Source organism: Ammospiza nelsoni, chromosome 2 (assembly GCF_027579445.1).
Source record: "Ammospiza nelsoni isolate bAmmNel1 chromosome 2, bAmmNel1.pri, whole genome shotgun sequence".
In the NCBI taxonomy this organism is placed as follows: domain Eukaryota; kingdom Metazoa; phylum Chordata; class Aves; order Passeriformes; family Passerellidae; genus Ammospiza; species Ammospiza nelsoni.
The window spans coordinates 9,643,939-10,220,654 of record NC_080634.1 but is presented as its reverse complement, the minus strand read 5'-3'; the positions used below and the strand labels follow the sequence as shown (position 1 = coordinate 10,220,654).

The 576,716-nt window shown below is 38.3% G+C and overlaps 1 protein-coding gene and 2 long non-coding RNA genes across 3 annotated transcripts; 2 read left to right on the top strand and 1 right to left on the bottom strand.

Moving 5' to 3' along the window:
* Positions 1-96,222: 96,222 nt before the first annotated feature.
* LOC132085983 (uncharacterized) lies at positions 96,223-117,483 on the bottom strand. The gene is made up of 3 exons (XR_009420324.1): positions 117,391-117,483; positions 98,867-98,934; positions 96,223-96,378 (listed from the first exon to the last, which is right to left on the bottom strand). It is a non-coding gene; the product is annotated as an uncharacterized LOC132085983 (long non-coding RNA).
* Positions 117,484-118,106: 623 nt separating this feature from the next.
* Positions 118,107-551,461, top strand: ROBO2 (roundabout guidance receptor 2). Its single transcript, XM_059493583.1, has 29 exons — positions 118,107-118,660; positions 163,085-163,411; positions 406,336-406,493; positions 408,517-408,637; positions 418,342-418,480; positions 432,734-432,861; positions 436,077-436,088; positions 449,519-449,643; positions 453,865-454,036; positions 459,975-460,180; positions 464,295-464,376; positions 465,053-465,218; positions 467,246-467,412; positions 471,254-471,375; positions 478,947-479,178; positions 484,918-485,042; positions 487,791-487,962; positions 493,473-493,655; positions 502,543-502,585; positions 504,122-504,249; positions 508,347-508,628; positions 509,007-509,132; positions 513,446-513,602; positions 518,515-518,775; positions 522,079-522,293; positions 536,133-536,303; positions 542,643-542,906; positions 548,614-548,814; positions 549,805-551,461. Coding segments are annotated over exons 1-29 (4,542 nt in total). The 5' UTR covers positions 118,107-118,605; the 3' UTR covers positions 549,807-551,461.
* Positions 551,462-572,246: 20,785 nt separating this feature from the next.
* On the top strand, positions 572,247-574,140 carry LOC132070169 (uncharacterized). The gene is made up of 2 exons (XR_009417896.1): positions 572,247-572,395; positions 573,009-574,140. It is a non-coding gene; the product is annotated as an uncharacterized LOC132070169 (long non-coding RNA).
* The last annotated feature ends 2,576 nt before the right edge of the window (positions 574,141-576,716 follow it).

Sequence of the window (576,716 nt, the reverse complement as noted above, 5' to 3'; positions counted from 1 at the left end):
ACTTTAAAATTCCATCCTAGGTATGCTTGGATTCAGGCAGGGAGAGTTTATATTGGTCATCTCCTGGAACCATTTTAGACACAGGCTTTGTTTAATTTAAGTTCAGCAGGAATATGTCCCTCTTTAGTTATTTATTTTTTTACTTTAGGCAGATCCTTCCAGTGTCCTTGATTCTTGGTTGAGTTGGGCAGGTTCTCTGCCCTACTCTTCACAGCTGCTGAACTATTTCTCTTAGATGATAGTTTCTTGAAATATTACATAGACTTGATGGATTGCAAGACACAGAAATGGATGAATGAGAAACACAAACCTATGGGGTTTTGTGTGAGATGATTTTCCATTTTTCTTCTTTTTTTGATATTAAAATAATTTTAAACTAAAAGGCTATCACCTCTGATGAGTAAGATTCTTTGCTCCAAGAATCTGTTTGGTAACAATATAGCTTATTTCCACCAAGATTTCTTAGCAAGTCCTAAACTCAGAGAGTGCCTCAGCTCTTTCTCTTTGCTCGGACAACAGACCTTCTCTTGTCTCTCCTTCATTCTCATGGATTAGAAAAATATTGTGATACCAGATAGGGAATGACAGCATCATGCTATAGAACATGTCATCTCCCGATTAGGTGTGGGTGTTTTTAATCAGGAATGCTTCAAGTATTTTAGTTGAATAGCATGATTTATTGCAATAGTGTCCTCTATGAAGATTTTTTTGGTAAACATTTAGGTAAAAATTAATAAATGTGGACCTCAGCTAGAAGATGTGTATCAGTATCTAAACCAAAAATTTGAGCAAAGACAACTAAGGTCTGAGCCTATTCTGGTTTTAATGCATCTGAGCAATCATGGCCCTGTGCACTTGAGAAATTCAGCGAGAGCAGTAGAATGGCACTCCACCTCTTTCATTAATATCTACAATTGGTGCAGCCATGTCATTCTCTCTGAAAGGTGATCCATTCTTCAGTGTTTTTCTACTGATGTTGTATTTGATATAATTCAAAAAACCTTTTCTACTTTGAGTGATCATTTTTCCTCTGGCCAAAGAAATAATTTTTTTTTTTTTATTGGTAAAACTGAGCAACGGGGAAATCCAGCAGCATTTTTCCTCTCTTACAAGCAAAGGGCATTATAGCTGTACTCCAGTGCAATCTTGCACTACCAATTTACTTCCTCTCCCACTTTGCCTGCAAATGTCAGTCATTTTGTTATAGAAGCTGAAAATCTAGCATGCAAAACCCAGCAGCAGTAAGAGTCCACCAGGACTCGAGGCTCAAGCAGAGCTTGAAACTGGACATAAGAATGGATATGAGTAAATTTGTGTGTGGAACTTTGTTTTCAGATAAGACACAAACAAGCACAAGAGCCTTATTTCCTGAACTGTGTAAATGTATCTTAAGCATGTGCACGGGGGAAGGAGGGAAAACAGCTAGCACTGAAAACTGAACACTTTCCTTTTTCACTCTTCCTACTTCTTTCTATTCCAAATCCCAGTGCCTTAATGTGTTACAGTGGGAAACAGTGGGATTTCCTCCTCCAAAATCATCATAAATGTTGAGCTGGTTATTCTTTGTCCACTCAGAACAGCTTTTACACCACTCAGTTGATGCCACTCTCACTTAGACTTTTCTCCAGCTGTGAATTTGTGTGGTTATTTGAGGGGTCTTTCTCAAAGAAAACAAACACACAAAGAAAAACTCCACACAGGAATTCACATTCTCCCTGTTTCTTCGTGTAGTAGTCCATGCTCAATAATACGTACAAAGAGCAGTAGCTCGCCTTAAAATTATGTCTTGAAATCTTTTTCAAGTTTTTATGACTCTTCCAATATTTAAAAGCTAGTTTGTAATCCATTGTTTATGAAATAACATGTTTCTTACTGGTATATAATATGGGCATTTTAACAGTATGTAGAATTATTTTTATAATGAAAAAGGCCAAAAATATTAACTTTTTTTTTCTTATTTCTGAAAGAATATTTGCCCAGAAGAATGTTAACCCTGCTGTTAGAAATATGGCTTTTACTCACAGTTTATTTTTTCAGTTTTCTCTGGCCAGAGTTATTTATGGAAGTAATGTGGGGGAGGTTTTTATGTCCCTCATTAGGTTTCTTACCAATCTGTGGTCATTTTCACTTGTCCAATATGCATTCCCACCATTTTCTTTGTACCTGTCTCATCTGTGTTGCAGGAGTTTTACTTTGAAAACTAAAATGATTTTTTTGTACAGTAACCGAGTTTCTTTGTCTAAAAATGTCAAAGAGACAGGCTGTATATTATCATATTGTCAATCCCCTTGCTCCTCCTTTCTCCAGCTATGCAGCTTAAATTCTCAGGCTTTGTTCATTTAGTCACAAGGGAACCTTTTCTTTCCCTTTCTCCCCTTATAATTATTATTTTCCTCTGTGTTCTGGCTCCAGCCTCATTGCAACAGCACACAGCAGTGGTGGCAGCTGTGACAGGTGCTGCTTTGAAGCCTGGGAGGAAAATGCATCTAATGAAAGGGCTTGAACACCCTCTCCAAAGGTGCTTGTGGATCGATCCCAACCATTTCATACCTTTCCCATCCCCGTGCTGCCCAGTGTGCATCCTGAGCTTAGTTTGACTTAGCTGCACAACTTCCCTCCCTCAAGAGATTCTGGCTCGTGCAGAGGTCAAAGCATCCTTTGTGAGAGCAATGCTTCAGAGACCTGCTGTATGTGGGGTTTGATTTTCTTTTTTGACAGACTTCAAATGCAGCATCTCTGGAAGTGCCTTAATATCAGACCTTCCCCGGATAATGGGAAAGGCAACCAGAAGTTTGTTGGGCAAGCTGAATTATAATTTGTGCTTTGTGTTGTTGTTGTGTTTGTTGCTATTTTTCCTTCCACAATGATGACTTATGGAATTTCAGTTTCTTTTGTTGATGGTGTAGAAAACCCATCAAAGGCTTGAATCTGCCATGGTCAGTGACTTGTCTATAAGTAAGATTTCTCATTTATTTCTATATAGTTCTCATCATTGCATAATCAAAGTACATAAAAGGAAGAAAAGCACCCTGGTCCCACAACATTTCAGTGCATTTGTTCATTGGTTTTAGTTTGGAGTTTTTTGCTGGTTCAGGCTGACAGCAGCACAAGCTGCAGCAAGCCTTGGACCTGTTTGCAGCCAGGTTCTGATCTTTTCTGAGCCTTCACAGGTTCAGAGATCTCCTCCCAGCTCAGCTCAGTTATTTGTGCAACCCATCTCTCCTTGGGGCCTGGAATTGCCAAACTGGTAAATGAGACATTGAGGTAGTAGTAAGTGTTTTGGGTAAGGTAGCAGGGAAAATGGGCAAGATTAGCCAAAAAAAAAAGTACACTTCCTAAATTATTTTGTATTTTGCTACATCCTGTCTACCATGCCTGAAGTGTGAGCTTTATATGTGCTGGTGGGTTTCTTTTTATCCTAAGTTGATATTTTTAAGCATAAGAAAAATAAAATAGAATATACTTTTCATTCTCTTGCTCTTTGTCTTGTATAATGTGACATAAAAATCATCAGACATCTTTTGTTTAATACTTTATTATCTTTACTATTACTTATTGCAAGAATGCTATGCCTTTGCCCTCCTCAGATTATTTTCTGTATGCTCTTGCATTCTAGAGGTTTCTGAAATGTTTTTTGCTCAGTATCCCTAGTGCATCCCTGAGATTATTGCAATTATCCTAATTTTCTTCATGTGTAGTGTGTGTATGTGTTTGTGTGTATAAATATTAACTGAAAATATTTTCATGCTCACCTCTGGGGAATTAAGTGTTACCCTGAAAAAAGGGTTATTTTAAGATGCTTTGGCTTTCATTCCTGGTTTCCTAAAAAAAAAAAAAATTAAAAAATTAATAATTATTCAGCAGCATCCAGAGTGCCAGCATGAGCTCCATTGGGAGAGTTTTATCCAGAAATGCACTTTTGTTACATACTTGTTGATTTTATCCAGATTAGTAATTCACATAATTAGTTCCATAGATAAATACTTTAATTTTTTCTTAACTAACTTAAAATTTATCACAGTTGTGGGTAGTTAGGCAAACTTGCTCCCTTTATACTCTTGTATTTATTGAGAAGGTACCCCCAAGTGGTAAATAAGGAATGGGATGCAAAAAAGGAGCAAAATTAAAAAGTGCAGGTTACGATGCACAAAGCACATAAAGGAATTTCCTGGGGAGAAATGAGGGAATTTGAAAAACTTACCTGAGACTGCTGTGCCAGAATATTTGACACAACCCAAGGAATGAGTTCTTACTGAAATAGATGAAGTTTCATCTTGTGAAACTGGGAGGATCCTGTGTCAGGTGAAGCAGTGACAAAACTGTGCCTCAGCTTCTCAGCTGGGTAAATGCAGTAAATCATTTCCTAGCAGAGTCAAACAGGCACTGGACCTGTGAACAAAAGAACAGGGGTTTATTTTCCCTGAGCTACATTGCTTTGCTCAGTGACGTCTTATTCAAGCTGTAAAACCAGGTGAAAATTACTTCTGGGATGAACTTGGCAAATTCTTCCAATATGATGAGGATTTTTTTCTGCTCTTCCAAGAATTTAGGAGAAAACTATAACTTGTCAAGTTTTGATCTACCACTAAGGCACCCAGAAAGATTATTGCCCTGATCCTCAAAAGCTAATGCAAACAGCAAAGTAGTTTAGGATATAGTTACTGTTCAGTTAAAATATAATTTTAAAAGCCCGTAATTATGTAAATATGGAGTCTGAAAATAAAGTTGGTTTCATGTATTTCAGTTAATTTGTATCAAAACCTTTTATAGTGTTGCAGTGATTGAAGTTGAATTCAGAAGTTCAGAAATGGATAAAAAAGTAATAAATCCTATTCTTTCTAATGTAGGAAGCCACTAATAAATATGTATAATAAAAATGCTGAATTCATTTTTGTTGAACCAGTTTTCTGAGCAAAGTGGAACTTGTAACTAGCATTTGGATTGTTTCTGCATAAATAGAAAAAAAAAAGTTTTGTCCTTCTTTTGAGATGGAATTTGTTTCAGGCAGAGGGATATAGGCTGATTTCCTCATCCTACCTCCCTATGCCTGAAACAGAAATCCATCTCAATCATCCTATTCCCCTGAATACACAGATCTTTTGTATGTTCTATTCATTCTGTATTACTTGGCTTTAGCCTGGGAAGCCAGGCCACACCTGCTGGGGAGAAAATATGCTGGCTTGAAAAGCTTTAAAGACCTCTAAAATCCATACATCAGGCCTTTAAATTATTTTTATGTTCTTCTGTGGTGACGTGCATGTTTGAGGCCAGCAGAATAAGCATTAAAGTGTATTTCATGCGGTAGTGGATATCATGGTGGGGATATTCAAAGTGTGTGTCATGATAGTGTAGCCTTGGATAATGAACATTGGAAACACAAGGATATATTTTACAAACTTCTGAATTCTGAAAACCCACAGAAAGGGGCTTTCACATCCCTCTGCTTTTTTTCACAACTGATTATCTGTCTGTATGAAATGGTTGTGAAATGGGGTAAGGTCAGTAGTAGAGAGGGAGTCCTGGCACCACAGGATGAATGGTTTCTCAGTGGTTACAGGATGAATATGTTGTTAATCTAGTGTTCATTTAATCTGACTCTTGTAACTTTTCTGTTCCTGCACATTAACTACTCACTGCTTTGTGAACCTTAGGAATCAGCTTGCATGTATTGTTTAGAGAGAGACTATTATGCCTCTTTAAAGCCATTTTTCTCCCTGCTGATATGAAATCTATGCAGATGGTAAAAAGTAGAATTTTCAGAAAGTTTTCACTCAAAAAAACACTTGGAAAAAATTAGCAAAATATTTTATATATCTGCTTCATTGAAGAAAAATATTACTTAGGCCAGAAAAACCACTGGAGTGGTTTACACTGGTAACACCAGTTGGGTCCATGCACTCACTTTAAATAATACTGACAGATGAAGGTGCCTTCTAAAGCTGCTCCCAAATACTGTCCAGTATGACCAAGTAAGATAGTGCTATCAGAACAATCAATTCTATTTCCAGCCTAAAATACTCTATTCCATTTTCTTTGTAATATACAAAATGTAATTCAGGTAGATTTCATCCTAGATATAAAAATGGAAACATCATTTAGATTACAACAATTCATTGCACTATGTTTTCCATTTAATAATTTTAAGTGTCTTTTGCTCCTGTGTCATCAAACTTTGGCCACTTAATAAGTGTATTCTGTAGACTCTTTCCAAAGGGTTATTTTCATGACTAAAAAGGAGAAAAAGAAAGTGGTGGATTATAATGACCAGATAGAAAGTGCTGGCATAGTTTAAATCTGAGTGGCTTCTTTCAAGTGTGTAATGCTTTAAAATATTTCTTGGATTTTTATCTATTAGTCCAAGTATCTCAGTGCTTCAAAACTGCCTCAAAAAAATCCATATTTTCCTGAACTTTTTCCTTGTCAGGAGGTTTTCAGGGTCTCTGAATGACTTTTGTCCAACAGTCTGTAATTGAACCTGCTACAAAGACAATTCTGCTGTTCCTATACATGGTACAGGCATTGTGATTTGAGATGCTCTAACACTGCTTTATTTTTACTTTTTTTATGAATACTATAAAAAAAGTTATTTTCATGATTTCATTTTAGAATCTCTGCCTTACTTTGTTATAAGATATAAAAATACAGACACGCAGTGTGTACTTTCCATATGTAGGACGCGCTTCCTCTCTCCTGTTGTTCCTATTTAGAAAATCACACCTATCCCTTCATCTGTGTTACCTTGATCTCTGGGGCACTCTGCTTTGTTTTGTTTGGATTTCATGGGAACTATCATTAAATTCTTCAGTCAACTAATCAAATTGATTACTCACATGAAATGAAAATTATTGCATTTGACAATAAGGTAGAGTAGATGGTTCTCCTGTCGTAGCGCACAACTAAATGCATAATAAAAAAATGTAAATAAAATTTAAGTTAGGATGTGAAAGTTCTATTCATGGCAGAGAGACAATTTGTGCACATGGTATCTAATTCCATATCTATATCTAATTCTTGAGTCACAATCAAATGAACTTGAGAAAGGCTGAGCAACAGCATTATCTTTCTAAAATAGAAAATAACTTTTTTGCTTCATCCAGACTCAGACTTAGCTTTCAATCCCTAAGAGTACCTTTTCTGTTTCCAGGCAAAGCTTCTCCTTTCCTCCAAATGTTATCTATTTTTACAATGCCTTAAGCTCAGAAACAGACACTGCCATTTTAACACTAAAATAGAATTTTAAAATGTAACTACTGTATGAGGTATGACTGACAAGTCTGGGCCCTGCATAGTTTTAAATTCAGTTCTTTACCTTTTAGGAATGACATCATATATAGTTCTTAAATTATATTAGCAATTTTTTTTTTAAACTTACATGATGGCAATGATACCACTATAATATGAATTTTCACTGTATCTGACTGCTTGTCTTTTAACATTAAAGTCACAGCAGTGAAGTAACTCCAGCTATTGAAAAGCAAAAAATAATGCTTAATGATTCTGATCATACCATGATATGAGGAAGTTGAGACAAAATTTGGAAGTGTTAATAGGCATCTTTGCCATTCAAAAATGCACACATTTAGAAACAGAAGATAAAAATGAATTGTGGCAAATGCCTATTTCTATTAATCATATTTTTTTAATACAAATTTAGTGCTTTTTACTAGGTGTGAAAAGCTTAACAATGCCACAGTACAAAATTCATATTCCAGGCTAATTAACATACTCCTTGTGCCTTTATCTTTGCACAAACAAAAAAGGATATTGCTAATGCTGGTTCATGGAGAGATTACAGAGGAGAAAAAATTAAAAAAAAAAAAAAAGAGATACTGAGCATTCTTTGCCCAGTGGTGTCCCGCGCAGCTCAAAGGTGCACAACTCCAGCATCTGATAGAAAGGACTGAGGATGGGTAAGATCAAAACAGCCACATCATCAAAGTGCAGGCAAAGCAGGAGCAGCTAATTGCTGCACTGCAATTAGTGACAGCAGCAGTGGCTCCCCCAGCCTCATCTCACTCGGGGGATGCATCCAGCACTCAGCCAAGGCAGAGCTGGGGGCAGGAAGATGTGCAAGAAGCTTGCAGGAGCCTGTGGCTCTGAAGGGATTATTCATGCTTCCTAAACAAAGTTTGTTAGCTTGGCGCATCCACCGTGGGGTGTAAGTTGTAAATGCAAATCTGCATCTACAGCTGCTGGTTTGGTTTTGAAAGCTCTATACTGGTATTTACATATGATAGTTGCATTTATTCAGTCATTTACTGCCACAACCTTTACCTTGTGCAATGCTAAATGTTGTTCTTTGCCACTCAATAAATTGCATATTTGTAGAGATTATTGTGGGTATTTTATTAATACAATTTTGATTTACTCTAGTGGGAGCCTTTGGAAAAGGCCAGTATTTCCAAGGCTGATTTTTCACTTTACTCACTACCAGGAGCAGGAATTGACAGCAACATATGCTACCAGAACCTCGGGAAGCATTTATCCAGAAATATTCCTTGCCCTGCACCCAAAGAGACCATCCCAGGAGGCCTCCTCAACCATCCTTCCCCACAGCAGCTTTTTATTGATCCTCCAGCACTTGTACCCTGTGCAGGCAGTGGGGTTGGCAGAGCTGGTGGTCGTGGGGTGATCTGATTGAGGCCTTGCAGTACCTAAACACGAGAGCTGGAGATAGATTTTTTTTACAAGACCATGCAGTGATAATCAAGGGTGAATGGCTCTAAATGGAAGCAGGAGAGTTTCAGATTGGATATTAAAGAAGAAATTCTTTATTTTGAGAGTGGTGAGGCACTGGAACAGGATGCTCAGAGAGGCTGTGGATGCCCATCCATGCAAATGTTCAAGGCCAGGCTGGATGGGGCTCTGAGCAACCTGGTCTAGTGAAAAGTGATCCTGTCTCTGCCAAAGGGGTGGAACAAATGATCTCTAAGGTCCCTTCCACCCCAAACCTATTACTTTCAGTACGGGTCTCATTGGGTCCAAGCGGCCCTGGTACAGCTTCATGATGTGCTGAGCCCCATCTACGGATCCCCTCAAGAGGCTCTGTAGGTAGAGAAATAGATTTCTCCTATAGAGGCTTTCATGTTCATCTGATATGCAGGATATGCCTCTGAAAGGAACTATTCATTAGAAAATGGCAGCCTTAGGTTTTCAAGTGGACTCTGGGCAGGCAAATGTTTCCCCTGGTCAGTCAAAAATACAGATAGTGATTAAAAAAAACCCAGCAGAGTTTCGAGCTCCTGCCTTCATAGCCTAAATATGTCCAGTCAATTCTTTGAACAAAAGTAAGCAGTCTTTGACTCTCTCTCCTACATACCAATTTTGTATCCCCTCTGACTCTCTTGTGTTTGTGCACTCAGCAACAGCAGCATTAAGGATCCAGCTTGTAGGAGAGAGAAAGTCTCACAAGTTTTGCTCATGTAAATCATGTCAGTAGCTCGAGGATTAACGCTGTGCATGCTGAAGACAGAATTAGCCTTAACAAAGGAGATGTGCATGTGTAGGGGCTTGAAAGCCTTTTCCTAATCAATACCTGCAGCCCATGGTCAGGGAGAAACACTTGCATGCTGTGGTGTCACAGAGACTACCTTAAGCACATGTCATAAGTTTAAAGAACTGATGCAGGCAGAACACTGTTTGACAAACCAAAATGACTTTTTTTGAGACATAGGAAGCTGAGAATTTGGTGTGTTAAGGTAACAAAGCAGAAGTTCAAATCCATCACCCTTATAGCAACACGATCCCTTTGGCAGAAAGCTCAGTTACACTGCAACTATTTATGTACATAATAATGTTATTCTTGGACTGCACACATCAGTTCTGCTTCTGTACATGGATTATCTCTTGAATCCTTCAATTTAATCCTCTGGCAGTAGCTGAGAGAGCCATGGTGCATCAAGGCTGCAATTGTTCTGAGCAGCTTGTTGGTGTGACCCTTGACTTTTCCAAATATGTCACCAGTGTCACTGGCCACCTCCCTCTCACAGACTCTGTAACTCCTAGAACCAACCAGTCCAATCAACCCCGCAGCTCCTCACTGCAGCTCTCCAGAATGTTACTCTTTATTAGTGTAATGATCATTCTCTAATCTTTTATCACTACAAGAACTTATTTTATTTTATTACTTCACAGTTGGAAGCAAGATATGCACATAATGCAAGACACATAATGATTTTACATCAAAGAAAAGGTTTTATTTTGAGTGTATGATATTGCAGCTTCGTCTATTTTGTGAACAGTAGTAAATGGAATATCTTTGACTCAAAAGTGGGATGGTATCCTCATCAAAAGAACTTTTTAATATGTATTTTAGTATCTTACTTAAGGCTGAGGGGAACAGAGATGAGTTCAAAGTGTACTGTTGTGACTAATACTCCAAACAGTTATAAGTAGTGCTCTGCTCTCATAGATATGGGATTTCTGCAGCAATTTCCATTTCCAGAATAGAAACCATGAGACAAGGAGATGCTATCAAAGGCAAGAGCAGACCCTGGGCCTTTTGAGTGCCAACAATGCACTTTATTTACAATAGTATGCTGCTTCAATAGAAATATATTCATTATGATCATCTCTGCAAGTATTCACACCTACTTGGTTGCTCATTACACATTGCACTTGACCAAATATGCATTTTAACTTTTTCTCTCATGTTGCTCCAAAAAAATACTGAAATGTTGTGTGGTATTTCTGACTTAAGGAAACAATGGGGTCCTTTGTTTAACAGATAAATATTTGGACTGACAACAGTCTCAAGAGATTTTATACTGATTTTGTGTAAGGGCTGAATTTGGCTATGTGATTAAAATTCTTTTACCGCTGACATGAAAGTTACTGGCAATGGCATATCTTAAAAGAAAAGGGGAAAATATTACATTTTAAAACCTAAAAATAAATATTTGCTTTATTTCTTCTTCAGCACATGATTAAATATTCACCCAAATCAAACTAGCACGAACTATATGTCTATAAAAAAAAATATAAAATTTTAATGTCAGGCTTATTCATCTGTGTTGTGGAGAAGTCACAAAAGGACAGTTTTCTCTTGTCTGTAGATACTTTGGGAATTTCTAGGCACATATAGCATTATTCTCAGATGTTTTCACTACACTTGGGAAGAGAATAATGCCTCTCCACCCCTTTTATATTTATTGTAAACTGATTAACTGTTGTAGAAATAAGAGTGACACTGAACATGTCCATTTAGAACAATTTCCCTGGAGCTTTTTTCTCCATGTTTTATATTCCCCAACTTTACCTACATCTGCGAATACTTACCTTGATGACCAACATATCTCTGCATGTGCTCTTGCCTTCACTGTAATCTTTCTTCTTTTCTGTAATTAAGTAGGTCATCATTCAACACACATAAGTCTTCCTTTTTCCTGCCCTGATTCTTTTCAAGCTGTTTTGAATTTGCAAGCAAATTTCTGCCTTTCTAAATAAATTCCATATAAAATATAGATTTCTTGTGGAGAAAAAAAAATCCTTTTTTTTTTCTTTTCCTTTTTTGTTTTTTTATTATATATAGTAAGGAAAATCCTTTAAGGACAGGATGCGAAGGTACTCTTTTTGTGAATAAATGAAATTTCGGAGGAGAGTGGAAAGGAAAGTAAGTTTGCTTTTATTTTCAGAAAATAGGAAGACAAATTTTCTTCCATGTTTCTCATGGAAACAAAGAAAATCAGAATTAACCTGTATAACTGGATAGAATGGATGTGGTCAGTCTGTTCTCATCATTCAATTACTGTTCTTTTCTAGTTTTCTTTAACCATAATGTATTCTGTGAGCAAGTGGTTCTTTAATACACTTATTTTACTGAGCAAAGGTACAAACTTATTTATTTTGTATCTACTGCTGTGGCAGATCACTTCATAAGGCAAAAATCTTAAAATAGCCTTGATATAAATTTGACTGTTTATGTATGGATACATTTTATTACTGATAAAATACATTGTGAACTTTCTGAAAGCTACACAACCACAGAAACTTGTAAGAGTGTGCTTTGACTTTTAAAAGTAAACTTGAAGAAAGTGTGGGTAGTGTTAGAGTTTTTAAAGCCTCTTGCTACAAGGGCATGCCTAGATACATACTGACACGTTATGCAAATTTGTCATTGTGATTTACATTCCTTAATGACCTCAAGATGCTCCAGATTTACTTTTAGATGCATACAGACAATAAAGGAAGAACAGTACAAGGATGAAATTAGGCCAAAAGTCAAGATATATCAAAGAAACATGAGTGACAAATATGAAACAGTCAGGCAGCATCAGTCTTCCTTGATGTCCAGCTATGTTGAACCAATATAAATATTTGATGTGATAGAAAAAAACAAATGCCCAGCAGCAGCAATATTTTCCTTAAAGAGGTAAAGTCCAGCTGTTGTTTCTTCCTGTCTCCCAAACATAACGTGCAGTGGCTTGGTGTGGTCTGGATGAAAGAAAGCACAGAAATGTCTAGAACAGGCAGGAAAGAATGGAGATGTTTCAGCCCATTGAAATTAGAGCTTTCTTATGTCATTTTTATACTGCAATAAGAAAAGGTTGCTGTTCCATATTTAAGCAATATGCTTGCTCTATCTGTAATGCAGTAATCCTTGCTTAAATGATCTTATAATAGGAGACAACTTCTAAATATCAGAGATGTAAAACAGTTTTCTGGCCATCAATTTTTTACCAGTATTAGGTTTTTAAATGATTATGAATGAAGACTGGAGGATAAAGTCTCTATGTGAAGTAGTTAAAATGCTGGAGAACAGTGTGCATAACTAGGTTACTTATCAAAATACAAATAATCAGCTATGAGTATAATATTCTTTGAGACGAGCTGTTTTTAAAATAAGTCCTTTGAAGCAGAAGATGGTTTCCTATTAAATTATATATTATATTTGTTAAATCAGGCAGTTTAGGCAGAAATTATGGCTTTAGTTTTACCTGGGCCATTCTCGGGTCCTGTTGAGGTGTTGGGTCATAACCTGGAGAAGGAAGAGTGAAAGAAAGAACCCTCAGTTCAAGAAGCTTTCATGTTCGCCTGAGCAGAAAATTTCAGTGTTCACATAACATTGCACAAACCCAAGTTCAAATGAGTTCAGGACTATAATAATTGATCTTTGTTTTCTCTGTAATTGTTCATCCATAGCAGTAGAACAGCATGAGGAAGCTGCTACCTGCAGCTCCTCTGTTTTGTGGCTAGAAGAAATCCATTCTCATGACTAACCAGAAAGTACCTTTGGGCATCTCTAAATTCATTTGGGATTCCTCACTGAACCTCACTTTAAATGCAAAGCTTTTCTGATATTCTGTGAGCCTGGGACTGTCCTTACACAAATGAGCTGATTGAGTTTTAGGATGTGAAGTGGAAGCTGACACAGTAGCTATGTTTTTATTTCTATTCCATAAACATGAGCATTACCTGAAATGTAGCAACAAAAAGGCACTGCAAAAATAAAATTACATTGTTTGATTCCTACTGCTGTCCTTAAAATAGGATCTCTGTCACTCTCTGAACAACCTCAAGCTTGACCTCATATTGTACAGCTTATCCCCCTTTGTCAGGTCAAGAAGAATATTTTTAATTTCTCCTTTGATCTCTCTATCCCTATGGTTATGCATGATGGAGGAACTGATAACTCATGAGATAGAATCATTATTGTCAATAGAAGGACATGGGCAAGTTTCTCTAGATTTTTTTGTGATGTAATTGGTAGGGATATGTGTTTTAGTTTTACTTTTGAGCCCATGGTTGTCATTTTTCAGTTTGGAAAATGGCATGAAGCAAAAGAGTGCTGAAATATTTTTCCCAAAGATATAAATGTACAAGAAGGAAATAAGTTCAGGCTGAAAAGCTTCATAAGTGACAATTGTGTTACACTACATAAAAATAGATTAATTACATTGCTACTGAGTAACAGGGGTTTATGGGGGCCACAGAACCTTATTCAGGATCAGCTCAGTTGGGTTCTGTGAGCCTTGGTTCAGCAGCACGATGAACTCAAACCCAACTCTTCTGTGCTTCTGTTGCTAAGCATTCTGTTCTGTTTTGCTTACTGTTTTTCCTCAGCCTTAATTCAATGAAAATAGCCTTGCTCATTTTCAACAGCACATTGAACAGCTTTTGTCAATATTAATTCTCCTTTATAAAAGCCAATTCCCAGTTTGATTTCTTTGCTGAAATAGTAGCTTTCACCTGAACCCATTGCCTTCTCCTTTTTTAGCAATCACTTCTCCAGTGCAAAGTATCGAAACCTGGGTGATTTCCTTTCATCCATATTCTCTCCTTTTCCTGTGGAAGGTGGTTGTATGCTCATGGAAAAAGAGCATCATGCCCACCCATTCTGCCTCAGCTGCACAAAGCAGAAATTGGGTTAAGGAATATTTGGGCTAAGACTTCAGGGTGGTCCTTCACAGTTTATGGGCTCTGCAGTCCAATCTCTGCCTTTATGTACCTTGTGTGTATGTGTATGTAAGACCAAGCAATCAGGAAGATGTAAAAAAAGAAGGGACTTGGTGTAAAAAAAGATACAGATATATAGATCATAGCTCAGTGAACAATGAAAACAATTTCTTTGGGAACTGCTGTTGAAAAAGGAATATTAACTTTGAAATTCCTGAGAGCTGTTGTGTCACAACAAAGGAGTTCTAAGTAATAGAAATAAATATGGGTTTGTTTGTTTGTCTGTAATGCTGCTTATCTCTAGACAACTAATTTTACTTGGGAGAGGTGATGGTATATCATATCTTGAATCAGCAGTGTCTCAAGTACATTTTTAAATTCATATATCCACCTATAGCATGGCACATCTGAAAATCATCCAGGCTGTGAATGGTATGGCAAATAGAGCTTTAATGAGATGTGTCAGAGCTGCTATCACATAGCCTGGTTAGAGAATGAGCACATTCAGCACACATACAATTACACACCATATTGTTCTGCAGTAACACATTATCCATGTTTCTGCATGAGAGTGTTTTGGCTGGGAAAAAAAAAAAGGTCTGGAATGGTATCCTGTTCCTTTCTTAAATCTGTCATGTGGATGTTTGCTGTATTTTGGGAAAAGGCAGAAGAGGTAAAAGAAAAAAAAGGTCTGTTAATGAGATCTTTTTGAAACTCATTTAGCTCTATTAAGCAAAAAGGCCTGAACATGTACAAAGTTCTACCCTATGACTTACACAGAACAAATTTCATGTTAAAAGCTCTTGGCTATTTTGATAAACTCTGGTCTCTTAATAAACCTAATAAAGTGAGAAATTATTCTACAGATCATTTTTTATTTAATTTTTTTTAATAGAGAGAATCAGGGATATGCTGGGATATGTGAGAACCGAGTTTAATTTCTGGCTTTTTGACAGTCTTGAATAATAATGGGAAAGATAATTAGAACAAGAACCTAAAGTCAATGAAAATATTGCCAGTGATTATAATGGGACCAGAATTCAGTCTGTTTCCCTTTCACAAAATGAAGATATAACAGTGCTCACAGGTCTCACATGGGAGTCACAAGAATGAAAACATTACAGTAAAAATAATGTGGGTCAAGTTATTACTAAGATATGTATTATGTACCTGGTTATGACTGAGATTCAACAATCAGATCAAGTTACCAAAATCTTTTCTTCTATGAATAAAACAAGGGAAATCTCTGGGGTTTCCCTCAGAGTATAATTTTTAAATTGTAGAAAACCAGTGCTCATTCAGGGTAAAATCATAATAACAAAGGCAGCACAGTGACTACTGCAAAACCACAGTGTGAATGCAGAACAGGCCCTTGCATTTAAAACTTGGTCATGAAAGCCAATGGAAACTTTTGTCCTTCAGTTTCCAGAGCTGGTATTTCTTTGTCATTCTCAAGCCATCTAAAAGTTCTATCTCTATTTTACACACATACAAAGAAGAAAATTTCTTTAAGAAACCAAGAAAACTAAAAAAAACACCACCTTCTACAATGTTTTCTTGATTATTTGATTAAAACTCCAAAGACAAAACATAAGATCATGACCTGAATTAAGCAGTATCCCTCTGTCCTTCTTCAAATTACCATGAAAGAAGAAAGAAAACATTATCATGTTAATTTGGAGGAACAAAATATGAACATGGAAGCATTTACCACAACTGCTTTTTGTTGTGAGGGAAAAAAAATGACAACATCTGGGACTAAATGTTTTCAATTACAGTGGATTGGAGTTACAGTCAAATAGAATTCAATAAAATGGAAAACAGGTTTCATGACAGCAGAAATGAGTGAAAGGGAGAAATCTCAACTGAAAAGCATAGAATATGGCAAAGCAATCATTCCTAAACAATTTTTTTTTTTTAAAAAGTAATGTTCATGCAGTCTGTGAAGAAGTTTTAGAGCTGGCATACTATTAAGAGAGTCTAGAATGCATTAAGAATGCATTTTACACACCCGGAATAAGTTTTCTTCTTAGGTTACCATGGTGTTCCTTTACCTCTTTAGTATAAAGTAATAACCACTTTAATTCCTAATTAGAGAGGGAGCAAGTGGGTTTTTTTCTGTTTCTCCTTTTTAAAAGCCTATCTTCACACTGCCTGCAGGAAACAAGTGTGGAGAATATGGATAAGATAGAATTCTACCACAGTGTATTTGTTAATATGCCTAAAGAAATAAAAACAAAAAAACCCCAATTTTCCTCTTCCAATTCATCTCTCAAGGGGTTTTGTGACTTCTTTGGTTTCATTTTGGTTTTCCTTTTAAAAGCAAGCTCAGTGAATATCTCATAATATTGCAGTAAGATTTAATTAAGTATTTACATAAAATTAAGGAATGGCAAATGAAATAAGAATGGTCATCCAGGCTTTAAGTCCTTTGCCAATATTTGACCAAGTTCAGGTGGCCAAGCTCTTCTGTATTTTCTAATATTGTAGCTGAAAAAATGTAATTACAGACACTGTTTCTGCCTTCATCAGAATGCAAAATGTCATTTTAGAAGGATGTCTGTACTTTCTGTATTTAAGTCTTGTAAAGTGCTGTATGTCCCAGGAATGTTTAGGCCAGGGTCCCTCTGGGGAAGCCACCTGGGACTAAGGGTCCCTCCTCACAGGCAGGATCCTTGGAAGCTCAGCAGGGAAAAGATACAGAATCATGAGTTGGTCTTACTCATAACATCTTGCTGACACCTGGTTGAATTACTGAGTAGCTTATTTAAACCAGAAGGAAATGCCTTTTTTTTTTCCTTTTTTAAACTTCTGTGACTTAAAATATGTGAACTATTACTGGAGGATGTTGTTGATGCTAAGTGCATGGGCTCAAAAAGGGATTGGGGGGGAAAAACTCCCAAAAATGACAAACTTGTGGAAGGTTCCCCTTAGAATACAGGTCAGATTTCTGATTGTCAAAAAATGCAAAGAGTGCTTTAGGATTGCATCCCATGTTGTTTCCACAGTTTGGAAGCTGGGCAGCACATTTTTGTCCCTTTTTAGTGCCTCTGAGTACATCTTTCTAGCAAATGTCATATTTTCCTTCCAGGACGTTAAATAGATCATTTAGGGTAAGAGGACCTTCTCTGTTAGCCAGGCAGGTTAACTTGTCTGTCCTCACTCTGTGACAGCTTTGGGTGGTTTTTTGCTTACCAGAGAACAGAAGAGCAGCAAGCTACTAAAATATGTTAATAATATGAGTTTGTGAAAGGCAATGCAATCTTTCCTTTCACACACAGATACAGATAAATCTTTGAAGCAAAGAAAAAACTTCTCCAAAAATTTAGTTTCAGGAAAGAGTGAACCTTCATTTTTTGGTTCTTGCATTCACTACTGGTCCCTGTTTCTATGGCAGTCTCAGATATAATTTTTGTTAAGATACTCACCCAAACTTCCTTCTTGATTAAACTAATCTATTTCTAATTATTGCATTTCTTTCTATTTCAGAGATGAATAAGCCTGGCCACTGCAGCAGGGCTTGGTTCTTCCCCATTTAGTAGGCTGTTTCTTTGTTACTTCATTAAGAACTGTTTTATGATCCCTTATCTCTTCTACTTTCTTTTGATTTTATCTTTATGAAGCTGTGTCAGGTAGTATCACACAAATTCACTTAGATTAGCCTGGCATTTATGGGTATTGACACAAACACTTTTTTAACCACCTCTACCAGCTCATTAAAATAATCTGAATTTTGACATATTTCACTTGTGTTTGCAACAAAATAAAAATGAAATGAGGCCTGTGGAGTCAAATTCACAAAATTTTAGAGAAGAATGCAAAGAATGCACAGCAAAATCTCCTATGAAACAAATGATAAAACAAACCCATACTTTTTTACATACCTTCTAACAAGCTTCAGATCATGATGTTCTCAAGCATAAATCATTCAAAAAGTGCTTTAACTCACAGAAAATGTTAACTCCATCAATAAAATACTGAATTCATTTATTTGCCTCTAACCTCTGTGTTATGCTTTGTTTTTTTTAATTGAACTAATCAGTTATCCTCAGTGTTCATCACTTTCCCATCACTAAAGTGGGGCTAATGCTTTCCTCTTAAAAATCTCAAGACTTAATTTATTAAAAGCAATTTCAGATCCTCAGGCTGAAAGCACTCTAGCAGTGCTATGCATTTTTATTGTTACAATATTTGTAATCAAGCCTTTTATCCTGGGCGACAAAATGCTCTTCTCTTAATGGAGATTTCCTCTTTTGTTAAGACAGTTTAGGAAAATAGCAGCCAAAATCCTTAAAGAATTTCCATTACATGTGTTTCTGCCACAAGGTGGTGATGGGACAGCTGAGCCCATCATTCCACGCTTGGTGAACGTTGTGTGATGACAGTGAGTTAAATGCTAAGACCTTGACAATCTGCATATATAAAACAAATGTTTTCATAATATGAAAATTAAGACCATTCTTTTCTCTCAAGATTGCATAATTCCAAGATCATCATCCATCTGTGTATATCCTTTATTTTTTCTTTTCACTTACTTTAATAGCTTTATTTTGCAACTTAATGTTTTTCCACCAGCAGGTGAAAGCATTCATAAATCTGTCACAAACAGTTGCCAATGAATATTCATATCTGAACTGTCTGACTGCAGTGCTGTGACATTTTTATTTGATTCTAGAGGGAGAGCAAACTTAGATGTGTTTCTTATTTCCTAATGTATCCTGATTGATACTCTGCATTGTACTGCTGAGTAAGTTAATGTAATTAGTAACCTTAAACTGCTAATTTGGAATACAGGCATACATGAAATTGTTTAAGAATAAAATGCCTGACTAGTAAATAATAAAAACTGTTGCTCACATACTTTTATCTAGGTTTGGCAAATAACTGGGATCTTTTAAAGCCAAGAGCTCCTCCTGTTCAGTCACAATACTTGCCCAATTATTGGATTGTTTGCCTGTAACATGGAAGAAGAGAGGCAGTCAAATATTTCTATTCAGTGTGTCTCAATTATCATGCTAGAGGGTTTTTTTATTCTCTCCTGGCTTTGTTATTCAGCCATCAGAAAAAAAAAAATGAGGGTTTTTAGTAGCTCCTTATAAACCAATGTTTGGCTGCTGTATTTAAGTAGCTCTTTTGTCCTTAAAATCTGTTGTGCCCCTGATCTAATATGTTGCTTTTGCTTTTTAAAGCCAGTGTTCTTTCTGTAAGTTCAGTCACATATGACAAGAAAAGAGGGTAATTTTTCTTTTTTTTTTTTTTCATTTCCTTGCCCCAACACCAGTCTCTAACCTGTGCTTACTTACAAGGAAGCAAGAATGTTCATAATTTTTTTCACTCTTTCCTCTTTGGATAGTTTACACATTAGTGCCACTTCCACTTTTTTCTTGATCAGACTTTATGGTAGGAGTCAAGGGAGAATTTTAGAGACCATAAAAATCAATATTTGAACACCTACCTTCGAGTAGGTGTCTTTGGAAATCTAAGCATCCATACTTTCTCTTAATTAGGCAAAAAAACAAACTTACTGTAAAGGTAGGCAAGAAAAATATTCTAGTGCTGTTTCCCTTCAAGCAGTCCTGTGAAATCACCATAAAAATATGCACTGCCATTAATCTGTGGAGAGATAAGATCAAAATTAATTCTTCCACGCACTTGAATGAAAGACACAGTTTGTAGGCAATTAATTGTATTTGAGTGTGGTTTGAGTCCCTCACAGACGAAACATTGTGTAGCCCAGGCCGTGGGATTTACATCACTGACAAAGGGTACAAATTAGCCTTTAATAGTAACCATACCTAGAAATGGCTGGCAGCCTACTGAGATCTTCAGTGGTGAGTTATTATTGCAAAACCATGGAAGTATTTTGACTCTGGAGCTGATGCAATCCAAGTCCTGGTTCTGTTTTTCAAGGAAGTCTTCCAGCTGTGCTGCAGGATGTGTTAGCTCTAGTTAAAGGGGTGTGACATGCACCTTGAATGGCAAATATCCTAGGCCAAATCTCAGAATTTATCAGTCACAGGTAATTTAGAGGTTGGGAATCATTTATTGAGCTCATCTCAACACGAGTAACAACACTTAGCTCTAAATAAGCTTGAAATTAAAAAAGAAAAATTAAGATTTCTTTCTGTCTCACTGGCAGGTCCTCATCATCTTGAAGAACCTGGCAGCTGGTGAATGAAACTCATGTTATTCATTAGCTGTTTGGAAGGCTAAGTCAGTTTTAAAAACAGAATTATAGCTACTGGGTCAGTTAGGCATCGCTGAAAATTAGATCTAAAATTACATCTGTAAAATCAAAACTACTTTCATGAAACAAGAAAATGGGATTTGAAAGCTTCTAGTGAAAGAGGCAAATCAATCCAGGTGATGTTGCATTAATGCTCGGTAGCAGTTTTGTGTAACTTCACTGGGAATGCACATGTGCCTACATTAGATTTCAGGTTTCAGTGATGAAGAATAACAATGTGTTTTCTAGAAACAGCTATATGAATGAATGCAAAACATGCAGTTCTGCTCATGCCTATGGGGATGGGGAATATGTAACTTACCCAGAACTGGAAGCACAGGGTTAGAGGAAACAGATTGACACCAGCATCTGATTTGATGAATCTCTTTTGCTCAGTCAGGTATCCAGTGCTGCCACTTATACAGCAATACCAAGAATCATAAGGAACTCAAGTTATTTGGGGAATGTTTATCTGAATGACATATATTTTGAAGTTTGAAGGTAGATTTACTAATAAATGTAATTTGACACCAACTGAGCACTATTTGCTGGTGACAAAGTTATTTTCTGCAGGACTTTCCTGAGGAATTGTGGTGAAAGGTGGTATTTTAGGAAGGTTATGATCTTTGTGTTGTTCCATGCAGCTTTTCAAGGCAATTGGAGATGTGTGTTATCTTAGTAAAATAAGACTGTTAGCGAGTGTGTTGGAGAGGTTTTTTTGTTTGTTTTGTGTTTTGTTGGGGCTTTTTAATTGTTTTGTTTTACTTTTTGTTAAATTGGTTTTTTTTACCACCAGCAGGGTGGAATTTTATTTTTAAATAATCATGAACAAAAGAAGTTTCACCCAGAGAAAAGTCTGGGGCAGGGTGTCTTTAGCAATCAAATCTGTTTTTCCAATTAGCCTGTAAAAATATCAAACCTGGATCTTCCTGTCCTTTTATTCTCTAGTAGACTCAGTTAAAATCGGAGGCTTGTAGAATATCTCCCTAGTTATTGGCATTTTCTATAGAATTAAAGCATATTTTGTTGACTCTTGCATTAACACTCTGAAAGAGTAACAGTATTGTTTATTTAATAAGTATTTAAATTTTCAGGAGCAATGGACCAAATTAATGCTTTGCATATCACACTGTAAAAGCTGATTTCTTAGAACTATCCAGATTATTATACATAGAGAATTAAAAGTCTATAGGAGACCAGGGAAAAATGCTGTCATTTCCAATTCAAACTTGTAAGGACTGCCAAATTCCAGTGAATTCCAAATGCAGCTCTGTCCTATATTAAATTCATATATGAAAATCTGGGATGCCACTCTTGATTGGATAATTACTAGTCTTATGTTAACTCCATTTTTTCTGTAACAAAACAAGCCAAGCATGGCAAACAAAGTATGATGAGGGAATATTTTTATAAATAAGTTTCTAGGGTTTTTCTCCTGTGCAGCTATCTGGAACTTTGCCATTTTGTTCAAGAAAATGTTTGTGAATCCTAAACACTCATTGAATGGTTATTTGTGTAGAGCAGCAAATCTCTAGGAAAGCAGAGACAAGACAAAAATGAAATTAGAGGAGTGAGATCAAAGTCATGGCAATACCTAATTCATAAGTATAGATGCAGGGAAAACTGGACTTGTTTATTGACAAATACAAGATGCAGATTGAACACAGAATTCTATTGTGATGAACCATTTAAAGACACCTATTCCTTTGATTTAAAAAAAAAAAAAGGCAAAACAAAAAAAACCAACCAACCAATCAAAACAAAGAAAAAACCAAAAACAACCAAAAAGAGCATCCAAACATTTTGACTCCAACCCTCTCTAATTAGCCATTGTGTTATGCACAATGCAAGGCTAGGTGGAATTCCAGAGCGATTCTTGGCCAAATCTTGAACCTTACCAGTGCTAGTAAGCAATGTATTTTTTTTTCAGTAGCATTTGAATCAACAGTACAAATGTACTATAATTTCAGTTTGGTAGCCTTTTCCTCTTCCATGTGTTCTGCAAAGTGCAGGGTAAGTTTTGAGCAGATCCGTTCTGTTAGGCTCCACCAAGCAAATTGCACTGTAATAGCATCTATTTGATCTTTCAGGACCTAAAAACTGCCTAGAGGCTACATGTTTCACTTCATTTCATTGGATCAAAGAGAGGGAAGTCTAGGGTTTTGAAAGCACATCCAGACTCCAAGTGGTGAAAAGTGTTCTTTTGATTTCAGCCATCCAGAACAAGCAGTGCAGATTTAGTGTGAGCCCCATTAGTCACCACACTGTTCCATTTAGTAGTAATGATTTTCTTTCCAAAGTAGTAGGGTTATAAATTTGGCACAGACAGCTCACTATTACACTCTGTAGATGTTTAACAAGGTTCATGTAAATATAGGTTGGATTTTAATTACATCCTGGGTTTATGCACAAATTTTTTCCCAATTAAGAAACAGCCTTCAGTGCGTGGAAGATGGGTTCATGATGTGCTCTCTGCCTGGTGCTGTTAACTGGAGATGATTGAGAGTCTCAGTATAGCAGAAGTCCAACTTAAGTATTATCATGTAAGGTTCTTTGCCCTACCAATGGGAGCAGTAGCATTCACTCTCTTTCCTCTGGTGTCTATCCATCTTTAGAAATCAACCTTGGGAAAGCTCTAACTGTGGCAATTTAGGAACTGTGGTGTTTGAATCTGAGTCTAAAACAAAAAAAGCCTTTTTAACCCAATATCATTTTTGCAAGGAGAAGCTTTAAGATGCTTGAGTGAAGAACATTAGAAAATGGCCTTCCTTCTGTTTAGCTCCAACCTTCTAAAAATTCACCTATTAATGCTAAGAAATGTTTAGCGTTAATAGGTGAATTTTCAGTGAATCTATGGTGATTTTTATATTAAAACTATATTTCAAACTGTAACTCTCTGCTGAAAAGTTCAGCCAACAATATTGTCCTTTAAAAACACAAACAAATCATCAGAAATTAAACTCGTTTAAACAGCTCTGCTTTGTCAGAAAGATGTCCTGAATGATCTAATATAGTTTGAGCACAATTGCATCTACTGTTCTTTGAGTACATTCTCTTGACCTTTTACGGTTTATGGTTTCTTAAACTGCATAAGATCCAAAACTGACCAGTAGCTTTTAGGAAAATTTAAAATCCAATAGGTTTTTGTCATCGAGGTCAAGGAAATATTAATATTATGTCATAACCACCAATAGTTTTTCATTTAAATCAGTTTAAAATAGCTGCTGAATTTTTAATTTTTTATTCTTTGAGCATTTGCAAAAGTTCATCTCTCAGAGAGTTACTTTGAGCTGTATGCTATATTTCCTGTCTGGGTTTAACCTAATTCTATTCAACAGGTATGTGGGATAGACATGCAGCATAGCCCTTACAACCATTTACTTTGGAAAATGAGTGGTGTATAAGAAAAGTAACATAATTTTGCATATGTAATTAGACTGAATTAAATAGCTGCCAGGAGAGGATAATTTCCAGGCACTGAGTAGTAGCACCTGCACATCTGAACTACTCTTCATCCCATGAATTTCTTGAGAGTCTGATCTAGTTCAGTCATTTAGCAAATGAGTTAATCACTCAGCCATTCCTAGTGGTTTTACAAGAGAGGATGACTCAACTGACCTCAGCTATGTAGTGAGAGCAACATCTCGTTAACAACTTATTTCTTTGTGAACTGTGTTCCCTTGGCTTCCTTTTAATCCATCACTCCAACATTCTGAATTCTCTAGGAATTAAAAACTGCTGCTGAACAATCATAAGGAAAAAAAATCAATAAAATAATTTGCCAGAATTAAAAAAAAAATAAAAATCTGTGCTTCACTATCTCCCACCTCATCTTGGTTGACTGGCTCTGAATTGCAGCTCTGGTACCATGTAATGTGAAGACACAAGGTGGCCTCTAATCCAGGCATGGAATTGAGATAAAATCTGCCCTTGTGTTTTCCTAGTTTCATGTATCTCTACTCCTTTTGAGCCAGTACATATCCATTTACATACTTGAAAACTGTGCTATCTATTTGCTGGACATTTATACAAGATAAAATGCCCCCACAAGGTATGCAAGCACATGTGAAAGTGCTCAGCTCAATGTTCATGTTTAAATAGTTTACAGATATCCTCAAATGAGCTTCAGGCTTTTTCCTTAGATGCTCATAAGTGACTTTCTTGGAGGTGTTGCAATTCTTGGGGGCAATGAGTTGAGTTTCAGTATTAGTTCTTTGCAGACTGCCTGGCTTAACCTAAAATGCTACTGGAAGTTTTGCATAGCATGATAGACTAAGTAATTTGCTTCTTCCCCCTACCCTACACAAAATATGAATGCTGAGATAAAAATGTTGGGGGTTTTAGTTTTTTTTTTTATTTTATGGTATCCAGGACACCTTTCTTGATCTCTCTTTACCAATATCAGCTGGATATGTGTTACAGCAGACTCTTTACTAGAGTAACCATATACCAGAAAGATCTAAAGGTTAAAAGGAAAAAAAGAAATAAAAAGATAATATTGGATTTCAAAAATGTGAAAGGTAATATCTCTCTCTTTATCAAACTTCAGTTTCATGTTAAATGAAAGCAGATGTACTCTCACAGTCCAATCTAAAGGTCAGTAAGGTCAGCAGGGCCTTGTGTGGTTTCTATGAGATTTTTTTCATAGTTTGTCCATTAGACCATCCCTACTGGGCTATATCCAGGGACCTAGAAAGCATTTTGGACCAGAGGACTGTGACAAATATATTTTATACCACTAAGAATAAACAAGCTGTGAAATCACTAAACTCAGCATCTGTGCAGCAATTTAAGCAAGTTCTCCCAGCATCATGGTGTCTGCTTATCCTCCCAGACTCAAATCCCAGCATCTCATTCAAATGTTCAGACTTGCACTAATAATAAATTACTAACATACAAAAACCTTACATTGTAATTAGAGTTAGGGTCTGTGACAGGAGGGGTGTTCCACAAGCTGATGAAATGCAATATTTTATCGAACTATCCACCTTCTTATAATCATTATGCATTTGATTACCACAAAGTATTAGCCTTCCAGTTTAATCTGTTTTCTGTATCTAATTGGCCAAGCCAATGACAAGTCTTTATGGTATTTTCTTTGTCTCCTTTATTTTGATCTCCTGGAAAAGCGTTGTGTTCTGGAGAAGCAGCATGTGTCTATACAGGCTTCTTTATATATTCAACTTTAGGCTTATTTTAAATTTTAACCCATCTTCTCCTTCTCTTTTCAAGCTGCCACACCTTTTGTTGCATAGAAGGCTCCATTAAGTTAATTTAAGGGATTATAATTTTGGAATATTAGGTCAATGCAAATGAGAAAGGCAAACTAATATTAGAAAACAGCAATAGAGGGATGCAGGTCCAGAGGACTGGAAATGCCTGGAGGTGGGATTGGAATAGAAATAGCGTGGTCAGAGTTTCAGCCAACAGCAAACATTTCCAGCACTGAAATCCTGAACGAGGAGGAGACTCTGTGCAGTCTGAGCCATGACAGAGATTTTCTCAAGGCACTGCAATGTACAGTTCATAGAACAAATCTTGATAAAAGATTCATGTGTTGACTAAGATCAATTTGATCTTGGTTTTACCTCACAGAATACATTTAGTTTTGATTTTATTGAAAACATTTCAATCTATGAGGATTATATTGTTGTTATAATTAGCTTGATCATACATGGTGTTCAATAAATGTTTGGTGCTTAACCTGATTTACTTAATTGCATTTAGTCAGGAATTGCTTTTGTTATCCCAGTGGTCATAATCTCTCCCAGTGAAAATGTTTGTGAGTAGTGACATGTCTGACAGTCATTTTCCATCCCAACATGTGAAAGTAGGACTCAAATACATGTTTCTCACACAACTGATTAACCAAAAGGTCTGAGAAATAACTGTGTATTTTGACAGGAATGTTAAATACTCCTCTAAAACACAGAACAATTCCCAGGGCTGACACAGATAAAATAAGGTTATGTTTACATGCGTTAATTTTTTTTTTATTCCCAAAGATATTTTCACTTAATCTGAAAAATAATCTTCACAAAACCAAAATAGAAGTTGATTTTATAGATTTTCTGTATATAAAGAATAGAATTTGACAATATCTTGGAATATGACAAGAGAAAGAAAAAAGTTTTAAACATTTAAGAAATTTGTATAACAAAAGAAAAGCCAGGTATAATGATTGTAGGATCCTGGCTTGGTCATATTTATTACAGAAAAATTGATAAAAAGAAGTTTTTTCATTAAGCTGGACATTAAATTTATCTTCTTGCTGAGGCATGATGGGTACATAAAAGGTGAATTTCCACATTAAAATTTGAACTTTTGTTGAATTTCAGATACATGCGTTGACTTTCAAAATAATCACCTTGACATGAAAAAAATCTGTTTCAAAAGTATCTTAATTTTTAATCTAAGAGTTAAGTGAATAGTGTCACAAGAGGATAAGAGTGATGAAAACCCAGCCTTATATTAGTTTTGAAAGTTAATTGTTGAATAGCTGAATTTCAGTCTTTCATTTGACATACCAAGATTGCAGTACTAGTTTTGTGTTTTTATTGTAGGCGTGCATCCCACAAAGCAAAAGAATATTTCTATTTTTTTCCTTCAGGTTGCAGGTTCAGATTAACAGGTTACTTAAAAAATTAGCACCTAGCTGGTTTAATGAGTGTATAAATGATCAACTTTTCTACTCTGAGAACTCTTTGCAAATAGTGCATGGGAGTAAACTCATGTCATAAACCCACACGTGCCTTTCATGGCCTCAATTTGATATTGCCTCCAACATTTCACATCCTGTAGCTGGCTACAGAGGTGGGTTGGGTACCAGGAAAAGGTTTTCCACCCAGAGGGTGGCTGGGCACAGGATCAGGCTCCCCAGGGCAGTGGGCACAGCACCAAACCTGACAGAGCTCAGGAAATGGCTGGGCAATGCCCTCAAGCACATGTGGGATATTCCTGGGGTGCTCTGAACAGCACCAGGAGATGGATTTGATGATCCTTGTGGGTCCTTCCCAGCTCAGGACATTCTGTCATTCTGCAATCCAGAAGTGTGATATTAGACAAAATTTCCTTGTGGCCCACACTGAGTACTAGAAACACCATTCAATATCCATTGCTGATGGGTCACTTAATAAATCTTAAAACTTATGCTGACATTAAGTTTGTGTTTCCCAGGATGATGAAAAACACTTTATAAATATTTTAATTTTCTTAAAGGCTTGCTCCAAGCTACAGAATGTTTAGGTTTGAAGCAAAAGGGTATTGTATTTTTACTTTTTCAAATAGTCCTGTAGTTTTCAGAGTTGGAAGAGAGAATGTGTAATAAAGTTTACTTTAGATTTTGGATGCATTCTCTAGAGACCTATGATGCTGGCTTATTGAGAAATATATAGGTTATCCAGGAAGATATTTGTACTTTAAAGTTATTTTGCTTGCCAACATCAGTTTTTAGGGCTCTATAAATTTTAATTTTTAAAACTCTTTCTCCTGATCCTGTTATTAGGAGTAAATAGGTCATTCTTTCAAGTTTAAGATTTCTGGGTTATAATTTCTTTGCAGATTTTGAGAATTTGGCAAAAATATTGATAGAAAGTCATTGAAATTTTGTTGTTAAGTGGTTAATTATATTAAGATCAGACTCCAAATTTGTTATTTTGTTTGTTTATTGAAGGTGGAGTTGATGTAGAATAGCAAAACAAAGTCATGTTAAAACAGTAAGGCAGGTGGCTATATATAATTTGTAGAGAATAAGAGGGATTTGGTTTATCTGCATATGTGTGTAGTATGGTACTAAAAAATCCTTAGTAAAGTGGAATGTGAACTATTGTCAGGCAGAGATACCTGTTGTCTGATACCTGCTGTTTAACTGAATTTTGGCTGGTTGTGTGTGGCTCTCAAAATACAGATTCTTCCTGTTTGTGAACTGTCTAGAAGCTCACTCAGTGTGCTTATATTCTGATTTACTGATTGCATGGGGAGGGGGCTTGTGAGAGGTGGATTCCTTCTGGATTTTAGCTGATGTTCACAGGGCAGAGGCTCTGCACTTTTTCCATTCTTTTCATTGAGAACTTTATGGTTCAGACAGAGCTGAAGGTTCTGAGGAGACTGATCTCAGAGACGGATGTGTAAATCAAATAATATTGGTGGCCATGACAGAGAGAATTCTTGAAAAAGCATTTGTCTTGAAACCTCTCAAGTCACACAAGTTACCCCAGAATTTACATAACTCCTAAACTACGCAGTGTGTGAAACAACATTGTTTATTGCAGTGTATGAAACAATACCATTATTGTTACAATGGTAACAAGAAAAACAATAAATCAGAGATGTCTTGAGGACCATGAGCAGTTTCCAATCAAATCACTTGGATGAGCAACACCTTAGAGATTTCCTTTGAGAAAGCAATAAGATTTGTCTTACATTTTTAATGTTCCTGTGTTGCATTTGTGCCAAAATTAAAGGAAAACCCTAACCTTGCAGTAAGGACTAATACCTCATTGAAATCTTCCTCCATGTATTTTGTCCTGGACAAATCACTTAGTTTCCACTTGCCATTTGTAACTCAACTTCTCATGTAGTTAGAATTGTAAGAAAATTGTAAATTAAGAACTTGGGTGCTAAAGGTTTTAGGCAATTAAACATATAGAAACATTTGATAGAAAACTTCACCGTTCCAGCACTGCACTGAGTGATTTGTGTCATGGAGCTCCTTTGTGTTTTTAAACAAAGCCAAATGGCAGAGCTCAGCTGAGTGGAAAAATCTCTGCTATGGTCTGTGCTCATCCATCATCCCTAAGAGGGGTAGGAGAACAAACTGCACCCCCAAAAATGTTGCCACATCTTTACCAATCCTTCACCCCCATAGGCAGGGTGGGGGCATGTGAAAGCACTTACACAGGCCACTGCCCTCAGTCAGCTTGCCCCAACCTCATGGCTATAATACAATTCAGATTTTTGAGTTCAGAAGATCACTATTCCTACCTTCTGGGTCATATTATTCATACATTCACATTCATTTTATTAGGTAGCTATATATATATATATATATATATATATATGTATATATATAGTGGTTTGCATTCTCAGTAATGTCTATATTACAGAGAGAATTACATTTACCTTTATAAACTCTAAAATTTATAGACTAGAGAACCAGCTAATTGTCCTTCACTTTGCTTTTAACTATTGCTTCTCACTCTGTTAAGCATTGTAAATAAGAATTATATTGTTTGCCAACAAACACAATGAAGAAATTAGTGGAGAAAAGTCATTTTGCCAAGAGAACTCTTAGGGAAGAATACAAATGGGCCTAACTGCCATTTCTGTTGCACATCTTCCATGTCTCTGGGTGAATTCATATGTCTTTTCTCTCTTTCTTTATAACTTATTTTTACATGGAAAATGCTTACCCTAGGGGACATTTATACATAAATTATCCTGTTTGAGTTCTGGCTTTCTGTAAACACAAAAATTACAAGTAGAATTAGAAATTCTACTCCTGAATACACAACACAGATGCACCACACAAGAATGTTGCTTAATAAATTGACATTAAAGGCAATTATCTCTGGTATTTCTCTGAAAATTTTGGAGCACAATGTAATAATAGCTTATCTTCTCCTTTAAATTCAGTGTGGCCCACTTAATCTGACAATGTCTAGAACAAAAATGAGCAAGTTATATGAAATAAATTACTTGCCCTTCTTCTCAGAAAGACCTTCCTTCCTTGTTTCCTTCCTTGTTTCCTTCCTTGTTTCCTTCCTTGTTTCCTTCCTTGTTTCCTTCCTTGTTTCCTTCCTTGTTTCCTTCCTTGTTTCTTTCCTTGTTTCCTTCTGTCCTTGTTTCCTTGTTTCCTTCCTTCCTTTTTGTTACCTTACCGTGTTTCTCTCATTATTTCAGACCCTCCTCAGTCCCAAAAATGTAAGAACTCTACAGAGTCCTTTTCTGACCAGAATACTGAGCAAGCACTAGATAACTTAGATGCCTGTTTTCAGGCCAAAATCAGCCAAGGAAAATGTAGCAAGATTGAAGCAAGTTATTTATTCATTAGAAATCAAGGAAAAGCAACAGGAATAGTTCTTAAACTGAATCATTTAAGGGCAAATTTTGTACGTTTCCTGGGGACCCTTATGTCTATAAATAATTCATGCCCTTGCATGGTTTTGATTCCTTTCTCTGAAAATGCTTTTTTTTTATGACCGGGTCACATGGTCAGAGTTATCCTGTAATGTCCTTTAATGTATTTTTTCACTTTATCATTTTTCCATTTTGCTGAGGAATACATTAGCCTTTGCTACTTACCCTGGAAACATCTACTTTAGCAGCAGGCTTTGAAGAGAAAATGAGTAGTGAAATATTAGTAGCATCATGCATACTTGGGTGAGAAATTTTACCTGAAAGATTGAAAATGTCCAGGAAAAAAATATTATCTCTTCTGGTTTACAAGTAATTTCTTAAAATGCCAACTATTTCAACTTCATATGTTAAAAACAAAGTTCAGTAAGTAATACATCCCAAATCATTCATAGATCTGTGGGTTCAGACATGTAAAACTATCCCTCAGCTCCAAAGTCTAAATTTTGACTTATTTCCTATGCTATGTAAAAGGCATAAAAATGCCTTTGAAATTAATGTGAACTTTCTACAGGGAAACTTCAAAGTTGGGACTAAAACTGAATTTCAAAATATGTATCCAAATTGAACGCTTTTAGAGGCTAATAAACTTTTGAAAGGAGATCAAAATCTTTATTCCAGCCATTTTTCTGGGACAAGACTTCTACTGATATTGAAGGATGCCCCAGTGATGACTCCGTCTCTAGTCCCTGTAGGAAGGTAGACTATTCAGAGGAATTAAAAAGTATTCCCTTTTATGTATGCATGCAAATTCATTTATTTATTTATTTAAACAGTGCTGCCTTTCCAACCTCAGGAGAGTTTTCCTACATTAATTGCCTCTGTGCTTAGATGCCTCCAATTATTAACCTGCAGGTGTCTCTAATCACTGCATATTCCCATTGGAGTCAGGTTGAGGGCTATTAGCTGTGGTGGTTAAATACAACACACATTATCTGGGTTTTGTTTACTCTTTTATCCCTGAATTTGGCCTCAAAGATGTCAGAAAACAGTGGAAATCAGCAACCACTTCTTTCCATTCCTGCAGTGCCTTGGATCCCATTTTCCTCCTTCCCTTCTTTCTCAGGGAAACATTTGAAGACAGTGTGTAGGCTAAAGTGAGAAGAGTTTTCCAAGCACTATTCCATATTATTGAACTTGGAACACAGTCTCACCCTTCAACACTTCTGCTTTCCAAAGCCATAAAAATCCCACTTGGGAAACCTACATAGTTTTGCTAAAACTGCGGAGCTGGGATATTTGGAAATGTGAGGAGCAGTGGACTCTGTCTTCATTTGTATGGGGTTATCATGGCTTATTCAGCAGTAAAATTGTATCTAATTATGTTGGTACTAGACTGAATCTCCTTTAATTGATTAATTATAATTCACGTGCAGATTAACAGCTTTTAAAGGTCAAAACCTTTCAAATTGCACTGAGTACTTGTTTATCTCTCCCTGTGCTGTGTAAACCTGGTATGCTATTGCAGCCTGAAAGCGACACCATAATTACAGATTCGGAGGCCGAGAAAAATTGATTAGCAACCAAGGCTGGGTAGGAACAAAAGAACTGGGTCTGGTTATTCCTCTGCTCTCCCTCCTGAAAAGCACAAGCCTTCAGTGTATTTTAGACCATGAGATTTTAACAGCCTAAGGTGTTTCAGAAGTGAATGAGCACTGTTTAAATAAAAGGCGTTGTTGCCTATGAAGCTGGCACACTGCATACAAATATATATTATTCCTTTAAATTCTGAGTAGCATGAGCTACTGTTATTATCACTTTTTAAAGAAGAAGCAAACTGATGCAAAAGTAGCTAAACTTTTAAGCTAGCACTCCATTATACTTTGTTTTTCCTCTCTCTCAGGTGCTAACACAGAACAAAATTTTTGTGCATGACACCCCAAGGGCCTCAAAGTGCTTGAAAAAAACATGTTATTTTCACCTACTGGTGATATCCCCGATATTTTCTATACTCTACAAGCAGCATATTATTGTTACCACATTTTTTAAAGTGTGAGAGATAAAAGTGAAAAATATAAAAGTTTTCATTTGTGGTGGAAGCAAAAATATATTTTTCACAATAGGAAATTTGCCCTTGTTTCTAAGAGAAAAGGAGTACTTATTCTTTCTAATTTTGAGGTTTGGAATACTTATTCTTTCTATTTTTGATATTTTATATTGGAAGACAGCAGCTCATTGTCACTAGCTGTTTGATACATCTCATGATAAAATTGGCATTTTGGATTTTTGTGGGATTGTTTGTCTGACTCTTGATATTATGTTGAAATAGAGAAAATTTAAAGCTGAATAACATTATTTTCTTTAAGCACAGTGAAAAGCCTATTTGGAGCACTATTTCTTTTTTGCTAACTTGCCAACAGAAGCTGAGTAATACTCATTCCTAAAATATGCTGTTTTGAATAGAAGCAGAAATTAAGTGTAAGTCATTGGATTTTGGGTGTGAAATTAAGAGCACAGTGCAATTTCTGAGAGAAAAGAGAAAATGAAGTCCAAACTGACAGTGCAGTTGGCTAGAGAAATCTGACCTGGAGGGAAGAGCTGTCTCAAGTGTATATATATCTATATACAGATATAGATAACTGTATCTTCACTCTGGTAGTCAAGTAAAACACTTCAGGACAGGAATGGAAACATATCAAGAGTGATCCCTGCTGAGTCAGGTTTATTCCAGATGGGTGTCCTTACCATAACTTAGATTCTGCTGCTAAAAACCACCTTTTGATGATATTTTAATTTTTCTGAACTTGGTGTAATTTTCAAAGTTTAAAAAAAAATTTCATCTGGAGCGATGTTAGTGGGAAGGAGGAATGGAAAGTATAAATACATCTGGTAAGAACAAGGAGTAGGAGAGGCTGGGAAAAACACAATAACAGTGAAGTCTATTTTAAGGTGAAGTGAAGTTAATACTCAGAGCAGGATATATTGTGAATACTCTTTATCTCTCAGAAATTGAGTGAAGATGAAGTATTAAAAACAGAGGATGTGTTGAATATCAAAGTGAATTTTGGTGTGGTGTGAATTGTGGCCAGTTTCAGAGTCAGAAGGATGCTACTTGTGCTACTTGGAAGAAATCCATAAACATACAGGAGAAAAATATTTCTAAAAATTAACTACACATATTTGCATCCACTGTATAGAGAGAGCAAGAGACAAGTTTGAACCACTCATATCTCACAAGTTTGTACTCCATTTATTTCTTAATGTTATTAGAATAGTCAGCATAGCGTTGTCAGCCCTTTCTTTGGAGGGAGAAGAGACAGCCAAATCACCAAAGTATCAAAAACCAACCAACCAAAATAAAAAAAACCCAAAACAAAACAAAAACAACTCACAACAACAACAAAACCCCAAACAATCAAAAAACCCCTAAGGCTGGGGTGCTTTCCCTGCAAGTTCATGGCTGCTCCCCAGCGCAATTCCCATCCTGCCTGCAAACACCACAAACTGAGGCATAGTACAAAGTTTGTGCTGAGGGACAGGAGACACCATTACTTCTGATAGTCATACTGATTATACAGTAACTAAATCTAATTTTCATTCATCCAGCTGTTCTAACAATGAAATCAACTTAAAAGTCACAATAGTCAGCAGCTTGGCGGAACAACAGTAAACATCTAAGCAAGATTGGCAAGGAGCTTTGAGATATTAAGAAAATGTGCATTTAAACAACATTAATCCTCACTTTCCTTATAAGCTCTTCCCCTTCTAGGCTCCTTGGAATTTAATTTGGCTCTGGCTTAAAGGAGTTATGAATGGAAGTAATTTAAAGATGGATTGATGTTAATTTAAAGATGCCATCATTTTCTGACAGAGCCGGGTACTGAAGTGTAAGAAAATGCATAAAGAAGATAGTGTGTAATCAGGAAATGCCAGTCAGACAACAATTTGATAAATTGATGGGAGAGACATGATGCTTCTAATGGCCTTTAGTCTCTACCAAATACAACATATTTGATGAGCTAATTTCTGCTATGGCACACAAAGCAAGTTTCCTAAATTATGCTACACAATTGTGTATGTTTATACCATAAATGGAGACACTTTTTTTTTTTTTAAATAAGAGTAATATCAATATTACCTCCACTAAGCAGTAATGTAAATTGTTTAATATATAAACATTAGTGTGAAATGGAAAATTAATTAAAAGAACAAGTCACTATAATTATGATAAATAAAGCTTATCTTTATTGCTAGCATGCTTCTCAAGCAATCTGTCTAAATGAGAGGAAATTATATGCCATCAACTTCGCCAAGAGCTAAAGTCTCATTTTAAGGATCAGGTATGCTACACTGAAATTAGAAAAATATCTGCTTAATCGGTATCACATCCCAAGGAGGACTAGAGAGAGGCAGGCCCTGTTTTGCCACCTGTTCTGCACATACAGAACAAAATTCTTGTCCCATTTAACTGACTTTTGCCCCCAGGTTTCACTCATTGTGGCAAATTTAGTCAGATTTTGATGCCAGAGAAGCTGGTCATTTAATTATAAAGTACATATAACTATTAAATATGCAATGGTTTTGAAATTGCACTGCTGAAATTTGTTCACTGCAGTGTTGTTTTCTTACACTAGCCTTCCTCGTCTCCAGTATATTTATTTTCCTATTCACCAGATGCTAGTCCCTGCTTTGAAAGGGAAAAAAAGTCAACAGAAAGTCCTTTCAACTTTGCTGAGCTATTAGAAAATATATCATCAATCTGTCTCTTTTCTGGCTGGTCTTGTATTTGTCTTCTTGGTAATTTGTTAAAATATATCATTGCCTCTCAATATATTGAGCAATCATTATTGAACAAGGGAATATTGTGTTGAAATACACTTGTTGTATGTTGTTTAGTACTTCAGCATTGCTTTAACTTAAATAGCACCTTCTTCAGCTTCTGAAAGTCATCTTCTGAATTCAAACATAGAGAAAAAATAGAGAGGGGGAATTGTTGGGATTCATAAAATTAGAGGGTTTGGGGAAGAAGACGTTTGGGGATATGTGGGATAAGAAGAGAGGAAGTATTAATAAGCAAAGCAATCTCTGGCCTCTTTTCAGTACAGTCCAAGTCTGGTGCAGTGATGGACAACTCCTCTTCCTCCTCCTCCTCCTCATTAGCCTGGACTGGGTCAGTCTGGATGTTCTTGGTCAGGATCTCAGGCTGTGATGGTGCCCTGGCACCATGGCACACAACTGCTGCCAGAGAAACTAGCAATAAATGCAAATGAGGTTCAGGTTGTTACTTCTTACGTTGTCTCTGTTGCATAATCATGTGAAAAAAATTATGTGTGAAGTTAACTAGAACTTGTGCTTGCAGTTATCCTTGCATGGCAGAGCAGCTGCATCAGCCAGGATGCAGCTGAATTTTCAAAATGACATCAAGCTTCCTATAGTTTATAAAGCACCATCTGGATGTGCCCCTAGAAAAATGGCTTTATCTCATGTTGCTGGAAAAAAACTTGGCTTCAAGTTTTAATCAGGGCCATAAATAGAGGAGGATGTAGGTTTATTATTTACTTGTCTCGTCTGAATGTTCACACATAGACCTGTGGCATGCTGAAAATCTTGCCATTCCTGGTTTTTGAAACCAGTCAAGCTTATTTTTTTCTAATTTTCTAATATTTTTTCTAATATTCAACTATTTACACTACTCAAAAAAAAAAGTCACTTTAATTTCAAGACATATTCCCAGCTAGCTTTAATGAGAAGAATGTGAATTTCCTCCTAAAATCACTTGCAGACCATACACTATAATATTAATCATAAGCATTTTACTTCTTGCCTCATTTCACTGTACAAATGAGATACTGAGCATACATAAAATTCTTGTATTAGGGCCTGCAAAACTTTATTGGACAGAAGTTGCATTACTGACAGTAAAACAGTCTCTTTCTTAATCTTCATTGCAGCAGTATGGAAGTTGGTCAAGCAAGACTTGCTAATTATCTGTCTAAAACCCACTGTGCCTAAATTGATAATGTGCCACAGTGTTAAAGATTTTTTTTATCTGGGAGAATTTTTAGCACGTACTGTTTATACAAGACATACCAACATTCTCTTATTAAAAAAAAAAAAAAAAGAAAAAACCCTCCTACAAATTAACTCTAATTACTAAGCAAAGACTTATACAGGATGGTCTCTGTATTTAACCTACGAATTCTCTTCCCTTTGAAGTTTTTTGTGATTTTAGTTTATTTTTAAGTACTGGAGGACTGTTTAAAAAAAAAAAAGAAGAGCAGATTGTTTTTCTTTTTCCTGCAAAAATTAATAAGCCTCTGTAAGATTTGGGTCATTTGCTTTTGAATTCACTTCATAGGTAAGATATGCTTGGCTTAATTGGTTCTTGCAATGAATTCCCAGTAAAGCCTTCAGGAAAAAATTTTGTTTACCACCAGATTCTATGCATGAGGGTTGTGATTTTGTTACGTAAATTAAACAAGAACCAAAGGCCAAATTCCCACCTGAACTAATAAAGAATCAGCTTCTCACCAGATCTTTTCCACTGGGGAGACAATCCTTTAAAGGGGAGGTGAAATCTGAGGTCCTCATAAAATTTGTGGTCATTTAAAAATCTTGCATGTGCCAAGTTAAAGGTGTTAGCCCCAGTGCCTTGGTGAAATTCCAAATTAAATATTTATGTTCTGTGTGCCTGAGATCTCTGCCTAATTTCATTTAAATATTATTTCTTTCCCTAGTGGCACCATTCCAGTGTAGTTGCTGAATTTCACTAGTGCTTTCTGCTTCATGATGGCAGTCTCACCTTTTGTGAATATACAGAATGTGCAAGTCTATTTAAAGGGATTAAATTATTTCTATCTCCTTTGACAAGTTCTTTGCATCCAATCAAACTGTTACGTAAAGGAACAGAGAGGATCAAAAAGAGAGATGAAGTCTGTTATAATCTCTGATCCCTGTGGTTGTTCAGCCTGGAGCAGAGGTTTTGGGGACACCTCATTAGAGCTTTCCACTATCTTAAGGGAGATTACAAAATTAGGAAGGGGGACATTTTGTATGGGCAAAACGTGACAGGATAAGGGACAATGGTTTTTAACTGATAGGGAGTGAGTTTAGATTAGATGTTAGGAAGAAATTCTTTCCTGTGAGGGTGGTGAGGCCCTGGCACAGGTTGCCCAGAGAAGCTGTGCCTGCCCCATCCCTGGGAGTGTTCAAAGCCAGGCTGGATGGGGCCCTGAGCCATCTGGAGTAGGGAAAGGTGTCCCTGACCACGGCAGGGTTGGATGAGATGATCTTTAATGCCCCTTCCAGCCTAAACCACTCTAAGATTTTGTTTCATGGAGGCACAACTACCTATGTGAATTTCTGGAAGTACTACCACCAGCATGGACAGCGACAGCAGGACAGAACCACTTATTAAGATTTCTTGGGAGAAAAAAAATCTGTAATTTGGGCTACAGGAATTAACATCTTTATGGATTTTAGCCACATCCCACCAGAGAGACGCCAGTGGCAGATTTTTCCAGGTGCATGGCTGTACATGTCCATGTACAGGAGAGAAGGCAGCAGGCCATGTTTCCAGTGATTTGTGGGTTCTGTCATGTTCCCTCAGAGACCTGTGCTCTGTTTGAGCTCCAGTGGATGCACATTTCTGCCACTCATGTGTTTGTAGGCTTCTACATGTGTTTGTAGGATCAAAGGCTGGAGCCTGCAGCTGCACTGCAGGCCATGAGCATTTGGGACAGAGTGGGTTCACATCCTCATCCCAGCCCCAGCAGCTCTTCTGGGCAATGCATGGCATGACTTAGTTAGATACCTGCTTTTGGGTTTGCCACCTTTAAGATCAATGTAATAAATATAATAATACTTTTTTTTTCCCCCTTCTCATTTAAAACTTTGAGGTGGCTCTTATATGGAATTCTTGCAAGTCTTCCTATGACCAAGAATAGCGATTTTCAGTTGTGGCTGCACTTGGGACTTTCTGAGTAGTTACAATAACATTATATGTGTAAATTGTTGAAGGATCATTCCTCTAAGCTAACCAGGGGGGATTCTGAGCTACTTTATCTTTTCAAAGCACATGACTTAACAGCCTGGGTCATTCTCTCCTGGAATTATATGGAGAAATGCTTCCCTTGATCCCAAACTCTCCAGACGTGAACACAAATGAACTTCCTAAGTAGAGACATATAGGAGGATGATCAGAGCAAAGAAGAATGAAGGCAATTAATACATTTTTGCTCAAAACAATTCTCATCTTCCCCATTTTTTTCCAGAAGTCACATATTAACAGGCAGTAAAAAGCTCTTATAACTGGTTACCTCCTTAGATTTCTGTTGTGCTGAAGAAAATCTGCCAAAATACAGACAAGGAAATAAATGTATTAACTTCAGATTTATACCAGCTTAACAATGCGGAAAATTTTAATTCTGCTCTCACAATTCAGCCATCTTAGCAGAATTGTCTTATAAAATCTTCATTTTATAAAGATACTATAGGTGTTCTTATAGCAAGATAAGTCCTACTCATTAGGAGCAATGTTTCCCTTGAATACAGTAAGATAGTTCTGGCTCATTTTGGCTCAACCTAAAACAGAAAGAAAAATAATACTTGTTAAACTGAAAAAAACAGTTGCTAATTGTAAAATAAATGTCTGGAATATGGAGCTTTATTATTTTGAATTCTTTTTAGTAGTATAAATATATATGAGCCTGGAAAATAATCTCAATAAATTAATCATTTTGAATGTGAGGAGACTTCAAAAAGGGTTTAGATGAAAGTGTGCAGAAATACAATTCATTCCTGAAGACAATTTAATACAAATATTGCAATTTTATATTTCTCCGTATTTAATATGTAATTTTCTTCAAACTCTCCAGCTTAGAAGCAGTATCTCTTGAATACTAATAGGCTATTGTTTATACTGTCTTAGAAACAACAGTATGAGATTAGGCAACACAAAGACCTCAGCACTTTCTATTTCCTGCTCTGAATTTCTGAGCGTGCTGATGTGGCTCATCTGCAGCACAGAGCAATGTGATCTCAGTGGCCCAGAAACAGCCCAAGATCAGGGACTGAAGGAAAGGAGGGATGTGGGATCTAAAACTGAAAAGCACCTAAAATGAAAAAAAAAAAAAAGAGAAAGATCCCCTTTCAGAATAAATTATATTTTGCAGTGAATAAAAATTTTGTCTTGGAGTTGCAATAATTACTTTTTCTTCACTGCAATATTAGTAAGGTATATAGCTGAAATATGGTGCAGGCCCTACCACACTTTAAGTAGCAAAAGATTCTTTGGGAGAGTGTTACTGCATGTAATTTGTGGAGCAGTGCCAGGAAATGTGCTGTGGAAACTTTTAAACGGTGCCTTTTCCCTTCATGTGTTATTTCCGCTGCCTAGAAGAGCACAACTCATAGTAATTCTAAAAAGGGCAACAGGGATAATTGGGTTCCTGCTGCTACACGTGTTTATCAGGGAGCTACTGCCAGATGTAGGACATATGCTACAAATGGTCTCCTTATCCCCAAAGAAATAAAAAACCCACCCAAACCAAACCCCCTCAGCTTTCCCCATCTCTGTGCAGACATAGAGCACTGGGAGTAAAGCCAGGGAGGTTTTTTTAGCTTTGATACCCCTACCTCTTAAATTAATGCTTTTAGTCAGCTGATGGTTACAGATGAGGGATTGTTATAATTTTGAACAAATAATAAAAAGCCAAAGCTTTTCTTGATAAATTTCAAGGCTGTTTGCGGTTTTGGATGTGTACATAAAAGTTTATACAGCTCATGCTTTGTATGTGGCTAGTGAGGATTGGGTTATGGCTCAAATTTCAGTATTGGGTATTTTTTACATTGGGAGGTGTTGTTTGACTAGATGCTTTTGCTCAACATGTGAAAATCAAAGCTTACTTTTGACTTTGCTCAAAATGAAAACAGTTGCAAAGAGAGCCATGGACTCATGTTTAATTCAGATTGTTTTGGGTAAAGAAGTTCACCAGACTCAAAGGAGAAAGAAAAGGCTCCTTTATTTTTTTTTTTATCAATGGTATTCTGTGAAACTTTAAAATAAATTTAAGTTTTCAATCATTAAAATTTAGTAAAATGCTTTAATTTCTTTAAAACAAACATTTAGAAATTACTGTCTTCTAAGAAACTCATTGAGCTGGAGCATAGAATCTCTATCTACCAATCCAGGGACTCCACAAAAGTTATTTCATCTCACCATGAGCCTTTCTTCTTCATCTGCAGAAGAAAAAATCCTGTTGTGCTGTGAAATTAGTGAAGCAGCCCAACATTATTACAAGACTTTTGCAACAGATGCAAAACACGTGATGGCAAATAGAAAACTCTCAGATTCATGTATGTGGACCAGCACAAGAAACCCACCAGGTTTTCTCCCTATTAGCAGACTGTAGACAATACTCAACTCTCACCTGAAAAAAAAAAAACAAACAAAAAAACATGGATAATATGATTTTTTTAAGCACAGGTCTCTGAATAGCCTCAGGGGTGATGCTAAAATTTTGTAGAAAGAAAAATTATATTCCAGGCTAGAAATGCTTGCAGTCTGTGGACTGATATGTGGGGGAAAGCTGAGGCAAAAGTAGTCAGTGGTGATTGGCAAGTGAGGAATGAGAGTTTTGAAAAAAGATATGAACAACCAGAGAGAAATGTAAGTTGGAAGGTAATGCTGCAATAAAATAGAGCTGTTGGAGGTCAGGAAGAACATACTGGGAAATACACCCTATATAGCTCCAGGGCAATGGGATAATGCAACAAGAAATGTTGCTTCATTTTTTTTTTTTGTTTTATTATCATTTGCCTCTAGATGACATTCTGAATAGATAGTTTGTGATTCAAGTGCTCTGAAATATTATTTTTGTTAATGCAAGTGCTAGACAAAATAATGTTTTGAAAATGTCAAGCCATTTTAAAATGGCATGTACTGTATAGACACAATTATTATAGACACAATTTATCTCTCAAAATGCATGAAACTTGCAAATATAGACCTGATTCATAAATATGCATTGAGAGGGCAAAAAGGTGTTCTTTAAAGACCAAACGAAGCTTATTTTAAGAATCACAGAATTAAAGAAGGATTTGGGTTGGAAGGGATCTTTTAAAGGCTGTCTAGTGCAAGCCCCCTGCAATGAGCAGGGTCACCTTCAACTACATCAGGTTACTCAGACCTTGAATGTTACCCAGAATGGGGCATCCATCCCCTTTCTGGGCAACCCATTCCAGTGTCTCACAAGCCTCATCATGAAAAATGTCCTCCTTATAGCCAATCTAAAAGTGCCATTTTAATTTAAAACCATTATCTCTTGTCCTATTGCAGCAGGCCCTATCCCAAAAAGTTTGCACCCATCTTTCCTATAGATCCTCTTTAAATAAGGAAAGGCTTCAATAAGGTCACCCCAGAGCCTTCTCTGCTGCCCTCTGTTATCCAGTGGGGTATCTGTACAATGAGGGATTTATTTTCACTTTAAATTTCCTATTTTAGAATACTGTGTTTAAAGCAACACAAAGAACTTGTTGTCTAAGAATAACACGGCTCTGGGAAGAATGTCAATTTATCAATTGTAACTGAGACGAGAGGTTGAAAACCCAAAAAGCAGCGTTTTCCTGCAAAAGCCTGCTTTGTTGATAATTGCATATCCATTCTTTTCAATATTAGAAAGAGTCTAGGAAAGGCTATTTTTAAAGCTCTGACAGCATAGAATTAATTTGACTACCAAAGAAAAATAATTTTAGCATCAGGAATGTTCCCCTGCACTTTTCCTTTTGCCAGTATGAATGACTACATGGAAACCTTGTCAAGAGCTTGAACCGTGTCCAGAAACAAGTAGGAAGTGAGTGCTGTTCCTGGAACAATTATATCCTGCAAGTAGCACCACTCACCAAGGAGAAAAAGTGCACCTGGCACAAAATAATGTCTCCTTTTCTTTTGGGCAAATGAAGTGCCTCAATGAATATCCTGGATTTTTGTTGGTAATTCAGCACATGATTTCTGGCAGTTGATTAGAAATTGAGAAGATTGAGGAATGTTTGTGCTTCAGAAAACCAATCCTGGGGCCTTCTAGATTTTCAGAAACACAACATGAAGTCATACCACCACAGTGTTAAGATAAAATAGCAGAGCAATGTTACAGGCCTGCAATCGGTTCAGACAAAATTATTGGCCATAATTTGTTGTTATGGTGCATTGGTAGCAGGCTTTGTGTTGTGCTCAAGGTTCCTCATCTTCATCCTTTGTATTTTGTCTCTGTGTTGCCAGAATTGCTCACCTTGAGATTATCATGGGGTATCTGCTGGGCTGTTTCTCTGGTGTTCTTTTCTGGAAGATCTATTCATTCACAGACAAGCTCATAAGCTCTGTAAGACAAAAAATGCTGAGGCACAGTGAGAGACCTGAGTATAATCTTCATCTAAACTGAAAACTAAACTTAAACCTTGGATTTTTAGTCTGATATTTGGAGGATGTTGAGGCCAATGACGCCGTTCTCACTGCTCCCCCAGGAAGATTAGATGAGACTCCCTCAAAAGAAAAGTGAATGTATGCTATGGGTATGCTGAAGATAAGGCAAAATGTTCCACCTATAGGTAGAGGTTCCCTTTTGATCTACCCAAACTCTCTAGTGGTACATGAGTATATAAGTCATTAGCAGTGACAAAATTTGTCAAAGACAGAGCATGCCACCTTGGACAAGCACCCCAAAGTTTCAAGAGGCTTAGAAAAAGAACAGATTAGGTCCAAAAAACCCCAACCCCAAATATCAAGATTGATTTGTTTGTCCCCAAGTGATGAATGGTGTGGGTCACTATGCATTAGTTACAAACTTTCTCTGCTGGCTGGCATTAGAACTTGCAAATACTTTTTCTCATCAGCATATTTAATACAACATGGAAATTTTGCTATTTATTATCTGTACAGAACCAGTGGCCACCTCAACACAAAACACCAAATTACCCTTTTGGATAAAAAAGAAAAAAAGGCTATATTTCTTGTGAGTTTGGATAAAATGTTTTTAGCAAAGTGTAAGTAGAAAATTCTCTTTGAAGTGACTTGTATTTTGACAACATGACATACAATTTAATGCCAAGAAATACTGTGCAGATTTCTTCTTGGAACATGTCATAATTTCTATATCCATGTTTGGAGTCTTAAAATAAATGACTAGGAAGTACATTTACAATTCTACATCTGAGTTAATTCTAGAGGAATGCTTTGATTTTTGATCCTTTGTGCTCTATTGATGACAATTTTTTGATTGCCCAGAAAGGACCACACTACCTAAAATGCAGGAAAGTTGCTGGAATCCATTTTATTTGCCTTCTCTTGCTTGCTCTGAGCAGTAATTTCCAGATAAGCACTCTAATGAATTCTTATATGTTTTGTAGTGTGAACTGCCATCAATTAGGAACTAGGCTGAGACCATCAAACTCATTTTAATTAGAACCTCTGATCGGATTCATGCCAAGATTCCAAAGGTAAAAAACTACAGTTCAGACATTCACCATCTTTTCCAAGACAAAATTTGAATTCTAGTCAGCTGTCCTTCCTCAGTTTAGCATTTGCCTTCTTGGTGTATGAGCTTGTGCATGAGGTTAAATTTTATTTTCCTTGGCAGGAAGTTGAGATGTTCCTGCACAGACTGAGCTGAGAGCATCCCATTATTCCATCCCTGTCATACACCATTCCACTTATACTGGCAGGCAGAAAAGCAATTTTATCTCTCACACTTTCATTCTATATATTTAATTTCTAATGAGTTTCAGGCATGCTCCATTCCCAAGGCACATTACCTTCCATTATAACCACAACACACTACAATATTTAAAATAATAATAGAGAACAATAACAATAGCTAATGTGTAATCATCAGGCTCATTCTGCCTTGAATCTGTTCTTACATAGTCTGACAATTGTAGCCTGGTAAGAGGTAGATCTGGCCTCTGGATGTTTGAGCTTGGAAAGATAATGTTGTTGTTGTTATATTATTATTATTATTATTATTATTATTATTATTATTATTATTATTATTATTATTATTATTATTATTATTATTATTATTATTACTATTACTATTATTACTATTATTACTATTATTTTTACCTTTACAATCTGTGATTTCAAATTCATGCTTAGAATTCCGTAGGCCTCAACCAGCTATCTGAAATGGAAAATGGTTTCCCGTGTGGCCAGGAAAAGGCACAAATGAGCTTTTCCTGACACTGAAATATCTGTACATAATGTTCTCCAGAACAGCCTTTGTAGTGAATAGATTTGAGAGCAGTGAACCTTACAAACAGAATGATAGCTGAGGGATAGTTTTGGAGTTCATACACACAAAAAAATCTATAGGGTCCTATGTAAATAGCTGGAGGCTGGAGGAATTAGACAGAGAAAAATTATGTCTGCTCAGGGAATAGACAGCTCAGACCAAGTTGTTGACCCATTAAGTCACCTATGACAGTACTGAGACAGAAGCCAGGGGACTTCAGCTCAATCCGCAATTAGGTCATCCAATCACGACGTGGTTAGGAACATAACTAACCAGATGAGTTGCAGGATGTCTCAACTCCTGCCCTTTCTGTGTCCCACAACTAAATTTCAGTCAGCTACATCAGGAATAAAATAAAGATGAGACCACTGCTGCACCAACAGCTTGTGGTTGCACTAAAACATCACTCAGGTATAAATAAATGCTCATATTGATGTGATCTTTCAAGCCTTTGTTGAGACTTAAGCTTATTTACAACCCAAAGAGTTAAAGATTTATTGAAACAGTGTTAGGTACATTATTTCTTTATCCATGGCTTAACTTTTTGGTTTGATTTTTAGGCCAGAATCCAATTTTAGAAGTATTTTGGAGAAGTGCTTCCAAAGTTAGATGTCATGATCGGGGCAAGCCAAATCCCTTGAAACAAGAATTAATAGTCCTCAATGACATTTCAAGGAGAATTGGGGGGTTTGGTGATACTAAATACATTTCGGGATAAGTAACCATCACAGTTCAGAAACAATTTTAAAATCTTAAGTTACTTCTCTCTTGGGAAAAAGCTGGTATTTGGACAAGTAATTTTTGTACATTACATGCAAATTCTGATAACCTGGTAGTTCCAGGTTCTTTGAAAAGAAAATAATTTGGAAGGATCCAAATATTCACTGCTAAAATGATGAAGAGAGAGTTTTAAATTCATAATTCTTTTGTGAGGTTATGTTTAGAAGTAAGCTAAAAAATTAGTCTTCTTGTTTCCTGAAGTCTTTCCAGTTATTGCCATCTTAATCTCTATGGATGAGTTCCTTTTCTAGGGAAGGATTTCTTTTAACCTTTATGTATGACATTTAAGTTGAAGTATATTGTGATAGCTGCTAATGAAAATCCTTTTCCCTGCAGTTTTTGTGATTTAAAATAATGCTTGTTGTTTCATTTCCTTGTGGGTTTTTAATATTATGATCACAATTTTTGATCGTTGGGGGAAAGCAAATAACTCAAATGGGCACTGAGTCATTGCAGATCCAAAAGTTAATAACTTCCTCACTAAACTAACTCCATATTCTTCCTGAATCAAATGTCCTGTGCCCAGCCTCTTTTTTTTAATTAGATGTGCAATCATAGCAGGTTTTGATTAGAGTAAAACAGGTAAAGCTGTCATGAGACCAGCTTGTGTCTGGTCATATGGATATGGTAGGAGGTGGAAAAAAGACCTGGGGGACTGTGGTTCTCACTCAGGATTAGACATCCTTTACATGTGAAATTTGCAGGGGGAGAACCACTCGCTGGAAGCCTCATCATCCAATTCCTACCTATACTGATTCTTTTAGACAAAATTTTACTGGTTTTTCTAGACAAAATTTTAGAGCGGTCCCAAGCAAAAAAACTTTCAGGCAAAGCAATTCTTCTCTGGAAAGCATATCCTCTTCGTTTTTCAGCCTTTATTTAGCAAAAGCATTTTTCTCCACTCCAGCTTGTGAATCTTTAACTGAGTCTAGGAAATAATGTGATGTTCAGCAGACTCCAGTCAACTAAGATTACATTCTTTGTACCATGAGAGTAAGGGGGAAAAAACACATTTGTTGAGACCAAAGGGCTCACAGAGGCAGCCCTGGAGTAATTCAAACATAAACAGGAAAGAAACTTGATAGAAAAGCCTGGCACTGGTCCATGTCAAGGCTAATTACTGCCACTTTGTTCATGCAAAGTTCTGAATTAATAAGGTAGAAGAAAAAGGGAATAGAGAGTGTGTACTTCTCTTCAAGGGCACAGCTTCATCCTCACAATTCTTTGCTTGCTCTTGAATTAGGAAGAAGACATAAGAGCTGTTTCACAAAATATATGCTGGTTGAAACACACTGTCAAAAAAAAAAAAAGGCAATTCTGATTTTGTTGACATTAGAATCAAACTTGTTAGGTAGTATTTAACAGTTATTGTGGCCTTATATTTGATTAGTCAGAAACAGGGGCAGGTCTGTTTTATAGTAGGTCAATTTATCTGTCTAGCATTATGCCACTAAGCAGTCAATTTGTTTTCTCCTACATATATCAGTAATTTAAAGTGCATTTTCTTTGTTTAGCATTCAAACATGTTGAATGCTGTAATTATTTCAGTAAAATGGCAGCTGTAGGATTTAAATGGATAAGATAAAATATGTTTCATTTTTTAAATATAAACATGGATATAAAACAGTCTTCCTTTTCAGAAATTTTGGCACGGCCCTGAAAATCCTGATGCAAAGGATGGGTGCCTGGCCTTGGAAACAATCCTGCTGTGGGAAAAAGACTACCCACCTGGGTGATGAATTCTAGGAGGGAAGAGAGAGCTTTTTACCAATGGAAGGCTTTTCCAGAAATGCAAGTCCATCATTTCCATTTGATGCTTTAGAGGGCATAACCACTGAAGTGAAAAACAATGAAAGTGGTTGAGCAAATGGCCAAACTCTGAGATTTTCACAAAATGGAGAAAAAAATTCATGAACCAAACAGCTTTTTCATGAGTGTAGTCCAAAATAAGCTGTTTCTATTAAGGCTATTCCTGTAATACTGTAAAACAGAGATGTGTGTCTGTGTGCACACAAAGACATTATCTCTGAAAAGAAAAAAGCAGTCCTGAGAGTTGACAGACCATTGATAACCATTATCTGTTTATTTTTTCCTTGAACTTAAGGCCGAACAAGTAAGGGTTCATGTTTTCCACACATCCCTTTGATGTTTCATTGACTGCTTTTGTCAAAGTGAAATGTTTGAAAGCTGGGAACTAGAAAGATGCAATAACTTTGCATAATGTGTGTGATATCCCTTTCTGCTATTTGTAGGTAAAAAACATGCATTGTTTGCTGATGGCTTGAAATAGCCATAAGATGATTTTATGTGTGCAGCCTCACACACCCTGCATATCTGGTGGGAGCCAAGCATGCAGTATTCTCAGAGTTCAAAAATACATGTAGCTTGGAATTGTTGCTCAAGTGACATCATTCAAGCCACTTTAGCACATTTTATGTAGGCTATATGAATACCACATTTTAAATTTGCCCAGGCCTTCTTGCCATTTTTATGTCAAAAGCTGGAAAGTACTCGAAATTAGATCCTTTAGTTTCAGTCCTGCTTGCTCTTCTGCATGCATGGAAAATGTGGTTACTCTACAAACTGCACTTTTTAGTGTGTGCACAAGTTTGTGTTTCTCAAGGCCAAGAGTATTTGATACTTCCAGGCAGATTAAGAGCCATTCTAACAGCATAAATGCAGGACACAGTATGAAGGCAAAGACAAATCTACTGTTTCACTGAAGGCCATTAAAAACTGTGATTTTTGGCAAACCTATCCATTACTGTGTTAAACTATAACAGAGATATGTTCAGAGGGGAAACAGTATCCCCTTTGTTGAGCAAGAGAAAAAAAAAATCCTGATTCCAAGCTGCCCTTATAAATTCTCACTGAACCCTTTCAAGTAGCTTGCCAAGACATTAGGCAGTTTTAGGAGAACACTGGGGTGCAGATTAATTCTTAATAAATTGATTGATATCCCTACAAGTCAGCAAGCAAGCTGTGTGCTCAGATGCCATTTGGGTCCCGTGCATCTGACAGCTCCTTGTGTAAATGATGGTTTCATTCTTTAAAAGACCAGTGTGTCATCTGTATTAAAAGTCTTCAAGAGCTTACAGTTGTTTCACATTATAGCTTATTGTATTACAGTTCTGGTATATTCTTTCTATAAGTAATCTTCTGGGAGCCAGGGAAATAGGAGCCCTTCAGAGTGCAGCGACAATGACTTTTCCATGTTTCCGTTCTGTGCCGGGCTGCTGGGGGAGCGACTGGAAGAGACTCATGGAAACTTCCTGGGCACCCAGGTTTCTTAACATTTTATTCAATTTTCACTAGTTTTTGATTTTCACTTTGAAAAGAGAGCTGGGGGAAACTGGTGATTCCACACAAACAGTAAATATTCACCTCTCGGCCATCGTTAACTCCCAGAAACCTAAAACTCAGTTTCAGTCGGTCTGGTTGGGTCTGGGGGGTGGTGGTGTCTGACCAGTACTCCCAAAGTGACTGAAAATTATCAGACATATTTTTAAAACAAACAAACAAAGTTTAAAACAAAAAGCCCCCCAAAAAACAAACCCCAGAACAAACATTAAACAAACACAACCCCCCAAAACAAACAAACAAAAAACCCCCGGATGTAAAACAGCTTCTGGGATAAATTACTCTACAGGTAAAAATGTGTTGTCATACACATTTCTAGCAGAAAATTGTGAAGAAACTGTATGTATATTTCAATAGCATTAATTCAATCCCTTTGAAAGTTGTCCATGTATGTGTTACAGATGTTTGATAAGGAACTCTAAGAAAAGTGATATTTCATTTGTTTCAGCCATGCTTTTCTTAGGAATAAGGGTATTTTTTTTACAGTAACTACAAAAGGAGAAATCACTGAATTTTGACTGGGTTTGGGTTTTATAATCAGTGTTTGGGTTTTATAATCACTGTGATCTTTTTCCATTTTTCAAGCTATAATTTTTCACGCACATGAAACAGATAAATCGTCAAATGAAGGCCTAAACTGCATCTATGCATATGCACAATTAAAAATATAGTCACTTTAAAGGAAAATGTCCTGTAGGCACCATTAGGAGCCTATCACACTATCATACATTAAAAATGAGAACAATTATTACATTTTGCTGGGGGTTTGACCATGGCTGGGCACAAAGTGTCCACCAAAACTGTCCCTTCTCAGCTGGACAGGGGAGAGAAAATACAATGAAAGGCTTGTGGATGGAGGTAAGGACTGGGAGAGATCTGTCACAGGTAAAACAGACTTTACTTGGGGCAGAATTGGTTTAATATATCATCAATCAAATCACAGTAAGAGAACTAAATATTAAAACCTTTCGCCCACACCTCCCTTCTTTCCAAGCTCAACTTCACTCCCAGTTTTGTGCATGTAATATCTCTGCTGCTTCTTCCTCCTGTAGCTCTTGCTCCACCCACAAACACTTTGCCATAAAAACTCAATAAAAATTTAATTTTTAAACCATATCTTTATATAATAAAATTTCTATTATTTAACTTTCTCTGAGTTAAATATTTCCATGGCTATTTTCATCTTTTCAGTGTAAATGTGAAAATGTTTTTTTCCAACTTAAAGGTTGAAAATGAAGCTCCCGTAAAACATTTCTGGGGTATTTGGGATGAGAAATTGCCAAGTGCTCTACATTATTTAGGTGTATACAGTGGAGATGCACCCAGAATTACTTAATTTAAATTTCTCTGCTGATTTTGCTTCCAGGCCAAATCTCAAAGCTGATCCCTGTTTGTAATAAAGAAATAGCAGCAGTGCAGGGATGCCAGGGATGTGAGTGAATTCACACCTGAGTTTTATTTTGCAGATTACCTGTCACTACTATTATTCCAATGGCTGGAATAATGGCAAGGGCAAAGCCAAGGCACTACACCTGTGTGTGCAGCACCAAGCTTCTGAAACCTGAGACTGTATCTGGTGTCTTAATCTACTCTAGCATCTGAAACAATTCCCTTATGTCTCTGGAAAGAAGTGAGCTTCTGAAAGGCATGATGCTAGAGTGTTGAAAATAACTGACATGAGTGGGCAAGGAAGAACTGTTACTGAACAATAAGATTTTAAGCATTTCCTTTATTAAAAGAAGTGTTTGAAAATATCCTACAAGTCAGGTTTTGCAGAAAAAGCATTAATGCTCTTATATACTAACACTTCACTGGATATTTTGAATTATTTCTTATTAATCTATCCTGTTAGAACTACTAATTTTGCTTTCAAATATTCTTAAATTATACTTTTTACTTTACTTTTTACATATCTGGGAATGCCTCTTATTATTGCAAGTGTAGGCTTCTTCTGTATAGGGAACGCTTCTCATTATTGTAGGCTTCTTTTTTTTCTTTAGTTTTTAACCTTTCTGCAGATGAAAATAAAATTATTTTGTAACACCCAGAAAATCATACCTCAGCTATTCACATCCAGGCTTCATGTACACTGCAAAAACTCTGTGCTGACATCTAATTCAAAATTGTGAGCGCTGTGGCATCACACTGTTCTTTTCCAGCCTGTTAAAATGCACCCCTCCTATTGAAATATATCTTTCCTGCATAGGGAATCCAAATAGTTTATATATGAACATTTTTTTTCCATTTTCTTAATAGGAGCCTATAATAAGGATGGGATACCATAGGGGCTATTTTATTGGCTTGTTAGAATGCAGTACATTGATCCCAACTGCTAAATCATTTTTATGGCACATTAACAGTATCATGACATCAGGAAACATATCTCTCAGCTTGAGGGACCTCTTTCCAAACCAAATGCATCCCACATGAACACTGAAAACAAATCGTATCAGTCTATTCTACGGTGGAGTAATAGAGGCCATTTTCAGCCTTAAAAGTGCTTGCTCAAATGAGTCTTTGCTCAGACTTGGGATTATATTTAAAGGTTTGGAAATACCTGAGGTTTTATCTAAGCTTTGTGTTACTCCCTTAGCATAAAAATGTTTGTTTTGTTGAGATTTTTTGTTTGGGGTTTTTGTTGTGTGGGGTCTTTTTGGTTTGGTTTGGTTTTTGGGGGTTTTTTGGGTTTTTTTGGTGGAATGCATTGGGTTATCTAATTATATGTTGATGAAAAGGACTTTTGTTCTGGAGTAAATTTTTACTACTTCTTGGTGCCTGATATCACTGTGCAGAAAAGGAAGGTGGAGAAAGCAGTAGATGATTTGGCCTTCCTGTATTTCAGAATATGTGTGGCATTCTCTTATTCAGATCATTGATATAGGGAAATAAGTATTGTACTAACTGTGTTTTGACTGTATCCCAAATGTTTTGTAATAAATATTTCTCAAGCAGGAAAGTGAGCATCTGATTCTGATGTTAGATTTGCAGGATGCTTCATTTCATATTGGGAGAGGTTCTCTACTCATCATTTACACACAGTTTTGCCTCTCAAAGAATGAGCCTTGCTCTGTTTATCTCTCTTTTTCTTTTTTTTTTTATAATTTCTTTTACTGTTTGCTAATCATGACAGTTGCCCTCTATTTCAGGAATCAAAACAGTAACTACTGAAACAGCAAACATTTGCAGCATTCATTATTGCCTGCAGCCTTCCTTTGATATGCAGCCTCTGTCTCCAAATTAACAAATTAATATGAAAATGGCTGGGATGGGGAAGGCTGAAGAAAATAATCTGAACATACTTTTAATATATTCTCTTATGCTCTATTAAATCAGACCTGATATCACCTTTGTAAAAGCAAAATGAATCCTAAGAAATCTGAGCGAGGGAACCGAATCCAAATTTCTAAGAAAAACCTCAGACTTCTTCTCAGAAAGGACATGGTGCCTGAAAATAACCAAATTTATCTCCCATTTCAGCCAGAGCTTGTCATTAACAAATTATGGCCTCCTTTAATCTAAGAGAAATACTTGGGAGAGTTCTGTAGCTGTTAGTAACTACCAAATTTTATATTAACCAATTACATTAAGTAAAGCATGAGAACCTTCCACCATTTTTTAGGGTGAAAAGGGTCTCCTTCTTTCTTCAAATAACTTCATTCTTAGCACCATGTATGATAATTTCTCATCTGTTTCCTATTCTGCAGGGAGAACCTGGCTCCTGTACAAAAGAAAGTGGAATTATTGTGTTTCTTACTTGTTTTCCCAGGCTCCTGGTTCCCCATATCTCCTGATGTTAGATATGTAATGACCATACCATTGAACAAGAGACTCAAAGAATTAACTTTTAATGATGATGATTATTATTTAGTGATGATTATTACATGATAAAATAGGTGAAAATAGTCTGATCAGTAGGTAATCATTCACTAGGTTCTTTCTTTCTTTCTTTCTTTCTTTCTTTCTTTCTTTCTTTCTTTCTTTCTTTCTTTCTTTCTTTCTTTCTTTCTTTCTTTCTTTCTTTCTTTCTTTCTTTCTTTCTTTCTTTCTCCTTTTTTCTCTTTCTTTCTTTCTTTCTTTCTTTCTTTCTTTCTTTCTTTCTTTCTTTCTTTCTTTCTTTCTTTCTTTCTTTCTTTCTTTCTTTCTTTCTTTCTTTCTTTCTTTCTCCTTTTTTCTCTTTCTTTCTTTCTTTCTTTCTTTCTTTCTTTCTTTCTTTCTTTCTTTCTTTCTTTCTTTCTTTCTTTCTTTCTTTCTTTCTTTCTTTCTTTCTTTCTTTCTTTCTCTTTCTTTCTTTCTTTCTTTCTCCTTTCTTTCTCCTTTCTTTCTCCTTTCTTTCTCCTTTCTTTCTCCTTTCTTTCTCCTTTCTTTCTCCTTTCTTTCTTTCTTTCTTTCTTTCTTTCTTTCTTTCTTTCTTTCTTTCTTTCTTTCTTTCTTTCTTTCTTTCTTTCTTTCTTTCTTTCTTTCTTTCTTTCTTTCTTTCTTTCTTTCTTTCTTTCTTTCTTTCTTTCTTTCTTTCTTTCTTTCTTTCTTTCTTTCTTTCTTTCTTTCTTTCTTTCTTTCTTTCTTTCTTTCTTTCTTTCTTTCTTTCTTTCTTTCTTTCTTTCTTTCTTTCTTTCTTTCTTTCTTTCTTTCTCTTCTTTCTCTTCTTTCTCTTCTTTCTCTTCTTTCCCTTCCTTCCTTCCTCCCTCCCTCCCTCCCTCCCTCGCAAAAAAAAAAAAAACCCAAAACCACAACAAAAACCAAAGGCATTATGGAAGTAACATTAGAAAAAATGAACACTATATTTATGCCAATATATGAAGGCAAGTATTTATGAAATCTGTGTGACTCATTGCCTTATTATCCTACACAGAGGTATATGGCAAAGTGTATTTTTGCTGAGAAAAACACTAAACTTGTATATTTTGGCAACTGATTCTTGATACAATTTTTAATGGGTTTTCACGGTAACATCTGGTTTGGCTTTTTTTTAAATCTTAGTCACAGTCATAGAACATTATTAATGGGTTCTGTGAGTGTTTGTGGAGCATGGTTGTAAAACATTTAAAAAATAAAAGATACACTACCTGCCTGTAGGAGTAAGGGGTGTGCTTGTCTCATCCCATGGATAAGCTCCCCTTCCCATGTAAATGCATTCACATCTTGTATTTCTCCCCTTCCCATGTAAATGCATTCACATCTTATACTTCTCTCTCTTCCTTTTAACACCTTCTAGATGCACAATGGATTCTGTGCTGTCAACCTTTTTAATTTACCAAGGGCTGGGTTTTGCTCTTTGTACCTAACTGTGGGAATGAAGTGATTGGCACTTCATCACTCCTGGAGATGTTGTCCCCAAAGAGATGCTCCTCTTGTCCTGGCAGGAAATGGTTCACTTGATGTGCATCCTTCATTTCAGTGACTCTGAGCATGCACAGCACAGAAACATGGTGAGGAGAGCAGTTTTATTTCTCAGTTTCATGAGATAAGGGCTCCACAGGTAGATCTGGTTGCTCATCTCCATAATCAGTCAGGAAGAAGGAATGAATCTTGCAAGTGAACACAAATCTGATGCAGAGCAAAGGAAGCTTTGGCAACATCTCATGTAAAATTTCAAGGGCCAAGCAAAGACTGAAAATAAGGGGCTAATTTTAAATTCCTGTTGTGCTCTGGGGCTCCTCAGAGAACTGATTTCAGTTCTGTGTGTATGTTTCTCCGGTGTTGACTGCCCATCTGCTGGGAATGTAACTGAGTGTTTGAAAGCATTTGATTTCCTGTCAGCTATAAGATATTGATCAGGTCGTAATCAAATGTTGCTATCAGAGCCACCCCCTGTTACACATTAACACTGCAAGCCCCCTGCCCAGTGCCACTTGGCCTTCTCCAAGTCCCCAGTCTCCTCTGGAATGTTTTTGCCAAGTAAACCCTTGTGACCACAGACTGGATCCATGTCCTACAAGAAATCATAACCTCAGGGTTTCTTTGTGTCTTTATCAGACCTATGACCAGAGAAATACTTGGGCTGGATGTTCTAATAGATGCTCCCTGCATATTTAGCTGCATTGTAGAGCATAATTACCCTTCCAGAAAAAGAAGAATTTTAAGACCCCAGCACTGCACGAATTGCAATGAAAACTTTATGGGAAGCAATGAGTGAGAAAATTTATTATCACCTGATTTTCAAAGTTAGGTTTTCTTTTTCTTTTGGAGGGTGGGGTGTGTGAGGGCAGTAGGATTTTTTATTCTGTTAGGGTATTTTTTTTTTTGTTTGCTTGGGTTTTTTTTAAAACATATTTTTAGAATTCAGCACTGAGGCACAGCATAACTCTCATCGTGCAAGGCATTAAGTATGGAAAAAGTAATTGTTTGCTGGTTAGTTGTAGCTGTGACTTGTGTTCCTATTGGAATAATAACTTACAAACTCTTACAGAAAGTAGCTATTTGGCACATTCCTAAAAAGCATTTGCGTAAGTTTGGTGTGCTTGCCTCATACATAATGCATACTCCTTAATCACCTGCATAGCCAAAGGATGGCACTTTAAATTGATGACTGTGATATATTCATACGTAGAACAAATTAGTTTAAGGACAGATGAAGAATAGATGTGCACTCTAGCTAGCATGAACTGTTACAATTATAGAGATTATTACAACCACAGTCTAATACCTTCCAGACATCAGAAATCATTAAGTGCCAGAGTTACACAGATCTACGAGCTAGTTCTATCACAAAAATTTTGCTGCATTACAGCAGTTTCAATTGTGCTATTAGATTTGAGATTAGAATATTTCTACTAAAAATATTTATTTTCACAGGTTCCAAATTTAACTGTAGGAAAGCATGATAAAAATATCCCCAAGGGGAAAACAGAGGATTATAGGGTGGTAAATTTTGTCTTGAAGCATTTTGTTTCCAATACATAAGAGGAAGATGTTGTTTTAAAGTCAGTGAAAATCAAGGTGAAACTGTTGACCTGAGCAAAGCCTGGCCCTCAGACAACTGTGGAACTGAGAAGAGTTACCCTCAATTGCTTGAGGATAACTTAGAAAGTAATGAATTAGTCATATCTGTTAGAATAATCTATAAAATATTGCAAAACCTAAACTCACTGCAGGCTGCACTTAGGTTTAGAATTGAGCATGAACCAGAGCAGTACATCCTAATACCTGCAGGTCTGTGTGTCCTCTATGTTGAATAAGGATAACTTTCATGGCTTGAACTACTCCCAAAATTTACACTGAAACAGGAAATGGAAAGCAAAATATATTAGAGATTACATTTTTCCTGTTGCAAGCACTATGAAATAATGACATGCCTACTTGTCAGATTATTCTCTACTCTTACCATAGAGAACATTTGTAGTTTCATTGGTGCTTAAATTCTTTACTCACAAAGACCTTTTATCTCCAAGAGGTAAAAAAGGCATGTGCACATGATAGGTAGCCCAGAAAGTCATGGAAATAGTCAGGAAAACGGTTTGTACCAAAAAAAAGTCAATGAAAGTTAATGGTTAATTATATATATTGTTTTGTTTTGTTTTGTTGGTCATAAATCCAGTGGTTTTGTCTTTCTAAGTTACCATTTTTATATATGCAATTTCCTACATAACCCCAGACATTACATATATGTGTATGTGTGTATGTATATGTATATATCCTTCCCCCCGGTCATACTTACTCTCTTACTGACAAGTGGAAACATTTTTAAACTAAAATGTTTAGTTTAAAAAGAGATATAAGGAAGAGATATTAGGAAGAAATAAGAGATATTAGGAAGAAATTATTTACTGTGAGGGTGGTGAGGCACTGGAAAAAAATGCCCAGAGAAGCAATGGATTCCCCATTCATGGGATGGACCAACCTGGTCTAGTAAGGTACACATCATCTTTAAGGTCCTTCTCAACCCAGGCCATTCTATGATTCCCCTTAGGACAGGAATTCCATGGTGGCTCTGTGAAAATGTAGTGGAAATAACAGAATATTCATTTTTTTGTTTATTCCTGATTTTTGCTCGTTTCTGTGTCTTTACACTGGCTTGGATCTATCTGGGAAAGTGAACCCCAAGGAGAGAATGCCAACACTGCTCTTCACCAGGGCTGGATGCAAAATTCCACAATTTTTTCCTATTACCACATCTCTTTATTTTAGGTGACAGGCACAGAAATGCTCATGTAGTCAAACAAGGAACAGAAAGGAGGTCCAGAAAGTGAAACAATTCCCATCATCCTGCCCTAGTAAAATGTGAATCCCATAAAATAGGGAAAATCACCCTCCTCCACCCCTCACCAATCACTACCACATGTTCTTTTATTAAGACATGAGAACTGACATTCTTTTCAAGAGAAAGAGGTAGATTAATGTGATTTTTTTTTTCAGCAAGCCAGCCCTTGGTATGTTTATGCACATCACCAAAATGCTATGAAATTTCACTGTGGAAGTCTCTTGGTTAAAATGAGGTTTGTACCTGATTTTTTTTTGGGCCAGTTGCTGCATCTGCTCTAGATTAGGCAACATATGGAATGAACAAAGTGAAACTAGAAGCTAGGAGGAGAGCATTTTGAGGTTGGACTGACAAGAAACAGGTATTTTCTGGATATTTGAGTCTAAATTCTAAGTTTTCAAAAAGAAATTGACCTAGGTAGTTAACAGCTAACTGCTGTGTGACTGCAGTGGACATTAGGCCTTGAAATTTGTCTAAAAATCTGAAAACAACAAAAAATGTGCTCATGCTGAAACGGATGCAATTCAAACTCAGATGGTGATGGAAACAAAAAAACACCAGGAAGAAGAAATCATTATTTTTATACTCCTGTCATTGTTAGGCAAATCTTGCACACATTCTGCTTATAACAGGGGGCACACTATTACTTAAACCCCCTCAAAGAAAGCCACGTTATTCAGGAATAAGTAGATGGAAGAGCAGAAGCTCTGTAACTTAGATAAGCTGATGCATGAATCAATGTGAATTCAGAGGAAGGTAGGCTGGTTTGTTTTGTTTGCTTGGTTTGGTTTCTTTGGTTTCTTTGGTTTGGTTTGGGTTTGCTTTTTTTTGTAAAAAAGGATTGTCCCTGTAAAAACATTTAGAGTGAAACCATGAGTGATTGTTCAGATCCTTAAGACTTATTTTAAACTTTTTTTATATAACTCCACAGTCCACTTTTGAAATTGTAGGTCTTTTGTACAGCATGTGTCTTTGTTTACATGTAAATTGATTAAATAATCCTCAAAATATTAAAATTTTGGGTAGAAGAGCAAATGGAAATTTGCATAAAAAAGACCCATGTTAAGATTTCAACTATAACAATACACAGCATTTAATTTTCAAACTCCAGCTAAGGTCTGCACCCATCCCACACTTAAAATGTTTCTGGTTTTTCCTGGAGGAAGCTATCATTTACATCCACCATACATTTTCAAGTTTGTTGTAGTGCTGCATTCTGGTAATTTAAGGGAAAAAATCTGAAGGTGTGCACTGGTTAAATCCCCAAGAAAAATATCTCTTCCAGGTGCAAAGTAGATTCCACAGCAGTGGCCATGGCCAGTCACCTCAACTTCCTTGGTTCCTGGTGCACAAGAATTATTTTTGGGTAGGTGCTGTTCATCCATGCAGGCCCTTGAGGTGGATTCCCAGGTGTGAGGTGGTGGCCAGAAGAGGTCCCATCTATGAGGTCCTTTCAGTGCAGGGCTGTAGCAGAGGTCATGTCTTCCTGCCTCCTGTTACTGCACCTTGCAAGTACAAGAAAAGGTGATTTGGTTTTGGCACAGCAGAGGGTGACTGAAGTACATGTATCCCAAATACCTGTGGACTGGTGTGCAAAAAGGACAGAAAATAACAGTTTCTCCTATAGATGAGGTTGGGTTTAGTTCACTGACAGAACTACAGATTTGTTAGAAACTTTTCCATAATTTTGGTTTGGTTTTTTTTTAATCTGTCTATACAAAGACCAGAAGAGCAAAGTAATCATAAATTTTTCCACTTCTACTCTACATTAAAGAGCAACCAAACTATTCTCAACAGAGGCAGAAATTTAAATGTAACTTGTAAGCATGACTGTAGGCTCCTTTTTTTTTTTTTTTTTACATATTCTGTCAATAACTTATTAATGCAATTTTCTGCTATTTAGTCACCAGGACGTCAGCGAGGTCTGTACTGCAAAGCTTCACTTTGCTGCCACAGGGGCCAAATGCAGGGGATTCCACTGCACAGTGCTGTAACCTCTTTATCTCGAGCTGACCTTGCTCACCACTCGTCTCTGTAGGTGGCAGAAGCTTTATCAGCACCTCCAGCAAGCAGCACCACTCTCTGGTTGGAAAACATCTGTGTTTACACTCAGAAATGTCAATCATCTTGTCCTTTTAATTCTCACTATTGCTTACTGCCATGTCTGTCAGCAAGCAGCAAGCTTCCTGACTTTACCAAAAGCTCATCTATGCTGAAAAAAAGGAGCAAGGAACATTCTATAAAAGTGCAGCATGTGGGGTTAGGGCTTTTTTTAAAAACTATACTAGTGTGTAAAATGAATTTACCAATCTGTTGATATTACTTGGTTGTTTAAGTCCCTTGTCACTTCAGAAAAACTTAGGAAGGACACAGTAATAAACTATGCTATTCGTTTTGAGATATTTCTCCTCACCTTTGATTTGGGGTAGGGACACACTTATGCAGTAAAAATGTACACCTTTACAGAATAAAGTTTATCCATACCATTGCAGTGCCCAGCAGCACATCTGCATTCCCATTGCATGCCAAAATATCCAGTAAGCTGAGCCCACTGGCTTAATCCCTGGGCCATCCACAATTCCAGTGTTATGTGTAGTTTTCAGACTGTGTTTAAGTTGCACACAAATCATGGTCAAATAATTCACTCAAAACCAAACACTGCAGGATCTGGTTTCACTGGCAGGAAAAGGCATTATGGAAAACTTAAGGAAACCATAGAATCCTTGTGCACAGGGTGTGCTGCTCATTGCCATTAGCATGAAGCAGCCTTAGCAAGTGAAAAATCTGACTGTGCAGCTTCAGAAAACCACTTATTTTTCTCCTCCAGTCATTTGTAAGCTCTCAAAGAAAGCAGAAAGTCTGTACTCACATGCCTACCTAATCCAATATCTCTTATTCCTCTGGGTCAAGGTTACCCAGTTCTGTCAGATGGAATATAAATTTTCTGTGAAACATTGACATTTGAGGGCAAGAAGGTCAAATATAGGATTGCTCCTTTGTTGTGGTCAGTTTGTTCTGTGCAAAGTATGTAATGTGACATAAAGAACTCAGTGGAACTAACATTTAGCTCATTTCCAAGTCCTGGCTGCAAAGTGTACCCTCAATTTCCAGGCAGTAAGGATTTCTATGTCATATATCATGTGCCATACATCATAGACCTTGTACATTCTAAACTGTTCTCTGTCAGTGATCACAAAGTTTTGTTGCATTTGCTGGGTTCTACAGCAAATGCAACCCAGTGTTCCTAAACCAGGATATTCACTATTTTAATTTGTGTGGTGGCAAATTGTTTTCCTCCTACTTTTTTTACCAATTTTACAGGTCACTACTAGTTGACTAAAATGGGTGCAATTTGCCTCTGCCAGCTGATGTTTAATAATAGCTGTCAATCCTGCCTAGACCATGCATCAGTAATTTCTGAAAGTACATAACACACAACACATATGTGGCTTGACTACCTTACACTCTTCTGACAAGCCATTTATTTAACTGATAAAAATCAAAGAATGAGTGGATAGACCCTGGAAGGAAGCTAATTTGTGTGTTTATTGGGCATTCAATACTATGTTGGACTCTATTAATTGTAAAAGTTTTGCTCTGCACGTAGCTTGTTCGGAAGTTAAGGCTGGGAAATGGATTCACTTCACCCTTGGCACAAGTTCTTCAGTGTCAAAGATCTCAAGCAGTGTGCACTGGATGTCAAACCACATTCTCAGGTTTTGTGGTGCTGAAATGGCTCCCAAGGTATTAAAATCTTTTCCCCCAGCCCCTAGACCGAAGAAGAAGTCAGGATTCCTCATCTCTGGTTCTCAAGGTTGTTTATTTTCTCTTATCTATAACATTCTTTCTCTGACCTGCTGAGGTCTGTCCAGCAGGTCAGGTTGAGGCACACTGACTGCCCTTGGAGTGGTGTTAGCTTTTTATACTAAAACCTACGTGTACTTTATTTACAATAATTTTCCAATACCTATCACCTATGTTAGACAGTCCATCTCTACCCTAAACCAATCCAAAAGTGCCACCACCACAGCAGAAGATGGAGGACAAGAAGAAGAAGAACAGAACACACCCAGATTCCTCCATCTTGCCTCTTGAACCCCCATTCTAAAACCCCCAAAATTCTACTTTTTCATCCTGTGATAAATTCACTATCATTCTATTCAAACCCTTGTGGCTTGTAATTCTTCACACAAAGTTGGTAATTGTTTCCATGGGTTAAAATAGAAGGCACAGGTGTCTTGGACTCCATGCCAAGGTCTTGAGTCCTCCAGGGCAGCCCGAGGGATGTCCTGGGTTCTGACACACAGAAAAACTGAGATGTGGTGGGGCTTTCCTGACCGTGAAACCGAGGGCAGCTGCTTTATTTGCTTTATTTGGTTTAATCTCCTTGCAAACAAACTTTAAACGAGGAACTGCTGAGATTTATGGTTCCTTACAGGCCCCTAAGTGCTGTGTGTAGTGGAAAAGCTGGAGTGCAAACATGTCGTTCACTTCCCCAGGAGAAGGAGTATTTCAGAGAGGCAGGTCAGAGAGCCACGTCTGGATCTTTGCTGACTTAATATGTGACCTGGACAAGTTATATAAGCCCACTGTTTCTGCTTTCTCAAGTGTAAAATAGGTAAAATATTTCAGTGCACCTTAATTGGTTGACGGTTACCTATGTACTGGATAAAAGGAGATTACTGCATGTTTAAGCATCACATTTCCCTTTTAGATTTTGTTTTAACCACAGCATGACAAGATTTTCTCATTCTGTCTCTTACACTTAGCTCGTGTGCTTGGCAATTGTTTTTCTCCCATTTTTCTCCTCTGGTTTTCCTCACTCTGTGCTTTAGTTCTCCTTCTTTCCTATTTTATTCTGCTTCTCTTTCTTCCTGCTCTGTTTCACCATAATCATGACATGAATAATTTCCATGCAGGGGTCTCACTGAGTGTTTGATACACTGAGGCACGTTTTTGCTGCTTGCTGCATACACTCTCTGTGGAGCATCAGTCCCTGGGTACATGGTTCTGATTCTCAAGCACTTTTTCCTCCTGCATGCAAATGTTTAAGGGTCTGCTGGAGTGAAATATACTCTGAGAAGCTCAGTTTTATCTTGATTCTGGTCTGGAGTCTCCCAAGGAATGTCCCTTTATATATAAAAAAAAGAGCTATTGCTGAGTCATAGCTGGTGACTTGAAGGGGCCTGAGAAGCAAATCTGTGACCCAGCTATTGATTGCACTGTCACTTTGTCATGTATGGTAAATATGCAGAGGCACTGGAAGGAAAAGAGGAAGAAAGTGAGTTGCCAGACCGGAAAAGCAAGGAATAAGCTTGCAAGGCTGGGAGGCTGAATTTTCTTAGGTGAACCCTGTGCTGAGGGGCAAAATTTATATCAATAAAGTCATTCAATCTGCATACTTTTATTGTAACTATAGAAATTATTTTAATGTAGTAAAACTTTGTTGCATGACAGTGAAGGTATTTCCTCAGTGTGGACAATGTGAAATAATACACAGCCAGCCCATCTGGCTATAGCACCACAGTGGTACATGTGCTATTCCATGATATAGCAAATACCAAATATTTCAAGAGGGAACTGAAGGCAGTCTTGAAACAGGCCATTATTGTCTTTTTTAGCTGTCTAGTCTCTCTCTTTTTAGTCTTTGCTTTGTTAGCTGGTAAATCACTCATTTCTCCTCAAAGCTAGAACTCACTGCTCTCCTTGGACATCACAAAATGTGATAAGGGTAGGACATTAGCTTACATCAAGTCCTCACCACCACTGCCCTCTACAATCCCAAGAGTTTTAATGTACTTTCCTGGTTATGCATCGTTTTCTTGGCTATTTTTGTTGCTTGTTTTTGTTGTTTTTTTTTTAATTTGGGGGTCTAGAAAACTATCACTGTGGCATCTGTTAAGGGTGGCCTGATTAGGAATTTAAGGATGTCAAAAGGAATATAAAAAGTAATGTTCCACTTAATGAAATTGGAAAATGTCAGTAGTTTTCTTTTGCATTGCATTTACCACAGAGAACAATACCCAAAGGAAGCATCCATTGTATGCTGGCATATGCTAGCTCCCACAAATCATGTGTTCAGTGGAACTGTACTGGCAGTTTGTTGCTCACTTTAATTTCTTCAGATTTATCTGTTGAATTCTGAATTCTGTGAGTTTTAATCTCTGGCTAATTACCCATATTAGAGTAGTTTCACCCCTGCCCTCCCAGCAGACCCAGGTGCAGAAGGTAAGGGCTGGTTATTGGGTGCAGGTGTAAAGAAAGCACAAGGTACCTTCACTAACAGCTCTGAGGGGAGAGGCATCAGAGGGAGGGACCAAGAGGAGCAAGGCAAGTAGATTTGAAAATATATATATATATATATATATATAGATTGAACATATAGATTGAAGAGATTTGCCTTTGTTCTGTCAAGGGCTGCTTGAACATAAATACTTTGTGGTGTAGTTGTTCTGGTTTTAAAATGCTAGAATGTTTTGGTCTGATACAGCCAGACAAGAATATTCTTGGGTGGTTCTTCTTCATTATCATGAAAAAAAATCAAACTAATCTTCTTGGCTTATAGTTCCAGTGGATTCTTTACATTTCTCTAGCTTTTCCATAGAGAAAATGAAAAGCACATTTATAAGTGACCTTTAGTTTTTGCCATCTAGCAAAGTGTTCCTTGCACCAGCTCAGTAATACCATTATCTTGACCTTTGTCTCCCTCATACAGTTTCTCTTTGTGCCTGTCACTAGCCCTGGCTCAGCTAGTAAGAAGGAGGAAAAAAAGATACAAAGGGAAAAACTGCAGTCTTATTCAAATTGTTAGGCCATGTAAGCTTCTGTTTGTTCCAGCTATGCTTGATTTTGTTCTGTTTATTTTTTACCTTTTCAGCTGGATTTTTCTATTTCTTTCCCATATTTTTTTTATTCCTCACTCGAAGTCTATTTAGCCAAGTATATATGTGTGGAGAAACAAAGTTTAGGAGAACTTTAATGCGAGATTTTTCTGATCTGAGTCATATTTGTGGTTTGCCTTGATGTAAAACCTTCCCCAATACCATGCTGTTGCCCTTCCATGTGCAAACCAGTTGTATTTCTTTGAAGTTAAAATAAAAGTGCTTCACTGTTTTCTCTGACTTCAACATAATCAAGCAGCAAGCATCTATGTCTAAATCCTACGTTTAACTTTCAATCTGACCTTGGATTAATCCCTTTACCTCACCATGCCTCTGTTTCTTTTCCTGCCCCAGATCAGCATGCAGGCAGTGCAGAGAGGGCTGGGGAGCTCAGTCTTAATTCTTTAATACAGCTGGAAAAAATCCCTCAAGACATAAACTAACAGATTTCAAGCCATGCTTGTTGGCTACTTTCCAGTCTGAGTGAAGTGCAGAGCTACAGGACGACTAATATGGCTTGAAAATATCACTTGAAAGCCTTTATCTCAATAGTGTTTTGACTGATGCATAACTTGCAGAAAGACATTCAGTTTTCATCCGAAAACATCAAGAGATTTACAGTGTGCCAGGCCAATCTGTAATTTTGTCCTTTGTTCTGTGATTTATTTCCAAGCACATTGCACCCTGTTATAGCACATAAATTTAATAAGAAATGTAATCTACTCTGTTTCCTTCCTTTCCTGATGTGTAGGAAAGAACTATGGAGGATATACATTTAAGAACAAGTGGCAGGGCTTCACTCTCTCTCTGTTTCAGTGACAAGGACTCCTGGAGCAGGGCTGATGTGCACACAGATAGATGGTTTCCTGTTGTTTGTTTTTAGCCTAATCAAGCTGATTGGGATGAATGGTAATGGTGATGTCTTTAGCACATACCAGAAATTTTCTTTGCTTGTGAGCTGGAAAGCATTTGCAGTTTGCAGCAGCAATAGCAGTTGACTGAAGATGGGATATTTGATCATTACCCTCATAATGGGAGCTGCTGTTTTTCCACATATGCGTCTGCTTATGAGCTTAGAAATTAAGAGCATGTCTCATCCATTGATCTGAAAAAGCTCTTTGTAAAAAGGGTTCCTATCGAGCAGATGATGAAATGGATGAGCAGACAGAGGGAAACTAGCTCAAGGTGACGAGCAGAGGGCTGGCAGAGGACTTGGGTCCTTCTGTGGTGTGAGCCCCAGGGACTGCATGACTCCCCTGAGCTGATTTAGCCCTGCTAGACTCAGCAGAAATGCACAATTGTGGTGATCCTAAGCATAGATCCCATGGCCAGACTTCAATGAAGTCTATTTCTGTTCTGATCCTTGAGGTTTGATAGCTCAAAACCTATAGTTAATTCTATCTGCTAACACAGTCTACTTCTCTCTTCAGTACCAAAACACGAGATAAAAAACATTAATTAATTATAAAAAGCCTTCTGTGAGCAAGTCTTTCATAGGGATGCTTTTTATGGATGGGCTTTGTGGAAAAGGCAAAGCACTGTAATTTTGGGTGCTGTCTGTCCCCAAAGGTAACTGAGGATGCATTCCACGTGAAAATAAAAGTGCTAATTATACAGTACATCATATGGTATCCAAGATCCGTGCATAATTTTTTAATTTCCTACCACCTTTTTGTTATCTTCCCATTCATTGGCCTAATTGATACACTACCTATCCTCTTTTGTGCCAAATACATTTGTTTTCTTCCTTCTAGGTCACAGTTTTACAATTATCACCATAGCAACATTCCAGCTATAATAAGAAGATACATCTTCTGAATGGCTGGTGATACAACATTAACTGTTAGAACATAACATTTTTCATGTTGGAAACATCTGGAGTTCACAACCAGCAAAGATCTGTAAAAATGTCTGTAGCTCTTTAATAATCACCCAAGGCTGCACTTGCAAGCTTTATTAGGATGCATTACAAACACTCTTTAGTCTCCAGGCAGGGAATGTGATAAAAATAAGCTTTAGTCCAGCACCAAAAGAATAAGAAGGGAAAAAATAGTTCAGTTTAAGTCATGTGACTTTAAAAAAAAAAAGAGAATTTGAATTGGCCTTCATGTCAAGCCCTTTATTTCTGAGTTGGGCCAGACTCCTTTCCTCTGCTGTTCCCAGCCTATTACCTACAGCACTAATATTGCTATTTACTGGCTGATTATATCCTCTGGCAAGATTCGGACTGTGTCTACTTCCCTGCTGCAAACTAATCAGTTTTCAAAATTAGTTATTGATCTCAGGCTCATTGTGGAGGACAAATTTAGTGGCTGGTTCATTGAGTATCAGCAGTGCCACTCTTTGTGTGAGCTGCATAGAAGTGAAAACAAACAACATATTCAGGCCCACGTACATATATAATCATCTAATAAAAGGAGGTACAAGACAAGTACAAATGCACTGGCAAATGAAATAGCGCTTTTTTTGTGAGAAAGTTGATGTAAAGAAATTCAAGACTATTCCTCTCTTAAAGTACACATATATTTCTTACTATCTGCTGTGGAGAGTTTATCTGAGAGAACACACTTATCAGCACTATTACTGGAAAATATTACTGTTACTTAACCTGAAGTAATTTGGGGTGCTGAATTTGTTTAGGGTTTTTTAATTGTTGCAGTTGTTTGAAGCCAGTAAGAATTTCAAATAATAAGTACTTGAGCTTTGGATTTACATTTTAGTGGCTAATAATGTGCTACCATTACCCCTTGCAGAGTTCTGTTGAGCTACATACAATCTTTTCAGTGATTATATTGCCATCCCTTTGGTTTTAATGGGAGCTTATCAGATGCAAGAAAATTTAAGTGAAAAGTTTTCCTCTAAAACACTGAGACAAAGATATAATCAGCAACACAGCATTTTCCTGGGGATGGAAGGCCCATACCCAAGCTGTTTCTCTGCTTGAATGGAAGTACATCAACACTAGGTTTCATGGTTCTAAATTTCATCCCCAGGTGGACCTATAAAAATTTCGAAACCTAATTCTTCTTCTGAGAAAAGAGATTCCCATATAGGTTCAGCTGCAAGAATGCTTTTTCTGGTCCCTTTAGGAAAATTCCTGGTCCAGGCAAGCATATTGAAAATGTCCAAAATATTTTTAATAATAGTCTACTCCCATCCAACTGCAACAATTTCATTATTTATGATACAAATAAAAAAATGCTACAATTTTTTTTTCTCTTTCTTAAACATTATTCTTAGGCTTTGTACTGAAAAAAAAACCTCAATCTTTTACACATTTCACTGTTGAAACAATATAAAGAGAATCTGCCAAGTGTGTGTGTATAAACATGTATTTTCAAATTAATTTAATATGTTCAGTAAGTCTTTTATTTTGTTATGATCTCCTGAATTTTATTTCAAAGTTAGCATTTTAAAAGTGTCCAAAAGATGAGAATGTCAAAAACATTATTTGCATGGATTTTTCATTAAAAACTATAATTTTCCAAAATTCACTCAAAACTTGGCCCAAATTTCCCAAAAGGTTTATGGATCTGGACTCTATTCCTGATTTATGAAAAACCACACACCAGGTCCTTGGCTTTGCCTGAGTTTTGAGGCTTTCATGGTGTGGTTTATTTTTGATGTACAGAAAAGCTGGAACCTGGATAAACAGTTGGTGGTCTGTGACTGTGCTCCTTGTTTCAATGATACACATGCACACAAACAAGCTTCCAAAACAAAACTTTTTGATTCATATTGAGGCAAATTAGAAATTACTGAGAGTTTTATGACAAGGTTCATTTTAAGTTGAAAGTTTGACCCTGCATTCCTGTATGTTTAAAGTTTCCATAGAACTCAATAAGAGCTGGAGTAGACAAAGAGTACAAATTAGTGTATAATGGGAAGTACAAGTTAGTGTATAATGGAAATTGAATCTTAGAGGAGAATAATGAGACAATGGAGTCACCTGTGTATTTCACCACTATTTCACAGAAACTCTGTTACATTGTGATGAATTTGAAACATGGTGCTGGTTTTCCACAGTCCCTGAATGAAGCTGGGGTGTTAAAACATCCTTCTCACTTTTACCTCTCAGCTAATTAAGAATCTTAAGAATCATATCTTTCACTACAAAATCTGAGGTACAGCCTTCTGTGGTTAGCATGTACTTTAAACCAAACACTCCTTAGTCATCTACATCCCTGAACTGATGCACCTGAAATGATTAAGATTTAAAATCCAGTTGTACCTACAAATCAAAGAAATATTTTAAGAGATATGAATAAATTAAATGTGCATTCAATTTAATTTGAAGATGGGCACCCAGGTCTAAAAATCGTAACATTTACTTGTTTCAGTGAAGCAATCACTGAACAAAGAACTTGTATGCAATTGATCTATAAATACAAGTAAATCAATAAAATATTTTAGACCTCCATTTCTAGCCTATCTAGGTCATTTAAATGCTCTATTCTCGAGAGAATTAATGAAATTAAAAACTATATTACTTTTTTATTTGAGCATGCTCTGTCTGCCTGCAATTTCTCTACTTTCGAGTGAATGGTTCCACTAGAGTTAACACAACCATGTTTTGCCCTAGATTTTTATTCAACTAAAACTAAACTGAAAACCAATATGCTTAAAAATGTTTTGGTGCACTCAAAGATAGTACTAGGCAACTCAAAAATCCCCATACTAAAATGCAAATGTAAGGGTTTATACTCAAGATAAAATTTTAAATGAAACAAGCTCTCCTATGAAATTCAAGCTATATTTTAATGAGATTTAATTAAGAAAGAGGTGATAAAATTTAAATTGTGAACAATTCAGAAATCAAGGTGTAATATTTATACACTGAAAGCCAGTATTGAGGTAAAATTAATAAATTTTTTGAAACACTATTAATGAGAATTACCTGTGTCACTGAAATGTTGGCAGACCAAACAGTCCTATGCTAAAATGGAGTAAGCTTTAGATTTGCATCTCTAGTTCTTATACGGTTTGGAACTGGTTTACTTCCAAGACATTCTTTTAGCAACTTTGTTTGGCTGTATGCCAGATGAAAGTGTTTCAATATCTTTTAATTATTTTTCTTCATATGATAATTATGGTAATTTCATAGGGATTTGTGTTTTCATAATAGAATTCTTGTTTGCTATTTTTCTTATCTCACATGCCAACAGTTGATAAATAGTTAATATCTGTTAATGGAATGAGAGATACCTGGTTCAGGTATTTAAGATTTCTGGAGCTTGAGTACTGGTTTGAAAACTTTTAAAGTTTATTTTTATGCCATATGCAGTCTCCTGAGAGGCAGTGAGAATTGTGAGATTAACATGATCTTGAGAGAAGTGAGCAAAGTTAGTGCATCCACATCCTCCCTTTTTGTTGGATTGCTAAACAGGCCACCAGCTTTGATTACAGCTACAGCTCCAGTGTTGCTGAGTTGTAAGGGAAAAACAAAGTCAACAATAAACTGTTTAATATAATTTCCATCTATCTTTGGTGCCACAAATTAAGATTAATTTAATATTATAATTTATATGGAATTAATTGAAAACATGCCATCTCTGTTCCCACACTCAGGGCATGTTTATCATTCAACAGTAAGATAAGTTACAGATGTAAAATCTCAGGAGAAGAGCAAATCCCTGTGATTTTGAGTGCTTCAAATTGTTTGTGGGTTGGTTTTGGGTTTTTTTTTTTTTTTCATTTTAATCAGTAGCTGCTAATAAGGCTAACCATATTACTACAGATTTATTGCCTTATGTAAGTGAATTTATCATCTGTGAAATGCCATATGACAGAATTTGGGGTCCATTTGAAGATGCTTAGCAATGCAGAAGCTGTCCTCATGCAGGAGTGGTGATGGCATTCACTACCAATAGCAGGTTTGGTTTTTGAGTTGGATATGTGGATTTTCAGTGCAGAAGGAATTCATCCACTTTTAAACTTGATCCAAGCATGATTGCACCAAAGCTTTTATGGCTGATTAGGGTAGAAACACAGTTTCTCCTCAGTGTAGCATTATTTTCTTTACTGTAGATTTTCTTCCAGTAAAAAGTGAAGGACCTAATGTGTGCAACCCACCTTTATTCTATCCCAAGAACTACCAAAATAAGAAAAATCCAAATGGTGTTAAGCAGGTTGGTATCGTGCAGCACTTGATAGATTCCTACCACTTAAAATATTCAGGTTTGCTTATGCACTGCCATCGAAGTTCAGAGCAGAGTATTTGGTTCATTTAACAACTGCAGACACTCCATTAGCCTTTTTCCCCACCAGCCTCACATCTCATATGCCTGCCTGATCCATCTGTCACATTTTGTCAAACCTAAGCACTCTCAGGGAGCAGCCATGATTTCACAGCGCATCGCAAAGTGGGGCTCCAACCTGAATATCCACTGAAGCACAGACTGAAATTTTAATAATACAAGAGCAAATGGAAGCTCTGTAATCAGGAGGACTGTGAGCAAGGAGGGATGGTTGCATTAATGCAGATGTGTGGCGGGCAGTAAGACATGTAAATCTTCACTGAACGGATAATGGAGGGATGGAATTATCAGGTTAGATTACACAGTCAGGCTTCTGCCTCTGAAAGTACCAGTTAAAGATGCTGAGAAGAAAGCTGAATAAGCCAAGTACCCAGAATCCTTTCCTGATGTTCCTTGGCTCAAAACAAAAGAGCACACACCACCTCACAGATCTGGCTTTTCAGAGTAGAAATGGATGGTGGGGAGTTAATTGCAATCTAAATACAATACACCTCAACAATCTGGCCACTGACATTTGCATACTCAATTAATGTGCAGTGTGATTATGGGATGCTGAAAAAGATTTTTCATTCCAAACAAAAGGTGTTTTAGTATGTTATTGTAGAGACTTGTGTGTTTTATATATATATATATATGTACATAAATCCCTTTCTGTCTCTGCACGTGCAGTCATACTGACACACATACAGATATAAAGAGCATACATCTATAGCAGAAATCTGTTACACTGACTTCTTACTGTCATTCTGACAGAAATTGTGACTTACGTTGGGTGCAGAATATCTAATTTTGTAGCAACATCTGTATCATTGTGCAATTAACTTCTTCCCTGTCTACATGTACTATATATTTTCTTTCCTATTCTTACATGCAAATTGCACACTGAAAATAAGTCGTAAGTCTTGCCCTGTAAAATTGTAAAAAAAATTAATATTAAGGAACTAAAAATTTAGCGTGTGGGAGGACATTCTTTGCTGCTGGAGTTATTTAGATGCTCTTCATACCCAGCCAGTGCATTGTGATATAAGAACAGCTGTACTAGTTAAGTTATGCAGTCACTGTCCTCCTTGGGGAGTAGTCAGCAAAGTGCTTAGGAAAAGAGTTTTATAAAAGGCTAAACACTGAGCATTTTCTTACTACATTCCCTCATTTTCAGACAATCTGTGGCACTGAGATTTTCTGAGCCAGAGGCTGCATGCACATCTTTGTGCTTAATGGCCCTTAATGGATTTTTTTTCCCTAATCATTTGCCTAATTATTTTTTTAACTCATTTATCCTTTTGGCCTTCGCAACATCCTGTGGCCATGAGTTCCACAATTTAATTACGTGTTATGTGAATAAGCACTTCCTTTTGACCCTGGATGCATTAAGAATACTTTATCTATATTTTTTCTTTTCTTTCCTTCTTAAATTGCTTTTACTTTTATGCAGATGCCCATGCAGTAGGAGCTAACTGCTTGGAAACTTTGTTCTTTAGACTTTACCTCAGTGTTCTTTGAATCAGAAATGGCCCTTTTGATGTTGGCATAAGCAAGTATATGAACTATAAACTGCACATAAAATACTGGCTAGATCTTGAAGAGTGAAAGAAATGTGTTTCTAGTCCAGCTCTTTTTCTGGTTCTTTTCTATAGTTTTAGAGAGTGGGTGCTTGATAAACTTTTGTGGTCTCCTACTTTATGAATCCTGACCTCTAAGGACTGTGAACAATGAAGGACTTAAAAAAGAACCCAATCAACCATCAACAACAAAAACACACAAAAAACACCTGCAAAACCCCATAAACCAAACCCAAACAACACTCTAAGTTATAAATTGAATCTAGAAAAAGACTAAATTTGGTCTTAAAAGGATGTGAGGAAAAGAAGGTTAATCTTCATGTTTCCTAAGCTAAATTCCCTCTGGCCACTGAAGATCTGATTTTATGATGTATTTGCTCTTGCATTTGTCATTGATGATTTTGACCCAAATAAATGAGGCATCATTTAATATGAAGATTTTATCATTAAAAATCAAGAAATCAGTTTCTTTAGTGTAAGGAGTGGAAGGAAAAAGGACTTTTAGATGGGTATAACACCACTCCCAACTGAGTTATTTTTCACCAAGTAACTAAATGTGGATTTGTGGCCACACCTGAGGTTCTGCGCTCTAAAAATATCAGCATTACAACTTTTGATTTAGAGGTGGAAGAAATCAAGCAAAGAATAAATCTGATGAGCTCTCTGAAGCTGAGGCTATATTTCAGGATAACTGAATCCCTTTTGTAGAGAATGTGCTTTATTTTAATCTGGCTGCCAGTGTTTTTGTGGCAGTTTTATTTCGAATTTTTACTTCACAGTTCTCAGGCAAATGTTCTTCCGATGGCCTTGAGTGAGCCACTGCTGTCCAGAAGACGATAAATAATAACACATGATGTGCATAATATCCTTCCTAGAGAGATTATCACAAATTATTTTGCACCCTGTTGAGCATATCATGACTCCTGGTGTGATGCTTGGCAGTTCACTGCCCTCCAAATGCACTGCCTGGTCATTTCCTATATTCCACAGTTTCTGACTGTCGTGTAGATTATCTTTCCTCTTGTTTTGCCACCAGCAGGGATATAAAACTCTATTTGTAATACTGAACTTACCAAGTGATATTTCAGAACCTTAAGTGTAAATGTACAAACAGCCTTCATGGAGGCTGTTTAATGCATTTCCTGCAAATTCTTAAAATGGCTACAGCACAGCCTGGCAGCTCAGCTATGTGTACGTTCAATATTTTTCTATTATAGCAACTGGAGATGTAAGGTGTGCTTAAATAGGAAAGGTATTAAAGTTTGATTACTTGATAAAGACAGGAGGCTGTTTTTCAGCCAGTTAGGCCTGGTCATAAAGCATGTCTTATGTTTTAGCCGAAGTAAAACACAGTAAAACTGCAGGATTGTGCTTCAGATGCCTCTTGTGCTGAATGGAGACAATCACTGTGATTTGAACCCTGCTGATTCATCTCCAGTGTTTTAAAAGGACAGCTGAAACAGTCTGATGATTCTTCAGTTAGAAAATAAAGGATTTATCAATATGAAAATAAATGTTGTAGCTGATTTGATATCACTAACAGTCCAGCAACAATAAAGGCCCATTTCCTGGAATCAAAGGGTTCCTGGACTGATGCCACATCCATAAGTGAAGGAGTAGGTGGAGGTATCTGCTTGTTTGCTTTCTCTTGCATGACCAGGGTTTCACAACCCAGTCTTCCATTTCTTGGATATTTTCCTTTTCATTTTTAACATTTTTGAGCATTGGAATGCACAAGGATTTCAAAATTCAAACCAAGGCAGCCTCAAGATGCAGCTGACTTAATTTTTTTATGCCTCATAATGGCATTGAGAGGCAATGCCTCCTATTGTCACAGCCAAACTTCAAGGAACAGATGATTCCTGCTGGAGAAAACTGCATTATGAAAATCTGGAAGGCTCTCAGTGCTCTGAGTAGTTCTGACTTCTTAAATTGTGCTGTTTAGCCTAAGGCATGAGGATAGAGTTATTTTTCAAGGAAATAACTAGCAGCTTGCTATTGCAACCCAGAAGATGGTTCAAACATGAGAGTATTAAAAACAATAACATCTTTCCCATTCAGAATTCCCCCTACAATACACTTTTCAGGTTTCTGTGAGGAAAAAAAATAAAAGTTAAGCAATCTTGTTTTTCTTAGCTTTTAAAGTTTTAGCTTGTGACTGATTTTAAATGTCAGTCATATACAGAATAATTCTCATCTAAATATTTTATTCATCTAATAAATATTTTAGGTTTATCTTTAGTATTTCAAAGGTGTTGTAGAGTTTGGGGAGCTAATCTCTACTTTTTCCTTGCAACCATGCAGAATGATTTCTACAATCATATGTTGGGGGAGGCCAGGCTTTAACTCAAGGAGTCATTTATTACAGGGCTTGGTAAAAATGGAAATACTGCTCTGTGCTGTTCTGTATTTTCTGAACAAGTCGCAGTGGCTGTCACCATGATATGTTAGAAAAAGAAAAGCAATGCCTGTGGAGGATGTCAGAATGATAAGTCTTGGTCACAGAGGCCTTTCAGGTTCCACTGAGCTCTGCCAAACCTCAAATTCAATCAGTTTTAGGGAAGGCAAACTCTCAGTACCTGCTCTGCCTGCAGTGTGTGAGTTATAGCTTTCCCTTGGGGTAGAAAAACTCACATGTAAACACACACACCCACACCCACACCCATATACCCATATATATATATATATATATATATAAATGGATATTTGTATGTATATGGATGGGCAACTGCTACTTTGCAAGGTAAATGGAAACCAAGTCTTTATCTTACTGCCAGGAAAGAACATAATTTCTGATCTCATTGGGTTTTTTCTCCCAATTTTCGTTCTTGTCCCTTTTAATCTTGGTGTCATAGCTCAATCCTACTATCTCAAGTCTTTGTATTTTTGCTGCTGCTAATACTTTGATGTTTCTTGAACTATATAGAGCTGACATAGAACGTGTGGCTGATTACTGACCACAGAAATTATCAGCTAGGATTTCTACAGAGATCCTGTCCATGCCACCACTCAGGGTATCATGAAAATTTAAATAGATTTTGAGCATTTATTTAGATACAATAATAATAAAAGCAATTGCTCTCCCCTCCCCCCCAAAAAAACCTACTAAAGCCTACATTAGATGTTCTTCTGCCAGAGTCTGAATGCTTTATTGTTTGTATTTCTTAGAAGAACTGAAAAGCAGCAAGATTTACCTAATCAGTGCTTACTCTTAAGGGATTTTACTGATGCTGAATGTGTGCTGTTTGAAAATAAACACTTTAGTTTGGTCTGACAAACACTGCTTGATGGAGAGTAAAAGCATATCTAGAATTATTCTAGCAATGCCTACGTGTCAGAAAAAATGTGGCCAGAAGGACTAAGGATGTGATCGTTCCTCTGTGCTCAGCAACTTGAATCCTGCATTTGGTTTTGAAAGAAATTGTGGGGCTGGAACACAAGTCCAGAGAAGGCAATTGAGCTGGGGAAGGCTCTGGAGCTCAAGGCTGGTGAGGAGCAGCTGAGGGAGCTGGGGGGACTCAGCCTGGAGAAAAGGAGCCTCAGGGGAGAGCTTATCACTCTCTACAGCTCCCTGACAGGAGGGTGCAGCCAGGTGGGATCAGCCTCTTCTCCCAGGTAGCAAGTGACAGGACAAGAGGAAACGGCCTGAAGTTGTGTAAGGAGAGGTTTAGGTTGGAGATTCAGAAATAATTCTTCACAGGAAGTGTTATCAAGTACTGGAACAGGCTGCTGAGAGGAGTGGAGTGGTGGAGTCAACCCTCCCTGGAGGTGTTTAAAAGGTGATGTTGATGTGGATGTGCACTGAGGGACGTGGTTTAGTGGGGACTAGGCAGTGCTTTCCTCTCCCTTCTGAGATCCACTGGATTTCTGGCCCCTTTATTTAAACATCCCTCAGGTACCTGGGCATGATGTGCTTCTCTAGGCTCTCATCAGCTGCCTTCACAAACCAAACAACTCCTCCTTCAAGGGGGCAGAAGGGAAAGACAGTGAGTTCTGGATATACTTGCCTATAATTGGTGCTCTTCCCCCAGATTACACTTGAGTAAACCCAGAAACATAGGAGAATAAAGCTGAGAACATGCACTCAGCCATCAATCTGAAGGAAAAATAGAATCCAAGTCCAGACTCCATCCTGTTTCACTCTGGTACACAAGTAAATAAAAATCAGATCCATCCCAGAATTTTCAAACAATTCATAGTACAAACGCATAGATATTTTGTTTATTTTTGAAATAATCTCTTATTGCATTTATGCAAAACTTTGACCCCACTTCTCCCTTAGAACATCACTGTCATGGCATGCAAGGTCAGCTAGAATTTCAGGCACAGGAAGGGTCAAATAGCATAGCTAATTGCACTTTTATGAAAGACAACAGAACACAAGTTCACTAATTTAAGCCTGCAGTGCAATCACATTTAAATGCTGAATACCCATTTGAACCACAACACATTTCTTGCCTGTACACATTGAAAATCCAAGCATAAAATATCCCCAGAGAGATGATAAGCACTTTTTAGTTGGGTTTCCTCCACATTTTAAAATAAGCACAAGCAAAGTGTGTAAGTAATTTGAGGATTTCTTGGGTCTTAGCACTGTTTGAGTTTCTGAGTGGATTTTCTCATCTTTTTAGCTCTTCAGCTACAGGTCTTCTATGAAAACATTTTTTCATTTTTCTGTGGTGTTCTCAGTAAGTTTGGTCTTCATGTAACTCCTCTTCTGTAGATTTCCACTACTCTGGTGTTTTTTGCCAGCTGGGTCTCATAATGTGTAACCAGATCTGATGCTACAGAATTGTTTAAAATAAGAATTTTACATTAAAACTTTGTTTACCCTTTCCTTATGCTGAAGAAGACTACAGAAGGCTTCTTCTAGTCTTTATGTGTGTTAAAAGACGTTCAAGATGTTTTTAAAATTTCATCTTTTAAATGCTAGATTTGCCTCATTTATGACAATCCTTGGCAGCTAAGGATGTTTAGGTTTTCTATCTTTAGTTTTTATACCTCTATGAAAATACAGATTCTTAAAAAGACAGATTAGACCACATACACCCTTTGGAATGGTAGGTGACATATTTTTCAGGAGGTTATAGAAGTACAAGCTTGGCAGTCTTGGCAATGTTCTCTGTTAGCAGTAGGAGAATTAAACATATGAAGAAACCGATGTGATTTGCATTAATGGTAAATGAAGCTCTAAGAAATCACAGCACTCACTGCCCAGCCTGTGTTTCCTGATCTGCCATCAATCTTAAGAGCTGGAATAAATTCCTGTTAAAAGATATGGAGCTATTGATGCACTGCAGAGGACAGAAAGCTGGGTGATAACATTGGCTGGATGCAAACACGCTCAGGACAACTGCAGCCACCTCCTGTTCTCCCTGAAAATATGACAAGGGCAGGGCTGTGTGCAGTGGCTGAATGTCCAGTTGTCATTTTAGCTCACCTAAACCCACTTGATCAAACCAGGAGAGCTAAATTCAAGCTGGCAGTCACTCTTCCTTTGAGGAAGCAAGTCGATATTGGCTCTGTGTGCAGCAGATGCATGGCTAATGCAATAAATACGGTTCTTAAATCCTGTACAGAGGAAAGTGAAAGCTGCTCATATTTTTTAGCTCTTTTTATTTTGCATTTTGCAAAGAAGGGTTTATCCTGTATTTCACATTTGAAAGGCAGACAATTGCTGTAAGTGATTCAGAATATTTTTGGACGCTTGTTTATCAGCATAAAAGATTAAAGCTTTATGAATAAATATAGAAAATTCTTCACAGCTTTCTAACTTCAGAAATCCTCTTGTGGTAGCTTCTTGAACTAATATATTTATAATCTATACATTGGAGGCATTGAGCAGATTTATAATGTTTTATAAAGACTGGTAAGCATATTAATCAGCAAGCTTTTGTGATTTCATTCAAATTGAGTCCAGTAGGATTCCTCTGACTTTGTAATGTCAATCTTTTAAATTTTTTTTCTATAGTGTTTTAGGGGCTGTCTACTTAGTTAATTTCTCCAGAGCTTTATTATCACCTTTCTCCAAAGCTTACAAGCAGCAAAGAAAAGACAACAGACACTGAGGAAAAGCAAGAAGCAAGATGGGTGCTCAAAAATACCTCAGCAGTTCCAGTCAGGTCTTTTGTGGAAGAATGGAGTATCTTGTTCCACATAAACTGGATTACTCAGCACTTGTGTAAACTAACCTTATACCCTTTCCTTCAAGTGTATCCAAACATTGCTCATGCCTCAGTTTAATTAGGGTAAGGGTTTCTACGTAACGTGATGCGATATTAAGTACACACAAATATTTGGCTAGACAAACATCTGCATTTTCACTTCTGAAATTAATCACAGTCTGAAAAATGCTGGAAATGAATGACCCAATGTATAGGAACAAAGTTTCTACAGTGGTTTAAAGAACAGTGCCTGCTTTGTTATGTACAGACAGAATATTTGCTCAGAAAAATAAAGGGTTAGGCCAAAGGGTATCGAATCCTCTCACATCTTTTGGTAGAGTAGCACTTTCTCAGCAGACATTCCTTGTGGAAGTAGACAAGTTTGACAGGACTGGACAATAATTAATCTGTTGAGGTCATTAGGGAAAATCTGAGATATCAGTGGAAATTGCCCTTTATGTTCTGAAAGCATGGGGAGAAGGACCAGTGAGGGACAAGCCATAGGCACAGGAGATGCCAAACAGGCAGGAAACTTATGGCAAAAGAATTTTTCTTCTCCTCCTTTCTCTTTTCACGTGCAAAGATTCCTCTTGCAGTAGGTGGGATAGGACTGCACCTATTTCAGAAGCCAAGCAGCAGCACTAGAGGTTTCACAAGTTGCTTTTCACACTAATGTTCCCTTCCCAGGCTGAACAGGCATTTTACTGGAGAGGTAAAGTTTAGCCAAGCCCTGCAGATCCGATATACTCAGGTTCCTCTGCCCGTGCCCTTTTCCATGGCTTAGCTCACTATTGTATATTCTTTATTATCTAAGCAAGCCGATTTTCAAGAGCATTTTTTCTTCTCTTGGAGGGTATTTTTTGGGGATTTTCACTCTCAAAAGGCTGTCCCTGATTAGCTCAGTGGATGTGGAATAAGATTGTTTTGCTGTTTTCTCTAGAAGTTGTCACTGCAAACCCAGATGAAGCAAAAGCACTTGTCAGCTTGGCACATGTGTGTATTTTGCAACTAACAGGAACAGTTTAGCTTTTCTGTCCTCTTTTGAAAATCCAAGAGACCTTGATTCTGCACATAAAAGCTCTGGCAACAGGCCCACAGATCTCTCTTCTAAGTGGATGCCGAGAGTTTGAGTTAAAAAATTCAAACAGGAAAGATTGGGGGCAATATGGATAAAAATTCTGTCCTTTCTTTTCATCAACTTTAAAACTCTTTCCCTTTACAATATCATAATCTCTAAAATATATGCAATATTCTGCAAAGCTTGCCTTCACTTTAGCAGCTGCTCTGAGTAACAAAATAAAAACAAACGAGCTCTTTGGAAAAGCCTTCTCTCTTAGCAGAAAAGATCCATATTTTCCTGCTCTCCTTTAAAAGACCATGTGTGTAATATCTAATTTTATTTACCTGGGGCATTTACCATTGTGTTTTTTTGCTTTCTGCAGTTTAGTTGCTGAGGTAGGTGTCAAAGCAGCTGCCACGGCAGGGGGGTGGTGTGCCAGTCCTGGCAGTGCTTCCCTCTGTTTTGGGAAGAGCAGTGCCTCCAGTGCTTTCAGTGCTGCCCCAATAACCATCACTGCCAAAAACAGCCCTTTCATTCTTACCTTTCTTGCAATTGCAGTTTCCATGCTGAAGTTTTAATTAAGAGATTGAAAACAGCTTCAAATGTGCCCTGTGGGTCTTGTGAAGTATTAAAAGCAGGTGTTACCTGTTTAAAGACAAGAGGGAAAGGGAGTTGATATCTAGACGCCTTATAGATAAGATTTACAGGGTGAAAATTCAGCACATTTTCTTCAGAAATGTATTATTGGAATTATTGGGAAAAAAGTAGAGTTTTCTATGTAAAATTCTCTCATTTAGAAGTACACAACTTCACTCTTGCTTTTCACTTTTAAAATACCTTAATTATACAGGTGGGTTTGTTTCTTTGCTTTGTTTGGCTATACAGGCATGTTCATACTGAGAATTTTCTTCTTGTGATTAGTGTATCCCAGGTGGATGGCAAAGGGCTGTTCAACTACACTCAGGAAAAATACTGTGTGTAAAACAGTGTGGAAATGCACACTTTTTTTTCCTGTTTTATACAGAAGTGCAGTATTTAATGTTATTAATGGGGTATTTTGGTTTAATAGACAATGCTGCTATGTTTTAACACTTTAATATTGTTCAAAAGTAGATCCTGGGAAAAAAAAAATCATTTACTTAAATAGCTTACATGGCAGGCAAGTGTATGAGAGTCAATGGAAATCAATATCAAAATAGACATTTCTACTACCAGGCTTTTGAAAGAGATGTATAGACAAGGCTGTTAATTGGTTTTCAATGGAATAATTTTCAGTGGAGTTCATAATTATTCAGTTGTATGTATCCTCAGACCACTGTAATTTCCTTTAATTTCCAAACTCTCCACTTTCTATGGAGCATCTATAAAAGAATAACATGAATTTGCCACTTTCAGGAAGACTGTGTTCTATAGGCCTCCTTTCTCAAGTGTCAAATGACTTTGTGTTTCTTGTGTCACTTGAAATCCAAGAAATATGTCACAAACAAATTTAAGAAATAATTTATAATATTTCTATTCTCAAACTCTAAATATTTTAGTGCTCTTAATTCTGCAGGCTAGTTTTCAGTATTCTGCCTCTGAAGCTGTTGCCTGATTCTTTCTCAAACAATCCCATGGGAATAAGCCCTGATATGTGTGCGCCTCTCCTTGTGTCTGCTCCTCCCTGATCAAAGTTACTTATAATTAATTTTCTGAAGTTTGCTCAACATTTTGCTGTACCTACAACTCACTAGCTAGGACTGATAACTTTCTGCTTGGCCAGAGAATGAAATTCCCATAGAATATGGCACACTTGCATTGTGCTCCAGGGATTATGCCCACTCTGAACACAGTTTAAATTAAGAGGCATAAAACTGTAGAGGTGCCTAAAATGTATCTGCCAACTTCAGGCATGTCAGTTCAACCTCCACCACCCTGACAACCTAGTGCATGCTTTAAATAACCACAGTATGGGATAGTGAGTCCTGTGGCATGGGAGAGATTTTCACTGGAAACAATTCTGGGAGAGCTTTCAGGAAAACAAGCTGGAAACAGCCCTAGACAGAAGAAAAGATGAATAAAAACCAACTTAGAAGCCAGAAAAGATATCCTAATTTTGAAGAATGCTTCATATGTCAAATAATGTGGTGTAAAAACCCCATAAAATTGAGATGAAGAATTTTAGCATATGAAAAACCCAGCCCACCCCAATTTTGGGTGCATAGAAGTTTTTGGGTGCTATCATTAATTATATACAACCCACTTATAAGTAATATTTTATAACAATTCATGAAGATATTAAAGTAAATAATTATTTAAAATATGATGGCTATAATATTTACTTAGAACTATGTTTGTTCAGGTTTGGAATATTAAGAAAACAGGAATGTGGCATTCAATCCAACTCCCTTCTTAGTGAACAGACTTGTTTAGCCCAGTGTTCTGTCTCATCAGTAACTAATCAAGGTACTTCCAGAGAGACTTTAAAATTAAGTCATACTTAAGTCATACCAAATTAAGTCTTTTGCTAGCACACCCTCTCAATCCAGCAGCATCAGAACTTCCTGTTTTTATCATAATCTGGATGGTCATGTTTAAGAGCCATTAGTCTATCTTTTCTTGATTAATTCATCTAAGTGTGTTGTATTTATTTTGCGTTTTTAATATAGTATGGCCATCAGTTTGACATTGCTCTGCAAAAATAAAAAATTGGTTTCTTTCATTTGCTTTAAAACTATTATCTAATTTTTTAAGCTGGACTCGATTTTTGCATTGTGAAAAAATGCTTCTTGACTGATCAGTTTCACACCATTTAGGATTTCCTTTTCCTTAATTTCAAATTCCCTTCCAGTTGCCCCTTTATTCACTGGAGACTATCGAGTCTTTTCTCTTTGCAGAACTTGTTCTGCACCCCCTGCTCACATTGTCAGCCTTCTATGTTTTTATTACTTGGACCATATGATTTTTTCAGACAGCCTAGCCAGCAATGCATGCAGCAATTACAGTGTGGGCACACCAGAGATCCACAAGCAGTTTAATACGTCTCTGTTTATACCCAGACTCCTTTCCCAATAACTCCCAACAATCTGTTTGCCATCCTGACTGCTACGGGTAACAGCTAAATCAAATCCAGCATTGTGTACTTTTTTTTTATTAGCCTTCATATTTATTGATAATGAATTGTAATTGCTATTTTAACAAATGCACTCCCTAAATGCATTTGGTCTTTCTGCACCCTTCAAGTTGTTTTTTTACAAATTTTGACCATGAGGAATAATTTTGTATCATCTGCATGCTTCGGCATCTTTCTGCTGGTTATTTTCTCAGGCAGATGAATGGAATGGAATAAAGCTTGTGGAATGAAGTGAATGGGACAGATAGCCACAACAAAGTGAAGGTGATGGCTATTAGATAAGAACACTTTTTTCTGAAGCAGTCATCTTAAATCACTCTTTGCAAAGCTCACTAGCACATGGCATTTTCTTGCCTGTGTTTGAGCAGTGTAGTTCTGAGGATTTATCATGGCAGTAGGGGCTTTACGGAATTACATTTTAAAAGTCCTTCTTTTTCAGCTTGAAAAGGTGGCATGAAAGAAACTGTTACCTACAAAAAGAAAGAGTCAACCTTGTAGTGGATGATCCTAAAATAGCAGCGTATCTACAGACCACCCAGGACTGCTGTTTATGTTATGCCACTCCCAGGGATTATTTTGGTTTATGATCAATCCCTTGTTGTCCTATAAAGGTTTGTGATCATACCTAAATGTGGCCATACCTACGTGAGTCTATGCCAGATAACATATGGTGGTGTATGCTGGAGTACAATGAAGTAATATTTACAATGAAGTAATATTTAAACTTAGTATTTCTGATGCAAGGGAAAAAATAACAGCCCAATTGCTTGCTGATGTTCCCCTTTTAGGCTTCAACCTGTTGCCTCTTTATGACTTTTATTTGCTTCTTTAAATAATTTTAAATCCATGAGAAGCAGCAATCCTTGCTGCCTTAGACTGGCGTGCTTACATAGCTTTCAGGAGAATTTAATTTGTTTAATTCTAAGGGAATTTCTGTGAAAAGTTTGAAATGGTATCTCTAGCTATTGACAAACATAAATACCAATATTTCTGTGCTGTGCTGAGGTATAAGGAAAGAGAACATGGAATGGATGAATTTTTGTTTTCAGGTGGGATAGGTAATATTTCTACTATTTATCAATTCCCGTTAAAATAAGTTTTCATTGCTCATTGATGACCTTTCCTAAAGTGACCCTTACAGATCCATCCTTATAGATGCTTCTGTTTAATGATGACCTTTCCCAACACGAGCCTTACAGATCCATCCTTATACATAGATGGTTCTGTTGACTTTTGCAAATGGGGCTTCTCCATTCTGTAATTATTTTAGGAACTTGGTGTCTTTCCAGGAATTCCATTTCTCCCAGAAATGTGTGGTTGTGTTCCCTCAGGGCACACGGTGAGGAGCGACGGCCTCACTTCAGAGAGTTCTGCACGAGTGTAGGAATAGGAATAGGAATACTGGCTCACATCCAAGCTCCTTCTCTTCTGGCAATACCCTATGTAAAATGCTTTTAAGGAAGATTATAATAACCTAACAGATGGCTTGTGTAGGATAATCTGACACTGATCACTTATACTTAAAGGTTGTTTTAAACCCAGAAGGGTAATTTATTTCCACATTTTTATTACGAGTATTTATCATAGCAAAATATTTTCTGTAGAGATGTCTCTGAATCTTGTGTTCCTGATGGCAGCACTAATCAGTTCTTCGGTCAGATAATATGTCTTTATGAAAAAACATTTTTGTTTTGCTTTTTTTATTCTCAGGCTACCATGTGAGAAACTTTATGTGTCATCATTATTTCATACACGATTACTGTGACAGCTGTTATTCCTCTTTCCTCAGCAGTAAACAATCTCACACCTTTTCAATCTTGACATCTTCCAGATTCATGATCATTCTTATCATTTTTTCTCCAAGTTCATGATCTATCCCTAAATACCTGATTTCTAAAAAGTTTCCAGATGAACTTTAACTCCTGCTGGTAAATGTAAAATTGCTTTTCTGTCCTCCATATTCACATGTTCTATCTATCCCAGGCACACCTTTAAGCAATATTAAATGAATCTGAATTAGTGTGAAAAGAATAGCTGTTGGGAATTAGGAGGCCTAAATTTGATTATTTCTTCTTGATCAAATCATAAACTCTCCTACATTCCTACCTGCAAATAGGGATAATAGCAGTTCCTTGCTTACAAAATGGAATACAGGCACAAGAACTCACATGATATAAATACCTCAGGAAATGTTCTCAAATATATATAATGCTATAGAAGTGCAGGTTATCTGTATTGAGCCAGCCCAGTGGCTTGAATCTAATTGTTTCCTGAGAAAATGTAAAATATAATAGATTTTGACATGTAAAATTTCCAAGTATGTGACTATATTCTCTTCATTAGAGGCATATTAAAAAAAAAAAAACAAATCCTTTGAAGTTAAAGTAGGAGAAATAATAATTCTACCTGACAAGAATAGCTGGAGCATTAAGATTATTACTTAAAGATTAGCTAGACAATAAGATACAATACTGGCCTCTTTCTCACCTCATAGGAGCTTCTTCAAAAGGAAGTCACAGATAATGAAGTTATAAACAGGAGCTTTTGGTAAAAAGATAAAAAACCCTCAAAACCTTTATTCACTGGTAATCTCCACACTTTCTCCTAAGGGGATCCTCTGGGCCACACAGGGTGCTGGAGTAGGCACTGAGTATTATTAGTTTTATTATAGTATCTATGTGTTGTTTAGAAAAAGAGAGCCTTTCCTGGTCAGGATAGTGTTTTGAGGTTGGTGAGGTTTTTTTGTTTGTTTGTTTGTTTGTTTGTTTTTTGGGGGAGGGGTGTTGGTGGGGTTTTTTTGGTTTTGTTTTGTTTTGTTTTGTTTTTTTTTGTGGATCACCAGATTAGCTGTAATAGTTGATCCTTTCTTTAACTTGAGATTTTATAATCATCATCCTCTGTATTGGTCACTTAGTACTGTAGGTTTAGCCTACTCTGGTTCTTTGTGAGCAGAAATGTCACTACAGTTTTTCTAAGCAGTTATTGTCTTAAGCTCTAAAAAAGATTCATTTTCTCATACCTGTGCATGGGTGTTCACTTCATTTGGAAATCCAGATGTATTTCCAAACCTCAGCAACACTTCAGATTTGAGTTATCCAAATCTGTTAGTTTTGGCTTGGAAGGAGTTTGTGCATCACTGTTAAGCAGATGTAACGTGTTTTTTTCCAGAAATGTAAGCCAAGTTTTCACAATGCCAGTGTCTTTATTTTGCTGGTATTTTATTCTTGGCTCTTCCTGTTGTAGGAGCTGATTCTTAAGTTACACTTGGACAAAGTTGGTCATACTGCAGAAATAAAAGGCACTTTGGGCTGGATCTTGGCAAAAGGGTGGCTTAGTCTGTAGAAACAGGAAATGGAAGTTTAGGGAAGTCTCATGATGCCCATGAATTCTCCTGAGCTTTGGGATCAGGTGTTTTAGCCTTATTGTTTTGCCCTTTCTTTTCCCTATCAAGCCATCAGAAATGTTCCTCAACTAAATTTAATTAATGATTTTTATTTTTTTTAATATAATGGGCATGGTTATCAATAAAAATGAATTCTATGAGGTGGCCTTGAGCACTTCAACACCACAAAGCTTCTACCAGTCAAAGGAAAGACTAAAAGGCCAATGCTTGAAAGTTACAAGCAGCTGAAAAAAAATAGTCTTTACATTAGAAAATTACTTATCCAGGCTTAACTATAGCTTGCATTGTGTGACTCAGCTACAATTCTATTAGCAATAAGACACTGCAGGGAGTGTATTTCCAAGCAATTATTATACTTGGGTGATTAAAGTAATTCTAGATATGACCTTGTCCCGTATAACACCGCCAGAGGCAGGTTGTAATCTTGCAGAAGTGTATTGCTTGTCTCATCTCATTGCTTAATTATAAAATGTACACAGTAAATATTCTGGAGATAGGAAATGGAACCAATGCTATAAACCCCCCAGGTATTACATTATAAAATAAAATGTAAAGTACGACTCCTTTTTTTGCCAGTCATCTTCAATTTTATAACAAAATAAGCAAGTAATCAATTACAATCATAGATGAGCGTATTTTGAAGCCACACAAGAAGGCAAGATTATTATATTGCATGAAAATACACCTTTTCTCTTTTTTACTACTTCCTTCCTGTGTTACTGGAAGCTTTTCATGTCAATGCAAAGCAGTTCAATCCATAACAAATGGTCTTCCTCAAGCTTTTTTTTTTTCTCCACATAGCAAAGCTTCTGTCTGATTCAGAACAGGTACATGAAATTCACCTCTATTTCCTGTGAGTTTTTTTCAGAACTGAGATCCAAACTCATTCTCTCAAAATGAAAAAAAAAAGGTTTATGTAGACATAGGTATGATAGTTTTGCTGCTGGGCTTCTTTATTCTGATGATAAGATTAATATCAAAATTCACTGCTAGAGAAGAAAGGAAAGGAAAGGAAAGGAAAGGAAAGGAAAGGAAAGGAAAGGAAAGGAAAGGAAAGGAAAGGAAAGGAAAGGAAAGGAAAAGAAAGGGAAGGAAGGAAGTGGCGGAAGGAAGGAAGTGGCGGAAGGAAGGAAGTGGCGGAAGGAAGTGGCGGAAGGAAGGAAGTGGCGGAAGGAAGTGGCGGAAGTGGCGGAAGTGGCGGAAGGAAGTGGCGGAAGGAAGGAAGTGGCGGAAGGAAGTGGCGGAAGTGGCAGAAGTGGCGGAAGGAAGGAAGGAAGTGGCGGAAGGAAGGAAGGAAGTGGCGGAAGGAAGGAAGGAAGGAAGGAAGTGTCGGAAGGAAGGAAGTGTCGGAAGGAAGGAAGTGGCGGAAGGAAGGAAGTGGCGGAAGGAAGTGGCGGAAGGAAGTGGCGGAAGGAAGTGGCGGAAGGAAGTGGTGGAAGGAAGGAAGTGGCGGAAGGAAGGAAGTGGCGGAAGGAAGGAAGTGGCGGAAGGAAGGAAGTGGCGGAAGGAAGGAAGTGGCGGAAGGAAGGAAGTGGCGGAAGGAAGGAAGTGGCGGAAGGAAGGAAGGAAGGAAGGAAGGAAGGAAGGAAGGAAGGAAGGAAGGAAGGAAGGAAGTGGCGGAAGCAAGGAAGTGGCGGAAGGAAGTGGCGAAAGGAAGGAAGTGGCGGAAGGAAGTGGCGGAAGGAAGGAAGTGGCGGAAGGAAGGAAGGAAGTGGCGGAAGGAAGGAAGGAAGTGGCGGAAGGAAGTGGCGGAAGGAAGTGGCGGAAGGAAGTGGCGGAAGGAAGTGGCGGAAGGAAGTGGCGGAAGGAAGTGGCGGAAGGAAGGAAGGAAGGAAGGAAGGAAGGAAGGAAGGAAGGAAGGAAGGAAGGAAGGAAGGAAGGAAGGAAGGAAGGAAGGAAGGAAGGAAGGAAGGAAGGAAGGAAGGAAGAGAAAAGACAAGACACTGAATTCTGAAGGGAACTCACAGACTGGTAATCACTCTTGTAGGGTATCTGTAAGCAAGAAATTTCAATTATAACATAATAAAACCTGTAGTCATAAAAGTACTTCTTGGGCCTGATCAAAAGGTGACAGGATTAAATAGAGCCACAATGAGTCAGTTCAGATCAGTCATAAAATATTGTGAATTTATTTAGCAATATAAAAATATATTTTGCCACTATTTTTTCAATCTTGCACATCACATGATTTTGAGTCTTCTATTTGCTTAAAAATTGTGGAATAAAGCAAGAATTTGCCTACAGAAAACTTAAGACATTAATAATTGACATACAGAACATTTTCTAGGGATTAATAACCAGCTGGGAGAGCTGATGGCCTGAGGCAAAGCCAAGGGCCATTACCCCCTGGCTGGTTATTAAATCCCTAGGAAATTCCCAATGCTAAGGTCATGATTGCTATTACAATCCTTTTTTCTAAAGTTAAAAAAAAAAAAAGCCAAAAAAAAAAAAAAAAAAAAAAGCCTTGCTTCACTTTATTTTCACTTTATTTCATCCTTTTTCATAATTTATTTTAAAATACTGCATGTAATATAGATACACTGACACTAGTGTTTGGGCATTTCTAGGGACCTAAAACCCCCTCAGTATCAACAGAAAGCCTCCTGTTTTTTCCTGTGGATCAGGTCCTGTTTACAGGCACAATCAAAATGCTTTTTGGGTACCTAGTAAAACGTCAGGGTTAATTCATACTAAAAAAAAAAAAACATTTCCATTTTAAGTTAGTGATGAAGAAAAATGGCAAATCCCAGTATTGGCTGGGAAAACAGCAGATAAGTAAGAATCATTAAATTGTATCATTTATATTGTAAAATGATGGGCAGTGGTGCAGTCAGATGTCTATTCAGGCCATTACTGTATCTTCTGTACAAAATGTCAATTTTTATTGTAACTGGACGTGCTCTACAGTGCAGCCCACAGCAACCAAGTCTATGATAGTCAGAAAGAGAATGCAATCAGTGCCCTGTATGCAAATGCTGTTAGGAAAATCAGCTGCTTGGTAAAACAAGTCTGGCATCAGAGAAGGGAAGGAGAAACAGTCATATTTTATTGTCAATAGGAGTGATGAAACCATGTAGATCAGATTAGAACAGACCTAATTGGAGATATGGGTGGTTTGCAGTACAGTAGGGGGAGCAGGCGTTAATTTGTGTCATGCTACGCCATGTCACTGCCACTTGAAATTCCATTGGGCAATATTAATTCCAACAGAGGTCTAGGCTGCTAATAAATGAGGTAAATTGAGTCAATTACTAATTTCATGCTTTTCTGATTTTTGGTTTGGATAGATAATATCCACAATTTAATGCACTGTCCTCTAGAGATCTTTGCCGCTTATGAAGAACATGTGTTCATAGAATTATTTATACTATTCCTGTTGATAAACAGTGCTCCTGTACCCACAGCAACAGGACAAAGGGCACGAGGGGAGCCAGGTTTTGTCTGCTTTTTCCTCTTGATTGAACTATTTCATTAGTTGTGATATGACTTTCTTGCCTCCAGGCAGATCTTCACTTTTTCCTTGTGATTTGCTTCCTTATCAGTGTCACAACAAAGTCTTCATTCATGTGCCTGCATTGACATTTCCCTATCAATATCTTAGCACTGCTTTAAGCAGTCAGGAAGGATATTTTGTACCAGGTAAGGCAGAGGGGAGCAGCTTTTACACCCCTCTCTCACAGGAGAGACCCCAAAGCTGAGCTTGAATTCCACTGACAAGTGTAAATTTTCTCGATTGCTCTTATTTTTTCTGAGACAGAGCTTTTAATAACACACTGCCTCTCCCACTCTGGTCTTGCTCCACTCCTACCTGTGGCTGATAAGGCAGGAGCTGTGCAATCAGCAGCAGCAGCTCACCTCCTGCACTGCCCAGGGAGAGATCTCTGATCCACTGGCTCACTTTCAAGTCTTGGATGCTGTGCCAGAAAACCCACTTCTAACAGAACCTCGCTTACTCTAGCAGCATAATGTAAAACTCAGTACTTCTGTTTGGGAAAGACAAAGCAGAACAAATGTCATGGAAGGGTTTTGATCTCTCTGGCAGAATTATTTGTCTTCTCTGCCATATCTCCTTACTGAAATAGCATATTATTTATTGTTGCTAATTGAACTCACCACCTTAGTTCAAGACGTGTATCACCTACTGCCATTTCTTTCCCTTTCTCATAAACACGTGCCAATCACTCATAAAAGTTAAAATAAATGACAAGGACATAAAGAAACTCTACCCCTCAAAGAAAAAAAAAAAAAAAGAAAAATAAGGAAGAGAAACTCTAACATAAACTACTTAATTTGAAGACTCATTGGGGAGAAATAATGGTTCAGAAAACACTTATACCAAGATAATCTTCCTTCTTGCTTCTATGAAGCAACCTCAGCATTTCTCCTTCCCATTTATCATTCTATTTTTAAAATATATCTTTTAAAATATAATTTTACATGTTGGGCTTTGATTATTGTTACATCTTCCTCTGTGGGAAGTGGTACTCTTGTTTTAGTGTGTACAGAAGTTCATTGTTTTTTAAAACCTTTGAAGTTTTAAGCGGAGAATAAATTGTGAGAGACAGTAAGAATAAATTAAATAGAAAAAACCTTCTATAAACACACAAATATTGTGATCAGGCTGATAGAAAAGGAAGTGCAGAGAAGTGCAGAGGCAGCTAAATTACATAAAATGATCTGACGCCAAATGATCTGAAGCCACAGTCCCATCTTTCATGGTTCAGTACAGGTCATTGGGTGAATTTTTATTTTTCACACTAACCTTTGTCTGTATTTGTATAATGAGTATTCATGACTACATCTTGAGGAGATGTTTAAGTCCCTACATCTTGTGGATATAAATGCAGCTATCAAAGCTACAGATCAATTCCTTTCAGACAGAACCTAGATTTATTTAGTGCTGCCATTTCATGACTACAGATATTTTTGATGGAGCTTTTCATCTTTATTTTTTAGGTTAAAAAGTAATAAAGAATTTTCACCTCAAATACTGGCTTTTTTGTGAATATGCATAGGTTATTCAGATCCTATCAATATTTGGTATTTCCCTTCGTGAGTCTTTTTAGGAAAAGTCCTTTTCCTCAAATTTTTTCCACAGCATTCAAACCCACCACTTCTGAGATGTCTTAATGTCTAATAATTTCTTTAGAACAATAATTTGCTTTATGACTTGCTGAAGTGCACTGTATGCAAACATATTTTTACATCATCGCATAGGGCAAGGGAGAAAAGGGGAGAAAAAAAAAGCCTCTTGACTTTTGGGTGAAATATTAGTCTTCAAATCCAGATGAAAATGAATGTGGCAACTTATTAATATTAATACTAGCCTATTAGTATGTATAACATGAATATCTCAACAACTGCTCATTCTCTAAGTTGATAAACCAACAATGAGTGTATCATTCTGTGGAACACTGTAAGCCTTTAAGTGCAGGGGAGAGACACTGCAGCTGAATTATGAAACAGATTGGTTCTCTGCTAGATTTGTACTTTACATGTTTGTGAGGATATTAACCTCAGGATGGGAGCTGTGTGCCCCCTAATTACACACTCAGGTTATTTTGAAAAGCTTTTAATCGGACTTTCACATAACAGTGAACATGAAAAACATACAGATAAAAAGGGGCCATGCCTTTGAATTTACATGGGCAAATAGTACTTTCATGTCTTCAGCAGTAATTTTTTCTGTTGACATGGTAGATGTGAGGTTTATGCCATCTGGGTCAATAACCTCCTTGTTTCAAGAAAAATGGCTTCTTTTTCTGGAATGTTTAACAGACACTGGAGGAGATTAAACAGAAGCTCTTACATAATCTTTTCATTTGTATGTTAAGAAGAGATGGATAGGATGCATATAGAATGGTATTTGTGGAATTTTTACCAAAGCTATCATTGCAATCGAAATCTGAAAATAAATTACTTTTCCATTACCATCATTCACAATTTTTTTTTCTTAAGTTTAGCGGGATAAAGTCCTGGCTTAAGCCTTTTCAATGAACTAAAAGCATTAGGAGGAGATAAATACAATGAGTGCAAATCCATTTTACTGCTGAAATTATTGTCTTACTCTCTCAGTAGGAAATACTCTCCTGCCATTGCTGCAGGACTTGTCAGAGGAAATTCTGGCTCTACTGAAATTAAGAGAAAAGCTTCCTTTGATGTCAGTGGGGACAGGATTACAAGTTGGTGTTTGCCACCATGGATGCTAATTTTGACCCTCAGGAGAAATGTATTCACCAGTGTCCTCAAAGCAGAGCTTTGCAGTATTTATTACAGACTGTCTGCTCTCCAGCAGAGCACTACCTTTTATTTTTCTGCCAGTTCTGACTGCAAATAAATAAAATCTACTTGAGGAATCATGAAATCTGTCATCTTTCTGGCTTCTCCTGTACTTTTAGTAGAAGAATAATGTTAGCTGGTCAGTTTTTTATTAGGCTGTGAGCACTTACATAAAATAAGATTCACCATAAGATATCACAATGAATAGATTTCTAAGAAAGTAAATTTAGCACCTTCATAAGAAAAGAAACCCAAATAGGCATGACCAACAAATAGATGTCATTTTTATTTGAGAAATATTACATGAGACTATATTATTTGAGACTCATAACCAAAAATTTGCTGTTCTGAAGTGCAAATGTAGATTTTAATATCCAATAGCACATGTGAAAAGGAAATTGGATGTTTGACTCTTAGAAGACTAGTGCATGATCATATGTTGCAGTCTAAAAAAACTTGTAATGGTGCATGAACACCTGCTGCCATCAGGCTCCTAGTGGAGCTTTCACAAAGGAGTGCAACTGCAACATTTAGTGAATAGTAAATCTGCCTATTTAACTGCTTTAAATTGCAAGCTGCTCCCATAACAAAAACCTGAGTAGTGTATTCTGTCCATCTACTGTTTTTCTTGTCTTGGAAAGTGTGTCTTTGCCCTAGAGTAAACCTGGTCTGCTCAGCAAATGTATTAAGGACTGCATTTTTAAAATATCATAGAAGGGTTTGAGTTAGAAGGCACCTTCAAAGATGATCTAGCACAACCCCTCTGCCATGGGCAAGGGAATCTTTCACTAGATCAGGTTGCTCATGTTGGCTCATGCTTGCTATGGAGATGTTGATTAATGTCACACATAAAGCATGTGTACAGATGCCCTTCCCTGACTGGAATAAGAAGGAAACAAAGCTGGATAAAATAGTGAATAAGTAAAACGTTAGCAGTGATATTGGCTACTCCTCTTTTTTTAGTCTGTGCATTGGACATAAATAGTCTCATAAATTCATTTAAACAAAGCTCTTAGAGCTAAGAGGGAACTTTCCTCCCTCCAGTAATTAAAAGACAACCGCTGGCCCAGTAGATTTGGTGATATGAGTCATAACTTCAGCTCAGGCAGTTTTGTGGCCAGCCTGGATATGCAGATGGCCTTGGCATATGACTGTGAAAGTGATGTAAATCATTTCTCATTGAATCGTAGCATCCCAAGCTGTTGCCATTTAATTGTTCAGTTTATACAAAAGTAAATGCCAGTAGAATAATTTGAACTACTGGCATGATCTGTCTGTGAGGTGCTGCCTGTTTATCAGCTGTAGATTGTTTCAACAGTGAACTTCTGCCCCAGAAGGTCATGCACTATTTCACCACCTCATTTGACATGCTTCTGTCAGTTTTGGTGTCTTCACAGTTTTTTGGTTTGTGCAATTCTCTTTCATCTCTTTGATCCAAAATGAATAAAATATTTAAACTCCCTGTTTCATACTGAAATAGTGTTTATTTTACTTAATGTAGGCCTCTGCTATCCTAGGTCAAAATAATTTCCTAACATTCTACCCAATACATTAAAGCAGGTTTGAAAATTTATATGTCTGTAAGCTGGGAGTTATCCTATGAAGTATTAAGAAAAAATATTAGAATATCTTCTTGCCATAGCAAAGGTGAGGTAAATACGTTTGTGCAGATAAGTGAGTGTTCATAGTTTCTACTATAAACTAAAAAACTTACCTTTTCTAAAAACATGGTTTTCTGCATGGCTGTCTTCCTTTATTCTCATCTTCCATTTTTCCAGCTGTACTTTCCCTCTTAGAGTAGAATATTCTTTTTATTTCATATTTTATTCCATATTTTCCTGTGTGTTTGTACCATGTATGCTCTACATATTTTAGATTTAATCCAGCTGCACTATAAAATATGTCTTTGTATTCAGTGACACTTCACTGTAAGTCACACAAGTGGATCATAAGGAATATGCTGGCTAACATGCCTTTAGTGTGGAGCTAACATAAAAGTATATGATGCAATTAATTAGGAACATATTGGAAATATCTTTGTGACTGGTGGATTTAAATGGCAATGAAAAGATTAGCTCCTTGGTCAAGCATCTTAATGACAAATGTTGCAATGGGACTGTTAAACTCTCTGACAAGCATGCAGTAGTGCTAGAATAATGCTTTAGGTGCCTTTAAAAATGCAGTGGATGGACTGCAGGAAAGTGAGGCCTGGAAGAAACACATGGAAATTCAAGTAAAAATGAAGAGCTGTTTTAGGTTTTCCACTTGACTCCTACCACCAGTGGAATAGGCAACACTACTGCTAGTATAGCTCTGATAGCATAGTTCATAACTGGCTGAATTTTAGAAACAGAATTATGGTCATTATTCTGTTTATAGCAGTTATAAAAAAGCCTTAATAAACAGAATATTACAGCGGCACTTTGTCATCTCATATTTCCTCTCACAGTTCTGTCATCCCATTTGGTCTATTTGTGTATGACTTCATTTCCAGGCCTTCATATGCTTCCAGCTGTGCTCATCCTACTGGTACCTAAAAGAATCCTGGCTTTAGCTGGGGAGATGGGAATTTGGTGGAGTGAAATTTATGAATTTCAGATTTAAAATGCTTAATTTGAGAAATTCAGAGTTAGCAGACAAAAAACTTGTGGATAGATGAGGAACTGGATAAACGGCAAACAGCACTGAGAAGTACCAAGGAACTAAGTGTCAGGGGAAAAACTCAAAAAAGGGTAAAGAGCTGTTTAAGGTCTTTAAAGACAGGCAGAGCTCATGCATATTTTTGTATGGCTGGGAATGAAGGAGGAATATCCCTCAACATTAGAGCTCTGAAATTTTGGGGACTGTCTTACTGTCTTACAGTCCAGCTACATCTAAAATTGAGTTTGTAAAGTTTATGAAGAGGATTATGTGATGTGGTTGTGATATTAAATAGGTGATGCTGAATAGACTCATATTCTCATAACTTTCTACAATATCAATAAACATACCTTGGGGTTCTCATTCAACTATTTCTTCTTAAAACACAAGACTCAAGTATGAAAAAAAAAATGAAAGAAATAGAACCAAAATTTGGAACAGAACTCCTTTCTCCATAAGAAATCCAGATTGGAATGTTGGACAATGTCAGTAGTAACAGGGTTCTGGCTGCAAAGCAGTCAATTTATTGACTCATTAACAGTTCATAAAATTTAGCACATTCCTCTGTTTCTTGTCACTGGTAAACATATGCTCCGAATTTATAGTGGGATCTGCAGTACCATTCCATAAATATTAAAAATAGTTTTGTGATCACTACAATGAATGATCATTACAATGTGCTTCAAACCACAGTGGAATTCTGATCTTAAATAAAAGAATTGCAAATTGTGGCGGACAAGTTCACATGATTCACGACCTACTGAACTCACTGAAACAGTCCAGCAGCTCAATGAAAGCCTGCAAGAACACTTTTTCCTCCCAGAATCTAAAAGCAATTTCTGATCATAAACATAATTCTGGAGGTGTGGATGAAATATACTGTTTCTCAGCATAGTGAATCACAAATGGAACCAGTAAAAAGGCATTCCCAGGACACTGCTAAACAAATGTGATGATTATAGATCTTTTGAGTACAAAATAGAGTTCAGACATAAGAACCATTTTAACTTGTATTAAATAGGGTCTGTTATACCTGTTACTGCCAGATTCCTCTAATTTTACTCATGTTGGTCCCTAGTATTTATTTTGAGTAAGGGAACAAGACTTTGACACACAAGTTTTAAAAGTCTGCCATAAGTAAATATTGTCAAGGAAGTGAAAGAATGGGCTGAACTGAACTAATTACTGTGATATTTCTGTTCTTTTTTTTTTTAATGTAATGAAATACATGAAAACAGCTCAACAATTAACACAAGAAGCAAATAAATTCCACAGTGTGATCTTTTTATTTTCTCTCTTCATCAGAAACGTGGTATAGAAATTGTTGACCAGAGAATCTCCTTATTTCTCCTGCTCCTGTGAACTTGTCTTTTCCAATACTCTTTGGCTGGTAGTGTCTTCAACAAGTTTTAGAATAGCATCAAATGTAGCTGACAGTAGACTCCTCTATATGTGGGGTATGTCTCAGTTGAAAGCAGTCTATGTGTAAAGTATGTGGTATGTCTCAGTTGAAAGCATTTATTTTGGCTGTCCACTTTAAATTTGATTTGACTTGATGCAGTTAAAAGGGAAAAAAAAAGTAATTTTATTTGCAGACATGACATTTGTCATGTTATAACCTCATCCAGAAATGAGGTACCTTGCAGCCCTTTGCTCTGACCCCCACCACCAGTGGAATGGGGAGGAGAATCAGAAACAAAATTAAACCTGTGGGTTGAAGTAAGAACAGTTTAATAATTGAAATAATAATAATTTGTAAAAAAAAATTTGTAATGAGAAGGGAGACAACAAAGAGAGAGGGATAAAATCAAAGACAGATCATTGATGCATAATACAATTTCTTTAATTTTATGTTTAAAGTAGTGGAAAATTAATTAAAAATATTAAAAATTAATTAAAAATAAAAATTTCTCCCTGTATTTGTATAGGGAGAAATTCTAGCTCACTGATTGCATATGATACAAGATACTGCAATGTTTTTGCTGCTCAGTAAATAGCTTTCTGTGAATGAACATGCTTTTTTTCTACTTCTAAGAAGTCCACCTAAGATATACAAGCAACAGAACTGTCCCCAAATAGGTTACAAAAAAAAGAATTTAAATTTTCCAGTCCAGAGCAAAAGGGGAGTTGCATGTGTAAACATGCAACTTGCATTTTGTCCTTATGCATCTCCTTTCAGAGAGCTCTGCTACAGGCTTGGGATAACTGAGAGCATATGCAACCAATAAAAGAGGCAAGATCACAGTGGTTGAGATTTTTTCCATAGCAGACCTGCTGCTTTTGATTGGACTTTTCATGAGATACAGCAGGATACAAATATGAGATCGTACACATTTGCAATCAAGATATATTCTAAGCACCTGATGTATCTAATTAAAACTTCCTGTGTGAAGTGGAATACCACAGTTCAAATTTCCTTTCAGCTAAAGGGACACTTCCATAAACACAAGGACTGATGCCCAAATAACATTTTCTATTTTGATTTCCTGTAATGAACTAGATATTATGCATCCTTCATTAATCTCTACAGACAATTACTATGATTACTTTTTTTTTCCTGATCTGATGAGGTGTGTCATAGAAGAACATTCAATCTCAGTTCTAGATGGTGTGGAATAACATACACTTGTGGGTAATAGCTGAGTGTTTGGGACTGGCTTTTTAAAAAATGGAGTAGAAGCATACCACAACAACTTTTCCTCAGCTCCTGTGTGCAAAGATTTAAAAATGAATACTAATATGTACGTCTTTTTTTAAATCTTTACATTCAAGTTTTCTAGATTATTCCCTGAGCAAAATATTTGGCAATTTTCCACTGAATCATTCTTAGTTAGGAATGCATAAATCAAAGCCTGATGCAGAATTCTACTGTTTGACATGAGATGAAACAATGCTCTCATCTTTACTTTCTTGTCTTTATAAGCATCTTTGTGAGTGATCATGCCACTTATGTGTGATTCTCAGGTCACACATAGAAAAAAATATCCCAACCTCTCAGTAATTTCCTCCTTCTGCAAGTGATTTGCCACTTTAATTGTTTTTTTGGTTTTTTTTTTTTAATATAAGAATTGATCACATGGACCACTAAGGCATCATATATGTGAAGTATTATTAGGTAGTACATAACTGAAAATTATATAACAAGATAATTTGAATGAAAATTATCTAACACATAATTTGACATTTTTAATGTAAAAATATTTTTAATGTTTAATTTGTTTGTTTACATACAGTAGTACTGTAGTATGGTTTTGACAAAGACCTGAAATGATAAAAAGTTTTAGCATATCTAACAGCATCTTGATAGTGAAAGAAATCTCATTAAAATGTAATAATTGGGATTGAAGCCAACAAGTTCAGTAAGAGGCAGGGTGTTAAAAAGCACAGGTACAGAGTAAGTCTTGGCAAAGCTGTTGGTTCAGGCCAACAATAGGCAGATATACACACCAAGCATGTAATAGCGCCCAAGAAATTAAATTCAGGCTATTCAGATCCTTCAAATATACTGCCATCTATTAGCAGTAGCTCCTTTTCTGAAAGTGTATTACACAGGACAGATTATAATAGTGAACAATTGCTTGAATCTGTGCCTGAACAAATAATAACTCAGTGTATGGCAGTATTGTTCTGTTCATCCAAACATGCTGCCTGAAAAGCCACTGAGCATGTAGGTGACATCTCTTTTGTTTTCCTCCCACTTTACTTCCACATCCCAGCTCTCAGCTTCCAGCCTTGCATATGTAGTCTAATTACCCAAAACTTACAGCTCTTTTATTTCAAAAAGTTGTATGGAGTTTGGAGATAAAACAAAAACTATTTCTGAAACCAGAAATCAACATAATTGAAGCAATCTTATGTCTTTGCTTTGACTTTTCTTTTTTAATACTGTGAGAAAAATGGAAATACATCCTTTCTGTGTTTTGGATGTTTTTAACACCATCTTGATACCATGCATGGTGCAACCAAGTGCATCAAGTGACCTATACCTACTATTGCTATAGCAGGTATAGCAATAGTATTTGCTATTGCTATATATGTTATTGCTTTCTAAAGCAATATACCTATTATTGCTTTCTAAATAAGTAAATTAACTGCTTATTATGCATCAGATGTAAACATTTTGACTTGTCACACTGCACTTAGTGTAGGGGGATAGAATATAAGTAAATAAAGGTAGTATAGAAAGTATTCTTACCTCCTAAAGAGTGGCAGCTGGGTTCATTATTGAAGATTAGGAGCAGGCCTGATGTTAACAGGCCACACCTGTAGCCAATAAGAAGAGTGTTATAAAAGAGTGGAGTGGTGGGAACTGGAGTCAGTTGGTTGTTGTGAGAAAAGGGAAGAGTCAGTGCCTGGAGGAGCTGCCTATGAGAAACATAAAGGACGTATGAAATTCTAGAGATGTGGAACCTTTGCAATATGATGACAACAACTTAGTGCCTTTATAATATATAGCACTGTCATTCACAGCAGTAATACTAAAAACTCAGCTTTTATTGAAATTTGTCTATAAACGTGTAGCTGAAATAATAACAGAAAAAGTTGATAGTATTGTCTGTTAAAACTAGAATGTAACTGTGGTCTTTATTCTCTCAGCAGACATCTAGGACTAACTTCTTTGAAGTTCTCTGCTTTATTATTTGATGGATAGTTAGTCATATAGTATGCCAGTTGTGGGAATTCATTAAAGAAGCAGGACTGACCCTCTGATATTCTCCACAGAGGCAAGAGTCTGTTCTGCAGCCAGGAATTGCCAGTGCTCAGGGTCACACTCTCTGTACTCCCATTACAGTGAGCAAACCTGCAATAGGAGGCTTGTGGCACTTCTGAAAATATGCCAGTAAAGCAATCCAAACAAATTCCAGAACACAGAGCATTGCTATTTGCTGTTTGTATCCCACATTTTTCAGGCAGTCAACAAACCTCTTATCTCCCACAAGAGGTTACACACATTGCCAACAAAGAATTACCTGTTACCTCCACCCTAACAGGCACTACAACCTCAGCCTTTATGTAAGAGTATGAGCTCAGATTTCCTCACTTTCTTTTTTTATGTGTGTGTGATTTGTGCAGTGAAAAGGACTGCCTGTTCATTCAGCTTACAAGACTTTTGAAGAACTATGTTCTATCCATGAAAAACTGGAAAAATGCCTTGTAGGAGAGGGTCAGCTTCTTCAAAAGAAAGCAGGATGAGTAAATTTAACCTGGCCATACTTAATAAGCAACTTTGGGTTGGGGTGTTTTTTCTTAGAGTTTCTGCCTTCAAAATAAAGATTAGCTTGAAAATTGTGCTAATCATCCCCCTGGTATATTTCAAGTAGCTTCTCAAGTAAATACAGCATTTTAGAGATTAATTCCTTAAGGAATTTTAATGCAGAAGTACTTTCAGACACATAAAGTAACAAACTCTGTAAGAGTTTAGGAAAAATGAAGCACAATGGAATCTGAAAAGGACAGGAGCTGGCATGGCAAGGCAAGAGGTATTTTTTAGTTGAGGAGTAGTTTTCTTAGAACCTCAGCACAAGAATTTCAGGTTATTCTGGTAAACTCCAAGAACACTGGCAAAGCTGTTCCCTGTTTTCCCAGGATCTCAAGAACCCTACTTTGCAGCTCAGTACTGTCATATATCTGTACCCACATTCCTGCTAAATTGTGTTTCACTACTAAAGAAGTATCTGTTCAATATTTTTTTCCTCCTCTGAAAAATCACTGTTATCCACTGAACAGATCACAGAGCTAGGTGTAATTAATTCCCTCTTCTAAATGCCAAAACTCATCTATTCTTGAAGACATCTACAGGCAATAAGAGCTGTTTATTTCCCATGCACGTATACTTTGTTGAGAATTCATATTTATAATATAAAATGTAAGTAGACAGTTATCATGTGAATGTAGGCACCTGCCCTTTTTTTTTATTATTTTTTCTCCTATCATTGCCTTTTATACTGAATCCAGCAGAATGGATGATCCTAGAAATCCTCCAGTTTCTTTAATTAATTTCTATTCTCTTTCTCAAACTTGAAAAATTTGGAGAAATGCCAGTTATAAAATTAAACAACAATATATACAACTTTTTATATCCTTCTAAACCTGAGAGAGTATTAAAAAGGCAACAAAAAGGAAATTCATAAAATCCCTTAAATTTCTGACTGAGAGCAAATGCGGAGATTATGCATCTTCATTGCACTTACTGAATAACATGGAAGGTAGAGGGGAAAAAAGTTTTCTGAAAAATAAAGTTCTTCCCCAAAATATATAGTTAAAGAAAAGGCTTATCTGAGTTAAAGCAAAGGGGAAAAGACCCCAAACAAATCTTAAAAACCCAACTCTACAAACCAAAAAGCCCCAAAAGGGGAAAAAATGCTTAATCAGTTGTTTATGGCGCATAGACAGAAATACTGATTCCAGTGAAGAGAGAAAGCAGGATAAGGATGGGATAAACTGAAGCTGGTTTGAGGTGTTTGTGACAGATCTACAGGGCAGCTTTGGCTAGGAATCTAATCCATCTTCCCTTTGCCTTTGCTGCTAATTTTCTTGGCCATCTGCAAGCCTGTTTAATTCACTACAATCACAGAAAATTACCCAACTATAAAGAAACAAAAGTTGCTTGCTTTTTATTTTCTCCCTTAGATTTCAGTGATTTATATTTGTTCAGTTAAGGGGAGAGGAAGTAAGGCTGTGTAGCTAGAAGGAAAGGGAAAAATGATGAGGAATTAAGAGCTGGGAAAGGGAAAGAACATTGCTAGACTGTTCTGTGTAGGAACAAGATGTTAATCAGCTCATGTCCTGTGGAGGGTAGGCTCAGGGTGGATAAGGTCATGTGAACTTAAACTCAAGCTTAAGAGCTTGTTGTAGTTTAATGCCAGCCAGCAACTGAGCCCCACCCAGTTTCTCACTCATTCCATCACCTGCAGGATCCAGGAGAGAATTGGAAGAGTAAAAGTGAGAACTCCTGGGCTGAGATAAAGGCAGTTTAATGGGGAGAGCAAAAGCAAAGCAAAACAAGAAATCAATTCACTGCTTCCCATGGGCAGGTGTGTGTTCAGCAATGCTAAATTGGCAAAAAAATAACCCAGATTAAAAACCCATGCCTTAGCTAGGTAAGGAAAGCTAGGGACTGTGTGATCAGGATCATGTTCCTAGAAGACAAAAGCCTGGGAAAGAGGAGGAAGATCCTTCACTTGCAGCAGTGCTAAGGAAGCAGATCTGATCCCTCATACCATGTAACATCACCCTCAAAGTAACAAAGGAATTCTAAATAGAAACAAACAGACTCTTAGTTGAATAGCCCTGAGCTAAGACCATTGCATTGTGCATTAATATATATATATTCTCCAATCTGTTTTTTTTTTTTTTTTTAAACCAGTTATTCATATACCAGGAACTGCTAACAACGGTTGCTGTTCAGTTTGAAAATGCAAGCTAGGATACTTTTACAAAAACATTTTTAGACATATAACAGATAGACACAAGGATTTAAAGAACAGCTTAAATATGTATTGCTGCTACTCACAGCAGTTTGTAACTGAGCAAGTAAAGGACAATTTATGCCCATTTCCTAAAATGCAGGAATTTTTCCCCCCAGCATTTTGGTCTTTTAAATGAATTTATCATGAAGTACAGGATAAATGTCATTAACATTCACTTTCAACAAAGAAATGAGTTCATTGTTGTCTACATTCATTTAATTTATCACTCCAAGCAGAGACTGCACCATACTGATTCCTGGTAGACAAAGCGATTTCTCCACACTAAGAAAGTGTTGTGCCCTTAAGAAATGATGCGTGGCTATTATTACAGAAAAAAAAAAGTTTTGATGTTGGTCTTTAGAGCAGCAATCTTCATACAGGAAAAAAAAAAAAAAAAGCCTTCTAGGGTGACAGAATAACTACTTGCTGTGGAGAACTTCACCTTGTGTACAGTCTCCTAAGCCCATTTAGGGGAATGGTCAAAGGTGAGTGTCCATAGGCTCTGAGAGCTATCCTGAAATAGAATTATCCCACAAATGTAAAATAAAATAATTTAAGACCAGCATCCGGGATAATATAGGAATTTACTACAGTATGTGACAGTAACAATCCTTTAGAACAACATTTGTGAATTCTTATATGTTTTTTGAATAATATACCTTAATTTTTAGGTCACATGCAACACTTCTTTTGCAGGGTTCTCAGGAAGTACAGAGTACAGAACAAGCAGTAGAAAAAAAATGTATTAGGTGCACCTCTAATGAAATCAGTCAATAACACCATAGCTTTCTTAAAAATATCATTTTCACTGCTCTTTTCTTTGTATGCACTAGTTGACAGCCTGGGGCAGCTAAAGAGGGGAGAGGGGAGCTTTGGCACAATTCAAACTATGCAGGTAAAACATTATTTTTGTTTTCTATGGGTTTAGAATTTTAACTTCCCTTTTTTTAATGGGCTGGCTTTTAAAAAAAAAATTGGTCATGTGACTATACAAGAAAAATGAAAGAGGTTTTAAGTACATAGCAGAAAACAGCCAAGGTATGCCCTTTTTTTCCTTCCAGTTCAGCTGATCCTGAAGGCATTGATCAAATAACTTTTAAAAGAAATTAATCAGGAATCCAAAATCAGTTTGAAAGGTGTGACACTTATTTTATCAAAGCCGTGTGCTTTTTAGTTTAGCCATGGTTAATTCTACTTAAGTGAGGTGTTTAAATATGTATATGTATGCAGAGAGTGAGGGGATAACTTCACCAGTAATAGTGTGTAACTAATTTCTGAGTTAGGGACCTTTGTATGTTTGTCTCAAATTTATAAGATGCACCCCCTGAAAATTACAATATATTAGAGATTACATCTCTTCATTGTCTGTGAATGATATATTAACAGCACACTCTATTTTCATTCACTGTCTCCTTGGAACCTCTCAGAGGTTGCTACAGGATCATTAAATATTGAAGTTTTCCTTCTATCCATGAATCAAAGCCAGACTATGCAAATTTTGTTTTTCAGGTCCATCCTACAGTCAGATTATAATATATTTATGAAATGTAAGACCTATTTTTAGCTGGATTTTTCATGTTTACATATTATAGAGAACAAAGTGCACTGAAGTTAGAGGATGCTATTCAAAACTTGGAATCCCAAGCCACAATTTCCTAGCAACTTTTCCTTCTTGCTAAGCAGACTTGCCTCACATGTTTAGACTAGGCTAGGAGTTCTTAAGTAGATTTTAATTTTTATTTAATAGTATTACTTGGAATAATTTAAATTCAGTGAGAGTAATGGTGCAAAAAGAGAAGGGCTTTGTGTTCAAACCTTTATCATTGATTTAGGGGAGACACTGTGGTGTAGAACTTTCTCATGAGGGACAGGCTTCTCTCTGGTGCCCAGTGACAGGACCTGAGGGAACAGCTTGGAGCTCTGTCAGTGGAGGTTCAGGTTGGATATGAGGAAAAGATTCTCTATCCAGAGGGTGGCTGGGCTCCCCAGGGAAGTGGCCACAGCATCAAGTCTGACAGAATTCAAGAAGTGATTGGGCAATGCTGCAATGCTTTTGCACCTGGTGGCACCTGGTGAGACTCTTGAGGCTGTCCTGTGTGAGGCTAGGAGTTGCACATTGGTGTTCATTGTGGTCCTTTCCAACTCAGCATATTCTGTAGTTCTATGACTCCACGATGACTATGTTTTAATTCATATTACAGTCAATGTTTGGACTTCCCCACAGCTTTCTGTGAGATATAACACATGGCTTAACAATGATGTATCTTCCTTTCAATATGCAATGGGAGTAAAAGAGCTCTGGAGATCTATTTTAGGGTTGCTATCTGCAGTCTGGTAGAAGCTTCATGTTTTATAGTATTTTGTTAATACAGAATGAGTGCTTTGCTTTACACAAACTATCCTAGCCAAGAGTTATTGTGCTTGGTTATCTTGAGGTAGTTGCTTCTTGTTGAAAACAAGATGAATCATATCTGATGGTGCACTAGAGTTTGTATCTGTTAAAAGTAAATGCTTTACTTCTTTCAGGACCTAACAGGGCCAAGTGCAGGGTGCTACACCTGGGTTAGAGCAACCCCTGCTACCAATCCAGGCTGGGGATGAGCAGACCCAGAGCAGCCCTGGGAGAAAGCCCTGGGGGTGCTGTGGGTGAGAGGCTGGCCCTGGCCTGGCCATTGGGAGCCCAGAGCCCCCCGTGTGCTGGGCTCACCCAGAGCCCGTGGGCAGCAGGGCAGGGAGGGGATTCTGCCCCTCTGCCCCCTGTGCTGAGAGCCCACCTGCAGGGCTGCATCCAGCTCTGGGCTCCCAGCACAGCAAGGACAGGGACCTGCTGCAGCCAGCCCAGAGCAAAGGCTGAGAGCACTGGGATTGTTCAGCCTGGAACAGAGGAGGCTTCCGGGAGACCTCATTGCGGCCTTTACAGCACCTGAAGGGAGCTCTCAAGAGAGCTGGAGAGGGACTTTTAAAAAGAGCCTGGAGTGACAGAACAAGGGGGAATGGCTTCAATGTGAACAAAGAGAGCTTTAGATTGGATATTGGGCAGAAATTCTTCCCTGTGAGGGTGGTGAGGCACTGGCACAGGTTGCCCAGAGAAGCTGTGGATGCCCCATCCTCGCTCAAGGCCAGGTTGGATGGGGCAACCTGAGCAACCTGGGATAGTGGAAGGTGTCCCTGCCTCTGGCAGGGGGTTGGAATTAAATGGTCTTTAAAGTCCTTTTCAACCCAAGCCATGCTATGATTCTGTGCTTATCAAATTACATAGGCAATTTTTTTAGCTAGCAGTTTTCATCTTGACCAGACTAGGAAGAAAAATAAAACTGATCAATCAGATAGCTGTCCCTCTTCAAGAGTAAAATTGGAAACTTTACTTTTAGTGTGTAGATGTGTCCACTAAAATCTTACTTTGTTTTGATTATTCCTTTAAAATACATATATTTTCTGTAAACTAAAAAGGAAGGAGTTAAATGGAAGCTGAAAAGAGCTTACATGAAAACAAGAGATGACTCTATTGCAGTGGAATTAATCAAACAGAGATAAGACAGACGTATCTAATTTCAGATAGAAAGAATATCTTATCACAACGGTTTCAGTGACCTCACTTTTTAACTTTAGGAGGAAATGCCTCTAGTATGCAACCTTACACTGAGGAAAAGGAGCCAAAATAAGTAGAAAAATCAGTATTATTGAGATTGCCAATGGATTTTTTTAACAATGTTTTTTTTATTTTACAGCCTCTGTGTCTTATAAAAACAAATCCAAATCACCAATTAGACAAATTTTAGACTGTTTTTATTGGGGAAAAATGTTCAATGAGCCTAAATGAATCTGGTGTGGCTATGAGTTTCAGTTCAAAAACCTGATCATAGGAGAAATGGCAGCAACAGCTCCAAATCATACACAGGAGTACAAACACAAAATTGTGGATGCTTGCATGAATATAAATGGCACTACTACACTTTTAAGATGCAATAGTAAAGAAATAGTGAAGTTTTGACAAGAATAGAAAAATAGTAGGATATTTTATCTTGAAGTTCCTTAGTAGTCTCAGCAAACCCTATGGCCAAACGTCCCAAGCAGTAGAGTCATTCAGCTGAACTGTTTTCTCAGTGGATCTCAACAAAGAAAGGGAGGAAGAGACAGAAAATTCCAGCTCAGTTCTAGGAACCAAAACATGTTGTCATGGCACTCAGATTTAATGTGGCAGTGAGATTTAGCTGCTATTCATATTACAATTTTGGCTTCTGTATAATTAGGGAAAAAATGGTGAAGGTACTGATCTACAAATAGACTCTTTGAACAGATTTTATAATGATACTTCCTGAGAAGACAGGAGAAAAAACAGAACGGTTTTATCAGCTACTGTTGTAACTTAGGAGTAGAGATCTAATATTCTGATATAATATTTGCTAAAATCTGTATTACTTTCTTGCCTTATTGAAAATATGAAAGAACAATGTGTGGCCAATAGTTGAATTTCTCTACATGTATTTTACGGGTTCTTTTTTTTAGGGAGTAGTGGTAGGAGTAATTTCTTTCCTCAGATGTCTGCTAAATTACCTTTGTGTTCCTACTTTCCTCCTGGAATTGCCTTACTGCTCCTGCTCATGTCAGTTGTTATCCATTACATTTTTATTCCCTGTCTCCTGGCCTTTGTCTTTGCTTTCTTCACCAGTAATCACAAAATACAGCTTCTGACCCAGCCTAGCCATGCTGCTTGAGGAATCCTGTGTTAATTCCTATTTAATACCAGGTGTCTTACTACTCAAAAGATTTGTACTTGCACTTTTTATTTGATGTGAAAGAAGAGTACTTAGCAATCCAAACTCCCTTTAAAAAGTCTTTGATTAATTTTCTAGATCTACAGATCAAGGATGATCTTGATGAGGGAAGCTTCTATACATGGGCAGAATAAAGATGTTTAGATAGGTACTCGTTAAGAACCTTCAAAAGAAACTAACAGCTAGAAGCTGAACTCACACTGACTTGCAGCACTAATGAGGCTTCCACACAATTCCTTACAGCACTGTGAAGCACCTCTATATGATTTTGATAAGCTTGGCCTCAAAGAAACATTTTTTCTGCAAAATGGTTTTGCTCTTGACGTTGAATAAAATTTGTTAAGTATTTTTAATGCATTAAAATTATATAGACCAAATGGGACTTAGTATACAGTGGTATCAATCTGACCACCTACAGCTGCAGTAGAATATTCTTTAATATTGACAGGCAGAAATTACTAGAGATTATGAATGGCTTAAAGAAAAAGAGGGGTAACTACTATACCAAAGCTGTTGCTGTCACTACTCTTTTGCTTAAATACTTCAGAATGTAAAAGACCACCAAAATAAAGTTGAGATGCCGAACACACAGTAATGCCTCTCAAATAAAAGAAGTACAGTTACAGTTCCTAATGATAAAAGTTTCCCTTTAAACATTTGGAATTAAAAATAGAAAATTTCCTACTGTCAGTGCCTGAAGTGCATATGACAGCAATCCTACTGTTCAGCTTAATGAGCCTGTCAGTCTAGAATATTAAGCAGTTTGATTTAAGCATCTTAAATATGATGTAGATCTAAAACGTTAATGGTAAGCAAGACTTTTGAAAATGTAATAAGGGACACTTTTTCTATATAAAAGAACCATCTATCATCTACTATTTTCCTAGATTATGAAAGGTGGTTATTAATTATTACAGCTTTGATTTCTAGGGACTTAAAGAATTCAAATCCAAAATTTCCATGTATTTTAAGATGCTTCAAGACATCCATATAAGATAAGAGAGGTTCTTCACATTTATTTGCTGTCACTCAGCATTCATTTTTTTTCCCATTTTGACACTCTTTTAAGGAGTATTTTACTCAATTGTTTGGTCCACCACTGTGATTTCACTTGGCAGTATTTGAATTAAGTCATTGCCTACAAATCCAGGATTTAGCACCTTAGATGCTGTAGCCTTCTTGTGGCACTCTTGCATCTGTAATGTTATTTCTGGTGGAAGAGATATCTCGGTGTGACACCAGCTCCCTTCCTTTTGCTGTGTTGGTGTTATGAAAGGCTTATACCAGTTTTCTACATATTCCTTGTCCAAGACATGACTTAAGGAACTGGAAACTTTTCTGCAAACATGCTGATCACTGACGTGTTCTGGCCTCCACAAAATTTTAGAAATATAATCCTTTGTATTTTCACGTTAAGTAGTTTAAGGGTAGACACTGCAGATTATTGATGGCTAAGAATTAAGCTCCTCCTTGACTCAGAAGACATTTTACATTTCATTTGGGCAATGTGGATTTATGTTCATTTGTAAATTGATAGATTGAAACTTCTACCAGAGCACATGTGGAATCACTGACCAACTTCCAGGCCACGTGTTAAGGAAATCAAGCAGAATCACAGAATGGTTTGGGTTGGAAGGGACACCCTCCACCAGACCAAGATGCTCAGATCCCCGTCCACCCTAGTCTTGAACAGGGTAGGGGCACCTGCAACTTCTCTGGGAAACCTGTTCCAGTGCCTCACCACTCTCACAGTGAAGAATTTCCTTCCTAATATCCAACCCAAACCTGTCCTCTTTCTGCTTGAAGCCATTCCCCCTTGTCCTATCACTACAGCTTCTGATGAAAGGGAAAAATGGATTTATGGAGGGAAAAAAGAAAAGAAGTGGTACTCAGACTTCTAAGCCAGTACTCCTTGTGATGACAGTACCAGCTCTATCCTATGCCTGTGGAAGCACTAAAGAGCAGTGGTGGCCAACAGTAAAAGAACAGTGGACTTTAAGCCAATTTTCTTTGAAATAGAGGTCACTTGAAAGGTTCTCTACAGTTCCCAGAGGGAAAATTTCTCAGGTGATCTGCTGCATTATTTAAATTATTTGAGATCAGCTGTGCTACTTCTTCCAATGGATATTGGAAAAGACTTAGTGTTTTTTGTTATATAAGAATTCAAGTCCTGTAAGCACTTGTGGAAGTTTTTGAAGTAAATTCTGGGCAAATTTAGATGAGATTATCTCCTTCCTTCCATTCTGCAGGCTGGACTGTTGTTTGTTTTTTTTTTAATAGCAAAATAATAAATCCTGCACATTTCTACATTATTTGCTGCCACCTACATATCTATAAGCTTTATTATAAAATTCTGAATTTAATGTGTAGTGGTATTTACCCTTTTTTACTTAAAAATAATCTTGTGGCTTCCCTTATTGGCTCATATACTTTAAATCTGATATTTCAGTAGATACATCACTTACAGATTAAAGAGCATGTTGTTTTGTTGGGTTTTGTTTTGTTTTGTTTTTTTTTTTCCCTTGGGAAATGATAAAAAGTACATTTTTTACATAACTTTTTGCCAGTATCGTGGACAACACATTTCTTTTAGAAAATCTTTTGGCAGGTAATGGGGCAGTGGGATTTAATTACTATTTATATTGCAGAAGTCCACAGATACACAGTCCTGGTAACAGGATCTCATTGTGGTAGATGCTGTTGAAACCCAATTCTTTCCTCATTCTCGAGATAAGAACCTTCTGGGCCATGGCAGTGCAAAATGCCCTATTCTTCTCCAGGTTGTCCTAGAGTGCTGAGCTATTGCTGATTGTCTGGGTGAGATAAGCTTACAATGTGTTTCTCTTGTCTACAAGGAGCTGACTGTAAAATAATTCAAGTGGGAATCAAGTAATAACTTTTGGTCACCATCATCGTGGGCAAGGTTTGAACTGGTGCCTGAGATTGAAATGTGCTAAATTCCACCATCAGCCCAGTAATGCAAGCCAGACAATGAATATAAAAAAAAGAAAGAAACCCCTATTTTTTGTTGTGTGGGTAGTGTGCTTTACATGTGAGAGTGTTCCTAGCTGTGGCAGCAAGCAGCTCTGAGGTAATTGCTATTTTGTGTTTCAGTTCAGAGACAGACGTTCAAATGAATCATTGGCTTCTGCTTCTGTGCTCTGAGCTGGCCCCTTTGCATGTTCAGTTTTATTGGTTTTAAAGGGGCCGTGTACTGGCACAGCTGCTCCCAGTATAATGGGATATCAGCATAGAGAAAAACATTCCCACGTATTTTTTCTGGTAAAAGTTTGGTGATTTTATATACAATTTAAGCAATCAAATCCTATAATGGCTTAGCTGCAGTATATACAAAATATGATAGCTCCTCTAGTGAGTCCACAAGATACTTGATGTTTACATTTGTCTGCATTCAACATTTTGATTAAATGCATACTTTTTAAGGAGTTGTCTTGCTCCGAGGTTTCAAGTTTTTTCTTGTTTTATTTCTCTTCCACTTACTTTTGAAATTTATATGAGTCTTGACCACCATTCTAGTCTGCCATGCATGGGAAAGATATTAGCCCAAATCTGCTGTGGGAACTCTCTATGTTTCAGCTGTCTTTAATAGGATCACACCTCTAAAAAATAAGTCATATACTCATATAAAAATTTAGATAGAAAACTAAATTACATCAGCAGTGAAAAATCATACAACTGAAACATCAATTCCAATTTAAAAGCATTTCTTGAGACAATGTAAAATGTAATTCTATTGCTGAAGGGAGGCAAAGCTGTTGTGGGACAAAACTAATATAGAAGTCTGACAAATATTGTTAATAATCCACTGATATGTATAACTGATGAGAACAGTGTTGACAGCACCATATTGCAAAAAAAGAATCATAACCTGCTGGGAACATCACAAATCCACTGGTAGGCACAAGCACAACCCTCTAATGCTGTTAGGGGTGCCACCACAACGATGGGCCAGATTCTTGGGAGCTGACATCTTCGTAAATCAGAAGCTCTCTGGTACCACAACTGGTCCTTGCTTTGACTAATGTATGATTAGAGTTGAGGACTGTAATAAAGCAGAAATTATGCTAAGCCTAAGGTATCTGTCCCAATGGCATTTTGGAGGCCAGAGGTAACAAAGGGAACACGCTAAGTCTGTCTTCTACAGGACAATCACTATGAAATCCAGCTAAATTCAAAAGCCATTTAAGATTGAACAACAATACTGGATGTGTCTATTGGAATTTCCAAGTAAATTGACTTGTTAATGACACAATAAATCTTGTTTCCTACCTTATTAAATTAAACACTGCCTATTATAAGAATATTTGCCCATCTACAAATGGGTATCCACATAATGGACATTTACACATGGATCTACTTTTATGAATTTTGGCCCTGCTAACATATCATGTAATAAAATCACAGAATTTTTAAGGTTGGAAAAGACCTCTAAGATATCAAGCCCAACTGTTAACTTATGTACATATTATAGTTACATATTTCCATTTTAAAAGCTGTAATTAAAGTGTAAATATTGTTGGCTAATCTGGTTGGCTGTCAATAAGCACTTGTTATGGAAAGTGTGACATATGTCACTTAATAAGAGAGCATAACATGCTATTTCTAATATAATTATGTAGGAATATGGAGCTCAGTTAAAGGCTTATTTGTGTACAGTTGTGTACAGTTAGAAATGTGTTGAGGTATAACCAGATTTTCTGATCCTGATTTTCTGTTGAAGTATAACCTGATTTTTCTGATCCTTGAAAGTCAGGGTGCAGTAGCTACACTTGATTTCACATGAATCCATCTGACTGCACTATGAAAAAATAATTTTTTTCTAGTGAGAATTTTACTTTTGCATTTCTCCTGTAGACAGGGTAAGATTTTATCACCTTCCAGTTATAAATTTTAAATGCTCATTCTTTTTTGGAATGACACAATGACCACTTTATGCCCCGTGAAAAGCCAAACTGTCTCTGAAAATTAAGTTTACCTTGTCACTTAAGGAATGGTTTTGGGTTTTTCTGTAATTACGGCAGAGTGCATTTTTGTTGTTTTTTAATTAAAGTGAATGTCCACATAGAGGACACATTATTAAGACAATAAACTAAATTACTCTTGGAGTCTTATTTTAGTTGATAGAATGTGTTTTTGATGATCTTATTTAAACAGATCATAATGTTGCCTTCATCTTATTAAGTAATTGACTTTTACTTCATTAGATAAAGAAATGCCTAACTTACACAGAGTTCTGGGCATAGGAGAAGAATAGAAGTTCCTGATGCAGCAGACAGGCACACTGACAGCTCTTACAAACAGGAGATGTTCTAAGACTGACCAATATGAAAATATTAGTGTGTAAGAGAAAGTTCTTGATGTGAGGATGTAGTCAGGGGAAGGACTGGAAGGGATGCAGAGTGACCTGCTGCAAATAATGAATTCATGCTGCAGTCTAGTGTGGAGACAGCCATAAGCCTGATGTGCAACTTACTTGGCAGAAAGGCTATTAATTCTATATATTGCAGTTCCAAAGGAAAGTGTTTCCAATCAAAAGAGAGCAAGGAATGCACTTCTACTCCTGTAATGTTCACTCTTCAGTCTGCACAGGAATCTCTCAGCAAAGGCTCCTATTATTTCTACAGGCTTGAATTTGTGGAATATTAAGCAATTCTTCTATTTATAGCTTGTACGTGCAGTTTTATGTAATTTTGGTAATAGAAGTGAGTGCTACTGAACACTTGAGTACACAATTCTCTACGAAGAAACATTGATGTTTGGTGTAAAACAAAGTACACTTGCATGATTGGAGCTTTGTCAGAATTGCTAGCCACAAAATCATGGAACCATGGAAAAATGTGGGTTAGAAGAGACCCCTGGAGATCCTCTAGTCCATCTCAAAGCAGGTTCACCTTCAATGGCTAGGACATTGTCCAGCTGAACTCTGAGTATCCCCAGGGACAGTGATTCCACAGCCCCCTCAGGCACCTGTTTGCAAATCCTGTTTCCTGACACCTGACTAAAACTTCCCACATTGCAGCTGAGTATTTGTGCGTATTACTTGCTCTGAATCTCATTCTAAAATAATCAAGTTGCACTTATTTTAGGTGAGGCTGTTTTAATGATTATCAAGAAAGAATCTTTCTTTTACCAGTTTTTGCACAATTAATGAGATGTGTATGTAAACCCTAAATTGAGCATAAGATGTATATGAAAAACTTGCAACGATTTAATTTGCCAAATATTTATCTTACCAATGCTGTGGATCATTCTTATAATTGTGGTGAGCACTGTAGCTGTACTAGTAACTAAAAATAGCGCAGACATACTGACTGAGTCTAGCAAAGTAAGGATATTTCAAAATAGGGTTTTTGGTGTTGCTTGATTGGTACTTCCAGAGAAAAACTCTGAAGTCAGATGCCACAACTCAGGAATTTTTAATGTTGTAGCAGAAGTTGACACTCTGTGCTGCAAGAGACACCTGTGAGACAGAGAAAAAAAGCAAATGCCTCTGGCACATTTTAAAATTTTTTTTTTTTTTTTTTTAATCCACAAGGGTGGATTTTAGAAAAGCAGATTAGTCAGAGTTATCTGAGTTATTGTATGCAGGGACAACAGGAAAACTGTTTTTCAGGGGCTTTCTGTGATATCTAGCCACAGTACCTGCACTGTTTCAACATGTCTTCTTTTCCTGGACCCAGCTCCTGATTTACCTCTCATGGCCAATCTTCCTGTGGAAGACCTTATTGATTGTAGCAGGAATAATAATCATGCTTCAGCATTTATAAGATTAAAATCTATAAATTCCGTTCTCTCATCATGTATTCAATATTCAGATGGCATCAGAAGCCAGTGACCTGGAACAGAAAAGCAGAGAGGAAGACAAAAGTCTGTTCTCTGGGAAGGTACTTGCTCACTGTGTCATTTTTCTTCCTTTCTCTTTTTGTGTTTCTGATGGTGCCTAACATTACATGCTCTGAATTAGTATCTGGATCTGCCTTTTGCTCTATTCCAGAGTCCAGAAGGACCAGGCTCTTAACTTAGTTGCTTACATTTAAATTAGGCATCATGTGCATTTTTTTGATATTTAAGATCTCTATTCACTTTCAGTTATTGCCTGGGTGAATAGCTCTGGTATCCACAAGAAATTCTGTATGATGCACCTCAACTTAAATCTTTCTTCTTTGAGATGATAACAAGAGGATTCTATGGCAACCAGAAAATAGAGCATTGTAATTTTGGTTTAGAAGAAAAATTCTATGAATAGTTGAAAATAGAGGGCTATGCTTAGAACACTGGTTCCTTTAAGCACTGGATCCAATCTTTCATACACTAAATATATGTTTTAATGCAGATGTATAGGTCTAGGAATCAATTATATGAAATATCAGACTGAAACTTTGACTTGTAACACTGACAAATCTGATCTCACTGCTGCTTTACCAAATCAGTCCTGCCTGACTTGATGGCTGACCTGAGTATGAATTAGTGCAGTCTTACTGTGCCATTTCCCTGTTCTAAAGTCCCCTCTCAACAACACCCTTTGAACTGAAGCTTTATGTGCATTGCTCCTGACAAGTCTTTTCCTCATCCTGCCCGCACAAGTATTTAATCAGGTGGCATATTGCTCGTGGCCAAACAAATAGTTGGCACACTCAGCTGCTCTGTACAGACTTTGCTATTCAAGCAGAGAACATCTGTCCTGTTGGCCGTGCTCACTGGAGGTTGTTGAAAGACCAGAGAGACAAGCATATGTTTTTTTATTCCAGTATTGGACCACATCTCAGAGTGGGAGCACACACTGTTCCTAGCAAACCTTGCTCACAGGCCAGTGATTTTGACCTGTGACTTGTCCTGTGCTTGTAAACCATAACACATTTGTACCTCTGCTGCACTGATCCTGCACATCTTTGGATGACCTTTGATTTTATTTTGGGGAACTGCTAAATCTTCTCAAAAGAAAAAAAAAAAAAAAATGGGGGATACACACATGAGCAAAATCTGTGCATGAAAAAGCTTGGTTGAATTTGGCTGAAGCTTTTCAAAGTTTTGGAAAGTGTTTAATAGTTGAAAAGTGGTATTCTCTGGAAGTGAATGAATAAAATAGGAGCTATAATGGATAATACACTGATTTCACTGGGATTGTTTGTATAAGTCATTACATGGGTAATGTAATGGGTACCTCTGTACCTAAAGGTTTTGAAGACTGTATATATCTACAAAGTGTTCTGGCCTACATCAGCTATTATTAAATTTATTTGAGAAGCAGGAAAAGAACTGTACACTGTTAAGCTATTTACAATTTAAAACTTTGCTTTTAAGAAGTCAGCATTTTCACTAACACCATTGTATTTCAAATGTCCACTAAAAAGGGAAATATTCTTCAATATTGCACATATTTTATACAGACTGGCATCGGGTAGGTTATGGTCCTTTTGTTTTGCCAATTCACAGACACAATGACAAAGAGCAATTTTTCTGATCACTTTAGCCTAACTAGTCTTACCTAGAGCTTTCTTCATGAGGTAATCTTCAGGTATAGTAATATATGACCAGCATGGGAGGGAGTGAATTTTTCTCTCCTCTGCTTTGGTGAGACCCCACCTGCAGGGCTGCTCCCAGCACAGCAAGGACAGGGACCTGTTGGAACCAGTCCAAGGTGATCAGAGGGATGGAGCAGGCACATTAAAGGCTGAGAGAATTTGGATTGTTCTGCCTGAGAAGGCTCTGGGGTGACCTCATTGGGACCTCCCAGTACCTGAAGGGAGCCCACAGGAAAGATGGAAAGAGATTTTTGACAAGAGGATGGAGTGACAGGACAAGGGGGAAGAGCTCCAAACTGAGAGAGTAGATTTATATTAGACATTAAAAAAAAAAGCTTTATTGTGAGGGTGGTGATGCCCTGGCCCAGGTTGTCCAGAGGAGCTGTGGATGCCCCATCCCTGAATGTGTTCAAGGCCAGGTTGGATGAAGGAAGGTGTTCCTGCCCATGGCAGGGGGTTCAGAACTGACCTTTAAAGTCCCTTCCAGCCCAAACCATTCTGTGATTCTATGGTATTTATCTGCAGGGCATATTGTGAGTATAAGGGGACACCATTCCTGATTAGCACCAAGAGGCTTTGGAGTTATCTGGCTTTTTATGAAGTCTCTATAATAATTTCAGAAACTTAAAAACCCTGACACTACAACGTTTGGGTACGGTAAAATAGCTGTCACTGACTGCACGCAAGAATTAAGGAAGAATTAACTTGCGGATCATTTATGGGAGTGTGTGTGGGCAGCGCACATTATGCACAGATACGGTTCGGATCCTTTACGTGAAGAAATTATTAAATGAATAAATCTCTAGCATGTTCAAAATAAAGATGGGGTAAAAAATAAAAAAGAAGAAAGCAGGGCGAGATGACACCTTTGGGACCCCAGAGCCGCGGCGACAAAGGCAGCGCCGGGCGCGGGGGCGGCCGCTGCCCTCAGCCCGGCAGTAGGGGGCGCTCGGGCTTCACCGTGAGGCGCGGCCGCCGGCCCGGCCGGGCGGGACAGCGGGGCCGCCCCGGCCCTGTGTGTGTGTGACCCCGAAAGGGGCATCGGTGTCCCACCGCGACGTGTGTGCGACCCCTCAACGGAGTTCGTGTGTCCCCTTAACGGGGTTTGTATCACCACTGTGACCCCTGGCGTGTGTGCGACCCCGTAACAGGGTGTCCGTTCCTCCTTAACGGGCTGTCTGTGTCCCTTTAATGGGGTGTCTGTGACCATTCATTTGGTGGTTATGCGCCTCTAACGCGGTGTCTGAGCCCCCTCGGGGTGTCTGCGCATCTCCAGCGGGGCGTCCGTGTCCCCTCTGGGGTGTGTGTGACCCCTCAGGAGTGTCTGTCATCCCCGGGGTGTGTGAGACCCCTTTAGGGGCGTCTGTGCCCCCTCACATGGTGTGTGTCCCCATCACAGGGTGTGTGTCCTCATCACGCGGTATCAGTGCTCCTCCTCACTGGGTATCTTTGTCTCTCTCACGGGATATCTGTGCCCCCTCTCGGGGTCTGCCCCGCTCCGGCACCGGGAGCCGCTCACAACCCGCTTTCCTCCGCGTGGCTCCTTCCCCCGTGTCCCTCCCTCTCTGTGCTGTGGCGCTTCGGGGTTTGTTCCGAGCGTCTGTGGGAGAGGAGCTGTTCTCCCGGCTCCATCACTGCCGCCTCCGGGGACCTCCAAACTTTCCCTCTGGCGGGAGCTGCGCTGCATCCGAGGGCCCAAGGGAGGCTGGAGGCTCCTGGGTTTCGGCAGAGCCCGCCGGCTCTGTGGGACACGTGCGACCTTTTGTTTTGTGTTTTATTTTATTTGCCACATTCCCTTCCTTTTCCACAGAGCGGGCCAGCAGAGAAATCCCTGGGGAATATCCTTTCAAGGGGTCTCACTCCCGAGCGCCTGCGTGCGCGCGCGAGAGGGAAAATGAATAATTAGAGAACAGTTCCATGAAAATCACTTACCGAAAAATTAGCTGCCCATTAAAGAGGAAGCAGTGAGGAGCAATCATGTAAATCCTACCTACACCCAACTGCAGAGGGGAGGCAGCGATCCTGATTCCCAGCCCTACGGCTGCCTGCCTGCTGGCATCGCCGTCCCCATCTCCCTAGCCCGGGAGGAGAGAGAGAGAGAAAGAGAGAGAGAGGGACGCGTGGGTGTGGAGAGCAGTGGTTTAGTCCACACCCCGCAGCCTCCCTTCCCCAGGCAGCCTCGGGAGCCGCGCTCATTCTCCTCCCTCTCCCTGCCAGCCGGTGTGTCCGCGGCGGCGGGAGGCGGAGGCGGCGGGAGAGGAGGGGAGAGAGGAGCGGAGCGAGGAGAGAGAGGAGCGGCGGAGTCCGGGGCCGCCCGGGAGAGCCGCGGCGGCGGGAGAGCCCCCAAGTCCGCGCAGCCCCCGCCAGCGCTCGGCACCGCGCCGGGCTCCTGCCCTCCTACAGTTCCCGCTCCGCTGCCACTGAGGAGGGAGGTTCAGGGGACACGGCTTTAAATTTTTTTTTTCATTATCTTTTTTTCTTTTGAGGGGATGCTGAGAAAGCAAGCCGTTCCCCTCCCGTGTAGCACATTGCCTGGGCGTTCCTATTATGGAAGTTAAGTGAGAAACTCTGCAGCTTGAACTGATTTGGGGAGAGAAAGGGAGAGAGAAAGGGGGTAGGGGGAGGGCGAGAGCGAGAGGAAGGCAAAATAGCCGAACCAAACCAATGGTTTTCCTGCAAAGTGCCGGGAAGTTTGTGGAGCACTTTCTAGGAACCAGGTCCTTTCTCAGAGTCTCTCCTTGTCTTCCGAAGAAAGAGCTTGCTTTTGGATTGCCATGGATCCTAAGGAGAGTCTTAGACACACTTGAATAATTCCCCTGCTTGGGCTGGATTGGTGGGAATTTAGGAAGGAGCGTGTGTGCAAAGCAGAAGCCTTCGGAGCTCACTCGCTGCTTCTCTAATCTGTATGGATCTAAAAGTGTCACATTCAAGACCTTTGCATCTCCAGCTTTTGAATTGAAGATTTCCCTTTCCACTTTAAGTAGCTGCTAGGAAACTGAAAACTTTTGGACCTACCTCTTACTGGCTTTGGATACTTTTTTCTTTTTTTCTCCTTTTTTTCTTTTTTTTTTTTTTTTTTCCTTTTTTAAAAAAAATCTCTGTGGAATTGGTCTCGCAAGCGATCGGGATTGTTTTTAATATGTCAAAATGGGTCTGCTGACGCCACTCCTGCTCTTCGGATTTGCGTTTTTACAAGTCTATGGTAAGTTCGCTTATTTTAGATATGTCATTTCTGTGCAGGAATCCCCTTCATCTGAATTTGATTTGGGACAGCACATGGATGGCATTATAAGCTTTAACGTTACAGAGCCCTAAGTTTGTTTCTGGTATAAAAATGGAATTTGGGGAGGGAGGGATCGGAAGAGGGAGCATGCATGTTTCCAATAAGCAGCCCTTCCCGTCTCCTAACTTAATGGAAAAGCAGCTTATGAATGGAATAATGTCAGCTTGAGGTGGCGAGCAAAGAGTAAAAAAACTACCGTGATAAATCTTTTATTTGGGGGTGGGGAGCGGGAAGGAGAAAGGAGAAGCAGAGCGCTGTTGTATTACTGGCGTTACTTTGCCGCCTTCTATTGTTAAACTTTGCACGGGTAGCGCCAGCAGATGAAATAAATAGGTTAGCCCTGCCTGGGCTCCAGGTGAGGCGGACTGGCGGATTTCCAGAGTCCCTCAGCGCCTCGCTCGGCGCTGGCGAGCGGCGGGAAGGGAGGGAATGGAGGGAAGGGAATGAAGGGAGGGAAGGAGGCGGGCAGGGAGCGCGGGGCGGCGGCGGCCCCGAGCACCCCGCTCCGCCTCTCTCCGCCGAGCCGGGCAGGGCAGGGCAGGTGGGGCGGCAGCGTCCCCCGGCAGCTCCGCGCTCATGCCGAGCTCCCCGGAGGGAGGGTTTGCGTGAAGCTGTAGCGACGTCTGGGGAAAGGGTGGGATTCCTCATGAACGCCCTCCCCCTCCCCTTTGGGTGTGCTCTGCAACGTTTCTTGTGGTTTCGAGTTTAAGTGCTGGATGGGGAGCTGTAAATTACCATCTCGGGGAAGCACGGTTTGGCAGGGCGAGAACTTCAGTGCAAGGGCAAATTGCCTTTCAGAGGAGGGGTGGGCGCTGTGCTGCTGCTCAGGCCGTGGGTGCACCCGAGCAGCTCAAGCACACGATGGGGAGCGAGCATCCCGCTCTACAGAGGGTGTGCTGGCCCCAATGCTCCACAGCCCGGCTAGCACTGGGTGTCAGCAGCGTTAAACAGCCCTTTGCCTTTGGGGTGAATGCGGTGTCTGGGACCCTGGATGTCTCTGCTGTCTGTCAGAGCAAACTTTGTTCCAAGAGGCTGTTCACAGCATTCGCTACATCAGTCCCGAGGCAAGGGCTCCGGGTTTATTGTTTGCAGTCGCAGAACGCTTTGGGTGTTTCTCCACCACCCCCTAGCAAGAAAGGAGGCAGAACAGAAGAGGGACAGATTCAAGTGCAGTTTTACCTTGGGTGCATGATATGCTCTGCAGTTCAATCTTAGGCTTTGTCAGTCGATAAGAAAATTTCTGCATAATGTATGCACATGCTAAACTAAACAGGAGAAGTTTTAACTGTGAAAGGATTTAATGGAACATTTATGTCTGTCAGTGCAATCATAGTTCTGAAGGGATTTGGTTTTATGTTTTGTTCTGTTTTTCTTGCTGTAACAAAAGATCCTTAACTTTAAGGCCACTGATACTGGAGGTATCTTTGTGTACAAATTGCAAACATCAGATTATAGAAATGTAATTATTAGTAAGTGTTCAAAATTGTATGTAGCTAGAAGGAATACAATTAAAGTGCTCAGTGGAAGTGACAGAGTGAATCAGAGGAGCTTGGTGTTACAGAATGTAATTAAAGTACCAGTCTGTTTGGAGATATATGAAACAAATGCAATTAACCAGCTTGCTGGAACGACAGGAGCACGACATAATTTATTCGAGTTTTGTCATGGGGAACACGTGTAGAACGTTTGTTCTGGCTCAGCTTTGTGCGGGTGGGCCGGTGCAGGTGAAGCACGCAGCTAATTTTGAGCCGGACCATTAGGAAAAAAAGGCCAAGCAGCTCCCGGAATTGGATGTGATACTCCCCTTTTGTGGGAAGTTATTGCAGAGACTGTCAAGTTTGCCTGCATTAACAACTCTCTGAAATAAATAAATAAAGAGCTTTGTGGATAGCACTTCATGACCAAGTAGATATAAGCTGTTATTGTCGAAATGACTAACAAGTAGCTTTGAAGAAATACTGGCAGGCAGGCTTGGCACACAGTGCTTTTGTCTCTTTAGAAGCATAGTAATTACAATCACATCTTAGGCTGACATATACCACTAGTTGCTTTGAAAAGAACTCTATCAACATCAGCACCATTTGTGATGCTTTAGTTTAAGAATAAAAGACAAAACCCAACAGACTTCTTGTTTATAGGTCCTTTGTTTGTTTTCTGTGTTTGAAAGTTACCTATTAGTGCATTTCTGGGTTTGAGGGGGTTTTGTTGTTAGGCTTGACTGGATGTTTTTGTTTTTATTCTTGGCAAGAGGTCCAGACATTGACACTGTACCATTTGAGGCATGTTAATCATCCTTTTCTCTTTGAGTTTGCTTTTATTTAGTTGTTGAAAAGTGGTATAGATCAAAATGATAATATTTTTCTTCTAAAGTTATTTTTGCTGTCCATGGTTTTAGAACACCTGAAAATTACACAGCTCAATGAAAGTGGCAGAGAACATGTGCTACATACACATAGTTGGTTTTAGGGGTTTTATTATTGTGCTTTTGATTTTCCTGTAACCCTGCCCATGTTCTTGCACTCTGATGAGTGAATAACTTCCATTACCTTTTTCTTTAGCTATCAGTCTTGGTTATTGTTCTTGACACAAAGGAAACAAAGAAAAAATCAGACACAAAAAAATCTCAAATACCAAAACACACACGACAGACAGCAGAACACCTCACTAGACATAAAGTCTGCACCATAAAGTAAGCCACCTGCTACTGGAGTTAAGTGAGCTGATTACATGTGGATTTTTAATAGTGCTCAATTGATTGTTCTTCCATTGTTCTGTGTTTTGTTGTACTTTTTCCTATAATTAATAAAGTTTATAAGAACAAATATTAGAAGGTAACAACTGATGTGAACATAGGTATTGGTGAGCCAGACCCTTGCCTGGTAGGACTCATAAGTACTTTCAATGAAAACGACAACTTTTTATGTCAGAGCTGGCTTTTAATCCCTTGAAAATTGCAAGTGTGATGCTCTTGGATGGGAGAAGGTGTTAACGATATATGAGAGTAATTCTGAAAAAAACAGCCTTTTATCACCATATTAATATATTTCAAAAGCACTTCTTAATGGAATGTATGCATCTGAAGTGGTGTGGTGCAACATTCTGTATCTCTTTTCCTTTTTATTTTTTTAAAATTAATTTTATTTCTTCATGCCAATGATCTACACATCTGTGGCCTTGTGCAGTCCCTGTTGCCTGTTGGAGAACATGGCTTACATATAAAGCTGGAGTATGTTGTTCCAGGGAATATTTGAGCTGACAGGGTCCTGATCTCTCATGTGAGTTTTGCTGTTGATGGATAACCTTTGCTTCTGTGGAATGTGTGCATTTTAATGCCTTAAAATTCTGGAGACTTTGCAGTTTTGTTTCTGTTACCTTGGTCTTCCATAGGACCTAATTCTGCAGAGCATTTCAGTGCTTCCATCTCTTAGCCACAGTCTTGCTCAAGTTAATAAGAATTTAAACACGTTTCAAGTTAATCACAGGCTTTAAAACTTTGCTAAGTAAGGATGAATGTATGCCTATGATGACAAGTTTTGCTGAATTAGTCTTAAGATTTTGCTTTCTTTATTTCCTGTCTTGTAAGTCACCATTGGAACAATAAGTTTTCATGTGCAGAAGATAAGCAGTGAAGGAACCCTGTCCTTGTACTTGCAGAAATGGATGTGCTTGAAAAGCAAATGATAATCCAGGTTCTTTGGTTTGTGTCTTTGCTAATTTGGAGCTCTGCAAAAGGTCTGATACTCCACAAATCTTCCTGAAAAGTTGAAATTAGGGGGCTTAAGCCTTTATCTGAGTTGCACTGACTTCAATAATCCTTCCATTAGCAACTCTTTGTAATGATGGGATTGATATTGCTCAGGGAAATTGAGTTTTAGCAATGCAGGCTAAAGATATGCAACCTTAAAAGTAGACAAAAGAATTAAAGTACATTTTTAAGGATGCTTAAAAAGTATCAAGGAGATGTGCCAAAAGTGTGATGGGAGAAAAAGGAGGGGGGCTTTGGCTGGTCTGTCCAGTCAGCTCCATTTGCAGGAATCTCTTTTCCATAGCAATGCTATGTGGGCTCATAGCCCTGAATTCAAGACGTGCTCTGTCCACTGCTGAACCATTTAGTGGAAATTACCGAAGGGTATGCAATGGCTTTTTAGCCATTTGCTACCCTTGAATTGCTATTCAAATATTGATCTGGGCTAAATAGATTGCTAACAGGACCTGTGCATTCTGTTTCTGCCACCTAAGAGGACGCTGCTGTCAGGTTTTATCTGTTATCTCAGCTGGCATGGCTAAGCGTGCTCTTCCCGTGGCTGCCATCTGGCTCTCACTTCTCACACCAACCTTGGGGAGGGTTCTTAGTGATCATATTGATGCTGTCTCTTGCCAAGAGACTCCCTTACTGGTGTGCTTTTCTACTTTGCTGTAGAAATCTCTTTATTTCGCAAGAAGGTGGCAGAATACAGCAAGTACTTGCTTTTGCCAAATAAATAAATAAATAAATAAATATGTTGGCTTTTTGGTTTCTTACATGGAACTGAATTTTTAAAGTTCCCTTTTATTGTTGCCTGAGGATTCTGGTACTTATGTTTTGACAGTACACATGCCATGTATGTTCAAAACTATTTGTTTTGGTATGTAGACGGGTACAGGATCTTATCCTAAATCACTACTTCAGAGAGAATGCTGAGGGTACCTTTTATGCAGGATGGTCATGTGGACTGTTAGTTATGAGATCTTTGAATGCAAAATATTTGTATAGAAATAGAGGTTTGCAGATGTGTATTTTAGTGTCATGATCTTTACTCTCACAACTGACTTCTGTTATAAATTGTGCACAACAGTTGAACAATTATAAGCTCATTAATAAGACTGAGTTTAGTGTTGTCCTCACCTTAAACCTTTTCCTTAACAAAATAACTGCTAATCACCTGTGGTTAATAACTTTTGTTGTTATAGTGGATAATAAAATAAGGCCCATGAATTTAGGTGCTGATTCTGCACCACTGAAATCTGTTGAGTTCACAGAACTCTGAGAAAGCAGGCAATGTTATCTTAGCTTGCTGATAACAGGATGATTGCCACAGGATGAAGTTGGCTTCTTCTTACATGCAACACTACAACATCTACAAACATACTAGAGGGTACAAGTGTGTATTGGTGCCTCAGTTCTGCTCACTCCTTTCCACAGTGCTCTCTTTACTAGAGTAGAGTTGCCCTTTGTAGCAGAAAAGCTAATTCTTGTGCTATGTGGTGTAGGTGCACAGTTTGTGGTGATTGGGAGTGGGGCTGTGGCTGAGCCTCATCCCCAATGAGCTGCAGCTGTGAAAAACAGGTGAGCAGCATTGAAGGTAACGAGCCATGGAGTGCCCAGGGGCACTGGCCAACCACAAAGGGAACAGAGGGCACACAGGTGCAGTGCATCAGCAGGAGGGGATAAAAGGCTGGGCTAAAGAACGAGAGGGGCAGGTATTTGCAGCCTTCTGAAGTGATCAGGTGGTGCTCTGTCTTGAAGCCTTCTGATATGGTATGGTGTTACTCTGTATGGGTTGAAGCTTTCTATTCTGTGATGGTACTCAGTGTATTTTGGCTATCTCAGCTGCAGCATGTGCTGTGACAATGTCATGTATGTAAAGCTATGCATCCTTAATGCTTTTTCATGCCAAAAGTTCATGAAATAAAAAAATGGCTTTTTAATTTCATCTCTGCAGCTTTTCTTGACATTGCTGCCATGGAAGAGATCAAAGATGTTCTCTTAATTTTATTAAAATGATAGCTTTGATCAATTAATACATGAGCAGCAGTGGACAAACTAACCAGTAGTACCCATGTAAGAACTTGCTGATACTTATATTGAGCTGCTGTGCTCTGATGGCCAAGACTTGCTGAGATTCATCTCTGGGTTCTGGGCAAATATGAAGTGAGGTTATTCGTCTGAATGTTGTTCTGGCAGAAGTATCTTGTGCATGTGCTTTGAACTTTAAGCTCTTTACCACTCTCCCCCAGTCATTTTTGATGTAATTTTTTTCTGAGCAATTTTTTTTCCTGTAAACTAACTAAATAACTGTTATTATCTGTATATCCCTGAGTTAATACATCTGTTTGACTGGGTTGTGAGAGAGCTTTCTGCTTATGTACTAGATCGGTTGGCAAACATGATTCCTTGTTGCTTGTTTGCATTGTTGTTTCTACCAGGAACCGTCGTGTCTCTGGCTTGCTGATAACTGAAGGTCACCCTTATCTGGTGATTCCAGTGTGTGTTTTGTAACCCATCGAGATTGTGTGCATGCAGGTGCTATTGCAGGCTTCCAGTCCCGTTATTTGTCGTGGTTGTGGGGATGCTCCTTCAGTTCTGCCTCCCTGAATGATGACTGGAAGAGCACAAAATGTCTTTGGGTTCATTCCTTATCATTTTCAGTTGCTCAATGCACAAGCATTGTTTGGAGCATCCTTAGTGATATGTGGTATTTGCTTGCAGAATGACCCTTGTCAGTGAGTCTTCATTGTACCATTCAGTTCCAGCAGAATTCTTGAATCTGATGACAGTGAAGGACCTGCCATTGTGCTGCTTTATACTTTGTTATATCCTGCTTTTAGGTTTTTTCCTCGTTTTCCTCACATTAGCTCGGAGAACAGTTAATTTGGTCTGGTATATGGAAATGAACTGGTAGGATGAGTGGGGATGCCAGGAGCTGAGTATGGTCTGACTCATTAGAGACTACCTAGATGGTTGTGCCACCCTGTCTGTTGCAGCATATGGTCCTTTTGTTTGTATTTAGGCATTGCCTCTATAGCTTCAGTGCAGTGTGCCAAGGAGACTAGAGCATCTCTGTGATGTGCCTGTCACAAATGCAGATTGGACAAATAAGTAAGGAATTATGGCCAGCAGCAAGGTGTAAAACACAGAGAGCTGCGGTTCACTCATATTAATCACTTGCCATTGATTACAAGAGAAACTGAGTGGAAAAAATGTAACCTTTTGAAACCAAAATGTCAGGTAACTGACATCAGTCAACTTCTCATTTATTGTGAATGGAGGGACAGTTCATGCCAGGGTACCAGAGGTACTTTTTTTTACTGCTGTGAAAATGTCAAAGAGTTAAAAAGCAGTTGTGAAGAGTATTCAGTGCTGGAGGAGCTTTATAATCATGGGTTCTCAGGCTGTCATTCTGTGCAGTTTTCAAGGTCTTCATGTTCTGTAGCCTCGATGATTTCATCCTGGCAAATGGAATGGCCAATTTTAACAGTTCATTTTATCCTGAATTCTGCAACTAAAAGATGGACAATAGTTAATTTCAGCAGTAAGAAAAATTCAAATGGCATTGCAAAGCTGTTGGACCAAACTAGTTGGAAAAGTGTGTTTTCTTCACCTGGCTTGCCTTTCCCTGGAGAACTTGGTCTCTTTGGGACTGTCACTCCATAGTAGAAGCTTGCAGGTAAAAGGTCTTTGGGTGCATTCTCCTTCTCATTTTCCAGAGTATATTGTGTCACCTTTGAGACCTGGAGCTGCTTATTGTTCCTGTGTGTACAGGAGCACTGCCACACTCTGACAGTTTTCTGGAGAGAGAAATTGCACTGTCAGCTGGGAGAAAGAGTGGAATAGTAGCCTGGTTCCAGGTCCATGGCTTGATGGAGAGAGACACCCAAGGGAAGAGCAGGGTTTTAGATGGTGTAGGGAATGATCAGGGCAGCAAAGCGCCTCAGTCATGCTTACCAGGGGAGTGCTGGCCCTGAGCACTGCAGGGTTGTTTCATGCTCAGTATGTTTAGGCTTTTATCATTGCTGTGTTGTTTGTACATCACTTAGCCATGAAGTGAATAAGCTTTTCTGTTAAATTGTTTTAGTCCAGGTTTGGTTGGAGTGGCTTCAAGAAAATGCTTATTTGTAGTTTGATGCAGTGAACCAAGATCTGAGCTGGCTTTAACCTGATGCACTGCAGAAGTACTGTGATAAATTGGCTGGAGCTTTTTGTATGTGTGTTTTTATGATATGAAAGAAGAATTCAGTGGACTGACTAAAATGGTTGTTTATATCAAGAAAACAGCTATTAAACAAGGAGCTTCTAGTGGGGAAAAAAATTAACTATCAGAAGTATTGCAGGCTGCATTTTATCCTTGATCTCTGCATCTGTTCTGTCATCAAACTGGATTTTAAATTATAATGCTTTAAAATATAATGGTTTGGTTAGTCAGCGTGACTTTGCTATTCAGATGTATGTCTGAGTTCTCCGTTTGGTTGTTTTCTTCTGCTTGAACTTGTTTCATCATCTTAAACTGTACAGTGTGGTCTTTACCAAATGAGATCAGACAATGTGTTCTGTAACATGTAAATCTTATCTATGGGGTAAAAGCTCAGCATTTGAATAGGAGGATCCTATGATAAAATTGTCTCTTTTAGTGCTGTTGTGTTTAAATCCCTAAGAGTAGTTTTCTCTGTGTATAGAACTAGATTAAAATAACCCAAAACAACTGTATGGAGAGATCATTAGAAGTGAGTGTAGATGTAAGTATAGAAAATAACTTCAGAAACTGTACGGGATAGAATTTATATCCCGGAAAGCTAAACTCCAAACAGTAGTAGGAACTATTAAAGCACTGAATTAAAGGCAAATGAAATGTGACAAGTAAGCAAACAGATATTTAAGTAAATATGAATCAGTGTAAACCAGTTTCACCAGAACTGCTTATTATTGCTATTATTTACTGAGTCTTTTTTGACAACTGCTCAATTTAGAATCAAATGCAAAAGAACATATGTCTGTCTTTGTATGACCCCAAATATCTCTGTTCCCCCTTTCAGCAGACAACATGCCTTTTTGCCCCCTAAGTGATTTTTGGTTGCTAGGAGAAGTGCAATGGTCTGCCCTGCTCTTTATCCAGCAGTAAAACTGAGAAGTGCATTGAGGTAAAGAGAGGGGCAAAGCACAGTGTAGGCCATGAATCACGACTTGTCTCTAATATGTCCACTTTGTTCCCACTTTTTCTTTGAGAACTTTTGTTTTTACTAATGGTGTTTCTTTCCAGCTGATCTCTTGAAGCTATTCAGAAAGTTAAAAAAAAAGAAAGAAGAAAATTGTGCTGTTAAGAGTCCACTCAGAGGAACAAAAAAAGGAGGGGGGGAGACTTTGAGACTTATTCATGGAGGCACAGTGGTAGCAATGCACAACTCAGTGAATGGCTCCAGTCAGCTGCTGTTAAACCTGGGTGATTGATCCTTCTGGTTTTTGCTAGAGCTAGAAAAGCGTGCAAAAAGTCTTCTAGTGCTCCTGCCAGTTTTAGGGCAAGATATTGAAGTTGTTTGCAAACTATTTCAAACAGCAGAATCCTCAGTGTTCTTGAAGCATTCAAGTGGCAATGTTGCATTATGTGTGCTAAAATCAGAAAGGATTGTTAATAACTGTGGTACTCTTGTTCTAATTTGTGAAATCCTTTATTCAGTTTTTTAAATAATGCTTTTTTCAAATAATTGTGTGCTGTGGCACAAGAATCACTTGACCATCACCTCCTGCAGTGATCTAAAAGTGGCCTTATCTAAATGTCATTGGCTGCTTATAAACCTTGTCTATTAGAAATGGTTGTATGTGGTGATGTAACGGGTATAAATTATTTGGCAATATTGTCTATATTAATAGACTATCAAAATCATGAGAGCTATGGCAGATTTCACTTGAAATTGATTGCAGGATGAATGTATAGACAATATATTTTTTTCCTCAAGTGCTTAATGAAACAGCCTGGAGAACAGTCTTAAAGTAATAATTATATCTCTCAAGAAAGATTGCTCTAGAGGCTGGGTGTGAGTCCTGTGAATGAGGAAACTGAACTTGTGGCTGCAGAGATCTGGGGTTTGGGCTGTGGAAACAGCAGACTGCCTGTGGACAGAACAGGCCACTGTATCATCCCTTACCAGGACTAAATGCTGAGTGGTCAAGGGTCTCATTACCAATGTAAAATGTTGTGTTGACTCAATTTAGTGACATGCAGATAATGGAGAAATTCAATGATGATGTACTTGGAAAAATAGTGCAGCAACTTGTAACGATTTGTTATTCCCAAAGGATCTAAACTGGTTTCACCCATATTTTCAAGGCTGTTGGGTGACCTGGCAGAACTGGGTTGAGTCCCAGTGCAGTTTAATGGAATTTGTGTCTGTTTAGGTCAGGCCTGAATTTGCCCCCAGGGAGAAATGAAGATGGAAGCGTTGTAAGTTAAATTACAGGGAACTGGCTCTATCTTACAGGCTGCTGATGGGGGTGGGGGTGTGTGTGGTTCTTTTATGTGTGGTGGTTTCTTTTATTTTCCTTCCTGATCCATGCAGACTCTAGGAGTATTTTAAATACCATCCAAAGTACAGCTGAGTTTTCAGTTACTTCCATGAAAGCTGCAAGTGCTGAGACTGAGAATTTTCCCTCCATAAATCACAGCAGATGTTGCTTGAGTTGTTCTTCAGTGCTACCCCCAAAGCACTCTTGTCCTTCTTCCTGCTGAGACCTACAACGGCTTTGTTGCTGAATGTGGATATTGGTTAAAGAATCTGGATTAGCTGTTCATATGTCAATATAAAGGATGTGCCCAGTGCCACTTGGGAACTCCATGGCAGAAGGAATAGTAAGGTTTGGTCTCCTGAAACACAGCTGATGGTGGGAGAGGTGTGCAGTTGTTTGTAGTTGAGGAAGAAGGGCAGCTTGAACTGTTTCTGCTGCTGCTACATCTGTTTGTCTGATATCTAAAACAAGGCAACTTTTGAGGTTCAGGAGAATCAAAATGGAAGAATCACAGACCATTAAATATGCATCCTAGTGAAAATTTTCCTTGCTGTTACTTATTTAATAGTCCTGCTACACTGAATTAAGAAGGAGAAAAGAGGGAGAGGGAGATTCAGCACTGCTGGCTTGGGACAGGGGTTGTGGGGGGAACAGGCGCTGCTGAGGTGCACGGAGCAATGCTTATCCTTCCTTGTGCCTCTGGGAGCCTAAATATGCTAGGGAAGGAGTCAGGAAACAAGGGGTAGCTGTGGGCTTGTCTGAAATTAGACAAAACCTCTTGTAGATGGTGACATTTAGCTGAATGTCTCTGCTGTTTCCTTTCCTTATTAGTGCAACTCAACATGCTGAAGGAAGGACCATTTTCCAGAGATCTTGTGTGTTTCCCAGATCCCGATGCCTTTGTAGGATAAACTTTCAGATTGAGTAGCCTACATCTATTTAAATAAGGAGCAGTTTATAGCTATGATGTTGAAGTGGAAAAGCAAGCAAGGAAAGCAGGTTTGCCTGCACTTTTCCTTTCATAGGAGATAAATCTTTGACCATCTCTTACACTTTCTTTCTGCCCTCCTTCTAAGTCTATTTCCTAGCATTTTGATGTGATGAAGGATGTGTGACTTTCTTGTCAGGTTTCAAATGTGAAATCTCCTCACTCTGAGTGCTTTACATTTCTAATTGTAGAACACTTTCCTCTGCATAGGCCAGAAAATGAGAAATGTCTTCGCTCACTACACAGAAATCAGTGGAGTTGAAACTTCTAGGTTTATTCTAGGCCAGGGATAAAAATGTGCTCTTGTGTTTATGGATTTTCATTCTCTGTGCTCTTCATCTGCTTCCTCTTCTGTGTTTTATTCATGTCACTTGCTTCCTTATATTTCATAGTTGAAGAGTTCATTGTATCTTGTTTTCTTGTCAATTGCTTTAGTTTATTTTCCAGCTCCTTTCTGTTCTGTTCATTCTCCTCTGGCTGCTGTTTTCTAACCATGTTGGTTGAATTTGAAGAATTAAAGGACAGCAAAGGTTGGGGAAGGGGGAAGGCAGTGTTGGTGAGGGAGGTACTGTTATGAGAAACTTTGTCCTTTGGCAGGGTTACTTGATGAATTCTCTGCATAGGTAAAGTTCTGTGGAGGCATAATCTTCTGCCATACTTAACTAGTGCCTTGAGGAAGTTAAAATAAACTTACAAAATTTTCATGTGCAAGCCAAATTTTATGTGAAGTTGGAAAAATTCCTGAAAGTTAAATGATGTCTTAAGTCTTCCATTTAGTTTTAAACATAGGAATTTCTCCTCTGTCATGGAGAATTGTCTCTTTCAGTGTGGTGAGAACTACAGGTAACTATGTTTATATATGATTTGTTAAGCTTACTGTTCTTGCAAATGGTTAACTTTATTTATGAAATATTGAGACATGGAAGGATAATAAACTTGAAGTATAGGTGGCTGGGGTTTTTTAGTATTCTACAAAGGTGTTAAGGAAAAAAATAACATGAAAAGCTTAGAGATACTGGGTAGGCATAAACTTATTAGTAATAACACGAGTAAATTATTGTGCTGATACTCCTCTTGAAATAATTGGTATTACTTGAGGACTTAATTTCTGTTTATATAATCTCTGCATTATATATGTGTATAAGAGAAGACTGAGAGGAGATCTCATTGGAGTGCTCAGCATCCTCATGAGGGGCATACATTGATCTCTGTGACCAGTGACAGGACCCAGGGGAGTGGCCCAAAGCTGTGTCAGGGGAAGGTTTAGGGTGGATATCAGGGAAAGGTTCTTTCCCCAGAGGGTGGTTGGGCACTGGAACAGGTTTCCCAGGGCAGTGGTCACAGCTCCATCCTCACAGAGCTCAAGAAGCTTTTGGACAGCAGTGTCAGGCACATGGTGGGGTTCTTAAGGCTGTCCTGTGCCTAGTTTACTTTCTTATATATAAGCTTTTTTATAAATTGGTATTATATATAGCAAAGTAAACTGGGATGGACTTTGATCCTTGTGGGTCCCTTCTGACTGAGAATATTCTGTGATTCTATGATAATGCAGCAAGTGCTACATATGTGCTATACAAAACATCTTGTGAGAGAATTCTCTCAATTTACTAGGTAAGCTGGATGAAATATTTCTGGATGAAAGTTTGTTGTGGGTTTTCTGTTTTGTGGTGTTTTTTTTTTGTTTTTTCTTTTTTTAATTCACAGTTGATCGTAATCTTACTGAAGAACAAATTCTTCTTTTTGTAGTGCAATGTAGATGAAATCCTGACTCAGCAGAAGATGCTGGGAATTTTGTCATCAGCATCAGTGGGGCCACAGTTTTGGTTTTGTTGTGGTTGTCAATGTGGGAGGTTAATGCTGAGAAGGAGATTTTGTTTGTTGGTTTGGTTTTGGTTTGTTTTTTATGATTATACAAAGCTTGAGAGAGTGAATTAAAGCTAAATATGAAGTTGTGATCAGGGAAAAAAAGAGAAAATTGTGCTGTTCAAGAGTCCACTCAGAGGAATAAAAAAAGGAGGTTAACAGATACCAGAAGCTTCAATTGTGCTCTGTTAAAAAAACAGTGGGAAGCCAAGACAATGATGTACAACAGATGAAGCAGTAAGAGGTGCAGTCAGCAGCTTGAGAAAGAAGTCTGTAATACCATGAAAAAAAAACCTGCATTTATATAATAGAGGCTGGCTGTTGACTTATGGTAGCCACCTTTAGCTGCATCTGTCCTCAGGACTAAAACTTTTTACTACTAGAGCAGCCAAAAATCTATTTTTAAACCAATTTGCAAATTAGAAAAGCAGGGGCATTATCTGACAACCAATTCCCTTCGTGCCTCTTCGCATTTGTGTCCGGCTGTCTTACTAGACTTGTTGGTATTCCCAAAACAGGGATGAGGGTAGAATAAATTCGGTCACTCTTTGCATGAGGAGTTATAACCCTTGTGAGCAATTATATTATGAGTTATAATTGTCCTGGCAACAGGAGATACCAGACATTTAAAGGAAATAGAATCATTTAGGTTGGTAAAGAGCTCCAAGGTCAGCAAGTCCAACCTTTAACTGATCACCCCCTAGCCAACTGAACCATAGCACTCAGTGCCACCTCCAGTCATTTCTTGAACACTTTTAGGAACAGTCATTCCACCTCTTCCCTGAGCACCCATTCCAATGTTTATCAACCCTTTCAGTGAAGAAATTGCTCAGCCTGTACACTGAGTACCTGAGACAAAATAGATTCTTTAATTTTCTATGCTATGTCAGAAGACTTTTCAGATCACAATTTACTTTCCTCTGTATAAGCTTTTTTACAAATCAATATGAATTGGTTGCATATGCATGTGATATAAATAAAACCTAACTGGATGTTATAAGCCAAAGAAATAAATCAGGGAATTATTCTATTGCATGTTGTATTCTTGGTGCAGCTGTCTTGGAGAGCTATAAATAGATATTGCTTATTACTTTCACTTGCATTTATTTTTGCTTTAAATGGCAAATGCAGCTATTGTTAAAAGACCTTAAAATCACTTGGAGGGTATGTACTTATATCATTTTGAGAAAATTATGAATGTTCATGTTAAAATATTTGTTAAAATTGTCAGAATGTTGGAACAAGTAGATAAATTGTCATTAAAAATTACTATTTTTTTCTTGTCTTCAAGGAAGAAGTTTTATAGAGGGTTTTTATGTACTTTTCTGAATGCTTATACTGTGATTTTTTTAGTGAAAAAAGACATATCCAAGAGGGAGCAAAAAACAGAATGCAAATCATAGTAGCAGTTTCAAGAAGTGACAAAGTAAAACAAACATAATAGAAAAATAAATACTGTCTTAAAGACCTTCTTTTGCTCCTTTCCAAATATATCAAAGTCAGCAAAAATACTGCTGTAGTTTCAGTAACATCTTCTTTAAAAGTAGCTCTTTCTGGTTTTGTTTTACTTTTCCAGTAATAGAAGAGCTTTTGCTTTGTAAGGATTTTTGGAAGCTTTACTCACTGCCAGTAAATATAGCAAAAATAAGCTAGATCAGTGCACTGAAGTGTTGGAGTGTTCATGGAATATGTATCTAATGTAATGTAGATGTCACTGGCTCTTGTTCCCCTTTCTGCTCAAGGGGGAGAATTGATGCCTTTGCTTCAGAATCCTTCCCCTGATAAAATGAGGTGGACAGTGATGATAGACCTGGCTGGGTGGCACTGTGGCTGTCCCTTTGATAAACCAAATACTCAGAATTTTAGAGAAATATTGTTAAATATGGTGTTCCTGACACCTGGCACTTCTTGCCCACACGGGTGAGACGCTTTGGAGGCGAGTGAGATGACAATTCAGGAGATTGAGACTTAGTGAGATTCCTTTATTATATAATAGGAAATTTATTAAATGAAAATGTTGTTTTATATATATATGTTGTTATATAAAATTATTAATAAAATTAGTAAATGGAGAGCATTACACTTGCTGAATTTTTTGCTAGGGAGTTTTAACTTTTGCTTGTATAAGCAGAGATTCACAGTGTACCTTACAATCTATATTTATGTTTATTTTTAACCTTCCAAGTGGTGGGAGCAATTGAATTAGCTTTGCTGTAGAAACTGGAGAGCGCCTCCTAACTACACAGTGGGAAGGATTAATGAAACAAATCCCTCTGCAAAGTTAAGTTTCATCTCAGCCTAGGTAGCACTAGGTATATAATGCTTTTCCTTTCAAGGAAAGAAGTTATTTATTTCTTTATTTATCTCCAATGCCAATTTTACAGTATAAGATAGAATTTCATGTTTAGAGATCCAAGTGAAAACAGAGACCAAAAAAAAGAATCTCTTCAGACAGGAAATAGATTTCAAAATCCCTTCCAAAATACTGAGAGATTCTATGCCTGCAAATAACAGACCTTGTATTTTGTAATAACTTAAAGTGAGTGGAACGGAGTTTATGTATTATACATCTTAACTGCAGTTCTGAGAGCTGTTACATAACCAATGCAAATAATCTTTTGGACCATAGAGAAGCTAGTCACTTGAACAATACAAAATTAAAATTCCCTGAATATTTATCTGGCTTTATATTGAAAATGAGAGGGTGCAAGTCTTGACAGCTGTAGCAAAACTGGGCTCGTGTCTAGGCACACAGTTATAGCCTGTTCACTTGCTGGGTGTTCATGTAATGCTAAAACACAAAGTGCTAAAAGAAGGATTACTGTTGTATCTCAAACCTAGCACTTAAAACAACAAAAAGAGGAATTAAATCTTTGCTCTGCCTGCACTCTGTTCGTTGAGAGGCCTCTGAAAATAGAGATATAGGTAACTACTTGGTGCCTTAACTCTATTGGTGTTTTAACTTTATACTCCATGAATTGCTGGTCCCCAGTTATAAAGTATTGGTAATTCTATTTAAGTTGGTTTATAAGGCCCTATATTTTGATGTCATACCTTGGATTTCATAGGCCAGCACTCCTCTAGCCATACCTTGTCACATTCATTTGTGTGTCACATTTCATTTGTGCAAAGATTGATAGGCAATGAGCTGCGCCAGCTCTTGAGTGGTGTGAGGACCACATACATGAAGGAGGCAATTTTCCATTTTCCACTTCTGCAGTGGAGGGAGTTCACGGTGCCTGTGTGACACAGGATGTGCCAGACTGTCTCCTTCCGCAGTCTTTATTACTGGATCTTGGTCAAAACCTTGAGGGATATTGTGGGCTCCAAACTGACAGAACTGTGTGATGCTCCTGCACAGGGCTTGCCTGACTGCTGGATGACACTTTGGTAGGGCTGAAACAGCAGGGAATGCCAGGTTCATAAATTTGGGTGGATTTATGAACCTTTATATTACAGACAGCTCTTGTCTGTGGGACTGTTCTTTTGAGGAATTGATTCTTTCATTCACTAATCTACATTCCTTCATTTACTATTACATTCTATTGTGTTTGTTTCAAAATGTTTTGCAATTGCAGCAGCTCGTGGGTGGGAATCTGATGTCACCTATTAGTGTGATTTGTAAGCTAGAAGTGCTCTCCTAATTTGAGGAATTTCAATTATTGTCATGCCTCCTATTGATTAGGTTTTGTTATTTTAGGGCAATTAGCCATCTTTTCAAACCATGAAAGGACTTTTGAAACTCAGCCACTGAGAAAATGGCACTAGACTTTTTATTTTGTACAAGACATAAAAGGCATAGAGTTGTGAGGGTAAAGATATAATCTGAAATACATAAGTTTAAAAATGAAGGAGTGAGATTTATATGTGTTGTAAATAAGAGGTATGGGTGGATAGTTGAATCAAGTGGTGGCCTTTCACCTTTAAGGCAACAGCTTAAATTAATCCTTTGATCCTAAGTTAATTGAGATAAATGGTTTTAGCTTTGTCCCTGGTGTAAAGTAGTCCATATTACAAAATTGCTGTACATCTGTTTGTGCAAACTTGGCATAATCGGTGTTCTCTCAGGACTGAGTTGTCACTGAGAGTGGACTGTTTCTTATTGCTTAGGAAGGTGCTCCCTGTAGGTCAGGGTAAATGGCCTTGTTGGGTCTGTGAAGGAAATCTGCTCCTGCCTCTCTCAATAATCCCAAACTGACAGATTTGTCAGAAATGTTCTAAGTGCTATAGCTGTTCTTTTAAATAAAGTTAAAAAAACAAAACAAAACAAAACCTTTTTAGTATAAAGAAATTAAGTCAGTAGGAGACTGGATCTTATTTTCTTACATCTGGTAGGAATCCAGATGCTCGGAGTTGTTAAAATCGCCTAACTTAACATTTGCTCATGACAGATAGCCTTCAGTGATGGTCTTGAACTTCATGGAAGATAAATTAACGTAGTATATATTATTATCTATTTAGGACTAGGTTGAACTTCAGTGAAGGAAGGCATGTGGCTTTCCTTCCCCATCTTCCTTGGAGGTTCTGTAGGAATTGCAATTCATCCTCTTTTCTGTTATTTGTGAGGCCCTGGCACAGGTTGGCTGCCCCATCCCTGGGAGTGTTCAAGGCCAGGCTGGATGGGGCTCTGAGCAACCTGGACTAGTGGACAGTTTGCTGTCCATGACAATAGGTTTGGAACACGATGGTGTTTAAGGTTCCTTCAAATCCACACTGTTGTATGAATCTATTATGTGTAGATTTGGGATTCAGGGACATGGTAAAAATACGTGGTTGACTTCACGGTGTTAGGTTTGTTATTGGACTCAGTGATCTAAAAGGTATTTTTCAATTCAAATGATTCCATAATTCTTTCTCCAAGGGAAAATCAATTTGTGTCATAGTGCTCTTGGCTGAAGGGTTTTTGTTGTTTTTGCTGCTCTTACTCTGTTATCTTCAGGGCTGAACCTCTGGAGCTACAGGAGTCCTGTACCTCACGCTCATAGCAGTCAGATGATCTGGAGGAGTGAAGGATCAAATCCACAGCTTTACTCAGTGCCTCCTCTTTAACCTCAGGTGGGATGGGAAGTGTTGGGAGGCAGTGAAGGAAGCTGCATCCACATTTTGACCAATATTCTGTGTGGTGTTATCCAAGGCAGTGTTCCAGGTGTCAGTGTGCTGAGTGTTGGCATACTTGGAGGACGTGGTTTCCCAAAATATTTAGATTTAGATAAGAAAAGGATTGCAAAATATATTTATGTAGTACAGGAATTGGGGAAAAACTTTAAGAATGACAATGGGTATGCACTAAGTTCTGCTTGTTGTGTTGTGTTTCCAGGAAGAGAAGCAACTTCAGAATGGAATGTTGTCAAACTGCATGTATTTATTTACATCTCTGAGCTAGTGAGGGAACAATTTTCTAAAAGTAAGGGAAGATTACAGCATTTTTCTAGTGTGCATATGTTATGTTTGAAAGTAGAACACAAATCTTTTTTTTTTGTATATTAAAAAGAAAAAAGGATTTTGAAAAAATATTTGCAAAACATTTCTAGCTTGTCAGATGTCATTTTATATGAAGAATTTGAAAACTACAAGACACAGTACTATTTGGTTCATGTTTATAAAATATAGAGATGTACAACTGTAAAGGGATCAGAGAAACTGCCTCATATGTGTCCATAGCAGGATTATGTACAAGAAGTTAGGTGAGATGTGTTAAGTCAGTAAAGTTTGGGGTACATATTTGGTCAAATTTAACCCATGTTTAAAGTGAGCACCTTTTGTTTCAAGACCTGGTGTTTGGGGAGGAGAGAGGAGTGGGAAGAAAAAAGAAAACAAAATACTTTTCTCCAGTTACCTAAATCCCTTCTGAAACACAGAATGTACTGTCTTAAAATATTCATGCTGCTTAGTTTCTGTGATTTCTAAGGATATAGAAAGAAATTTCTAAATTTTCTGTGATTTCTAAGGAGATAGAAATTTGTGGTAAAATTCCTTGAATGAAGCAGGCATCTCATTTAGTCTTTTGCTGCATCATGTGTGGAACTGACTGGCAGGAATGGGAGAGGTGAGCTGTTCTAAGCCTTAAGTAGCTGAAAGGGATTAACTTTACACACAGGATTTCCTAATGAAGACATCACACTTAGACACACAGAAGGAAAAAAAAGTGAATTGTTGATCCAGAAATTATTCCGTCTTGTTGTCCTAAATGCTTTTTTTCCCTTTTATTCTACTTATAAATTTAGTTTGTTGTATAAAAGTAATTGGATCTTACTCTCCTGTGGCTTGTCCATGCTTTTGTAGTATTTTCACAGTAGCTGGCAGTCAGTAAAGTACAGTCTATGGACATGGTAGTCAAACTGTAGGCTGTGATGACAACTTTTGGGTTTTTTTGTTCTAATACTTCATTCCATATGCTTAGGACTAGATCCTGCTACTTAAGCCTCTATATAATTTATTTTCAAAGGCTGATGCAGGTTATTTTAATCTTCTCTGGGATTCGTTTGCAGGGAAAAAAAAATTAATTGAATTCCCCTGTTTTGCTTCTGTTCTGTAAACAACCCATTAGCTTGGTAGATGGGAGCCAGGTGAGCATGATCAAGGTTTAAAAAGGGAACAAGAAATCAAAGGCCAAGCAGGAGCAAGAAGATTCTCCACTGAAATGTAGGAAGATGTGGGGGCAGCTGCTTTCATGGTCAGTCTGTCTTTGAGTGCTGGGTTGTGTCAGTATTATTTGGGAAGGGCAGGAGCTGCACATGGGTGGGTAGCCCCTTTCATTAAATTATGGAGTTTTTCCTGGAGGATTTGTGATTCTGTCAGAACAGACTGAATTTGTAGGCTGAGATTTAGCAGGTTTCCAAAGTTAAGAAATGTGCCTGTTTGCCTCTGATTCCTTCCCTTGCATTTTTGCTGTATCAGCTGCAGGGTCTGTACTGGGACAGCTCTGGTAGAGCTCTATTTCACAAGCAACTTTTGCTGTAAAAGATTGAAGCAGATTTTAAGGTGTTTTAGACCAGATTTTGACTAATATAGCATGAGGTAACTTTTTGTGCTCTTAAAAATACACTGATTTTGTTACTTGTTTTAATATATTTATGCACATGGAAGTATTTAATTGTAATTATTAAATGAGCTGCTGTGATATATGTGTTCTATTTTACTTGTAGGAAAAGATAAAAGTATTGTTTGTAACAAGGAATTCTGTTTTCAGGAGATTCAGTATAAAAATGGGGAGTAATTTAAGAAGCAGTTCTTAAATAAGGAATGGTAAAACTATTGCTCTGGGAGACCAGAGCATGATCTATAAAGCTTTGTAAGCTATTAAGAGTGTGGTATTCAGAAAGAAGTTTATTCACGTTTTCCAGTGTGTTAAATTACTTTGGTCTTTCTGCTGTTATGCACTCTCCTGTATACATTGTATGTAAGTTATTTTATAGATTATTACTATAGATTTTGTGTTTTGTAGACTATTGTTATTATTTCAACTTAATTTATAGTAATGGTTGAGAATTTTTATTTTTAAATTTTTTTCAAAATCATTACTGTGTGGCTTGTGTTGCAACCTAAAAGACCCTTGTTTTTTGTCTCATTATAGATAAACAATGCATTTTGGAAAACAAACAAGTGGGACAAGCACTTTGAGTCTTCCCAGCTTCTAAGTGTTTGTGGCTTATTGACTTCCTGAGGTGCTGTTTTTGTGGTGAATGTAGCCAGTTGTTTGGGTTTGGGCATTTTTTTTAACCCAACACTTACTACTTCTTTGCTTTTTGAGGTTTTCCTGATTAGAAAGAACTGAAGTGTTCCAGCAAACCATTTCCTGTATTATGAGCTGATATCTGTCCCTACATCAGTTCTTTTGCCCAGTGTCATTAAAGAATGCTGACAGTTCAAAGAATCACTGGAGGCATGGTTTTTTTTCTTGCTGCAGTCAAATGAAGTGATATTAACCAAAATACATAAGCAGGGCACCTGATGAGCAGGGAACTAAAATGGTTTTCAAGTGCAGCCATTTCTGAAGTTTATTGCACCACCATAGTGATTTTTCTCTAAAAAGTCAGTGATACAATCATGTGAGGTTCTTGCATTTGATATTGATGTTAACCTTTAGCATAGCTGATAAACTGACTTTCTACTGGCAGGCATCATTAATAGGAGGCTCTGTGCTGTCCTGAATAGTTTTCCTCACAATTAGCAGCATTGATCTTCTAGGTGCAGCAGCAGCTGAACTTCCTTGAGGCAATCTGGGAGGAAAAGTGGTTCAAACTCACCCTGAGCTACATCAGTTGTTCCCACTTGACCATTACAGCAATTACATTTTTCTACTCCTGCTGTGTTGATTCTTAAAAGCAGTTTATTTCTCATGCTTAGATGTATTCACATGCTTTCAAGGTAAGAAGTGAAAAGCAAGGTCCATCAAGCTGTTCTGGGTAATATCATCTCTTCTTGGTAGATCATTCTGGATATAATCTGTAAATGACTTTTGGACACAGTGTCCTGATATCTCAAATATAGTGAAAGCTGTAGGGTTTTTGTTGGGGAGCAGGGCAGGGGGAAAAAGGATGAAATCATTTCTAGTTGAAAAGCTGCCTTTATGCAATTTTAAATTAATTATGATTAGTACTAATGGAGTGGGCTGTGGGAGAGGCTTTACATACCTCTTGTGCCTACTAATGAGGTCTCATCTCAGATGCACAAAATCTCTTAAGGAAGTGAGTAATTTTGATCACAGTTAGAAAAATCACTCTGAGCTTTTTGAGTGAGAATAACTGGACAAGCTTCAAAGCAAAAGCTTGATACTGATGTGGGGGAATAGCCTGGAGCTGCTGAGGAGCACAGATGGGCAGTGGGGATAGAGTGTGCTGTGTGAGTCCACCCTGTGTTAAATGCAGGTTGTGATATGACTCTTGATGTGAACCTTTCTTCATTGCCTTTATTATCTAGGGTAAGAATTGGTGATGATTCATTTTGTCAAAAATCCAATCTTGAGTTTTGGTGAAAAACAGCATCCTACCTGGAATGCATTTCAACTTGTATCCACCTTTCTGTTTGGTGTAACATTCTATCAAATTATTATCTTCCTTTTACTATTAAGAAGGGTTTCAGCAGTTGGACAGTGCTGGTGTTAAGCTTCTGTGGGGTGAGGTGTAGAATATCATGGAAGTTTTAAAAGAAGAGATGAAAGACTACAAAGTACACAGATGGGTTACACTACTGAGTGCCTTGAGACTGGTAGGACTCGCACTCTGCTGTGAGGAGGAGTGCTGGAGGAGACATGTTTGGGACAGCAGTTTTTTCAGTGCTGTGGTTCAGCCCCGTGGTTGCTGGGCTTTATTTGCCTTTGAGGGGACATCTCACATGGCAGCAGTTTCTATTTGTTGCTTTTTAATCAACTTGTTTAATATTAAGGATGCTTGAAATGTAATTAGATGGCTTTTTTTTGTTACTGTATTAGCGGGGTTCCCCATGGCAGGAAGGAATGATGAATCTCACTCCATATTCTTAGAAGGCTAATTTATTATTTCATTATACTATATTATATTAAAGAATACTAAACTATACTAAAGAATACAGAAAGCATACTTAGAGAAGGCTAAAAAGATAATAATGCAAATTTGTGACTCCACCAGAGTCCAGACGCAGCTTGGTTATGATTGGTCATTGGGTCAAAACAATTCACATGAAACCAATGAAACAATCTCCTGTTGGATAAACAATCTCCAAACACATTCCACATGTGAGCACAACACAGGAGAAGCAAATGAGATAAGAATTTGTTTTCTTTTTTCTCTGAGGCTTCTCAGATTCCCAGGAGAAAATCCTGGGCCAAGGGATTTTTCAGAAAATATGACTGCCACAATTTGTTTGTTTGAGAAATAGAATGTAGGCAGTAAAATAACAGTAATTTGACTGTTTTGGTAAAGGTGACTGGAACAGAAATGTGAAGTCCTGTAAGCAAACATGAATTACAGAGTCCCTGTGAGTCCTTCAATATGGAAGGTTCTGTTGGTTTTTCTAGTGCCTCCTACAATCTCAAGTGTGGTTGGAGGCAGTGCACTTGTGTTTGCAACACATAGCAAAGCCTTAAATTGTCTAAACTTTGTCCTTCTCTGGCACAGTGTGGAAAGCTTCTCAGATTGTTTTAACTTTTCATCAATATACAATGAAAAGTGCTACTGCTTTGCTACTTTTACTGCTACATTCCTGTTGCAATCAGTGATGAAACCGATAAATTTATTCAAGTGTAAGAAAAGAGCAATTATTTCCAGAGTAACTGTTTCAGTAAATAAAATAACTGTTGATACTGTCAGCATTTTGCTTATTCTGTGTGATAAAAATTGGGGCATTATCCCTCTAGTTTGAGGGGAATATAACATGCAGATCCTGATTGAATGCTAGGTTTATTTTTTGCTGTAAACCCTACTCTGAAACATCATCTACCTTGATTTATCAATTAGTTCACATCTGCCACATCAATATTCTTCTAGAGCTATCATGTTGTTTTTCTCTTGATGTTTTAGGAAAAAACCTCTTGTTTATCCGGAAATGAATTTTTGTGTTGCTCTTTATATGTGCATGTATCATGTAAAAAATTAGTGAATAGGTGAAGTTGTTAAATGGGCTTTTTGCATCTCCAAAGAAGTAAATTGGTTAAGATATTATAGTATTAAAAGCTAGTACTCTGGGAATTTACATGCGATGCATGTAAAATTAGCTTGAAACTATGAAACAGTTCTGTTTGATGACTAAAGAAAAATTAGAGAAATCATCTTGACAAACCAAAATTGCCCCTGAATGGCTCTAGAAACCTGGAGCTCCCAGACATTTCGGGAGGACAGAGGGTGAAACTCAAAGCTGCAACTTCTTGATCTGCTCTCTTTATCTTGCCCATGACTGTTCAGTGGTATAGTAGGGGACAGTGACATTGGTCACACACTCTTGTAAGCCATCTGTGCATGCAGGGCACGGGTCAGGAAGTCACCTTGGTAAGCTGGCAGTGCTGTTTGTTCCATGGGATTTCCATCAGTGGATCTCAAAAATGCTTCACAAAGGAGTTGTGGCCACATCTGCATTTTAAAAGTAGCAAAATTGAGGTTAGCGAAATATCTCCAGGTATCACAATGATGGTAGAATCTGGAGTTTAACTCCTATCTCGTGTGCTCAGGAGCCCACGTGGGTGCTGGAGCACTGTCTGTACCCTGACAAAACCAATGTGGCTTGGAAGAATTTATGAGCATGGAATCCTAGTGAATAAATGTGTTGTCATCCACGGGGAGAACAAAAGCGTGACAGAAATAGAGAAGGCTGTTTTGTAGCTCCCACTGTGTTTGGCTGTCCTAATAGATGATACCCTCTCTCAAAGTGACAGAATTTCGTGTTTCTTTGATCCACGGGATAGCAAATCTGTGTGTATGGTGCTGTGCCACAAACATGGACATTTGGTGCTATTCTGTTTCCACTCTCTTTCAGTGAGGAAGTGTCCATCTTATTCTTGAACGCCAGTAAGATTAATGAAAATTGTATCTAATGCCAGTTTAAGTCTGAAAATACTTGCAGGGGAGAACTTTAAAGGAAAATGATACATGAGATGGTCAAGGAAGTTACACTTCTTATAACAGCAGAAGAGTAAATACTCCATTCCTGTTGCTCTGTAAATGCATCTTGCTTTTTTTGTTAGGAAGAGAATCACATGTTGAATTTTGGGGCAAAATTTTACTTGTTTTATTACATTTTAATGTAGCCTTTGAAAATCAGAGTCATCAATTCTGCTTTGAAAGAGCAAATTCTGCAGATTGTGAAAATACTCCTTCTTTTAGGGCGCAGAAGCAGGAAAAAGCTAAGACTAATGGTAGATATGGGTGAATTTAGTCTGGATGGCAATGTTCTTGGCAAAGATAATATTAAATGGAAAATTTTACACTAAAACAAGCAAGAAAATTTTGATTTGGGCTCTGAGATCTGAAGAGAGGGTAGTTACACAGTTATCAATACAAAAGGACTTCAGGAAGTTTGTAATGGAGTTAGGGAAGAAAATGGGTTGCAATAAAGAAAAATCAGTAGTCAAATCATATGTCACAAGGGAGATCAGTGATGTGGCTTAGAAGAGCTTTTTTGGGAATGACAAGCTTTGCAAAAAATACCAGCTTTGCAAGAGAGCAGAGTGAAGCTGAAACTTCAAAGGAATGGAAAGTTTGTGCCAGCTTTCTGCAGATGGCCAGGGGAGAAATTGAGCTTTTTAGCATGTGCAGTTCTAGGTCACATAATTTAAAACTGTGTCAGCAAAGTAGAGACAACTCAAAGGTGATGACAAGAGTTTGGTGGGAACTTGGAAGAAGTTTTATGAGCAACTGAAAGAGAATATACCACAGGAGACAAAAAAAGAATCAGAAGGGCTGTAGCTGTTTTGAAAGGTTTCTACTAAATTTTACCCATTTCATCTTTTTTTTGGTCAAAATAATTTAGATGATGGGTAAAATTTTAGATGTGTCTGTATCTTACAAAAATAATGAAGTTATGTTGCAAGCATTTAACTAAACCTTGAAATTTAAAATGGGAGGTAACACAATAAGGAAATGCTTAGTTAAATGTTAACTGTAGAGCTATAGTGATTACAAATCCTTGAGAAGAATAACTGAATAGAATACCTGGCCCAAGTGGATATGATGCCCTGGCATTATGTGCATGATGTTATCCAGTGTGGAACCTTCTTTCTGGTACATCAATGGGAAATACCTGCTATTTAAGTAATTTTAAAGTTGACAGAATAAAACTAGAGATCAGTCTGCAGGCAATGGATCAAGGTGTTTACTAGTAAAAGAAAACATGCTGATTTCATCCTCAGTTGGTTACATGCACAAAAGTCCACTGTATTTTGAAACATTATTCTAGGGCCAATGTTTTAGTCATTTAATACTGAGAACAAAGTGGTGTTGTACTGTAATGATTGCTATACTTTGATTTGTTATGTGATTGTTATATTTTTCGAGAAGATGGAGATTGTGGAAAGGTCACAAAGAAACAGGAGGAGATTTGCAAAGCATCGTTTTGGCTTGGCCTGATTATTTTGAGAGACATTATTGTATTAATTGTACAATGTTTTGTGTTTTTACTTTGTGATGGTAATTATAAAGCCTACATGTTGTACTTGTTTCAGTTAATTGTTACTCTGTTTTTCTCTGTGTTAGATAATTGGAGGGGTGATTTTTTTAAATAATTGTGTAATATAAGAGATGGCTTGAAATAAGCACAGATGTGACACAGTTTGAGAAATGATAGTGCATGGTGACACTTTAAAGCTGTGAGGTGAAAATACTTAGGTGATGTCCTTTCAATTGAGACCGTTTTTTCCCAAAAGAATTGAAATATAATTAGAGTTTTCTTTACTACACATTAATTAAAAACTATTAAAATTTTTTTAAAATGTTCAGAACACACATTCAGGCATGGAGAGATGGAGGGGGCTGCACGATGAATCTGAGGTAAAAATAAAGAAGTCTTTCATTATTCATCTCTTAATGACAGTTAGGAGCAAGCTGCAATGTTTCGATAAATGAGAGATGAAAAATGCTGGTGTGAAGCTGTTGTCTTTCTCTCAAAGTGGAGCACAAGACTCAACCAAGCTCCTCAATGAAAATGCTAATTCCACATGATTAATCCTTTCTTCTTTTCTGTCAACATGAATTTTAAGTAACTTCCATTCCAGGGTCACTGGGAAGTTGTAACTCTTTTACTTCAGGTTCCCTACCCTGAAACATAAAGCCTGACCTTAGGGCCTAAAATGACCCTTTTTGTTTGTTTCTGCCTCTTTGAACTATTGCTCTTACTCCTCTCATTCTGGTGGAGGGAGGCAAGTGGTGGAACAAGCAGTCAGTGGCAATTGCTGGTACACCAGGAATAAGTTTTTTCCCAAGTGCCCAGGAGGTTGACTTGGGAATGGTTCCCTATTGCCAGCATCAGCCTGCTCTCACCTTCCTTTAAGTAAAGCATTAACCTTAAGCCGGTTTTCTCTGTATTTTTACAAGAGTGTCTATGAGTATTTCATCTGCCATGTCTGTGTAATTAAAGTGCCTACTTATTCTTGAAAACTTGTCTTCATAGGCCTGGTACTCCAAAGTGTTGCATTGCCCACTGTGATGCAGCCATACTTCTAAGTGGATGTTCTCCCTCCATTCCATTTCACCTTTATGTATATAACAATATAGGCTCAAAGGTAAAAGACCAAATATTTTAGTTGCCATGTACACAGAGGCATATCAGCCACTTTTAAATCAAAGTAAAATTTAATTTTTGGGGTGTTTGTATTATTTAACCTAAAGACTTGTAATTGAAAGACTTAATGATGTTTGGATGACAGATTTTTGCCTTTTTGTAGGAAACAAGGCTAATAGAACATTAAAAATAGATCAAATGGAGGCTTTCAAGGTAGGGCACATCCTCCTTACCTTGTGTAAGGGAAAGAAACAAGCCTTGGTTTCACAACTCAGTCTTTGATGCAGTTTTTCACGGTGTGCTCAGTAAATCCGTAGCATAAAGATATTATTAAATCAATACAGGGATAGCTATTATAAAAACTGATTTAAAAGATTGCTGTGCCCTGTGGATGCATTCCAGATAATAACTTGACCCTCTCTTTCCTTTATACTGTCCCTCAGTGACCTCTGCCACCTGCATACACTTTTGTTGCATTCCTCTCAGCTCCCAATCGTGCATTAGCACCAACTGCTTCTTTGGTGTGGAGGAGGCAGCAGATGTGGCACTGGTGCTTTGTAGGTTCTTTGACTCATTTTTATGGTTAGACACATAGTGACCCTTTTTTTTTTTTTTTTTTTTTTTTTGGTGAATATCTGCTATATCTTCAGGTTGAGCTGGCTTAGTGTGTAGTGGTGTCTGTTTTGAAGGGTGGAAAACTCACAATATGGCCATAGGTCACCAGTGTCTGAGGTTCTTCCTTTTTAGGGTAAGCCATGATGTATGTAAAAGTGTGATAACTTCCAGGCAGATGAAGTTACATGTGATTTATTTGAAATGAGCATAAACAGCTGAGTTCTGAAAGTAAGTGTCAGTTTGCATTGTTTAGGTAATATGAAAGAAAATAACTCTTTCTAAACTCTTTCTACTTCACTCCTTATAGAGTGCATTAGGTCTCTTGAGATAGGCTATGTAAAATTAGGTTCTTCTTAAGTGTATATCTGTGAGCAAACTGACTTGAGAATTACATTAGCATGCAAAAATTACTCTTCTAATATTTTTCTAAGCATTTTCACAGTGTTATGTATTCTCCCTTCTGCTAGGTTTCTGTTACTACTATATTGCTTGAAATATGTCTTTAAAGTAAATTATGTTGCTGTCCATGAGTTTGTAAAAACAGTGTGTATGGTAGCATGATATGGAGCGTTTTGTTTAGGAGCTGCTAAGGGGTTGCTGCTGGTCAGTAAGAGAAGCTTGCAGACCTCTGCTTAAGTTTCATTGTTAGTTCAGCATAAACTGAATTTATATACTTGTGAATTCATTTTAGTCTCTGCTTAGGCTATTTACATTCTGTCATAAGATAGCTTTGGAAACCTGTTGTGCTTCTTGTATTGTTTTCCCCACTTGTAATGTGGTATTACCTTGGAAGAGCAGAATGTCTTGCTTTATGCTGACAATTGCAAGGCTCAATGGAAGGGCCAGAGCTCTCCTGTTTGCTCCTTGTAACGTTCATAGGGAGGCTGTAATGTTTTAATTAAGGTTCACTGGAACTGCTTTGAGGCAAATTTTTTGTGATTACTCAGCAGAAAAGAATCGTAGAATGTTCTGGGTGGGAAGGGACACTAAAGGTCATCCAGTTCCAAGATCCCTGCTATGGACAGGGATGCTTTCCTTCAGACCAGGTTGCTCTCTTCATCCAGCCTGGATTTGAGCACTTCCATGGATGGGGCATCCATAGCTCCTCCAGGCAGCAAGGTCTATAAGAACAACAAGTACTCCATGGATAAGCTCAGAGGGAACTTTTGTGACTCTGGTATGTGTGGCCACCTGCTTTAGAGAGAATTTGCATTTGGCTTTGAATGTCCAAATGTTCCTGTGTTTCTTGTATCACAATACTTTTGCAAGAGGGAGGATTCTGCCTAATGTTATAAGCTATGAGTGGGTTTGGTTTATGAGCAAAACGGTATGTATGTCTGTAATATATTTATTTTTTTTTATGTGTGTAAGTTCCGTGAAGTTTTCTCACCTTGTAAGTCTTCAGTTGTATGGAGAGTTCTCTCTGCCATTCTTGTCTTTTTCCCAAATGTGATTTGCTTTATGGGTGAAATGCCATGACATTTATTTTAATTTCAAAACCTAAATATCATTATCCAGACATTACACTGTAGTTTTGCTCATCTGATGAGTAAAATTGTAATAATGCCATTATTGAAACTAGTGACTCAGAGTAGTGCTCTTGCATTCTTTTTCATAAATAAAAATTATGTTTTTTTTTTTTTTTTTTGCTTTACATATTCCTTGCACAGTTCCCACTTTCATTTCAAATCCAGGTTATAAAACTGGGAGAGATTCAATGTATTTAACAATCTTACTTTTCCTTATGATTGTCTCCCTCTGCCAGATTTCCACAGACTGGTTTTAGATTGACACTAGAAATGATCACAAATGGTGTGATTTTTCCTGACCATCATTTAGCACTGATTCTGTGCACATGGCTGAGGAGTGACAGATGAACCAGGAGAAGCAAGGGGCTACAAATCTTAATGTGATGAAATGGTATGTGTTGTAGATGAGACACAGGATTTGGGAAATGAGAATTACAGTGTATCACAGCCTGTTAGCTGGGAAAACAAAAGGTAGATTTTCTTGATTGTCCAAGCTATCATGTAGATGAATCATGGGTTGACATATGTAAATAAAGGGTTACAACAGATAGCAAGAAACTGATGTAAAGAAAGGCATCAATTGGTTTGCCACAGGGATCTTTTTATTTGGATTGTGTCTTGTTTAACATCTTCGTTAATAATCTGAACGAGTGGGTAAACTGCATGCTAATTAAATTCACAGATGATACTAAGTGGGGAGGTGTTGCAAACATAGGGTGGCCAGATTTTCCAAGTGAAAATCTGGACCACCTGTCATGGCAGGCAGAGAGAGGAAGGTTTTTAGCAGGGATGAGGGAGGGGGTGTGCACAGAAGGACTTGACAGCTTGTGGGAGGGGAAGAAAGACTGCCCACCCCACCCCCTCCTTAGCCAAGCACACCCTCTCTTTCCTTCTCCAGCATCCTCTGGCTTGCATCCATTGTGTTTATGCTGTTTGCTGTCCCTAGGTTATAAAAAATTTACTAGGTACCTATTAGCTGATAAGTGAAACCTCTTATTCAGGTGTAGATGGGAAGGATTGAGAGGAGGGGAGGAAGCAGTAGTGAGCTCCAGGCAAATCGTTCTGGTAAGCTCACTTTTCAGCTACTGAAAATTTGGATGACACAAGGGTTTTTTTAACCCTTGCATGTTAGTCTGATTTATATTGTTCTAAAACATGGGAAGCAACAAATTTTATATATAATATAATCTGTAATGGCAAAAGGGCATTACACCTCTCTCTGAATTTGAGGACTGTTAATGGCTGATCTTGTGCAAGTGGTTGTGGGCCAACATGAGTGTAGCTCATGATGCAAGGGATTGAATGCCAAGTGGAAGTTTTCTTTGCTCCTTTTGTTGCTGCTTGTGTGTGATAGAAGCTACTCTTGTTCCTCCTCCTCTGGCCCAGCTTGTTCTTTCTTATGCTTCCCTCACTATTTATTGTATGTTGTGTTTTCATAATTTCTCTTCACTGAACTTTGCTTGGGGAACACAAGTGCCTCATTTTATGTTCTCCTTTCTGCTCTCCCAGGATTCTGAATAACAGACTTGAAAAAGATTCCTAACTTTGGCAGTCCATGATCACATGAACACCTGAATGATGAAATCCACTTTTTGCTGAACACACCTTCAGCTTTTTGGAAATGTTGTAGCATTGATCAAGAGGAAAGATTAATGTTGTGTTCTTAGTGAGGTACCCAGTTTTAAAGCAGTGGCACTTCTTTCTGCATTTTGCTTAGGGCTCAGAATTTTACCTGTCCTTGGCTGAGAAGGTTATCTTCATCCTTTTACTCCTCCTACTTGTGATGTTTTGGAAAACCTGTGGCTCATGCTGCCCTGGGAAGTTTTTTTGCAGTCAGCAAGTTTGGCTTTGTTTGCATGTGTAGTTGTAGCATCATGAGAGTCAATTTACTTGAGAGAGGATTGGAAGTTTTGGCAAAACAATGCTTTCTAATTTTCTCAGCATCCTGCAATTTTCTTGGAGTTTTGTTTGGACAGCCCCTGTGTTCTCTGCAAATTCAGTGGCAGCAGTGCCAAAACTCATGCAGTCCAGTATCGTGTGTAGATGTTTGTTATGTATTTAGCTGTAATGCAGTTTGGGGTTTGTTACCTCAAACAATAGACGGTTCAAAGTGTAATGGCCATGTGACTAACGAGGAGCGTGTCATGCTGCCTTCTTGAAGCGTTTCCACTCTTGGCTTTTGTTTCCCAGGCATCTTTCCCTGGCAGTGTTATGCAAATTAACCAATTAATGACAGACAAAATGGCCTTCCTGCATCGCCATGCTCGTAATAAGAAGGGCAATGCTGTAAGTCACGTACCTATTCAGCGAGCTCTGTAGGCCACTGCCAGGGCATGATTAGCCTGACTGGGGAAGACAATTGCAGAGGCATCTGCTCGGTTAATTTTGAGAGAAAATTTACCAGATGGAGGCTGAAGATTTAAGTGATTAGAAGGTAGTAGATTGGAATACAAATTGGATTAAAAGAAATTAGATTGATATAAATCGAATTGAGTCACAACAGTTTGTGTTGTTTGTACCAAGGGGCAGTGGATTATGGGAGAAGCAGATGCTCCAATGAGATAGGAATTAATGTGGCTTTGACAGTCCATCTGGGAAGGCCTGAATATCGAGTACATCCCTAATCTCTCTCTCCATTTATCAATGCCATAATGTTAATTAGTACTTCATTCATTAAGTTACTTACAGAGGAAAAAATCTCACCCCTGTAGCCCCTCTCTGCCTGAGGATTTGTTACCGCGCCAAGTAATGGAAATCTCTCTTTAGCTGAGCTAGTTACAGTTGACTGTTACACTAGACCTGTGTCATTTTCCTAAAGCTTGCTGCTGCTTTTAGCCTAAATGAAATTTATTGGGCTTTGTTTTACAATAAACCCATCTTCATACATCCAGCAGCATAGTTTTTGAAGTCCTGCCTTGATCTCTACAGCTAGCTACCACTAACAAGCCTCCTTCTCACATATTTAAAAAGGTACAATATGTTTTATTTCACGTGGCTGCATGGCATTGTGGCTAATGACCAAACTTTGGCTACGACATTAACAGTGGGAGAAAACTAGGAAAGGTTTTGTGTGTGCACCTCTAAGATTTTGGGTGGAGAAATGTGTGTGGAAGAAGAGTGCTGTACTTGAAACTCCTGATGTGGGGCATGTCCTCAGGTAGCTGATGACACAAGTGTTGGATTTTAAGCACATTTCTCTTACTCCAGAAGAAAAATATTTGGGGTGTTTTAACTCTGAAAGGTGACCTAAAATAATAGCTTGAGTTGTTTCACCGAATAGGAATAAACACAAAAGGAAAAAAAAATGCATGTAGAATAGTTAATGAATATACCAGGACTGTGAAGGAATGGAGCTGGATTCCCTTTTAGCCACATTTGTCTGGAAATTAACATGAGGTAATGCAAGGACTTTTCACTCTCTCCTTCCCGAGGTGCACACAGAGGTGTGAGGCAGAAAGGCTGTGTTAGGATAGTCACACACAGAGTGCAGACACTGGCAAATGCTCCACTTGAGCACCTCTGTAGTGTCAACCTTAAACTTTTCCTTGCATTTTCCCATATATATTTGATTTGTTGTCCTTCATGGCAAGGAAGCGTTGATTCTACTTCACTTAGAAAGCTGACTGTAGCTGTAGTCCTTTAGTTATTAATCAGAGAAATGTTAGATACAAAAATATGCTCGTGCTCTGTTTTTGGAACCTAAAATGACAAAGGCATCTGCAAGGGTGTCTCACATTATGCTTATATGTTCTGGAGGAAATAGATTCACTGCCAGCTAGTTTTGCAGAAGAAAAGGTTTTTTTTATCATGTTATGAGCATTTTCTATCTTTTAAAAATAAGTCATTAAAAAACAAGATCCTGTCTCTTGAAAATTTGGATTTGTACCTCTAAGCAGAGAGTGTAGTAGGCATGGGCTGGCAAGAGGTTGGAATGGAGCAGAGCTGGGACAGCTGAATCAAGATGATCAAAGGGATATTCTGTGCCATATGTCATCATATGCTCAGGAATAAAAACTCATGGAAAGGAAGATAAAGGAGGGACATTGATGGTTTTGACATTTGTGTTCTCAAGCAACAGTCCTGCATGCTGAGGCCCTGCTTGCCAGGAAGTGCCTGGACATCTGTTTGCTGATGAGTAGTGAATGAGTTCCTCTTTTTTGCTTTGCTTGTATCCACAGTGTTTTCCTTCCCTTTTAGCTGCCATTATTTCTAACCACGTCTCCTGCTTTCCTTCTACGTTCTCCCCATCCCATGGGAGAGGGTGGTGAGTGAGCAGCTGGATTTGGCTGTCATTTGGGCCAACCTACCACTGTTAAAAAAAGGTGGAATTTTATTTATCAAATTTGTCTAGACAGCATTTGTTATATTTGCTAAATATAGTGATTTAGAAATCTGAGGTTGAAAAGGTGGAATCTATTTCCTGTATATTTTCTATTTACTTCCTCTACTCCTATTTTCAAGAATTTTCTTGCTTACAGTAAACACTTTGAGAACTGCCTGGGAATTTTTGTTTGTTTTGCCTACTGTGCTGCCAAACACTGTTATTTCTGTGCTTCTGCATAGTGCTGTGTGATGTAGGAACACACAGAGTAAATAAGTTACACGCTGGAAAAAAGCTCTCAGAAGGTCACAGCAGTCCCCTTGCCATTCCACAGCTCTGAGAGGTGGTTGTTTATCAGTAATACATGCTTCATTATTAAAATCAACTGATCTCTCTAAAAGGATAGACAACAGAGGTTTCTGAAACAGCGTCTGCAACTTTACTGTTTGAAAAATCTCCCTCATTTTAATTGAGAAAGGGTAAAATAGAGCTGCAGAAAAATTCTGTGAAATGCATATTCCCTGAAAGGCAAGACTTCCACTCCTAACAGCAAGGGCCAATAAAGCCTCTCACTGGACCTGTGCCTTCAGCCTAAAGTACTAGAAAACATTTCCCTAATTTTTGCCAGCTTTAGGTGTAAATATGCGGAACAGAAAAGGTGAGAGAAAAATCACTGAGGGCTGCTTAAAAAAAATAGATCCGTAAGTTGGCACAGATACTGGAGTGTTTGTTTGTTTTTTGTCACCAGGCCCAAGAACATTAAATCCCATTTTGGCTGCAGAAGTTGCAGAATTGTGTTTTGTTATCTAATGGGACAAATGACTGCATGGCTTCTGAAAAGGAGAATGAAAAGAGGAAAGATTCATCTTGTAAATGGAGTTGATGAACTGTTTTGGATTAAAAAAATGTAATTTTATTAGCTACAGGTATAATAGTAGCAAAGTAGAAAAATCATCTTAAAATACAAATGATGAGATGAGTAAGGAATTATGAAACATGGATGGAGAGCAAACAAAAAAGAAAGGGACAAGGAAAAAAGTATTTGTTTTGTTGTTTTTTGTTTTTTTTTTCTGGGGTGTGGGAAAGACACAGAGGAGAGGATGTTGGAGCAGAGGAGCTCCAAATATTCTCCTAAAAGAAGATGCTCTCTCTTTAATTTTATATATATATGTATATATATATATATATATTTATAAAAGTATATATAATTGTGCTATCCATACATCAGGAGAAGCTAGAGTTAGGACACGTAGATGTTTGTGCACAAATTTGAATTTTGTGTCAACTTTCCCTTATTAGCAGTGAGAATTCCTTATACAAAGAGAGTCAATAATATGACCTTCAGATATCGGTGTGATAACCATTGAAAAACTGGTGACATTTTGGTGATCAAACAAAACAAAATGCAATATTTGCAGTAAAGTATTTACTTTTTAAACATGAGAAAACCAACCAAACAGAAAACCCAAACACCAAACTTCTAAATGTATAAAAAGACAAATGTATGCTGTAAAGCACCAATATAAAAATTGTGATCTTTTGTACTTGGGATGTATGAGGTGTTTATAAACCTGACCTATATTGGCAGAAATTGCATGTGACTGAATTTTCTGTAGAAGTTGTTTGTTTTCAAGCACTGGGGAGCTGAATGAGTTTTTAAAATGCCAGCTAGCAAAAGGTGAAATGAAGGGGCAATTATAAACATATCCCTACCTCTTGGAGTGCCTGTACTTGTTCACCTGTTTCTTTTTTGTTGACATAGGTAGGAGAGATAGAGCTTGTGAGAAGTTCATGCTAATTCCAAAAGCCTTCCACCTCTGAGCATGTTTGCTTTTGAGCTTATTTATTCAATATGGGGTTAGAAAAAGTAGGATTAGAGTGTTTTTTCACAGAGCTTGATCTATATTTTCATCCATGGATATTTGGAAAAAAGTTTTCCAAACTAGTTGAAGCTTCCAAAGAGAGTCTTTGACAAATCATGAAGATGTAATTTCTAGATTTCTAAACCAAGATATTACAATGTGTTTTTGATATGTCATACTACTACAAATTTTACTGAGAGCTTTGCTGTGAAATTAATATTAATTGGCTGGCAGTTACTTGGAACTTTGTGAAAGGTTTCTTTAGGATGTTTGGGTCAAGTTCTAAGTCAAGTATTGATGTTGTGTACTTATAATTCCCTAGACATTCACAACTGGTGTGGTTCAGGGAATCTTTGTGACCAGTGTCAGCAGACAACATAGTGCCTGCAGGATAAAATTCAGAACGTTAAAGTAGCTGCTGTGCTTATAGTAGAAATCATGTTGTCCTCAAAATATTTTAAGACTGCTTTAGATGGGTGAATTTATTTACAAATGTAGTCTGATTTCACAGATTGTAGTGATTTTATTCTACTCTGAGAACTCTGACTCATGGTTTGTGGAGGGATCTGGACCTGGTTGTCATTTAAAAGCTTTTTTATCTCTGCTTTAGCTTAACACTGTTAGAATTGATGTGCATTTCTAATTGCTCCTTTTTAAACCTTTTAAATGTATCTTTTAATGTTGCCTTGGATGGTCATTATCATCTATCAGTAGAAAGCTTTAGACTTTGGAGAGCCTGTGGTTATCAACCCTTCTATGCAAAAGCAAAGTTTACTTTTCTAATGGGCCATTGGTTTCTCCAGTGGTATCTCCAGGCAAAGTTTCCCTTTGCCTGACTGATAAGGACCCATTGCCAGTGCTATGATAACATGCCCCTTGTGCCATGCTGTCTGTAAGCAATATCTGCTTTTTTACCTTCCATCCTTGACCCAAAAATAGCTGAAAGATGTTTTTAGAGTCAGGTGTACACTTGTGCTTTGCTTTGTTAAATTCCAGAGTGATTTGGAAAAGTTCCCAAGGGAAGAGCTGTTGTTCTTGAGCTCTTCTGGATGAAAAAGAGTTTTTGGTTTTTTTTTTTTTTTTTTTTTTGGTTTTTTTTGTCTTTGATGCTTTTGTTATATGCTGTGTATGTACCATAGAATAATTTGGATTAGAAGAGACTTCTGGAGGTCACCTGGCACTTGCAGGTGTGTGTGTGTACATTGTGTAAATATAGATGAGGTATGTATCTACACACAGCATATAAATGCAGAGACATATACACACACATAGAATAAACATTTTCCTTTTTGCTTTTCACAAGTGGAAGTGCTCCTCTACTTATCTTCTTCATTTCATGAAGTCATTTTTATAATCTTATTTGGAGTCAGTGAACATTAATGAAGTCCACACTCAAGTTGGAACAACTATTCTAATTTCAAAACCTAGAGCGTTTTTGAGAAAGAACCTTGAAGTGAAGCTGGTTTGGGTTTGCTGGGTTTTTTGTGTGTTTTTTTGTGTGTATGTGCATTGGTGGTGGTGTGTTATTAAGAATTGGTGTGTTATTAAGCAAATAATTGTCTCATCTTCTTTCAGGGAGCTTAGCTCTGGTAAATATCTGATTTCTTGACTTGAACTCTAAACCATTATGCTTTGCAATAAACAAATCAATGCAACTTTCTCATTGAAGCAGTTACTTGTATTTATAACATCACTTTTCACCTGGGGATAAAAAGATTAATCATTTGCCTGCAAATCTATATTCCAGTTTTCAGGGTTATTGTGCTCACTCCTACTCTCTTGACTGCATCCCTAACATGCGGCTCCATCCCAGGCAGTGTGCTGGAAATAAATTTTAAGGTGTGGTAAGGCTCTTCAAAAAAAATGAAATGTGACACTCAAATGCTTGTAGGTGATAAGAAACCAATTGAAGAAAAGTGAAATAGAGTAAAATACTATTAAGCCTTTATGTCAATTTTGGAATGCTTCCCCTGAAATAATTTTATATAAGGAAAAGGATGCTTATACTGTGGCACTGGATTATTATCCACATTGATTAAAAAAAAGGAATTTTGTTTACAGTGTTTCTTTAGTAGTAGAGTTGATTACACCTTGTTTAGCAAAGTCAGAGTTCCATACAAGACAAACTTAATGAAAGCAACCTTCCAGTAAGATTTTGTCAATGTTTTTAATGACAGTTATTGATCTCTCTTGTCAGCATTTCCTGCTCTCCCTCCTGGCAGACACACTCTATAGGAAAGGTGACTTATCTGCAGGCACATGTCCTGGGAAAGTTAGGATATGTTGTTTAATGGATTAATTTTGCTCAAGGAAAAGCTTTCAGAGGACCTTGTCATAGCTGACACAGCTTTGAACAAAAAACTTTACCTTGGAAACAGTTCTATCACTGGAGTCTTTTCCCATCTGCCAAATCTCAGAAGGGGGGAGAGACTGTAAAGTATAAATTTTCAAAATCCTGTCCTTGCCATGTCACTTTGACTAGAGGAATGCACGTTGAATAATCAGCCTGGTGCCAGTGCATCAGCCTGTATTCCAGTTGAGTTTTCTCATTATCTTGACTTTTTTTCCATGTTACATTTTGTTTGAACTAAGATGTGGCTGACTGGCTCTCTTCCTGAGATCTCTGCTTGCCTTCAGTCAATTCTGTGCCTAAAAGGGTGGTGAAAGCAACAGACTTATTCATTGCATCAAACAAATGTGTGCAATAAGTGCTTCTGATGAGTACTTCCCTTGTGAAACGAGGCATACGAAGAAGAGGGAAAATGAGCAGTGACTGTTCTTCAGTAGATTTAACTAAGGAGCTGTAGGATTGTCTTTGTAGCGTCTGCATAAGTCAAAACAAGAGCTGAGGCCTGGCCATGTGACAGATCTGATGTAGCCAGAGGAGGTTCTGCAGACACTTCTGTAGCTGTCCATCTGTTTAAAGCACATGATTCTTTTAATTTGATTTTAATACCTTGCTTTCAGTTTCATTTTTTCTTTATTGTTGCAGGGAAAATAAACCAAGATTCTAGCATTAAAGAAGGTTCTTTGGCATTAAATATAATTTTGGAGCTGTCCTCTGTGTAGAATCAAATGTACACAGGGCCTTTTCTTCCTGCATCTCTATCTTTCTCTTGTAGGAGATTTATTTTTTCCTATCACACTTTTGCTGTTTGCCTCCTTGATAAACAGTCCTTTTGCTCTGTCTCAGGGAGAACATGTGTTGTTGGCAAACTCTTGGAGGGAATGCATTCAAAATGCTATCAGAGGCATGAAATAACTAATAACTCATGTGAGGAGCAGCTGAGGGAGCTGGGGCTGTTTATCCTGGAGAAAAGGAGGCTCAGAGTGACTTTGTGAATCTCTGCAACTCGCTGAAAGGAAGGTGCAGCCAGGTGGGAGTCAAGTCTCTTCTTGCAGACACCCAGCAATAGGAGAAGAGGACACAGGCTTAAGCTGTGCCAGGGGAGATTCAGGCTGGACAGGAGACATTTCTTTACAGGAGCGTTGTTAAACATTGGAATGGGCTGCCCAGCGGCGTGGTGGAGTCATCATCCCTAGAGATGTTCAAGAAATGACTGGATGTGGCACCACGATCTAGTTGGTAAAAGGTTGGACTTGATTATCCTGGAGGTCTTTTCCAGCCTAAAGGATTTTGTGGCTGTGATATATTATGAGTTTGTCTTTCCAGTCCATTGTTGCAACAACTTCTGTGGCTCTTGTTGGCAATGCTTACTTTCTGAACTTAATATACAACACACATGTTCAGTGTGACCTGTTAGAACTCCTGAACTGGAAATATTTCCAATATGTGAGACAATGTAAAACATCGCATCCCATTTTAAGCATCCCTTTTACAGCAGTAGCATGAGAACAGTAGGGCAGATTGGAGAGTAGGTAAATATCCAAGTATATTAAAGATATGTGTTTGGAATGTTAAAGGAATCATATTGAGAGCCTTGAGGAAGGATATAAAAGGATTAGTAGTCTTGGAGGTCAGCTGAGGAAGAACTTTTCTGTATACAGAAAGTCAGGTAGGTAAAAGTTGGAAAAGAGTTAGAGATGCAAATTAATGTGATGTCAGATGGTGACAGGTGCTGATAATGTCAGAGGGGGGAAAGAGAATTTTGAGGAGGCTCTTGAAGGCATTTTGGAAATCTGTATTATGAAATACCAGATCAGAGTGTTAACATGTAAACTAATGCAGTATTGTTTTTTCTTTAAAATTGTTCAGTGGTTATAATGCAATTTCTAGCCTGTCTCTTAGCCACTGCTGGCCCAGTAGCCATGAATAAACATTCATGTTGATTTGAGAAATGAGTTAAATGTCTCTGAATTTAGTCTGTACCATTGTTTTTATGGTATGACAGATCATTAGCTTTGTAGATGCTTATTTAGAGAGTAGATTTAATAGATTAGATCAACATTTGGTCTTTATGTGAAGTAAATTAAAACTAGAAGAATATGAAGTGCAATAAATGAAAGTCTTTTCCTAGAAATTTGAAAGATAGTGGACTAAAAAGTGAATTGCCAAATGCCTTTTTCTGTGGTGATTCTTGTGTTAGACAGAGAGCACATAACCCAATTGAAGCCTTCCAGGCCCTCCCATCTGAAGGGAGCCTGCAAGAAAGATGGACAGAGACTTTGCAAGGGCATGGAGTGACAGGATAAGGGGGAATGGCTTCAAACTGACAGGGAGTGGGTTTGGATTAGATATTGGGAAGAAATTCTTAACTGGGAGGGTGGTGAGGCACTGGAACAGGTTATCCAGAGAAGTTGTGGATGCCCCAGCCCATGAAGGTTGGACAGAGCTCTGAGCAACCTGGTCAAGTCATAACAGGGGGTTTGGAATTGGATGATATTTAGGCACCCAGACCATTCTGTGATTGCTTTTAGGACAGGGATTGCATAGTGACTCTGAGGAAATGCAGTAAAAAGGAATACAGTATTGACTCCTTGCTTTTGTCTCCTTTCCTACTTGCACCTGCGGGCCTACAGCAAATCTATTTCATTTATTAATAAAAATTCTTGTATCAAAATAATTTTTTAGGGTTGTTTGACTGTAGGATCAGCCAGACTAAACTGAAAATAATAGGCTTTCTGCTAATAATGCTACCAGTGTAGCTGTAACCATATTGTACACTGGGTCCCTGAGGAGACTTGTGAGGAAGTCTGAGCATATGAAAGCAAATCTGTGAGGCTCGGTGGTAGTTATGGGGAAAACCTGCCTTAGTTGGCACCCTGGTGTTGAAGTGGTTGAAATGAATGAGTGATTGTTGTCTTTTACACTTCCCAAAGGAGTAGTCTTGGACGTGATTCTCAGGGAATTTCCTGTCCAACACATCTGAATTAAGTTAAAGTAGGGGAGTGGAAGAGCAGTGTGTTGACACCTGACGTACAATATACAGGTTACATTTTTTTTCCCTGCTTTTGTCAATTTTCCTCACTTTTCTTACTTTCTTTCCCTACCTCGATTAGATTATATAAATATATAAATTCATAATACAGGGAGGAGAGTGTAAGAAGTTTGGTGAATATATATAACACAGTACATGGGTTGCACAGGGACAGACAAATACCTTGAGCATTCTTTTGCTTTTTGGTGACAAAATGTGTCCCACAGCAGTTTATTTTTTTTTTTGGTTCCAATATGAGGCTGGGCTGCTTCTGTTCAGTGTCCTGACCTCAAAGGGCATTAGCAGTGATTGCTGCAGAAATGATTCACATAAAAGTAGATATGAATGCAAATGCTCTTTACTTATGAAGCGACAGTTTACGGCAAATCTATAATGTCACCAGTTATTATGAGAACTACAGCGTTTCCCATCAGTCAGCATTTATCAGGTCAGCAATTGTCAGCAGTTAGCAGGCTCTGGTATCTGAAAATGAAAGCTGTGTTTGTTGGAGTGACAAAACATTATATTGCAGGATCTTAGGCAGTGTAAGTTCAGAACTTGATGTTCAATTTAAAGTGAAGATGAATTTAATCACACATAAACAATTCTAATATTGTAGAAATGTTGGTTTTGCTCACCAGCATATAGAAGCTTATGTGAAATCATTGCAGCCTATTATAGTCAAACTTAAGGGCTCCTAAATTCTGGGGTTGTTCATATGCTATATGCAAGCCCTAGATGGAAATCCTGGGGGCAGGAATAAAAAAGGAAGCTGTATGGGTAGCCCAGGATATACCACAGTTGCCTGCTTAAAGTCATGCTTGCACCTTGCTCTGCAGTAAAAGCATCTTCTGCCCAGACAGCTCATGGGCTTATTAGAATTTCTGTTCTTTCTAAATGAGGTTGTATCATAAGAGAATTGGGAGGGGGACCATAGCGAAACAATCAAAACTAGAATCAAAGACCACTTGTGTCTGTCTCTTTCTGATATGTAGACAGTGTCTGGAGACTGGAGCCAAATTTCTGGTTTCCTTTGTTGTTTCTCAATCAGCACAACCTTTGGGAATGCATGTTGGTGCTCAGTTCACTTTGGAAGGAGGGAGTTCAGTGTGCTCTGTGAATGATCCTGTGTGTGTTTTGCTTCTCCCCTCCTCTAAGTGCAGGATGAGGGGAATTCCTTGTAGCCCTGGATAGCTGAAGGTGCACCCAGCCATCAGGAATGTGTGGTGTGATCCCCCCCTTGAAACACCTCCTGAGCTTTTCTCCTTGTACATTAGCGTCCTCCTGGCTGCTCACATCTATGCCCTCTCTTGTACACAAATTGCTTCATTAGGATGGAATGAGTAAACACCAGATTTGTGATAAACATCAGTACTGAAAAGGAAGAATCAGCCCTATTGGTACCTCAGGAGGCATTTTTAATTGGGTTGTATAATGTATAAGGTTAAACCTTTATGGGAGAAAGCTTTTGCACAGCTTTAAGCATGGCCTCTGAGTCTGTGTAGGATATACTTCTAGGAGTTCTGAACACTACCAACAAACCTTTGTGTATAAGAAAACTAATATTTTGGATTTGTTTCGCATTTGTTGCTACTGATTTTGTTACCCTGTGTTAAGCATTTATCAAAATTCAGTTGTATCTGTTCTCTGCCGTAAGTCTCTCTCATGTTGCAGAAACACCTCAGCTTTCCTTTTCTTCCTGATACTGTTAATAGAAATTTCTTAAAACAACTAGAGGGGTTTTGTTTGCTTTTTGAGAATAAACAATGAATTAAGTTGTTAGACATGTCTGGACATACAAATGTTTCTAATCAGAGTGTGAAGTTGGCCTTTTAGTCCCATGTGCTGTCTGATATGTATCTTTTACTTTAATGGTGATTTCAGTCTTTTTTTGATGTTGTGTATGGGGTCATGGACTAGGGTTGTTTTTTAGCTGGAGATGCTCCTATTAGATTGTTATTTTTTTATTCTGGTCAGTAGAAGTGAGAATAAAATACATAATTCTCCTCCAAATGTCCCGTAAGTCCATCTGTGCTTAGCTATAGATTATGGGTTTTTTTCATGTACAGGCATTGCAGATTATGGATTTCTTTGCTGTTCTGGTAATAGAATCTGGAAGCCACTGAAAGAGCCAATTTGTGCAACAGCAATGTAACACTTAACTGCAGTGGCAAGCCTTAGCTTAATGACCTGAGTGTTAGTAAAACAGAAGTCCAAAGGTGGATTCACTCTGTTGAATGGATCCTTATGCCTTTCCTCATAACTTTTGCAGTAAATGAGGCATTGAAAATATTTTAAAGTACGTAGAGCCTAGACTATAATTAAGACATTTGCTTTTCTACCACTCAGCAAAACTGCTGATCAGAAAATTGAGACAAATGTTTCACTAACCTGCAGAGGCTGGTTTACCTTGTATTTAAGAAGTGCAGACCAATTGTAGCAGTGTTGGCAGCTCCACTCAAAGGATCCATGCTAGAAAAATTATTTTTGAGGCACCAACTGCCGTGGCTGTTGCAGAAATGTTTTTCCAGTCTCATGTAGTCTAACTAGACATGCAAGAGTGGAAAGTGTGGAACTAATTCCACCATTAATGTTGTAGAAGGAAGTGTTCAAGGTAAGGTTGCATTGGGCTCTGAGCAGCCTGGTCCAGTGGAAGGTGTCCCTGCCCATGGTAGGGGGCTAGAATGAGATGAGCTTAAAAGCCCCTTTAACCCAGGCCTTTCTATGATTCTCTGCTTATATTGTATTTATGTGTGTGTATACGTGCAATCCTGAAACTGAAATTTTCTAAAGTGAGCTGACATTTGAGATTTCCCTTCTGGCTTTCTTTTTTCTCCTTCATACTGGGGCTGTTTGTGGAAAAGGGCTACGAAGCATATATGTTAAACTGCAAAGAACTGTTAACTAATAGGGGGTGGTGAGAGACTGTGGTTTTGGATGTCCTCCTATTGAATCTGGTGGATGAAAGGATGAGAAAGCAGTTGCTATGAGGGGAATCTGGAACCACACAGTGATCTAGAAATTAATGTAAATAGGAAGATTATCAGGGAAAAGAAAAGATAGTCATACATGTATGTGTAAGGGATCCACATCTAAGCACCGTCTGCATCTGGTATGGGTTTGATAACACTACAGAGGATTATCTCTGTTAGTCCATCTCAGATTTTTAGATAGAGGAGTAACTGATACAGTCTCTGATAGCAGACAAAGTAACCCCAGGTGTTGTAAAGGGTTTTGTTTTCTCTTTTTGTGAAGTTTTGTGACATTAAAAGAGTAACTTGCGAGAGCTCTTCATGACTCCTAAAGCACAACTAAATTGTTCTCCCTTCCCTCTGTTCTTTTCCTCAGGATCCCGTCTCCGCCAGGAGGACTTTCCACCGCGGATTGTTGAGCATCCCTCAGACGTGATTGTTTCCAAAGGAGAGCCAACCACCCTGAACTGCAAGGCAGAGGGAAGGCCCACGCCCACCATCGAGTGGTACAAGGACGGCGAGCGGGTGGAGACGGACAAGGATGACCCGCGCTCCCACCGCATGCTGCTGCCCAGCGGATCTTTGTTTTTCCTGCGCATCGTGCACGGGCGCAGGAGCAAACCCGACGAGGGCAGCTACGTTTGTGTAGCAAGGAACTACCTTGGAGAGGCTGTGAGCCGCAACGCGTCCCTGGAAGTGGCATGTGAGTAGTTTTTTTTTTCTAGTATTCTTTAAAACTTCATGGAGGCTTTTATGCTGTCACCCCAGCACTTGCACACACTTCTGAGAGATAACAAATGGGGGTAAGCGCAGCATTTTGTTGTTAGCTGTTGCTTTTAGTGAAGGCATTCTCACTTGTGTTTGCTCAGTAGCAGTGACCGCACAGAATAAGTGATTTATACTGAAATGAGGTTCTAGCCAGAGTATAATCATGGTTGGCACAAATGTGGATAAAAGATAATCTTCCTCTGAAGAATAACATGGACAAAGGATAATCTTCTTCTGAAGAATAATCTAATTTTTAAATGATGTCTAGAGTTGGTTATACTGGAACTAATGTGGAAAAAATACCTATCATTTAATCTAAGGTGCGCTGTCTGTTTCTCTTTATCTCATAATCTGTTATGAGATAAACAGAAGCAGAGAGCATCTTGGTGACTCGTGTCCTGTACTGCTGGAAACCTCAATATATGCTCCTCAATCATAAATTTGACCCTGGCCTCATTCATTATGTGAATGGCAAGTGAAATTGTTGGCCATTTCTCATATCATCCGCAGCAGTCTTGGTCTTTATCAATTCTCTTTGTCTTAACAGAGAAGTCAACAGGGCTCTTTCAGAGCCCACCTGGCATGAGTAGTCTGCTTCCAGTAGAGTTAGCAGATACATTCATTATATTCACAGCAAACAAGCTCATCAGACATAAAATATAATCAGTTGCACATGGGTTTTTTTTGCTGCTTAGTTATATGGGTTGACTCAACATGGATCTTTTTATTCAGAATGTGCATCTTTGCCTATAATTGTATTTTAATACATTTATGAGTCCTCTCTTCTTGCTGGGCTTGACTTTTTCACCTACAGCTCTTCATCTGAAAGTAGTTTCCCTAAAAATGTGTTTGAAGTAGGGCTCTAGAACAAATTTGTATTCTTAGTGGATAAAGAATATATTTAAGTCCAGTAGATGGTATGTTTAAAGGGAGGAAGCATAGAAGAGAAATTGTGTTCCTAATGCAGTCCTCAGACTTTCTTAGCTAATATGGTGTGATCTTGAGGATTCTGTTTTCTCAGAAATTGCAGAAAATGTCATTTTTGAAATATTTAAATGGCAGAATAAGGCAAGTAGAACAGACATTTTCACTGCATTTCACCTGTTGTAACCTAGATTCAAAACTGAGTCAAACAAAAAATGAAAACAGTTTTGGCACACAATCAAAGCAGAAGTAAGTGTGCCAGTGAACGCATCACAGAAAGCTTTTCAGTTTTGGTTGGTATTTGGGAGTAGAGGAGAAACCAGCTTAAGGAAGGCTGAAATCTGGGTGAGTATCACTAGATAAATTTACTGGATTACTTGTGTCTTTGTGCATGTGTTTTAACTGTTGAGAAATTTTAAGAGAGTGACCTAAACACTTGAAATATTTATTGTAATCCTGTTGAGATTCAGGCTTTCCTGTTGAAGGTCAAAGGATTGTTCCAGTTGTACCTTAAGTCATCAAATTGAAGTGAATGATTATTTTGAAATTTAAATGTGCTCTATATCATGTCAGTTTTCACTCACCCTTACTTTGACTGTTGCAAACTCTTGTTGCACCATCCTCCATCTTTGGAGTTTAAATGCTGTAGCTGGTGGCAGGTCAGGCATGAATCACATGGGAGATAGTAGAAAATTTCAAAAACAATAAAGCTGTTCTACTTTGTCAGCTGTTTTATGGCAGGAGCAACGCAAATGTGAAACTGAGATCTGAAACGATGGCGGATGTTTTGTGATAACATTATACTTTTACTGTTTCCATAGCTTTGAAATTTAACTTCCTGAACCCCCCAATTAAAGAGTGTAGTCTAAAGCAGGTTCTCCTATTTCACTTCAACAGTGCTTTATCCTTCCTTGAACAGTGCCATGGCTGCAATTACAGAATGGTGTTCACCAAAGAAGAAACATGTAAATAATTACATACATTGCTTGTTTACTTAATTTTAGCGATTCTGCTGTGATTTTTAAAAGCACATGGCAGTGTTTGGTGTGTATCAAAGGCATCCTTTGGAAGGTGATAGCAAAACTACAATTTTGCTGGGGTTTGAAATAACTTTTGGTTGTAAGTCAGGTTTTCAAGTGGCATTCAGGGAAGAGTTGGAGTCTCTTACTTGTGTTTCTGGTGTCAGCATTTCCGGGCTGAAGAAGATGGGCCGGTCTGTAGCAGCCTGCTTGCAGGCTCAGGAGATGAGTTCCTGGTGACAGGCTGCTATCAGCAGTGAGTCCCCATTCCCCTGTGCTCAGCTCCTGCCTGGATGCTGCAGCCCTGTCCATGGGAATGCACACGATCCAGCCTGGCTCGTGCTCTCTGTCGGGGTGTTGAAAACTCTCCTTTCCACACCCAGCCAAGCTCTTTTCATCACCAGAAACAGGGAGGCTGTCTTTTGCTGTCAACAGGGTTCTGGATTCTTATCTGGCTGTAGGAGGCCTCAAAGAGTGCCATGACAGCGAAACTGCTGATTTTCACAGGTTTGAAATGCTTGAGTGTGTTGTTTTACAGCAAAAAACTGTAATTGTTTTACTCAGCTTATTAAATTGGCAGTTACGAATAATGTGTTCTTGCTTCTTGCAACTTTTGAATGATTTATGAAGAAATATCTACTGGGTTTCTATGTAAGTTACATGTGTTTGTGTTTCTGCAATAATATGATAAACAGTGTTTATTATGGTTCATTTTCTTTTATTTCTTTTTCTTTTTACCTCCATGAGCACCTGCCGTAAAAGGAGTGGGATTGAAAGTCTTCTGATGTATCCATATTTACGTGTAAAGACAGAAGTTAAATTCAGCTGTGACACAGAGAGGTTCAAACCATCTTGAACACAGTCATTTTGCCCTTTGGGGTTTTTTTTTTGAGTGAGTTTTTTCAAATTGCTGGAATCTCTAAGCTCTTTTTGGTTGAGTAACTGTTTACACCTTTCCCAGACCTGAATTTAGGTACCAGCCCCTATAAAGCACACAAAGTATACTTCGACATCCATGCTTCTTCAGAGCACATGCATACAGGTCAGGGCAGGTATTTTTGTACTAATGTATATCCTCAGAAAAAATTGTCCATGCCAGTAAAACTGTGGTGAAATGTGATGTGGAAAGTTACTTTAAAAGCTATCATTAATATACTAAATATGCCTTTAGAATATTTTTGCTTTTAATTAGAATATCTTCATTCCTCAAGACATTTAAGAAGAAATAGTTGGTATTTAGAAGAAAGAGTTATTATTTGAAGGCACATTTTAGGATAGATATGACTTATTCTATTTAAGACACTAATTCATGGTGTGCTTTGTGAAGATTAATTTTTCTGTAGGAGCTTCCTCAGAAGGAAAAAATAATCCTGATACTACCAGTCAAAGAGGTCTTCCAAATTGTACATGGCAAATTCTCATGTAGTGTTTTTGTTTTACGGTTAAATCATTAAAACCAGATGTTCTAGCCCTAAAACCTCTATGAGGAGTTGTAGTCAAAAGAGCAAAATATCTTTCTTTAGATTTTGTCCTTAAGAATTTTTTAATTGAAATTGAACAAGGGTTGGCATTATTTAGATGTATGTTGATGTTCAGATTTTCTTGGGAGAATTTAGAAGTAGGCTTGAAATAGCTTGATCCTTCACCAAACTGTTTCACCTTCAAACACCAGAAATCTTAAAAGCGCATTTTTTTTTTTTTAACAATGCTGCGGCTGAGGCGATCGAAGCCGCGCGGTGGAGTTTTCCGGCGGGAATATCGGGAAGCACATTTGCAGCAGCCGTGAGGGTGGCTGGGGTTTCAGCTGGGAGCACCGGGGAGCCCCTGGTGAGCTGGGCAAGGAGCTCCGGGGTCCCTGCGCTGGCCGGGCCCGCTCTGACCCAGCCGCAGTCAGCGGCAGCCCCCGGGGAGAGCAGCTGGAGCTCCAGGTGTTAAATATGTGACAGCAGCTTGATCTATCGACCACTGTTACAGGGCGCTCTGGCCTAAATGAAAATTCATGAAAAATTGATGAAGTCCCCAGATTATTTTTTTTCCCTTTCCCTTTTGCAGCGCTGTGCCAGTGCGGCGAGGAGAGATTAAATGAGGTGTTGAACGCTTTAGTGGCGAGGAGGTTGTGGTTCAGAGGTCAGGGGGGAGGGGAAATAAGACCCATTTTCTAACTTACTTTCCTTTAAAAGCAAACATGAAGCTTTTCAGACTAGTTGGGATTTGCTGCCATTTTAATGTAATAATAATAAAGCTCAGGAATACTCACAAATAGGATTCTTTTCTGCATGGGTTGGGAGCATATGGGTTGGTGCGGAAAATAGTGGAAGCCTCTGAGTCATAATTCAATTGAAGAACCAGAAATAGATTGAATTTTGTAATGGCAGTATAAATTTGGGCTTCCATCTTTCTGAGTCTCTGCTTGAACTCAAGTCATTTGGAGAAAGAAGAGGTCTTGCATTATTTATATGCCATAGATTGCTTGGATAGCAGGCTTTGGAACACTCTCTAAACATAATGATCCTGTTTGTGTTAGAGTCAACACTGAATTATGTTTTTATCTGTAACAAGAGAGGTTATAGAAGTACACTGAGTTTAGTGTGAAGTCATAGGTGTTCTGCAAAGCAAGCCTAAGCCACATCTTAAACGTGGGAGACAGTAATTTTACAAATAAACGAGATATATTGAAGCATTCAGTGAATGAAGGCTGAGAGATATAAAATATATGCTATGCAATCACCTTTGCATCATAATGCTAATGGCTATTTGCTGGAGCATGTGCAAGAGGCTGCAATGTGTTCATAATAATGGACTTAATAATTTCCTATGAGATACTCAGAGTGAAAGAAGAGCACAGTGTATGTGACTGTAAAATGGGTGGATGGTTTTTTCCATCTAGTTTCTGTTTGATGTATGGTAGTAACACATTATTAATTTTGTTATTGATAATTTTGAAGTTTGATTTGCTCTGAGGTGTTACTTTCACATGTGGAGAACATGTCCTGTTACTTATATCTCTCTCCCTCATCCTTCTAAGCAGAGTATGAAAGGTTTTCTGTCTGAATTGGCACTCTTCTGCTCTCATCACAACAGAATAATCATTGTGGGAATTGGAATGCTGGAGACTGTGGTCTGGTCTATGAGCAATAGCAGGATGCTGAAAAGCATCATGCTTTGTCTCATCATGCTTTTTCTCTAGGAAGAAATTTAACAAATCATGGCCTTGCACTTGCTGTTATTCCACTTCAGTTAGTGTGTTCTATACTAATTTTCAGTATGCTTCAGGAAAAGTCAATTCCTCTTGTGGAAGAGAGCAAATAAAATTCTGTCTGATTACATAATCTGGGGAAAGGTAGGTTTTTGTAAGGTGATTACCTTAAACCTTCTCCGTACTTTTGAAGCTTGCAATAAGCAATTTCTGTGGGCTTTTCTCTGAATTAGGATGAAGCCAGTGGGAACACCATTATTTGAAAACATTACATAAAATTGCATTTCTGTACAGGGCAGTAGTTCTCAGTCACTTTTAGAAATTTAGGAGATTACTAAATATAAATGAGTGAAGACACATCAGATAAACCAAAGCCTGACTTGATATCTTATTGCAAAGTTTTTTTTGAGCAAAAAACAGAAATAGTTCTGCTTATTTACTTTATTAATCTAGGTTTCAATTGAGTGTTTTTATTTCTTCTGAATTCACCTGAGACAAGAAAGCTACATATTTAAGAGTGTGTGCTTTTTGTTTCAATAGCCAGAATGAGCTAGAATTTTTATGGGAGAGGTGCTCTTCATCAGGACAACCTAGATTCTGTTGTTAACAGAATTTAGTTAGCAACTAAGTTCTCACAAACTGTTTAAGTTTGTGCTGCAGCATTGATGCCTTCCATGTGGGCAGAAGCAGTACTTCCCACCATCATCCATTAGGATTTAGACAAGTCATCACATTGTTACATTTTCACTTCTTAGCTATTGAACTCCACCTGGGTTTGCAGATTTAAAAGCTAAAAGACGTAAGGACTCCTTACATTTTAATAAAATCCAAAGATATTTAAAATTCTATCACTCATAATATCAAGCTGTACAATGCCTGTAGGTTTCTCTAGGCCTTGTTTTTCTTCTCCTTTTTATCATTTTTTGATGCTATGGTCTTCTTATAATTCATTTTTAGGAGGTATTTGAAGTTGATCTGATTCTGCTTCTAATAATTTCTTGCCCATTCCTCACTTGATTTTTATCGGCTTCTTTCTTCCCCTTAACTTTGATTTTATTTTATTTTTTTTTTTGCACTATTTACGTCTCTCTGAATGGACTACCCGAGAAAATGTTGACAGCTAAGGAACAACTTCACAGAAGACTTCACAGAAACCTTGAAAGAAATCAGCTCCTGATTGATCTGTTAGTGGGTGCATCTTCATGTGCTGATTTTTTTTTTTTTTTGGTTGACATTTCTCTGATTTTTAGTTCATATGGGAAGTGAAGGAGAACAAGATAACATTGAATTTTTACAACTCTGTTCTATTTGTTCAGGAGCCAATACACACTCTTTGAATGTTAATTGAAATATTAGCTATTGGCATATGCTTCATCCATGATGTATTATTCTTTAGTGTCAGGTTTAAAAAAGTATTTATTTGAAGCAGTGCTCAGACTATGACTTGGCAAATTTTTTGTGATCTTAATTCTAACAAGGTTCAGTACTGTGGTAATTAACAGTAATTATCAGGATGAGATTGATGGATGTTTTACATATACACATCTTTGTCTCTATGTATATATATTGATATAGATTTTTTATTTTGATAATCACTCTATTTTTTTGAAGAAATCCTTAACCTCCTCTTTTTTTTTCACCCTCTCTTTGTTCAGACATGAGCTTCCCTTGCTCTTATGCTTAAAGGACTAAGATTTCATCATAGCTTTGGTGCTACTTCATAAGTTCCCACAGATTTTATGCTTCATATAAGTTTCTAATACATGGAATTTATGTGGGAAATGAAGTGGTGGTTTTGTTCCACTCTTCTTGCTTGAATATTTCAAGTGGCAGTGATGTGAATGTGTACTGATAGTTGGGAAATGGCTTCATTGTGGTAGAGAAGGGAGGCGTGCGCTGTCACTTTCTGCTGTCTCACAGATCTGTTCGCCACTGTACAAAGGGATGTGGAGCTGTAAAGAACTGGGAGTCCTGGATCGCTGAGCTCCTGTATTCTACCCAGCTGTACTTTGTAATTCTGTTCAGAAACATTTCAAGCTGCAGTCTGAAAAGCAGTTTGATTGCCTTCCCCTTCATCCTCGAGCTCGCTTCTTTCCGTTTCTGTTGAAAGCCTCACTTGGAACTTAGGTGTTCTAACAGTATGAAAAATAACTTTCATGTTTCCAGTGTAAATAGGAACATGTTTGACTTATGCTAGCTCTTGTGATTTTGGAGCACCTCTCTTATGAGGAAAGGCTGAGAAAATTAGGATTGTTCAGCCTGGGGAACAGAAGGCTCTGCGGATGTCTCAGAGCAGCCTTTTGTTGCTTAAAAGGGACTTATAAGCAACATGGGGAAAGATTTTTTAGGAGTGCCTGCTGCATTAGGACAAGGATGAATGGTTTTAAATGGGAGGGTCGATCAAGAGTAGGTAAAAGGAAGAAGTTTTTTGCTGTGGATGTGGTAAAACCCTGAACCAGGTCAGATTCAGATTCAGGGTAAGGTTGGATGGAGCTCTGAGCAGCCTGATAAAGTTGAAGATGTCCCTGCTCATTGCAGAGGGGCTGGACTAGATGACATTTGAAAGGTTAATTTCTTCTCAAACTCTTCTATGATCTTATTTTTCTGTAGTTGTTTTCTCTCCTTTGTATTTACAGACCACCGTGGTATCACTTCTCATCTCCATTATTTCTAAGTTAAACAAAGCTCCTGAGTTTATTTGTAAAATATTTGCTTGATCCTAGTAGTCTTCATCACCTGTTCTAGTCTGCATATGCTTTCTGAGACATGAGTGGGTAGATTGCATGTGCTATTTCAAGACTTGCATGCTGTGCATGATGAACTGATAGTTATTAACAAATAACTACCTTCATTGTTCCCTGATCGATCGGTCCTGTGATCATGTTTAACTTCTTATAAGCATTTGGTAACTCATAGTGATTCCATACTAATCAGACACAGATCTTTCTCTTCCTCTGTGATGTGTAACAGATGAGCTCTACTGTGCCATGAACTTCCCTGTGATGGGTTTGAAAGAACATGGCCTTGCACTTGCTGTTATTCCAGTTCAATTAGTGTCTCCTATACTAATTTTCAGTGTCATCCCATTCTTCCCATCTAATGATCCTCCTGTTGGGCCCTGCTGGGTTCAGTGACTGATCTTGTATGCCAAAATAGATCTTGGCCTTGGTGTTCAAAATTGGCAGTTCCTTAAACCACCTGCATCCTGCTGGAGGACTTGTCTTCTACTAATTGGACTCAAACCTGCCTGTTGCTCCCTTCATATGCAAAATCATTTGATGAAATAAATGAGAAGGAAACGAGTTTCTGTCAGCCTATGAAGAGATTACCAACCCAGCAAGGCTGGGAACATGTACACATTAATTGTGGGAAGGAAGTAGTTTCTTTCTATTCTATCTCAAAACAAACCATTCATGAGAACCAGAGGAAAAATACCCCCAGTTTAAAGGGGATAAATTGAGCAGCAATCTTGCAAAAGAAATTGTACTGGCTGAGCTTGGAATTATTTTTCAGGTCATAATGTATACAGAAATTCCCCATCTGCTGACTGTTACCATCTCATAAAGCTGACAGATAGTAGGGCGATCATTTTTATGTTTGAGCAGTGATGAATGCCAAATCTTTGGGTGTGTTTAGAATGTGAGAATTCCTGTGTTTTCTCCAGAGCAGCACTGTTGAGGTAGTCACATATCATGTCTTTTTTTTCCCATGGGAAGCAGTGGCATAATGACCCACTGGGTCTCACCAGTTGATCCATCTAGTGCAATGGTCTGTCTTGGATAGTAAAAAACCACTGATTTAGAGAACACACAAGGTGTTTAAGCTCATATGTTTGAAGTTTAAGCACTTTAAATGGCTCATTCACCTCATGGATTCTGGACAAGTATAGTTATTTTTCTTGGCTGGAATCCAGAAAAGGCACAGGTGGTGGAAAACCTGGAGTAGTTGATAGCATCTGGGTGGAACACTGTCACCTCAGCCACTGAGATGTGTGTTGTCTTTACTGTAAGATTGTCTTTATGAGACAGATGCTTGCATAGAGTGAAGCTTCCTTTGGTTTTGTGCACCTTGCTTTTCTCTTGAAGTTCAGAGTGTTTAGAATGTTTTAAAATTATGTCAATAACAAAGCCCACAGGAAAGCACAGTCTGGGTGTTGTTTGTGGTTGAAGCAAACTGGAAAGTTAAAGCTTTACAGTGTTTGTCAGAATGGTTTTTCTTTTAGCAAAGCATCAGTAAATGGCAAAAAAAAATTAAGTTGAATTCATTTTCAGAAAGTATTTACTTTTGTGTTCCGCTTATATTTTTTCTAACTCTGTCTTCTCATTTTTATATTTTATGCTTCAAACTTAGAATCAGCAACTAGAGTCACATTTTCCTCAAGTAGTCTAAATCTTGTTCATTCAGATTGTTGGAGGAGAAGTTAAGTAGCCTGCAGTCTGGAGACTCAGCTGGGGAAAGTGATTGAAAACACTGAAGATTTCTAGCTTAGAGCTCCAAGTCCCTCCTTTAGCATATATACAATTCTTATTGCACTGCAGAAGTAACTTAATTACCTGCTGCAGACCTGTAAATTCCTCTCCCACAGATGCCCGTGTGGAAGTCAGTGGTGGCAATACTGAACATCAGTCATGTTTTCTTTGAGACTCGGAGCCATCTCTTTGAAGCCATGTATCATGTTGATTGCTCAATCACAGACAGAAGCCAAATGTTTTGATTGGTAGTATGATATCTTAAAAATATGAGGGATATTCTTCATTTTATTTGCCTTCTTCTGCCTGCTGTAAAAAAAGACAGGTGACTTTCTTCATGCTTTTATTAAGATTGTGTTCCCATTGGAGCAGTATCTGATTCTGAATCTACCAGTTACTCCAAATTTTCGACTTTATTAATAGATATTTATATGTGTTATATAAACCTTGATTGTATCAGTCTTATGGAAAATTGTGGAAGTATGACTCCCTTCTTCTCACCCTTCTCCTTGGGAGCACTTAATAGACATAAACTTTGCAGAAAATGGACCGTAGGGAAAGAAGTTGCAGCAATCCTCACAAAAAACGTTTCCTTCTGTCTTTAAGAAATTGGTATCTTAGAGAAATGCTTCAAAAACCCAACCAACCATCTGAAAAAAAAACCACCTTTTGATCGCTAATAACTACTGTTCCACTGCCCTCCCTCAAAGAAAAGAAAGGCATTAAAAATGGATCTGCAAATTTTTGTGGAACTACTTCTTTCCCTGCCAGTGTCATTAGTCTAAGTGATGTCTACACTGCAGCCTATGGTTTTACATTTTTTGGAGAGACTGGGACTGAGCCCTGTTATTGTTTTTCTTATTTATCTGGATTTTCTTCTCAAATAGCTTGGTCAGATTATAAGGGCTTGTTTTCTCTTCCTAGAAGAAAAACATGTCTTTGACTATTCTTTATGTAATTCACCTGCTAATTTTCCTATTCATCAAAGTATTTTGACTAGCTATCATAAATACACTGGGTGCATATGCGCAGATCTGAGTTTATATGTCACTTTTCTCATTATACACCTGCATTCTGAACAAATGAGAACTTGGTTGGATCAGATTTATGCTTTTAATTGCAGTGCTGCACATGTGCTTTAAGATAGCTAGTAATACTCATTTCCACCTCTCTTGGAAATAATTTCACTTTTGCAGGGTGGTTTATTATGAGGTTGTTGTAGAAAGCACAAGTTCAGAGCTATAAGAAAAGAATGTTTTTGTATCAGTGTGTGATGAAGTTCCTGCCAGTGACAAACAGAACAGGTGAACAAACACAATATAGTGTGCAATATAGTTATGAACAGCATAATTATTTGCTAAAGTTATGGGAATAAAACTCTCAAATTATGCTGAATATTGTTTAGGACCTGAGCAGTATACAGCTATTTAACTACCGTATGTTTTATATATATATAAAAAAATATGTGTATATATACATGAAATATGTATATATATGAAACACGTATATTCTACACATAAAGCTTTTAAAAATTAGGATTTAGCATTGGTGCACATTAAAATTCCTGAGCAATGGACAGAGTAGGAGTTTGTCATCTGTGCTGTCTATGCTTCAAAGAAGCTTCTTTGTCAGGCACAGTGTGTCACAATGCAAGTGGGATGAAATGCATTGCCCTCCACTGTCGCTGTGTACTAGAGCTAGTCTGCAACACCAGGTGCTCTTCTTGCTCCTTTCCCTTAGTTACAGCAGAAATATTAAACTGGCAAATTTATTTTCTGATTTTTTTAGCAGTTCTTCCTTTTGCCTGTGTGCTGCTGCTTGATACCCACCAGATATTTTTAAAGAAATTTTTTCCTTTTTTTCTTTTTCTTATTACAACCAAATAGACTAAAACCAGCTCAAGGCGCCATGAGAGTAAGGATTTATCCTTGCTTCCATGTGTAGCATCAACTGCAGGGAATCTGTGTGTGTGCTTGTGCCAGCTGTTTTGCACATCCATCCCAAACTCCTCGGCTGAGGTGACCTCTGAAGTGCCTGCTGCAGTGAGTGATGGAGTTATTGAGATTCAGAGACAACCCTGACCCTGACCCCCTCGTGGCCTTGGTTTCACTCATCCATCTTCCAAGCCCCACAGGCTGTGATGTGCTGTGTGGAGACAGGATTAAACAAGTGTGAATAAACAAGTTCAAAGCCTTCTGTCATGGCTGCCAACACAGAACATCAGGAGAATGAGGCATTAATAACCCAGTGTGTGGGGCAGGCATGTTGTTTTGCCATAGGAACACCTGGGGAAAGCACCACTTTGCATGCAATCACGTTTTTGTGTGCCAAGAAAAGTTTGCTTAAGACTTCTGTGAAGGGTGTGAGATTTGTCCTGCCATTCTTCTTAGTCACGAATCTGGCAACAGTGAGACCAGAAAGGTGCTGAAAAACCTTCTGTGGAAGCAGCATCCTTTGCTTGTATTGTTATCTGGGCTGTGATTCATCAGAAGTGATTGGTAGGTTGGGGGTTTTTTGTGATTTTAATCTAATCTCTTTACAAGAAGAGGGTCTGGAACACGTTGCCAGAATTATTTTCTTAAGGATAATGTTAGGAAATCAGTTTTATATTTTGCTATAAACAAAAATTTTATTCTGTAGTACGGTTTAAGGTTGAATCTGTGTGTGTGGGTAAACTATGGCAGAGATGAGATATGCTTGTTGTGGCAGTGGTTTGGGTAGTGCCTGTCTTCCCTTTGTCAAGACACTCATTTCACCCTGTGGCACCTTCTGATCAGTTGACTAGTCAGTGATTAAATACATTTATTTAGTTCAATGGGTCAGAGATGTTGGGGTGGTTAGAAAATTACTGATGGATTATCAGTTTCATCACCTCTGACATGCAGCCTTAGCACAGTTCATCATCTGAGAATTCATACCACATTTGCCTGAGCAGTAACATGCTCGGCTACCTGTGTGATCATGGCTCTAGGAGCTGGCACTGTTGTGCTCAGGATTGATAGGACAGATGTCACAGGAATTAGAAGGGCATCATCTCTTTTGCTGATAAACACACTTACTAAAAAAACTACTCAAGAGTGTTCTCAGGCTGGTGGCAAACATAGTAAATTCCAAGGCTGTAATGCACTGATATTTGTCTTTTCTTGGAGTATTTCAAGAAATTACAGTGCTTTTCAGAAGGAAAGAAGCTTTGGCTTTAGCACAACTGGACACTTATAAGACAGAAAATATGCAATGATTTTTGAAGTCTGAAATTGGAAAATTCATGTCAAAGCAGGTATCTTTTTAGAGATCTATTAATTTAATCTCTGTTACGCAGTAAATCTCATTGTCTGACAGCCTATCTAAGATTAGGGGGATTTTTATGGAGTCTAGTCCTGGGGCAAGCCCTGTTGGAGGTGGCACACTACTGTACTTCCAGGTTACAAAACATAAATTTATTAATCAAGTCAGTTTTTGGTGCTCCTATGTTAACATTTTTATTTTCAAAAATCTGTGTGTACTTACAAGGAAAAAAAAATTTGTGTCAGAAAATGAGGTATGAAATCCAGTCCCTCCTTGCTTCCTTCCTTGCTTCCCTCCTTGCTTGATTTAAAGCAGGTGAAAATGTCCAAGTGATTTCAATCTTATGGTAAGAACTTTAAGAAATGAAGTGAAAACATTGTTCATTAATACTAGAAATAGCACCAGCTTCTTAGCCCAAATATCAAACACATATCATCTACTATATAAGAAATATGAAGGGAATAATGGACAGGATTTACTGAGAAAACAGGTGAAATAAACCCTGGAATCTAATGTTTAGGAAAATTCTGAAAATTAAAAGGGGAAAAAAAGCCCAAAGAAAAAATATCAAACATGCTTTGGTTTTTTGCTGGGGTTTTTGTTTTGGTTTTTCCCCTCCCTGTGACACTTGTAATATGATTCTTACATTGAGGTTGAAGCAAGTTTATTTAATACTCTTGGGTTCTTGACATCAAAGATGAGAATAATGCTGTTTGCAGTAGTGAAGTGAAATCTAACACAGCAAAGATGTTTCAAGTTTATTTGTTGTCATTATGTTTAAGGCACAAAGTGGTCCAGACAACAGAGCCAGAATGGGGGTTGACTGTGTGTAGATTTGAGCAAATATGACTTGTAATCTATAATCTATTGGACATGATGAAATGTGATGAGGGAGTTTGGAGGGAAACCTTGCTTTTATCAATTGAACTCTAATAAAGCTTCTATGTTGGCATTATACCAGCCTGTAACAAATATCTTGATGGAAGTAAATTGTTAATGTTGGCACTTGTAGTGGATGTAATGTTTAAGGTCCAGGGAGTTGTAATCCTTAATTCTTACAGTTCTTTATCTAGTGAGTTTTATGTCTGGAATGCTTAAGAGCCTGTTTCTTTTCCTTTTTTACTTTTTTAGGTTTTTCTAGTACTTAATTCCTATCATTCTTTTGAATCATAAACCGCTTTAAGATCCATTTAATGTAGCAGTTCCATAGAGACATCTTTTAATTCCACATAGTTTACAAGTATGACATTTGAAACCTTTAATGTCATGTTCAGCCAAGGGGAAAAGATGCTTTGAGAGGAGGTAAATTGATTGATTTTTTTTTTTTTCCAGAGGATTAAACTACAGTTTTATTACTAGTGCTGAAATTAAAATCAGGCCCAAGCTTTACATTCAGAGCTTGTATCAGTCAAACAATGAGTGGATCTTGTTTCAAGATCTAAGTTTTTTCATGAGTTTAAAACTGGATCTGATCAGTGTTCATCCACAGGCAGGGCTTTATGCACAAGTTGTTCTTTTAGCCCTGAGAGGCTTCACGTGCTGTGGCTGCTCATTTTCTTACTGCAAAAGCACCTTGGCTTTTACTGCCTGCTTGATTTTTCATTTGGTAAGTGTTTAGAATAAACTGAGAGGGGAAAAATGATAAGAAGGCATTAATCTAGAGGGATTATCCCAAGGTGTGGAAGAATGTATGCAGTACTTGAAATGACTTTTAGCCCAAGTTTGACATTTGACTTGCTTAAGAGTTGATAATATCCTTTTGTGATCTGACTTATAATCAGCCTCATTAATTCTTGTGACTGCTCTTGTTTCTTTTTATTGACACATAAGATGTGTTATTTCAGAAAATGAATTCCAGTTCTTTGTCAGAATCCCCTGTTATAAAAACCAAGTAAGGTTAAACTACATATATGCTCAGAATATGACAATAGTTCTGCTCTTTCACTGGGGGAAGCATGCAGGAATTATCAAGTTAGACCCTAGAATTTGCATCAATTGTTATGATGTCAAAGCTGCCATATTAATATTCTTAGTTTTCCATTTCAGTGGTTAAGGATAATACAGATCAATCTAATGAGGTTTTAGGTACACTAAGTACTTCTTGCTTTTATAGCAGTATGGTCTTGAGTTAAAAATAAGCTTTGTAAAACATGTAGTCATAACTGATAGAAACTTCTTACTTTAAATAAAAAGGGAATTTAAAAAGGAGGGAAATTAGGTATGTAAGTTTTGTCTGCTTTTCTTAAAACTGAATATGCTCATTGTATTGAGAAATAGTTTTTAAATCCTTATGAATTTGTAGAGTTTGTTTTGAGAAAGTTTTTAGGTAGCCTTAGGTGGGCTTAAGAGTGAATGCTGTTTTCAAGAAGAGAATGATCTGTAACAATTATTTCTTGGGGTCAGTGATGCTTATTACTCTAATATCTAGGTGTGTTAATGTATTTTCCTAACTAAATACTGAGAAAAAATACAGAAAGCTTCATAAAAGCAGATGCAGTGCTTACATTGTTAGATTCAGAGCTGACAAAACAAAGACAACTCAAATTTATGCCGCGAGTGTGAAAGCTTTACGGTCTAACTCATGTTTTTGTTCAGCATACTGTGTTTTATTAACACTGCAAGCCTTAAAGTAGATTCAAGAAATTCTTGTGATCTCTTATCCTGACAGCACAATGGTCTGGTGAAATAATGTCACAAACCATGTCTGACAGGTTTAAAGTTGGACACAGGTGGCCTGTATTTCCTTTTTCCTAGCTCTGCTCCCTGTTTCAGGCTCGGAGGCTGGGATGAACACTACTGCCGGTGTTCTATGTGGGCACTTTGGTGGTGGCCAGCCAGGAGCCACAGGGAATTGTGCGCTCAGAAATGGTGGGATTTTGAGTGTAATTAAATCTGAAGAGAAACCAGGAATGGAGACTCAAACCATATCTCCTTAAATGTAAACTATGGGCAGTTTAATGAAAAAAACGGCCTAATCTATCCTATCTATTTTTTAAGGAATTAAACCATTCTGTTTCCTTAAGAATCCCTGTGGAGATGCTTTCAAACAGAAGAGCCATTTTGCTATAAGAAATTGTCATTTTTAGACAATAGATGAACGTTTATTATTTTATTTTACATACATTTTCCTATTTTCTTTAGAGATTTAAATGTTCTAGTGTGGAAGATAATTACCTTGCTACTACATGTTTTTATTAGTGGGTAAAGATTTTTTTTTTTGAATTCTTTAAAATTTTTAAAGGCTCTTTCCCAAACTTCATAACAGAAAAAGAAAGATGTGTAATGATTAGCCAGAAGTTATTTTGGTTCCTTATGGCACATGGGTTTGGAAGTTAATGCAGTGTGCTTTCTACCAACTGATATTTCTTCCATAGAATCCAAGAAATGAGCTAGTTCAAGATTCCTGGGCTATCCTGTACAACTTTTCTTTTGGGTGAAAGGTCAGTTAAAGGTTAGAGATGTGTGGAAGCAGGAAGGAGGGTGATTTGTCCTTCTGATTTTCTATTTCTGGCTCTTTGTGGCTTTTGGTTGCCATGCATGTTTGAGAGGCACTCATGATTCCTGTCATGACAGATCCACGTTGCTCATAGAAATATCAAGTCTTGATTCATTTTCTGGGATACTTGAGAATGTCTTAGGCTGCAAGCCTCCATTGAAATTCTCTAAGTTAGCAGAACAAAAAGCAGGGCAGATTCACTTCCTATGTTACAGTCTTATGTAGATCTGGTATTTGGGTATGGCAGGGGTAGGTTTGTAATAAACCTGTTCCTGCCTGTAATAATTTACTTAGCAAGGTTTCTTTCTCTTTATGCAAAATTTTCTGTGTTTGCAAGGAAGAAATAAAATCAAAACTGATGACTCCATGCCTTTCTAGCAAGTGGGCTACCTAATTGCTTTTTTTCTGTAGCATCTAAGTATGATTTGAGGCCCCTTGTTAGACATGGTGTCTCTGTACAGGCATTTTTCGCCTGTTTTGCGCCTTTCACCTCCATCTCAGCAATGAATGACCTGTTATTTGTGTCTGTGCTCACAGTTTCACCTAAGCAGCCAGTAAAAGCTGATAAATTATCCTCAGATCTTGCCAGAGAATCCAATGTATGCTAACAACCCTGCAGAACTCTGCAGACTCCCATTTAATAATGAACAAACCACAAAGGAATGTATGGCTATTTCTGAGCCTTCGTCTTATGAAAGTTCCCTTTTCCACTGAAACTTCTGATCTTTTTTCAGTCCTCAGATGGGAAAGTACCTTTAGCTTCAAGCACTGAAGGTAAAAAAAAGTGCATTTTACCCTAATACAGTTTCATTCTTGAATTTTTAGTTAGATGTTTCTCAAATTTCAAATTTTGTCTATTATGTTGAAAATTTGTAGAAGCTAACCCCTTAAAACAAAAATGCAATTAAGCTGTTCCTTGATTTTTTTGTGTTGTATGTGTGGCTATGTATTCAACATGAATGCATTTGTGTTTGTCTAGCTGTGTTGCCAAAATGCTGGACTGTAGTCATCTATGAAAACTGCTTAGGTTATTTCTTCTTCTTAACCATACTCTATACTGTTTGGAATTGTTGTAGTTCAGCAAATACAGAGTACTTAAACCACAGTGAAAGAAATACTTAATTTTTTTTTTTAGAAAACAAATGCCTTTTGCTTTTTTTCCCCTACCTCAGGATACTCATGAATCAAACCACATTGGTTAGGATCACTGAATATTGCTTGATCCTCACATCCTTGGCATGGATTTCAACAGCTCTAAAGAAAACCAAAAAGAAAGATGTATAATCCTTTGAAAACTTACCCAATGGCAAATTACTTTTATGAAGCCTTATCAGGGCCACAAAACTGGCAGTGTGACCCCTGTGTGTCATGAATGAAGAACCTTGGTCACATTCAGCCACATGGTTCAACCTCAGCACAGCAAACAGAGTGTTCCTTTAAAAGAATTGGCTGCTGTCTCTGGAGAAGGGAAATCCTGGAGACCACCGTGGAGTTGGAGTAAGGCTTCCTATTGTGCATTCAGCTTCCAGCCATTGTACACATTTGACCCCCAAACGACAAAATAAATGAAAGCTGCTCTTCAAAGTAATGCAATCAGTTCAAAAATATTGTGCTAATAAAGTTATAAATTCTAATGGAAAGATTTATGGCAATCCATTTAGTTGTTACTAGGTTATTTGTGGCAGACAGATGCAGAGTAACCTGATTAGAGTCAGCATTGTGATGACTTGTAGCTGCAGAGGGGAAAAAAGCTTCAAACCATTGTCATGGCCCATTCTCTGAGATGCATTTGGAAGCTGATTTAAAAGAAAATATATGACCCTTAAATTTAGTTTTGCAGCTGCCTCAGATAAGTTGGCCCAAAGAAAGTGCCAAAATGACTGACAGGTCTTTCTTTACCTAAATTTTAATTTGTAACTCAATTTTGCAGATGAATTTAGAAGAAATTAAATTGAAACACTCTTTTCAATATATTTTTTCTTCCCATTCATTCTATATTTAATATCTTATGTTGGGAAAAATAGTCTTAATTCAGTTAATAATAGAAATGCTATTAAGCAGTTTATTCTTTTGGACTTGATGAGCAAGCTTTATGAAAATATGCTTTCTGTACGAACATACCCCTGAAAAATGTAAAAGCAGGACTTTTTTTCATGTGTAGCTATGTAGTTTTAGTTGAGGGAGAACTTAGATTTACTAGAGTCAAATAATAGTTTCATAGAAGCTGCAAAGAGGAGGAGCTGCTTGCTGGTCTTGCATTCCTAAATTTAGTATTTGAAAAAGGGACATGGTTTTCTTATTTCTTTAATATATATGTTCTTATAGTTGCACCCTTCAAATTATTCTACAAGTGAGAATCAGTTCAGTACAATTTGTTTGATCTATTTATTGTAAACAGGATTAATTGGTGACAAGGATACATTTTTGTGTTATCAGTAATAAAATGTATCAATTTTTTGAGTAATTCCATAATAATGTGCATTGCAAATCAATTTTTGCTCCTAACTTCAGTCACTTGAAGAATTTGGCACAATAAGGCAATAAGGTGATCCAAGTTCAGGCTTATTGGTGAGTGCTGGTCTTGGCCATTCTGATTAATTCAGAACTTTTTCTGTAATATGTCAATTTATGTTATATTTGAAGTTATAATCAAAATAGATTTAGTCGTTAACAGCTGTTCAAAGGGAAGTACATTGACAGAACTGGTTCTGTGTTGAGAGATAAATGATTCTCATGGCTCCAACCTTACAGGAAAAACTACACTTATTCCTTACAGAATGGTACAGTTGCTGGCATTCATTCAACAATAGGGGGGAGCTCTTATTTACTGTAACATCTAAAAACGGAGAGTGAACTGTAAATATGATCAGTGAATGGATTATTAAATTTTGTGTTTATGTAGAGTAGGAAGATCGTTGACAAATTGCAATAGTGTTAAATTTTCTGTTAGCATTAACTAGTAAGTGTATTAAAATAGTAGGGAATACTAAAGAGGAAGAATTACAAAAGTATTTGTATTAGTACATTTTTGTAAATTTGTATATGTATGTGTGTGGTACATATGTATCTGTTATAGTCCAGATAATTGTTATTGATATCTTAAAACTGTCTGCTGGCTTTTTCCCAAGGCAAGAGTAGTTTCTGTTGTCTGTCAGGTCACTGAGTTGTGATCACTTCACCTGAAGAGCCAAGTTTGGCTCTGCCTTCAGGATGGTTTCTTGTGAGTGCAGGGATGGGAAAGCAAAGGAAGCAATCAAGGCAGAAACTTTGCCCCTTTCTAAACATGAGCGTTTTATGAGCCAGGATCCTTTGAATACCTCTTACCAAATTCTTCCTAAGGAAGGTTTTTGGAGCAGGTGGAAGTACCTAGATACTTAGGACCAGTAACTTCCCTTTCACTTTGCTGTCAAAATCCATCCAAGACATCCATTTTTACAGGGTTGAACTACTAGCCTGAGCTCCTAAGCAGTAACATACCCTGAAGATTTCATCAGTGTTACTTGTGTTCAGTCCCCGGTGAACAAGCTATTCCCAGAAATTGTAAGTTTGTTCTCAGGGTGGTCATTTGGAGCTCAGGGGCCTGGAATGATTGAATAATTCCCAGAGTGATGGATTAGCATGCAGGCAGCAGTTGAGGTGGTCGAAGGTGCATGACAAAATATAATTCATCACGTGGATGTTAGTGCTGTTTCTGGGGTTCCTAGGGGACAAATTTGGGCATTTTTGGAACTGGCAGAACTTCTATTTTTAATCTCTGAATCCTTATTCAATAATATTTCTTTAATAGTAAGTAGCAAAATCATTGTGATTAAAGCCACCAGTACAACTTTGTGGAAGATATTAGTACTGGTTTTCTACTGTCTGGGAACACCAATGCTAGGCACAAGCTGTTGTGGTATGGGAGCAAAAGAAGTTCCAGAGCTTGTCATCTCTTTTTAGTTAACTTTTATTCTGCTAGAATAGGATCAATGCACAAAACTTAAAACTCCAAAAAGACTGTTTTAAGAAGTGCAGGAATGAAATTTTATATTTCCCAAAGCTTTTCCCCTTTGGAATTTGTCTGTTGAAAGAACTTCAGGATTAGCCAGGCAGACCATTTGCTGATGTGCATGGACTCTGTATCATTTGCTGCGCATGGAATTTTGCTGTAGGAATGCACTGTGGATGGCCTGGCCTACTGCTGGTAATAAAAGCTATGGTGCACCTTCCCTCCATCTGTAGCAGTAATCCTGGAGATTGCTGGCACAGAACTTGCATTAACTCCAGTGATTCTCACTTTGAAAAGTGGAAGGAAGGATCATTTCTATGCATCTGCCATGATTTAGGAGTAGTACTCCCCAATTCAGTGACCCAAAAGAGATTTTCCCAAACAAGACACTGCTCGCTCGCTTCCCTCTCCTTTTCCTGCTCTGGGGATGGAGTTGAGAATTGGAGACTCAAAGGTAAAAATGAAAGGGGTAAGATAAGAGGAATTTATTGGAAACAGCAATGAGATAAGAAAACAAACACTAACAGTAAAAAGTAGTCCCTAGGACTCCCTAGTCCCAGGTTTCTTATTAGGGTTTGTTAGCTCTTACTCTATACTTAAGAGCCAGCAGTAGGCTCCAAATAGCAGGATAACCATCTGCTATTTTAGAGGGAAAGAGAAACTCTTTTTTGCCAGTTGTCATCTTAAATATTTATTTTCCAGCTCTATTCTACCTTTACATTGTCTCAGTAGCATTTGTAAAGACTTGTGTTTGATTAACCAATTACACAATCTGGAAAAAAAAACTAAATGAAGAAGAAGTTGTTGTAAACTGGGTTTTGAGACAGTTTTAATTTACAGTAGCAGTATGTCACAATCAAAGCAATTCCTTATCAATGTGTCAAGTGGCTGAGGCAGTACTGGATTGAAGAGGGTTTTTCTGGGAAGTCTCAAGTGTTTGTCTCAGGTACCATTGCTGTGCTCTTTCAATCAAGAGTCAGGAATGCTGCGAGGGGCATATTTTGTTTGTTCACATCCCTGTGTGTCAACACTTCAGGAGCCTTTTCAGTCCCCTTTTTCCTGCTCTTCTCCCTGATCAGAGCATGACTTGCTTACTGAGATTCTCATAAGATAATAATTTAATAGCAGCTCTGAGCCAGAAGACAAAAGGAAAGAGAGTTCAAGAGCTCATTGCTAATTTCTCTCCCAGCATAATCCAATCAGTAGAGCTCTCCAGCTAGGACTTATAACCCTTAATAAGTCATTCTATTCGATTAAGAGGAATTGATTTTCTTCTCCTGTGTATCATAGTGATTATGATGAGTGTGGTATCTGCTGCTCCCTTCCCTGTCCTCCCTCCTAGTCTCCATTTGTTTGCAGGGTGGGCAGGTAAACGAGCCAGGGAGGTGGCACAGCATCATTAACTGGGGCTGGTGTCAGCTCTGTGACAGCTCTGGAATTGAGGTGTCCCACAGATCAGAGGAGATGCCACTTGTGAGGGTCTCACACAGCGATTCCATGCTTTTGACAACTCTGCTGACAGCCTCAAAAGCAGCAATTGATGGGACAATCATTTGCAATCGTGACTAGAAGAGCAACTTGGAATTGGTGATGGTAGCAAATTTACCATAATTTAGTTGTTAACTAACACTAAAGCAGATGGGAGAGGAGGGGAAAGGCAGTTTTTATATTTCAAAAGTAAAGCAATATTGAATTTTCTTCAATCAGAGGTTACTGGTGTAAACATATTTTGATGATGTTACCTATTTGTTTGGTTCCCACAATTTATTGTCAGTAGAAAACTTAATTGACTTGAATTAATTGAATTTTTGGGGAGGAAAAATAGGAGTAGAGAAGGGAATTAGCCAAGTTTCACTGCTGTTCAAGATAGTTTTGGGAATGGTGACATAGAGACACATAAATGTTTGGTCATATATGTTTAAGTTTTGGGAATGTTGATATAAGGACACGTAAACATTTGTTCATATATTTTTTAATTTATCATGAGTGCAGTCAAACAGCAAAACAAGACATTATAATTGTCTGGGATTTTTTCCCCACCATGGGAGTAGCACCCTTTACCTGGACAGCTTTCCTTCTGGATGCCTTCAAGCTGTAAACAACATGGCAGGTGCAGGTGAGCTTTGGGAAGAAATGAGCCAGTCACTTGAATCAACTCTTCTAAATTTATATTTCTCTCTCAAATGCTAGAAAAAGTTAAAATGTAGCACACTTTATTATTATTTTCCAGAACTACTGCCTACCCTGTATGTGGATGTCCACTTAAGAAACTGTATTTTCGAAGTATTTAATTACATTCTTGCTGAGCAAGGGAAATTGGATTGCCATTTTGGTGTTGAATTATATAATTTGAAGAAATTAAGTCAATGTATTCAAAATCATGTAGTTTGACTTTCTGCATAACCCAAGCCACTATTTCTTTAGCAGGATCAATAATGTGTGGCTGGAAAAAAACATGCATTTTTTTTAGGACCTGAATTTTTTATATGTTGTTTTGAATAAATATCAAAGATTTCAGGTGAGGCAAATCACATCTCCCTTAGTATGTTTTAATATTGAGATGACCCAAAGGTAAAACTTCATTTTTAGTGAATTTTAGTTGTTCTGTTCCTGTTGGTCTTTAGATCACATTTCTTTTTAAATTATACAAACTGAGTATTGTGCAGAGAAAAAAAGTTTTGCTGCCCACACCACATTCTGAGGTATTTCTGAGAAGTCATATGTCTTAAATATTGCAGCTGTTTCATGCAGTTGACATGACCTTTCCCTGCATAGCTGTGTGGGATGCCTGTAAAATGGGATCCACATTGCCAGGTGCTTTCAAGCACTGATTAGATGGCAGTCTGATGGGTTTGGAGTGCCTGAAATCCTCAGTCTTTGGATCCAGAGGCAGTTTTGAGGGAAGTAAGATAGAGAGATTAATTTTTTTCAGATTTCAGAATACTTTGACAAGTGTTCTTCATTTACACAGAAGGAATCCCCCAAAAGACCCAAACCCTCAATCCGTTAACTTGCAATTTGAATTTTCTTAGTCCCAACTTCTCATGATGAAATACTGAAATGCTGGAATGGGAATGTCACCACCTAATGTTTTCTAATGCCTTGGAAAAATGCAACTTGCATAAATATTTACCATCTTAGTTTTAGCATCTTGAATTTTTTTGAGTATCAAATTATAAATTGGGATTTTCAAACTTGACAAAAAGGACATAGGAATAATTTGAAAACTGTGGGGCTTTTAGTGTGCTTTAAAAGTGTGGAGTAATGGGCATAATGTCACAGGAATAGCCTAATCATTGGCAGTTGCTCACTGAGTAAACATCTTTGCTGCTATTTTCTTATATCCAGATATCATTTCAGCAGTTTTTATCTGCTTTGTTAAATCAGGAGGTTGTGTTCCCTGGGTTATTTCCCTTTTCTTCTATGATATAATATTCTGTTCTGTTATTGTGTTATTGTGGGGGTTTTTTTTTGTTTGTTTTGAAACGTGATCTCACCATAAATCTTGAACTGTGCCCAGTTTACAAAGCAATGTTTATTTGTATGGATTGCTTGCCACTTCATTATCCAGCAATGTGTGTTGTCTGAAAATTGGATTAGTAATGACCTTATATTTTCTTCTCAATTACTGGCAGGTATTGAATTGTTTTGAGGGTGTGAACCAATTCCATCATGACTCCTCTAGGAACTTGCTTTTTCATTGGTGATTCCCCAGTGATATCTCTTTTTCTGGATTTATCAATTACCAGTTTCAAATCCACTTAGTACGTGCCAAGTTTAATTTGTGGGATGCTAATTTCCTAATGCAAATATCATGTGGTCAGATGCTTCAGTGAGTGTATAACCTCTTTCCTGTGGATGTGTTGATGATAATACAGTGAGATGTGATATAGTCATCAGCATCCTTCTGAGCAGCAGGTTTAGAGCTTTTATTCTGGATTATTTGACACTTTGATTTCTCTTTTGTGAAAGCAGTCTTGTCTGTGTGGTGCAGCCTTGGTTTAAAAGGTGTTCCCTGTTGGTGTTGCTGTTTAGTGTGCATGCTGCTTATGCTGTGAGAGACACTGAAATGTACCAGTGCTGTTTACTTGATGAAACTGCCTTAAAGGATATAAAACCTGGCTGTTGTGGACTAGAAAGTGGAATAATCTGCTCTTATGCAATTTATAACAGATGGAAATTCTTCAGCAACTTCCTTTGTATGCCTTTATCTATCTGTTGTATATTTTTTGTTATTTTAGCAGCAATGGATGCTGACAAAAAGTGCTTGATAATTAAATTACTATTTTGACCATAAAATGACCTATTTGAGTAAAACTTTCTTATGCACACTTCTTTCTCTTTAGAGCTATAAAATGTTCTCATTCAGGTCCTCTGGACATTGTTTTGGCTTGTGCAATTTGGAGATGTTGGAATGCACTCGGGGCCCTGGGAAACCCAAGGTTAGAGTAACAGAGGGGGCTCTTGTTCTGTCCTTGGCTGAATGTCTCCCTAAGCAGCACTTAGGGGATACAGAATGTCCCTGGGCCAAACTGTTTTCCATCTAGGAAATCTGCATGACCTCACTTGTCACCTACTTTGTATAAATTATAACCTTTGTGCATTTAGTATATTTCCCTGCGTCTCATCCTCACTTGAAACTTTGAAGTTTCTGATATAAAGAGAATTGACATATGATTTACTTACTAGAATTTCTGTAATAATGTAGAGTTAACAGCACCTGATAACACAGAGATGATTGTATTACCAATACCCTGCTTAATGTATTTTTTTTTTCCATGAAAATGTTAATGGAAACATAAGATTAATCTCAGAGTTAAAGTTCCAACACGTTTTGATAAAATTGATTTTTAGTCACTCTCTCAATACTTAGTGCTGGTTTTTACATTGTAGAGTCTAAAAGGTTCACTGACAGTTTTTCCCCGGCTGGAATAAGTATCCAAAATTAACATTCCTCCCTCTCCTCTTGGCCTCTCCACTGGGAGGACAGTAGTGTAAGCATCACAGGAGAAATAGCTAGGAGGCACTGGCTTAGATTTGAGAGAGAATGCTTTAATCCCCAGAGCTCCAGGGTATGCTGAAGAGTAGTGAATACCTCCATTTTTGTACCCCTGCAAAGCTTCTTTTGTAGGAAGTTGTATTTGTGTCAGGAAACAATTTCCAACATATGAATGCTAAAAAATATAACCAGTATAGACTACAGAAGCAGTAAGTCTAGAATATCCTCAATTCTTAGAGGGGATTCTGTGGTTTGGTTTTGGTTTGTGGTTTTTGGTTTTTTTTTTATTTTTTTTTGTAATCTTGAATCTGATTTAAATCAAGGTTGAGCATTTCTTTACTATTTGATGTTTTTTAAGCAAAACACTGTGCTTGAGTTGCAAGCTCTTGTTGTAGTGATGCATCCTTCAGTCCAATGTAAAAAATGCTGCTATTGAAATTAGTCATGTGCCCAACAGGATTACACAGAGGAGCTGAAGGAATGTAGAAAAACATAATTGGGTGATGAAAATAAACAAAAATCTTTTTGGATTTCCTGGCTGCTTTCTATGAGCTCATCTGATGCTGTAAGTCAAGCACAGAAGTCTCAGTGGGCATTTGCTGAGTGCTGATGATACTTACTGCATCATTAGAATTTTGAATTGAAACATTTGAGGATATAATTAATTAGTTTATGTTAGTAAAGTGCTCTGTAAATACTAGCTATTATAAGGTAAACTGACAGATATTCTGGAAAAATGGTACAAGCATCCTTATTACTGTAAATCAATAGGTTTTATACCAGAGTTCTGCTTATTATTAGGGGCAATTTATAACTGATGAAGGGTTCAAAAGTGACCTGCAGCCTTGAGTCCTTAATTTATCACAGGAGCAGGACGTTGTTGACAGAAAAAAACAAATGCTGTGGTGCTTCCAGTACATCCTAACCTTGACCTGGAGGAAACGACTCCGGGCAGGATTGGGGAATTCTTGCTCCTTGCCCTGTAATTTGTGGCCTTTCTGTTACGATTGCCAATAAGGAGATCCATTACTCTGTCCTAAAAGTTGGATTTTATTAGTATTAACTATAATTTATTCTCCACTGAAGCCCAGAGAAATGGCTTCCCAATGTTATAAACAATGTCAAAGCACAGCAATAAGACCGTCTCTGTCCCAGAGAACTTACATTTGAGCTCTTAGGAAGCCTGGCACTCTTACAAATGACTGTCCATCAGATTTCCATGTGAGGCACTCACATTACTGTGGGTTGAATTATTTGAGTTGCTCTGTGTGGGTTGAATTGTTTGAGCACTTGGGAGCTTTGGTTAGTGGGGGTTTTATGATTTTTTTTTTCCTCTTTTAAATCAGGTTTTACATTTCAGTTTAAACTATTCTTGCATAGCAAGTCACCAATATAATGTAAATAGAAAAAAATCTGTAGCTGATTAGTCTCCATGTGCAATCACAGGGAATAGAATTCTTAAGCTTTCCTTTTGCTGTGGTGAGTTTAAAAATCTTTGCGGTTTTCTTAGTTATCACAAAGTTTGATAGGAGCAGCAGCCTTTCTCAAATCACTTTTTTCTCTCTGTATTTTTTTATAAATAGGAACTAAGTTCAATTACTTTCCAATCAAGGAAGATTCAGACAGCCTCTTATGTGAGTAAATAAACCTACAGCTGTTATATTTGTCAACATTTAAGTAACAAAATAAAAATAGGGCACATCTTCACTTCCTTGTGGCCAAACAGAAAAGAATTGGGAAGGGAGGAGTTCTTCAGATAACATAAATATTGCTGATAAGGCAATGTATGTTCTGAAATACTTCCCAGTTTAAGTTCCAGGAATGAACACAAATATCCAGGCTATTAAAGATGTACTTTTAGTGTATTTGTCACTCTCTAAGAGTGTAAATGCCCCAGTTAACACAAATCCTTACAGAGATCTTTGTTTGAATACTGTTAAATAAAATGCATACCTAATTCAGAGGCTAGCTGTGATAAAAACAAACAAACTTTATTCAATATTCCTCTCCCCCTACTTGGACCTCTCCCAGATATTGACCAGTGAAGTTGGCAGTGTGGTGGGGGAAAGAGCAAATGGTTATTACAGGAGTTCTTAAACCTACTGAGTTCCGTCATCCTCTTGCCCTCTTGAGAGAATTGCTTTGATCCTGTTTGTAAATCAGTTTAATCCCTGTAAACAAGTGTGAGGGACTGAAAATGTTTGGTGTTTCCAGGTGATTGTTTAACTTAGTGAGCTTTTAGTGACAAAGATGTGCTGCTTTCCTGCTTTTGAAATGGATAACACTGGAAATGCAGTTTATCAGAATAGAGAACTCAGTGAAATCTTGGAAGCACAGGCAATGTAACAATGTGGTTTGTGTTTAATGCTTTCACTCTTAATGTTCCTAGGCTGTATTCAATAAATAATTCCCTTTTCAACTGGCTCCTACACTAGAGTGTTTCTCAAGCTATTGGTGACACATGGAAAAAACTTATTTTCCAGAGGTCAAGAGTAGAAATGTATGGCTGTATGTATGGGCTGTATTTATGGATTGATGCACCTGAATCAGAGGACTGAAAGCAAATTCCTCTTTCAAGTTTTGAACTTGATTAATTTAATTGCTAAAAGACTGCATGTGTGATTCTTCATAAGCTCCAAAGACATTGAGATAGAAAAAAAGCAATAGATATTGGTGTATTAATGATAGCCATCCTCACAAATCATCTTGAAGACCAACGCACGTTCAGAGATATAAGGAAAAAAAAGCAGGGAGGTCTATGTTTGTAGAAACATTTGCAATATCAGGTTTTGTATAAAATTCAAGGTGTTCCTGAATTTCATGGTCTTTGATTTCCATCCTTTCTGTAATTATAAATAACCCTTTCCCTCATTCACCTGCTCTAGAGTGCAAAGAAATACAGTCAGACACTTGCCTGGAAATACAGAAGCATTTTTGACACTTTTTTCCATGGGAGTTATTCATTATGGTAATGGTAGTGTGTGATGTGCAGTTTCTGGATTTATGACCCGTTCTCGATAAGCGTGAATCCAGCCTGCATGTGCATCTTTGATAAGGTTCTAATTGGATAGCAGTGACCTTTCTGAATGTAATTCTAGGAGGAAGATTAAAAAGCAGTCCAGAAAGTGACAGGTTTGGGACAATAACATATGAATTCAGCTCTGCTGGCAGGCATGAGATGTAAGCCATGATAAATTAGAGGCAGGCCAAGCAGGCTTGTGAGTGATTGCTCATTTCTGCTGCATCCTTGGGTAAAATCCCGTGAGTAACACCAGTGCTGCCATAATTCTGCCATATTCAGTGTTTACTGATTTTGCATGCTATGGAATTACACAGCAGGGAAAGTTTTGGGGGACACCAAGGAGAGCCTGCTGATGCTGTCCCCTTGTGTGGTAGGGGAGTCTTAGATTTGTTATCCTCATAACTACTTTCTAATAGCTTGCTTCTGCTGGCTTCCTGCTCTAATTAAACTACTTTCACAAAAGTGATCTTTATCCAGTGTAGGATTAAACAGATTACAAATTGAAACGACAATAATTCAACCTGATTCTGCACAGATATTTATATATTTTCCTTTGAAAAGAAGATAACCATGAAGTTGGGTTGTGGAACTTTTTCTACGTATGTGCTTAGACACTTAAGTTAATGTAAGAAAGAATGCACTGGAAATAAAAACTGAAAAAAAAATCATAAAATCATATTGAAAGTTCATTTCAATAACAGTTTTATAGTTTGGTTATGTTGCCAATTGTCCAGAAGAGTCACCAGATGCTTCCTGTGTTGACACAAAAATATGGACTTTCAAGTCACTTTCTAATTTAGGTGAAATTCTTGCTATGCTATATGAAAAGCCATTACTTTTCAACCTCCAAAGTGGAGAATTCAAATAGTCATGAGTTTTAGCCTTTGAAGTAAAATGGTGATGGAGGCAGAAAGATGTTATGAATGTAAATGGAGTTCTGGGTAACTGAGTGTCATAGAGGTTACTGGAGTTGTAAACAGGGATTTGTACTTTTATTTAAGTTTGTAAATTTAGCCACATGGGAAATAAAAACTGATTTTGTATTTTGATGCGTAAGCTTATGACAAACATATTTAAATCAAATCCCCTGGTACTGGTGATATTTGTGAGAGAGGGATGTAATTATTTATTAATGCCTTGGTTTATTGGAGCATGCTGATAAAATGAGCTGTCGCTACCTCCTGATAGTTTGTTTTGTTTTACCCTAATCTGTCCTGAAACATTTAGAAAATAGGTCATAGTAAGTAAGTCAGAGTTTGCAGGGCATGGCTGTCATTTAAATCTTAATAGTCTGCCTCACGGAGATACCTAAAAGCAGATAGAAAATTAAATAATTTGCTGTAATAATTTGACAGCAGGAGTTTGGCAGATAAGTTTTTCAAGTGAAAAGCCATATTTTGGTAATTCTCATATGAGTGTTTTAGAAGAAGGTTGAAAAAGGGAGGAGTTCTTGCTGTTAGCAAAACTTGCCAGCACAAATGTCCATTAATCAGTCCAAATTTGACTTCAGAATTGTGCACTTCACAACCAACTCCATGTGAGAGACACAGGGCTGAAAACATTCCTGGAACCAGCAGCAGCCCCCCTGGGTGTGTGTTTTAATGGTGTCAGGTAATTCAGGGCTGGTCTCACAGGTGAGGTGAGAACTGTTCAACATGTGAACAAGAGTTAGACTTTCTGAAAGCAGAATTGTCAAAAATGATTTATTAATGTTAAATAAGGTTCAGCACTTACATTTAAGATCTTATCTACCCGATTTTCGTAAATTCTTTGGTGCTGCTAAATTCAGTGTCCCATTCTCGGGTACATAGAGGATTTGGCATCTAGAGGATCTGGGTGATTTTCTATTATGCCATATACCAATATATGGGGTGTTTTTGTCATGTGAGGTATAGGTGTTTATTTTGTTTTAAAGTTTTGAATATTTTAATTAAGTGATCCAGGTTTTCAGAGTTCTGACTGAACAGTTTGAAATAAAAGAGTGCAGTAGCCAAAGAATGTCTTAGTCTGCCCACATAATACAACTGCATCTTTGCTGTTATTCTTAAACTGATAATTTAGAATATAACTGGAATATGTGCTATGATGCCATGTAAATTTTGGTAACTATTTCATAGTCATTCAGAACAATGAGTTAAAAATGGCTGTTCATTTCTGAACAGTGGATAATTAAAAGGTTAGATGAAGAAAAAAAAAGCAGGTGTGCAAAAAAAAATAGTAGTGATTCTTGCTGTTGTAAATTGGCGTTATGGCATTTAAGCTGGTGGGCTTGGTGCAGTTTCTGTAGTTATTTTGTTCAGGCATTTCATTCAATTTTCCTTGTTACAATACCGAACCAGTTGTCTTGCATGGTTGCTTTGGTTTTTAAATCCTAATGAAGTTGTCATCTTACTATAAAAAGAATCTCTGAAAGTGGGCACGTGCTTTGAGATGGAGGTAATGTTGGCTTACAAAATCAAAATGCAAACAATACTTTTGAGACAGCAGAATCTTCAATGTTTGTTGAAGTTGTTTGTAATGTCTTAACATCACATCTAGTAGCATTGAAGAAAAAAAAACCCAAAAAGACTGTAAAAGGAGTCATGGCAATGTTGATGAGGTAGGATGATAGTTGGAATGTCCTTCTGGAGATGGAAAAGACTGCAATAACCGAAACGTAAAAATGGACTCTCTCATTTTATGAGAGAAACTCATAATACACACAGAGCTATTTATTTTATTACCAAATTTTCACTGTTAATTATCTCCTCCCAAGCAGATGAGGCTGGTGGGTGAATACATCTTGATTTGCGTTAGCAATTTTCCCGATAGGAGCCCAAGTCCGGCGCTGCAGACGCTCCTTGGTTTTGTCGCCCCAGCCCTTTCATGTTTTCCATGGAAAGGCGACGTTTGTCCCCCACAGGCAAACTCCCAAGCTGCTGTTGTGTGGAGAGCCAGGGAAATCAAAGAGCCACCTACTGACCCCACCTATTGTCTGGCCTTGTCGCCTTCTATCAGCAGCACGCCGCAATCAGCGCGCTACACGTGTACCTCGCGCCTGCCTGGGCTCTGGCAGGGCCCTGCCTTGCACCTGTTTGCTTATGCATGAGCTGGGCATGTTTGAATCCAAAGAGCTGACAGGGAGGCAAGGAAAAGGGGGAGGGAGAGGAGGGAATCACCACCAGGCGCTTTTCATTAGGCTGCTTGGAGGAGCCAGGGCGCAGCGATGCTGGGGAGGCAGAGGAGGCGTTGGCAGAGCCCACCGGTGTGTTATCAGATTGGGGGTTTTAGCAGATGTGGAGAGTTGATCATGGCATATGAAAGGCATCTGTTTTTGTTTTTTTTCTGTTTATTTTATTTCTTGGCTTTGATCTTTGATGCGGAAAGATGGCCTCCTTTGAGGGCGATGGGGGAATCTGTACTTTTCTTGAATGGAACCTTACTTTGCACTTTTACCAGCTTTTATTCTATTCAGCATAAGTAAGGATGACAGAAATCCACTCTGATATCAGCTAAGAAATCTAATCTATCCAGTCTGCTGGGTCTTGTAGGCATATGTTTGCAATTGTTACAGAGGGGGGTCCTCTGATTTTTCCGTGTTATGTGTAGGAGCCGCATTTAACCTTGTTCATCAAAGGCTTTTTAATTTTTTTGTTAGGCATTTCTCCTACTAAATCTCCAGTAAGAGTGTGTGGGAACAGAAGCATAAGAAAATAGATTCCATGTACTACTGTGTATTTCTTGTCTTTTCAGTGTTTTGAATAAGGTATAGGAAACACTTATTCCAGGTCAACCTGATAAATGTAGGTGCAGGGCCACATTCTTGATTTCTTGTTTGCACCTGCCCAGGGAATATTGATTATTGTCCTCTAGGCACAGACGTATCAAATACCTTCAGTCATTTCCAACTTTTTTGGTTCTTCCATGTGTTTCTTTCCTTCTTGCTGTTGGCTGTCCTTTGGAAATCTCACTTTTTCTCAAAGCACTGTATAAAGATAATGTCTAATTTGGGTATTCTTACTAATTATGTGGCTTTCTTGAGGTTCTTTGCAGAGAATAGGAACCTAATGCCCATTCTAGAGTTAAATTACAAAGTTCTGTGGGATAAGGCTCCCTGATAAGTAGATATTAGCTGTATTAACCAATATCTAGCCTTACACTATATGGATATGTCAAGCAAATTTGCTGTCATTCAGAAAATGCCTGAACAATTTTGATTCCCAAAATTGATGCGTTTTCTATTGATATTTAGGCTTTATTAATGCCAACAGGTTTTAAATTCCTAAAGCTTGGGTCTTTTATGTGTAGTCCTTCAGAAGGTGATTGAACATCTGAATGCCTTTGAGAACATGGACCCTGTGTGATTGTTGCATTTGAAAGTGGGGCTTGGGTTATCAAAGGATCCAAGGATACTCTTGCAGTATTGCAACTCTAACTCAACAGATGCTTTCATACACAGAATTACAGGAGAGTAAATTAAATGACAAATTGCCAAATGTTGTGAACTTAGAGCTACTATAAATCTTACTTGCCTTGCCAATGGAATTTTCTGCCAAATGCACACCTAACTACAAATGTTACACTGATCCCTCCTTTCTCCCTCTTCTTTTTTAGTGTTACCTTTATATCTTGATGAGAACCAACAAAAATTTAAGATGGTGGAAAGTTTTATGTTCCTCTGCAACAGGAATGTTGGCTTCTTTATGTGGAGAAGGGTCTTAAATGTGATTTTCAAAAGGAACTCCTGTTATTAAATTCATATTGTGCTTCAAGTATTCCTGTAAAATCTTTCCATAAGGTAAAATTTTCATGCTATGAAATGTAACTTTAGTGTTTTAGCATATTAAAGGGGATTTATTTTATATGTTTCATTACTGTATCAGAAGTAGTGTTTTTTTTTTCCCAGTGCAAATGAGCCTGTGCTTCTAATAAGCTTCTTCCAACATTTCACCTCTAGTCTGTTGTCCCATACAGCTGTTATCTGCCAAAAGGGGAAATAAAAACAAAGAACTAGACACATTCCTGAGGTGTAATTTGCCCATTCATCTATGGTAGATAAAGCATGGTCAGTCCTGTAGTAAGTAGAGCAGCATTTGCAGTTGAATACGTGTAATAAATTCTGGGAAGGCTCCACCTCTTGTGTTGCACAGGGAAGTCTTGGGGCTGTTGTGTCTCTGTGCCCCACACAGCCTGAGCACATGAACACTTTTTGCATTCAGAGTTTTAGTGCTTGGGCAGAGGGATGTACATCTGCAGGCCCTTGCATGACTAATTTCATGTCAGCAATGGGTTTTACTGCCATTTGAATAAGAATTTGTAGTAATAGCTGTAAAGTTTCCAGATGGTTAGACTGGTAAGTTTTAAGGCCACTAAGTCTTAAAATATTTATGTTTTTTTTTAACTGCCTAACTTTCTTGAGCACAAACATTTAGTTGTTGTTTTTTCCATCAGCATTTACTAGAAATATTCTCTGTTCCTCACATTAACCCATGTATTGTAAAGCAACTGCCTTTCAGTAGATTTTTTGTTCTTTGACAGCTGTTTTGATCTGTGTACCTAAGGATTGACTGTGTACCTAAGGATCAGCCATGACTCCAAGGCATGGGTATAGAACCCCTTTTGAATTCAAGGGCAGTAATGGGAATTTACCCATACTGTGACTCCTTCCCAGTGGAACCACTACACACAAAACCATTTCCTTGCCTTTGGGAGTTTATACCCTGTTTAAATCCTGGTGGGTTTAAAATTTCCAGAGGTAATTTTTGCCTTCTCTGCAGCTTTCTGCACATATCCCTCAGAGAGCCATGGATTTAGCTCTGGGACATCCCTGCCAGGCTGCAAAGACCTGGGACCTGTTGCTGGTAGTTAGACCATGAACACATCCATGAGTTTCTATTCTGAGCATAGTTAAGTTCAATGAGCTTCAGAGCTGGAGAAGAGTCTCCATATCCCTGTCTTATCTGTTCCTCTGCTTCAGGTGTAAAATTGCAAACAACATTTCAGCTTCACAAGATACTGCAGCTACAGATGGAAATTTCAAGTTTAGGAATAAAGTAATTCCCATTGGACTCTTCTATATGACTGATAAATGTTTTATTTTTTTTCTGTATGCTTTGGGGTTTTCCTTCAAGCTTTTAAAATTAGAGTAAGCTCATTTTCTCTCTTTGGCACTGGAAATTTGTGTGTCAATTTGGATTTTGGAAAGTTCTTTAAACCATCAAATCTATAAGATGCAAATGAGTGTTTGGGAGTCCTGTGAGTTTTACAGGTCTTATGAACATTTTTGTGTTGACATTAGTATTTATTACGAGTTAGCCATTGTACCATGGTGGATGACTTTTCCTGTGAGAGTTTTAGTCTTTATGGACACGTGCAGGACATGCAGCAATGCACTGGTGATTTGCAGCATGTTTGTCAGGAGTCCAGTACTAGCCATGGGGATATATTCCCACAGGTCCCTGTTGTTTTCTATATCTTCAATAGATTTAGGTCCTTTACTAACATTACTCAGTCTCCAGCATCCCTCTCATCCAATTCACAGCTTGAACCTCCTTACCTACTAATACATGTCCTTGCTGCCTGAAGAATGTACTTTGGAAGGAATACTTAAAGAGGAATAGATTACTGGATTGGTTACATCCAGATTTGTCACAGACATGATCTGTATAAAATATTTTCATGACAGAATATTTCATTTCTAGTTTATCTTTTCTGTGCTCTTGTTTTGGCTGTCAATTAGTGATCTCTTCTTTCAATTTTTTTTCCTTTAAATTTTGCATATTTTCTTTTTAGCTTAATCATTTCTAACTATGGTTACAGATAATTTGTGAAATAACAGGGAACCACACAAAAAGCAGAAAAGCTAGAGGAAAATGCTTTTCCAGGAAAATGTCAAAATTGGATAATTTCTTTTCTCTCTCTCATTTGTCTGCTTTTTTTTTCCTCCCCCCTTCACTGGATGTATAATTACCTCATTGTTTCAGTAATGTGAAACAAAAATTAGATGCAAGAGGAAAATCTAAATAGAAGGACTCTAAAATGCTTTTTCAAAATGAAGAATTTAACTAAACCACTCTAAAGTCCCCTGCTGGGCTCAGGCAAGCTGAAATTAATTCAAGAAGGCAGATAAAAATTTTAACCAGCCCGAGTGGAGATGACGGATGTGACAGCTCTCAGTTAAAATGTCTTTTAGTGGCAAATGCATGCATATTAGTCAAGTGATGTGACATAACCGTCCTGGGTGAAAGAAGATGAACCAATGACCATTTGCATTGAGAACAAAAGAAAATTTAGAAGATTGCAATGTAGAAGAGAAGGAAAAAAATAAGTGAACATTCTGTTTCTGTGTGTAAACCTGTACCTTTGAATATATATGCATGTGTGTATGAAAGAGGCAGCTTAAAAGATTGTGTGGGTGGCAGGAAGTAACTTTTAAGTTTAATATTTTTGAGTTTTCTTTTTACAGAAGAATTCAAAAGCAACTGTAGGCTTGTTTGAATGGGGTCTATGAAAATTAATGGCTTTTCTTTACTCTGTGCAATAATGGAAAAAAAAGGAAAAGGCTGAGTTGTGTGCTGTTAATGCATTCACTTAGATTTAGAAGTATTTCTCTTTTGGAAGAGGTTTTTGGCTCCTTCAGGCTCTTCTCAGACTGAGAAGATGTCCAGGAAGAATGGGAGCAGATTTTAATCAGGGATTAAGTGAGGATGCAGCCCATTGTGAAACACTACAACAGAAATAAGTAACATCTGGAATAGACCTTGAAGAAAAGAAATTACCTGCAAAGAAAACACACTGAGAAATATTGATCAGTTTTCCACATTATTGTTTTATTTCTTTTAGTTATGCTTTACAAGCATACGCTACCAAGTCACGGTAGCTCCCAGTTAGAGCTGCCTGGATAATTTCATTTCGGTATTATTCTTATTTTTCCCCACCATAATCAAATTGCATTATCATAATTTTGTTATTCAGCTGCACCTCTCACTGTGTACCTCAATAACATTCAAGGCCACATCTGGAACTTCCTGCCCTTAAAAGCTGTGGGGAGAGTGGGAGCAGGGGCATGGGAATATCCTTCTAGGAACACTTGGTTGCAAAATAAGTCATACGTCCAAACTCTGCTACAGAGGGAATTCTCTCTAAAGGTTAATGACTGAAATCTAAAATCTAATTGGGCATTTGGGATATGGCTACTTTTGGTATCTTTCTGTGTGAGATTGTGAATAAATTGATCCTTAACATCTTAATTTTAATACCCAGTAAAAAAAAAAAACAAAAAAATCCATTTGTTTTGTTTCCAGTGGTGACATTTTCACATATGCCCTTGTGCAGCATGCTCTGTGATTCCATTTCACTTGAAAGAAGCAGCATTCATTAAGGGAGTTTTAACTATTGAACAAAGTACTCTAAAACAGGGTCAGAGGGGTAGGGACTGTAAAATGCTGACCTGTTCAGAAATAAACTGCAATTCAGCAAGCCTATGGCAAGCTACTCATTAACATTTTAACAAGGGTAGCTAATGGCACAACAACCGGATTACAGCAATGTGTCTGTATACATTTGTTCTGTGGATTTTTTAAATCCCTGTTCATGGTTTTTTTTTGAAAATAATGTTTATCATGTTTAAAAAGGTGATCTTAGTTATTATAAAGATTTGCTGGAGAGACCAAGTCAAAAGAGGAATGTTTTCTGCATTTATTTTCATTAAAATCATGTAAACAAATATAGGGTTTTTTTTCTGTCTCTGATGCTTATTGCAGGCGTGTATGTTGAGAACATCAGAGTGTAAATCAATTCCTCTAAACCTGTCAATGTTCAGGTTTTCTCTGTGTCTTCATCAGGGTCTGTCTTGTCACACTTTGGTAGATCTGAGCTTGAAATAGCCATAATTCCAGTTTCCTAGCTATTCCCCTGACCTTGAGCAAGGCTTCTCTACCCTTTTTGTGCTTCAGTGACCAATCTGTAAGATAAAAGACTTTTAGCTTTTCCCAGCATCACATGGACACTAAATATTAACTGCTTTTTTGAGTTATAGTGTGCATGCAGTTAATGTACACCCTTATGGACAGTGTGCAGCCTCTCTGGGGGAAGAGACCAAGGTGATTTCCATAGGTTCATGCCTGTGACCCCAGAGTTTCCTGTTGTGTACCTGGAGATCACAGAATTGCTTAGGTTGGAAAAGACCACTAAGATCAGCAATGATTGATGCATCTGGAATCCAGTAAAAGTATCTGAACAATCTCACAGCTTCATGTTGCTGCCTCATTCGGTAAACTAAATAGTGAAGAAGGGGTATAAAATAAAATATGTGGAGTATATTGCACGAGAATAAACCTTGTATGAATAAAAGTGTCTCTGCTTAAGAGTTTGATTGTTTTAAGTGAAGTCACTCTTAATTGGTGTGCTTAGCATGTTGCCTACCAGGATATTGTCTGCCTCTCTCAGTAGGGAATAGATTAATATTTCAGGAGGAGGGATGTTGACCACAGAGGAAATTTCTGCTTGGCTGGCTTTCCAAATTATGTCCAGTTGAGGCATATCTAGATTATTTCTCTGTCCCCATAGTAAGGTTATTTCAAACACTAAAAATTATATTATATTATTATTATTTTGTGTATTTAAAATCCAAATGACACTTTCAAGTGACTTAGTCTCTATTGAGATTAAAATTGCAATTTTATGACCTTTGAGGCATGTGTACCTCACAAGACAACAGTGCTGCTTCAACTGTTACACCTGTTTGTACTTGGTGGATTCTATCTCAAAAATAAAGCATCAAATGCTGCCAGGGTATTTTCTGTAAATAAATCAATAAAATTGTATTAAAAAAAAAAAAAAAAAAAAAGAGAGAAAACACAACTTCTAGAAAGGAATCCAGCAGGATGCTTGCCATGACTATGGTGTCTTCAGAAAGGCTAAGAAGCTTACTGGAATGCAGAGAACAAGAACTTTACTGCAAGCCAGAGTTTGAAGTTTTTTGTCCAAATGTCTTTTCTGTCATGCTTTTTACTGTTATTTCTGGTTTCTCTCAGTGTCAGGTGTTTTTTATGGAACTTAACATTATTAATATTATATTGGAAGGTTTGAAGACATCATGTTTATACAAATGAACGGTCTGGTCTCACAGTAAGGGTCTGGTCTCTCAGTAATTAGGATCTTGGAAAGGGAGGCATGCTAATACAGAGATCTCTTTAGAGATCCGATTTAGGCTGTTCTGGAGGTCCATTTACTTTCACATATGGTTTCAAAGGCAAAATATGTATTAAGATAATGTGTGAAAAATAGTATAGTTAAACTCAGTGAAAGATCCTATGGAAGGGGAAGGTGATATTTACTTATCAAATGTTGAAGCAAGCTGTTTGTATGCACTCCAAAGATGTTCCCAGATGAAGATGTTTGTGTCTGCATGGTCAGATCCAGGTCACTTGTGCAAGACACAGGAGACAAGGGATAAAAGTTCCTCTTGACTGACAATACGAGGGCAGATATTTGGTCTTGACATAAACATTATTATGTTTATGTTAAGATCAAAGATCTGTCCTGTTATTGTATTCCTGTGTGCCTTGCAACTCTATTCCTGGCAATGAAATCCTTCAGCATCAATATATGCCATTTTTTCTAACTTTTGTACTGTTCTTATTCTGGTGTTAACACACAGGTTTTAATTTATATTTTATTCTTACGAGTCTTGTCTTTTTTTTCCCCCTTGATAAAAATCTGTACAATAACCTTTTAGGAAGGGTATATATGATTCTCTCCACAGTAACTCTAATTTTAGCTCATTGGAAACCATGGGAAACATTATCTTCTGTAATTTTGTGATACATACACAGCTAGAAATGTATGCAAGTTATGATTATGAGTATAAGACGTTCAGGTGAAATGATGAAGGGGCTGTAATTCAGTGTACTTTTATCAGAGTGTATCCTTTCAGTGATGAAGAATTTCTCAGGGTTTATAACAGTTACCTTGATCATGAATTTGCTTTTCCCTCTCACTTTTCACCTCTATGCTCATAGGGCTGGTTTACTTCTGACTGCTAAGTAACATTTTTTGCTTTTTCTTATACACACATCCTGCTTTGTAACCATCCTGTCAGGTCTTTCTGCAGCTTACCCATACACAGCTGTTACAACTTTTCCAACTCGTGAAGATGTACTTTGTTTATGAATATCATTATTTATCACTATTTGTTCTTATTTTTATGAATTTTGTCAGCAGTTAGTGCTTTATCAAGATGTAAATGCTGATGCTTTGATTCTGAGCTCCATGTTTAAAAGGCTTGGAGGAGCTGGACATGGAGCATGAGCTCTGTGGCTCAGAGTTCCTTGTGAGGTGTTAACCCTGGGATTCATTGAGTTTGCAGCCACTTTCTCTGAACCCATCTAGCACATGGAATAACTCTGCCATGTGTCTTTTTTATTCCACAATCTGTTCTCCCTCCCTTTGCTGTAATTTTGGCTCTGTGCAGTACTCAGAGGTTCCATGCTGCAGAATGCTTCAAGGGAGGATGTTTCCACTTCACGTGGAAAACTCTCCCAGACCTTTGAAGCATTCTCTAGAAGGATGACACACTAAGTGCCTTATTCCCACGTGTTTGTAGATGAGCTGCCTCAAGGCTATGGTTTAGCATTTATTATTACTGGATCTGTATTCAGAGTCTAAAGATGAGAGCTCTGTGCTGTTTGGGAGGAGGCAGATGGTATAAATTTAATGAGTTGTTACTGTTTAAGCACTAATGTGTAAATGTTATCTATGTCTTGCTTCATGATTCTGTGACTTCATACCAAATGTACTCCTGTTATGGAGCTACTACTGGAATTTGCCTCAAAAATCTCAACATATTGATTAAAATAATAGTATCAAGTGAGATTGGTTCCCACAGGGAGGATTTGAGGCTGTTAGGAGGGAGGTGCAAGTTAGAATCTTATAGACACTGGGGTGAGGCACACTTATGCAATTGTGCTAATTTTGAAAATCTTATTGATATATAAAATTTTACATCTTCTAAAATATATTAGTATGAAGAGATTTAAACCTTATTTTCCCCAAAGTATGTAAACCAGCATAAACAGACAAAGGTGCCTTACCTTGCCTCTTCCTTGTTCCCTGACAGTTATACTCAGTCATCCCTTCTTGTGTCAGAAGGAGTTGTAGCCAGAGAGTTCCTCCAGATGGGGGATCTAATCTAGGTTTAAAAAAATCCTCTGTAGTAAGTGTGCATGTGTGTTTAGCCAAATTTAAAAGTTTGTCCAGATCCCTTTTAAACTGGATTACTCCCCAGGCCACTTCAGAATAGGTCACACAAGTGCTTGCAGTGGTCCAGCACAAGGGACGATGTGGAGCTGAGAAAGTGGAGAATGCAGGATAGAGAATTCCACCAGGACTGGGGTGAATGAGACCTGCATTTGGCAGTAGATTTAACATGGGCCTTGATAAAACCCTGTTCTTAGGCAGGAATGTAGAAAAAGGCTCTCAGAGAAGAGTCTCTTAGCATAAAAATGTGCCCAGTGTGGCCTGAGGGACAGAGACACAAATGATGCTGTAATGCTAAATGTGACTTAGGTTATTAAAAGAAGATAAAGTAATAATAAGTATTTTATGGAAGAACTGCATTACAGTGAGAGGGGAAGAATGTCATTCTGAAATGCACTGCAAATTATTTCTATATCTAATCAAAGGTTTAGTGCTGGTTCATCACCATTTTCCACCTGCTGCTTATTCACAGCTTACCATTTGTTGAGTCCTATAAATGTCATGAATTCATCAACTTCCCTGTTAAGCCTTTCAAATGCCAGAGAAAGGCAGCAGGTATTACTGAGGGGCCCTTTCTTCTCTCCTTCCCAGTCATCTTTGCATCTTCAGTCATTTCTTTGAATTTTCTTCTGCTTCCCAATGCTTTTGCTGTTAATCATCCCTCGGTGGTCACTCTGATGAGTCTTCTGTGGAAGTGCTGGGCAGCCCTGTCTCTTACCCAGCCTGTTGGCAAACAGGGAATATTCTGGGAACTGCCAACACTGATGTCTCAGCCTCTCCATTGAGGATGAAAGCAAGTCTGGGTTAGCAGGAGTTTATAGATTTAATTGCTTAGATACCAAAATAAAATGTCCCAATCCCAGTGAAACCGTACAGATTAATTATACCTGAGTTTTTCTTCAGGCTGATGTTAGTGGTTGCAGGAATGTGCTCTGCCAGAAATTTGTTGGTGTTGATATGCAATAAATCTCTCTTTTAATATTAACCTTAAGTTTCTTTGTTTATGTTGTGGCAATACCTACAGGTCTACAATACCTACAAGAATCATAACCTCCTGTGTACTGCTCAAACAGTAATGAAAGCACTAATGAAAAATGTACTCTCTAGTGTTTACTGTTATACTTAATATTATATTCCTCACTTCTTTTGAAACTTAAAATAATTATTACCTTCAAAACATCCACACTTATTTGTTTTGCAGGTGGTATTTAGATAGTGGGATAAATACAGATAATGCTTAAGAAAACATTTAAAAGCTCATGCAGTATTTTGCATAAAATATTGTGTTCTACAGTATGTACTACAATATGATTTGTGGTATTATTTTAAATTGTTTATATTTATATAATTAAAAAAACCATGTTACAGAAAGGAGGGACTGTTTAGGTAGCACTGGAGAGAGCCTAATGTGGAGCTAAAGAAAGCAGTTGATTTTAAGGGAGATTTGGAATAAGAAAAAGTATGTGGGGGATAGATATATTGAGCTCTTTTTCTCTTAAGCTCTCAGGAGCAGCATTCTAAAGGATACATTGCAGGTAGTCATCTGAGAATGAAAGTTCTATTTCTGTGAAAAATCATTTAGAATCCACCTGTTTATATTTCACAGAAGTGGTGAGTGCAAGATGTATAAGTGATTGAAGATTGTGTGACTTGTAAGGGCAGAAGTGTGAATGAGGCTGTTTTACTTCTCCTGGGAAGAGGGTTGCATTTTACAACCCTAAGCCTAAAATTGCTTCATTTCCTGCCAGAAAAATCATTAGAATTAACACACATGCAATGCTCACTCTAGAGGCAAGATTTTTAAAGCAGTTTAGGAGAGGGAAATAGGGGCAACTTTGTTAAAAATTGGAGTACTAAGGACTTTGAGCTCTTAAAAGCATCTGGTTTTAAATGCTGAGGAGTGAGGATTTCCTGATAGGCTTCCTATGAAAGAGGAGGAATGAGAAAACAAAAAGGTGCTCTGGAATCCACTGTATAGGGACTGCCTTAGGCCTGGAAAAGGAGCAGGAGAAGGAACCAAAATGTATCTAAAGCTGCCATTTCGTACTTGGCCCATTTCTTACCACACTAGGTGGGTATGGAATATTCTTGTAGGCATTAAATCCCTCTCTTTTATTATAGCAAGAGGCTACAGAGACTCACTTCTTAAAGGAGCAAAGAAAAAATCCAAACACAGTTAGCAGTGACATTCATCCAAGTCCACTACATCATCTTATATTCTGATGGTTTTGTAGACTCATTTTAATCTGTTTTAGTGAGGACAGTAACTTTTTAGTATTCTCTTTAAAACACTTCATAAGCCAAAACCAACAAAATTATCTCAGAATTGAATATAGTTAGATAAAAATGTTCCTCTGAGTTCCCATAAAACTGTCTGTTGTATTATTTTCTTATTTATCAATTGTTGCTTAAATCCTTTAACAGAAATATGCTTTAAAAGTGACCCTTGCAATAAGGACAGATTAAATGGGATGACATTGCTAAAACCTGTCTGCACCAACAATGTTCCAGTTCATTGCCTGCAATGAAAGGGTGATTCTGGATATAATATCAGTGTTACCTTTCTTGGATAAGTGCTAATTAAGGAGTAAAAATATTTCCTATGTGAAAATTTAACTTTTTAAGAAGTTGTTTGTGGTTTAAATGTCATGGGAACTTTAATGTCAGGGCTTTAGAAGGGTTTCTGGACAAGTCAAGAGCATTGCTAAGAGAACAGATGTTGGAAACAGATGCCATATCCTTGTGTGTTTAGCAACACCTCTTTCAGAGCCTTGCTTCTCTGCAGCTCTGTATCATAAATCATGTGTTGACTCACTCTTAGTCCTTCTGCTGTTGTACTGAAAGCCAGGCTATGTTTGGATCCTGTAAAGTGCATTATTGTATCCAAGGGCTGAGCTGGTTAAAGTGGAGACACTGAATACCCACTGAGAATTTCTATCATTTCCATCCTTTCTTGGAAGGGGCAGAGAAGGTGGATTTCAAATTTTTGTTTCTGGGCTCAGTCTAATCTCAGTCTATTCAGTCACAATGGTTTTTTATGAAAAGTAGTTTTCTTGATGGGTTTTTAGTGCAGCTAAGTGGCTGATATTCCCAGGAAATCTGCAGGAGTTTCAATAGTGATGCTGATTTTTAGCTTTTTATTTCATTTTAATGAAAAAAATGTAAAGAAAGGCAGATTTGTTTATAAGCAAAACTCAGTTGGATCTTAATTCAACTATAGAATGATCTTAAACCCTTTTAAGGATTAACTTGTAGAATATTCGACTCAAGGCAACAAAGAAGTTGACTTTCTTAATGGTGATACTTTTCTGTCTTTCCCCTTTTTCCTGTTTGTTTATATGAATTCATACAGGTCTTAAATATATAGCAAAAGTTTGTTGATTTAACTTAAAGGAGTTTCAAAACTAACTTAATCTAAGTAGATGTTCCTGTCTAGACTTAAAAACTTTTTTTGGTTTATCTTCATGCCTCATAGACTGAAAACAACTACAGCAAGCCTTTTTTAACTGAATTGATAAATACATTCTTTCAGTTATTGAAGTAGTACAGAAAAGGAACCATATTAGTCCTGGGAGCAAAATAAAGTAAATTAGATATTAACAATTATGCTATTCCTGATTTTTCCAAGAGGAATAAACATTAAAACATAACAGCAGCTCTAAATGAGGGATTTTTTCACTGACACACACACATGCATGAGGAATAAACATTAAAACATGAAAGCAGTTCTAAACTAGGTTTTTTTTCCACTGACACACGCACATACATGATCCAGTGGAAGGTGTCCCTGCCCATGGCAAGGGATTTGGAGCTAGGTGATCTTTTTAAGGCCCTTGCAACTCAAGCTGTTCTATAATTGCATGAAACAACCATCCCTATTTGATATTATGGATCCACAGTGCTAAATACCCAGAAGCTCCATAGGGAAAAAAAAATTGTTCTCTGTACATCTACTCTTAGTTTGGAATTCACTTTTTCAGCCAGTACATTTGGAAGACTGCTTAGCCTGAAGGGATTCATCTGCAGTAGAAAATGACAAACATATGCATTAGAAATGGAGATCACACCACAGATGAAGCTGAACAAAGCTCTGTATGTTTTTAATTTTCTAAACAGTTCGAGTGTAGAACCTGATCCACCAATCTTTAGGTACTTTTCAAACAACGCACAGGCAAAACTGAAAGAAAATCCTCCTGTTCTAATTAGAAACCCAAAATCTAGACAGATTGGTTTCCAATCATCCAATGGTGGTTGGAAATGCTGCATGATGGAAAAGGGAAGCCAAAGCGTGCAGTGCAAGTCCATTCCTGTGAAACTGTCAGTGAAGTCCATCAGAAGCCTCTTAGAGTAATCAACAGATTGTGCATGTGTTACATCCCAAATGAAGGCAGGAAAGCCAATCAGCAGAGAGATAAAGACACTTCCCAGAGCTCTCATCTCCCTGTCCCCCTCTTTGCATGGAAATCCTGCTAGCAGCAGACATCACATGGCCCTAATGAGAGCAGGTGCGTTCCCTCATGGATCCCAGCCAGTTGTGGGTGGTAATGAAACCAATCTGCAAATGAGATTTTAAAGGGTGCAATATTTCATCACTGGCAATACTGTCAATGTGCAGAAGGCCCTTCCCTCTCTGCAGAGAGGAATGTGATTAGTTGCAGATTAAGAGGGATGACAGCAGAGGGTTCAAAGCACACCCTCCACAGTGTCAACAGGCCTTAATGATAACATAGTGCCACTTCCCTGAAGGAGTTTCATGTCTTATTCAATGGAAATGGCAAAAATGTGGTGTTTTAGAACCAATGATGTGTTTTTCTGTTGATGCTGTCATAGAACCCAGCTGCTGAAAGAGGGGCTGTTTGTCAGATCCCATTTTCCTCAGTGATTCATCAAACAGGGGCAGTTCATGCATGCAGTATCAGAATGGGAATAAATAACTTGCAGCAATGCATTGGACCATCTACTGCCTGCTTTGATGCTGTCTGATGTGTCAGAGATTTTGGGTAGGTTCATTTGGTATTTTGCAAGCTGCATGTCTACTTTTCAGGGGCAGGATTTAGAAAATAGGGATGTTATAGATAAGAAAAGCAGAACTATGCATTTACATTCTTCCTACTATGGAAGTTTTACTCTTCTTGGAAGTGCCATTAATGCAATCTTTTCTCTCTCTTAAATTCTGTAGTTTTGTCCAATTACACTCATTCTAAGAAGGAAGAAAAATTGGTTTAATAAAACTCAAAACTTATAAAAATCTAATTTGCTCCCATAGCACTTGCTATCACCTATCACCTGCAAATGCATGACCTGACATTATTTAGTGATAATAAAATAAATGTTTCTGTTTCAGAAGAGTATAGGCACTAACAACCACGAGTTCTTAATAAGTTATGGGCATTTCTGGCTGGCACAGTGTGACCTGGATGTAAATTAGGATATTGGATGTTTTTTCATTGCTAACATGGGAGAGCCACATGGTGTGTGGCTTTAAGTCTTAAAATATCTGAAGATTAGTTTTCATTATTGTGGGATTTTGACAGTTTAGAATTTGATGTGAAATTGTTAGAAAAGGGGAGAGGGGGAAGACATGCATAAGGAAAGCCAAGTAAAAAGCTTGACATATAAGAGGCTTCTCTTTTGGAAAGTAGATGTTGATCAGTGTTATGAGAGCTGGGCTGATTTTCTAAAGGGAAATACTATAAAAGTTTCACACAGTCTGACTTTGGGTGCCTGAATTAATACACTAATGCCCAGAGAATAGACAGAGTGGTTTGGGTTGGAAGGGACCTTGCACATCACCTACTCCCAACAAAAATTCTTACTTAATGTCTGCCTAAAGAAAGGAGAGCAAATATTGTAAAATATGCAAATTGTAGACCCCAGCTTGAGGTTTTGAGTAAGAGAAAGTTTCAGTCTGTACTCACTACTTAGGATGTAGTTTAATTTTCTATTAAAATCTGCTTTTATTCACTGAGTTCAAGGGATTCTGATAAATTCTTCCATGTGCAGTGTGTTCTCCTGGGTCTACTGGAAAGACAGGCAGAAATAAATCTCTCTTCTTTTGAATCACTCTTTTTCCATAGTAGCTAACCCTCACAGAAGTTGTTCTAAGGAACAGCCTTTATGTGGTCTTAAAGGATAAAAGGCTTCTAAAGTGTGGTTTAATAGTAATTGATTTGGCATAATGGTAATAGTATGCAGTTGACATTTTTATGATTGTTTTGTTGCTTCATATTCCAATGTTTCAGCCCACCTGACTGATCAGTTGGATGGCAGAATTCTCCCCAATGTCCAACCATTTTCTTCAGCCAAATCACAGGAGAAATGCAAAAAAAAAAAAAAAAAAAAAAAAAAAAAACCAAAAATCTGTTCAGGATAGTCAGGCTAGGCACAGTAGTTTAACTATTCCTGTGATAAAGATGAGAGTATCCAGCAGGATTCTTTCTCCCCCTAGAGATGTATAAATTAGCATAATATGAGTACAACCAATGTAAGACCATTATTAATTAGTTTTAAAAACAATTATACACAGGTATGTGTGTAATCATAATTTCCACATGTATTACATTTGTATGTACCAACACACATAGATCCCCACACAGAGTTTACATTACTCATAAAGTGTCACAGCAGGGTAAGTAATTTTTCATTGGTTAAGTAATTTTTCATTGGTGTATGGGAAGGCGTGATCGGGATTTTTTCCATTCTTCTCCACCTGAGAGCTCATTTACACATCAGTTAGAGGAACTAAGGAAACTGTGATATTCTTTTCAGTGTGGATTTAGTAACTGCTTTCATTAAAAACTTGCTGGTAGTTTTCTGTCATGTTCTGATCAAAATCCCCAGCAGTGTTCTGCTCTGGTGCATTCTCCTAACATGAGTAGTGGGCTAGAAAATGTCACTAGAGTTAAGATAATGATTTATCAGTTCATGAACAGAATTAATGGATGAGCCTGTGAGCATGAGAAACCAAAATCCACTATACTCTGATATTTTTGATCGCATTAGGCATCTTTAGCATTGCCTTCAGGAGAAAAATGGGCAAAGTAAAAGCATATCAGCAGTTTATCCAGTGGTGGGAGAAACAGATAATACTGAGGAATTTTGGGGCTGCTGGATGGGTGATAGCAGGATGCAGAGAAAGTGACTTTCTGCTTAGAGAGTGGCAGGTGTATATTGAAAGTGAAACATGGGATCCTCTGTCTTCCTAACTACAGCTCCAGCTTGTATGTGGTGTGTAGTCCATCAACATAAATCCCTGAGAATTTCTGTGTAAGACTCCTTCTCCCAGAGTAAATCTTCCAATATTCCCATTCGAGGGGCATCAAGGGCAGAAATTCTAAGAAATGAATGTATAGAGAGGAATAATCTTCAGAAATGTGAAATGAATGCTCTTGGCAGGTATTTATGATGTAGTTGCACAGCAGCAGCGTGTTGGAAACAGCTAAAAAGTGTGAGTTAGAATTCTCTTCTGGGCTGAAATCACCACAGCATATGCCTTTTTTAGAAGGTGATGAAATTTATGGATTTCTCAGTTCCACAAAGAATTATGGCCATGTCAAATACTATTAAAGCCTCTTATATGACTGAATGGTTAACAGTTACACCAGTAAAAAGAGTACTCTGGACTGGGAAGCCTGGCAATTGCAAGTCTAATTCAGCAGTGTAGATTGTGGTCTTCGAATGAGGCTGGATTTATACAGGTCTGTCTGGGGCATGAAGGTCCCAGAGGCTTTGAACTGTTTATTTAAGATTTGAAATAAAACTAGAACACATCACATGATGGTAATAATAATAATAATAATAATAGTAATAATAATAATAGCAGTAACAATAATAATAATGTATTTTGAATTGAATATTTGTATCCATATCACAGAGTCATTCTGCACGTGAAAATGCACACCCAGCATAATTTCATAATGCTTCATTTGCTAATGGAGCAATGTAAACCATCTGAAATACAGGCACACAATCGAGAAGCAGTGCTATTACAGCTCATTTATCAAACACGTTAGGCTTATGAATGCAGTTTTACATTGTGTATTAGTTGCATTAGTTACAGCATTGCATGGCTTGCCTCCCATGGTCTCAATTGGCTCAACACAGGTATCTGATGGTTTGAGGATGATGTAACAGTCAGTTTTTTCCTCTTCTCTCCAGAGTAAGCTTGGATCTTTTCCTGCACAAAAGATAATCTGGATTATTGTCCAGTCCTGGCCCTGAACTCTGTTTTAAAGGCTCAAGTGAGCCAGAAAAGTGCTCGTGCATTTTGCCTTGCAACTCAGGTAAATTGCTAGTGCATATTTTTGTATAATGGCAGTGAAAAGGACCATGCATTTCCTTTGGTGGGACCCACTTGTTGAGTACATTACATGCTACTACGAATGTTTCATTCATAGCATTTCCAACTTCACTGCTAATTACTGAAGGGGTTTATTATTGGAGGGTTTGGCCTTTTCATGGGGAGTTAGAAACAAGAGTGCAAAAAGTCTAAGCAAATTTCAAACGGAAGCAATTCAAAAGTAGTGTTGTTTCTGGTGTCTGGTAGTTTGTTTAACAGAAGAAAAAGAATACAATATCTTCACAATAATGGAATATTCATTTATTTCTGAAAAATTTCACGTGCACCTACCTTCATGAAGAAAAGAGGAGGCTCCACCACAGTGCAGCTTCCTCAAGAGGAGGAACAGGAGGGGCAGGCTCTGACCTCTTCTCTGCCGTGACCATTGAAAGGACCTCAGGGAACAGCCTGAAGCTGTGTCAGGGGAGGTTTACAATGAATACCAGGGAAAGGTTCTTCCCCAGAGGGTGGCTGGGCACTGGAACAGTGTCCCCAGGGCAGTGGTTACAGCTCCAGAGCCCGCCAGAGTTCAAGCAGTGTTTGGACAATGCTCCCAGGCACAGGGGAATTGATGGGACTGTCCTGTGCAGGGCCAGGAATTGGACTTTGATGGTCCTTTTGTGTCCTTTCACACTCAGGATATTCTGTGATTCCTATAATAGTTTGCTCATGCGGCTTTTGTTGCAGATTTTTTTAATGGATTCCAGATATACATGACAACAAAACTCATAATCAGCTCCTATAGTTCTTCTCTTGAGGTTTAAATATTTTCCAAATCCTTTTGAAAACAAATGCAAGTTAGTTATTATTAAGGATTTTCAATAATTTATTTTAGTGCAAAAGATCCTTCATATTATGGTATACCTGCAATTATTTACAGAATTGAATTAATTTAGACTTTGTGTAGTGAAGGTGATCCTTTTTAGCATACCTGTAATGGAAAGAAAGAGAATTTGGAAAGGTGGAGTGGAATTGTTACTTCTACATCATTCTACTTATAACTTTGATGCCAGGGTATGTCTGGTATTTTGTATCATTCCATTTGTAAAACAAAACACTTACCTGAGCAGCCCTCCTTAAGCAGTGTGCATAGCTGTATCTGGGTAGGAAAATACTGGTAATGTTATAGGTAGGTAACTGTTCAGATTTACAGTAAATATCCTTTTAATCCTTGTCCTCATGCCCTGTATTTCTGTTATATATGTTCCCTTCATCATAGCTGTTTTAAAGGCATCCAGAGGTTTTTCTCTGTCTACAAGGGAATGAGGAACCTGCACAAAGCCCTGTAAATGCAACTCCCCATTAAAAATCAAGCCCCCGTGAATATTATATGAGTGAGAATTAACCATTCCCACTAGTCAGAAAATAGAATAAAAACCAGCTGAGGTCTCAAGCAGAGCATTTTCATCACTTATTAAACCTCCAGCTTTAAGTAGAAAAAGTGTAACAGTGAAGTTATATTGCAGTGCAATGCCCTATGCTCTGTATTTTATAATGCCATTTATTTAAAAAAAAAATCTGTAATCAGTTAACAAAGGTCATTCATTCCTACTGAAATTCTGATTTTGAACAGTATGCAGTCCCATGTACATTAATTTCCACTGACATTTGTCTCTCCCCCTTTGCCTCCATGCATCTGTGTAAGGGAGCTAAAGTTTATTAGTCACAAGAGGAGATGATCTTAAATACCTCTTGCTTTGAATTTAAATGGGGCCAGTCTAGCTACTTTGAAATTAAAATTAAACTCAAAATTAGCACCCTTGATTATGAAAGAGAGTGTGAGAGAGCAGTCAAGTGTGATTTTTCTGAAAAAATTATCCTTCTGTGATACTGCTATAGACAGTATTTGGTAGTTACTGACACTAGGCTAGATTGTGACAGACCTTTTATATACATGGACATATGTGAAAAAATACCTACTTCATATCAGGCCTCATCATAGGCTGCCTGAAATTCACAGTGCTTAACTTCAGGAGAGTGCACTGGCAGATTCTCCACTGATATCTGGGAAACGGGTTTTGCATGTGGTCTTTGGATGTACAAGAAGAAGAGAGCTATGAATTTGAATGTAAGAGGATCCTCTTATTGCTTCAAAAATCCCAAAAGTGCCACATGACATAAAAGTGCAGGTTAGTTATAAATTTATGCTGCTAATTCCAATTCCTCCAAACATTTTTGATAGGTGAACATGACAGCAGCAGGCTCTTTGCCATGCAGTCAGTCTTCCCACATGGCCAGCACCGAGTTCATAGTGAGTGCTGTAGTGGAGTGTGCAGCAATCTGCCCGTGTGTCTGTGCTGATCAGAGGCAACTGCGAGCAGGAACACGCATCTGCTATCAGTAATTATGGTGCTGCAGCCTCAGCGGCAGTATTGAAAAGAGTTAGAGAATTATTGGGGTATTTTTGGGAGATAATGTTGCAGCTGCCATTAGTTCAGTACGATTGAATAATGCCGTGTTGTTAGGGCATGGTTGTGGGGAGGAAGATGTACACTTCCTGAGGTGAGAAGTGAATGCTGGAATTGTACAGCATTTTGTATTTTCTGCCTCTGAAGGAAAACCTAAAATGTAACTCCAAGTGCCTGGATGTCACTTATGTCATTATTTCGAAGTCCCTGAGAAACACTTTTCAGTGGTTTAATACCTGCTCTTCTTTTAATAATTCCTGAATTCATAAATGGTTGCGTGCACAGACTTTGCCCTGGCTTATTTCTTGAATAACTGAATTCAAGATGAAAAACATATAAGTTTGATTATTTTGCATCTTAACTGAAATATTTTAAAACATTCTCTAAAGACCGCTTAAAACTTTCTTGGAAGAAATGCGCTGTGCCTTGGTGCAGAACCCTATATTTTATCTGAACTGGTGAAGTTAGAAGGAAGTTTTGGTAAGACAAAATTCCCTTCCAAAGCTTTATTAACCCTCCTAAGTACAGTATCATAAAATTAGAGAAGTGTGTTTCACTTAAAACCTTTCTAAAAGGTTTTAATTAGCAGTTTAATGGTCAATGCAAAGGCGAATGGGACTGTGTTTGTCCATTAAATTAAAGGAAATTAAATTAAATAACGCGTTTTGGTTTTGTAGAGCATGTTCTTGTTGTGACAAGCATGAATATGTTTCTGAGAGGGTTGATTAGCCTTTTGGCCTCTCTGCTTAATATTTTTGTCATTCTTCTGTGGAAGTTCCCGTGTGCCTCCCATCAGGATTATTGGAATTTGGAACCTTATCTATAATTGTCTAACGATGGGGGTGACATGATGTCTCTTCGCTGCATTAACTTTATCGTTCCGTGTAAAACATTAACGCAGCAAAAATCTGATCTTGTAAATGAGGCCCATGTCTTCATCTTGATCAGAGAAATGAAATTTGTAATTCAAATTAGAAAAGTTAATGAACTTAATGCACAGGCTAGGAAAAGTGTTGTAATGTGCCAATTTGGTGTGCCTATGGATGCTTCCAGACATTCCCATTAAGGTATTGATTGTGTCCATTTAGCAAAGTGAAGGGGACACTGAACTCCCTAATGGTTTACACATTACACCAATAGTGTCTAGACCCCCCAAACAAAGAAAACCCATTGATAAGCCTTAAATTTCCTTAAAAATGGAATTTAACAATGTAATTATTAATGCCAGTAAGCTTCTTTTGAAGACCAAAAACTGTTGCAGGCAGAATATGCAGCCTTTTGTGTTTATTGATATCTATGAAGAATTTAATGTTCCCAAGTTGAAATAATGGTGCAGGGTCTTAGCACTACAAATAATACCTAAGGTCTCCCATCACATAATTGACTGATGTGGTTTTATAGTGACATTTTATATGGAGACATAATGTTGTGATCGTGGTTGCAGTTTGGACATTCAAATTCTACTCCTTGTACTTTCAGAAAAAAATATTTCTGCATTGATTACCAACAGCTGTGATTTTATCTCCCATCAGTTGTTGTTGGTAGTTCACGAAGGGTGTCAAGGCACATGATCAGATGATGTTACACAAAGCTTTATTAGAAGAGTTTGGAGTTGATGGCATCTGAAAACTTTTGTTGTCTTGGGAAAAAAAAAAAAACAAAAAACCAAAGCCTCCCCCAGGGAAAAGAAACCCAAACCAATAAACTGAGGACAAAATGAAGACCTTTTCCTAGTGGCTGCCTGTGAAAAGCAATAAAGTATATCCTTGGACAAGTGTCCTCTGCAATGCACTAGGAGTTTTCCCCAGGGACTTTTTGGTGAAGATCCCTTGGCCTTGACTTGCAGGCTAAAAGCCGAGAGACAAAGAGTGATCCAGGCATGTGTGAGTCACAGAACCCACTGTGGCAGTGGTCACAATGTGCCAGTGCAGGGCTGTGGGTTACTAGGAGAAGCCCTGCCTCAGTATCCTCGGGGTGTGTGCTGATGAAAAGTCACAAGGTTACAAGGGACAGTCAAATTGCAAAGTTAGAAATGGAGGGCCTTGGGAATGTGAAGGAAGTGGGCAGTGCTTTGTGCAGGAGATTTGATACTCTGCTAGCCCCAGGTGATTTCTAGATTGTTTGATTGTGTATGGAAGAGTTGTTCATGAGCGAAACCATAACAGCTGCTGCCTTAGCTCTTGTGCCAAGCAGTAAAGTGAAAGTAATAATCTGCAACTGCACTTGAAGATTCTTTAATTCTTTTGCGAGTTTTGAAGTGAGGTTCTACATCAGTATTTTCCTCCTCCTGTGTTAAGGACTTTTGTCCCAAAAGATTCATGTTCCATGAGTTGTGAATGACTGGTTTTCTCATCTTGAGAGATTGTACGTGCCAGCTTGGGATCATTTTACTGTTTTACCAGGCTAATTGTCTACTGTTTTAGGTTACTGGGTGATGTATAAATGTTTGTGGACTTGGTGTTTTAACAAACTGTTCTGATTGCCAGACAGCGTTTTTAGTGTGTATACACGTGGTAGTTCATTTTAACTAAGGTCTGCTTTTGCACGATATGCATCTGTTTCCTCTAAAGCAGAGTTATATATAAATGCAAGCCTACAAGGGTTAAGCAGTAACACAATGCAGTGATTTTGTATACTGTGGTTAAAGAAAAATAATGTAATTGAGAAAATAAACTTTGTGTGAACTGAAGTAAATAAGTGAAATTGATGGGCGCAAGATATTTTAAAATTGAAATCGAGGACGTTGCAAAGACCCCAAAAGCTGCTTCCTACATTTAAGTTTGAAAGAAATACCTGGAAAGTGTTTGAAAGGTACCCTGTGCTAAATGGAGACCTTGAGCAGCCTTGTGCTTGAAGGCAGAACAAGTCAGTGCACTATTGATTGAGTACAGGGGGATAAATGTGTGGCTTCTGCCCTTAATGGAAGCTGATTGTTCAGGGACGAACTGGCAAGGCTGGTCGATTCTTTAGCTGTTGTTTACTGGGGAGGACGATATCAATTTTCCAGGGGGATGATTGGTGGGATGTCAAGGCTGTCACCCTCTTCTTCTCATCACTGACAGACAGTTGAGTGACAATTACAGTGATGGGACATTGTCTGCATTGGCATATACACCAGAGGATAACTGGCAAACAGAAAAAGGCAGCAGCACTTTAAAAAAGATATAATCAGCAGTTGTCAGGACTAGTTACATATATGATGTCTGAATAACAAGGCCAGAGTGTCCTGCCTCAGACACTGACATAAACTGTGCTGTGTATTCTCAACCCACACAGAAGTTAGCTCTGGGAAAGTTACTGACTGTTGTTAGAAGTCACTGGCAATCTGCTTGGGAATTAAGCATCAAGGGAGTGTATTTCCATGTTGTTCTCCCCAAAATAAGTGAGCTTTTCTGCAGAACATGGAGAGGGGAGCAGTGTTCTGAAGGGTGTGCTGAGCTCTTTCAGCAGTCCTGTTTTGGAATTCCTTCTGACTACCCTGACAGTTCATCAGATGGCAACAATGTGGACTTTGTGTTAAATATTTATCCTGCCAGGCCAGAACACACAGACTAAGCTAAACTTTACATCTTGAAAGCCTGATTTTACACTACCTAGATCTGTAGTAGGTGTATATAAGTACTTCTTGTGAATTAATATCTTGTAATAGTTACAAATCATTGTGTAATAGACCTGATCATGTGAAACCATAGATGAAATTTAACATTTCAGTGGTGCATGCTGAGAATGGTGAATCCAGTTGTGTGTTACCTTAACAGCTGTCACTTCCTCTTGCTTCTGGAAGCTGAGGGTGAGTGGGACTATCAGGAAAGAAGAGACCCAAGAAATTACTTCAAAGTTAGATTTACAGCACAGAGCACATCTGGCTTATCTGCAACCATCTGTATTCTCCTCTCTACTGCTCTTCTTGCCACTCCTGCTCTAGATTGAGCAGACCTTTTCTAAGAGTGTTTTAGAGCTACTCTCTTCAAACCTCAATTATTGTTTCGACAGTGTACTTAAACTTCCTTCAGACTTTTCCCTGGAATACACATCCTGCTGAGGCTTTTCTCTGGTGTGCTTCCCAAGATCTGCTGCAGCAAGCTCAGGAGAAGGCAGAGCACCCAGCTCCTTGCATGCCACTAATTCTGAAACTAGGAGAGAAAAGGAGGCAGTGATTTAGGAATTATCCTGTTCTTTTTCACAGGCCTGTATCTCTGGCTCTGGATTAAGAATAAAATGAAGCAGTGGTCAGTAATTCAATGAAGTTGTGCCTCTCCAAAGATAAGTGAATACACTAAGAGAATGTGAATGATGCCTCTGTCACATATGATCCCCACATGTAATCAGTGGAAAAAATGGTGCAGGGAGGAATTGACAGATGGAATGCTTTTCATGCAAAGTGGCACAGTTACTCCAACCCCATTGCTGAAATGTTTGCACCTTCCACTCCTACTGAATTTCCAGTGCTGGTTAGTTTCTCTACCTTGTACAATATGTTTGCACAGATGTAGGTAGTGTATGGAATGAAGGGCACACATGCTAATTTTCCTCAGTTTAGTTCCCTTTTTCTCTTTCTTTGCTTTTTGACCTCTTTTCACATGGTAGCTAACTTGCTTTGATATATTATTTCCTTTGTATTCTCTATTCCATTTTTTCCTACACATTTTATATACATGTATGTTTTTTGTAGTTTTCTGTATAGTGTATTTGTTTGCTACCTGTGTTTTTCTTACCTACTACTTTAGCATTTTCTATTGACACTGCTGTTCGTGGAAGTTCAAGTTTCTTTTGTTTACTTGATTTTTTAATTTTTAGTGTTCCTCCCCACCAGGACAAGGTTGTACTGGGGAGCTTAGAAAAATCTCTACAAGCAGAGGTCATGATGTGTGGCCTGTTGGCTTCCAGGTACAAAAAATTCAAGGTGCACCTAGAATTGCCTGGTGCAGCACAGATACAATATGACATATGAAGTTGGCTGTCACCCAGCTGAATGGCATTAGAGAATTACATCATACACTTATCTTCCCTTTTTCTGTTTTGTTTTCTGAAATTATATTTTCCTTGAGAGCTTTTTTTTGGCTCTGCTGTGGCATTTTTCAGGTTAGTGCTATGAAAAACTATGATGTAGCAATATAGGGACTTATTTTGTATTTTTAACAAACATTTTTAACAAACATTTTTAAACAAATGGTTTCATTTTAAACAATGGTTTAAACATTGGTTGGCATAAAAAACCAATGCATACAATTAATACAGAAGTTTATTTTTGATGGGTCTCATGAAAACGCCAAATAAATATGATTATTAATTTCTTTTTTTTTTAAGCCACCAGCTAATTGATTTTGCAGTGTGCTCATTAAAAATAGATACTTTGCCTTTCAGAGGGCTGTCTGGGAAACCTAAGGCAGGGCACGACTCCTCTGGGACACCATCAACTGACCATTCCATCAGGCAGGGAGAGAGTGGCCATGGTGCTTGTCAGGGCTGAAGTATATTTACTTCATCTCCCAGCAGATAAACATTTGCAAGGCAAATAATAAATTAGCCATTAATCAGGAGAGTGGCTGTGTTTGATGAACCCTGAATAGAGTGGAGATGTCAGGTAACGAGACAGAGCAAACTGACATTGTAGACTGAGCCGTGTGGAAATGAGCGCCAGCAGCTCTGAAAGCTTTTGTGCTGCCTTTTCAAGAGGCTTCCAAGGTTAAAGTAAAGAGACAGAAGACATGAGGCTACCAGCAGTTTCTAGTTTTCAAAATGGTAGCATTATGCAGTCTTTCACCTCAATTAGATCTGCAGCATTATTGCAGCTAGATGTGATACAGGGAAAAAAAAAAAAAAAAACGAGGATTTTACAGACAAGGTACAGAATGCCCTATTATTACCAAATTATTCAAGGCATACATTTGTTCAGACTTAATGATCTCAATACATCTTCAGGTGAAAGTTCAGATTTCTGATTGACAGCGTTTCTTAAATATTAATTTCTGCTACATTAAGTAGAGGGCTTTTTACAGCATTTACAGTGTAAATAAGTGTTTTTCTCCAAACGGTGGGGGAATGCTACTCTGTTATTATCCAGGCAATTTTATTACAGATTGGGTGTGTGCTTTAATGGCCATACTTGTAAACAGAAAATAATGGCAGTTTCGTAACTGCCTTTTGTGGGTGCTTAATTTGAGCACCATTCTAGAATTACTGAATAGTCTAAGGAAGCTTTAGATGGTCAAACTACTGAAAACTGGGCAGTTGGTGTCTGAAAAAAATTAATCCTAATGAGTTTTGGTGTAAGCTTGTAAATAATTTGAAAAGTAAGTTATGTAGGGATTCTGTAAGATGTCCCAAACTGAAATAGGGCTTGTAATGCTCTTCTTGTTAACTGACAGGCAAAATTGCCATCCTTGCAAATTGTACATCACTTGTTTAGTGTCTCAGTACAATCTCTGTGTTAGACATGCTCTTGGCCTTTGGGTGTCACAAAACACTGCTTGAAAAACAGATCTGCACCTTTTTTTTCCTCAATGCAAGCGTATATGTAATCTACCTTAGAAAAAAATGCAAGTTTTTGAAGTAATCAGAGCATTCAAGACCTTTCATTTTCATCTTCACTCATTCAGCACAGCATAGCTTCTACAAATGAGTTTGCAGGCTCTCAAAGGAACACGTTTAGTTTCTAAGATCATCTGTGTCATTCTTCATCTCAGCGCTTCCCTTGGCTCTTGAAATCCTGTAAATGAGTAATTTTGAATTAACATTTGTTCAGTTTGTTAGCAGGACTTGAGGCAAACACCTTAAGAAAAAAATAAGTTATTGTGCATGACAAGCTGCTTTTTCACAAAAGTAATAGATTTCAGAGGAAAAGATTGCTGGTTACTTGTTTATTGCTTGTTCATTGGAGATGAATATTACCTGGTGTGACTTTGGTTTAAAAGTGCCCCTCCCTGCCATTATTCCAGTTTCAGAAAGGAGGAGTTTTTTTCTTGGCATGATATTCAGAGAGGAGTGGTTTTTTTCATGTGCATGATTTTCTTTTTTTAGTTTGAAAAGGAACAAGAGTTTTCTACAGGAATGTTGGAGTCTTTTTTATTTATTTTTTTCAAAGAACATTATAACTAGCCAGAGATCATCTCTGTCTCTAAAACATTCATATTGCAACCCATTTTATGTGTTAGGAAGCATCATTTTACTACTGCTGGAAATTGTGCTGCAGGTGAATGTCTCAGCAGGAGAAAACTTTGCTTCCTACAATTCTAATTCTCTTGAAAATTGCAAATAGAGGCTTCACGAGAAAGAAATCTCTGAGCACAAAAGGTTTCTAATCTAGGCATATATAGTAAGAGTAAATTTGAGGGGTTTAGAAACAAGGCAACAAAAATTCAATAAAAATATTTTCCATCTACATCATCTGCGAGAGCTGCTCAAAGGTGCCTTTTGTTTGTTCTGGGTTTGTTTTTAAGCTAACTGTTGTTTAATAATATAGTTGCCTGAAGTTTTCTTGCTGGTTTTTGTAGGTCACAGAAGATCTTTCAGTTTTTTAATCTGCCTCTATAAAGGAAAGAAAACCCACAGAGAGTGGAAGCAAGAGGAATAATTCTCAAATCTGAATGCTTTCCCCTATCTCTTGTGATCACAGCAAATCTCAACAGTCATTTATAATATAATAACACACTGTTCATTTTTAGTCAGCACTATGATTCCAAAATTAATGGTGACCCTTCAGGTTTCAATTTTCTAAATTTAACAGAGCCTCCAAATGTGAAACCAGCCTTCAATACCTGTTTGAAATACAGGCTACCTGTGAAGTACAAGTATGTACCTGTAAGAATGGTGGTATTGCTTTGGAGTGAAATGGTGCCTCCAGTGCTTTCAATAATGCTGTTCTGTCATCAAGTTGTTTTTCTTCACACTGTGTGGGAGCTAATATATTATTTGGGCAGAAACAGCCAAGGCTGCAGAATGTGTATGAGAATCTCCTCATCAGATCACTGTCATAAAATTGACCTTGAAAAGATAAGTTTGAAGATGAGTGGTCAGAAGTGACTCATGACAGAGGTATTTTGGGCTCCCTGGAATTTTGTCTTTGGGAAGGACTTGAGTTTGCTCTATCCATCCAGGGAGATCAGACATTACATATTCTAACACAATGTTATTGCACATTGATATCAAAAGATAATGCATTTACTTTTTTTTCATTTTTTAGCACCAGATTATTTCTCAAAAAACCTTCAAATAGAATAATTACAAGATGTGTTCATTATGATGCTCTTTTTAAAAAAAAATATATTGTGGCAGAAGGAGACATCAGTAGACTGAAAAAACCCCTTTGTTTTGCATGTGTAATTTTAAAAGTATTTAGAGATAAACTTTTCCTGGCTTTTTGTTGTTTTTGTTCAATTGTTAGTGGTTTAGACACTAAATGGAATGGCTGTTTCAGGCTTTTTTAATTGAATTTTTAAATCCTTCTTAAATTTACTGCAGCAGCCTTGTGCTTAGCTTTCCACAAACCCCTATACTCAACACAACAGAGCAGTGTATTCATATGTAGATAACATGCCAAGTATTCCTGCCTGACTTGGTTAGGTTTTGGAAAATGGCCTTTAGGTTTTCTATTGTTCCCTTGATTAGCCAAGTTAATAGGGATTCATGTCAGAGAGATCTGAATGCCCAGCCTTGTCATTTACAGAAAGATATTTTAATGCTTTGCAGATTAGAAATTCGTCACTAAATGGAAAAGCAAGATTTCTTAATATATATACCAGTATAATGAAAACAGTACATGCATTATGGAGCAAAATAGGATTAACCCTGGTGTATTTGCACTGAGCCTGATGGAGGGAATGTTCTGCTTAGCTCCCCAATAATGCATGTGTGTCTTGCTCTCAAGGTACTTTGGACTGGTGTTAGTGTCTCAGGATCACTAGCTTGTATATATCAGGTAACAAGGTAGTTTAAATGTCAGTTCCTTCATTTCAGACCTTTTATATTTCTCAGTCTTTGACTTTGTCACTCATCTATTCTGATTGCATAATGGTAAAACAGATAATAATTTTTACTCTGTAATCAGCAGAGGACAAAGGACTATATTACACTGCATTGTGCAGAAAGCATCTATTTGTTTTTTTTTTTTTTCCAGCAATTTTGTGGGTAAACAAGAGAGAGTTATGATAATGAACAATATCCTTTTTTAAATCTTGGTTATCCAAGTAACAGGGAAACTGTGCTGATGTGAAGTCATAGCCATTAAAGTAGAAAACCATAGTATAAATGTAGAAAGGTAAGTTTTACAGTTACTTTGCTATCAGAATCTCAAAATATTTCACACTTTATTAAGTGGTTTCCCACAGACATCTTGGTGTTAGGCTGACTGAGCACATCATAAACTCTGTTCAACCCAACTGTGGCTAGATCTCAGTTCTGGAATCTTGGGCTCTGTACCTGCCCTTGCCATCTATAATTTCCCTTTGCTCCTCTCTTGCCTCTTATCCTTTGCTTGTAAATAAGAGTCCTGGTGAGTTGAAAGTCTGCTAAATTTGTTATCTTCCTCCCTTCCTCCCTTCCTCCCTTCCTCCCTTCCTCCCTTCCTCCCTTCCTCCCTTCCTCCCTTCCTCCCTTCCTCCTTTCCGACCCTTCCGACCCTTCCGACCCTTCCTTCCTTCCGCCACTTCCTTCCTTCCTTCCTACTCGTGTTGCAAGTATAGTGGCACAGAATGCAGGTGAATGTTACATTACCTGAAAAATTATTCTGCCAGACACAAACACAAACGTTGGGAAAAGGCAGAAATGGAGTCTCTTGTGCTTTCTGAACTGGTTAATCAAAGTCTATATTGCACTGCCTTTGTTTCTGGTCAGCCTTAGGAGAAGAGTGCCCACTATATGTTTGGCGTGGATTGAAATCATAATTCAGCAAATGAACTTCACATCTCAGGTTCACTGAGTTTATTAGGAAATCTCCACAGCCAGTACTGCTTGTTTTCTTGGTTAAAATACTAGCTCATAATATTGAGGTAGTTATTTCTACTTAGCCTTTTCACTGACTAATCTCTAAGCTTCAGTAATGTTTAAAAAGGCAGAGATGGCATGGAAATTTCCAAACTAATTCTGGTGTATTTTTAAATTTAATTTTTGTTTTTGTTTTTGTTTTTTTTTTTTCCTGATAAGCCAGTAACATGATATAATTATGCATATTGCAAAACAGGGCTCTGGACAACAAACTCAGTAGCTTTGGATTCTCTGATGATTCACCATGATTTTGCTTTCCTAGCAGTGAGTTGTCACAAACCCCAGTAGGATTAGTGGAAAATACTCATACTGATTGTAAGAGACTTATCATACTTTTTCTTCTCCTGTTTTATCTCTGTTGTGTCTGCTTCTTCACTGGAGTGCTCTCATACAAGCAGTTTCCTTTGTACCTGTCACCATTACATGTAGAAAAAGATCAGTAAAGCATGTTAGTTGCTAGATTACTTTTTCATTCTCAAAGCCAGCTGATTACACAGTAAAACTCACAGTTAAAACTTTCACAGTTAAAACTTTAACACTTTGGAAATTTTTTGCTGTTTGGCTTCCCCATAGAAGATTTCTCAGCTTCATCACTAGTTTTTGGTCTTTTCCCCTGTACATTAAGGACTTTGGAATCATCCATGCTTAGGGGAAATAAGCCATTTCCTACATCCCCTTGGCAGCTCAGCTGCAGGTTTGGAATCTCTCCTCCTCCCTGCAAACAGAGGGCTCCTGTCTCCCATGTGAGAGCTCCAAATGCTGAGTGCCCTCTGCTCAGGCTGGGTTAAGTTATTCATCTTAATTTTGTAAACAGGTTTGCTTCCCTTTCTGTTTTGAAAGGAATTTGCAAATTCCTCCTGTTTATTTGTTGAAAGAAGAGACCTAAGTGCCAGTCTTTGGGAGGCTGTTCAGTGTTATCTTCTCATCGAGGCAAATGGATTGCAGTAGTGGGAAAACAAAAAGAAAAAAAAAAGTTGTGTGGAGACCGGTCAAAAGGTTGTTTTAAAGAGCTTTGTGCTTATAGAGACTTTGTTGCATCCACTCTGATTGCTGTTTTTCTTCACTTGGTTCAAGGGCAGACCTTCCCCTAATGCAGGGCAATAGCTTCTACCTGTGGGGAACATCAAACATCAGTCAAAAAAATGCTCAACACTGTGATACAATTTTTGGCTTTGAATCTTATCCTTGTTTGAAATCACATTTAGAATATGCAATCTGAGACATGCTTTTGTGGCTGGGAGGCAGCTAAAAGTGTGTGACATTTATATGTGGCAGTTCTGTGTGGTTGGCTTTACCCATACCAAATATACCATATACCATGCAGTTATACAGCAAACCAAAACCTTGCTATTTGTTCCTATTTCAGCTTCTCCAAACTGGATCAGTAGCTGCTTTGCTTATAATTTGGACAGTATGAATTGTCCATATACCATGCAGTTAAAAACATATATACCATATACCATGCAGTTAGAAAGCAAACCAAAATGCATACCTTGCTAATTGTCCTTATTTCAGCTTCTCCAAACTGGATCAATGGCTGCTTTGCTTATAATTTGGACAATATGAACTGTCCATCCAAACTGGATGTTTCCAGAGGTTTATAAACTGTAATTTTCCCTTGCTGTTACTGAAGTGGTGGTTTTGAAAGACTGCATATTTTGCACAAAAATAGAGCAGAAAGAGTAGCAGAAGGAGCAGGCTCAGCTGCAGGGCAGCAGCCTGTGCAGGCCAGCCCTGCTGAAAGTTGCAGCTGAAGAGATAGAGCTGTTCTAAGTGCAGCCCATTTGTAACGAGATAAGGGATACTGACAGGAACACTGAGTTAGTGGCTCCCCTCCAAGGAGAGCTATTGACCGAACATTAGGTTTTGCATGAGATGGTGATGCAGTCGATAAAAGCATCAGCCCTTGTTTGGAGTTACACCACCGATTACTCCCTAATTTGCTGCCTGGAAGTGAGCCACGGGCATTTCAGCCTTGTGTTTAGTGTTGATGAGATCTAGAGTGAACATTTAATCTTATGTTTACTAGAAAGCCGCTTGTAAGGAGGATGCAGCACCACAAAAGGGTAACTCTCTGATGGCTCTCCAGCAGTAGCTTTGTTTTAGCAGTAACCCAGTTCAAAGCTGCAACTTGATAAGGGTTGTTCACTCTGTAAGCTGTAGCTCAGGGCAATCTGTTAAACCTTTGATGAGTGACTTTTCTTTTTTTTTCCCCCTTCAAGGTATGTGTGATGTTTACCTGGTGACTAAATCAAAGTGTTCTTTTTTCCAAATTACAGCAGTCCCAATTCTTCAATGTGTTCTAGATGGAAAGGCACATCTATTCACTTGCGTAGTCTCACTGCTAGAGCAGTTTGCAGAGCTCTTCTGCCAGCCTCCTCCTCTTTGCTTTGACAGATTTCTTATCAATAGAGCTTTATCAGCACTGTTTGATTTTTTAGATTTATTCATGTGGTGAATTAGTTTGAATTCTTTTTTGCTGTTGTGTCTAGAAAGTTACTGAGCACATACAGGAGATATGTGCTTTGCCTTGCATCAGGACTACAGGCTAATAATGTTTAGCTGAAATACAGCTTCAAGTGTAAGCCAGCAAATGGGAAAGGAAAAAGTACAGGAGAGGAGAGAGAACAGTAACTGAAGTAATCTTTAAACATCTTTCAGGAATGCATTTGTTAGATTTCAGCGTAGTTCTGTTCGTAAGAAATTGATTCATTCAGGTGCCTGCCTAAAAGGGAAATCTTGGCCCCACGGAAAAAATAGAGCCAAGAGATTTGGTGCAGAAATTAGGTTACTTTAAGAGATTGGGAATATGAGGTTTTTCATTTCTTGGTTTTTCATGCATTCATAACATGTGCTTTTCCTCTCAAGTGGTGATTTGGATCCTCTGTATGAAAAATGTAAACTTTAAATAATTACAGTAGGGAAGAGTCATACCACAAAGAAAAAAGAATTCCCTGAATTATCACTAACCCTGACTGTGGTTTAAATCCTTCAGAAGAGGTCAAGTAACATCTGTTTAGGAACCTTACCAGTTTCATTACAGTTGGCCAGTCTCCCTAAAGACACCCTCCCTTATCATTAGGCATATGAGAAGATGCTTTTTCCCATTTTGTAATTCCTGCTGCATGAAAATTGAGTTTCTATTCCTGTTCTGTTAGAAAGTTGAGCAATCTGTGTGCAACCTATGAATTCTGACTAATTGCACATACTGTTTAGCACTGTGGGGTTTGTGTTTGTTGTTGCTTTAGCTAAAGTCAGTCTGGATGAGAAAGTATTTGTAACATTGCATAGCTGCTCCAAGGCTCTGCTGATAGTCTCTGTCTGCCTTTAGAAATGCTCCAGCCCTTTCAGCACGGGAAAACAGTCACACTCTGTCCATTGGTGGAACTTTGTAATGTCTTTTTCTGTATTTATCTGAAAAAAGGAAGTTTGTGTATCCCATAAGCCTTTGGTCTTTCATTTTTGTTCATGCTGGAACCATTCTAACACAGTGACAGTCGTGTTTTATGAAGGGTGGTGCTCGTTTTCGTGTTTTGTGTTAATTGTGACTAATAGGGGGTTTCCAGAGTTACATTCAAAGACGTGTACACCAGGAGAGGCTCCCAGCAGCTGCAGAGTAGGGCATAAAGTAAAGAGCAAAATGGCATAGGTTTAAAGCAGGAGGTTTCTTTAGGTTGTTGAACACTCGTCAGAGGTGGAAAGCTGCAAAGGATATATTTTGAAGACCATAAACTCGAGAACAAAAGTCCTGAACTGTGCTGGAGATGCTGATGGAGGAAAAGGAATGTTTTGTGGGGGAAAAAAAGGGACATCAATTTAAGGAAATACATACTGATTTTATGTTATCTGCTTGTGGGAATATGCTCTGATGTGAAAGCAAGAACATTATTTGTAGTGTTTAATTCCCTATATTTCTGTGTTCGTTGCATGAGAGTATAAACTGCACCCTGGCTCTGGCAAAGCCCACCCAGAGGTGGGAGAAACTGAACTCCTGGGAGAAAGTGCCTTTAATTTTCCCATTTACTGCAGAGGTTCACCATAGTTTGGATACCTCCTCTAATGTTCCTGGGAGCTGCCTGAGTGGGCTGTATGTGCTTATTTCTGTTGATGGTTGGCTCTAATTAAAAGAGGGCTTGTGCCCAGCAATACACCAGAGGAGCCCTGGACTAAAGCAGCATCACCATGCTGCTGCTGAGATTAAGTGATCCTGTTCTTCCTTTTGCTGGAGGGCAATGTTTTCCTCAGAACAGAATACCCCCGAGCTAGTGTAGGGGATATTAAACTCATGCAGATGTATTCAGGCTCTTATAGCTGTTCAGTGTAATGATTTAATTAAATTAATTAAGCCAGAACAGTACTTGAGCCCTGAATAATTTATCAAAATAGATTTAAGGGGAGAGTCAAAACAGTGTGTCTCTCCAGATTTTATCTGGTGTATGGGAAACTTTGTTGTGCTGTGATCATCCTGTGTAAACAGGCAGGCCCTGGAATAAAGTCCTGAAAGCAGCTGAGGCGCATGGAAATCTCTGCCCAGTGCATGTAGTATGGCACAGAATTTAGAGGCAAGTTTCTAGGCAATAAATGTATAAGGAGAGGGTTTGTGAAGAGATGTGGCACTGCACAGGGGTGTGGGGATCACACCCAGGCTGAGATTTCCCATGAGTAAATGATAGAGCTGGATTCAGAAGCCCCATGGTCTAGGGAGGAAGATAGGGGAACATTTGCTGTGGTACACTCTAAGAAGATTGGCAACATCAGGAGTGACACTAAGGGTGGGCAGGGACAACTAGTCTTTGTTGACCTTTTCAGGCCACTGCCAGCATGAGTGATGTGTGATGGATTATTGGATTTTCTTGAGGCTCAAAAGTCCCAGACTGAAACATCAGTTTAGATGAAGCTCTTGCTTCCAGCTTGCTGCATTCTGTTGGTGTAGGGTTTTTAATTTCATCAAATGGGTAATTTTGTGTCCTTTATGATGGTTGATGCTTGTAAAAATACTTAATTGAATGTCTAAGCATTAATTACATGCACAGTTTTTGAAATGTTACTTGGTAGGGCCTGTAGGAAGGAGGAGTTAAGTGCTGCAAGAAACAGTCATATTTTTCTTGAAATGGATTGAAGCTTGGTTTTGGTTGTATAAATTTTAAGCCTAGTGTACTTATTCTGCTTTTGACATTTTCTGTGTTGTTTTGTTATCATGCTGTGCTCTGGTCAGTGCCCTGCTTTTTTCCTGGGAGAAACTTAAGCTGTCTTTCAAAATGAAGTTGTATGTCCTCAGAGTGAAAGGTAACTCTTAATAGCACCAACATCACAAAGGAAGTTAATGTGTGTACCCAATAAACTGAACCTATAGGAGATCCTTTCTTAAGAAGGCAGACAGTAGTTGGATAGTTTAGAATTTGGATCCTACAACATGAAGAGGACTTTACCAAAACCCCCAGGGCTCGTAGCAGTGCAGTGCTGTCTCACTCCAGCCCTGAGGTGCAGACTGAACATTACATTGGCTCTGGTTCAGGCTCTGCTGAAGTTCCTGGGAGAAAGGAATCCCCTGCTTTTAATCTGTCCCTGAGAGGGATCAGTGTCAGCTTTGAACCATGAAATTGCTTCCTGGTGCACCTGTGTTTTCCTTGGAGTGCTCCCATGCAAATGTGGGATGTGAGATGAAAGCCCGGGGCAGAGCAGCTCTGGAGGCAGGAGCTGAACAGAACCAGCCCCAGAGCAGTGGCTGTGCACTGGGGTTTCCTGTGGGAACCTCATCAGTCCTCCAGAGACAATGGCTATGAGGAAAACCACAGCTGAGGAGAGAACTCAGGTGATGCTGGGCTGGATGCAGCTGTGCTGTTTTTCAGGGAAAGGATGCACATCTGTGTTTGTGACTCTTGCGCTGCAAAACCAGCAGCTTGCAGGCTGGGCTGGCACTGGTACCAAAAGTTCAGCCTTCACACCTTCCTGACTTTACCATGTAAAGCTGTCAGAGAGGTGGGTTTTTGTTTTATTTGGGTTTTTTTGGTGGTGTCTATGTAAATAAAGACCAGTAGAATTAGTTACCTTCACCAAGTAATTCTGCAAGAAACCTTGCTAAAATTTCTGACTTATAAGGAACAAACATTGGAGACTAGTAACCATGATTGGCTGTGCAATCTCTAGCACAGATCCTGTCAATTTTATTTTAATCCTTTATAACTGTGGCTTAGCTTGTGATCTAAGGGTAACTGCTGATCTCAGAGGCTACTTTTTGTAGACCTGTGATAGTGAACTGTGTTACATTTGTCTGATTCTGTGCCCAGAATGCCTATAGGTAATTACCATCCTGTTCATTAAGGTGTAAGGATTAATTACTCTAGAGGCATCCCTATCACTGGACAACACACCTGCCTCTCAAGAGACAATGGCATTAATTGTCAAGTGTGTATTTTTAACTTCCTGCACATCTTACATCAGCCTGCTTTGCAAAATCTAAAATCAGCAAGTAATTTAGCTTGCTTTCAGTGCTTGGAAAGCATGAGGATTTTAATTTCCTGAAAGGGCTAAAAAAACCCAAAAAGCAGCCATCAATGATCACTCTAAATCTAGTGAAGTGTGGAAGCAGCATGTTCACTGAAGATAGCCTCTCCTTGTCCTGTGTATACCCTATATTATTTTTGGTGATGAGTTTGCATTATTCATACCAGATGGCATATTTGTTTTACTGTCCATCAGATCTCATAGTGTATTAATTTGAAATATTTTCATCAGTAAGTACTGAGCTGTTGCATTTTTGATCAATGCCACAACTCTTTATCAGCCTTTTGATACAGAAGGGGAAAAATCACCCTTGTTGTCATCATCATCTTTGCTATTATGGGAATTTTCATGTGAAAGAGTACAAAAATGCTATCAGAGATGTTCATAATGTTGGTTACAGTACAAAATCATAAGACTGGAACTGTGCAATTGTACAGTGTTTCTAAGAGTTATTTTATTCTTGATTCCTCCAGGGCACTGCTTTATTAGAGTGGTTTATATAATGATTTGTTTTGTTTACAGTGCACTAAGGTAGTGTCTCATGAGTACAAAGTTAGGAGCACATTAAAGGTTTAAAATATGTATGAGAATATGACCTACAAATGAAGACTTTGACCATTTTGCACATTTTGCAATAAGATTATCAGCTAGATAGTTCACCTGGAAAAAGTGCACCTGAAGTTCCTAAACTGCAGAACCCTTATGGTTTATAGGTGAGCCTGCAGAGGAGAGTGACTTTGTATTTACGATTTTAATTGTTTTTACTTCAATTAACAAGTAAGTTCATAGTTCCAAGAGCAAAGCCTCTGGCATGGCAGTAGTTTCTAGCTGTAATGAGTGTAACAAGGACTAAAATTGAAACTAGATTATAACTGTAGTCTTTAATAATTTATTGGGAAGACCAAAAGCCAGCTGAAGATTAATCATAAAAATTTTACCAAATCTGTCTTCCCCTTTTGAGTTCAATTATGGGATTAATAATCAACAGGTAGAGTCACTGATATTTGAAACATAATTCTGGCTTCCCCTGATCAATAATGTGTGATATAATTTTCTTTTATATGCAAACTGACATGTTGGAATTACAGAATGTGTTCTGAATCATGCCCATCTGTGAACATGCCCAAATGTGAGGCAATATAGTGATGAAGATGAAATTGTCATTGACTTGGTTTACCTGGGAAGAAAGGGGCTGCTCTGTGCTCAGTAGTATGTTACTGCAGATTTAATTCTTATAGTAGTTTGTAAGTCTTCATTGGAGGAAGAGGCTTGTAGAATTAAAAATAATAAAAAATAACTTGTTTCAATGAAAAACAATAATGATATTGTAGATTTTCAATTACTTAAATGAGGCCAAAATAAAGATAATAGTAGATTTAGAACACAAAAGTTTGGTAAAATTTGTCCGAAGCTACAATAAAAGATTGTAGATGTTTTTAACTTGCTTTACTATAAGATGATATGAGACTATAGAAATTTTTACAGGGTAAATTACTGTACTGTTGCAAAGGTTTAAAATCATGCTTTATGCCTTAAGAACTAAAGTAGTCTAAACCTTTCTCACAAATTCTTGTGTTGTAAACAATTACTTTGTTTACCCACAAAATTTCTGAGTGATTTCAGTATAAACTGATGCATCTCAGTGTGGATCCTCTGAGGTTCAGTTCTCCTTTGTAGATTTAGATTAATTTATATATAATTACTTCTGTCAAGTCCAAATAAACTTTGTTCGGAGTGATTTAAGTGTGTCCACAGGAGCTTTTTAACTCTTTAGTAGGCTTATTTATCATACCTTTGGGCACTTTAGTTAAGGGAAGTAGAAGAAGATACAGTTCATCTGCCTGGATATTCAAGGTGTCAGATTAGGTAGCAGTACCAGACACTTCTTGCTCTGCACTCTCTGCATATTGCTGGCTGGTTTTATTATCTTTGACCGTAAAAAGTTACTAGTGTTTATTTTTTGTAATGGTAGTTGTAGTACTTTAATTTTTGTCTCTAGGCAAAATCTTATTCCCTGTGAATTATGTAGGATTTTTTGCCTGTGAAGTTTGAATTTCGTATTTAGTAGTTTTGATTTAATATTGTGTCACCTGCTGTGGTATAAAACTTCCTCCTTTGGTGATGATGCAGGATACTTGCCTTCTTAAAAGACAGCTTAGCCACAAGTGCCCTTAGCTTTATTTTTCCCAGGCTGAAGTTGTGCAGGGAGAGGGAACAGACTGAAAATGACACAGCTGGAGCAGCTGCTGGGGCACCTCTCCTGCCTGCACTGCTGCCCTCCTTGGGCTCTCAGGTGTGTGGCTGCTCTCACACCTCTGGGAGGGCTCTTGGGGTAAAATTAAAAAAACCCTTCTGAACACAGATATCATGAGTTTTGATAGCTGGTGAGTGAGCAGTGTGACACAAGGTTCCTCGTTTGCTTTGTCCTGGCTGTTTGTGGCAACATGAAGCAAGTTTGAGGCAAATGGCCTGCTCTTAGAGACGCAGTTAATAGGTTTCAAACAATTGAAACCCCGCTTTATGTCTAGCTTGCTCTTTCAGTCATCCAGGTTTTGGTGGGTTTTAAAAGTTACTTGTTCTGGTAGCAAACACAATGAAAATTTGACTTGGGTTTCAAAAGCCCTTTTGGAATTTTCAGGGAGCTTTCTGTGAGAAAAAAACATGACAAATGCAGGCAGTGCTTCTTCAAAGCCCTGGCAGACAGAGGGTCCCATTGGAAAAGGGCTTTTCACATAATTGATCTTATCAGCAGTGTATTTTTAAAAAATCAAAAACTCTTCCCTCATATTTCATGTTACTAGTGTTTTGAGGAGCTGTGAAAAGGGAAATGTGGCTGTATTGCAAGCCTTGGGCTTTGCATTTTCTAGTTTTCATGTCTTTAAATATCTACCTTAGCTGTAGGCACTTCCTCTTTCCTTTTTCCCCTCTCTCTCTCATAAAAAACTATTATTTTTCTAGCTCCCCTAGACCAACAGCAGAAAGAGGTACTGGTATTACTGTTGCTGCAAGTAATTCCATGATCTTTGCTATTAGATTAGCAAGTGACCTTATACATGGAAAAAGGTTGCTCACAGGCTGTTTTCTTCTCTCACTACAAGCCTTCAGGGCTGCTTGTCACTATTATTTCTTCCTGAATGTGCAAATTGTTTTAGAAATCCAGTAACTGTCATAGCAAAATGCAAAATTCTTCTGTGCAGTGTGAATTTTTCAGGGTTCTGCTTCTCCATTTCTTGATTTGTTTGTAATAAATAAAATTAATAGTTCAAGTTTGTTTTTCAAGTCCAATGCATTTTCAAGCACTTGTGACTTAGTGTGTTTTGAATACAACTATATGAGATTGAAGTTATAATTTGTTCAACAATTTCACCAACTGTTTCCCACAATCTTTTTGTTGTAGTTTTATAAGTAAATCAGACCACATAATACATAACTTTCATAAATGAGGTCCAAGCTCTTATCCTCTGTTTACATTACAGAAAACACTTTACACTTCTCTAGAGTAGGGGTATAAATGCAAAAGGTGAGTGATTGAACACAAACTCACTTTTATGATGAACTTGAAATGGAACAAAGCATCCTAGAAACTGAAGATGTATGTCATAGTGCAGCTCTGAAAGCTACTTAATGTTTCATTTGCAGCAGGTGAAGTAACACGTCCAGGAGCGTGACTACCCAGCCATACAATTCCCTTAAAGAGCTGTGATTTGTAGCTTATTCAACCAGAAATTTCCTAAGACAAGGATAATCATTCTGAAAGCAGAGTACACAAAACCTGACCTACTAGCCTCTTTTTTTTTTTTTTTTCCTTTAAGCTTTTATCTCACAGTTCATCTGGGGAGTGGGAGGGAGAGAATTCTATCTACTCCTCAGACAGACTGTCATAATTTCTGCTCAGAGTGCAGCAGGGATGTGCTGCCACGTTTGCTGTAGCACACAAGCCCGTCCTCAAGGGGTACAAATCTCAATAGAAAGGAAGAGTGTTATTGCCAGATGTGCCTTTGGTCTCTGCCCTGCCTGAAACCTGCCAGGGAAGGCATCATGGGGAAGGGAGACAGAGGAGATGATTGCTGGACAGCTCCTGCTTTTGTCCTTTCCTAGCAGTTATGTAGACACTGTGCAGTGGGGATAAATTGGGGAAGGGGAACAGACCACTGACACCAAGCAAATGGTTTTATTTTACCACCTTTCCTGGACTATCCATCCTCCTGAAACACATCTGAAAGTGGTAAGGTGGTCATGCCCACCTCCTGCCTAGAGCTGGATAGTATTTACTGTAAAAATAGTAATCTTTAATTCCTCAGATATATTGATGTTAAAAAAAAAAACCCAAACCAAACTCTCATTGTGAAAGAGCTCTTCCTTTCCTGCTCTGGGGGTAAAGTTAATTATAGGAATGTTTCCCTCCCTTTGTGAAGGGCAGTAAAGAAGTAAAATGAAGCTCTGATTAAAGATTCCATTTCCATTTGGAAGCCAAGGAGGTATTTTTTATAGAGCTGTCTAACTATTGTGCTTATCCCTTACCTCCTTGGTAGGTGTGAGATGCTTGGAACAAGTATAGGTGAGGTGCAGAGTTACAACTTCAGGTAACCTTCAGAATGCCTTTCTAGGAAGCACAGTGTCCTTTTTTGTGCCTGTCAACACTGTTCGTAACATTGTAACCTGGATAATTGGTATATGTATGAAGGAAATAAAAAAAAACCCAGCAAAACCAACAAAACAGGGAGAAGAAATAACAAAAGCAGTAGTATGGGACACATCTGGATTCACAGTCCTGTGTGCTAGACCAGATAAGATTTATTTTTGCTTTAGTCTCACAGAAAGGCATTGCTTCTTATCCTAGAAAAAACACAGGCTTTTCATTACTGCTCCTTTGTTCTCTCACCATCTCCTGTCTAGTTGTGTGGCCACAACTCATTTTCAGGTCTCTGCACAGAACTGACTTGTATGAACAGACAGATTTGCCTGTCCTGGACATCCTGAATCTTTTAGTTGCCTGAGCCTGCTTGTGTCCCAGCAGGGGCTCTGTTGGAGTGTTAGGAAGTCTTGTGTAGTTTCTTTTCATAAATGGACAACCAGGTTTATGCTTTCTCAGGTCTCTTCCCCAGTGTTCCTTCATCCAAAGCCTTGATGCTTTTCATTTTAAGTTCAAGATTTAGCAGTTTTTTTCTTGTAGTAATGTTAATTAAGGATGCTCTTTACCTAGTGCTACTAACTCCTAATGGAGTTTTACTGGACAGAAAAATAACCACTAATCCAAACTTGTTTCCATTTGACCAGGGAATAACTTGACTGTGGAACAAACTTAGTCAAAAGAAATTGCAATAGCCAAATCCAAAGGCAGTTTTTGATCAGACCCTTTGTACTTTGCCATAAAGCTAAGTTGCACTTTTCATCTGCAGTTGCCCTGTCTTCAGCACTGGGCATGGCACTTGCTACTTTAAACAATCCATTATTTTTCTTTATAAAAAACCCCAAATATATACCGATTGATGATGCTATCAATGAAAATTTCATCCAACAGTCCTTGAGGGCAAAAAAAGAAATCAAGAAAATGAGAGGCCTTTCAATGCAACTTTACTATGTGAATTTCTGGATAAAGAAATAGAGTTAGAATTCAATTTCACACCTTGAGGGAAAGTGGTTTTTGAGAAAGCTAATTAATTCCTTTTTCCTTACACATGTATTTAACAAACAAAGCAAGTTTATAGGAAGGAATGCAGAATGCCTCATGAACCTTTACTCTGACTTTCAAACCACCATGTTTCACTAGTTGTAGAGTTGTTTCATGGTGCTGCCAAAAGTCCACTGGGGATTAAGGTGAGATCACAAATCTGTTAGCTCGTGACCTCAGACAGGAACTCCAGAGATGAAAGGCTAATCCACAACTCCACCACTGCCATCTCCCCATCCTGGGCTCATTCCCACTAAAATCAAGGATTATCGGTGCTTTGTGGGCGTTAATATTTGATAGGTGTGAATATAGAGTAGCTGCATGGCAAACAAAACTAAGAAAATGTGGACCAAAACAAGTGGCACAGGGAATAAAGTAAATTTATAAAACCCAGTTATCGAAACACAGGGCATTTGTCTGTTTCTTGCCATTCTACATACTCAGGTGAATCTAAGGAGATCCAGAAAATGACCATTGCCTTTTATGGCTAACAATCATAATGAAAACAACCAAGCAAAAATTCTTTCTAGAATCCTTGTTCCTATTAATTAGTATTCCAGTGGATCTTTCAATTTCTTCCAGTGTGATACCAGCAAAAGTCGCTGGTAAAATGTGCTAAACAAAACCAGGAAAGTTACATTTTCCTATTTGAAAGATCATGACCTGATGATTCAAAGCACAGCTGTGGACATGACTAAGGTCTTTGCTTAAATGGAGATGGTGCCAATGCCCCGAGCAAAGAGTTGCATGAAAGGTTTGGAAATTTTTCCACATTACATAAATAAACCAAACTTTACAAAATCTATTTTGTAAGGCTTATTTGAGGACAACCTCTATAGTATGAAATGAACAATGAACAGAGGAGAGAAGATTTTAGGTGATGGATTTAACTTTGCAGCTAATTTATTGTTTCCCTTTTTATGAAACAATAATTTTAAAGTGTTATATGTTCCAAGCAAACGTAATTGCTGTGCTAATTTTGAAGATGATTATTCTTCATTTTAAAGTGTGCAGTGAGCTAAACAAAAAGGACCATTTATCAGGACTGCTGGGTGGGAGATGATGGATCACTTTGTGTGGAATGATATTCCACTGCATTGAATCTACCAGAGTGTTTTCACTCTGTGTGTGTTTTCCATGGTGGGGTGGGATCACACAAATCTCTTCTTGTGTTTTCCCATCAATGTGTGGCTGTCCTGGGAGGGGAGGCCTGTGAGAGCCCAGTCTGATCCCAAATACTGTTTGGCATGAGGTGGGGCTGCCATTAGAACCAAAATATTGGGCATGCCTCCTTTGTTTTTGCATTTAGAATGGCTGTCAGGAGAAAGACTGCTAAGAATAGTAGAGGAGGTTTAAGGTAGCTATTAAAGATTTTGGTACTGTTAGGTTGAACAAGCTCTTTTGTAATTTAATAATGTTACTAATCTTGTAAATTGGTTTTTTGGTTGTTTTTTTTTTTTTTTCTTGATAAGCATGACTGCAATTTGAACCTTAATTTATGATTTAGGAATTTTCTGTATGTCTCGTAGTATGGCAGAGCAAATAACTTCGTTAAATATGAAGAGATCTTCCTGAAACATTCAAAACATAATAACCAGTTTTGTAGGGTCTTTAGGACATTTGCCAAACCAAAGCTTTTCATCAGATCTGATTGCCATGGAAAGCAAGATTACAAGCAAGATTACATACAAAGCAAGATTTCCTATTTAATGGACTTCAGTATAACTTTTAAATATACTTTTTTTTAAACGAAAAAGTCAGTTAAGATAATAGCATGTTTTCTTGTCAAGGACTGAAAACTGTTTGAATGGATGGTAAATTCTTCATAAGGAAACATTGCTTTTTTTTTTTCCAAGGCTGTATGATCCCTTAAAGTTACAATTTTTTAAAAAACCCCAGTGTAGTTGCATTTACAGTTTCTTAATGAAGACCAAAGCTGACATTTCCTCGTAAAAATGAGATGAGCCTTGAGCAAGCTTGCTAGATGTGCTAACAAGTCCATTTTGTTAATTCTTTTTCTTGACAGGACATTCTTTGAAGATTGTGAAAATAGATCGATACAGAATGGATAGAGAGGTATCAGGCCTCAACAGAAAAGCATTTAACCACATGATTAAGTATTTTTTTACATACTAGAACATCACTCATCCACCCCATGCTTAATTTCAGGTCTATGATTTAAATTTTTTTGAAAAATTCATCATATGGTTATTGCTTTTAATTGGGCCTCTAGTAGAAGCTTCTGATGTATATATTTTGGCAGTGCTTCATTTCCCCTGTGCTGCTGTTTATGAAAATGCACATTTTGCCAACACTTCTTTAGTTTCTGCTTACCATGTTCACAAATCTCATCACCCTTTTTATGACAACTGGAAGGATAACTTTTGAGGGTGTATTCACACAGTGGCTGGTGCATCTGTATTTTGATGTGAGTTATGCCACTGCCTGTTGTAGGCAGCCCTTCCTGCCATCGGAAGTTTAGAGGAAGATGTTTATAATGTATGATGCAGGTTCCTCTGCTTTAATGAGATACTGCTCCTCTGGTATGTAAAACCGACATGAATATTTATGAGCCAGGCACAAAATCTACTTGCCCACCTTTCATTATGTTGATGAAATTGTAATGAGGCTTCACTCGCCTGTCAGAAAGTTGCTTCCCTTGGATGGATTAGCAAAGAGGAAATTTGCAGGGCAGTTTGTGTCAGGGTTTTCTCTCTGAATAAGAAACTCCTCGCTTTCCAGTGCGACTTGACGTTGAATTTGGAAGGATCCAGTGTAGTTGCTGTGCTCTGCCTGCTAGGTGGGTGCTGGGAAGGGAGGGCATTCCAGGCTGCAGGATGGAGATGCTGCCTCTCGCCTCACCCTGGGCTCATTAAGGCGCATCCCAGCTCCAAGGCAGCGTGGGTGTCTGTCCTGATGGGTCGGGGGCAGCCCACCCCTCGGCAGACCCGGTGTGTGATGAATGTCCAGGGCCCTCCAGGCTGACTACACATTTTTCATCATTAATCCGGCCCATTGTGAGCCGGTCACTCACATTAATTCCAACTAGAGGGCATCATCTGCTGTTTAAGAGGGTGATGACTCGCTAAAAATGAAGGCCTGAAACTAATCAAATATAGTCAGAGCCTTTGCTGGCAGCTAGCTTGGATTGCTCTAGGGCATGGACAGGGAAGCTGCAGACTGTGGGCAGATCCCTCCAGGCACTTGCGGCCCTTTGTATCGGAATGCGATGGTTTCCTTTGACAGCGCCTTGTGCTATCACAGCTATTACTATCATAGTTATTACATACCTCATAGCTATCAGAGCTATGAGTCAAATGCTGTTAGGAGGAATTCTGTTTCTTTTTGCATTTTCTCCTTTGTTGTTTAGCAAGAAAAAAAAAAAGCCCAACAGCGGGGTGAATTTGGAACCATAATGTAACACCCACCCTGTCAAGTCAAGATCAGACTAAATGATGGTGCTACAAAGAGGAAATAATTCTCTCTGCAGCAATCTTTGTCTGCCTATCGAAATCATCTGCCTGTCTTTTTTTCCATTTAGCTACTTATTTATCTATTTATCTAAAGGCTTAATTTCTTTTGTTTAAAAGTAACGCATATGCCCGGCTTGGTGCCTAATTCTGTGTTTGTCTTTGAATAGTTGTAATTTGCTTCTATGGAATGAGTCCAGCTGAGAAGCAAAGGCTGAAGATCTGTGTAAATCACAGCCTCAAGTGAAATTACAGATTTTACAGAAATTATAGAAATTACTGAGTTAATGTGTTTGTAAGCAAATTGTCCCCTGTGGTTGTTCTTCTTCACCTCACTGAGTGTGTCCCTCTTCTAAGAGTTCCCAGTTTCCCATGGAGGAGTTTAACAGTGCCCATTTCAAGAGAGAGATCTCTTTTGAAGAATGTGCCCATTGTTGGCAGGAGGCTTTCCAAGAATCTGCGTTGCTGGGGGGCCTCCCCATCCCTCCTGGGATTGTTTTCTGGGGTTCTCCTACTGAGAGATCATGCTGGAGAAAACCAGAATGTTTAATTGGTAGCTCGTAAAGCTCTCTCCTTGTGAAATGCCTTGCCCACAGTAAAAGGTCTGTAAATGCATCACACAGCATTCTACTTTGTTTTTATTACAAGATGTGCAAATGATGCCTAGTGGCAACTTTTCAGAATGTGAAGCTGTTGCTCTTTTTGAGTGTTGATTTAGTCCTCTTGTAAGCAAGTTCAACTTCCAGGTCATGTTGTCTTAGAAAGCTGTTTATGCTACAGGAGCAACCACTTTATGTTGGGAAGAATTGCTGAGAGTGCTGGTCTTGGCCATTCATTTCAGCATAATGCATTGATGAAGTGGTCTCCTAAAAAAGAATCCAAACAACAAAAAGGTCCCCACCCCCAAAAATAAAAAAAAAAAAACCCTCCAACACAAAACAAAACAGGGCTGGTTTCCTCAAAAAAAGGGGACAGCTGTTGTTTGGAGCTGAGGAGTGGGAGGAAATTCCCTGCTGCAGACTTTCTTAGCCTCAAACAGTCTCATTGAAAGCAAGCTAATTGAGGGGCTCCAAGCCGGCTTTGTGCCTGGGATCGGGGCACGCTGGGGAGGAGCCGGCGGGAATTTGCCTCACAAATGCCCTCCTGCTCTAAGGCAAAACATGACTATAGAGGCACCCTCGGGGTCACGGTTTTGTAAGGGTAAGATGGACTTAGACAGCCCCCACTGAACCCATCTAGGATCCCAATTTTTCTGCCACATCCTAAGTTTCAGTGCCTTTACCTGTGCTGCTGCTGCTGCAGTGGGAACTTGCCACACATGAAGGGGTAGAGAGTGAAAATGCCTTCTGTGGAGGCTTTGCCACAATTATGGACTTTACCCAAGAAAATGCAACATAGTTCAATTGCTTATGGGGCTGTTCATGTTTTCAAAGTATAAGTACTGTCTTCTGAACTTTGGATTGTTTAGTTTAGTCTTGGCCATTCAGGGAACTTCACGATGAAAAAGGTGAAAATACTTGGGTGTTAGATATCAATTTCAGTCTTTTCTTTTGGAATACCAGACCTGCCTTTTATGCAAATACTTATTTACATAACAAATGCCCTGATAAACTATATAGACACTTGCCCAGATTTTCCAAGACTCATTTTCCTCCATCAAATCCAGATATTGTCCAGAATAAAGAATATTCATATTCTTCAATATTAGATTTCTCTTAGATTTTGTTTCTCATTTATATTGTTCTAGAGTTGTATCATTGTAGCTGGTTGAGTATTTTTTAACATAATTTATGACATCTTGATAATGTGATTCAGAGAATGTTATAAGTATTTCTTGTCTATTCAGCATCTTCAATAATGTGAGCTATTTTAATTTTTCCTACCCACAAGTAAATGAATGAATTATTACATTGCTCACACATTCAGAGTCCAAGGAAAGATTTTACAAATAATATCAAAGAGGAGAGAAGGCAGCCAGCTGTGAAATTAGTGATCATCTGGATTTTCCCTCCAGTTTTGACTGCATATAGTGAACTGGAATAAATGCATTTTCTGCAGTATGCAGCACTTCTGCCATATAGTAGTTTATACCAATTTGCTTCTTTTGATTACATGTCCATCTTACTAGAGCAGAAGTAGTGTACTGGAAGGTTTGTAGCTTATTTTCTAGTGAACCTTCAAAAGAGGTTATATAGGGCTGGGAAGGGAGGAAGAGTCTTATTAATGTGTATTTGCCCTTAATGTCCTTAAGAAAAGTACTCTGAGTTGAGATTTCCCTTCTAAAAATGGAAATAGCCTTTCTTCATAGTGCTTTAATGCAAAGAGACAATGTAAAATAACTGATGTGTAATAATCCTTTTGCAGTATAAAATGAAGTGAAACAACCTTTTGTTGAGTGTTTGTGAGTACACTGCATGTATTAGACCTTAGTTTCAGTTGCTGCTTGGGAAGGAATGAGCTCATTCACTGAATACAATCTGCAGCCCTGCTCCTCAATCAGATAAGCAGGGCTAAGCCTGGCTTAAAGGAGTTGGGCTTTAGGAAGTTATAAATGAGGGACCCTCAGGACCAACCTGTCTGATGCTTATGGCATGTTTTATGTGCCCTGCATTACATATGCAAAGGGTAATTGTCTATATGATGAAAGGGAAGTTTATCAAAATATCAGAGACCCTGCGACAACAAATACTTCAAGGCTAATTTTAGAGTGAGAGTGTGGCATGTTTATAGTGAAATGGGTGAGATACTGTCTATAATCTCAGTACAGCCCTTAATAAATAAAAATACCAAATACTTAAAAGGACATCACCATTTTGTAGGTGGGAAACTTAATTTGTTGTACATGGAGACTCTGCTATGTGCTTACTTAGAAAGCTGCTTCAAAAATCTCCTGTTGCTGATGCTGAGAGAGCATAACGTGGGGGTGGGTTGGGTGATTGCTTTGCTGCTGGACTGCTCCAGCAAGCCAGAATTGAGAGCACAGCCTCATCATGGCCCCAAACAGCTCCACTGGCAAAACTGGGGAAGCCAGAAAATGGCACAACAGGTGACAGGAGGACATTGCTGGGATGAGGTGTAACTTTGGAAACTGGCACTGTGAGCAGAGAAAAACAGAAAGTCAAATTGCACTCTGGTACACTTCAAGATAAGTATGTGATCAAATATTTTACTATTCTGGAGCTTGTTTTGAATCACTTGGTACATGCTGCTGCTTGAAACAGCAAGGAACTAGTGACTGCAGTGTGTCACAATGCTGTGTTTGTTTGGAGCATGTTTAGATTAGATTTGGAAGTTAAATTGAGTTAAATGATACATGATTTATATTATAATCTCCTTAAGCAAGCCTCATCTTTCTTGCCTCCTTTCCACTTCTGTGACATGCAGCAGATTCTCCTCAGGCTCTCTGCAGTGTTGTGCACTTGTAATTTGTTTTGCATGGAGAAAGGGAGATTGTACAAACACCAAGGAGACTCGTGGGCTTACACAGAGCATCTGTGTCTCTTTTGTGGTGCTGGTGGGCCCCTCTGTTGCTGAGGAGTTGAGGTGTGATTTCACAGCTCCCCAGTGACACTTAGAGGCTGTGTCAGACTCTGTTGCCCAAATTGCTCCATGGCATCTCTTCACAAGCCTTCCATTTGCTTGGGTCTCCTGATGCTGCTGATTCTGTAGCTGTGTCTGAGGTAAAATGAGCTATCTTTGGTAGGATAACTCAATTTGACTGAAATTTCTTAGAAAACCAAGAAATTGGAGCTCTATTGAGAAGTGTAAGCTGTTCACAATTCTGTCTTTTGGCTCACAGAGCCATTGGCAGGAAAGGATACAAGAACAGCTGCAGAAGTAATCCTTAAAGGCTGTTCAGTGCAGCAGAAGTGTTGGCTATTACAGAGAATCTATTTTGCATTCTTTTCTTCTAAAGTAGCAATATTCTGTGGTAAAGAAAGTAACTTTTTTTTCCTATAGAAGAGAGAGGGTATAGCTTTTGTCATGTGTGTTTTGCCTGTGGGAAATAACAGAATTCATTGGGACCTATTACAAGTGTTGCAAAGTACTGAGTACACATCGGCCACAGTATCCAACTGAAACTATCTATTCAGAAGAGAAAATGTGACATCTAGGGTGACTAATTAGTCAGATCAATGTGCTTGGAGGTGGGGACGTGCCAGGACCTCATGCCAGCAGTTATTGCCTCATGTGGTCTTAAACCAGCTTTATTATTTGAAGGATGAATTTTTCCTGTCTGTCAGGGGCAGGCAGAAAGATGCTCTGTGACTCCAGAAGAAATGGCAGATTTCCCTCTGGCTGCACATACACATCACATTCTATGATATTTGAAAGTGATAGATTTTCTCAGAAAGTCACTTTTCAGGGACCTAGGTAAATGTAGCACCAAACAAGCAGGAGAGAAGAAAAAAAGTGTTACCTTTTTCCATCCTGTATTATCAACATGCTGATGCTTGGGTTTTGAGAAGTGCCATTTGTGCATAAGATGTTAATGTGTCAGGCAAAGTTGTTGTGTTTTAATCTGTTTTGGTGTGTTTGCTGTAGAACATCAAAAGCTGGTAATGGATAGCAGTGATTCCTAGGGGAGTGAGTGATAGGCTGTCGTAATCTTCCATTTTCTCACAACAGGTGTTTTAATTACGTTTTTAGAGGTTCAGTATTTAGATATTGGTTGTGTTATAACTGCTTTTTTTCCAGTTGTGTCTTTACATGGCCACAGCACTCAGAAGCAGCATGCAGGCCCAAGGCCATACATCTTGTAAAGCTTATCTGTGTCTGGGCATGGTGAGAAGTATGGAAGGTCAATCCATACTTGCAGCTTTTCAGTAGGCATGTAGTGTGGCTGCTGAGCCAAAACATCAGGGCTAGGGAGGAAATTTTATTAAGATTTTCCTGCAGCAGTGGCATGTTCAGGCTGTGTGATTAACAGTGTGTTCTGCAGCTGTAAGTGCAGAGCACTGGCACACAAACCCCTGGGGTGGGGAGGTGGTACAGTTCCCATCACCTTGTGAGAGGATTCCCTGTGCTGCCTGGCCTTTCATATTGAGCAGGAACACACCAGGACTGTGCAAGTTGCCTTTTTTGAATGTTCTTGCATTGCGACTTTGAATAATGACCACATGTGCTTGGAAACTCTAAAGACACAGAGAGTGTGAAACTCTAAAGCTTCAGCATCTTGCAAGATCTACACATTTCATCTTTGTGTTACTTATTGTCCTTGCCCACTGCTTTTCTGCTGAAGGTTAGATTTTCAAAACTGTTCTGTCTCTTTGCCTTGTTCAGTTGACTCAGATGTATCATGTTCCAGGGAGCTCAGTTTGTGCATGTGAGCCTGAGGACCAACACCTGCACCTTCACATCCTTCCTGCCCTTGATCCCTGCCAAGCATTGCAGGCAGGCAAGTCATGGCACAGGGTGAAAGGGAGGATTTAGTCAGTTTTATATGGGCCATAATGAAATTAAATAGTTCCTTTAGAATTAATGCATTATGAAAAGATAAAATCAGCTTGGAGTAAAACCTTGCGGGCAAGACTTTCAGAATTGTCCTTTTTTTTTTTTTTTTTTTGAGGAATCTCAATTCTTTCCTGTCTGAATTGAGGCAATTCTAAAGTATTTGCTTTACAAAGGGAACTGACTAGTGCTTCTGCAAAATTATGCCCTTTGAGAAAAAGAGGAGAACAACAGGTGGGGGATCCTGATGTAAAAACATTCCATATCACAGGTAAATTAAGAATAAGAAGTATTCCCAATGTGAACCACTCCCATCTGTCTGTGTTACAGACTTTCCCTGTTATTCTTGCCAGTGGTTGAAACTGATCCCTCTGGAAAGAGCCCACCCTTGGCCTCTGCTGTTCTTCCCTTCCAGTTGAATGCTATTTTGAGATTTCAAGTGGAACTTAAGAGGTAAGGGCACATTGGGCAGTCCTCCTGCACAGTTTTGAGTTCAATAGTGGCAATGGGGAGAGTTTCATAACACAGCCCAAGGACAGGAATTTAGTCTATGGAAGGAGCCTGTGTTGTCTTTGTGAGTAATACAAATAAGAAAAGGAATCTAAATGTAGAACATTTTCTATAAACTTTTCTAAATACTGTTATGTTCAGGCAAGTGCAAATGTCCTGTCATGAAAATTATTAAATGAAATATTTTAATTGACTCCACTTATGAGAATAAAATAATAGAATTATTTTTAATGCACATCAACATTCCCATGTACTTGTGTCAAGATATTTGTCACAAAGTCCATGTGCTCTTTGTATGACTGTTCTTTACATTTCTATTTTGGGGTTTTTATTGATCAGAACGCATTTCCATGCAGTTAGGAAAATGTTGAACTTGATCTGTGAGCACTAAGTGATATCCTTAATTGGATGCATGTCCATGTTCGGGTTGTACTGCCCAGGAAACATCTAAAGTGGTAGCAAATGACGAGCCAAGCAATGAATGTGGAGGGTGAGCTATGAGTGTCCTCTCTTCCTCTGAGGGTGCACTCTGCAGGAGGAGCTGGAGTGTTCTGCCTGGAGGGATGTGAAAAGACACAGCCACTGATGGATGCTCCCCAGTTCCTCCTGCCTCAAAGCCCCCAGCCTTCTGTTCTCAGAGTCTTCAGTCCTGAGTGAAAGTGCTACTTGGCTGGAATTTGGAGCATTTTTGGTGAAAACATTTTATTTAAAAATAAATTTGGTGTTTCACACGTTATCTGAGTAGGCAAGTAGTCTGGCCAGCTTTTAGCAATCTGAGTAAAGTGCATAGTTACAGTGTAGAGACGTGTGCCATGTGCCTGTAAACTTCATTATGCAGTAAATTGTTTACCACCTTTTCATTGCCTCTGACCTGCTAAACAGCCCACTCATGAGAGCCTATTAGTCTTGACCTAATTAATATTAATGTACTGAAGCTACTTATAATTCGGGTTTAAATGGGCCATCAATCTTATGTTGGCTTGTGAGTGGTGCAGACCTCATAGTTTTGTTCCTTGCCCTGTGTCAGTATCTTCAGTCTTCTGGAATTGCTGCTATAATTAAAAATAAACACCTGCTGTGCTTGCCGGTGTATAATTTTAGCACTATAGAGAAGTTTGAAACAACATTGAAAAGAAATACCAGGGTAAAAATACAGCTCGTTTTTTCCAGTTGTGGCATGCCTGAAGTTTGGCAGCAAAGTCATCAAGCAGCAATGCTGGGAGCTGGTGATGCCATGGCGTTGTCTTCACCTCCTGGTCTGGGACAGTCACTGGAGTTGTCCTCATACACTTGGGAGGTTTTTGCTCAATGCCTGATATATTACATAAATATTCAAATATTTAGTTTTGAATGAGAACTGGAGAACTGAGAAGCCATGCAGTAGCAAGACAAGAAAAGAAATAAATTAGATTCTTTTGTCTTTCTAGTCCATGTTGTACAATCAATTCCTAATGTATAACAATTGTGTGAGCAGTGTACCTAATGTGTATGTTGTTGTTTTCTAATGATTATTTTTTTCATTTCATGTTTAGAGCAGAAGTGAGAATTTCTTCAGCTCCAAAATGCTATTGGAAGCTGATACTCCTCCACCTGATATTCCCATAGTGAAACACTCTTTGCAATGCACATACTAGAGGACATTATCTCTTGTTCAGTCTCATACAACCTAGAAAGAAAGAATGAGTATTATTTAGCAGTCATGAAATACTAAATTTTTGTTGTTTTAGTAGAATTATTTACTTCTATACTATTTTATTGCACACAGCAATAAAATCTGTTCAATTGGTTGTGCTTAGGGTACTTGATAATAGGATACACTCATATGCTGTTCAAAATTTTGCATTCTGTAATTTACAGAAGGTGATTGTAATTCTGATCAGGGACTAAAATTTTCATTCTGTTCCCTTCAAACATTACAGTGAAAGCTGAATCAATAGGAAAAAAAAACCTTTTGAATTAGTAAACAACAATAAAATGATAGAGATATTTTTAACATAATCATTACTTAAATGGGATAGTATTTTAACACTATAGAGAATACCCTGACCCAATGGGATTTTTGTTTTTCTTTACCTATGTTATGTTTTAAAAGCATCTCACTCCATCATCACGTTCGTTTAAATATAATTCAGTTCCTGTGTAATGCATTATATCATCAGATATTCTGCATGGCATTCTGGAGAGTATGCTATTTATATACTGCAACCATTTAGTCATGTAAGAGATACATTAGAATAATTTTCCTGAACACAATGCATGATTAAAGGACAATGTCAAAGTAATTTTTCAAATGATTTTCCCCTTTCTGTATTGTTTATAATGGCTTTTTGGAAGAGCAGTACTTGAGGCATATTCATTTGAAATCGAATAATGTCTCAGAACATTTTCTAACTTGCCTTGGTTCATTTTGGTGAGCTAATGAAGAGAGATTAATATCTGTTTCACTATTAAGACATCAATGAATTTTAAGTCCTGGGCACCCAACTTTGCCATTCATCTTTCCTAAGAGACAAATTATTGCATAACTTTCAGTAGTGCTTCAGAGTTTTATTACATCTGTAATGAGAATACTTGTCTAAACAGCAGCATTTTTATTCTAAATGGCTAAGGGGCATAATCTGGTTGAAGTATAAATAACTCTGCAACTCAGTGATGAGCAAGTTCTTAGCATATTTTGATTAATAAATGTCTTGAGTCACATTCAGAACAGCAGCCTACCTCTGCTTCTGGCTTGATAGAAGGAGAGTGAGGACAAACTTTTTTTTCAAGTCATGCTTTGGGGTGTTTCATTTGCATTTTTTGTGTTTTATCTGGTTTTATATCAACTGCCACCCTGGTATGAAATGCTGAACTTGTATACCCAAAATGAAAGGTATATTTGTCTAAGGTTCCTTCCCTCAGGGTTGCTGCATTTTTTTGCCATCTCTGGTTCCTAAATGGCGTGTCTCCCATCACAATTTTGCTACTGGGATAGTATTAAGGGTTAGACTCTTCAGAGATGTCATAGCTTAGTAAATGTAAAGGTGGAGTGAGAGTGAGCTTTAGATTTCTTCTATGTGTGTAGTCTCTTGCATGAAGGATCTTGGCCCTTAATAGATGCCTGCAAGTTGTTCTTGCAGGTGCTGCAGAAATACTGATTGCATTGCTGTGAGCTGGGGAGAGTGGGAGAGCCCACCTGGATCTGCTTCTCTCTTCCAACATTCTCTGTGACAGCGGGGGTGAGGGGATTACACAGGATCCTCCTAGGCTGGGAGGGATTCATGTGACTCGGATTATATAGTTAATGTGTGTATTTTGTCTCTTCTGCTGAGATCCTTGGTCCCAGGCTTTTGTCCTCCTGTATACCAATTGCATTTGGCTCAGGCTTTGTTCAAGTGGCTTGGAGAATTTTTTTTTTTTAAAGAAAAAACCTAATATGCATAGTTCACCTATTTCCACAATATGGTTCATTAACATTATTTTTCTATTGTTATCAGTGTTTCTTTTATTTATTTTTTTAATGTCTGTCTTCATCTAGCTGGGTTCTGCAGAACTCAGGCATACTATGATCAAAGATTAATCTGTTGTAGAATTGGCACTGATCTCAGCGATAAGACAGTTGAGTCCCAATTTATTTTCTTTTCTGAATATGAAGGTCTATTGCACTGCAGACATCTGGTGTTTTGGGCACTTAAAGCTGCAGCTCCCTGACAACTCTGTTATTTCTGTTAAAATACGCATGAGCTGTTGTTTAGGTAATCCACCCTGTCAAAATAGCATTAAGAGTAACATATCACTGACCTTCTCGTTTGTGTAGTGTAAAGGACTGGAGTAGTTACTTATGCTTGCAGCTACAGTGGCTGTATTGCATTTCTTATACATTCAAATCTTTGGAAATGTGAAGATTACAGAGGATATAATATTTGTAATAGGTAGCTTTATTTATTCATACATTTTATTCTTTTAGCCCTAAACAGGATATGACATTTATCTTTTAAAACAATGTCTTGGTCTTGGGGATAAAGGAATGTAATGAGGTAACTTGGCAAGATACAATCCTTATTCTGCAGGTTGTGTAAAATATACCCTGAATGTAGTACCTGTCTGGAGGGCCTGAAATCTCTGTAGTTGTAATTTGGTTTTTGGTCTTGAAGGAAGCAAGCTTTCATCACCCTGGAGGTCATTTTAACAGTGATAATCAGAGCAGCACTTCAGTCTTCACAGTTTCTCCCCGACCAAGAGGGTCTGCAAGCATGTGACAAGAGGCCACTCCTCCATAAGACAGATAAGGGAGTTTTGTGTTTGAATTGCTTCTGGAGTCCTGTGTAACAGAAGCTTCTGGGGATGGCGTTGCACACTATTAGTATTTCAAGGAAAACAGGCTTTGGGTTTATAGTCAAGCCATGGCAGTTTACTGGCCATGTAAACATACCTTTTTCAGTGGAAATTACAGTGTGTGTCAAAATGAATCATCTCCTTTGATCTGGTTTTTTTTTCCTTGTGGACAAGCTAAAGTGGAAAGTGGTTTCTAAAGGGTGTTCTGAAATCAGTCTCTGCAAGTATTTTGAGTTGTTGACCTTGACTATTGAGAATTGGCCTTGACCTGTCTTGATATGTTTATGGATTTCTCTGCCACAGTTGGAGGAGGAAGACAGCTTGCAGAATACGTAAAACTCAGAATTCTTTATAAGCTTTGCAATTTGGTTTTCGAAGGCTGAAAAAGAACCTGCTATAGTTGTTCTGTTGTTTTTGCTTGGTCTTAACTTTACAGTGTAAAGTATTGCTGTAACAGTAGGTGTGATTTAAAAGGTACAGCCTTGTCTTGCTGCAGATGAATGTATTTTTTTAATGGGCACTTAATCCTTGTGAAAGGTGCTGGGGTGTGACAGCACTTGAAGATGAATTCCTGCGTTTTTCTGCAGTTGTACAGCAGGAGACAATGGCAAGGCATGCTTCCCTCACAAATATGTCTGAACCCTGACCTAGACAGATCCCCTTTTGAGATGAGTCTCTGTGCCCATTCAATCCTTGACCTCCCTGCCAACACTCTGTGAGTGCTGCCAATTTATGATGTGGACCTTGGGCCGAGAGGACCAGCTCATTTCAAGTTGACTACCAACCCATTTGTGACTGATGGCAACTCGATAATGACCTGGAGGTGGTTTCAAGCCAGTGGTCACTGAGGAAATTCTCCCATCCTATTACAGATCTTCTAGCTTGTGGGGCAAGTGCTCTTCATTGTTGGAAGGGATTTTCTTTGTCCATATTCTGTGTTCATTTTCATTAGGTCTTCAATGCATTGCTTTTACGTATCTCGGAAGGAAAAACAAAAAAATTGGCATTGCTTTTACACCAGGAGTTGGGAATTTAATATGTATGTGCAAAAAATTCTAGGAAGAGAGCTGTATTGAACTATGACAGGTATTCCAGGTTTTCCAGGTTTTTTTTTTTTTTCTTGCTGAACCCTGCTTGTGAGCTTCCCAGTGAGTTTCCCAAAGGAAGAGGGAAGTGTGTGCATGAATGTGGCAGCCATGGCAGTGTTGGCTCTCCCCGTTCTTTAGCAGGTCATGCACAAACTGATGCCCAAGCAGGTGCTTCCCATCTCCATCAAGGAAAAGACCGGAAATCTTATTATTTTCCCCAGGTTTTTAAAAAAATATTTATGTGTTACTATGCAATTAAATGTATGTGCATGCATGTGTGTTCTAACTAGGCACACGTTTAGACATCTTCAGTTGAAGTATTCTGTAAATAATTTATGAAATGCTGACTATAGATTGGTAGGCCCTATTCTGAATCTTTGCTAGGCTTTATCCTATACTTTCTGGGTAACAGAAAAAAGCTCACTGCAGCATTAATTCAGTTCCTTGTCCTTGTTAGTATTTTCAGTAAAGTTTGTAGGCATACAGGAAAAGAGAGCTTTGGAGTGATTATTAGGCCTCTATTTCTTGTTTTATTGTAATTGTCCTCCTTTACATTAGGAGGAATGAGAGCCAACTAATGCATTTTGTGAGATTTTTCTCTTCCTTATCTTTTCTTTAATAATTGACTCAAACTCATCCTTTTTTTTTTTTTTTTTTTTTTTTTTTTTGTACAAACCGTAATGGTGTCAGAGCCCTTTTTGTCTTTCCTGTTCTGAAACATTTGAATAACATTGCTCATTTGGAGCCTGTGTTAACCTCAGCAATATTCTTAGGCTATCTGAATTCTTGTTCTCTTTTCCCTCTTTGTTATTCACTGTACAATTTGTTTAATGCTGCTGTAGCCATGCATTACTAGTCAACCTTAGATATAAATTCCATAATAAATTAAATAAAGCTCTGTATGGGTCAGCCCAGACTAGCCCGATTAAAAAGTGATTTACTAAAGAGATAGAGGTAGCAGGGTGGTAGAACATGCTTCTAAATCAATTATGAGTCCATTCACTGCCAGCCTATTGTGTGTAATAGTGTATTAAAATGCATTCTATATTGTTAAAAAAATTGACTCTTTCATTGAAACTGAATTAACATTTGCAAGCGCATAATAGTGTTTGGAAAGCTATAAACATTTAAATTCAATCCCTTATTGCAGGCTAAGTGTATACAGCTAGAATTGTAATATCCAGATAAGTCTTTATGTTGTGCTCATTTCATTATTGCAGCAAGATGCTGAAGGTAAGATTGGGTGGATGCTTGCATTTATAAGCCCATAATTACAGGGAGAAAGCAGGACTGCAGGATTATGAAAGTGAAGTTCGTTTTTGAACTGAAAAGTAGTGTCTGTATGTACTTGGGCATTTATACACATATATATATGATACCCATTGCTAAATGTGTACTGGGGCATATCTTGATTCTGCCCCACCCATCTTTTCCACCCCAAAGCCTATAATCTCTCTTTTCCTTGTGAGGGAGCAGAGGCAGGGAGCAATCCAACAGGCTCCACATGAGCTGTGCCCACTGAGGGCTGTGCCCATGCCTGCAGCTTGGCACAGAGCTTGTCATCCATCAGAGAGAGACAGAGCTGCCTTCCTCCTCTCCCCAGGGACTGCAGAAGGTCTCAGTGCTCACCAGGGACTGCCTGCAAGGATTCACCCAGGCATTGGTGACCTGCATGCTCTGAATCCACAGGCAGCATGCTTGCATCCTGCTGCTCCCGTGGTAGCGCTCAGACAAGGGATGCAGTGGAGTTCTCTGCCTCTGGAGCATTCCTCTGCTGGGAGTAATGCTGTCTTTAGTGGGATTTGCTTACTTCAAATTCAGCTAATTAATTTTTGTGGGATAAGTTCAAAAGGAGCTGAAAGTACAGCTTTCATTTCAGTTTAACTTATATTTGTACTTGCTTCTGTGGTTCCAGTGTACTGAAATGATATGAGGGGTCCTGCAGGAACAGAACAAGCAATGCAACCTGCAGAGTTGGAAAGTTTTAAACAAGTGTTAGTCTATTTTATTTCATGAAATAGAAATACTGTGAGTGGTGTTGAGCCCTTTTTTTTTTTTTTTTTAATAGACCATATATGCTTCCATTGTGTCCTAAGCTGTGAATGAGGACCTCTCTACAGTCACTCGTGCACTGAAGTGCATAAATCCATAACAAGAAGCTGTTTGTACCTTAAGCAGATCAGTTTAAAGGTGTTCTTTCTGTCAGCATTGATCTGGGGTAGCTCCTAGTGCAAGAGCTGAGCTGGTGTGTTTGTAAAACATTTGGTGAAGAGGCACAAGCAGTGGATGAAAATGATCTGTGACTTGAGAGCAGGTAGTGAGCATCTTTTCTGAAGTTTGGCACTCTGTAGTGTTAATACCAAGAACAATTCTTTCAGCAAGAACAGTTGTTTTGCAGGAACAATTCTTTCAGCCTGTAGAGTTTGCCTGAATTTGTTCTGAAAGTGTGTGTGTAATGCAGGTTGACATGCAGGATGTTTGCAGAAACCTCTGAGAATTACCTGAGCACTTTTGTTACACCCGTGAGGGACACAGAGCTGAGCTGGCATGAAGACTGATTTATTTCTCATCTCTGAAGAAGTTTAGCCTTTTGCTTCTCTGAAATGAGCAGGTGAAGTATGAATTCACTGGTGTATTATTTCTAAAGCAAAAAGAAACATGTATGGCTTTAGGTATTGTGCTTTTCCAAAAAAATAGAGATCTACAGGTACCATTATAGTTGTGCTTGTCTTTTAAATACAGGTATAGGTTTCAATGGCTTTTGATATATTTTCTTAGGACTGGGATAAATTAATGCAGAGAAGAATATATCAGCCTTCCAAAGGCTTCATACTGTGTAAAAGTATGTTAGGGTTTCAGGTTAATTTTCTGTCATTTTGTTAAGCATGATGTGGTTTATTTTTTTTTTAATGTATAGGACAATTTAAAAAGTATTTTCTTTGTTACATATCTATGTTTGTTTTTTTCTTATAAAAATGACAAATTTTGTGTGTTACTTTCTACCTGATACTCAAGAAAATATGTGAATGTTTAACCTCACTTCAGCCTCGAGGTTCATAGTGCAATGCAGGGACTATCCAAATGAAATAATTGCTTTGTCTGGCAAATAGATTGTGTCATAAGAGGACTGAACTGTATTAAGTGATTTTCCCCTGGTGATTGGAAGTATCTCTCTCCACTGGTTCAGGTAATTCTAAGGTTGTGCCTTCACTCTTTCATGCTAGACTGCTTTTCCAATAAAATAAAAAATGTAGAACCTGCTACACAAATGTAATGTTAACCTAGATTTCTCTGAGGACAAAGGTGAATGCTATAGGGCTTGCTGAAGGCTGAGGAGGAAATGATATTAAAAGGTTATTAGAGATAGAATTGCATGCATGGGACTGTACAAAGCTGAAAGGTGCATATTGGGGTGTATGAATTTTATATTAGTTTACATTTCTCTGGGACTCCTTCAGGCAAATCCTAACAGATTTTTTAAATACTTGAATACTACTTTATTTTCCCTACCAGGTATAAATTTGTATTAATGTGTTTCTGGGTTACATGCAGAAGAAGAATGGTCACATGCAGAATAGGAAGAACTACTGGGAACAAAAAAAACCCATAAGGATCATTACAGAGCAGGCTTGCTCATCTCTTTGCATTATTTCAGCTCAGTGCTTGACCAGGGTTGGGGCTGGCCAGACTAGGGATGTCCAGTGAAAAAAAATGGAAAGAAGGAGGAGTTCTGGTGCAATGAAAAATTCCATTTCTGATTCAAATCCTCGTGGGAACTGTCAGGACCTGCAGTTTTTTGATATGGAAGAACTAGGAATGCCCAGAGACACAGCTGGCTTTTTCCATAGTGCTGTACATAGGTTGAAATTACATATGCAAATGCATTTTATGCCTAGCAAACCATCATATTCAGCAGGGAAGCTGCTTTCATTGCAGCTAAATGGGTGCAATCTGGGTGTATATTTGCTGCTATAGTGGAATAAATGTACACATCTGGAGGGATGTTGGGGTAGAGTACTGGTGGGAAGGAGGGAGGGAGTGCTCAGTATCTGTTTTATGAACATCTTGTTCATCTGCAATTATGCAACTTGTGCTCATTGCATTGCAGCTTGAATGTGACCTGGTGCTGGGAGTACTCAGTGCTTCAGTTCTCTACAGGGGATTTGTGTGTGGGGTCTCTGTTACAGAAAGGTGCCCAAAAACCTATATCTCATTACATTGTGCATGAGTACTTAAAGAAAAACAAAGCCAGAAAACCAACAAAACTTTAATTCTGAATAGAAAATATGTTTAAAAGCATGTATTTCAAAACTGCCACAGAAAATGTTTTAAAAGAGAGAAAGGGAGTTATTATTGCTGCAGTATGCCTTATAAAATAAATTTTTTCTCTGTAAATTTGGTAATTTACTGGAGCTCAAAGGTAGTGTCTAAAGAAGAACTTTATAATGAAAAATATTCCATATTTCTATGACTCCTATTCATTCTTAGTCCTCGGGAAAGCAAACTCATTCTGTGTTGTCCTAAATAAAATATCATACACTGATGTGACTGTGTGGCACCCAGTGAAGTTTCTCTAGGTCTAGTAATTCAAAGTCAGAAGTGAGTGATAAAAAGGGCTGCTCAGATGATAAAGCCAAATGTAGCAATGGCAGCTGGCATTAGGTTTTTGGAAATAATTAGCCTTTGGGGAAATAATTTTTGCCTTGATGGTTTCTCTTTGTCAGGAAAGCTTGCCTGGCTCCTCTGCCCATCAGCTGGTGACCCATAAGGCAGGTTCAGTTTGGAGAAAAGCTGTAGCTCTCTCTCTTTCCTACGGCTATGTCTGTGTCCACTCAGAAAATGAAAGGGAGCCTGAATACCGAGCTCTCCCATCCATGATCCAGGCCCACAGAAGAAGACGTGACCACTCTCCACTCTTGTGACACCAAGCATCTGAGTCCTGTTGGCCTGAATTACTGTTGCTGTCAAGAAAATCTTGACATCCCCTGCAGGTAGCAGGTGAACAAGCTGAAATAATCATCTCCTTAATCCCAGTATGGAGAACATTTTAAATCTTTTGACCAGGAAAACAATCAAAGCAAATCCAGAGCAATTTCTAGAGTATAACACAGGGCAGAGCTTTTAGTCAGATGTTAGCAAATGCCATGACCCACATTGCACACAGAGTAACTGAATATTATTTAGTAGTAGCAACCTGCAGGAAAAGGAGAAAAAACAAAGAAAATTTTCTTTTATTGCCAAGCACCTTTTTATTTGGCTGAAGACCTTAATGACAGCTACTGTGTCTGGTGGAGTGGGCACCAGTATAAGAGCAGACTATCTGCACTGCATTTTGTCCATTATCTTACAAGAGTTACTCTCAGAAACTGGATCATCCTTTTAGCAGAGCAATCAGTTTCCAGTCTACCAGGCAGCTGTTGCCCAAGGATGATTTAAAACAAATGCCTGTAAATTCCAGTGGTTCCCATCAGGCAGGCCTTCCCCTCATTTCCCCCCTCATGGGTGGACAAGCAGGATCAGCACACGGGTCACTGGTGTCTGGGGTTTCTGGAGGAGATGGGGGATCCTCACCCAAGGTGATGTTGTGTTCTCAGGCTTGCTCAGGAGAATTAATGGGATTTGGAGAAATACCTGTCTGGACTCTGGCAGTAAGGAGTGTGATCACAGCACAAAGCCTGCAGGGAAGAAATGGAGGGAGAAAAGGCCTGCAAAATTCTTCTTGTCAAGGCATATGTAGAAATGCAAAGAGACTTCCTCTCTCAGCAGCTGTGTGTCCTTTTTGGTTGTATACCAGAGGGTCTGCAGGAATCTCAATGTTTGTGCTTCAGTGTTTCTTCTTCTGATGCAAATGATGACCAGGCATTGCTGTTATGGGCCAGCTGTAACATTGTCTTTATTGCCTTTATTGCTATATGAATGTGGAGATCTGCCATTCTAGATGTGATGTTGTAGAATAGAAGAAAGTTTTGTAAACTGAGCAGAAGGTTTAAGTAGAATGTCTGATATGACTTGGACAAATACATGGCTTTACAGCCATAAAATATGCAAATACTATCAGTTCTGTGAACCAGGAACCATTTTCATTCTCTCTAAAGAAATTTCGATATCTTAGTGCACAGAAACTTGTTTATTTTAAGTTTCTATTTATGCCCCTGCTAAATAGAAACTTAAGGTTTTTTTCAGCATCACAGATGATGTTGTTGCTCAGCAGCCGTTAATACAGCTTTATCTATAATTAGGGAAAGTCTAACACCTTTTTGGCCATATGGAAAATGATAAGTTAGCACCTGCCATAACAGGAAAATAATTATTGGGTAAAGTATAAATATCAAAACATGATAAATAGTGGCTACCCCAGCAATCCTCAGCTGGATAAAAGTAGCATCTGCCTTCAGTTTCTGAATATCACACATGATTAATCTGGAGACAGTGAGGTGCTTTCTCAGCTGTGCTCTTTCTGCTGGGCAGTGAAGGCAAGATGTCTTAGGCCTTCTTTTAACCCTTAAGCACTCTGAATCAAAAGGTTTCATCCAGATGGTTTTTAAGGAAAAGTGGGAAATAAGGGCAGGGATGAGGTGAAAATTTAGCATTGGCTGAAACTATAGAATTTTGTTTATGGAAAGTGCATCTGAACAGGGCTCTGTTTTGTTCTTCTCAGAATTTATACTCTGTGTGTGCTGGGAGAGATTCTGCCAGCCCCTTGCATCAGAGAGCTTGACTCTCATGTGTTGTCAGGTCACCCACACAAATACCCTGAGCATCCAGTTTCATTCAGAGATGGGACCTGACAAAACTCTTCCAATCTGAATTGAAATTCCAAAGCTGGTAGTGGGTGTTAGGCACTGTGCAAAGCACATCACAGGTAGAACCAAAGCCCTCATGGATGATGGTGTTGTTCCTAGGCCAGCAGTGCCCCCAGACATTTGCCTTTATGGCTATTTATTGGATAAGAAAAAGGAGAAAATAAAGATCTGTGTGTGTGTGTGTGTGTGTGTGTGTGTGTGCACATGTTAAACAGGAGAAAACAGGGGAATGGCCACGAGTCTGAAGGAAATTCACTGATAGAAAACTGAAGTCCTCCTTTCACTGTTCCTGTGGAGGCTTTTGAATAAAATGAACTGTCACTGACTTTCTTAAAATCGTGAAGTATTTGTAAAATCTTTACTCCTGTTTGAAATGAACAGCAATGGCCTAATGCTCCAGAGTGTGCTGAAATTGCTCCTGTAAGCTTAGTGCTGTTAATCCACCCTGACTTGAGAATCAAAAGGAGGACTGTATCAGAGGAGAATTAGAATGGATTGTCTTTTTTTTTTTTTTAATTTAGTATGATCTCAAATATCTGCACATATGTAGAATTTCTCAGTAAAGTATCTTTCCTCTTCCCCTAATAAAACTTGTGATTTTGCTGTAGATTCTGCATTGGCATTTACTACATAAAATCATCTGATGTACCTTGAGGTCCATTAGCTTCCCAGGGCTCTGGGACTCTGCCCTTTGCCTCGGGAAATTAAATATTTAATGTTGCTTTGTCTGTGCTTGCTTTGAGGAGCATTCATCCTTCATTTGGGTACCACATCAGAATTCATTGGGAAGCGAGAGCTGATGTTGCCAGATGGAATCAGACCTTGTCCCTCTCCTTCCCCTTCAGCCATCAGGGGTTGTGTCAGTGTTCCACCTCAGGAGCCCTTGGGGCTGATCATGATGGAATTAAAGGAAATGAGGACCAGGCTGATATCCCAGGTAGTAATGAAGAAAAAGATCCAGTTTGCTGGCAGGGAGATGCTTCTTTCTTGAACAAACACTGCAGGATGTATTTGTGTGGGGGTACAAGCCATATGAAATGTGGGTCAGTCAAACTAAATATATGGACTTACTTTTCTGAAGAGTTTTGCTTGAAATGGACATTGAACATAAACAGAGTTTACCTTTCCCAGTTAAGAAAATGTTTCTTGCAAGAAGAATATGATGTGAAATGGAAATAGGCAGGATGAGTGTCATTTCTGTATTGTATTTTCATTACATTTTTTACTATTTTTATTTATTTTTTTCTCTCCTGTTTTTATGGTGGCCTGAGTGCTTTGGGCATGAAGTGTGTTCCCTGGGATGAATTAATTTCAAAAGATGCACAGTCAGTAGGCAGTGTGCATATAATATGGTGGAGATTCAGTTCATATGAACACTGAGCACACCTTTCTTGTAAACTATAGTGCTTTAAATTGAGAATTCTTTGAACAAGCTCTCCAAATGCTTTGCTGTGTGATTTAACTGCTATAAAGGCAGCTGTCCCAGTTTTTAGGTGTTTCATCTTGCTAAAGTTTTGTTCAGAGATTTTAACAGTACAGGCTACATAACTGTAGACAGGTTCTTACATTTCATGAGGCCTTGTTGTAACTTATTAAAAAAATAACATTGGGTTTGGAGGTTTTTTGCTTCAATAGTTGAAAAAATGCTACTGTACCTATTCAATAAGAATGTGAATGTTTTTTGCTTCAGTAGTTGAAAAAATGCCACTGTATCCACTCAATAATATTGGTGGATATTTTAGAATTGAAGACAAAAATAGAAACAAAGTAGAACACTTTTCATTTTTGTTCTTAAATAATTAAGTTATTGTTTGATTAAATTCAGTTACACAAACTAAGAGTGCTGAAGACATCAGCATCTCTATTACATGAAATAAATATGAAGGAACTTCTTTTTTCCTGTAACTTCAGAAGAGTGCTTACTGATATAATGTTAATATTTTCTCAAAGCTCATAATGAGGTTTTAGCAAGTATTTTATATGACCTAAGGCACTCCTGAGAAACAAGGAGGAGATGTTGTGTGATCAGAGGTGGACACTTTGCACTTCTGTAGTTGCAGTTTAATTCAGCTGTCCCTGAACTACTGCGTGATGAGTGCTATTGTTATTTAAGACGGTGGGAATATTTTCAAGATATTAGGTTCTTTGCTTGTTTCTGTTTTGAGGTTAATTTATTACATGTAGCTACATAGTTAAAACTGGAGTTTTTTTGTGTTGATTTTACTGGTTCACCTGGATGTACATTTTTTGTTAAATTATGTCAATATTTAATAGTGGAAGGATAAGTTTTCTTTCAAAGTATTTACCTTCTCCTTTACTGAATATGAAAGAGGAAAGACTATAGCATGTTTTTATCCCGGCCTGGAAACAGTAGCTGAAAGATGCAAGGAGATTTCTTCCCCTCAGCATTTTCAGTACAAGGGAAGGCTTTGCCTGATGATGGTGGTACCACAAGAACTGAGCCCTTCTCATGCCCTGTGGGGATCAGCAGAGTGCAGCCCAGGACCTCTCTGACTTCTGTGCTCACCAGCAAAAACTGTAGAGTGGAAGCATAAGCCACATTTCTTATTAATCTCTCAGGATCTTCCTCTTGTGTCCTTGCAGTGTTTTCACTATTTCAGGAAAAAGCCCCCTCTACACTTTATCCATCTACTCACGTTGTCCTACCTTTTGTGTCTCAGGCAAGGTGTAATGGCCTGTTTGGAGATTTAAACTTCTTGGGCATTGCGTGTTTTCTACAGGGCTGAACATTTTATCTGTTTTGAATGATGGCTCTTTAATAAAACAAAGAAAAAATTAATTGATCCACAAACACCTGCAGCAGTTGCTCTTGGAAGTGGAATCTTTGTTTTGTCCTCCTGTGAGAATGAAAATATTATACTAAAGCTTAGTATTGCTAATGCAGGCTGCTTAGGTACCTAAATCCTGCTCTTGAAAGACAGTATTTGTAATAAATTTAGTGTGGCTGCTGCTTCCATACAACTTGTTATGATTATGATGTCTTCAGTACCTGGTGATTGCTGTTCAGTTTTTGCAGAGTGGTGCATTCAGTGGAAATGTGTCCAAGCTCCAAGAGACCTGGCTCTAAGGACTTTTCTCAGGGGGCCAGAATCCTGGGCAGATGACAGCAAAGCGTTGGATGGAATGCTCTTAGTGGCACTCCCAGTCTTTTACTGAAGTTTTCCTGGCAGGGCAGCCCTCACCTTTTCTCCTAGAGATTCTGTGGGCACAGAAGTTGGTCTGTGACTGAACTTCTGAACTCCTACTGAGCAGCTATCAAATATCAGTTCTATTCAAGTGCCTGTTTTTGAAATGGTCCTGGCCCCCCAATATGCCCTTCTGCTTAATTTCTCATTGCTTATTCATATTTGATTGTGATGTGTGGTTGAAATATCAGCATCCTCATCTTGAGCAAGCTTGTAGTTAATTACATGTAACCCTTGTGAGTTATGGAGCTGAACAGGAATATTAACCCATGGTGACATTTGAGATTACAAATTAAAATAAGAAATGGGTATGATGAGGTTGTCTTAGTAGTGCTTTAGGTCTGGTGGATTACTGCAGTAAATTCCATTCAAGTAAGAAAAAAAAATATTAAAATTAGTAAGTGAAGAAGAATAGCCTATTTTCTTAAAAAAATGCATCAAGATAAATTTGGGGAAAATGAGATCATGACTTTAAGCAGCATAATGTTTCTATTTTATTAATATGCCAAGTAACATGTCAAAACAAGAAATCAAAAGCAATTTGCCAATTTCTTCCTGCAAAAACCCAAATATAGTGCTCCAAACAATGTAGTAGGAATTTTAATTTGATCTTGTCCCTCTAGATTGAAGTCAGCCATCAAGTTTTCAAATAAATTTAATACCTTATAAATGTGATTGATTACTGATGTGGTAATCTAGTTAGCTGGGAGTTTTAATAGCTGGAGAATCCATTTAGAGAAGAATAAGGATCTTGAGGTTAGGATTCTGGAGTGTTTTCAAGAGGTCTAATCTCACTTTTTGTCTTTGACACAAATTTGGCACAAATCCCCTTCTCTGTGCCTGTCTTTATGAAATGGGCATTTCTGGCTCTGCCTAGTGGGTGTAAACAGAATGGTCCCATAACAGATGTAGACATCAGGTTCTGCTGTGGGATTTTCTGTATGTTTCTCAAAGATCAAGCAGACAAATGTTACATGCAGCTCATGTCTTGTTTTTAAATATTGTAACCTACTGAGGAGAAAAAGGAAGAAGCTCTTGAGAAGCTCTTCCCAAGCTGATGTCTCAGCTCACAAATCTGTCTCTTCAGGATGATGGTAATTGTACTTTTGAGTATAGTCAGAGCTTTAGCAGCTGTTGGTACTGCTGGTTTCATGCTGAAGTTGCAGCATCTCATTAGGATGTCACTCCCTCAATAGCAACATAGCTTAACATCTAAAATGTTCTTTTGCTTGTACTCATACAGGACACTTAATGATTTTAGCTTTTGTCCTTTTCTCCTGAAAATGGTGAATGTCAAATGACTCTTTTTTTTTTTTTTTTTTTTTGGTGATACTTTATGTCAGAGTTGTGCCTTTCTTTTTTTTCCCATTAGGGAAATCTATCCTGCTTATCATTACCTATGTTAGAAGAAAAATCATAGGTAGTGTGATGTGGGTGCATAAAAGCATGCCAGGACAATGATGGTGTGACAGCTAATTAAAACCAGGTACTTTAATGCTGAGAAACAAACAAAGATCTTTACTGTTACTGGAAACTAAAGTGTTATGAAGGCAGAACAGAATTGCAGAAGGCTTGTTCAACAGACAGCTCAAAAGATTTATGGAGTACAAAGGAAATATGAATTATTTCTGGAGGAAGGCTGTATTATTGTGGGCTCCAAATAACATGCCATTTTTGCCTTGGTGCTTTAGTTGCAAAGGACCTGTAGATGATTTTTCAGTACTGGATACCAACAAAACAGAGTATTTCAGATCTGTCAGATTCCCCCCAAGCTCCTTTGCAGATGATCCTTTGACCTGATCCATGATTAAGTCCTTCAAAGCTGTTTTTAACCTCACCACAAAACTGCAGTATCATTCATGTTTGTGTATTAAAAAATATAATGTGTAATTTTTATCTTAGGCTTCTTTTAGCCCCAGCATTAATATTTAAAGCTATGTAAAAGTAGTGTTGGGAAGAGGCTGTACTTTGCTGTAATTCTTTACTCTGATCTGAATGCAGGTTGGAAGTCTGTTTTTAACTACAGATGCATTCCTCTAAAGCCATTATCCCACTAGGTTACTTTCCATTATTACGAGGAGATCTTACGATAAACAGATATTGTACAAAGCCCTGTGATATGCTGGTGACTAATTTGTAGAGCTGTTTTACTTAATATTATGAACATGAGGCAGTCTCACTGTTCTTTGAGGTGTGCAGCAGAAGGGCTGGAGGCAATGGCCACAGGTTGCAGCAAGGAATGTTTCAGCTAGATTAGGGAAAAAATCCTTCATGGTGAGAAGTGTGATTGCTGGCATGGACACTGATGCCTAGAGGGGGGTTGGAATCACCATTCCTGGGTTAGTCAGAATCTGTCTGGAAAAGATTGTGAGCAAAATGACTCCTACTTTGAAGCTATTGCTGCTTGGGGAAGAGGGTCTCACCTTCCACAAGGACTTACAACACAATCTTTTCTGCAGTTCTATGAGATTATATATATATATATGTATATAAATATACACACACACATATAAAAGTGATAGAGAATATATTTCCTTATGGTTTGCTATTGGCACAGCCTTCCAAGGTGTTAAACACACAGGTTAAGTAGAATTTAGAAGAAGCATCACTTTGCTTCAGGAAAAAATAGAAGTAGCATCATACAAGAAATGCTTTGAAGTGGCAGCAAGGTGTCATGTGTTTGGCAGTTGGAGATAACAACATTTAGGCCTTGTGGGAATAGATTCCCTTTCCCCCTCCTCCTGCTCTGTTTTGCTTCTAGAGCATGCTTTTGGCAATAGAAAATGTCATTCTATGCATCATGCAACACTTTGGTTACGTTTCCTAAAATAGGATACAGTCAGCATTTGAAACCAACTACTGTACATGGAGAGCAGGCATAAAAGACTCGTGCTGAAAAAGATGAACCCATTCCTGTTTCATTTTCAGAGCATGTTGGCAAGAGTTGCAATTGCTGACATTTTGGGGGCAGCTCCTGAGAAGTGCAGCACTCAGTTGTCTTGCTCTGTTATTGCTACATCAACGTTTACACAGTTTGTTTGTGCAAATGTGTTGTCAAAATGAAAGCATTTGTTTTAAATCAGTCCTGTTTTATTTCAAAAGTGAAAGAAGATTTTTGGCATGTATTTTGCAAAGCCATAGAATTTTATGTCTAGGAGGCAAAGCAGTGGAAAAATGGGGTATAGTGTGTCACAGACACGAAGAAGCTGTTTGTATAATACATACAAAAGTTTGGGAATGAATAGACTCTTGTCAGTAAGTTCATGACCACCTAAACCTCACTTGACTTTAAAAATTAAGTGTGGCACAAACTAGAACAGAGACTGTGTTCATTACAGTCATCCATTTGTCCACAGTTTTGAAAAGAGGAAGCAAGATGTGACTTTGGCATGAATATCATGTATTTTTGTGTGTGTGTTTGAAGGACGTGGAATATTGAGACACAGAAAACACCAGTGCAGGAGGTTTAGTTAGGCATGAATGAGCTTTCTTTGGAGATTTGCAGAGAATGAAATAACCTTTAGGCAATAAGTCCTGGAAAGGTAACAAAATCAGCCTCACCCTGAATCCTACAAAATTTCAACAGATGCATGACTTGGGCTACTTGAAAAGATGCCAAATTTCTGGTGGAATTGCCCCTCTGCTCATATGATTATTGTGAGCCTGTACTCTAGAGGGTAGGAGAAGTTTTTATGAACTCATGTGTTATTTGAGAAATAAATGTATTGGAGGCCAACTCTGATTGACTTCGCAGCACCCAGGATTCCACCTTACGTTAGGGAATTTTAAACCAACTTATGTGACTTACAGGTCTGAATTTTGTGGGAAGCTGTCCTTTCTCAACTGTCTTTCAATTAATCTTAAAAGATTTTTGAATTAGATTATATTAGCTTTTATTTGCTGTTCTAATAGGTTGGAGAGCACGATACATAAAGGCCAATTGTCATGGTTGTGCAAAAGTTTTCCTGATTTAGTGATGCTCCTGTTTAACAGTATAGTTAGTTTCCATGCCTTTTGTACTGACTGGGATCAATAATGATGCAACACAATCACTGAACATAGAACAGTGAATAGGAATCCCAGCTTTTATTTTCATAAAAATAACCAAAATATCTGTGCAACGCCTATAAAGGCTTTTAACGACTTTGAAGTATAAGGCATGACATGTTGTTTTAATTTATATACAACAAACACCACATTTCTAAAGTTGCTATTTGGGTTTTTTAAAAGATGAAACTGATGATAGCTGAAATGAAATGAAGTAAGTTTTATGCATGTTGCATTTTAACAAGTCTGCTGTCTCATTGGAATGCACTGCCTTCTTGTGCTACATTTTATTTTTGGAATTTAATAAGGCGCCTGTCATATCTGCCTCAAGGCTAAAGAATATCATGAGGGAGAAATCCAAAGTACTGTCATGTTTGACTGACAGGGGGCCAATTTTAATTTTTTTATGGGAGGTGGCTGGTATTAACAGGCTGTAGTGCTGAAGATGCACTGCTCTACCATCTGCTTTAAACACCCTGTGTTGATGAGCCAGTAATGACGTTGCTCAGTGACATTTATCAGGTGAATTTGGCTCAGACACTCAGTAGAGGATTTTCATTAAAAAATTAATTCTGTGCATTTTGCAGTGAAGCCCATTGTGATGATAGATTCTGGTACGGTGCCATGTATCTCCAGAAGCTGTTCTAATTACCTGAGAAACTTGGGAAAGCAATAAACTACTACTTTCCATTTCTTGTGTGTACTCCCTTAGTATATAATTAACACACTGACTCACTTAGCCTAAATTTCTGAAGATCTATGTCTATGTGATGATTGCTAGCTCTTCAAAGTAATAAGCAAATGCACCTGAGTGGCTCAGAGGTTGGATGGCAGCAGGCTCAGCAGCCTTTGTGAAGTGCAGCCTGATGGTGGCATTCCCTAAATGGTCACTGGAAAAGTGAGCAGGATACAGGAATAGTGGAAATCCTGCAACTTAGGCAAACGTTTTAAAAACCCACCCAACTTCTAAGAGAAGATCTAATAAAATATTCCATCAACCTCTTGGATACAATGGGAGAAAAAAAAATTATTCACCAAAGTATTTTTTCAACATTTATTATAACATTCTTCCATCTTGGTTAACTTTATTTCTCGTTAGCTAAACATTATGAAAAAAATATTTTTGAAGAAATTAACTCAGTTTCCTTATGAAGCAGAATCCCTCAATTATATTTGGCATTTTATCTAGCATCTTTTCCTATTCTTGGATGTGTCAGAACTGCATGTATCCTTCATTTCAGGATGATTTTCAGGTGACGTGGGAGGAAGAAGTAGCCTTGCCATAGCTTTTCAAGCCCCTACAAGTGCACCCTGGTGGCACTTCCACTTTCCAATCTTGGTAAAAGAGGAGAGACTTAGCAGAACACAGTAAGAGGGGTTGTGGCTCAGTGTTCCTTAATTCTCATCTCTGTTAAGCCAGATTATTTTGCAGTGACTACTTGCTTTGAATCAAGGCTGAGCATGAGTTCTCCTGAATTTATTGTAGCACATGATAAGGGGGTTTGTGCCAAGTTTGTGTACCTAACTAAGAAAGATGATGCTTCCCTCAGCCTATAGCTAAAGTGCCATACACAGAGCATTGCAGGTGCAGCATGAAGCCTACCAAGGCCAGATTTATTACTCTGTCATGGCATATGATGATATCACCTCAGATAATTGGGGATATGATATCTGAGCAGAGCAGCTGAAGGAACAACTGCATTGAGAAAACTGATCAGGCAGATTGCATAGCATTATGCTGCTGATTATCAAAATACTTAAGAACAGCTTAATGCAAACCAGGTGAGTTACCCATTAATGTCTCTGGAGATGATTTGATTAGCCATTTCATCAAATCAGATGATTTTGGATTACAAACATTCTATATAAAGTATTAGGCCTTCTTTTTTTTTTTTTTCAAGTAATCGCTTGTGTTTTACAGTGATTGGAGTGTTTTATTATTTAGAAACAGAGTATAAAATTCTCATCAGCTTTTTTACAGAAAATTTATAAGGAGTTTTCAAACAGATTTCGGACCTTCTGGAGGGGGAAGTGTGTTAATTTTTTGATATTCTGAAGTGTTTCTCCATCTTGTGTTGCACACCAATACTTCTTTATTGCCTGGTTTAGTAACATGAATGCTTACACGTGTATTTGGCTCAGGAAATAATTTGCTGCTGATGGCCTATACCTGGCTTGGGAGTCATATGCTAGTGAGAGAGGGAGAAAAACAATACTCACTCAATGGCAGTCCTGAAAGAAGCAGTTTTGTGACCTTTTAAGAAAGGGCTGTTTTGGGGGCATTTTCACAGCAGGCAGGTGCCCTGTGCATGTATCACTTCCATGTGCACCTGCCTGCTGACCCATCCTGGTCACCTGGGCCAGGTCACCAGCAGCTTTTCTGATCAGAGCCCCTGCTAAGCACCCCCTTGGTGTCCCCTGGCTGCCATCCTGTCTCCCTGACCCCTCTGGTTTCCCTGAAGTGAAACCAGCCCAAGGAAGTGCAGGATAGCTGGGAGATGGCAGAAGGGGCTTGCTCAAATGCAGTATCTCCTCTGGAGATATTCAGTTTCCAACCCTTCCTTCCCCTGCCCTTCTCAAGTGGTGATTTTCCCAGCTGGCTGCCCTGTCCAGGTGTGGTGCTGCTGTCACCTCTGGCCCTCGTGCTGGGGGTGCAGGCAGAGTTAAATAAGCGTGTGGCTGCCTGCTGCTGAGCTCAGCCAGCTCATCCCAACCTGAGCAGATGGTTCTGCTGCTCAGCCTTCAGAGACAGGCTCTTTCTCTTCTGAGAGCAAATTAACCCGTGGCTGGAGGCTTGTGGAAATGTTGGTTGGGTTTTTTTGGTTTTTTTTTGCTAGCTTTTTTGTTTCTTGCTTTTTTTCCCACTTAAAGGTCTGTGGGGATTAAAAGGAATCTGTCAATATGAAAATTTAGCAAAATAGTGGATGACTGTCAGAACAGGAACTGTAATTTAAATATTAGTGTAAACTCTAAGCAAACCTTTTTGTTGTTGTTGTTCATTTTCAGCTGTTTCCTGTTCTCTTACTCATCCACTTCTCAAGGCTCTGATTGTTTCAGGTTTGCAGCACATTGGGGCAAATGTCATTGTTCTTTACATGGAAGCATCTTTCAAGTCATAGAGTTTTTTAATCCCTAGCTGCTTGTTATGAATGAAAAACCATGACAGAGAATGTCTTGTTTGCCTGTGTCTGTCATTTAAAAGGAAAAAAGAAAAACCACCTCTGCTGCTGGTTTCTTGCCTTTTTCCTTCCACCTTGTGAAAGAAGTCGTTGGTCTGGGACATCCTAAACCTTTTTGACAAATTCAGAATTAATTGCTGTTCATTTCAGCCGCACTTCTGGAACAATTCCATACTTGTAGAAACAGAAGGGTAGATTAGGTACATCCCTGGAGTTCTGCAGTAGGAGTAAAGAGCAAGAGAAACATTGTCCTGTAGGCAAAAAGTGTGAAGTAGGTGCCTTCCTCTTCTTCTCCCCCCTTTCCCTCGTTTTCCTTTCCCTGCTTATTTTCTCTGTGAGTATACACCACCAGCAGCTGCCTGAGACCAGATCTTCAAAAGAACAGGGATTCTGAGGAGAAGAAAGAGCCAGAGAAATAGAAGGAGGAATATATTTTCCTTTGATCAGAAGAGAGCATGTCTGACTTAGCAGAAATGCTACTCTGGTCGTCAGCAGGTTAATGCAAGAACTAATGATTTCATGATATTAATAGTTGAAGCAGTGGTGTTGCAATCATATAAAATAAATTAAGGGGTTTTAAACTATTGTCATCAGGCCAAGACTGTCTGTTTGTGTCCAATTTTTCAGCATTTTCAGCTGTGGAAGTGAAGGATGCTTCCTTCCCTTTTCAACCATATATCTTTTATGATCATTAACTTGGAAAGAAATCTTGTGAGTACCTTAAAACCTGGTGTTTCTGCACCAAAAAAAAAAATAAAAAATCAACAAACCACTAGCTCTGCTGCTCAAGTTTTGTATCCTTCACTTGGTAGGGCATTATAATGGTGTCAGAGGGTACAAATATGCATGAAGAGAGGCAGGAAAATTCCTGCTTCAGTCCAAAGGCAATCATGCCATTGTAAAAGGACTACAGGAGAAGGGACAGAGTGCCCTGAAATGGAGCAGCAAAGTCCAGAGGAATTTCTTGTGCAGCTCTCTGCTGTATAGTGGAAAAAACGTGCATGAAGAAGAGGAATTGCACAAGGAACAAGATTTTATAAGATCAGCAAGGTAATTATATAGGCTTTAGAGTTTGGCATGACGGCTCGTGACAATTTGTGGGATGAAGCATCCAGACCATTTGGATTTGGAAGCATCTAGAAGAATGTTAGTTTGTGTTTGGACACAGCAGAAAGAACTGTCTTGTGAGTACTGTCTTATGCAAAAAGCAGCAGTTTGGCTTCAGTGAGTAACTACTTGTGATTCCCTCCTTTTTCCCCTTAGGATGCAAAAGGATGAAAATGATTGTTAGCAGAGATAATAAGCTACATAGTAGTACTGGAAAGAGTGCACTGAATAAATAAAGGCTGCTCTAGATGCTAAGAAAGCTGTGTAAAAGATGCTGAAATGCAATGTCTGTCTGGGTGAAGCAGGCAGACTAACCAGATGCATTTATCAGAACCTGCTGTCAACAATTTCCTTGTTTTCTTTTCTCTAAGTGCTGAAAGATCTAATTCTTTTTGAATAACAATTCCAGTGACATATATCCTTTTCTCCTTTTTCTTCCCCCCACCCCCCCCCCAGTTCCATTTGGTTTTTAATTCCAGTTGTGTAACTTTATCAATCTACAAATCGAGCAACAACTTTTTCCTTTTAATAAGTGAATAGGAAAGAAATGGAAAGGCCCTGAAAAGACAAATATTTGACAAGACAAACCAATTGACATTTATGCCAGGGAAACTAAGGTTGCACTGGTACCTCATTGTTAATTTCTCTCCACAGGAGATATTTCCAGATTAGACTCCATGGACTCAGAACTGTGGTTGATATAAGGGGTGTAACCTCTAATAATAATGTGTTTGTGGTCCTTTTTTGCCATGAACAAGTGATGCTCCAGCAACTTCTGGCTGTGTTTTCTACATTTGGACTGAACTTAAAGAATAAAAATATTACAAAGAGATTTTCTTAATACCTCAAAAAGTTAATGCCTTTTCCATTGCAATCCTGATGTGCTCAGGAGGAAGAGTAGTGTTATTAACTTGGTTATGTCAGCATGGTGTTACACCTTTCTTAAATGCATAAGGGTGAACACTGTGTGGATATGAGGCATATGCATATAATTTAGTAAAAGTTTTGTCTCTTTTATACTGCAAACTATATGAAATCACTGTCCTGTGAAGTTCTGCTGCATTCATATGTTCCTGAGTAGAATTCCAAAATTAATCTGTCCTTTTTGAAGTAGTACCATGCTCTGCAACACCTAATGAGGAACTTTTCCTAGTTAAGCCAATTTTCAGCTTTTTCTGGAATGACAGTGATTTACATCTAGATAAAAAAGTCTCAAAATTTTGATATATTTATTGTCATGACATTTAAGTAATAGTATCCTGATGTTACTTAAATTCATAAGCAAAAAGTACATACACCACTCAAACAGTGAAAATAGGGAATAAACTTTAATGAGTTTTTTGTAAAACTGGTAACTTCAGAGATTAAAACAAGTAACAAATCACCTGAAATAAAAAGAGATCTTATCTTCTTTGGTATAAGAAACTTTACTTGCTTCTCTCATTTGTTCAGTTTCATAACCAAAACCTTTGTTTGGCTTCTGATTCTTTATCTTAAAGGTCACACTGGGTTTTCACATATTAAATGTATCCCATAATTGCCCAGAGCTGGGCAGCAATAATGGAGATATTGCAAGAAGGGATAAATGTGATCCACTGAGAAGTCAGGATCCACTAAAGTATGAATCCAGTTTCCTGAGCACTGTAGAAGTGATTGTACAAGAATGAGAGGATCTGCTGGGAGCTGCAGGTATTTCTGTCTGCACAACAGGACACCAGCCTTTTGAAATCTCTTAGCTGACTTCAGTGGACACTGTCTTCAAACTTCTTTTTCAGTTTCATTTTTTTAAATGGGAGGTAATTTCAGTAGACATAGCTTCAATCATAAAAGAAAATATAGTATCACAGTGAGAGTAGACTGAAATCTCCAGGAACCTGAGGTCTCCCACTAGCAGCTGTGGCCACTGCTGAATTTTTTATTTCTATTTTGTGATTTTTTAAAAAAGTTTTTGGTTTTTTTAGGTAAAATTCCTCTGAAGCAGCAGTTAAAGTAATGCAAAATGTCAAATGGAAGTCCAAGTCAATATATAATAATTTACTCTGGCAGTACAAGTGTAATTTCATATACAGAACATGATCTGATGATTGCTTCAGCATTTTTCTATCATTCTATAAAAAGTTTTGGAACAGTTACTTGTAACTACAAACATCTGTGTAATTTTCTTCCCTTTTCTGTTGCCTCATTTGATCCACTTTGCACATGCTAGGAAGGGTAACTGTAGATTCTGGATTATAACAGAGGATAATGGGAGATGGTGAAAAAGCTGAAAATATTCTTGGTCAACATTGAGAGTGTCCAAGATTTTTTTGTCTTTAAAAAGAATGAGCCCAATTTACAGCTCTTGAGATCTGCAGATATTTTGTGAGATAAATTTGCTGCTGTCTGTTGTGCGTAGCAAGTACAAATGTACACTTAGACATTAGATGGGTTGTGAGCATGTTTTTATCTCTAAAAACCCATGATGATTGATCACATCAAAAAGACCGAATCTTTGGTTTAGTCCCCTTTGTCTTAGTGTGCCAGAGCTCCTTTTTTAAGCAGCTCTAGGGTGTGGTTGTCACCTGTTCAGTTGCATCATGTGTGGGCTTTTCTCTCTGCCATACATTTTCTTTATGACATGGATGAAAGTCACACAATACTTGGGAAAAAGGTGTCTATTTCAAATTAAAGAGGTATCACTGGCCTACTTGCTAACAGACACCTAGGCATTAGCAGGCAAAACTAGGATAATATTGTTGTTTATTTAAAAAGCTAGAGGCTGTGACTTCTTGCTTTGAAAGCAGATACAAAATTATAAGTGTAATTTGTTTTCTTATATTTTTTTTCCCAAGGGTAGTTGCTCTTAGAAATGAGGAGTTTTTCCCTGCAAAAATAGGATCCTGAGGTTGAAAGCAACTAGGTGAATGTATGCATCTAATGTTAATAAATTGGACAGCACTCTGTTCGTGGAAATCTGTTATTTTGTGCTTAGCTCTGGCATCACTCTTTTGAGTGCCAAAGAGATTCCTGTTTGACCTCTGCCTGTGACCTTCCAGAGCCAGCAGTTATGGACATGTGTGGAATAACAGCTGGTGGTGGCTGCAAAACCCAGGTGCAGGTGTCAGGAACACATTTTTCCAGCTGTGCCATCTAGATATTTTCTTTTTTTTGTGTCTTAGCTGTCTTTACTTCTGCTTTTGGTGGACAGGGGAACAGCCCATGGGATGTTTGCTGGGCCAAACCATTTAAGACAGTCCCTTGTCACTCTCAATGCTTTTTTGCATCAAATCACTTAAGTGAGAATGATTTAACTCCATTTGTGCTTCCTTTGAAAGAAACCGAACAGTTGGTCTTGAAATTTGGGAAGGCCACTGGGTACATTAAATATTACATAGACAAGGTCTGCTCTAGGTTTTTGTTGTGAAGATCATTTCTAGGTCAGAAATAAAGTTACTATCTTTTTGTCTCAAAGCACTTCACATAATTGCATTATTTTATCTGTTCATGATTTGATAGTATCTCTGAAGCTTTTCCCAGAGCAGGTGGCCGTGTTTCCTTAGCACCAAGTGTTAGGTCAGAAGAATAAAGGTGTACTGGATTGTAATGAAAAATTAGGTGGTATATAAAAAACACCTTCTAATATGATAAAAAGAAATGCTCATCAGTTTGTTCATTATTAAAGTTCTTTAAAAAAAAAAAAAACAAGAGCAAGGTATAGTGAATTTATTGCTTTCTGGTTTTTCCCCTACTATGTTGGGGGATGCAGTTGTAATGTACATAAATGGCTTCAAAATTAATCAGGCTTCTATGACATGGACTTGTAAAATGCCCAGAAATTCAGTGTTATAGTTCAAGTGTATTCTGTCCAGAAAAGACATAATTGGGAGGGTTGGACCAATTTGATAAGTAAAAGTGATTGAGGACTTGTCTCAGAGGAGAGCTCTCTTTTAGAGCTCTGGAAAGCTGCCTGTGTAACGTGAGTTAACACAAAGTTACGTGTGGTGAGCTGTGCAGACCCAGGCCTGCAGAGGGTCACAGAGAAAAGCAGGGCACGATTCTTCCCAAAAATATTTCTGGATTTCACATTCTCTGAACCTCAGGGAAAGGAAGTTCTTATCTCATTTGCTGTGCCTGTGTTTGTGCCAAAGCAGAATGCAATATGGAGATTGTTTACCCAAAGTGATGGAGTTTTGTTTCCTTGGCCTGTCAGGCCCAGGTGTGTGTGTGTTGGGACTGTGGGGTGACAGTCATGAGATTCTGTGTGGTGGTGTGCAGAGTTGCAATTTAGATTGAAGGTAATATAGTGTAATATAATATAGAATAATGTAGTATAATAAAGGAATTAATTAGCCTCCTGATAAGATGGGCCTTCTGATAAGATGGACTCAGATGCATCACTTTCTCCCCTCGTCGGGGATGCCTGCAAATACCATACAGGCCCTCTTGGAAACTTTATGCTGCCCTGTAAAAAAAAAAAAAAACCAAAGCTGGCCATGAGTGGAGCCAGGGTCCTGCTTGGACCCTGCCCCAGGCTCAGGGACGGGAGGGCACAATCTGCCTCTGACAGAGCCGTGGACAAAGGCTTTGTGAGCCCAGCCCAGCGAGGCTGCCCCAGCCTGACCTGCAGGACACTTCCTCGGGGTGAGGACGAGGTCACTTCATTCTTTTTGTGAGCTCACCAAGCAATACTCATATTGTCTGCTTTAGCTAGAGAGGGTTAAATAAATGCCTTCCATTTTTTTATGATGTGGGACACTATCTAAAATGGACATTAAAATGATGTTGCTTGGTTGTTTTTGTTTTGTTTGAATAATTTTTATGGAATAGCAGCAGTGTCTAACCAGTGTTCACATGACTGTTTTAAGTAAGCTAAGAAAGTTAAATCTGTTTTCAGTTGTATATTTGGTAAAGGAGAAGTCTGCAGGTGCATTTCACAGGGGAAAGTTACATGTCTATAAATTAAAGAATGCCGAAAATCACTGCATGAGGATAGTGTACTTACTTTTTCATTGTCTTCTGCATCCAAGACAGAGACTGTAGCAAAGAAAGGACAGAAAAAAATGCTTGCAGCAAGACAACTTTTGAAAGTGTGGCTTTTGAATAGTTATATTATGAAGTGTTTTTCCTACTTTATTTGGTTAGTGGTTGAAGTAATTTAATTTTCTTTTTAATTAAGGTGTATACTGTAGGAAAATTAAGTATTTTGCTTATTATTAGTGTTGGGTTAATACAGCCTCAAACTGCCCACAGAAGTTTTTTAGGTTCATCCCATCTTTAGCATTCTTCTCGGGGCAGTGTGGTGATTAATACCTGATATAATGGGAAATGTTTATCCTGTAGAAAGCTACTTGGGAGAATCTGATTGAAAATACAAATTACACATAGTTGAATAAACAGGGGTTATTAAAAGCTTTATTTATCTAATGTGGTTAGATAGAAGATGTGAAAGTTAATACCTCTCTGTTCAGTGATGCTGTGTCTCTCTCTTGATACTGATAAGAAATAAAGTCATCTGAAAAATTAACAAATGCATGTTAAAATTTGATCCAATAAGATTAATGGAAACTGGAAAAAATTAGTAAATCTTAGGAAGTGCAACATTGATTTTAAACATATTCTGGTTTAGGAATGAGGGGCACAAGCCTGTTTGATAGTTACTCTAAATTACCTTTGACCTCTAGATAGTTGAGGAAGTGGCATATCAGCCGCAAAGGGAAAATTTTGGATTCAAAATAAGCTCTTTTGTACAGCTGACGACACCTAAAATCTGTTGATGTAGGTGTTATTCCATTCTTTAGATAAACAGATCTAAAGGCTGTGGTGTGAGCAGAAGTGTGAAAGATGGAATTGGTGAGGTCCTTCTGCAGGCAGCAGTGTCAACATCATTGGCTGGCAATAGAGGATTGAGCATTTGTATAAATGCACACACAGGAAAATAAGACTGTTAAAATAAGAAAATAAGGAAAATAAGACTGAAACTGACATATTTTCACCATATGACTTGCTGTGTCTCATCCTGGTAGGAGATTGTATATTCTTGGGAAGGAAATAAGGCAGGCAGAACAGGCTCAGGTGTGTTTGTTAGTACATCTGTCCGTAACAAAACCCCATTGTGGGAAGGGCTAGACCAGTGTACATGGATAAAGTGAACAACAACAATAATAATAATAATAATGAAATTTATTTTAGAGTGGGGTGGTCCCTTCAGCTCATGCATTAGTGCTGGTGCTTCTCAAGAGTAGTAATTTATTGATGCAGATGGCTATGTAAAGTGCATGCAATTTGTGAGGGGGCTTGACCCTTGACTGATGGGCCATATGTTGCAAAGCCCCAGAGGCATCATTTGACTGAGTTCTTTTCCTCTCTCTGTCTCTGCACCTCTGGTCCTTGTTCAATCACCACATATTGAACTATAGACTTCCCAACTCCCCCAATAAATCTCCAACTAATGGCTCACGAAAGCCATAACTTAACCCTTTGCATGCAAAGGAGCACATCATTTTGCATTGGGATTTTCACACTCATTGAAATAAGTAATTCATGACCTAGCCTAGTTACCAAGGACCAGGATGTCACAAAACAGGACCACCTGCAGGCTTGTCATTGTGTGCATACACCAAATTCACTTGGAGCATTCTCTAATATGTGTGTGTGACGTTATTGAGGGCTGGGCTCTAAATGCACATGTGGGTTGTAAAAATTACTGCTGTATTTCTCAAATACCATGAGTGAAACACAGTAAAGTACCTCATGTACCTAATGTCTTGGCTGCTACTCTTGTATTCTAACAGGGTTAACAGCAAGTTTTCCTTGACCTAGGCACATCTTAAGTTGCACAGAGGTTTGGCAGACAGTTATCCCCATTGACAATCTCTCCATAATCTTGTAAAATGGAACAATAGTTTTCTCTCACAGAAACCCTTGTATGTATTCATTATTGTGTTCATGTGCAGTAAAATTACAGCTGCAATTCATTTCATGCACTCTCCTTAAAGTGTGCAGTGCTGCAAGTTGCTCCTCAGCTGGGCTGGCAGGAGATTCTGCAGTGGTGGCTGCATCAGCAAAGTTGCCCTGTAAGGCAGTCACTTATTGCCATTAAACTGTTTTTATATAAGAAGCTGAACAAGCTAAGCAAAGCAAAAAAGAGTGATAAAGTCTGAGACAAGTACTGATACAGCTCTCTTAGATATTAACCCCAAAGACTTGGTAATGTAGGTAAAGGGATTCAGCTTTAAAAAATTGACTTGAAATTGGAAAGGCTGAAATTTTTCATGAGATTAAAAAAATCTGAGGAAGAAAACCATTCCAGGGAAATAATGACTATTCCTCTTTCTCCACACAGTGGTGTGAGGTGGTGGTTTAGTTGGGAAAATGTTTTAGCCTTGACTACAGGGTTGTGGCTTTCCTAGAGAGAGCTGAGACATTTTACACTGTTGTTAGAAATTTCTCTTACTGTGGTGTAGCTTGGTATAGTAGTTTAGTGCAAGAAACTTTTAATGATTGTCCCGAGTTTATTCTGGCAAAACTTACTGGTGATGGGATTTTGTGCGAATAAAAAGTGTGCCAGCACTCAGTTATTATATACTTATATTAATTTTATACTTAGAAAATGTATAAAAACTGTAGTTCATATTCTGTAGTTTGAAGTCTGTGCATAGGTGATGTCTTTGTTTTGTGCATGTTATCTGGGGGGAGAAAATAGAAAAAATACCAAGCAATTTGCAGTTCTTCAGTGAATCTGAGCTAGTTATTATGGCATGAAAAAAGGGAGCTCATGGCAAGCTGATAGAAATGAACAAATTCATAACTTGCTCTCTTAGAACTGCTCTCTTAGCAGCTTGTGGTGTGATGCAGTCAGGGAGGGAGGTTATTTCAGCACCAATCATGCGCGTTAATCACGCACATTGTTGTGTTCAGGCACGTGCATTAAGGCCCGTGGGCTTGCCAGTTTTATTCATGTGGATCCTATTTCTGTGCTGTAGCCTCTGCACCATCATTCTGTTACAAGTCTTCAGGCTTGAAGTATTCCATGTCACCAGGAGCCAGTGATAAGCATTCCCTCCTGAGGTGGTTATTTCACAATTAAAGCGATGATATTGGAAAAATTGATGGCAGTGGGATTTACAAGGGCAGAGGTCTTCACCATTGCCTGGAATACCAGAAGCAATTGAAAACCTCATTTTTAAAAATTTCCTGCATGCATTATTCCCCATGTAAGGGCTGTATATGGGTTTCAGTATATGTTCTGAATGACTTGGGCCATCCTATAATTTAAGGTGTATTTTATTGAGCTTTGATCAGAATTTCATCTGCGTTTCAGCACCATTATCCCAGGTGTGATTCCATATTACACCCAGTTCTGTTTCTGTAGTGAACACTTAGGTTCAAATTGAGTGGGCTTTTTCCCCCTAAGTGTCCCCACTCAAGTCAGGCAGACCCCATTCAAAAGAGAAAAGCAGACCAATATAAAGAAATTATTGAATGTTTTACAGCTAAAACAAACTGACAAAACTGCAGGGAAGTGTTCTGGTATCATGCAGATTGATCGTCTATCATATTACAGCAGTATTTCTGAAAAATGTGAGTGTCAACAAAAGTCTGGAACTGGCTGATGTGAAATACTAGGAGGTAGAGAAAGACATTTGTTCCCACTGATCATAAAAGAAGCTGTAGAAAGCTGCCTGGAAGAAATTGTGTTAGTGAGCAGGCACACTGCTGAAAGCCATTACCCTGGTGGGTTCCAGGTGTCAGTTTGGATATTATCACTGCCGTGCTGCACGCAGTGAAACGCACTGTCCTTGATGAGTTTGGGGTTTTGAGAGGCACTAACAGATTATCTCTCCTGTCAACCACAGTTCTAGCAACTGCTCAATTTTCTGAGCTTTGGCCTGGGCATTAGAAATAATGGTTCAAAATAACAATTTTTAATTTCTTTTTTTTTTAATTTTTATTTTTACAAGCTTTATGTAGACTAGATATGTTTATTGCATACTCTTCCCAGGTGAATATAAATTAAGGAAACAGAAAAGGTGAAGCAAATTCCAGTTCATGGTGGTGCAGTTTTCAGTAGCTTCTGCCCAGCTTTTCCAGCTTGAGTGCTGGATGCAGCATTTGAATTGTTACCCACCAATCATATGGACCACTGCCTGCAATTGTGCCACTTGTACTGATCTGTGGAGGAAAAAAAAAGGAAAAAAACCAAAGTAGTTTGTGCCAAAGTGGGCGCTGGAAATTTTGAATTATCTTCATATTTTTACCCCAGTATACAGTATAATCCTGAGCAATTTGTTGTTCTTGGGAATGCCTCAGTTTTTAATGTGAGTTTTAGCAGTTTTTACTACCTTGATTGGTGAAGTTTGAGGTCTACTTCTCATCTCCTAAGCAAACATACAAATGAACAAAAAATCCCCATGGAATTCTGACACAGCAAAGTGTAGATCTAGCAATCTGGTTTATTGCTAGGAACATCTTGAAACACACTCTGATAGAAGTAAAAGTTTGTTGTTGCCTGATATAACAAAGCTTCATTTAGTTTTATGCTTTGCTAGGGTTTATTTGTCTTTGGAGAAGACAAAAAAGGGAATAGGTCAAGCTGCTCTATCCTGCAGCTTAAACCACTTTTAAAATCAGATCAGCTGAATAATTAAAAAAAAAACAGATAAGGGAATTTTCAGTTATGCGGTTTTAGATTTAGAGTTACTTCATTGATGCCATCATCAGTGTCTAAATCATACTGTCTAAAGCTGATGTAGCCATCATCAAATTTTATGAGTTTTAAGGGAAAGGGACTATGTGAACAGATCTTGGAGCTGTAGAAGATAGATCATAAAATCTAAAGCTGCCCAGACCCTTTTGTTTTAAGGGGCTTTTTTAGTCAGAGTAGAAATCTACTGTACAAAAACGTGGCTTTTAGTAAAACTGGTAAACCAAGAACAGGAAAAAGATCTCAGTCTTGCAGAACTATGATTTATTTTTGTTGTTCTTCATTTCTGAGTATAGTTCATTCATGGTAAGCTTTTATCTTGAAGACAGAGTAATTGAATTGGTGTTGAAGAGAAAGTTGACACACATAAATAACAAAAAAGGACAGCTTAGGTCTCTATATATTTCAGATGCATTTTCATTGTGGCCGAAGGCTCTAAAGACACTAATAGTAAATTTCAGCTACTTCCTTCCAGATTAATTTATTGTACCATAATCTTTGTTTATGATACAGGCAGAATAGCTAAGTAATACCAAATAAATCAGAGTATTTTACCATTATAACATGAAGCGCTTTATGATATTGTATTTTCTCTCCCTCCATGAAATTTAGTACACAATTTAGTACACTTGAGATACACATAATGAAAATAAGACTTCTTTGTTGGTAAAGCAAGCTAGGAAAAAACAAGTATTTACTTCCTTTACTGAGAGATGGTGAGGATTGTTTGGGCTTATTCTAACTGCAGTAATGATACCCCATGGTTTCTTCCTGAAAAGACATCTTCACATTTATGGACAAATTACCAGGGCCATCACCTGTGCTGTATTTGCTCACTCATGAGCTATTAAGTGCACTTAATGGGGTGACACTAATATGGCCACTGCTAGGGCACTAGGGGTGATTGTGTTAACACTTTAGTATTTAAGCTTTATTTTAATTCAGTGCACACAGCCTGATCCCCCTTGCCATTTATTTCAGGAAGAATATGACTGAGACCCATCGTCATCTTTTTCTCTGATTTCAGAGTCCCCTTTTTTTGCTGATTAGAGCAGAGATTTTAAGCTTCAATTTTATTTGCAACAGCCAGAGCCATCTCAGTGGAATAGAGGAAGCTCAGGGGGGCTGAGCAGGTTCTGCAAAGTTGTTGCTGCATATACTTTAACTTGTGCTACAACTCATTTTTTGGTTAAAATACTGATAGCACATAAACCACCTACTGCTGTCCTCATCAATGCTGTGATGCTTGTGACAGTGTAAATATGGAGAAGTTTGTTTTCCTTCATGGTTAAGTCACTTCCCAGGATATTTTTGTTGGGTGAAATATAAAAGAAGAGTCCTGTGTGTATTTGTTTGTGTATTGGTTTCAAAACAGAGCCTTATCCCTAGACAGAAATTAATGTGTCAGGCATTACCCAGAAGAGTATTTATAAGAAGCAGCTGAAGAACTAAGGGAACAGCAGAGTTGTGTAAAGCAAACAAAGGAACACTCTATGATTAAATCACTGCTTGATTTAGGCTACTCTTAGACAGTTTGTTCACCCCAGCAATCCACTCATTATCTTCCTGGTTTTTATTTGCCTGATTTTAGTGTTCCCGTGAAAATCTGATGGCTTTAGCAAATATTGGATACCAATGCAATAGGAAAGCAAAGTAGCAAATTCATTATCTGTATGTCAAAAGCTGTTTCATGGATATGTGTGGTTTCTATATCAAGTAATAGAAGCTCAGGAATATAGGATAATGTTAGAGCAAAAATGTGGTTTTCCCCATTACTTTCCCAGTACATTTTTCTCATTGATTCTTCATACAATGAATATATTCATGCAATCTTCTACCCAGGTTTGGGGGGCACCTGTTTTACCTTCTGAATGCCTTTATTAGCTAATGTAATGCAATGCTACAGTCTTGTTTTCTATGGCCTTTCTAAGTATGTAGTTCTGAGCTTCAGTTTTTTGTTTTGTTTTTCCTCATTTGATGGACTCATACATTCCCCTGCAGGTAGCTTGAGAGAGCATTTAATTTTTAGCATTTTTTGGATTAATTATAGCACTGATACAGAAGAAGGAGTAGGTAACTATGATTTCATTCTGAGTGAAAATGTTCCATTTCTGCCAACTGCTCTACATTGTCAAGTTAGGTTATTATATAAATACTTTTAAATAAGTTCTGAGCATGGGGGCAAGAAAGGAAGAGCAACTGTTGATAAGAGATGGGTTTTTGCCTCCTCCAGAATATTATGAATTTTTCTTCAAAGGATTAAAGGATTATTGTGTTACAATAACAAAGAGCAAGAGGCATTGTCTTTGCTAATGTGTAGAAATGATGAAAGGAAAAGTAGGAAACCAGCTTAGGGTTTCTGTTGGGTTGGTATCCAGATGATCTATGCTTTGGGAAAAGATGTGAAGATTTCAGTTGTGGTTCTGCAATTATTTTTATTGTGCTGTCTTTTCAAGACCTCAAAGGAATGACCTATAAAATGATTAGAAAATCATAGCTAGAGGCAGCAGACAACCTCACAATAAAATGAAACAGAACATTCCCTTGCTGGTGTTGTTTCTTGCCTTATGACTTGGCTGATGGAAGATGGGGCCATTCTGGATATTTTGCTTTAAGTGACCTTGAGGAAGCTGTGAAAGTTGTGCTCTAAGGTGCTGACATGATACTGAGTTTGTGTGTGGAACTAACAAGGGAGTGCATATCCAGGTTTGTTAGAAATTCTATTTCCCATATAGATAAACTGAGGCACAGACCAATTCACCTGCCAGTTTTCAAATGGGGAAAAAACTTCATATAAGAATTAAGAGTGTGGAATCTCTACCCTCTGCCTCTCTGTGTAAGCAGTTGATAGGCCATGTTTACTGAAAGATTAAAAATTTATAATTACCTGCATTAAGAATGGCTGTGCAGTTTGTGTATAGCTATGTGATTCAGCTAAGTTGTTTCATTGTTGACAATTTGCTTGCTGCCCTCAAAATAATCCTTTTTAATTTACCAAACAAAACAACTTTCAGGATACTCAGTCATCAGTTTCCAAGTCTGTTTGCTTACCTAAGCACATATCCATAACCATTTTGTTTTGGTATTAAGTTGGAAATCTCAGAAGAATAAACTTCTCTGTGGGTATTTCTGATTTAATTTACATTCAAAATGAGCTGACTATTGTCTTGCATAGAATTGCTGTTTTCTCCATGTCTGGATTTTATGTGGGAATTGTGAAGTTAAAACAGAATTTTGTAATTACCATGCTAGTGTAGCCCTAAAAGTAAAGCTTTCATTTCTGATGAGGATATTTATTTCTAAATGGGCTCTGGAAAGAGAATTCTGTTTTATTTTGGTGGTGCTGCAAAAAAAAAAAAAGGATTATTTGCATTTAGGATAATCCACAGGCAATGGTATTTTTGCATTGATGCTAATGAAGTACAAAGGCTTTTACTAACTATGGGATTACTAGTGAAAGCCAGAAGTTTGCCTTTCTCAATACAGTCCCAAAAGTTGCCTTGCAAAGGATGTTCTTCAGAAAGCAAACCCTGCCAAATTGCACCTCAAAGCTTAGCAGTGTGTTTCATGTTTTGTTTGTGGTTTGGGAGGTGCTCCCTCAATGTTATACTCAAATTTGTCTGTGCTATTCATGCTGTAAGCACCTGGCTGCCACTTAACATTTAAAACTTTATACTTTACAATTAACCAAAAGTGTAAAATATATATAAATTTGCTCTTCTTCTAACTCAGCCATCTAATTAGTCTTTAGTGAGCAAAGAAAGCAAAGGGACCATGTCTGAAATCGTACTCAACTGGGGGAAATGAGATACACTTTAGCAGCTCAGAAGAAAGCTAAAACAGCTTGATGGAGGAAAAAGCAGCCACTTTGGATGGTGGTTCAGCTGAGAAAGCAGAATCAGAAAATGACAATTGATTCACTAACTATCACAGCATCAGTCCATTCAGGAGGCTTGTGGAGATCCCATTGCAGGTCTGGATCAAAGGAGCTAAATTAAAGTAGGCTTCCTGGAAAGGGCTGAAAGAGAAAAGTAGCATTAGGGAAAGCAGGAGGGCATCTGTGTCTAAGAGGAGCATTGATTTTGAATTTTTCATCAGTCACGTGAATTTAAAATCAAATAACACACCTATTGTGGCTTTGTAGTTCTGCATATTCCTTTATGACTCTCTTTCCAAATTGCAACATTCTCTTGCTGAATGTGCTCTTTAATGACCGGTTCCTAATGCTATGCACCCACTTTATCATTTCTTCTCTGAAAATTCTAAGTAGTTCCTTATTCTAAATAAAGCAATGTACAGTGGTTGCTCTTCAGTAAGAAAACCACCAATTACATCAAATATATCATCTGCTGTCCTAAGAAAAGGGAAATATCATGGTATCATGAATATCAATTATGTCCTAACACGTGGTAAATGGCAAATTTTTAATGGGAGTCACATTATGCCTTAATGTGAGCCAATTTTACAGTGCATATAACTGTAAAATCTTTTACCTCTTTCCAAATAAATTGTCTCTTCTGTTTCATGAGTACCAGTGTGATAATAGCTCTTGCAGTGAGGATGGCAAAAGTGCAATTTTGTATTGAATAAATGCATGTGTTAGGATTCTTTGGGAAAGTTACATTTTATATTTTCCCCCCAAAAGTTATTTTATTTTTTTGCCTGTAATGTACTTTATTTTAGAGACAGTAATTTCATACCATCTGTGTGGATTTTCCCAGACTTCAGCATATGCATATTAGAAAGTCTTTATAATGAAGAGATAAAAAATGTTTTTATGCTAAGCTATGCAGAACTGTGTAAACTGTTGAACTTGAGCTATGCAGTCATTCTGTCAAAAATGTAAATTTATTAAGACTACATAATTCTCTTGCTCACCTTTTCCAATTTAACTGTGTTTTTGTGACGGAGCATGCTCTTTTTGGTCTTATAGGAAGAAGCACAGCTTTTTTGGGTTTATTGAGATTTTTTAGGGGGATTTGTGCAGACTGCCAGTCTTTAGTTACTGAAGAAATGTGTAAAAATCAGCCAAAGAGGAGAGAAGCATCATGTCCTTCTGTAACTAATAGAAACTTTTGTAGTGGTTTGTGGTTGATACTCTTGCTTTTCTCCCTTTAAGAAATTGATCAGTGTTAGTGGTAGGTAGGTAAACTAATGAAATAAAGTTGCTGTGTTCAGTTTGAAAGGGACTGTCAGTGCCATAGGAAATCTATAGCTTGGTGCACAGAAACTTGAGATGTTTCTCCATCTCTAATATAATTGATCAGGTGTAACCCATTATTAAATTCAGAGTAAAGGCCTTGTGTAGTGCAAAGAACTTAGATTATACCAAAGTATAATTAAAATGATAAAAGGTAAAACATAGATTTCATCCACTTTTGGCATCTTGTCAAGTATTTTGTTCTCAAAGAGAAAGGAAGTTGGGGGGGGGGGTTAATTTTTTTTTTCCTCCTACTTCTTGCTGGTACCAAACAAAGTTGCCAGTTCTGTGCAGGTCTAGTAAATTCTATCCTCATGTTGTTGTTTGGAGAGTATATGTAAAAAGACCAAAGATCAAACCACAGATTTCACGTTTATGAGGGTGAACTTCTAATGTAGGGCATTTCCATCTTGATTTTGAAGAAATGGAAGTTTACTGCCTCTTCCTGTTTTGAGTTTTAACATTTGGAGAAAACATTAGTTTAAAATGTTACAAAAGGTATTTTAATTTAATTTGTTTAAAAAAGATAATAAAAAAGTCCCATCGTTGGTGGTCATAATGTTGCAGGAATTAGTTAGATCCCTTTTGCGGGTGGTGAGGTATTGGCACAGGTTGCCCAGAGAAGCTGTGGATGCTCCATCCATGGCAGAGTTCAAGGCCAGGCTGGATGGAGATCTGAGCAACCTGGGATAGTGGGAAGTGTTCTTGCTTATGGCAGGGGGCTGGAGTTATGATTTTTAAGGTTCCTTCCAACCCAAACCATTCTGTTATTCCATGTTTGTTTGGTAGAACCATTCTTGTGCATACTTGCTTCTTATAGTGCTTCATAGAATATGCAATGCTCAGTAAAGAAAAACGTGGAGAGCTGAATAAGCTAAAACATAAAATAAAGCTATGTAATGGAAAAAAAAAGTATAGAAAAAAGAATAATAAACCCATGCTCAGAGCAAGCTGATAAGAATGAAGTTAAATCCTTTGGGAGTGCTTGGAGAACTACCAAAAGGCTACAGAGAAACACTGATTTTGATTTGCACTCTGGTGGAAATATCCAAAATTGGTGTCAGCTGAGTTGTGTGATGGGCTAACAGAAGCAGTTGTGGTGTGCAGATGTGTTATGACAGAATTTCTTGCAGTAGTAGCAATCAGCTCTGCACTCCTTGGAGGCTGTACTGCTGCTGATTTGAAAACTTGCTCTATCATTCTGAGCCTGCCTGAAATCACAGGGGTCAGGATTCTTCAGGAGAGTAACCTCAAGGACAGCTGAAGAAAAAAGGCAGTGAAAAGTTAAAAATCTCTTTCAGTGGAGTGGGACTTTCCTGAACTTAAAGCAAACTAAAGGATGAAATAGGAAGTTTAAAATACAATAATATTGAATTTGGAAAGGAGACAATGCTCAATCAGGAAGCAGCACAACCAACTAATTGGTGTGTACTAAATGTACTTAAGCATTTCATATTTGTGGTTACAAAACACACAGTATCTTCTTTTGTCACAAGAAAAGTAATTCTTCTTTTAAAAGGTAATATACAATCCCCAGAGGAAGACGAGAAATATCTGGAGGGAAAAAAATAGTTGGATAAGTCAAGCAAAGAGCATGAAAAGATTTATTGCCTGTGAAAAGAAAATTGGGCTTTATTGTTAGTAGTATTGTGAAGCATCTGAAATTACTGTATCTGTACAGTGTTTCTTTTCTGAACTTGTTTTCTTTCCTTTTTTCCCTCTCATTCTACCTGTGACAAATTCTCACACTGGTGGTGTGGTCTTGTTTTGTTGGCTTTGCACTTAGTCTTGTTTTCTTTACTTTACATTCAATTTTTTCTTCATTATCATCTAGTCTGAGTAAAAAAATTGGAGTTCAAACAGGATATGCATGATTAAGTTTAAGTTTATAAACCAGATAATTAATATGCACAATCACTGTAATTAACAAGATCCAACATTTAATGCATCCTATTCTTGTAATAACATATGATATGTGCATAGCACGTGGCTGTGTTCTCTTGTTGAACCATAACATATATGCCCAAATTTCCTGTAAATCAAGATGCATTGTGATTAAATTACTTAACATATTCTTAATCCAATAGCTCAAACACTGACAAAATTGGTACCTCATTCTTGACTAAGTGGTAAATCAGATTCCACAAGCACGAGAAAGAGATTGCTATGGTTATGCAAGAAATTAGCACTGGGATTCAATTTTGTAAATTGAATTTTCTTTGGATAAGGACAGGTTTTCAAACTGCAAAATTTCACTGCCTTTGGCACTTTTTTATTTTTTGGTTGTAGGCTTTGAGTCTGCTAAAAGGTCACTGTTGTGTTGTGGGGAAGGACCATAGAATGTAAAGAATATATATTCAACCCAGCTGCCTAAAACTTCCTTGAGTGTCTATAAATTTCACTAAATTCCACTTGTGGTTCAGTATCAGTGTGGAAGTGCTGCCTTGTAAACCCTGACCCACATTTGGGAATACCTTTGCTGATTTCAGTGCCCTTCATTTGTCAGTTTTGTTTTTCTGATTTGGTTCAAGGCTGGGTTTAGACATTGCACTTTTGTTCACAGGAGTCCTCTTCTGTATCCAGTCATAGCTGAAAAAACACTTGAGGTTAAGGAAACCACTAGAACCAAAAGACTAAAGCAGTGAAAAAAACATTTAAAAATTAAAATGTACTGACAGTGTGAGGCAACCATGAACAGCAGGTTTATTCTTTGTAACTTAGACACTTAAAGTCCATCTGTCTGGAGTTTGGATTGCACAACTGTCACACTAAAGGGCATTTTCCCATTTACTGCTTTGCTCCAGGCCACCCAGGGATTTCCAGTTATTTTAAAAGAGGAGTTACTGTGGAATTGACAGTGGGAAGAATGCAGGGATGCTATTCTTTTCAAACCTCCCTTCCCCACCACCAAATCAAAGACAATGGTTTTACTGTGAACTACTCATTGAATTGTCTTAAATGTGCACAGAAGCAGTCAGAAGCTTCTAAAACCTTTCAGTTATTCATGGCCTCTCCTATGAGTTATAAATTTTACGTTTGATTGTGATACGATGCTCTAGCATATATTTAAAACCCCCAAACCTGCTGATCAATTAATGTCAGGATTAGGGGAATCACTCAATATATGCACAGCTACAAAGGCTTCACAGTTTTTGGGATGCTGTCTTCTAGGAACATCACTATGACAGAGCTCTGAACTTGGTCTTGAAGAAATATGTGTCATTTGAGCTGTTGGAGAATCCTTATTAGCTGCATAAAGCCTGCAAGGAAGAGTTAGGCAGGTCTAATTCCAGCTGAGAGAGGAGTCAACCCCATATCCAGTAGCTTATTATAGAACAGTGTGAAACATAAGGGTTCATTCAGGAACTCACCAAATTTGTTGTGTATCTGTTATATGGTAAGGGTAATTTTTTGTTTTGTTTGATCGTTTATTCAGTTTTTATTTCTGGGGTAAAGCAGCATCTGCTTTTTCTTAAAAATTATTTTGAACCGTCATCCTGACCATTTCAAGATGTAGTTGGATTACATTCAGCAGCTTTGTATTAAAACACTTAATGCATGTATTTATTGAAAGAAATGTGAAAATATCTGTGAATACTGTTTGGATGGGAAATTCAAGATGCTAACCCTTCTTAACCATTCAAAAGGGTGTGAAAGAGCTAGAGAGATTTAAGAACTTCATTAATTGCTGTAGCATGACGTTATGAGCCACCTGCACTTCAAAGAATTTACAGTGAAGCAGATGGATTGATGAATATGCCATTAAAGATTTGAGAATGTTTGTTTTAAAAATAAACTGCTTTCTAACCCATTGACAATCAAAGCACACAATTTACAAAAATGTCACTGCTCTTTTTTTCTTGTATCCTGCATTTCGAAAGCATACCTTTGTCTTTGGGAGCGGGATGCAGAGATGATGTGTTTCCATGTGAAAGAGATTTGAAATTATCTTTGTATCATAAGATTTATATCTCTTGTGTGTAATGCATGTCTAATAACTGAGGGCAGGTCAGTGGTTTTTAATTTGGCTGTGTGGGTCCGGGGCTCGTAGAGATGCAGAATTATTCCTCTTGAGTAAACTGGCTAGGAGACAACAGGATACAGTATGAGCATAGATAACAAAACAATGCACACTGACAGTTTTACAAGAACCTCTGTTTGTATTCTCTTTTTAACAGAAAGGGTGCTAATCTCTGCCTCAATGAGTGGATTTATGATTACTAAAGTCTTGCTCATCAAAGGACCCAGGAAACAGGAGTCTTGAACCAAAGTAAATGAACTGCAGAGTTGTGGTTGGCATCCTCAGTCCAATCATTCCAATAGCAAAAGTGTTACTATTTGTGTGTGTTGGGGAGATGTAATTGTTCAGAACTAAATATCAGATACCAGGGACAAAACAAAGGAAAAACAGTAAAATGTTCACCCTCTTTTGAGTGAGTGCTGACATTGCTACAAGTTCTGTTTCTTGACTCATCAAAACTTCTTTCCATGGCTAATATCAGAAACTTGCTATTAAGTTACTTTTGGAGCCACTCGTAGTTTGAATTTCACTTTGATCATCTGCATTTCCTAAAACCATTAGAAATAGCAAAACTTCTAATTTTTAAATCTATTTTGGTATCAATTTATACTGCTTGCTCAATGAGATCTTTTGAGGGAAAAACTGAAATGTACATTCTCAATTTAAAAAAAAAAAATCTAATTCTGCAGCTTGATTAGATGTTGATTGCTTCACAAAGTTACCTTTCTTTGCAGAGGGAGAGTGATTGAATATCTTACCTTTAGTTAAAAGAAAGCAGAATTAAGTTTATTTCTTCAAGTATCTGATTTTGAAAAATAGTAAAAATTATTTAAATCTATTAGAAATAATAAAATGTCGAAAAGGAAATTAGAGAAACCAAAAAATTCTTTATTATATAATATTTTCTATGAGCTGCTTGGAACATTTGAAAATTGATATCAAGGGAAGAAAAAGCAGTGGAGAAGGCGCATAAAAGATCCAGCACTTAAATTTAAATCTTTATTAATATTTAGTGTAAGATGCTTTAAGAACATCAATCAGTCTTCCTTTTTTTTTTTTGTTTTTTGTGCAATCAGGTAGTGGTATTCTCATCTAGATCTCCACTTCGGGAGAGAACATTCTGATGTGAAAGGATTGATGTGTCTGCGGATAACAGGGCAATTTAGTCTACAGGCTGAGCCACTTACTTGCTTTAGGAAGAAAGAGAAAAATGAAAGACAAAGATTCGAAGATGAGGAAAATGGAAATACAGCCGTGTTGTGTCAGATTTGAGTTGTCCAAAGTTTTAAATGTATGATTTCACTGTGTCCTTCCAAGTGGTTTCATTTGACCTTCGTACATGGAACACTAAGCATAATAGACTAAATATTTACTGAAGTCTTCAGTGATGAGTATTTGAACAATGCTGCCTTTTTTTTTTTTTCTTTCAATACCAAAGAAGAAGAAATAGTATGATAAGTACTGGTAGTGTGTATAAAAACCAGTGTAGGAAATGTCTGAGAAAACATCCTTGTTTTGTTTGTTTGAGACTTATTCCTTGTTTTACATTTGATAGCTCTGTTTGGGTGTTGAGAGGGGAAAATGAAATAAGGAATAAAAACATAATAGCTTAAAGAGACCTTTAAAAACAGAAATAAAGCAAGTTAGTTCCATTAAGTTAACATTTGCTGAGCAAGGATTTGCACCCTCACTGGAAAAGAAAATGAAGCATCTAGAAATGAAAAAGACAGGAATCCATTCCCTTCATGAAATACAGAACTGTTTGTTTGTAGGACATCACTGTCCAGAGCAATCCCTGTCCTTGAGAGCCTCGTGGGACTGTTGGATTGTGGATTTACAACTAAGTGTTTTTACCTGGTGTTTAGCCTTATTCTGGCTGTGTCAGCCTCAGCTGTGATTCCTTTTTTCTGGCAGGGCTACTCATCCTTCTAGGACACTAGGTGGAATGGTAACTGTAGTAAAATATTAGATTTCTTCTTTAATGGGAAATATATGCTGCTTTACAACTCTCTTCTGGAAGCTACAGCCTCTCTTACTGTTTTTCCTCCTTTTTCTTAAGGATATGAAAGTAAAATAAGCTTTGTTGAGCTGTTACTGTCTTTGCTCTTTCTTTATGTGAAAAATGATAGAGATGTTATCACTGAGTATTTGTTGGTTTTATAATGTGTAAAATTTGTCATCTGCATTTGGCTGGGTTTCATTAATATTATTCAGTGTAGGTCAAAGTAGGTTTTAAGGTGATGTTTGTTTTTTAAATACCTAACCTACAAAGACTTTGGTGAAATAAACATCTTTACATAGGATAGCACTTTTATTATCCCTTGATTCTTAGTACATGGAATAATAATACACATTAAAACATGCCTTTATGCAATTGCAGGAAAGCTGAGTTTCTAAACACCAGTGAAATCCCTTTGTGATGCAGATGTGATTAGAAAGGTTGGAAGGCACATAATACAGGTTGTGGGGGTGGCAAAGTGTGTCATTTTCCTCTTCAGAAAGAGGGATTTGCAGTGTTTCAGATTGCAACTTGCCCAGATTTCACTGGCCTGTCAGTACTTTGGAGTGTCATCCTAAAAGATGACTGCAGTTCAGATGTGGTAACTGAGTGCTTTGATGTCTCTCTCCATCCTTTGCACATCATAATCCATTTTCCTCCTCAGATCACCTCAGACTGTGATGTTATACAGCAGAATTTATATTCACTGTTTAGAAGAGTCTGGGTCATAAATGTAATGGAATCTGCTTAAGCAATGTCTGATCTTTTTGTTTGGCATTTATTTCAAAGGCTCGCTTGCAAGAATGTAACATTTTGAGAAAAGATATTGTCATCTCAGCAGTTTATCAAAATGAGATTAAAAATACTGTTACTATTTTGGTGTTTGGCTACATTTTGTAACTACCATTAGCATCTGTTGAATTCAGTTGTCCTTCAGGGCTTAGAACAAACTTTGGTTTGTTTTTCCTACTTCTTTTTTCCTTTATAGTACTGAGATCAAGTATGTGGCTAAAAAAACTGGTCAGGCATGAAATTGTTTCTCAGTATTGTGGGTGATGGTTCAAATGGCCAGGAAATCAGAATTGTGAAAAATTTGGTTTTATTTTTCTTCAAGCGATGCTCGGAAACATAAGAGCACTAAATATTAAGGATAACACATACAAATATATGTGATAAACTGTTAATAAACAGTGTCTGACTGGGGCATGTGTTTAGCTTTGGCAATACCTGTAGTCACAGCCACAAGTGCAAGAACTGGTGTAGATCTTGCACCTTATGGCAACTGCCACTGACAGGCAATTAGAGTCCATTATGATGGTGCTGATGCTGTACTAATTAACATTCTGTTGTGCTGTTTTCCTTGTGTGACCGTGTGGCAGCCCCAGGCCCGATGGCCTCGGTGGATAATCAGCTGAGGAATTGCTAGCTGCTGTTCAAAATGCATTTGAAGTGAGTGTGATCCTCTCTTCCTGCACTCAGGATAAACAGGACCAGACTTTGGCAGGAGGTCCTGGAAAAGAATAGCAGTACATGCACAGGAAGGGTAAAAGAATAATCTTGAGCTTGTCCACACCCATAATAATTTATTGCATTTCAGTCTACAAAGGCAAGTTATGATGATTGGATTGAATCTTATGTATGTGATTCCATATTTGATTAGGGTTGTTTAAGGTTTGGTGAACTAAGCAAGCTTTCCAAGTCATAGGCTCTCTGATCTCCTCTTCAGACTACAAGAAAAGTGCTGGTAAACTAAATGCTTTTGTCTCAAGTCAAAACCAAACTGATTTTCCTGTTTTGGGATTTGTTACTTCCCGTTTGGAATTGGGACCTTGGGAGTCATAAAACTGTCCCAGTGAGCTATGGCCAGGCTGTGCTGCAGTTCTTCTCTAATGAATCCTCGGGAACATAACACTTTTACAGCTTGTAAAGGTCTGGAAGGCAGACAGTGTTAAAGGCTTGGGGGGTGAAAATATTAGATGAACGAACAGAGCAGGTAGATGGACAGAATTTGAATAATTTATTCTCCAGTGTTATGTTTTTATACATTTAATGAGATAGAACTGTATTTAGGTAAACATTTTACAATTTTTTTTGTTGTTTTTTTTCAAGAGTTTGATGAAATGAGATGTTTGCTGTGGCCAAGGAAGGGACAGGTGGTGTGACTGAGCCATGGCAAAGTCAGGTGGTGGACAATTGTGCTGATATCCAGGGGCAGGAGCCCTCAGATGTGAGAGGCATTTCCCAGGCAGGGTTATGTGCTGCCTGTTGCTCATGACAGATAGTTTGCCAGGTTTATGGCCAGTACCAAATTGAATGCATTAGGTCCTGAAAACACATTTTCATTTGAATTCCTGCAAAGGCAGAAGATAGTGGATGGTTCTGACAGAGAAGAAAAGACCCATTATATTAGGATCTTATTTGCCTCATGTACTGCCTTTCTTCATTATTCATGTTTGCATTAGAGACAAATAAGTTGAGGTGGAAGTTACCTGTCTTTATTTTACTTTTTGTTCAGTTGCTAAGTGCCAGGTCTCTGGCAAAGGACAGTGGAATGAATAATGCATGAGAAATAACCAGAGGATGGGGATGTTATCCTTAGAAACACCTGTAGTGGAAGGACTGAGAATCACTGAAAGCACAGTATCTTTGCCATATGAAACCCCAAGCAGTGTGCTGTATGTGTAATTAGGGATGAGAAGAAATTCTTTAATACATCTGCTCTGCTGCAAAAGTAATGGAGGAAGTGTAAAATGCAAGTGATGACAACTTTTTTTCCTCTTTTCTCTCTGACTTCCCTCCTTAAACTGGAAGTAGAGTTAGTTTGGAATATTCTGGCAGAACAGTTTTTCTGTTCTGCACAGCTAGCTTGCATATCAGAAGTTAGCAGCTTCTGTGGCTGAAAGTGGAAGCATGGATAGCTGAAGTCCTTGTGACAGTCACTACCAAGGCTTAAAATTCGGAGCAGAGAGCTCATACATATTCCAAAATCCAGGCTGAGTCTGGGGCACTCTGGAGCCTTGACTTGATATTTGGAGGCAGAGGGCAATGGAAATGCATCCCGAGTCTTGGGCAGCAGAAACATCAGCAGCTTTCTTCTGGGAAAATGAAAATCTTCTGATTTAATGCTAGGGGGAGGTTAAGGTATCATAAGTTCTAAAGACAGAAGATGAGCTTCGCCTTGTATCATATGATTGTGCTGTGCTGGCTGTATCACCTGATCTTGTGGTCCTGTTCAGCCAGTTGTGATAACAATTACATATAGAAAATTCACTTTCATAATATCATAGAATACCCTGATATTGGTACATTAAAAAAAAAAAAACAAACCAACAAATGGTTGATGGTCTGAAAGAAATTTTGTTTAGATATCAATATACTAAATCTAAAAGATAGCACAAACTATCTGCACCTTAGTGAAGCAGGAGCGTGTGTTTAAATCTTGCCCCAAATGAAGAAAACCTCATTTGCATTTAATTGAAATGCTGTCTAGGTAGGTAATAATATAACCATCTCACCTTGAGTGCATCTCAGATTTTACAGCAGTATATCTTACAAACTTCTCGAGATGCCTTTCAATATGGAACCTCAAGCTTAATTAAAAAAAAAAAATAAAATCCTCCCCAGTTCACAGCACAGACTAATTAATAAATGTATGAAATGGTCAGCTATGTAAGGTAGTTGGGTCACTGCCAATAAAACATTTAGGTAAATCTGCTTTAAGCTCCTTTGATAATTCAGGTATAGATGCATTAATTAAATGAGGTTTTATAATACAGTTTGATCTTTCTTATGATACAATATTTGTCCAGGTGAATGACTGCTGAAAGAAGGGAGAAAATTTGCCCTCCCACTCCTTCCTTGTCCACGTTTAAATAAGGTTTCTCCAGTTAGACCCATAAATTGTGTACCTCATTAAGCACAGGAACCAACAATGCACATATGCCACCAGTGTCCACTTTCCTTCAGAGATTTGGAGTGATGAAAAGATAAAAGGTCTGCCTACCAGATGGAGCTTGTCAGATTAGCAATTGGAGCAGTGTAGAGAGCACTGTCATATTGGGGTTTTTTCTTTTCCTTTCCTTTTTTTTTTCTCTTGAGACACAAAGCAATCCCTTTATAACACATGTGCATATTTCATGGGGCTTTTTTTTCTTTTTTTTTTTAGGAAGGGGAGAAAAAAAAGGTCTCAGCAGAAGGTTGCTGGTGGTTGTACCACTAGCAGAGTGGCCCTTCTTGCCTTTGGGCACTTTCCTCATAATAAGGAACATTAGCAACCAGTGGCTCAGGAAAGGCAGAGTCAAATAAGTCTCTTGGGGACAAGTAGGCCACATGAAGTGAGAAGCATTAGACAAAGCAATGAGATTACTGCTCCAGAAAGGGTTTACTACATGTATTACCACATAGATTTTACAGGGTTGCCATCTCACCCAGCTTACAAATGTCAAGCATGATTTAAATGGTTATTGTGCTATCAAAAGAGGATGATTTTATATCACTGAAATTTCTATTTTATTCTGTTTCACCCACTGCATCTTTCAGAGTCCAATATAGCCAAATAAGCTTCTTCCCTCTTTAATAAGTGTTTTATGGCCCTAAGATTGAAAAAAGATAAAACACATTTTCACTTTATTTGTATTACAAAATGTGTCTCTTATCACCACAAAACATTGTGATACTGTGTGTAAGTCAGATATTGAGAATTTGGAGACTTGTCTTTTACACTGACCATATTTGTACATTATGTGTTGAAAAGGGCATCCTTAATTACTGTGAAATTGGAGTGATATGTTTTAAACACAATATGTGTTTTCTCAATGCACTCTAAAGAGCAGCACTGTTTAAATACAGAAACTTAGGTACTACTTCAGTAAATTATCTGAAGATTTTATTGTAACTGATTTTTAAAACAGAACCATGGGGGTAAAAAAAAAGTTTTATTCATTTTATACACCCTGGGTATTTTTTTTATAGCTTAACAGGGACTTCTGTGGGGCAGTATGTTTAATTGTATTTTACAGCCAAACATAATTTCAGGCAGTAGTTTCAGTATTAGCGACCCTGGTATCATATTTTGCTTCCCAATTAGAATTAAAATTGAAGCTTATTAAGTACTGGCTGGTTTGTACCTAGTTACTATATGGCTTCCAGCAGAGTTCCTAAATTACACAACACAAAGCATTCTTACTTCAATTTTTTACCCACCTAGGATCCATTGCAATATAGAGCAGAAGCTCTTTTGTGTGATCTGGATATTTTCTTGTTCTGAGGCCTCTTATTTCAGTTTCTCTAAAATAGTAACTATTTCTCTAGACTTGCTTTGCACATGTACAAATCACACCCATTTCCACAGTGAATGGAATTTTTTCTTTATTTGTATAAATCAGTAAAATCTTAATATTTCTAGTTTTTAATCTTTGGCTGACTCTAAGTACAGTGGTCCATTGGAGCTTGTCAAGAATGATGCCATTCACTGGAGTTTGGGGTTAATTTTTGATAGTCAGGTAATGGAGATGTTGTTTTCTTTTGTCTTACCTATAAAGCCTCTAATTTGTACCCTGGATTCATATAGGTAGTATATGTGTTGTGTATCAAGATTAAATTAAAACATTTGGAGAAAACTTACTGCTGAAATAGCAGGGCTGAATTGTTCCAAAATCAGTGCATCTTTTGTCTTCATTTGTCACTGGAAATTTGAGAATCTTCTTGTTGCAGTGGGCAAAGCACCTAAGTTAGGAAAGAAGCAATCCTGAAAGAAACAAGAAAAAATCACTACGTTGCCTATAGAGGCAAGAAAGAGTAACATTTAATTTAGAGTAACAGTTGATCTTTCCCATCAATGTTTTCCTAAAAATGTTATTAAAAAGTATGTTTCAGGTTTTTAAAAGTGTGTTTCAGGTGGAGAGAAATATGTTGTCTTTATGAACAAAATGTTTTACATTATCCAGGGTGTCAGCCTGAGGTGAAAAAACCATGTACTTAATTCTTGTTAGACATTGATACAAAACCATAAACCAGCAAGATGATCAAAAGTTGGAGCTGAGGGAGTGCTCTATTTGACCCTGCTCCACTGATGTCCAATTCTAGTGGCATAAACATGGAAACATATTTAAAAGATTCCTTGCTAAGTAAAAATTGCTTTCTTGGTTTTCCTTGGGTGCAGAGGCCATCACCACTTGAATAATAACAGTATTTTTGCACTTGTATAACAGTTTTTGTCTGAGTATTTCAAAGCACATTGAAAACATGCCCACATGAACTTTTTTCCCTTGTAAATAAGATCTCAGCTCCACAAACTGTGATGGCAAGACAAATTAGGGAAGTGCCAGTTGTGTCTCATGGCAGAGCATGGGAAGGAGCCCAGGAATCCTGATCTGTAGGATCCCGTTGAACCATTGGAAATCATGCAGATTATAACTGTTTTTAGCAACACAGAGCTCCCCCATGTGAGATATTATGTTTGAAGAATAAAGGGGAATATTTTTCTTAAAGATGGGCTTCCAGTGTTGTTTACATTTACCTACTTAGAAGTGGAAGTATTTTCCCAACTTTGTGTATAAGCATTTTGTTGTTTCAAGGGAAAGCACTGAATAAATGGTTTATATATTCTCAGAAGGCCAAGAGATTTCTTACTCATTTTTCTCTGGGAAAAGAGCTAAAACCACCTGACTTATAAAACTAGTTCATGCTGATTTTAAGTGAGGAGAATTCTTAGGTTTTTCTTTATTATAGAGCAACCATGTCTAATGAAAACTTGCACTTTGATAGAAAAAAATAGTCATTTATGCAAACAGTATTAAAAAAAAAAAACAAACAACCCTTGATAGTCTATCATTGCTTCATATTCCCAAATAAAGTTGTGAGAAGCAGCCAATCATTCTCCCAAATTAAAGGATAGAGCAGCAGGATTACCTTGGTGGTGGTGATGCAGATTCTGCAGAGACTTCTTGAGCCCTCTCGGGGAGAACATGTGTGCTATTCCACTGGAAGGAAAAAGTAATGAAATTAGAAAAAGAACATGGCATGAAGGACCTTGTTGAATTTTAGGTAGTGTCACTAAATTGGAAGCTATCTGATATTTTTCTGCTATTTGTTTGGTTTTGGTTTGGGGGAAGAGGGATTCTCTTGGATTTTTCTATGAGAAAAAGAAAGTTAAGTAGAACAGTCTGGTTCAAGTCCTTGGATATGGATGAAGATGCAACAGTGTCTATTTAGTACTTTTGAAAAACCCTGTTTCCTGCTACCTTGTAGTTTTCAATGAACACCTAATCTGAGTGGCTTGTAGCTGTTTGTATAATACTGGAGCCTGACTCCACTTGAAACCCTTGGGTACTGCCACAACAGAAACAATAAAGAGGGATTTGTTTGTCAGCTTTTCATTTGTTTTTAATTTGATTTGTCAACCCCCTTTTAACTGGAATAGCTTCAGAAATATTGTAGTTAGGTAACTTTGTATGATCAGTCATTGATGCAAGGGTTAGATTCTTCTGTGAAGGCTGGTAACGTTCATTGCTTGGAATTTTGGCTTAGCACCCACTCCTGCAAATAGAATTAAACTTTACTGTTGGTGTGTTCTGTTCTTTTTGAAATCTATTTTTGTGTTTCTCTGTGCATCTGGGCTGAATCACTGGGATTTGTTTTGGTTTATTTTTTACATTACTAATGTAGTCTTTTAGCTCATATTAAAAAAAAAAAAAACAAAAAAAAAACCAAAAAAAAACCCCAAAACCACAAAAAACTATGGTCAGACCCTGATTTCACTGAAAGAAATCACAAAACTCTGACCAGCTCCAGTTAAGCTTGGTGTTTTAACTCTCATTGTGAATCCCCACCACACCAGCTTCTGTGGTGAGGATTTTTGTTGAGCCTTCTTGCCCCATCACCTCAGGTCCCTGGTTTCTATAGCACCACCATGTTTGTTTAGTGGTCAGTGCAATAAACCAGTTCTGTACGATTCTTTACTTTATAAGTTGCCTTTAAAGAAAGAATTAGCAATTGCTGTCAAGAATCTCTATAAGGCAGATGAGAATAGGTTAGTCCTTCCTAGGGTTTTTTAGATGTCTGACATCTCTGTGATTAGGGACTCAGGTAGGAGATGAATGTGGGATGGGTTCTGTGGATGTTTCCCTAATTTAGGGCTGTGGAGAGATAGAAAGTAAGAAAATAAAGATAGTGCAGAAGGCAGTCTCACACCTGAGAAGCTGCAGCTGTACCAATCACCAAAGATTAGGAACAGGCCTGCCCTTAACAGGCCACGGCTGTGTCCAATTAGAAGAGCGCTATAAAAGGGTGGCTTAGCTGGGTGAGGAGAGAGTTGGAGTTTGTTGGCTGTGCTGTGGAGGAGTCAGTGCTGTGAGGAGCTGCACATGAGAAATCACCAAGAAGGTATGGGAACCTTTGAAATAAGTTGACAACATAGGGCTGCTTTATAGTGTATTTCTCTGTCTCTGAAAAGACAGGCAGGGTAGGGATTTGGTTTCCTGAACGTAGACACCTACTGACATTTGGAATACCTGGAATACCCCAGAATGTTGTTTTCCAGTTGCTGATCCTGCAGCACAAGGGTGTTTTGCAAATCCTCTTTTTTTTTCAGCCAGCTTTGTCCTCTGGAATACATTGCTTGTCCAAGAACACCCACCTTGTGTGCTGCCACCTCTTATATTTAGGAGGACATAATGGGAAGCTTAATACCATTAATTACTTCAATACCTTTTGGCAGAGTGGAAATCACACAGCTGCGTCAGGCAATCTCAACTGGTTTGGGAAAGCTCTTGTCATGAATGGTGAAGTGAGATAAGGAAAGAAAAACTACAAGGAGAACTTTCAGATTTCAATTTAAATTTGAAGAACTACTCATTAGGAGTCAAAGTATTGTCTTCTGCACTGACACTATCAGGTAGAGAGGTAAATATCAATATGGGACTTCCACTGGCATTTTTGTGTGCAGCTTTTAGTTCAGCTTAAGCTTTAGAGTTATTTTGGAATTGTGAACACAAGAGAGGACTAGAGATAAGCCTAATGGGCTTTTTGGATGTACTGGAAACATTTCACAGTGGTCCAGAGAAATTCAGAAAGATACTGACATTGGAGAGAACTAATGAGAAGGCTAAAGGGTCCAATTTAGTAAGGATGTTAAATTTGAAAAGTTTGATAAAGTGATAACTAAGAGGGATCTGATAGCTGTCTGTAACTATTAATAGTGCTTTTTTGCCAAGAAGGAGAGATTAATTAGCCTGAAGGAACTGGAAGTAAAGTACACCTATAGGATAAAGAGAATAAATGGACAAGTTAAGTGATACACTTCCCATATCCTAATTATGGGAATGTTCTCTGCTTATGTTCTCTGCCACTACTTAAAGCTCATATTTTCCTTTCCAGGTTGTCAGAAAAGATGACTGCCAGGTTAGCATGTTACCCTTCTTTGCAATTACATCCACTGTCTTTCTAGCACCCCTAACATGAAACACTTCCATCTTATCACTTTTGCTTTCAGTGCCTGCCTTGTGCCTCTCTAACCTAGATATTGACCCTGAACATCTGACCACTGGGACTTAGGTTGGTAAAACCCTTTCAGCAGGGGGAAATGGGTGCCAAAGTAACCTAGAAAATGGTACCTTTAGCTTTCATACCCCTGCTTGCTTGTCTTCCACCTCTGTAAGTGTAAATGCCTCATTGTTGGCTGCTTTTTCTCATTTCTGCCTCTGTACCTCTTTCTGTGCTGCTTTCCTTGTATCTGTATCAAACCAGAGCTTTCTGAAAAAGCTTGGAAGGTTGTAAGAGACAAGAGAAAAACATGATTTCTGTTGGCAGAAATGACGAGGGACACAGTTAAACACTGTCAGCAGGTTTATCAACAGTGATTAGTTAAGTTGCTGTGATTCAGCTGTTAGCTGCACTCAGTATTTCTCCCCATATGCTTGACACCAGCATGCAGGGCTTTACAGGTAAATTCAGAGGAATGCAGCAGTGGTAGTCCTGCATTAGGAGACAGAGTGTGTGAAATACACCAAAATATGAAAAATCTTAAAAATCAGAAGCAATGTGGTCTGCTGGATGCATCTATTTATTTTTTTTTCACTACTCAAAGTATAAGATTTCAAGAAGAGTTAACTTTTTTCTGCATAGAGTAGTACATTCCTCTCTTGAACCAAGGAAATAATAACAGTCAAATCTGAGTTTCAGAGCTGCTAAGCCCATCAGATTTCACTTGCTTTACGTAGCTCCCCATGTGTTCTCTTTTTCTGCTCTGAATTTGCTGAGCGCATGAAGGGGACTTCAAATCTTTTTGCAGTCTTGGCTGAGTTACTTTTGGAAAGTTCCAGTAAACTCTCATAATTACCTCACTCACTGTTTGTAGTCAATGCATTGATGTTATTGCTGTGTTTTCAAGCTAAAAAAAAATTAGGCCCCATGATGCAACCTGATGGCATTGATACATATGTTAAATATATTTTAATACAACACTAGCTAAGCCCGTAAATATAAAATATGTTCTGATTATAAATTATTCATGAATGCATTTGAAAAATGTCAAGCTGTTATGAAGTAGTTTCTTTGAAATCTTTTTTTTTCTTGTCAAGAGTAGGGCAAGACAGCAAAATACCACATTTGTTTAACGGGTCCACAGAAAAACTCCTATAAAGTACAGTACTTGAATTGATAAAGAAAGTGGAAGAAAAAATCCAGCTTTTGGCACAGCCAAGTGATGGGGTTTGTTACAGGGTATTACAGCGACCTGAGTGGGTCGCTGGAGGTGAGAGAGAGATGGTAAATCTTGTTTCTTGATCAGAAGGCTGGATTTATTGATATATAATATATAATACATTATGACTATACTAAATAGAATAAAGAGAGAAGTTGCAGAGGCTTCCTAAGCTAAGAATAGAAAGAAAGAATCTATAACAAACTTGTGTCCAGGGACTCTGTCCCCAGCTTGCACTTGTGATTGGCCCTTAATTATAAACATGGGAACATGAACCAATCACCAGTCAAAATAGGTGCATCCTATTGCATTTCACAGCAGCTGATAACAATTGTTTACGTTCTCTTTTGAGGCCTCTGCCTTCCAGAAGATGCAGAAATCTGAAAGAAAGGATTTCTGTGAAAAAATGTCTGCGACAACAGGGCTCTGTTCTTCTTTTCCACACAAACAGGGGATTTTAAATAGGTCTTACTGGCAAAGAAAAACAGCAGGGTGAAGGAAAACCATGAAGAACTCTGGCATCCTTTAGCTGAAAGAGGAGAAAATTCATAGAAAGCTTAGCTATAATACTTGACCACCTAAACTATGTCTGGAAAATGGTCATGGCTTCTCACTTTGGGCACAGGTGGTGTGAATAACAAGGGCAGGATCAGGCAGTCTTACTGCATGAACTCTTTTACATGAAAATTCACCTTTAGACAAAAAAATAGAACAGGTGTGTTTTTAGACTTTACAATGTTCTTTTGGATGCTGAACTTCCAAAATATACCTTTAAACTATAGGCAGCGAGTGGTAATGTAAACAGAGCTTTAGCTCCTGAAAATTTATAAAGCAGTTGTGAAGGTTATTATAAAGGGAATTATTGTTGTGAAGGGAATTTACAAAGCCAAGGGTAAGAGAAGAGTTGGGCAGCAGGATGGTGAGGCTGCACAGCACTGCGCGCTGCTCTGTGTCCTCCCTCCAGCTCCAGGAGAGCAGCAGTGAAATATTTCACCATTTATAATGATGAACTGCTTGCCCATGTCTCAGCAGGTTGCCAGGAAAAAAAAAAAAAAAAAAAAAAAGTAGCAGCACAGACCAACTTGATAGGAGAGCTCATCCAAGCATTCTGAGCCAGAAATTCAGAAGTTGTGATGCACGTGATGTCTCTGAGGTGGTGCTGACAGATGAGTTGTAAAGGAAAACCTACTAACTGGTCAATTAAGGTGCTGGGTTGAGCAGGAATAGAGGAGAGCTGCTTTTGTAAATAAATCCCTGTGTTTTGTTTAGACAGCATAATTTCTCTCCTTGAGTGAGCAACTACTGCTGGGCAATCATAGCAGAAAGACCTGCAGGTTTTAATTTCATACTAGGAAACAGAACAATACCCAGAACTCAGTTGTATGTAAAATAATGATTTCCCTTGATAGAAAGCATTGCACATAGACATAAGTCTTTGTTGGAACAGGCTTGTGAGTGTATCAGTCAGTATGGAAACTGTTTTTTCCTGAACAGAAGGAATGTAAAATACTGTCCCTGAAGAAGGCGTTTGTTTGTGATTGTTGGTTTGACACTACATCAAACTCACAGTAATATCTTTTCACAAGTAGTACATACCATCCTTTGCCCATCAAAAAAAGAGGAAAGAAAAAACATTTCTTCTTCCTATTTGGTGGAGTGGAAAATTTTTAAGTTGAAAAAGTGACTAACATAGGATGATAATACCTAAACTCCACAACCACTTATTACTGGGCAAGATCAGGTCTTCATTTCAATCCACTGGGAAGTACTTTTCCATTTGAATAACCATCTGTAATTTTATGTATAGAGTCCAGTGGAAGAACAGGAGGTTTCTTTAAATGGCACTGTGGGTTTTGTGTGTGCTAACTGGCAAAATGCTGACGGAAGTTCAAAAGAGAAGAACGGAGTGTTAAGGAAGCAGCCATTGTGTATGCTAAACTGCTTCTAAAGATAACAGCAAAGTGATCTTTCCAAAGTCAAGGAAGGACAGCACGTTTGCCACGTGTATCTCACCCCTTCTGTGGAATTTTACTTTTGAGGGTTATCAGTGTTTAGATTCTTGTTGTTATTATTATTAATGTTCAATACACATATATTACTAAGGTAGTGGTTTCAGTTATTATTACAGTTATTTGTTAAATGATAAGAAGGAGCCTGTTTAACAGATGTTTTTAAATTTTCAGGCACACACATGTTTAGGATAGGTGTTGCTTCTGCTGAGATGCTTCTGGCATGTTGGATTAGCATGGAAATCTGAGATGCTGAATTTTATTTGGGTACTGAAAGATACATCTTGGTGTCCTGCCAAGTAATCTGTAAAAGCCAGGCAGCAGGTACTGAATCATTACAGGATTGCAAAAAACAAGTGTTCATGTAAAGGAACTGCTCAAGTTTTCACAGTAAAATGGTCACATTATAGGTTAGACTGCTTACTGACTTTATTCCCTTGGGTGCATTCACTTAGTTGCCAAGGAATTTTTGGAGTGAATTTATGGAACTTTTATTGGACAACATTCAGATTTGAATCTATTTGCATGTTTATTTTATACATTCTGTTTTGGAGCCCAATATTGAAGATGTATTTGAAGAGATGCAGACATTTATATTTATATCTTTTATCAGGAGTGCAGGCATGAGTTTGTCTCCCACTGCCTGCATGCTTTGTAACTATGTCAGAACTTAATTCTGATTTTAAGTCTACATGTTTAGCTGGGGTCTCTCCAGACATGTGAATCTGTCAGAGGATATGGAGCATCTCATCTCACAATAGTCTTCAGGGTTATGACATTTAAGCAGTAAGCTTTTGGGGATAGAAAACTAGGACAGAGAGAAAGGAGAAGCTGCTCTGTGTCTGTGTATGCAATACTCTGTGTTAAGATAAAATCTTAGTTTATTCTTCAGGCGTTAACGTTCAGTTGAAAAATGTAAAGAATAGAAATTAAGAGGCTTTTTTTTAAACTTGATATGTTTTACAAAATGCATCTCTTCATCTAAGCAAAGGAATTGTTAGAGATAATTTAGGGTAAAAGGTGATGAAATCAGTAGGAATTTGTTAGAGGCCAACATACCGTTTCTGGACTTGTTTTATAGAGGAGAAAAATTTCCAGGTCCTTTAAATTGCTTCAACATCTACTACTACTCTAAATATAATAATAACAGCAAAAATTATGTTTTCTGTGGATAAATATGTTTATAAGTATGTACATATATATGTAACATGTACATATGCATACAAATATAGATTATATATATATGTTACTTATAAAGCTAAATGTTTGCTAGGCGGAGGATTTACTGTTCTGCTGCCTTGCAAGTAGAATTCCTGTGGGAAGCCCTACGTCAGTGAAGTTCCAACTTCATCTGGCCAAGGCAACCTTTGGCAGATGGATCTTTGGGGGTTTTGCAGCCCTTGGGAAGGGTGGGAGGGGAAGGAGGTGGTGGCTGTTCCCACAGAGCCAGCCTTTTGGCTCCTCCTGCCCCTGTTTTTGTGGCTCATACACACAGTGTTCTTGGAGTTTCTCACTTTTTCAGCTGTCAAAGCTGGCAGGTTGCTGCAGGGTTTCCCCTACACCATGGAACACACTTTCCTTTTGACTCTGAGCTTGCATTAATGCTGGTCAGATGGCATTGCTGTGTGTGACTTGCTGACTTGGAATAATGTGGGAGCCCCTTGAGCAGGAGGAGGATTCAGGAGCAAATGCTTTGCAGGAGAGAAACTGCCATATACTTTCATTAGACATCATACAGCCATATGGAACTATAAGCAGAGAAAGATCCAGCTTTGAAATTAAATTGGCTCGAGCCTTCTGTTGGTATTTAAAATGCAACCTCTCCTTTCTCCTTTCCATTTCTGTCGAATCTTAAATTGTTTTTTAAGACCATTGAATGCAAGCTGTGGTCCACCACACAAACACCTTAGTGACTTTTCATGTGCATTTGGTACTGAGAACCCCTAAAGGTGTCTGCTTGCATCCAAAGACTTGCTCTGGTTGGGATTCGGAGCTTTCCTTCTGTGATGATGTTTTGTTTTCAGACAGTTGCTTCCTTCTTGGAGATTTGTGGCCTCTGAGCTGTGGCATTTTTTTGAAAGCCTCACTCTGTTAGGAAGGTCTGAACAAGGTAAATTAAGTTTCTCAGGAATATATTGCAATAATTTAATCTCAAAATTGTGGACACTAGGAAAGCAAGCTTGAATTGCAGTTCTTGAGATGAAAAGTATCATTGACTTGAAGTTCCTTCTACCTAGAAATGTGAGGATTAAAGCATTGTCATCATTGGATGAGACAAAGTCTGTTCAAGTCTTTCTGTCACACTTAGTGGGCTTAAGATCAGATTTTCATAGTTATAGATGTTCATTATAGCAAAAAGTAATGTAGTTCCTGAAATAAAAGAGAGAGGTCTCAGGCAATATTCCCTCTCCATATATACAGCTGAACCAAGTATTCCTGTATTAAGATTCGAGCATCATGTTCTGTTTTGATAATGATTCTAATTTCCATAACCTTTTGATAATGGTCCAAAACCAGCATTTCATTTTTTCTTAATATAATCTCAAAAAGAGAGCACACCAGCTACCTGATACTTGTCATTTTCCTCTTACAAGCAGAGGAAAAAAATAAATCCATAAGTTAATATTCTGAAGTCAGAAATGCTGAAATTTCTATTAAAAACCAATCTTAAAATACTGACTAGATAAATTAGTATTGCAGGCAATGAAAATGTATGATTTCTGTTGCTATATGCTGTGGTTTGGGGTTTTATTTTCAGTGCTACAAGCTGTAGCATACTTCATTCATCAAAAAACAAATAAAAGTGTAAAATAATAAAAAGAAAAAAAGAACTAATCAAACCCCAGGATAAGAGTTATTGTACTTAAGTACATGTGCATCTCTTAAGGGTTAGTGTGAGCTCCAGCAAGCCACCACTGGGACCAATAGTGCTAGACCTTTGTCATGCTGCATTGAGGGTTTATTAAGAGCTTTGCCTGCTTTATTTGGCTTTTTGATGTTTATATGTAGCTTGATTCAGGATTCCACCTTTCTGCAGTGCTCATTAGTTGTAGTGGCCTTTCCAAACCAGGTCTTCTGGGACTGGTGGTGATTGTGACAGATGGCAGAGGAGCAGAATTGCTCTGGGACACTGCTGCTCGCTCTGTCTCTGTCCTTCTCTTGCCTTCTTCCCTCTTATTTCAGGGCTGATGTTGGATTCCCATGCATTTGCCCCTGGAGAGACACAAATTACAGTAGTTACTTATGCAGCACTTCAGACTACTTGTAAGAATAAACTCTCATGCTTCCCTTTGTCAAATAGAAAGCAATTATGTTTTCCTCTTTTACAATTGGATTTCTTTTTCCTTCTTGTAAAAAGGTAATGCATTAGAGTGTTGAAGCCTAAAGACAGAGCTCTGTAGAAAAGCATGTTACAGTTGAGCTAAAGCATTTTTCAGCTGCTTTCCTGGACTTATTTTTAATTAGACATGCTCTGATGGAGAAAACTGGTATTTTAATTCTGGCGTCTTAAGGGCCAAGATTACTTACAGCAATATTCTCCTAATTTGTATGATCAATATGTCCTCCATATTTGTCCAGGACAAATGGAAATGGTGTGTCATTGCCATTAATTCTGTGGAGGGAAAAAAACAAAAGGTGTTTTGTGTTTTGCTTAAAGAAGAAGAGCAAAACTCAGAAAAATGTTAAGCTGGCAAAAACGGAAGAAAACGAGGAGGGCGAAAAAAAGAGATGATAGGGGAGAAAAAAGGAAGGAATAGAATAGATACTAAGCTATATTATTTATGTCTTTTTTTTTTTTTTTTTTTCTCCTGGTTGGTAAGGTAAAACTTTTAGCTCTTGAAGTCAGTCACAGTGTGGGAGATTTTCCTCAAGACACTGTAGAGAGCACAAAATCCCAGGATTTAGCATGAGAATGGCACCCACTAATAGTTCTATAAATTCCAATACATGCTGAAAAACCTACTAGGACATACCAGGGTAATGTAGAAAAACTTACAATACAATGTCACAAATGTTAGTGCCATTCATCACTATAAACCCAATCCCATTTGTTGCTCTCTTGTTTGCGCAGCACTAAAGGCCAGATTTCTTTCTTTATTCAAAATAAAAATGTCACACAAGGAATACTGTATTGTCTCCAGTCTTGCTGAGGTGACAGGCATCTTCCTCCTCTTCTCTGTGTCTTCACAAAGATTAATTGCCTCTTCAAACCCCTGTGCCTTTTGCCTTCAAAGCACTCTCCCTTTGATCCCTCTCCTCCTTAGCTGCCCATCATCACTGGGCTCAGACATGGGGAAGCCTAAACTGGATTTGCCTGTGTGTTTGTGAAATTCACTGCTGAGGGGAGCAGCTTGCACGTCCTCCATTGCTCATGGAGTATTATTGGATTAACTCTAACAGTGAGCTGCAGTGTGTCCTGCAGAGGACCTTGGAAAAATGGGAATATTTCTGTTATTTCAGGGTCAGTGCTCTGTCTTGGTGTACTTATTTCTTAGTTGGGAAATAAAGCCTGCTTTTATGGTCTTGTGGTTTTTAGGGAGTGATCACTTAAACTATTTTGATTAGTGTACAGTGCTATGGTAGATAATAATAAATTAATAGAAGTAAATATTGCATGTAAATGAGCTACAAAAAGAAGGTAAAAGAATTTCAAATACTAAATTGTACGTACCTATTGGAAAACACAGTGCTCTCTTTTTGTCCTTTTCTTACTTAGTATAACCAAGGGACTTAAAGTGTTACTGGCTGTGTTTAAAATGAAGTTGCAAAAGGTATTGTCATATACTTAATTATTAAGCAAATCCTGCCTTCTGCTGCAGATGTACCCCCTTGTTAAAGCTAAATAAAATTTTATAATTCTTAGAATCTTCTTCCATGTACTAGGATTTTGAAAACTGAAATTTTGCCGTAGTACGACTGAACTCAAATCTGTCTCCTTTTTTCTTTGTTAGATTTTCGGATTTGTGTAGCGTTGCAAGATGTTTCAGGAGTTATTCAAGTGGAAGCAGGCATGTGCTGTGCACGCCACAGCATACAATTTTAATTTCATGGAGGGCAATGGGGTTTTTTTGTTCTTTGCCAGGCCTTTTATGAGCATGCTGCTAGATCCCCTGTCTAATAGCACCTGCTGTGCTAGTGATGGGGAGATGTGTAATGGTATGTCTACCTTGGGAGATGATGGCAGTGGTGAGGGCAGGGGACCAACAGGGAGGCCGATGTGTGTGTCTGTACTTTCCAAATTCCCAGCTACGCCCCTGGCTAGGTCGCAGTGATGAAAGTGGCCTGCTGTTAACACTGGAATATAGAAAGTGAGGATTAAAAAATAGCATATCCCTGCATGTTAATGGCTGTCTGTTCTCTGCACTTTGTAGCAAAAGCAGCAGCAGAATAACAGGATAACAGCCTCTCCAGAGCCCAGTTTGCCAGACTGGCAGCCATTCCTTGGCCTTGGAAAGCCGTGCTATCTGTGCCAGCCTCTGTCACCCTGGGTTTCAGGCCACGCCGTGGTGGCTTTATGAATTTCATCTTATAGGGGACTGGTTATTAGGGCAGATGCAACCAGGGAGTTGACAACCTCCTCCACACATTGACTGGGCTGACATTTGCTGAGCGGTAACAAGCTGCCATAGCGTGGTGCCATGGGGGCCCTTGGGCTTGATTTAAGAGTGCTGACACCAACTGCTTGTTATTTCGTGTTTTAGAGCTGTCAGGGAGGCAACTGATGTCAGCATAAAATTATTTGATAGCTCTAAATCATGAGCAGAGTATGAATCTATTGACAGCAATAAGCAAACAGTCAAATTGTTGGGCCCTTCAATTGGGAGAAAATTGACAATGGAATGGTGTGCATACACTTACATGGGCAGGAAATGTGACTGTAGCCCATCTGTGCCTTCACTCTGACATCCATGTGGATGATTCAGGCTTTTAATATCATGGCAGAACTGCTGCTGTTACTCCCCAGCAGGTTTTCTAGGAAAACACTGCACTGCAATTTTCATTGTGTTCCCACTGAACTTTTTGTATGCTAAATTTGATAATGGTAACATTCGCTTCTTGTACATGTAATCACAATTACATCTATATTCAGTAATGGCCTTCTTGAAAGTTTTATGTGGAAATGAGACTCTTGAAGTAGGAAGATAATATGGCTGTTGTACTCACAGTGAATATTTATGAAGCATACAGCATTCCAACCCCCAAAGCTGTATCAGTTACTTTACCTATGTCTCACTTAATTTTCTTAGCTTTATTCTGGTGTAACTCCATTACTATACATTAAATCAAACATGTAAGCTTCAATTATGGAGTAACAATTTTAATTTTTTTTTTTAATCTCTAGTGTTTCTTTTTTTCTTTTCTGTCCCACTGCCCTAAGCCCATCACATGGATTTTGGGAGCTTCTGATTCTCTAATTCTGTCCCAGAACATACCAATTGAAAGCGTTTAGTTGTGATTAAAGCAGATTGAATGAGATAATCCCTCTGAGTGAGCAGCTTCAAAAAGCTCAAACACAACTCTTTGGGGACATGAACTAGCTCAACACAAGCTAATTCCTGCAGCATCTCTCATGTGATACGTTAGGCACACTACTTGTTTTGCTTACCAGATCCCATTAGAATTTTTTTTTTTTTGTTCTTTAGAACTGAATTTTCATGTAAATTTTAGCAGTCATACAGCATGGAATTGTACAGTTTAGAGTTCTTTAGAATGTGCAATAGCATGAATATTTCTATGTTAGAGGTGGAAGCAGATATTTCTAATGGAAGCAGTGATGCACTGAGTGGTGACCTGCAGAGGAAGGGTAATAATATGCAAAGCAGGGGAGATAGGATTGCTTCACTTTCAGCTGTATAATGCTTTGGTTAGACAGCATCCCACTGCCTGGCCTCATGCTTAACACTTTGCACTCTTTCCAAGTCACAGTAGAATGGTAGCCAAGATTGTGAAGCTGAGGCCTTGTGAGTGCAGCTGGAGTTGTGAATGTTGTAATGTTGACAGCTTTTTCCAGTAAAGTATTTTCAGTTGAGGTTATAGCAGTTGTTACTCGTTTGTATTTGAATTCCTTTCCTCAAATGTATTATTTTAGAGGACCTAAAAATTGAGATCTGTGATTTCTGTAGATATTAAAATATCTGATATTTTTTTTGTTTCACCTTTGAATTTTTGGAAGGGGCTTTATTTGCCAAGATCCACAGCTGAACTGATTGTGCTGGTCACTGTCCTCTACTGTTTACTGTGGAGGAGAGGCTCAAAATTAAAATGTTTGAAAATATGAAATGCTTTAGTTATGGGCATGAACCAAAATCAGTCTTGGCTGAATGGTCAGTGGAGTTCTGTCTTCAAAAGCAATGAAGTAATTGCTTCCTTCTGGTCTTCTCAAAAGTTCTAAGGTAGTTATTATGTTTTATTTTGAATGAATTAATCTCCCACTTTTTTTTAAGCCTGCTGTGTACTGATTTCTTTGGGGTTTTTGAGGGTTTTTTTTGTGTTTGTTTGTGTTTATTTTGATTGGGTTGTTGTTCTTTTGGGGTTTTTTTTTTATTTGAGTGTAGTCTTGCCATGTAAGTGATGGTAGAGAGCTGCTCTTCAGAAATCTTAGCTCATTGGTTTTCGTTTGAGACAATGAATTAATGAATTAATTAATCTCCCACTTTTTTTTCTAAACCTGTGTGTACTGATTTCTTTGGGGTTGTTGTTTTTTTTTGTGTTTGTGATTTTTTTTTTTTTTGAGTGTAGTCTTGCCATGTAAGTGGTGGTAGAGAGCTGTTCTTCAGAAATCTTACCTTGTTGGTTTTATTTTTGAGACAGGTGCAGAAAGTCAGCCAATCACCTCAGGCAAAAACTTAAGAGAAATGAAAGGGTTCCTCTACTTCAGCATTTTAGGGTAGATCAGAAGTGCTGTCTTTGAAAAGTGAGCATTGTGATTATCCCATTACTGTCCTCTGGCTCCTGTTCAAGAGGGATGTTGGGCCAGGGGAGCTTTGCTCCTTTCAGGAGGAACTAAATCAAAATGTGTGTTCCAGAAGAAACTCTGATGTGTTCCAGCAGCCTGTGAGCCTTCAGTTTGGCAGTGGCTTGGGTCCAGTCTGGAATGACTTTACCAAAACCATGGATGGTATGGACATCACATTCTTGGTGCCAAGCCCTTTATTCCACAGATCTACTCCTGTTGCTCTACAGTTCTTAAAAGCAGGGACATGACATGAACTGAGGTGGCATGAAACTCTGAAAGGAGAAACAAGGTGACAGAATGAGCTGTTTTCAACACATCCAGGTTTCTGAGTGTTGAATAAAAACCACTGCCATTCTGGTAATTGTATATATATTTTCAAAATTATTCTGCTGTGGCAAAAATATGATTGAAATCTGAAACATGATCACCACACAGTCTCTGTCAAGGACTTCTTTGCCATGCTTAATTTGGTTGGGGAAAGATTACAAGCTCAAATTCGAAGCAATTGGAAAGATTGTTGGCCTGTGCCCAGCTGGCAGCTCCTACCTTGTGTTAGCTCAGCTCAGTCCCCAGCCCTCGAGCAGAGAGGTGCCTGCAGAGTCTGGGGCAACTTGCACACGTGGCAGATCATAAATATCTTGGCCAAGTGCCACCTACCTCAGTGATTTTACAGAATGAAAACTAATGCATTACTGCTGGGGCACGTTCTGCTGCATTTTGCTGTTGTTCACCAACAAAGGAGAAACAAGGGATTAACTTTAAAAGTTGTTACTGAAAGTGAAGGGTCTTTGATGTGCCTGAGAACTTTCTTTTAGCAATCTTGTGTACTAATTGAGGGTTCCAGTCATATGTTAAATGCACTGTGTGTCCAATTATAATTTACTAATTATTACCAGTCGTAACTAAATTATTTAGTTGTAACTAATTATTTAGTTGTCACTAAAGGAACATTTGGTTTTAAATCTGGGGCTGACCTACTGGACTATTTTTCCTGCAGATCATACCCTGGAACAAAGATGGCTCCAGTGTTGTGTTGCGTAAGGAAAATGAAAATAAGATTTTTCCATGCAGGGAAGGAGATGTTGATACTTGACCTGATACCAAGCTCCTTTTGCAAGAGGAAAGGGAAGAGTCAGAACTGGGGCCAGACTTTGTTTCTTTCAGTAATGAGGGACGAGTGAAGAAGCAGAGCAGTTGTAGCCACTTGAGCAAACCTGACTTCAGGATTCAGTGATAGGAAATGTTCATTATTCCTGGCAATTTTGTCTTAACTTGAAGTCACCTCTGACTCAGTTCAAAACTCTTCATGGTTTTGAGACAAATGTGGGAGGTAGGAAGAATAAATAAGAGGTGGGAAAGGATTATTTGAAAAGGAGAAGCGCCTTGGCTGTATCACTGATGTAAACCATATAATTCCCATTACACAGCTGAACTAGTAGTGAGAAAGGAATGAGGGAGTGGTGGTTTTAAACCATTTCTCTCCTTTTTACTTAAAAAGCAGTACAATTCTCTGTCTTTATCTTTAGTATATTTTAGGACCCTTAAGGAATGGGATTACTTGTCACTTGGAGGTATCAGAACTATCCACATTTGACAGACAATGGTCACTGTTTAATGTAAAGACATTAACAGTTTTCCATTGGAAAAGACATTAACACTTTTACCTTGGAATTTACGAGTAAGATTATCATAGGTGGGATGAATGGATGCGTGGAGCATGAGATGAAACACTGGGGGAACTGAGAATGGGAATGGGCAGACAAAAGAGCAAGGACAGCACTTGCCTGGAGAGGAAGCAATTATCCATGTAACTCCATGTATGAAGCTTTCATACTCGTCTTTGGGTTTTGAAAAGTCTTGCTTGTTTTAGTAGCAAAATACTAATGTACTTTACCTTTTTTAAAAATTTATTTGATAGTCAGTTACAAGATTGCTTAAGAATTTTCTATTCTTTGCCTAGGCATGCTGAATTTGATGCATTTTTAGGCAAGGAATTAATACTACACATGGAACATTCATCTATAACAAGCAAAAACACTTTCAGTGTCTTAGGGAAATTAGGTTACCTTTGAAAAAATTCTTCTTTTTTTTTGTCAATATTTTATCTCTTCATGTAGTCTAGATACTCTGTAAAGAAAGAAGACCAGGAATAGTGATTGTTATTTTCTTGAGAGACAAAATCATTTCCATTTGTCTCAGCTTGAGGAAAGAACCCATAAATCTGTCAGGTTGGTTGTTATCATTTCAGGACTGCAGGAAGATGAGGCAGAGATCAGAAGTCACTCATTTTCACCTAACACATCTGGAAAAATTACACTGCTATGTCCAAGCTGAGGGCCCTTCCCTTTGTGGGAGAAATCTGGTGCTGTTCTCAGTCCCATGGGATACATGAACAATGACTGGGGGGGCAAATGGTTGGCTTTTTTTTTGTTTTTAAGTGTTTTGTGTTGCCCTCTGATCAAGTACCACATGTTGAAGTAACCCAACTTCAGGCCTTCAACCAGCCTCTCCCAGCCCTGTTTTTTCCCTCTGGCTATAACTGGGCTTCTGGAAGAATTCTTTTGTTCAGGTGTCTGTACTAAGGTGTGGTTACATCACCTTCTTGGCTTTTGAAGGTGGCTTTTTGTTTTGACAGTATGGAATTCAAAGGAAAGGACCTCTCTTCCATCATCATAATTTTTTCTTTTATTGTAATGTATGAAAAGAGACTTGCAGTTGTGGAAGTTTAATTAGGTGAAGCTATTGAATGTCACTAGGCTTTTAGAGCTGTTGTCAATAAGTGGACTGTAATATTACATGCATTTACCTGTAATATCTATCCTTGTAAAACTGAACTTTTTTATTATCGTTTTTATTGTGTCAAGGTTTTTTTTTTGCCTGACAGATCTTGATAAAGGCTCTACATGCATTGTTTAGGGAAAGGTTCTGTTTGGGGCTCCATTAATAATGGATATCATCCATCTGTCTCTCAAAAATGAATTTTCATGATCTCATTGTTTTGAATGTTATGGCTAAAGCTCACAGTTGTCATATGTAGGAAGAAGAATTTGCCTTAGTAGATTAGACCATTGGTCCATGAAATCAGGAATCCTGCCTTCACTGGCAGCCAGTTCATTGCTCTACATATTAAGGACACTATTCTGATCCTTCAGGATACAGAATTTTCTCTAATTTAAATGAAAAAGCAGCATGATAGGGCTCTTTCATTTCCCTCCAGGATATTAGGGCACATTCATGGAAACGCATCAGGGACAATACCACATGCTGTGGATATCCTAAAGGGGGAAGGAGAAATCTGTAGAAGAGTAGTGAACAGTACAGACTGTCATGTTCCACTCATGTTTTTCTTCATATTTCTTTGAAATCTTTTAGTAATTGTGTAAGTGGCAGAAGCCCTCGGGCAGCTCTGACTTTTGGGGCATCAAAAGTCAGCCTTAGTTCAGTCTGTTCAGCCTAAGTTCAGCCTTAGCACAGTCTGTGCATTAGGGGTCTTGGCAGGATTACATAAACCATATTTTCACCTGAGTGAAATGGTCAACAGTTTTTCTTTTGCTTTAGGCATAAATAATGTTTTCTGCAGTGTCACATTGGCATGCTCAGTTTTGATTTCTGCAGTGTTGATCATGAGGAAATGTCTCTGTTCTCTGTCTATGGAAGGCATGCCCTGCTCTGCTTTTTGCATTATTAAAGGACTGACACAGGGTGCCTTGTACTCCTGTCTCCCTTCTCTCATTCTGGATGATATCACTTGGAAGATTTTGCAGAAATCACTTCACATTCTCAAACTTTGCCTCCGCTGAAGTCAACAAAATCTTTATAATTTGCTTTTGCAGGGTTAGGTTAGGAAATGAGAAATTTTATCCCCTAAAGCAGGTTATTTCTGATGGTTTTACTAAAGAATCATCCTCCAGCAAAACAGGACCTGACAGATCTCTCCAGAATTTCTAAGCCAAATCTCTCTCTGGAAGCTGCAGATATGCTGCTTCTGGCTGGTAGCTGGGGCAAGAGGCATCTCTGTGGTGGTTGTGAGAGGAAAGTTTGACAGACACTTTGCCCTTCTTGTCCTAACTGGCATGTAATGCTGAAAGAAAATAGTAAAGAAATACCAATGCAAAGAAAAATGTTGCAAACTCTTGTGGCAGGTGCACATTTTCATAGCCGTTCCTAAAGGAAACTTTTTGGGTTTGAAAGCCCCTCAGGTGGAGACCCAGCAAGATACTGTCAGACTTATTCATGCCACAAAGAGTGAATTACCTAAGGTCAAAAAAAAACTGGCAGAGAAGCAGGCAAATTGGAAAGTCTGTGTAACTGATACATGTTCATTTATGTGTGATCAAGTAATTAATTTTTGATAAAGGAGTGTTACAATAGGAAGGACTATCCACATTTTAACTGTGACCATAGGCAGTATTTATATTTTGTTCTTCTAGTAAAATGACAATAATCGTGTTTTTTAATCAGAGAAATATTTTGTAAATAAGGATTATAACTCTCCCAGCACTAGGATCTCAGTGCCAACTTTGTTTAGTAGATAAGCAACACAAATTGAGACTGAAATAATCAGAAATGCTCCTCTTTTTGAATATTTTGTTTTGTGCTGTCCTTGACTACCCTATTCCATTGACCTGCTTCCTTTGAAGAACATTTTTAAATGCAGCTGTAACTCTGTCATTATTTCTTCTTTTTGATGGATTTAATGTGTTGGTAACATGACCCCAAACCTGTACGTGGGAACTTCTCAGGAAAAGATATTAGAGAAAAAAAAAAGTAAATAGTGGTCTTTTCAAAAATTGGTCAAGGACAGTCTTCCTTTCCCTCCCTTCATTGGATTCAAAAAGTGGATTTTTGGATTAGTACATCAGCTGGTGTATATCACTAGGTTTACCTGCACTGATGAAAGGAGTTATGACAGACAATCTCTCTATTGAAATCTCTGCAGAGATCACCTTCCACATACCATCCCTGTGCCATGATCTACCCTTAATCTGCATTTTTTTATTTTTTGACCAAGTTGTGTAGGACTAGTTAAACATAGACAAGAAAGACTAGTAAAGCTTATACACTAAAAAAAAAAAAAAAGAAAACAGTAATTTTCAACACTGGGGTTCACAACAAGTGATAACTCAGTGAAGAATGTCCGAAAAAGGCTTCTGAAAAATAAACAGCAGTGTAATATAAACTCAAATAGAAAACACCGGTTCTTTATCAAGCAACATCAGATCTCATATTGATGGAGTTTTCAGTAGCAAGTACTATCCTGTAGAATTTTTCTATGTATTGAAGTATCAAAATTAGAGATATTACTTGCTTTGGATCAGAGGCTATGTGGGGCCCTGAGACTGCACTGACTTTTCTCTATGGGTTTGTGGTAGGAAATGGCAGTGCCAGGTGATAGTCTCATACCTGGAATTCCAGCTCGTTGCCTTGGAAGTTGACTTAACTTTAAAAACTGCATCTAATCCATAATTGCTTGTCAATTGAGTTGGGAACCTGAACCCAGTTAGAACCTTTGCAGTTGGTGTTGAGATACGAACAGTCTAAAAAAAAACCAAAACAAAACAATTAAACTCATTTCAAAATGAGACATTGTTTAAAAAAAGGGGACTTGATGTTGTTTCCTTTCAAGTATTATTTTTTTTTTCCCTCTTCTCAGCTTTGTTTTTGCAGCCTTCTGTAGCTCTGATGTTTCTGATGGATCGTATCCTAATTTGCTCTGGAGAAAGCCAGAGGAGATTTCAGGTCGTTGGGTAGAAGCTGTCCTTTGTTTAGCAGGGTATTTGTAGCTGGGTGGTGCTTCTGTTTGATTATCAGCGCTGGGTTCTCAGCAGATAGCACGCGATCTCTTTGGGAGGGAGGGAGGGAGCAGCAGTGGCCAGGGCAGGTATCCTGAGCCCAGGCTGTCCCTCGCTGTCACACCGAGTGGCGTGGCTGTCACTCCGCTCCTGGCTGCCACCAGTGACAGGTGCCTGCCCCCGGGGGCCTCGCCAGGAGTATTCCAAGGATGATCACTGTGTGCTGCAAAACCCAGCCCAGTGATTAAATAAACATCATTTCCTCCGCTGGAATTAAATACACTCGCATTGTATGGAAATGTGTGTTCCATAAAAAGGCTGCCAAGCTGCCGTGCCTAGGTGGGCCAAATGTGTAAATAAGGTACAATTTCGGTTTGTGGCCTCTAGCCTTAGGGGAGGGTCTTTTAATGACTTGATGTGATGCCTTTTACAGTTTATCGCTGGTGACATTTTGAGGACACACACAGTTCGTGGAACAAAGAACAATAAAGCTGGGGTATGTTCCTGGATGTGGTTTGTGTGCCCTCCGAGTTCCAGCAAACACAAATAAAGGGCTACTGTATATTATTTTCCCTGAAGGTAGGAAAAAAAGGCTTTGTTAAGGAGAATGTCAGCTGTGTGACAATAAACGGGTAGTAACCTAATAGTAGAAGTTCATTTTAATAAAGTATTGTTTTATTACTGATATTATTACCTTTTTAAAATTCTATTCCTATTTATAGCCTATATTTTATATTTTCTGATCTTTAGGATATCATAGTGTATCCAAGTTGCCTGTATATCATATGTTTATGTATTAGAAAGCCACAGTGTCACTTATGCAGTGATCCTGACTTGGAGCTCCAATTAGTCGTAGATGCACTCAGCCCTCAGGTTAGTGAGTGCCTAGAGAGCACAAAGATCCTGAACTTGGCATCTTTGCTTGTTCAAGGGACAAGGATCCCAGGTGCTTTGGGAGGGTGCTGTTGTTATCTCAGCTAGTCTGCATTTCCTCAGGACTTGCTTCTCACTCGTGTTATTTGTGTGTCTCTATCTCTGAAAAGGAAAGTGGTTTTTCTCGTCTCTCTAATGAAGAAAGGGGAGTCCAGCTGAAATATATGTGCAAGTGTGTGTATATACAAGTACACATGATTTTCTCTACATGAATCATCCTAGGACAATATATTTAGATTATCTATAGATACAGTTTCAACAGAAATACAGCAAGCAGTCTGAAAGATATTAAGTAAATGAACTTTTGTGATCACATTTGAGTCCATACCACACCTGCTACATTGTATGATATGTTCAAAAACGATTTGGATAGTCCTGGTATTTTTAAATTATTTTGTACTGTGTTACTTTGCATACAGCTTCAGTTGCCTCCCATTTGGGATTCTCTCATAGCAGACTTGCCAGTCTTTGTTCCAAAGAATTTTGTTATTCTTTTTGATGGGTAGAAAATGAAACTGAAACCTAAAATGTTCCTTTGGTCTTGGTGTGGTCAGGAACTGATGATGGCAGTAGGCAACTTCTGGAGGAGGATTTTCCAGGTTGGTCTGACTCAGTCACAATGGAGATGCTTAATCACCAGAACTGAGATCAATGTAGAATCCATTCAATGCAGTCATTGACTACTTGGCCAAAACCTATTTGTGTTATTAAGGGTTACAAATAGATACCAAAATGCACCTTTGGTAACCTTAACAGCTGCTAGGTGTATATAATTTTTAATTAGGCAGGTATAAATATTCTGCTGTCCTAAATGTGAATGTCTGGTCCAAAAAGAAAATACAAAAACCTATCCTCAATTCAGTCATAAAGCAATTTAATGAAAAAAGTGTGCTCCCACTGGTAAGACTGTTTTCTTTCACATTTTCTAGTTTACCTTTGCCAAAGCCAATGACTCCCAGAGTCAGTCACAGTAAACGAGATGGTTTCTGCTTGGAATTAAGGTCTCCATAATGGTTTCCCAAATCCTGGTTGCTCTTCTACCCTTGTTGCTCCAACTTAATATGTGATTAATTAGTTAGGACTGACATGGCAAACGGAGTATTGTGGTGGGAATTTTGTGTGATTATCCCTACCGCAATTGTTAATGGTAAATATTTTGTCCTGTTTAGTCTGTACATTTGGCTGCAACCCCTGGTAATGTTCAGTGTCACAGCAGTTTCAGTCACTGGCAGCTGCCACTGGGTTTGTGCTCTTCTTCAGGTGCTGCTCCTTGCTCCACTGTGTCCTGGCACCTCTGGAAGGAAAATGGCTAAAGCCAGTCCAGGGGAGGCACTGCTTTCTTCTTTAACCCTGGTGCAGCTAAATGTTAAACACAACATTTTGGCAGGGTTGTGGAGAATATTGGTGGATATATCGAGCACATCTCTGTTCTGAGAGTTTCCATCTTTTGCAGAGTCTGATATTTTGGAAACAGGTCTGTTGCAGGCTGTAGCTATGCCAGGGAGGTGGGAGCTCAAATTTCACATAGATACAGAATGTAAAAACATATCAGAAATGCATGATATTGCAAGTGCATTAACCAGAAGTTAGTTGTGAAGATTGTCTCCATATCACAGCTAATGTAGAGTAACAGGTTTAGAAGAAATACGCATGTGTTACAGTTTCCACGAGTAAATTAAAAGTGTATGAGGAAGGAAGGAAGGAAAGAATCAAAACGTTTATATTCATGTTGCACTGATATTCAATATCATGTATCTCATACTTACTTTAACTGCAACCTGAAAATTAATTTTGTCAGCATCTTCAGACAAGCTGAGCAGTCATTAAAAATAACAGCAATCATAAACTCCATGTATTGCACCAGCTGCATTTCTCCAAGTTCTGTAAGGGAGTACAGATTTCCTCAGTGGGAGATGGGATCCTGCACCAAACCCCATTTCAGCAAGCAGCAATCAAAAGTGGCAATTCATTGTGGTTTATTACAGTTTATTTCTCCACTTTTGGTTCAGATGGCAAAATGACAGGACCTCAAAATAACTACTGCAATAAGTTTTGCTTGTTCCCTCCATAAGTAGATTTGCTGATCCTTCTGATCTCATAGCTTTAAGGTCTAGAGGATCCTGATTCTTTTTCCCATTTGCTCTTTCTATGATAATTTTTTATTTTAGTTTCACTTCAGTTTCTTTTTTTTTTTTTCCTCAGGTCTCAGTTTGCTCTGTTAGTGTAACTCCTCTTGTTCCTGATAATCTTTTTAGTCATGGAAAATACATAGATAGACTTCTTCTCATGGACCAACCAGGGAATTTCAGTTAAGGGAAATAGAAAAGCTGGCCAGACACAGGCTAGCAGAAGGACTGTTCCAAAATTAAAGGCTTGAGTGTATAAGGTACAGAAAGTGATGCAATAACTTTGAGATCAATCTAGTGGGTTAGATTGTGCCTCAGTTGTGCCTTTTTACCATGTATCTCTGTGCCTGGCATAGCATCTGGGGCATCACATCTATCAGTGCTGTATTTTAAATTTACTTTATAAATAATATTAATTCCAAAGGTAAGGGTGGAAAGGGGTGAGAGGAATAATGTATAGCTCCATGTGTCCATAGCAAGGGTTTTCCCTCTTTCACAGATCAAGTCACATTAGTCAAGTGGCTCTTTTCCAGTCAGCAAAGGCTGGCTGAACTCTAGCCTTGGAGCATAGATCCAAACAAATCAAATGGTTTGCATTATGCAATAAATCTATAGGCATTTGCTGAAATCTAATTCCACTGTCCTTGAAATGCTCCACTGAACTTTTAGGATTTTAATAACCTCTCATTATTAGGAATATTAATGTCTCTGTGTGGAAGGTGGAATGTGGAGGGTTAATTTCTGTCCAGGTCAAAGATCAAGGGTTCAGTCAATTGTCATGAGAATATGAAAGAGAACAGTAGAGACCTCTGAATGACCCCCTTGAAAGCAGATAAACTTGCAAAAATGTTTCGGCAGTAATTTTCTGTCAAAAACTAGAGAAGATAATGTAATTTTTCCCTGGGAAACAATGACAGCACCATTTCTCTGTGCATCTCTCCCTGCTGCTTGATCCTCACTGAGGTGTTATACAGGTTATCAGAGAAATGGATGTACAAATGCAGTGTTCTTTGGCCATGAATGCCCTTTATTGCACTTTAAATGTGCACACAACAGCCAGCAAGAAGGTGGTTTCATATATCTTCTAGTCCTCAGGAAAGCAGCCACGGTTTCCTGAATATCTGGGCTGTGATAGGCAGAATAATTTCCATAACAAACATTTCCAGTGTCATGTACATGACTCGAGGGAAGCTGAAGCTTCACCACTGATTTCAGCTGAGCTGTGGCTTTTTACACAGACCAAGGAATGGGTGGTCTATGGCTGCCAAAAAAAAAATCAAAAGTCCACAAAATGTGATGCTTTTCTTGTTGTTTGTAACCATTGTGGGATGAGAGAGAGAAAAAATACTGCTAAAGGATTCTAGGGAAAAGGTTGAAGTATTTTATTCTATTTAGCCTGTCACAGGAATTCATAGAAAGAATAATTAGAAATATCACTCAAACCGTGGGAGACATGGAATGTTCAGACTTTCTGTGGGAGATAAGTGTTTTCATATTAAAGTGTTGGGGTTTTTTTTCTGTTGTGTAACAACAGTGTTTTCCAATTTATGTCATTGTTGTCTTTTTATCTTTGTGCTTTTAAAAGAAGTGGGAGGTTATGAAAAAATGTTTTGTTTCTTTGGCTTGCTTATTTTATTTTTAAAAACAGGAAGTTTTTTATTCAAACTGTTTTCTGAGCATCAGCATGCTCACAGTGATTCTCTGCTTTTGGTAAAACACATGAATATACACATTGATGAATTGTGATGTGCATACACTAGAATAGAATAGAAAAGCCCACAATTAATAAAACCAATAGAATATATAATAATATATTCTCCCAACCCTACTTTGGTACCCTCCCTGAATGATGAGATTGCTGAGGGAAATTCTCTTTTCCTGATATTTCCAGAGGTTGACCTCTCAGCTTCAAGGTTGTAGGCTCATATTTGGCACATTATTAGGCATGGAAGAGCAAAGCACATTTCACTTAATAATGCCCTTTGTTTGCATTGCTCATGATAGCAAAGGCTGAACTGCACACAAACAATGGAACAATGTGAATACAAGGGCTCTCCCTTGATCTCCCCAGTTAAATGAATTGGAGCAGCCTGTATCTGTGTGACCCATCTAAAGAGATCACCACACTTCTCAGCTTGGAGGCCTCTGGGTAGGCTGAGTGTTTGAAACACAGAAGCTGCAAAGGAGCTAAAACACTGTCGGGCAAAAGGAATCTTTGAGAAGTGAAGTAACCCTTTTATCACAGGTGTTGTTTTAAGGTCCATCTTTAATGCAGAATAAACTCAAATAGTCTTCCTTCTCACTTCCTTCCTTGAGTATTTGTTCCTTCAGTCTTGTAAATAAATTTTGACGTGTTTGAATCAATAACAAAATTTATTCAGTGCTGATTTTGATCTCTTTTAAAAAGCACTTACTACAGGAAGAATGACAACAAAGCAAGGTGCTTTCTCTTTCATATATTAGCTATTTGAGTCAAAAGTAAAGTCAGCTATTTGATAGGTACCAAAGTTCATTCAAAATTTTAGGATTCTAATGACAACTTATATAAACCATATTAAATGGCTTTTTAGCAAATTGATCTACAAGATGAAATCTAATTTGACTAAATGAGACTAAATTAATAGATAATTAGTCTAAATCTAATAGATGAAATCTGAAGAACAGGGCACACCATGAAATGCATCAGAATCCAGCTGTGGGAGCTGGTGTAGTCACTGGAGCCTTCAGGTAGCCCAGGAAATGTTCGTGAAAGTTCCTGTGAAGAGATGCTCTTTACAAATCAGTGTTTTCAGGAGTGCTGGGGGACTCCTGTACTTATTTATTTAACTCAGAGATGAAGTTTTTTGGTTGGGATCATCAGACCATATCTAAGAAATGTTGTTGAAGGAAAAAGTGTGCCAATAAATTCCTTGGTTTGATTTCAGCAGTCACAGATACCATCGTGCTTGTGGTGCAGTGGTTATTGCCATATCTTTATGACAATCACAGAATCACAGAACATTGAGTTGTGAGAGACCCATCAGGATCATCAATTCCAGCTCCTGGCCTTGCACAGGACACCCCAAACCTTTACTTTTTCTGCTGAGAAACCATTTCCTTTAGCTCGTACTGCTGTGGCTACACTTTACAGCAGAGAACAGCTTTCCCTTTTGTAGCTGCACATCATGAATAACAGCTTTATTTGGTGCCAAATGAGATGCCTTGATTTGTGAGCTTTCCATAAACATATCTGAATTGTTCAATTTCCTTCTCATTCCATAATTTCCATCTTGGCCTTCTGCCTGCTGATATTCAGATAAAGAGTGCATTCAAGTCATTTACAAAAATGCTGTGAAACTGACTGTAGCCTGCTATCAAGCTTAACAGGATTGTTTGAGTTTTGTTTATGTGTAGTGTAAGTACCATTCAACATTTTCTTTTAACAGCTACTTTAACAGCCCACTTGCTGTAATGGATGGTAACAGGAAAAAACCAGCATTAGCAGGTACCTGCTAAAATGAATATATTCCATGTTCATGGCAGAGGGTAACACTGATTGTTATTTATAGGTTTGTTTTAATGCTTTTTTCATTTGAAAAAAGGAGCAAGATAGCTTACTGCTTTCTTTTTTCTTACTTTTCTTTCATGTCCTTTCCACGTGGTGATGTGTTTCTAACGTGGATAACTGAACTGCTGTGCAAATCTCTTCAATTTTGTATAACTTCAATAGGTAAGTGAATGATTCAGTACTTTTGAAAAATATGTATTTAAATTTTAATATGTAAAAAAATCTTAATTTCCAAAGAAACAGTAAAAACATGTTTGGTATTGAGTCCAGCAAGCAGCAAACTGGGCTGATAAAGGTTGGGATCAGCCTGATTCTTCCTTTTCCCAAAGGAACATGTATTTACCATTTTTTGGCCTTGGTATTAGGATAAATAAATGCAACATGCTTGCATTATAGAATGTATTTAATCTTCATGGATAAACATAAAGAAAGAGTTACAGTGGAAAAGGAAGTCCTTGAGAATAAATTCTATACTCAGATATTTGGAGGAAAAATTCTAAGAGAAGAAATCTTGTCTTCAGCCGCTAAATTACTGTGGTTTTTCAATATTTGAAAATATATACTGAGCTAGGAAACGCTTGATGAGGAAGGTGATTGGGAAGGGGGAGTAAAGCAAGGTACAGGGATGTGAAAAACTGTTTTGTGAGATCACTCTATCCAGTGGGTGAGTATCCACTGGGATACCATGTTGTCAGTGTCTGCTGACTGTTATTTACAGCAGTAATTGTGACTTGCATAGATAACAGCAAATTGCTTTACCTGAGCATGGAGATACTCACTAGAGGTCAAGACCATTCTTGGGGTTGCCTTTCTAACATCTATGGCAGAAGGTTGTGACTATATAGATTAAAAATAATAATGCTGCACTTCATGCCACAGCCAAGCAATGGAAAGTTGTGAAGTATGGTAATTAGTGTTACAGCATGTACAGTTCTGGCAAAGCTTTTTTTAATTTTTTTTTTTCCTTAAATATGGAGTTTCCATGTATTTGTGTCGTTTTATTCTGGCTCTTGTAGAGGCAGGGAAAGTGTGTTGTGGCTATCCATCTGGCATTTGAACCTGGATGTGTACAGGAATCCTCACCCTCAATGCCCAGGCTCTGTCCTGTCCTTGCCATCTCAGGGCACCTGGCTGTGCCCAGGTGAGACCGACTGGGACAGAACCCTCTCAGGACCAGGCAGAACCTGGCAGAACCATCTAGAGCATGTGTGTGCTATGTTAAAACTGAGCTTAACTGATTGTTAAAACTGTCTTTCTTTGACATTTCTTCACTGTTGCTGCCACTTATTAGCTGAGATCAAGGATTGATTCAATTCAAACACAGGAGCAGCAGCTCTGGTGGTTCCCTCATTTGTTCTCCAGACATGGAGTGTGGATATGTCCCCATGATGACACTTAGAGCAGCATTTCTGCAGCTGGAAATCATTCTTCTGCAATACAGATCTTGTAGCAGTCTCTTGAATGTTTTAGACCACAGCAAGAAGGAAGATGGGGAAATGAAGCAGTCCTGAGATTGTGGTCTCAAAAATCTCAGTGCTGGCTGTTGTTGCCAAGAGCAAAACTTGGCCTGTGATGTTGGAGGGTCTCTCAATTAGCACACTTAGTGTGCAATATTTGCTTTGGCTGTTTCAGGAGGCAGCCAGCATTTGGCAGAACAGATATGTCAGTTTGCATTACTGCAATAGATGCTTGAGAGATGTCGGGAAGGAATGGATATACTGTATGATACTGTGAGAGGGGAAGCCAAGAAACTATGCAAAACCTGCTGGCTGTTAAGCAGGTGATTATTTTGCTGGTTTATATCTGTCCACTCTGCAATTTTTTTTCTGTGTGCTTGATATATGTAGACAGTAAAAAGAGCTGAGTGTATTGTACTCGCCCAGGTACAGTGCAATTACTCCACATTTTTTCCTCAGAAATCCCGCATTCAGGCTGGAGTTTCAGGGGGTTCACCAGGGAAGGAACAGCTGGCTTCTTTATTAGATTTTATGTCGTACATAAGGAGACCGTGTTTCCCATTGTCAGAGCATAAAAGAAAATGAAAGCTCTGGGCATCATTAAAATCTTGGAAGTGTAGTGTGTGTCAGTTCCATTCCCACAACACCTGGATCAAAAGCTTAGCGTGAGGCCACTTAGCAAACAAAACCAGACTGTTTTCCACACTTCAGATTTTTTACATTGTTTCCAGTTAGTTTCTATTTAAGTGATGCTCAGCCATATTGTCTGGGGTATTGTACTGTTGGATGGTACTGAAAAAGGAAAGTAAACAGCTGTAGAAAACCCCTTTTGTGTGCATTTTGAAGAACGTTTTTTCTACACGCTGTGTATTAAAAAAATGGAAACTAGAAAATTGAATTAAAAAAATGAATTAGAAAAATATTTGGTTTCTTCCCAAAAGGTTATAGAGAGACGCCTCTGGGTTTGCTATTTAGAATTTTTTGCGTTTTCACATTTTCTGTAATGCAGTGCATGTTACAGATTTTGAGCTGCTCAGTTCTACCCTCATCACAAGATTTGCTGAACTAGTGGCTCAAAAAAAGAGCAAGAGAGAACTTGATAGGCCTTCTTTTGAGTTTAGTAGTTTTGAAAGACTGCACATTACAGAGGATAAATTCCAATTAATTCTTAGTGGGTTTTGAGCAAAATGATAACACATCATGTTGTTATGACAAGTTGTGGTAAGGTGAGTATTTCAGGAGAAATCAGTGACTTCCATTGGAGTTCAGAATGTTCAGTGAGTGTATATTAAAAAAAAATTAGTTTCCAAAATTGGCTATAATTCCTATCAACACAAGAAATTATCTGTGCAAATAGAGAAAAGGTTAGCAAGAATAAGAGTGTTTTATCTTTCTACATCTTGGAATAATATTTAGGATCTGCTTTTGCAGAAAATGTAAGATTGTGAGTAACAGTTAGGAAAACAAAATGAGGCTACGCTTTCGAAATGTGCATAAAACAGAGCTGAAATATGTAATCCATTCAAAAGGGAAGTTAACACTGCAACAGATGTTTGCAAGAAGAACTTTTATTTGTTCAGTGTGGTGTTTGGAGGCATCATTCTGAAAATATAATACATAGGAAATAATTAGAAAATTGGGGGAAAAAATGAATTTTTGTATTAAGAAGAGTATGAATAGATTATTTATCTTTCAAATGAGACAAGAGGACTGTTTCTCTTAGTCTTGAGAAACTGGTTGGACAGTCGGGAACAGCAAGTCAGAAGTACTGTCAGGACTAATTGTGGTTGGAGAGAATTTGTGGTGCCAGTTAAATCTTCCTGAAGAGAGCTTGGAAAAGTGTTCAAGATGTTTGATGTTTATTGACATGATTCTTTTCAAGCAGATATTTTTTACCTTCTGTACTCCTCCTGTTTCCTTCCATTCAGCACACAGAAGAAATTGAAGGATTATTGTTGTTCTTGTTACTACTACTGCTTTAGGTAGGAGTAGTGGGACAATTTCCATCTTTCTCTTCATAGTGCATTCCAGCTCATGTCAGGACCCAGCAGTTCAATCCCATAATAACCTTGTGGCTGGAGCAGAACTTATGGGCTGACAGTATGCACGTGCTGCTGTTTGATTCGTGTGTCATTGAACTTCAAATGAGATACCATTTCTTCCTGGCTATTTCTCTCCTTTCCCATGGCTTGAAGTTGTACTGGATGTAGTCTTACATGCTGGAAATTGTGTAATTCATAGTTTTCATTATAGATGTGTATATTCATACAGGTGTGTGTGCACACATATATATGTTTGCTTTCCCAGCAAAGTCTGTCACACTTTACTGGGATGTGTTGCAGAGAGACACTGAAATATTAAGAATGATGTGCCTTGAGATCACCTGTTGTTTTTACCTTACAGCTGAGTCCCCTCTCTCTCCTTTTCTCCACACATCATGTTGTTTTGTCTTCCAAATAGCGTTTTAGATAGATTATTACTGAGCAGTCTGGCTGCTTGGTACCTGAAGTCTTAATAAATAATTTATGAGAAGCCAAAATAGTTATTAGTAAATGCATTGAAACCCATTGGCTCCTTGCAGCAGTCTTAGGTGATATTTCTTTCCAGAGGCACACATGATTAATACCATGAAAATTCAGTTGAGGAACATGTAATTATACCCTTCAATGATAAGCATCAGATTTTTAAAAGTTTGAGCAATGTTGCAGCTTTAGAAGGCAGTGAAGAACATTTCATGTCCTCACATGAGAAGTTATGATGCTGAGACTGAGTGCTTAATATGAGGGATTTCCTCTGGATCAGCACTTTAAGTGCATCAGTGTTACCTGGACACTCAGAGAAACAGAAAGAGCAGTAAATAATGGATTAGTTTTCAGGATTTGATGCATGTGTGCACCTACTATCTCTCTCACCATTTCCCTCCAATCCTGTGTGCACATCTGTGTTCATCATAGCAAGGAGCTGTCACGAGAGCTGCGTAGACTTCAATTTCTAATTAAGGAAATATTGGTTTGCAATAAGCTGTGCTGGCATTTATAGCATTCCAGCTAATCCACACAGTGTCTGCCTCTGACCCTCGTGCAATTCCAGACACGTGGCAAGGGGAATCTTAGTCAGTGTCACCAGCCTGAGTGCAGCCTGTGCAGGCCTGGAGTCACCAGTGTGCTCTAAATTCACAGCCAAGTCTTCTGGGCTGGAATGCCTTCATTTAGAAAAGCCCTTTGTCACAAATGGGGAGGCTGTATGAGTTATTTTGATCAATCCCTCCTATCAGAATTTCCTCTGCTCTGTTCCTCATTAATGGTCTATTACGAGCTGTATCAGCGCTGCAGATCTCTGCACACCCCCACTATGGGCCATTATTTGCTGTGTATTTTATTGACATCTATGTTTAAACACTTAATGCTCTTCATTATGCTCTCAGGATCAGTAACAGCAGGCCATCAACATAAAGCAGCTCAGTGCCATTAAAACTAAGCTACTAACTTATGTTGATCTAAAATAGACTGGAAGATGCAGATGTTGCTGTTGCTTTACTCCCTCTGTATGCTTTTCATTCTGTTTCTTTTCAACAGTGCAAGTTTTTAAAAGCAAGTGAATTAAAGTTCAAACATTTTGTTAAGCATAAGCTGTTACAGTGTACTTAAGTGTCAGGTTAAAGTTGGAAAGTAAAGGAATGGAAGCTGACTTTTCTGAAATATTTTCTTTCAGACGAGAAATCAAATTATATTTTGATATTAGGTAAGGTGAAATTTACGAAAGGTTTGAAGTATCTGCTTAGTAAGACCACTGCATGGCAAGGAATATTGGAGTGTCACAAAATGTATAAACAGAATCTGAATTTCAGTCTATTCTACATCTGCAGCTTTCATTCTGTTTAAGGAAAGTGAACAGGGAAAGGAAAAAAAATATCTGGAAAGTTTTGACTAACTCAGGATGTGAATTTGAAAGATAAATACTTTTACACATCACTTTTTTTTGAGCACAGTTATACTGTGGTGAAAGATACAGAAAGACTTAAAGGACAAAGTCTGTTTCAAAAAGCCAGAAAACAGAGATAGCAGGAAATAATTTTGTGTCTGCCTCCTGAAGAATAATTAGTTTGGTTTCTTTGGTGATAGTGATGTTGGTATAGAGGGGAACCACTGGTTACATAAGGTATGCAAAAGCATACAAAGATAATAGATCTAGACTTAAAAACCTCAAAAAGAGCAAAACAAACCCAAAACCCTGATCACCATTGCATTGATTTTGGGATGTTCTTCTGTTTAAATATTAGGGAGAGAGGAGCTAACGTGATGAGCTATTTCCTTTGTTGCATTTCTAGGCATTACAGTGCTCAGCTCAGCAGTAGAGCTGTAGCATGGAAAAAGAATACAGTTCTGCCCTGTTTGTGCATTTTTTGCCTCTTGGGGCTGTTCTGGTTTGTCATTTTTCCACTGCCCTCCACCATTTAGAATGTGGGAAAATCTGGGTTTCTGAACTAACATAGGGATCCATGGGTCTGGTGGCCTAGCACGTATTCTTTGGAATATGTTATTCCATAAGACAGTGAATTTTATTATTGATTTTTCCCTATAAAACCATTAACTTTTAGCTTGTTGGATTTTTGGGGAGGGGTTTTTTGGTTGTTTTTTGTTTTGTTTTCATTCTGTGGGAACTGAATTCTTGCATCAACATCATCCTTCCTCTCAGTATTTTTCTCATTAAAAATTTCTTATATTTGACCATCCACAGAAGTTACTGAGAATGCAATCAGTGATTTAAGTGCATGTTTTCATCTCACCGTTTTGGTTTTTTTGGAAGAAAAACTTGACATTTGCATTCAATTTGATGATATCAAATTAAATGCATATATAGGCTCTTGGACTAATGTGATCCTGTGTTACATATCTTGTTCAGCTCCTTCTCCAAACCCTTTTTGAAAGAAAAGAGTGATGGGCTGAAATGTACGTAGTAGTTAGCAAAGCAAACAGCTGGAGAATGGAAGCACCATATTTTTAAAAAGTAATAAACTGGTATGGACTCATAGGTAATAACTGAGATTTTGGCACCTTTCTTAGGTGAGCAATAAAAAGAACATTCAGCAGGAAAAATTAAAGGTGTTATGGAGATTTTGAAAGTGATTTTCTGTTTCCTGCTGAGGGATTATGAGAAACATGAAGGATTTCAGTCTTTGAGAACTGGAGACAGTAATTTCTCCAGCTCTATGGGACATACAATGCTTAGGAATGAAACAGAGTCTAATAAAATCTGAGGCTGAAATATTACCTCTGGCTCCCAGAACTTTATTCTTTTTTATCCTCTCAAAGGAATGCTGCATTCCAGTTAACCCTTGGACTTCCAGAGTTCACCAGGGCTTGACAGCTCCTATGATAAATCATCTGTGTTTCTGTGTATGTGTGCATCTCTCCAGGATTTTTCTGAGAGCAGGGATAGAGACGGAGAAATGTTTCTGATCTCGAAAGTTGAATGATAATCTGATTAATAAGTTGCAACACAGAAGAGCCTTAATATATGTGTTAAGTGTTGTATTTTCTCCTCAGTAATTTGTTAATGAGAGTATTTAATCACTATAGTAGAATGCTTCTTGCATGACATGGGTTAAAGGGTCAGGTGAATGTCAGAAAATGCTTTGGGTTGGGAGAGACCTTAAAAATCACCTGGTCCCCTCTCACCAGGCTTGGACAGGGAAATCTTCTACTAGATCAGGTTGCTTAAAGCCCCATCCAACCTTTCCTTGAATGCTTCCAGGGATGAGCCTTGCACAACTTCTCTATGAAATCTGTTCCATGACCTCACCATCCTCACAGTGAACATTTTCTTCCTAATATCCAATCTAAAACTACCATCCTTAAGTTTAAAGTCATTCCTTTTGTCCTGTCATTACATGCCCATGGAAAAGTCCCTTTCCAGGTCTTTGTGGGTCCATAGTACCTGAAGGTACCAGAAGGCTGCTAGATCTCCCTGGAACTTTCTCTTGTCCAGGCTGAACAACCCCAACTCTGTTTGCCTTTGTAGCAGAGCTTTTTGAGCATTTTTGTGGCTCCTCTGGACTCTCTCCAACAGGACTTTACCTGTCAGGTCCCTCTGGGTGGCATCCCTTCCCCCCAGAGTATTGATCACACCACACAACTTGGTGGTTTTGACTAACTTGCATTCAGTCCCACAGTCTGTGCCAGAAAAAAAACACTCTTGAGATTTTCCTTTGTGCACCCAAACTATTTCTAATAGGTTCACACAAATTTCAGCCTCTCCCTTGTTACCAGAAAAGCAGGAATCCAGCACAGATTACATCAAGAACACAGAATGTTAAGGCTGCAGTCCATTTGATATGGGTATGTTCTTCCTGACTTTGCCTGCTTTGTGTAAAATAACATAATTTGACATAATCATTATTGGTCTATCTAAAATGTGAAAATAATAGTTTAATTCTAGAAAAAAAAATGAACACCTGTCGCAGACATTTTTTTCATAGAAATCCTTTCTTTCAGATTTCTACATTTTCTGGGAAGCAAAGGGCCCCCAGAAAGAGAATGTAAACAATTGTTATCAGCTGCTGTGGGATGCAATGGGATGCACCTTGATTGGTTCATGTTCCCATGTTTATAATTAAAGGCCAATCACAGGAGCAAGCTGGGGACAGAGTCCCTGGACACAACTTTGTTATAGATTCTTTCTTCTTATTCTTAGCTTAGGAAGCCTCTGCAACTTCTCTCCTTATTCTATTTAGTATAGTCATAATGTATAATATATCATATATCAATAAATCCAGCCTTCTGATCAAGAAACAAGATTCTCGTCCATCTCTCACCTACAGCGACCCCATGCAGGGCGCTGTAATAAACACCTTTATTGACAATTCATGTTTGATTTTTGGCTTTCCCTTGAAGTTTTTTTTCCCCTTTACCTTCCTACATATCCTTTCTAGCTTTATTTCTTTTCTGAAATGTTGTTAGAAATAACTTGCATGAGGGTTTATTGTCATGTATTTTTAAGGTGAGCTCACTAGAATAGTGTTTTACAATTAGAGAACCCTCTTCTGTAAACATTTTAAAGGTGTATTGGCTGTGGAATCACAGAAACACATTATTGACATCTCTGAAGGACTACAAATTACACTCCTTATTTTTGGAGCATCATCCAAATCTCATTAAATTCAACTAAAATATATGCTTGTAGGTCAGCTTCCCTGAGGCCAGTTGCTTTAGGCAATCTTAGCTGAGGACACACTAGTGAGAATTGCAGAATCACAGTCTCAGTTAAGTGTTGCTGGTTCTTTGTGTCAGTGAAAGCTTTTTACTTAAATGGATTATGAATAAGTTAAAAATATAACATGGAGCAGACAGAAACAAAAGTAGGGATGGAGTCTTTAAAGCTGAATATATAGACTTTAACCAGCTGCTGATTTGGTTTAATCATTATTGTAAGGGCAGCAACCATAATTTGCTGTCCCTTAAGGTTCTCATTCCATTGCCGGACATGCTGCTCTAACATAGTGATATTCTTTGCTTGGTCTGGATTCTTGGTTTTGCTTCAGATGAATTTGTCTCAGTAAATTGCACAAGAAAAAGACAGTGGCACCCAATAACCATTTTACAGTCACTTTTCACAGCTGAAAATGCTCATTAACATCACAATGGCAGGAAAGGAAAGAATCAAGCCCTCTTTAACTCCTTATTTATCAATCCTGGGTAGTGTAGACCAGCCTTTGTCTCTGAGCCTGTCCTCTTAGGGTTTAGAGCTGAGGAAAACAACATTTAGGTAATAATCCTAACTGCAGAAGCTTGTTTTTCAGAAGTTAATTTAAAATTTCTAAATGGAAGAGAGTATTTTCTTATTTTGCCACTTCCTTCTCTCCTGGCGTTGTAGATGTTGCTTTAAGGACACTTTAGCTACATGGTTTCTTTTTCTGTAGCCAGCTAAGTGGATATTTTTTATCCCATGAAGAAGAGAACCTTTCAAAAGAAAACCTAAAAAAATCCCCTCAAAAATCTCACACATCTTGCATGAGTTTAATTTGTGGTAATGTTCTGAGAAAGGAAGGGAAAGAAATGGTGGAAAAGGAGGTCTGGGCTTAGTTTTCTTCAAAGATTTAAAGTAAGGCATGATGTCTCCCTAAATTTTCCATAGTTTAACTGACAAAAAAAGTTATTAGAAAAGAGGTGAAAGCTCTCCAACTTTTTGTTAGTGTCTTGGATAAATACCATGTATATTTAGAAATTGGATTAATTAAGAAAGATTGTTACACTTTCTTGATGCTCAACATGCAATTGAGATTTTTCTGCAGTAATTGTATTTAGTTATTGCACAGTATCTAAATCATGAGTCACATATGGCATGTCATTGGAGTAAGTGCATAATTATAAGTGCAGTATGTAATAAACCTAGGACTTTTTCAGTGGAAAAAAAAAATAATCCACACATTTGTCTTAATTATAAGATGAAAGAAATGAACACAGCTAACTCTCCTAATTAGACCTTTCCAATGCTCTTTTACAATTTTTTTATTTTTAAATAAACATGTACAAGCTACTGACTTATTTCTTTAATTCTTTGTTTTATATATTATAGAAATCGCTTCTCTTGCAACAGAAATAATAGTCATGCGAGACATCATCATTATGGAACTTTATAACTCGATTACAGAATTCTTAATTAGAGCCATAGTTTAATGGGTATTAAACAGTGACAGTTACTTTCTTTACTGACAGTTTTAAGAGCAAAATTGCAGGGCATTATAAAGGGCATTTTGCAAATGAATTATATCCCTCCTTCTCAGCTACGCCTGCAGAAAGGGAGTAGCAGAGACACGTGTTTGATGGGGTAAGCTGCAGAAATTACAGCTTTGAGCAGTGCCACTGCAGGGACAAATTGGCAGGCAGGGAGGAAGCAGAGGTGACCCCTGGCCAGCTGGACCCTCCCAGGGTCTCAGCCAAACCCCTGTTCCAGGAGGGGCCAGTGCAGAGCCAAGCTGGGAGCAGGCAGAGGATGCTCAGGAACATCCCAATCACCATTCCCAATGCCTCTGCAGTATAGTGATAACTGTGCCCTTATCAAGGGCACAGTGAGGAGGGAAAGCACAGATTTCATCTAGGCAAGGGCTGGGTGGTGGCTGTCTGAGGCATGGGCTGGGTGCACAGACAGCTGGGGAGGCTCAGGCTGAGGTGAAGTTTGTGTGTGAAGTCCTTGTAAAATCAATAAAACCAACAGAGCCAAGAAAATACTATAAAGCAGGCAGCCCAGGCTGGCTTACAGAATCCTTCTAAACCTCTGTGACTGTATTGAGTAGATCTTTACTAACTGGGACACTGATCTTGCACGTTGTCCTCAACTTTTCACTGTGTGCATTTTGTACTGGATCCCCTCATGTGCCTTTAACATCTTATTCAGTCACCTCAGCAATAGGTTAATATCCATTGGTAGCATTCTGTTTTAGTAGCCATCACTTATTCTTCTCTTCCACAACTTTCACCTGTGCAGGAGTAGATTTCCCTTAAATCAAATCTGCCAGCCCTGTGCGGGTGTCTTAGGTACACCCGGGTAGCTAAAATGGTACAAGGCACCCATATTTTAGGGAATTGTATGCCAACCTCATTCTTTTAACAGTTGTAGCAGAGAAGTTATGGGAAAGTAAAACTTGACTTGTCATTTTCTTTTTTCCAAGTTACAAAGTTGGGTCCAACTCTCTTCTTTTGCTAAAAGACCATGTCTTTAGTAAAAGTCACTTTTACTAAAGTGACTTTTATATAAGACAGATATTTGTAGACATATACATTTTTAAAAAAGTAATCATAGGAAATATTTATTCTTTTAACTGAAGTTGCTGCTCCAGCACACCATTACTCTTAATCTACCTAGCTGGGAAACAAACAGCTGAGAAACAAGAGCAGCATTATCTCCCCATATTGTCCTTCAGCATCATTCATCTGCAATGAAAAGGCTACAGTCATGATTTCTCCTAACAAAAGATTAATGGCATCCTAGGCTAAATCATAAAGTGTGATAATCAGGGCAGCAGGAAGAATTAGAGTAGGTTTCCCTCTCCAATTAATGGCTACCCCAAATGGTATGTTAATCCTGCTTTTGTCTTCATGTGTATAGTTCCTAACTCAAAGTAAAGGCAGTGCTGGTTGTGCCTCTAAATGTAGGCAGTACATCACTACTGCACGCAGCCCTGAACAACTTGGGGCTATAAAGAAATGCAAATCAGGAAAATGTTTGCAGGAGGAGTGTAGAAATAAGTGAATTGCCCCATACATGCAGGGACTGAGCTCTGCTGAAGGTTGAAACTCTGAGCTCACAGTGTGTTTGAATGGGAAGAGGCTACAGATGTATTTATTCACAGTGAATAGATATGTAAAGGGAGATCCTAAAGTCATTTCTGTCAGTTCTGTTCCAGCTAAACCAGAGCAAGGGGATATCTGAGTGCTGAATCACTTACACCAAGGGCTGTTTTGCTCCTTCTCAAAGGGTAATAGGAATTCAGAAGTCAGATTCTGTAGCACTCAGGAAGAAGCTGCTGCCAACTGTTTGGACTCTTAGCAACTTGACAGAGGGAGGGTTTGACATCTAGACAGTCTTCATGTATTTCACTCACATTGAGGTAGGTTGATTTAAAAAAATGGGTTTTTTTAATTTTTATTTTATACATGCTTGTAGCACCTCTGACTTTTCACCTTTTTCTGGAGCACCACCTGGATTGGTTTGGGGTTGATGCAACTATTAGCCAAACTCTCAGAACACACACAGGTTCTGGCATTTCTGTGTACTTTTCTGGTGTTTTTTAATGCTGTACAATGCATAAAGAACCTTCTGTTCTCCTGAAGATCTTTTCTAAACTCTTCAGCTTTAGTACAAGTGTTTCAGAGATGGAGAGAGATTTAAATAGTCATTCTGATGCTGAATACTCATTTAACATGTTGCAGCTGATCCTGGTGGAGTGGTGTGTACAACTTAAGTATCAACAGTGGGGTTTCAACAGAGCTCAGAGTTGCTGCAAATTTCAGTTCTTGGCAAGAATGTCAATTTTGTATGTGCCAAGTGTCTGTTATTTAACCAAGCAGAGGATATTGAGTTACTGTAGCAGAAGCAAGATGTATGATTCATGTTTGCATATCCTTCTTCAAAACAGCAACAAAGAGATTTCACTTTTAACACAACGTGCTTCTCTCACTGGTCTTTTGCCATTCATGTTACCATAATTTGGCAGTAAAAATAGAAATATTAGGTATTTATTCAGTTTTTTAGTGAGATGGGTAGCAGAGCAGGCTGTCAGATAGTAAATGAAACTAGGTAAGACAAAGACCTGCAGCAGCATAGTGCTCATTTAAAAGTTCTAGAGTGACACTGTATCATTTAAATTTTGTCACGATCAAATACAGTTTATTTTGAGTAAAAGCTTTAAAAAAATCATATTTGCAAAGTAATAGTGACTTCAAATAAAAAAGTTTTCTGTTAGGCACTTGTGCTGGTTTGATGGAGATGAGTTTTGATATGCTTAGGGTTGGGGTTTTTGATACTTCCTCCTCCTATTCCTTTAGGAAGGATAGCTTTTTCAAAACAATATATTTGGGGGCAATTTGGATCTGATGCTGTTCCTTTAACACTTGGTCTTGAGGCTGTGGCTGCTGTCAGAAGGGATCAGCTCAGAGCCCTGTTTAACCCCGTTTTGTCACCGTGCCGCTGCCCGGCCCCGACGGCAGCCGCACGCGGGGCAGGGAGCGCTGCCATCTGCGCCAGCTCCCTCTGGGACACCCAGCAGCTCCCCTGCCAGCTCTGCCTGCTCCCAGGCCTCGGGCTGCTGGTGCTGACAAGCTTCTGAGGACCTGCTGAAGGCTTCCCCAGAATGATACCCAGGTTTTCCTGATTCAGCTTCCCTGGCTGAGGATGCTTAAGGCTATTCGGCACGTAATGAAGTGGATTTACAAGTAACTAACTTTGGGATGGAGATTATTTTTTCCATAAGAAAACCCAGCTGCAAAGCAGCTTCAGAGTTTGATTCATTTTTGGTTCCAGATTAATTTCCACTGGTGGCAGCTGACATGAGTTCAGCATTGAATCTCTGGATTGAAGGATGGACAGTAACAGCAGGATCTTGTCCTGTCTCTCCCCACTCGTGGGTTGTGCTTGCAGAAATAGCTGTGGAGCCTTGCCTTGAAAGCCTGGCAGCTCTGTGTGAGCAGGGGATGATGCAGTTCCTGCAGTGCCTTGGCAGGTGCCAGTCCATGTCACACACAGAGAGGTCCTGGACGGGTCATCTCTGCATGGGTCTGCCATGCACCACCAAAACATGTTAAAAAATCATGTGTACAGGCTCCTCTCATCTTCTCTATCTCTACTATATATCTATTATCTGCACTACTTATATCCATCTGTACTACATATCTATATATATTCATTTTTACTACTTTGAATTCAGGCCCCAAAGACATTGCAAGGATTATTAGTGGATCAACAAGGTGAAAAGTGTAATCATCTTAGGTTTGTGTGACAAGAACAGACCTAAGATGATTTCCAGCACTCTGTCTAGAACCGGGTGATGTTTTGTTTTGTTAGGGCTTTTTTTTTTTTGTTTTTTTTTTTTTTTGTTTTTTTTTTTTTGTTTTTTTTTTTTTTTTTGTTTTTTGTTTTTTTTTTTTTTGTTTTTTTTTTTTTTGTTTTTTTTTTTTTTAAGAAACAATTCTGAATAATTTGCAACTCCTGGATAATTGGAAATTAAAATGTAAATTAATTAAAATGGTTGTAACTGTTGTGAGCAAACAATAGGATTTAACAAAATTTGCATTTTATCAAAACTCTACAGTGTTTAACACAGGGCTTTATAGCTCACCTTAGTGCCCTGCTTAGCAGGCAGAAGTGAATGGGAAAGTTTGCATTTTGGCAACACCAAGGAAAACTACATTTGAGTTTGTTGCCTAATTCAGGTAGGTAGCAAATACATATATTTGCTTTTTTTTCATTTTTCTTGTGAGAAGCTTTCTTTACCTAATTTCTTTGCCTAATTTAGGGAGCAAATATATATATTTGCCTTTTTTCATTCTTCTTGTGAGAAGCTTTCTTTACCGAATTTGAACCTTACTCCCCACCCCCCATTTTAAGAGTGGTCCTCAGGTTCTGTACCATTTTATCATAATATTCAGTATAATAAATGAATATAAATAAATGTTAAATGAATAATTTCTGAGATTAGGTTTTCAGTGTGAGTGAAGTCCTGATTTGAATCTGTGTCCTTGAATCTGTCATGAAATTACAGCTACAAGACATAATTTTTCTTGAATGTATCACTTCAGGGGAAAACAGCTAATTATATATGTCAGAATTGAGATGTTTGGGTTCTTTCAGAAGAGGAAGAGGTATCGTTTTAGTGATCAGAGCTGCAGAAGTAAAGAGAAAATAAGGGAAAATGGTTTCAGTAATGCATAAAATTGAGGAATTGTAAAATGAAGGAACACAAAGAAAGCAAGGGTTGAAAGAAAAAAAAATGATAAAGAAAAACAGCAGATGGGGATTTTGGGGAAACCAAAGAAGTAACAGAAATAACCGTGCTTTGTTTTCATGTACTGCTTGGCCCTAAAGCTTTGTTAGGCTAAAGTGTCCTTTTTATCAGAGCAGTGGGTGTTGCAGAGATTATTTCAGTGGCGAGTCTGTGCAAAGATGAATGTGCTTCTGTTTCCCTCTGCTGATTAGCACAGTCCCAAATGGCAAGTGTGATAAACTCTGGTCTTTTGATGCCCCTTTTTTCCCTTCAGCTCAAAGACTCTGAGATCACAGGGTAATTTTTTTTCCCTAACAAGACACCGGTGTTTTCTCCTGAATTCTTCATAAATCAGACTTTTAAAATGCTTAAGAGGGTATCCTTACATTTCCTGTTTCCATGGAATCTATAGGAGGTTTAAAGTATTCCGGGGTGCTCTGCCAGCCCTTAAAGCCATTATCAGATTTTCAGTCTCTTGTGTCTCACTTAGATCTTCTGAGGATATCGCATTGCTGTTTTCAGCTGAGCAACTCTGCATGAGAAGCTCTTAAATGACACCTTCTAAACTTCCTGTATTCCTTTGATTTCACACTGGGTCTATTTTTTTCATCTTACTGACATTTGTCATTCCCTTGAGGCAAGTACTACAGCGTCTACAACACCCACAGCTACATAATCACAAACTTGGACTTGTGACTGCTTAAAGTAAAATCTTTTTAAAGAAAAAAAAAAAAACAAACTGAAGAAAGTGTTCTTGTCGTGAGTGCACTGAGATAGCGTCAGAGGGAAGGCAGCTGCACAGCCACTTTACATAAAGAATATCTTTCCAGAACTTCTGTTTCCACATCTTTGGTTTTTTAGATAGCTTTTTTCCAAACCTGCCTCTCCTAACCTTTCCCTCAACTTGTCTGGAGTTGCTGCAGTGCAGCATCCAGGCTACTGAGTAGTGGTCTGACATCTCTGCTCTCTTGCCACGCACAAAGATGGAACTGGTCATGTTTAAGGCAGGACTTGTGCCACATTTTTAGTGGAGCCAGGCTTTGAACATGAGGGCAGAAAAGTCTGTGCACTATAATGCCAATGCTCTTTTTTATTTTATTTTTTCTTTTACACACCACCTTTGAATGTAATTACTGGAAAGGTTTTGGTTTTCAGGCTCCTTTTCAGCAGCCACGTGTTTCAAGTGTTCCCTTGTGAGTTGCAAAATTGAGGTACCATTAAGTTGCTTTGATTGTTACACAGTGCTAAACCATGACATAGTTTCTGTGCACAAATGTAATTGTTCTGCTGATTTCATTGAAAATGTTCATGTAAAATTTAAAAGGAGGATAAAACATAGCAAATAAAAGAACACAGGAGACCAGAGGGTAAGGAAGAGATGATTAGAGTCTGTAACTATAGGACTAGAGAGTAGAGATTTCACTTCTGGAAGAACAGGCAAATTGCAGTTTGGGGCGGTGCTGCTGGAGAAAGAGCTATGACAAAAGCAATTTGTGATGAAATATGGAAAGGCTATGCTAGGCAGCTTGTAATTATGAGCCAGGTTCCATGTTTGGCAGCAGTATCCCTGAAAACATTGATGGATCCATTGTTTGTTGCCAGGCTATGGCACACTGGCTCTGTCAGGTGTGCTGGCAGACGTGGTCCCATGCTGGGAACCACAGTTCAGCTCCAATGAGCAGTCACTCAGCATATTTTTTAGGAAGGACACAAGGGAAGATTTGTTAGATCAGGTTTCCTGAGCTGTGTCATGATGTGGCCCTACAAACTATTGTGCTGGCACAGCTGTGGGAGCAGTGAGAGCAGGCATCAGGGGGAGCAGCACTTGTGGCACCAGCTCTGTAGCTGTAGCTATTTGGTACTTTAGTGTCACGATGGCCTGAAGTGGTCAGAATTCCATATTATGCACTATTTCCAAAATCCTTTTAATCTTCAGTCACAACAGATTGCCAGCCTTACTGTTGCTTGGCACAAGGTCTGGTCACAGGAGCAAGCAGAGATTTACAGAGACAAAAATTAAGGTTCCCTTTTGCTGTCCCTCTCTTACCCCATTCCTTCTGCCGTGCCAGGGCCTCTGTTTGGGGCTGGGCTTGTGGGCAGCAGGACCAGGGCTTCCATGGCATTGGCCAGAGGCAGCAAGGGGGCCCAGCCTGGCCACCAGGTCCTGGCAGCTCCTTCCTGATGTGGCTTGGATGCTTCTCTTTCTGCCTTTGCAGCCTGCTGCGGCCATATGGTATAGAAGGGATCTGGAACATGAATGCATCCCTAGACGTTGTTCTTTTCAATTTTTCCTCTTCAGCTCCCTTTCTGAAAGCACTTCCAGGGCTTTCAGGAAGTTCCAGTAATTCCCTGAATTGATTCCCACCATTTCTGAGAAAGGTTGGTTTCTTTTTCTTGTGAGTCTCATTGCAGGAACTTCACCAGAGTAAGTCTGTAGTTGCTGTTAAAATCAAGGCATAAGTGCCTTGACTGTCACCCAGCATTCAGCCAGGAAGCCTCTGAAAGGCATGCACCATTCTGCTGCTGTGATTTGGGAAATCTCCAGAGTAGCAGCCACAGATTTTGCCAGATGAGTGGTTTTGCTGCTAGAGAAAAGGACAGATAATTGTATGATAAGGTCATACATTTTGCACTAAATCCTGCCCAAGCAGTAACTTGGCTGTGAAGTGTAAACAAAAGTTCTGCTATTTTTCACTAGAATAAATTTTGATTTCCACTGAAGTAAAGGAAAGCAAAGCTGAAGCAAAACCAGCAAGAGCCAGAGATTTTTAGGTAAAGCTATGCTCTTAAAGAACAATAAAAGACACCAGAACAGAAAAAGGATAACTATAATTAAATAGCATTAAAACACTGTTAAATATTTATGTTCTGGGGTTTTTTTAACTTTTTACAGTTTGGTAGAGCTAAAAGGAGTAAGAGGTATTGTTCACTTACAGTGGGTGAAATTCAGCCCTGTTGGAGTCAGTAGGAGTTCAGGTATTTAATTCAGTCTGGTCAGGTTTCTACTGTTTATAACGACCTGCCGTATGTTTGGACACCCTCTAAGGACGGGAATTAGCCTCCCCTGCTTAAATATTTGTAATACTTTTGAAGATCAAGTGTAATCATAGAGCAGCTCTTGGTATGTGCTGAACATTCATTCTGTTTCCCAAATTACATTATTTTCTGGTAACCAGCAACTGAAGGCAGCAGTAAGGTAAACCAATTGAAAGCAACAATGTTAACTGTCTCCAGCATAGGCTTTCCTTATGGTTTATATTTTATAAAGAATAAACAGGACTATTTTTCAAAACTGCATGAGGAAGACTGGGTTCCTTTTAGTTTTGTGGAAGATACTTGCCTGTGAATAATCTTTCTTACTGTGTTGAACATAAATGCCAAATTCCAGTTTCAGCTGGGACGTTATCACAGCTCTTCAGTTTATGTCCTTTTACAGCCAGCCCTTTACAGTAAATTGACTGTAAATCAGGAAAAACCTCTCTCAGTACACCAAATGGAAACTGTAAAACTCTTCATGAAGGAGTAAAATTCTTGAAAAGTAACTCTTAAATGGAAAGGGGATTTAGCAGCTTTAGGTCTCCATTAAAACCATGGAAGTGAGTGTGGATTGACAGTACCATGTTTAGAAAGCTGCCAAAGAGTTGCTCTTGGCAGAATTATGCCTTGCAGGGTTTAAAGTCCACTACCCCAGGAACTTGTCTGCATTTGTCATTACCTTGGGCTTCCTCACAGTCAAATCCCTCAGTGATGCGTTTCATTTCCTTCATACTAATTTTCCAATTTCCTTTTTTTTTTCCCCCCAAGTCTAGTGAGAAGTAGTTTTGCAGCATCTCAGATGTAATTTCTACACGTATTCTGTGAATTGCCAACTTTAATTTCACTTGACTGTCTCTTTGATGGAATTTTCCCTACACCACAATTGTTTTTATAATTCCAGATGGGTAATTATGGGCTAGATGGTAATACTTTGGGGAAGGCAGGAGAAGTAGGTAGTGTGCACAGTGAGAAGGGATTTGAAAAATGCTGTTGAGATTGGCAGGGAAATGGAGGAAAGCAGAAGCTTTTGACAAGAAGTTTCTGTGCCTTTAGCTTTAATTCAAATACACAAATCTCTCTATGTTGCATTTTTAACATGATATAGTACAGCTAAAAATACACCAGTGATGTGTACAAGAGGAAAAAAAAAATTCCTGAGGGATATAAAGACTCCCAAGTGTTCCCATTTTCCTAGATTCTTGTCATCTGTGCACTCCAAATTAAATTGGAATAATAAATAAAAAATCCAGCGTATATCAGGGCAAAGGTTCCTTCTGTAGATCTGTCTTGTTAGCAATTGTTACACTTCTCTGTGGAGATGCTTACTGGTTCCTGCTGATTCATTATGGCAGGAGTGGCTCGTTAACTCTTGCCAGAAAGGACGAGTGACAAGTGTGGCTTTCTGGTGGAGAAGAGCACAAGGGCTGAGCCTGACCTCAGTGGATTTTGTTCAGAGCAGTGTGGGATGCTGACGTGGGAAGTAGATTTGGATTTTATCAAGCCAAAAATTGTGCTTTTAAAATCTCTTCAAGCCAGATGCTCAAACATCCTGATCTGATGAGATACGGGCAGAGAAACTGCTGGTTCAGCTGGCACGGGGAGAGGAGAGAGAGCAGGACTTGGAGCAGGGATTTGCATCAGGAGAGCTTTGTCCTCCTTTTGGCAGCCTGTGATGGGATCATTCACTCCCTAAATCAAGGTGATTTATATGGCAGAGATCTATGGCACAAAGCTGGCTGGATGGAAACTTGGTGGGCAGAGCAGGCACGCAGTTTGTAAGGTAAACTGTGGCAGCAGCTCCAGTTCTGTTCTACTTACCTAAATCTCTATATCTCTATAATTGTATATGTATATATTGCAGTGTACACCTGTGAAACCCACACTTCTCACCTCCAGTCTGCTGTTCTGCCTCATGTTCTATGGCAGTTGTGTGCATGATGCACAGTGAAAATGTGTTCTCAAAGGGTACAAGAGAAACCTCTCAGAGCTGAATTTGTGTCTTGTTCTCATGCTTGGGGCTTGAAAGGAGTTTTTCTTCTGACAGCAAAAGGGAAGTTTCTGGTTGCCTTGGCTGTGTGAGCATTGGTTTGTTTTCATGGTCTCATCAAGGTGCTTTTCAAGTAATAAGTTTACTGTTTAAGTGTCCACATATACTCAATCTTTCTGCTGTTTTTCTGTAACACACATTTGGAATGCTTCACTGGCTGAAATATTTTAAGTAACATTTGTAAGTCTGGGAAGTATAGGAGGGTTTTTTCCTATCCTACGATAGGAAATATATATCCTATATATAAAGAATAATATATTTTATATATATAAAACCTATATATCCTGTATCCTGTGATATAAAGAAGCCCAAACTAAATGGCATAGCAAAAGTCCCTTTCATGGATAGTCCTTTTTATAGATAGTCATTGTCAAAGTGTAAATGAAGAAAAAATTAAATCAAATCAGGATATTTGACCTTTCAAAGTTTTTATTCCAAACTTCGCTTATTGAGACAGCAAGTAGGGCAGATGTTTATTTCAGTGATAAAATTGAACGTTTATTTTAAGTTTTAGCATAGCTTTTAGGTGTGATGGCACATTTTGCTGTGTTCTAATAGTGTCTGAACAGGCAAGACTGATAATGCAAAAACATTGACTATTGTTAATCCTATGCACAGGGGGGGAAAGAAATAAATAGTTGCTTTAGCCACATATCTGATGGCTACTACTATTAAAAAAATTCCATTAGCCCAGAAAATTGCAATGTAATTCCTCTCTTATGCTTTCCTTGCTCTGTTTAATGACAAAAGAATCTATCAAAAGTAGGCTGTTTAGAGAAAGTGATTCAGCCTTCAATTACTCTGCATGTTGTAACATCACCTAGGAGTTAGTTAAGGTTTCAATTAAAGTTCATGTAAAGTATTTGTGTAGCTACATGTAAATACCTAATTAGCACTATGCTAAATGGTTTATTTCTCTTCTGAATGCTACCGTATACCCTGAAAATTGCTCTTTTCTTTTAGTTTGTCATTTGTTTCAGAGTGCCTCTTGCACATGTGCGCTTCCAGTTACAGTAATTTGTACATTTTGTACACAGTTTTAATCACTTGAAAGTATTTTAATTATTAATAAGGAGAAATCCATTGATTTTCTCCAGTTGTTCAAACACAAGTCTGGCCTAATCCTGCCTCAGGCTTGAGGGGCACTGAGATGAGCAGCAAATCCTTGAGCTAAACATTCATTTCATGGGATTTAAAGTGCGTGGGGGAAGGTGGGGAGGAGAACACCTCCTCTTTTTTTCCTTCTTTGACCTTTTCTTTTAGCTTTTTCCATTTTCTCATATGCAAACACATATTTGAAAGGTGTAATTTTGTGATGACGAAAATCAGTAAAAATAGAGTAGCTTGGAAAAAACCATAAAGAGAAGGTTATTGCTCAGTTTAATCTACACAATTTATGTGACTGCACAAGTGATGAAGGTAGACCTGTGGTGCAGCAAGCTTTGCTGCTGAGATCAAGTAGTGATGTAACTAATAAGCAAACCTGTGAGTGTTCTAGCACATAAAAGTGCATAAAATAATGCAGGACTTGTGTGCTGTGTTAATGCACATGTGTGTGTGAGGTTTATCCTACGATTAGTGTCAGATTGTCCCTTCTGTGTGAAGAACTCTTTTCACTTAAGCCTCTGGCTCAGATGCAGGTCGGTGGTTTGATGCAATTTTGTCTCAGTTTATTTCTTTAATTGATTTCATCCTCCTTTTTTCTTTACTTACAGCCCGAATTACTGAAACCTGGCACAAATCCATCCTACAGGAGTCAAATAATTTGTTTTTCTCCTTTATCAGTTTAGTTCTGTTTCGCCTCATACTCCCTCGTGTTGTATTAACCATATGTAGTCTCTCCTATGAGCTCTGAATCCAAACAGTTTTAAAACAAGAGGGGGAAGGGTTTGTTGTGTGTGCATAAAATTGAGCAAGCACAGAGGCTAAAAATCTTCACAATATATTAATTTCAAAATACATAATTTAAAGTTTTCCTCAGTTATTCTGGAAATCAGTCAGTGTTATTCTGGAAATCAGTGCTGCGCTTCTGAGGTTGACTCCATTTTTTCCCCATAATTTTTTAGCCCTTGAACAGACCCTTTTCAACTGCTCAGCATCCCTTACCTCGGGGACTTAATTCCCAAAATGAATATAAGAATTTCAGAGAGCATCCATGAATAGATGAAGTTCAAAGTGGCAAGTACCAGTCCCTCAGTCGTGCACAGGAAGGCAGCATCCATCCCCTCTGAAGAGAAATGGTGTTTTTCAGTGCTGCCACTAAAGGGAAGCCTCCCCTGGGACCTTGTTAGATGCTTTCATGTGAGGACCATTTGACCCACTGCTGGCTAGTGAGCAGGCTCAGAAGGCAGGAGGTGTTGGGATGCCTTGGGCTCATCTCCTCCCCCTCTCTGCAGGGAGAGCAAACCCTCAGTGGAATATATTAGGGATAATAACAGGGTAAAAATGTCACTTAGAGAAGGGTGACGGATGGAAGCCCTAGTCAAAAATAATAATAATAATAGTAATAATAATAACAATCTTCAGAAGGTGTCCTCTATTTACAAATACAACATCAAAATAACATCAGCTGTTATTTTAAAACAAATTTTAAAAGAATGCTATAGAACTAATACTTGTTTTTAATAATAAATAGTATTAGTTGCTGAATGTCACTCAATGTGGACTTTTAAATTAAGCCAAATTTTCCTTTAATGTGGTGAAATCAATTTAGTGAAAATTAATTATATGTTGGCTGGTAGAAAATTGTTTTTTGACTGCTTGTGACCAGCAAAGAAGGAAGGAGTAGGACTGCTAATGAAAGGTGTATCTAAGTTATCTGGAAAACAGGTGGTATAAAAAATTAGTTTTATGGTAAGGAAACCTTCAGAAAATGATCCAAAATATGTACATGTAATATCAGATCCATTTTATCTGATATCTAAGACAAAAGAAAAAAATCTTTCAACCATAATGCTGTTTCTTAGGCAAAACAAAGTACCTGTTATTTTTCCTTTGCTAAATACAGTAATTTTGGTGTTTATCAATTAGATAAGGCATTCATTGTAAGGCAGCCAGTTTGAAACTGGTAATATCTGGTTTCTTTTAATATATTATTGATGATCTACAAAGCCCCTTCAGTTTTTTGTATGCCAAGGCAGGCCTTCATGCAGGTGTCAGTGTGGCCTGGATTAGGAGATTATTGCATTTGTGTCCCTGGGAGAGCCAGTTTTGATCTATGATTTCCTCCCCAATCAACTCTAAATATGCAAGACTGAATCTATGTGGATTCAGTGGAAGAGATCAGAAATAAGTAACTTTTGAAAAAGTGATGAATGTTAAGCTATATATTACTAAATGAAATATGAAATATTCTCCTTTCCTGCCACTGGGGTTCCTCATAAATAATCTGTCTGACTGTACAGAACAAAGTAATCACTGTATCAAGAGAGAAGCCAGAGAAACCAATTAAATTGTTGTGGAAAGCAGAAAACAAACACGAGGGAACACACTTGATACACCAGAAAATTTCTGCTATTGCTTTGTACTTGGAAGCCCACTTTAGATGGTTTTTCATTTATATCTTTGGAAAGAAACTGTAAACCAACAGATGAACGTCTGCAAAAAAAAAAAAAAAACCCACAAAAAATTCTTCCCTAGCACATCTTCTGAATGCTTGTCAGTACCTTTCAAGTGAGGCAGTGACTGAGAAGCTGACCCAAAGGGGTAAAAGCAGAGTACAGAGGCAGCATTAGGCCTGAGGAATCCAGCAGGATGTGAGATGAAGACATCTGTAGCTGAATAAAGACGCCGCCTTTAGGAGATTATCCTGAAAATGATTGCAGCTGCCACCAGAGAGCTGCAAAGCCAGATGCTGCCGTGGCCCCCGGGGAACCTGCTCCCTGTGATGCGTTGGAGGAACAGACATCCTTCTCCAGATCCTACAGTAAAACATCACACTGTGACAGCTCTACCCTTAGCCTTTGTCACCAGTAAGGGAAAATTTGCTACAGCCTCTTGCCATCAATTTTCTCTCTCTTTCTCTCTCTTTCTCTCTCTCTTTCTCTCTCTCTTTCTCTCTCTCCTCTTCTCTCTCTTTCTCTCTCTTTCTCTCTCTCTTTCTCTCTCTCTTTCTCTCTCTTTCTCTCTTTCTTTCTCTCTTTCTTTCTCTCTTTCTTTCTCTCTTTCTTTCTACTCTCTTTTCTTTCTCTCTTTCTTTCTCTCTTTCTTTCTCTCTTCTTTCTCTCTTTCTTTCTCTCTTTCTTCTCTCTCTTTCTTCTCTCTTCTTTCTCTCTTTCTTTCTCTCTTTCTTTCTCTCTTTCTTTCTCTCTCTCTCTCTTTCTCTCTCTTCTTTCTCTCTCTTTCTTCCTCCTTCCTTTCTCTCCCTCTCTCTCCCTTTTTTCTCTTCCTTCCTCCTCTCCTTCTTTCTTCTTCTTCTCCCTTTCTTTCTTTTTAATGGAAATAACTCCAATGGTACTCTGCATGAATGGTAAATGCTCTTTAAATAGACTTTGAACCAGAATGTGTGCTGCTCCATGAAGTCTTAGGATTTTTAATTCGCTAATAATATATTTCATGTCTTTGGAGGTGAAGTAGCACCTCTGTTTTATAATAGATGTGGCATCTCATGGCAGAGAAAAAGAATATTTTTGTTTCATTAATTAAGTTCAGCGCTGTTCACTTTAAATACAAGAAGGATGAAGCCGCATGTGCTCTGTGAATCATTAAAATGAGACCAGGAGAAGCTGAAGAAGCTCTTCAGCAGTTTTAGAAATGGAGAAGTCAAAGACAGCCTTCCTCATGCAGGAACAATCTGCTGAGATGCAAGTTAGGACAATTTCATGTTTGCTCTGCAAGGTTTTGGCCAAGTTTTCAAATGAACTTTTTTACCTCTGCACACGTCTCACATGTATCCTTTCATTTTGAGTGCAACAAATAGCATGGTAGCAAGTTAGCCCAATTGATTCATTAACATTCCAGAAATACTCCAAAAATTATTGCTACTGTGAAGAAGCAGCAGGTTTTTTTGATTACTTCCTCAAATCTTTGAAGAAAAGGTATTTATGACAGTCTTTGCTTTTGTGTCAATATCTATTTCATCTCTTTACTCGCTGACTCTGAGAAATTGTAGTTTAATGATTGTCTATTAGGGCAAGTAGTAGAATACTGAATTTACTGCCTCTAAAACAGTTTGACATCCTTTTGTTTTTAATGCTAAGTCTTTAAAAACAAAGAAGGAAGCAAACAGAACTCCAAACACCCAAAGCTATGAAGAAAAGCCTGAAAATATGAACTCAAAGGCGTAGAAAAGACAAAGTTTTATTCATTCTTATCTTTGTCATGGATGGAATTTTATACATAATTTTCAAACAGATTATGTGACTTTGGCAGGAATTATATGATTTTGGAATGCTCACATTGACAATGAAGTGCTGGTTGGTAAAGAAGACTTTCTTACCTAACTCATATAACCAGAATGTTCAGTATTGTTTCAGTAATACTTACCAAGACTGAATTTCCACCTCAGTATCTTTAAGTCATTCTTGGTCATGAGAATGTCATTGGCAAAAGTCTAAGCATCCTATTTTTAACCCAGTTATTTGATTAGTATAAGGAATCTTTCTCATCAGCTGACAAAATCTTTTTTGTTACTGTATGTATCTTTGTTTTTCAGGTCTGTGTTTGTAGGTAGTTACATTTATTTCCTCATTGCTGTGTAGATAGGTTCCCATGTGAATGGCTTCTAAAATTATTCAACCTACCTTAAACATTTTGGTACCTTAAACATTTTGGTACCTTAAACATTTTGGTACCTTATCTCAGTTGTACATAACTGGGGAATTTAGAGACAACAAGTGTGAATTAGTGCTTTCAGATTTATACCAGCATTTTTTTGAATTGCAGAGCAAGTGAAAGGAGTTTAATGATAATATCATTCAGAAATTCCAAAGGATACTAAAATTATTCAGGCCTGCCTGTCTGCAGTCTGATTTTAATGTACTTTTTCTCAAAGGTAAGATTTATAAATTCATAAGAAGTGCCACTAATTGTTTTTTTCTGGTTTTGTCAGTTGTCCCCCCCTATTTACATTGGTGTCAAACCTTGACTCTGGCATTACTAATTCTCTCTATTATTATTGTGTTGACATCAATTATTTTACCACACAGGCACTTAATTATGCTCTGAGTACCTCTTTGCTCTCTTGCTCGGCTCTCTCAGCATGTGGAGCTCCAGGGTTTGATATCTCTCTCAGAGCTCACCACATGCCCTGTGTGGCACAGAGGAGACATCCCACATGTCAGATAATGTCGTGGCCATCCTGTCCTGCTGACCTCAGCCTCTGACCCCGTGAGGGACACATTGCTGTCCTGCACAGTCACAGTTGCTGAAGGGCTCTGTCCACTGCCTATGAGGATGGATGCCCTGAATTTTCCAGCACATACAAAATGCTTTAGCCAATCAGCAGTCGGCAATTGTGCCATTTGTCTTCATCTTGCCAACTTCATTTCAGGCTTGAGGCAAACAAGGGGAATGCAGGTGCTTTTCTGGTCAAAGCCATGTTGCAATGCTGTGGGAGCTAAATGATGAGGATTGCCCTGTCTATTCTATAACTAATTAGTAATTAGGTCAACATAATGATGGCAGATCTCAACCATCGAGCTTTAAAGGGATGAAAACAAGAAACAGGTTTATGTGTTAATTATATTCACCTAGATGTACCCTGGAAATTGTAAATGGGAAAAATCATAACTCATTGTTATTTGTATAGAGTTTTAAAGAGCATTCAGGTTTTTTATGTATGTGGCTTTTTTACTTAATAACATTGATGTTAATTGCATAGATTGTATTTGTTCAGGATACACAAATTTGAACTTGGTAATTTCCGAGTTGATAGATGTAGTGATAATTAGCTAAGAAGAAAGTACTTTTGTATATTTTCTGCAGGCTGATTTTATTAGAAATTTTGGAAGAGGAAATACAGTGTTTATCTATTCAGACAAAAGAGTTGCCTAACTCCAAAGTGAAAATATCTATGGAAATGTTCTATAAATGATGCTGGCCTTAAATTATTTTATAATTATCCTGGCATCCATCCCAAAAGCAAATGAGATGATAATGCAGTTCACCTGTAGATGCAATAAGAACTGAATAGTTTCTAGCAGTTTTTGTCCACAGCCTCGTTCACGATAAGCTTCTAAATGAACTTGAAGAGCAATTTTGAAAAGACTGTACTGCAGCATGGAGTATTTGAGCTGAGAGAAGTCTGAATTTGCTTTGATTAGATTCTATCACCAAGGAAAACTTAGAGTTCCTTTGCAAAGAGCAGATGAAGGCAACATTTTAAACTATGGCGAGTTTCCTGCTGCTGTTTTTGAGCAACATCTGTTCTCTGTTTTCTGGGCTTCAAATTTCTTACATTCACGTGTGTCTCATGGCTAATTACTAGCAAAGTCTGCCAATTCTCCCTTGAGGCAATTCTGGACTCTGGAGTTAGATTTCTTTGTAGTGTGAAGTCTTTGTCTTGCCACCAGTTACGGCGATATAGCACTGTCCGTATCGGAGCTGCCAAAAAAGAACGTGGGCTTGTTTTCTGTCAGTTTAAAGTGTGTTTAATCTAAACTCTTCTCAGCCTTGGCTGTGTCCTTCAAGCCTCAGTTTGTCTGTGGGATGCTGCATTAGGAGACCCTGGGTGCCTTTCTGGCAGCTGAGTCTGCCCGGTCCCTCTCTGGTGAGTCAGCAATCACCCAGGAATGCTCAGCATCAGAAACTGATAGCTCTCACAGACACATGGGCATCTGACCTGTACTGATCTCCAGAAAGACTTTATTGACCAAAGATAAAAATGTTGTCTCTGTGGAGAGATGTGCAAGTAAAATCTTGCCAGGGATGCAAAACGCAGCTAATCTCTGTGTGGATAAACTCTGCTATGCAGCTCCGTTCTTTTTGATATCTGTGCCCACCCTCTCTCCAGCATTCCCAACCAAGCAATGGTTTAGATCAGTTTCTGGGGACGGCACTAAGTGGTATCTATGCTGGGAAGTCAGGGCAGAACTGGAAAACCTCTGTTGGTGTGCTCCCCATCTCATTACCTGTGAAGGATTGCTCCCTGTTGTATGTTTTCTAGTGATTTGTCCATTCTGCTCTTAAAACTTTCAGGGCCTGGGTTCCTACCACATCCTTTGAGAGACTGGTCTAATGTATCTTCCTGTCAAGAGTTTTGATCGGTCTTTCTTCCTCCTAAGACTCTTTTTTTCCTTTCCTTTTTATTTCTATCCTAAATACCCTCAGTTATGTTATATAAATGTAACTACTCTTTGAACATGCTTTATAATGAACAGTTGAGCATTTCTTTTACAGCATATATTTAGAGCTTTATTTGTATTTGCAGGTTCTAAATCAGGATTTTTAAAAATCTTTTTACAATTATTTTTAAGGTCCCAAATAATATTGGGTGTCTTATTTAAAATGGCTATCAAGTTTAACAGTATGGGTTTTTCCTAAAAATAGTTAAAAATAATGTAGTTTTGTTAGTGGTGTCCCAGGACAAGAGTAAAAGAAGATTTATAACCATCTTCATTTGCCTCTTGACACATCTTCGTGTAAAACAAACTGCTTTAGACTTTCTGTTGATATTTCTTCAATTGTATGTCTAAATCACATTAATACACAAAAAGATAATTTTTCACCCTTGTGCCTACTTATTTTAGATTATATCCCCTGCAGTGTGTTATTCACTATTAAAATAGTTTTTTTTTTCCTTGTATTTCTAGGAAACACTCACTCTTTGTATGATTTCTTCTATGCTAAGAGACCAAGCCAAATGTTCAAACAATTTTGGATTTCTGTGACTTGCCTTTGAATTTGCTGTTAAAGAAATTAGAAAACATAGGTCTCTTATTGTTGACTAAGTAGAGTTGTTAATGGAGAGGCTTGTGTAAAATTGCTTGTGTAGTAATTCAGGCCCTAGAAAGATAAGGTTTTACAAAGTATTTCTAGCACAGAAGCAGCAGCAAAGTGGTTGTATTAATTCTTAATTTGGTCACCAAGTTAGTGTGATCAGTAAGCATTCCTTTTGTTTATTGGCATAAAAGAAACCATGTTTTAGCCTTCAGGATGTGTGGGTTTAGTTTTTATAAAGAAGTACAATTTAAAATTCATCAGCAGGATTTAGATTTCCATTTCTCTTGCTTCATCTGTTTATTTTTATAAATTTATATTATAGTGGTAGTAGAATTACCCAGTCAGTAATGTCAGTAATTTTTACTCCAGAATCCAATTTGAAGCCATACATTTCCATAGTATTGGCTGGATATTGCCTGCTGCAAATCCTGCCCATTCTCTAAAAATCCATTATTGCACGCACATTTCAAATTGTTTATAATCTCAGCATGCAGGTTTTGCATCGGTTAACAGCCAGGAATACAAAATTACAACAGACATGTAGTCATTTGTGCAAATGACACATACTTAAATATCACATCTGCTATCCACAGAAAAGGAAATAAAAAATCTGACTTTCTTAAACCTGATTTAATGCAAAGAAGGAAGAACTGGCTGAAATAATTCAGCCTAGTTGTATGCCTCTCTACTTAGTATTCTCTTAACCACCTAAATATTTCCTTGCACCTGTTTAAACTTCTTCTCTAGCCTAGCTCTTGATATATAGGAGAGAAGAGTCCTGTGGCCAATAAGGTGATGAAAAATACGTGCTTGGATGCCTTGGACACTCCCTGGCACAGGGAAAATGCATTTCCAATGGTGTGTGGTGTAAACATAATCTGGTGGAGGAACAGCCTAATTGTGCATAGAGGAGTAAATTGTGTTTTGAGCAGAGATACAAATTAAGCTCTTCTTACAAGCCAAGATACTGGCAAAGTAAGAACATTTGTAAAGATTGAAGGCAGATTAGCAAAATGCACCGTATGTGCCCCATCTTGCCAATGTTATTTTTATCCAGGTCTTTTAGAACATGTTAAAAATAGCTCATTTTAGGAAGAAAAAACAAAACCAAGACAGCACCTGGAGGTATACCTCTGTCTTAGTGCTATTTCAATTCACTTTTGTTTATTTCCTCCCAATTTTCTGTCATTAAATTACAAAGTGGCACCTATAAAAGTGAGACCAGAATACCAAAATCTGAAAGATGCAATAAAGGTTCCATGTAGAGTTCTGCCACTGACTTCAGTGGGAGCAAAAGGGACCATAAAACCTTCATTTGAATTCACCAGAGGCTTATAAAAAGCATTCATATTTTCAATGGCTTGATTCAATTTGCTAGTGCAATTTGGTATTTTGGTTCTGACGTTTCTTCACGTGTGTCCTGATAAAAGTCAGGTCTTAATTTCTCTGGATCTATTAATGAGCATACCCTGTACATATCCATGCCATTGTCTGTACAGGGTAGAGAATCTAACTCGTCATGCCAAAGTTATTCCAAGTTTCATACTTAAAGGTGAATTTCTATCCTTTGGCTAATGAAAACCATTTTTTTCCCCCTCTGTGAATTTCCTTATTTTGTTTTTTAACTCCGAGCTGATCCTTTCCAAATGTCATTGTGCTATGTGAAGATCTTGGATTCATTAAAAACGTTCCGTTGAGAGCTGGTAGATATTTTACAAATGTTCCACTTGTTTCCAGGTGACTGAGAAATCCAGGCAGGCAGCTTTTTGTGAAACAGCCAGCCAGCCAGTTTTTTAGTAAAGCAGTGATTTAAATAGTTGAGGGCTTGTTTGATGGGTTTTCTTTTCCTACTCCTATGTTGAAGTATTTTCACTCAAATAGTAAAGCAGAGCATGGGGCGAGAGAAGGAAAATAATGATAATCAAACCCCTTGGTCTATCTGAAAATACAACTGAGTTTTTAAGATGTGCTCTTTGGTTGGTTCATGCATATGCTGAACTATCAAGCATTTTATTTTCTTACAAATAGCACATTTTGCAAATAGCAGTTGACCCACAAAATGCACAGCTCTGCTTGTCTTAGAAAAGATTAGAACTGCAAAGAGGTTTCTGCCAATGCAATTACCTCAATTCTCTGAAAGAACAAAAAAAAAATCCCTGCATGTTCAATTTAGGAAACACTTTATTTCTCCAAATCCACATAGTGAGATCATTAGTTTGCCTTTCATTTGTGCCACTGACCCTCTGGTGGCATATGGGCATCATTGTGTGGCACTGGGTCAGTCCTCCTGCCAAAGGAAAACATTCAGCAGCTAAAACACCTCCCTCCATAGCTGCAGTGAGTGCCCTCAGGGTGCTTTGAGAGATCTCACATTGAAGTATTTTCTTAGCCCCTCCCTGCTGAGTGTGTGAGAGCTGATGAGATCACAGCTTGATATCAGATAACTGCAGGCCAAATATTCTCTAAGAAGATAAATAACCCTGCTATATAGGTCGCTGGAAGAAAGCCCTGCTTCTCCAAATCCAATGAAGGCAAGGTTTCACCTTATAGGTATGTAAGTAATCAATTCACTGTCAAGATCTATTACAAAAAAAAAAAAGGGGGAAAAAAAGGTTGCTTTATTTGAAAAGGTACTTTGTTTTCCCCTGCTTGCTGGTGAAACTTTCCTTCGGCATTTTCAAACAAGTTTTTAATGTGTTAAAAGTAGATTATAATTAAGCTCAGTAATTAGTGAAATAATAAATATTCAGAGAGCAGACCATCATAAAGGCCTGATTATGCTGTGCATAAATATATATGCATAAGCTACAGCCCTTCTCTCCTTTTATATAAAATAGGATATTTGCATTCAGATTTAGAGAATCTGAAAAATTGTTACATTTTTTGACATATGAGGAACAAACCAAAGCACAGAGGGAAAATGAAGTACTTAAGAGAGATATCTATGGTGTTTTTAACATATATAGATTGCAAACATCTTGAGATTGTCATTTGGGGAAAAGAAAACCTTCCACTGTGTTAATTTACAATAGAAAGGCAAGGACTTTACTTCCATTCTCTGCATGTCTCACAGTATTAATTTTTTGAGACTCTTATTTGTGGTTTGGTTATAAAATCAATTACAGTAGGACACACTGTATGAATAGATTGAACTTTTTCTGCCTTCTGCTGTTGTCTCTGACCACCAAACAGAAATGTTTCTAAAGTCTGGAAAGTCCCTCAGAGCCATTATAGCTTAAATATATTTTTAAAAACAACCAGTGGTTTGCAGCCTTTATCTCTTTCACTTTGCCTTCTGCAGAAGTGAAGGGGTTTCTCAAACAGCTTTTGACAAACTTCTATTATATATCCAGTTTTATTTTTTATTTGAAAGTTTTTCCAAACCTTATCGGTCAAGTAGGCAGTTACAAATTTTTGCTCAGAGCATGAGATGACACCTCAAGTGAAATGAAGCAGTGATCTGGAATAGGCACCAGTCACCAGTGAAATTACACTGTCCTGACCTCAGTGGCAGCTTTTCATCCCTGCAAGGAAAGTGAGATCCCAGGGAAAGTTCTCAGTTCTTCAGCCACCTCCAATGAGGAGCAAGTGGTTCGTGAGCATTTTCAAACAAGCAGTGTGCATTTCCTGGCCACTGTAGGAAAAAAGCAAATAAAAAATTGCATTAAGAAATTAGGGAAACTCTCCGGACTATCTCTTAAGAAGCTAGGGCATCTTTGGATGTTAGTTAAGGATGCAGATATTGTAAAATGTTGTGTAGAAAAACGGCCATGACAAAAGCAATTCCACAAAAACTTGTTGGTTTTGGGTTTTTTTTGTTTTTTTTTTTTTAATGGCCTTCTGTCCTTAAGGTTACGTAAAATCCGTGCACTGAAAACTTTATTTTATAATTTTAAGTGACACTTGCAGTAGAGATCTCAGGTCTTGAACTTAAAAGATGAATGAAGGCCTCAGTGAATGTATTTGATGTAGAATTCCAGAGTTTTGACATAAATATTTCCTATTCCTTTATGCTGCATTATAATTTGCCAAGTTTAGTTATGATCAGTTTATGTCTTACATTATATCAAGGTTACCTTCCTAAGGAGACATATTCCTAATTTTTCAAAGAGCTTTAGGTCAGAGGAGCTCTGGAAATCCATATTTTATTTTGCTTTGATTAATAAAGCACAAAACAACTGAAAAGGTGTATTTTTAATTGGTTTCTCTGCCAGCAGACAGAGCAACAAGACATGGCAAAAAACTTTCTTCCTTGGTTTGAGTGTTAAACTTTATGCAGGTTCTGTAATCACTTAGTGCTTATACTTGCACAAAATCTGACTGCCCAGTAATTTTCAAGGCCTGCTAAGAGCAGATGAGAACTGATAAAAAAAGAAAGCAGGGTCTGAGTAATGAAGAGTGAATGGGGCAAGAGAGAAGGCAACCCTGTGATCTATTTTTAAAATAGATATTATATTCTGCCTGCTTTATTGATGCTCCCCCTGTGCTCCGAGCAGGGATGCATGTGGGAGGAGATTACCCCTCACAATGGAGGAGCACAATGGTATCTCTAGAACTGAGCAAGAATCTTTTTTTTAATGTATTTTCCTCCCTCCATTCATGTTACCAAAGGCTGGGGCTTTTCTTCTGCTTCATGATTGATGTTGTCATAACCAAAGTTAAATGTTGATGCTTTGACAAAAGAATGTGCCTCTAAAACTGCCAGGCTGCATTTGTGGAGCCCACACAAAAACTGTACAGTTTCTAGTTAGCATTGCTAATCAATACATAATGCATATCCTTCAGCTAATCTTTTTGAGCAATTAAAGCAAATTCAAAAGAGAGATTATCATGTGTAAACAATGAGGGCTTAGATATCTTGCCTACTGGCCTAAGGTCTTGCCACAGATCCTAGAGAGTTTACCTTCTGTATCAGTAGTTAATTAAGGTGAAACATGAGGTAATTAGGGCTAATCCCAGTGCTATCCTGCTGGCCTATTGCCTCTCAGGCCATGCCCTAAACCAAAGCGTTTTCACAGCTTGTGAAACGTTGCCATTTTCAGAGCAGATTTTAAAAATTGATGCCCGTGTTTATTGCAGACAGTGTTCCTAATCCTTTCAGGGAGCTACAGTCCAAGTGGAAAAAGGGAAAGGATGGCTTCATTTATTTTTCTATGGGTTTGAAAACTGCACTGTTGATACAACTTTACTCTAGGACATTCCTTGTAATTGACAAGGGATTAGGGGGATTAAATTTGTACTCTACACTTGTTTCCAACTGCTTGTGTGAAGCTTCTTTTTTTCCTTTTAATGCATTACATTTGTCAACACAGACGAGGGATGCGCACTCATGGAGGATGAGTTCGTGCACAGACATGCCAGTGTGATATAAATTAAAAGATGTATGGTGGTACCTGGAATAGCTGTCTCAGAGTAACATGGCTTTGTTTGCCTCAGAAAAAAAAAAAAACAAAAAAAAAAAAAAACCCATGCCTTTCCTCAGAAACAGTTTGGCCGTCAAGAAGCAGTAAAGAGCTGAGTTATGTCTGATCTCTGTCCTTCAGGATGCATTTTCTCTTTGCAAAAGGAATATTTCAGATGCTGAAGACTATTTTATTATTGAAAGAATGGGTTTAACTGCTTATTAGATATATATAACTACACAGAAAGGCTCACCTTTTTAATAGGAAATACAACAGATTTTTTTTAATCAATAATAAAGTAAGTATTCAGCCCAGAAGGCATTTTATTGGGCTTTTAAATTTTTAGCTTTGCTGTATGATCTTGAGTCATGTATCAAATGAAATGACATAGTTTTTCTAATTAGCTGCAAATTAGTATGAGTACATGTGAACCAATGATCATTGTTCCCTTTGTACTTCCTGAACTTGATCCATCAGCTTCTGGCTGGTGTCTTTTGCCAGGGAGGAATTTAGTCTTCTACTCGAGGTCTAAATATTCTATAGGCTTGGTTCCATGCAACTCCCAAATTTAAAAAATACATTGAAAGAGAATAGGAAGAGGTAGTCAAAATGTAACATTCAGAATTTAGGGAAGGATTATTTTTTTTCTCTCGGTTGACGTGTATTTTGTTAATTGTAAGACTGACATAAGTGTTGATGATTACACTTTGGTCACTCATCCCTGTTTTTCCAGGAATAGCATTTTGCTCAACTCTGCCATGAAGTTTTAAGTGCCTGACAGAGTATTTTAATGAGCCAAAGAGCTGCCACTTTTAGACTCTGAATTTACAACTTGTTTGTTTTGTTCTTAATAATGCCTGCTTCAGTTTTCAGAAGCCAGGGAAACTGAGACTGTCAGCATTCAATTTGATATCACTTCCCTGCCTGCAGGGCTTTTTTAATTGCCAGAAGACAGTGGATAGATACTTTTTCTTAATTCCTCAACATCCTTTTTTTGTTTGCTTTTCTCTGGTTGCAGTCTTTATCTTTCTGACTGTTACAATCCTTGTGGTTTTTAAGAATAGGCTTTAAAATCACAGGCTTAAGAGTAAAAGCTTCTCCCTTAGATTTACTGCTTTTTAGACATTTAATATGCTTTTTACTTGATTCCAGCCTCTAAAACTAGAGGAGGGTCTTTTCCCTCTGCATAAATGCAAAGAGGATTTGCAGCATGACATTTAGAAGTATATTGTATGAGGTTTGCTATTGATCCCTCTGGTGGGGACGAGTGCTCAGAGGGAATAAATGGGCTGCTTTTATGAGGCTCTCTGTCATCATGGATTTAGCTGTTTCATTTGCAGATTCCTGTAAATGTTTGCCTGATTTATGGCCAGTAATTTTCGAAGGAGAAAGAATCGACGAGAAAGTATCGTCAGCGAATGATTGCGAGTTGTTAATACTTTCAAGTGGCATCTGAAAATGTTCATGCACTTGCATTGATCCAGACTGCTTCCCACTTTACAGCTCCAAATGTTTTAGTGTTTTGTTAATATGGCATATACGAGGCTTGGGATGCGTTTCATTCAGTGGGGTGTGGGAAAGTGTTACAAGAATAAATCATAATTCAGATTCATCGTGTCAAGCAAAGTTTAAGCAAAAAAGGGAGAGACTCAACTTCAGCATGCAGCAGCTCCTCCTGGAAGCCTGAAATTTTTTTTGTGGTGTTTCACAGAGAGCTGCTGGAGGTACTGTCCTGTGCCTGTGTTATCCTAGTGTGAAAATACCAGCTTTGAATCTTTACACTTAGAGTGAGATTTGTTCTTCAGGGAGTTATTGATATAAATGTGATGGCATTCCTTTATATTGTTTAATCTACTAGTGATAGCCTTTATTTTTATTTGCTGATAATGCCACAGTAGTTGTTGGGCAGGTGATTTTATTTTTTATTTTTTCTGTATATGGAATGCTAGTGAACTGGTGATTGAGCTATGGTTACTAGCTACACAAAGAACAGTGGACAATATTTTATTTTTTGGTACAGGCTAGGCTATGTCTGCTTGGTGTAGCTATTCATTCCCAAAAAATCTGAAGTCCAAGGTAAATGTACTTTACACAGTGTGTTTATAAAAGTGCCAACTGCTTAGCTTGCTAGCACAGAGCTGTAATACTCTTTCCTATTCTGTATAATCTCTAGAGTCTCTGATACCCATGCAGAGCAATGGAGTATTTTAATATTAAAAATTGAGATATCAAGTACAAAAAGGCTTTAGGGAAGCCCAGTAAAATTGTGAATGGGTGCAAGCGTAACAAATAACAACAAAAGGCATCTGTATCCGTGGGAAGTCGTACACTGGCCTCATTCTGTGCATACATATTTAAATTGGAAGTTCTTGCCCTGCTTCCAGAATAAAAGACAGCATCTAAATTCACATCCCTTTTTGTCGTTATCATTGAATATGCATGGAGTAATAGAGGAATTAATTGCTCTGTGAACAACTGTTAGAGATGGATACATCAAGTGAATCACAGCTTTTTCTGTGAGTAGAGTTTTTCTCAAACTTGGCTGTACTATTGGTGGTAACAATTATTTTTAATATCAAAATAAGATAAGGAGAAAGCAGATGACTCAGGCAATCTTTCGCTTCCAGGTTTTCTGCTTAAATCCGATTCAGCATCACGGTTTTTAATAAATGGAAGCCTTTAGCAAGCAGGATCTGTCCTCTTGCTAGAAGGGTGCACAAACTTTTTCTGAGCCCTGATGTAGTCACCAATTCTGTGAGGATCCAGGAGGTGCCATAGAACAAATAAGAAGAAATGGGGAGGTAGACTTTCATTTAATGAATTAGTTAAGGCATCCAAGTCAGACTGACTTGTGATTCTTGGAGGGGTCACATTATCTGAGACTTGTTTCATGAGCAGAAGACAGGCCTCCTTTTTGCAGCCAAACTAACTTTTCTTTCTGCTTTGTGTGGCCAGTTTTGATCATCCTTTATTTAGTCTCAGAAATAATAGCCTCATGTGGAACATCAGTGGGTGAAATTATGTATGGCAACTAAGCGGTAGTAAGGAAGAATTTTTGTTGTGAATTTGAAGGGAAATGTATCTTGTTGACTCTTCTGATCAAGTATTCCTGTTGCATAGCCAGTGCTCCTGTGGAGATATCACTTAATTAGTCAGAAATTTGCTGCGCGTTGCCTTTATTATTCCTCACCGTGAGTGCTCCACCTCTTTCTCACCACCAGCCTTCAGCAAAACAAACCCCCTAGAAAGATGAGCTGCAGGAAGCAAAGGAGAAGATTATTCATTATTAGCAATTGTTATACAGGGAAAATGTGGTCTCTTTCAAGCCAGCCAGCTGCCTTGTGCATTAGGAGCTCTGTTTAAGAGTATTTTAACCCGTCTTTAAAAAAATTAGCAAGAACTTAAAATTTTCAGAATAAAAGTACAGCTGGTTGCTATGCAGATGAAATTGTTATCAAAGTCTGTGCATTTCTTTAACAAGGTATTCCTTCCAGTTGTATTATGGAAATGCTGTAGGAGGATATAAATATTCATTCCCAAACAGTGACCCTTCAAGCACTTTTCAAGAAGTTAGTGTCTTTTTTTCTTATTTTATTAATAGGAATACTCAAACACTGGTACATAAATCTTTCCAGTGCCCAATTAGCAGGTGATCTGGTAGAAACAAGTTAGCATCCATAGTCCATCATTCACAGTCTACCCATGTCCTGTTATGCACAGAAAGATAAAATATATTAGTAATGTTTTATACTTAGCAGGTATTGGAGGATCTCAAAGTTCTTTGGTATTGTAAAGGAAAAATGGCTCACAGTGCTTCTGACAAAATGCCCATAGCAGTTTGTGAATCTGGATGGACAGTGAAATTGTTTTTCCAGATCATTGGATCATAACATCCTTTAGGTTGGAAAAGACCTTCTAGATCGAGTCCAACCATTAGTGCAGCTCTGCCAAACCCACACCCTCAGCTGCTCCTCACCAGGCTTGTGCTCCAGACCCTTCCCCAGCTCTGTTCCCTTCTCTAGACACACTCCAGACCCTCCAGGTCCTTCTGGCAGTGAGGAGCCCAAAACTGAGCACAAGATTTAAGGTGTGGCCTCAGCAGTGACAAATACGGGGGGGACAATCCCTGCCCTGGTTCTGCTGCCACACCGCTGCTGATCCAGGCCAGGTGCCACTGTTTTTTTGGCCACATCTGGCTCATGGTCAGCCACTGCCAACCACCATCCCCAGGTCCTTTCTGGCTGGGCAGGTTTAGAACTCTGGGCAGGACCCAGCACTTGACCTGGCTGAACCTCATCCCATGGATCCAGATTCCCTCTGCAGAGCCTTCCTGTCATCACACAGCCAGGTACAGCATCTCCTTCATGTCCGCTGGGAAAGTGAATGAGAGAGCAGCAATTCCCAAAGCAACTTATCTTCCTGTTTCTTTTTCAGTGTTTCTCACAGTCTTGATTATCTGAAAAGGCATTAATTTTCAGAGCCATATATGTAGCCATATATGACAGGGATTTTATTAATGCCTGATGAAAATATAAAAAAGGAGTGTAATTAAGCTATGCTGAGTTATAGCTGATGTGAGAATCTTATGTTTATATTCTCTCTAATTAAGGTTCTGGCCTTGTTCTTACTCATAATTTCTGCTAATATATGAAATTAATCTTGTGCAACTTAACCTTAAAATGGTAGACAAAAGAAAATGTAATTTTATTAAATTTATATATGTTTTTAATTGTTCAGTGAGGATGGGAGTATTTACTTGGTAGACTGGATGCATCAGTGATGTTTTAAAAGTAATTGTCATATAAGATTTTGAATACACCAGAATCACAATTTGAGAGGAAAGGGAATGAATGTATGAATGCTCATGGGGTGAATGATTAAGCTGTACAGCTAACACATGTTTTTAAATGTAACAGAACCTGTTCACATCCTGCCCATCCTGGGCAATCACTGTCACCATGGACAGACAATAAAACAGGTCAGTGTTTCAACCAGTATTACTCAGCCCTACCACAGAAATATTTCAGTTCTGCAATACCCGGAGTTATGGTATTTTTAGTAAGTAGGTGGTAATCATTTTGGTAGAAATTTGTGGTGATTTATTTTTAATAATAATTTTGCAGTGTCTCTTTGGCAGTGCCTCTGGTCCTGAATAGTTTCTTCCCAGCACAATTTTAAGGGAGAAAGCATTTTTGGAAGGCTGAGTTTGGAGCAGAGTTGCTAAAAGCTTCGTTTGAAGTCTAACCCTGGAAATAGCACTGAGGTATTTGAGCCTTAACTGATGCATTAAACCAAACTTATTGAGATTGCTTTCTGGAGAGTAGACCTTGGATTACTCTAAATTTTCAGTTTTCCTGCTATTCTTTTCATTCTGTGTCTGTCCATGCCTATTTCAGCACCTCCTAAAGGCTGATTAATGAACCCCCATTGCTGGCAGCCATGAAATATGTTGCATGCAGCATCCTCCCAGCAGGAGGAAATGTTGCTTGTTGATGGTTGGCTGCACGTGAGGGAAAGCAGCTACCCAAGGCTGAAAACGTGGGCATTTCCTGCAGATAAAAGCTGGATGGTGAGCACTGGCAGAAAGAAGAATAGACAAAAAAGCACAGCAGGGTTTTGGATCCATAAAACATTTGCTCCCCGACTGTCACACTCGCAGTCCCTGCATCTGGTGTTGTGTTGACTCACTTCACCTGAATCAGCCAGCCAGCTTATATCTGTTTAAGTTTTCAGTCTGAACAGAGAACTTGAAATCCTTTTCCACAATACATCTGTACTGCAGCAAATTCATCATTTTTATAGGCAAAAATTAACTCACTTTCTCTGTTTTGCAAACCTGAACTATGAGTTTCGTATTTCATCTGTTTTTTCGCAATCTGTGTTTACATTTGGGCAGACAACTTTTTAACACCTTTAACGCCATTAAATAGTTTAAAGAATTATAAAAACAATTCAGGTTGCTTAAACTATTCTTTTTGTTGTTAGTGCCCTATATTTCTCCAGAATTATTATTATGCAGGGTTATGTGCTCTAGTCTCATAACACTGGAAGATCTGTACAGACTAAATAAAAGAGGATGATTTAATCTGTAAGGTTTAAGGAGAAAATAAGTATTGGCTTTTTCTCTTGACTTTTTAAAATTTAATTTTGCATTTGCTTTTAATGGACAGAAGCTTGAATTGTTTTCAGTTTGATAATATTAGAGGTCACTCCAGGAAGCATAAACATGGTAAAGGGAGGAGTGGTGAAGACAGAGTTGCATGCACACATGAGCTCTGTTACTCATCTCATTTATTAAACCAAGCTCAATGGCTGTTTGCTCATTCCTGCTGGGGACAGGCAAGATGCACAATCTGCCTCAAATGCTCCAGAAGGCAAATTAGATTATTGTGCTGTGTTATTTCATTGCCTGTGGTTGGCCAAAACCACCTTGTAGCTATTTAGGCAGCTTCATACCTGACTATTCTGGAGTTATTGGCATTAAATACAGGGGCAGAAATGTAGAGGAAATACAGAGTGAGGAGGAAGAGTAGAAAAAACACATTAATTACCCACTTGCCCGTGGCATGGTCCCTCCCAAGGGAACAGGGTGACAGATAAAAGTAGAGGAGGATGCAAAAAGTATCATAGAACAGCAGGCAGTGGTGGGGCCTTGAATTTGTATTTTGCTGGAAATACATGATGCATTTGACTGGACTGGAGTTAATGCTTCACAAGAGAATTATGCTGTGTAATGCATAAAGTAGCACATGCAGTTCAGATTATCCTTTTGTTGACAAGTGAGACTGAATATTGGTTAGACACATGGAGAGGATGAGAAAAGATGGGGTTATACAGGAAATAAACAATCTTACATGCACAGAGTCACAGTTCTTGGATTTAGAATGAAGTGGAAGAGTTGCTGTGCTGCCTTGCCTTTCTTTGAACCTAGAACTTCACACCCACGCCGTGTGGGTGTACATTCCTTGTCATTTTCACAGGAAAGAATTAAAAATTAACAGCTTTCACAGGCATCTAGTTCAATGTCTTTCAAGTTCTCTTGCAGTGTGAAAAGTAGTTCCCCTGCAGGATTAAATGAAACCAAGAGTATTTCACTTGTGACATGTTTAAGGAGAATCATATCGCATATCTGTTATTTCCGAATCTAAATTGAAGTAAAAGTCAAACCAATAAATTATCTTTTGCAATTTCTGACAGAAGCTAATTAGAACTTAAGGAAAATAGATCTCAGAATATTGTGCAGAGATGAGTTCTTCTGGACAGAGATCCAAAATAACAAAAAAAATTGGTTCTTTTTTTTTCAAACATAGAGATGCAAAAGGTTGTAGTCTTATCTGTTTGGTTTTTGTTTTTTTTTCCCCTCCCACAATGAAAAGATTAGAGATATAATCAATGGTGTAATTTCCACTGATGCATGGAACTTTCAAAGCATAAGACTGAATGAAAAAAGCAGATTGTCTATATTTGATCTATTGTTGGAGTGATAGACTGCCAATAACCAAAACAAGAGGAAGAGTAACTGAAAAATGTGTAATTTTTGCTAATGGTGTGAAAAACAAAAAAAGAATTTGAAAACTCCATATATTTTAATCATGCTTTAGAAAAGATTTTTTTAAATTAATAATTTTTAGACCTAGGAGTACGTTGAAACAAATAAAAGTTACCTCAAATTTATAAGGTTCCAGAGTGGAAAAGTCTTGGCAGGATACTCAAAACTTTCAGTTGTTTTGTAGAACAGTGTACTCAGTCAATGCACTTTCACTAGTTCTGCTGGCTTTTTTCTTCCTTTCCCTAAGTATCATCTTGCTTTATCCCCCCCTTGAGCTTGCACAGTCAAGATCGTTTGAAATGGCAGTGAGTCTGCATAGCCTTGTGCCCCACAAAATCTCCCAGAGATGAACAGCCCCAGCCCAAAACCCTGCAGCTCCTGTGCTAATGGAGCTTGGGCACTCTCCTGTTGGATTGAAATGAATTGAAATTGAATTGAAAACTACACTTTGCAGGGAACACTCTGACGAAGGAGGAATGATGCATCTGACTCCATCTTATCAGAAGGCTGATTAATTGCTTTATTATGCTATATTATTCTATATTACACTGAATATTTTATAATATATATTATATTATATTAAGTACCATCTAAACTGAATCTGCCAAGCACTCAACTGCACTCTCACAGAATCTCATGAGTGTCACCCGACACACACACATGCTTGGCCCTGACAGGCCAAGGAAACAAAACCCCATCACTCTGGGTAAACAATCTCCATACTGCATTCTACTTTTGCACAAACACAGGCAGAGCAAATAAGATAAGAATTGTGTTTTCTTTCTCTGATGTTCAGAGAAATATTCCTGGAAGGAATCGTGCCCTGCTTTTCTCTGTGAAATGTGGCAACACTCTCCCAGCTCCGGGATGAGAGCTTTGGGAGCATTGGGAGAAAGAACCCTTCTTGCTAAAGAAAAATAGGTGGGTTTGAACAAATTCCTTTAAATTCCAAACCCAGCATAGCTGTGGGGGTAAGAGGAATGTCCTGGCTCCTTGGGCTGACACCTGCCTCCCAGGGCAGGGGCTGCTCCTGCTTATGGAGCCGATCCTGAGACTCTCCAGGTGTGGGCACAGCCGCAGCCCCGAAGCCCCGCGCAGGGCCGGGGACTCAGAGCCCTGCTGCTCCCAGGGCTGCTGGCCTGGCCATCTGCAGGAGAGCAGCAGATGCCATCCTGAGCACTATGGGCACAGCGGGACCTGTGCTGCTGCCTGCTCACCTTCAGACATCTGTCACTGCCTCCGCAGGATCCAGCACCCTCGGGCAGCCCCGGCACACGGCTGCCTTCCCACCACGCCGGTAGGAATGCTCACATGTTGGCCACTTGCAGTTTGTGCAGTTGAACCTAAATGAAAAATTAGTGCTCAGCTCTCTTGTGTATGCCTGTTATCTGATGGAAAGAGGCACCTTTGCAGTTTTCCCTTCAATTTGTGTTAATTTAAAGAATAGTAAAAAAGTGGAGTCACTGCTTTGCTTACAGCTTTTTTTGGGCTTTTTTACACGACTTTTATCCTCTCTATTCGGGTGACTTATGTTTTTCTTTCTTCCTCAGCAGTTACTGAAGAGTTATGCTTTCAGTGTGACTGGAGAGTCTGATGCAATTCCAGGACTCATAGATTAGCATTTTACTACATTAACTGTGCCTCTTAGGCAGCCTTTCCTAGACTTCAGTAAGCACTGTGGGCTTGGGACCTGAATTCACGTGAAACTAGGAGATCAGTTCATAATGATGAGTGATAGAAAGGACAGACAACCCATTCAAGACATCTCTGGGATGAGGTGTGCACTCACACTAAACCAGAATATATGAGTTTACTTTGGAATTTCAGCAGTGAGTGGTGGTGTGCTGCAATCTTCTTCTGGGCACTGAGCATGTTGGTTTCAGTCTGTTCCTGTGGTGCTGCTGAGCCTGGGCTTCTCTCCATAAAGGATTTAGAGTTGGGTTCCTCAAACCAGTGGTTTCTAGGGAGAAATTCCATGGATTTCTTTAAGGAACCTGAGAAAGAACAGTGTGGAGGAATAACACAGTCAGAGGTGAGGAAATGAGAGGTCTCGGGGTGTTTAAAGAAAGTTTTTGGGTAAGTGTAGGAGCAGGACACTAGGGAAACAGTCAGCAGGATATTTTTGGTTTTAGATGAGAGAGGGAAATACCAAAAAGGAGACATGCCAGGATGGAAGAGAAGAAGCAACAGAGAATAATACATAACACCTTGACATCAGGTTTTGCCTGAATAAAAGTTCAGTAACCATAATCTCCATGAAGAGCCCTAAAGGTTTTGAACACGGCACTCATAACTGAGAGCTGTTGCAAAGGGTTTGTGGTTCTGCAGAGTCTCTGCTTTTTCAGTGAGAAACTTGATCTGGAAAAGTGATAGACCAGCAAGGAAACTTAAGTTTTGCTGCTTTTCTGTTATCCTTTTTCAGAAACACACAAGTACTGCTCAGCATCTTCTATGTCCCTGATGTAGTGATGCTTATAGATTTTAGCAAACCTGCTTTGCTGTAAATGCCTGTAGTGGTAGATCATCTTAATTTTACTTTTAATGAGTCAGAATTAGTGTATTGCAATTGTAATTTTGCACAGGACAGCATCAATCATATCTGATTTATAATTGAGGTGATGATGTCAGTAACTCAAGAGTATTATATAGGCTTAGCAATATAATGAAATTTCAGTATAAAATTGTTACTCAAAATTATCTTAAATGAAAGGAAGGGTGAGTTTTATTCACTGGAGAGATTCAGGTTTGATGATTTAATTTCATTGTGTGTTTTGTTTTAATCATTGTGTTTATTCATTATCAATACAAGGTGAAAACTTTCTGTGTAACCATTGGGAGCATGTTTTTTATGGAATCTGTCCTCTGCATTTCTTTAAAATAGCCACCTATTAAAAGCTGAAAAGAGTTTTAATTGTTCAGTTTAACTAAAAGAATCTGCATAATATTTTAGCAGCTTGTTAACAGGCCTGCAGACAGGTACTAATTACACCCCAATTTACAATACATCAGTTTAGCACTATTGATCTGTTAAAAAAAAAAATAAAGTAAACTGAGCAAAAGCCAGTCTTGTTGCTGAAGGAATGATGTATTGATTCCATCTGACAGTGCTTTGTCTACAGATCAATGGAGATGTGTGGTATAGACCAGAAGAATGAGACAGGGTCATCAAAGGTCAGCAGAAGAACAGGGTGTCCCAGATTATTGGAGACAATGAAATGAACATATCATAAAGTAGACCTGATTGGCATTTGTAAAGGAATCCACCAGTAACAGGTTTTCTCGTGTCAGAGAGGAAGAACATATTCTATTTTACAATTAGCTTTAGTTCCTCTCTTAAGAGATTTAAGGGGGATTCAGTGTCAACTCAGTAACGTGCTGATTGCAAAAAGTCCTGCAAGTTTGAAATAATTAACTGCTTACAGCTCTTCATGTTTGTAATAGTGGAGGCTGCACTTCTGAGACTTGTTCTTCTTTGTCCAACATAACAGAACATTCTTAAATTCAAATCTCCAAAAATTCTTAATCCCTTAAAATCTTCAGCCCCTTATTTCGATGGTTGTAATTTCTATTTTGCAGTGCACAGAGGTTCTAACTCTGTTACATTTCAGCTTTGCACACTGAAGAAGCAGGTAGGTATGTTCTGGTTTAATTCAACAACAGCCCTGAAGTGTACTTGTACCACAATGTGTTATTCATCCACGGATTTCTTGTGTCCTCAATGTCCTCTGAGACTAAGGGCTTTATATTTTAAATAAGGAGAAACACTACTATAATATGATTAATCCCTTACAGCTTTCATGCCTTCTAAATCCTTCCTCGTTCTGCTTTAGAAATTTAACTTTTATGATGAGGGAGATGTCTGTTCCACACAAGTATTATAATTTAGGACTTAATCCCAAAAATTAATGTTTAATCTTCACTGCTGCCTTGTTTTAAGAGCTGCTGAATAGGTGTCATTCAAAAAAATTACTTCCAGAGCTTTCTAATCCACATTTTTGCATCACTGCTATGATTTCCTTAGGTTTTACCATGTTTTGTAGCTAATTGCCTAACACTGGATGATAAAAGGCTGAGGGTGCATGTTCTTCTAACATAATCACAGAGGAACGATTCACCACAGTGCCACTTTGGGCTCCCCTCTAAGGAGTCAGATTTAGCACAGTTTAGAGTTATAGATGCATAGTCACTGTGTCTCTTCAAATCACATCAGCTGGTTTGGTTCTGAGGGGCTTTGCAGCAAGGGAAACAATATCCACATCTTTTACCTCAATCCCTCTTTTCTGCCTTTTGGGACAGGATAGGTTTTATGGAATATGTTCTACACCAGCATTTAGCACAACTGCATTTAGGAATAAAATTGTTCATAATGTGAATTATTCACAGTAGAATGCCCTGGTGACTTCAGGTCTTTAAGGCGGCCGGGTGTGGTGTGTCAAGACAGTGTAAAGAGAATTTTAAGTTTTAATGAAAAATGCTTCTTGGGATACTGCTAGGTAGCAACAGTGATAATCTATCTAAATTAAAAATTGCTTAATATAATGGACATATTTCTGGGAAAAAAAAAAATTCCTGTTCCTAGAATGTGTTCTACCTCTGCCATAAAGAAATAGATACGGAATAAATAGGTCAATTCTTCAAAGAGACATTGCATTAGTTTTGTGTTGAGTTTTTCAGCCTAGTCATAATTGGAAAATCAGTTCTTACTTTAAAAGTCCTGCAAAGTTTTCAGGAAAGCAGACAAGGATGTTGAAATCACTGCTTTGACCAGCAGTCAGTTTTGAAGTTCACTGCCTATGAAAAGTCAGGCGTGGGGCTTGTTCTTTGTTTTAGTCATGTTCTCTATTTGCCTTTGGAATAAACACAGAATTTCAATTTTTCTGTATGATTAATCCTTTGTAATTTGTATGCACAGCATTCATAACAATTTGTCCAACCATATAAGGTAGGCTAGAAATACCATCCATTTTTCTCTTTTATGAACATTACCTTATTAACCATGTTGGAAATATCCCAAATACTGCATTCATTAGAGGTACACACTGTCTGAAATGATCATTTCAAAATCAATCTCTCCAGGGGTTTGGATTTGTACATACTGAGTTAAAGGATTAGTGAAACTGTGGCACATTAAGTGTTCAGTATTGCAAGTTACTAGGAAGTTTTCATAATAATTAAGATTTTGATTTAAAACACCACAGTCAAAATTTCTGTGTTTCCATTTGTAATTTCCTCTTTCATTTCGTTGCAGTCATGAATGACATTAACTAAATTCCATTTTGCAAGGTGCTGACCCTCCTGAAAATCACTGTCTTAGGAGTTCACGATCTCACTCTATTCACAGGGAGTCTTGATTACGTTCAGGTTTTAATCAGCTGAGATAAAGAAAACTTGACTAAACAGCACAAAAATGGGAGTGCTGCATTTTTAATTTTGTTTTTGAGGGAGAACTCAAAAAATCTGATCTATGCTGTATAACATAACAGACGCCTATTTAAAATAATACTTGTGTCCCTTCCTGTGAGGTGAAAGCGCTTCTGGAGTTTTTTGTCCTTAAGATTCATAGCAATATTTCTATGGCTGTAAGAGAAAGAAAGAAGAGAGGCTTGACTTGACTGTGAAGGGGCACTGGAAGTGCTAAGTGATAAATGCTGGATGAACATGACCTAGTGACACACTCTGACACGGCTTTGAGCTCATGCCACACTGATATTTCTGTAGGTCTTGAAATTCTGTGCACCTGGGAAGATCTCTGAGAGCTTTTGGGAACTCAAATCCAAAATAGCAAATTTCCCAAAGCAATTGCTTTCATATGGAAAGCATGAGTGGACCAAAGCTAATTCATGCTAGCTGCAGGAAGCGGAACATATTTCCAAATAATTTCACAGTCCTTTCTAGGAGGGTTTCTTATTGATAAATACTGCCATTACTGATATATCATCTTGATAATCTGCAGAATTACTAAATGTTTCCTCTGTATGTAAAATGAGGTAATGTTCTACTGAAGTTGATGTCTCTTTTGGTATTTAATATCTTTTCATAGTATTTAAAAAAAAACAATTATTAGATGAGTGTTTTGATCATTTCTTTTGGAAAATGAGGCTTGTGTGTTCAATGTTAGTCACTGTGTTTGTCTGCTTACTGACCTTCCTGCTCTCTGATTATCATAATTTCAGTGAAATTTGACAGAGGTAGGAAAATTTTCATAGTATTATGTTTACATTTGGAGAGTAAATGCCAGATTGAAATGATGTATTCTATGCTAAAGAGGGAGAAGTTTCTTGTGTCTGCACAGAAATGCAGAATTAATTGTCCTTTTGAGAGGATGGAAATTAGACAATGTGGGAACTCCAATCAGTGACCTGCTGAAACTGTAACCTGATAAACAAATTCCCAAGCCCTCATATTATCCTGATGCAATTTATCAGTTTATATGGTAATTGCTACAAGAAAAAAAAAATTCTTGTGGCTTTACTCTGGCCATTGCTGTTACTCCCTCAGGGAATATTGTCAAGTGGTTTGGGTAGAAGAAGACATTTAGGAATGGTGCATCCCTAAGTGTAAAGGAAGAGGAGTACCTTACACCATCTACAGCTGGCTGAGAATCATTTACTTTAATAATGACAAATTAGTCAAACCTTGTAAATCATTAACAAGCAATTAACTTTCTTTCTAGAGTTTCAGCAGACAGAGCTGTTCTTATCACTGTAACTGCTTAGGAACTTTATCTGCCTCCCAAAGCAGCTGACTCTGGTAGATGGCAGAATGTGATAAAGGGCTTTGCTGTGTCACAGGTGTCTTGGGAAAGGAGACACTGGCTTTCTCACCTGCTGCTCAGAGACTCTAGAGTTGTTGCTGAAGTCTCTCTCGAATGCAGGTTGTTGGTACGAGTTAATTTGTGCAGCTTCAGTGGGAGCTGTACAATCAATGCAGAGCATTTGGCCACTGCATTTCCAGGCAGGGAGGACAACCAGACCTTTTAATTCATTTTATACCAGTCTAAAAAACATGTGCAGCAGGCAGACTGCTAATATAGTATGGTATTTTTACATGCAGACCTGGACTAAGGTTTATCTTGCATAAGAGGTAATAGCAATGTTGATAAAAGGTTTTCACAGCTTCTTACCTCAAAGTAAGATGCTACACCTCCCTTAGTTGGGTGAATTTAAAAGGTTCTAGTTAGCAGTGCAAAGTGTTCAAACATTTATTTATATGTGTCATGAGGATGTATTTAGTGAATTACATCTAGACTTGTCTCAACTCCTGGTTTATGCAATCTTATGTAACAAAATGCTATATTTCATTTTGAAAAATGTTACATTTAAAAGAAGCTACTGTTCTCAGTTAGTTACTGACTTGTAAGTAAAATGAATGTGTGTGCAATGCAAAATGGGTTTAAGGAATTATATTAGCTGTTTAATGATGAAAATCTTTTAAAACAGCAATAGATACAGGTGAATCTTTTCCAAATCATGCTTTCCAAGATAGAGCTAAAATAGATCTCTTTAGGACTAGCTTATTTCTGCATGGAGAATTACTATATGCTGTGTCTTGTATTAAAATGTTTGTTTTGTTATAACTTCTTAATTAGTTTGCCCTTCCTATGAGAGACTCCCACTACATTATTAAGGAAATATTATCAATCTTGGCACAATTTCTAACTTCTGCCACGGCCTTGGGATTCAAAATTCCTAGAATGCAGATTAAATTAAGTACACCTTTCCCAGAGAACATAGATAACCTTTCTGAGGTGTAAGACAAACACACATCATTGTTTTCTGTTTTATCTCATCTGGGCTGTCTAATCCAGCCCAGGTCTAAGGCGTCAAGCCTCCACTGTGCCTAACAACCACCTCGGAACAGTTTCTCTGGAGAAAATAAATGGGTTTCTTGTCAGGGCCATTGTAACAGAAGAGCTGAGGGCATTGATACTGAAGGGGTCATTTTTTTCCTGTTGTGCACTAATTTGAGGGTGACATGTTGTAAATGTTGCAGTTCCATAAGTTGCACGAGACATCACTTTGTCTTTTCCCTTCCAGATATTTTCTAAATGTGTCAGCATCAGTCATGTATAAAGCACATAATCTTTTATCATCTCTATGCACATTCTGACACTCTGGTGATTTAGTCTTAATACCAGCCTTATTACTCAGTAAATGAAAATCCCATATTGTATTAGACACACAGTACCTTGTTTTCCTACCTCATCGTTTCCACTGTTTCTCTTCTCCATCATCCAGTGCTGCTTGTTTTTGTGTACTGAGGCTTGTTGGTCAGCTGTTCCAAGCAGTAATTCAAGATGTTAATTTAACTGAAACAAAACATCAATGAAAGTATTTCGTGCTCAAAAGTAAGAGTTGGGCCAGTGGTTTTCCCATGGAGGAGAGTTGTGAGTGGGAACTATTCCCTGGAGAAGTCATTGAGAATGAGTTAAACAATTGGACAGCCTTTATGGAGTCAGATCCTGTGGGTATTCCTCCAGCAAAGTAACTATTGAAATAGCAGCCCCTGAGGCTGAAGTCCTGTGTGTGTCTGTAGCTTCATGCACTGTGAGTATTCCTGTTGACTTCAGAGGGATTGCTGGCAATGAATATAGCTGAGCATGTGCATAAATCTTTGGGACACACAGGTCTGTAGAGTTTTCCCTGTTTATGAGCATTTCTGAGCTTATTTTGGAGAAGCTCATTTTTATCCTCCTGGTCTGAGGGTTCAGAAGAAAGCAAGAGCCCAGCCATTTCTGTTTCCAATTTCAGCAGTTGTTTTCTGTTGGTTTGGTTGATTTTTTTTAAATAGTTAGGAGAATATTTATTTTGCAGATGTAGGTGTATCAATTAATGTGTGATTTTAGCCTTCATAGGAAAAATAGGCAGCCCCTGATGGCTTAACTGGCATTTTGAGAGAGAAAAAAAAATGAATGTCATGTAGTTACAGAGTTTGGATTTAAAAATATACAGTTACCCCCAGGTATACAATCCTACACAGGCGCATAGGAACATATGTACAATATTTATATAATTTCCATGGGGAATTGGGAGGGGTTTTTTTTTAATGTATTGGTTTTACCTTTTTCCATATTTACCAAATGGGCTATGTAAATACAAGTAAAATGTCACTTATCAATTTGAAAAGAACACAGGTTCTTTTCACATTTTGGATGGAACAAGGTCACTGTGCAGCCATTTTAGGAGAAGAATTTTTTTAGAATGCAAGTGTGAATTACCATAAAAGTGGCTTTGCCTAAATACTAAAGGTGACTTTTAACTGAATAAAAAACTATAAAGTACTTTGCTTCAATACTAAAGATAGCTTTTAATTGAAAACTGTAAGTGAACCTACAAAGCAAGGTTAACGCTTAGTGGTATAATTTTATACATGCACTTTGGCAGTCACAACGGCTTTGATTCAACCTTGACTTCCTACAAGATCATAAAAAGGCACAGAATAATTTGTTATAAAAGAAATGAGAAGTGGAGTACAAATATGAGTCGCATAACAAATTCTGAAGATGAAATGGTAACGTGCAAAGGAAATGTAGCATTTTATGCCAGTGCCATAATTCTCAGGCAACATTACAAAGAAAGAAGTATGGTCTGCAATTTGACCTTCCTCCTCCTCCTCCCCACTTCAGCTCCATAATGATGTTTAGAACTTTATAGCTCATTTTAAAAAGGTTTTAAGGGAACACAGTGTCCTGTTCCCTTCCACAGGATACTGAATTCCTAATCACCCTAAATTCCGTCCATAGCTGGGCTGCTTCTTGCCAAGGACACTGCTAAGCAATTGCTATTTTCATCCTCAGATTGAGGATGAAATCACACAATTTGATTTTTTGGGTAATCTTACATCCCATGCAGCTTAGGATGACTGCTCACATCCAATCTTGCCCCTTTTCATTTCTGCACTGAAACACTGGAAAGTTTTAGTGAGCGCAGATAAGACCTAATGGTCCAGTGAACCCAGCAGAAGACACTGCCCCTGTAAAAAGCTTGCTGAAGGCCTTTCATAGATTTTCATTCACCAGCTGGAGTAACTATTGCTTTATTCTTGCTTGATATTGCACTGCCAAGGAACAGATAAAATCTACAGGATCAGGACAGTTTTTGAATAACAAAAAATGGGGGAATGCCATCTGAAGTGTATAACATCCACATGGGTTATGGAATTACTGAGTAGGACTTGGCATAATCAGGTCTGTATCTCAGTTACCCCAAGCTGTTGGTTTTTTCTGGAGATATGTCTTGAATTTGTCAAGTTCTTGAGATAAGCTTTTTATTAAAGTAGGTCTAGAGGATCCTTGCCTCAACTGGAAGATACCATAACCTTTCTTTCTGAAGGCCAAAAAGAGATCACTGAATTATTTGCTAATTGTGAGAAAAATCTCTATTGATTCTGTGTGTGTGCCTGTGTCTGAGAGTAGGCTACCAGCTATTTCTCAGCAGCATCATGTGCTGAAGAATCTCTTGGGAAGACAAGAATGAAAAAAGTGGGAGTAAAAGCCAAAAAAGCAGTACAAAACCCCCCAGCCATCCTCTGGTGACATACAACTGGCAGACTGCATATTTTCATGGCTTGTGCTTTCTCTTGTAAAGGGCTGTGAGGGAGGATGTAATGGATAATATATTTAGGTAATAGCCCAAGCTGGAGACAAATTCATCTCTTACATGCAGTCTATGTGCTTATAAAATTTATTGTAATTTTTTTGTTCTTACATCTAAGGAAAATTTTAGCTTGTGGTCTAGAAATTTAAGCTGTTTCCACGTTTCTTTGGGAAAAAATAGAAGGTAATAGCTTCTCAAGAATAAGTAATGTACACAGAGTATAATGTGTTTCTGTTGCAGTGAGATATGTTACTTAATAATTCATTTAAGAATTTACCCTAAAAAGCTACACAGTTCTGACTTTTTAAGCAGCTTTAACTTTTGGTTAATTATAACAATGACTTTCATTTGTCATTGAGATTTTTTAAAGTGGAAAGTCGTATATGTGTATGTGCATATGAGTTCCCCTCTTGTTTTTAATGCGTTTCACTCCAGAAACAGAAGTGGTTGCTCTTGACAAATGGCTTTGTCTGCCCAGAGTTGTGGTGGTTATAAAGTTGTGACAGTTTCACTCTTGCAATCTGACTGATACTGCCACAATTAAGTGCTTTCAGAAAATAATGAGTGAGCCATAGTGCTTTAGTAAACAACAGTGACTCGGTAACTCTGCAAAAATTTAAGAGGATATGAACATGGGAAAGAATTGCTGGATGACTGCTGTGGACTTTTTACACAGGGAAAATCCTATTCCCATATGTCCCCAAATAGGTATTAAAACCAATGTACCTCTTCTTTGACATCTGTTAGAACAGAATGAGTCCATTTGAAATCCCCCAAACACTCACACAGTGACAAAGTGTAGTAAATGAAGCAAAATAGTTTGGGGAAATGAGGATGTGTAAACAAGCCAGTCAGATGTCATTTACTTTCTTGGATCACACTGGCATTTTTGTGCAGGTCTGGCTGTATTGAGTTTTTGTGCACAAAGTGTATTTACTGCGCTGAATGTAGATTTTCCACCTTAAACAACAAAGTTGTTTGAATTATGTCTGATTTGAATCTGGTTCTCCAATTTTTTTTTTAATTTTTTTTTTTTTTTAACAGGCAGTGCAGCCAGTGATGTTCTTTGCTGTTTTCACTAGAGACTAGTGGAGGCCTTTCATGAATGCTCTAAAAATTGTTGTTGTCCTCTGTTAGCACACACCAGCTTGTTGCATGTATGTCAGGAGCTCACCACATGCATTTTGGCTTTGCATGCTTAGAAATGATATTTATGTTGTTTTATATTCATAAACCATTTGACTACAGTGTAGCTGAAAGTGTCAGAAGAGTTACAAATAAGAACACACATAAGACTGTTTAGTAAACTCTGTTTGCAGTAATTGAGGACCTTTCTTTATTTTTAGAATATTGATTCCTTATGCAGTAGCACTGCTCTTTGTTTTGAAGGAAATGGTGGGGAAAGAGCTTGACTGGATGGTAGATCTATTTTATCTTTTCGTGGTACGTTTTTGCCCATGTTATAGTTTATATTTTGGGGGACACTGGCCAGGAAACAAGTTAGATATTGGGGCATTTACAAGCTTGTTTGTCTTCTAAAGGAATTAAAATGTCACCCAGCAGAACCTGTGACTTACTTGTTGTTGACTGTCCTAACTCACAGTGCAGCTGAGAGTCAATCAATACAATGTAATTTACCTCTGACTTGAGTGCAGAAAAGAGTTTCACCAAATTTTGTGTTTTTCTTCTTTAATCCTTTCCCTCTCATAGATTAACACAACATAAATTAAAGTGCATTAGGGGAGGATATAGACAATGTTTATATACAGAACTCTTCCCCAAAATGATACTTTGTGGGTTTAAGGAAAGTGTCTTCACATTGGTGATTTCACATATATTTATAGTTGTCAACAATGTTTTCAGCATGCTTTGAACTTTTCTGAGGGCACACCATTTTTTAAACTGATAGACACTTCTTGGTAGCTCTAAGTGTGCTTTTTTAGCAACAGAGGAGGGAGGAAGCAGCATCCAAATCCAGCTCTGTCTGATGCCATTCTCCTCTGCACTCTCTGCTCCAAGGAACTGCTAATTTTGTTTATTGCAGTCATTAATGATGTATGTGTGCATGCAAACTTTAAATAAACAAAACCCCAAGCACAGAAACAGTAAGTTTTATATTTAAAATTTATGTAATAATTCCTCTCACCTAAATTTTCTCCCTTCATTTGCATTTAAATTTTAAAAAATCTGACATGTCACCCAAAAATTATACAAGCATGGAAAAGAAGGGTATAACAGTGAAAAAAAAAAATCTTACAGATGCCCCTATAAGGAATTATTCAAGTATATATTTTCTTTAGCATTCTGAACTTTGATTTTAACTCAGGACTTGACAGAACCACCATGTTAAATTGTAATTTCTTCATTATTTCCATTGAAATAATAGTTCTCCTTGTAAGGAAAACATTTCTGAACATGGCTAAAAGCTGAGGATTCAGACTGCTTGGTACATTTAAAGGATATTGGAGAAAAACAGTGGAGAAGGTGGAACAGGAGGGTGGGCTGGGGCTCTGGGGATGGCTCTGCCACTCACAGGATGTTCAACCATGGACAAGTGATTTAGTCTTTTATTAAGTTTCTTATACAGAAAAGCAGTAAGAGCTCAGAGATGTTAAACAGTTTAAGTTACCCAGGCTTTGCTGTGAAGATGATACTGGTAATGATAATGCTAATTACTAATCTTACTAGCTGACAGTTTTACCAATTCTATCTAAAAATGGACTGTGTTTTGACTTAACCAGTTTACTTTGGAATATATCCTAAGGATAAATCAATCCAATATGAGAATCATCACCATTTGAGTGATTTCCTTTGCACAAATCTATGCTGATTTCCATAGGAGCTGTGAGAACAGACTAGTGTTAAGATAGCCTTTTAGGGTTTCAGGATGAAATACAACTGTGAATACACAGTTGTATTTCATCCTGAAATTTAAATTCTTAAATTTTTAAGGATTCTTAAAATCCTTAAATTTTTTTAATGGTTCCTTAAAAGCATAATAATTTTACTAAAAGGATGTTTCATTCTAAGGCATGGCACAGTGGGAAGCTGGGAGATCCTTAAAAAATCCAACCCTTTGGAGTGTTGTAATCAATGAGAACTGAGTACAGTAACAGATGATGTCTGCAGGCTCTTACTGATCAGTGTTTAAGAGAGACAAATTTTATACAGAATAGGCATATGTTATAATTACTGAAATGCATATAATAAGAAAAATAATGTGCTGACTAGGAAGTTTGTCTGTGTAGGCCCAAGGTATGGTCTGCAAGTGGATTAAAAAAGGCTATTTTTACCCCCCAGTTGGGAACCCTACAGTTCAGGTTTGGAGTGGAAAATTGGGTATTTTATCCATCTGGCAATGGTATATTGCAAACAGTAAAATACATGTGTATTTTTTTTTTAATTCTCTTTAATGGTAGGTCTGTAACTTTTAATAAAATTGTGGTTTAATCACATGTCTATCACAGCTCAGTGAGAAGCCTCATAAAACCACTTTGCTGGTACCTTTTAACACTAACAGCTTTGCAACTTCTTTTTTTTTGTTGTATTAAATTTCAAATGCATATACCCTGTGGTTACAAGTGTTTAGTACAGCATCCATGTGCTTAGCTTGCAACATTTCGATTTATTTATATCTAGTCACTGCTGTGGAAAAAATGGTGAGATTTTGTATTCCACTGATTAGCTAGACTCTTGGACAAGAACAGTAGGACTGCTGGTAATCTAGAAATAATTCAGTATTGAAAGGATGCTGTCAGTTTCCTTGAGACAGTGGTGTCACTAAGTTGAATTAAAGATCATTTATTTTGCTTTGTCTGATGTCTTTACCCTTGTATTGAACATGTTTTTAGGAAAATAGGATTGAGACCCATATTCTGATCAATAAATTGATTCTCCAGCTATTTTGACATTACATTATATTATCTCTTTCACAAAGTTGTTCAATGAGATCCATCTGAAAATGTTTTGTGCCTCCCCTATGCTTGTTATAAAATCATTTGAAGATCAGGTAGCTGTATTGGTAGGGACTTTCTAGTTCTTTAACATAAAGTTATTTATGGGAAACCTGTGGCTTTTTTCCTCCTTGATATAAGTCCTAGTTTAAGTTGGTTTTTTCCTCCATATTTTTATTTTTACATGCATAGTTATAGATTATGTATTAGAAAAAACCACAGTATTCCAGATTGTCTTAAAGACCACCTCATATAGTAAAGCAAGAGCTGTAGTTAATTTAAATGCAGGAGAAAAATGTCCACAATTTCCATGTCCTTATTACATTTCTGAAGATATTTTTTTAAAGAACTGTAGAATATTCCTGTTCCATTTGGCTGAAAGGAAGTCCTGCTGCAGAGCACAGTGCTGCTGGAAGGGGCTGAGCTGAACTCAGCTTGAATCTGATTCTGTCTCTGGAAAACTTCCATTAGCATCATGCTATTAGATAAGTCTGTAATGATAAGAGAAGCCAATATTTTGGCTAGGTGCTGTGGCTCATGCAGTGACAAACCCTTGCCTCGTGTGGTTGACCCTGCATTTAGCACAGAAGGGACAAACTCAGAGGAACAGGTGGTGGTGGATATATTTCTTCTGCATTTATAGCTGTTATGGAAGGGAAAATGGATAGAAGTACCATGAGATTGAGACATACAAAAGACTTAAGTGCCACTCAATTGCCTTAAGGCATCCCCATTAAACATAATTACCCTACTTACTAAGCACCAATCGTAGCTATTAAGTATCATCGGGTTTAAATGAGTTCCCTGGGAGACATCCCGTTTAAGCAGATCTCCCAGTTAAGCACAGGAAACTTCTTTTTTAATCAGTCCTTCCTCTTCTTCTCCTCCTCTTCACTTCACCTGCTCTAGAGGTGGCTGTTTCATAGCTATCCAAACAAAAGAATTCCCAGTGTGTTTCTAGGGGCACTAAGGAATATAAAACCTCTGGGGTAAGAGTGCAGAGGGATCAATTCCTTCTGCATTCAGAGGATGCTGCTGTGGGGATGACTGGAAGTGTTCAGGCTGCCCTTGTTCCTCCACATCCATTTATCCTCCATTCATTCTCTTCCTGTCTTTAAGGCTCTTTGGGATGTCAGTGTCCACACTGAATGCTTATTCCTTTGAAGTAGCCATGGGCTGTTATAACACAAATTCTCCTAAAAGTTCATCAGATGTGATTATTCTAATTTGTCTGTCCTTATGTAAGTCAGTTCTTTAACAGAAAATCACAGCATAAATAAGCTTTAGGGGACATTCAGAGTTCTCTAGTCCAGTCTGCTGCTCAAAGCAAGACTCAACAGGTCTAGTTACTCAAGGGATATGACTAGTTGAATCTTGAAGCCCTCAAAATACTTCTATAACTGCTCTATCTTCTTGTTTCTCTTCTGAACAATGTTTTTTGAAGCCATTAGGTATTTTTTTCTTGGTTATTTCTGCTAATAAAGATGTGGGAGGGTTTCTTATATTTTCCAGTTGAGGGAAATGACTCTTTTTTCAATATTTTCAACATTTTTTAAAGCTTTCTTACGTTCTTTTCCATTTTTTTGTCCTTAACATCATGCTGTAAAAGTCTTCTACAGCGTCTGATAAATCTGTTTGTGTCCTAGAGCAACACAACATCTGGAGGGGCTTGTCTGCCAAAGTGTTATTGTCTAAGTAGTGGCTTGCTGCAATTCTAGATTTCCCTCTTCATCTCCTCCTTGTGGATGCCCAACACTTTAAACAGCAAATCTCTAAGGAGTCCTTTAATTTAAAGAGCTTATTTTCAGTGGAATATGTTTTATATGCCAATTTTCCCACCATGTATAATGAAAATGGAAGAAAAGCAGTGGCTATTTTATGCCTGGCACATTGGATATGTTACTGAGTCAGATATGGATTAAACCTTCACCTGTTTAGTACATCTATTACTTAAATATTACGTGAAAGTTGACTGGTATGACTGTCATTAAAGTTATAAGAAGATAACTGCATTCTAATTATGATGTGATTATGGTTTCTGAATGAGTCACCAGCACTTGTAGTTTACATACAGGAACAGATTTCAGGTGCAAGCTGAAAGTGGGGTATTAAGGTGAGAGCTGAGGGGGAAAAAAGGGATGAATTTTAGAATTTGGAAAGCTTTCTGAAATGCTGCCATGCCCTGGGATATCTGAGGTGTGTTCTGTCATGCACCTGCAGCATTTTAGCACATCTGGGGTGTTTAGAAGAAAATACGAAATCCTGTGACTGTCAGTAATATTGGGTTTGGAACAGTCTTGGGTAACAGCTGTCCTTAACTCAGTACTAACAAAGTAAATTTAATAGCAAACAAAAAATAACATCCAAAGAAGAATCTGCAAATGACAACATAGTCATAACTTTTCTTAAGGAGAACCCTGCCTCTCTAATTTACTAATAAGTGGCAGGGGAGAAGTTTTAATTTAATTTTTGTGTCAGGCTTTAAACATATGCACGTAAAAGAAAATAATACTGTCCTAGATTGCAAACTAGGAAAAATAACTAAAAGTAGGAGATTAAAATAGAAATAATGAGTTACTTTTCATCACAATAACAAGATTTTTAAAAAATTGTCTTGAGTTGCATACTAGATTCAGCAATGTTTAACATAAATATTAAAGAACTCTGAAGGAGGAAGATGAGTGGGGCAAAATAATAATTTGCAAAAGATTTAGGTGCTTGAAAGGTGAGAACAAATGATGAACTTTAGGAAAACATAACTGGATGAAAGGCATTTATATTTTAGTATCTATTGAGAGGATCCTACAGTAAGTGTTTCCAAACTTTTTTTTTTAATGTCAAGTCTTTGCAAATGTTCCAGAGTAGGTAAAGATATGCACAGGGTAAATATAGGTCTGCTGATATACAGTGAGTACACACAGAAAGTCCAAAGTTAAGATCCTGTAAATAAATGGATTTTCTTTAAAGGAAATTAGGACTTGGGGGGAAAAGGGAAGGTTGATATAATTCTCCTGTTAGCAAGACAATGTCTTTAGTTACATTTAGTGGGTAAGAAGGCTGGTCCTTGGAATAGCATCTGTGGAGGTTCTGCTGTGTGTGTTGGTATATATTTTATTATATAAATAAAGGAAGGAGCTTTCCACTTCTCCAAACACAGCCTTGCTGTTTAAATTGCATCACTGGAACGTTGGAACTTGCTCAGCTACTGAACCTGCCTATTCTTCTCTCACTTCTCACCTTCCTCACTCCCATTTTTGATCATTTTCCGTTCCTGCACTGTCCTGTCCTCCTGTTGTCTGAATCACAGGATGACACAGGTCAAAGTGGGGATGGGAGCACTCCTAGCCGAGTTTTCCTGGCCCCCGTTACGTGTCTGCACATCCAGGCAGCTGTGTTCAAGTCACAAGGTGAAGGGATGAAAGGAAGGGAGCACTGCAGCAGTTTGCACATTGCTTCCATCCTACCTGGCATCTCCAGGGAGCATTGAATGCTGAGAAAAAGGGGAAAAGAAAGAGAAAGGAAGAAAGAAATAAAGAGAATCCATAGTTATTTAATATGTATTTCTCAGGAGGCTGGCAGGTCTGATTACAAGATGTACCAGGTACACCCTCAGATTCAGTGTCTCAGGAGTTGTGACCTAGGTGCAGGGGAGCATCTTTTATACAGATGGAGAAAACTCAAGCATCTCAAATCCCTTAGTGGGGTGACAGTTGGCAAAGAATAAATTTTTAATTTCACTCTAGATGTGTTTAGTCAACCATTATTTTTTTTCTTCCCATTTGCTCTGTGTCTTTAATGATGTCTTTTCTGGTGACTAGAGAAGACAGGTTTTCAAGTGTTTTTGTGCAATGGAAATTATACTTTTCCTCCATATACAATAAAATTTACAAAATTTCAGGTCACATGTGGGCTAATATGCAGAACATCCCTGTGTTGCTGTAGTACCACATAAGAGAACAAAGCACACACACAAAGCTCCTGTGCCCTGTTCTCCTTTGAACTTATGTCCCTTTTATAAAGGATTGTTCCTCTGCTTTTGGTACAAGACTATTGTATTTCAGTTTAGTAAAAGGAAAATTGTGTGCCTTCCCTGATAAATTAAGTGCTGTTAGTCCACTGTGCATTATTTTACTTAGTTGGACAACACCTTCCAGTGTTAACATCAACACACATCAGTGTATGTTTGACTGGTTTTAGCTCACTGCTGTTCACTCCTGCAAAATGAGCACAAAAGTGAATAAATCCAATATACTCCTGCATATTTGTACATGCTGAAAAGCTTTTCTATACTTACATCATCTATTCAACAATTTTCTAATTATTAGGAACAAAATAGTAATTACACCACTGTTTCCTTGGCCATGGGAACACCCCCAGTTAAAAAGAGTGCTTTGGAGGATAACAGATGTTTTATCTCTTGGCCTCTGACTTCAAAGGAAAACAGTTATCTGGAAGGCACAAAAAAAAGAGGCAGTAATCAATTGTTCTGTCATATTTTGTGAGCATGGTAATTGCTGACTCAGCTGCTTAATACAAAGCATCTCAGACTACCCATTTAGGCAGGCTTAAAATCTTTTAGGTAGTGGCAAGGAGCTTGAAATGAAATGCTAAAATTAATGACTTTGTAACTTCTAATCATGGTGGGGTTTTTTTGGTTTTTTTTTAAGTCATTTGTACTGTTTATGACTTCTCAAAAGTAGAGACTGAATGCCTCACACTGAATTTCACAGTACTAGCTCATCATGCAGAAAGATATTTGTTTACAGCAAAGAGTTTAATTAAATAGGTCATTACAGGTAGATAAGAAAACTAAATGTTGATGTAAAGCAAGGCTAAGGGTTTTTTCTCTTAATGTCAAGTTTTGGTAAGTGTTAAAACAGGTGTTTCCAACCCCAAAAATCCACAGCAGCTTTCAATCTTTTCATTTGCTCTTTCTCTTTTTCCCTGGAGATTTCTCAAGGGCAAAGTAGACATTATGATATGTGAATGATTATACTAAATATGGAGAAAGAATTTAATTCTCAGGAAGTACAAGAGACAATCTGTAGTCTATGGTCAAAGGCCCTTGTGATGTAAAGGTAAGATACAAAAGATTATGTGTTTCTTTAAACTGACCAGAAATAATATACAATTAAAAAATAACATACTCAGAGCCATTCATACAACTGAAACAGTTAAAAATCAGAAAGAAAAAAATATTAATTTCAAGCTCCATTGGAAACTGCAAAAATAGTATTTGCTAAACCATACAAGAAAAAAAAGGTATTTAAATATTTCATTTCAATGCTTTTTAAAACATTAAGAAAAAAATACTAGGAAGGTGGTGTGTTAAGCTAATTGGAAATGGTCTGTACAAACATACATGTTGATTCTTCATTCCTGTATAAATGGATCACCCCAGGACAGCAGATGCTGTTCCCACTGTGTTCACATGAGAACCTGGACAAAACCAGGATGGATTTTCTCCACTTCCACATTGTCACTAGGTCATTGAATCAGCCTTTTCAAGAAAGGTTGATCTTCTGGCTCTGGCCTAGGATCCAAGTGATGGAGGGTGAGGATGAGACCCACTTCACTGGAATTTTGGGTGCACATGTTGTAATGGAGAGCAGAAGAGTAGTAAGGTTAGCCTGTAGTGAAGGTTGGAGCGTGGAGTTGTGACATCAGGCATGGAAATGGGGCAGTGGGAAGGAAGAGTACGTGAGCACTGAGCTACCAGAGGTGATGAGGGTAACCTAAATGGATGGAAAAATGCTGAATTTTAATTTTTGTTGAAACATATATAACCGGATGTATGATTTCTGAAGGGGGAGCTTTCTTTGGAAAAGAACTAAATAGAAATAATGTTTTTACATATGTTTTAAATCAAGTCTTACTCAGTCCTCCCATGTTGAAGACACAGCTGGAGAGCATTGCCAGTCTTGCTTTAGGAAGTGCTCTGCTCTTTCAGATACCTTCCTTGGGCACATAGAACAAGCAGGTTTTTTGCATGACCCCATCTGATCAATGCTGCCAATCTAACTGAGTCTTTCCAAACTCTTATTTGAGATTACTCATTGGGTAGGTGTGCTGTCAGGATTACTTGTATGACCGTAGAGAGGTGCAGTGGAGAAATTATGCATGTATTATGGATTAAAGAATACTATTGTACCATGTTTTTTAATGAGTGAATATTTAGTAATGTATTTTGGGATAAGAGTAGATGAAAATCTGCTCAGATTAAGCTTTGGTCATCACTCCAAGTAGCCATAAAACTAAAATGTTAATCAAAAAAATTATTAGCATTGCCAGTTGGATGTTCTGCCCACTTGGTACTCTAACTCCATTAACTGTCTACACTAATTTTTAAACAAGCAGCCTCAGTCCAGCTGTCCTCTTTGAGTATGTCTGCATGACAAAGGCTTTAGTTGATGTAAACTCGCCCAGGATTCCTGGCAAATACTCCAGGGCTGCTACTGAGTGCTAAAACTCACATAGTTTATCTTGACTGTAGAGTTGCCTCAGCCTGCTGGATGGGACTGATGTAAATACTTGGGGTGGATCACTCTCAGTTTTAATGTGCCTCTGTAGCTGTGCCCTGCAGCTGGTGTTTGACAGATTCTTTGTTTGTGCTGCTTTTTATTCTTTCTATATTTGGATTCAAGGCAGGAGACAGAAGTACATGCTTTTGGAATCAAATTTGGAAAGCACTTCTAACAGATGTTGATAATTGTATGGCACTTTTGGTAATGCTAGACATAAGGATGAACACAGCTGGTTGAACTGTATTTATTGAAAATAAAATGCTGTGAAAAGGTCTCATTTTAGTATAGTGATTAGGCTGGGAAAATGCAGAAGTATTTGAACTAAAAAACAATTGAAATTTTGTGTGTCAATTGTAAAATACTATTTTGGAGTTCAGAAATAATCTAAATTGACTGCAAGTCATACTGCCACAGTTCATTTCTTTTATCTTCCGTGAATTTTTCACCCCTTTATCTCCAGTTAGATTGTTATTCCAAATGCATTTGGAGCACAGAGGTGACCCTCAGTAACCCTCCCAAATGTATATACCTTCATCTTTGTATAAAATTAAATGTTGCCTGCTGCTTCAGTATTGTATCTCAAATTCTATGGATCCCTGTATGGATCCTGAGATCGTTGGATATCTGCAATATTTATCCTTTGGAGTACAGTTTTGGGTTGTTCACTGCTTTGCTTTTACTTTCAATGTATTTTTCACTTTGAACCCATTAATTGTATGTATTGAACACCTGTCCTGCTTCAGATCCCTGAGGTACCCAGCTCTTCACTTCTCTCTACTTGGAGAAGCAGCCATTAATTGCCACTCTTTGTTTCCTCTCACTTAGCTAATTTTTAATCCACAACAAGAATTTACCTCTTACCCTGTGGTTATTTATTTTCCTTAATAGTTTCTTGTCAAGAATCTTATCACAGGCCTTTGTCAAGCCAAGTAAGTTATATCTGCCAAATCTCCACCATTCTCCCTGTTTCATTAACAATGTCCAACAATTCAAATAAGGCAGGGGCAGTGTTTTCCATCAGGGAGGTCCAGCTTTATCAATGTCTGTTTCTATGCTATCAACCACTCTAGAGCTAAATGAAGACATCATGTCCACAATATCTTTAGTTTCTTTTACATAAAAGTCAACTTTAGTCTGCTTTACTTTGCCTTTTTTTTTTTTTGTAAATTTTAAAATAGATATCTGTGACAGCATCCTGCCTTTTTATTTAGATCCACTCTTTAACATTCATGAATCACTACCTTCACAGTGGGGCAATCAAGTTGAAATCACAGTTGATTTTCCATTTTTCCTAATCTTCCTTAAAAATATTTTTGACATGTTGTTTTAAAGGTACTTTAATAATTAAACGTATTTTAGGAGTTCCTAGAGGATAAAAATATGCCTGTTGCATAGTGAAAATTAATGTAAAGACATTTTGTAGGTTTTTTTGTAGTAATCATCAAATTTCCCACTGCAACCTGAATTAGCAGCATTGCAATACCTGTTTTAGACTCCCAGGTAGTATTTCTGAATTTTTAAATATATTTTGTACAATTTTATTTTAGTGAAGCAACATTTCAATATTTCTTCATTCCTCTTAGTCATCAGTGAGGCTATTTCAGAGTTTATGAAGCGCTTCAGAGTCCCAAGTATAAAAATATTTTCGATTTTCAAAGGTTGCCAGTGTTAGCAAAAATATGGCATTCAAAGGTCTTACTGAAGTTATTGGAGAAATGCTGACAGAAAAGAAAGTCTTAAAAGTCTCTCTGTAACTACCATTATTGATCTCCCTGTGAAAGTGTTCAGTCACAGGTGAGAACTAGAAGCTCTCATTTCTATGTGAGATGGGCTTATTCCTTTCAGTACTGACTGTCTGAAATAATGCACTATTGTGCTCAGGAAATTCCATAATAGCAGATTCCATGGTTGGGTACCAGCTTTATCTTCATTTCCCACCTCCCTTCCATCTGGGGAAGAATACTTTCTAATTACTTGTGTTTTCCAGATCACTCGTGGTCTTTGCCTCCATGCTGAGTGGAGATTACACTCTCCTATTAGCCCTTTTAAGGCCCAAGGCATGCCAGCCATGCCATGTGTGAGCAGTCTGCAGGCACCATTAGCACTGCTCCAGTGCCTCTTGATAACACTCGCCAGGAAGGCAATTAAAGACGTCAGGGGGTGGGCTGGGCCACTTCTTGTTACTAACATCTCTCATTAGGGGGTGGGGAATGGGGGCTTGAACAGGTGATCCTTACTGGTTTAAATAAGAAATGGGAGAATACCCAGACTGGCTTTCTCCTTTTTTTCCCCCCATTCGTTCTTTTCTCTTCCCTTTCTTTATGTTTTTCCCTATTTCTCAAAAGATTTCTAAAGTCTTTGACAGATATGCCATTTTACAAAGTCTGAAATCAGCAAGACGTACAAATCCCAACAGAAGAAATCTATAGAAATGATAAAGACAACAGAAATCAAATCAGTGTTTCAGAAGTTAAAGGAAATCTCTGGCAGTAACTTTTCAGAGCATCCTCTGATCACAGGCAGCCCCTCTAGTCATGATTTGGGCTGAATTGAGGGCACTTTCCCTTTTATAGAAGTTTTTAGTACTGTGTAGGTCGGGAAGCTTGAGAACTACTAAATATTCAGGAATATAAAGAATTTTAAAGAATTAAGTAGAATGGGATGTGATTGTCCCTGTTGTGATAAATAGGTATGATTCGTGCTGATAAAAATTGAAACAGTAATCAATATTGATACAGTAATTAATATTGAGAATAATAAATAGTTAAATGTTGTAATGCCAAAGAAGAGAGAGAGAAGAGAGGCTCCACCCCCCCTTCCCAGCAGATGTTCTCAAAGTCCACAAAAAAGAAGCTGAAAATACACTTGCTAAAAATGAACCAAAGAACCTAGTTGAGTCCAAGAAAATGCTAATTATAAGAGACTTATTGCCTTGATATGTAGATGCAGTGATACGTTAATCTTAGCTTACATTGTACTAGCTTAGTGTGCATGTGTAGCCCAAAAGCGAATTAAAAAACAACAAAGAGAACTACAGAGCCTTCATCAGTGACGACCCCCAAAGACTTGTGCGACCACCAAACACTACTTTTAATATTGTTTCATTTTTTTTTATGATGAAATAATTGAGCAAACATAACACTGTGTTCATATAAAAGTCTCTAGCAGCTGTGACAGAGTGTATTGCTGGGGAGGAGGACACCAGCGGGGCTGGTGTGTGGCCTTGAGCAGACGTGGTTTCAGTGGTGATGCTAAATGCCTCTGACAGTTAAGTACTGAGGTGGAAGAATTGGTATTTCATAAAAGAAATGTAAAATACAGACTAAGGTACACAGAAGCCGTGGTAATTAAAAAATTTGAAACACAGTTCATACTTCTGGATGTGTTTTAGAACCTGAGGGTGATTATTGTTACCAATGAATCTCATTTTTTGACTATGGCAGAAAATATTAGGAAAACAGAAATGTAACCCAGTTCTGTTTTCCATAGCAAGAGATACAGTTTGTGATTCTTTCTGCTGTTTGGGTTTGGCTTTTTTTGGAGGGAGCTTGCTCTCCTCTCTCCTCTCCCCCTTTTTTCCATTATTACTTTATAGATTTTCCAACAGTATGTGGTAGTATACTGTTCAGCTTTCCTTGTCAAAGGTTTTGCTTTGAGTAAAGACAGTAAAAAGTTGAGTCTTGAACTGAGTCAGGATGAACAGATCCACTCTAGGAACCATCATTATGATTGAGATTAATTCCAAGCAGGCAATGGAAGGATTTCCAATGTTTTTGAATGAATGTTTTCCATCAGCATGGAGGTTGTATGACTCAAGTGTCTTTAGTCTTGATAGGGAGAAAAGTGGAAATCCCCATTCTAGTCTTCCATTTTTCTTATATGACCCACAAGGTGTTCTGTGATCATTTTGAGATAACTTGCTAATTTTTCAGTTTACATAGTGCTTACATTGAGAAAAACTAAAAGACAAAATGTGTAATTCCTTCTTTTTTTCTTTTTTTTCTTTTTTTTTTTTTCTCTCTTAGTGTACCATCCATCTTCTGGTTTATATTTATGGTATATCATTTATTTTTGCTTAATAGAAGAGAATATAATGGAGAGGGTTTTCAGCATTAATTCTTATTATGCCAGTTACTTATTTTCAGAATTATTTATTTCCATCTTGCTGAGTGTTTGGGAGAAATAACTTATCTGCTAGTGTGTGCAATAAAGATAAAATGAGAGATTGTTTACTCCTCTAAAAAGACATGTTATTTGTTTTCTTTCGAAACAACTGACAACATGAGGTGTAAATTAGTGTAGAAATAGTAATCTCCGTGAGAAAAGTTAGATTTATCAAGGAGTATCAAAAGCAAAATTAAGAAATATGACCTGATTTATTGTATTGTATTTTCAGCCCACATACTGATATCTCACAAAAAAATTGTCCCAGATTTGTTTTTATAAAATTTATTAAGTTAGGCATGACAGAATTGTCATTTGGACCACTGTGTGAGGAACTCTAGAAAGTACAGAGAGGAGATTTTAAAGCTCAACGAGACTGATCTGTTTAAATAATCAGCAAAAGAAGTCTGATCATCCATCTGCATCTGGGGTCTGAGATCAGTTAATTGTCCAGACTCATCCAGGAAATCTGTGGTAAGCCAGATAACTGGGTTGCATTTTGTAAATTCCAGCATGGTACCACAGAAATGCTGTCCTATTACATACAATAATTTCAGTTGTTGAAAATGCTAAATCTGGTTAGTGCTTCACTTTCTTTTTTTTTTAAATTATTTTTGTTCTAATCTGTTATTCTCTACTAATGGTATAGAGATTGAAAGCTCACAGACTACTTTTCTCTTTTGTTCCCCTTACACTAATGTGTCTAACGTGCTGCATCTATATTTAAGTTTAATTGTGTCTTTGGCATGCTAATCAACTTCCACAAGTCATAGAAATGCATATTGATTGCATTGTGATATCTGTACATTAAAGAATTTTATAGAATAGAATGATTATTTGAAAGCCATAGAAAAGAACAGTGATTGACATTAAATTAATGCTTCAAGACATCTTAAATGCTGTTGCATTAGACAGTTCCTTGAATGACTCAAGGCTTCCAAGTTGTGTTTTTCTCATCTAACAGTCTGGGCTGTGTACCCTGGCAAGGTGTGCCAGCTTTTCTATCAATTTCAGGAGTTACAATAAAAGTTAGCAAAACATCTCCTACCCTAATGTCAAATAATGGACCCCAGACACTTAGTGTTTACCAAGATGTAACTTCTGTTCTTTCTTTTTACCTGTTTTATCACTACATTTTCACTCATTACTATGAATTAACACATTGAATTTTACTAAACCAGCACAGCAATTTATTCCAATAGAAAGTTAAAGTAAGTCTGATTGGATTTTCATGTTTAGTATGGATCTATGAACCACATACCTACCCATAATAATATCCACCATTACAGGACAGGAAATTCTACGCCTGAGGCACACTTTTGGCCAGAATTTTATTACAAGCCAAGTCCTGGCCAAGTCCAGGGCCCAGCCAACCTCTGCTTGGGGATTCTATCATGTGCAAACCTATGGTAGCAATAAATTATGAAAATGAGAGTAAGGCTTTGCAACTGAAAGGCCCCTGCATAATTCCTGGTTGTCCCTGGTGTTGAAAAAGTGATTGGAGGGATATAAAATGACTTAGGAATTCTGAATTGTAATATATATTGGTGGCAGTTTTACCTTATTATTTTGAAACAGGAATTTACCAAGGGGTTTAATGGTTATCTTTTTTTATTTAATATCAGTTCAGGTATCTCTGTTTCTCAGTTCTTTAAACTGTATCAACATGAACACTTCTCCCAATTGCAAAAAACAACAGGGAGTAAGCAGGAACATAAAATTATTTTTAGAAAATGCATTTTTAATTACTGAGCTGCTTAATTATTGAGCACTACTGAAAATATCCTGTGAACCTCATCACTATGCAAATGTATTCAGTTTTGGAAACAATTAAATGATAATAAAGCATTCTTTTTTCTTTTACAACATATTACTGCAATGAAGCTGTTACCTCTCAGTGTGCATTTTAATGAGTTTTAAGTAACATTTTAATGAGCTCAACATTACCATAAACCCAAGGATTAGACAAAATTGAATTTACTGGGAAAAGGAAAGGGTTCATTAAGAGTTAATTATATAGTTTAAGAAGAAATATAACTCATTTTATGATGTCACTTTAACCATGAATTCAGCAGTAGATCTATACTTTATTAATAGGCATAGAAATGCCATTATTATATTGACATAAAAACATGGGTTTGCACACTACTGCTCGGGCTTCCAATGAAACTTTCTGTATTGAAATCCCTGGGTCAACTTTGTTCTTATCCAGTTCATTATTACATCTGAGGAGAAAAAATACCAAGCTTTGTATTGCTGGTTTGTAATTCCACCTACTATTTTTATAAACATCGTGAACAGGGAAAGCAAAGTTTAATGGATTTACTATTGCCAGTAGGATCTGAAGGCAGGTTCTGAATAAATGTCTTGGATTTATTATTTTAAAAAGGACTGGTAGGGATTTGAGTCCAAGCTACCAGCTCTCCTGACATGCCCAGTGTAACAGTGATGAATGGCTGCAGTCCAGGCTCCTGGATGCCCAGAAATCCCAGGTAAAATCCCACATAACAGCTCTAGGCTGCCTGCATTTAAATTCAAATGTATATTCAGGTGTTGTTGAGATCCTGCATGATGTGGATTTAAAGTGCTCATGTTCAGTAATTTCAGGTATTGATTGAATTTACTGCTTTGCCAAAGTTGTCATTTCTGTTTAGCCGTTTGACAAAGGAGAGAGGGTTGTAGCTCAGTGCCCCTAGATGTTTGATTAGGTTTGATTAGAAAAGAAGAGGAAGAAAAATCTTAAAATCTTAAGCACAGTATTAGTTTTGCTGATTTAGTATAGTCTTTTGTTCATAGGATAGCTCTGTGTTCTACTATTTAAAAATAAATTATTTCATTGATGTCGCCACCTTTTAGTGGTGTGAGGTGTTGAAGACTTTGGTGAGTTGCAGTAAAATGTAAAACCTTTGAGGGGTTGATGTAAAACCTGCTCTTGAGGGGGATAGAACATTCCAGCCAGATGTCTCCCTGAAGGAGAAAAGCCATGAACTGTGGCCAGCAATTCGACCTGTAGCAGGAGTTCTGTCACTCCTGCTTGAGCCAGACCCAAAAGTGTCTCCCAAGTTTGGCAGTTCTGGTCTCTGAGCTTCACAATGTTAAGGTGAACCTGCAGACCCTCTCTAGAAGGATGATTCCTTGCAACAGAAGTCAGGGTACTGCTGGCATTTGAAAAGGAAGCCTGATTAGTACCTTGGATTGAGTAGGTGAAAGGAAGAGCAAAGAAGAACTCTTAAGCAGGTAATGAATTCTGGATATGAGGGAAAACCAAGTGCCACTTGGCATGCACATGAGCCACACAGTACTAGATTTCCATTTCTTTGCAGCAGAAGTGTTTAATCTCTTCTGAGTTGTTTCCAGCAGATCTGTCTGTTCCTAAGGAAGGAAGGAAGCACCTGTGAACAGAATTAAGTTGTAAAATCAGACGTGTAGCAGCTATTGACTGATCATTGTTTAGTGCCCCATGTCTTCTCCCACAAAAGTTCTCCTCTTTGTATGAATGTGAGCACAGGCAGGCATGTGGAATTCTGCAGAGAGAAACTGAAAATGTTCTACACCTACATCTGGAATTGTTCAGAAAAGGAGGAGCAGAGCTACAGAGGTCCTCCTCGAGGGAGAGTTTAATTCAATTTGCCTTAATTGAAGCTGCACAAGTGAACTACAGAATGTTTCCAGTTCTGCTGATCTCAGAGAAATCCCACAGCATTCACTGGTTATATGAGCTATTGCATTTTATATATTCCTTTTTCTAAATTCCTTAGTCTAAATAAGGGGAAGCATATTGCATAGTTTAACAACATATTTTCCTTGCTGGAAAATCTGCTTTAAGTAGTACTATTCTCTCCTGGCCACTTATTTCCTCTGCTTCTGTCATTCTCTCAGTTGTTTATGAATCTGGGCTGTGAACTGGGTCAGTAGAGTGATCTGGGTTAAAGATCCTCAGCAACAGGAGTTGTTGTTTTTTTTTTTCCCCTTTCCTAATTGGCATGGAAGGAAATGTTTGTAGTATTTGGCCTAAAGTCTATCCCAGGTGAATACTGTGGTGGAGGCTAAAAACTCCCTCCATCCAATCCTGTCGAGTCTGATAATCTAATCTGCCTCTTTCAATATTGTGCTTTGCCTATCATATGGTGCTTGAATATTTTATCTAGTTGGTATAGCCTCTTGCTTTCCAGTGCAATCAAAGAATGACAGTTTCTCTATAAATGTACACAGATTAGCTAGTTTGTGGAAACTACAGACCCAGGTACTGTGTGTGTCTAGTTAAAATCCATGCTAAGGAGGGAAACGAGTGACTTAAATGTGCTGGGAGGTTTCTGTTTAACATTTTAAACAGAAACCTGCTTTAAATGTGAAACCTGTTTAACATTTAGTTGTGGAATATTGCCTGAGCTAGAACAGAGTCTTTGTTACACTTGCAGTCGGAAGGGAGGTAAGAGGAAGAGGATAGATTGTAAAATGGATTTTGTATTCTAAAGTGGGATTAACAGAGGTCTGTCAGACCCTTCAGAGGAATGTGAGCCCTTCCTAGGAAGGGCTCCTCCAGCTGTTGAGTAACTTAAAGGCTGTTTCACAGGCATATCTCAGCTTGCTCTCTTGCTGCTTTCCTGCTGTGGGGTACACAGTTGTGGTGTGCTCTTTGTCAGTTTTCTCTTATTTTAAAGGAGTCAGCAGGTCTGTGGTTATCCTGATTTTCTCTTGTACTGAACTGCCAGAGGAATATTCAGCACCAAGGGTTTATAAGGATCTTTGGCATGTGGGGTCTTTATTTTATTACTCTACTTTCTTGTACTCATAGTTTATTTTTATTGTGTAAATTTTGTTGTAGATGAAGTAGCACTTTGGGACAGTGATATGAGTTAAAAAAAAAAGGGGAAAAAAAGTTTCACATTTACTGCAATCCCAGCTATTATGCTGCTGTATTTTCAAGAGTGTGTCTGAGTCTAAGCCCTCAGCTGAAGGTCATTTGCAATCTCAGGCACAGCACAGGGTGACTGGAGGCTGGAGCTGGACATGCACGTTCTGGTTTCTCTCTGGGTGCTTAAGCTCCCCTTTCAAAATTGTTGCTTCAGGCTATTGCAGTTGGCCTTTGCTTCTGCTTCTTTAATTTTTTTTTTCTTTTCTTTCCTCTTGCATGGTGTCTTGAATAATAATGAGGGAAATGTGAACTCTTGCATTCTTTTTTTACTTTTGAAAATAAGTGGGAGAGTAAGTGGAATATTTCCTATTGTATTGGAGTAATTCCTTGTACTGTTTGAACAGATCAAAACTGCAAAAAGTTACTGGTAAATTACACTAGTTTCTGCTTTGTTTTGAATAAAATCTGAAAACTGAGGCTTTCTTTTCATGTTTAGACCATAGAAAACTACTGTTTTTTCTAGATGTTTGTGGATTATTTCTAGCTGATAATGTGTTGACAGAACTGAAATTACTTCATCCTAAGAGCACTTTAATGTAGATTCTACATATCACATTGCTCCTTCTGTTTTTAGAGCTCTGGAAACTTTAAATTTATTATGCAGAATGATACAATAATAATTGACAGATAAATTCTTTAGCATTTGTCAAGATAATACAGAAAACATGTCCTCTAACTTTTTTTTGTCCATTCTTAAATTTCAAAAATTTTGAAATTCCTTTTTTGAAGGAAGAATCCAATGACAAAGCTTCAAAAATGACCCTAACATAGGAAAAAGTTTTTATTGTGTTAAGAGGTGACAGAGTGGATGCTCTAAGGAACAGTTTCTCTAGGCCATGCATCCCTACTTCTTTAATTTATTGAATGTTATTAAATAATATTGAATTACAATAATAAGTAGTGATATATCTAGACAAGTGATAGAGGAATTTTAAGAGGTGGGGCTTTGTCGTAAATTCTTTCAGAGGGGGCCATGTGACGGTGTTCACAGGGGTCTGAGGATGAGGGAAGAGATGAGGATCTGACTCCATGGTTCAGAAGGCTTGATTTATTATTTTATTATATATATTATATTAAAATTATACTAAAAGAATAGAAGAAAGGATTTCATCAGAAGGCTAGCTAAGAATAGAAAAAGAAAGCATTAATAACAAAGGCTTGTGGCTTGCACAGAGTCTGAGCCAGCTGACTGTGATTGGCCATTAATTAGAAACAACCACATGAGACCAATCACAGATGCACCTGTTGCATTCCACAGCAGCAGATAAACATTGTTTACATTTTGTTCCTGAGGCCTCCTCAGCTTCTCAGGAGGACAAATCCTAAGGATAGAATTTTTCATAAAAGATGTCTGTGACAGTGCCTGGACATGCTGACTGGACATGCCTCAGTAGCAGCCATGTGAGCACATTTTGTGCTTTTCCAGTTTTCATTCTGTATTTGCTGGGACAAATTCTATAAAAAGTGGAAACCATTGAGCCTTTCAGAAGGTTGGTGACTGAAGGTCAGATCCAGAAGGAGATGCTGCTGCTGAGCCTGTGTGCTGTGACATGCCTGTTTGTGGGACAGAGCACATGAGGCCAGCCAGCCTTATGGAGCCTGTTGAAATGGCATCTGGCAAGCACCCCAAAATTGACATGGGGACAGTTTGCAGGATGGGCAGGGAAGTATTTGAGGAGCAGCAGGCAGCTCCCACTGGTGTTGTGTACCAGCTGTGGGCACATCTCACGCTCCATGTGTGATGAAGTGTGGCTGCACAGTCCCCTCGTGATGGAGTTACAAAAGCTTATTGAGGAATACATGCCTTGCTATGTCTGCTCAAATATCTCATTTCCAATCCTGACTTCTGAAGGGAGCAGCACAAAAAAAAATAATTCCTGTTCACAAAAAATTGAGTAGATGAGTTTCAGCTTATAATGAAAAGATAGAGACCATGGTTGGGCCTGGGGAAATGGAGGATGGATGGAGGAGGATTCCTGTATTGGGCAATGGCCTATTTTGTTTGATGCTTTGCCTAATGTGTCTGAAGTATAGCAGTAATGTGGCAGTGCCCCCTGCCAAGATGGGAAAGCATCCCAGCTGTTGTGTATGTGTTGTGCATGTGTACACAAGAAGTTTATTAGAGGCTATTCACACTTCAGTGGAGCTCTGAGATTGCAGTCTGTATTATATTGGCTAAATGAAGCATGTAACATTCTATATTTCTCATAGAAGAAATATTCATTCATTTGTATTCATTTTCATGATTCTCAGCTGCTCTTATTCCTTTGTTTTACTGAGGGCACATGTGCATTTTAGGTGTTTTGGCTGGGCTGGAACTGGAAGCTCAGGGGACTGATGGAGTTGAAGTGGTTGTAGGAGGACCAGCTTCAGTTTGGAGACAGAAAAAAATGCAATTGGTCAATGTCTCAAACTCTAGGTAACTTTCATTAGGTTGAGCTAATGAAGTGCTACAGGTACCTGGCAGTGCAACTTTTGTACTCACAACAGCAAACCTGAATGTTAATATACCGTACTTTCTGAACCTCACTAATTAAATCTGCCCTTTCTGGGGAGTCTTTCTGCTGCACACACAGACTCAAAATGTACAGTGCAGTTTTATATGTGCTCTTCTCAACCACATGGTGAAAATCTCCTACCAGAGTTTTGTTTGTATATCAGTAACATCTGAGGTTTTCTGAATGACGGTGCTTTTGAAAATTTTTATGTATTTATAATTCCTTTAAGTTTCTTTTTTTTTGATTGGTTGACAACCAAAGTCAAATGGGCAAAGTCCAAACTATCCTTTTATAACAGTAGCCTAGGACATTGTGGAGGATTTCTGCTTTTCCTAAATCTTCCCTACTGTGTTGTTGTTGGGAGGGAAGCATCATTGATGGGATTTTGAGTCTCTAGTGCTTTTGGTGAAACTTGTCCCATATTCCTGCTGTAAAGAAGACATTCTGACATAAAAGTGACAGAAAAAGTGTCAGTTCAAATTTCATCTGGTGTTTCCTAAAGTTGTGTTTGCTTCCACAGCTGATATTCACATAAGTTGCTAAAAAAATAAATAATTCTTTTTGCGTAGGTAGTGCCCATGATTTTCTGAATATGTAGTCCATTAAAAGTGAAGATCATGTAAAAGCTATCTTCAGATCTGAGATAAACTACTAAATGTCTGATCCTTGTTAAATTTTAAGACTTACAGCAGACCATGCACTTTTTAAAAGTTTCTTGCCTATAATTATGGTAGCAGTTCTTCTAGAAAAGCCTCTGAACTTTAAGCAAGTAGTTGGGCTTTCAGTTTCAGTGAAATAAAACTCCTAGTAATGTGCCTCTTGTTCACATTAGCAATCTGTGCAGTGCATTCATCAAGACTGATTATGCTTTAAGAATAAGAAAAAAGAAATCTGTTCTGTATCCTAGGGAAAATTTTTCAACGTATTACGTTGTATAGCTTTAGATTTCTGAAATTACTTCAATGTGGTCTTCAGGATATTTGCATTCATAAAGAATACTTGGTTATGCTTATTGCTTCCCTTTGCCTTTCTTGACTGTCAAAACACAGTGATGCTTTTGAAGATTTATAGCAGATGGGTAATGAGATTGCTGACTGTTAACTGCAGCATTCAGAATTTGCTGGTGGAAGGAGGTGGGAGTTTAAAAAAGAGGGAGAAGGTTACCGGGGATTCATTGCAAGGAAGACAGGTGATAGAACTTTGTTTTCAATCAGGAGGCTTAAACATAAATATGTTATGTTCTAAATTAGAAAATTCTCCTCCCTTCATGCGATCTAGTAGTCATATAAAGTCTTTCAGGAAAAAAAAATTATAGAGGTGTCAGATTGCATTCAAGTGATCATAGTGAATCACAAGAAAGGCAAGGAGATTATACAATTTTGCAGTAAGTATATTCAGGCTATGTTGCATATGCCTAATTCAGCCAAATAGCAGCCTTTAAAAAATCAGAAAGAAATCATAAACTAAAGTCTGCAATAACTATCACTTGTGTACCTGTGTAAAAAGGGAAAATAGGTCAGCAGTGTCCTTAACTGGGCTAGAAAGATTTCAAAGTCTGACTCCTGGCAGTGTGTGCTGTAAATAAGAAAGGAAAAACTTGGACTTCTTTTCTGACCTTTATAAAGTCAGCTAGTTGGGGTACACCTCAGAGTACAATTATGAGGAGAGGCAAAAAGCCAGCTATCTCCTACTGATTCCATTTGGAATGTCTCCATCTCTTCACCCACCTCAACACTGTAATTCTCTGTTCACCTCATTTAATATATTCTGTCTTTAGAAGCAACACTTTTACATCTAAATATTAATGTTCATCATAATATTTTGTATGTCTATATCTGTGTATATGAACCATTAGAAGTTGTAGAGGATGTGTCAGGGTTTTCTCCACATTTTTGTCTTTACTGAGGCCTACAAAGTTACCCTGATCTGTAAGTACTGGTTAAGCACATGAAATACTGAGTGAGAAAAAGGGACGAAGCCAAAGAAAATTGCTGAATTGGCAAGGAAAAAGATTCTTCTTTTGTTCCTTGATGCAGGTGTCTCTGTGCTGGTCATTACTTTGATTTCTAGGAACCTTACGAATCAAACATTGTTGAAGCTGCTAGACTCTTTGAAAATATCCTAACGCTCTGAAAATCATTCTCATGGACTTGGGATGTCATTTCACTGAACATATTTGAATCATGGTGTATTAACTAACATTTGTGTCTGTTAGGCAGTATCAGTATCAGGAGATAGGCAGATGATGGGAAAAACAGGAGGAGAAAATGTATAGCTTCTTATAATATAGGTTTTTAGAGGTGGCAGCTTTTTCATAGCTGCACCTTTTTCCTCTGCACATGCAGAGGGAGCTCAAGAACTCCCTGAGAGTCTTGCCTACGACTATTACCAAGGTTGGGTGTTTTTTGTTACATTTTTTCTTGCAAAATGAGGCAGAGACAGCTGCTGAAACAAAGAGGTTGGGCAGCAGCATCCTCAAACAAAGTGTGTTATTATTCTTCACAAGGGAAGTTGTCTGTGACCCCTTGTTTTTTTTTTTTTCCTTTCACCCTGTTTCAGCAGGTAGTGCTAGCTTGCTCAGGGACCATTTCAGCAGATCATACACATTAGTCAAGATCTAAAATACCTCCCTGCACCATATGCTACCTAAAGTATAATAATCCTTTAATCTGTCCACTGCATGACATCTGGGCAGTTATTTGACTTAATAACTCATGTCGATTGTTCATATCAGTATGTATCAGAGGGGGGAAGTGCCAAAGCAGTGGTGGAGAGATGAGGATTTAGGAAAATGCCTGTGGGGAAGTGCCTTGGAGCAGGAGAGACCTACCTGTGGTGTGGCAGGTGACCAAACCATCACTGATGTGGCTGTGTAAAATCTTTTTATGAGAATAACATAATTCTGAGATAAGCACAAAACAGGACAGGAGGGGGAAGATGAGCTGCCAGGACCCAAGTTACAGAAGCGCATTAATATTTACTCGATATCTCTTTATACCCTCTAGTCAGCACAACAGATGTAGCTGTGTTTTAAGACATTATAATTCATTGAAAAGGGCAACAAAGATACTCTTTCCCTCCCTCCTGTTCCCGGCAATTTCAGATGTTCACCATGCACACAGAGGGGGAGGAGGTAGAGAGACAAGCGCTGGTGGGAGAAGAATGCAATTATCCCAAAGCCTCCTGACGGGCATCCACTTCTTCCTTCCAGCTTAGCTGCTCTGACCACAGGCTGGGGGCTCGTGGGACATGGACCTGATTGAAAAAGTGGAAGCAGACAGATGGTTATTTGTAATCATCATGTAAATGTAAATCCTATAAAAATGTTTTCTTTCTAAGGGCCTAAAAGCTGGAAAGAAGGATTAAGGCATGGATATCTAGCCTAGAATAATTTTGACCCCGCCACCTTCCCTCCTACCCCATAAACATCGTGCCTTTATCTCCACTTCCTTTAAACAAATTGCTGGAACCTCAGCTGAGGAAATTAATTCAGTTTCCATGTAATTCCCTGTGTTTATGAGCCTCAGTTTGACTGAGGCCTGGATTTGGGCCTGAGCTGGCAGGTGCTGGTTAGCAGCTGCCTTGGGAGCAGGGACTTCTTTCTGCTCCTTCCCCTCATCTCTCGCTCTGGCAGGTGCATGTCCATGTGTTTATCCCCTTGCTGGATGTGCTCCCTTTCCCTAGTTACACTCCTGGCTACCTGGAAATGGCTGTGCAGGGCTTTGCTTGCCTTAAAGACAGCCATGACTGCTTGCAGCCATCTCTCTTGTTTGAGCAGCATCAGCTTGTTTGAGCCACAAAGAGACCGATCAAACTTTAATTAACTTTTGTCCGCAGCGCCGTTGTAGGCTCTGTGCAGGCTTTAGCTGCTCTTTGCAGCTCTCCTGTCCCTTGGTGCCTTTCCAGACAGTGGGGCTCAGCCATCTGGAAGCTTTTGCCCTTGCAAGGTTTTGCCTTTTGAAACGTGAGGGTGTTTGTGCTGCTGTTGGGCTGGTGGGGGGAGCAGCCCCTGAGGTACGGCTGTGCTGCACTCCCAGGGCTGGGGGGCCATCTTCCCCTTTGACACCCCTTGTTTAGTCATAAAATAGGAGAAAAGTTTGGCCTGGAGGGGTCTTAAAGATCACCCAGTACCCCATGGGCAGGGACACCTTTCCTAGACCAGGTTTCTCAGAGATCCACCCAGGCTGGCCTTGAACATTTCCAGGGATCGGACATCCAGAACGTTTTTGGGCCTCGCTGCCCTCACAGCAAAGAATGTGAGGCAACACCCAAAAATATAGGGGAAACTCCCATGCAAGCACCAAAATTGGAATAAAGCAAAGCAAGAACATCCAACAAAAAATGAGGAAGAGGCAGGGACACCTTTCCTAGACCAGGTTGCTCAGAGATCCACCCAGACTGGCCTTGGACATTTCCAGGGATGGCGCATCCAGAATTTCTTTGGGCCTCGCCACCCTCACAGTAAAGAATGTGAGGTAACACCCAAAAATATAGGGAAACACCCATGCAAGCACCAAAATTGGAATAAAGCAAAGCAAGAACATCCAAGAAAGAATGAGGAAGAGGAGGCTGATGGCAACATGGTGCTGCTTGTGTTCAATTTATAAAGCACTAGTGTTTGTGCCCTGCCAAAAGGGCCCTGAGGAGGGCTGGCTTCTCAGGTGAACAAAAGCCTTGTGCCTGTGTGGGGAGAGGGTCTTCTCAGGCACACTAATAGTCATTTGGAACTACCTAGCAATTGTCGATAATTGGCTGACGAATATTCTGCAGCTCTCAATCAGTTTTCTGTTTTCACAGATGGTTGTACCATTAGGTGTGGTGAGTGCACCAAGATGTGCTGCAGCTTTTCCATTTACTGTGCTAGTACATGCAAACTCAGCTCCCAGCTGATGGTTCTTCCTTCTGTGGCTTCCTGTGCCACTCCAGGAGAATAGCCAAGCTCACCAGCTCATGCTCTGCCCTCCTCTTCCCTGCTCCCTCTCTCTTGGGGTGGTATTTGGATGTTCTGAGGTGATTGGGCTGATCAGATTAATGTCTGTGCTTGATTTCATTGTTGTTAGATTACATTAAAATACTGAATCACAGGAATGTCTGCCTTTGCTCTTTACCTTGTTTTTCTCTCTGCTTTTATTCTTCTTTTTGCCTTCCTTTACCTGGCTTTTTCTTTTTTTGTTTCCCTAAAGTTAGTCTTCCCCCTCTTCCTCTCAGAGTTATTTTCTCACTTTAATTTATATTTCATGCATTTTTCTCTTATCTTTGCCTTTCTGTCACTGCTTTTTTTTTCCCCCTCTTTCTTTTTTCTCCAACCTTTTTTTTTCCCTCCAAAATACAGAATGCTTTAGATGGAAATGGTGAGATATACCTATTCAAGATTCAGGTATGTGCTGAGGTACAGAGCAAGATTAAGAAAAGCTTGTAGCATCAATTTTGTCTTCTATTCAAGCCAGTTTCGCAGTGCGGCTTTGGGTAAAGGAATGTGATAAAATCAAATCACCTCTTAGCCTCATATTTTGAGGCTGATTGGAGCCTTACACAGTTGCTGGGATGATTCAGAGAAAGTTAATGTAATTTGCTGTGTATCACTGCAAGAAACTGTGTTTGTCAGGTTCATACAGCAGTGTGAAATGTTCAAGGAAAATGCTTTCCTTAATATTGCTGCCAGCACTTAGGAGTCAGGAATATAAAGCCATTATGTGGTAGGATCTGCTGATTTTTCTGGGGATTTTCCACTAATGGATTTGCACTGAAGTTCTGTAATTACATGTAGAACAAAGCCAATAAAAATAATATTTATTTTGTGTGTAATAATAGTAACAGAAATTTATTTTTATCTATTTACCATTTTACAAACGTGAGCATCGGATTGTCTAGAAGTACTTTTTCTTCCTGTGTATCATGGGGATCACAGAGACATATGAAGCTGCTTTCCTAAAAAAACCACAATTTTTTAAGACTTTTTTCTGGTTCTTTCGCTGACATTCCCATGATATTGACTTTCTTGGCTTTCCAAAGTATTGTACTGCCAATAGTCAGCAGCCCATGATCTTTATCATACAATTCTGTGCTGTGCATTGCATGAGTTACTTCTTCCACTTGATCTTGAAGTTGTAGAAATTCAATTTCTGCCAATTTGATTATTGTGAATCAGAAGGTTTGGATTTTTCAGAAATATTTGGGGATTGAGGTTTTTGTTGTCTGTTGGGTGTGTCACCTCAGAAGACTACAGTTCTTGCCAGAGATGCATTTGTTGCCAGCTGCCTCCTGTCACTTTTATTTTATGCTTCAAGAGCGAGACCTAAATAGTCACTCTTTGTGTGTGTGTGTTAGAAAAGGAATTAACTTCCAATTAATTCCCTCCTTCCTCTGGGATCTACCTATGTATCCCAAAATGGAGAACAATAAAAAGTTACCTCCGTGTCATTTCGAGTGCCAGATACATACAGCCCACTCACCTCAGACTATTCAGAGACCAATTCTTCTATGTATTAATCATATTTTTCTTCTGGCTTATTACAGAAGAGAAAAATATTCAGTTCCAAGTGTTAAAATGGGGCACGTTTTATTAACATTGAAAGCAGTAAATTATCTCTGCTTATGAAATGAGACTGAGCAATTTCTGCTGAACTCTTCCTGACTTGCCCCTTCACTACGATACAGTGTTTTCTAATTTCTCAGAGGGCCCTGGTTCCATTAAGGGCGAGAACTGTTTTAAAGCTGTAATGAAAGCCATGCTTAGCTGAAATTCAAGGAGGGGCAATGCCCTAAATTCTATTTCAGTAGCTCATCTAGAGCTATTTTCAGTTTTATGTTTATAAGAATGTCAATTAACCTAGAGACTAGGACACACACGGAAGAATAAGGATGAAGTGGATGTCATTCTAACACACTGAAGCCAGCTAGTTGGACCTAATCCTTTACAGAAGCTTGATTTACATAAGAAGCCAGTCTGTGTAGCCTAATTTAGTTCTCAAACAGCTTGGTGATTTAAATGCTCTTTCTTTTCAATGTAGTAGGATAGGGCTGGTCAAGGTGGCAGAAATATTAGAACTAAAAATATAGAAGGAAGAAATAAATATGCTGGAAGTGTATTACTATCAGTTTTATTTCTCTTGACACCTTTCAGAACTGGTGACCATTTTAGCATCCATGTGCCAGAAATACAATAGTAACAGTAATAATGGCAATGCCCTTGGCCAAGGTGTAACTCTGCAGTTCAGTATTAATTCTGTCCCTTTGTTACCTTGTGCTGGAATCGGAGACCCACAGAAGGCAGATATTCAGCAGGTTGTTTTCTGTCGTGAAAAGTACTCAACTCCCAACCTACAGAACTGCTTTTCTAATGATGGAAAGTGATCCTGTCAAACTTAAGAGGAGTAATGGGTGCTACACATCTTTGTAACTTAAATACAGAGCAGTGTTCTTATCTGGAAGGAAAAAAAAAGGAAAACAAAAGGCAAATTTCCTGTGTGCGAAGTCTGACTCCAATGGACAAAAAGGCATATCTTCCCAGCTTCATTTTTGAGATCTTTTACAGTCAATATAAGAAGAAGCAAAGTCATCCAGTAATAATGGTTGAGACTTGTTTGTTTAATACTATGTGTTTCTACATTCTTTTTCCTCCACTTACAATGCCATCACTTTTGTTAATTATTTTTTCCCCCCTTTTCCTTCCTTTATTGCTGCAGTGCTGCGGGATGACTTCCGGCAGAACCCGACGGATGTGGTGGTGGCAGCGGGGGAGCCTGCGATCCTGGAGTGCCAGCCGCCCCGGGGGCACCCCGAGCCCACCATCTACTGGAAGAAGGACAAAGTCCGCATTGACGACAGGGAGGAGCGCATCAGTGTGAGTACAGCTCGGGGGGCTCCTCATCTGTGGGCTTAGGGCTCACAGCTGGGTGCAGCAGAACTTAGACGGCCTTACAGCCTTGCCCATGGAAATTGGTCGTTGTTCTCAGCAGTTTGCCTCTCTGAACTTGCCCAAATGAGGGGGGCAGGCTGTTTGCTGTTCCTAGTCTGGCTCTCCAGCTTGAGCTTCTTTGAGGCTTGGTTTGTAAATCCAGTGTGATGGAGGTCTGTTAGAGCTGGAGATTCAGCCATAGAAGGTGCTCAGTTAGATGAAGGACTTAGTGCATGTCTTTGACCAGTTTGGTTTTACCTTTTCTACATCTCATTTCTCCAAACGGAGAATATCAGAGAGGTGTTTATAAGTAAATTCAGTCAAGTCTATGAGGTGCACTGTGACTGTGTTCGCAGGGGTCTTTGGATGAGAGAAGAGACGAGGATCTGATTCCATGTTTCAGAAGGCTTGATTTCTTATTTTATGATATATATTACAGTAAAACTATACTAAAAGAATAGAAGAATGGTTTCATCAGAAGGCTAGCTAAGAATAGAAAAAGAAAGAATGATAACAAAAGCTTCTGTCTCAGAGTCTGAGCCAGTTCACTGTGATTGGCCATTAATTAGAAACAACCACGTAAGACCAATCACAGATCCACCTGTTGCATTCTACAGTAGCAGATAACCATTGTTTACATTTTGTTCCTGAAGCCTCTCAGCTTCTCAGGAGAAAAAATCCTAAGGAAAGGATTTTTCATAAAAGATGTCTGGGACAGGGCACAAATAATCTCTGGGAGAAAACCCAACATCTTAAAATTATACCAGTGATTTTATAGTTATTGCAGTAATTTGGATGTGTCTAAATGTAGGTTGAAGTCATACTCTAAAGAATTACGGTTCCTGAAAAGGAATAAATGTTGAGCAAATGAGTAACACTGGTTGAGTTCTGTGGCCGTTCATTTCTTGTACTGTATGAAAAAGGATCCAGCAGAAATATTGAACTTATCAAGTGATTAGACATAAATCATGGCCCATGCAATCAAATCAGATAAATTAAGGGGTTGAGAACATGTTTCATTCCTAATTTTTAAATGCTTAGCTTTTCACCATTAATATTTCTTCAATAAAGTTTTATGTTGTATGGAATGATTCAGTGCTGACCTTATTCAACATGGAAGTACTATCAGGAAGCTTTTTAGTGGCTCTGGATCCCTAAGGAATTATTCCAAGCCAAAGAATCTGAGCTGTTGCTGTTTGTGAACCAGGCTCTCTGTGCTAGGGTCTACTCAAGAGTAGAAGAGCAAAGAGTGGCAGAGAGCTGGCTGTCATCTCCTGACTCTCAAGTTTCTTCAGTTAAATCCCTAGCTTATTTTGAAGAATCCCATTGTCTAACCTTTGACACTTTGACACTGTGACTTCACAAGCCACAATTTTTATTTTATTTCTTTCATCTATCCTGCTCTTTCTCTCTGTAAGCACCCTTTATAGCCAAGAAAATATGAACTGTTAGGTGAATTCCCAGTTTGGGCCAGATTCAGTCCATTTGCCTCAACAAAAAGAAAATGTGCCTTTGTTAGTGATCAAGGAAACTGCTCAGACACCAGTAAAATAAAATTATCTGAATAAAACTAAGTCAGATTGCCTTGGTTTTTCAGAGAGATGTCAAGAGTGCTTTACATATTACCATGCAAGAAATAAAAGTACTCTGTGCTGCCAAGAGACAGCAAGAAATGTAATCTTTGAAATGTAAAGAATCTAATGAAAGCCAAAGGAACAAGATCAAACACAGTTGAAATTTGTTGCAAATTGAAATTAGTCAGTGGGATAAACATAGAACAGCTTCAAGATATTTAAATATATAAGTATATAATTTTAAAACTATACATATATTTACAAACAAAAGTTTAGAATGTCTTGGTTGTCGAACTTGGCTCCCAAGAAGGTAGCACTTTTTCTGATGTATTTTGTTTACCTGAAGCTACCTGTATTTCGTTTAACCTGAAGTTCTATTCCTTGATTTGAAACAGATCCGTGGTGGGAAGCTGATGATCTCCAACACCAGAAAAAGTGATGCAGGGATGTACACGTGTGTGGGAACCAACATGGTGGGGGAGCGTGACAGCGACCCTGCAGAGCTGACTGTCTTTGGTAAGGACATTGCTGCTTTCATTGCTTTTGCCCTGCAAACGTGTTGGCTGAATTACCCTGGGTGGCTCCTCAAAACACAAGACAAAGCAAGGTTAACTAAACACACCAGTACTGCTCAAGATGCACTTCACAGCTTCAGAAGGAGACCAGGTTTTAAAAGCTGCAGTTTATAATGATGGAGCTGTGGTGGCTCAAGATTTTCCTTCTAAGCACATAGTTTCAGTGTGATTGGAGGTCCACAGTGGTGTGCATAACCAGAGATGTTATTGCAGGACAGTGCTCTCCCTCACAAAGTGGCCAAATGTAATTAAGCTACTTCTAATACAGTTGACAATGCCTGCTTACCAGAGATTTAGACCAGGATTGCCTATTTAAATAATTCCATCTTCCTGAGGGGTTGTGAAATCAAACCTTTGTAGGAAAGCACAAAAAAACCCCACACTTGATCAGTAAAACATCATTAGAGACAATTCCAAAACCAAATTTTTGAATATATAGCAGTAACTATTAGCATTCATTTTTAAGACGACCTGAAACAGCTTTTCCTTCTGTAAGCCAGGACAGCATTTAGATTTTTGGTGCTGCTGTATGAATTAAAAATGAATAAGCTTCCTGTGTGAAAGAGCTTTTAGACCTGATGGGCAAGGCAAGAAGTTGGTTGTTAGGAGCTCTTGGACCATAGTTAGGGTCCAGAGCAAGAACAGACTAATAACCCAACCTAGAGCTGGATCCATCCTGCTAACAACTGGATAAGAAGCAAAGCCACAAAATCATGCTGAGGTACATCCTACAGTCATGGGTTTGTAGGAATTAGTCAAGAGGTTCTAAGCAAACAAAGGAAAATCAATAAGGAAAAAACCCTCGCTGCTAAGGAAAACATGTCTGTGCTGACAAAAGAGAGAGAAATAATGTTAATGTTCCATCCTGCTGCACCTCTTTGATACAGTACTGGAATTCCAAACAAGACCTTTTGTAACCCCAGAGAGATGTTTAATAGAAATCCTGAGGTCCTTTGTGAAGCAGATGCTCGAGAGGTTTTTCACCTTCTGTCTAAGATGGTGCACTGGAAAACCCAGTCACTGATATTGCCACCTCTGAGTTTGCATGTATGTGCAATTCAACATTTTTTTATCCACTTGAAAAGAATATATATATATTATGTGATTCACAAAAGGCATAGAAAGATTTTTGCTAGAAAGATCCACAAATTTATGAGAATATGCAGCTTTCCAGCTTTTCTGAAGTGAAAAGGTTTCTACCCCAACTGGTTTGTTGTGGATTCATGGCAACATGTGGCTTTTAAAGGCAGAACTATTATACCTTGCCAAAAAACACCCCAGAGAAAGGATCCCTGTCAAATTATTATGCCCTTTGCAGCCAATCTGTTAGAGTTGTAGCTTTATACAGATGCAAAAGAGACATGACATATCTCCTTCATCAGTTTAAGTACTGCTAATCTCTGGTAATACTCCCTGTGGATAGCAAGCAGATTGCAGTCCTAAACTACAAAGCCTTAAGAAATCCTTAAGAAAATAATTTGTTAAAAAGCACTGAACTGTAGGAATGAAAACTGAAATGTGCATGTAATTTCATATCCTGCAGAGCTATGAAGCATATTAGGTTCGTCTTGATATGTAAAATAATACATAACCAATTACAATATTCTGATTTTTTTTACAGGGTATAATCATAGCAATCAACTTGCAAAAATACAATCTAAAACTATTTGGTGAATACCAAACAAAATCAGCAATAAATGAAATTAGATATTTTAATCCTTCTTAATTGCGTTAGACTACCTGAGGAAAATTGTATTTGAAATTCCCTACTGCAGTATCTTCCTGTCTACATTTTTCCTTCTCTCTGGGTATTCCCAGACAGCTCCCCACCTTCCTTTCTGCTGTGCAAGGATGGCATGCAGGAGGTGCTCAGGTTATGGCCTGCTGTCTCACAAGGTGCTTTGGCTGCCCCGTGCCCATTTCCTGGGCACCTCCTGGCCCCGAAACTCTGTGCTGGTCCACTGGGCTTGTGTAACATCATGTCCAAGCTAGTCCTGGTCCTCTCCATACCAAAGGAGGGGACTTGCCCATGCTATCCAGCAGTTACATTCCATTCCTGGGCTCCAGGCAGCAGCCCATGTGTGAGCAGGGATGTGCACAGAGACTGGAGAGCATTATCCATGATGTTTCCAGGAAGCAATGTATCTACTGGACAGTCCAACGACTCCAAGCACTCAATAAATCCAATAAATCCAACGACTCTGGGAAACATCAGACTGGCTCTGCATGTTTAAATTGGCTTCACTGAACACAGGCAAAACCACCAGGATTGTATGTTAGGTCCACAGCCTTCCTCTAATATGACTCACAGGTCTGAGGAACATGGGAATACTGCAAATGTTGATGAAAAATATACTAGAAACACTTATATGCAGTTCATGTGCCAAACTTTAACTGCTTTGAAGATATTTGAAAATGGACAATAAAAACAAGGAGATCTTGACTGAATGACTTGGAGAATTTTAATAGGGGACTGGCAAGCCTATAGCTGGTGCTGATTCTGGAAAGGAATGTATATTAATTATGTCTTCATTCCTTTCCCAAATAACAACCCTCCAAACCCTTTCCACAGTGTGAAGGGAGCCTTAGTAAACATATTATGTAGGAAAAGGAGCTGTTCATACTAGCTCTCTCTTTCCAGAAACCATCTACTTGTTACTTTGGGCTTTGTAAGTTTTTCTGTAATACCTGAAGTTAACTTCTGCATGTGACTTGTGACAGATCTCTGGCTCCCTGTACAGTAAATTTAGCTTGAGGCATTGCCTCTGGAAAAACTGAGTCAGTGTGGTGGGAACTGGTGGCCCAAGAGGAACAGCATGGAAGCCTAGACTGAAAGATTACACTTTTCTTGAGTTTAAAGACAGTAAAATAAAATGGGTCATGAGAACCTTGGGAAGCAGTAGGGGGAGAAAATAAATTTTTCCCATGTGCAGAATATGTCCACTTGGCTAGGTACCCATTCAATAACCTTTACTGACAGATAGTTATGAATAATACATGTAGAACTTTCACTTTTTTCCCCTAAGTTTATCTGCATAGGAAACATTGTTTTCAACATTCAGGCACTCTTAACAGTAAACTGGTAGTGTCTCTGCAGATTGCATTAGTTTTGTTCCCAAGTCTTGATTCTTCTATTAGCAGAAAATTGGCAAGTTTTCATAGTAAAATACCATAAGGATCATAAAAGCAGTGCTATCCAAAACTGTGTTTTGAATACTGACCAAGATGCCCTACATTTTGTTTGTCTTCTTTTTCAAGCATTACTGCTAGTTTTTGCCTTTATGAGGCTCCAAGTTGTAATCTTGGAGCAAAGCAGAAAGACAGGGTCTGTCACAGTCTTAAGTTGCACTTTAAAGGAAGTTAATAACCTCAGTCCTAATAATCACAAAAAGAGGCAGCGTGGGACTTGATTATGGTGTGCACACTATTCTGGAGGCCAATTTCCGAAGTGTAGTGATACAAATTAGGTTGCATTGCTTGTGTTTGGGCTCGTAGCCCTTGGCTGAACAGAATTAAAGCAAGATGCAAAACAGAAACAGTTTAATTCCAATTTGTATGAAAGCTTTGTTTGTAAATGCATAATATGGAGCCAGAAATCAAATAAAGAAGGAATTACTCTTTATGATAACCTTTATCATTTTGTCATGCTACTTCACCATTCTGAGGTAAGTGTTCAAGTTAACTGTTTCATGTTCTTTTATTTCCCTTTGCACTTAAAATGGCAATGTTTGAAGAGAATGTACAAAGGTATATCTTGTATATTGATTCTCAAGCTCAGTGAAATCAATGAAAGCCTTAGTCTATCAACTTCAAGAGGCTGGCATCAAGCAGTGGAAAAAGATCTATTTAGAAGAGCCTCAAAAGAATATAAAGCATAAGTAAGAAGAGTAAAAAAATATCTTTAAAAGATGTGTCAATTTGGACATATTAAAGATTGTTTTGGATGAATCTTTGATTTTATCTTTGGTATCTGAACCTTTTTTCAGCTAATAAGGTCCTGTGGGATGAAGAGGTATTCTTGTCTGATGCTTGAGGAAGTATTTGTGTTTGATGTTCTGTAGATATTGTCAGGCTGAAAGAGAAACCCTAGTTTTAGAAAAAGAATGACTATGATGACATGGTGTTAGAAGAAAAAAATCCCCAAAATCCCTTTAATGAAGACACCGTGCCCCGTTTTACTTTTTTGACCTCTGCCTATATGGAAGACCTTAGCAGAGTCTTGACCCATTGTATCCTGGAAAGCTTTTTCAGGCACATGGAAAAATCTTCCAAAACCAGATATACATTCATAGGTCAAGACAGAGAAATCAGCAGTGGGTATTTTGTCCTTCAGATCAAATCTCCTCCTGATTTTCTTTAAATCCCTGTATTTTCCACTTGCAGTCTACCTGTGGCAGTTTGCAAAAAGCCATTTTAGCTTTAGATTATTTGTTATCCACAGATACCAAGAAGTTGTTATAGAATAACAATACAGCTCTGAAAAAAGTCTCTGATTTGGTCCCCAAAGTGTGTATGTAACAGTCAGTAAAAACTGTAATTAATATGATTGTAGATATATATAAAAGAAGAAAACCACTAGCAACTGAAAACATTAATTTTACTGCATTTGCCTCTTATTGGTGTTCCATGCCTTTACTGTGCAAGCTCATCATGCCTTGGGTGCTGCTTAGAGTGTAGGAGTTTGTGATGTCTACACAAGTGCCTATTTCTCAAATGAAAAAGGGAATAATGTAGATAGAATAATGCCTATAGATATAAAACCACCTTCTTTTGCAGTTTTCTTTTCATTTATTTGGGCAGCATAGGTAAATTTAGTGAGGTCATAATATCCTGACTTCTTCCACTTGTTCTTTTTTTGGCAGAGAGCTTTACTTCATCCAGATCACATTGCATTTAATGAAATATCTATGCTATTGACAGCATTCTGAAGTGAAACTTACTTCCAACCATCTAATGTTTCCCTTTTTTTCCCTTTTGAATCAGAATGCTAAAGTGCAAACAGATTTTAAATGTAACTATTTGCTATTAAATCCTTCTCCAAAGCCTTTTAATTTGTGTTTTAATGTTCTTTTTAGAGCACAAAAACATTTTAAGAAAATGTTGCCTTCTATTCAGCAAAGAGAGAGAAAACAAGAGCAATTCTAAATCAGATTGAGGCTCTACATTATGAAGACCATCAAATCCTTCACTCTAGCAGTTGCCTCAGCAGAGAAAATATATTAAGGTAGTTAGGATCATTTTAATTAGATTGAGGCCCCATATATGGCTGTCTAACTTTTTGAGGAACAGGAAAAGGGCAATAATACATCTGAAGGTCATCTGAGTCTCTCTAATAGACTGTGATACTCAGACCAATTGTTAAATATGGGAAAAATTGAGTTCTGAGGTTAACTTGTGTCAGCACCCAGAGTAAGAAAATAATTTTGCTGTTTCTGGCTCAGATCTGTGGGTTTCCTTGCAGCACATCCCTCAAGCTCTGCAACAGATTGTAGGTGTGTGTCCAGATTGCATTAACAATCCCCTTTTATAACTGCAAGCAAAGCTTATTCTGAAGTTATAAAGGTCACCCTAGTAATAGCATGACTGGTTGACATGACATATAACCATGACCTATTTTATAGTTCTCCTCAAAGATTTTTAATATTCATCAGAGAAAGTCTGGGAAGTGGGTACTTTATTTACTCAGTGAAAGCTTATAAAATAGCTATATTAAAATTTTTATATATGCCTATGATTTTAATTTATCACCCTTTCTTGTTGTTTCTCAAATATATTGTGCTCTGGATGCTGTTGACAGAGTAACAATATTTAATTATACCACAAGGCTTTATTTATGGGCAAACCATTTCAGAGGAAAAAAATATGATTTTTTTTTCACCCCCAAGACTAGCTCTGAAACTAAATTTGACCTGGCTGTGCAAAGAAACCTTCTTTATTTAGCATGCTTGGGCAAGCAGTGCTCTGTCTCCTGAGAGATTAACATTGTAAGCAAGTTATGCAGGTGACTCAAATCCAGTTAATCTCACATAAAGAATGTTAATTGCATTGGCAATGGCATTCACTCTGATCACTTTATAGCTGTATAATTAGCTATTGGACATATTCAAGGGGCTTTCTGAGTGATACAAATACAGGAAGCAACATAGTAGATAACTTGTTCTTTCCTGATTCCCGCTGTGCAAAATGCAGACATGATGCAGAAATGGAAACAGCAGTTGTTGGTATTTACATGTCCTTGCTAACTGGGCTCTGTCCTTACGTAGCTATTAATTTTCTGGCAACTTCTTAAATGTTTTTGAAAATATACCGTTTTAGAAGCTGATATGAAACAAATATGTGTGTATTCTCACAAATTGCCTTGTTGTGGAATCCAGTGATTTATCTAATGACCTCAGGGCCATTTACGTTCTCCTCAAAATGAGACAGGAATTTATTTTCTCATCTCCTTCCTGTACAGGAGAATTTACAGCCACAAGTAGCAATTTCATAAGTATGCACATTCTAATTTCTAAGATGTTTACATGCAGCTTTTGTAAACCTGGTCTAAAATGATTTTTGTATGCAGACCAAGCCAGTGTACAGACACAGAGTTATTTAAATTCAATGGGAATTAACCAGGTCCTCTAAATCACCAATCAGAAAGCTGATATAGATCTGAATTTCTTAGTTTAGAGAAATTTAAAGCATCATGTCTTGAAAAACAAATGCCAAAATGAAGAGTATTGTGTATGAGCTGAGAGCAGGAGTTGGTCTAAGCTCTTCTTAGGAGAGAAGTTGTAAAAACCATGCTGTTGCAAATTTGCAGAAAGTGTCATTAAAATACTCCCATCCAGATTCAGAAAGTTACAGATAGGCCAAGTACGTTGTTTAGCATTGGGATTAAAATGGGGTGTTTTTTGCTTTGTCCAGTTGTAATAAGATTATCAAATTAAAATGGCTTTATCCAAAATTTTCCATGCCTAACTAGAAAACCAATTTTGGTTGACAAAATTAAATTGACAAAATAATTCACTCTTCTCTAAGAATGTTGAAGTTCTTGCAGTTTGGAGGCAAAGGGGATAATTGGAGTGAAATGGGCAGCAATGAGAGGAATGGAGGAAGCTTTTTGTCCTGAGAAGTGCATGTGCCTCATACTGAATATCAAGTACCTAAAATATGTTGGGAAATAGCTACACTGTGCCAGAGATGTACTCTTTTTTTGGCTTGTCCAGAGGATTTTCAGTAAATTTAGCTAAACATGCACCTGCTGAAAAGAAAAAGAAAATGTAATAGAGTCATCAATTCATACACCAGAGAACCCATGAATGCAGATCTGGGCAGCATTTTCCTGTATCTACACTGTGTTCCTGCTGCTATCACTCTTCTGGAAGGGTCCTTGGGTACTTCAGCTGATTTTTCTTAGATTTGTGGATGGTCTGTATTTGTGTGACCTGGGTAAAAGGAGCTCCAGTTCAAGTGCAGACCAAACACTCAGTGGAGAAGAGACCATTTGCTGTGATGTACAAAAAGGGAGAGGCATGGATAGTTGGAATAGGAATTGGACTTGAGAATTTGCCGGGTTCCAGGTGTGAAAAGTGATATCTCTGGGGTAAAAAAAAAAAAAAAAAAAGATAAAATGACTAAGGAAACTGTCAGCAGCTGGCTAGGGCTTGTATGCAGACTTGAAATAGGAAATTACAAAGAACTGGATATGACTTGTACACTGACTTAAACTGGGAAATTATAAAGATTTCAATATAAGCAGAGAGGCTAGAAATGAATTTACTTGCCCAAACACTGCTGCAATCTGAAGATCCTGGGCAGGAATAGGAATAGGACAAAAGCCATGGCTTGGGGAGAAGAATCTTTGCCCGTTAGCCATGCTTTTATCTCTATCATCTGGAAAGGTGCTATAGATTCTTGAGCATGTCTATTCTTCTGCTGACAAAATATGTTTTCCCCTGCCAGTAGGTTTCCCTGCTAATAAGGAATTCCTGTGTGATGCTGTCACTCATTTACATAATTACTAACAGGTGGTTTTGTGTTCCTCATTTTCTCACTGATATTCCGATTTGTAAAAGTGATGAACACTTTTTGTCAGCAGTTGAATTAAAGGAAGCTGAGCTTTAAACACACAAAATTAAAACTTCATTTCCATCCAACCCATCCCCTAAAAAAAAAATAAAATTGTCAGTTTTGTGGCTCAGGTTGAACACCAAAATTTAGCAGATAGTTCTAACCTTGTTTTCTGAGATCTCTATCATAGCCCAGAGAGGAGCTATAATAATAAGTGAGGTGATTATAAAGCATGAAGATAGGTGTAATAGAGGCCATGAGGAAATTAATAATTCTGTCTTTGAAGTGCATTTTGAGTAGAAAGACAGGAGGCCATCCTCTAAACAGTAGCACTAAAACAAAATATTAAACACCTGCTCATTAAGTGAATACCAACAATCTGGAGATGTTTGGGGAAAAAATAGTATATGATCATATAATTGCTACCAGTCCCATAAGGCATCATAAACAGAAAGGAAGTGATCAAAAGACATGCAGAAAGCTTTAAGTCTCTCAGTAAATGTGGCCTGCTTGATTTTTCAAACTTAATAATGTTTTTTTAACTTTTTTTAAAAAATATTTGCATATAATGATTGTGCATAACAAACCTGCAAAATTAGCACTGTAGTTATCAAGAAAAATTACCTGAGTCAGAATCTGGTATTGCTTGCATCTGTGTGTATTCTGAGTAATTTTTTAAGTGACATCATATCCCTTAACTTGCTGAGAGTGAAATATGAAACATCGTGTGTAACCAGTTTTACATGTCCTTATGATAAATCCCTGTCTTGAGTGAAAATACTGTTTCATATAAACTCAGCCTTATAATGGTTTGACTAGCATAAATAATTGATGACAATAAAAGTGTGGTGTGGCTGAGAGGACAGAACAAAATTTGTGCCTTCCAAAGGCAACTTGGAAACTAACCCCAGTGACATCCTTTCAAATGAAATTACCGGTGCTTGGACTTTGTAGCAGTATAACTGAGATCAGATTGTGGCTCTGCATCTGGATTTTAGAGCAGGCCTGTGCAACATTATGGTGATTAATACTGTTTGTAGCCGTGCAGCCTAACATAACAAGGGTAAACAGAAGTTATTATTCAGACCTTAATTTGGTTTTCCATGGTGAAGTTGGCGATGGGGATCAGGGAATCTCTTCAGGATCGTGCAGGACAGTTCACAATTGCCTGAGGTGCGTAACGCGGAGTTTAAATTTTCCACACAAGTATCAAGATATTGATCTCTGCCAAGGGCTAGCTGGCTCATACATTGCTGCAGCAGGAGCACAGCAGCTTTTCCAGGGAAGGGCACGGCCTCAGAGGGCTCTCCACTGTCTGGAAGGTAGCTGGTCAGTCCTGGCACAGGCTGCCCTCTGGTCCTCCTTCCCATCCTCTTCTTGCTGGAGGATGGGATGGGACAGCCCCTGCCTCTCCAGCCTGGCAGCCCTCTCGCTGGCTCTTTATGCACATCATCAGTTCCACTTGTCTGAATTTGTGGAGCTCAGCCTCCTTTCTGTGTGATGGATGGGTAAGCAGCGAGATGCTGAAAAGTCAAAAAGTGTTCATTTCAGCCCTGTGACTCACTGTGGAATTTTAATGTCTCTTTCAAGAGCGGCCCACGTTTCTCAGGCGACCGATTAACCAAGTGGTGCTGGAGGAGGAGGCCGTGGATTTCCGGTGCCAGGTGCAGGGGGATCCCACTCCCACAGTGCGGTGGAAGAAAGATGACGCAGACTTACCGAGAGGAAGGTGAGAGCCACATTCACGTTCACTCCCAGTTTTCAATTGCTGCACAATGCTGGAATCCATCCCTGCTACCAAGAGTTTGTTCTTTGGCATTGTGTCCAAGATTTATTTCCCACATTGCTGCTCTTTTGGCACTACAAATCTTCTTCCAGAGGCAGCTGTGGGTGCCCAGCCTGGGTGAATTGTCCAGGTAATGGATTCCTGTGGAGGGAAGAAAAGTGATCTGTAGGTGTTGTGAGCACATGGGTATTCAGTGAATTTATTGGAGACAGTAAAGATGTTTTAGGACTGTAATGGTGATAGTAGCCGTCAGAATGATGTGCTGATACCAAGAGGGAATGAACTTGGCAGTAAAGTTGCTCTGTTGCACTGGCAAGGTGAATTACAAGCAGAGCATGGTGGGCTTTGCTGGCTCCTCGGTTCGTGTCTGTTAAGTCTTGGAGAGAAACCTTCCTCTTGAGGAAACAAAAAGCCAGACTAGCAGAAGTGTAAAGCAGAGTTGAAATCTGGAACAGGCCCCGTGTGTTCAAGAAAGATTAATTTAGTCTGGAACAAGCAAGGAGAAAATTTTAGTGAGCAGGGGAAGGGACTCTCTCCTGCAAAAGGGTTTTTAATTAGTTTGGCTCCTTTCAACCTAAAAGAGCAGTGTTTGGTCCTAATTTTCTGGAACTCTTTCTTGTTTTCATGCTGAAACATTATTTCATTAAAAAATCCTCAACATGGAACTAGCTCTGGGAACAGGAATTAGAGCCCAGGTCTCCACAACCCAACAAGTCTTTCTGGCACTATGAGTCCTGATTTATTTTTGCACAGTTTTAATTTTAGCAGTAGACATGAATAGTGCCTCTTTTTCCCCCCCCCCGCCATTACTGACATTTTCCATCAGTTGAATATACCAATGGAAAAATACATAATCTAGAAAAAACACTTCTATGTAGGATTGATATGAATGCTTGTGTGTATATATATGTATATATATATATATATATATATATATATACTTTTTAAACATTCATTTTCTGGCAATTAGAAAAAATATAAAAGTCACATAGCTGTTTTGCTTATTATAGTGACAGATGGGTATGAATGTAATAAGCAAAATATTTTTTTTTTTTTTCAGGAGAAGCCTTTTTGATGTCAGGACGGATTTATCTCTTTGCTTGCTCTTTAACTATGTATTGTGGTGTAGTCCACAGTAAATACATTGTGTTTCTGTGATTTCTTCTTGCTTTTGTGCTACTTCTGTTGTTTTAAATCATGTCTGCTTCTAGTTCTCATAAGCAGCAGAAGTAATAGATGATGAGCCTACAGTGACTTTGGTTAGATTGCATTTCTGTTAGATATTTTTTAGTGACTGTATCTCTTCTTTTTCTCCAGCGTCTGCAAATGCCTCTGATAATTAGCATTGTATGCTTTCTATTCTATAATTTTTTGTTTATATAGCACAATATGTGAGCATATCTTCACTGTCCAAAAAGTGGACATTTCCAAACCATCCTTAATCATGGAAGATGAGCTTGGAATCTCTTAAACAAAAGTTATTGTGTTTTTCTGGTTTTTTTTAATACCAGCAAAGAAATTTGCCCAGGTATAGTCTGAATGAATGGATGGATGAGAAAATTATCATATCAAAATTTTATAAATTAGGGAAGAAAGTCAAAATGATTCCTCATTTTTGAAATTGAGGGTGGTTTTTTTGAGGTTAAAGACAAACTGAGCTCCTGTATTTTAAGCGTTTTAACATCTACAATGAAATATAAAGCCCTCAAGATTTTCCCTTTTTCTTTCTTCTCATATGCATAAATACTTCTGAGCAGTTCTCTGAGCTATTTCTCTTATAAATTTCAATATAAATTTCCTGTTTCTATAGCTAACAATGTTCTTTGCACATCTGTCTTTGTTTTTTTCAATAATTTCATTTTGGCTTCATCCCTAAATTGCAAGACAATTACAGTAGGTACCGTTTCAACAAATACAGCAGATTTTTAAATGTGTCTGTTGTTGATTCAGCTTTCAAAAGTGTCTAGTTCAGTGACAACAAAGTGGAACAAACTGGTTTTCTGTATGCATTTTGTTTCTGTAATTTGCTCCTGGTGAATGCCAGAATCAGTGACAGTGGATCCATAGTTTTTCAGAAATCCTTATCTGTTTTTCCACCTTACCTTGTTTAATTTTTTTTGGTGACCCATGAGAAAGCAAAGAGGAAAGTGAGGCCAGTGATTTCTGGTGACAAATGTGAGCAGTATTGCTACACTGAGTGGTGTGTTGCGTAGTAATTGGAAAATAATTTCAGGCTGTTAAAGCCCTAATTATAAAGGTCCCAGATGGACTCTAAGCATCTCCAGTTGCAATTGGATTAAATGAGAAAAAAAACCCAACTTCTAAAGAAATTAAGATGTTTGAAAACATGACTCTTTATAAAAAAAATAATTTAGCTATTTGTCAAATTGTCTGTGTAATTGCTCAGGAGTATATAAATAACCATGCTTCAAATCTGAGAATAAACAGTTTATTCTGATGGTGCAAAACTTCATTCCCAATTCCAGTTGTTTTGAACTGATGATCTAAATCAACTGTGATAGTCTGTATCTCTCAGAAGCAGGTTTTAAAATGCCTGGGAAACACTGGTCTCACTAGTGGTCAAAGGAAGTTACTTATCCAACATCCTGTAGACCTGACTTGAGATTTCAGACTATTATATATGTCATGGAGCTCCTCTGTGTGTAACTGGGCAGGAATTTAAAAAAATTATAAATACTAGGTGAAAACAGTAGTGTGAGTAATGTATGAAAGCTATTTTCATAGTTCTTTTGTGCCACTGTGATAAAGAATTATTTATGTTCTTCAGTGCTTAAAATTCTTGTTAGACCCCAAATTGATCCCAGCAAATTAATATCTTGTTGATCTAAATGTTGCTACTGCACCAACAGGGAGACTCAAAATCCAGTGTGAAGTCTGGGGTATGTAAAGCCTTTTTCCAGAAGCTGTCCACTTCAAATCAGTGACCCAAGACTGAAATGCATTGTGAATCAAATGTAGAGGCACATGGTGTATATTTTATTTTAATTGCTCCAAAAAATTCAGCGTCACACCACAGCCTCCACAGTACACAAAGGGTGGGGAATAGTTAATCAAGTATGACTCATGTCAAACTACTGGAGGTGAACAGGATGTTGTGGGGCCAGTCCTGTGCCTTTGGCTGCAATATGAGGTTCACTATTCCATGAATAGAGTTTTTTCTCATTAGAAGTGACACAAGAAAATAGCACAAAGATTGTGTCAAAGTGACTCGCACAATTGTGGCCATGCATAATGATTAAAACCTACTGAAAATTCAATAAAATTTGTCTTTATGCATTGAAAATTTTTTCCAGATATGTGTTCAGGTATCTTTCCCTTTGATGTCTGCTCAGCAGAAATAGAGATTATACTTTCCTTCCAAGGAGCTGATGGTCTCTTATGTGGTAGAGAACTCAATCTGGCCTGGATCTAATTTTCATTCATCTACATTTTAGCCCTGGTAACAGGAAGAAAATGACATTATTTGAGAGCCTACAGTATGAGAGTGGCAGATCTATGACTAGCAATTTAATAACATTTGAATAAGGTTTGTACAGTGTTTCATGTCTTCAAATTTTCTAGTGAAGCTGAGGAGAGCAGCTGCATGGTCTGTAATTATATAGCAAGTAATAAGTACTTTTTTTTTTTTTTTAGGAAGTGAAGAGATTTTCAATTACAAGTCAGAATTTATGACACACTATAATAACTGTTTAAACCTTTTATACAGAAGAAGTTAGCAGTGCCAGCTCTTCGGGAGAGTGAGGTTAGCTCAGCAAATGTATTTTTCAGTTGCCTTAAAAATGACTGAGTTGCAATCACATAGGCCTTTTTTTGCATTCCAGCCCAGAACAGCTGTTTTAGCTCAGTAAATACATCTTTAATGAAATTACAACCTGCTCTTTTAAGTTGCATTTACAGGCACTGTCTGATTAGATGGATATTGTTCTGGAGATGAAAAGGGGCAACTGCACCAACAGAGAGAGGTATTTGTTTTATGTGCCACCCACACAATGGGAGTGTGGGCAGAAAAACCAAGAGTGATGCTTCAGAAGGAAAGTGGTGTGTAGTTTGCACAAGGTGTATTGCTAAGTGTTAAGAGATTGTAGGTTATTAAATGAAGCAGAGTTGTAACGCTCAGCAGTGAAAATCATAAACAGCACAGTAAGCTTTCTTATTTGCTGGAGATTAGGAATGTTCATTGAAAATTATTTGGGAATGAGCATTCTTAAAGCACAGAGTTAATATATTGTAAGATATGTGTTAGGTGCAACAGCACAAGCCCGTGTAGGTGTTAGTTTTGCTATGTTTTTAACACTGACTTTTTTTTAATGCATATGCATAGTCTGGGCAGAAATGCTGTCTGTCACACTTCTGATAGAGCTGAATGAAAAAGCACACCTATAATTTCTCTGCTTTCCTCCATGGTTTCTCATGAGCCCAAAACTAGGAGTATAACACGACATTTTAAAAATATCTCACGGTCTTCCGGATGAAAATCTTTGAAATGGATTTAAACACAACTGACAGCAAACCTAATGAACTAAGAAAAGCTGGATTTTTTAAGAGGAGATCCAAAAAGAGCCTGATAGCCTGAGAAATTTTGCATTTTTATTTCTCCATTGTGCTGGGTTGACCCTGGCTGGATGTCAAGTGTCTCCCAAAGCCTTTCTGTTATTCCCTTCCCAGCTGGACAGGGGGCAGAAAATATAATGAAAGGCTCATGGGTCAAGATATGAATGAGGAGATCACTCATCAGTTAGTGTCAGGGGCAAAACAGACTCAAGCTGGAGAAAAATTAGTTCAATTTTTTACCCATCTAATCAGAAAAGGAAAATGAGGAATAGAACCAAATCTTAAAAACAGCCTCCTCCCACCTTTTTCCTTGGCAGGGAAAGGGGCTTGTGGTCAGTTCATCACACCTTGTCTCTGCCACTGCTTCCTCCTCAGGGAGAGGAATTTGTGCCTGTGCCCTGGAGTTCCTCCTTCCCTCCTTCTTCATGACCTTGATGTCTGCAGAGCTGTTGCTCTCTCATGAGAGCTTTGGTGGGCACCTTGCACCTACCCACCACATCATGACCACAGGATGAGGCTCTGTAAGCAAGAGACACAGTGATTTTTAAGAATAAACAGTGGTGCTCTGTAATTTCATTAATATTCTGTGGATAGGATATTGAGGTATTTAACTCCAGCCCCCTCTAGATACAACCAAGGGGAGAATGACCTTTCAATGAAATATGAGTTAATAACACTACAGCACTGCATGCTTTCTTTGAGCTAATATCTGTGCAACAAAATGCAGTCTAATGTGTATTGAAAATTAATTAAAGAGTGTGTTTTAGTAATGTAATGAATATAATCTTTGGTTACATCAGCAAATTTCTATTGCAATTAATAACAATTAACGGTTTTAAATGAAGGGTCTGGGGAAAAGGATGTTTTTCATATTAGCTATATCATATGTACTATTTGTCATCTCTGGTTAGATCCTGTATGATTTGCATGCCCATCTTTTTTTTTCCTTAAGCTAAAGCATTAAAGAGAGATTAGTCCCTTTATGACGAGCATAGGGGGAAGATTGGATGTTCTTAATAGCTTGTCAAAAAGAGACAGTGAAAGAAAGAGGTTTAGCATGGTATTTGTATGCTTGCATATATCTGGAGGCATGAGAGGAGGTTTGCAGAGGATGTTGCTGTTGATGTCTGGCACAGAGGGAGCTGCTCTGTAACTTCCAGAGTCTGTGGGGCACGAGTGAACACTGGCAGATCTCAGGCAAGTGCAGCATAAGCATCTTTTCAGCTGTTATGTTGAACCATGTGAGGAAACTTCTGTAAAATCAGATGCCATTTAGAGATAGAGACGTGGTGAGAGGTAAAATAGATGCAGGGGTTGGTTAATGTTTGTGTATATAGCATCAAGATGATGTACCCCAATGATCGTGGGGTGCCCCCTCGTGTGGCACTTTTGGTTGAGTATCCCTTTTCTCTGATTGCTATTTTGCCTGACACTGATCCCTTCCTGCTCTGCAAGTGGAAATATATTCCTTAGAGTTGTATGAGGAGTACATGCCCAAGTGAATGTGTAAATGACAGCATTTTTTTACATTTTAAATCCCTCAAAACTTGACATTGAGTAAAGTCCTATAATTGCATCGTCCCACAGTTACCCCAGGGGTTTATAGTCTAACCCAGGAGCTGCCTGCCATTCCATTTGTCTGAAGTATTAAATGCTGTGAGCAAAAGCGGTAGATGTGTGCCTCTGCTAGACTGATCAGCAGAGAAACAGTTAATAACGTTGACATTTAAATTGGCTTCATGTTAAGTGTCAGTTCTCACCACAGAGCTGAAGAAGAGCTATTGTTTCAGCCAGTCTGTTTGCAGATTCATGGAAATACTCTCCAGTTGCTTACATAAGGGTCAAGGTTGGAAAAATAGCTTTACAACTCCATGGACAGCAGCCATAAAGGAATTGTGTCAACTAGCACTCCTGCCTGCATGTTTTCTCTTTATGCTGTGTGAACTCTTGGTGATCTATGAAGCGATCACTGACACTGCACTAGAAACAGTATTGTCACAAGAGAATGTTGTTATTTCTTTTTATTCTTTCTTATTCTGCAGCCTAAAATAGTTAAATTTCAGAGCACTAATGAAGTCACTAGAAGAGTTCAGAAACAAAATTTAATGCCAGTTGTTGTAGCCTCAAACATGGGTTTATCTGAATTTTCCACTCGCAGCAGAAGGCTGCAGTAAAAAATAGTCTTGCAGGAAGAGGACACAGTGAAATTTAATGCAGAATTTCATTCAAAATACTCCTACTAATGCTTAAAGTATACTCCATAAAAGCTTAGTAACCATATGGTTTGTATACTATATTTATAAATTTTAGAATATTAAAGTAGCCTTCTTTCTATCAGTTTAATTACCATCAAAATCATAGAATTAAAAAGTAAAGATCATTTACTGTGCATTTTTTTTCCATGAAAGACTCAGGAAAACAGAGAGGATGAAGCTCTTAGATATATTCAAGTGGGAGTAAGATTCAAGAGCTCTAACTACTGATGCTACTGGAATGTCTGGCCTGCAGGGATTTCTTCTCCTTTAACACATTCCATCTCTTTATGGGATGCAAAACTTGTCATCTAAGCTAAAAACAAATTAACTTACCCTGTCATTGAAAACACTTTCATGGTAAAGTTTTAAGCCTAAAAATTATTTCAAGTTCCTATCAGTAAGTTCTGTGTTGGTAATTGCTTAACTAGCAAAATGTTAAGAATATGACTTCTTCATAACTTCATAAGAATATGAAATGTTAAGAATAAGAACTTTTTAAGAATATGACTTCTGGCTCAACTGCAGTACTGAAGGCACTTTCATTACAACATTAACATGACTTCATCTTTAATTGCCACTTCAAGGTTAGTTACTGATTCAAAATACAGATTAGGAAATATTTCATTTCTCTGACAAGTTTATAGTAATCTTCCATGTGCTTTAGGCAAATAATAATAAATAGGCAAACACAAATTTAGTTTATCTCAAACTATTCATGAGCTGCATGCTCATGTTAAAAAAATGCATCAAGCCAAGTTTAGTGGGTGCATGATGCCAGTCTGGGCTCACATCTTCTTACTTTGTTCCAGTTCATGCAGTAACATTTCAATTTTTCAAAAGCTGAAATGGATCAAAAAACCAAATTATTTCAAAACCAAATAACTCTGAGCATCAAGGGTGCTTTTCTAAGAGATGGATGTATGACATAGGCATTAATAATATAAATCTCCCTGAGTGCCTGACAAATGTGTCTCATGTGTGAGGGAAAGGACTACTCCTGGTGATGGGGGATAGGTCTCCATGCCAAGTGATTACAAAGTCTCTTAGATCATACTTCCACCAAAGCTCCAGTTTCTGAAATGTGGAGCTCTGTCTGGAACTAAAATCAAATCAGAAGCCCATTTGGGGTAATTATCATGTGGTAATTCCCTATGAGTATAATTCCATGTGCAAAGGGAGATGTAAAGGATCTCTGCATAAGTTTAGATAGGATTTACTGAGTCACTGATTCCCAGACATATGTTTTGTTCTTAACTGCTGCTTGTTTCCAAATTATTTCAAAGAGAACCAAAAATCAGTCTCAATTTGCTTCCTTGGTTCTCTTCTGAGCACATGGCTCCTGATTTTGTAAGACACTATGCACTTTTGTGTTCAGTCACACCTGTCTGTTTGCATGTCAGAGCAGTGCTGTGGAGTGTAATGCTTCCAGATAATTTGGAAAACACTATTTCCTTGGAAACAGGTATGGTTTCCCAATGTTGGCCCAGTAACTGTAACAGCTGTACACATATTTTATGAGACTTAGACCACTTTGTTGAATGCCTTGCTTTATAACACAGTGCAATGTGGGTTTCTGTTGTATATTATTGCAATTGAGAATGTCTACTCTATCAGATAGAAATAATCTGCTGATCACAACCCATAAGAGGTTTTGGACTGAAGCAGAACCTGAGTCAGCATAATTGAGGAAAAATCACAATAGTGAATAGCAGCTTGTGTCACACAACTCTTTTTCCTCGTTTGTTGTATAGAGTAAGGAACTATGGAATATAGAAACCCTTTTATATGACAGCTTGCAAACATGCATCACACAAAGAAATTCAAAGTAATATAGCATATTCAAAGTAATATAGCATTGTCTTCTACCTTTCTCTGGCATGAATGGCAGAGCTAAAAAATAAAAGGATATCTGGACATGTAGATGTGAGGAGTAGCCATGCTGTCAGCACCTTGGAGATAGCTCCCTGGTAGCTCAATTTATCATGGCTCTGAGCACTGTCTTAGAGCCACCCAGCAAACAGCAGCTTTTGATTTCAGGGGCACCACAGAGTAATTTGTGACCAGTGCACACAAATATATCCATAACTGTCACTGATTTATGTTTTCTTAGAGGAATAAACCTGACACTCCCATATCTTTCCCCAGAAAGCTGTTACCCATGTATGTTTGGGCTTCTTTTTTCTTCCACTTATCAGTGAATGGGATGGAAGTGAAAATAACTCAGCTGGTGTCAGATATGCATTGCCAGTGGGCATGGAGGCTCTCCCTTCTGCTGCTGGATCACACAAGGCTGAAGCAGGTAACAGCTCACACTTCCCATCTCGCTGCAGCTTCCCTCTGGCTCCCTCCATCTGGCACAGGGATGCAGGAGCCAGTGAAAAGCTGTGGCACTGTGCTGGGAGCTGAAGTGCCAGCACCACAAAACAGAAGTGGAGACAGAAGCTTAAGCGTCCTTAACTACCTCCTGTTTACCCTGGTTTTGGCCAGTAGCATCTCTCTATTTGGCCTCCCTAATCATGGATGTTGTGAGCAATCTTGAAGCTTTGTGCGTGTTCTGCAAAATAGTCTGGCAAACAGGCAAAAGAAAATACAGTAAAGTCATTTGTGTGCCATCTCTTTAAAAAAAAAAAGGCAAGCTTATAATGTGTACATACAAAGATTCTAATTTATTATCTAATATTTTTTATTTAGAAGAATGTTTTAGATTAAAATATATACCTTGTATAAATTGATGCAAATTTTTTAACAGTCTTTAACACTTTAGATGTGACTTTTTCCTCTTGCAATATCCCTTTAGCAAGAAATAAAACTTCTTGAGTTGGGTATCTTGAGTTCACAAAGCATTCTGTGAAGTTTAAAATGCACCACTAAAGCAAGTACATCCTTGTATTCCCAGCTAGGCTGCTTGGATATTTAGGAAGGAAATTACCCCAGCTGCAGCTGTGGTTTTGCTATCTGTGCATGTTAAAAACAAAAGAGGTGCATTTTTTTTTTTTATACATAGCTGCATGCACATTTTTGAAAATATGGAAACCAGGGTTTCTGCAAAACACTGTGAAAATTTTATATCAAATGCAAAAAACCCCAAATATTATTGTTAAATATCTCTAACTTCCGTAATTTTTTCTCTCTTTATTTTTTTATTTGATAATCATGAGGAAGATTGATGGCTGAGTGTGAACAGATACACTTCCAAATGTGGGGAAAAAAATTCCAACTGTGACAAAACCAGTTCAATTCAAGTTTATTCTTAGATGTTTAAGTTAACACATGAATTCAACCTCAGTACATTAATTTGCGATACTTAAAAATAGTTAATGTGTTTTGTTTTATTTGCTATTTGGCTGAGCAGATGGTAATGGTTTTGACACAAATCAGTTTTTTATTTTTCTTCTTTTCTTTTCTTGAAAAAGACAAGGCTCTTTTTCCCACTTTGTCACAGCTGGTTACCAATCAATCTCAATTCACAGTACAGTGATGATAGCACATGTTGTTCAGGGGCCAAATCTGATTGGGTTGCATTTTCAGCAGTGTTTCATATCAAAAAAAAATTGTGTCTGTATGGCAGTGACTGTCAGCACACTATTGTACAACTGTCATTAATCAGAACTAGCAACAATGAACGTATTCATATGTGCCAGGACTGCCAGATTTCACTCAAAATCACCCAATTTCTATTAGAATTTCCTCACCAGCAGTGTTTTCTCATGTGCCTCTTGTTTCTCTTTCTTCTTTCCTTGCCTGTCCCCTGCCAGCCGCTTCCTTTTCGCTTAATTAAAGGCAGACCTGCTCTATTACTTGTAGAACAGAAATTATGTAAGGTGGTGCCCAAAAGTGGCTGGTTTGTATCTGGCACAGACTGCCTGGCTGTTTGAAAGACCTCTCCCAGCTCAGCCTGATGGCTGAAGTCTAAGCTGAACCGAAAGGTTAAGCACCTCTGAATGTTTAACAAAGAGAAGTACTTAAAATCAATTAGATGTCCATAAACACGTGAAACTGATGTCTGACACCCTCTGGTTTTAGCTCAATGCTGCATTAATTGGCTAGGAGTCAGCAATATTTGGGCAATGTGTCACAAGTTGTTTCTTGACACTGCACATATTTTGAAGACATGGCCTTCTTCGTGTACTGGCAGCGTTAAGGAGCAATTTAACCACTGCACCCTGGTTTTCTGCCATTCCATTGTCAGTCCGAGAGCCTGGTTAACACTCTCTGTGATTGGTATTAGCAGAGAGGACCCTGATCCTCATTCCAAGTGTTCAGAAGCACTAATCCAGATGAGAGTGGACTTCCACAGAAAATGAGGTGAAAACGTCTTGCTTTGGGGATTTGAGGCCCTGGGACAGAGAGGAGACAAGGCACTGCCCAAGTCTGCAGGTGGATGCTTGACAAATTCAAAAGACCTTCAGTCTCCATACCTTGTTGTTTTGTTTGTGCTGCTGTGGGTCAGGCTAAAAGCCAGTTTCCCTCCTTTCTCCTTCCTGTCTGCTTCATGTGCCAAAGCTCCTCACTGAGCTGTGGTGACTTCTGGGGACAGTGCTGGTGGAGCAGATGACTGACGGGCAGCATATCAGTACTGCAGGACAGCAGATGGTTCTGACACCCCACGGGTCCATCCACACATGGATCTAATTGCTGGATGGCACGTTCTGTCAGGGTGGTCCAAAAGCATGGGAGAGATGAACCTGTCCTTGCTGCAATTGTGAACTGGACCATGACGGTGACATGTTTACGCCACCCTCCGCTTGGTGACCCAAGTGGGAGCTGGCTGTTGCCACCACCCAGCGTCCTGGCATGCCATGCAGCTGGCTCCTCCACCCAGCAGCCTTGGCACAGTGTGCAGGATTGGCAGGTGCAGGGATAAAGGCTGCCGGAGCCTCGGAGGCAGCTGGCTGGCATGCCGGCACCAGCACATCCCTGACAGGAAGCAGAGTGAGTCAGCTGCAGCCCACAGCACGCTGCAGCTCCCTGTCCCAGCCTGCCTGCATCCCAGTTCAGGCAGCATCTCTCTCAGATACAGCCTTGCTGCCTGCCTGTTTTGCTCTCAGCAGCATTAAGTGAAACACAGGGATGTTATCTGTTCTGTGAAGAAAAACCCCATCAACTGTTGCCCAGCTTTATAGCCCTGATTCTGATATCCAATTCATATTTATATTACAACTGATCTTAGTTTCCTCATCATACAGGAGCTGAATACAAATTTGTATTTTCAGCCTCCTAGAGCTGGCCCCATGTCAAGAAAATAAGCATTTGCTCTTGTCTGCAACTCTGCAATCACCAAAGACAAATAACTGCTCCATCGTTGTAGGATAATGTTGTCATTTTCTTGAGGTTTTTAAGGGGGACAATTTGCCCTTTCTGTCTTATGAAAACAGTGATTTTTATTTGCCATTGACTAATGCAGCACAGCATGCAAAATGACATAATTTGTGAGCAGTCTAGAGGAAATGTTCTTTAGCTGCATGTGGCTGTTGAATGTAGTTGTAATAGATGTGGAGCTCTCCAGAAGGTGCATATTAAGTTCTCTAACATCATACCTGCCCCCTCACCACTACCAATGGCACTATGCTGGCAAAAAAAATTCTTCCTGTAAGTTTCTAAAGTTTGCCATGACATCTATTTACTTATTTTTCCCCTTGGTATATCTGTTTTTAATCAGTTAAATCTGAGGTACTGCATTTACATACAATTAAATGTAACTCCCATAGAAATAGCTATTATATGTGTTTATGTTAACTCTAACAGAATGGTTAGCCTCACATTCATCTTTATTAAATTATTTCTTGCTAATTGATAGAATGGACCTACTGAATAGAGAAAGGAGTTTTGGTGAGTGTGAAAAGATTTCTTGACTGCTCTTAGTTCTTGGAATTGCTAGGAATGCTCTAATTGATGTTGTGAGCTTTAGTTAGACCTAATAGGAATTTAAATGTTTCACCATATGGGATCTTTGAGCTAAGATGCTTTGAAGTCTGTTAGCACACGGTGCTCTCTCTACAAACCTATACTAAAGGAATCAATAGCACTGTATGTTATGTACACAAAAAAAGTTATGTTTCACGTTCCCAAAGGATCTAAAAACGCTCACAGAGCCTGACAACATTCATCTGACTTGTTGCATTGCGTCCTTATTTATCCAAACATTTAAGGGTGCTTCTCCATATGATTTCAGTGTGTTTCCTGTACAAGTCTATAAGGCCTTTCCTGCATAACAAAAAGAAAGTAAATGAGTCCTTCTAAAATTATGTCATGACTGTGTATACAGTAAGAATTAGTACTGACCCCTCCTGAAGCCTAGATCTGTCTTTAGTTTCATGTTCCTGTTTCACTGATACATGTGAATCTGAAGTCAAGTCTAGATTGAAGGTGATTAATGTATCCTATCAAGAAGAGATGTTGTTGAAAATAATTTAACAAAATAATATTTAAAGGGTAAAGTATCTATGCTGATAACCAGCGTTTTCCTGATTTGGCAACCAAAGATATTTTATACAACGTGTAGTCTCCTGCTGACTTTAATGAGCATTGGATCAGAGCCTAAAAAAGTTTGTTAAGCATGACTTCTGCAGATAATAACAATTTAGCTGAAAATATTTTTTCTGGATATAATCAGTCTAAATGCCTTGAGATTAAATGTTCACTACATACTGGAGTATGTTGCATTAAGCAAGTTTTATACATCCTCATGTATAAAAGTTTTAGTATTTTTTCAGCAGTAGAAACAAAGAAATGGGCAAAGCACAATTGATTTTTTTCCAAGTTTTTTTTAAGAAAGAGAAAATGTCATTGTCCACCCTTATTGAATTGTTTTGTTGTATTTCTGTGAAATTGATAAATCTGCTTTAATGTGCCTCTTCAATAAATGTCACCTTCCAGAGCTTGAATATATTTTTTATTGTTTGCAATTGGGTAGTGTGAGATTCTTCCAACATGCTCACCTTTCCCTAGGGAATTGCTGCTGTAGGGAAAAACTGTATATAAAAGGAAATTTCCAAATCAGCAAAAGGTAAAACGTGTAGCTCGCACAGTTAAAGGCATGATAAACCTGAGCTGTCATGTATTGATAACTGATGTCTGATACCTTAATTTTATCTTATTGCTCTAGATCAAGGACAAAGTGAATGCTGTTATTAATAAAGCCCTAATACTGAACATAGCAATACTAATTTTATGTAAAGTTTCTAACTAATGCAGAGCGCAATAAAAATGTCACGGAGATTAATGCTTCGTGGAATTATCTAATGCTGGATAATAATTTATCTTCCCAAGCTGGCTCCAAGATAGATTCAGGCTGGCATTTTCCAGGTGATAGCTTTTGTCCGTTTCTGCTGCCCACAAAAGGAGTTTTCACTCTCTTGCTGTGACACAGGTACGACATCAAGGACGACTACACGCTGCGCATCAAGAAAGCCGCGAGCAGCGACGAGGGAACCTACACCTGCATCGCCGAGAACCGCGTGGGGAAGGTGGAGGCCTCTGCCACGCTCACCGTGCGAGGTGAGTGCTCCCTCAGGGCAGCCTCTGTGTCCCGCAGGGGTAATTGCTTTCTGATGAGATGGGCCACATCCTCCCCTGCCTTTGTTCGGGCTCCACACACCCTTTGCTGCCGCACTGGTTTACGGCACAGGTGAAATCCTGGTCCTGTTGATATCTGTGCGAAATTTTAATTGATTTCAGCGGGATAGGATCACCCTGCAGTTAAAGTCCTGTCCCAGTGTGTTTTTATTGAAGAGCAGATGCGTATATGCATAAGCAAGCACTACATAACCATGGGCATAGACATGAATATGTGAGCCATCAGCTCAGGCTATTAGTCACGTTTCTTTCTCTAAGAACTATAACAAGTAGACTAACTATATTTATTAATGACAAACATAATACAGATAATATTATTATGGGATTAGCTGTGCCATAATTAAGCTCTCTACCACTACCCTTTATCCAAAAAATAAACCATAGCCAAAGGAAAGAGAATATCCTAATTAAATTGTGTAAGTATTACAAGGTAAAGACTAATTATTCCCTCCTAAAATATTTGTGGTCTCTAGTATCCACTCACTGTTTGTGTGCTGCTCTTTGATTTGGTAAGGAGGTTTTAAGGCTTGTGGAATAATGAGTGCCCAAAATACCTTTTGTGACAGTACATATAGACATGCTAAAGATTATGGGGAGAGAAAAAGTTTGTAAGCTAATACTTCTATTTGAGTAAATAGAATATGATGGTTATTACTTCATTCCAAAAGATAAGCAGCAATTTGGCACAATGGATATCAGGCAGACACTATTTCACAGTTTAGTGGTGCATGCTGACAGTTTTCAGTAGAGCTGTGAAAGGTTAATAAAAACATTTTTAGCTTTATCTGTCCTCCTCTTTTCATACACATTAAATCAAATGTTCAAAGTCTCAATGGATTGCTTTATTAGAACTGGGGTCAACTGACCCAAGAGGCCAGCTTCCATTTCCATCCATTTAATGCATGGACACAGTTCAGTTTAATTTGCTGAATTCAAAGGAAAAAAAAAAAAGCCACTGAGTGGCTTTGTAGGGTAGTATGTAACAAAGAAAAGAGAACATTGTGATAATCTGTTGAAATATTACCTCAGTGTTCACTTTAGACTGTAAGTGACAATATGGCTCTTCCCATTTTGAGTTGAAGAAATAGGGGTGTAAGAGATTGTTCTTCCCTTTTGTAATATGGGAAAATTAGTCACCACAGCCAACTCCCAGAAACAGTCTCACTCTGTTCCTTTGTCACAGGCACTATTGCAGTGTCCAGTTATTCTAGTAACCAATTCCTGGCTTTTAAACACTCCTAGAACTGTATCCACTCTGCACATTACTGGAGCAAGCCTTTTGGATTTGCTACCCTGACTTTTAATGTAAACAATAGCTAGAACCCAGCAAAAAAATCCTTTGAGATCACTGAAGCTTGAACTCAATGAAATAAAAGGGAAAAAAACTCAAGGAAATGTGTAATTTAATCAATTTTCCCCCAGTAAAAGCATGTTTTCATTATCTTGTGTATTTTTCCCTCTGGGTTTGTCATTTACAGTACAATACATAATGTTTATTCAGTACAAAGAAGGCCATGATATAAGAACCATTTTATATGTTCAGAGTATGGCAGAAAATTAAAAAAACAAGAAATTCATTGGCGAAAGCTGTTACTCTGAATTTCGTGAAAACAAAGGACTGGGATATCTCCCATTAACTTTAAAAGGGTGATGAACAATGGGCTTCTTAATTAAGAATAGCCTTAATTGTGAATTCTTAATGAACACTGTTGTCTGACACTGGTTTTACCATGTCATGTAAAGGAGTAAAACCACTTAGCATTTAAAAATTTACTTTGAGCTTGTCTTGGACCTTGCAGGTGTCATGCAGTTCCACCTGCACACCTGACAACAACCATGTAATCCTTAGCTCCCTCATTCTCAGCTCCACCTTCTGAAACCAGAGAAGGGGGATGCAGTCAGGAAAGTTGCATTACACTGTCACAAACAACAGCAGAACCTGAGTTCTGTGGCCCAGACTCCATGTTCTGTCTTGGAAAGATGTGTATTTTATATTCTGCAGAAGGAGGAATATGTCCATAATTCTGGAAGCCAAAAAATGTTCCATCAGAGGATGGGTGAGAATGGCAGCAGACTAGACAAAGTTAAATGAAATGGGGACAGAGCTATGGAAAGGCTGAGAACTAAGAAGACCCTAGCAAGCTCTGTTACTTCTGAATTTGCATGTCTTACATTTGGCCCTAGCCTGCCCATAAGTGCACAGGGCTGGTAATCTTCTTAAAAATAAGTTTAAAAGAAAAAATCGTGCCGTTGCCCAGAAATATGTAATTATTACTGCTGATAAAATAAGGAAAGCTTTGCCTACACGGATGCAACCTGGAGTCAGTTTTATGTCCAAATTTTCAGCTCTTCTGAAAGAGATGTCTGTATTTTATTAGCAGAGGGACTGACAGCTCTCTTCCCCAGCACACGTATAATGAAGGGCTGTTCTATAACCAAGAAATCACTTGTTGCAGCGGCAACTTTCAATCTCTGTATCAGCCTGAAACAGTATTAACCTGTCAATCATTTAACAGCATTTTTTTAGGAAGTAGAAGTTACCTAAGCAGTGATTTGGGAGGTTCTGGGGTTGAAGTCCCTGTGGCCATTTCAGCCCATTTGTTATATTTTCATCAGCACTGTCAGTGATGAAAAAGCACTGTGCTGTAAGCTTTCATGCCCATTATTGAATAAGAAAAACTGTCCTGGGCTTTCTGTAGCCCTTACTGTTGTACTGACTGGTCATGTTTAAAATTCATTTGGTATTTGACTCAGAAAGCAAATGCCTTGCATGACATTAGGCAGCGTGAGACTTAAAATGATGTGTTCATTGGGATCTCAAAGTTTGTGCTAATGCAATGCAATTTTTCTTTTATCAGGCATTTACAATTATACTTGATGATGGCATGCGAAGATAATAAAAATGTTTCTCAGAGAATGGTTCCAGTCAGCTGTGCTCAAGTAAATGGGATGATAGTGGCACGTGACTAAGCAATAACAGCAGTGAACATTTGACTTAGGCTGCCATTTGAGGGGTTAGCAATCATGGTAGTATCCATAGGAGAAAGTAACATTACACGTCATGCATTCTGACAGATATTCTTTTCTTTTTTTAATTTCCTTTTTATGTTCTCACTACACCATTGTAATGTCAACAGCTCGCCCCGTTGGTAAGTAACCATCCTTCTATCCATTTTGGCATGGCTTCATGCAGTGCTTCATCTTTTCATTTGCAGCAGCATTTCACTGGCTGGAATGAGCAGCCAGAGCTTAACAGCTGTACCTGTCTAACACCAGGCAAGCGGTTTTGTGTGCCAAAGTGCTTTTCCCAAACGTTGTATTTCCTGCTGTGTCGTGTACAAGCACATTTGCCAAATCACCAGCGAGTCCCGGTCGGTGAAACCGGGTGGGAGTGCCGATACCGAGCCGCAATCACCCATTTAGATGTTTCTGTTGGTCTGGTTTGGGCCTGGTGTGAAAGCCACTGAAATCAGCAGAAAGGGTTTTGTTGTCTTTGGTGAGCTTCTCCCAGGCCCTAAACAATCAGCTCATCCTGCTTTTCCTGCACAGCAGAAAAAGCACAGGCTTTGCATGTCCCGTCTTTCTTGTATCGTATCGTTCCAAGAGCTCTGAAATGAAGAAGTCCTGAAGTTGAGGAGGGGATGGAGTAGATTTCTGTGCTTGCTGAGGGAGTTCATCACTGATTTCTGCCCTTGGGTGCATTTTGGAGTGCACTGTATAGGATGCAGGCTGTTTTCAATAACAAGTCCTAAGGAAGACAACCTCTAGGTTTGAAATCTCTCCAATGAAAATTTTATTATTTCCTGTGCCTTTGAAATTCTGTAAATGCATAAAAATCTTACTGAGGATAATGGAAAATTTGTAACTGTCAGTAACTGAAATTCACTTCTAGTGTTCAGAAATATCCCAAACGTACAATTCAATTTTCTTTCATGAATATTTACTCTGTGCCTATAAGGATTTAGTTTAATGAGCTGCATTGCTCCTCTGATATTTGTAGTTTGTATTTAAATGTATCTTTTAGAATAATAATATGGTAACTCTGCTTTTTTTGGATTAGTGTAAAAAGTGAGTACTGGTGTTTATGGAGCCTGATGAGGAGTTCAGTCTATATTTACCTAGTCAAAACTTTTGTTAGATATGTGTTTGACTGAAGTTTAGGAGTTTAAATTCATCTCAGCTCTTCACTGTTCTAAGTTTGGAGGAAGAAAGATTGGAGTAATTTAAAGATAAAATCCAGGTTAGGCCTCTGCTTCCAGTGCTAGGGTGATCCCATATTATTAACTTGCTTGAACTGACATCCATGGAACTAAGCCAAATACCTCCACAGTCACAGCATGGCTTATCCACACCTGGAGAATTCCCTGTTCAGAATAGAAATTTAGTCTTCTCCATTTGGGATTTTGATAGCAAGCCTTAAACCCAAATCACTACTGTGTTGTTTTGGCATTAGGCTCGTTCTCAAGGAATTCACTCCCAGGAGCTGCAGAAGTGTAAAACTGCAGCAAACTCAGGAGAAAATTCACCTGTGCTTATAAAATGTGGTGTGAATTTAATGTGCTTCTTCATTTACTAAGAAATGCCAAAAGATTACAAGTTGCTTGTAGATAATTTTTTTTTTACTTTACTGACTCTTGAAAGACAGGCAAGGAAAAAAAATCGTGAAATGAAGACTATTTCAAGCTCTGTGAAAACTACATAAAATAAATGACTGGAGATTCACAAGAAAATGATAGGTTTCAGCAATGCTGATAGTGTCTCATTTCAGAGCACTGATTCTTTTTCAAATTTTTTCAGACCATTGAGTCATTCCTGATTCCATCTTCAAAGCTTATATAGCAGGTCTTGGTCTCAAGTTACTTTATGTCCCAGTATATGATTGTGTGATCATGCGGGGGTCAATTCCACATATTTCCTGCCTAGGGTATTTTATGTTGTTGAAAGAGAGCAACAGAAATACAATAAATTTATTCTTCTACAGAATTTATTTAGGAAACTGAAATTAGAATGGTTGATCTTGAAATAATTACTATATGGGCATATGGTCCTTATCAAATTATTTAATTTAGTGATTATCTTTGTGAATTTTGAAAGGAGTGTTGAGTAAAAAAGTCTAATCCTGAAGATGTTTCACACAGAACCCCCATACAAGTGTATGTAGGGATTGCTGTGTATAAGCAGATCAGAGTCAGTCACTTTTATCTGATCCTGTACTTGTAGAAAGACAGTGATAGTGTGTACCTGTATTGGGTATTTTGCTTAAGTACCTCAAATAAAACTAATTTCTGCAGTTCACAGCTATGTTTCATTTAAGCCTAGGCAAAGAAGGTTGCTACCCATCCTGTTTTTTTAAAAAAATTTAAAGTCTGGTAACACAAACCAAAGCAATTTTCCTCTCCACCAAGAATCCCAAGTAGTCTTCTGTTAAAATTGTCATTTAACAAGCACAGGGAGTCAAATCCTGTAGCATCTTTTTGTTAAGGAATTTAACTGTAATGCAGAGCAAAAATACCTCTCCTTCCCTAAAGGAAGCTAAAGAAAACATGGCTTTGTGTAATTAGCTCACAGCTGTCTAGGAGGATGACATTTTAACAGAAGTCTATTTGTATATTTATGTATATGCTAGCAGGGGAGCACTTAGAAGTTTAATTTTTTTCATGACTCCACAGAGTTATCTAGGTACTTCCATCTTCCATCACTGCCTCCGATTCAATGTTTTGTCTTTATTAGGTTTTAAATCAGACCAAACTTTTTTTTTTCCAATGAAGAGTGGAGAAATATATTTTTAATTATTTAGATTTGTATTAATTGTTGCAGACAGAATAATCTTTATTTTCTCATCAGTTTTTGCCTGTTTCAAATATTTGTATTCTGTCAGGTATGATATTTTCATTCTAATTTCAGCTTGAATGGAAAATTTAGGAGTGGGATTACCAATGACCATCTTGATTCAAGCACTTATTAACAAATGGTTCATACTACACAGATGAAATGGGGTATGGTGCTGCCTGAGGTGGGGGGCAGCTGGTGAATTTAGAAGCTCTGTGCCAGATTACACATCATGTTTAAATTTGCTGATAGGAATAAATGTGTTGCCTGTTTCTAAAATAGATTATTTATAACCTTTTGAAAAGATTTCTGACAGGATTTACAACAGATGGGTTTGGGAAACGAGATATTTATCCCTATTTAGACCATTTCTGTGGTTGTTTCACTCATTAGGTAGATTTTCCAGATGAGCAAGTTAGAATTCTCTCATTTTTGCATTCTGCTGTTTTTCTTATGGCAGTTGGGCAGGAGAATAGAAGCACAATAGTTGGGAAGAACCCAAAATTTTCAGTCCCCTCTTTTCAAAGGCAGTTGCTTTACTGCTTTGAGATGGAGGAGCTTCAAATGGAATATCTGTGAAGATCTGTCTGATATCCTAGTTACTTTTTTATTAATAATAGTTATTTTTTATTAATAATACCAAAAGTCAGTCAGGTGACCAAGTACCACTCAGTTTGCAAAATAATTTCAACTAAGTCCAAGTGAAAATACAGTTCTTTGTAGGTCAGTTGCTTTGCAGTAAGTCAAGTTTACTTAATTTTTTGTCATGTGTTGTGGCACATATTTCCAAAAAGAAAAGACTTGCAGCAAATGCCTGGATTTTTTTGCCACCAGGATAGAAGTGAAGTATTTGAACTTAGCTAAGGGACTAAAGGGAGACTAAGTACAAAACCTAAACTCTGGCATGATGGTGAAGAGACAATTAAAACACCTGCCATGAATTTTCCAAATTTCCCATTAGTTAAATGCAGTCTGTTGGCATTTAAGTGCAAAATGACTGTATGATGCATTTCAATCTGCACTGGGAAGTTTTCATTACATAAATCAGCGTGGCATGACTTAATGGTCTGTTAAGAGTGGTGCAGCATGAAAAACAATACAAAGGGCTGTATTTTACAGAAAGTTGTATTGGGTTTTGTGACATTGCTCAGATAGTTCAGATTGGTAAGTGAGAAAGAATTCTCTTTATTCTTCTTCATTCTGACTCTTGAAGATAAATCTATATACAGTGAATGCTTTTATTTTTGTTACATTCATGAACATATCACCTTCACCTGAGACACTGAGGATTTATAAAATATCAGTAATGTGGACTGGTGTGTGACAGAGAGATGAGATCATGCTTGGTGCTACAATGCCATCTTTCAGTGGCAGAAATCTCAAATTTATCTCAAAATGAGCTCTCTTGCCTGTCTGGTACCATTTTGAGAAATTTTTTGGGAGAGGGTAAGGACAACAGTGGACACTGGGATTTTTGGACTTGTTAAATAAAAGAGTAAGACATCATTATTTTTTAAAAAGTCAGAAACTCTTCAGATTTAAAGGTTGTTATAGAATGAAATTCAGATTGCTTTTTATGCCAGTAAGAGAATAAAATATGGAGCTGACATGTTACAATTTTTTGTAGCCTATAAATGCCACTCTAAAAATCTTCAATTTCTTAGCATCTCTATATGGCCTTAAGTTCAATCACTGAAGTACAGGAAGTGATCAAGAGTCCCATTATTTTATTTTTTTTTTTTAATTGCTGAGCTCTAGCTTGGGGAAGTTTTAGGAAGTTTAATGCATAACTTTTATTTTTTAACTTTCAAAGTTTCTCAGATCAGTGGGAATTGTTTTCCTATTCCTTTGGCTTCTCAGTTCTGAGTATACCCATAAGCCTTTGAAGATTAGTGTATAAAAAAGGTCTGTTGATGTGTTGCTCTCCCCAAGCTTTTCCCTTCCCTTCAGTAAAAGGAGTAATTGGTTGCCTTTCCTTCAAGAGGAACGTGGAAATCAATACATTAATCTATTCACTTCTCCCTTTACTTTCTTTGCTCTATTGCTGCCAGCCAATTTACAGCTTGGATGTGATCTCAGTATTACTCAACAGCAAAACTACTGTGTTCCCTATTCCTTCAGTGTTAACATTGTCAGTCAGAATAAATAGTCATTTTTCTTCCTCTCTCCTTTTTCTCCTTTCGTTTAACAGTGTCCCAAATTGAGCAGAGTATCTCCTTTCAGCTTCTTTATTCTCAAGGGTGAACAAACCAGGAATTTGTCACCTTCCACACTGTATATGTAGCCTGTGAGCCTGTCTGGGTTCTTTACCCTTCTCATCAACTCCTTAGCCCTTCTCTGCAGCATGTGAGTTTATGTCTCTTTGAAGGAGCTAACCAGATTACACTCATTATTGTGATGAAATCCTACTGTATCAGCAAGAGCTGTACTTTTCCTTTTTAAACATATTGACGACAAACCATCCTCCTGTCTCCCCTGAAAAGAGGAATCAAGGCATATTGCATGACTTTTTGTTGGCATAATCTGTTTTGTTTGGTAAACTCAGTAAGAGCAGCACCAGCCATCCCCTGAGGGTACAGTTTTAAAAAAATCAAGCAGGCTAAAGTGTTAAGATTCTAGAAGAGCACCTCTTTTCTATGTGATCTGAGCAAAAGCTATGTCCTGAATCTCAGGCACTTGGGAAAAAGCAAAAACATTACAAAGCATTGTCTAAATTAGAGCAAGTCCTGACTAATGGAAGTTATTGGGCAGAACCATTGCTCCCTTCCTTTATGTGCAACAAAACTAAATGAAAAACTTTCTAGATGGGATTTTTCAGTAGCATCTGTAAAATTCCAGGGCTGCTTAAAAGAGGTGATTGGAGAAGGTATAAAATAAAATAGAGCTGTATGACTGGATAAGAATAGGGTACAGTCTAATGCTGGGATAAAATTAGGACTGATATTTAAACTGAATATTTAAATGCACTGTAAAACAAAGAGGAGGAGGAACCCAGGAAAAGTGCTGTTTCTGAAGTCAGAGCACTGAAAAACAGGTTGGGAAGTGGAAAGTAGATACCTTTCTTTTTGGCTATGTAGGAGGCAGACTTGAAATTTTTTAATAGTTATTCTCAGTGTATTTTTTAATTGACATTAGTCCTAGGGAAGAATGAAGAAAAAATCTTTTTCCCCACCATGCAGATTTATCCCACTTCATTCTTTTGGGTCATGCAAGGATAAAAGAGAGATTCTGTGTATCAAAATATTTAGGACAGTAAGCAGTTTTTATTTATTGATTCTCTAGACTTCTCTCACCTCTTGCAAAGAAGGAAAAAATGCTTATGCTTCCATGCTTTAAGAGATTATCTGCTTCAGTGTTTCAGAGCAACTGAAGGGTAAAAATGTTGTTATATGTGAAATTCAGAACCTGAATTTAAATGGAAAATTAGAACAATTAGCATGAAAGGAGGTTTAACATTCTCAAATGATCAAAGTGTGCTCTTTTCACAATGCTGTGTTTACTCATGGTTCATCTGAAAACAGCAACAAACCAGAACAAAAGGAGTTTCTCAGTTTCCATGAGACAACAGCGCTGTGAAGGACACTTACAGAAGAACCGGTCCTGCTAATAATTCCCCCTGCTCTCTCCCTCTTGCTCTGATTCTTCTTCCCCAGCGTTTCCTCTCCTTCAACCTGCCAGAAGTTCTCCCCACTTGTGCTTCTGCCTTTGTGTGTTTGACCTGTTGTTGCAGGACACATGAGAGCTAATTTGGAGGCAGTGTCAGTGTTAAAGGTGGTGTCCAAGCCATGGATTATCCATGCTTCCCTAGGTTATGGAAAGCTGCTTTCCAAAAGACTCCAAACTGAGCATCCCCCACATGTGATTTTAAAATAATATAATGGGTGTAGCAAAGGGCTTCATAAATCTCTTGTTATCCCCACAACCTACCCATTCTTCATTTTTGTGATTTCTTCCTGAAGAAGAAATCATGGAGAGAACACTATAAATGGACAAGCAAGAAGACATAGTTTAAAAAAACCAAACAAACCAACAAAACAAAACAAAAATAATCTACCAAATGAGATTTGTGCATCTGTTTCAAAGGCTACTGCTGTCATACAGCCTAGGGAATGGCAGAATAAGAGAGGAGACTCATTTTCCAGGTAACTCAGTTGTAACTTGAGTGTTAAAAAGTTACTGCCTTCCCTGTGTGTGAGCACACCTAATCATTGGAGCACAATAAGATTGAGATATCTTTTATCTTTAAAGAGAATTATTATCCTTAGCTTCCATTAGTTTATCCTTGATAAGAAAGATCTGATTTAGTAGTAGGCCTAAGCTGTCATCCTCTCTGTCTTCTGTAATGGCTCCTATGTCAGAGGCTACACCCTTGATTTATCAATAGTCACAGCTAATAATGCACTAATCACTTTGTGTCCTAACAACCACACATCACTTTCAGTACCCCTTAAGAAGATCTGAACATTTGAGGGAAGAACTGCTGAATCAGCCCAGGTTTCTGGAGTTTGAGGCTGCACCTATTTTGTTTTCCTCTATTTACTCCATCAGCAATAGTGGCCTTGCAAAAAATCTTTCAAAATTTCTAGACTTTTGTATCTGCACTTCTTGGCAGCTCATGCTAAATATCCTTACAAGGTGTATAAATAGGATCTTGCAGTGTTATTTTGTATTTGTATCACAAAATCAGCTAAAATTTCAATATCTGCCAGAAAGTTTAACCAATGGCACAGAAAGGTAGAAGATACTTTTTTTTTTCTCTAAGAGTTTCTCTACTGCCTTCAACTGTCTGAGGTGGTATCAGGAACCAGCAAAGCAGTCCTACAGATAAGTAGTTCTATTCCATAGATGGTGTCAAGGGTTACCTCCCTTTTGAAAACAGACATTACTTTACATAGAGCTCTATGGGCTCCTCCTGTTCTCTGTGTAAATTTCTTAGAGGCAAGTCTTGATTTGTACTTGTAAGAGTGGAATTGAGTTTGATCTGTTAAAATATCCATGTGCATCAAGTGCAGCTGAGGGTGCCACAGGAATATTGTCACTGCAGTAAGGATTTGAGGGGAGCACTGAGATACCAGCTCCAAGCCTTTGCAAAGAAGATTTGATGGGTATTCCAAAGTCAAAAAGCAGTTTGGGGAAGGTGACATTATCTTGTCACCCAGCTGACTCTCCTAGTTCCAGACAGAGTGGCTGATTATTGTACCAGGTGTAACATTGATTGTTCAAATGAAATTAATTGATTGCTGTAGGTGTACAATGCTGAAAGAGAGTGTGTAGGTGGAATTCTTAGGTTTGCCTGCTGTCTCTTCCCTGCTGGAAGCAGAGATGAATATTAAAGAATCCTGCTACATTACTAGCCAGTGTGTTTCTACTTGTTCCTCAGAGCCTTTTTCCCCTACCATTATCTGAATTTTGCTTAGAATATTTACAAGTCAGTGTCTTTCCCCTTGCCCCCTTTGAACCAGTCACAGAAATATATCAATGGATGATAAACAATTCCAGTTTAAAATGAAGCCCTCATCTTTATCACTTTAGCTTGCCTAAATAATCTCCATGATGAATTTCATGTGCAGTTCACTATCAACTGAAATTAGTTGTAATTAAAGGTTGTCAAATCTGTAATTTAAGCCCTTGAAATTTGTTGCTGTCACTCATTTCCTGTAATACTTTTTTTTTTTCCCCAATGGATTGGATCCAAAGTCCACATAAGCCACAAAGAGAATTTCTACCAGCTTTAGTGAGGTTTGAATAAATTCTCATTTCCCTGGTAGAATTATAGAATTGTTTTGGTTTGACATTCAAGGTCTTTTAAATATTTCCAGGGATAGTGATTCCACCACCTCCCTGGACAGCCTGCTCCACTGCTTGACAGTCTTTTTGGTGAAGAAATTTTTCCTAAAACCCAATCTAAAGCTCCTCCAGCATGACTGGAGGCCATTTCCTTTAGGCCTATCATTTATTACCTGGGAGAAGAGACCAACCCCACCTGGCTACACCCTCCTGTCAGGGAGCTGTAGAGAAAAGTGTCTCCCCCAACCTCCTTTTCTCCAGGCTAAACACCTCCACTTCGCTCAGCTGCCTCCTCATCAGCCTTGTGCTCCAGACCCTTCCCATAGGATCACTTAATTCCATGTCAACTCCAAATCACAAGATCAGTGGAGAAAACTAACACTGGGAAAAAAAAATTCTAGTACTTGATATGGGATAAATGTACTTTTTTGCTATGAATTCACATTTTTATGTATTAAATTTCCCCTCCCCTTCTGAGTCTTCTGCCACATTTCTTATCAGATGACCAGAGTTCACCTACAAGGGATGAACTTTCTGTCTCAGTTAAGCTTTTCTGCATCAGCAGCTTTATCAGCTCCTGTTGACTCAGTGTGACCTTTAGTATTCAGCAGAAATACTAAGAAATGCATTAAATCCATCCTGTCAGATTAGAGATTCTGCTAAATATTAAGATTGGAGTAGAATTGAGAAATCCCTTTGAAGTAATATGCAGCTTTTTTCCAGCTTTTTTAGTTTTTTGTTTTGTTTTAAAGCTCTTCAACACCAGAGCAGGGGCTACGTTCATATACATTTATTAACAGCATAAAATACCAATTCAAAATATCATGCACAAACCACCAGCATTCTAAAAGAGTGCATTCTTCCCATTTTGAACAACATAACTGCTGCTCATGCTTTTTTATCTCCATTTTAGCTCCTGCAGTTGAACACTGTTCTGTGCTGTAAAAACAGTTCAGAACATGATGTGATTAACCTTAGGGTCCCCCCATCCCCTCATCTCAAAGCCCCCTTGAACATGGCCTGTGCTTTCTATTCATGTTCAACCATCTGATTTCCATATCATCTATTAGCATAACAGAGCTCCAGTGTGACATTGATTGAAGCCAGCGCTTGCTGAATGCAGTATCAAAGCATAATTTGCCAAAAATCAAATCTAATTTACTGTGTACTATTTAAATTTCTCAAAAAAAAAAATGGAAAGGAATTTTCAATAGAAGTATATTGGGTCTGTAATCTTAATTGTTCTTTTTCTTCCCATGTTTTTGCTAGTCTGCTGGAATCCAAGCAATATGTTTCATTTTGGAGCCACTGTCTTTGACTTTCAGATGTCAGTTAAGCAGGAGGTTTTCCACTCTGCTTCTTCCAATCTATTTTATGTTATATCTGAAATAGTAAAAAGTAATAGTCTGATAGGCACAACACTCAGTTTGCTGCTTCATAAGTTTTTTCAACAGATCCTCCTAATGATCTTAATGTTTAGCTTGAACTGAGCATTAAAGTACCCCATAACTTTAACAGCTGAAGCATATCAAGCCTGCTGTTACTTCTCTAACTGTACATTTTCAGAATGTTTTAGAAATTCACCTGCTTTGAAAGCAGCAATAATGGCTTGAATAAATTTTGCCCAGTGTTCCACTAAAGCCGCAGTTGGAGTAAGTCATGATCTCACTTAACTCTTCTGCAGAATGGAAGTAATAATATTTGTCTGTATCTATAAACAGCATCCATATGTGAACATAATGAGCCCTTGTTTTAGGAAAATTGAAGAACACAAGTGCTTATTCTGTCAAAGAAGCCTGGCTGTCTCTGAGCAGGGTCATGCTGCATTCTCTGGGGATAATGACAGTCACAGTGTTTGGGTAGTTACATCTGACCAAGAATTACTCCTGCAATTATTAGCTGTTACTTTCAGTTTTCAAGTTCAACTAGAAATTGACAGATGATAAAACTGATCTGGTGAAAACAGTCTTTAAATACTGTAAACAATGGCATTTTTACCAGAGGCTGTCTGTAAACAGAGCTATAGCTGAATATGACAACAAACTATGACAAAATGAAGATTTCCTTCATTATATAACTCAATCTTTGAATAATTTTTTTAAATGCATGCAAAATTTTAGTTTTGAAAAATAATTTCATTTTGAAAAATAATGGTTTTCATGTCTTTAAATTATGGTCCTAAATAGTTCGGCTGAAGGAGCTTGTTTTGTGCTCTATTTAATGTGAGTAAAAGCTCTGATTAATTTATTTTATAGTGAATTTCTGGTAATTGAGGCTGCAGAGCAAAGCTAGAAAAGATATTATTGCATAACTATAGGTGATTGTTTGCTGGAGTCTTTAGAAAGCTTGACATAGTAACTGTGAGGCCAAATATCTTCTCATGTAGTGTGGTCAAATGGTGGAGAGGACTTGGTATGTGGCAGGGAGAGAATAGAGCAGCAGGGTCAGTCCATGTCAGAGCTACAGTTTTATTTTCCTTGTCTGATTGGAAAAAAAAAAAAAAAAAAAAGAAGGGACTCTTTTCTTTGTGCTTTTAGGAAAGTGAGAGATATTGGAAACTAGGAAACTAGGAACAGGTCAAAAACTGGAAACTAGGTAGAAACCAGGGTGTGTTTTTTTCTCTTTTCGTTGTTCCTTGACTACCAAATTACCTTAATTTGATCCTTGGAAGGTCTGCTACAGTGACAAATTCAGTTGTGTGGTGTCTGTTTAGAGCTCTGAGTTATGGATTTACAGTAGAGATCTGTGTGTGTGAGAGTGTTGCAGATGAACCTTTAAACTTGCCTCCCTTGCATTTACTCGGTTACATGATTTGAAGGACAGGCTCATGGAAATGCCATGCCCTTCCTGCTCCTGTTGAGCTGTCAGAGAGCACTGTCTGTGCATCCCCCAGGGCACCAAGCAAGCCTGAGAAGGGAATTTTGCCATCCATCCTGCTTAGGATAGATCCATGGGATGGGCTCCTGACTCCAGCTTTTTACGCACCATAGGAAGATTGTGGTCTTGGGGCCACCCAAACACTGCACTGATTAGCACATTGTCATTTCCTGGCACCTGGGGGAATTGCATGGGGATATGCTGGGTGAAACAAGGTGGGGGAAACCCACCTTGAGGAGTGGTGTGGCATGAGTTCAGTTCCTAGAGTATGTTTAGCAACACCTTATAGAAACCTCAAATCACATGGCTGTAAACAGGCAGCAAGAGGGCACCTCACCCTTAGTCCTGCCTGTTCATGAGATTAACACCTCCTAAGGTGGAAGAAGAGGTGGACATTTCTCTCCAGAGAGGCCCAAACATCTCTTTAGGAGTGTGAGGCACAAGAAAATACCCTCTGACTTCTAAACTGATTGTGGTTCATGTTTATTAAGTGCTTTACAGTTCTTGTTTTAAGAGTGCCAGCACTACTCAACTGATGCTCTTTAGACCCCTGCTGATCTGTAAAGCCTTGGGAAGTACCTCATGAGATAACTGCCAAGTGTGTTTCAAGAGAATCAGGTCTGCTCACATTTCTATGCAGTTAGCAGGTTTGTGTCTGTGCTGCCAGCAGGTGTAATCGGAAGCTGGGTCTTGATTGCTCTTCGTGCCTAATTAAATAGTTTGTAATTATAATGCTGAAAATACAGTTTTCTAAAACACTTAAATTCTGTTTACCTGAAAGCTTAGTGTTCCTAAACCATCCCTCTGCACACCCACAAAACCAGCAGTGGAATAGAACAAAACAAGGGTGGGTTGAGGGATTTGAGTTTCTTTTGTGCTTTTTTTTCCCCTGCTTTAGCCTGCCCCAGAAATTAGCTAGTCTTTTGATAAGAATATTTGGAGATGCTGCTTACATTTTTAAAATACGCAAAAGAGTACAAATCCCAGTGAATTCCAGTGATGAATCAAGAGTGGAGTGTTTTCATGTCCCACGTAGAAAAATCATTTGCTTTACTTCTACATCCTACTCAACATAATTACTGATTTCAAGTTTTTTATCTCAAATCCTCTAACACTTCTTCCCCACTCTCTACTCATTAGCACCTTTTCTCTACCTTCACATTTCCAAGCATTGACACTCTATTCTCCACCATTACCCTCCAGAAACTCAAACTATGCCCCTCTCTTAGAAATTGTTCAATTCTGTCTGTGCTTCCTGGTCCCCTATGACTGAACACTGTTAATACCAGTGACTTGAAAACATAACCAGTCCTGCTTCTTGTTTCTTGCTTTAACTCCAGTCTCCGTTTTTCTTTTCCTTGTGTCTTCCTTACCTCCTGAAATACCTATTCCTTCTTACTCACCACTCACCTCTCCCCATCAGCTCTTCAACTTTTGCTTCTCTCTACTTATTAAAATAGCTGAAAGCTCGATTTTCCAAGTTCAGGTTCTTTTAGCAACAATTCTTTTTACAGCAAGTCGTCCTCCCCACACCATTCTTGACCACACTGCTTCTAAGAGGAGTAAGGGAGCTCTTGAACTTGGGTTCTTTTGCTGTCATCCAGACCTTCCTCTCCTTTCTCAATCATTTTTAAAAGTCCAGAGGGGCAGATTAAGAAAGGCAGTCTGTTTATCCTAATTCATACCTTGCAACAGCTCCAGCAAGCTCTGTGAAGTGTGAGAGGATCTGAGGGTGCTGAACCTTCCCAGAGCAAAGGTAGAATACATCCAGGCTCAGCAATATAAACACCTGACTCCTGCTCTTTAGCATTTAATGTTGTCAGAATTGACTCTAGCATGTATGGTTGTAATGTTTCTTTCCTTTTTTAATTTTTTTAATACCTGGGGATGTCACATACATATATTGCTGCTCTCTGTCGCTGTTGTTGTTTCTGTTTATATATTAATTCTGTCTATACTAATGAATGTTTCTGGTGTCATGTCCTCTGGCATAAATCTCCATAATGTTGTCTTTTTCCTTCAATATTCCCTTTCTCTCCCTTGCAAAATAAGCTGAACTTACACCATGGTTTTTCTTACTTTGTAGCTCCCCCACAGTTTGTGGTGAGACCACGAGACCAGATTGTAGCCCAGGGTCGAACTGTGACTTTTCCTTGTGAAACTAAAGGAAATCCCCAGCCAGCTGTTTTCTGGCAAAAAGAAGGAAGTCAGGTAAGTTGCAAGCACCTTTAAGTCTTTCAAGACTTTCTAAATATTTATATTGCTAAATCAAATATGGAAAGTTATTTACATTATCTTTCACAGTTCTTTTCATCTTTCACAGAAATTTGTCTTTTTAAACTATCACTATTCTCTACTGAAATTTGTGTCAGGTTTTTTTTTAATATTTTGAAGAACACAAAAGCCATTTAAGTTGTTGAAACCTGTGCTAGGCACTGTATTGATGAGTAGAAAGAAACAAATTTATTTTGTTCTGAAGCCCCCAACAAACAGGTGGGTGAGACAGGCACAGCAGATAAAAAAAGGTATGACTCAATTTTGAACTAATCAGAGCCAGTAATTACAGTTCACAACCTGTCTAGACATGATCAAGCAAAATGTATCCAGCAAGCTGATTTGCATTGGCATTTTCTCATAGAGCATACAGATAAAGGTTTTGAACACACAGATGCTTTCTTCAGTAAAATTGTCTCAAGAAATTTCCAGATCTGGCTTGGAAATATTTACCTGGTCCTTTTTAAAGGCAAAATTTGTGAGGCAGCAATTGGCACTGCCATCAGCCCATACTAACTTTATAGCTTAGTATCTGAATGTGACGCCACAACATTTCTTTACAGGAGACGTGTTTATCAGCTCAGGTAAAACATGAAATAAGAGCTGAACCACTGATGTCCTGCTTCACCTTCTCAGGAGATCAGAAAACTGGTCCGGAATGCCAGGACCAGGCTGACAGCATTTTGTGCTCTGCTGTCTTGGTGGCTTACAAAGACACAAAATGATTACTTTATGGGTGTGATTATTTTATTGTCTGAGTGCAAGCTTAACCTTCAGTGGGTATCTCTCAGTGTAATATTTAGAGAAATTTAGATCCAGCCTCCAAGGATCACATCCTGGAAAGCACAGTATTGTGAGTCTCACTAAGGTGACAATTTTTCCAAGGGGAAGGTAGAATAGCATATTGAAATTAAAGTAGGAAGTACTGATGTGCCAGCAAACATTTCAAACCCCTTCCTTGTAGAGCATTTTAATAACATGGTAATGTTTATGTAAAGTGAGCTTATAGTGTCACACTTGAATCTAATAAAGTGGACATCCATCATGCTGTAATAAAGAGAAGAGCTTCTAATTAAAGTAGGACATTATTTTCAGGATTAAAGTCATTTAGCGTAATTGAAAAGTGTTAATACTCTATTTTATCCTCTTCCATTGGTATCTCTTCAAGGGTAAAAACATTTTAAGGTGAAAATGCATCTTGTGTCTTTAATTGAATGTTATTACCTACTGATTGTACAATGTTGAAGCTGCTTAATTACAAACCTGGAAAATTAATTACCATATTGAGAACCGGATCCCTAAGGGTTAGAATAGACTTTTTTGGCAAATAAATGCAACATAAAAATTGATACTTTCACGGTTTATAATCAAACCTTGAAACGTGGCTCAATGTAGTTTACAAGAGTCTCATGTTCATCTTAATTGATCATCAGTGAAGTAACACAGGTTTGGGTTGCCATCTCAGTGTATAACTTGTCAGATTTTGCAGTGAGATGCCACAGAGTGAGTGAGTTTCCACATAGTGTATATCATCATAGCGATGGAGAGTGGAATTTTTGCCAAATCACAGGCTTTTTCACCTTTGCCTCCCAGCTATAAATTGTTGCTTGTCTCTGCAATGCTGTTGCTGCCTTTAGGATGACTGTTTGCAGCATCACTTTCAGTGTTCAAAGTAATGTTATATAGTCACGTTATCCCACTCCAGTAGTTGTAGGGCATTTCTGGTTGTGAATCCATTTCTCGATCCTGCATTTTTGAGCACAACCAGCTGGAAGGGAGGGGAGCTGTTCCCTCCTGAGTAATTTTTTGTTCCAGCCTGTGTATAAACAGCTGGTCCTTTGTGCTTGGTAGCCTTTTCCCCAGAGCCCAACAGCCGCTTGCCGATGACATGTGCAAGGGCAGGGCATGTGTAACCTTTAAACTCCCTGGATTAAATTCTTCCTTGAGATAAATTCAGTGGCACTATATCAGAGATGGCTCTGGTCCCTCTGTTTGCAGCTCAGCATGCCACCATTGTGCCCAGATGAGCAGCCCAACAGCTAATTAAAACCAGTGAAAATGTGGAAAGAGTTTAAAAAGGGGTTGTTCTGTAATTTAGGACAAGTTATAGTTCATAGTTTTCTGGTCTTTGAAGGGACGAGTCCTGAGACTGGTGAACTCCTCCTGATGTGTGGAATATTCACTGGGACATGGTACCTCTCCAGAACAGAGAAGCCCATACTTTAGATAAAAACAAGGATTGATTCCCCTTTCTAATGAAATTATAAAGAGGGTGCTGGACTATTTTTTCCCCTTAAGAATTAGCAGCCTAATCCTTGCACTGTCTTTTACATTCAGCTTGTTTTTACACTTTACATAATGAGTGATAGATGAAGTCAAGGTCAGCTAAGTCAAATTCCTCCTCTTTGTCACAATATTTACATAATACCCTCATGCAGTAGGTATCTTATGCCAGGTAAAAATTATTCCAGGCAGAAAATTATTCAGAATTATTCAGAAAACAGGGCAATTATTTGAGACCCACTTAGTCCTATAACCTCAAATTGTTTCAGAATTTTAACACTTTTTTTTTTCCTATTATCTGGCATGTTTACTGGGTGAATATTGATTTTTGAGGAAAAATTTGCTGTTATAAATTTCTTAAAGATTGCTATTGAAAGGCAGTAAAAGAAAAGCCTAGTGTGATGAGTAACCCAGTAGGTTAATACAATCATAAGGATACTTGGAATGTTGGATCTTATTTAAAGCATATCTCTTTCCTTTTGCTGCCAAAACCATAGAGATAAAGGCGTTGAGTTTCACTTAAAAAATAGAATTTGTTTCTTATTTGAATTCTTACTTGTTTCTTAAGCAGTTTGTTGCTTATCAGTTCCAAATAATTTTTGTAAACCATCAAGGCCTGCTTCAGAAGAAACAGATCTGCAGAAAATTCATTTAATACCCTACTCCACACTTTTAGATATTTTTTTTAGTCAATACAGACAAGTTTAAAAGTTAATAGGGAGTCATCATTAGAAAGCACAGCAGAGCTAGACAGGGCTGCAGTAATGACTGAAAGCTTATCACAGCATGACAACAGTGTTTTGAGGTATTCCTGATGCAAACTGTACTTTACATAGAGTCTTGTTGAGTTGGCAAAAAATCCAGACCCTATTTTACTGAAATTACTGTTGCTTAATTATTGTTTAAGCTGTTCTCCTTTCTGTCTCATTGGGCAATGCTGCTACCCTTTCTCTTCACATTACCTTCCTTTTCCTGTTCTTATTTATTCACAAGGGCTGTGCCAGAGGGTATAACTTTTTCCTTGAAAACACAGCTCTCACCACTAAAACCTTTTTGGGTCTGTAGTATTGATTCACTCAGTCCTTCATCATATGCAATGACTACTAGAGCCATTCTAGTTATTATTATTGACGTCTCTCTTTTCTCCAATCCAGCCCAAAGGCAAAAACTAATCTCCCTGTTTTGTGCTAACTGATATCTTATCCTACATGAAATTATTTTTTTCTCTCTGATGATTTCCACATCAGATTAGTACCCTTTCTATTCACCCTCCAGGCTCTATGCAGCATTTCTCCTTTGGTTTATCACAGTTTTAATTTCCTTTTACTTCTCCTTTAAACTCTCATGCTCTGCCAGCTTCTCCTACTTTATGACATGCTTGTATCTTCCTCCCAGCTCTACTTGTGTGCCATGCTCTCACTTTCTCCTTTTCTCAGAACATTTTCATAGCCAGACAATAGTGCTCTGCTCCCTCAGGTCTCCAGGATTCAATGCTTGCTGCTAGTTTTCTAGTGTTTGTTGTGGTGTGATGTCCTTCTGGTTTGATAGCTGAGTATATTATTACAATTGCATTCAGACTGAAGATGAATGTGTCACAAATATAAATCACTCCAGTGTGATTGTTGGGAAATGTCTCCTTGCCTACACCCCAGTCAGAACACAGCACTGTGAGCTGTCAAAAGGCTGTTTCTAATTTAAACTGTGAGTTGCCCAAGGCAGGAAAAGCAGCTCTATGTGTTCATAAAGTCAGAACCACACTTACTTTTTGTCCTCGATTATTTATAGTACTTTTAAGGAAAAATCATTGTCTGTGTAGCTGAAAGAAAAGTGGTGCTTTTGTGTTTCGAATTGATGTGAGATGAATTGTCTTTGCAGAACCTACTCTTCCCAAACCAGCCTCTGCAGCCCAACAGCAGATATTCAGTGTCACCAACTGGGGACCTCACTATTACCAACATCCAGAGGTCTGATGCAGGCTACTACATCTGTCAAGCACTGACGGTTGCTGGAAGCATTTTAGCAAAGGCTCAGCTGGAGGTTACTGATGGTGAGCTCTTAGAAATTCCTATTGTTTTCTTTCCTGTCAAAAGTACATTAAAAGCAGTGTAAATAAAGGCATGTGAGATCACATAAATCATACAACAAAATTGACAGTTTTCTGTAGAAAATAAAGTGAGAAAAGGTCTCTGTATTTGCCTATGGAGTAAAAAAGGCATCAAAGTCTAGTTTGCCTCTTACTTGCTTTCTGGAGGTTTGTTAACAATGGAAAAAAGGGACAAACAAGCTTAGAATAGGTTTGGTGAGAAATGAAGCTGCTTGGTTTGCTAGAGCTAAGATAGGACTGCAAAAAAATTACCCCCCAAAAAATGGAGAATGAATAGGTTTGTAATTAAAGCAGTGAACTGAAGTGGAAAGAAATTTTCACCAGTCTTCAGTCCTATCTTAGACATGTAGAGGATGTGTCCTTAGCTCAATTAAACCAACACAGTTGCTCTGGAGGTGGTAGAGTACCATAGGTTTACACTGCCTACAACATGTAGCCCTTTAGTCCCTCCATGAATAGAGCACCTGGCTCAGAGCTGTGTTCCAAGAATGCCTCAGGAGGGGTAGGTGTGAAAAAAGTCATGAAAATCCATAGGTAGAGAAGACTTTTCAAAAAAGGAAAAGAATAACATGGTCTGTCTTGATGCCTTTCATTTCAAATTTTTGGGTTTGATATTCATCCTGCCTTGAGGTTTCCCATCTACAAGCATGAATCCTTTTCATATGTCAGGAATCCTGTTGATATCCCTCTTCATCTTACTGTGGATAGAAGGCAGTTTGCATCCTTTCATGTTAGCGAGGAAAACAAGAGAATCCCTCTTATGGCATTCCCCAGCATCATTATTCCTTATCTTAACTGACACATTAAATATCTCCTGACAGACTTTGATGAATTTTTGCCATTAAAACTGTTGTTATATGCAGAGGTCTACTTTTACTGTTCCCTTAGAGACCTGCCTGCACCATGAAAGTTTGAAAAGATGTCTAATTTTGAATAATCTGCCTTTTCACAAGAGCATATTCATCACAAGTGACAGATAGAGAGGTTCAGGCTCGTATTATAGAGGTTTGAGCATTAATTTGATGCCTTTTCTTTGTTTTCCAAAAGCTGCTATATTTTTATGACAAGGGGAAATAATTTCTGCCTTATCCTTGCATCTCTTCAAGCACATTACTTTTCTATAATTTCTGGGTACTAAAGACTTGGCTTTGCTCTGCAATCTCTTTAAGTCCTTCCTCTCATGGTCTATGACAAAATGATGCATTTTCATTCAATTTGAATTTAAATGTAGATTAAAAGGTCATTTAAAAGGAATGGAAAGGCAATATTTTTTAATATCTGTCCATAGTGCTGCCTGATTCAGGGCCATGACTGTGATTGGAATAAATACAATAAACACAAACATTGTCTGGGAGGACATTGAGCTGTTAAATGGTCACACCTGCTGATGCTGCACAGATTTACAGCAACAGGCGCTGAGCGGATCAAATCAGGTTCAAGGATGCTAGTGATGAGAAATTCTTCCTTTTGACAGCCAAGGGCTTTGATCCACCTTTATCTATTTCTTGTGTGGGCAAAAAAATAAATCCTAATTGATCTCTTTGGAATTTTCATTAGTTTGTTTGGAAAGCCAAGGGAAGGTGTCCCTGCTGAAAGTCAAGCTCATCTCCGGGTAATTCTGATTAAAGGCAGCATGCATTCCACATTGCTCGAGAGAGCATTTAGCTGGTGGCTCTGCTGCTCAAGGAGTGCAGGGCCTGCCTTCCTCAAATGCTTTCCAGAGCCCACTGTCAGCATGATCATTATGAAATAATACAAGATTGCTTTATAGAAAATACCATTTCATCCCCGAGTCAAAGGGCGGGTGAGGTCAGAAGAGAAGTGCCAAAACAACATTATGGAGCTGAGATTATGTGAATAAATGTACCATTAGATCACAGATATTTCTTTTAATTGCTTTTAGTTAGGAAGTTAACCATAAATGTCTAAATAATCTGTTTTGGTTGATGCTGAGCAGAAGTTATGGGAGCTAATGACTTTTATCAGCTGGGAAATCTAATTTAATAGTTTTAAGAATATAATAAAAGATAAACACTGTGCATGCTAGCTATATGCTTAAGCATTAGCGTTCTAGTTTTTGGCTGGTGATTTCAGTTTTACTTCCTAGCCCAGAATTTTTCTGTTTGGTTAATGATTTAATAATAGTGGCGAGCCATCTTTTTCATTTTGAACACATTTTTGTTTGATCCAGAGTAATTTAGATCCAATTGAAGTTCCAATACAGAATGAAAACATGTCATGTGCAGAAAAACAAGTGCTTAATTATACCATATATATCAGTGTTTCAGTTGTTACATTTTTGCACTTACAAGTCTTTACTGGAAATATTTTTAACTCAAGTGTTCACATGAGAAGAGATTACTAGCTGTGATGAAATGTGCTGAGTTGAGTGATAATTTTGCTGATTATGGACTGTGCTAAGAGCCTTCAGCGTATTTGAAATTCAAATCTTGTGTTTTCTTGAAATGCTATCATGTAATTCACTGTCTAATGCACATCTGGAAAAGCAAAATCAATTTAAAAATTGAAGAATCTTTGCAATCCTTTCAAACACAAGAAATGAAGATGCAGTTCACAATCTTACAATGACAGATCATGCAAATAAACCAAGTGCTTCCATCTCTGTCTATGCTCAACATAAAAGGAATAGTTTCCAATTAGTATTTGTCAATCATGCACAGAATATTTTGGAGAAAATCTTAATTTCTCCTCAATAATTATTAAAATATATTAATAAATGTTTCACAGTTTCCTTGTCTACAAATCTGACCACCGTGATTCTTAACCCTCATCCAAAGTATATCGCATGTTTTATAGCAAGTGTGACAGTTTGAAACAGGAGAAAATCAGAACAACTTCACAACTTCCTGTGAAGCTCTTCTGAAAAAAATAAAGAGACAGGTGAGAGATTGGTCTCTGCTTTTCTACCTTTCAGACAGAACCCTGCCCTATCATGGGTGTTCATTTGTCTGATTACCTTTGTCTGATTTTACCTATCATTTCACCAGGAAAATTGTTTTAAATTTTGATTTTGGAAGTGCCGAAGTAAAGACTTCATTTTGTCTTTCTCTTAATTTCCATTGTAATTTGACCATATATCCCCCAAATTTAAATATGGTTTCAGTTGATCCAAACTGCATTTATAGTGAATAAACTGTTAATGAACAAATATAATTTGTCCTTTTCCTATAATCTCTTCAAAAATTAAGATACATTTTAACATGAAAGGAATCCGTTAATTTTTCAGTTACCAGAATATGCAGATGTAGGAATATTGGCAAATAGTTTCAAAACCATTTTGAAAATTAAAGTAATTTTGAAATCAACTTCTGTTTTACCATGCAAATATGTTTGGGGGCACACAAAATGTTTTTGTGGAACACAGAAGTTTCTAGCTAGGAGAAAACTATGAAAAGAAACTAATTAAAATGTAAAATTTGATTTTAAAATTAAAATGTTTTAAAAGCAACTATTAATACCCACACCATTTTGTGGCTATTTTTCACTAGCCCTCTGTTCTTCATAATGCTTCTGACACATATATTATTTTAAACTCTAACTAGTTTTGGATCCTTACTAATGAGGACCTGAGTAGTCGGAATGCAAGCACACACATGTTTTAGAGAAGATTTACAAGTCATAGTTGTGAAGACAATACAGCCGTTCACAGATCAGTGGAAAATCTAAGTGTTCATTTAACCTTTAGCCTTAGTGTCATGGAAACCTGTAGTGGTCTTTCACCCATAACACCCTTGAAAATGAAGATTCCTTCTGGCCAGGAGGCTTTCAATTACACTATTGATCAGAGCCATTTAAAGGATTATGAGCTCCTCATTTGGGCTGTAAAAAAAATCTAATTACATGGCAAAGAACAATATCTGTAATGCAGTAGGATTTGAAAATACCTGCATTGCTACACATATGAAAGGCACTTAGATGAAGCAAATAACGGCAGTGGAATAGCTAGCAACTTAAATAGTTATTCTTCCTTAATTTTGGCTACCTAGAATACTGGGATTTGCTGGTTTACATTAAATCTAAAGGATAACTTGCACAGCTAAGTTTTAATTTGAATATACTCAGCTACCCTGGTGGGAGCTGAGATCCATTTTTATTTTGCCAAATGGCTGAACTAGGTAGTCAGAAGGAACCTTAATGAGATTAAACATTTTGTATCAAGGTTAAAATGTATTACATTTTTCTTGTTATATAGTGTTTCCTGTCCTGTCTCTAAGTTCAGTGGGTGATATTTCAGAATTTCCAAAATAGCTTTCACATTCTGGTGTTAAGAAATAACACATTGGCTGCATTTGGCTTTCTATTTTCTGTTCAAAATATGTATTGGCTTTCTATTTTCAGTTTCAATTTCAATGAATGTAATGAGCTCACACTCCAATGTCTGATTCTGACAATATTAATAATTCTGATCTTTGTGAATCTTGTTAACAAATAAAAAGGTAGGTAGTATTTTTGCAACACTAAAATTTCAGAAACAATTATTTCAGGCATAAAATGTGCCACTAACATATCCCTGATATATTTTATTTAATAAATAACACAATGAAAGCACTTTGAATCTATTGAAGGTTCCAGAGGTTTGCATCTCAAACAGCTCAAATACAACAGAAGCCATATTGCTTCATAATAAATTGTTTTCACTTCATTGTTAGAGTCAGGTGTTTTGTATGGACTACAATAAACAGATTCTCAGCTAGAATAAATGATTCAAACTCAGTTGACATCAGCAGAGGCAGGCTAACTTGCACCAGTTTAGAATTTAATCCTGCCTGCTACAATATTTAATACCAGTCACACAATTGTTCAGTTGTTCAAAATTTGAAACAGCAGCAGTATGGCTGGTAAATATATAAAAATACATTAAAAGAAAAAAGAATTCTTAATTCTGTTAAACTGATTTTTGCATCAGTTCCAGCCTTGTGTATATTCAAGTATTTCACATTCAATTTGTATAAACACATTCTTTAGAAAAAAAGATGGCTTAACAGATGGCTCAGAGAAAAGATTCAACAAAAGAATTATTTGGGATAAAATGATCTTTCAAGGAAAGTGAGCATGAGCATTTTACCTCTTCTTCACAATATCCCACTGGTCATGGAATGAGGCTTATGCACAGCCATGCACTCTCTCACTAGTTGCAGGGTTCTTTATTCAGTATTGCAAGCATGCAGATGTAAATTATCAGGGAAAAAAAAAGAGAGTTCATGGCTTTAAAAGGTGAGGAAATTATCTGATAAGTAAGCTGTTAAATGGTGTGATTGAGTTTGAGCTTTTCTCTGCTAGAAAGAATGGTACTGTCATTTAGCTCACTCAGATTATGAAAATGTTTTGTATAACTGTTAGATATTTTTGCTGGTGAAAACTTGCAAATAGAGTAGGAATGGGGGATGTGGTTGGTACCCAGGCTAGAATAGCTGAAGTGTTTCACTTTTAACTCAACAGATTTCTCTATTAGACCATTAATTGGGTAAGCCATTAAACACATTTTGATGTGACATCAAAGGTGTGTTTTAATTTGTGCTTTCCCAAATTGGAAGAAAAGAGTGATGCACTTCAATTCTTCACTGAATCAAGGTCTTAATTTTCCTCCCATGTTAACCAAATCAGCCTGATGGTCTTTGCTAATAATATTTTTCTATCTGCATGTTATCTTGCAGTGGTGAAATGAAACTCTTACTAAAATGCTTTTCAGATTTGACAACTAATTGATAACCTGTATCCATGACTCCTCCAAAAGTAATGGTTTTAGCCTCTTAGAGGCTGGCTTCTTAAAACTTGTCCTGCATGGTGGAATAGGGCTCGCAGCAGCAGCAGCAGGGGATGGTTAAAGGTGTGGATGCCAATGCCTGTGCCACTGTTTTAGTCTTGACAGATCGGCCTCCGCCCATCATCCTCCAGGGCCCCGTCAACCAGACCCTGGCCGTGGATGGCACAGCTCTGCTCAAGTGCAAGGCCACCGGTGACCCCCTCCCTGTCATCAGCTGGCTCAAGGAGGGCTTCACCTTCCTGGGCCGGGACCCTCGGACATCCATACAGGACCAGGGCACGCTCCAGATCAAAGCCCTGCGGGTGAGTGATGTCAGCACCACGAGCGTGACGGGTTCTGTGTGTCCAGTTTGGGGCTCTTGGTGTTGCCTCAGGCAGCTCTGCTGCCCTCCTGCTGTCTTCAGAATTAACCTGTCTTTCCTACTGTGCAGTTCTCACCGAGTCGATATCCATTCTTTGATGTTGTGTAGGAAAGGGCAGGGAGAGAAGAGCAAAACTAGCTTCAGATATTTCTATGAGAATTCCCTAAAAACGGAATTGGTGTTTATAACCTTGTGTGGCTTGCAATAGAACACATGAGTTGGGGGTAGATGGAAATGTGAAAGAGCAGTCCTTCCTTTTCATTGGTCTTACCCTGAAGCCATTGGCCTCTCTGTCAAAACTTAGAGCAGTTCCCTGGCAGTAATTTTCTGAGTACTTGTGCTAGCACGTGATCTGGAGCTCATCAGGGCTTGACCATGCTCTTTCTCCATCAACAGCTCATCAGTCCCGAGCTGGCTGATTTATTCCAGTGTTATGCTTCCTGGAAATGTTCCACCAGGCTGCAAATGGGAAAAGACAACATACATGCAGTCATATGCAGAGGGATTTCTGTTAAAAATTAAATACCTATTGTAATATTTACATTTTTGCACATGAGATAATACAATATTATCTAATACTTCAAATAGGATAATGTCATATATTTTTGATAAATATTGCATCATTAATCTCTATTTTGGCTTTTAATTTTTCCCTGTTCAAAGATAAATGTGTATTTGTTTGAGTGTATTTGGACAAGCATGCATATGGAAAAATAGCAAGTTAAATATACTTATTTGTCAGGAACTTGAAGATAATTTCAGGAACCATTTAATTTAGTCAGCAGAAATGTCTGCACTTAATTTTTCCATCCAAAAAAATGTCAATAAGCATAGTACTAATGACAAGAAATAAAGAGCAGTTATGTTTTCTGATGTCATCTCATCAGTGATCATAGATGAATTGTGAACTGCCTTGGAACAAAATAGAATTTATTAAAAAATTTATGCTAGCTTGCCTTGAGTAAACAATTTGTCGTTCCACCCTGGGCTGAAGGCAGGTTTAGGCCATGAAGGTTAATGCATTTTTCCTGTAGAGCTGGATTAAAGGGTGCGCTTGAATAGCCAAGATTCCCCAGTAGTGTTAGAAAGCAGCAGTTAAAGGTGGAAGCTTAGTGATTTCAAACAAACTTTCAGGCATTGATGATGGGCTTCTGTGGAGTGTCCACGAGGCAGAAGCTCTTGGGATACCTGTCTGCATGCTGCTTTGCAAACAATGAAATTGCTTCTGAATCGTGCCAGAGCATTAATCTCACTGTTAAAGGCTGTGTCTGTAAACTAAAGGAAAATAAAATTGCTTGCAAGGGGAGAAGAAAACTGTATTAGTAGTGAGTGTGGTTCTGAAAGACATGAGGCTTTTATTGATCCTTAAGTGGGTCATTCACTAGTAACCAATTTTCCTTAAAGGCTCAGAAAGGCATTTTTTAGAAAATCCTCCATAGCACTAATTTGCAGTTTGTAATGTGCATTGTTTCTTTGACTCAGGTTTAAGAGCAAAAACTACACAGAAGCATAGACATATTTTTTTCTCTTGTGCTTTGCAAATTTTAATTTAACATGGATTTAAATGAGAAATGCTTAACTTTTCTCTCAGGTCTACCTAAACAAGGACTAGGAGCACTTCCTAAAGAAAAAAAGGGCTATGAAAATGTCCAAGTATGTTTACATCCCTAAGTTCAAAATGAATTAATAATTTCCACTCATATGTCCTCAGCCTTCTGGCTGAGGGTAGATTTAGATTAGGTATCAGGAAGAAATCTTCCCTGTGAGGGTGGTGAGGTGCTGAAACAGGTTTCCCAGTGAATTTGTGGATTCCCCATCCCTGTCCAAGGCCAGGTTGGATGGGACTGTGAGAATCCTGGTTTAGTTGGATGGAATTTTGAGCAACCATGGCAGGGAAGAGGTGGAATGAGAGGATATTTAAGGCCATTTCCAACACAAACAATTTTCTGATCCTTTTCTGCTGTTTCTGTTGCAGCACAGTCAAATGATTCATGAGCCTGCAACAGTCACATGGGCCGCAGTCATAGCATGAACACAGAGATTTTTCTGATCAGCCAATTTCTCAGTTGCCCTGAGGAAAACAACTAAAAACTCACACATGTCACTCATTCAGTTCCCCTTCTGACAGTTCAGGACTGATGGAAAACTCCCTCCTGCTGTAGAAATGTGCCACACCAGGATTAGTCACCTGTATTACCTAAGAAACAAAACTTAATTTTACTGAATAGTAAAGATTTTTCTGTTCACCTCCCCTGTTTGTTTTCTTTTTTTTCCATAGCACAAAAATGTATAAATAATCGAATTACCAACACACTAAATCTGTATCTAATCCATCCACAACCTGGAAGTTAGATAATTTGCCATAGCTTGCAAAAAGGAGTGTACTTCCAGCGTGCTTTGTTTGCCTTCTACAAGTTACTCTGTTGTGTACACCACATACCTCACTGAGTGCACCATCTGTCACAGTAGCACACAAATGAAGCTGAGAACCATAGCCTTGAGAAATATTCCCTATTATCACATAATGAAGAATTATATATTTAATAAAATCTCCGAGGAAGCAAAATAAAACACTGCTTCAGAATGCTACAAGGCTCTCTCCTGTGGAAAATCTCTCCTTTCAAGGGTCTTTCTCATTTCAGTAGCAGCACTGCTGTATTTTGAGTCTTTGAGCCATTGTCAGAGGGGTTTTCATTATTTTTTGTATTTCACACAAATAGCCATCTCCTGAAATGCAAGTTATGCTCATTCAGGAAATTGAGCTGGCATTAATGAGTTGCTTCCTCACCTAAGAATGGTACACTGCATTCTCAGTGTATCTGAAGAAAAATAGCAACAAAATGTGTGTATAACAAAGCTAAAAATCAATTAAAGTATATATCTACAAGTAATCTAAAGAGCAACTTGCTTTTTTGTCTTGACAAAATTCCTTTTGAAGAGTGACATATAAGGACATATGCTACAGTGCCAATCTGCATTTAACAGAAAACTCATTATAATTCCTTGAAGCCCAATAAAGCTTCTTGGATGCAAGTTCTCTTTCCATCAAGTCATGTGATGGTGAAAAAAATTCTTCTTAATCACTAGAGTCAGCACTCTCCCTTTTCTGCTTCCACCTCCATATTACCATGCTTTAGTCATCATGGAAGGAGAGCTCCTCCATATATTTTGTCTTTTGTAAACTTAACCATTTTCCATCTATCCCTGTAGTCTTTACTTGTTCTTGACTCAGAAATCTTTATTTTAAATTTAAACAGGAAATAGGAAAACCCTTGGCAAATTTGCTAGTAAAACAGTTTATACAGCGATGAGATTAATATTGGCAACCTAATTCAAAGCAGTTTCCCCAAATAAATCTAAAATATTTAAACTGACAAGGGAATCACAATAATTTTATACAAATGCAATATTTTTTTGCTACCAAAGGGCCTTGCAGCCTGAAATAAAATCCCATGTGAGATGGAAGAAAGGTAAGCATGGTGTAGAATCTAATTTAATGCTGCTGTTTGGAAATTGCTTGGAGGACTGTCTATGCAGAGAGAACCACTGTTAAGAGAGAACTGTTAAGTTTTAACAGCATTTGTATGTAGGGTGTATAGAAATTATTTCATCTGTCAAGAGTTTAAGGTGATGTAACATCCTTTCTGGCACTGGAAACTGAACCTATGGGTCATCTTGGGATAATAAATGCTGATATTTCACCTTCTAAGAGGTTAATTGCTGTTATATTGTTACCTGATTTCACCTGTGTTTTTGGAACCAATGCAAACACTGACACTGTCAGTGCTCCTTTCTGGAGCATTTACAGTACTGGAACCATTAACAATATGAAAATTAGAATTAGTAAAGTATTAGAAGCAAGTAATCTTATTATAGTTCTCTAAATGAAAGCCACCATTAAATGATTGCTTAAAAATGTCTGGTGCCTTCTAGTCTGGTGCAAAATGTAGGCTAAGTCCTTCTTAGCAAGGAGCATTTAGAAAAAGAAAATAAGAGTAAACTCAGCTGATTCTAAAAGGTTGTTAAAGCTGCCCTTGTGCCCTTTTCATGTGCAGCTCTCTGATACTGGGACTTACACTTGCGTTGCTACAAGTTCCAGTGGGGAGACGTCCTGGAGTGCTGTGCTGGAGGTGACAGGTAAGAGATGCCCAGGGACGGGCTTCACTTGGCACACGTGGAAATACAGCATCAGTCTGACTCAAATGATTCTCGAACTTCTAGGGCTTGACATGGAGAAATTTTGGATGAGAAGTCTGTGTTCCTTCTCACACATCTTGCATTTCATTGCTTCTGTCTTGTAATGCCCGTGGGCATCACATCATATCTGTGGCCAGTGACTGCAGTATGCTTTAATTCTTCTAACAGCAGCATTAATAAAACATGGATTTATCCAGTAATAGGCTTGGGCAAGAAAAATCCAGAGTGCTCTCTGTGAGTACTGCAGTTGATTTGAATACAGGAAATTTCTCAGCAGCTAAGTTTTTGGTACTTTATGTACATTTCAGCAAGCTGGGCTTTTTTGTTATTCTTTCTTTTCCTTCTTTTCTTTATACATATATATATATATATATATTTATATATAAACTTTTGAGTTTTGCTCTTTTTTTTCTTTATTATGTACTTAAAGAATGACAGCCTTTCATCCCAAAACATGTGGTAGTAATGCAGTTGTTGACTTAGTTGTTTATAGATTAAGAACATCCGTTATGCTGATTTTGCAGATGTTTGCCATGTTTTTCATTTTAATCTCCTGCTTTGATCAAATTATATAACCAAGGATAAAAAGTAATCATTTTGTGTTTGCCCTTCACAGAATCTGGTGGAGCAACAGTCAGTAAAAATTATGATATAAATGACCTCCCTGGGCCACCATCCAAACCTCAGGTCACTGATGTTACTAAGAACAGTGTCACCCTGTCCTGGCAGCCAGGGACCCCTGGAAGCCTACCAGCTAGTGCATATATCATTGAGGCTTTCAGGTATGTGAATTATACCACTTTTAAGCTCTTTTCTTTCTAATTTTGCTTAAACCCTGATACCAGGGTTTTGTGGTGTTCTTTTGGACTCTACACATATCATTAGAAGCTCATTAACTGACTCAACTCCATAGAAGGCATTGATTCATATTCTTTACATTGATTTTTTTATAATTTATCACTTTTTTCTAAGTGATTAATTGGAGGACATCTAACTATTTCTTCAGGTCAACAAGAGTATAACAGAATGGTGCAGTAATTATTTGTCTCTTTTTCTTTAACATTGATGATCAGTGTGTCCTGTGGGAATGCTGCAGGTCCTTGGCTATCATAGTACAAACAATATGGAAATAAATGGGTAATCCTGAAGCCTCTCTGCAAACTTTAATTCCTGCTCTTGTTAAAGCAGTCAGTATTAAGGGGTCAAAGTGCTTTAAATTTCTATTTTTAGGTGTTTTAGATAGATGAAAACTTCTAACTGAAAAGACCAGTATTGATAATTTAGGCTTTTATCCTGCAGCCTGAGGCTTTAAAGAATCCAGGTGCTCCCCTGCACACAGCAGCAATTATTGTGTGGTGCAAAAGAACTCCTGGGCTCCAATTCAGCAAGTTTGTTTGAGCAAAGGCCATACTCTGACATATGTCTCTAAAACACATTTCAGCTTAAAAATCTGCACCTTCTTAAATGTGTTTCTTAATCCAGATATTACAAAAATGGCAAATACTTCCTCTAAGTTAAAATTCATGCAAGACTTTTTCATAGTCATATGCATGCAGATTCTTGCTCAAATGTTATGTATGTAAAGAACATTAAAGTATTTGCAGTATGTTGGTTTTGTTCTAGAGCTTTATGCATTGTATGAATGAAGTGATTCAAGTAACATAAACCTTGTACCTTTCCATTTCCTTTTTCCTTTTCATATATTCAAAGATTTTTTATCAATGCTATACAACAAAGCATAGTAAAATAAAATTTTCTCTTTAAACTTTTCTGATGTTTCACCCTAGATAAGCTTTAATGGCATCCCATCAATAACTTTTTAAAAAGCCAGAGATTTTCATTAAAAGTTGTTTTAACAATCGCATTTGAAATCTTTTTATATGGTGGATTGTAATCTAATTATAATAATGTTGAATTGAAAATTCAATGGCAGAAAAAATATTCATATAATTTCCTCCATTTCAAAGAATGTTTTCAATTTTTTTTTAACTTTGAGAGTGAATTTAATTCAAGAACACTTTTCTTCCAATGACAGTTTATTGAAATAGTTTACTTAGCAGTATAGAAAATTATTCTTTCTAGAGAATTTTCCTTTCTAAGCCTTTTGTTCAAGAGTAGCCTGTTTATCATTCAAATTTACTTTACAGCTTTCTACCTTTGCCTTTTGCAGGTAGTGTAGAGAAATGGCAAAAAGTTTTGCTTTTATTGCAAGGAGAAGTACTTTTGACAGCTGTATTATGATTTTTAGCCCATCTCAATAAGCTAACTGAAAAAAAAGAATTAATTGCACCCTGCTTGTGACAGTGTTTGCAGGGGTCTCAGGTTGAGGGAAGAGATGAGGATTTTGACTCCATGTTTCAGAAGGCTTGATTTATTATTTTATGATATATATTACATTAAAACTATAGAAAGAATTAAAAGAATAGAAGAAAGGATTTCTTCAGGCGGCTAGATAAGAATAGAATAAGAAGGAATGATAACAAAGGCTTGTGTCTCCGACTCTCTGTCCAAGCCAGCTGGGCTGTGGTTGGCCATTAATTAGAAACAATCAACATGAACCAATCCCAGATCCACCTGTTGCATTCCACAGCAGCAGATAACCATTGTTTCCATTTTGTTCCTGAGGCCTCCTCAGCTTCTCAGGAGGAAAAATCCTAAGGAAAGAATTTTTCATAAAAGATGTCTGTGACACCCTGCTTTTACTACTTTTTTCTGCACCAAGAGTTGATCCAGAGTTGAGACAGTTCCTTTCTCATCTTTATTTTTCTCTGGTATTGGTTTATAATCTCCCACACTGTTGTTGTTGCAGTCAGTCTGTGAGCAACAGCTGGCAGACGGTGGCCAACCACGTGAAGAGCACGCTGTACACTGTGCGGGGCCTGCGCCCCAACACCATCTACCTGTTCATGGTCAGGGCCATCAACCCCCAGGGCCTGAGCGACCCCAGCCCCATGTCAGACCCTGTCAGAACCCAAGGTAAGGGGAACTTCCAACTTTCATGTGCTTGGGCTAAAATGGAGAGAAGGGACTGAGGATTCACCAAGAGGTCAGTCTGGCCATTTGGTTTCAGCACACTCATTGACAGAATCGTGATTTGAGCTTCACCAGGAAAGATGAGAGTGATCCAATGTTTGCTGCATCAGTCTGGGGCTTAGGAGAGAAAGGTTACATCCTTAATCCTCTGTACAGTGTAGAACTTTTGGTTTGCAGTTCTCTTAGACTCCATTTCCCCCTGGTTACTATTGAAAGCAATGTGAGTTACCCAAGCGTTTCTGGACAGCACTCTGAATACTCTCCTGACTACATGGACGGTATCTTTCCTCTCCATGTCCTTTCTTCCTCTCCATTAGTAGGGATATACTATGATAACAAGTGTTTATAACAGGCAAGACACTGTTTAGAATTCTGTTTAATCAAAAGAAATGCACAACACATGCTGATTAATCTGAGCCAACATTTAGGCAGAGAATTCACATAAATTAAGGCATCTGCATGCTAAGAATATATAGAAGTTATTCTGAGAAAGGTATGGGCCTTCTGTTTATATACTTATATTTCTGAATTCTTTGTATTAATCCATTGCATAAGCCAAGAGAGAAGGCTGAAGTGAAATTGCTCATTTGTAGGGTGATGATAGGATTGGTAGCTGCGATCCTCCATTGCTACTGAATCACCTACTGAAGTCTGTTCACTTTGCATCAAGCTCTAACTGAATATAACTGCCACAAACAGATTTCCCTTCACAGCATAGATGGTTGTTTTTTTTTTGTTTTGACAAGACATTACTTGAATACTTAATTCAAGAGTGTAGTTCTGTGTTAAATATGTTGTAATCCAGAAATTCATAATTCTTTGGAATCATAATTTTTTGAATCCAAAGTAATAGCTCCTGTCACAGTCAATTTGAAATTAAATCTTCTGTCTCTGTTTATTTTTATTCAGAGACTTTTGTCTCTGAAGGTCTGAAGGTGCCCATGGGGAGCACATCCTGAGTCAGTCTCCAGCATGTGTGTTCTAAGTTGTTTAGGTCCTTTGCTAGATGGAAAGAGATAAACAAGAGTAGGGTGGTGTTTCTTTATCACATAACCATCCAGCCTCCCTTATGCCAGCCTAGTCCTGAATAAATCTGTCCTGAATAAATCTGTCCTGAATAGTTATACCCTCAAAATAGTAATTATGGCTGGAAGAGGGAAAACAGAGCTGCTTTCTCAAAAGCTGGAGGAGTGAGTTGTGCAGGGATTTCATGGCCTGATTATCCGTGGAGTATCACAAGTTTCCTTCTTTCTTATTTTCCCATTATTATAGGGTGAGTCATACTTTTTATTGCAACAGCCTTTTAGTCTGCATAACTTATCACCTAGCTAAAAAAAAACCCCAACAACTTTGTTTGGCATTTGAGTGTCAAGTATAGACTTTTTATCTGACATACTGACAAGCAATTTGATTTCAGTAAAAACATGTCTTTTAATTAGCTACAGCATGTGTTGCAGCTTCCATTTCCAGAAGCTGTTTAGCAGTCAAGCACACTGCGACATGTACAGGATTTATAGCTTCTTTGCAAGCCTGCAGTTTAATAGAATTAAATCATAAAATCAATTGAAAATTAACATAATGTTTTGATGTGATTTCTAATTATGCCTGAATTCAATTCAGGCTCACAGAAGAAGCTGCCACACAGTGGAAAGCCTATTCACAGTGGCCATGGAGAAATAACAAAGCAGCTATGGCAGTGCTATAAAATAATAATTTGCAACAGGTGTCTGTGGTAGCTTTCATAGCTGAACATTTAATGATCTGGTATTCAGCACAGAAAATGCAAGTAATAGGATTTAATGTAAATTTCACCAGTGAACTGCAAGTAGATAATCAGGTACTTTTAAAAGGTTTGTCTTATATGACTTATGTGAAACAAGGACAGAGAAATCAGTAACTACTCTAATGAAGGACTTGATTTCTTGTTGGATTATTAACAGATGAAACCATATACTAAAAAAACTCTCCCAAAAATGATATATATTCCTGTCCCTGAAATCAAAATAATAATGAATAATAGTATATTTGCTGAACACTGATAAAAGAGGTCTTAGAGAAAATATCTAACCAATTTAATTGTGATCATGATGTAGCTTCTTTCACCAGTTTTGTTTGAGTCATGATTCTATATTCCAATATTTAATCATACCCTTAGAGACAGATGAGCTGCTTTTCCACCAGGAGCCTCCTAGGCTTGTGAAAACGACTTTACACTGGGAGCATCACACATGTTTTCAAGTGTACGTACCAGAAAACTGAATTCCACATGAACATCTTGGCATTCACTTCTCACTGTTATTAGTCCATGTTATTGTGTTACTTCTGACATATGAGCCATGAAAATGATGAAATGCTGTTCACACAAAATACTTTGTGCAAATATCTTTTCCTCTGAGGGAATGCACAGGTACCTTGTTGGCTGTATACCACAGCATAACTTAAATTAAAGTGTAACCATGGATAACTGTAGGTTTATTGTAGCAACAATCGTAGCTGTTGTGGATAGAAGCATAAATGATCATCCTCTAGACCAGTCTGAGTTGCAGTTTTATTTTATAATATCTCTGATTCTTGGCTGCTTCAAATAAACATAATTTGATAGACCACCACCTTCACTGGCACTCATCTTTGGATTATATTCCCTTTGGAGATCCATGGAGCCATTTTAATTTGGATATCAATAGAAGCCTGTGGCAATATTGTTTATTGGTGGCTCAGAACCCATAACAACCCAGAATTAGGAATGTGAATTATTGATCATCAAAAACTACTTAGTTTTAAGACCTGGAGATCCATGATTACAGTTGTTATATTTAAAGGCTTCATTTTTAAGACAAGTGTTATTTCTTTTAAATAGCATTTAAAAGATAAAAAGAAATCATGTGATGTCTATTCCCATATCTAAGTCCATCAGAAAGGGTAAAAACTCTTACATATTTTTCTTTTTCACAAGGACATGATGTTGATCCAAAAAATGAGGAACTGTGACTATAAATTTGACTATTGAATCCCTAGGGAAGACCAAGCAGAATTCAGAGATGCCTAGACACGCATGACCACAATTTATCAGTCCTTTTTTGAATATCTCTATAATCAGATTTTGACTAAAAGAAACAATTCCCCCACACACTTTGAAGGGCACATCATCTTGAAGGGAAAATTTTTGTGGTAGATTGTTTTTGCTGGCCTTTTACTAGATGGGAATCAGTTTGGCTTCCTAAATTAAATCTTTTTATTTTTTTTCATGTTTGCACTAGATTTCATTAGCTATGTCTGTTAAGGGAAAATTTGCTTTGCAGGGAAAAATGCTATTTTTAGTATTGGATTTCTTGTGTGCATGGCATGTGGGGAGAGGAAGCTCAGTGAAAGTTTGGAAACATATAATGACTTAATGTCATGTGTGCGCTAGCAAAATAAAAAAAGCACTGTTCATTTTCTTCAATTATACTAACCAATTTGGTTCCAGACATCTGTGCAGCATTATCTGAGTACTTTGGAGCTAGTGAACATTGCATCTCTCTCACCATTTACCCAAGCTGAGAAAACTTTGCCATCTAGTCAGAACACTCCTTTAATCATATTTATGTTTCATTATTTCCTAAGTGGCTAGAGGTGGATGGTTTGTTTGCATTATTTGGTATTTTTCTGAGTTTCAACCTGAGTGCTGTATTTTTTTAAAAGCAGAGGATTTTCAAGTCAGGTCATTAGGCTACTCAGTAAATTTTTTTGATGCCATATATAGCTCTTCTCATTAAAGTGATGCTTTCATATGTGTGCCTGGCAGATATCAGCCCCCCAGCACAAGGTGTGGATCACAGGCAAGTCCAGAAGGAGCTGGGAGATGTCATTGTACGGCTGCACAACCCTGTTGTGCTGACACCCACCACAGTGCAAGTCACCTGGACGGTAAAGTTTCTCTGTTCTTACCTTAACAGTGCTTTCAGTCTGCTTTTTTTGCCTATTTATCCCTTCAGTGTTTCAACACCCTGAAAAGACCCAGTCTTGACCCCAGCATGAGTGCTCTGACAATCTAACATGCAGCGGTGTGTGTACATATATATGTGTGTGTCTATAAATATGGCAATGAAATAGTCATCTTCTCTTTCAAGTCAGGCAGGTTCAATGTCTTCAGTCTTCTGCTTGAAACAAGTTAGCTGTCTGACTAGAAAAACATTATAAAAATGAGTATGTTTTAAGGGTAATTGATCTGTGGATTCATTATGCTGTATGTTAGGAAATAATCAAAGTAAAATATCAACAAGAAATTGCTGTGTGAAAAAGTACTGTCTGCTTCAAGTCATAGCGACCTCTGACAATACCCTATTATTTAGTGACCTGAAAATCAAAATTATCTTTCCTACAGAGCACTTGTAGTGAAGTCAGAAGCATGTGGTGCTAGTGCCTGACACACTGTCTGTCATCTGGTTTGCCAGCACAAACCTTACCCACAATGAGTGAATATCCTTTCATTAGAGAAGACCAGAGACTTTTGGGCAGTGCTTAACAACATTTCTATTTGAGGGGTCAAACTACTGGGTAGAATTTCTAATATAGAGTTTGGCTTTCAAATTGCTCTGTTTCCCTTCCTGAGGCTTGATGGAAAGGATCTGTAGGGGCAGGAGAGCATTCTCAGGGCACTGCAGACCAGAAAAGAGTGCTTTGCTGTTGGGGCATCTGCCCAGAGGAAGAAGAGCCAAGAGTTGAAGAGTGAGAGGAAAACTGCCCTGCACAACATCAAAACAGTTGTACTTTATGGGATGAATTCTGCTAAGGGGGCATTCACAATGCTCAGGGTTTTTCTTCTGCATGTCATATTGCTGAGAGCTTAATGTGTGCAGGGGATTACGCAAGAGGAGATAAGAAGTGTGGTGATAGATTGTGTATTATAAGGATTACTGTTGTTTTTGCACAACACAGCCATTATTATGGGAGCTTATGCACCATCCTTGTTCTGACAGATTTCAGTGGTCAGGGTACAGATTAGAATAAATAGAGAAACTCACAATTTTTTCTTCTGTGGAAGATTATTTAGAGTATGTGTCACTGCATTTTGCCATCAGTGATGTCAGCACACAGCTTGGCTTTCTTAAAATGCTGCATGTTTCATATTCAATTTGTCCAGAACAGGCTGACTAACCTTTGTGGCAAACCCTTTTGCCCAAGCAGATGGATCAGTAGTAGAAAATTTGGATGTTAGCAGAGAGTGATTGTAAACCTGGATCACATCCATGTGGTGCTCCAAGTCCTTTTTTTCCTTTTTTTTTGGTGTGGCATCTATCAGAAATACAGATTCATAGGCTGGCCCTTGCTTTAGCATGTACTGCAAAAGGAAGCTCCAATATAAACAGAATTCAGTTTTATACCATGTAACCAATGTCATTATATTTTTAATTTTATATATATGTACGTGTGTGTGTGTGTGTGTGTGTGTGTGTGTGTGTATGTCTGTGTGTGATGTATAGTCCTCTGAAAGAATTTCCTGGTGTCCCTACTGAACAACGAGTGAAGAAATGGTAAGGTAAAGACAAATTGCTGGAAATGCTATGGATCCCAGCTTATTGGGAAGATCCCTCAAAGCAGTGACCCTGTGCCACCTGACAAGCACAGAGACCTCTGTAGAGGCATTTCAGAATTGCCCAGGGGAAGAAAGACGCAAAGAAAGATCTCTGAAGCAGCTAATTAGAAACTACCCAGCAACCAGAACAAAAACAATTAATTAACCATAGTCTCTAGGAAAAAAACCCACTCTATCCAGAGAATAAAGTCCACACTATTAACATAAAATGGATAGATAGTGTAGCTATCATACAAAAGGACAGAAGTGCCATGAGAATCATAAGACTCTTTGTGTGGGTTTTATGCAGTTCAGAGGGTGAATGCCAAGGAATGTCCTTGGTCACTGAATTTCTGGCATCCTGAGTCACAGCAAATTAACACCACTTTCTTCTCTCCTTTATGAGATTGTTTTGGTTTTGGTTTTTCTTTTTTTTTAATTGTTCAAATTTGAGTTTAAATTTTTGGGAATAGTTCCCTGTGGCTGTGTTGCAATTTTAAAATATGCACATACATATACACACATATTTTGAAAAGAACGTCAGGCTTACAATGTCAGTGTTAAAAAATAAGAAGAGGAATGTCAAAAGTTAAATTTTCATTGCCACTTAAATTTATTCCTCTTGTGTATAGATATTAAAATATAGCTGTAATTATCTGGTCACATAGAGGATCTCTTCTTCATGGAGCTATTAAACATTTCTTTTTATCTTCTTTATTCTCTGTATGGTGCCAGGTCTTATTAAATTCATAGCATTGAAACCTTGCATTGAATAAAAATTATTATTTTGTCTCACATGCTTGCTTATCTGTCATGCTCTCAACCGTAACATTTGTGTGCTTCACAAATAATACTGAATTTAACATCACAATGATAAAAATGTGTCATTATCCTAACTTTACACATAGAGAGGTGAGGTGCAGAGATAGTTATTGCTGATGAGACACATGGAGGCAGATATGCTCACTGTTATCAAATGGCTAATTTTAAGCCTTGAGCATGATTTATTTTTACTTTTATTAAAACATTTCACATTGCAAGAGCGTATTCTGTACTCCAAGAGCTTTTTTAGCTGACCTCAGCTATGGGTCAGCACTTCTAGCCTCAGTGGGCATTAAACTGAAAGTTTCATTAGTGACCAGATATGAAATGTTTCCCAGCATTATAAAGAAGCCCTGTGGCACAAGCAGGAATAAAAAAATCAGTCCTTCAACATGGCAGAAGAATTGCTGCTTTGAAATCCTTACTGCCTTTTTGGAGGCTAGCAGGCAGAAGGATAATTTATTTACCTCTGTTTTTTTAATTTGATGTAGATTTTAAATGAATGTACTTCACTGGAAGCTTCAGGAGTCAGGTCCAGATTATCATCCCCATTTGCCTTGTTCCTATAGGATACTAAATGCTAGTGCAGTTTGAATTTCCAGAGATTCCTCTGAGTCTGTGCCAGGGAGCTCAGCACAGCATGCAAGCTACTCTGCCCAGCTGGAGAATTGCTGTGGGTATTGCAGTGGGAGCAGAGGATTCCTTGGGATATTTTGGGATAAAAATTTGCATGCTACACAGTATATTGCAAAATGTATTTAGGGTGCAGATTAGCAGGTTTGCTTGAAAGGAGTTTATATCTGCAGCAGAAGCTGCATTGTGAGTTTCTTGCCTTTGTTTTAACAACCTAATAGCCATTGAACCTGTCTGGTGTTCAGCTGTGGCATGTGCAGGGAAAATGAGCTTCCTGCTCTGCAGAAATGGTTTTGTAGATGCCTCCTGCACCATGGGCTCTTAAAGGGGGTGAGAAGGAGCACACGGGACAAATTCTGCTGGTGGATCACGTTAGGTCAGTGCTGAGCACCACCCACCCAGGATCTGCCCTATATCTATATCTATATTTATATCTATATCTATATCTATATCTGATAACAGTGGTCTCTTGAGGTTTGATTTAGTGCTGATCCAAGAGCATCTGCATGTTCTCCATTTTTCTTTGAGGGAGCAAATGTGTCTTTATATCAGCAACAGTTGCAGATCTTTTGAGTTGATATCACCCACTAGAAATATTCTCTGCTCCCAGCATTCAACCCAGAGAATTCCTGCAATTGCTGAAGTCATGCTGAGTAATTTGTGTAAGGAAATGGCAACCATTTACGTTCTTTATCCTTTCATCAAGCCAGAGTGCATGTTTCTGCAGCTCTGCCTGCGTGTGAGTGTGTGCCAAACTTGGAGTTGCATAGCTGAATTAATGTCTTTAATCATATAAGGATATTTTTAGTAGTCTGCTCGTGGCATGACACATCATTACCACAGAAATGGAGAAAATTGTGAAGTCACTGTCACTTTGTATTATATATGACTGTGTAACTGTAGATAAACATACACATATGTATGCACGTGTGTCTATGTATATGTGAAATGCACCTGTCCTACCTCTCACAAATATTTCTGGTTAACCCATGTAATTATCCAAGAGTAATTTTTTTATTAGTTTTGAAACTCTGAACAAAATCTAAAAATCCACCTTTCTCAGTAGGTAAAGTGCCCTCTGAGTAGCTTCCCAACATTTTGACCCTATAGAAGGCCCTGTTCATACAGACTAGGTTTATTTGGGTATGAGAGATAGCTTTGTATCCTCTCCTTGATACTGAATGTGACTGAATGTTTATAGAAAACATAAAAATGTCTAATATTTTCTTTTGTCAGTACCCTCTCAGACTCTGAATGATGAAATCACTGTCAATAATCTGCTATTTGGGCAGATCACTCTGCCCTGCTGTAATCAAGTTACTAATTGAAAGCTCTGTGAGATTCAAGGAAGCCTCAAATAAAGCTAGTTTATAGCACCCATAAATGTGACAGCCTTGTGGTACTGCTGCATTCTGCTTTCATATTCCTTCTATTGTTTAGTCTTTCAATTTAAGATCTTAGAGGTCTGGGAGGAAAAGATGTGTAGGGACAATTTGTCTGGGAGTATACACAAAAGTATGAGGAACTGAAAATTGGTATTCTTTAGATTTTATCTTCTCAGGGAGTTGGGGGGTGGGCTTCTGTTTGTGCCATGCTGTACAAAATTCTTTCCACTCTGTGTTGTAGCAACACCATGCTACTGTTCAGTCAGGTCAGTTCTGAATTTTCAGTTTTCTCCACTAGGCAGCAGTCAATAAAGCTTAAAAATAGAGCAAAGACAAAATGGAAAGTTACAACAAAGTTATGCCGTCTTTCAGTATAGCTTCTAACTAAGAAGTATAGCAAGAATCAAACTCAGTGTTTGATTATTAAACAGCATAATCTTATATTGTAATTTAGGTTAAAAATCTCTATTGCAAAGTGGATAAAAGCATTATTTTTGCTGAATTTTGTAGTAAATGTGAGGGTCATAAAGTCTTTATATCCATAAAACATTTAGTTAATCAAAGTCAAACATGGATAAAAACAGTTTACTCTGATTTACAGACTCCCTTCATCTGGAAACAGCTGCTTAATGTTCTTTTTAAAAACACAGCTTGATTCTTTTGGTATTAACAAGCTATTATTGTGAGTTATATCCCTCTTTCAGTGCATAAATTCACTTAAAGTGAATGCAGAGAAGTTTATAAAATGCAAGCTTAATGTTGTTGTAACATATGTTGCAAGGTTTTTAACAGTGACAGTTTTGATGAAAGACATTTCTGCCTTGCTTTCATAAATAAAGCTTTCTTCTTGCTTGCCTTGCTTTTTAATGTCTAAGAATCTGTGTCCCCTCTGAATGCCTCAATAAACTGTAACAAGATTATCGGAGGAGCATAATAGAGCATGGTTTGTGTTTTCAGCCTTAAATTCATTTATTCTTAAGAGAAGTCAAACAAATGTTTCTCTAATTCTGGAATATCTTTGAGCAAGCAAATTGACAAGAACATAAGAAATACACTACTTGTTGAGTCTAAGTTATAATACAGAATTACCAAACAGCCTGCTCTGTGGTCTTGTTATTTGTGCTGCACTTTCTTTGCTCCTTATTTGGCAGCTACAGAAGCAGTTTGGTTTGCTTTACTTTTAGCAATCAAATTGGTTTTGATTTTTTGGTGTTTTTTTCTCAGGAAAATTTATGCAAGAATCATAATGCCTTGATTTTTGGCTTTTTTTTTTTTTGAAGATAAATAGATGCATGCAACCTCTCCAAGATAAAACACATAGAAAGCTTTTCTTCAAATAAAAATCCTATTTATAGGATAACATTGTTAAACTTCCATGGTCCACTCTTGAATTCTGCTTGCCTAGCAACAAATAAAATACAAACCAAAACAAACATTCCATCTCCATCTGATGGCCTCACAACCCCTGGATGCAAAGGGGCTGCACAGGCTGTGAACACAAGAAACAGCACATGTCTTTGGAAGTTGTTTTCTCTGCATCTGTCTTATGTTTATTTTAATTTGCTGTGCATTTCATGAGCTGTGAGCCAAGTAATGGACTAATTGTAAGCATGTAGGATATCTTCAAAGACTTGTCCTTTTCTGAAAGAATTTGTTTTTCTTTTCTTCTCCTATTTCAGCACATCAGTAGCCAAGATGTGCTTAGTAAGTTTACATGCAGCAAGCCTTATGCCAGAGTTTTCTTTTCATGATTTATTGCAGGGGTGGGGGCCTTGTTTTATGATTTAAGGTGGTATTTGTCATGATGTATAGAGCTGGAAAAAACAAAGCAGAAAGAAACATTCTGTAACCAGTAATGTGAGACAAATACTCTTTGTAGACAATTAATCAACAGCGACTTACAAGATGTTGTGGGAACCCAGAACATCCCTCTGGCTGTCCAGGATGGCCAAGACCCCTGCCAGGGGGCTCAGAAGCCCTGGCACAGAGCCCAAGACCCCTGTGGTTTTGATTATGACCCGTGGAGCAAATTACCAACCTTATATGAAGATCAGCAAGCCACAACAGTTTAGGTAGAATAATAGTGAAGTTATCACGGGGTGGAAAAGTAGAATTTTGGGGTTTTTGGTATGGGGGTTCAGGAGGCAAGATGGAGGAACTGGGTGTGTCCAGCCTTTCTCCTTTTTCTTGGCCTCCATCTTCTGCTGTGATGGTGGCACTTACAGATTGGTCTAGAGTAGAAGCTCACTGTCTAACATAGGTGATAGGTATTGGAAAGCAATTGTAAACATTGTTTTAGTATAAGGACATAACACCTCCCCCGGGGCAGAGTGCCTGGAACTGTCCTGCTGGATGGACCTTGGCATGGCAGGAGAAAATTTTTTATAGATAAGACTCAATAAACAACCTTGAGACCAAGAACTGAAGAGCTTTGACTCCTTCTTCAAGCCCTCATGCTGGGCAAAGAGACTTTTAACAATCTCAGGGTCGCAGCGACCACCATAAGATCCCGAGAAGAATGCAGTTAGAGTAATAAATTCAGCATTGTAACTGTGAATTTTCTCTTTTTGATGAGGGAAGAATTGTTCTAGGCAACTGTTTGTTTTCTTTTTGCGCAGTTTGTTGTGGTTTTTTATGACGGTGTTCGCAGGGGTTCTTGGATAAGGAAAGAGATGAGGATCTGACTCCATGTTTCAGAAGGCTTGATTTATTATTTTATGATATATATTACATTAAAACTATACTAAAAGAATAGAAGAAAGGATTTCATCAGAAGGCTAGCTAAGAATAGAATAAGAAAGAATGATAACAAAGGTTTGTGGCTCAGCTCTCTGTCCGAGCCAGCTGACTGTAATTGGCCATTAATTACAAACATCCAACCTGGGCCAATCACAGACCCACCTGTTGCATTCCACAGCTGCAGATAATCAATGTTTCCATTTTGTTGCTGAGGCCTCCCAGCTTCTCAGGAGGAAAAATCCTAAGGAAAGGATTTTCCATAAAAGATGTCTGCGACAGGTTTTTATTTGTTTCTTTGTTTACTTTGGTGTGGTTATTGATGTGTTATTTGCTGTCGTTGCCAGGTGGACCGGCAGTCCCAGTTTATCCAGGGCTACCGCGTGCTGTACCGCCAGACCTCGGGCCTGCCCGCCCCGGCCACGTGGCAGAACCTGGAGGTGAAGGTGCCCACCGAGCGCAGCGCCGTCCTCGTCAGCCTCAAAAAGGGGGTCACCTATGAGATCAAGGTGCGCCCTTACTTCAATGAGTTCCAGGGCATGGACAGTGAATCCAAGTCTGCTCGTACCACTGAGGAAGGTTGGTAAAAGGGGCACCCCTTGGGTGATTAAATTAGCTACTTCCACAAGAAAATTAAGACATTCAGTAGGTGCATTTCTACAGATATTTCCCTTAATTCCTCATATTATCTTTGCAATTATATTGGTGTTCATGTATTCAAAAAAAAGCAATGAGCTTTCATAGCTGGCACTGGAGGTTTTTCTGTGCATGCATGTGTTCATCTCTGTTTCCTCCCCATGATTTCTGTTTGTTACATACTGAGGTGATGTTAAAATTTGATGTAATATTCAACTTTGTGCTGTAAATATCCCCTGAGAAAGCACTGTGCTGGTCTTATATTCTTCTAGCTGATACATCCTTCTAAGGTGCAGGTGGCTTTTGGTCTTCCAAAAAGTGTTCACTGCAGCCCTTCTTTTGTAACCACTGCTGTTGCAATGAAAGACCTTGGTCTGCACTTTGAGAATAAAATAAATGCAAGCTCTCACAGATGAGTGTTTGATACTAAGCACATCCTTCTGAATGGGTAATAATGTAGATGAACAGTTGGCTGGGAAACGAGGAGTAGTGAAGGACATGTATTTAACTAGTCTGGAGAAACTCCAGTCTCAAGGGCACAGCACTTCACAGTTTCTGTTAGCACAGTGTTCATGAAATTGCCCTGTTCAGTACTGCAGAGGATTCCCCTGAGCACCTTTGAAGCCTCTTTGAAACAGTCAGGATTCAGACAGAGTGAACAGTTTATACTTCTGAAATGCTCAAGCTTTTATATCTATAGCATTTAGCCTTGTGTATAGTTGTGCTAAAGCATGTGCACTCCAGGGCTGCTGGGTTTTTGTTTTTTTTTGAAAAGTAAAGACACTGGGGTGAGATGTAAGTAAGTTTAATCATTTGCTGTTAGAAACCCACCTTTCTACCCATGTAATGCAGTCTTTGCCTGATGAATCTCTCCTGGAAAAGTAGGATGGTCCTGACAGTGAGGGTTCATCTTCTCTCTGTGTCACTGATTTTTTGATTTTTTTTTTTAAACATGAGAAAGAAATACTGGTGAAGTTTTAAGATGTTCATATGGTTTCAATGGGTTTTGAGTGCACTCTTTCCTTCCTATTGAAAGTGCATCTTAATCATTTACAGTGGTCTCCTGAGGTTTAATTTAGTGCTGATTGCCAAGTACTCTTTAATTCTGGAACAGACTTGCTTATTACTCACTTTTCTCTTTGATTTGTTATGAATATTACCCAACATGTAAGTAAAACTGAAGATAACTTGGATGCACTTTGCACTTTGTGGATGAGGAAATTCAGTGTCCTGCAACATGTAGAAGAGTGTGCAGGAAGGCAGTTTTCAAGTCTGATTTGGAATTTGGAAATTTATGGTCCCCAGTTCTTTGATCAAACTATAAAACCTATATCAGTTGGTGAAGAATACGTTTACAGCCCTCTGAACAAAGATTTTTTTTAATTAAAATGAAAATTTTTTAAATATTTAAAAATATTTCTACAGATTTTCCTCTTGTCTAATTTCAGTTGATTTTTAGTGTTTATTTAGATCATCTAACTGTTTCTTGCTAAAGGTAAATTAAGAACTAATGAAAAAGAGAGAAGGTCTTATACCTCCTGTCTATTTCTATAAAATACTTGAGGAATGACATTCTGTTTCATAAACCTTAGCTCCCAGCAGAGCCTGTCAGGTAATTTCCTACCTTAAAGGACACTTTGTTCATGTGGAATAGCTTTCCAGATAGTGAAGATTTAAAAAAAAAATTCCTGCCTGCAGATATGTATAACTCACAGCCTAGGATCTGCTTTGTAGATTAATATAACCTTCAAGGAGTCTGTTTACAAGAATCTCCTCTGAAAAAATGTCAGCACAGGATCTGTAATATTATCACCACAAAAATGTCAGCTCCTGTGACAAAATTCTTCCTCTTCCTTGGGTGATAAAATTAGGTACTTCCATGAGAAAATTAAGACATTCAGTAGATGTAGTTCTACAGATATTTCCCTTAATTCCTCATATTATCTTTGCAATTATATTGGTGTTCTTATATTCAAAAATAGTATCAACTAAAGGTTTAATGAGAGTGGTTTGTGCCCCTTCCACTGAAGAAAAATGGCAGTCTGTTTAAAGGTGCTCTGTTGCCTGTCATTCCATTTCAAAAATGAGCTATTCTTAGACTTGACTTTTAAAAAATGCTAGCTATTCTATTTTTAGAAAATAATTTGTAAAGTGATATGAGTGTTGGAAGTTTTCTTTGCAACATCAAAGCAAAGTATCCCTAGTAAAGGCAAAGTACAACGGAAAGCTAGTGGCAACTTTCTGCTGGATTGGATTTTATGTGCAATGTAACTTCTGAGGCCTACCTCTAAAAATCAATTTTGCTGCAGTTAGACTTTTCCTCTAGATCAGACATTTGTAACAGTTCAGTATCCATCCATCTCCTGCCTCTTTGGCCTTGTGAAGGTAACAAATGGAATTCTGTTTGGCTGCGTCTGGAAAAGATGAGCAGCGATTTGGGTTCTTTCATATCTGTAAGAAGAAGCTGAGCACTGGAATAATTGACCTGTCAAGAAGCAGGCAAGGTGTTCTCCACAAGCCAGCAGCAAGGGAAATGAGAAAACGGTTTTAAAAATGTTATTTTTCAATGTGATCTGTTTAATAACTGCAGCAGTGTCAGACGAGTGGCTTAATTTATATCACGGTGCCAGCTTACAGAGTGATTTTATCAGAGAGAGGAAGCTGAACTGCTACATTCTAACATGTTTACATACATACAGTGGGAGCTAAATCAAAGATTTTATTTTATAATTTTCACTATTTCTTTCATAGTTTCTCTAGAGACAGATAATTTTTTTTTTCTCAGTTGCATCCACTGTTAAATGTCCTTTGGAATAACATTATGGAGTAGTACTTGCCCTGCATCTTGTTTGTCACCACAAAAATATGACAGGAATGGAAGTCCCCTTAGCTTTTATCAGCTGCTCTCTGTCAGATGCTGCTCACTTTAATGCAACTCTTAAAATGATATTTCCACAGCTGCATTCATTAGCTGCAATTTTAATTTTACTTTAAATTTATCCTATGTCCTCAAAAAACCTCAAAAACACCAACACACCCTGGTAGAATATTAACTAGAATGTTCATGCAGTTTAAATGTAAAGACAAATGAATACAGTATGGGGTTTTTTTAAAATTTTAGAGTATGCTATTCATTTTACATTTCTTTTGCATTCACACTCCCTTTTCCCCCCAGGTATGCATATATAAGACGTATTTCTGAATGCCCTTTTTGTTTTAGTAGGGAAAGTAAATATGTTTGAGGGAGTTGTTCCATTGTACTTAAAACCAGAAAGAGTTATGCAGTGTTAAGCTTTGCCATTTTTATGATTATTATTTTCACGTAAAATAGTCTAATTAATATCACACCCATACGTTTATTCACGGTTTTATTGTTATTGAATAACTTGAAGACTTTTAAAATGCTAATTTTTCACTGTGTGGCAAATTATTTCACTTGCCATAAAATACACAATGCAACTATTTATTTCACCAATTCTATGCTTTGCACGATTGCAAGGAAGTAGCCCAAGGCAACCTTTCCATGCTTCACTCAAGCTGGCTGAGAGTCAAATTGTCCACAATTCAGCTCCATTTCTCCCCTCCAGTTCCCTGTTTCTCTGCACCAGGCAAGGTCACAAGGACTCTACCAAGCATTATTAGCTTTGCAGCTGAACCAGCATCTGAAAATGTAGTTGTCGAAATGTGAAGCCTCCCAGGACTGTAATATGTGTTTCATTTTTCATCTAAAATATTTTTATTTCTGCTGTAATCCTGTGTGGTTCCTTGTCCTCACCTCTGATACCTTAGTTTGAAGTTGTGTGATTCCTGCAGCAGAGCACTCCAATTTTTCAGGGTTATCAGGGTAAAGGTTTGAGCTCGGCTCCATGAGCCTGTGCCAGGTCAAGTGCTGAGGAGCTTCCAACGTGGGAACACAGCCAGCCTCAAAGAAGCTGTGGAGAACAATAGAAATATCTGAATTGGCTCAGGAGGCTTGAACACTTCTGATATCTGTAGCTGTGCTTCTTTGTGTTAAACATGCCAGACTTTAATACAAAGGATGCCAGGGACTCTTGGCTTTTCTGGGAAGCATGGTCCAAGGATGGCCATGGATATCTGTTAAAGATAAGACTAGAGTTCTTTTGCCATAAAGTTTAGCAGTGAAGAAGTCACTCTGGCCAGGGGGCTGGAACCAGGTAGCCTTGACACATGATATGAGATACCCCAAACCACATTGTTATCTAGGGTTGAAGTTGGGACAGGAGAGTAATAAATATTTTAGGTTCTGGTATGATGTCTACCATAAGTTTTTAAAATCAGCTTTCATATTTCATATTAAATATTTTAAGATCAGAGTAAAAGCAGTGAAAAATATGTGGAAGAAAAATTCCACAAGTATTTATTAAAGACAAAGATACCTCCCTAGAACAGAAGGTGTCTAAGCAATAGCCTCCTGTGAAGTGGAAAATTGTCCTGGAGAGGAATCACTTTATTAGAACTTTATTAGTTCTCACTTTTCTGGCCTCTTTCTATTAGTTTCATTGAAGACTGGGTAGGTGGACTGGGAGAGATGGAATAAATAAATTCTAGGACCTGTTCCAAGCAGCTGCTATCCATCAGCTCTTCCCCCCAGGGACTATACCTTAATATAATACAGCCAACCTCGGTGGCCTCGCTTGCCACTGTGGTGGAGTTTCAACACTTGCCTGGGAGCAAGGGAAGGATGAGGGGGGCTGCAAGAAGTTTTAGGTGGCTGAGCAGAGCCATATTGACAGTCCTCTGTCCTGGCAGCCACAGCCACGCTAGGAGAGCCCAGGATGGATATGGTAGATGCTCACAGAGGAGAGCTTTCCATAGCAGAGCTCCTGCACCACTTCCCTGAGCCAACAGAAGCACCCTGCTGCTGGTGTAGCTGCAAGAGGGGCTTTGTCAGCATAGCTGTGGTCACTAATAACTATGTTTTTAATTTTTTTTGGCGTTTCTAGACAACAAGCAGGGCTGGCAAGCAAAGCAGTTGTCTTGTAAAATTGGCCTCGATGTGCAGTGACCAGCCAAACAGCTGTGAATGGTTGAACTGAACATGACTCTGAAGAGAAAGCAATTTGCCTGGGGGCAGAAAAGGACAGAAGTATATATGTGACCTAACTTAGCACCTGCTCTATTCACTGGTTTTTGATGTAAAGCCATGAACATTTTAAGCCTTTTCCAGTTCGGACATGCAGTTCTATGTTTAAACCTGGCATTGTCTTCCTGGAGAGCAAACAAAAAAGGATAATTAAATGTTGGCTGCTCACATCATTATTAGACCATGTAAAAATAGAAAAACCAAGCATCTTTCAGGCCAGGTGAAGCAGCCTCAAATGTGACTTAGTTGATACATCCATAGTTATTCATGGATATTATGGAAAACAAAAGCAAATGTGAGAGCAATTCCAATGCAAACTTTAAAAAAAATGCCAAATATGAATAAATGTGGAGTGATTTGTATTGATTCTCCATTGCCACAAATTACACATTGTCATTCATCCCTGTGCTTCTCTTCAGAAGGGCATTTTTCAGCATTGTCAGTGCCTGACAAAAGTGCATCCCTAGGAGTGTGAGTTTTCTATACTGCCTGCTTGATCTTGCACTGCTTCAGCAAAATACATGTCCTAGCAAATGGATTAATGCTTTGCTTCTGTTTGCTCCCTCTCCTTGGTGTAGCTCCAAGTGCTCCTCCTCAGTCTGTCACTGTCCTGACAGTTGGAAATCACAACAGCACAAGCATCAGCATCTCGTGGGATCCTCCCCCTCCAGATCACCAAAACGGAGTCATCCAGGAGTACAAGGTACACACCATGGCTGATGGGAGGGCTGTGTGTTTAGGGAAACAGCCTGCTTGAATTACAGAACAAAGCACTGTTTATGGGATTTAGAGTCTGACAGCATTTACAGCTGCCCATGTAATTATATGGAGAAAGAGGACTGACTGCTTATGGATTTCTTTATTATTATTACTATTTTTATTACTACTGTTATTTTAAAAAGCAAAAACACCATGAGATTGATATGAAAGAGAGCTATAATTTCTAGCCAGTTTACAGTTATTATCCTCCTAGCTTTTCCCTGCTGTGGAACAAGAAGAAGAGGGGATATTTTTTGTAAGGGGCTTCTGCACTCCAAAGGCAGGCAGTGAAGTCCCTGTGTTGGAGTACCTTCAATCTGTCAGCAAAGCTGGCAGGAAAGTTACTTCTTATTTCCTCTGCAAAAATGCTAATCCTAACACTTCAAGGTCAAAATCAAGGACTGTGGTTCTGGGAGAATTAAAGACTTTTTCTAAGTACTATCTCTGTCAATATTCATAACTTAGAGTGCCAGGTTGTTTGCTCTGAAAAACAGGTTGAACACAGCTCATATATCCAAAGCTTGCTTCATGAGAGTTTCTTGCATTGGTACTATTTTCTTCATTTTTGTTGCTATAGTGGCTCAAAATATCCACTCCTTATACATTAAATGTTCTTGTAGTCTGTAATTTCATACTAAGATCACTTTTGCACAAGGATATTTTCACAACATTAAAAAAAATGCACTCTGTTATTCAGGTGGAGAAAACAATTGGGCGAGGTTCAGCCTTGTCACAGCATGGAGCACAGTTTGGTAAATTAACCTTGCTGTGGCTGGCCTATATGCACCAAATGTGAAATGTTTAATTGAAATGGATCACGGCAGCTTTCTTCACAGTCCCACAAAGGGTGGAAGTGGTGACTGCAGCTTGTTTCACTTAAACAGATTTTTTCCCCTGCTGTATCTTGAGGGAGCACAGCATGAAGAAGGGAGAAAGTGCTTGGCTTCTAAATCAGATAAAGGTTCAACCTCTTCCAGCTTTTCACTTGGTCAGAGGGATGCAGTAAATGCTCACAATGTTTATGTGTAGCATAGCACTTCTTTTGTTTTGCTTTTAGTCAATATCAAGATTTATTAATCCCAGGATTTTATTGATCTGATTTACATATCAATTAATAATTATCCTTTGGCTTAATTAATCTTGATCCTGACTCCAGTATAAGTCAATATAAACCATCCAGGGCTTATAGGCAAACGAGTAAAGCACGCTCCTAATCTACAAAACATGTAGATATGGAACAAAGTGGGCTGATGTCCAATAAAAGCCATGTTCCAGGTGAGTGCTCAGGCCTCTGGGCTGTGTATAAAACCAGCTGGAGTCACTGCCTATTACAGCCCTCCTGAGTTAGATGAGCTGGCTGCCTGAGTAGTGAACTGGCTACAGTGAATGGTGCAGGGAGCCTAATATTTGCTTGAGTATTAAATAATTGCTGAAGTTCCACAGTGCATTTTCTAACAAATTGAAAGTAGATCTGTTGATTCTGCTTCAAGCACCAGAATGCCTGTTAATTCATTTATTAATTAAATGCTTTTAATTAAGGGCAGCTCATAGCTACTGTAACCTAAGACCAGGACAGACAAGGAGTGAAGGAATGAATGCAACAGTTACTCACCTTAATACATTCTGGCTGGCAAATAGGATCTCACCTTAGGTTTAGGAAAACAAAATAATTTTTTTTTCTCTTCAAATCTTTCTCAGCATTTCACAGAAAAAAAAGATAAGGTGTGGTAAAACACTGAGCAGGGTCAAAGTAAGTGTAAAGATATTATTGCTGTTGCTTAGATGCATTAGTTTGTCACTGATAGTGGTTCCACCAATAGTGTTTTCTTCTGCTGTTATTTTTATGTAAATGTACCTGTGATACATTTATGCATTGATTTTCTTCTGTGATTGTAGATGCTTTCTTTAGTAATACAGAAGCAGTATTTGCAGATAGCATTAACTGAAGAAACATGCCTAGAAGTTAGTTTCGAAATCTCTTGGGAGAATTCTATAAAAACTGCAAGAGGGAGACATAACACTCTGAACTCATAGACTGTTCTCATCAAAAAATGCCAGTTGTGATTATAGGGTGGATTTTCTGTTTAATTACATAATATTTGAGGGAGAAACTGATGTCTTGATTCCTGAATAATGTAACTAATCACAAAAGCAGCAGTAAATATGAGTCTGTGCTTATTCCATTTCAGAAATTTCAAGTATCCCTCTTGTGCAATGAAAGGAAGTTGAAAAAAATTTTGAAAATTGTTTATTTTTTAGTGCTTTAAGAAGTGTTTCACCCTATGCTCATATTCTTTTGCTATTCAGCAGGAAATTTAGAAGGAAAAAAATGTGGGTTTTTTTACACAAAAGGTTTGATAAACAAGATTTTGATTAATGTATAACACATCTTTGTTACTCGGATGATCTGGTCTGTGCTTGTAAGAAGTGTAAGCACAGAATTTGCACTCCATGGAGAGCCAGAGTCCAGAGAGATATTTTCAAGCAGTCTTTGCAGCTGCCTTGGTCCTGTGCTAATCTGGGATACCTTGCTGAGCTAAATCATCCCAATATCAGCAATTCCTGGACAGTAAGATTGTCAAGAAGTCCCAAATAAGCGATTGCCATGAAATACCTTGATATGTCGTACCTATTTACGATTGTGTGAGTGTGAAGAATTTCATCTCTTTTAACACATCAACTTTTGTCCCAGATCTGGTGCCTAGGTAATGAGACTCGATTTCATATCAACAAAACAGTAGATGCAGCCATTCGGTCTGTAGTAATAGGTGGCCTATATCCAGGTATCCAGTACCGCGTGGAAGTTGCTGCAAGCACCAGTGCAGGTGTGGGAGTAAAAAGTGACCCACAACCCATAATAATAGGTAAGTTATTGTCTGTTCTGTTGTTTTGTTTTGCCTGGGCTTTTTTTGTGGATTTTTTGTTGTTTTTTTTTTTTTCTCTCAGAAATACTTTCATATATCACTTCTGGAAGCGTAAAAATCTGTGGAGGAAAAGACGAGGTTTGGCTAGGGCTGGTTAGTTGCTTTTACATTCCACTGCCTGATGATCTTTTCTTCTCTTCCTGCAGACAGTGAAGGGAAGTATGTTCCCAAGATATATGAGAAAGTGAAACTGATTTAATGTTTTGGGGTTTTTAAAATGAATTTGCCACTTCTGGAGGTTGGCAGACGCGGGGAGCCCAACCTCCCTTTTCCTTCTGTTAAGATGGCTGGAATATTGCCTTACTCATTCCACTATTTACCATTGTTTTCTGAATGTCTAAAGTCAGTGTTTCTCAGGTATCCCAAGACAAGCCTCCTCTGTCAAAGCAAAAGTTGTCTTTAGACCAATTAGAAAGCAAAGGTATCATTATCATTCCAGCCTTTTTACAAGTTGTTTCTTGGTAGTGGTCTCCACGCAGAGCTAATTTCATGACCTGAGGGAAACACAGGTTTTGTTTCTTCTGAAATTTTTCCTGAGTATAAAATATAAAGATGGGAACAATATGGAAGGCTAGAAGTAATTATGTTTAGCAAACCTGAAATGGCTGTGCAAAGCAGAATCTCTTTTTAGTGCACGATACAGGAATTTTGTTGCTTTTATCTGTATGATCTTAGTTCTTACTTAATGGACATTTGTTTGTTTGTTTGCTTGTTTGGGGGACTTCTGTTGTTACTAAATATTTTCTTTCTAGAAAATGTTGTCAATACACTGTCCCAAACATGGACTAGTCTATTATGTGTAGACCCTTGGAAAAGGCCATCTCATTTGCTGAAATGTTTACTGGTATTCAGATTCTCCACTCATCAAAACAGAACCTAGGATACTTCACCTTTGAAGTCTCACTGGAGACAGAAATAAGAGTGGAAGTGAAGGTAGCACTTGGTTTAGAAAAGGCAGCCACAGAAACACCAAAGGGAAAAATAGATATTCAGAAGAGAAAACAAAACATTGATTTTTGAAAATGCAAGAAACCCAGGACCTTTTTTCAAAAATTATTTTACCAAGGGGTCCATCTAACTAGGCAGGAAATACACTGCACTTATTCCAGCAAAACACAGTAAGTGTATTGCATTTCAAGTACATGGGTAGCCTTGTGTCACTTAATGTGTTGTGAGTTATACTTGCACCAAAGGTCTTTGCTGGATGATTCCCAGAATTCTTAGTGATATTTATTTGTTCCTTAAATGATCCCAGAATGTCTGCTTCAATAAGTTTGTTTGGTGACATCTTTGCACATTTGAGAGTCATTTGCATGAAAACTAACAGGGAATAGTTTCTGTTTGGGTTATATTCTGTTGTCAGTTCTGTTTGTCTTTTGGGAGCCTGAAGTTGGGTGTGTTTATTACATATATGGTCTGTATCTCCCTTCTCTTTAGGCCCAATTTTGCTATTGATTATGAATTGCTAGCAGTTATTTCTCAGACTGTAAATTTCCTTGATGAATGTAACAATGTTTAGGTGATACCAATTCTGAAAAACCTGAGTTGGCACCATTCAATGTTTATGGGAATCAAAATCATAAAATATGAAAATTATTTTTAAAGTAAATTTAAAAAAAACTAGTTACATGGATTTAGAATGAGCTAATGAATAAACCTCAAAACATCATAATGAATGGGACAGCATTATTGAGTTATTATAAGAGAGTTCTATATCGTCTGGTGCTTATCTATACCATTTAACAACTTGGAAGCAGAATGAAGAGCTCCAGAAATGCTGAATTATGGAGAGAACAGGTCAGTGTTGCAGGAGAGTTAAGCTGCATTTCTAAGCAGTAAAACTTTTAATAGTCATGAAATACAGAGTACAGTGTATAAAAAGAGGTGTTATTTTTAAATACAGGATTCATACTTCTAAAAATGTTTCAGACCTTTTTTTTCTGAAAATAACTGGTTTTCATGGTGGATAATCAACTACTGACCTCCCAGAGTAATTTTAGATAACAGACCAGTGACAATCCAGAAAGCAAAAAAAGTAGAATAGGTAGCAGTAGGAAGCATATGATTCCTTTAGTTAGAAATTGTCTCACTATTACAGGAATCTTGTGCCCATACTTGAAGCAGGATGTTGAAAAATTTTATGGAAGACTTAAAGAGAATCAAGAATAAAACTTTTCTGATCACTAATGATATGCTAAAAAACATTCACTTGGAAAACCAGAAGTAAAATTGGAATAAGGGCAATGCTGGTTAATGCTATAGCTATTATTTCTCCTCATCAGTTGGCCTGGTCCCTCTTACATTCCATCATTGGCATAATGATATGAGGAACAGCTGCAAACTTTCACAGTAATAGGTACAATCGAATCTGATGTGTCTAATTAATTTTTGGTCCGACAAATTAGTTTTGTTCTTCATTACTCTCCAATGGGAGGAAGACATTATATTTCATTATGGTTTTGTCTTCAGGAACAATGGAGCGTTGCAGGTCGCACACTTCCCTTGTCTATGTTCTAATTAGTTGAACTGACAGCATTGTTACAGAACCACCTGCAGTACATGAAATAGTGCACTGGTACCTTGGATGACATATTTATTACTTCTGCTTAAATATTATATGAAGAAGTACAAGACTAATGCTATTTGTTTCCCCAACCCCCAACAATTATATTAATTTTATCAAAAGTCAGTGGGTAGCATTCATCTGTCTCCATTTATTCTTCCATCATCAAATTCACAAAGCATATGTTATTTTGACATTTAAAGGAATTATTACTTTTGCAGTTGTAATTGCTAGGCACAGAAGGGTAAGAGCAGACAGCCAGGCTGCAAACATTAGAAGGTAATTTGGAGACAGATTGTATCTTCCCCTAGAAGAGAGGCAAAGCCTGCAATCCACTGAAACCTCTTCCCAGGCACTTTGCAGTTTGCTCTCACATCCTCCCTTTTCAAAGGACTGTTTTCTGGTCTTAGAGAAGACAGGATCCTCAGATGTTTTTGGAAGCTTTAGTGAAAAGAACTCATTCTTGAATCCAGGAGCATCTACTCCCAAAGCTGGTGTCACCAGCCCTTCCCTGCCTTGGTAGCACGGCTGTGTCTGAAGCAGTGCCAAGGCTACCTGTTTCCTCACTGTCCCACTACTTTGGCCTCTCCTCCAAAGGTCACAGAAATTAACTGCAAGTTAATGGTAATTAGAGCAACTCCAACTCCCATGCTGATTTCTACTAGAAAATTGATTTTGTGTCTGGAAGAGCATGCCATGGAGAGCCCCTTTCTATTAGTTTTACTGTCAGCCCTTCCTCTTTCAGCGCTGGGGTGCTCCTATGGATTGGTTCCATGGGCAGAAAACAACATGGAAAATCAGATAAAGCAGCCAATGCTGCCTGCTTTCTTTCCTTGCCACAGCTGCTCAGTGAGTTTCATTCTCACTCACTTAATCAGGCCTGGAAGCCATTGGGCCTTTGGCAGTGGCTAGACAAAAGATGCAAGCATGGCAAAGGACAGCTGCAGCTCCCAGAGCCTGATGTTGGTAAAGCTTCCCAGCATGGCCAGTAGAGACTGGTGCATGACACCTGTACTGGTGCACTTCTTGTACATCTGGCAGCATCTTTCTGTGGGACCTGTTCTGCTTGCTGGGAGCCTGTTTTGCTCCTTGCCCAGAGTGACCGAAAGCAAGCCAGGCTCTAGCACAGCTTCCACAGTCTGATTGCCAAAGCAGGCAGCCGTCAGCACTAAATATTGCCGTGGTGCTGAAAGAGAGGAAGCCTATTAAACTCATCAGCAGTGTGATAGCAATGGCATGCAGGACACTGCATTTCTCCCTGATTAACCCAGCCCAGCTCTGGGGGCCTGAAGCTGCATCTTGTCAGGGGCAGTGCTGGGCAGAGTCAGTCCCAGAGGGACCTTCTCAAAGGATCCCCTTCTATAAAACATGGCTCTGTGAAATCTGGGTCACCTGCAAAGAGGTGTCTGTGGAAGTGGGGCTGGAAGTGTCAGACTTCTCAGATCTGCCCCAGCCAGAGACCCTGAGTGCTGCCTTTAGGCTGAAGCCAGCGAGCTGCTCTGCTGGAAGAAGTAAATCTCAGCATTGCTGAATTATAGAAAAGGAATATGTACATTTTCACAGCATGGCTCAGTGATACAATACTTCTAATAATTTCCTCCAAGTGACCATTTCAGTGTTTTACTGCAATGTTCAACTACCTTTATGTGTGTGATAGGCTCTCATAATTGAGAATCATATTGTTTACATCTTCTTTGTCTCAAAAGAGTAGCTACTCCTGCAGCTCTTCAGCGTGCATGCAGGCATCTGGTAATATTGCATAAACATTTCAAGGATTGAGCTGTATAAATGCTTTTACTGGAAATGTTGGATAATCTTTCATGAATTTCAAAACTGCAGATGTGGGCAGTTGATGTAAAATATGCATAGAATAAAATTCAGGGTTTTTTTTAAGAAAAATATGTTCTGCATTTCCTAATTTTAAAAGTAACTATTTCTGACAATTTGAAAGTGCTGGCCCTGGATCTATATGCTTTAGCATTTCCTGGATTTCCATTCAGATTTTTATGAACATTTGTTTTCAAGCTAAATGCCAAGCTTTTTCTTTTCGAAAAGTTCCCTTTTAGAGAAAGAGGGGCAAAAAACCAACAGGAACACTTACTGGAATTTGCAGTTTTCTGCTGTAATATACAATTTAATATCCTATATAGTAATTTTTTGATGCATGTCACTTTAATTGGTACTCCAAGTAATAATTATTTCTTGCAGGTTGATATTAAGAATTTGCATGCATGTTCTAGGTGAAAAAAATAGCATCTGTTGCTGTGATTGTTCAGTGCTTACAGTTAACTGTGTCAAAGATGGTACACTTAGAATTTGTATGAACTGCTTTTCCCTTGAAAGAATTGCTGGAAAATCCATCTTTGCCCCAGTAGAAAGTGCATTTATTTTATTCTTCATTTCAAATTTGGAAGCTAGCATTCAGAGAAAAGAAATGAGTTGAGTAAGAATTTTTGGCCTTCTTCTAATGTAGCATATTTTGTATCTGGATTACTCATTTGGAAAAAGCTACTTATTGATTGCTTGATTTATATTTTTATCAGTTTCCTGTGATCCATTTTCTCATTATTGAATTCTGTCTACAATTATGGAAAAACTAACAAATATGTGTATTGTTAAAAAAAAAGCTCTGGATTGGCATCTGTTAGATTACTTGGGAGTGTGCTATGGGTCTGTCTTTCCAAATATATATCTGCAAAATGGCTATGGATTTACTCTAGAAACACTGAGATTGTGCATTGCTACTTCTTAAAGTTCTTCTGCTGTGGGTAATTCTTTTGAGATCCATTACAATTTTTTAGAAGCCTTTAATTTGTGTGTTTAATTTGTTCCACTGTGCATTGCAGAGTCCAGAATAACCGCATTCTGTTCAATTCCTCTTGTGCAGGAGGTCGTAATGAAGTTGTCATCACTGAAAATAACAACAGCATAACTGAGCAAATCACTGATGTGGTGAAGCAGCCTGCCTTCATAGCTGGCATTGGTGGTGCCTGTTGGGTCATCCTCATGGGTTTCAGCATCTGGCTCTACTGGAGGAGAAAGAAGAGGAAGGGGCTCAGCAATTATGCTGGTAAGAGCAGTGACTTTATTGCCATCTCAGCAGGTGCTAGCAGAAAAAGAACAGGGGCTACTAAACCTACCTAAAAACCACATTGAACTTACAGCAAAAGTGTCCTGGGTGAATTCTGTATGCTTGTTTTAAATGTATGCTGTGAAATTGCTGGTGTATGAGAAGCTTTAAATGCATCGCTCGGTACCACATTCCATCATTATCATAAGGCAGTATTTTTACATCTCCAGCACATCTAGCATCAAAAAAGTACAAAGAGGATTAGCTGCTCCTCTTGCCCCTTGCTCAGAAGGCACTCTGTTGACAGTGCAGCCTCATTTGTGTGTTCAAATATGAGTTAGACTAGACACAAGGAAAGTTAAAGAGTTTTTGTCTTCTTTCCTGTGCATGTCCATGTCTCTGAAGCCATGTGCATGGCAAGTAAATGAAGGTATTTAATCAGTGACTTCATACCTGTAGCTGGAAGAGTGATGTATTAGATAGGGAAATGTTGTCAAAATTTACCTAAGGCAGAAGCCATAAACAGTTTTGTCTCGGAGGCAGAACATCTTCAAATGTTCTCTTTCATTTAATGTTTATTCCAGTTATAAATTAGTTTTCAAAACCTGCATTTTTAAAATTAAATACTCTTGCCAAATGAAATATTTTCATCTTTCCCCAACATTTGTTTTGCATATTATTCTGTTTTCAGGATTCTTATGGATTTTTGGGAAGTCAGGTGATGTGTCATAAAATGGGTTACTCTGAAGCCTAACACACAAAAACCCCAATTTAACACACAAAAACTCCAATTCTTCAAATATTGCAGCAGATTCTCTTGTAGTTCTTATTAACAGTTAAAAAGAGAAAATATTTGCCCAGTTCAAAACAGAACATATTTAATGTTGACATTATATCACATGTAAGTTACACAAGTGCCCTTCTATTTAAAGTCATCAAATGTGAAACCAAGGGCTCAGGTTCCCTAAATGGCTGAGCAACAACTTGCCAAAAACCAACAATCAGCCACAGCCAAATTGTTCCCAGTTCAGCTCTGCCACAGTCAGACTCCTCAGTGTTCTGACTGGGCTCACTAAACCAGCAGGAAACTATTCCATGTTGGTTTTCAATCCTTCCTGCTGCATTTGTTTTCCACTGGCTTTGTGAAAGGACAAGAGGCAGAGCAGTGGAAAGAGAGGAAGGAGAGACCAGTGGCTTTTGGACCTTCTTGGTTTTAGTGGAACCTCACTTTGTGTCACCACATAATCTCTGTTATTCATGGGTTGTGCTTTGTCCCAAGGTGGTTTTTCTTTCTTTCATTTAATAGCAGTAACTTCTACTCTCTGAGAGGTGGGGTGGTTTTCACTGAGAAATTAATATATATCTCAAACACTTATACATGAAATATTGTTCTAGATCCCAAGATTTTTTCATTCTAGAGACAGCTGTGCTGTTGTTTCTCTTAGGAAGTAATCCTACCTAAAGCTTTGGACACAAGCTGAGACTAGATATTTCTTAAAAGGAGGATTATTAGTCCTGTATGTGAGTTGGCATATTGGAATGAGGGAGAATTGAGAGCAGTCTGTTATAATTGGAGAGCATAGCTGTAAATAATTATGAACAGCATGTCTTGTGCAACTCATTCCTTCTCACGGCGTTTGCTGCATCTAAGTGTGATGTGAACATCAACTGCATCATGAAATTGTGGATAACAGATCATGCTTCAGAGTTCATCCTAATGTTTACAGCTTGGAGTACAGCATGTCCTCACAGAGACTCTTCAAATGTGACTGTCAAACTTCACTGCATATCTTCCCAACCATCATTTCTCATTGGCTGCTGGCTGGTTGGTGCTTTAAGCTCAGCTGTTCTGTCCTGCTTATGATATTCAACCCCACCTGAGTGATTTCCAGAGGAAACTCGTGCCCTGCAATTGGCTCTTTGTGTCAGGGTGTGTAACTCACAATGTGTTTGCTTTCTTGTTTTGCAGTTCAGTCCTTCACCTTCACCCCTGCAGGTACTGTCCATTAGTCTGTCTGTTACCTCACCAACACACCATTTCAAGCATTAGCTGTCAAAGTGTTTATGAACATGTGAGATGGGAGGAATTAAAACCAAGCACAAGGAGAAATACTCTGGCTGCCTATCTGTGATAAAAATGTAGCCTTCATTCTCCTCTGGATTCTGGGGAAAAGTAAAATCTACCACCATCAGTGTCTCTGTCACTATAAATCTGCATACTTAACTCACCTAACTGTCTGAAATGCAGTTTTGAAAGTAATTTTCAGGACCAGATGCTTGAACAAACTTAACATAAACAAGCATTATCCATATATAACTGAATTTTGATTTTAAAGCTCAAACAGTTTAGCAGATCCAAGAGGAGAAAAGAAACTTTCTTCTACTTCAGCTCTCAATTATGTACATTTGCCTTACTGGGAGGTGTTTAGCCCTTCAAGCAATCTAGTCACTAACTGATGCATTCATTGACTTTACAGGGTTTTTGGAATTGAAATATTTGGGTTTTTTTCTTACTACTCAGCTCAGAGCTGGTATCCTATTTTTTCTTATCTTTAAACAGATAGCATGCAATAGACTATTATAAGCATGATTAAAATATGTGAAGGATAAATGAAGAGTGGCTGAAGCAGCAGGTTGCAAACACTTTATTCAACATATGAATAGTCAAGAAAAATAGAGTATACAATTAAAAATAATAATTACTACAAACAATTTGTTTCTGCTCTCATACCTAATCTCAAGATGTAGAAACTCAAAAATAATTGTACCTCAGCGTTACAGTGTTAAAGGATGATAAATCTTGGTGTTTTCCAGCAGAAGCCTGTCAATTTTTTGGGTGTAATTTGGCCCCTCAGTTGCTTTTACCAGAGCAGTCTCCTCATGCTCAGTAGCTGCTTTCTCTCTCTTGCTTGTCTTCAGCCACAGCTTGTGTTCAGCTTAGCAGGACAGAGCAGATGACCAAGGTGGTGCTGTGTGCCCCAGGAGCCCAGGACATTCTGAGGGAGAAACATCCTTGTGGAAAAGCTCGGGGGGCTCAGGATTGCTCCCCTGGCTTCCAGGCAGGTTTGGTCAGGTTACTGTAAGCTATGGCACAACACATCCCACTCTAAAGACATTGCTGCCTTTTCTTTGACACACAACATAGGGCTTTTTCCAAAACTAAATACATCTTTGCATTTGGTTCCTATGACTGTGCCTCTGCCAGTTGTCTTGAACTGTGGTGCACTTTTAGTGTTCTGTTTGTGGCATGCATTGGCATGACACAGGGCTGTGCTGGAGCCACGGGGTCTGAGCATGATTTCATGCTGCTGATCCACATCTGCTGGGCAACTGGGATATATCAGAGGTACTGCCAAAAATGTTCTTTTTTAAAAGCAGTTTTGACATCTTGTGGAACTTTTTAGAACTATTCTGTTTCCTGGCTTGTACTAACTTCTGGAGGAATTGAGGACCTAAGTCCTCCAGTAATTGAGTCCAAATTTTTTTTTAAATTTAAAGAAGTACTTTCCTTATGGAAGAACATGGTGCATGTTTCCTATCTTTAGACTCCGAGTTCCATAAAAAACTTTCATAATTCTCTACTATTTGAATTTGCCCTTGATAATATTGTTTAGAAAGACATGCTTATGCTTGTGGAGGTTTGACATTCACAACTGTATGTTGTTCCCTTCAAAGGTTTATGGTTTATAAATAGTTTGGGTTTAGATACAATTATTTAGACAGTGGTGTGTAGCTTTCAGAATCTCCTCAGAGACAGCTGTCAGTGAATTTTTACTAAAGATGAATTTATACTAATATACTTAGATTTACAAGGTACACATTTTTTGTTCTGACATCTGCTTTAAATTCTTCCTTCAGAGAGTTTCAGAACATACAGATTTAACTGTGTGGTAGGGAATTGAATCTATTAGGTAGAGAATTGAATCTATTAGTGTAACAATTATGTACTTACTTCATTTCACACTCAGGAAAAAATCCCCTGTTATTTCTGATGTGAATATTTTTTTGTTTTATTTTTCTTCATTTGTATTTGCCTGTGTGTAGAACATAGAACACTGACAATAGTTGTTTAAAAGTCCAAATCCATGCAGTTTTTAAATTACTTGCTAAAAATGGTTTTTTGGGTCATTTGCAGATTATGGGTCATTCACTAGGACCACTTGTTATTTGTATTCTGTTATTAGGCTCCTGAGATGTACAATTCCTACTTTGAGACTATACCACTGGAACATGTGTGGGAGAAGAGCAAACAGCAAATGTCAGGCAGTTTGTAAAGATTTGTGTCAGGACAGAATAACTGATCGAGTTCAATACTTTCAGCTTTCTGTCTTTGTGAATATTTCCATGAGGTCTGATCAATGGCTCAGATGGTCACAAATAAAGTGACATTGAGAATCACAGCTAAATCTTTTTAGTTATTTTCAGCTGAACTGACTCCAGTAGTTACTGAGCCACAATTCTGTACATCACTGTTCTTCCGCTTCCCTTCGCACCATGACTCACCAGGCCTTGATTCTCAGTAATATTAGTGCTACAAAATATAAAATTTAGCTAAGATTTTTGTTAGATTAGTGTTGGTAAGTAGTAATGTCACCATCTGTACAAGGACTGTGCATCTTTGTGACCATGACATGCTCTCAGCAAAACCAAATCTTCCACAAGGATACTAAACACAGCTGTAATCCCTTTTCAAACATTTCTCCTGTAATATAAAGGATGGATTGGTCTCACTTTTGTGAGTTTCTGTGAAAGCTAAAGTACTGTTACACTGTTGGAGTGGGGTATCTTTTGGGTTTGTTTGTTTGAGTGTTTTGTTTGGTTGGTTTTATAATGCTTATCTTTCCTGTGCCCTCAAACTTGTTGTGCCAGTACCCACTCACCACAGTATTCAGGTGTTTTCAAGTGTCTAGGCCATCAGTCGTGCAAAAAAAAAAGTAAATATGTATTTTAACTTATGAATAGGTAAGCTTATTTAGTGACTAGTGCTTCTTGGGATTAAAGATATTTTGAAACCCAGTAAATAGAAAATGAATTAAAAATAGAGAATCATGGAATGTTACACATATTATGTGCAACTCCTGAAACTGTTAAATGAGGATAAACTATGTGACAGAATCATCCAAAGGTAGACAGAAGATTTGATGGAATTTTTATGTGCTGATTATCTGTTCTGAGTTAATGCTTATTAAAAGAGGATTAATCTACATTCATATTTGAGGAACAGCTTATCAGTAAAAGGAATGAGACTTGGCTGGCAACATTAAAGTTTTCATTTGCAGTAGGAAAATGTGGCCTACTAGAGATAGGCATACAGAAAGCTTTCTAAAGCTTTCTAAAGCTTCCTTGCCTCAGAATGTTGACTTACTATACATTCATATTTTTCCAGTTCTAGCAGGCATGAAGATTAAATTTAACCTTGTCAGATAATATTAGTAAATGGTTTTGGTACCTCCTTATATATTTAATAAATAGCATGTGAAAAGCTCCTTAACATATGCTGGTTTTCATACAAATATATACAATATAATTTCCTGAAATATTTATGCATTTCAAATGCACTTTGGATTATATTTCTGCATTTTTGCAGTCCTTGAAGTATAGGCTGGTGGGGATTCCTTCAAAATCTCTCAATGCAGAGGTTATTTTTTCATCTTCTTTTGAAAACCAATCGCATCCCTGCAGGTCTTCAGCCTTTCTAAGAACATGTATCAGATGCAAAGATTGCTGAAAGAGCTTTTTTGCTTCCTTGGTGATAAAAAGCAAGGAAGATAGGTGGGTCAGTGATAGGGACATCCTTCCCTCCCTCCTCTTACATTGCCCCTTGAAATTGCTCTGCTGCTTTTTGAAGTGGAGACAGGATGAATAAAGCCAGCTGTCTGTGTGTTTTATTTTTACAGTGACATCTACAAGCCTGCATTGCATTAAGTATGCTCCTATTCAGGCGTTTAGACTTGTTTTGTAATTGCAGAAATCAAACTGCAGGAAAAAATGCTGACAAAATGTATGGCAGGAATGATAAACATAGTGCTTTTTTTGGCAGCCTGACCATATCTTCTGTTGTTAGCTGTCTTGCCTTTCACAACATTGATGCTAAAAAAAGACACCTTCACTATCCAGCCTCAGGTAGCCCTCTTATGGATGGCATCAGGAATATGAGGAGTTTTTGCAGCATCCCAGTGACATGGCCACACTTCAAGAAGAATTTTGGCAAGCTTAATTGATATTTCAAAGCATTTTACACCAAGCACATTAAATAAATAGAATGCTTTATGGTTTATTTTCTCATTGAGATTATGACCATGAATACATTGGTGTACAGGGTGAAGGGTAAACAAAAAAACCTGTTTTCCTTCCTAGCACCATACACATCACATCAACAAGACTGACTCTTCCCTAGGAAAAACAATGTCACTGCAAGCTGAACCTTTCTTCTATAGATGATGCATATATTGGGAGGGTGTAAGATAACATAGGATATAAAAACAAACCAAACAAAACAGGAAACAGTTCCTACCACACAGAAGAAAAAGGAGCAAATTCTGTGGTCCTTGTTTTTTCTCAGCAATCTCTTGTGCCACAGCCAACCTGCAGCAATTATGGCTCTAGCAAAGAGGTTTCTATGTCACATCTTCTTGATGAAGTTCTCATGGCATGCCTGGGAGTTTTTCCATAACTGCCTATGCAGAAAATAAAATATGTCAGGCAAACATTGCTGCTAGTAATGGCAGCATGCAATAGCATTCAATCTCCTGCTGGTTCCTCAGTTTTAGCTTTGCTTTATAAAGGTACACACGGATATAAATATTGTATAGACCACAAATATTATTGGGGTTTTTTTTCTTCATACGACATGCACATTTAAAAGCTCACACACCTGTACATGCTATATGAGTGGCAACAAAATTACCTGAATATCATTTCTGGTAGATGACAGTCTAAACAAGAGCATTAATCCAAGCAGTTTTCAGAAAATACTGCAATTCCCTTAGATCTGTAAACTTTATTTATAAGGGTTGTTATCAAAACAACAATCAAAGCCTTTGTTTCTCGTTTTCCTTATTTCTTGTCACTTTGGCAAATGCAGAAAGTTGGAGAAATCAGGTATTAAATTTGGAGAAGAGGAGGAGAAAGGAAACAGCAGTTAATATACTATTGACCAAGATACTTGGAAAAAAAGCCAGGCAGTCTCCACATCTTTGCATAATCACATATGATATGCACAGCACTTCAGATTATTCACTTTTAAGCAGTGAGTGGAAGTCATTTGACAGCCTGTTAGATACCACGTGAATGAAAGTAGCAGTGCCTCTAAAATTAATTACCCACAATGTTTTACCATGTCTTGTTTTTCAAAGCAGACCTTTATTTAGTACTTTCCATACTTGCATTTTGATTTTCTTTCCATTAATTGGTTTGATTACACCCTTTCAAAATTCAGCTATTAACCATTTTGATGTGACATCTGACTGCAGTGATTTTCTGATATTGGTATTAGTCTGCTGTGCAGTCAAGGGTAATTAATCACCCCACTATTCTTCCAGCAGAGCTTCCAGAGGGGCCAGTTTTGTCCCCTTTGCTGCATGTACACTGTGAAATTACCCTAGGAGTTAATAAAGTAACGAGGATTCTATAAGGTATCAGAAGAGTTTTCCCAGTGGCTTTATGTCATTACTTATTTTTTTTAATGAGCACAGAATTTCTATTGGCTGTAGTAATTTTGTCTGATTAGAATAGTGTGTAATCGAAAGCCTAATCCTGAGTTAGTGTAGTTTGGACTAATACTTGGAAAATCTTGCAAATACTCTGTAAGCTATAATTTACTGATGGGACCACCTGTCTTACAAAGGCAAATAGTATTTCTAAATGAAGGTCTGTTTTAAATTAAGCTGGTCACAACTCTTCCATTCTTCACTGAAATTCAAACCCTGATCCAGCCAGAGGCCTTTAAGGCTGCAGGTGTCCAGGACATTGGCATAATTTAATAGTCTGCCTTATCTATGCCTGACAATAAATAATGGGATATTGCCACTGAGAACCAGAGTAGTCTGTTGGCCTGGATTCAAAATATTTTTTCAGTGTTTCAGAAAAGATCATCAAATGTTGTCAATTAGCATCTCACCAGTAATGTGGGTTTACATATATTGCCCTGAAATGTAATCCTGTTAATAGATAGATAAGGGAGAGGCTGGTTTTTGTCAAACACCCATGAAAGGAGAGATAAAAACAATTGTCTCCCTCTGATTATGTCCTTGGCATCCCCCATGGATGGAAGGCTGGAAACACTTTTTCTTCCCAGTGGCACTGGCTTGTGTGCATTTATGTGTGGGTGCTGGTTCTTAAACTGTACTTCCAATGGAAAAGGTGCAGCTGGATGCTTTTTTCCATCCCTTCAGCTGTAATAGAGCTGCCACCTCTTTGTGTTTGTCCTGGGAAATGACATATTTGTGTGGTGACATTATATTACTGCATTACGACATGATGTTATTAACTCACTGCTGCCATGTCATTATGTACTGAGGCAGAGGCATGCCAAGAAAACAATTTGATCACATGGCTCAGGCTTGCAATGCAAAGTCTGCATATGAAGGGGCCTGGGGTGGATTCAGGCCTTTTGCCCAGGTGGCTGCTTTGCCTTGCAAGGTGCAGAGCAATCAGTAATGTGCTGTCAATCAGCAATGTGCAGTGAAATCCTAAATGAACTGTGGCCCCAGTGTGCTTGAGCCTCTTCTTGTCACTTCTGGACTTTATTATGGGATGATGCCGAGACCTCCGACCTCGGACACTGAGCAGTTTGAATTGTTACTTTTAATTATTACTAATTGATTTTCCCTCTCTTATATGTGTGTGCGTATGTTTGTTTGTTTTGTTTTTTCCAACCAAAACACAGTCACCTTCCAAAGAGGAGATGGAGGACTAATGAGCAATGGAAGGTATGTTTCTTTGTATTAAGCTGTTTCCACTGTGTTTATTTTTAAAGTAAGGGATCTGAAAAATGCTATAGGTGATGCACTTGGGTCATAGCACATCATTGGGAAGACTGATAGCTCTAGGAGGAGTTAAATAGCCTACCACAAGGTTTAATGACCTATCTGCTGTGCACTTTGGAAGAAACAAGCCCAGATGTTTCATATCTCCCAGATGTCCCGGAAGAAATGAGTAGTAAATATCAAAAAGAATGTGTTCATTTGTTACTGGGATGTTTATTGCATTAATTAGACATTAGCAAATGAAGTTGCTGTTGTTTAAGACTCCTTATTGGCTCCCCCTAAATTGCTGTGAGTGAACAATTACACTTAATCGATCACAAAATAAATGATTCATGGATGATGAATAGGCTGTAGATTGATAGGACTGGATTCCACAACTTTGGCTAGTCAATTGAAATTGATAAAAGCTGATAACGGGCCCATATATCCTCATCTATTTTCCCTTTGCCAATATGGAGATTGTAATTAGGCCCTGGTAATAACTTCCAATCTCCTGTTTAATCAATATTTTAGCAAAAAGAGATTAGGCCTAATGAGAGCGAGTGGATGTGGTGAGAATGCGGCTGGGCCGTCTTATTGCCGTTGCCATAGGAACGGATGTTTCTCTTAGGGATTGTTCCAGGCAGGGGTCTGGAATGCTCAGGGATGGGAGATGCTGCTCCAACTTCACCAGTGCTTTAATAACCCAGGGAAGCTTTTTGTTTTCATGTGGCAGGAAAGGGTGTGTGCAGCAAATGATTTGTTTCTCCTGCTGAACAGGAACACAAACAATCCACCTGCCTTGCTAAATTTGGGTTTATCCTGGGGTGAGAGAGGCACGATGCCTCGTGGCCCAAATGTGCCTCCTCTTTCCCCATGCTCCCTGTTTAACACTGCTCTCAGAGTGGGAATTACAGGGATGTGAAAACCGTGCAGCAGCAGCACACAGAGATAGCTGTGGACTTGCCATTAATCCTCCTCAAACCTGTGTGCCTCTAAACCATCCCAGAGTGCTCAAAGAAAGAGTTACCAGCCTGTAGATGACAGGCGTGCATTTGGGATGCGAGGGAAGGAAGAAATAGTAGCCCAAAGTCCTGGAAATGGCTGATATGGAGCAATCAGTTTGAGTGATGGCTCCCTTGAGGTGGTAATTTATCATTCAGCCCTGGCATAGCATCCCATGATGGTGCTGCCTAACTCCTGTTTCACACAGACAACGGAGTTCATTTGGATTCTGGCAGAGTCACGACGGATGCCTAGTCCCTCTTCTACTGACAAAGTTGATTTGTATATAACCTTAATTAACTGCTCAAGGTCTTTAAATCATCAAAGGCTATACAGTTGTAATTTGAAATAAATTAAAGTCTCCTAAAGTGTTAGTTACCTATGGTGTTAGAAGAACAGTAATATGCCCTTTTCCATCACTACTTATCTCACAGGTACTGTAATTTTATATGTATATATTTGTGTGTATATCTCTTTTTTCTTATTCTGCTTCAGTCGACCAGGTCTGTTGAATGCCAGTGACCCCAGTTATCCTTGGCTTGCAGACTCTTGGCCTGCCACAAGTCTGCCAGTAAATAACAGCACTAGTGGACCCAATGATCTTGGGAATTTTGGTCGTGGAGGTAAGTTTCCTTTTATTATTCCATATTATCAAATAGACTTCCATTCGTTAACATCTATGATGAATGCTGTATAATATTTTTATCATTATAGTTCTTATATCATTATAGTTCTGTGTGTTTCTTCCTTTCTAGATTTGATTGAAAATTGACTTTAAAATGTTCCTTTCGCTGTATCTCTTTTTACTTTTTAAAAATGTAGGTCTGGTTTGTAATTTGTCCCACAGTGGTGAGACAGGGTCTGCTTATGGTGTCAAGGGAAATCTGTTTGTGTCTCAACCTCCTTCCCTTTTTTGTGGAGATGAGCAGTGTGCCATGCAGGGCAGTATAGCCAGGGATGGAGGATGTCCATAAGAGCAGAGGAGAACACTAGAGATGCAGGAAAGATGTTCCTTCAGCAGAAGGACACCAGGACTTTGTTGCTGTCACCTTACCTGTCCTCTTCCTGCTGAGGGCCTGCTCTCAGTCTCAACCATAATCTGTGAAGAAAATCTCAAAGATTTTAAGCAACTTTCTTTTTCATTTGAGGAAAGGATACATAAAGGGGAACTATTTAGATCTTTTAGGGTTTTGTTTCCATTTTGACTTGAGAGAGCACCTTTGAGGAGTGAGCTAAAGATGTATTGTTACAATGAGGAAGGAATCTTTAGAGGGCTTATTTCATTTCAAACATTTATCTCAAATGGGAATTTTAAGATGTAGGATTGGGATTTTTAAAAGTCATAGTAATATTCACATCTCTCTGTTACTTCCTTGGTTTCTGTGATAACACAGCTAATTCTGCATGCTGGTCAGAATCTGCTTCTGAAGACCATTCATCATACTGGTTATACATTCCTGTGAAAAGCCTCTTGCCTGTGGTTTGACTACTGTGACTTAAAATTACAACAAAACACACTAGATTTATATTCTGTATAAAAATGTTGTAAAGTTCTTGTCAAAAATATTTAAGAGCAAGCAAAACTTTTGATAATATTTACAAGGCAACTGAATTTCTGCCAGCTTCTTTGTTGTGAATATCTTGAAAATAAAACCCTTCAGTACTTTTCCATCTTTTCTTAAGCCCACATAATACAGAAAAATTACTATTTTCTTTTAGTATTTGGCTCTATACAACTGAAATTGGAAGCATTAGTTTTTAATTTTTGGCCTCAATATGCATGAGGCATAGGTCCAAGTTCATGCAACAGATACAACAGTTACATTTTAAAATTCAGCAGCTTAATTCCACCCATGATCTTTACAGTTGAGCTGCAACTTTTATTCTGTGTGGTTTGGGATCACTTATCCCTATCTGTTTCAGAAGCTGAGATTAGATGTTTCTGCATTAAAGATGGATTGGAAGATTTTAACATGTAGAGATGGAATATTAACTATGGAGATGGAGCTTGGGCCTCTTTTACTGGTTGAAAGGTCTCTAAGAACATAAAAGTTCTTTAAGAATTTTAAAAAAGAGTTGGGTGATATCACTCACCCTGGAAACTCAGAAGCTGAGGCAGGCAGTCCTAAAATTTCCTTCAAGAGTGAGATCCACTGTCCTAGATGGGTATTTGAGAGCAAGGCTGTGAGTGGGAAGCACAGCTGAGAGGCTTGGAGTCATGCAAGGCCCAAAATAGTGTTGCATCTCCAAGGCAGCAAGGAAGAGCTTCCCTGCACAAGTATTTCAGCACTGTTTCATTTATCTCAAGAGTTACAAACAAAAGTTGGATTTTGGAGAATTTTGGCAAAAGTTTCCAGTGGGAAGAGCATCTTCATCTTTGGTCTGAAATGTACAGTGTGGTGTTTTTGCTATGACAGCTTGCTGGAGAAATCACACTTGACTTTTACTTGGTGACTATGGCACTTTGTAAAATCTCTGCTTAAGAGCTCTTTGAGTGCTTAAATGTATACATCTCACTGAGGTCAAAAAAGTAATCCGTGCTTGTACTGAAAATTCCCAGAATGTCTGGAGAACCTCAGCTTATCAGTAAGGATGACTGAAAGTCCTTGGCTGGTGGGCAGCTCTGCAACTTCCCTTTCAAGTGTGTACACAGGAATAGTTCTCATTTTTAAATGACTATATAGAGATGATACCTCTTCAGTTGCCAGAAATATGCACTAAAAGACAGATGTATGTCTGAGCACTTCAGTGATGAGCATTTTGCTAGTTTTTATTTCCTTGAGTCTTCAAATCCAACACAGACAGGTTGAGCTGGATTTACTTCACTTTATACATCAACAACAGAATTTATTTACTAAACTTCAAGGCATTATACTTGGATGGAACTGATTGTAAAAAGGAGAAATATTCATATTGTGGATGAAATGCAAGAAAAATAGGACTGCATTTGTCTCTCATATCTCATGCTGTATTTGCACATAGGTGCATTTTTTGTTTGTGTACTGCCCCTGGAAAGCACATTGCATATATGCAGGTAGTAATAACATGATTTTTAAATATGGGCTATAGCTTGCATTAATTGTAATTTTTTTGTAATTGCAATTTATCTACATAGAAGTTAATACAATTAAGATCTTTTAAATACTTGATTGTGCCCATTTCCCTGCTGTATGCAGAACCAGATCATGCTGACAGACCCAAATTTAATCTCTCTTTCTGCAGTGTTTCTGCTGAGCATTTGCTATTGCCATATTTATTGTTAATATTATGTTGCTGCCCTGAGACTGAAGATGTTATTAGGGCAATGTTAAAATGTTCACTGTAGCACACCTGAATGCAAAAGAAAGTAGTTTTGTGATCTAAATGAAAAAAATGCTAAACCCCAAAAGAACTAAATTAAATAAAATACCAAATCAGTGTGAGGAGATCATGGTGTCACATCTCACTGCTGGATAAGTCTTTGAGACAGTGAGAGAACAAATGTATTCCCTGAGGTTGCACAAAACCCACATCTGAGTTTGGAACTGAGCCTAAAGCCTTGAATAAGTGCAAGAATCATCTTTTCTTTCTGGGGCTTAAGGTACATAAAAATGGCTGTTATCCCTAGAATAGGATCTGAACATCCTCACTATAGGAGTATGCATTATCTCAAGAATGATCTAACAGTTGGAACCTGTATCTGCCATCTGGCTGTAGAAAGAAAATGGCATATAAATGAAGGATTTTTTAAAGTACATTCTGGAATTGATTCAACTTTTCAGAGTCTAAATAAATTGTAAAAATAGTACCATTTGAGATATTGACTTCTGAGAGAGCAGGAAGGAGGGTTGTCTGCTAAGCTGTGGTTCTCCTTGGGACATCCTGTTAGTCATCATTAGATTCTTCACACTTCCCTAGTCTCAGTTTCTAGAGCTAGTATTCCACCAGCAAAGGTCACTTCAGTGTTTAGTAAGGAGAGAGACTGCCAGTCTAACTGATTAAAGATACAAATAGCAGTGTGGGATAGGATTCAAAATATTGGGAAAACTCATCAGACATTTAGTTAAATATGCTGTAATGGTTTTTGGGTAAATGTACTGGAGATTTTATACAAGTTGTTCTCCATTATAAACATTGTTTTGCGATTTTGAGAGACTGATCACCTAAATCCCTTCAAATATCAAATTTTCTTCCATGTATCAGAAATAACTTTTTTTGGTCGGTTTTTCTTTTGTTGAAAAGAAGAAATGTACTGGCTAATGTCAAAAAGAAAATTAGATAAGCTGATGGAGAAAGTTTTAAGGAAATCAAGGTGATGCCCTTAAAAAATTACTTTGAGAGTTTTTCTACATAGTTGCTGGGCAAGTTCCCTCTGTGATTTGTAAATTCTCTCCTTTCATCATTTCCCTGAAGCTCAGACAGTTTCATTGGTTCTGACATAGAGTGAACAATTGAAAACATTCTTCAGTAGAGAAATATTCCAAACTTCACTTTCACAGTTGAAGGTATGAGGAAGAAAAAAAAAAAAAAGATGGTTTTAGGCAGCGAGACGTGAAGGACAAGTGGTAGGGCTGTCACAGCTGCTGATAGCTTGGCCATGGTTGTACATCATCTTCCCTTCGTTGGCTCATGGGCCTGTCTCGGCTGAAATGCAAACGTGCAAAATGACACGTTTATTTCTCAGCTTAAACCTTGGTACTTTCAGGCTTCCCGTGCCTCAGTGATTTGTTTCATTCCACAGATGTGCTGCCACCAGTGCCAGGGCAAGGAGATAAAACTGCTACCATGCTTTCTGATGGAGCCATTTACAGCAGCATCGACTTCACCACCAAAACCAGTTACAACAGCTCCAGCCAAATAACCCAGGCTACGCCATATGCCACCACCCAGATCCTGCATTCCAACAGCATCCACGAGCTGGCCGTCGATTTACCAGACCCACAGTGGAAAAGCTCAATTCAGCAAAAAAATGACCTCATGGGATTTGGTTACTCTCTCCCAGACCAAGGCAAAGGCAACAATGGTAATTACAGCTCTTATTTTCCAGAGCCCTTGGCTTTGTATCGCGTATCATCTGTGCATGAATTAGAAAATTCTTTTTAGCTCTGTGAGACACTGTTCATGTTGACGTGAACTAATGCCTGCACACCTTGCATGTGTGCTGAACCTCACCTGATCACAAAATACATTGCACTGTGCTTTTAATGCTCTTTGTCCTGTGCTAGTCACCAAGCCATCTGTCTTCCATTAGACTAGGGTAGGTGTACCTTTAAAAACGACCAAGTTAAACCCTGCCTCCCCCACCCCATCTGCCCCGACTCGCTAACTGCATGTGTCGCATGTGCTTGTGCTGTCGACTAATCCCACGATGCCACTGTGACCTCTGCCGTTTAACCCTTAGCCTTGCTTTACATCCCTGACTACCGGGTGGCTGAGGGACTGGCTAATAGATTGCCACACAACCAGTCACAGGATTTCAGCACCACCAGCTCCCACAACAGCTCCGAAAGGAGTGGCAGCCTCTCAGGTTGGTTCTGTCGCCGTGCGCAGGGGAGCGAGGGACGGAGGGGTGTTGGCCAGCGGCTCGCCAGGGAGGCAGAACACCTCCCAGGCATCAGTGGAGGATAGCCATGAGAGTTCCTGCCCATCAGCAAACAGTGCCACACAGGACTCTGCTGGAACAAAAAAGCCTTTTGCAGGACCTACTTGGAGATAACTGGAGAGTCCTTCCATGTGTGCGCTTGTTGGTGCAGCTGCCAGCCTCGCCTTGTCACATCATTTCCCTGACACAATCTGTGGAGCAAATATATTTCTGCATCCATCCTCAGTTTATAGGTCTCCCCACACTGAACTTAATGAGGGGATTCTTATTTTTGTTGTGTTGTAGCAGATACCCCATTCCCACCAGCTGTTCCTCAATGAATCAGGTTGGAAATACTTGTAGGGCCCTGAAAGGTGACTGGGGTTTCAACAAATGGTGCCAAGTTTGCATACAAACAGGATGTAAATTTTATGTTTGTGCTGCATGTTCTATTGGAAACATGATGCATTTTCATCAGATGAAAATGATCATAGTACATGTGGTTGTGTGTTATATCTGAGCACACCTTGTTTCTTGATTTCTTTAATTTTGCTTACTTGTTGCTTATGTTATGTATAGTTGTCTTTTTTTCTTTCTGTCAAGACAAAAACTGAAAAGGCAACAGTTAAGATGAAAATCTGTGATTTCACCCAGCTGAAATATGAGAGCATTGAAAGGACTTTTTGATATTTTTCAGAATATATCCACAGTTTTTTGAATTTCCACTTTAAGCTGGAACAGTCCTCCCAGTAACAGACCAAACATAGAAATAGCTTCTTTATGTCAATTTAAATGACTATTCAAACTGAATCTTGAGATAAGAAGCCTATTATCATTGGCCCATGACTCAAATAGCCAAATAGTGTTTGCAAGTCTTGTGTTCTCAAGGGGTGGCATTAGCTGATTTCACTGAGACCAAAAAATAGGCTTTTGGCATTGTCAGAGAGGTATCTGGAAGCTGAAATACGTCAAGAAAGCTTCTTGTTCCTTGCATGTGAGATATATTGACAAGTAGCTTAGGAAATCAGCTTGCTCCCCAGGCTGCATGAAAATGCAGAAATTGATGTACTGAGGCACATATATGTCAGGTATCAGAGGGCAGTATCACACTTTAGATATGTTGACAGCTAAGGCTGCCTGAGAATTTTCTCAGAAAATAGGAAGTGTCACTGGAAAGTGCCCTTTTTGATCAAAGCCTGGACTTTGATCAAATATTTCAAATGCAACATATTCTGTGTAGTGTTTCTCAGCCAGAAGTGAATTTTCTGATGACACTAGGGAAGTTTGGGATATAGTCAGTCATATGGCCAGAGCACTCTTGTTGTGATCAAGGCAGCTCAAAACTGGATGCCCCAGTGCTCAGATGAGTACCAGATTATTGGACTGCAGAGTCAGTGTTTTGCTCTCCCTTGCCCACTAATTATGCCTTTGATACAGGATAATTATGTCTGTAAGACTGAAGAAACTGGGGAAGACTTTCAAATAGTTTGATAATTAGAGCATCACTGGAATCAGAGACCAGCTTTGATTATGTAGTCCCCATCAGGGGGAGCAGGGATTTGTTCTCTCACTTCCTTGGTTAGCACTTTAGGTACTACTTATTCTGACTAAGTTTCTGCCTCTCTTACATGAATATCATGAGAATCCCTGTCCCACTGTGGAATGGAAAGCAGCTAAAACCTCAACTGCTTTATGAGGCAGGGAAATTTTGTAGCTATAGTTTGCACACATTATATCTGTACTAGGATCAGCAGCCCAGCTGGCAAAATCTTTCTCCAGTACCGATTCACCTAGAGATTTAAACAATATAATTGAATTTCAGTGTGAGGAGACATTGAAGCATCAGGCTTTGTTGCTATGGGGAAACAAAGATTTGGTGCATCAGTTTTCAAACACAAATCAGGCTTTATGTGTTCAGTGTCTGTCCCACCAGTCTGACAGTGGAATAACTCTGTCCATGGGGAGAGAAAAGAAATCTCCTGCCCAACTGCACAGTGTAGACTGCTTTCCTCAACCATTAACGACCTTGGAGTTCTCTTCTTTCATTTCTTCATCTAAACAAGTCCCTTGTCTCTCTGCTTCATTCCTTCTAATATCTCCATTATCTCTAATTTCTTTCTTTGAAATTCCCAAAATCCAAGTGACTCCACATGTCAACCTACATTTTACCAGTCTCCTAAGATCATCAAGATGCTACACTTCTAAAATCTTCCTCTCCACCTCAACTAATCTCTAAGCTGAAGTTGTTCTTTGCATTTCCCTTGTCTGTGTGTTCCTAGTTTAAATCCTCCTGCAATATAAAAATATGTGCATGTGCTTTTCTCCTAAAGCAGCCCCTCCTGCCCTAGTTCTTGTTGGTTCCTACTCCTGCTGACTTTTAAAAATTTTCTCCATGTCCCACAAACTAAAATTAACCTACTTTCCTTGCACTGTTCAGTGACCCTATTTCTAACTCCACTTTTTTAGCCTTACCTGTGCTTTGAAAGCTTCACTTTCCCTCCAGAAGGTTCATGTATTTGTTCCTTTATCTCCACTGTCACTGGGGTTTCTTTTCACTGGTTAAAATGTTCTTTCCCTTTTCAAGAAAGCTGTCCTTTCTGCCAGGCTATAAACGAAAGGAAGAGCCTGTTTTCCATCCTAATAGAAGAAATATCAGCTCAGTTCACACATAGTGAATCACAGGATCTTGGCTGGACTTACTGTAAATACTCCAAAACAAGGAAGAAAGAGCTTTGGTCTGGAATTGAGTAGTGGAAAGTCCAATGTGCTCTCTTCCAATGTGCTGCCAGCCAGGTCGATTAGAAATATTGCTGGGCTTGTTGCCTGTCTCTAGCAGGCACAACAGGAGGTGAAAAGAGAAGTCTTGGCTACTTCTGAGTTACAGAATCACCTTTTTCTTCCCTCTCTATTTGTCCCTGTTTTCATCCAGCTGACATTTGGAGATAACAGAAGAAAGCCTGTGAGCCACCATCTAAAGGACAAACAGTCCCATGATAGGGCCTTGTCTCTATTGCTAGAATTGCACTTCCTTCTGTGTTTCTCTGTGCCTAAAGTTAAAGCCATGGCACAGAAGGCATTGCCTGCCAGTGCACATTGTGCCACCCTCCCTGACCAGTCAGTTGTGGCTTTCTTGATTCATTGGTTCATTTTTACATGAGGGTTTTTTTGGCTGATCCTTATAAATCATCAAGAGACATCAGTGGGTAAGATGGATTAGACTGTGCTTTCTGCAACAGGCCGGGGATGAGTGAGAGCAGCTGGGTACCCCACTGAAAAGGCATCTGACAAACCATTCCTCCATCCAACAAAGAGTTTGAAAGCCACAACAAAGCTCCAAAAAATAGATGAGTCCCCAAGCAGTCAAGGGATTCGAAATGTTGAGCCATTCTTCCTCTTAATGAATTCCTGACAAGAAAAAGAAGTCAGGGAAAAATAAAAGAAGCAAACCAAGTGGGATGAGAGCTTTCTCTGTAAGATCACTCTCCCACAAATGGAAGTGTCTCAGCTGGAGAAGTGGACCCAAGGACAATAAGAGCAGAGGGTTTAACCAAAATGCATTGCTCACTGCATTTCTGCCTTATCCATTAGAGCTATATATCAGAAAAAGAACCTCTTCTCCATAGTGGCACAAGGCATTTGAATCCTGTGAAACAGTCAGTCCTAAAATATCACATATGACTTCCCACTCTTTAAAAAAAAACCCAGAAATTATGAAATTTCCAACAACAAAACCCTGTTCCTTTTGTTTTGACAATTTACTATTGTCTTGAAAGTTCTTGACTCCAATGACCGTTTTTTTGGATGGTGTCCTTAACCTCTGTGTTTTCCACAGAAATTGATTTTGCAAACTGTGTTATAATCACAGTGGATTTCTGACATTTGCTATGTTTTATTATAATTTTATCTAAGAGTGAATTTAAGAAGTTATAAAGTGCACATGAATAAAACAGGAAATATATTTCTTATAAAGGAAAACCTGTCTTTCCTTGTTTCTGCAGTACTCAGGTACAAATGTACAGAGGTTTAAAAAGAAGTGTTTTTCAGTAAATATTCAGAATATTCCTCATTCCATTCTTTTATTACTTATAACCTTGTGACAGCATTAGCACGTTGATGCTGATTCTGCTGAGATATAAATACATCATCTTTTTTGGGACATGTGCTCTGGAATCAGAATTCTGTCAAAGAAATGTAAATAGCTGGCCTTTTTTTTCCACATTATAGCTCTAACATTTTATTTTTCTTTTTTGGATTTGCAGGTGGCAAAGGAGGGAAAAAGAAGAAAAACAAAAATACTGCCAAGCCCCAGAAAAATAATGGTTCAACCTGGGCCAGTGTTCCCCTGCCACCCCCTCCTGTGCAGCCACTTCCAGGCACAGAGCTGGAGCACTATGGGGTGGATCAGCAAGAAGCAGGGTAAATTTTTTTTTCTTTTTCTTTTGAAGAAAAATCTGTGATTTGCAGAAATTAGTCCTTTTCTTTTTTCTTTTTTTTTTTTTTAATTTTGATAAGTGACAATATTATTCTGTTTTGTTAAAAAAAAAAAAAAAAAAAAGAGAACAACTTATCCTGTAGACTGATTCAAGGCTGTGGAGGAGGAATGTTTGAATAGCTTCTCTGGATAGTGACTGAAGATGGAAACAAAAGTGACCTTGCTTCATCACCATGTAGGGCTTCAGTGCTTTCTCATGCTGAGAAGTGTCTCACTTCACAGGTAGCTTAATTGAATTCTGGGATTGCATGCAGCTGATGGGACTCAGAGTGAGTAAGGATGACATAATCTGGCTCTGTGTATTTTTTCACTGCTTTGATGTTTAAAAATATTAGAGCCAACAGAACAACAAAAAAAACCCCACCAAATTGGATTAATTTTTGAAGATCAACCAATGGATAATAATCTTCTCATCGGTTTTTAGAAGAAATTTCACAGTTGAGGAAGGCATGCTAATTATAGGCTTTTTTTGTTATTATTCAAACAACTTTCACGTTTCTGGAACCTTCAACATAATTTTGCATAGCTCAAAATTGTTCTCAAGGACACAAAATCAGACAAGAAGTGCTAAAGAGAGGAAAGAGACATTTCCGATACAGACAACAGTTACTAATTGCTTTTTATAAAGTGTAATTATGTGATATACCAGGTTATCAAACTCTGGAGGTAAATCAGAGTATATAAAAACATAGTTTACTGTGGGTGGCTCTGTTGGAGTCTTTGAGAATAATTGTTCTGTCTGGGACAAATTTCTGTCTGTTTCAGTACATGGATTAATCAATATTTCCCAAGAATGAAACATTTTTAAGAATACATTGTAATAGCTTCGCTGAATAAAAATATTTCAACTGTTATCTCAATTGTAAGAGGGAATTGATCATTACTACTTTCATAATTAAAGTTAGAAAAATTCCATATTGTTTCAGTTTATACCAACTCCTTTGACTATTATAATGAGCCATAAATGACTGTGTTAGTCAGTGAAGTTCTTCTGAAAATTAAGGCCCATTCAGGCTGTACAGTTAAAATTTCAAAGTAATGGAAAATTAATAACCTTACTGATTGTGAGTGTTGTTTAAATCTCAAAACAAAAAGTTAATTTAATCGTTGTCTTCTGTATTCTAAGAGGCTAAAATAAATTTTAAATTGTTTCACCGTATAATAATTTTGTCTTTATCAGTTTATATCCTTAAAACACATGTGCAACCATTTCACTAAAACAATTCTGCAGTAGAAGGCAAACCACTTGGATTTTCTTCAGAACAATGAAATAGCATTAAAGGTAAATGAAAATACCTTATCGAGAAATCCCTTGTGGCACAGAGCTTGACTCCTCAGTTGCATAAAGCATCTGTAATTTAGCTGGAAGGAATGATGTTGGTCACCAAGACAACATTGGTTATTTAAGGAGAAGGTAATCACCAGCCTCCAGGTTCACAACCATCCAGACTTAGTGTTTTCCTCTGATTATGCTTTGAATTACTCTTCTCTGCTTTTTTAATGTCTCATTAGCAATGGTGGTAGCAAGACCTTGTAACATGCATTTCACCAAACACAGAAAAAATATGAAGGTTGGACTTAGAGTCTCAGTCTGGAGCTACAGTAATTTGCAACCACCTTTGATGAAGATGGAATCTGCAATGCCTGTACTTTCTGAGGATGCTTCCAATACTAATAATCCTTCTGTATTTAGGGATTGGTCTTGTTTTTGATACTTGTTTATTTGATACTTACTGTCTGTCTCTAGGAAAATTTAAGGAAGTAGTACCTTTTACTTGAAAAAGTCCTTTCTAATGAGTTCCAGGGAGGGAAACTTCATTTGTTGCAACAATGTGTGTAATGAAACACAGTTTTTACAGAATGGGCTCTGTATCTATCACTTTTATTTTCTATTTTAAAGGAACAAATCTATTAATGTAATGGATCGGAGATTTTAATATTAAAAGATTACTATAGAATAGAAGTGCTGACAGTACAATAAAACTTATTAGAAAAATAGAAGCTCATGTTTGTTAACCAGAACTTATTAGGGTCTTAATCATAATGAAATTACAATCAGAGGTTGCTAATGAAGTTAAGGGACTTAGATTTCAATAAGTGTACTTGAAAAAGTGGCTTTTTCACCACATTAGATTTACTCAAAAAACTAAAAAGAACATGGATGTTACCAATAATCACTATGGGGATAGCATATTTTTGTTGGTTTCGGAGGGTTGTTGTTTTTGGGGATTTTTGTTTTGTTTTTCTCTAAAATGAAGGTTAAGGCTTGTGGCTTTGCATATATCTTATGTTAAGAAGACAAAGGTTCTTGTACCTGAAATCTTGACTCTCAATGTCCTGAACTTCAGGCTTAGGCTGCTTTCCATTTCAAACAAAACTGGGGTAAAGGTACAGTACTTTTGCAGAATCTTTTCACTGAGAAACCTCTTTACTAAGAAACCTTTTTGCTACCAAGTTGAACATTTGGGGATTTGAAGTGAGTAGGGTCAGAAGGCGAGGACATCCAAAGCTCGTTTATTCATCATTGCAGAGTCACCAGGGAGTGACTTTTTCCCCTGTCCCTTTTAAAGAAAAAGGCATTATAGCAAAGCATGAGGTTGAGAGAGCAAAAGGAAGCAAGAGATCTGTTTCACTGCACAGTTTGCACAGCTTGATTTAGGATGGTCCCTTCAGCCTTGGTTGCAAATGTCCTGAGTAAATATTGTTTGGAAGGACAAATTACAGCTGGTCATATCTTAATTGTTTGCTTAGGATGAATATGTATCATGTAACATTTTGTTAAATCTCTGTGTTATGAAAATGGTAATGATCAATCACCCAACCTTTTCTAGAGGCCAGATGTTAAGAAGCAGCCTTTATTTTCACTTTTGTACTCATATGTGTTAGTATATCTTTTTATGGTTATATCTACACATATAGAGATTTAAATTTATGCAAGTGTGAATTACCAGATATATCTTCCATGGACTTTTGGATTACTAAGTCAGCTGTCCTGAATCTGTGTGTTTAAATGCAGACTGAAGACTTCTGAATAAGGAAAAAGTAGTTTAGTTAATTTAAGAAATCTTTGGGTTTTGCTGAAAGTAAATGTTCTGTTCATAATACAGGTTTTGCAGCTTCTCCATCTCAGTGTTCCCAGCCTTTTCATAACCTGGCTTCACACTTGAGAAAATTGACAGTAATTCATTTTTCTTTGGGAAATTGGTAAATTCTTCCTTCCAAATCAGAAGCTTTAGAGGAGTGTTTTTAAGCTGGTTTGAGAAATTAACTCTATCGTGCAATGCACTGCCTGCCTGCATTGCAGAAAAAAGGACCTTGTCAGCAGTCCTTGAAGGTGGAAAGAAGATAAAGTGGCTTAGATGATGCTTGGGAAATGGCCTTTAAAGTGTGTGATGGTTTGACAGTGAAGGAGCTGTGAGCTTGTGGCTGTCTGGTTGTGTTTTGAGGGGAAAAAAAAAAGCAACTGTCTATCCTGAGTTATTTTGGAATGCACCAGAAGTTAAGAAGAAATGTGTGCTGATGCTCAAGGGACTGATGCCTGACTGGATGTTTTGAAGATGGGAAAAGTAGACAGTTGAGATTTGAGTGGTGTGATTGTCAGCAAAGCTGGATACAACTGAAGTTGTGTTCAGATTAGGGAATTACTCTGGGGAGGTAATGCACAGTGAATGGCCACAGTCACTAAGGCCTATCCACCTGGAATGATGCCGGAGTCTCGAAGGGACAGTATCCCAGGATGATACTGTCATACAACACTGAATTGAAAGATCCTCTGATGAGTGCAGAGACTGAAAAGAATTGACTTGCTGGCAAAACTTGTGTAAGAAGTGGTAATAAAATAAAAAGGTTTTGTTTCTAGCCTTAATCAGATATAGCACCAGGCCTTACACTTTGGTATAAGGCAACAAAAACCACAAACTCCTACCAGGACACCCTTTATGTCTGAAGAAAGAAGAATTTGTTATTATTCAAGAATACTCCTAGTGGTTAATCTTTCCATTTGCTTTGGGCAGGTGTGTTGAAAGTGTTCAGAAATGTAGCACTGTCTAGGTAAGTCCCAGTACAGATTGGTTAGGAGGTGGGGGTGCTGGCAGAGCTGTCAACATGTGTGCTAATGTACTTTATCAGCTGGTGCTGTGACACAGCATACGCTTGGGGTCAGTGCTGCTGTGACATGGATGTATTGCATGTCATAGGAGATAGCCATGTGCAGGGTGGGAAGACCAGAATTTATGAGCAAAGTGTAGCTTTTTATTTAAGCTCCAAACCAGAAAAAAATGGTAAATTTATAAAGAGATAAAGGGGAGGATGGAAGTAAATGGATAATGCTCTTGGGCTCGTGGTGTGACTCTTGCTGTGCAGGGCCAGGAGTTGGACTTGGTGATCTTTGTGGGTCAATTTCAACTCAGCTTTTTCTGGAATTCTCTGAAATAAGTGGTACTACATAAAGCTTGCTCTGCCTTTTAAGAATGCTGCTATTTTCCTGTCCAGGTCAATATTCATTCTGCTGCGTTAACGATCCTGGAAGCGAGTTAGTTCATTTTTGTTGTTGATTGTGGTGTAACATTATCTAATCACCATTAATGAATGTGATAATGGGTCAGTAATTTTTCTGTTGCATATCTTGTTCAAGTTGCTTAGGTGTTGTGAGAAAAATTAAACTGACTCAGTAAGGACAATCTAGGCAATTAAGACCCTATTTTTATTAAATTTTAGGACTCACACTGTGTGCAAGGTTTCCAACTGAATCAGTATTCCTGTATACCCTCTACACCCTCTACTGTGCAGCAGAGATGAGTTCTGATATACACTAAGTTTATTTGGTTTTTATTGTAGATATGACAGTGATGATTGGTGTCCACCTTTGCCAGTTCAGACCTACCTGCATCAGGGCATGGAAGATGAACTTGAGGAAGATGATGATCGTGTCCCCACACCTCCTGTCCGGGGAGTAGCTTCATCTCCTGCCATCTCCTTTGGGCAGCAGTCGACTGCAACTCTCACGCCTTCCCCACGAGAGGAGATGCAGCCAATGCTTCAAGCTCACCTTGATGAGTTAACAAGGGCTTACCAGTTTGATATAGCAAAGCAGACATGGTAAATGTTTGAAGGGGTCACCTTTGATCAAGGAAATTAAATATTAATATTAATAATAATAACGACAATACTTTTGACAAAAGTATTCCTTTTGTCAAAAGTATTGACAAAAATAATGACTGTGTTCAACAGCATTTCAATCGTGTTTCCAAAGAAGTAAAATGGAAGAAGAAATAGAAAAACTCTACCCACAGCTGGAAGGCCTTACACATCTATATATGCTTTTAAAATCATAGTACTTGGTAATATGCTAAATTTTGTCTGAAAACATATAAAAACAATATTCCTCCAAAATTTTGCATGTGTTCAGCTAAGTAGTTAATACCCACCTCCTGACAGCTTTTATGCGGTTGTGAATGCTCTCTTTTCAGGCTAGCAGAAGACAGGAATTTTTTAGGATTTTCAAAAATAATATGATTCTAAATTGCTGGTTAAAAATCATGATAGTTTCTTGAAATAGCAATGTGGCAACTTTTACACGGTGTCACATGAGAATGAATTATTTGCTTCTCTGTACTTTGAGTTACCATGAGAATTTCTGATCCGTAGGAAAAACCCAGAAACAGCAGAAAGCAAGTCGTTAGTATTTATAGGATGGATCTAGCGTTTCAGAGTGCTTTATGCCTCTTTAAAGGAAGAGCAAGCAAATACCACAGTAACATTTCCCCTGCAAAACAAACAGAAGCAATCTCTTCAGGGACTGAGAAAGAACTTGTCAACTGCACCAGGCTGGGGACGTGGTGAAGGTCAGTTGGTTCCTGGATGTTCCCTGAGCAGCAGTTGTCCTTTTACAGCTCCTCTACCCAGACAAAGCCCGCGACTCTCGGCGGAGCGGAGCAGAGCTGGTTACCGAATGGCACGCTGCCAGCAGAGGAGCAGCCTTTCTTTCTTCCCTGCTAAATAAAGCCACAAAGTTATTCAGCTTGAGCTCCCATAAATACATCAGGCAGGTAGGCAGGCGATGCCAAACCAAAGCCAGCTGTTTTCCCTGGGCACCATGGAAGCCTTGGGGCTTGTCTGCAATCTGCACTCCATCAACAGGGTACCCCTGTCCCGCTGCAGCGCCGCACCGCCCAGCTCCGACCCCAGCCTGCCTGTGGGACCGACCCAAATCCCAGGCAGCAGCCAGACCTGGCCTCTTGAAGGCACTGCCTTCTGAGCCAGCACACAGATGCACACCCTGCCAGCACAGGCAGTGGCTGCTGCATTGTGCAGCTGGTACCCTTCCTGCGCCCTCCAAACCCCCAAACCAGCGCAGGAGCAGATAACGGAGCAGCACACCGCGCCAAAGCCTCGTGCAGCTGGCAGGAAAGGTCCTGCTCCCTTTTGGGGGAATGAAAATTGATTGGGAAGTTTCATAATGTGCTTAGGATTATACAGATTTTAATGTCACTTTTGTGTAAAGTCGCAGTAATTGAACCTGAAACTCTGGGAAAAAAAAAAACAAACAAAACAAGGACATAACCTTTTTTTTTTTTTTTTTACACCTTCTGGATATTGGGCTAAATGCTTTATCTACAAGTGATTTTCATTACATGGAATTTTTTAATATATTTTTGTTCTTTGTCTGGATATCTATCTTGCTAGTCAAAGTTAGTAGAAAGTCTTCCATTGTTTTGACTGGGAAGGAATATTTTTTATATTTTTTCAGTCTTCTTTTCCACAAAGTTAACCTGTCCATTGCAGAGACAGGGGGAAACTAAGCAGCAAAATGAGACCTGTCAGGGTACTGTGGGAGTAGCAACTGAGAAATACAGACATCAGCCAACTAGGAATTTAAGAAAGAGCCCATTAGAGATTACTGGAAAAGTACATAATCATTATGGCCTTGATCCAGCAAATCACTTAAGTATATGCTTAACTGTGAGTACATGAGAAATTGACTTCAATTGTTCTATCACAAGCTGAACATTAAACATATACTTAAGCATTTTGCTTGATTAGGAGCTAATCACACTGTTTATTGAGGGTTAGTTAGATGGTAGTGCCCTTTAGTGCCCCAGTGTTTTGAACACAGTGTAGAACACTAAAAACCTGGTGTCCAGGCAGAAAAGTGTTCAATAACTGTTAATCAGAAGGAGGTTGTATGTCAGAAAGGAAGCACTTGTTCTGGAAATTAGATTCAGAATAAGCAATAAGTTAAAACCTACACTGAAGTGGAGAAAGTTACCAGTGGTACATAACATTTACCATGATATTCTCATATCTGATAGATTTACATGATGAAAATAAAAAAAAGGCTTATTGAATAAAGAGAATTCATTCATGCAGACAATAATTCAGTGCAAGGTTTCCACTGAAAATGTATTATAACTGGGAGCCAAACAGGTGACAATTGTAATTTCTTCAGTTTTACTGATGTCCAAGCAAGAGTCCAGCAGAATCCTGGATCCCATCCAGAGTGCTGCCGATTCAAATCAGGTCATGGCACCTCATGTAGAGCCACCCAAGGATTCCCACGTGCCTAAATTAGCAATTTCAAATGTGGTACATGCTCTTGTGCCAAGGCCAGTCGTGCCTGGGTCCCCTGGCACAGCTTGCTGTGTACCTGTTGTGCTGGTGGGAATGCTGAAACTGATGGTGTTCTTTTCTCTCAGAGACCAGGCACATCAAACTCTGAATCCCATCCTTGCCTATAGCCATTTAGTTATCCTGTGGGTGCTTTTTTTGTCTTCTTTTTTCTTTATTTTTTGCTTTATGTAATTGCTGCATGGAGTAATTTCACACATGCATGCCCTAATACTGCTGCAATTAAATCAATTAAACTTCTTGGAATAAAGCAAAATGAAAAGGCCTCGCTGATGATGCATTCATTGGACTTGAAAATTTCTTCTGTCCTACTGGCCATTTCCCCCTCTTTAGGGTGACTTTTGCTTCAGGCTCTGCATCTGTTTAAGCGGAAGGAGTGAGATTTAACTTTGGTTCAATGTGTGATTTGCAAGGGGGAATATTGGGTGAGACACTTATGTGCTAGGCTGGGATTCAGAATTGTGCTTTTCCATGGGTTTCCTACCTGATTTATGCAGCCTCTGTGTCTATCGCTGTTTGTCTGTGAGAAGACACTCCTCACCTTCCCCATCCTAGAGGATTTTGTCTTGATTCTTTTTATTTTAGACTGCAAAGTGTGCAAGCACCCTGGTATTAGAAGCTGCAGTGAATAATTGAACTGACTTTTCTTGAGTTTGGCCTGACCAAGCACATTTTGTAAATATACTTCAGGACTTGTTGAAAGGCTTATGTTTTATTGACCATGGGCTGCAAAGTCTCATCCATTCTGATAACTTCTCCTGTTTGTTTGTGTAGGCACATCCAAAGCAATACACAACCTCCTCAGGCTCCAGTTCCTCCCCTAGGATACGTATCTGGAAACCTCATTTCAGATTTGGAAACAGATGTTCCAGATGACGACGACGATGAGGATGACATTGAAGAAGAAACTGTAGAACTCAGCAGGCCACTAAGAGGTCTAGAGCATACTCCAGGTTCCAGTATGGACAATCTAGACAGCTCTGTAACAGGTAACCAAGCACACTGGCACCAACTTGTTACTACCAGTTAAATACATCACCATTTGGACACTTTCTAAGTGAAAATTTATTCCACTCAATTTCTGTAGCATTTAAAATGTTAATGCTAAACACTAAAGTTAAAGAAGGATTTGGAAATACTTTGCTAAAAAATGATAAGGAAATTCATGCATTTTAAAAAGCTTTTAAGACTTGAAAGAAAATTCAGTTATATCCTGGCTTTCATGAAAGGTTCATTCTAGTAGAGAAGCAAGGCAGTTACATAAAAAGGAGGGGGAAGACCTCAGCTTAGCAATATATATTTCATAAATCAGGAGCAGCATAAAAATGTTATCTTAAAACACTTTTAGATATTCTGCTGGGCATATGCTTTCTGAGATGAACACAAGGAAGTTAAGGACTTCAGAGTAAGTGTAGCTAGATTGGCAGAACATTTATTTCTAGAGTAAATACAACATTTATGTAGGAAAATGTGTATTTTGAACATACTTTGTATTGCTGAATTTAGCAATTGTTCCCTTTTAGAAAAACTGTTTAATAATTCTGACCCTCCTTCCCTCATTTCTTCCTGTCCTTTGCATGCCTTGGAAAGCCACATCATCATCAAAGGGCACCTAGAAAGGGAACCTGCTATAATACATTAATGCATAGAATCTGAATGAATTAAAGTGCTGTAGGTGAAATTTAGGCAGTGAAAGGCATTGTTTTTTAAAACCATGGATTTTATGTGGACATTATGCACTTTTTGGAAGCATCAGTGTAGTTCTCTTTAGGTTGAACCAGGGCCTCTGTGTGATGTACTGTGTCCATAGTGTGAAGGTGTGCTGGAGACCCAAATACCCCCAGTGCCACAGTGTTAGTGGGTGCTGCTTCAGTTTTTGATTTCAGCAGACAAACACTCATTGCTGGTTTTACCTTAAGGGAGACTTGTTCAGAACGACTTCCTACCATAGCACTACTGAGTTCCTTCTTTGTCTGGACCTCTGAAATTCCAAGGCTTTTGCACTCATGCTAAAGATTGCTGTTCTGAAAACACTGCAGGAATATTACACTGATGGAGCATCAATACTATAATTTCCCTCCTTTCCCTTCTTTAATGAAATAGTGTGTAGCTTAATCCCACCTTCCATGTTTTCCTTCACCCTAGAGCCAGACTGCTTGCCAATCTAATTAAGATTTAAGAATTGTATCCCTGCTGCTGCAATTTAAAATCCAGATGCAACTGAAGGACATAGCGTTAAAGTTTAAATCTCTGAATTGAGAGGGTTAACTTTTTAGTGCATGCATATGTTAACTCACTTTGCTTGAATTTCTAGAGTAATCTCCTTCAGGCTATAATTCTGCATATTTTTGCATATCTCACTAATGGCTCAGAAGCTTTTCTGTTAGGAATCCACTAAGAGTTTTAGACTGGTAGAACAGGAATAAATAAATTTTAAAAAAATAGGTTGGTATACATTTTTATTTTGGTAGATATTAACATGTCAAAGCTTATGTATCTGTAAATCAGAAAATGAATGTTTCCACATTTGCATCTTCACGTTATAGTTTGGATCACCCTCCCTAGAGCAAATAAGGGATAGTTGTATTCCTGCTCCAATTTGAAACTTTAGTGCTTATTAAAATTTATACTTTTATTAATAACTTTCAAAATCTTGTTTAGTTTTTGGAGTTTTAAATGTCCAATTGCTCGATTGTTAAAGGCTTCTTGATATTTTGGAAGAAATTGGTCAGAACTTCATAATGTAGGGTATACTTATGGTGATCTAAATATGCTTCCACTCACCACCACTAACTTCATGTGGCCTCATCCAGCTGAAATTTAAGGTTTTTCTTTTGCTGTTTCTTTTACTTGTTTAATTACTAGCTGGATCATTCCTTGCCTCTGGTTCACTGCATGGCAAGGTGTGTGCTGGCACTGCAGGAAGGGAATGTACAGCTGGAGGGGAAGGAAAATTACAGACTGCCCCTATAGCACTTAGCCAACATTTAGACTGACTTAATTAAGGAATGATAGCCTTACAGGAGTACACCTAGAGTGTTAGCATAAAGGGTCTGTTAGATGGCAAAATCTCCAGATAACAAAACTACTTCTGTTTTCCTCAGTTACTATATGGGTAAAACCTTGATTTTAGAAGAGTTTGTATTGGGCTTGTTTTTTGCTTTTTTGGGTTTTGTTTCTAATGGTGGAAAGGAATCGCCTATTATACTTGGGCAAGATTTGTTTTTCAAAAGATAATTTTAATTTTTCTTTGTATGTTTCTCTTAACTCTTCCAGGCTGTGTTTAATGGTGTTAAGGAGTGTATAGCAAATTGCTTCAGTTGTTCCCAAGCTGTTTCTCATTCTTCAGTTTGATTGCTTTTAAAATACTGTAGAACAACTAAATTGTTCTTTCATGTGCTGAGAATCTATAAGCTACTTCTTTCCACAGAGTCTTTGGTGACTTCAGCCAGAATTTTTCTAGGAATTTATAGATCACGTTTTCACTTCTCTAAACGTATTTGAAAACGGAGGCAGATGAGAACAGCTGACCCAGATGAAGCAGTAATTCTGTTCATTCTGAAGTGCCCTGGGAGTTCAGTGTTTGTGAGAAATCTAAATTGACATCCCCTGGTCCTGACTTCCTGCAAACAGAGTTGCTGTGGCGGGAGCAGGGCGAGGTTCCTCACCCTGTAGTGTTAGCAATGCCTCAAAGGTGCCCACTCTTGGACTGAAATGGGGCTTTGTTCTTCATGGCTGAGCTGAGAACAAGGATTTCCTGCAGTGCCAAGCGTGGGATTCTCTGAGGGGAAGCACTGGTGCACTGTTTGTGAGCCAAAGCACAAACTGCTGAATCCCTCTGACACCACGGCGCTGCTCCTTTAAACTGTTTAAAAGTCAAGTTGTCTTCCAGGCCCTTGAGTTTTAGTCACAGCTAACTGAAGATGCAGACAAGGATTTAATCTGCACTATTAAGCTTTTCTCTTTGCAGGTGGCAGAGACATAATGTTGACATGTATAATAAAGTGAAAAGAAAGGAGGAGTGCACAGGAGCTGTGTCTTAACATTCTCCAGATATCACAAAGAGAATTCAAGGAGGGAGGTTTAAATTTGCACATTTGTGGGATGTAATATGAAACTAAAGCCAAGGTTTTGCTTCATTCCCAGTATGGTTTGTTAGGATATTGAGTCACTGAATCTGCTTAAAAAAAATAGAGAGAAAGAACCACAAAACACTGGTAAATTTTTTCCTCACTTGACTTAATTCCTAATTATTTAGGGATATTTTTTGCTTTTAGAGACACAATGAAATATGTTTTTTCTTTCTCTTATGTTTAATGTTTGCCTTTACAATGAATTGCTGTGCAGAGTTATGGAATGAGTGGCCACAAAGAGTATGTTGCATTATTCTACTTTAATACACTTAATTATTTGCATATGATGATTTTAGAAGAAATTAATTTGCTTCTCACTGAAGTCACTGAGATCAAGCCTAGGTTTTTTCAGTCAAAGTGTTATGCTTTGGGGGTTTTCTTTGCTCTGTCCTTATCTTCTCCTCCTCCTGCAGAACCAGTGAAGCTGGTTGTGAGAGCTGTGTATCTTCAGTCCTGGTGCATTTTAACTGAGGGAAGAGTGTGACTCATTAACTAGCATGGAAATTAGAGCAAGACCTCTTCTATCTAACTGATAAAAACTGATATAAACAGAGAGTTATTCTTGCAAACAGTGCCTCAACAAATAGGTTACTTTTTTTTTTTCAATAGAATTATGTAGATCTAAATCATAAAAATCTCTTCAGATTGTGTAGCTCAGCAAGGAAGAATATCCCTTATTTGACATGTTTTGGTCTTGATTAAAAGACTCACTGATCATTGTCTGTATGGAAAAAGTTGATCATTCACTGTGTCTGAGCACAAATGGAATAATTCTTGAAAAGTGCACAATATCATTTTCATGAGCCATATTTTACCATGGCTCAGCTCAATATTTGTATTGATTTGCTTAGGGATACCTATTGCAAAAGATTCTGGTTTATAAGCAGTTAGACAGATTGCATTTAATAGGAAGAATGTGCTTCATGGATTAAATATGTGCTCAGAAAATAGGAAACTGCTACTTTTTGTATCTCATAAAAATGGTAATGCAACAATTAGCAGGGTCATATTATAAAGCACAGACTTTACTCTAGCTTAATGGATCTAGGGATATGCATTCATCAGCAACGATAGATTTAGCATAAAATGACATGTAAATGAATTGATGACTGATCATAAATTAATTTTAGTGCTGAAGAAGTAATAGAGACACAGCAAGTTGCCACTTTATCATAGTATTTTACTGCTCAGCAACATTTGAGCAACTACTTAATGTTCTGTGCGCATTTCTTTTCTAACAGCTTGAATAAATTTGAGATTTTTTTGTGCCTTTCAGCAATATGGAAACAAAAAAAAATCTAAAAGGATGGAATGCAAACAGAAATAAATTTGGCTAAGTGACATAAATTCATTTTTCATTAGACGTTTGTGAAGGTCATTAATTATCATTGGACCTGTGAAGTGCTGAATATCTACGTGTGGTTTTTCCTCCTTTTTTTTAGTGTTTTCTGCCCAAAAATCAAACATTTAAAACTTAGAGGTTTATTCCAGGTATATACATTTAAATATATGGACATTTATGGTGGAGGAAAATAAAATCAAAGTCTAGTTTTTGGAAGTGTGATCATATTTAGATTCTGCATTCAAACACTTCTAATATTCTTCCTTATTTTGATGTTGCAATGAATATTGTCCCTTCTATTCCATCACTTCCACCAAAATCAGTGGGCATTCTTGTGTAATCATGACAGTGGTCAGATATATCCAAGAGAAGATAACATTTTTCTCCTGTACAAAGGCTGAAAGAATTCTGTAACTGATTTCAGCTGAAGTAGCATCAGTCCCCAAGAACATCACCCACACTTCAGAAACCTAAGCAGCCTATCCCTATTCCATTAAAAAGCTGCAGAGGAGCAGGGGCTTAGCATTAATATGTGCTGGATGGTCTTGTAAAGAAAAACATCTCTACAACACATGGAGGCTGGTAGATGCAGAAAAGTATCTAATGGAATTCTCAGAAGTGCCAGGTTTGTTGTGAGCAGCTTTTATTTCACAGGTGCATTAGACTTTTTTTATTATTATTTTTAAGTAAAGCAACAGTACACTTTACCAAAAAAAAAAAAAAAAAAAAAGAATTTTTATTGCCAGCAAAATGCCACTAAAAGCAGTAGCAGGCAGTCTACTGGAAGCTGGCACCTCTGTTCTCCTCACCTTTCCCTGAGAGCAAAGAAGCTTTCTGTTTGCATTAGCACCAAGAGATATTTTATGGAGCAAGAAAACAGAGTTCAACTTTTCACAGAGCTGATTTTGTTCTGCATAAAGCATTTACAGCTGCTGTCAGCAAGAGTAAAATTTACAGTTGCCAGAAAGCGTAAAAACTCAAATGTACTCTTGGAAAACACATAGTGAGCTGCATGTAAAGGAGACACTAAAAGCCTGTTTCATCCCATTTCAAAATGCACAGTTGATCTGAAAGGAACATCAGCATCTCTTATTCTGCCTTTATTCAGAGAAAAACAAATGTGCATCTGATTTGGAAAGCAGGAGGCCAGTGGATGCCTTTAAACAAGCTGTGTTAACACAGCTGTGTGGTGGCCTGAGGTGCCCAGGCTGGGCTCCAGCACTCCCATGCCTTCTGGGCAATGCCTACACCTCTGCAGGTCAGAGCAAAATGGGATTTACTGGGGAAAAGAAATTGTTGATGCAGGGAAACTGAATAGCTCAGGAATCAGTAGAAATAATGTAGAGGTTTTGCCTTGAGCTCCCTGGTCACACACAGCTGTGGGTGCTGAATGTACTCAGGGTGTTTTGCTGACTTCAGCAGTTAGAAGTTTATATATAAAAAGTTGCTTCCAGCAGCCAGAAGTAACACAGAATGGTTTGGACCAGGAGGGACTTTTAGAAGTCATCTTGTTCTAAGCCCCCTACCATGGACAGGGACACTTCCTACTGGACCAGGTTGCTCAGAGCCCCATGAAAACTTCCAGGACTGGGACATCCACAGCTTCTTTGGGCAATCTGTTCCAGTACTTTATCACCCTCATGGTAAAGAATTTCTTCCTTGTGCATAATCTAAACCTTCTCTCAGTTTGAAAACATTGCTCCTTTGTCCTGTCACTGCAGGCCTTATCAGAAAGCTTTCTGCCTTTATATTGACCCCACTTTATGTATTGAAATGCTGCAGGAAGGTCTTCCCAGAGCCCTGTCTTCTCCAGGCTGCAGAGAACAATCCCAGTTTTCCCAGCCTGTCCTCACAGAAGAAGGGTTCCAACACTCTAAGCATTGTTGTGGCTCCTCTCTGGGCACACTTGAACAGGTCCCTGTCTGCCTTGTGCCAGGGACCCCAGAAATGGATGCAGAAGTCCAGCTGGGATCATGACATCTCAGTAAAACTCATGTCCCTGAAGGAACAGAACTGCACTGCCATCATGACAGGTCCCTCCTAGAACAGCTGCTGGAAGAGAGAGGAAGGAGGAGTGATCCATAGCCAGAGCACACTATTCCCAGCCTTACTAACGCTTGCTGTCTGTGGGAATGTGGAGGAGTTTGGGAACAGAGCTTTTTTATAGGGTTAGCCTAGAAAACTGGCAGTCTGATAATAAAAATTTAGGTAATTTTGGAAAAACTGGCATGTCTATGAATGTGTAGAACAATAGCTGTATTCACACGCTATGGCCTTTTGCAGATTTTCAGTATATTTCATACCTAGAACGAGATTTTTTTTGACTAATAACAAAGCAAATGAAAACCAGCTACTACACATACCTTGAAATTGTCACACCCAAATTTCCATGTGCATTGTATGTTGTGTAACAGCTGAAGTTAGCAAATGGACAAAGCTATGTGAGCAAATAGAAATTGAAAATTCTTTTAAAACATCCATAGTCTCACAGACCATGGCACTGAAAACAAAAAGTGTTCTGTATATGGTTTTATATGTCTCTATATAGACAATAGAATATATAACACAAAACCCTTGGGCCTGGAAATTAATGGCACATTTTTAGCATCTAAATATCATCCTTTGATATGTGTAGCTCTGGTTACATTTTTATGTTTCAGCTTATGCTCATATATTTTGTGGAATGTGTCTATAAGTGATTGTCTGAAAATGTCCTCTGTTATAGCATTTCATTTTCTTACATCTTCATTAGGTGTTTTATCTGTAGTATCTCTTTTCATACATCATCAATAACTGTTGCTAAGTGTCTTTGCTCTCCATTCTCTATGATGTCCTATTGCTCTTTGACTGTTAGTTCAGAAAATGTCTTCTCAGAGGAAATTCAATTTTAGCCTTCCTTTGCTGTTATCTGGGCTTCCTCACATCTGTCTGCATCAGGTCGAGTCTGCTTGGAAAATAACAATTTTATGTGTGCTTTTGGCAAGCAGAATCAAACTCTGTCACTCTCTGTTGCACTTAACACACTTCCTGCCTGTCAGACCTCCACAGCCCTCTTTGGTTTCTTTTCTTGTATCTGAGGAGTGCACGGGTTTTTGTTATTATAGCCTGCCACTTCTCTGACATTAAAAGGTTTGGTCACTGCAGTATCACAAAATAATCCACTGTTCTTGGGCTTTGTGGTGCAGCATGCTACTGAATTCCAGGATTCATTAATTGCACTCATGACCTATTTTTGCAGGACATTTTTAATATTTGACACCACCATTAGTTAATTAGCCTATCAATTAACTAATAAGCAGGTCGTTATTGATTTACTACTTAACAATTTTAAACACAGCAATGCTTTCTTGGACATGGATTGAAAAAAGGCTACTGTACTGCTACACATTTTATGTGCATTTACAGAAATTCAGCTCAGCTGAATTTCCATCAGGGCCATGATGGATCCCTCAAAACGTGTCTTCATACCTTTGAAAACCAGTTCTCTTCAGATTTTGAAAAAAAAAATTAACCAAGAAATTGATGGGTAGTTGATTGATGCTTGATTGGTGCTTCAGAAAAAATTTTTAAAAATATAAGTGAATGGCAAATAAGATTTATCTTTCCTTCTCTACTTTGTTCTTTATATTTTAGTTATGTCAAGATTTCTACATTTCTTTCATGTGGTTTTTCTGGTATCTGGTTTTCTGGCTGCATTTTTATGGTGTTATCACTTTCCTCTCCTGCAGTGGTTGTAATCCATAGTTAGAAGGAACCATGGGGCCAACACTGGTCTAGCAACTGACTCACTGTTAAATCTGAGCATATATTTGGGTTCCTCTTGAATCTTAATTATTTCTAACCTTTTTAAAAAAGCTAATTTAATCCAGTACTATGAACTACTTTAGATCAGCTATGTTCAGCCCATTACATCTGCTCATTTATTTTAAGGTTTTGATTGATAAAATTACACAGGGCCAATCCTGTTCAGAATAGCCCTTGAAGCCCAGGTCTGACTTTAGCCATATCTACTGAGACTTACATATGTGCAGTCCAAAAGTAAGACTTGCTTTTGCAAATATCAAACTAGATATTTGCCAATCGTGATTTGTAACAAGATCCTGATTTGTAACGAGTCAAGTAAAACAGAAATTACGAAACCAGCCACATTCAATTCAACTGCAGGGAAAAAAACATTAATTTTGGAAAGGATTTACTGTGTAGCCTTTGAATTTGTAGAGCAAATGTATTATTTTATTTACAGGAGCAAAGCTACATGGAGCCAGCTATGAGTGAGATCTCACCTAGCTCTGATAGTGCTCTGTTGTACCAAACTCTGGCTGATAAATGTTGGGGTTTGTGTTGTGAAAGGATATAATAAGTGTGTCTTTAAGCTTTAGATTAATTTAAATTTAGATTAATTTTTAATTAAAATTGCTCTTCTCTACCAAGCTCTGTCAAGTGAATTTTGGGTATCCTGTTGAGAAAGAACATACTAAGTGGGTCTTTAAGCTTTAGATGAACAAAGACTATGAGATGTGCACCACTCACTGGCGCCCTACATTTGTTTTTAGGTTCAATGGTAAATGGATGGGGTTCTGCGTCTGATGAGGACCGTAACTTTTCTAGCCATAGATCTAGTGTAGGTAGCTCCTCAGATGACTCCATCTTTACCAGCGGCACTTTTGCACAAGCACTGGTTGCAGCAGCAGATAAAGCTGGGTTTAGGCTGCATGGAACCAGCCTGACAAGAACAGGTTTGTAGACTCCAAGGTGATGCTTTCTGCATGGAGGGTGACTCTGCCTATCCTTCTCTCAGTGAAATTGTGTCTCACACTTGTCTAACATGCATGGGATAGGGTGGATGGAGATACTTCTTTGGGTATATTTTAAATCAAACCTTGCATTGTGTTTCACTTTTAGTGGTTTGAAGTAGTGAATAGCACAAGCTTTTAATCTGCTCCTTTGGTCTGCTGCAGCTCCCCTCAATGCTGACTATGCTCTGGATTTACTGACATATGCTCATTTAATATTTCAGTGAAGAAATTACTAATTCTGCCCTGCAGCCTTTGATGATTTCATTTTCTGAAAAATATCCTCACAATCACTCACATTTCCAGAGATGAACAACACCTTTAAACCTCCATCACTGCTCTTCTGTTGCATTTCGTCCTGCAAAAGTGTGTTTTTCTGTGAAGTTTTTCTGAGCATGGGGTGAATTGTGTGCTTTGATTGTTAACAATACAAACTGTTTAAAGTTTAATTGATAGCTGGTTTTAAAAATCCTTAATTCAATAAGTTAATGCCTTTTGATACCATTTAATTTTGGTTATGCCAACTGAATCTGCCAAGTAAAATATAACACAGGTAAAGTAGATATTACATTTGAAAATAGCCAATCTTCTGAATTTAATTAATGAAAAGTAAATATAATTCAGTTATTTTTAAAGCTCCGTATGTTTTCTTTCTATTTAAAAATATAAAGAAATATTATCTTTATTCTGGTAAGAAAAGGATACATTTGCATTTCCTTAGTCTTGTGAAAATAGCAACAATAACTAATTATTTAGATCCACAAATCTAATTTAGTGGAGTATGAACTTGGGTCATATTTTTTGTTATGTTTCCTCAGCTAATTCTGGACGACAGGTCCCATAATATTCCTATCATTTAAATTTTTTAGACTATTGGTTTGGTATGAATTCTCTCCTTCAGTAAAATGTGTTCATTTAGGAGAAAGTCTCACATGTTGTGGCTGAAAACTGTTGGCTTTCAGCATGCAATAACTTCATGGCAAGGATTGCCTTTTAGGAACATTAGGAATAAAGCAAAGAGTTGATGGGAAAGTCCTAAAATCCATCTTTTTTTCAAATCACTAGAGTTTTTACCACCGGCTTTGGTCAGACATAGTAATCCTTGAAAGATTATTTCACCATAGCTCAGTTGTTTCCCTCTATTAATGGAAAATTGAGTAAATCTATCTTATCACTTAAAAAAAAAAAAAAAAAAAGGGGGAAGTAAACCAAAACAAGAAAACTCACAAACTCATGTAGACTTTAATTTATGTTGTATGGACACATCTGGCCAAACTATAACTTCAAATATCCTGTTTTCCTTGAAGAGTCTCTCGGGTTCTGAGTGAAAGGAGTGAATCTTTTCCAAACTTTTTTTTCCTCCAGTAAAAATTAATGCAAAGATTCACCAAAATTACTGTCACTTGTATCAAATATTTGAGAAGTACATTTTCCACCACAAACACACTCAGAACAGAAGTAAATGAATACACAAACACAGAATAAATATGACACACTTTAAAATAAATAGGATTTTTTTTATTGTGGCTATGTGAATGGAAACTACAATGAAAAGATGAGAGCCCCCTTGTCAGTTGTATTTTCCTAGCTTGATTAGGTCAGAAATGCACTTAAAGTGAGTATGTGTGTAAATCCTCACAGGCCATTAGAACACAGGGTACAAAAAAGGATCCAGCAGTCATGGTAGAGACTTTATGATTATTACTCTCTTAATGATCCAGCAGGGAAAATGGAAATAAAATAAAAACCCACACGTAAGCAAACAGCCCTCCCTCCTTTTCCTCACAGAAACATCAGCAAACGGTTTTTTTGCTCACTGCAGAAGTCTCCCCCTGTTCCCTGTGGTGCCATCAGGATGTGTCACCTCTCAGGGCAGGGTGGCTCTGTCAGACATCCCTGTTCCAGCCCCCCAGAGCGCCTGGCAGTGCAGAAACAGCAGGGTTATCCTGCTCGTTGCCCTGAAGGGAGCCTGCAGGCCCTGACTCTTTATTCCTCTGCAGTCTGGACAGTCATTTCCACCCATTTAGAGCAGCTGTGAAATGCTCTCAGCGGTAGATGCTGAAGGAGGTGTCCAGCTTGATAGCCTCACGTGGGAATGTTTGATTGCCAAGCGGGAGAGGCACTGGTGAATCCAGATGCAATGTGTCTCTCCTGCCAGACACTTTGATTCCAGTTTCCAGAAGCCATCATGTGATTTGCCACAAAGTTAAAACAGCTTTCCTTTCTAACACCCTTGGGAAATTAAATCAAGAATTAGTGGATTCATCCTTGTCTCCACTTAAACACACTAAATCTGCTGCAGAAAGTCTGACGCTGCTCAGCAGTTCTTACTGGCAGGGCTGCACACAAATACAAGATGCTATAATAAGTTATTAAGTGCATTGAAAAATGTGCTATGGGGGTCTGCACATCATTTGTGTTTGCCCCATGTATGATTTAGGTCAGTGCTATTTATTTTAGCTCATTTTCATGAGGGGATAAAAGAGAATGTTTGGTGTCTATTTCTTTTAAAAACCAGCATTCTGAATGAATAATCACTTTTCTTTAGTCAAAAGTGTGAAGAATCTGTGTCCTGCACTCACTAGTTGTGAGTTTATTTTTGCAAAACATCTGTGCAGCGTGCTGTGAGCTGGAATGGAATTTCAGGCTCACATCTGAATTTCTTTGCATTAGGAGTCTTTTTTTTTAATTTTTAAATGAAATCTTAATATTTCTTCTGTGTTCATCTGCTGTGTTATCCTTATCTGTGAAAAAAGGGCTTGATCACTTGTCTTTGTCTGGCTGCAGCTGTGCCAGCTATAGAGGTTCATGTTCCCAAATGCTTATTCCTTGCTTTCTCCCACAGCTCCAGAATTAGCTGCTTGGGCGGGGGTTCTGTAACCCAATTTCAGTTAAAATGAGCTAGGTTAGCAAAGGCATTGCTTTCAGACGATATAAATTCAATTGGACTTTTTCTTTTTTTTTTTTTTTTTTTTTTTGGTAGAGGAGGGTTGGGAAATGTCCAGATGAGGGCTTCAAACGTGGTGACCTCTGATAGCTGGCACAGATGGGCAGCTGGGGACAAGCCTGCCTGAGAGCAGTGCCCTCCTCAGGGTACAAAGCAGTCAGAAGGTAGAAGATCAAGCCTGAGACAGTCACAAAATCTCAGAAATCAAATAGTGAAATGTTATCCTAACATGTATGTATTAATGTGAAACAGCATGTTAGAGAGATTATGGCCACTTTTTCACTTTGCCCTCTTGGCACTGAGAATATTTCAAGTAGGATGCTGGGCTGCATATTACTCCCAGCTAGGCTCTTCTAGATCAGGTTGTATGTGACAGCATGTTGGAAGTGAGCACATCTGTTGGAAGGTTTACTAGAAAACATAACCCACTGCCGGGTAGACCATGGTCTAAGTTAACCAGAGGATAAAAAGACCTCCTTCCTATCATGGGCTCACTTGACCAGAAAAATAGAAATCACCCATTTTGCCACTTTCTATCATCTCTTACACCATTTGGGGCCACAGCAGCACTGAAAGAGCAGAATTTTGGACTAGCTTATGCATTTTCCACTGCAGATAGCATTAAAATATGTAAGAGTTTTAATTACCAATTCTAAATTAATTAAGATGTTAGCATCTCCAAAATTTTGTAGGAACGACATACACATGAACAAAAGAAAGTCAAAGATGGTGATTTTTACTTTTCATCAGTTATCATTAAATATTGTCTAGTTAACAGAATAAAAATATCAGAATAAGAGAAAGTGAATGTAGTAAATTAACTGTGCTCTTTAAATTCCAAGGCTTTTAATCATCTGTTCCATAGAACAGCATCGAAGATATTTCTTTTAAGAAAAATCACTCAGCTTGAATAGTGTGTATATACATATATATATATACACACACATATATCTATCTATATATATATGAGATATAAAACAATATATAAATAAATCTGAGGTCACAATAGGTATTTTTAACAAATAAAAGTACTGAAAAATAACTGGAAATGTTAGCATTTAAATATACCCCCATTTTTATTTCTTGAGAAAAGAGAGCCTTTAAGTATACAGTGCTACAAAGCTACATAGCTTGCAAAATCAGTTATGTTTATCTCACTGGAGTTACTCCAGATATACAGTGCATATGGGAGGCCCTAAAATGAGACTCTGGCTCAGAAAACATGAAAGTGGAAGGCAGGAGGAGATAAATTTGATATGATTGCAGAACTGTTTTCCTTCCCTGTCCAAGGCTGAGGAGTTGTTATGACACATCTGTTCAGCACACAGAGCAGGTAGGAGTTACATGGCATACAGTAGTTTTATCGCAACAGATGGAATAATTATAATTATAGAAGTTAAAGACAAAAGAATGCCAAGTTTCCCTACTTCACTTGTTGTGGTGTGTCTCAAAGCAGTTGTTATCAGTGGGTACCTTGGGGGGACACTTGCCTGCCTCTGAGAATTAGGCCTGATTTAATGTTTCAGAGCAGACATTAATAGAACAGCCCATTTCAAGGCAATAACATTTTTTCTTCTGGTTTCTCCCTTTTTTTTTTTTTTTTTCTTCTTTAGGCAAAGCATATTCTTCCTCTCAGAGGCCTCGGCCAGGCAGTCCTTTCTCTACTGACAGCAACACGAGCGCAGCTGTCAGTCAGGGTCAGAGGCAGAGGCCCACGAAGAAACACAAGGGCGGGCGTTTGGAGCAGCCCCCTCTGCCTCACCGCCGCGAGGGAATCACGGACGGTGAGTGCTGGGCAGGGAAACCTGCAACAGGAGCTGTGCACAGCAGCACAAGGCACAGCCATCTTGCCAGGAATATCAATTCAGCAATATCAATTGCTGCTCTGGTGGAGCTGGGGTCCCCAGGTTGCTGTGTGAGCAGTGTTGGAGCTCTGGCAGTGCAGGGCTTGGGTGAGGGTTGGAGGAGCCTTTCCCGTTTCTGCTCTGCACATGTTGTCATCTCTTAGGGTTTGTCAGATCTCAGTATAAATCTTACCCCAAAATGACTGCATTGCACAAGAGTTGACATTGAAAAATGGCCTGTAGTTTTACATTTTATGAAAGTAGCCACCACTAGCATTACTTGTATGTCATGAATTCCTAAGGAGAAGCGGAGAGCGGCTCCCACAAGACTTGTTTGGTTTATGCTGGTTTTGACAGACACCCAACAGCTACAGCAACACGTGCCATGTTTTCCCATGATTCTGCCTCACCTCTTGTCTGTGCTGCTCCAGTCCTGACATCCACTGACCTCAGTGACTGTGTCTCCCTCTTTTACATCTCCACTTCTCTCTTACGACTACTTCCCATCTGGAAATTTCAGGCGTGTCTGTTCTGCTCTTCTAATAATTAAGATCAGCTCTTTCTTCCATTTTCTTTGTCTACCCTTCTTGAGCCTGGCAAAAGTCACAAGTTAGTTTTTGAGTAAGACTGGATAGGAAGGTGGCCAGCTGCTACCTCCCCCTCATTTCTTCTGATCCCTGGCCTTGCACCTGTAGGTGTTGAAATGATCGGAGTGTTCACCAAAGGGATTATTGTTACATCTCTTGCACTGTGGCTAATTCTACCTGTGATATTATTTGTGGAAACGGCTTAAAGTAGCTTAGCTTCTGCTCCTATGGATCCAAGTTCCTTTAAATATTATTTCCCTCCCCTTGTGGATATATTGCAGAGGCCTCTCTATTACACAGATCCATTGAATAGACATGCCTTTGAGAACAGTAACTGCAAAGTTATGGATTTCACTTTTAGAGGTGGCCATACTCTTGTTGTACATCTTTTGTTAACCCTTCTGAGTGCCATATCCTGTCACCCTGAACTGTGAACATCTTAGACCACAAATTCTGTGTACATGTAGTGCACTCAGTGTGGTGGACACTAATTCTTCTGCTTCTGAATACTGTTGCTACAGAAGTGTTTTACAATACTGTGAATAGCAGAAAATTAATGGGGATCCAGTTCAGGTCATGGGACAGACGGAAGTGGGGCTCCTCAGAGAGTGACTCCATCATAAAATTTGGCATTGTTTTAAATAAGTGAAAGATATCCAATTTTAAGATTAATTTTAAAAGAGGAAACTCCTATTACTTTATATTTATCCTTAATAAAATACTAATCTTACTGGAGTTTTTTTCATGTATTTAAATCAGAATACCAATGATATATTATTTCCTTCAACCTCTCAGACATGGGCAATAACCATAACAGCTTTCAGATGCCATGAGATTAATATTTGTCTTTTATAAACCTAGTTAAAATTCTTGCTTTATGTTGCAAAAATTTATAATGTCCTGGAGCAATAGAGGAACAGTTCCCAGCCTGTATTAACACAGGAACAAACAAACAAACACAAATGGTACAGTTTTCTGCTTCAACTCCTACTGAATATGAGTCATTAAAGTGTAATGTCAAGTCTGAGTCATAGTTAAATTTGCAAAAGATCATTTGTCAATTAAGGAAGCTTGAAGTTGCTGCTGCCACCTGCATGTATGTAAACAATTGAATTTAGGAATCTCTGGTTCACAGAAATTAAAAATGGCAACTGGGTGCTTTCTGGGGAATATTGCAATGAACTTTACAGACAGACAATACCACTGTGCTTAGGCTATAACTAGAAAGAGGAAGGAGGAGAGCCTCGGATAGATCCAGCCCTAAATATCCAAGCCCTAATCCAGGCCAGTCCATTCAGCCCTGGGCCATCCTGAATTCTGTGAAAAGCATCACTATACATTTTCTCTGTTTTTTTCTGATGTCTCAAATCCATTGCCTTATAACTGCTTCCTCTTGGATTTGTCTTGTGAGAATAAACTTGGTTCGCCTGTTGTTTTCAAATTCCCAAGCTGGATGAGTCCTGGTATCCTGTGTTTAAGTCTCATCACATGCCGGATGTCTGTCATTTTCAATTTTCATTGACTAAGAAAGCTCCAGCTTTCTCTGCCCATTCCCATACACATCCTGAGTGCTTCCTCCTTGTTAACTGTAACCATGTGGGACAGTGCAAAAGACCTAAGAAACTGTAATATTTAACACATAGCACACACATCTCAGACCGTGTAAGCATTTGAGGGCTCAACTTCATGCTTAGTTTTGACAGCAATCCACACAAATCCCCTAAAACCCTGCTTCTTCATTTCCTTCAGCTGCAGGTCAGAAGCCCCTAGAGACTGACTCTAGATGGAGTCTTCATATTTGTCTTGCTGTACAACTTGTTTTTTCACTTCCACATCCTGAAAGACTGTGGAGACAGCAGCAAATCCGCAGAGGAAGAATATCTTATGAATCCCTCAGATGGTCAAAACTTTCAATCTGAGCTCACAGTCCACCATAAAACAAAGACAAAAGTGGAAAAAAAAAACCCAAACAAAACCCTGAGAGGTTTTAGTGTTAGTGCTCTAGGAATAATTTGTTTTCCTAGCAACAATGAATAGCAAAACAGTGGAATCTGTCATTTAGTCAGTAACTGTGTGACTGAAGTTAAAAGCCCTTCCTTAACTGAGCAGGATATGCAAAAAAAAAAAAAAAAAATCAAAGAGGAGGCAGAAGGGAATTATGCTTAGGATTTGAAAAGGAGAACTGGAACATAAGACTTATGTTAGCATGCCTTGCTACTAACTTCCTACTGTGTGTTAAAAATAATTTCTAATGTTGAGAAAATACTTACCTTCTGATGGTACAAGGTGTTTCAGGGGCTTATTAAATGTCACATTAATTATCTCTCCTATTTGAAGAAATCACTGACACAGGTAGAAAGGTGTGTCCTTATAGGTTCTTTAACTTGCTGCTTTTTCCAGTTAATAATGAGAAGCTGTGCCAAACCTTGACTGCTGCCTGAATCATTTAGCCAGTGCTCTGCCTTCTAAAGAAGGGCTGGAGTAATCCCAGATTGAAAATCCATCTCCCCCTTATCAGGCACTCTGGTGTCCTACAGCTCCTCAATCACAATCCCTCCATTACTGAATCAATAAGACCATCACCTCCCCACCAATGTACTTATGAATTGCCTTGCAGGTTTGATAATCCTGCCATTAGAGGCTTCAAAATGAAAGTCTGGATGACATCCTACTGACCTAGAAAGTTACTGGCTCAGTGCAGGCTTTCAGGTATTTTCCCTGCCACCTGAAGGATAAATGAGATTTAGGTGGAAGTAGGGTGAATCAGTGTTACCACTCTGGGTATCCTCACTCAAAATCCCACTGAAGTCCCTACATTTCTAAATTCAGAACTTCTCTGAAGGGATTGACATGATGGAATGCTTGACATCATTGCCTTTATGTGGTAATCTGTCTTCCTGTGAGGATCTGGGGCTTCTAACTCAGCTGACATCTGTTACTCCTTTATCAGGGTTAGGAAAGCCAAGGCAAGGCAAGACTGCTCTCAATGATGTCTCAAACTCGTGACTCCAGATGGGATCTTTCTATCAATCCAGGCAAGGGAGCAGAAAATGCTTAGTTATTTACTAAGGCACAAGATTTACAATGCAGGATGTGAGTTGTAGAGCAAATCGAAAGCCACCTTTCCAAATGAAGCTCCCTTCCAGCTTCTTTTATTAGAAAGGACAGGTAGGTGTTGCTGTGGCTGTCAACTTGAGAAAGGAGGTGAAGAAACAAACAGTTTAGTCAGGTGATGTTTGGCTACAATTAGCAAGTGTTCTTACAGATCTTCTGAGACACTTGTAACACAGGTCAGTAAGTTTGTACTCAGGCCAGAGCCAGTTTATGTTAATGCCAAAGTACCTGTAGTTCTTCTAGAATTCTGTGAAGCCTCATTACAAGATAGATTTTATTTTTCTCTTCAGCTCATCCATAGGTTTAAAGCACCCAAGGAAATTTACAAACATGGTGTTTCATTTCACTTCTATGCATAAGTCAGTCTTTATGCTTGTTTTGTGGATGGATAAAAGCAATAATCAGGTTAGCAGTAGATGAACACCATAACTCTACGGTAATTCCAGGAGTTGCAGCCAGCTCTAGAACATGCAGTATAGTTTAAGTACAAGCCTTCTTTCCTTTTAAGTATCTAATTAATAACAACTATTAGACAGCAATTTCTGAAGTAGGGTGGTCTTTTTAAAGTTTAATACTGCAATAATTTTAACTTTTTTTTTTTCCTATGTTACTACTTGAAAATTTTGCCTATATAGAACAGGAAATATTTTATCTGGGAAAATTGCATTGTCCCATGTCATGTTATGGCTGTGTTTATTGGATTCAATGCATCTCCACAAAGTGCTTATAAATCACAACTTCAGTGATCTCTATTTCAGATTGCATAAGCAGATGCCAGTGTTGTGGTTCTGTACATTAACTGGTTATGATGGCAATAAAATCAATTATAAGAAATGCCACTTTGGAAGCCAGCACTATAAAGCAATTTTAACATTGGCAAGCTCCCATACCCTCCTGCTTCCACCTCCAGTAACTCAAGTGCAGTCATTGTCATGAAAGGTCGCATCTATATTCATAACGAAAAATTTCTCAAATAAATTAGTGCTGAACATAAAGCATGCACCAAGCTCTCTGACAGATTATTAAAAGGCTGCTCTCGCCAGAGGGTGCTTATCTTAATCTGGGGCACAGCACTGCAGCTGTGAGCAAAGGCACAGGAGCATCACTGGGTGCAACTTTTTTCTCTTGAAAACACAAATAACCTGCAAATCTCATATTTCTGTAATGGATGGTGTTGACTGGAATGACATCCCAGCAACTTTGGAAGCATTTCTGCTCCATATGTGAGGTATAGGTGTCACCTCTTACAGCAAGGACATGAAAAAAAAATTCTCTGTAGCATTATATAAAGCATTATATAAAGCTGGATTAGAGACTTTGAAATAAACTCCCTCCAAAGGCCTCCTGACCAATTTATAAAATGAATTTCAGTTGCACAGTTATAAACATCAGACTTCCCTGCAGGCAAACCAGAGGTTTACTTTTCCATGCCTGTTACTGAGCCAAGTTCAATTCCTTGATAAACCTTCACAAAACAGTAAGGTAGAAAGGACTAAAAAACAGGTCAGATCCAAATCTACTGTAAGCTAACACAGGTTTTTGTGAAGTTGGTGTGGCTGCAGAGATTTGCTTGGGCTATCCATTGTCCCAAAACAGAATTATCAAAAACTGTTCCTTGTAAAAAACGTGTATATGATATAGAAGAATTTTCATTATGATACTAAAGGTGCTTCTATTTTCTGATTTTTTTTCTTTCAAATAATCTGGACTATTGAGTCTATTATATCATTTACATGAAGAGTTGCATTTATAATTAGAATTATCCTGAGTCTATAATTACCTTGGGTGGTGGACTCATAAAAAAGTGCACTTTTTGCCCTCACAAATGTATTTAGAAAGTTGACCTTCAATTCTAAGCATCTTAGTAGTCCTAGTCACAAACTTGAAAAGGACAGAAGTTGTTAAAGACCACACAAGTTTCTTTCTGTTAGCTGAAATTGTGTTTTAATTGGTTATATTTGCAGGACTGCTAAACTTCAGAGTGGCCATCCTCTAGTCTCTGAAGAGTCCAGCTCTTCATTTCGTTGACTAAAATTCTCACCCACTGTTTGATGGTTCCATTTAAACACATTGGTCAGAGAGGTCCTGATGCTTTTTCAATGCCAGTAGGTTTCACAGTCAACTTTTCCCAATATTTATGGCATCTTATTCATTTTGATCTATGTTAGATGTTGAGTTTACACCTCGAGCTGAAAGTGTAGCCCAAAACCAGGATGAAGCGAGCCCCAGTAGGGTGGAGGGAAATTGTCAACTGGCACGGACAGATCAGTTTTCCACAGCCTTTCTTAATTCCTTGTTGTTACTGAACAAGGAGTTGTTCAGTCCCATGCTTGGAAGTGTCAGTCAGGGCTCAGAGCCTATGGATTTTTATGGAAGTCAGAAAGAGGTGGAAACACAGCAACCAGAATAAAGAGCTAGCAGAAGTCAAAACCCTATTCTGATTAACATGGAATTTCCTCCTTTTAAAACCAGCTTAGTGGCTCATACCGTTTATGAGGCAGTTTTCAGTGTCAAAAACAGACCTGTTTCAGTTGAAAGGAAAAAATCAGTTCACCTGAATGTTATTCACGTTTTTTAGATCTTCCACCACCACCCGACCCGCCCCCCGGTCAGGGTTTAAGGCAGCCCATAGTGCCCGGCCAGCGCGGAGGCTCTGCCGAGAGGAAGGGGAGCTCTCTGGAGAGGCAGCACGCCGCAGCCAACGTAGATGACACAAAGAGCTCCCTGGACCGGCCCGCTAGGACATCACTAGAGTGGCAGCGGCAAGCCCAGGAGTGGATAAGCTCTGCAGACCGCCAAGAGGATTTCAGGAAAGCCCAACACAAAGCAGCCTTCGGATCAGGTGTGTGCGCGCTGCACCAGCCGAGGCCAGGCAGGGGCTGTGTCGGGAGCCAGGACGTCTCTCTGGCTGTCTGGATGGCTCCAGCCCCTGCCAGGGGGCTCTGAGACCCTGGCACAGAGCCCAAGACCCCTGTGACTTTGAATTTTACCCATTTTACCACCTTTATATGAAGGATAACAAGTCAAGAGAGTTTCAGAATGATAGTTAGTTTGTCACAGGGTGCAAAGTATATTTTTTGGGGTTTTTAGAATGGGGGCTCAGGGTCTCAAGATGGAGGAATTTGGGTGTGTTTTGTCCTTCTTTCTCCTTCTTCCTAGCCTCCATGTTCTGTGCGATGCTGGCATGTTTGGATTGGTTGAAGGTAGTGTAGGAGTGTCAGGGGGTAGGATGGTCAGGACAGAGAGAGATGAGAGATCTCTGAAGCCAGGTCGTGGAATTTGGGGTTTGTTGCAAAGGGCCTGGGTACAGGGCCCTGCTGGGAGCTGCCAAACACAGCTCAGAGCAGGCTGAGAGAAGAGAGGGGGAGAGGGGATGAGAAGATAAGAGAGTAAAAGGGCAAGAGAGTCAAAGTGTAAGAGAGTGAGGTTCTCCTTACAATACAATAAATCTTCTTCTGTGTTGAATGTTCTAATTCTCACTAACCAATATAGTACAATATACAAATCTTATAGCATTTACATACAGCCTATAGGAATCACTACATTACCATACTGTGATATATTTTAAACCTTAAAAATGACTTTTTGGACCCCTTCTGCTAAGCTAGTAGGGTTTGCTCTGCTGACCCTTGGACCTGTCTGCAGGCAGAGGGTATTGTTTCATCAAAAGGGGATTACTTTCAGCCGGCCACACCATTGTTTTCCAGTTGTTCAGTAACTGAGGTATCTCAAAACTTGCTTTCATTTCAATCTCACTTGTAGTTACTATATTGTCATAATCTTTTGCCAGACAATCATATTTGTAAGGCTTTCCTGTTTCATCTTCCCCAACAGGTAGGAACACACTGTCTCATATAGGTGATAGATATTGGGAAATTATTGTAAATAATGTGCATGTAGTTTTTAGTATAAAAAGACAACACCGCCTCTGGGGGTGGTCAGTGTGCCACTGACTGACCTGCTGAACGGACCTCAGCAGGCCAGGGAAAGAATGTTATAGATGAGAAATTATAAACAACCTTGAAAGCCACAGCTGAGGAATCCTGACTCCTTCTTTGACTCCCAGGCTGGGAAAAGAGACTTGTACGTATGTCAGGGTCACTCTGACCAGCAGAGATTCCCAGAGGGCTGCTCCACCCCTCTGCCAAGGGGTTCTGTGCCTGGCAGGGCTCTGGGATCACCTCACGCCTCTCTGGGAGAGTGCTGGCAAGGGTCAGGCTGGAAAATAAGGAAAGGCAAAGTGAAATGGGAGCTTGTGATCGAGCTATCTTCCCTCCTGCATCAATGAAATCTCATTAGTGCCTGACTCAGTGTGCTCTTTGCAGTGTTTTGGAAATTAATAATGTTCTCAAGCGTAGCGATGGAGAAAATAGGAACAGTTTCAGACCTTCAGGGAAGGAGAGAGATTTTTAGAGTATCTTTTGTTAGATGTATTTATTTATACATACAGGGCCATATTTTCCAGTTCTTCCAACCTGCTTCCAGGTTGGCAGCAGTTTTTACGTGTCTGCAAGACGGCTGATCCTTCTGAGCTACTGACATTCCTTTCAGCTGCATTAAAAACCCTCTCTTCTCTTTATTCCAGGCTATGGCAAAGTAGCATTCATCTCTTAAGCCCAGCAAGATGACAGAGCAGGTTTTCACTTTCATGCAGGACCTGCACCTTGCCCCAAGCTGACTTTAGCACCTAAATGGATTTCAAGTCTGCACAAATGTGCGCAGGTGGTGATGCTAGGCTGGACTTGGATTTCTACAATATTCACAGTTTCCCTCTCTCAGCCTGACCTCAAGTAAAAGCTGCTCTTTTATCCTAGGGCGTTCTCTTTAACCCATTAATCGCCTCATCCCAGGGCAGTGCTGATTAGAGTGATACAATAGGACAAATAAGATTTAAACAAAAAATTATACTGCGTGTGAAGTTTTTTTGTAGGGTTATACTGTTTCTTCTCTTATCTATGTAGCTCCCACAGTCACACTAGAGGTACTCTTATCATCCATATTTTTCTTGATTTTATTCACTCTCAAAGCTCCTTGTTAATCTAACACACTAGTGCCTTTGACATACTATAAAGAGAAGAGGAATGTGCAGACAAATCTGTCATGGGGACAGGATTTACTGAGTAAAGTCTTCCTAGAGAAAATACTGCTACCTGTATTAAAAAATACTGCTACCTGTATTGTTGGCTGCATAAACAAATGAGTGGCTGTTCATGTTCTGAAATCACAATGTGAAGTCACAGTTTAAAAATAGTGTGTGAAACTCATGCTGCTTGGTGAAATGGCAGCATGAATTTCACATTTTCAATGTGTTTGTATATCTTCTAAACTGCAGTTTTAATTGCAGTTTAGAAGATATACAAACACATTGAAAATAACCCAAATATACCTTACACCTCTTATTTCCTTGGAAATTGTTATTAAGGATGCTTCTCTGACCTTTCTTACAAAGTCCCTTCTTTTCCCTCTGTATCACAAGTGTGTAAATAGAATTTGTCATTTATTCTGAGATGCAGAGCTCATACAGCAGTAAAATTCCCATCCTGCAGGGCATGCATTTATCTGTCCATAAACAAAGAGAACTTGATCCTTACACTTCCAGTGCTCTAAACTGAAGTGGTTACAGGTATCCCGTTCTTGTCAAATTCAGGATGCTGAGGGCAAGTGCATATCCTTTATGCATAAAAAAGGATGCCTCTAGGAGATGCTATGAGTTTATCCTGGTGTGAGGAGTTCACAAAGTTTGTACACAAGACAGGCCAGGGCTTCATATCTCTCTGTCTGCATTGTCATTCCAGCCTCTTGCACTGCAGCTTTCTTGCTCTGCACTCTTGTCTGTGGTAGATTTTAAAAAGGCTACTCTTGTGAGTGATGCTGGTTAATAACACTGAATTTGGGTGGTTTAATAATATTATTTTTGCTTCTTCCCTTTTCCTTTATTAATGGCATAGTTCTTTGGAAATCCATTCTGTCCCAGTTTCAATGCATTTCCAAGAAAGAGTTGTTAGTATTAGTTAACAGCTTCCAGAACAGTTGATTAACTTCCAGAACAGTTAATTAGCTTCCAGAAAATAGATAATTCGCAACTTAGGGGGTTTCATTCAGATGTTACCAAGCTGTGACTTGAAATTTTGAAAGCAAGACCTTTAGTTTGAAGTTGAATAAAATAAAAATACCTAAGTCTGGGATCTCTGTTTCCACTGGTTGCTTTCAGTATAAACAAGATCACTGAGTTCCTGGCAGTGGCTTCATTGTAGAACTGGAGTTAAAGCGCATCAAATATGACATTCTCAGCTCCAAAGTGGTGCTATATCAAGTTACAATGATTTTGATAGCAGGAAAACCCTTTTGTTTATTTTCTGAAGTATAAAAACATTTTTACACACACATCCTGATTTTACAGGGGCTAGAATTATATCTTCAAATTAATTGTTTAATTAAGGCACCAGCAAAACCTCCCCATATTATTTGCAGGCTTGGACATAGGGCACTGTTTGGAGAGTTTAATAAATGTGAGCCCATTTCCAGGACTGGAGACAACTACTTTTCGTGTGCTAGAATGTTGTGTAAAACCTAGACTTTGTTTATGTCATAATTCCTTATTTTATGGATTTATTTATTTCTGAGGGCACAGCAGATAATTTAACATACCATATGCTCTATAATGATAATGCACTTTATATTTATTCATGGTCGTTTTTCCTCAATATTTCATTGAACCCGAAGGAGGCCTTATCCTGAGTCCACCAGCTAGAAAAACAAATCAATTGACTATATATGTCATCTTCCAACTCTTTTGCTCTGCTAGTGACTTTTGTTTTCATACTTTAAAAATGTATCCAGCTTTCTGCTAAACTGATTTATGCCACATGCTTTATTGCTGCCTTAATGCAAACTGTTTCGTATTTTAGCCAGCCTTTGGAAACCAGGTTTGCATCTGACTCCATTGTTAGGTCTTGATATATAAAAAAACAAGTAACATAATTTAGGAGAGACTGTGGCTGTTAAATGCCATTTTACAGAGTCTTTCAAGAATTTCTTTTTTTTCAGCAAGGACAGCACACAGTCATAGCACAAAACACTGATAATGCCCTCACATCCTGCAGCACAACTTTGGTCCCTTGGCAGGACCAGAGGGAGATACTTTGGCAGGGAAAGAAGTCAGCTGCCTGCCCTCTTCTGCAACAGATTTAACTTAAAATCAGGCTCAGTTCAATGGCAGCTCACGTGGGAAATCCCCACATCCTACTCTCTTGTAGGCAAACAACAAAATCCTGCATTTCTTCCACAAATTTGTTCTCATTTTGCACTTCTCTAAGTTAATTATGCCTGTCCTGCAGTCTTTGCAAAGGCTTCAAGCTTGTGAATAAAAGCATTTTTATCTCCTCTTTCTTTCCAACCATCCCCACCTACTCTTCTTTCTGTGTTCCTGCCCTCTGTCAAAGAAAGTCCATTTCTCCTCAAAAGGTTGTTTAAGAGTGAAGACAATTGGAAAACCAAAATAAAGAAAACCCTTTGGACCTAAATTCCCTTTGAAAAAAGGCAGGATTCAAGCAGTAGAAATCCCACTGATTTCAGAAGGGACAATGCTGTGTTTGAGGTTAGGCATATATACTCATATTCTTTCTTGACTCAAACTATATTTAGCAAGATCTCTTTCTTCAGCTTCCGAGAGGGCAAAAGTAGATCATACACAGCAAAGAAATAAAATAGTGCTTCCATTTCAGTGTTAAATCAGTTCTGCTGTTATGCTTCTTAGATTTGGGTTATTACAACAATATTTCCAGGAAACACTAATCAGAAGTGATGTCTTGTTTTACTTCATGCTATATGAAGACTTACAATCTTATGCCTTATTGCCATTAATCCTGCTTTAGAAAGCAGTTCATTATTACAGGTCTTCACAGAAAAAGAATCCAAGTGAGTAAAAGTAGGCCTTTTGCTCATAATGAAACATGAAACAAGCTGCAGGATTATTTATCCGCCCCAAATATTACAACTGCAATGTATAATATAATATTTTCCAATGTAATTCAACACCAGTTGCAAAAAAAAATTGTCAGTGTACTTTCCATTGTTAGAAATTACTGAGTTGCTGGAAGCTAATTAAATTAGCTGATATTGTCATTCTTTATCTAAACTGATTGGGGTAATGTTGCCATAATTTAAGCTAAAGAAAAGGAAAAAGCACATTTATGTAGGCTTGAAGCAAAAATCTAATCATAGCTTCATTGTTTTGGAAATTGTGTGTTCACCTATTTTTATTAAAATATCTATGATTCATGATCTCTTATTCATAATGAATCTAGACTTCTTATAATTAATACAAACTGACTTAGTAGTTCACAAGGAAGCAAGATTTAAATTCATGCTGGCTTCTCTGTCCTTGGGATACAACTCTTTGTTGTGTATTTTCTTCTGTAAAATTGTTATGCTATAAAGCAAGAGAAAAGACAGATATGAATGGATATGATGTGCATAAATGAATAGCTTGTTTATTCCTGCTTCTAGGACTTCATTGGTATTTATTTTGCTTTGTTTTGCTTTTCTAGAAGAGGCACTCGTACCATATAGTAAACCCAACTTCCCATCCCCTGGTGGCCACAGCTCTTCAGGAACATCTTCTTCTAAAGGATCGACTGGACCCAGAAAAGGTGAAGTCTTGCGAGGGGGTCACCAACGCAATGCCAGTGACCTTCTCGATATAGGCTATGTGGGAGCAAACAGTCAAGGACAGTTTACTGGTGAATTATGTAAGTTTACCTCCAGCTCCAGTTAAAACTCTCAAATAGATAAAAGAAAAAAATTATAAAGCTCTTGTGAAGAGAATAGGAAGTTGTGTGTGATAGATAAATCTTTGTCCAGGTCTTTTTGCCTTCTGAGGCGTATTGCATGTGATGGCAAACAAATGTCGTCCTTCTGTTCCCTGCTTTGGACCAGTTCAAATCTGTGTAAGCCATGCCAAAGTTATCTACATGGTACATCTCTGGGTGTGTAATGCTAGTGAAGCATGGGGAAAATTGAGAAGGAATTCTAGTAACTTGGAATTTTTTTGGGGCAAAGTATAGAGTGCTTGTCTTGGAAATGCCAGTGACAGATTTCCTCAGCCTTCTCCTTAATTTCCTGTTGCTTGATGAGAAGTATTCTCTCAGATGGAGGTCCTCTTTTGTTGATTGTGTACCCCAGTTTTTCAGTTTCATATCTCCACTTTTTTCCTCAGTATCCCAGAACAGGAAAATTGTTTTCCAAATTTGTTTTATATTATCATTCAATACCTGTTAAAGTTTTTATGAAACCATGTTGATGCTATGTATGTGCTGGCAGTACCAGCTGCCCAAAGGCTTGACTCTGTTGTTTGAGAAAGAACATCAAAACCCCAGCATATTCAGCATACTGGTGTGTTTAATAAACTTATTAATGGTCATAAAAGCAGTGGAGCTGCTGGCATGTCTGCCTCCTCTTGCTGCAGCCAAACCCTCAGCAGCTCCTGGCAGTCACTGCCCTGTAGCTGTAAGAGAGCTAATGGTGACCCAGGAGCCCTGAAATGTGCACTCTCAGATATGGTGTTGGTAAGTGCTAAATTTTAGCATCCCTCGCTTTTCATCTTAGAAGCAATTAACCCTGCTCTCAAAACCTATTGAATATTCATCCTGTGCTGCAGTAATATTGCCATAGGCTTTATTTTGTGTGGTTTTTTTCTCCTTATTACAACCTCTTTCTCTCTCTTTTGTTTCTCTCTATAGAGTAGTTGAGAAGACACATTGCAAGCTGCTCTGATGGACCATCAGGTCTGAACTCATGGAAGTGATGACACTAAACAGTGCAATGAACATTTTCTTTATTTATGTACTATTAAAAGAACTGTAAATGCAATGTAAAGACACACAGCCACACATATCCCACAGATACTTTACTTGTGTTCTTCTCTTTAATACACCATCCACCTTAAACTATTCCTTGTCAGGAGTATATAAAAAAAAGAAAGAAAAAAAAAATCACCCTCCAGGATTAAAAGGATTTCCTTCTGTATATAATTTCTTTTGTTGCATTGCTATGCAAGCTCACCTTCTTTTTAGCTATGTTCATATTCATGTCTGTTTTTACTGGTCTGTTGTACTATATGTGAATTAATAGGCTGTGGTGCCATATATTAACTTTTAATTGTGTAACTTTTATGTTTAAAGTTTGCACTGCAATTTTATTTGGTGATAAGCACAAAACTCTACTCCTCATGACATGAAGAAAAAAAGAGACTGAATGTGTGAAGAAGGTTTGCATCCTGTAAGCTACTTTGGATGTAAAGGAGTGTGTTAGGTGGTTTTCCATTGGGGTGTAGAAATGAGAAAGTGACAGGCAAAACTGATGTCAGTGAAGACATTAGAGACAGATTTAAACCTTTTAAAAGCAAGCAACATAGTTGCTCTTCCTATTTAAGAAGGGGTCAAAAGTTGGAAGTGTGAGATTAAAGAGTGAAAATGAAAACTAAAGGTAGCATGAGATGGCCTAGACCCTTTCACTAGAGTGATACCCTTAGTATCTGCTTTTAGCCATCCCATGCCACTAAGGGGAAGAAAAAACAAACCTTGCTAAAAATAAAAGAACTTAAGGTGTTTCACTAAAGCTGTTTTTATTTTGCAGTTTTAAAGGAATTATTACCATTAATTTTTTCAGCCCAAAACATAGGACAGGGATTTTTCAGGAGAAACAAACCACATAAACACAAGGAATACCTAGTAAGAAGATAAGAATGCAATTTATTACTAAGACATATTCAGGCTGCTTCCAAAAAATTGAAATGTCAGAGTATCTTATTTCATCTTTCCAATACGTGTACGGTACGATAGAGGATAAAGCTGCACCACTGAAATTCATGACATTAATTGTTTTGATGCAGTCTACACAACCCTTTCTGTTCCATACCTGAAGCCTGCAAGAGCTGAAGTTGGATCCACTAAATTTGTAGTAAAATGTTCAGTTTTTGGAAGGAAAGCAACGGTCAAATTATTTTTGACTTGCATTAAGTATATTTCTGGCAATATAATACATCCCAAAAGTTGGATATAAGCAAAGGAGATCTTTGACCTGTGTTTTAGTGAGTGGCTTCAAACTCTACTATGATGAGGAAATTATGCACGTTTATACACTTTTTGAATCAACCAGACTCTGTAAGTGGACATTAATGACAGCATCCTGTCTCTTCATTAATTTTCATGATTTTGTCCAAGTCTTCTTTACCTCTCAAATCTCAAAGAATAAATTCTCGAGCTTTTCTTAGAATATTGTGTGTGGCTAACCCACCCATTACTTTGATGCTTAATTTAAATATCGCATCTTACAGCTTATTTCTGTTAGTTACCTGACCATGAACACAAGTTTCCATTGAATACCTTTTTCATATAACCAGTCTATGTTGTTTTATATTTTGCCTTGGAGCTCACCAGTATTAAGAACACTTTTTGTCATGGCGGAATTTTAGAAAAGTAAATTACGATGCTAAATATGTGTTGCTTTTCATTTCATTAACTTGTTCCATGATAAGATAAAACACGACAGCCATCAACTACAACTCAGCACTATTGAATATTGAAAAATGCTAGTTAGCTCCCTTAAGGTCAAGATGTGTTATTTAGCAAGTTGCAAACAAAAAAAAGTTGAGGAAAAAAAGTATGAATTTATTTACTTATGTGACCTATGAGTATATGCAATTTTCCTGCTTGTTAAAACACTATAGTTAAAAATAACTTAAAAATGTGCAAAAAATGTTCAAGTAAGATAAATAATGCAGCATAATTACATGTGCATGGTTTTTATTTTGGTATATATTATATGAAGAGAAGACTGTATTCAGAGTACAATTCCAATTTAATTCTCTGGAAAATGTTTAGCTCAGTCAATGATAGTTTTTTTTTCCCCATTTAATTCAAAAGCTTGTGCTGAGCTTTGGTGGAACACCTTACTCTGTTCTATTCAAAATTCAGTATCTTTAGAGGTTGATAAAGCCATTCCAATTCCTTTCAAATATGTGTTTTATCTCTTCCACTGGAAAGTAAATGTGTGTCAGTATTAAAGCTGTTCAGTACCATGATATTCACTAACTTGTCCATCTGCTTCTGTACATTTTTGTTCATTAATAATTTGCTTACAATATTACATGAGGTGTTGTTGTGTATGGCAAAGTGTCTCCATTATCTTACAGGTGATGTCTCTTCTTTTTTTTTCTCTCTCTCTTTTCTATACAATGTACTTCCAATGAACCACAGTACATATTTTTTAAAATGCCATTTAATTTACTATTTTAAAAGAAGTATTCTTCTTTTTTTAAAAAAAATGAAAACATTTATTGTGAATAATGTGTTTAAAGAAAAGGGATGTTGTGGCAGCACTTAGAATTGTTTTTTAATTTGTTTTTTTTAAAAAAACTGTTTATTGGCTACAGTTTGTTCACGAAAAAGTATGACCTCTTAATGTGTTTCATTGGTATTGTTAGTGCAGCAAAGTTTAATTGGCATAAGAAGTTGGTTAATAGTACTGTTGAAGTGTGTATTGTATATTTACTGGGGAAAAATAAAACATATTCACATTTCAAATCTATGTTAAAAGACCTTGAGTAAGGAGTCAATATGTGAAAACCCAAACAGGGAAAATCAGGCAATAATAACATAGACTGAGCTATAATCATCACTGTCCACTTACAGGTGACAAGGAACATTTTATACACTGTTTTTTGAACTAAGCCAGTGGCAAACATTGCCTGTCCTAGGGGTTTCTGTTTAATGTCCTGTCTCTCCTGGAGCAGTTGTACCTCTGTCACGGCACTGATACAGCTATTCCAGTGAATACTCTGCTTGTGGCTGTTCCCTCAGTGTGGGCAGGCCCTGAGGAGGCACAGCTGGCTCTGCCTGAAGCCCACAGAGCAGTGGATGTGTAAAACCTGGTCTGAACCCTCAGACCTGGGGCTTGCTACTGGTGGGGCTACAGCCAGCCCAGTACAGAATACCCCAAAATGTACGGATAGGTCAATTTTTCTTGATCTTTGTGCTCAATTTTAAATGCAGGAGGGCTGAAGGACCAAATAATGAATTGTTCCATGTGCTTCAGTGGTGTATTGCTGTATGGGCAGCCATTTCAGTGATGCAAGAAACAGACATTTCCTTTTTTGATGTTTCTTTTTTTTTTTTTTTTTCCTTTATTTCTCAAGCACATACCCAAGTCAGTAAACCTTTAGGATACCTTTTGGTTGTCACCTGAGATGCAACAGAAACACCATTCCTTGGGAAAAGTAACAAAGATAAGGTGCATGGAATGTTTTTAAGTATGTTAATTTAACTGCACACCAGTGCAAAAGGAAGACATGACTGTTTGAAATAATTATATGCTGGTTTATGCTTGCCTCAGCCCATGCATTGCCAGCCACGAGCAGAGGTGTGCGCTGAGGCTGAGAAAGAGTCCTCACAACTGAAAGAGGAAAGGGAATAGGGCTGGGGGAGATTTTGGCAGGAACTTCAATTTAAAAAAGAAAAAATTACAGGCAGCTCCTTTGGCTTGTCTACAATTTATGCAGTTTGGGGTTTTTTTATGGTTAACGGCCTTGTGGAGTCTTAGCAGGGGAACTAGAAAGAAAAAAAGTTGACCTTTTGTAAAGATTGGGGGGTACTTCTTTGCTGAGGGAGGATTTTTTAATTTAATTTTTTTAACACATGTTTTGTGTTCCGTCTATCTGGAACACATTAGCTAAAAAATAAATTGTTTTTAAAAACCATGTGGGGAGCGGACAATTCATTTAGGAGGCAAATTCAAATAGCAGGAAAAAGGGGAAAAGTAATACTAAAATAAGTAACACATACTGGTTTAGAAACAGCCGAGTCCACCACAGTTTCACATGCAATTTTGAACAGTACAAGCAATGATGTGTATAAACTTCATTGCTTTTGCTTTGCATACCAAAACAAATTACCCAAAGTCCATAGGAGGCCTAGGTCCTGGGGACACTGAATCTGGTGCTTTGTGTTAGCTGTGTGGTCAATGCAGTCTGGTGAGAGTGGAGAATGCTCGGGGTTGAACAGCCCTGGCTGCTCCAGCAGAGGAGCCCTGGTGGCTCCAGGCTCGGTGGGGTCAGTGCATCCCAGGCAGGTCAGCACCTGGAGGAAGGTCACTTCTCTGAGGATGGAGATTTCAGGGCAGGGAAGGTTTTCAATGCCTGAGGCACCACGGGGGTTTGCACTGAGCTCTCTTTGGTGTGTCTCACATTTTGGGACTGCCATCCCTCAGTGCTCTCCTGTGCACTCAGTGCTGATGCTGTTCCCTGGATCTGGGGTGTTTGGCATGGGGGCTGCAAGAGCAGAAGAGCCATGGAGGTGCTCTGCATGCATTGAGTGGCTGGATATATGGATAAAAGCTTTATTAATTCAGGGGCACACAGGAGAGCAGAGGCAGCAGACATCTACTCTGCTGTGTCTAGCTTGTTCCCCTCTTCCCTTCAGGATTGAGCTCTTTCCTGCCAACTCTCCTCCACCCAAATTAACAGAAACAGCTCACAGATGTCTCATGGGACCCACAGGAGATGTAGGGCCATGCCTACATGCAGAGTGGGTATTTGAGGAGAAGTAGCTCTGAGTTCCACAGCTGATGTGAGGACCGGATTCCTCTTTGACCTGACTGTATTTAGCTGTGTAGCTGCATCCAGGAAGACCTGAGCAGAAAATAAGTTCCTAGAGCAGAGCTCAGCATTGCAGCATCTCTTCTGGTATGTGGCTCCTTATTCAGTCTGTTGTAGGCAGTCCTGAGTTCACTGCTGAGTCCTCAGCACATCCTGAGCACTCAGATGGTTTATGCTGGAGAGTGAGGTTGTTCCTCTTGCTGTAGGAGAATGGAAAAAAAATCAAAAACAAAAAAATGCCCAAACTTAAACCTTTCACTTTAACACAAAGCTTTTAAAAAAATTTCAAAAATCATAGAAAACAGCATTTCAGATGTATGTTTGACAATTCTTTTCTTTTTCTTGGTATTTTCTTTTGGTTACCATTGAAATGATCCATTTGTTTTTTTTTCAGAGCTGTAACACTATCCCTGCACCCCCTCACCCCCTCCCCTTGCATTTTCCAGTACTTTCATCTGTAAAGAAGTTATGGTAAAGAATAATGGCATTTGTGTACTTACATTGTTCTAACTTTAAGCAACAAGGTGCACAGTTGCATTCAGTTCAATTGATCAAAGCCAGATGGGCACAAATGTTTGTGGGGTTTTTTTTCTAAAAAGGCCTGCTATTTGTGCTGATATTTGTTCCACATTCATGCTGATCAGTGCATCTTTTGCCTTCAAGGATGCCATTAGTAATTCTCCTTTGTGTTCAAAAGCAGGAATCCATTGTGCAGCACTTGGAGAGCCACTCGGATGCAGGTAAAGAATATAACAGCTTGAGCAAGTGCTAATTAGAACCAATTAAAGTTAATTGACCTCCTTTGGCAGTAAAATGCATAATAGAACTTGCTCTGTCCTTGCAAAATGGAGATCTTGCCTCTAAGCATAAGAGTGAAGCAGGGTTTCATGTAGCAGCCCGTGGTAATTATGTGGGTATAACAACCAGGAAGCTGCTTGCTACAATTTGTTCTAATAACTGAGCTCTCCTGTATCAGGGCAATACAAAAAAAGTGAGATTTCTTCTCCAGTCTATTTTAAAAACCCAATTTTTACAGAGCAAATGAGCATCCCAAGATACCGATACTAATCTCTAGGAATGAGTTGGCAGAAAAATAGAGTCCCTTTTCTAGGTAAGTAATGGTGTGAGCATAAAAAACAGGCAGTTTTACACCTGCTGGTTGGCAGTAGCCCTGATGCTCAGAGGTTGCATCTGTCCTGGTCAGTGGGGGAAACTCTGGCAGGCCTGCACTGGTGAAGGATCTGCCCACACTTCAGAGGGGCTCCCCACTGAACCTTGCCATGAGGTTGCCTTTGGCAGACTTCTGTTGGAAAAGGGGCACGGGCATCCATCCAGCTGAGGTTTGTGGTGCTGCAGGACTACACCCCTGCCATGGGCAACACATGGTCAGAGGTACCCAAATAAAAGAGAGAGAAAGAGTGAAGGGTAGGAAATGCAAAATTGTATGAATCCAAAAGCATCAGTGGTGGGTGCTAGACTATATACATCGCTGTGAAAAGTTGAAAAGCCATTTTTATTAGTAAACCAGAACTGATCCAGTTTCCATGACCATGCTTTGATGACTTTTTGCTTGGCAGGAACTGAATGCGACTGATTTTGCTGCTAACTTGGCCTTACTATGAACAGCAATAAAGGTGTTAGTCAGGTGGGGACTTTGATGTGACCAGTAACATCACTCTCCCTTCAGGGAATGTTCTGTGCTGGCTTGTTAATGAATTTCTTTCCTAATGAGTATCATTAAAAACCCTTTGATTAGCTATTTGTGTGAATGCCCTTCCTTTTTCCTCTTGCACAGTGGCAGCAGGATTTTGCCCTAGGCAGAAAGTGTGCAGCTCTATCCTCACCTCATGAATACAAGTCTGAGGCAAACAGCAACAGGAAAGAGGGTGAAAAGAAAAATAAGAAAAATGAAAAAAGACCTCACAGATGAGTTGAAGTTATTTTCTACACGTGTACAACCTGAGCAGGCACCAGCATTCAGATGGGACTGTCATTAGAGGAAATGAAGAGCAATAGGTGGTGATGCTGAAGCATGCAACAATAATTTACATACACCTCGAGTGCCAACAGGCAGAGAAACAAATAAAGCTATAACCCGGGGAAAGGGAATGCCAGAGACTAAATGGACCGCAACAAGCAAACAAAAAATGCCGTGTCATAAAATGCAGCAAAAAGCCTGGAAAACAAAATTAAAAACAAAGCAAGGCATTTCAGATCCCAGGCACCTTAATGAGATATTGATGGCACAGAAATTGCCTACTCCTATGCAAGACAAAAGAAGACTGAGCAACACAAAAACAATTAGGAAACAGATTTGGCCATCTAAGGTTTAATAGAAGGAGATGTGGCATAGCAGAGTACAATTAATCACCAATTGCCTGAAACACTTTGCTCTCCTAAGCTATTGCAGACCTGTCTCCCCTGCTCCCAATCTTAAAATGACAGTCACCCACTCCAGTTTGTACTTAAAATAAACCTCTGCCATTCCTTTCCCAGTCCCTCGAATCTCACAGTGAGTTGCAGACACTGATAAATAAATATTTTGTATTTACTCTGCTGTCACAGGCTTCAAACTACCTTCAGTCTACCCACCCCCTTCTTTCTTCTCTTTTCCCACTAGGCATAAACTTCATCTGCATATTTTCCACCTTGTTGTTAGGCACATAATGAGGCTTTTCTATTTTTGTCCCTCTTTGCCCAGAAATCTCTCTTAGCCACGTCACACTCGGGGATGTATAAAAGTTCACTTCATATTATATCTATGTGGAGTATGAGGTTTAAGTTTAAACTAGGTCACTGGGTGCCTTTAGAGCATTTGTAACTAAGGGAGAGCCACTGATTGATGAGTCCTGATTTGAGAGGCTCAGCCCTGCATCCAGAGCCTGGGAAATCCAGGGGGATGATCACAGTTGCAGAAGGATTTTGGCCACGGGTCTGCTGTGCCACATGTGATTCCCTTCCTCAGTGTGAGCACAGAAATGCACCTTAAAACAGCTGGAACAGTAAGGCACTCTGAGCAGTGATGACGTGTAAGTACATCATGGGTCTGGTGAAATCTGTGGGAAAATTTTAGTCTTTCACTTAATCAAGATGAAGGATTTGTTACTGTCATGCATGGGCAGATTTTTTCCTCCCATGGCCTCCCTTTCTATTCTGTGCACATTGCAGCCCTGGGACATGCAAACACATTCTGATTGTCTCAACACAAATGTCTAGGTACATTAAAAACCTGTTTCCAAACATGGGCTTTGAATTCCCTTTTATTATAGTTCATATGTTCCTTTAGATCTTTTGAGGGTTACCCAAACCCCAAGTGATTTCACAAACTCTTATCACTAAAAATATTCAAAGAATAACCTTTTCCATATTTTCATATACTTTGCAGTCTCCTCTAGACCCATAAGGGAGAAGAGGTATGATTTTCAGCTTTTCATTGCTGATATGTTCCACTTCTGATTTCATGGAGGGATTTAGGAGGCATGATTTCAATAGAAACTGATGTCAATTAGTTAATTGGAAACTTAAGAGTAAAAGTACCAGACCTCTGAGATCTGGTAAGTACCCTTGTACTCAAGCTGAGAGTAAAACCTTTCAGTACTTGTACAACTCCTTTTTCCATAATTAATTGGATCACAGAATTACAGCATTTGGTAATATTTCTGATAGAGTTTTCTGGGTGAAGAAACTTTACTTTGAAACTGAGTTGCTCTGATGAGAAACTCCTGCTTGGGCCAATATATGGAATTTTGTGGGACAAGGGAGACTCACATGCCTTTATAGCTGTAATAACACTCTTGGGAAATAAAAAAAATAAAGAAAAAAGAAAAAAATTCAGGTAAACTCAGTGCCCTTTCATGAAAACATGTCATAAGCCAGGAAATATTTGTTTTGGCTTATGACATAAAGGGGTGTCTTTGTGCCTGCCCTGGCACCTCACTGGAGACACTCAGAGCTGGAGCAGCCATGGGAGTAGAGGGCAAGGAGAAGAAAAGTAAAGTGAGGGGAGAATAAAAGGGCATGCAGTATTTCAACAACCATTTTCACAACAAAAATTAATTCTTCTTTATGTTCCTAGACAGTTCTGTAGCACATCATGGATCAGCACACAGAAATTCTCCTTCTGCCCACAGCCCATTCTCTTTCTTTAGATTTGGATAAATTTAAATACTTGCTCAGAGAAGAAAATTATATAAAAAAAACCCTTACATTAAAATCCAAAACAATGTGGGTCTGTTCTCAGTGCAGGCCTCTAACTATCAATTTTAGGATGTGTCAGTGAATTGATTATCGTTTGTAAACTGTTCCTAGTGCTGACAATAAAAATGACAGGATGCTCTTAATTGGTCCCAGGGAATAAAAAAAGACACAAAATTCCCTTTTTTTTTTTTTTTTTTTTTTTTGTGGTAAATAGATGCTTTTTTCCCTTCTGCTACTCAATATTTTTGCTGTAGTCTTAAGGGTGTTTTGAAGCATCTTATGCTGTTCACTTTCTTAAATGCGTTTATTAAACTGAGTGTGGTTGAGCATGAGGCTGACATTTGGTGGTTCTCACGCAGTTTCTAATAGCTGCAGGGTGCTCATTTTTGGAAGCAGTTTCATGATGCCTTCTCTGCTTTTGCTGGCACATATCATGCCACATAGCTGAAGCTGGAGCTGTCAGGACAGCGTGTCTCTATTTAGCAGACCATTGTTTGTCATCGAACAGATATTCTTGGAGTTTTTTTCAGCTCTAGCATTGTTGCCAATGGTTAAAATTTCAAAGCTTCATAAATGACTGTGCACAGGAAGATGAATCCAGCTGGCAAACTTTTTACTTTTACGATTTTCGTAGAAGTCATCAACAGGGGAGCCAGTAATTTTCACTCTCTGATGAAGCCTTCATTATGGAGCATCTGAAACCTTGTTGTAATGTGGATGACTGTGACATTATATCTGCAGTTATGTGCTTGCACATCTCTTAGCAGTCATACAATGAGAATTGAGCGTCACAAAGAGGTCCTGAAAATAGAGCAGCTAAATTTTCCTCTGCTTTTATACAGTGTACAGGTGTAGGGAGGTTCTCTCATGTTATTTACAATGTCTTTGTCAGCTTCTTTTAATTTCCAGGTATATAAAACCTGCCAAATGTCAGCACTTGTAACTATCAGCTCTCAATAAACACAATCTACAGGGAAGGTGAGTCATATTGGGCACAAAAAGGAGTAGGTAATGAACAAATGCATAATGAACAACTGCAAAGGAAGGTCAAGTTAGCCCAAGACACTTTCTGTGTTTGTCAGATTTAATTTGAGGTTTTGTCTGTGCACAGATTCAGGAACACTTGTCACAGGTGCTCAAGGCATGCAAAGAACAACCACAGTGAATAATAAGGTTATTGTGCTATAATGGTATCATAACACCTGAAGCAGCCATGGTAGTTGTTGTTTCATCCTTCTACAGCATTGATTTTTTTATTCTGAAATGAAATTGTTACAACTTTGACTTGCTAGTGGATTCTGTGATACTGAGGAAATGTTAATAACTTTTCCTCTGTTACTTGTTGTCTTGTCTTCCTTTTTTTTTTCTTTTTTTTTTTCTTCTACTTCCCCACAATAGACTCACATTGATCCTACTTCAGGTGTAGCCTATTATCAGCACAATCTTGCTGATAAAGCACTCCTGGATGGCTGCACTGGGAAAAAAAAAAAAAAACCAAAACAAAAAACAATGATGATTGGCCAGTGCTACTAAAAGAATCTGTATCTCCTGGTTCTCTTTACAGAACTTGAACTTTTGTCAGTTTTCACATCTCTTCAGAAAGGAATTTCTTATTCAGAAAAACAAATAAAGTTTTCCTTCAGAGATGTAGTTTGATCCAGGCATTAATTCACTGCCAGACAGGATCTTATCCTTTCATACACTTTAGCAGCATCTAACATACAACACTTCCAAACAATAACTGGGGTTTGCTCAGAGTGCAATGCCTGTCTCATCCTGCTCATACAAGCCACCTGGACCTTCCTTACTCATGCAATCCATTTTTCACACCACCGTTCTTCAATTTACTATTTCCTGCCATCTGCACTGTAGCATTTAAATGTATTCTGGCTTCAGTATTCTTAATTTTCTTATCTTCAGTTTTACTTATATTTTTTAAAGTATATGATTTTGTTCTTTGATCCCCCTCTGCTTTTTTGCTTAAGGAAAATCAGAGCCTAATGTTCATCTACAGCAGATTAATTTACAACTTGCCTGCACCTGTGTACCTGTTAAGATACCTGTTGCCACTTTTACAGGTGTATCTGGTGTACGTTCAGATGCTCCTTCCTTAGGTAACTTGTGTGATGTGAAAAATCCTCACCAAATAGAATTCTGGATTTGAGAAGCTTTTTCACATCTAGATCTGTCTCTCTTTGTGGTATGTTGCATTTACAAAGTGTAATCAGTGTACAGCTTCAAAGTGTTTCACATTTTCTCCTCCAAAATTTTCCTTCAAGTACAAAAGTTATACCTGGAAATTCAATAAACAGCTTCAGCCTCTCCGAGCATGCATCCACACAGCCCGCAAGGGATTTGAGATGGCTTGGGTTCAACACAGCTAGTTAGGGAGAGACAGAACACAGCCAGCATCCTCACTCAGCTGTGGTCATAAATCATCATACAACCTGGCACTGACAAATTGATCTTGGCCTGGAGCATCCAGGAGCTTTGTGAGAAACCTGTTTGAGCTGCAGGGCAGGGGCTCAAACATTAGCAGCAGGCATCCTGGGACATGCCTTCAAACTTCTGTATGGAGGGGGATATGTAAACAGCATGCTTTGTAGGCAAATTTCCGGGAAAAATCTACTGAAATTTTTAATTTCTCTTCAGTTACTTTTCCTGGAATTTTCTTTCAGTTCAGTTGCTTTTTTGCCCAAATGAGCAGGAGCAAGGTGGATTTTGGATGATAATCAGGCTCATCTGTCAGCACTGGTATGAGGAAAATAGCAGGCCAGTTGCAGCTGAGTGCACCCAACGTGGCTGTTAACCATGGGTAACCAGCTCATCAAACTTTGCTATAAATGAAGAGGCTTTTGGGGGGCAGTTTAGACTGCTGGTAGGTGGAAAACTGCTCTAATCGGGCTCCCAGGCTGAGTAGCTGTCACATATGGTAAATCTCCACAGAGACTGAAAATAAGCTGAGAATTAATGAGCTGCTAATTTCAAGACTGATGTCTCTTGAATGTCTTCTTTTTTTTTTTTCCTGAGATTTTTTCCTTATCCCTTCTCTCCCCCTCCCCAGATTTACCCTTTCCTTTATACAAATTCCTTATCTCCCCAGCAGCCATTGCAGCACTTTTCTGTTCATCTGCCTGTGTGTGTACAATGGAGCTTAACCTGAATGGCACAAGGAGGCATTTTGGTATCTTAATCTACCAGCAAGTGATTGGCAAAACTGGAGGGCTGGGGGCCAGAGCCCCAGTAAGCTATTCTGTGAGAAAATGGAACCAACTTTGTCCATAACACATTTCTTATTAATTAGTGCCATTGAAATGCTGCTTTCTGAACGTTTTAATGTTTCTGCTAGCTGCTAATCTCTGTCTGTTAACTCCAGCTTTCCCCCAGATTCTTTATTATGTCTTCCAGTCTTCTCTTCTATGGCAGTTTTTCCTTCTTTTTCTAATTCTACGGTTTTGCTTTTATCATTCTTCCTGCCCTCTACTAACCTTTTTCTCTGATTTATCTACGATTTCCAACTCTCATCCTACTCTCCAACGCCAGCCTTCCCACCATCTAATTTTCCAAGATTATTCTTTCTTCCATCTGCATTGCTAATGTGAAATTCACTACTTTAAAGATGTCATTCTAATACATGAATAGCTAAATCTCTGAGCATGCACAGAGAAACTAGATGTCTTCAGAAAAAATGAGGAGAATCAAAGTCACTTGACTGCTAATGTGACTGATGGCCCTGTTTTATCATCTACCTGATTTCTGCTTGCTACAAAACATTAAAGGATTTTATGACACCTTGTATGTAGGTGTACACCCAGAGGAGAGGGTTTAAGAACTTGCTAAAATCATACCAGTTCTTATAAAAGGTCCTTTTGGAAAACATCAATCTTTTTGAGGGGTGGGGGGCAGAGCATGCTGGTAATGCCTATTTCTTTTTTGTAATCTCCATGGTGCTGTTCCAGAAAGATTTAAAATTGCTTGCAGGCCTATTGGCTGGGTAGTGTAAGATGTGAGTACAGTAAAATAGTATTCTTTTTCCTCATTAAAGTATTATGAGTCCACTTTGACATAAAATCCATAAAACATATGGATTTGGGGAACTCTGAATCATTAATAGCACAATGCCTTGTTTGTGGAATAAATATAAAGGAGAGATGAAGTGGAAATTAAATGTAATTGAAAAGGAAGTGAATTTTTGCTAAGATAATATACCTTACCAGTATGGTTTAGTCTGCTGGTTTTAGGGGAGACTGAGAGGCTATCAGGGTGTTGGGAACAAGGAAGCTGGATCTCCTTCTCGTTGTCCCATGTGCCAGATCTTTCTTCATTCCTACTGCCTCCCCTTCCAGATCCTGTGGGGTTTGTGCCAATTGGTGTAAGTTATGGAAATGTTTCATCTTCTGATATTTGCTGCTTGGATGCTGAAGGTAAGTAAGCCTCCTTGGTACAAAGATAAACAAAATCAATCACAGTATAGAGGTACTGTGTTCTCATTTTTCCTTTTCCAGCACGAGATAACGGGTTTTGTGTAGACTGGAACCACAAAATTGCATTGACAGTTTCTGGGGTGCTCTTCTCCTCTGGCACTGCTGGCTGGGAGCACGGAGATTTCACAAGCAAATCTTCATTTCCACGAGGTATTTAAATAATCTGCTAAAATATTTATATATAAGTAGGTAATGGGATTTTTTTGACCATTTGTTTTCTTGAAAGCTGCACTGCTGAAGCTGAAGATTGGATGGATTTGTTGCTCGTGCTTGTTGTTACATCAATTGCCTTATTCCAGCCCTTCTGAAAAGTCCAAACTTCTGCAAACTGCTGGGCAAGTGTTTTCTATTGACACCAGGCTAGTGAAAAGGCAGGTGAATTTTTTCACTGAGCAGAGTACAGACTGGCAGCAGTCTATGGAAGTGCCAGCTGATATTCACAGCATCATTTACCAATAATGGGATCAGGTTACACTAGGTCCCTCAAACTGGCTTTGGTCAAGGTTATACCATGAATTTATACCAAATCATGAAGATAAAAGAATATTATATAGCTAAAAATACTATATTACTTATCAAAAACATGTATTCTATCTAATAGATCTCTGAAAAATATAATATACGAATGCACCAGCATTTTAAAAAGATTCACAGATAAAATTTGCAACAAAAATTGTTGTTCTCTGTTGCTGTGCTGTCAAGATCATAACTAACAAAAACATGTTGAAAAGAGCCCTCACAACCTGAGTAAAATTTATGTTTTGACAAAATAATGCTCCTTGAAGCAGGTTTCATGAACCAAGAAAGCAATGCTTGGATGTGTGAATTATAAAACTACCTATTAAATGAAAAAATAAATGCCAGAGGTTTGGGGGAACATTATGTTTGGTATCATTGTCTGACAAATCTGTTTTAAAATGTAAAAGGATTTAAAGAGATCATTACTTAGGCTAGGATTAGTAATAAATAAGCAGAAGCTTTTTTGCTAAAGCCCTAGGTGAACAATGGCACTTGAAAATAAAACACTGGCAAGATGCCCATCTCCTCTGGGAGAAGAAGGGCGAGGCAGCAGCTCCTCTTTGTAAGCAAAAAGCTCCACAGAACACCAGCGTCTTCCTGGTGTGCTAAGAGCGTGTCAGCAGGGCACGCTTTTTGTGTGGTTTTGTGATTACCTGTTTAATCACAAGTGATGGTTAAATTCAGAGGCAAACATAGGGCTGCTGTGTTTTTTCCATCTGCTCTTTGAGGGTCGTATGTTTACATCCAAGCTCATTCTTCCCTCATCTGTGTGTGTTTGGTTTTGGTTTCTTAATTTCCTCTTCCAAGTGTGCCTCGCAAGAATGAAAATATTGAAATGTGACCACAGATTTCAAGAACTGATTTTTCTCCCACATGTTTTTAATTTTTTTTAAATATATGTCTTACTGGAACCAGACACATTCCAGCACAAACACACACACACACAGAGGGCAGAATTTTCCTACTGCAGTAGTTCTGGCACAAGACACTTGCACAGCTCCTCACAGTGCTCTCTACCTGAGCGAATGGGGTGAGGAGGATTCACACATTAAAAAAAAATACAATGCCAAATTCAGCATTTTGAGTATGAAATATTTAATATTAGGAGAAAAATTCTCTACTGGGAGTCAGAGGAAGAGGTTGCCCATAGGAATTGTGGATGCCCCATCCCTGGAAGTGTTCAAGGCCAGGTTGGATGGGGTTCTGAGCAACCTGGACTGGTGGAAGGTGCCTTCACCATGGCAGGGGAATTGGAACTAGATGGTCTTTAAGGTCCCCTCCAACCCAAACCCTTCTATGATTCTATGAAATGGAGAAAAGTTGATCATCTTGTGTTTTTTGGCAAAACATAACTTAAACTGTTACTTGCATCCATAACTCAAGGTTAAGATTTCATGCAAAAGTTTTTTAAGATCATGTATTTAAGTTTTTGATGAAAACAGCTAAAAGGCTGTTTGATCCACCTCCTTAAAAAGATCAGTGGCACTACAGCACGTATAAACATGACAACAAATTCCTGAAATTCTCCCATATGGAATACAAACAGCCCCATTCCACCAGTGTATGTCACTGCCATAAAATTCAAGGCATCGCTTGCACCCATCATCTATTATTTATGCCTGATACTATTTAAAAGAAAAACACAATTGAGGACTTAAAAACCAGGTCCCTCAGGGAGCTGAACACCAGAGAAAGGAGCCTGAGAGCCTGAGGAAGGCAATGGCACAGGGGTTTTGGCAGCCCTGGCCATTGGGCCAGAGCAGACCAGAAGCAGCAGCAAGAGGAATTCTCTCCACCATCCCTAAGGATTGTAGGGCAGGAGGAGCTGGTTTGTCCTGGCCTGCCTAATCCATCATCCTGGGGCAAGGACTGTTCTGCTCAGGCCAGGAGTGAATCTGAGGGGAAGCGCCCCCATGAGCACAAATCCCACACGGAATATGTTGGCAAAAACCTGTGGTTCTTCTCAGAGCAGGAGCTCTCTGGTTTCTTACATGGAAATCTGAGTAAGAGTTTTCAACCTTGTGTAGCTTTTCAATAAACAAGTGTGTTTGTTTCCACTTCCTGCAGGATTCTGAGCATCTGCTGGTGGTGTAGAATCACCTTTACAAGGATAACCAAAGAAGTATTGCTGTAATGCTTGGGATCTGGTTTGGGGAAAGGCTGCATTTATTTCTACATAGAAAAGGTTTTTGGGAGGCTCATGCCTGTGAATGCATACAAAACAGAGGATATTCTACCTTGGTGTAAAAGTGGCTTGAACTGAGCACCTGCACTGGGCTCATCAGCACTGGGAATGGCATCCAAGACCAGCAATTCCCCGTCCTCAGGGCCAAGTGATGCAGAGCAGTTGGATTTGTGCTGCTCTGCACCAGCTTCCCACTGACCACTCCGCTTGGCTTATCTCTATTGCTGAAACACAATTGTTTTCTGCAGGTTTCTCCTTGAGTTTGCAGTGTCTGAAATACTGTGAGAATTGTGCTGTACCATGGATGTCTTGATAGCCCAAAATTCAGGTACTTGGTGGGAGCCATGGGACCTGCAAGGCAGCAGGAGCACTTGGGACAGTGGTGAGAAAGCAAGTTTGTTTCAGAGGGAATTTTGTTTATATTGCTTAACCCTGATATGGAACAGAGTAGCAGTAGATTTAGATTTGCCCTACAGCAAATAAACCAACAATTTTAAACCTCCCTGAAATCAAAATGCATTTTTTTCTAAATTTCGAGTGACAGATGGGAGGCTGTGTTACCCTCCTGGCTTTGAGGGGGCCTCTGAGGGTGTCCAGGCTCTGCAGTAATGAGGCTCTGAGCAACCTCAGAGGGGAGTCTGGCTCTGCAATAAAGTCTGAATGCAACAGTGCTTTGGTCACCATTGCTCCAGCTCCCCAAAATTGCTCCTATTTTAAGCTGTCAATTTACAGACTTAAAGCATGCTGGCTTTGTAATGGATACATATACTCCCCAAGTAGATAATGTTTTCAGATAGGAGATCTCATCCAGTTTCTGAGCCCAATGCACCTGAGTGACAGCAGTGTGACAATGCATAACAGCAGATTTTGGATTGCCCCTAATAACTTCTTCTGTAACTGGGTGCTTCAGCTGCCCCAAACCAAGGAACAAGCACAGGGCTCTTTGCATTCCCTGAAAATGGGTAGATTTTCTTTTTTTGTGTGTGTTTGTGTGTGGCATGTTTGTGATTTCTAAGGAACAAGTCAGTGGAATGCTGCTATTATGCTCATGGAAACAAATTTATATTTTCCACATGCCTCTGTTCCTATGGATTAAGAGAATGTTTTAACATATTATTTTTTTTTTTCTGTAAAATTCAAACAGTTAGTTGTTTGTTGTGCTGTTTGTTTTTTTGTTTTTTTTTTTTTTTTAATGGAACAGAATAATTTCCATATTTATATTCTGCATTTTGTATCTGAAGATTTTGGTGTTAAGTATGCGTGTTGTGTGTGTTTTACAATGACTGCCCCAACACACACACTCCACATATGTTTCCTCTCCTGATTTGAATAGAAATCTAACTCTGCAAGTGAAGTACACTGAACTACTGTTTCACAAGCTGTCATTTAAGTGATAGATGGTAAATTGGAATTTTGCCATGCAAATTAGTTAATGCTCAGATGAAGCCAGTGTTTAACTATTCAAATAAGATCTCAGTCTTGATCAGCTGTTGCAGCTTATATCTCCAGTGAAGCAGGCAACTAGCTTTCAGCTGGAGCAGACAACTAGAACTCCACAAAACCATCAGCTCTGCTCACTTAGAGCCATCTCAGTAGATCAAAGGATGCTCAAACAGCACTGATCTGTAGCTATCAGCTGGAAACAGCCAAAGATGCTGTTTCTTCAGGCAAAAAATTGTGATGGTTGGTAGTATTTCGAAGGGAAAATTTACATCTCTGGAACCCGCTACATCCAGAAATGTAAAAATACAACAAACTCACAGTGTGACCTTTCTTTTCACAAGAACATATGTAAAATTCACACACAAAGAATGGTATATTTAGAATCTTAGTGGGAGCCAGGAATAGCTCCTATACCAAAGTTTCCTAAGCCTACATTTTAAATGCATGTAACCTTTCTTTCAGCAGTTTGCTACTGCTTTTGTGCACAGGAGACCTTTGAAATCTGGGAGGAAGAAAGCCCCTTGGCTATACAAAATGCCCTGTCTTTACCTGAGAAAAAGCCACGCTGTTTCACATTTATAGCACTTCATTTCAACTTATTTTTCTTGGATTCCTTAGGGAAATTTCAACCTGTCAAGCAACTGAGAAGGAGACATCTGCAGAGCCAGTCCCGCTCCCTCACCTGGAGACCTGCAGCAGCCTTGCTTGTCCCTGAGAGGTACCAAGGTCTTAATAAGGATGGAGGGAAGGAAAACTTCTTTCCCACTGCAGATCTTCCTCATGGAGTCTCCTGGAATGAATTTCCACAGTCTGTTGGAGGTGAGGAATAGCTGCAGCTGGATTTGGCTGCTCCTGGCTCCTCACAGTTATTCTCAGCAGTGCCAGTGTTTGCCTTTCTCAGGGTCAGAGTGGCAGCTGCTTTTCCAGCTAAGGCACTTGATCTGCAGTGCAGGTGGCAGTGATCTGTGCTGGGAGTTCACAGCACGCTGCAGGTGATGGTGGGAGATTGGAGTACAGCAAAAGTGTTGTGTTTATTTCAAGAAAAGAGGGCACAGGAAAAATGGAGTTTCTCTCCACAGCAAAAAAAAAAAAAAAGAAATCTTATCACCTCAGCCTCCAACAGTGTGAGTGCCACTATGCATGTGACAGTAAGGGTGACATTTTGTCATCAGTGCTGCTTTTCTCAGCCTCCTCAGAAAACATCCAAACTTTCTCTGGAGAGGTTTGTAGCACACATCTTCTAACATTTTGAAAATATTACGCAGAGTAGAGACAAACCTGGTCTTCTCTTAAGTTCCTCAAGAGAACATCAAAAAGTTGGACGTCTAACTAATGTTAGTGGGTGGGATTGGTCCTTCTGTCCCACAGAGCCTGGCAGGGACAGAAGGACCAGTCCCACTCACTTGTTCTTCCTGAAGTGATGCATGTGCTGCCTGCCTCAGCTGCTGTCAGCAGGGACAAGCCAAACAAGTTTCTGAGGAAAAACAGAATGCTGGATTTTCCAAAAGAAACTACTTTCCAAAGAAACTACTGTGGGAAACTGGGTTTGAGGTGTCCATGGAAGATAAGTCAGAGAAGGAAGCCAAAGAGTGGGAGAAGCACCAGAAGAAAGGACTTATGGAGTGTGGCGTTGCAGGAATCAGCTCCAGGCTTTGTAAGATTCCAAGGGGAGGGAAGAGACAGAGCAAATGATGCTTGGAAGGGAACACTGAACTCAATTTAAAAAGGAAGGCTGGTAGTTTATACAGTTAGCAGCCCTAGCAAAGTCCTTTGGACAATTATTTTTTATGTAGTTTTATGTGTGTATGTATGGAAGGGGCCATTTTCCTCTTCATAATGTGCATTCCCATCACATCCCATTCTTTATAGGCATCTTAGCAGCATCCACACTCTGAAGACATCTGCTGAAAGTGATGTGGGTACCCAAATCTGTTTGGGCTAGCCTGGCATTTCTCCCAGAGCTCTGAATCAAAGATGAAATGTGTTGCTATCGTGTGCAAGATGTTCACAAAGCAACTCTGTACAAAAGGAGACTGCACAGAGTGCCACCATTTGAAATCTCTTTACAGTGTTTTTCCATTAAAACAACAAACCTTGGCAGCTACCATCTACCCTTTTCTGATTTGCAGCCAGCCGATTACATCACTTAGAATGCACTCAATTAACAAGGATGCAAGGTCAAGGCACTGCCTTTGTGTAGTTCTGGTTGTGCCTCTGGAAAAACTTACTTTTGTTTTCCCTTCTGTGTGTTTATTTCCTCCACTGTTTTTGTTAATCCCTCCTACATGCAATAGCTCCCTTGCAAACATTATTTCAGCAGTGACCTCAGAGTGTTCTGAGTGCCTTCTAAAAGCCAGATATTAAAAGAATTCAGTTGCCTCAATCTCTTGGTGTGACCTCCAGTCACCAGAACAGCTCTGATGGTTTGAGTGGGAAGGTCCCCAAGAGTGGAAATTGCTCCAGTGAATCTGGGCCTGACAAACCATGTTCTGTTTTTGTGTATTACCAGATGGAAGAGCTCCTGTGAGGTCTGCAATCAGAAGGGCAGACATGCTGGCTGCAGAGGGGATGGGAACAATGGGATGGCCTTCAGCAGGGTCTGACCATCCGAGCACAACCAAATGACCTTGCTGAGCATTTATGATGCACTGAGCCCACAGCAGCAGCCTGGCTTTGTTCTCAAACCATAACTGCTCTGTCTGGTGGGGTGTGTCACCCTCTAAAGCTCAGTGAAGAGGAGGCTCACTGGGATTTAGGTGGCTCTGCCCAAAATATACACAGAAACACACGAGCATCTCGTGAGCTGTTTTAGAATTGATGCCTGACAGAGTTAGTCACAATGTTTACAGAAACTCGGCTGTGGTTCGAGATTGTGATGCAAATATCACAGTTTCAGGGTGGCTCTGGATGAAGGGCTTTCCTATTGTAATGTTTCTTCTCCTGTTGAAGACATAATAGTGATAAATTTCTTATGGCACAGACATTTTTTTACTTAACAAAGTGAGTGCCACAAAGCACGAGTTTGGAACTTCATTTTCCTGTAGTTTCAGTAAAAGCAAGATCATAGATTGTGAAGAACAAAGCACAGATACATGTGGTGACTGCTAACAAAATTTAGGGAAGCAATGAAAGTTTCAATTTAGTATTATTCAATATGATTTATAGAATCAAAGGGTTTAAGATTTTGCATTGAGTCCTACAGATAAATTAATACAGGTATTCAGGTTTGCTCTCTATCTATCTGTTTTACAAAAAATATTTTTTTCCTCTCAAAATGTTTGTAACTACGTGCTTTCCTGTTCTACTGTATTGTCTGACACATCTGACATCCATGTCACATGAGATTTCAATTTTGCAGCAGGAATTCCACTTTTAACTTTGCCCGAGTATGCTCAAGACTTTCTGATTTAAACCTAATTCTCTTGCCTCTAAATAAGATTTAAGTATTAAACACTCTTAATCAAAACTGTATTTTCCACAGGGGGTCCCTGGCCAACTTTTTCTTTATGCCTGTTCAGATTGTATCACAGTGGCCCCAGGCCCTGTCTGGTGACTGCCATAGGAAAATATGATCACAGTAATAAATTTCAGCTCTGCATTTAATCCCCCATGAAACCTTTCATTAGCCCCTCTCCCTGCTGCAGCACTGCAATGGGAATGCCAGAATGAGAGCTGCCAAGAGGAGGAGAAACTCAAGTCTTGGCAAGGGCCACAGAAGTGCTTGACAGTGGATGGTATGTGGGGTGAGGGCGTAGGTTGTAGGGGATACAGTATGGGTAAATGAAGGTGGTATAGAATGTAATGTAATATAATATAATGTAATATAATATAATATAATGTAATGTAATGTAATGTAATGTAATGTAATGTAATGTAATGTAATGTAATGTAATATAATGTAATATAATATAATATAATATAATATAATATAATATAATATAATATAATATAATATAATATAATATAATATAATATAATATAATATAATATAATATAATATAATATAATATAATATAATATAATATAATATAATCTCTTATTCCCTAAAGAGTTGCAGCTGAGCCAATTATTAAGGATTAGGAGCAGGCCTGATGTTAACAGGCCACACCTGTAGCCAATAAGCAGAGTGTTATAAAAGAGTGGATTGGTGGGACCTGGAGTCAGAGCTGCTGGAGCCACTTGGCTGCTGTGAGGACAAGGGTGAGTCAGTGCCTAGAGGAGCTGCCTATGGGAAACATTGAGGAGGTATGAAACTCTGGCAATATGGAATCCTTGCACTATAATGATAATAGAGCAAGGACTCTTGATATATAAGACAACACTAGGTGGTTGGCAGTGGTGCTGCCTCCTGTAAAACTCCTTTGCAGTTTGGAGTAACTGCAAAGCAAAAGTGGAGTTTGCTTTGCTCTTGCTCCAGCCAGCGACCACAGACACACTGCCTGACCCTATGGTTGTGCGTTCTCCCCCTGTGCCCCACAGCAGTAAGTACAACACTCACTGACTCCCCTCTGTCACAGGATGGGTAAGGCTGCAAGGGAACACTGCCCAGCTCCCCTGCTCAGGCAGGGTCATCCCAGAGCTCATTGCACAGCACTGTGACCGATGGTTCTTGAATATTTCCAGTGAAGGAGACTCCACACCCTTTCTAGATAACCTGTTCCAGTGTTTGCTCACTGCACAGTAAAATCCTTCCTCATATTCAGGTGGAACTTCCTGGCCATGAGTTCCTGCCTGGATGGAGCAGAGCCTGGCTCCATCCTCTTGACACCCTGCCTTCAGATTCTGGTAAAATTCTCCCTCTTTTTGTGCTGCCCATCCTCTTCAGCTGATGTGCCTTAGGAAAGAGCAATGTGAGTTTGAAAATGTTGCTTTCATGAAAGGCGTTAACAACACTGTTAAAGACACCATTGAGCTTTCAGATAGAAAGTGAAACCTGCATGAAAAGCATATCCTGAAAACAATTCAGATGCTGGTTTCTTTCTTTGTTCATGACACCTTTCTTTTGTCTTCAGCAGCAAGAACACTCTGCAGTGTGAAGTTTTCTTTGTTTGTGGCTGTCTTTTGCACCATTTTTCTTTCGTGTTGCCATACCCAAGCAGAACAAATCTGTTTGCAAGTAAAGGAGGGAAATAGACTGGATGGTTTTGGTTTCAAGCTAAATGTTTTCATAAGTCCAAGTATTATAAAAAGTGCAATTTTAGGATCAAATCTGACTTGATTTTATCTCATTAAAAGGTTCAATCAATTGGTTTAGGGTGTCTTCTTCTACACTTGCTTTAGAAGTATTTTCTCAACAGATGGACATGACACTTTTCCATTTTATCTAATGTTTCTTATGAAAACTGTAGTAGCATGATCAATTGTCACTAGAAATAACTTTGAATTTTCTCATTACTGCAAGACATTAAGATGTCAGGATATGATTTACTACAGCAAGTGACTTTTATGTCATCTATTTTTCAGAAATCCTGTGACTAGTTTAAATCTCCATTTCCCTGGCATTGTATCTATGCGTGTAGTGAAACAAAGAAAGACTTGACTAACACACTGAAAGCATTAAGCATTTGAAGCTGCCCTGCTACACAAATACAACAGCAGCACAGTGCACCACGTGAAACTGAAGCAACCACCTGGAAGAGAAGGAGAGAAGAGTTCAGGCTATTAGCACAGTCTTTGAAACCATTTTGTCAGCAAAATACTGCTCTTTAGTCTGACTGCAAAGATAAGGAATGACATGAAAGTGGAAAAATTAGAATATGCAGACATTTTAAAATTCTGAAAATATGCAATATAGTTCTTCTGGTCTTTTGCATCTGATAAAACTTTTGTTGACTTCTGGCAACAGGGATTTTCCCTTATACAGCTTGATTAATAGAAATGCAGTGAATGGCCATGAAGGAGTCAAACCATACCCATGGCTTAGCACACACCATACATCCATTCTTCTGGAGTGGCTGCACTGCAGATTCCTCATGCTGCTGTTTGCTGGGGAAGGGCTCTGAAAGATGAGGCTGGTGGTAATTGGTGTGTCTACCACATCAGGTACATGATATTTAACTGAGTTCACACAGGTGAAATGCAGAGGTGTGGCAGGAGTTAGGTGGGATTGGTATTGTTCATATCCACAAATTTCTTTGAAGAGAAAAAGTTTAAATAAGAGAGTTGTTTCTTGTTGTAGACCCAGACCTCAATATCTGCAAAATCTCTTGCTAATTTGCAAACCAAGTATGCGCTCTCTTGCTTGACAGTCTGCTATGTTCCAATGGGCACCTTCCTCAGCATCCCAGCCATGGAGCAGTTGTGCTTGGCTGCCTGCAAGAGGCATCCCTCCTGTCTGGCCACGTGTGGAGAGCTGCTCTGCCAGTGGCACTGCTGCCATCCCTCCTGGAAGGGGACTCAGCCTTTTCAGTCACTGGGCAGGACAGAGGTGGCTGTGGCAGGAGCAGAGAGAACAGTGCTTGCTGTTCCTGGCACCCAAATTATTTAATCAGGGGGGGTTCATTTAAGAAATAGGCAGGGGCACTGGTGTGTGGTGGGGTATTGCATTGGTGTGAAACCAATAAACAGAATTTCTCTTCAGGGTGACTTTCAGAAAGAGGAGCTCAAGTGCTGTGGTTTTTTCTGTGACTATTTAGCAATTAACTGAGCAGTGAGTTTTCATAGCTACCTCTGTGACTTGCTTGTCTGCTTTATTTTACCAGCCAAAGAATTTAAGTCTAAAACCACAGGCAGGACCTTCAGAACCTGAGCAAAGCATTATTTAAAACCATTTAACAGTTTCCCAGTTGAAAAATAGACTTAATAGTATTTAGGATTAATAGGGAAGCCAGCTTTGTCACCAAAATATAAAGCAACTATAATAGCACAGAAATGTCCTGGAACACAGAACATTGTACCCTTAGATGGGTTGCAGGTGTACCTCAGTGACAAATGGATTGCTCTGGATGCTGCTTGCATAGCAAGTTTCCCCTGTAGCTGGTGAAGAAAATGGTTTTCTGTCCTTTGTTTTGGTGAGACTGCACAGCCGCATGTGCAAATAGACACATAAACCAAGGTGGAAATGATGAAGGGATAAGCCCCAGTGTAGCTCATCCAGGAGAAAGGCTGGGCCAGATCTTTTCTCTCTGACAAATAAGGCATCATTAGCAATTGGAAAAAGTTATTCTGAAACAGAAGTGGACATGACGGGCACTTTCAGGTTTCTTCTGTCCATCAGATTCTCACCCAAGAATGGTGACTGTAGAATTTGTCATGGAGCAGCACCTCCTGCAGAGCATGGAGAGAGAACATTTGTGGTCTTCTTGGGGCTGCACAAATTGGCCTGCCAAAAGAACACCTGGGGTTGTGAATGCTTTAATATGTTTCACTTGCTCTTTATTGTCTGCCTGACACTAAACTTTTTCACATAAATACCACATAGAAAATGAAAGCTCTCTCTTTACATAATTTTAGTGTTAATATGGCCTTGAACAATTATTTTGCAATGTACATTTCAAAATGTTTAGACAGTCTGAAATACTGTGATACTTTGATGACCCTCTAGATATATTTAGTTTGCCTGAAATATGGCCAAATGAACAACTGAGACATATTTGGGGGAAAAATCAGCTATTAAAAGAGAATTAGATTGTTACCATAGTTAAATATGAAAGTCTCACAGAATATCAAAGCAGTACCTAGATTTCATATATTGTTCATGAGGAGTTCTGTGTGCTGTAAAAATGCAGGGCAGTGAGTCTGTCACCTAGAGAATTTAATGGGAAATGCTGCTCTTGGATATGACATAGTTAATGCACACTTGAAATATCCCACAGAGGCTGGGTGAAAGTCTCTCCTTTCTAAAACCAGTGAGGAATTAGGACTATGTTGTGAGCACTGGTGTGGGTGCTCTTTTTGTATGGTCTCTGGCTGATAAGGACGCTCAGGATGCTGTTCAGCATCCTTTATCTGAGAGGATTTGAGCTGAAACCTCCCAGGGGAGTGCCCTAATTAGCACTCTGAGGGCTGGGCTGGGGCTTCACACTCATTTCCTTTTGTTGGAGCTGCTCTGACGTCTGGCAGGTCTTATGTTTACAGAATTTATGTTTAAGCACCTGTGCAGGTCCTGGCCATCAGGCCAGATGGTTCAGGTGTGGTGTGAGACTGCTGCCTCATATCAAGCTATGGAGGGGATTGTCCTGCTGGAAAGTTTGGGTTGCATGGCTGTGCAGTGTTATAAAGAATAGAAATCAGGCATCTAATTGATAACTTTAGATGCCCAAATATATTTCAATTCCCTGTGGGACATATTCTTGAGGTTTTCCCAAGAAAGACCTTATTTTTTCAGCTGAATAAGAAAATTATGCAGAAAAACATTACCTACAGGCTTATTATAAAATCCTGACTGTGCACTACAGATGCAGCTGCTTGCAATTTATCACCTAACTTTCCTGAAGGTCTGTTGGTGGATGGCTTTAGTAGACACATTTCTGCCAGTAGATGTAATACTGCTTGAATTTATATGCAGTATTTAAAAAAATACCTGTGTACCTGCATGAAGCACACAGGGTCTGTGTCTGTTGTGCTTTGTTTGGAGGTTTTTGGTTGCTTTGTTGGTCTGGATGTTTTTTTATTTTAAATCTAAAAGCTAGCATATAATGGCGCATTTTTGTCCACTTACAAAATGAAGCTTAATTTTGTGATCTACATGGAGAACCTGATTGGCATCAGTGAGATTTCTTGCTAGTGAAGCCTGACTGTTTAATTTCATGTTCCCTCACTGTTATCCTTATACGTGATAAATGTTGTGTTTATTCTAGTTGAGGTGAGCAAAGCCTTCCTATTAGCTTTATACTAAAGTGCTTTTTTGGTTAGAACAGACTAATCAGATGACAAAAAATTTATTTCATTGATAGGGGATAAAAACTTTCTACTGATACACCACACCTTGGTGGCTGGTTTTGAAATTTGAAAAAAATTCATTAACTATTAGATAATGTTAGTTACAATTTGTTAAGATTTTAAAAGAACTTTTCTGCTGAATGATAGCAACTTAAATGAGACATAATAATTCCTACTTTTGCCTCTCTGACTTAGATGATTTGCAAAAAACTCCCATGCTATGCTTCAAAATGGTTTCTCTCTGCATGTGCTGAGCCAAGAGATTCTGTTGCTCAGTCAGCTGAAAATAAA

What these genes read in the sequence shown, in the direction of transcription:
- ROBO2 (XM_059493583.1), top strand. Translation starts at nt 118,606, where the DNA reads ATGGGTCTGCTGACGCCACTCCTGCTCTTCGGATTTGCGTTTTTACAA. An exon ending in TGCTGTGCTGGAGGTGACAG is followed by an intron (nt 464,377 to 465,052) that starts GTAAGAGATGCC and finishes TGCCCTTCACAG; the next exon opens with AATCTGGTGGAGCAACAGTC. An exon ending in TGGGAATTTTGGTCGTGGAG is followed by an intron (nt 504,250 to 508,346) that starts GTAAGTTTCCTT and finishes TTCATTCCACAG; the next exon opens with ATGTGCTGCCACCAGTGCCA.